At 41.2% G+C, this 557,011-nt stretch overlaps 7 protein-coding genes, 4 long non-coding RNA genes and 2 other non-coding genes across 48 annotated transcripts; 9 read left to right on the top strand and 4 right to left on the bottom strand.

Annotated features, from left to right (window-relative positions):
• The first annotated feature begins 35,259 nt into the window (after positions 1 to 35,259).
• ESR2 (estrogen receptor 2) lies at positions 35,260 to 83,245 on the top strand. Of its 12 annotated transcripts, none has more exons than XM_072038200.1 (13): positions 35,267 to 35,398; positions 37,645 to 37,734; positions 45,471 to 45,552; positions 45,759 to 45,847; positions 46,753 to 46,843; positions 49,832 to 50,301; positions 56,439 to 56,614; positions 59,443 to 59,559; positions 69,009 to 69,308; positions 74,467 to 74,605; positions 76,608 to 76,741; positions 78,335 to 78,509; positions 80,640 to 83,245. In XM_072038200.1, the coding sequence occupies exons 5-13, from the start codon at positions 46,841 to 46,843 to the stop codon at positions 80,827 to 80,829; spliced, it is 1,704 nt and encodes a 567-aa protein (XP_071894301.1). In that variant the 5' UTR covers positions 35,267 to 35,398; positions 37,645 to 37,734; positions 45,471 to 45,552; positions 45,759 to 45,847; positions 46,753 to 46,840; the 3' UTR covers positions 80,830 to 83,245. The 12 variants fall into 12 exon arrangements, with proteins under 12 accessions (XP_071894300.1, XP_071894301.1, XP_071894303.1 ...); XM_072038202.1 differs by having other exon boundaries at positions 35,345 to 35,398; positions 37,650 to 37,734; XM_072038201.1 differs by lacking the exon at positions 35,267 to 35,398 and adding an exon at positions 35,482 to 35,510.
• A 4,465-nt stretch (positions 83,246 to 87,710) lies between these two features.
• Positions 87,711 to 275,080, bottom strand: SYNE2 (spectrin repeat containing nuclear envelope protein 2). 7 transcript variants are annotated; one of them, XM_038179355.2, is made up of 118 exons: positions 274,925 to 275,079; positions 255,891 to 256,006; positions 245,230 to 245,291; positions 244,225 to 244,320; positions 243,881 to 243,958; positions 243,697 to 243,789; positions 242,255 to 242,436; positions 241,122 to 241,318; positions 240,546 to 240,643; positions 239,657 to 239,758; positions 238,787 to 238,924; positions 237,745 to 237,909; positions 236,026 to 236,138; positions 235,186 to 235,342; positions 233,512 to 233,608; positions 233,156 to 233,343; positions 232,825 to 232,989; positions 232,002 to 232,175; positions 230,073 to 230,231; positions 229,631 to 229,804; positions 228,573 to 228,707; positions 228,262 to 228,417; positions 226,866 to 227,077; positions 226,534 to 226,609; positions 225,298 to 225,416; positions 224,574 to 224,697; positions 223,510 to 223,667; positions 222,913 to 223,060; positions 220,874 to 221,472; positions 219,833 to 220,012; positions 219,148 to 219,298; positions 216,852 to 217,010; positions 216,021 to 216,182; positions 213,423 to 213,524; positions 211,916 to 212,116; positions 210,914 to 211,079; positions 210,177 to 210,289; positions 208,921 to 209,123; positions 208,396 to 208,515; positions 208,020 to 208,308; positions 206,992 to 207,161; positions 203,895 to 204,204; positions 202,967 to 203,131; positions 201,870 to 202,226; positions 201,226 to 201,360; positions 200,443 to 200,604; positions 198,894 to 199,049; positions 195,726 to 195,881; positions 195,070 to 195,329; positions 191,924 to 194,039; positions 190,768 to 191,090; positions 189,652 to 189,796; positions 188,979 to 189,194; positions 188,323 to 188,588; positions 187,368 to 187,524; positions 185,210 to 185,365; positions 182,838 to 182,978; positions 182,308 to 182,490; positions 181,596 to 181,733; positions 179,962 to 180,147; positions 178,386 to 178,508; positions 176,238 to 176,420; positions 172,288 to 172,413; positions 169,717 to 169,911; positions 169,062 to 169,136; positions 167,867 to 167,986; positions 167,330 to 167,437; positions 163,954 to 164,184; positions 159,851 to 160,018; positions 158,708 to 158,833; positions 158,085 to 158,197; positions 157,518 to 157,659; positions 156,939 to 157,070; positions 156,214 to 156,366; positions 155,746 to 155,955; positions 154,479 to 154,580; positions 153,293 to 153,412; positions 152,931 to 153,131; positions 151,172 to 151,345; positions 150,459 to 150,590; positions 148,269 to 148,465; positions 147,087 to 147,219; positions 145,968 to 146,150; positions 145,373 to 145,519; positions 143,500 to 143,676; positions 141,676 to 141,831; positions 139,917 to 140,066; positions 137,401 to 137,571; positions 136,543 to 136,676; positions 136,010 to 136,214; positions 133,717 to 133,896; positions 132,927 to 133,055; positions 132,418 to 132,572; positions 131,931 to 132,078; positions 130,620 to 130,714; positions 129,019 to 129,253; positions 127,407 to 127,601; positions 126,534 to 126,659; positions 124,344 to 124,499; positions 120,688 to 120,846; positions 119,537 to 119,703; positions 108,040 to 108,202; positions 104,267 to 104,454; positions 103,957 to 104,107; positions 103,275 to 103,457; positions 101,196 to 101,333; positions 100,098 to 100,292; positions 98,960 to 99,242; positions 98,528 to 98,596; positions 97,594 to 97,730; positions 96,475 to 96,604; positions 95,026 to 95,237; positions 92,099 to 92,299; positions 91,639 to 91,767; positions 90,816 to 91,007; positions 90,039 to 90,128; positions 89,782 to 89,828; positions 87,711 to 88,977 (listed from the first exon to the last, which is right to left on the bottom strand). In XM_038179355.2, the coding sequence occupies exons 2-118, from the start codon at positions 255,967 to 255,969 to the stop codon at positions 88,752 to 88,754; spliced, it is 21,054 nt and encodes a 7,017-aa protein (XP_038035283.2). In that variant the 5' UTR covers positions 255,970 to 256,006; positions 274,925 to 275,079; the 3' UTR covers positions 87,711 to 88,751. The 7 variants fall into 7 exon arrangements, 6 of the variants coding, with proteins under 6 accessions (XP_038035283.2, XP_071894294.1, XP_071894297.1 ...); XM_072038193.1 differs by lacking the exon at positions 274,925 to 275,079 and adding an exon at positions 267,815 to 267,984; XM_072038196.1 differs by lacking the exon at positions 92,099 to 92,299.
• Positions 209,188 to 209,270, top strand: TRNAL-CAG (transfer RNA leucine (anticodon CAG)). The gene has a single exon. It is a non-coding gene; the product is annotated as a tRNA-Leu (tRNA).
• A 29,932-nt stretch (positions 275,081 to 305,012) lies between the features above and the next one.
• Positions 305,013 to 324,508, top strand: SGPP1 (sphingosine-1-phosphate phosphatase 1). The gene is made up of 3 exons (XM_005022680.5): positions 305,013 to 305,687; positions 315,886 to 315,975; positions 318,372 to 324,508. The coding sequence occupies exons 1-3, from the start codon at positions 305,121 to 305,123 to the stop codon at positions 318,921 to 318,923; spliced, it is 1,209 nt and encodes a 402-aa protein (XP_005022737.4). The 5' UTR covers positions 305,013 to 305,120; the 3' UTR covers positions 318,924 to 324,508.
• A 2,504-nt stretch (positions 324,509 to 327,012) lies between these two features.
• On the top strand, positions 327,013 to 348,394 carry WDR89 (WD repeat domain 89). 3 transcript variants are annotated; one of them, XM_013102565.5, is made up of 4 exons: positions 327,013 to 327,160; positions 328,869 to 328,961; positions 330,002 to 330,163; positions 347,014 to 348,394. In XM_013102565.5, the coding sequence occupies exons 3-4, from the start codon at positions 330,015 to 330,017 to the stop codon at positions 348,212 to 348,214; spliced, it is 1,350 nt and encodes a 449-aa protein (XP_012958019.4). In that variant the 5' UTR covers positions 327,013 to 327,160; positions 328,869 to 328,961; positions 330,002 to 330,014; the 3' UTR covers positions 348,215 to 348,394. The 3 variants fall into 3 exon arrangements, with proteins under 3 accessions (XP_012958019.4, XP_071894293.1, XP_071894292.1); XM_072038192.1 differs by lacking the exons at positions 327,013 to 327,160; positions 328,869 to 328,961; positions 330,002 to 330,163 and adding exons at positions 337,809 to 338,295; positions 339,018 to 339,748; XM_072038191.1 differs by lacking the exons at positions 327,013 to 327,160; positions 328,869 to 328,961; positions 330,002 to 330,163 and adding an exon at positions 337,809 to 339,748.
• A 42-nt stretch (positions 348,395 to 348,436) lies between these two features.
• Positions 348,437 to 370,896, bottom strand: LOC101799495 (uncharacterized). 2 transcript variants are annotated; one of them, XR_011809431.1, is made up of 6 exons: positions 370,668 to 370,896; positions 369,624 to 369,741; positions 362,750 to 365,875; positions 357,029 to 357,216; positions 352,247 to 352,412; positions 348,437 to 349,794 (listed from the first exon to the last, which is right to left on the bottom strand). It is a non-coding gene; the product is annotated as an uncharacterized protein (transcript). The 2 variants fall into 2 exon arrangements; XR_011809430.1 differs by having other exon boundaries at positions 369,624 to 370,896.
• On the top strand, positions 352,434 to 355,726 carry LOC140002569 (uncharacterized). Its single transcript, XR_011809432.1, has 3 exons — positions 352,434 to 352,943; positions 353,560 to 353,657; positions 355,592 to 355,726. It is a non-coding gene; the product is annotated as an uncharacterized lncRNA (long non-coding RNA).
• A 197-nt stretch (positions 370,897 to 371,093) lies between the features above and the next one.
• PPP2R5E (protein phosphatase 2 regulatory subunit B'epsilon) lies at positions 371,094 to 451,641 on the top strand. 7 transcript variants are annotated; one of them, XM_072038189.1, is made up of 15 exons: positions 371,094 to 371,208; positions 372,940 to 373,037; positions 378,969 to 379,132; positions 417,249 to 417,445; positions 429,958 to 430,059; positions 432,862 to 432,954; positions 437,343 to 437,473; positions 437,558 to 437,617; positions 438,246 to 438,354; positions 439,378 to 439,431; positions 439,534 to 439,584; positions 440,455 to 440,574; positions 441,606 to 441,733; positions 444,243 to 444,329; positions 447,096 to 451,641. In XM_072038189.1, the coding sequence occupies exons 2-15, from the start codon at positions 372,940 to 372,942 to the stop codon at positions 447,193 to 447,195; spliced, it is 1,494 nt and encodes a 497-aa protein (XP_071894290.1). In that variant the 5' UTR covers positions 371,094 to 371,208; the 3' UTR covers positions 447,196 to 451,641. The 7 variants fall into 7 exon arrangements, with proteins under 7 accessions (XP_071894290.1, XP_071894289.1, XP_027314517.1 ...); XM_072038188.1 differs by having other exon boundaries at positions 444,243 to 444,344; XM_027458716.3 differs by lacking the exons at positions 371,094 to 371,208; positions 372,940 to 373,037 and adding an exon at positions 375,634 to 376,330 and having other exon boundaries at positions 378,972 to 379,132; positions 444,243 to 444,344.
• A 3,901-nt stretch (positions 451,642 to 455,542) lies between these two features.
• Positions 455,543 to 474,949, top strand: GPHB5 (glycoprotein hormone subunit beta 5). 9 transcript variants are annotated; one of them, XM_072038186.1, is made up of 4 exons: positions 455,543 to 457,278; positions 465,066 to 465,135; positions 470,918 to 471,122; positions 472,880 to 474,949. In XM_072038186.1, exons 3-4 carry the CDS (start codon positions 470,919 to 470,921, stop codon positions 473,066 to 473,068), a joined length of 393 nt encoding a protein of 130 aa, XP_071894287.1. In that variant the 5' UTR covers positions 455,543 to 457,278; positions 465,066 to 465,135; position 470,918; the 3' UTR covers positions 473,069 to 474,949. The 9 variants fall into 9 exon arrangements, with proteins under 9 accessions (XP_071894287.1, XP_038035291.2, XP_038035292.2 ...); XM_038179363.2 differs by lacking the exon at positions 455,543 to 457,278 and having other exon boundaries at positions 464,926 to 465,159; XM_038179364.2 differs by lacking the exon at positions 455,543 to 457,278 and having other exon boundaries at positions 464,927 to 465,135.
• LOC106018069 (uncharacterized) lies at positions 467,060 to 469,176 on the bottom strand. The gene is made up of 3 exons (XR_001191932.5): positions 469,026 to 469,176; positions 468,723 to 468,799; positions 467,060 to 467,925 (listed from the first exon to the last, which is right to left on the bottom strand). It is a non-coding gene; the product is annotated as an uncharacterized lncRNA (long non-coding RNA).
• A 3,567-nt stretch (positions 474,950 to 478,516) lies between the features above and the next one.
• On the bottom strand, positions 478,517 to 533,410 carry RHOJ (ras homolog family member J). Its single transcript, XM_005029320.6, has 5 exons — positions 532,694 to 533,410; positions 491,977 to 492,035; positions 487,977 to 488,141; positions 486,644 to 486,739; positions 478,517 to 486,072 (listed from the first exon to the last, which is right to left on the bottom strand). Exons 1-5 carry the CDS (start codon positions 532,869 to 532,871, stop codon positions 485,926 to 485,928), a joined length of 645 nt encoding a protein of 214 aa, XP_005029377.1. The 5' UTR covers positions 532,872 to 533,410; the 3' UTR covers positions 478,517 to 485,925.
• Positions 520,771 to 522,928, top strand: LOC106020004 (uncharacterized). The gene is made up of 3 exons (XR_005265948.2): positions 520,771 to 520,991; positions 521,183 to 521,356; positions 522,821 to 522,928. It is a non-coding gene; the product is annotated as an uncharacterized lncRNA (long non-coding RNA).
• LOC101790114 (uncharacterized) lies at positions 533,410 to 552,555 on the top strand. 2 transcript variants are annotated; one of them, XR_003497390.3, is made up of 4 exons: positions 533,410 to 533,717; positions 534,540 to 534,724; positions 537,169 to 537,612; positions 551,944 to 552,555. It is a non-coding gene; the product is annotated as an uncharacterized lncRNA (long non-coding RNA). The 2 variants fall into 2 exon arrangements; XR_005265945.2 differs by having other exon boundaries at positions 533,566 to 533,717; positions 551,933 to 552,555.
• Positions 552,556 to 557,011: the final 4,456 nt, after the last annotated feature.

Raw genomic sequence — 557,011 nt, 5'->3', positions numbered from 1 at the left:
GGGAGAAAGATTTCTCAAAAGAACAGCAGGGCTTACTCATGTCTATTGCTGTGTACTCTCTCTGAGCTTTCCGATTCATAAACAAGCTTGAGATCTGATTAGAAAGTCTGTGCCATGAAATGGCCCATCCTTTGCTGCTGTATCTAAGAGTTTTAAATAATCTAGCAAGGCAGTCTAATGTTTTGTCCCATGGCCCGTGTCAGCTGTAGCAGGCAAAAAAGCACATTAAAAGCTCATCTGGACCCCTCCAGCCACCATTTTGAAGGTAACCATTTTGACATCTCTAGCCTGTGATACTTCCTTATGGCCTAGATGCACGGAGAAGAAAATGAATAATCTTTCTAAGAGGAGCTTGCTGAGCTGTGATGTTGTTGCTATCTCCTATGCCTGCCATAGCAGTGTAGGAGCAGCCCGTGGATTCAGGAGGAGGCTGATTCTTCATGCTAGTCACAGAGGATCAGCAAAGAAGACATTATAACAGCACGTCAATTAGACAGATAACAAATTTGGCCTTAAGGTCGTTCCTGTAGCATAGTATTGATGGTAGTATAAGCACTGACCCTGTGGACCTGCATTGTGAGATGTCAGTACAGGACAAGGCAAGCAGTAGGGTCTGAGCTGCTGGCACTTGAACACAGCTGGGGCATGAATCTTCCTTCCCTTTTCATTTGAGGATTCAGTAGCATTTGTGGAGATTTGTGAAAGGATCTGATGAAGGGCATAAAGTGTTTTTCCCCTTGTGAACAGTTTTTTATTCCTCTTATTTCCTATGACTTTTACAAGTTACAGGATGGTGGAGCTTTTATGCTACTGGCAGCCTGTGTGTCTTTCAGAGGAATGCTGAGAAGCTGCTTTCCTGGCTGTCCTGGGATCTGAAGAGGAGTGTCTTGACATTTAAGAAGGAACATTTTCACACAGGACTCTCTGGCAATTTGGATTTTCTTTAAAAATGTCTGATTTTGAGACAGCACATATAGTGTCCTTCACCAAGGAAGGTGCCCTTCACTCAGGCACAGCAAGAGTGAGTGCTCACGACAGAGAAGCATTAAGACTTCACATGAAGGGTGATTTCTAAAGCCTGAAGAGTTGTTTTAAGTTGTGCTCACTGATTGGGAAACAGAGCTGACACATAGACAAATAAATAAGTGAGTTTCCTTTTCAAAGAGAAGTGTGACAGTTCTACAGCATTCATATTGATCAGTATTCAAGTACCTTCATCTGTTCTGGGGAGAAGAGGGATTCAGATACCACCAGCTTATGCACTGGCAGAGAGAAGGAGCAATGGTTTGCTTGGGTTCACTGCCTCACTTTATGCTTTCCGTTTGCTGGCAAGGTGGACAGGCACTAGTCATGGCCACTGCTGAGAGGAAAGGAAGAGCAACAAGATCTGAGAGCCTTCTTTCAGGGTGATAGCTGTTGGTGTGGCTGCCAAAGTGAAGCTGCCATGTGGCAATACATATTCTCTTGTTATATACATGGGAAAGCTGTAGGGTGGGACAGGGGTATGATTTGTGGGGGGTCACAGGTCTGTGTGGTTGCAGACATGAGCTGTATGCACATCCATGTTGCCCTCAGCTTGTATCTCAGCTGCTACAAGTCGTTCCCCACCTTGTTGCACACTGAGTGAAATTTCATGATTACCTCTAAATGTAGTATCTAATGCTGGTAGCTGTCATTGCAATGTTTATGATGTCTTAATTAATTTGGGTTTATGACTGAATAAGCCTATTTAGAGTGAGTCAACAGCAGCACACAGGTCCACACAAAACTTTCTAGCCCCTGGTATCTTGTACTAATCACCGTGGACATAGCACACCCACTCAGGGAAAAGGTACCTTGTGTAACTCTGTCCATTATTGTACTCATAGCAGCAAGATTTCCTGCAAAGAGACACCAAATTTTAACAGGATGTCAAACATATACAAGCAATTGCTAACTGCTGATATCCTCAAAGTGGATCAGTGTTCCCAATGGGCAGTGTTAGACCCATGGGTTCTAGGCATTAGGATGGTGGTGTCTTCTTCCTATCCATTTATTGAATGGCTTGTACTTCTGTCTCATTTATTTCAGCCCTCTACAGCTTGGGCTTCAGGTAATCATGTAAAACTGGCACAATAAATATATTTGAAATTTCTTTATAATCATTTTCAGATTGGAAGAACAAAAACACTGGAGGCAAATGGGCCACTCTTGATAACCAAGCTTTGTTGCATCTTTAGAGCCAAAGAAGTTGTGATGGGGGAAGAAAGAAGAAAATTCTTACAGGGTGGGAGACATTTGGGTTAAGCACTTTCTACAGTGACACTTTCAAATAGAAGTAAGAAAAAAAAAAAGAAGTATTTTTGCTCAGCTTTTGGGTTGCATTTTGCTAGCTCTTGCAAAAAGTGACACTAATGAGGAGGAGATGCTCTTCTGTTGACTCAGTGATGAGTGTACTCTGGGTTAATGGAAGATGTGAGAACAATTTGTTCTAATAACTGACACCTTTGGCTTTTGTTTTTCTTTAATCTAAAATTTAAGGTGTTCAAAGCCTTGTTAGGAGTACTTTTCAGGTTTTTCTGGGAACAGTTCTCCCAGCTACCTACTGCTGCCCCTTCATTAATCAGTCAGGATATTCCAGAATGGAAGGAAAACATATGAACATGAACCAGTATCCTGTTTCTACAGTGCTCCCTTCAGCTATGCATTTGCTAAAGTCTGAAGGGGAGTGCCTTTACGTGTTATGAAATCAGCAAATGTGGGCATTCTTCAAGTGTTCATGCCTGCTTGATACTCTCTAAGGAAGATTCAATGAACTCTGGAGCCCTTAGCACTACTGATGCAGAGATGGCTGTTACACATTCTCCTATAAAGAAAGGCTGAAATAGCTGGGTATGTTCAGCCTGAAGAAGAGAAGACTCCAGAGTGACCTTACTGCAGCTTTTTAATACTTCAAGGGAACTTATAAAAAAGGTGCATAGCAACTTTTTGCTCAGGCAGACAATGACAGGACAAGGGGGAATGGTTTTAAACTAAAAGAAGGGAGATTTATATTAAATGTTAGGAGGGAATTCTTCACTCAGAGGGTGGAGGGGCACAAGAACAGGCTGCCCAGAGAAGCTGTGGATGCCCCATCCCTGGAGGTGTTCAAGGCCAGGCTGGATGGGGCCCTGGGCAACCTGATCTAGCGAGTGGTATTCCTGCCCATGGCAGGGGGTTGGAACTGGGTGATCTTTAAGGTCCCTTCCAACCCAAGCCATTCTGTAATTCCATGATTCTGGTTAAAAAATAAAAAATAAAAAAAAACAAAACCAAAAAAACAGAACTTGTTTTGTAAACCAAGTTTGCCTATCAACTGAGAGTAACTTCCATGCTTTTTCACTCACATGCAATCTCATCAAACTCTTTAAATTAAACTAATCAAAATGCTACGAAGACAAAAAGTCAGTTGAGGTTTGTGAGTCCTTAAATAGAGGAAAGCTTTTCTGATTCAATTGTACAGAGATGAATGAACATTTTATAAGTACATAAAAAGGACTGCATAACTTGTGGAAAAGTTTCTATCAGTTGCTTCTTTAAAACTTTACAGTTTTTCTGCACTATGTTTTAGGAATTCCAGAGCATTCTTTTGTTTTCTTTGTAGGTTTTGTTACAACAAGATTGCTATCAGCAAGGAAAGAGACTAAACCCAGCCCAGCCTGATTACTTTTTAATCTGGAATTTACTGAAGACTTTCAACACTCATGTTCAACAGCCAGTGAGAGCTAATATTTATGATGGGAAGAAGAGGTCATTTCCTGAAGATACAGGCATAAAATACCATTCATTACAGTGCTGGAGTGACAAAATTGTGTTCTATATCAAAAAATGAGTAGATCCCAAGTACTTCTTTATGGCAGGATTAATAATCCAACAAATAGAAAGTTATGTGATACAAGGAGCACCCCTACTGAAACCCATACCAATGGTACCCATTCAAACTGGATCTGCACAAGATAAGCTAAAAAGTCTCACTTTGTGCTATGGCACCCCAAATAGGGTCCGATTTAGTACTGTTCCTGCTGTGGTGTGATGAAATCTGTAAAATCCCAGCCCATCAAACTTAGTGGGAATCTTACCATTTGTTCTATGACTATGTCAGTGACATCTGTTATCACAGGTGAGGCAATACCCATGGTACAATGATACAAACGTCACAATGTAGGTGCTTGACCCTGTGATGTAAAAGCAAACAAACAGCAACAGTAGTGGCCAGCCAAAGCAAACAAAGAATTGGAGGAAGATAAATTGTTAAGGACTTTTTAATGACTTTTACAAAGTGTTCTGGATACTCAAAGAATTTCTGTTCTTGTTCATTAACAATCACTTTCTGAATTTGGCCCTTATTCTAGACCAGATATTGCAGATACTCCATCCACTAATGGTGAAGGTGAGAGCAAGTTGAAAATCTGCACAAAGTAGAAGGGACGTTTTAAGCTGCACGTTATGAATATCACAGGTTTTCTCTTGGTGCTTTTTCTACAGAACACCAACACCTGTATTTAAAAATACCCTGAAAGACTGTTTCAGTAAAAAGCAGTGCTGTCATTTCAAGTTCTGAGGGAGCAATGGGTATGAACTGAACCTTTTCCCCCACCCTCTCATGACAAACAGCAACACAAGGACACGCTGAACCCATTCAGACAGTGGCAGAGCTCCCAGTGAAGCGTGTGCTCCCCTGAGCGTCAGGAGTGGAGCTGGCTAGGCCTGACAGTGCTTTGCCTGAGGCTTGTGCAGCAGCACAAGCCTTTCCATGCCCCCGGTTCTAGTTGGAGGGAGTCAGTTATTTATAGGAAAGCAATGGGATTTCTACCATGTCAGTCTCTTCCCTGTAAACCATTGTTTTCTCAACAAATTTTTGGCAGTGCTGTGCGCTACAAATAGTAAAATAGAAAGAAGTCTGTTCTGGAAGAGTTGAGATTTCCTGTGACTTTGTTGAAGAGTCCTCTGAACCATTCAAAGAAATAGGAAACATATTAGGCCTGCTTCAATAGGCCTATGAGCACAGACCCACCACTCAGTCCTGTTTTATGAATATTTACAATTTTAATTAACTTGAACAAGAACTTCAAGGATACAGCTGTGTATTTGCCTTTTGTGCTAGCACCAAAACCAATCCTGGAATAAATCTGGTGAGAAGACAAAGAAGTTTTCCTGTGCCTGGTGTGAGACCAGTAGGCTCAGAAGAGATTGTAGAGTGATATTCTTGCTATATGACCTACCTTTGGTTTTCTTCTCGGAAATATATTTGTATATTTCTGTATGTAAAGTATATTTGAAAAACTGGAATAGGAAACATGCATTTGCACCTGAGTACCTCGGTACTGCATTTTCTCTCCAGCATGTAGTAAATGTGCTCCATTGTACACTTAACGTTAGTGACCATGTGTGGCTCTCGTGTGGCAGAATCTGGAGGGCTGAACACCCTGAATGCAGCACAAACTGAACACATTGTGCAGCTGAAGCTGTTACACTCTTGTTTGACACTAAGGGGAGCTCTTGTAACAGAGAAGATAATGCCATACGTTTTTGTAGACACTGAACAGGAAAAGATAAAAAGAAGGCAGTAGTAATATTAGGCTAGACTTTTGGCCTTATTTTGCAAAAACTAAGTGTATTTGTCTCATTTGTAAAAAAAAAAAAAAAAAAGAAAAAAAAAGAAAAAAATGAAAACTCTTTTAGTTGGGCAGCTAAAGTTCAAACAGCTAATGAAATAATAGAACATGACTGTGTGCTACCAAGCTCCTGCTTGTGTGCTGAAGACAAAAGCTTTCTTTCTGTCCTTATAATCTTTTAGGTTTCAGTCTACAAATTAGTTCAGACCCTGTGACCTCTTGCTTTATAACGAGTCTAAAAAACAGGGTACATGCTTCATCTGAAGGCAAGAATCTCTGTTATAAGACAATAGCATATGTATTGCTCCATTACTATCACCAAAGGAAACAAAATACAAGCATTTTATTCATCCTCTTCTGTTTTTTTACAGACAGGATAAAGGAAGAAGGAAGGTTAGGACTAACTTAAATATTTTTTGTTTACAGTCATTGTCAGGTAGCAGCAAGGGCTGTCTGCTTCCTGAAGGGAGGTAAAGCAGGCACCAAGGGTGACCACAGCATGGTTAGTGCCCATGGATGCCCTCACTGACAGGTGACCAAAATCTGTCTGAACATGGAGAACAGAGCTAGATGGTGGCAACTGGGTCTGTCCACAGTCCCAGACCAGGCAAGTGATGAACCAGATCCAGGGAACAGGGAGTCCAGTCAGGAGCAAATGGAGACGGGGCCATAGATTACTTGAGTCCAAAATCTATCTAGGAGACAGTCAGAGACAGGCCTGGAGACAAAGCTGCAACATACATCCATGGGATCATCCAGGAGACCACCAACCTGTATCATAGCTCTAAGGTCCTTCTAGAAGACAGGGCCTGAAACAGGACTGGAGACAGATTTGCATACAACAGCTTGGTCAGGGACTGAAGTCCCAAAGACTCTTCAGTCCTTGCCCAAGGATGTGGTCAAGGCCATTAAGGCTTATTGCACTGGGGGCAGCATTCCCTCCCAGCAAGGTGTGTTCTCACACTTCACAGGAATTGGGGCTCAGAGACTTCCTGCAGGGTGAGCTAATTGCTGTGGGATTTCATAGGGCTGTTTCAGTGGTCAAAGATCCAGGACAGGGACAGGAAACTGTGAAAGGGACATGGCCTGGGTGATGGAGTTTGGCCAGGATTATGATAGAGGCATGGCACAGGCCACTTGGAGTTGGGAGATGGGTGTCTCAGGCTACTCCCGATGAACCTGGAGGCCACAAAGGACTGGGGAAACAGGTTCAGGCTGTCCCTAAGGTGTCCTGGAAGCCAGACAGGCTTGTGGGGCATTTACTTAGGGCTGGGTAGGGGGTGAGCACTGTGGGGAGATCAGAGCACAGGGCCAAACCTGTCCTGCTGGGGGAGCCAAGGGGGCAGAGTCCTGCAATCACTGTAGAAAGCAACTAATAGGGCATGTAACAAATAGTCAGCCCTGTAGGTGAAAATTAGGATTATGGATTACAGATCTCTCAGAGTCATGATGAAGCAGGGAAAAAAAAAAATTATGTGTTGGGACCAGTCATGACAGTGAAAACTCTGATTATTAATCATGGCTCCTCTGGCTTTTTTCATGGCATCACAAGGATTTTTAGAACATTATAACTTTCATTGCAGCCTTTCCCTGGCTGCAGCATGAATTGTAGAAATCGTTTCCTCATTTACAGCCAAAAGATAACTTGCTTATTATGTCCTATTTGCTTTTAAACTGAACAGCACAATTCATGAGAAACTAACTTGTATGCCTTTTGAAGGAGAAGCACTTAGTTCTTTTACAGAAGGCAGTTTATTTTAATTGTGATACCTTTGCACCTTCCTTCCAGCAACTAGGAAAGCTTGTCTGAGCAAGATATTAACTGTTTTGCATCTTGGTAGTATAGATCACTTCTTGCTTGCTCACTTTCTATATGCTTGCGTAATGGACTGGCTCAAGCTTGAGGGGAAAATAAATAAATAAATAAACTTGTTTTGGCTTCTATTTCCTGTTCAAATCTGATAAACAGCCTAGATTCTCAGCAAGATTTGAATTTTGGCTGCAAACGTTCACAGTCTCTGCTATCTTCTATAGCATAGCATCTTTTATTTTATAGCCCAGTATACTCCCCTCCTCTGACTGACCAGGTTGTTTAGGAAAATTCTGCTCAAAATAACTAAAGGTATTACCATCTGGGCCAAAAATTTATATCTGTGAAAGACAAGTCTAGATCCTGCAATCAACAAGATGCTATGTTTTCTTGTTTAGTTCATACTGTCTTTATCTATGTCTTCGTTTACGTCTCTGCCATTCTCCTGTGGTTCTCATACTCCTTACATTCTGTCAGGTGGAACTCTGTGGTCTGACAGGTATTGTGGTAGCAGGTAGGGAGATAATGGTGTCTGCATGAAATCCTGTTTAGTTCTTCTGGAAGATAAGAATGTCACATTCAAGTAAAATGTCTTGTGTCCTCCCAAATCAGACTTCATGCATTTCCAGTAATACACCTCTTGTTTCTGACTCTAATATCCCATCCCTGGAAGTGCTCAAGGCCAGGTTGGACAGGGGTTTGGCAACATGGTTTAGTGGAAAGTGCCCATAGCAGGGGGGTTGGAATTAGATGAGCATTGAAGTCCCTTCCAACCCAAACCATCCTGTGATTCTATGATTCTGTGATTCTATGATTCTATGATTCTATGATGGCACCAAGCCACAACTGCTAGCTCCTGCAAAATGGATTACACTTAGTCAAATGTTTCCTTTCCCCTGATGATTTTGGCTTTTCTGCAGTGTAGTCATGCTGTTGATAAGTACATAGTTACACTGAGATCAGGTGGACAGTTTCAAAGCCCCAGTCTCCCGGAGGAAATTTTGTATCACTCATTTGTCAGAATGTCACTGATCTACTTCCTGGCTAGCTGGCTAGATCATCTGCTAGATTAGTTTATTCTAAAAGATACCATAGAGTAGCAGATTTGTTTTTGAAACAGAGAGCTTTTGTAAACTGAGACCAATATTGTTTTTCAGGCTAGAAATCATATGGATCATTTGTAACTGATTGCCTTTCCTCTTGCAAGTGCTTCCTGAGGAGGGTATCAGAATGGCTAAGGCTGGTACAACTCAACCAAAACTGATACAGAAATAGTAATGAATTCAGGATACTTATAAGTGATGAAAGCCACTCTGTTGTGGTATGACTCAAGTCAACTTTAATCAAAAAAAGCATCCAGAAAATAACTGGGAACGACTGACTGGATCTTGAATTCAGTAATGTGCTAAAATAGAATAGAATCTCAAAATAATTGTCACAGTGCTAGCAGATTCCTACCACATCAGTTGTAAGACAGCAATGATAAAAATTGGTACTGTGTTACCTAGAGACTGTACCAAGCACAGCAAACAAATGCACAGATTGGAACTCGTTAACTTTCACTCTGATGATTGCACCAAGAGGATAGCAAATAATTGATGGGAAAATAATCGACCAAAGACCATATTTAAAAAAAAAAAAAAAAAAAGAAAGAAAAAAGAGGGGAAAGAGGGGGACACACTCGTGCCTATACCTAATCATGGTTTCTCAAAGGACTTATTTTAAATGAAACTGTGATTAGTTTTAAGTACCTACTTCTGATACCTGTTTCCATGAGAACAGGAACAGCAGTTAGAAATCACGTCATCAGAGTTCTTGTTCATTGTACAGACACAGAAAACTGCAGATATTGCACATAACAGCATTAGGACCAGTTGCGAGGAGAAGAGGAAGGTTTACTGGTGTTTTAAATTCCCTTAATACACTTATGGGAGAACTCCTTACTACAAGTATTACTATTATTTTTAACAACAACAACAGAAAAAAAAAAAAAAGTAATTTTTTATTTAAAACTAAAAAGAATAATGAAGAATAACTTTTGTTTTGGAAAACCGTACCTCTCTAATCGCCTGAGGCTTGAAAAAGAGAAACTGGGTGTAACCATATTTATGTATTATTCTGTTCCTGAAAATCTGTCTGATAAGCATTTATTTGCCTTACAGTCCATCCTTTTTCTAATGATATTCTAATGCATATAATTTTAAAACGTGATAACAAAACATCTTTGTATGTGTTACTGAATCATATGTTTACTCTGAGCGAGTTGCAAAGAACAGTCTTAGTTTTATATGCCATTTGCCTAAATATTTTCTTGGACCAGAAATGTTTTGCAATAGAAATTCAGGCATGCATATTTCCTAGTTGGCTGGACTATACTGTAAAATCTGGGAAGAGATACCTTTTCATGAAAGATGATGCCATGATTTTCTCTTTATCAGTATGAATAGGTTGGATGTTAGGAAGAACTTCTTTACCGAAAGGTTTGTTAGATATTGGAACAGGCTGCCCAGGGAGGTGATGGAGTCACCATCCCTGGAAGTCTTTAAAAGACGTTTAGATGTAGAGCTTAGGGATATGGTTTAGTGGGGACTGTTAGCATTAGGTCAGAGGTTGGACTCAATGATCTTAAGGTCTCTTCCAACCTAGAAATTCTGTGTGATTCTGTGTGAGTGATAAGGGAATGGAAAGAGTGGAAGTGAGTGGTCTCCCAAGGAACCTCTATGCAAGATGGAGTATTAAACTTCAAGGGAAGTTGTTCTTCAGATGTCTTTTATGTAAAAAGGAAGTATGGTCATTTGTGCAGCAATTTAAAAAATCTATTTCTTTTATGGGCAGAGAAGAACATAACCTTAAGGTGCAGGCAGAAACCCACAGACTGCGTCTGCAGGTACATGAGAAACTGCTGCATCAAAATATTAAACCATCAAAATTCATCAGATCTTAAATTTGATTATGAATCACATTTTCCCCCAAAATCTCTAAATGTCTGCAGAACTTGCAGACCTGAGCAGTCCTGGACTAAGCATGACAGCTTCCTACTCCTTCCACAAGTTGATTTTTTCTTCTTAGAAATACAAGATTTTCCTTCCTTCAGAAAGTGGAATAAAAAATACAAATCATAATTAATAATAACTATGAATTAACACATATTTTAGGACAATGTTCTACATACAAAAAATATCTGATTTCTAATTAGTGATCAGTAACAGATATACAGGTAAGAGTACAAGAAAAGGCTCATGTGTGGAGCCATCATTCCTTTATATGCCTACCCTAATTCTGGCAGTCAGTAATCTCAGTTGGATTTCGTGTTTGAAGACATAAGCAGACCACCTTTTTCTCACATCTGAATGCAGGGACTTAATAGTGCAATTTGTTTTCTTAAGCCCCTTCTTCAATAAGCTGTTGCATGCCATGACCAAAAGTATTTAGTTAATTGTGCTTTGGCAGTTTTTTTTGTTTTGTTTTGTTTTGTTTTTTTTTCCCAAAAGGAAAAACCCACTGTAAAACAAGGAACTGAGCCTGGAGGCTGCAGGTAACTTGTGTGCAAATTAGTTTTGCAGAGAAATTGGACATATCATAATTGATGCAATTTGTTACAATAAAAAAATGTCCCTGATCTTTTGTTGATCACAAAGCAAATGGGCTTTTAGTATGTCAAGTAAAATCAAATTTCGTTTCTTTTCCCCTCCTGCTAGTTCTCAAGGGTCATGTTACATACTGTATCATTTAATAAAAAATTTGAACTGAGTAGATTAAAACACAATGTTGTAGTTGAAGACCCTAAGGGCTACCAAACAGCTACCTCAATTTTCCTATTTCAGTGTTTTCCACATTTAAAATTAGAACATGTATGTATGTGTGTGAGAGTGAGGGAGCTGTCAGCGTGACATTGAAGAACCCAACATTTTAATGCAGGGAGCTTTTTGCAATATAAAGACATCAGAAATGGTTCACAGCCAATTTCTTATGTTAACTGCCAGGCAGATCCTGCAACAAATGCTAATGGCCCTGTTAATAAATGATACTGCTACTGCAGGAATTAAGTACTTTATTCTGCTTATTGGCATCTGGGGGTTCTGGGTAAGCAAAGCACAGCTTTATAAGATATAAAACTAGAGACAAAATCATCTGTTTCAGTAGAAGAGAGCTTGGGGAGAGGCAGAGGTCAGAGGAGAGAGGAGCAAGAAGGACACAGTACTTCATGAGGGAGGTCATTCCTATTTTGTGCTCCCTTCCCACATGGGAGATCAACAAAATGATAAGTTTCATCAGATGATTCTGCTTTTCTGCTTTGACTGCAACATGTCTCCTGTGGACTCCTCACACCAATGGATGAGACAGCTGTGGGCAAGCTAAAAAAAGTTTATTTTAAATATAAATTCTTTAGCTTGACGTGGAACTTTGGCAATGATTATGCAGAGAACTAAACATTTGATTAAGTTATGTTTGCAGTGTGGTTTAAAAATGGAAATTTGGACTTTAATAGTGCTGTAATGTTGGAGGGGCACTAAACATCTCAGTTTTGTCTAAAAGTTTTTTTAGACCATATTACCTTACCCACCATGGAAGTTATTTTAAATGGTACTGAGTTTTGTAGCTGTCAAGTGTATTTGGGGCGTAATTTTGCTACTGTTTATTTATTCTTTCCTAGTTACCATCACAAAAAGCATAGCAATATCCAACAGTAAAAACGTTTTTAATTTCTGAGCTGCCTTTTCCCAGACTGCAGATATAGTGCCAAGTAGACCATAAGATAGTGGAGCTCAACATCCTAAGAGCAGGCAAATAGCAAGGTGATAGACGTGGACTTTGGGAGAGCAATTCCTAGATCTTGGCTTGTTCAGGGCATCTGCTTGGGAGACTCACATAAGATATGTTCCTGACAAGAAGAATGACTCAGGAGAGCTGGCTGATTTTCGAAGATCACTGTAAATGATCCATGCACTTGTACAGAAAATTAAGCAAAGGTGTCAGGAGGACAGCATAGGTGAACAAGTGAGTAAAAAACAAAAATTGAAACGGAGCATAAAGAGGAAGAATCAAGGTCAGGGGATCCGAGAGGAATATACATATATATTATGTTTATTATATACACTGTCAACTGTACAGAAATGGGCCTAAGAAAACCAAAGCCCACCTGGAACTGAAACCTGTGAGGGAAGTGAAAGGCAAAACAAAAGACTTCTACAGGTGAAGGGGAGAGTAGGGAAAGTGTGGCACTCATGCTGCAGGGGCAGGGACCTGTTGACAAAGGATATGGAAAAGATGAAGGTACTCTGCCTACTCCACTTTGACCTTTACTGGTAAGACGGTCTTCAGGAATCCCAGGCTTATGAGGCTCGGAGGAAGGCTTTGGGTGGTAAAGACTTACCTTTGGTAGGGGAGAATCAAACTAGGTGGCATTTCAACAAACTGCACAGACACAAGTCCATAGGGCTTGATGGGATACATCCATGAGAACTGAAGGAGCTGGCTGATAACATTTCAGAGCCAATTATCAATTATTATAGACTGTGAAGTGGATCAAAAACTGAAGTTCAGGTTAGCTAAAACACAGAGAAGTGTTCGCTAAAACACAGCTGAGGTTCAGCGTGGCTAAAACACAGGGTGGTTGTGTTGTTCAGAGGGACCTCAGGAGCTTGGGGAAAAAAGCAAACAGGAACCCTATGAAGTTCAATGAAGAGCAATGCAAAATCCTGCACTTTGTGAGAACCCCAAGCACCATAAAGTCTTGAGGCCAACTGGCTGGAAAACAGCTTTACAGGAAAATCCCTAGGAGTCCTGATGGAGAGCAAGCTGGCCATGAGACAGCAATATGCTCCTGTAGCAAAGATATCCAACATCAGCCTGGGGTGCCTTAGAAGCACCGTCACCAGCAGGTCAAGAGAGTCCACTCTCCTTCCCCTCTCCTCGGCACTGCTGAGGCTACATGTGAAGTGCTGGCATAGTGCTGGGCACTCTAGCATGAGAAAGGCAGGGACTTCCTGCAGTGAGTCCATTGAAGGCACTGAAGCATCTGCCATATGAGGATTGTATAAGAGAGCAGGGATTGTTCAACATGGAAAAGAAAAGGCTCAGAGGGGAATTTATCATTGTGCATAAATACCTAATGGGAGGGTATAAGGAAGACAGTGCTTGACTCTTTTCAGTGGTGCCCAGTGAAAAGGCAAGAGGTAATGGGCACAAACTGAATTACAGGAAATTCTACTTAAGCATAAAGGAAAAACTTTTTTACTGTGAGGGTGGACGAACACTGGAACTGGTTGCTCAGAGAGATTGTGGAGTCACCATTCCTGGAGATACTCAAAACCTGACTGGACATGGCTGTGAGCAACCTGTCCTAGCTGAACCTGACTTGAGCAGAAGGGCTGGACTAATTAATCTCCAGAGGTCCCTTCTAACCTCAAGTATTTTGTAATTCTTGTAATTCTAATTGCAAGTACTTCTCTTTTTCTATTTTTCTTTCCCTTTGGATAGTTTCTCTAAAGCCAGATGGTTAACCAAAAAGAAACCTTTGCAAGGAATGAAGTCAGAGTTAAGAATATATATTAAAAAAAAAAAAGAAGAAGAAGAAGAAGACGAAGAAAAAAGGTAATCATTCTTGGCAGCCTCTCACATGCAGTCCTTGAAAGCTCATGTCAAGTAACTGAAAGAAGTTGCTGCCCCTGTAACCACTGTATTGTCACAGTCAAATATCAGGATTCATACTTTCAGTAGGGAGAACTAAGTGAAAGAGTCTAAGAACTGAAAAGGTGTCTGAAGTAGAATTACATGTCCTTTTCACAGCTGTCAGTTTTACAGCATTATGATTGTTAACAATTTGACTATAGCATTAAGAAGTGATGTTTTAAATGAAAGGGAACTGTGATAACTTGTCTGGATCCAGCACACCCATGAAGTATCTCTGCAAGGAGTTAGGAGAGAGTTCAGGCATCATTCAGCGTATGGGACTGAACAGAGTGGCCAAGGGATGTGCAATGTGATGGGATTTGGAATATCTTTACTCCTGGAGTTACAAAATGCAGATCATCCAAGCTTTTCCTGTGCTTACTACCTTGAATGATGTGAATAGTAATTATAAAAGGTGAAATTTATATTCTTTCATGACTGATAGTGTCACAGTACCATTAAGCAGATGTTAGTGTGATTTCAGAGTAAATAATTGTGGGTTGGAAAGTCTCTCAGTAGGAGTCTGTGAATCTTCTTCCTAGGGACTTTATTCTGCGTTGAAGGTTACATCATGAGATACAACTGGGGGCATTGGGACTCTCCCATTCTCCTTGTGGTACAGAATTCTTGATCACAACCTTTCTTGCTCTGTTCACCACTTCTGGAGTGGTGGGACAACACAAATAGTGCTGGCATCCTCTGGACAGAAAGACAGATGAAAATATGGTATGACTGAGTGGGGTGGTACCGAACAGAGTCAGACTAAACCACGGAGGGCAGCACAGGTAATATATAAGGATGCTCTTTCAAATACCATCGGAGTATGACTGCCTCATTATTTTTGGTATTGATTGCTATCATGTTCATTTAAGAAGTTATGAAGCTGACAAAATATCTGTGGGTTGCCTCTCAGTAGCAGTAATGACTGTGGAAGCAGTATGCAAGCAATGTAATTGCTTCCTCTGAGGAGATGCAATTTTAACAAGAGCATTAAAATCTTGACACTACACTGAAGCCATGTCTCAACAACCATTTTCAAATATTTTAATTAAAAAATAATTGTTATAGACTGTTATATGCAGTCCTGTGTCCAATATATAAGACTATTTCAGTGTTACAAGTATGTATATAAGACTATTCATTGTCTTTATGAAAATCTATGAAAATCACATATAGCTACAGCTTGTTAGAAACAGTAGTAACTACTGCTGGAAAAGTTTTCCTAACTTAATCTGGCTTGTCTACTTGAGAAGTCAAGAAATATCAAAGAGAAACATGCAGTTGTAACTTTCTTGATGTTTGCTTATCCCTTGATTCCACTTCCAGCCGTTTTTGTTCTGAAGAGTGCTTATTAATATTTTATTATGGATGTGTCTATGGAGAGAGGGAAAGAAGAGTATAAACAGCCTAGAGAAGAAGCTGAGAGGCCAGAGACAGGTTATCCTCTTATATGACATTAATGGCAAGAGGATCTGCTGGGATTTCTACTAACAAAGGTAAGGGTATTCAACTCTGTCTTTATTTGCAGAGATTGTGAGGGAGATCATCAGAGTACCTTCCATGATAAGGTTTTCATGGTTCCACTCCTCTGTGCTGCCAAGGGAAAGAACCCTTTGTCCCATCTTTCTAAAGGGGACACTTGGTTTTGCTGTTTTCTCTGGTCAAATCCATCATCACTGATTTAATAGGAGATGGTGAAGGAGCTTGTCTGCCCTTCTCAGCAACTCCAGCATGTGTGGAGCATATTTCTGGGTCAGTGGATGCAGCTGGCTTTCAGGGTGGTGAAGACTAAGCACACAGTCCCTATTGTGTGGTTTTAAAGTCTAGTGGCTTAGCTAATAATGAGCTGAGTGGTGATATGCAACTGTGAGTTATATTCAGGTAGCATCACAGGTGAATTTAAAATCTTGTGTTCCAGCTTCATACTGAAGCAGAATAAACATATCCACAGCCAGTAAAAGCTGAATGGAAATGTAAAAAGATGCACATAATCATCTCTCCAGTATTATTATCAAATCCCACCTGAGACTAGTACTTACCGAACGTGCAAGAAAGGGCTTAGCTAAGAGCTAACACATCAGGTTTTATTTTTTTTTTTTGTATGTGCAGCAGATCACCAGACATGCTGCGTCTGGGACCAAGGCCTCAGTGGATGTGATTAGAGTCTACAGTTCAACACAGAACTGTAGTTCAGTTTAGTCTGTAGTGCAGTTCAGTCTACAGAGAAACCAGTAATATCTCTCTATAAATTTGAAGCAACTTCTCTCTCTCCATTGCTGACTGAGAAGGTGAACTCTAGCTAAAATAGTGATAGAGTAGTGCTGGCAGAGCATCTGTAGTTTGTTTTGTTGTTGTTTTTGTGCTGAAAGAAAAGTTTCTAGGGAGATAAGGTGCTCTCTTTGAAGCATTGTATACTTGGGTTCCTCACTGTAACCAGCATGTCCCTGTGCAGCAATTTACAGCTGGTGAAGAAACGTGCCCACCAGCTGTTCTGGGTCAGTGTAAGCAATGGCATCTCAGAAGCAAAATAATTCCTTTGTTGACTTGCCATTCACTTGGTATATCCACAAATACATTAAAGGTTTGTGTAAATAATGAAAGGTGTTTGCTGTTGAATAAGACTAGTATTCCCATATTGCATTATATGCGGTTCAATATTACTTTCATTCCTCGACTTGAGCCGTAAGTAGGACAGCAAACTGTGGCACTTTCACTAGGCACCTGCCCTTTTTAACTACATAATTCACAGTGTTTCGGAAGCATGTTGACTGGGGAAGACCAGCACTGCATTCTGGAAAAACATTAACTACTCAGGAAATTTAAAATTAGTAGGCAAGATAAAGTGACTTTAACTTGAGAAATACAGTAAAGAGAACAAGCAGCAGCAGTTGGCTTCATCAACCAACCAGTAATACCAAGAAAAGGTAGGGAATTCTCATTTACTTATTCTGACAATTATCAGTTGGCTAGCATTACTGTGAAGAGCTATGTTATTTAGCAAAAAATGAAATCAAAATGTCCTTTTTACATTGTTGTGAGAAAAAAATACATTAATTTATGGTACCACAAACTGTCACTGTGCTAAGGCACAGTACTTGCTGTCCTCAAGTTCAACAGCAGATCACTTTCTCTTGTTGTTGGGCTTTAGTGCCCAGGTATTTCCTGGTTACTAAGTTATGGGAATATTGGATGATGCACGAGGGTCTTGAAAGTAATTCCGTAGTAAAGAACATAAAGTACAGGTGCTACCCTTGCCTCAGGCATGAGAAGAACATTCGGGTTTTGTCCTCTAAAACAAAAAGTCAAAAGGTAATGAAATATAAAAGAGTTTTTATCCATTTTGGTGATGTACAACTTGTAAGGAAAGGGAACAGGGAGCACCTTCCTGTGAAAAGAGCACTATGGGAATACTGGTGTATTTAGGTATCATAAAAAGACTTAACAAAAATGACAATAAAGTCATGGTCTTTCTCTTAGAAAACATCAGAATACACACTATTTAATAGGCAGGAAAAAATCCTTGCAGTTTTTCTGAGGGAAGCTGGTGCTACTCAGTTTTGACCATCTTCACAGCCTGAGACATAATGCCTTGGTGTTATTTTGTGGCTTTGAGAGATGCGAGGCTGTACTGACCATGCAGAATACTGAAAGGAACAGTAATATTTTCCTAGAGACATCCAAAATATTTGCCAAGGTCTAATTCCACAAACTTCCACATAAAGAGGGGGAAAAAAAGCACTAAGTTAAAATTCTGCCTCCAAGGACAAGACTAAAACTACCCAGAGCCTGCCGTGGTTGGCTGCACTCCTGATCAACAGCTGCATGACTGAGTGATACAAAACCAGCTAAAAAATGATATAATAAATCTGTGCAATGAAGATTCTGGAAATGTGTATGCATGGATCTGTCTAATTTAAATAGCCATTTCCTTTAGGTTTTATCATAAATCTTCAAATGTAGAATGTTTTATCTTCCATTCTAGCACTGGGTACATTGCTTTTCATTGAATTCTGCAGTATAAATTGTATCCCACAGGAGAACTTGAAGTGCTTCAGCTACATCAGTTGTCAAAATATGGCATACAGAACCACATGTGTCCCAAAAAACCCTTTTGTTTCTGTTACCTGCTTCACATCAGCATCCTGAAAATCTGCAAGCATTTGGAAAGATTTGGACTGCCTTTTAGACCTGTGCTTTTGAGAAACATTAAAGGGGAAGGTTGCATAGAATATGTGAAGTTTACCTCAGTGAAACTTTCTTCCTTTCCAGCCTTTCCCAGCACCTGCTATAGCACTTCTCTTACTTGCTTTTTCTCCACATGCAGGATAAAGATTGAACATAATGGCTTTGCATAGATGTGGCAGACATCCCTGCTGCTTTCCAGCCTTTCTGATAAATCTGAAAGCAATATGTTCTGCATAATTTATGATTATGTTGAAAAACGCTTAGTCTCCAAATGTCTGCTCTATTCATATTTTGAATAACTGAGACTGACAATGGCTAAATTCATCTACCGTGAAAATTCACAAATTCTGAAGAGAACGTGACATGGATGAATTTTCCATGAAAAACTTTTGTAAAATTATTACAATAAAACAGTGTTATTTGGACTTGTACTTCCACTATCTGTATTGTAGAAACAGCACTAACAAAACCAGAAACAAAACCAAAAACAAGCCAATGCAATTTATAGCAAAGTGATGATACAGAATTTCCACAAATATTTACATCTCCTACCAAATGTTTTTGTCTAAGTTGATTGTATTATAGGCAGACGTCTCATTTTAGAACGTTTTCTTTCCATTGGTATATGCTGCCAGCAGACAGAATTGGCAGAATATTTTTCTGAGCACAAGCAGTGTTTTGATCTGCATGGGAGGGAGCACAAACCAGAGAACTGTAGAATCCTTTTCTGCTCTCTTCAGTAATTAAGCTCAAACTTGGCTATGGGTTCCATAAGCCAGATAGCTCAAGCCAGCTGTGTCTATTCTGTTCTTTGCCTCTGGTATACAGAGTATTTTGATAGGAACACATCACACAAGCTTGCTGTCCCACACACCTATGCCACTACTTCTTGGCAGGCTCTTCATACATGCTGAATATTTGTATGGGTCTTCCTCACAAGCCTCGTTAACGCTTTTCTAAATTTGCTGCACAAGTGGATTGTTCCCCCTGATGGCAAAGACCAGTGACAGAGGCACTCATCACTTAGGGTCTAAGGCCAGTGACGATGTGGAGAGCTGAAAAATTGCTTATTCTTTACTCTTGCTTAGTTCCCAGGGCCTTGCAGTTTTTGTGGCTGAAGGCTGCTAACTTCTTTTCCCAGCCTTATACCATATATGAAATTAGCCTGCTTCCTGAGAAAGAATGGAACTCATTTTGGTCCATATAGCAGCAAAATGCACCGCAGATGCAAGAAATACTACATGTTTCTACGTGGCTCTACCCATAATCTTCTGAATTTCCTCATTTTGCTCTCTTGCACAGGAAACCATTGTTAGTTCTTGCTTCTTCCTAGAAATCAGGCAATTTCTCTCTCCCTTCACATCATCAGTCTTTTCCCTTTTGTTGCTTTTCCAAAGTGTCCTCAAAAAATACATTATTCCCTCTCCTTGAAGGTTTTGGGAAAAACAAACAAACAAACAAACAAAAAAGCTGTAAAATGTGATTGTAGGATCATATGGATCCTATGTTTGCTCTCAGAATAGATAGGAATAGTCATAAGCATGTAATAGGATCATATTGTTTGAAAATACAATTTTTTTTTTTAATATTTTACTTTGTGACTAGAATAATAAATTTCACACTCGGTGAAAAGGTTTGTTTTGTTTTATTTTATTTTATTTTATTTTATTTTATTTTATTTTATTTTATTTTAGTTCTATCAGATAATGAAAAAAATCCCTTCATTAATTACATTGTACTTGAAGTACTTGAATAACATTTTTCTTATTTTTTTTTAACATTATTTTTCTCCTCTTTCTCATTGTATTATAAAAGCAGATGTCTATTTAATATCATTTTGATGGAACTACAATAGAGCTAACAATACATTTAGCTATACTTTATTCTACTTAATCTATTGCATTTACTCTTGTTCTCAAAAAATTCAAATTAAAAACAAACTCATGGTCAATTTGCAGTGAAATTTTAAAATAAAACATACTCCTACACAATTTAATATAGTGTCAGTTTTCACTTAATTAGAAATAATTGTGCAATGTTCAGAGTTCCCAATGAAAGTTATTGGTAACCAGAAAGATATTGGCCATACTGTTTAATGTTGGACTTCTCGGCTGTATTATAGTGAAGGTTTTTATTTTCCTCAGTGTTTGTCTGCATTGTAGTGGGCAGCTTCATATAGACCTACTGGAAGCCATCGAGGCTGTGGCATTAGAGAGGTAAGAACTTCTTGACAGAGAAATTAAAGCTGTGTGAAACACTAAGCTGTCATAGTTTAATTGATTAATTGATTTAATTGAAATACCTCAATAAACATTGTCTAGAAAACAGAGCCAGTCTCTCCATTCATGTGAACAACAACAACAACAACAAAAAAGGTCAAGAAGCAACAGAAACAAATTGCAGCAAAGGAAATTTCAATTCCAAAATTCTTCAATATGAGACTGAATCAGCACCGGTACAAGTAGCACAAAGAGGTTATGGAGGCTTAGTCCTCGTAGTTATTTAGAATTTGACTGGAGAATGCTCCAAGAAACCTAATTTCAAATGTACCTGCTTTGAACAGTGAAGTTGGACTAATGACCTACATTATTCTGTTATTCTGAAACATTCAGTTGTTCAACTGTTTTCTAGAGTAGCAGTGAGATTCTTACCACAAGGTTCTGAGGAAAACATGTAAAGTTGGAAATGTACTTCAAACATTTGAAACAATTGGAAAAGAAAGCTTGGGGAGGAAAGTTTGCATACAGAAAGAGCAAGCTTCAAAAGAAAGAATAGTGAACCTTGTTAGAGCCACTAATTCTTGCAATAACAGCTCTGATATCCTGCTGTCTCATTTAAACTGTGAGGCAGTGGCACTAGATATTTAGCAGGAGAGGACAACTCTTAAAGCACAGGCAACTCTCAAAACAGTTTAAAATCATCAACACTTTCAGGGGAAGTGGCAGGTATTGAAGGCAAAAGACAATCCAAGTGAGTGAATCAATTGGGAACTCTATTACAATTTCCTTTCACTACTTTTTTTCCCTGTAGTGCTTTTTTTCATTGTTTGTCATGGCTTTTCTCATTTCCCTTTCCTATTACTTTCTTTGTTCCTTCATCCAATTACACACACTCATTTCTTCTAGAGTGCTACACATTGGTCTGTGAGGAGGTGAGGAATAAATACAAATGGTACTTCTGCTGATTTCTGGGTCATCCTACCTACATCCATCTTCTCTGTTCCCTTTGCTGCTGTGGAGGACATAAAAGCACACCTGACTATATTCTTTATGCCTAGGCACTTCTATAACTTCATTTAATTGAATAATCAAATATAATTAAGGCAATTCCATTTTAATGTAATATCTTGGTGTTAAAGCTTTGATGACATTTCCTATTGATATGCTAGACACCATCCATGTCTTTACCTAAAATGTATTTGAGATAGTATTCCCTGAAGAACAAGAATTCAAAAAAGAAGACAAATACTAAGCAATTTTTTAAAAGGCAGACACTATTAACTAATTTCTTAGTAATCTGGGCTAGAACAATGGTAAAGTTAATTTAACTCTGCTTATATTCATGTTTCCTGTACAACACACGTGGATGCTGAAGATAAAGCACTTTAGTTTAACAGAGATCTGGACTTTTGCTGTGTTCTTGTAAGATGTGGAGCAGCTCAGCGAATGAGAACAGAATATCTCTGCCACTAAAAATTGCACATCTGACCTACAGGGCAAGGCAGTGTAAATATTCATGTTCACCTCTGAAAGCCAGTCCAGTTGATTGCTCATGTTTTGCTCATGGTGGTTTGCTTGTTCAGGGCAGCAGGTTGATCACACCAGGCTGCAGTAGTCTTGTGTCAGGTTCTGTGGTTCCATAGGAAACCATGTAGGAACCTGATGAGCAGAAATTTAATACATTGAGAACTGTATTATGAATCTAATGATTACTCACTAGTAATAATAAGTATATAACTAGTAATTAGTATAAAATATATATTCCCTTTTCATCTACAAACCCTTCCGACAGAGTACAGAAATCCATAACTTTAATCTGCTTGTACTTCAGACATGCTATTGGTTGGCAAAGTACTGTTAAAATAGCAACGTGTTCCACACATTACAGCAAATTTTCTTGAAGCAAATTTCAAATGAAAAATCTGATCAGTAGAACTGAAAAAAGAACCCGTCTTTGGCAATTTATCTAAGAGCAGAGAAGGAGTACATCACACATGCATCTCAGACAGATCTCCAGCAATATTTTTCCTGGTGAGCCTCATCATGCAGCAAAATTGGGTCCCTTCCTAATACTTTACAAGAACATACTCCTTTTCTCTCTCAGGGATTGCTAGACCACTAAAACATTTTCAGTGCTCAAAAACAATTCTGGTTTACTTTCCAAACATCATAGAATCCAATAGCTGTTACTAAATCAGTAAATTCATAAATGCATCAAAACACTTTGGACTAATAATGTATGTATGTAGAGAAGCAACTGTGTCACCCTGCCCTTACTTTCAAACCTGTTCATCAGGTTGTCTTTTTTTTAGGGAAGAAGAGATGTCAAATGTTAACAAGAGGAATCCAAGTCTCTTATAGCACATGCTGTATAAAATTAATTCTCATAATAATGGTAAGGGTTCAAGAGAGAAATGTGAAGAACAATAGATAAACAAATACAAGAGGAGATTTAAACAGACTGAGAAAGATGAACAGCAACAAATCTGTGTGAATGCTGAAAGTTCCCCAGAACTCACAATCATGATGAGAAACTTCAAAACCAGTTCAGTGAAAGGAAGACACCAAACCAACAGCTACAGACTTAATTTACAATCTGAAATTTGAGTACAGTATACCCATTTTACTAACCAGGTAGGGGACATTGCTGCAGATTTCTAAATACAGTAGCATGGGGGGAGACAATTTCAGGCAGCTCTTTGTAAGCTACATGAATGCACACAGTGTTGTACAAGCTATAGCAGTGAGCACAAGTGATTAACACATGCAGATTTAATGTTTTAACCTAAATCTCTATCAGCTGGAACAAGATGTCTCCATTTGACCCTGGGTGTTTTATGAAAATCAGTAGGTATGTACCTGTTTTTTAGCACCTACATATTTCCCAAAATAAAGATAATTGCTTGAAGATTTGCCCTAGATTATTATTTTCACTTTAAACTGTTTGTTGAATTGCACTGAAGATGTGTATGACAAAGTCTGGGGAATTTAGCTCCTTGTTTACATTTAGAATGTATTAATGAAATTTCTGATTTATTTCCTGTCTTCATGAAATATACTTTGCAGGAAAAAGTCACAGAAGAACCCCAAATATTTTTGGAAGAATTTTAGATGACTAAAGATAAAGAGGTACTTGGAAAGGTTGTCAGTTTGAGAAGAGAACAAGTCTCTGCAGGCTGTGAAACAGAAAGACAAAGACATCATATGTTGGAAGCTAATGAGCTGTGCTCAGCCAAAAGACCACTTGAAGAAATAGCACGATAAGGAAAAAAAACAGCCAGGTACTTTTTTTTGCTGCCTATTGCTATTAAAGCAAATCATTAAGCTCTCAAGAGACTCTTAAAAAGCTTATTAAACCGATTTGGGTGCTCTAGCTAATTCAAGTTGACTCTTTGTTCATATGATGATAGCTTAAGGAGTTTTTGAGAGACTTCTTCAGCAACCTGTAAGAATGATTTTTGCCACAAAGACAGATACAATACATTGAAGAAGAAAATTACTGTTTGTAAGAGAGGAATCACAATAACTGTCCTGATCCTTTAAAAGGCAATTAAGAGTTGGTTTATCCAGAGTTTTAAAAAATGAACAAAGAACAATTTTAAAGATTTAATTAAAAGCAATCTTGATGTGTGTATGCTTTCATCCTAAAAACCCTTCTAGTAACAGTCTTATCACTTCCATACCAGTTCTATTATTAGTCCATTGCTGTGTAAGTAACCACATTAATTGGTTCACCTTAGTGGCTTCACTTGCTGGCTTCACAGAATATGTTACAAAGATAATATATTTTAATACAAACACATTAATTGCATCAGTTATAAATATTAAATAAGTAGGGTAACTCTTTATATTACTTAAAGAATGAGTTAGAACATCCAGATATCTTTCAAATTATTTTTCCTCTGAGTCTCAGTCTCAGAGCAACCTGAATGTCAGTAAATATGTTCACTAAAATCAGAAGTGGAATGATGTGGACACTAGCTTCAAGTGATTAGAATATGAAGATGGATTCCATGCCTGGCTTTGCTCTTGCAACACACAGAATAGCTCTTTCCTATTACCCTTTTATCTAGGTATATCAAGACTGCAGGTGTTCAAAATCTCATGGAAAGTTAAAGCCAAAGACATAACAGGCTCATTTCCTAAGGAATCTACAGAGATGAAGACTGACTAAATGTTCAGGAAATAAGTACACTTTATAAATAGGATCACTAGAATGTCTCAATAAATTATGTTTGTGTATCTCAAACAACTCTTTTATTCTCACTGTTCTGCCCTGGTTCAGTCTTATGATTTTTCTGTACCGACATCCAACTATTTGCTGTTTGCTTTCTAATATTCTTCCTTCTCACAGCATACAAGACAGTTAAAAATACCTTGTAAACATGACCAAAAAAGTAAATCTAGAGAAAAGATATAATAAAAATAAAAGTAGTTGTGGATCATGTCAGAGGAAATGTTCTATAGGAGTAAACACAGAGAAGGGAACTCAAAACTCAGGAAAGGAGGTGATTGTGACACCTTTTTTTCCTAAACTTTTTCTTCTGTCTACCTGCCTAGGTCTAATTCTTGAAAGATTCCTCAAACTGCAGATAACCACCAGCAGTGATGTTATGGTCTACATCAGTCTCTCCTGAAAGTCTACCAGATTTCTTTAAAATTGTTAAGGAGTCAGTGAGACTGATTCCTACTGATGTTGAATCTGAGCACCCTACATAGAAAGAAAAAGAATGTATTCCAGAAGAATGGTAGCCAAGCTGGGAAAAGAATCTCTTAAAATATTTTACAGTAGTTAATTTTATCCCATACATTCTCACTGTTTAAAGCTGATGAGGAACATGAGTAAGCCTTGAAGAGAGGAAAATATGTCAGAAGTTTGAATTCTAATTGCATTCCACTAACTTGCTGGTACTGTCCTTAACTGATCAGCTGTCTTGCATAAATCCTGCAATTCTGCTGCTCTCCCATTTCAGAGACATATTTTAGGTACAGACTCCAGGCAATTGTCAGTTCTGTGATCTCTGGTTCAAACACTTGGACCAAATTAGACATTTTCAAGGTTTCAAGAATATATGACTTGAATATCTGCAATGGTGGATAACATAAATCATAGTAAAGGAAGTATTGGTTAATTCTTTTTGTGACTAGATTATTTTGATTCAGGGCAGTACAAACAAGTGAATGCCCAACTGCAATGAGAGAACATATGCTCGTAAGCTTTCTGTCATGTAGCTGGTGAAGAACTACATGTAATTTTTCATGCTTTTAATTTAATTAATGCATAGTCTTTGGACTCCCAGCACTTCCTGGTAGGCTTTACTCTAGTAACCCAGCTTAATGTAACGCATTCATTAATAATTGCGTTCTTTCTATTGGTGACAAATTTAAAAATATCTAATTCAAAGCATATTAAATGTGGAATATTTATTTAAGGCTTTTAAAGTACAAAGAGTGAGCAGGATGTTTTTTTAATCTGATGTAATGCTAATTTCATATACACGTAGATGCATAGATTTATTCTGAAGTACATGTATATTCCTTTTACTTACTTGTTTATTGCATTTGGTCCCCTAATTGAGTTCCTCTTAAACTGCAAAGCTTCCTTTTGGAGACTGGATGTTAAAAGACTGAACAATGTTCAGAAAAAACACATCACCTCCTTCTCTCAACACAAGTGACCAGTTGCCACCCCCCAAAAAATTGGCAATCATCTAGGTGAATGTTTTTGTCTTCGCTTTGTCCTTCTAGAACTATATTTAGAATTATATTTAGAATTATATGTTGAACTATATGTTGAAGGAAGTGTAAAATACCTATATATGTATTTATATATATACACATACCTATGTTTAATGTTATGCATTAGGCAGCCTTATTGTTAAATTGGGTGCATCTTCAGGTGCAGTTGGGTAATGATAATTGTAGCAGATCAAAAGTTGTTCCAAGTGTTCAGGAGAAAAAAAATTTCTTTCTCGTAATAAGAAACAAAATGTTCAGTATTTTTTCCTATCTCTTCTGCACTGTCTTCATGATACTTTTGGGAACATGACCTGTTGGATGAAGAACATCCAGTTGTTGTAATTCTAAATATACCAAAGAACTTCAAGTTTATAACTAGGAGAAGGAATGAAAAACAGGAAGTAGTAGACTATGGGCATGTTCTCACTTATTATTCATAGCTATTGTCTTCTTATTCACTGGAAATGTATTTTTATTACGAACCTGCCTTTAACATTGCTTCAGAGAAATCTAGGTATTACAGACTGTGTGGCATATTTCAGAATCTCTTATAGGCGGTAAACAAACACTCATAGGTTAGATGGTCATTTAAACAAATTTATATTAATCATCTGATATTCTAGAACAAAGAAAGTACTTACACCTTGCTTTGCTGATTATATTTTTATAAATTGTCCTAGTAAACCAAGCCAGTAGAAAATTATAAGGCACTAAAACAAAATCAAAATCAAAAGGAATGCTAGTTGGAGTCAGGTGAAAATTAGGTCTATTTGTCAAGTATTTTATTTTTTGTTACCAAAAATGGAAGAAAAGGGGAAGAAGGAATGCAACTCAGGAAACAGTAGGCAACACAAGTCTTACTGCCTGCTATGTCATGGTAAAACATCTTGTTTCCCCAAAGCTAGGAACTGTGACTTCTGTGGGGAAATATTTTTGCTACTTTTTGGCCACATTCAAGCTGATATATTTCTGATTATATGTCAGTAGTACATCCCAGCTCTGGAAGGCATGTTTAATCAAGGCTGTTTCACTAACAAGAGTGGCATAACATCACTCCACACTTGAGATGCTCACCCTGTGACACGAGTGGATCTTGGCAAGCATATACAGCCAAGGGTGAGATAGTTGGCACTGCTGGGACTGCTCTTAGCAGACCTCTGGCAACCCACTGCTGGTTTTAGTTTCCATGAGGCACTGAATTAGTCTACAAGAAGCCTTCAAATCAAAAACTCTTATGGTGATTATATCTCTTAGGTCTCAGTGAGCTCAGCTAACAAGCTTCAGGATATTTAGCTGCTCATAGCCTAAATATGCTGTTTATTCTTGCTCTGCTTTGGTTATTTTAAATTAGATTCATCTTTAAACTGGATTCAGCAGGGAAAAGGATTGTATATCTGAACAACAAAGAAGAACCAGGAAACACATCCTGATGTTGGTTGGACTAGATGTTAAGCTGCTTTCCAACCTAAACCAGTCCATGATTCTATGATTTTTGGCAGCAAATTAAAATAAAGCCTCATCAATGAAGTTTTGGGATGATTCTGGATTTTGGATACTAATTGTCCTGCAGTTTAATACCATACAGAATTAGAGATCCTGGCCATGTTAAAGCTTATGGCAAGACATACACTGACTTCAGCAAGGATGGAACTTCTCAGAGGAACCATGTCCTTCCACCAAGAGACACTTCATACAGCTTCGAATTTGGAGACAGGGCACAAAAACATCTAGAAAAGAGGTTCATTTCCTAGAAAAAACCACACACACACACACACAAACAAAAACCAAAACCAAAAACAAAAAACCACCAGAGAAATAGTTTTGAAAATGATTTTCTAATTCTAATAAAGAAAATGTAATAGACCATTTTATGCTCCTGTCCTTAGGCTGTGCCTTATACCGTGATCACTATAAAAGAAAATGATATTTCCTTGATTACTCATTCAAGCAGAAAATGAGTTCTGTTACCTGAAAATTTAGTAGTTTCCTGAGTAATAGGGTAGCCTTTGTACATCTTCAATTTTTGATGTTATTGGGTAGTTTAAGGTATTTACCAAGATATTTTAGCTTAATCATTTTTTTGACAGGATAAAATATCACTATTACAGTAAGAACATTCTCCTGACAGAAGAAACCATTTAATAAATTAGATTCTGAATGCAATTTGCTGGTCAGCAATGCAGAATATACAGTACCTGTGCAAGAAATACTTTAAGTATCAACCAGAAACTAACAATGTAAATTACACAAAAGCATCCTTCATTGTGCTGGCCTTTTTTTTTTTTTTTTTTTTTTTTTTTTCCCAAGACTGCAAAAGGTATTGGCAGGAATAATTTGAATGTCACAAATGCATCATATAGAAATCTGCCTGCTTCAGAGTTACTAGCTCTTCTTTCAGCACTGAACACACTACAAAAAATAAAAAATAAAAAAATCTAGTTTAACATTTGGAGGAGAGTAGATTAACCAGCAGTGTTCAGTCAATCCCTCATGGTACTTCCACAGTAGTCATCAGCCTTGAGGAGTGGTTACCAAAGATAACCTCACATCTTTCAAAGCATTCGGTGGAAAGGTCTGCTGTCTCAGCCTGCTGGAGTCTCCTTGAGGCTTGCTAGCCCTGGTGTGGGTTCTTGTCTGGATTAGTGACTAGTGCATTACCCAGCAGCAACTGCAATTTAGCAGTTGCCAAATAAAGACCTCCTGGTTCCTGCACCTGCTAATGTTTCAATAGTGAGCAAGGAGGCAAAAGAGAGCAGGAATAAGACAATCTTGCGTTTGCATCTCTGAAGCTCCCTAAACACGATCTTCTAACAGATAGTGTTTGCTTGAAGCAGAAATCAACATGGTAAAGATGCAACAGGCTGCAGACTACTTTTCTTTGTAGATTTTATTTGCAGTCCAATGAGATGAGTGACTTTCACTCAGCCAGGGATATCCAGATAGCTGCAGCTGCTTTTCTGTTCTGTAACATGAACCACAGTCTCCCTCCATCCTCCTCCTTCTCTGCAAATATACTTCATTTGTCCTAAATGTTGTCACTGTTAAGGTTTTACGGCTCCTAGTAACCCTGTTTACCTATTCTGAACATATGTACTTACAGGAGTAGTGTACGTAAGTTTAACTTCTAAAAGCGATAATGAGTGCTTGTAAATATTGATCCTAGTTTGGGTTTGTTCTGTGGTGTCCCTCTAGTGCCATCCTATGAGAGATGTGAGAAACTGAAGTGAAAGATCATGAAATGCAGATCCCTGCTTGCCTTTGCTTCTTGCCAGGATGTTAAATTTGATCCTCTGCTTTCATCTCACATGGACCACCCTTGTGAGAAATGGGTAAAGCTTTTGTCTGCTTGGTCCAGGCTCTTCTCCAGTGGACCTGCAATTGTGCAGAATTTTGTCACTGGAGTAAAGAAGTGGCATGGGAGGAAAGGAAAGGAAAGGAAAGGAAAGGAAAGGAAAGGAAAGGAAAGGAAAGGAAAGGAAAGGAAAGGAAAGGAAAGGAAAGGAAAGGAAAGGAAAGGAAAGGAAAGGAAAGGAAAGGAAAGGAAAGGAAAGGAAAGGAAAGGAAAGGAAAGGAAAGGAAAGGAAAGGAAAGGAAAGGAAAGGAAAGGAAAGGAAAGGAAAGGAAAGGAAAGGAAAGGAAAGATCTTTGTCTTTTATTCCTGTATCCCCTTATCCCCTAATCAATTTCTGATGCTTTTCTTTCCTCTTCAGGCAGTGGACCCAGGTATTGTCTTCTTGGCAATTTACCTGTTAACCTTAGGTTGGATGTATTTTTATATCTTGTTTCTTTTGACTGTGTTTTTGTATAGACATATTTCTGGCTTTTCTCTCTAAATCTCTCAGAAGAGACAAACCAGGCAGATGTCTTTAGTTTGCATGTTGCAAAGCTTTTGTCTGCATGGAATACTTTAATAGAGCAATTGTTTTATATGTTAAATTTGTTCAAGCATGGGTCTCTAGTGATTGTTCAGTTCTATTCCTTCATTCCTTCATAATTCCTACAATCACTGTTGCTATATCTCCTCATAATGCTGCCCAGGCAGAAACTGACAACATTGAAAATTAATTAGTGAGATGTCTCTAATATTCTTGATTATTTTTTTTCTTTTTGGCTATTCAAGCTAAAATAACTTTGAGAAAGGAGTAGCGATTCTGTTTGCACTCAACAAGAACCACAGTTGCTGTTCCCTAACACCCTCTTTATTACATTCACAACTAGTGCAGCAGAAGTAAATGACTGCTGTCTCTGCTGTTTCCACTGTTCACAATCCTGTGGATTTTGTGAATGTCCTTTCCTATCTTTCTTTCAGTTTCCTGGTTTCATACGAGGATCTTTCAGAGCTCTGTCCTTCATCTTGTAGATGAGGAAATTGACAGAAAGAGATTAAGGTTAAAATGTCAAAAGTTTCTCTCAATTTTGGGTGCTGATTTTACGCGTCCAGGCCCTGATCCTTTCAAGTGCACTCTGCATTATTGGACTTTTAGATGGAAGCTGCCCTTTGAAAACTAACCATTGTTGCTTATTGCTTTTCACATCCTTCAAGACTGGGTAAAAATCTCCTTGAAACTGATGGGAATGTTGGTTGCTTTCCGTTCTGGCTGAAAGTGGGAACAATGATATGCCCCTTTGTTTAACAGTAATTGAAACATGGGAAGATACTTCTGAGACCACTCGGAATGGAAGAACAAGCTGGCAGGTTTTGATCTGTTTGTGGGTGGGTGCGTTTAAAAGTAAGTAACGAAAGAGGCAACTAAAATGAGAAGTGCTTCTTGCATGAGAGGGAGAGAAAAACAAATATTTCTTGGAGTTTTTTTTTTTGTGGAGAATATTTCAGAAAGAGTAAAAAGAACTGTTCTGATTGATTGCCACTCTCATCAGAGAAGTGGTGTTTTAAATGAGTTCTGTAAGTAAATAGTATGTTTCTGTCAAAGAGAAATGACTGCAGACCCCAGATAGTTTAAAGACATCCAGATAGTATAAAGGCATGGGCTTAGAACAGAGGTTGACCATAAACCCCTACAACAAAACTGTTTAATGAGCACTTAGGTTAAAAACATCATGTGTGTTAGGAATGCCTTGAACCGAGCTTACTGGTATACTCTTCACTTTGGTGCTGTGTACCTTTTGTATTTAACTTCCTAATGCTGTACTGAGCCATGTAGATCTCCTGATCTCCTCTGTCTGAACTGTGCTCCCTCCAGGAATGAGTGCAGGAGGAGTGCTGAAAGAGGCACTTGGCCCAGCTGTATGGCTTCATCAAGTTATCATGCTAAGCAGCAAAGGAAACAGGCAGCTTCTGAGGAAAAATAAAAGGGGCAGCTTCTGAGGAAAAATACAGTAGCTAAAACAAATGACTCTGAAGACTGGATTTTATTCTGACAGTTTATCATGTAGTGCTAGGCAAGCTTTTTAAGATGGAGTGGCCCTGTGGCTTATACATGTATGCTTCTCTTCTCTTTCCCCACTGCTATTGCCCCTCTGAGTAGGAAATCTAAATCCAATCTATCCAGCTTTGAGCAAACAGGCAACAGACAGGGCAGGGTTCAACAAAGTAAGTATGAAACTTAGTCAGTCCTCCAGATCATCATCTTTGTTGATCCTTTCAATGGGTAGGGAGATCTTCTTCGGGTTTATAGCTTTTTTTTTTTTAATTATAATTTGAAGAGTTGTTTTTTTTGTGTGTGTGTGTTTTTTTTTTTTCTTCTTCCAACAATTCAAGCAAATCTGATTCTGCTATTTCCCTTTTCCCCACTACCTTTTCTTTAGCAAGATAACAGGAGAAAAGAACAAGATCTGTGCCAATACTTTGGCAGAGGATTTTCTCTAAACTTCTATTACATTTAAAGCATCCTTGCATTTAGAATGGTGTCTAAATTCCTAGCGATTCTGGATTACAGAATCCAGAGCAAACCTGTTTAGTCTTGGAATATACTAGGTCCTCCATCCCTCAAGGGTTATCTTGGTTGAAAATTTGGAGCTACTTTCCTGGGAGAATGTAGAAATCAAACCCTCACAGCAGGAATTTAATCCCTTACCAGTTGGTCTGTTTCTGCACTAGAGCACCCCAGCGTTACAGCTTCACTGTAAAACAGCAATGTACATTTCTTTTAGCTTTTCTTGTCACTCTGGTTCAAACACCTAAGGGTGTTTTATTGTTTGTTTGTTTGTTTTTACAAAATTAGATGTGATACAGCTACCTTATGTCACAAACTTCAACCTACACAACCAGAATTTGGCAAACTTCATTAGCAAGCCTTGATGTGAGTTGCTGTTTGGAGTGTCAGGAAGAATCTAACAAAAGTTATAGACATGAGCTTTGCTAGAGTTATCGCTGAATCTTGATAGTTTTGTATTAATACAATTTAAATAAACATTTACTTTACAGCAGCTACTTAAATTTGTTTAAGAGCAGTTGTCAGCAAATCTATTTTTTTTTACAGAATCTTGAGGACTTATGAGAATTAGTTTCATTCTCAGTTGTACTTGTAACAGGATGCCTGTAGGATCTACCTAGGTCTGCAGAGCAATTCTTGCATTATTAATAAAAAGTGAAGAAAAGTCCATGTCTGCAAAACCTTTATTCTGATAACCTGGATTTGGATCATTATCCCTTCTGGTTCTTGATTCTGTGTCATAAACCTTGCCAAACCTTTCTTGCTATGTTGGGTAGGTTTTCTGACAGATAAAGAGAGACTGATATATTTTGCACACGTCAAAAAATGGATTTTTGATTTCAGAAGCTGCGGGATATTTGGCTGAGGTGACCCTTAGCCATAGACTCTTGGTTGCTAGTGCAGTAGGCCAGATCAAGGGTGGGCTCAGTGCTGCTTAATACAGAACAATATTGGCTCTTGCATCTCTTAGCAGTACCCTCCTGTCTTTCACAAGAACTTGGCATTGTATCTATTGCACTGCAAGGCATACAAAAGATATGCCCCATTGCTCCTCTGCATGTGACTGAAGCTGCTAAGAAGCCTTTCTTTTCTTCTTCTTCACATGAAACAAGAAGGAAGAAGGGAGTATTGTTTTAGTGCTTATTTCTGCTGTTGAAACAGTGCTGAGCCTACAGCTTATGCACTTTTAAAAGAAAATCATATAAACCCCAAGCTCAGAGGAGGAAGGAATTTTCAAGACCAAATTTTGGAATAATTTTAGTTCTAGCTTAGTCAAAAAACATCTCTACAGTCATTAGCACAACCATAGTTGAGCCATTGACTCTAAGGGAGCGTGCATGGCACAGCCTACTTGCACCTTCTCACATGGGCTGGTTCTCCTTCAGGGTGCTCCAGTCTGTCTGATTTACATTACTAGACAGGAAAAAACAGTCATGGCTTGCACCCAGTCTTAAACCCATTAAAATGCAGCCCTGCATAAGATGCTGTTGTTTCTTGACTCCACTAAATCTCCATTTTATTATGGCATTTATTATGGAGAATTGTTTGAAGTTAGAATTATTCTATTTTTAGGTTTCTTTGAGAAAGTCATAACTTCCTTTGTTTGTTAGTTTTATTTTTTTCCCACCATCTGAATTTTAACCCGATTCTCTTCTCTGTGCTGCGGGGTAATGGGAATAGAAGGAGAAAGGCACTTCTGTTGGGAGGGTGGGTATAGGTCATGGAAGGTAGGAAGAAGATGTGGTGTGAGAATTGGGAGAAGGCTAGTGTAGAGTGAAATGGAATTGAAGTGAGTGTAGGAGTGTGCTGTGAGATATCAACTCATCAGCACAGGGTGGCAACAGGGATTTCCAAGCTCTAGAAAATATTCAAATGTTGTTTTTCTGACACTTCATGCTCACTTCTGCTGCCCATTGTCCTGCTTTCTTGCTAGATCTTATTTGTAGTTTTACTTCCTCAGGTAGCGAGAGAGGATATGCTTGGAAGCCAAGGGAGAGAGGGATACTTGATGGCTCTTAATGAGTTTGAGCAGGAGGCTGATTGCTCCACAGCTTGGGATGATGGGATTCCTACACAAAGTGTGGCCTGACTTGAATCTAATTTTATACTTTAATTTTATCCAGTTGTAGCTAGAAGTTCTCCTTGCAGGAATAAAACTGATCAGATCTAAGAGTTTGCAGTCAGGCAAAGGAGCAGTTATGCAAAGGAGCAGTGTTTCCCCCTCACTCTCCAGCTTGTACAGCCCTAACTCTCTCTTTCTTTGCCTTTTGTCTGACCTCTCAAGAGCAGATTCAACATATTAGCCTGGCAGTGAGATGAAAGAAAGAAGAAAAGAAGGAAACGTTTCACTCTCTCCATCCCTCTCCTTTTGCTGGGATGTCTTTCTGTGAGGTTCCCAAGTTGAAGTTACTTACACTTATTCTGGTGAGCTCCACAAGCAGCACAAGGAACAGGGAGGGACCACAAGGTCCTGAGAAAGCAAGGGAGAGATTCTGCTGTTGGTGATGGCAGCAAGCTGTCAGACAAGTGGAGATGACCCAGTCTGACCTCAGCCAGTAGCTGCTGCCATTGAAGACTGATTATTTCTAAAGGGGAGGTTGAACTAAAACTTGCTGCAAAATGAAATCTGATTCTGAAAACAATGAATTAAAAAGATATGTGGGAAGAGTCACTGCCTTTTGTATCTGCTTCTTTGTGGTAATGTTGCTGAAAACTCTTGCTTCTCTTTTCATACTGTGGTGTTGTGGTGGTTTTATTTCTTTTTAAACAGACTCCTTAAAGGGCAAGTTGTTTTTAAGTGTCTGTATTGATCGAAGAATAAACCTCAGTTGCTTCAATTGCTGTAAATACTTTGGAAATCTTTCAGCCACTTCAGCTGGCTTTGTAACTCTCTCTCTTCTCTTGTTCTCCCACTGGCAGAATCTTCTGCATCTTGAACTTTGCTTTTCTAGTTAGATTCAGGTTGTCTGCTGAGAAAAGAAAGTATATTTCAGTTTGCTTGAGTATATTAGTTGTATTGCAAAAGAGACTCTGAATTAAGGACAGCTGCTCTTCATGTTTGTTGAAAAACTATTGAAGAGCAGGAGGTGTGACCAATTACACTTCATTCTCATACCAAAACTACTTCATTAGTGGTTACTTTGAGCTAGTAGGCCTTTTTCTATCTTGCCCAACTATTCTTTTTTTTCCCTATTGCCTATTTTCTCATGAAATTGGCAAAAAAGGAGGTAATGATCATTCATCAGGGTGAGTTGATCTAATAAACAGTTGTATGACATTGGTCATGTCTTTCAAAGCAGTTATCATCTTCTGTAATTGCATGGTTCTCACTTCATATCATCTGCCTAGTATGTATAAGGTAATTAAATTTCTCTGCTGATTTTGTGTGGCTTTATGTAAGTACCTTCCACTAGACCATGTTGCTCAAGACCTCAACTAACCTGGAGCTAGGTTAAATGAAGATGAATTGCTAATACTAAGAGGTTGCAAAGGCAGAGAGGGAAATGAAGTTTTATCTCCCAGACATTAAAAAATAAATAAATAAATCCTCTCATGTGATCTCACCATGGTTGTACATGGGCAAGAAAGAGATCATGTTATTGAAAGGATGTGGTTTCTAGCATCTCTAAAGGCTATCTTCTTTATCTTCTCTCTGGAAGTAGAAAGGCTGGGAAAACAAGGTCTATTCTTGGTTTTGGGAGAGCAGAGTTGTCTCCTCTATAGCATCAGCAAGGAAGCTAGGATCTCAGAATAAATGTGGTATTTATTTAGAATAACTTAATTCCTACTTCAGGACCAGTCCTAACAGGCATGTTCTACTATGGCAGCATACTCTAAGGGACAGGAATACGCTTTAAGATCATAAGTCATGGCTGGGCACTGTATATGGAAAGACCTAAATGAGAGCAGAAAGGAGTTTGAGCTGTGATAGTAAGGGGAAAGCCTTTTACATAGCTTCTCAGTATCCAGGCATGTCCCTGGTCAGCTTGAAACCAGGAGCCTCAAGGTCTCGTATTGCGGCTCCAGTTTTTATAGGATTTGGAGGTGCAGTGAACCAGATGGCTGTATGTAAAGATGGTGTTTCTAGAGGTAGTAACAAATTAATTATTCAAGGAAATTTTTTGTGTAGAGTAGAAATAAACCTTCCCTTGTGATAACAATTTCTCTTTTCTATCAGAATATTTAGGGAACGAAGTGTATGTTACTGGGGTGGAAGCCATGGTAACAAAGTAAGGTATTCACCCACTGGATGCTCACAGGTGATGAGGAGAATATAACCTTTTACCTTTTTGGAGTTTCTTTCAAATTTTTCTAGGCATAATTGTGATGATTATTTCTGCAAATTTCAATATTGCATCCTTCTTTTCATTATAGTTTACTTCTTTATAGGGATATGTGAGATACTGTAGTGAAGTTGTGTAGCCTTTTTTCACAGCTATCAACTGGTCTCCTTAAGGAAATCGCCACAGTAATTCAATAGTAGGCATGTGAGAAAATGTAACCACTGATGAACATTGTCCAAAAAAGATTCCTTCTGCAGCTCTGTTCTGGCCATTTTTCTTCACTCCTCCTTCGGTTTTACCCTTTTACTATAACAGCTTTAAAACTTGTGGGCGGTGGTGAAAAGATTCTTTGTTAGGTGAATCCTCAAGTCAAACCACTTTTAAATTGCTTATATCATGTGAATTTGCTAGGAAGCCAAGTTGTGACTGAAAGACCTAGGGTGCTAAATATAGTAGGAATGTTGAGAAGAAAACTTGGTGCTTTACTTGGGGAGTTTGCAGGCAAAGGCAATCCCAATTACTCTGGTAAGTCCTCCTATGGTCCCAGCAGTTGTTCAGCTTTGAATTATTTTAAGGTGATAATGATGTATGTAACTCCTTGTATCTGGGACAATACAGAATTTATCCAGCCATCGGTGATGGGCCTGGGTTGTCAAGCAGGTAAATTTACCCATTTTATTCGCTACAACACCTTTGACTAAGGGAACTGCATTTGAATCTATTGACATTAATGTATTCTTCTTCACGCACTTGTAAACACAGGGGAGCATACCATTCTGAGCTACATCTTATTTGAATTATTTTTGCCTTGTGTACTGTCTCAAGGCTCCTCAGAGTTGCTCCACATGTCTAGTAGACAGGTGCTGCTCCAGTTGCAACTGTTGTAGCTTAGTGTCTAATCATCTTTTTCTATGCACAGAAAATCCTGTCTTGACATTGTCCCTCCCATTACCTTCCTGCCCTCCAAATCTACCAATAAAATACATTAATTAAAGACCTTCTAATTTTATATGGTTTTAGGAAACATTAATATACTTTATATACATAGAGAGAAGGAGACTTGACTTTTTTCTTTTTCTACTGCCAGATGACAACTTGTTCCTGATCATTCACCTAGCAAATCTTTATTCCATCTGGTTATCTAACACGTAACATTGTTAATAAAATCTTAATTTGCCTTGATTGAAGGGTTTTGCTTTTATTGCACAGAATAGATGTGGCTCCCAACTGAGAGAAGATCTGAACAGAGAACAGAAATACAGTTTGCGAGTAACTACTTAAAGATGCTCCTAATGTTTGGTATGTGCATGCCTTGTTCTCTTTCCCCTCTAAATGTATGTTTGCTAGGTAGAACATGTACATTAATTCTTAGACATGGCTGCTAACACATCTTGAAGTTACTGAAGGCGAATACAGAATGGTTTTCTACAGAACCTGGTGTGCTGTAAAGTGATCAATGACAGGGACTGCTGTGGTTTCTGGTAGGTCTTTCTTTCTGGTCTTTCTTACCCAAAGAAAGTCAGTAATCTGTTTTAACAGTTTAATTCCTGAGGAGAAGAGAGCCATGTGGATCTCTTGAACCCACTGATGTCCTTTTGTGTCCAACTTCTGCTGATGGCTGCCTGAACCCTGGATGTGCAGTGAGTACTGTGTGCTCTGTGTTCCCTGGTTTTTAAAGTTTTTGTTATCCTTTCAGGGGAAGTAAGGGCCTGGTGGCAGTAGAATCTCTGATGTCCTGTGAAAGAGGCAAAAGGGTAGCTGCTAAAAATAGAGGGGAGCTTTGGCAAGGACCAATATTTAAAGTAAAGAGACCTGCAGGATCAGGGCCTGGTGTGGGTAGTTTAGGGGCTGTGCCAGGGCCTGAGGGGAACAAATAACTGAACTGGACTTCTGTAGTACATAGCAGTAAACCTTTAGATTCCTATGCCATTAGTATTGAGGATGACAGGGAACACGATCTTACCCTTAAACAGCATTAAAGGGCTACCACAGGCACAAGTAGGATTGCATAGACACTGTTTTGAAGCTATATAAGAATAATTAAAAAGAGCTGGCCGGAGGGACTTGAATCCCCTGTAGCTTGCAAAATACTTTATCAGTTAAAAACAAAGGGAATTTCAGATTAAAAGCAGCTGTGTTTGGACCTGCAAAACAGTAATGAGAGGAGATGGGGAGGCTCAAGGTAAAGGATGTAGAAACAAAGTAGAAAGGCAAATATAATGCTGAGAAAAACTGCATTAGCATGAAGTAATTATGGGAATGGCTGACTGAGTGGGCAGTAATACTGCCTAGGCTTGGACCTGGCTGTGCTTGCAGGGAGCTGTTGATAGCAAAGGTGTCAGGACTGTTTCATCTGCATGGTCAAACCACCAAATTCAGATAAAAGATTTAGAAAGTCGTGTAGACTTGAAGGTATTTTTGGATCTAAAATGCAAGAATAACATGATGCCTTATCCAAACAAATTTACAAGCACATCAGCTTCCCTAGAGTAGATAAGGTTAATGCTGTGCAACTAATCAAGCATTTTGAAAGCAATCCCAATGTATAATTGAGAACTGGACCTTACTGTGTGTCTTCAAATATATTTTCCTTTTTGTAAATAAATGTTAAGTTGATAAAATAAAGACAGCACTTCATATGACTGCTAGTTAATTTGGTTTGAATGACAAAGAATGTAGTTACATTTAAAAAATAAAAACAAACAAACAAAAAAAAGTGTATGCATGCATCTGGTGTTTAAAAAGCATAACCAAGGTAATTTATTAATATTGTTGTCCAAAATGTCTAGGATGAATATGTTGCTGGTTCAGAGTGAATGTTAGTTATATTTAAGGTTTTCCTGTGAGAGATTTAAATAATAATAATAAAAAAGTTTGATTTAGGTTTTTTAAATGTCAGTATTTGCTTTCAGAATTGCTGGTTAGTTAATCATTCATATTTCTGTGCTAAATATGGGAATGGTTGGCTTATAAAATGGTTCAGTAATATAAGAGCTTTAACTGCAGTGAACGACAAATTCAGAAGCTTGTTATGTCAGAAAGGAGGAGGAGGAACTTCTGTTTAGGTCTTGCCTTCACAGGGAAAGGAAACACTGATAGTATCTGTGTAATCTTGCACTGATGAGCTGGCATCACATTGCTTTGAAAAGATTCATATTTGAGATCTGATGACTAAGTGGTGGTGAGCACAGCTGCTTTAGAATCTGAGATAAAGGAAAGAAGGAAAACAAATCCAGAATTGCTATGTGAAAACCTTGCTGACATGTAATGCTGTCAGAACATTTATAAAGAGCAGAAACCCTATTCAGTGTCAATCAGGTACGTGCTATATTGAATGAAATATTTATTATTTTTAATGTTGCCAAAGCTCTGCAATTGATAGGCACTGGATTTATGAACAATAAACTTTATAAGTGAAATGGGGTAGCTAAAATATTAAGAGTTTTTGTTTTAGTTCAGAACACATTTGTTCTTAAAGTTTATGCAGCTTAAATGATCTTTCAACAGGTTTGTGTTTGAAAATTCTTTTAAGGATGCAAATAAAATTGTAGAAGTTTGCTGTATCTTAGTACTTTGGCTTAATAAGCTAATTAGCATAGAATTGCTGCACTAAAAGCAGAAGGAATGTTTTTGAACATTTATTAGTGTTTATTTCTGTTTTAAGTTTCTAGAAAAACTGTACAGATGAATATGCTAATAAATGGTAAAAGCCGGTTCTTAGCATCACAGTATTTTTAGGGCCTGATCCAAAGCAAATTGGAGTTATTAGAAGTTTCCTAATTGACTTGACTGGACTTTGAATCAGGCTCTTTAGATTCCAGGTGTCACACTGATGAATGTCTTAGGTTTTGTTCTTACAACGGTTGTGTCTATCTAGGTAGCTTTCCCATGTTAAAGTCACTGATGTAAGTTTCCATCCTTTTAGAAGAAATTTCAGTTTTGAAAAGCATCTTCCTAATTAAACAAGCAGTTACAAATCTTTTCCTTAAGTTTGCTTTTGGAAATGCTAATATATATATTTTTATATATATGTTATTTAAAAATAACTGAAGGTGGGACAGCATATGCATACATCTTCATCAAATCCATCAGAACCACTGCCTGAATGCTAGTAAAGATTTTTGGCTAGCAATGACAGGAATGGTCTGGTCACTTTATCTCAGACATTTAACAGAGAAGTTTTGCTGGATTAAATACGTTTCAATCTGGAGGGGAAATGAGATATACAGCAAATAACTTAATTTAGAACTTGGAGTGGCTGGTAAATGTCCTATACCTTTTGGGGAAAAGGTTCAGTTTTGTCGTATGGGGAAATGATGCACCATACCTTTTATAAACAGTGGAAGTATTGATATGTTTACAAGTTGCATGTGAAGCCCCTTTTGAACATAAAGTCATTTAGCATTTGATTCAGATGTGCTGGGAATTAGCAGCTATTTATTTCCTCATCCGTATCCTTGAAATTCCTTGGTCATCTGTTGCTTCTCCAAGAAGGGAAGAAATCTAAGACAGAAGTACAGTGCCTTTACTGAAGCAACAAATACATTTTTGATTTCTAATTTAAAGCTTTAGAACTTCTATTTGCTATTTCAGAACTTTATCAAAATTCCTTTATAAGTTTGTGAACAAAATTTAAACATAGAATCACCCCTCTGTCCCTTACACTATTTTTTTTCTTTCCTTTCTTAACTTTCCCATTGCTTTTTAAAAAAAGATGTGACTTACACATTGCAAACACAGTGACTGTAACACAGTGTTAGAGGAAGACAGCTGTAGAGTCTCTGTTCTCAGACTGGTAGCCGTGTAAGTGAACAGTTCAGCTTCCTTGGACTTTTAAAGGAAAAATAACAATAAAAATCTTAGACCTGAAGGGGTGGGCTAAAACTGATGCTTCTTTATTGTTAATTTCTGAAATGCTGTAAATAATGAGAACCAGTTAGCTTATCTGAGCTTCAAGTATTGCTGGAGAAAGTAGAACCAGAAAAATTGTTTTTTTTTTTTATCCCAGTGAATTTGTTTGTTGGTAACCTGATAAACCTAAAATGTCACAGGAAGAAAATTGCCATAGTTTTAGAGACAGTCTAAAAATACTGCAGTTGCAGAATTGCCTTCAGTAAGAGTCAGACACTGAGGTTTTATGATGATGCTGTGATAATGAGTGGATTAAAGTATATTAATTAAAAACACTATCTAGCCATATTACTATATGCTGTTTTCAAATACACTGAGTTTTAGTTCTGGTTCTAGAATACTGAGTTGAAGGTACAAGTAGGAAAGGATGTATGGTGAAAAAGCATGGTGATCCAGGGAGATGAATAGAATTTAAAACCACTCTGTTATTGTGCTTTTCTTCAGTTATCTGCATCATGCTTTTGCTAACAGCAGGAAATATTCACATGGAAGAGTTTGCTGGTCCATTCCTCCAGAGACAGGAAATATGAAGCTCAGAGAACAGAAATCCCAGGGTGATTTTTCAGATTTCATTTTAACAAGACTAGGAAGGCATTCAAGTTTTGTCTTGATTAATATGTTGGACAAATGTCCACCTGTGTGAATAAACAACAAAATTGACTAACTCAGCTGAGCCAGGATTTTACCCACAGACCAGTAAAAGGCAATTTTTCACGTCCAGTTCAATTATAAGACAAATTTGAACATTTTTTCTCTTTAAAGAACTAAAATATATACAAAACCTTTTGTTACCTGTGGATAATGCTAAAGATACCTAATTTGGGATTCCATGCAGCATTAGAACAGTGTATCACAGCTTGCAAAGTCAAGAATAAACATCTTGATTTTTTGTACTATTTCAGTAAATTAGTAAGAAAAGTTACAGCATAACTGCCAATTTATCATGCAGTTGTAAGTCTTTTAAGTCAGTAAAATTGGGTATTAAACAACTATGTTGCAATAACTTTTTTTTTTTTTTAAGAAAATAAAATTGCAGGGACAAAAATGTTTAGTTTTGTGTCTTCTGTTAATGTGAAGGTCCATAGCAAAATCAGTACAACTGAACTACTATTTTACATGAATTCCAGTGCAGAAACAATATTGAATTATAACTAAAACCAGAAAAAGAGCTAAAACTTTGCTGTTTTTCACATGTATTCTTACATAGATTTCACTTCTGTCCAATTACAGAACCAGTTATTTGTTTTATGACTAAAAAGGCAAAGTTTGTGCAGTAAAATCTAAGGCAACTGTGACTTTATTTATGAACTATTTTGTTTGCATACTGAGTGGAGCAAGATGCAAACTGGATACTCCTTGCTGTAATAGTCTTGCAAATCAAACAAGTCTCCCGGTGTCTCCCAAAGCAAAGTGCAACTTCAGAGCTTGAGTGGCTGCCTGCCTGGAAGTGTTGAAAAAAGCATCTTGCATGTGGCATATTTTTCTTGGGCAGACACAATGGTGAAACAGACTTTTCTGTTATGTATGTTAGTCTTACAGGATAAGTAATTTGCATAGTAATGTGTAGAAAAAATCACAGTAAGAAGTGTTTTTATTTGGGGTAGGAGAAAGTGGATTATGGGGCATTCCACATTAGCCTGGCAGGAAAAAGTCTGCTGCTTTTTCTCTGCTCTTCTGGTCACCTAGATCTGAAAAATAGTTCCTTGGCAGCAGGTTTACAAGGAGGGTTTTCTAAGGCCTCAGGCAGCTATGGCTATCGCTGTTCCTTCTTGGCCTTGTAAAGCAAGAGGTTATTTGCAGAGCCTGAGGCATGGCATGCTCAAGAGAACAGCCCGTGTATCATGTCTGCTCACCCAGGAGAAATTAAATCCTGCCCTCACTGGCATACATGCCAAAATGAGCCCCCACCCCATGTTTTGGAGCTATGGAGGGTCAGACCCTCAGGTGGTAAGCTGTCTTCTGCAGAGCTAAATCGGTTCACGTTATTTGGGTATAAGACTTATTTGTCTACCCACCTACCTAATCTTGTTGCGTGTAGATTGCCAGGGTTCTGGGTTTTAGGGGCAGCTATGACCTTACTCTTTTGTCTGCTGGCCAAGGGGCTCTTAATCTCATCACAGGTTTTTATGCCTGGTGATGGACAGCTGCTGCCAGGGAATCTCTCATCTATACTTTCCTCAGAAAGCAAGACAGGCAGTGTCTCTCCCTGAGAGAATAGGAAGCATCAATTCCTGCTGTATTCCTATTGCTTGATTTGCTTGTTTTTCTTCACATATTGACTTTTTTTCCCCTCCTTTTCCTCTCCTAAATTTCTGTCTGACATGAGTGCATTGCTGCTGGCGTTGTTCTGTGTCTGCCTGCTGTATATCCTCACAGACCAGCCTGGGGGGAACTGCTGTGGGAACAGGGGATAAATGTGGTGGTATTTTCTGTTCCTGATTTATTTATTTAAGTGCCAGGATAGAGACTGATGCCAGGAGATGTGGAATTGTTATAAGAGTAAACAAAAAGAACTTGACTGAAGTCAAAGAATCACAGCCCCTGTGCCAGCTCATGTCTACACCGTGCCAATAACTAAGAGATGGTTATTCAGTAACCTGCTGAGTTGTGTAAAAGCCCTACTGGACAAAATGAGGCTATTTCTCCATATGTATTTGCACTTTTTGATGGCAGATGATTGAGCTTGGCACTCTGTTTCTCAGCAGAGCCATACAAATTAAAGATGTCCCTCAACACAGGCTTTTGTAATGACTAAAAAACTGTGGGGTGGAGGAAGGCTCCTCTGCGATAGTTCTAGGGCATTTTCATTAAGGGAGAAATGGTGGTTGAAGAAACTAATTCCTCATGGACACAAGGAACTGGTATATTCCCTGCTTTCTGCACAGAGCTATGATCCGATCATCAAACCAGCAATTAACTGCTCAGAATTAACTTCTTAAGAATTAGCTAAGTTAATTAGCATGTGCTGAGACATCTTCCCAAAGTGTGCTTCAGTGATACTGGGTACAGACGTTCATCCCAGCTCAATGGAAACACGAGTCCTGGGTATAGGCCAGCCTGTACTGCTTTCTCCTGCCCTCCCTGACATCAGGAGGAGATGCTTTCTTTTAATAATATTGTTCTTATCGGACAAGAGCGATGTTCTGTGTAGTGGCTTTTGCCATGATACTACTGTAGGCTGAAGTGTGATTACAAAATCCTTGGATTAATCCTTGTAATTGCTACTTGTGTAAAGGTTTTAATGGATACTGCTTTTGTAATGAAGCATGTTAGAATTTTCCCACTGAAATTCAAATATTCTTTTTGATACAATATGTATTTGAGTGTCCACACTGTACTTTCAAGTAATGACATGGAGAGCAAAGGAGTTGAAATCTCTGTTTGCATTTATATTCTTGAACTGGACAGCGGCTTTCTTTTTCTGGTCTGTAGGTTTCTAAGTTTATGAAATGTACTGAAGAAATGCAAGTCATAGAAATCTGAAGTCTGTTCTGAGGTCTGATAATGTTTTAAGGGCCTGTAAAATGAAAGGCTAAAACTACTGCAGTAAACCTTAATACCAGTTTGAATCAAGATCTGAAAATATTTCCTGTTATATACATACCTGCTAATGATCCAATTCCATTCCAGTATATATGACAGCTCTTTGCGTGTAACATGAAGTGTTATATGGTGGTTATCCTTGGACAGGACCCATAGCTCTTCACTTCTTGAACAAAGTTGACAAGGTGGACAATGTCCTGTGTAATTATCCTTTGTCGTGCTTCACTCTTTCCAGCACAGGTATAATGGAATTTCCTCTTCTATGAATGCCTCCAGCAGTGGAGGAACATAGTCAAAAAAAAATTCAGGTAGGAAGAGACATCTGGAGAGCAACTAATGCAGTATCCTTCTCCAAGTGAGGTCAGGTTGCCTAGAGTCTTTTTCAGCCAAGCTTTTTGGTATCTCTAAAGATGGAGATTTCACATCCTTCCCGGGTATCCTGTTCATGTTCTTAACAATTCTCATTATGGAGACTTTCTTCTTTTGTCCTACTGGAATTTCTCTTGCACTGATTTTTAGCTGTAATCTCTTGTCCTAGTTTGCACACTTCTGAAAAGTCTGTCTTTGTATTTTTACTTCAGGTAGTAGAAGACTGCAATTAAACCCTTTTCCAGCCTTGCGTTCCTGTGGTGGAACAAACATAGCTCTCTTGGTGACTCTTGTGTAAGTCAAGCATCAGATCCCTATAAAATTTATGAATGGTTAATTACCTAGAAGTTGCCAGTGTTCCCACTAACAAAGTCTAAGACAAGGCAGAGGTTGCTCAATTTGCTGGAGTGTTTAAAACTATTATTACCCCCCTGCATTTAAGCTGCAATATTTTCTGCAGAGGTCTTGATCTTGTCAGAAACAGCCTGTTGATTTTGCAGGAATGGATATGACATCTGAGGTCTGGAAAGACAGCTTTATTTTCCTTTTGCGTTCCTGTCTCCTGCTTGTTGCATCTAGTGCATCTCAGGTAATAATAAACTTGTTTACTTGTATGCCTTCTGTTGGCAGTATCTGGCACTGCTGTGTTTAATGAGTAATAAGCTCTCCACAAAACTTGAAGCACAAGTGCCTTTTTATGCATCAGCAATGACTTTCCTTTAATGATCAGTTTTTGAGAAAATGCATTGGTTTATTGTGGTGAAGTGCACAAAGTTTAACTTGGCAGAATATTAATAGAAAGCTTTGCAAGGTGAGTGAGGGGGCTTAAGCTGCGGGGCGGTGGAATGCATGTTTGCTGAGTCACCTCTATTAAAACAGAAGGACGAATGATGATTATGCTTTAATTTAAACCTAGCAGAGAAAAAGGTCATCTTAATTCTCTATGACAAAAAAATTTCGCTCAAAATATGTGACTCGCCTAGAAAATTCTAAGCATGTTGTTTACGTTGATGGGATGGTGCCTGAGAACATCCATTGCTCTACTGTTTTCTTGCAGACTGTTGCGTTTTTCTAGGAAAAGCTATTGTATTATTTCTAAGCAGGCTCTAAACCATGGCAGCTTGCCCTCTCTACCTATTTTTTCCTCTTTCTAAAGCTAAAAAAGTCAAATTAGTTACTTCATAAAGGGTTTTTTAAAAAGATATTTGATATAGGTAATGTACAATAAACAACATTTGAGCATACATATACCCATTTGAGTTTGTTCAAATGGGTCAGATGGCTTAATTATTTACTCATGTATCTGTTTGACTATGACATCTAAACCAGCATTCTTGTGCTTGATCTGCCGTTTGTTGCATGGTGACTGTCAAGATACATTGAGTTAAATATGTAGAGCTGTTTAAAGACTGGAAAACTTTTTTTTTCTTTGGTGGAAAGCATTGACATTACTTCTTTTTTTTTTTTTTTTTGTTCCTACATCCTCATGGATAGTGGTGTCATCCTCTGTGTTCTGGAGCCAATGGAACTGTATTTTTTTATGCCAGATGTGAACCCTGTGCTTAGTGTATTGGATTTGTGAATGGTAAGTGTCAACCATTCTGTCTAATTCCTTGAGTATTTATTTAATGACATTTAATTTGTTCAGTATCTTGCTAAGCTAAACTGACTTAAGTGGATTGAAACACTTGCAGTCTCCTAAGAAGACTGTATTTAAATAATAATAGATACCTGTTTTGTTTCTTTCTGGTATGGATCTAGTGCAGTGCTGATGGGTTAGATCTAGCTAACACACTTGTATTTGAGTCTTGCTTTTAAAACCTTTCCTCAGAGGAGGAGGAAAAATTGAGATAGGAGTTCCGGAGTCATGAAGGAGTTTGTTTCAGTTTAATGAATGGTGTTTACAGTAGGAGGATGTTATACCAGGATGGAACAAATTTATTAGCCATGTCCTTATTGTAATCCTCAGCTCAAATGTGGTCATGCTTCTTTCTGAGGTATTGAGGTTAGTGGAGTTTGCTTTCTGTAGCCTTAAATCTTAACTCTGGATACCTAAATCTGTAGTTCTTTAAGAAGCAGAACTCCACAGTCCAGCGGTCAGATTTCAGGACTTTATGTGCAATTCTGGATACTTTCTGCAGCTTTACTTGATTTGTTAGGGTCTGGGCTTCCCATTCTAAATTTTCAGGGTATGAGGAAATGTGAGTGGCACGATCCCACATAGATCCATAGTCTACTGTGGTTAAACTATTTCTGCTAACCAAGTTAATTATCTTAAGCCAATGCTGTTGTTTTTCACTATATTGCAGTCTGTTCAAGACTGTGAGTACAGTTGTCTTTAACCTTCTGGAACCCAGAGTTCCTTCTCTTGTAAATAAGTCATGAGCAGTCTGGTTTTGAGGAAGGCTGTACTGATTTCTCATGCTTGTGTGGACTCCTCCCTCTAAAACTTCACTGTTGCTATTCATAAGTTCTCTGTATATTTCTAACTATTGTGAGTTGTCCTTTGGAAAGAACAAAGCTGCCTATTTAGCAGGAGGTTATCTTCCATACCCCTCTGGTGGACTTCCTCTCTAGAAAAACATGACTTGAAGCTCAGCTGATTTCAATTCATAAAAGTATGTAGTATCAGCTCTGTGCTCTCTGTTTATACAGTGTTCATGCATGTATTTTCTAAACGACTGAGGGAAAGTACACAGCAAGTTACTTGCTGCCAAAGCTATTAACAGTATCTTAGCAGAACGTCTCTAGCTGATTATAACAGAGATGTGGTGGTTAAAGCCCTTCTTTCAGAAGAGCTTGGGTTTACTCTGCATTGTGTGGCCTTTGAAGGGGAGCAGGGAGATGCAGTGCAGTCAGTTCCTGCTGGACAGGGCTGGTGAAAACATTCCAGGCGCTCCTGCAGTGTCCATGCACACCCTGAGTACGTGCAGCCTCTGAGTTCCACCAAAGTGTACATCTTTACCTACCCACAAGCTTGAAACACGTTTTGAATTCAGTGTGTTCGCTGGGCCCATCCATAGTAACAGCTGAAAATAGTCAAATAAATAAAATAGATAAAAATAAATATTTTTTTAGTTCCATCATTTTCTGTTTGAAAATTATTTGGGCTACCCACCCCCTAAAATGATAGTGAAAGAGCATTGGGATATTCAGTGCTTTTTGCAATGAAAATTGAATAATAATTTGTTTTTATTTTTCCTTAAGGGACACTGTGAAGCAACTGGCTAGGGCAAATAAGGCATGTAGATTGTGTGAGAAGTGAGGTCATGTTCTCCTGCTTTGTCTGCATCAGAGTTCCAGTGCAACAACTGCTGGACATAAAACACTGCTGAGATAACTCATTTTCCTGTTTCCCACAAAGGAAAAAACAGCAGCTGGATCTGAAGTGCCTGAGATGATTTGAATGAGTTCCTCATTCTTTCTAGTTATATCTTCAATTTCATCACCAGAGTGCAAAGTGAGAAAAACCCTAAACTATCGCTGAAACTTGCTATTTTGGAAACAAAATTGTTATGTATTTCATGCTATAAGAGGGCTATATGTCTGTCTTCAAAGGTGGAATGAATTGCACATGAAGCCCACAGTGAAGAATGAAAAACTGTAAAATACTACTATAAAAGTAATGGTTTCAGGACAGGGGTTATGTCTTAGGAGGATAGTTTGGGGGACTTTTTTTCCTCCTTTTTTTTCCCTCCTACCTCCAGTAATATGGATATACCTAAATTGGGCAGAAAATAATTACTGCGGGCAAATTAAGGTCTCTTGATTGCTGATTCAGGTAGGAGGAAGGATGGAGAGTAGTCGCAAAGGGGATAGAGAATGCCAGGAAACCAATATTTCCTGACCTTGTTGAATTGCTTGAGTTCTGTGTTGTCAGCTTCAGAAATATCTGCATTTTGTGGCTTCAATTTCATAATGGCTCTGTTCAGAGGTGCTGTATCCGAGTACCTCTCAGTGACAAAGTTGCATTGCTTACTGACATCCTTCCTGTCTTCCTCCTCTGGGGAGAGGGATGTGCACTGGAGTTCTGGTTTTGGAAGGTAAAGTGTGTGTGTGTATGTGTGTGTTCAAAATATCTGCTGTTACATGCTTGTGTTAATAAAGGGAAGGCTGAAGTAGTACACTCATGGTGGGAGCAGGAGGTGGTGAGTTTTTATGACAATAATTGATTTCTCAGGGTGCTTACTCCACAGTTTTGCACCATGGGGTGATTTTGCCTCTTACATAGAACAGCTTTACCTTGGTCATAGCAAGTTGGTTAGGATCCAAGTTGTCACTGGCATCTTTGTTTCAGATTTCAAATTATATTTTTTTGTGTGTTGTTATTTTGAAATGGAATTTGTACTCAATAAGTGTCTTAGCCTTTATTTTTAAGGAAGTTCTAGAAAGTGTTCTGTTTCTTAAAGGTAGTAAATTTGGCCACCAAGTGCTTAAGTGTATTTGGTATGTAAACTGTTTTCACAGTATATATTTTCTATTTTACTAATTCCCCTTTCGCTTTTACAAAAACGGCATAAGACAAAGCTTTCTTACTTTTTAATTCAACTTTTTTTGTACCTTAACATCTTAGGATGAATATTTAAACAAACATCAGTCTTGCTTCAAAATGTCCCTCTGCGCATCTTCTCACAAGGACTTTTCTCAGTTGCTGCCACTTCAGGATATTGGATGTAATAAAACAGAAATTAAAAACTCGCCCGCTGGTATCAGCTCTCCAGTTCCCTACAGCTGTAATCAGTCCACATTGACAGCAGAACACAGTCCGATCTATATTCCTTCGTCTTACATGGAAAATAGACATGAATATTCTGCAATGGCGTTCTGCAGTCCTGCTATGATTAATTACAACATTACCAGTAGCTTTGGTGATTCAGAGAGTGCATCTGTGAGGCAAACGTCAAGCCCAAGTGTGTTATGGTCTGCTCCTGGCCATCTCTCCCCCCTGACACTGCACTGCCAGTCATCGCTTCTCTACGCGGAGCAACCCAAGAGCCCGTGGTGCGAAGCAAGACCAGTAGAGTCAGTGCTACCTGTGACCAGGTGAGTAACAATCACTTGTTTAAAACTTTGCTAACAATTATTTGCAGCTTCTTTAATTCTAAGTCTTTCTCTCTTTCTCTCTCTGTCTCTTTTTCTAACATTTGACCTCTATGTGTTGTTCTGTCTGAAAAACAAAGCAAAACCATAAAACCTCTACCAAACATCAAATCAGTCCTCTTACTTTGCTTTCTTTTTTAATATAACTTCTGAAATAGGATTTCTTTCTAATGGCTTCTTAGAAAACTATGCAGTGACATAAAGCACTGTAAATGCCTTCAATGTAGGTATTACTGTGAGTAAACCAAAGTTGAAGGCTGCTGGGTACTACTTTTAATAAAAATGAATTTTGCTCTGGCAGATTAAGTCCTCTGGGTGAAATAAATAAAGGTTTATTCTATTTTCCTTTTCACAAAAATTGTTTGATTTCCATTTGATTTCCATTTTACCTGGATTTTTTTTTCTGCGTTGAATATTTATAAAGGTTTTCGTGAACTTAGAATTTAAAGGAAAGTTTGTCTTGTTTGTTTGTTTGTTTGTTTTTAATATTGGCAGTCATGCCATAGCATAAATAATGTTCAGAAGAGTGTTGTTACTGAAAAAGACTTTTTCTTGTTGCTCTTTTAAACTGACTTTGTATAAAGGCAATATGAACAGCAGCTTCAAAGGCTAAATTTTTCGGCAATAAAACTATTTGCAAAAAGTCTTCCCATGCTGCACATACACGGATGTTACAAACCACAAAATATTTGCACATCGTCAGCTGATAAAATTACTCCATTCATGTTCACAACCGCTGTTTTATGGATGAAAGCACGAGGCATCGCGAGTGCTTTTTCTGTTCTACCAATTGCGTATTTATTCATAGGGCTCTTTATTTAACTGCAGCAGTGATTGTCAGTATGAAAATCAGTACATCCTGGCAAAAAATCTAGTTCAATTACTAATAAAGGACTTGCATTATTTTTGATACTACCCACATTCCTGCTGCAATGGGTGGGCCCTATGTTGTCTGCGCAGGAGTGAGGCATGAGATCTAAGTCTGCTTCAGACTCGTGGACTGCAAAAATATGCAGTGTGGCCACTTGAATAGTCTACCTTTGGAGTCAGCAGAGTAACAGGCAGTTCTGGAGTGCAAACTTGCTTCAGGTGTAGGTGTGTGGATTGGGAGAGGCTATTTGAATTGCACCTGTATACAAAAGGATTCCCTGAGCAGGTGTCCAGTAAATGGGGCTCACATCTGAACTCTTCCCACTTTGGTTAATGTTTCAAAACAGACAGATGTGGGAAAGCTGCTGTACGATAGTGTTCCAAGCTGTTCCGATGGTGTGACAGCAACTGGAGTAACCCAACAGCAAGAGCTCTGCATCTGGTGCTCTGCAGCATGCTCTCTACATAGGCAGAAGGGAAGCCAAGCCTGTCACTCTGGTGTTCAAGTAACTATGTCTTATGGCTTTTGTACAGATTCTATGGACTATTGCTCCTGTAACTGATGATGACTTTATTTAAAGGGGAGAAATCAATGAGATTTGGAGTCTAATTTTATGTATGGTCTTTGTCTTTCAGCAAAAAGTAACTATTATATTTCTTGCTAGCTGGACCTTTTCAGTGGTTCGTTTTTCTCAGTAGGATGCATTGTAACCCCCTGTGTCTACAGGAGTTGTAAAACAAACAAATAAAAATGTTTAATTAGATGTGCGAACACAAAAACCAAGAGCTGTAGTTCCCTTCTTGTGGCTATCTGGGCTGAAATAAAGATGTATTTTCTTTTTATCCTTTGGTGAGGTCTTAAACTAATGTCATGAACATTGTATTTATTGCCATGGGAACAATGACTGTGACACTACATCTTCGTAGATTATACCTTGAAGGAAGAGTTCTTGGGATTGAAACTTAAAGGAATAGCTCTGGGGGAAGGGAGAGACTAATGCTGCAAAGTGTAAGTAATTTTAAACAGCGTTGTAGTTCAAGAAAAAGAAGGGGTTGTTTGAATGATGAATAAGAAAACATTACCACATGGTTAGGTCTGTTATACAGTTTATTTTACATTTAAAAACAAAGCAAAAGTCTCACTGTGAGAGGAGTTTATTTTCCCTGGGTGTAAACTTCCATTAACATTAGCTGAACTTATGTAGTCCACCTTGCTGCAGCTGATCATTGTGTCATTTGGACCTACCTGTAGATCAGCTTGAAATAAGAAACTTGAATTCTGTGCATTCCTGATCCCTGCAAATAAGTTCATTATATGAAAACAGAAGAATTTGTATTTAACTTTGCTAAATGTTATTCACTGTGGCCTGTTCTACAACAGTAGTCCAACAAAAACGAACTGTTATTCCATGTAAAAAAAGACATGAGTCTTTAGAGCTCCATTTTTGTTGTTGTTGTTTTGTTTTGTTTCTTCAGCAAATGGTGGGAATTTAGTGATACAGACTCCGTTTCTTTCTATTCTATGTCCTATAGCTAGTGAAGATAACAGAAATAGTGTCATAAATTTTGTTGGTGCAAAATTGGTGTATCCAAACACTCCTTTTGTATTAAAATGAAACAAAGAGAAAAGGAATGTGACAGTGTAATTATATGATATTTAGGAGTAATCTGGCAGGGAGTCTGAAATTGATTTCTGCCTTCATGCCCTAACTAAAAGGTTTTTTTATTAAAGAAACAAAAGGTTTAATTTTAAAATGGACAGATATAATCTTTTTAAAAATTGTTAGGAAACTTTAATAAAGGTGCCAGATTGATTCTTCTGGAACTTTAATTTGTTCCTCCCTTCTACTATTTTCCTTGTACTTTTGACTAATTGCAGAAACGTTTGTACAGGCCAGCAATGCTTGCTTGATTACAAATTATTTAGTAACTACATTTGCCTTGTTCACTGTGCACTAATATTTTATTTATGCATTGTTTAAACTCTGCTCTGAAACTATAATTATTTGTTTTATCTTCCTATGCTATTGTTTTTTAATCGTGTTAATTCTGCAGAGCACTCAAAAGTATCTTGAAATCTCTCTGAAGTGATGGATTGGCATTTCAATTTTATGATGAAGGAGTTAGAGATTAAGCAATAATATGTCCCTTAATCTTCAGAAACCCATGGCACAATTTTCATATTAATCAGTATTTGGAGCAGAACCTGTGCTCTGGAGATATAAATATTGATAGTTTTGTGATATTAACACCTCCAGAAGTTATGGTGGAGGGAGTCTCTAGAAAGTGAGGAAGATTAAGACTGAGAAGTATTCTGCAGCTGACTTTTAGCCAACATCTTCCATGTGTTCTGGGAGAGAAAGGAAGAGGTTTAAATTCCTTGGAGCAAAACTCAGTAACTATAAGACTCTCCTTGGACTTCCAGCATGCTAAACAGGGCAAGAGTATGAGCACAGGAAGCAACAGTCTCAGATACAGCCTTTGTCATTGTACGGCTTATGTTCACATGGGATTGAATCATCTCCAGATCTCCAGGCAGTGAATGAGCCAGTGGCCTGTGGGAGGGAAGTCTATTAAATGATAAAATCTGAACTTTTAATTTTTAACTTCACAATTTTTTGCTTTGTTGTTGTTGTTTTTCTAGCTGTTTTTTTTTTTGTTTTGTTTTGTTTTGTTTTGTTTTTTCCTATCTCTTTATAAAGTACAATAGTTTAGGTTTTAAAAAAAGCATGACATGCAACAAATGCTATGAGTAAATCTGGCTAATTGCCACAGGTCTTAATTTTTAATAAGAAGTTGAATTTAGGCTCAAATTTTCCAGGTGTAGCATATGCATCAAACACATGCTGTGACAGAACTCAGGACTTGGTGATCCTTTTGGCTCACTTGCAACTTGGGATATTCCATGATTCTGTGGAAGCTAGAAGGAATTAAGAGATGTGACAGATATTGAATAACCTAAATAGTTCTGCTGATTCCTTCTCCTTTAGGGTAATCATCTTGTCACTGCTGATGACTAGTCGGAAATCGCTGACTTGTTACCTTCCAAAAAAAACTTACTTCTCTTTAGGGAAGCATAATATCTCTATATAGAAACCATGATCATAAATAGAGAGCAGCCAGGGTACATCCTCCTCTTTCCTACATCCTTTCATGTAGCCCTTTTGTGGGCACACAGCCAGCTATGGCTAGTTTTATCGGAGGACCTGGCAGCTTACTCATCTGCTGAGCATGCTTGAGTACTCCAGCCACACAAGCGATGGGAAGCGGCCTCTAACCATGTGTGAGGCTACCTGTTCTGTTTTGTCATTTGTATGGATAAGCTGCCCCATCACGAGGTCCTCAGGGAAAAGAATACGTACCTTAAAGTTCTCCTCTCGACTATTTCCTAGCTCTGTTGTCCTTAAAGACAACAATAACAAAATGATTGGTTTTGAACCTCCTGCTGCACTGCCACAGCTATCGCCGATGAGCAGATTTCATGCCCGTTGAGCCTGCGGGAGGGATTTGTTCCAGACTGCTGCTCTGCGTGCAAGCTGTTTGCCACAGCCTGTGGAAGTCACGTAGCTTGCATGTGTGCGGGGTGGCTGATGCTTCTTTCTAGAGAATGAAACACTCGCAATGACTGGAAGGTAACAAGCAGCACTCCTTGGTGAGATGTTACAGTGTGTACTTTTTCTGTATTTTCATCCATAGCATCTCTGTGCTTTAACAAGGGCAATAAACATAGTTTGCTACAGCATATCAGTCAGTCACTGAGACGCTATCCAGCTGATACAGATTCTCTTCTGGTTCTCACAATTGGATCTTGATTCCCTAGTACAGCTTAGAAATATATCCCTGCTACTAAAGTGAAATGCCAAATTACTTTTTCTTCCAAATACAGGGAAATGGAAAAGAATAGCAATGTGTTTTCCTCTTTGCTTTAGCAGCACGTTAGGTATGTGTGATACAGCTCCTTTATTCTAAGGGAGCGTGACATTGGGCTTCCTTGTGTGGCAGAAGGGGAAATATTTAGTGATTGATAAATCTATTAACTGTGTATGTAACCAGAGACCAGGGTCATTAAACATCTAAACACCTTTATTTCCTGTAACATCGGAATAAATGAACATTTAAAAAAGAAAGATCATTATTACTGTTGTTTAAAGAAGCTTGCAGTAACTTATTTCTTCAATAAGTACTGTAACTTTCCTGTTTTGGAATTTGCTGAGAAGCCCCTTTTTTCCTTTCTGAATCTTCTACTAGAAAATTGTAGCATGTTCTCCTCAAACACTTGTAAACTCAATGATTTTTCATTGGCATGTGGGTGTGTTTGTTCTTACCTCCTGTCATGAAACCAGCACAAAGTCTACTTTTAACATGTTAGTTAAAGCCTCTTCAGCAGCACTTTCAACATATTTCGGCTGTTCTGTTTAAACTTGCTCTCGTTGGTGAACAGGTTTCTTCTGCTCTAGAGCATGTTCTTCACAAGTCACAGATTGTGCCACCTGCTGTCTTATTCAAACTGAAGTTTCTTCTCTTTAATGCTGCTGAAGGCAGTAGAACTCTTCAATTCCTAGTCTGTGCCTCTGAGCTTAAGTGTGTACTGTTAAGTTCACTCTACAGCTTCCCTTTTGTCAGACTGCTGCTGAGAGTTTGCACATGGCAGTATTTTCTCTCTAGCTAGAAACTGTATTGACCACGAAGGTAAGACATGCTAAAACCACCAAGAAAACAAGGTCCAGAAAGTATACAATGGATGTGTTTCCTATGCCTAAAACCTGCTTTACTGACAATCTTAGTTCCTTTCCTCTTTCTGTTTGTTTACAGGATCTTGGTGTCAGGAATTGGCTGTTATTTCATGTTATTGTCCCATTCTAATTTTAATCCAGTTGCTAAGAATAGTTCCAATGAGCTGGAACTATTTGCAGCACTTCAGAAATGCAGGCATCTTATTAATTTAAGTGGAGAAAACATTTTTATTGATGTTGTTTCTCCATCATTCTTGTATTTGGACTTTCTTTTACTTAGCATTTCCATTGTTAGGGTGATCAGTGTGGGTGGTCACCTTGAAGAGAAAACTTTGTTTTATATTATGACATGATCTTGTAGACTCAGATTTACATTTAATGTGAAAAATAATGAAACCCTTTGCTAGATTTATGTAGCCACGACAGAATTAGATTTATTTTTTTACTTTTTTATAACATGTTTTTCTTCTCTATCAGAGAGACGTTAAAAAGAAAAACTAATGGCAATGACTGTACAAGCCCAATTGCAAATAATCCTGGTTCAAAAAGAGATGCCCACTTCTGTGCAGTCTGCAGTGACTATGCTTCAGGATATCACTACGGAGTCTGGTCATGTGAAGGCTGCAAAGCATTCTTCAAAAGAAGTATTCAAGGTAGGTAAATCAGCTTTCGGTAAGTTTGCTCAGATAAATTCTTTCATATGATGAGAGATTGCAGTGGTTGATCTAGTAGTGAGTTAATCTAAAATCCTTGTGTATGGTGTTACATGCAGAAAATAGAGCAACATGTGATTTGACTGTTTTATCTTTTGGTTCTTACGTGATTAAGATCTGGAAACATTACAGAACAAACAAATGATTTCTTTAGAGAAGAGGTGGAATACATGGCATGGGAGAGCCCTGCATCAAAGGCCGCCACGGAGGTGGCACTGCACACCTGTGAATCTGATGGCAGTTTGTGTCCCAAAGTAGACACAGTAATTGTGAATTTCTTACAACAGACACAGCTAGAGTAGGTAATTGTCTGAAGACTTTGCTTGCAAGGAACTATTCCTGACAAGAGCACATTGCCTGGAGCTGTTGTCATAGCATATAATACCCACACAATATTTAGGATACAAAAATGTGTAGTAAATACTAGTTACGAACCTGATTATTATTTTTCATTCATCCTGCTCCTAAGGCTTACAATGCAGTATTTCTTACTCTGCTATATCTCTTCTTCTAAGGTCACCACTTCAGTGTTTAAATTCTCAAATATTTCTTATTTAATTCTGATTTGCTGAGTGGCTGCTCCATGGTTGTTATCACGGCCTACAGGCAATGGCTTATGCACCATACTGCAGATTTGGATCACTTTAGCTCTTTAACCCTGGCCCTGGTTACTATGTACTTTGGCTTCATCTGGGACCTCTTGGTGGGAAACTTGGCTAGACTGACATTGGATACTAACTGCAGATGCTTAACACAGAATCTTCTGTCCTTTTTTGGCCTGTAATGTTCTCTTTCTCTTCTGCACAAGGCCTTCAGAAATCTTGAGGTGGATTTTTTTTTGGCTCAATGTGGCAGAATTGGTGTCACCATTAGAATCAAACTTAATTCAAATCTTGTTTACCTTTTCAATTTATTGTGCAAGTTCTGCTTGGGTGAATAACAATTCCTATGAACTGTTGCAAGTTCTTTTGATTTTTAACATAATTGAAGAGAACTTTGTCTCCAGTTCATCACAAATGAATACTGAATTTGATTTCAAAGTGTTTTCTGTCAGGAAAATTATTTGCCTGCTCTTGTGTTGCTCACATGTGCTTTAGCCATGAACAAGTTACCCACTGTGGCTTTTTATACACCTTAATGTACCCTGTCAGGTAACATTTGTTTGTAATTCAAATAAATGAAAGCAAGTTCTTGGCATAAAGCACTATCAAGCATTCAGTTGCAACAGTTGTTATAAAGGATGTTGCTTATAAAAAAAAACAAAAAACAAAAAAACAAAAAACCTTCTGGGCCTACCACAGCCCAGCATTTAACAACTGGGCTATGGTAGGCCCAGAATTAGTATTAAATGATATGACTGGATAAACGTGTGTGGTCTCCTCTGCTTGTCTAAGTTTGTAGCATAGCATATTGGTCCCACATCCCTGAACATCTGCCTGCAAACAAAATTATCCCAAGGCCACAGGAGTTTAAAACGCTTTTATACTCTTGTGTGCTTGGATTATAGTGCAATAGAGAGCCTCTTCCTCCTTTCTCCCCATGTTGTGTGAAGAGTGATAAACAGTAATTTGTTTTTCAGTCTTATCTGCCAGTAGGAAATAGGACAAACTGTAACCTGGTCTCTTCTTTTTAAAACTCTGTCAGTTCAAAAATTCAAGGCTAATATTATTTTAATTTTGCAAGGAAATAGTCACAATGGTTCAGTTAAATAATTATGCTTGGGGACATGAACTATTGGACTTGCTCATGAATCAAGGAAAAACAAAACAACAAAAAAAACACATACTTGTAGACTCCTCTATCTTTGCCTGATCTATTCTTAACATTTGAAAAAAAATAACTTTGAAAAGCAACTTGAGAGAAAAAAGATTATAAAATGTAAATGATTGAATATTATTTGCATTCTTTGGTAACTACTGCAAAAGAGACTTCCAGTATTTGGTAGTATTTGATTGTATTTAGACCAAGATCATAGTTGAATCTAGTTTATATTAATAAACTTTTGGACTTGATTATTGGTTGATAAAATAAAACAATATAAAAGGGAGGGAGAGGGAGATGTGGGGTGAGGTGAGATAGAAAGGGAAGGCAACAAAAAGCCAGTATTGGAAACTGATGCAAATCCGACAAAAGCTTGTCCAGTTAGAGTTTCTACTTTAGTTTGTATTATATAGTATGCATTAATTTATGTTAGCCTTCTTTCTCTCTTGGGATGCTTTTTGTTTTTTCTTTTTCCTTTCTTCTTTCTTTTTTTTTTTATTTAACTTTAGTTAGGGTCAGTTCTCCAAAGGCTTCCTCATTCCTGGAACTCACCGTGTCAGATAGAAAGAGCTCAGTAAATAGAGCTGTAGTTTCCTTAAATCTTGCAGGACTGAGACTGTGAACACTGCTATTTTCAACTGTGCAGAGGAAAAAATCTTCTATCTGCCATTTGTAGAATCTCAAAATACAGTAAGAAATTGGAGATTGAGAGTAAACATCTACAAGAATGTATGTCCCATTTTCAAAAATGAGTTGGTATTAGAGGATGCTTGGTTATCTAGCAGTCACCAGTAAATGCTGGTCTACATTGTCTGGTTACTTGTGAGGCCACAGATTAACATCTTCAGTATAGCATAAATACATATTTGCATAATTTAAATTAATGGAGCTTAGATATTTGCATAAGACAAAGTTGAGATGCTTAAAATCGAGAAGATTCTGGTATGGGAAATGGCCAAGAAAGATTGATGGAGATATTAAACTTTCTCTCATGTGTTCTGCTGCAGGACATAATGATTACATCTGTCCAGCTACCAATCAATGCACAATAGACAAAAACAGGCGCAAAAGCTGCCAGGCATGCCGGCTACGGAAATGCTATGAAGTGGGAATGATGAAATGTGGTGAGTTTTTTGTGTCAGTGTTTCTTGACTGGGTTTTAACTTCTCTTCCTTCAGCCAATGTTGTACAGCCTCCCCTTGGCATCCTAAGAAGGCATGACAAGGCAATTAGAGCAAGGTTTAAGCTGGTTTTGTACGTAGGAATGCTCTGATTCTTAAAGCAGAAAAAGAGTTTAATTTTCAGAAGAAAACCTATGGGAAGGAACAGGGAGTAGGTTAAATGCAGGTAAACCATAACTTCTCTGCTGAGCTCTGTGAAGACAGCTTATTTGTATCTGCAGAATGGGAACCCAGGAACTACTGCTGCCTGAGCCTCAAGTCAAACTGAAATCCCTTACAATATGGGGTAGATGAGCCTGTACTGTGTTGTCTGTTTGAACATAATGAAAGAAGAGCAGCACTGCTTCAGAGCAGTAGTAAATTAACCCAGTATCCTGCCTCCAGTGGTGACAGCGTGAATGCCTAGTGAAGAGTAAGTGAGAGCTAAGTGAAGCTACTTCTGAAAACTCTGAGGACAGAAGAGGTTTGTTTCCTTTAATAGGACTCAATGGAAAAATCAAATAGTAATTTGTACAGTGTCCCGCTTTTAGTCCTGAAAAGTCCTAGCACCTACAATGTCCCATAGCAAGGAGTTCTGCAGCTTGACTACATGCTATTGTTGCTTCCTATAGTTTCCCCAGTGTACATATCAGAAATAGGCTGGGAAAACATTACATAGAAAAACTAGAGTGGAAGGAACAAGGTCACTGTGTCTGGTCCTCAGTGATTTGCAGGCATGCATCTTATTTCATCCCATTTAATGCAGATACCTATTTCTATTTCAAGGCTAGACAGTGTTTTCACTCTCCAACTGTTTTGATCTGAAGTCTGTTTGCAGAATATTATTTCTTTCATTAAGAATATTCTTATGAATACCAGTCTGCATTTATTGCTGAATGTTTAATGCCCATTTATTTTTGTGGCAACAATGTCTTGTAGCTTAGAGGCTCTTTTCTTTATTGTTAATGCTCTAGGCGTATTTATGGACAACAGTCATATCCCCTCACAACCTTCTTTTATTATGCTAAATAAACCAAGCAATTTCCTCTTCTTGTAAAATAGGACAGTAGACAGATTTTTGGAAGTTAGGGTAGCTTGTCCCTCAATATGCTCCAGGTTGGAATAATCCATTTTGCACTTGGGTGACCAGAATCATGGAAGGTATTCCTGTGAACTCTCCTAACTATAATAGCATTAAAACTTCTCTGTTCCTGCAGGAGAATTTCTCTGCATGCAGCCCAGGATCCTGTCTGCCTTTTCCATGATTGCATCATGCTGACAGTTCATAATCATTCAATGAGCTGTTACTATTGCAATATCCTTGTTCATTTCTAGCTGAAAACTCCCATCTTAGAGCAACAATTTCAACTGTTCCTTGTATTACTTTTGTACTCCTGAAGCACATTTAGTTTCTGTTGCTCAAGTCAGCTAGGTCTTTCTATATGAAGTTCCTATCTTCTGCAGCAATGATGCATCTCAGCTTTGTCATTGTTTTTCATTAATATGTTCTTACATACCTTTGCTGTCTGGCCTCCAGAAAGGAAAACCCTACCCTTGCAAAGAAGATTCCTTTTGAAACTTTAATTTCTGAACAATGTTGGTATCATTTGTTCATCTTTATGCCTGAGAATTTTACTCAATGTGTAAGTCTCTCTGAGAGTGTTTTCTATCAAGATTCAGCATTGGATTTGGAGAGCTTTTGAAAGGATTGATTCTACTATAATATTATAAGATGGTTCTCCACAATGCTTTCCTTAAATGAAACCTTTTATTCTTATTGTCCAGGAAGTCCTGGTTCGTGATTACGCATCATAGACACTAAGGTATCACAAGTAATAAAAGATGATAATATGTAATTATGTCTTAGTCCATGTTCCTTTTAATCTTGTCACATCATCATAAACATTTTTTCCTACAATATGTTTATAGGACGACAGTGACACTTTGAAACTTATAAATGTCTTCATTTTTATATTAGATATAATAGATTTGTCTATTATATCTATCTAATACATTAAATATAATAAATAACAGGAGTTATATTTTAAAAATAATTAGTTTTCCAATTAGTTTCAGTAGCACTGAAATTTGAGAATCCTGAGAGTAAAATTTGAGAATCTTAAGAATTTAATTTGACAAAAAAAAAAAAAAAAAAGAATATAAAAATTACATTTGCTAATTGAAGCAGAATTGCATGAATTACCTGATGAGTTAAGAGGCATCTGTGAATGACAGACATTTAAACAAGACAGATTTTAAGACTGTTATTTCTTGCATGAAACATAAATGACACTTCCTGCAGATCAGAGTGATTATCTTCCAATTTTTTTCTTCTTAGAGACATGTTTTAATACCACTTTTGTACTGTAGAAAGCCATAAAAGAGTACATTTTCTTTTTAATGAAGGCTTTTCCCAAGTCTCTGTGCTTTTCCCAGGTCACTTAGTGAATGCATTGGTTCACTGCTGCTAAAACCCTGCACAGGATAGAATGGTTTGTAAAAGCGTATTTACTCAGCAGAGACTTGTTGTCCAGCAGAAGTGATAAAAGAGCCTCAATTACCACTTTGCCAGTTTATGAAAGCTTGCCATAAACTCCACACTGTTTGCATGAAATCTTTAAATCCTCATTTTGTATATTATCAATGGATGGCTTGGCCAAAAAAAAAAAAAAAGTGTGTTTTTATATATTTGTGTATGTTTCTGTGGGTAAATGCACTTGGGTAGTACATGCCATCTTTAAAACAGTGGGAGGTAGTAGGAAAATGTTGCTTTGGAGTTTCCTGGTCTGAAATTCTCTTGGGTGTCACTGCATTCATAAACATAGAGAAGTCAACTTGACAAGCCACAGGTATTTCAGAAGAGGCTAGCTTGGAGGTGCTTAATATCAAGGTGATAATGGATTTTCTAACAGAACATGTACCACCACTTCCAAAAGCACAGGGTCTCGGATGCTGCATCTGTAAATTTATCTGCAGGAAGTTTGTGTTGCCTACTGTTCCAATCAAGAAAACTGCTGCAAATTTTGGCATTAGGCGCAATGGTAGAAAATTAATTGCAAAACACTGTCACCAGGAACAAGGAAAACAGAGTTAGTACAAATTTATTAAAAGTAAATTCTGCTCTGCAAATCTCAATAAAATTGATCAGGATAAAACAAATCTTCTCTTAGAGCTTTCTGGTGTTTACCTGGGGATCCTGAAGTGGACTAGGCTGATTGCCCAGGGTAGTAAAGAAGAGAGGAGTTGCTTCATTACTTTGCTGTAGCCACTCTGTGAGCAGCTGAACTGCTGCTTTTCTCTTTTTGCTTCCTGAGGCAAACATTCTTCCATAAGAAGACTTCAGTTTCCCTGTTGTCCCTATTGGACTAGACTTAGTTTTCCAAAGAAAGATTGGTTTTGCACCCTTCCCAACAAAATGTGGAAGCTGAGAGGCCGTACTAAAAACTGATGGATAGATACTGCCCTGAATACTGGCACCATTCCATAAGTTTGCAGAAAAAAAAATAATAAGACTTCTATGTGGGGTCATACAAAATGTGAAGTTCAGGATTTAGCTCTTTTTCTCCTGCATTTGTCTGCTGCATGCAGTTTCTAGATAGCACTTTGAAATACTGTAAATTGCTTTTCACATAGAAAGTGAATGGGGAAAAATGTTTCGAGGCATTCTCTGGACATCAGATGTATTAATTGTATTTTAGCTATTTTAGAAACCATTGCAATTTTGGCTCTTGTTCTCATATGTCCATGGCAGACAGCAGCTTCTTTGTCAGTAGGCCTGCTCTATGAATACAGGCATATTCACCAGAACACTTTCATTTGCTTTCAAAGGTGATTTGAGTGATAATGGTTTACTAATGTATACTTGAGAACAGAAATTTTTAAGCACAAACACTTAGAAACTGATTATAATATATTCAGTGGTAGATTCTGCAATTCCTGCTGAACTGGCTAGTTACATAAGCAGTTGCCAGGGACCAAAATCAATTTTAAGAGCAACATGCCCACCATATCAGACAGACATTTGCAATTTTCAAAGAATTTGTAAAGAACATTTTGATTTAAAAAGGGTGTGTTCTACTGCCAACAACACCTGTTGTGATTTACTCATGGTTGAGTGAACAACTGACTCATTATAATGAGCTAACATAGAATATCCCGAGTCATAAGAGACCCACAAGGATCACGGAGTCCAACTCCTGTCTCCACACAGGACCACCCAAAACTCAGACCATCTGTCTGAGAGCATTGTCCAAGTACTTCTTGAATTCCGTCAGGCTCGGTGCCGTGCCCACTGCCCTGGGGAGCCTGTCCCAGTGCCGGACCACCCTCTGGGTGCAGACCCTGTCCCTAACCCCCATCCTGACCCTCCCCTGTCCCAGCTCCATGCCGTCCCCTCGGGTCCTGTCGCTGTCCCCAGAGAGCAGAGCTCAGCGCCTGCCCCTCCGCTCCCCTCGTGAGGGAGCTGCAGGCCGCCATGAGGCCTCCCCTCAGCCTGCTCTGCTCTGGGCTCAACAAACCAACCGACTGGTGTGTCTCGTTTCTTATGTTCTTCTGATCACTTAGCCATGTGGCTTATGGTGCTGTAACTGGAGGTCTTGCATCCAGCATTCTCAGCTGAATACAACTATTTTCTTGTGCAAATTGTTCTAAATAAGAAGAGCATTGTAGGAAGAAAGAGGGATTTGATCATCTTGTGCACTACTCCAATTGCCTGAATTACCTTTATATGAATGAATATTAGCTATTAAGTATATTTAGTGAGTTTGTGGTAAGGTCAGTTACAGTCCCTAACCTTAGAAACTTTGTTTTATTGCTGTGTCTTTACACAGACAGATCCACATCTCTGTGTCTAGTTAAGACAAACATCAAGCTGGTCTATAGTTATTCCTCACATATATTTATAAACACACATGCCTTTTGGATGCTAATAGATGTACAGGCAAATTTTTTCAGTCCTGCCTAACCTTTGCATTTAAATGGGAAGTAGAAACGTTCCTTTACATGGTTTAAATGTTGTATTAATTGGAAAGGCTGCTAATTCCTGACAGGTAAATTGACTGGCAGCCTTAAATGTAGTTTTCTTAGATGTGTAATCTTACAGAGCACTCTCACTCTCTCTTCCCCCCGCTCTCCCTTCCTTCCTAAACACAAACAGAATAAATTTTAATGTGGAAATAAATGGTATTTCTTTTAATTACCGATGAGCTATTTTATGCACACTGCTCAGTGAATCAGGCTTTGCCTTCTTTGGCGATATACATTGATTAAAAATACAAACAAAAATTCAGCATCCTGTTTCTTTTCCTTTTTTTTTTAACCCCTCCCCCCTCCCCCCCTTCACAACTCCTTTTTTTTCCTTTTCAAACGAGCTGAGGACAGCGGATTAGAGCATGCTGAGTCCCACAGGAGTGCCCTTGGTTCACTTCAGTGCTGGGAATTGAACTTGGATCGATGAGCTGGTTGCAAGTGCTTGCCTGAGCACTCACTGCTTCTGGCAGGTGTCTCTGAACTGGTGGAATTTCTTCCTTATTGTCTCACCAGATGTCTCCTCATCTCCACAGCTCGTTCTTAAACCAGTAGTTTTTCTGACTTTATTGTTTTAGATATGGTCCCTTCAGCAAACTCAACAACTCTTTCCTGTGTTTAATTTAAAGGCTGCTGTTCCTCATGAGCCCTCTTTTAGAGGGATTCGCATCTCCACCAGGTACTGGAGAATAAAACCAATGCATGCCACGGAGCAGCTGGCATTTTCTGCCCAAGAAAATGCCTCCTTCCCCCTGCGTCTACCTACGGCTTTTAGCCCCTCTGTGATATTTTTCTTGTTTAGCCCTTCAAGATGCCCTTGTTCAATGTGTTTCAGCATTCTGAATAGTAAAACCTGGACAAGGTGTTGCTTTCTGCTTTAGTTGAGTTATCTCCTGTTGGTTACAGTCGCTACTATGGACATTCATATGGAAGTCACAGCCACTGACCTCTCTGTATGTAGAGCACCCTGATACCTTGGTGTTTCCTCATTCTGTCTCCAGCTGAACTTTTGTTCCAGTTTCTTAGCTTACTGCTGACCTTTCCTCTTTGTCTTCCCTGATGGAAAATATTTACATACTTTCTGTTCATGATGTGACTTCAGTACAGTTTGCAGCCCACTGTGCCATTCTAATGTTTTTCTGAAGCTGACAAAGCACTTTAAGACTTTCCTCTCTCTTGACCTTCGTACATCAGTCCAAAATGAGGTTTAGCACAGAGTTCACTACATCTTCCGTGTGTCGTCTCTGCCTTGCTGTCCTTTGACTCTCAGGAAGAAAAGGATTTGTCCATAGAGATGGCTGAAGAAATTCCTCTGTGACTTGTGCAGTTCTGCTGGTAACCTTTTTTTGTGCGGGGTTCATCATCAAGGCTGACTTCATAAATCTACCATGAGATAACGTCTGCAGCTCTGTCTCTGGTGGTGTGTTATCCTTCACTAACTGCTGTTTAGCTTCTCTGGCAGCTTCTAGCTAGATTACATTCAGCTAAACTAAGGCTATTTAGTTTTGCAAATCACTGTTTTTTTCCTTCAATCTCCTCTTTGTGTCAGTACTCAAGCCATTTCATCCTACCCATAGGCCACAAAGGACATGAAGACATCCTTGCCCACTATGTTGCAGACTTTAAGCCAGTACTTCTAGCTGGTAATGCTTCTTGCTCCAAATGCCTCATTCCACTTGGGTTCCTCCATACCCAAGGTCCCGTTGTTGAACCAACTTTGCCAGTTTGTCTTCTCCACTCTCTTTTCTTTCCACGTAGCAGGTGTTCTCTAATTTCCAGAACTTCTTTAATGCTCATTCTGTTCTCTTTGACATCTGAGGCAATTTATTGAACAGGCAGCAAGCAATGTTTGTAACGCTGTGCAGCTGAAAGTTCCACAACCTTAAAGTCCTGGCAGACTTTTTTTAGACCTTATCCATTTTGTTCAGTGCCTTCAGGTTATACCTGACTGGCCTTTGCATCTCATCCTTCTCACAGGTTGACTCAAATGGTGCTTAACAGCTGTTGAAGATGAGACAGGACTATGACCTGACAAGCCATCACACCTGGGGAACCTCTACCACTGAGACTGCATTCACTCAACATCTTATTTAGCAGTATGAGCCTTGTCAATAGCATCTGAATACTTTTTTTGTGCATCTGTGTGCCTTTACTTCTTCTGTTTTTACTTTTTGCTTATATTTGAAACTCTCAGTTGGCCAAATGAACCTTAGTGCCAGAATTTCATTGTCATGTTAGAATTTATGCAACTCATGTTCTAATATAACTGATGGCTGTAGATGAAGGGTGGTAGGAGTTGCTGAGTCAGGTAGCATGAAAGAAGGGAAGCTGCTACATTGCTATGTCCCTGTGTCCAGCTAATAGTGAGTGTGAACATGTATTGCCATTAGCAAAACCACACAATGTCTGTATCCATAGCCAGCCACACTCATCAGCAGACAGAAGATCTAGCACTCATGCAAGCACAAGCAGTGGGAAATGCATGTATGTATACAGTATGGATCCTTCCAGCAGCTGGGTTTAGACACTCAGTCTGTCAGGTAGCTCACCCCTACATTCTTCTCAGCTGTTGGTCTCTGGCCATAAGAGCCTTCAAAGTCTGCAGCCTCACTCCACTCACTGGTAGTTATCCGTTCTCCCACACAGTTGGATTCATACATTATGGATGCCTCCAAAAACAGGCTTTAGAGAATCAGTGTTATCCAGTAGCATTTGGTTACTTTGGTCTTCCAGGTGCCTTGTGCACAAACTCTTGCACGTATACATCAAGCAAGCAACTGTCTGGCAGCTGGTCCAAACCCATGGCCCTTCTGGTAGCCGACATCCAGATCCTCTGGTCACGCTAGTGCTTGGCTTGGAGTTCCTGGTCCCTACAGCCCTTCTTGTTGACTTATCTGGTGGGTGTCATTCATGGACCATGGGCTTGTTCTTTGATAACCCTGAGACTAGCCAAGTCAGGGTGCTTGTTGGCATTGATCACGTTGCTGGGATTTTTCCACCTTCATCATTCCTCTGCTCCTTTGCCTTCATGTACTTTATGGAGTAAATATAAGGGAATGAATTACCTATCCTAATAAAGAAGAACCACATTCCGTGACTATGTTGAGAATTCTGAAGGCAACACACCAAAAAAAAATCATTAATTCTAGTAATGTCAAGATAGCAGTACTCAATGAAAAGATGCCTTTGTAACTTACAGGACTGAAACCAAATGAGGCAACCTCTTATTATGCTTTTAGGTCTTCATGATCTCTACTAATGCAGTAATAAATGTTGGTCTAATATAGATTTATGCTACCAATGACATTTACATGTATATGAAAATTCAACCTTGGAGTATCATTTGTCAGTAGAAGAGTTGATGGCTAGCACAAAAAAAATGACTTCTGAAAGAATTAGAGGACAATTTAGCAGTGATATTGAAAATGTTAAGTGCTAGATGATTCCAGCTATTTAGTAAGTTAATATTTTTAAATATCTTGATTTTTAATATTGTGAAATCTTGTATGTTAGTTATTGACAAAGATTATTTGTATATAAGTAAACATAAAAGGAGTGATGGAAGCAGAAACCATGGCTGAGTGTTTTAGCAAATCCCCCAGTGTTTTTGCAGTCTTCTAGCTTCTTTGTATGGCAGCTCTCCAAAGACAGATAACTGATCCTAGCAATAATACTGATAGGCAGAGAATGTTTGCTGTTGTGTTAATGAAAAAAAAAATCATTCTGGGAATTAAAAACCTTTGTAAAAGGACTGTTCTGTGAAACAGAAATAGTATTCTTCAGGCAAAGCTCCAAAAATGGGGCTTGCTCCATCTAGTTGTAGATATCTGAATTCACTTGGAGGAAACTCCCACTGGCTTAACAGGACATACGGAGAAGACGGGTCACCTCACTGAACACCCAGCTAGCAGTGAAGCAGTGAGGAACAGCTGTGCTTCTGGGTGAGGTACTTACACTGTGTCATGGCCCAAATTGCCCAAATTTAGAGTTCTTCTTTTTTTTTTTTTTTTTTTTTTCTTTTCCAATTGACATCTAAAACAGAATTTTAAAACCAAAGTAAATGGCTGTCTTTAATTGCATTTGAAGACTTGATTTATCTCTCTTGATGTCAATGAGAATTTCTCCAGGGACTTGTAAAGTGTGTTAACTGTAAGTGAATAAACATTTATCTTGTTATTTTTTCTTCAGTAGAGTAAACCAAAGCCTCAACTGAAGTCAGTGGAAGCAAAGTTAGGTCAATGATAAATGCTCTAGAAAGTCTGAAACTTGATGCTTCAGGCTAGAACATCCAATATTAAAGAGTGTTTTCCCTTCTCAAACATTTTAATTTGTATAATGCAACACTGAGAGAAATATACATCAATGCAATCATGTGCCTCTTGTGTCAGGCTCAAGAAGAGAACGTTGTGGATATCGCATCCTGCGCCGCCATCGCAATTCAGAAGATCAAGTGCATTGCATTAGCAAAACTAAGAAATACAATGAGACAGCCACCCGTGTAAAAGAGATTCTCCTCAGCACGGTCAGTCCAGAGCAGTTCGTTTTAACTCTACTTGAAGCTGAACCTCCCAATGTGTTGGTGAGTCGTCCCAGCAAACCATTCACGGAGGCCTCCATGATGATGTCCCTGACAAAACTGGCAGACAAAGAGCTGGTTCATATGATTGGCTGGGCCAAAAAAATTCCTGGTAAGGATTTCAATCTCTTTTTTGTTTATTTTATTCAATGCCTTGACAGTATAGCACCGTGGATGTGTGGTATGAAGGTCTTAGGTTTTCTATCCTATAAAAGTAATGGAGAAATTATAGCTCTTGGTAATTCACTTGGAAGTATTTTGAATCAAACAACCTTACCAACAATTTGATATTTGCTGTTAGCCAAATACTTAATCAGTTTTCTAAAAAACATAGATGGTGTTGCATGTAATTTCTACCTCATCAACTATAAATGCCTGATTAATCTGATTAAGGATATTCATTAAAAGGTGTATTAACTAGATTGATGTGGGGAAAAAAAAAAAAAAAAGTCAAAATTTTTCCTTGAATTTTATTGAAAGGTTTCTGTTGAAGTTGGTGAAAACTGCTGTGTATCCAAGCACTGAGTCTCTGCAATTGCTTCAGCTGACATAGTTGGTACACAAGAGCTTCAGATTGCTAAGTGGCACGTAGTATCGATCTCAGAATTATTGTGTGCACTCCTTCAAAACAACAATCAATGAGGATGCTTTGGGTTGTTGGCAACACAAAGAACATGCACTGAAGTGCAGCTACATGTGTTACTGCCTTGAATGTAGCCACTCTCTAATGCAGCCACAGTACCCTGGCAATGTACCATTTCTCTCCTTACAAACTGAAGTAAGTGGTGAACATGTACAATTTCTTCTCCATGAAGGGCCCACTTTAAAACAGCCATCATAAAGAATAAAAGACAGAGAAAAAGCAGCCAGAACATGGAGAAGATTGCTGGCAAAGCTGTGTGGAAAAAATTGCTGGCTGACATAGACTAAACTGTAGACCATAGCCATTTAGTAAGAGCTAAGGTGGCCAACTAAATAGTACTGAGCTAAAGGAAGCATTGAATAATTGACAAAGACACAACAGTGTGGAGCTTAATCTTTAACTTCAGATATAGTTCTCTGCTAGGAGTGATCCCTGCAGCTATGTGCACCTTGCATGGCTAATGCATTCCGCAGTGCATCTAGAGGTCCTAAGCCCACGGATGTCTGGACCGAGGGGTCAGAACAACGTGGTCCTTCCTCGGATCTTATGCTGAGGGCAAGCAGAGTGTGCCAGCATGTGCCCACGTCTTGTTACTGTAAGCAGTGCTTGCTACTGCTCAAATACATGCCCAGGAAGACATGACAGTAACCCTTACATCTAGAAAAAAACACAGTGCATACATAGTACAGGAGTTCATCTTCACGGGGAAAATTTTGTACGCTCCTGAAACTAAGATATTAGGATAAGGAAAGTATATGCTATTTCAGGTCCAGGTGGAGGGGCTGAAGATGCTACCAGCTCCAACTGTTGGGCTATGTCTGCTCCTAGCAGAGTCTCCATGGCTCAGCCACTGTGCTGGATTGTCCAGGTGTGATATATTTCAGGTGTGCAAATTCCAGTTTAGGTGCTTGGGCACGAGAATCCTAAGCAGTGTCGGCTATTTGTACAGTGATAGTGGTTTTGTTGTTAACATGGAGTGCTTTAAACTGAGGGTCAGAATCCTTCCTTAATTCTTATTTTCCCTGAGTTAAGGGACAGTGAAAATAACCATCAAGTAAGTAACTGTAAGGGTAAAAATGGTGTCTATTGCTATAATTTATTTTCTGATTAAAAAAAGTTGAATAAACACCAATTCAGAGGACTCTGTATATTTCTATTAGCTTGATAGGAAGTGAATTGGGGGGAGGGGAGGAAGTAATATAGGGAAAACAGTCTTAGGAAATGACCTGATTTTAAGCAATATTTGAATAGGAAAAAACCCAACTTCTATTTACAGATTTTTCTTCACTTATGTGTTTTTTTTTTTTTTGTTTGCTTACTTTGAACTATGTCAGTTTAGAAAAGCAAACAAAAATTTTTAAATTGAAATTATAATTTTTATAATATTGTCTCCAAGCAAACCCCAACTTTGACATTGATCACTTTTAGCTTGTTTACAACTTACATCAGAAATAAAACAATTTTCTTGGCAATAAAAGAACCGTATGAAGAAAACCTCTTTAAGCAATCATAACCCTTCAAAAAAGAGTTCCTGGGAATGTTGACACTTTATCGCGTATGTTTGTTTTTTCTGATCACTCATGTTACACAGAACAGAAAAAAACATTAGGTTAGAATAATGCCAAAAATAGATGTGACATTTAATATGTACCCAATCGTGAATTATGTTACAATATAACATGGCATTTAGAACATCTACGTGAATGTGGATTTATGTATTTATTTTTTCTTAAAAGTGATTATGATGACTAAAGCTTAGGACATAAAATTTCAGTTTTCAAAAATCCTCCCTGAAGCTAATCATCTAGCTCCATGCTCTGGTTCATGGAGACTTAAAAAAAAAAAAAAAAAAAAAAAAAAAGAGTTGTTGACTAACGGCCCAATGTGTTGTAATTTTACTTTCTGAATATTTGATATTGTAGCTCTGTGGTAAGAAACTCATTTTCTCTCCTAAATTATTATTGGACATCATTTTGACAGTGAAAACAATTTTTTTTTTTCCTTCATATCCTAGTGCTATATATGTAAGATACTGATAAAAGTTTTGTCTATAAAGGAAAGATAATTGCTTACATATATATTTTCTCCTTATGTAATGTTTAGTGACCTTCTTTTATTACGAATCTTACTCTGCAACTGTATTTTTGATTGTACTTTCTGCTTATTGGATTGATTTTTTGTTGTTCAGAAAAACAGAAGGCAATACCTGGATATACTTTTTTTTTTTTTTCTTTTCTCATTAATTACAAGGATTTTAATACAATGTTATCAGTGAGAGGAACATAACCTCTCTAACTGCCTTTTACTTTGTTGTACTAGTGTAAGAGAGTTGAACAGAGTTCATAGCTGGAGCTGTACTGCTAATCGATAAGATGTTGTCATAATATTGAAGTTCGGATTCATTATGCAACCTGGTTTGTTGTTGGCCAGAGCAGCGTGTCTTTTGATAGTTACTACACATCCAACACTTCTTTTTTCCTGTGCTGTTGTGGCAGTCTGTCTTGGTAGTTTATATTAAAGGATTAGATATAATTTAAGGGACATGATTTAAAGGACATGTACTACAGCCACAGAAAAATGAGCAATTTAATGTACTCTGCAGCAAATGAAAAGGGACTTTAGAGACTTTGAAAGAAGCTGCAGTGATAATGTGCTGTCCTCAACCTTTAAAACATGATGGTTATGAAAAGGAAGGGGATGGTTCTAATAGTTGTGCGCAACGTTCAGAAATCTTGTTGGGGCTGGTAATGCATATTTAGCAGGTGACATCTGGGATAAATCTGGATCTCTAATTAGCTGTAGATTGAAAACTGGGACTTGCTCTGACAGCTCAACAGAGATTTGTTTTTAAATCCAGTAACTGGTTGTTTATGCTAGAGAAAACAGCACACGCCTGTGTAACTGTTTATTTCAATAAATCCCTGAAATATCTTTGGGCTGTAGTTTCCCAGGAAACCATCACTGTCAGTTTATCCTATTCACACTTCCATGAGTATTTTTCTAACAGCATTTTTTAAATTATGAGAGTTTGGGTCTGGCAGATAATCTGCTGTTGGCTGTGAATTCTGTAGTAAATTCTGTGACAGTGAAATCCACGAGGGAAAGTACAGCTCACGGGCTCCTGTTTACTCTGCTCATAAAATAAGGAGTAAGGCTATGGGTTTTGAAAGGCAGCACTTCCAGCAATGAAGAGAGAGTAAGCGTTACCCAGTTCATGTCAACCTGAGGATGTCACTAACTGTCTTCCAGGCTAGTAGTTTAATAAGATGAAAATATATGGAACATTTGTATAAATCACCACGAGCAGGTTCTGTGACAGCGCAAACGTACTGTGTGCCTTTTAAGACTTCAGACAACTGAGCCGCAAGAAACCTGTTCCCATGGCCAGCCTCTGGAATGATTTTTCACTATTCAGAGACGTAGACGCCAGCTCATCTAAAAGTGAAACACCTTTGCTAGGAGCTAATCTTAAGCCTCTCTGCTTTGAAAACTTTGGCCTGATCTTGGTTTTGAACAAAGGTGTGGTTTGGCCACTGAGCTGGTCTTCATCCTGGGTTTTATTCCTTGGCTGCCTGAGCAGTCTGCTTTCCTGCTTGCCTCTTGGTAATTGACACTTTTCTGTTTTCTGTGAGTTTTTCTTGGCTTTTTTTTTTTTTTTTTTTTCTTGTGTGTGCATTTTGTTTCTCTTTATTTGACTTCTATGAGTCTTTCCCAACAGTCTTTTTTTTGAAGGAGGCAACAACTTTCTTTCTCTTCTGGCCATGTTGCAATGTTATCTGACACTTGCTATAAGAACAAAATGCTGGAACAGGCTTATGCGTGATCTTCCATTAATTCTGTTCTTGCTTCCTTGATGTTGTATGTGGAGGCAACGGAGACACTACTACCTTCATCAACTACTCTTGTTTTTTTTTTTTTTTTTGTTTTGTTTTGTTTTTTGTTTGTTTGTTTGTTTGTTTGTTTTTCCTGGTTTGCTGCAATTCTGGGGAAGGGACCCATGAAAGTGGTGGGATGGGGTTAACACCTGCTATTTACAAAGACGTTGATAACACAGTGGCACCAAGATGTGGATTCTTTCATGGGCAACAGACAAACCCAGAAACATGTCTGTCTTATGAGTTAAAGCAAATAAAACAACAAACCCCCCTGCAAGGCAGATAAACCAACAACCCCCCCTGCAAGCAGCAACCATATACATTATGGGAAAATAATGGTCTATTTTGTTAAGAGTCCTCTGTTGTTCACTGCAGTTATCTCTAAGAGGTGTGAGTTTTGTGAGTGATTTCCCAGTACTTCTCAGAAGGCTGTGGGACCGTCAGCTGAAGAGGTGCCCAGGCATAAGGCAGGTCTTTGGCTTTCATTTGTGTGTCAACAGCTGTACAGGAGCAATTGCACTTCAGCACTGCTCTGATTTATTTCAAACGTTTTGCGGAAGGTTTGACAAGGATAATCACAAATATTCATGTTCTCTTTTCAGATGGCAGCATGGATCTTCTGATGACAGTGTTTCCTTTTCTGGCTTCCTTCACAACTCATGTTTCTTTTTGTTTCTTATATACTCAGTCTTCTTTATAAAAACAGAGATGTAAATAAGTTGATTTTCTTGATGCTGTTTTCATCATTTTAGGCTTCATTGATCTCAGCCTCTATGACCAAGTGAGGCTCTTGGAGAGCTGCTGGATGGAAGTATTAATGGTGGGTTTGATGTGGAGATCAATTGACCATCCTGGGAAACTAATTTTTGCACCGGACCTTGTACTAGACAGGTAAGAGAAATAAACTTCTTGAGGGCACTTCAGTTGGCGTGTGTGTGGGGGTTTTGTTGGTTTTGGTCCTTTTCTTCTAGGACTCTAGATGCCAACATTGCAGACACACCAATAAAATGTGCTACATGATCAAACAATTTCTTAGAGCTGACAGGTTTACTTCCCCAACCCTCAAAATAAAAAGTAGGGGTGGTTTCAAGCCATATTTTAATTATTTTATATAGTTGTTGTTTTTTTCCTGTCCTTAGTGCAGACTTCATAGATAGCTACAATAATGAGCTTTGCAGCACTAGCCAAAAGGGATTAAAAAAAAAACAAAAACAAAAACAAAAAACTTGCACTTCAGCACAGAAAGGTTTTTTTTTTTTTTTTTCCAAGCTAAATCAGGCTGTTTACAAGTTTAAAAAATTATTTCTTCGTAACTATGTACCAGCAGGGAATAATATGGATTAGTAAGGATGTTTTTCTGTAGAAATTTGGTACGTTTTTGATCTGGGCTTCACATTAGTAAAAAGTCAGGGAAACAATCTACTCTATTGGCTAGGTATAAAATCTCTCTTAACCTTTTCAACCTGGTGAAATTCATATCTGCACCAATTCCGTGGCTCAAGCTAAATAATAATCATCATCATAGATACAGAAAGCAAAATGGGTTAGTAAGAGAAATAAATTTGATTTAAAGAAGGTTTGAAGTAAATTGTGATTTGCTCATATAAAACCCAATGCAAGGACATGCTAGATTGTTCAATGCAATGATAAAAAATTGCTGAAAATGTATGACACAGTTAGTTCCTCGGGAGCTAATATGAGCTGAATAGAGCAGGCTTATATGATACATTCCTTCATCTCTGCAAGATACGGCTGGGTGGGAGCTAGCAAGCATCTGGGCATTCTGTAATTTTTTTATTTTGTAAGACCTGCTTATGTGAAACTCGTCTGTAACTTGGTCACTTTTATCTTGGCAGAACTTCAGATAACATTCCCCAGGTAGTCTTAGTAGACAAGTATTTCTCTGATGCTCATGCCCTTGTCTTGAAACCAGCAGCTGCCTGTCCTCCTGCAAAGCTCAGAGTGCTCCTTTGCCAGAGGCACAGGGGAAAGCAGGCAGTATTCAGGCAGCAGCCTCTCTACGGGCAGTACTTTCTGCATCTGGTTTGTGTTATCTGCCCGCGCCTGCCTCACAGCCTGAGGGCTCAGCGCCTTCCTCTAGGGAGCCAGGGGAAGTGTGTCTCATGGTAAAAACATTATTAAAAATAATCTTGTATTACAGATAGTGCAAGAAGCATCCCTTTGGGGTCACTGTGTCATAGAGTTTAAATGTTTTTTAAGTCCAGCACTTTTTTATTATTTTTTTTATTTTTTAAAATATGAATCAGTAACTTATGTGGTTTAACAGTTCTGCTGTTTAATTTCAAACCCATTGGAATAGCTTCTGGTATTTTTATTTATTTTTTTCTGATCATACACAGTGTGTTCTGAAAATGGTACTGATTCTAACATCCAAAATGGAGAAAGGTGCATTCAGCAGAAGCTGCCTTATTATTACAAGAAATTTATCTGGGGGGGCCTTTCTTATTTATTAGGCCCCTGTCAGGTACAAACGAGGATGTCACAGGTTGTGGTATTAATTTCTGGTGAAACAAATCTGGATAATACTCAAGAAGGTGCTGTGCTGTGCCCGGTACTACATAGTTGAAAACTGATTATCCAAAATTATTTTGTCTGTGAGGTTAAAGCCTCTTAAAGAAATGCAGTCATACTTACTTGTGGTCAATCCTGCAAGCACTTTAAACACTTTAAAGAGAAAATTAGTTTCTTAGAGGTGCTGACCTTTTATACCAGTGTAATTTTCCATTTAGATTTCGTGACAGAACCTTTTGAATTCTCCCGAAGATGAGATGGATAGGCCTTTGCAGCCTTCTTTGTGCTACGACTTTTATCTGTCTGAGTCAGAGTTCCCTAATTCTACTTTTTTGGTAACATTTTAAATGTGTTTCCATAGGGACGAGGGGAAATGCGTAGAGGGAATTTTGGAAATCTTTGATATGCTCCTGGCCATGACCTCGAGGTTCCGAGAGCTGAAACTGCAGCACAAGGAGTATCTGTGTGTCAAGGCAATGATCCTCCTCAATTCCAGTGAGTACACAATTGCCTCTGACACTCACCAAATTATACTTATTTCAGCTGTAGCTGGGAAATTATTCTCTAAAAATGGCAGAAATATCAAATGCAATAAAGCCATTGAAAGAGAAAAATAGAGAGGGACTTCTTACCATCAGATCATACAGATTTTTGCTCAAGAAACTTCTAAGCGATACCGTTTGCTGAATTTAGTGTCTATATCCTGTTCTAAAGAACCGAATAAAAGACCTCAAATTTGAAAAGCTTCTCACATGGTGGGGTTCGCGACCCAGTCTGTGGGTATGTCCTTTTCAAATGTTGATCCCTGGTGATCAAGGAGAAATTTTGCTCAGATCTCTGTAGATCCTGGTCATGGGTAGTGCAAGCTCTGCAAGCCTATTCTGAATTCTAATAAAACTAGTTACTCAACTGAGTGATGATTAACTGTGCTTAGATATTTCTATTTAACAGTAATTAATTGGTAAAAAGTAATTGAATGTACTCAACAGTTCTGCAAGATGAATTTAAGGACAAAAGGTTTGCTTTGCAGCCTTTTACACAAGGCAACTAGTAATGTGTGTTTGCCCACCTTTAGGCAGTCTGCAGTGAAATCATTTTAGTCTCCAGAATGTTTTGCAATTAACGTTGTCAAAATAATAATAATAATAATAATAAGGCAAAACAACATAACATCTATATAAAGAAAGATGATACTCTTTACATCTACTGTTTCCAGCAAGAAGTTTCTGCATAACTCTCAGCAAGATTCTGCAGGGTGGTAGTCCAGCTGTTATCAGACATGTTTATAGACAGATACCACTATTTCAGTCAACAATAAGGCTGTTTCTTTTCTTTGTTATTTACCCAAAAAAAAAAAAAAAAGTAAATAAAAGATCATCAGCCATGTTTTTTTCAAAGCTTCTACTCTCAAAAACTAAAATCTCTCTAACTGATGAATTATATCAGTAATACTACTGCATATTCCCAGACATTCCTAGTGGAGAGTTCTTCCTTTCCCCCTCCTCACTCTCCTTTTTTTCTACTTTTGCTGACTTTTAAGGTCAGTGCAGGCAGGTGTTGTACTGTGGCACCCTGGCAAGCTGTGGGGAGCCTGTGTCAGGCTGGGTCAATGAGCACTGTCTGTCTCTGTGTTCTCCTCCCTCCCTAGGATATAACTGAAGAAGAAAGTTTTGTTTTGTTTTGTTTTGTTTGCAGCAAGAAGGGATTAGAGCAAGCATAATGCTATAGTTCATGGTGGAAACTAAACTACATAGCACAGAGTGATTCAAAAGAAAAAACCCTGGAGAATGGAGAGCACAGGCTCTGAGAGCATCCGGCTCAGTCAGACTGAAGAGTCTATGTTCAACACGTTTGTCTTGGGAGGATCTGGGAGAGTTATTCAGTATGCAGTTGATGTAGATATCAGATTTGGACAAAGGGGTATAAGTTGAAGCTTGGTGTAGTAGATGAAGTGTTGTTTGTATAGTGCTGGGGCTGGGGCTGTCGGGAAATGGAACTTCTCTGATCCTGAGAAATGTTATTTCAGATGAAAATTCACAATCATAACTTCTTCCTCACGAGGAGTATTTCTCTCTCTTCTCTGGCTAGGCATGTTTCCTTTGTCAGCAGAAGAACCTGAAAGCAACAGGAAGCTGCATCACCTGCTCAATGTAGTCACAGATGCTTTGGTGTGGGTTATTGCAAAGAGTGGAATCCCCTCCCAGCAGCAAACAACTCGTCTGGCCAATCTGTTGATGCTACTCTCTCATGTCAGACATGCAAGGTAAATTTTACAGAACATATGTAATGTGAGTCTCTGTTTACAGCAACAAAGTAAGGCCTGAACTCTGGAGCACTCCTGAGGGACCCTGGTATTGCTGTTCATCTCGTTTCATTGTAAGACAATCCTTTCTCACTAGACAATATACTCAAGTGTTGGCTGGCGCTCAAAACATTGTGTTAATATTAAAATGCTCTCTTAACTATATTGCATGAAGTCATTCCTGTGTACCTGCCTGAAATATTTAACAATAACAATACAAATTTAGCCTTCCAATATAATAATAATAATAATAATAATAATGATAGTAACAATAACAACAATAATGTTGATGATGATAATAATAATAACAATAATAAACAAACATAAAACACCAGCCAGAAGCCAAAAATCTTCTGTCAAAAAGAAAAGTTGCTTTCAAACTTGAGCAGAGGGAAGTTTGGAGGAGCAAGGTGTACAAACACTGGGTACAGTGTTTGTGCCAGGCCACATTTGCCATGTGTCCCAACATTTGCCATGTGTCCCAGGAGCAATGATCAGTTCTCCTATTTGCATTTTTGCGAAGTGTCACTAGAGCAATGCCAAGCTCCTGCTTTCCCTATGGGAAGTGGCCCTTCCTCTCCCTTCCAGCTCCTGGACCTCCTTGAATTGCTTCTCTTTGCTTGCAGTACAGCAGTCTCAATTCTCAAGGGCCCTGCTAACAGATGCTTTAATTTTCAGGCCTTGTCATCTTTTAATTTTTAAAATTTGAATTATTTGAATTATTACCCAGAGACCAGCTACTCATGAAGCTGTCTGATGTCTTGACTGTGGAGTGTGTGTCCAGGGAAATCTTTGTGAGCATCCTGGGGTGACTCCGGAACATGCAAGGAGAGGCAGGGACATTGGAAGTGCGGCCACCTTGCAGACAGGCTTCCTGAGAGAGGGTGGCAGCAGCAAAAAATTGACTGTGCTGAAGGCAGCTTTTAACAGCCAGATTTTTAACTGGTGGCAAGTTTGAGAGCCAGCCCTAGAGAAGGCATCAGCACCACCTGGAGCTGAGCTCAATTCCTAGCTCTGATGCGCTGCTGTGTGACACTGCATCAACAGGGGCTCTTGTTCTGGCGTGGCATGAATAAATGTCACGAATCTTTGCAAAATGTGGATCTTTTCTTATTGAAATAAGAGCTTTTATGCTATGCCTGCCTCAGCTGAAGTCTGGGGACTACTTGTTGTGGCCCATCTCCCTCACATTGCTCAGCACTGGTCAGTCAATTATAGACCATTCTGGAAATAATTGATGCTCTCAGCCTGGATTGCCAAATGGTGCAGACCTCATGAGCTGGGTGTAGGAGGGGGTCCTTTCTTTCTTCCTTGCCATTAATATATTTATAACCCATGAATTGCAGCGGGACCTCATTTTTCTGGAAGCGTTGCCTCCCTCCCAATCCAAACCACTTGCTCAGCTATTTGCTGGCCAGCAGCTGCTATTTCCACTGTGATTAATTTGGTGCACTTGGTTTTCAGCCTCAACATCTTGAGTGTATCTGAGTGCACATACACTTCCAACCACAATATTTCAGTGATAGCCATCATTTGTCAATCCAGACAACAATACTGCCACCGTGTTCAAGCTAGCAAGGTGTCACTGTACCTTACTATATGACAAAAAACAAAAACAAACGAACAAAAACATTTAAAGCCTATGGCCACCTTCGGGATCTTACACTGGCATGCAGAGGGAAGCAAACTGCTTGAAGTTAGCCAGCGTAATTTGGTCTTTCTTCTCAGCCAGTCAGGAGAGGTAGGTGGTCACTACATAGCATAAATTCCCCTTTTGTTTATAGCTGCAGTGTGTGGGCCTCCCACATTTACAGCATCAAAGAAGCTTTCTCTTTTATTTCAATAGGGTCGATACACCTGAATTATTTTCTGAAGTCGGTTTGTGTGGGGCATCACACTTCTTGGTTCTCTACAGTGTTGGGATGTTGTCACTGTTGGTAGTGCCGAGTGATCCCAGGGACTACAGCAGATAAATTTCTTAATTCCCAATAAAAAAACAAAAGGGACTCTTGAAGCCATGAGTGTGTTTTCCATCTCTGTACTGTTAAGACCCAGATTGCTGAGCTTTTTTTTTCCTGTTTTCCTTCACAGTAACAAGGGGATGGAGCACCTGCTGAGCATGAAGTGTAAAAACGTGGTGCCGGTGTATGACTTGCTGCTGGAGATGCTGAACGCGCACACCCTGCGGGGGCAGAGGAAGTCCCCAGTCACACACGCAGAATTCGGCCCGTTAGAACAAATGGAGGCTGCGGACACGCTGCGCAGCGGGGCCACCCAGTAATTGTGCCGAGGCCTGGAGATGTGAAGCTTGTCCAAAGCTATGAGAGAAAACGAAGCCACTGTGATGGGACTGCTGAAGTGTGACCAAGCACGAGTACTCGTCTCTTCTGGATTTACACGGGGATGTCCTGGGAAATGCTTGTGAGACGTGCACCTCCCTCCATCCATGTTTGTGACATTGTAATAGCTGCACTTTTATAGTGCCTTTCCTGAGACTCTTAAAAAGCACCTTATGAAATTAAGCCTCAGAACAGTCCTGCCAGACAGGAAATTACCGCCTCTCTTTTTTAAAGGCAACTGAGACAAAGTGATAAAGTGACTGATTTAAGATGACAGAATAAGTCTGTTCAGGGCTAGGGGTCAGGACCCAGGGCTCTGTCTCCCAGACCAATACATTTAAGCACTGACGAGATGATCTCCTCTCTCGGTGTGTGATTGTATGAGTGTATAGGAGCATCATTTGGGACCAACCTGCTTACCTGCGTGTGCTGATCCCTGGGGAATGCCTGTTTTGCAGTGGATCTAGATAAAGTGCTGAGACGTGTACAGTGTAAAGGACTTTCCTCTATTCTTAAATATGCAATGGCTGCACGGGCCTTCATTTGAAGGCCGTTCAGAATAGCTTCTAGGGCCAGTTCAGAGCCTCTTCAGTAATGTAAAGCCAAGCTTATGTTTATATTCTGTGAGCCTGTTAACACATTATTATGTGTGTATAATTCTTCAGTGCTTTACACAATGACCAAACTGCCTACTTATTTCAGTCAGTGCTAACCTTAGAAATGTGTTTTGTCTGTGAGATTATTATGTTGTTTTATATATTTATTAATGATGTTAAATCTATTATAATATTTAGGTACAAAAGGTTGCTCTGTGAATATTAACTGTTTGCATTTGTATATGATCTGCTAACCAGGGCTTGTGAAATCAGCTAGAATCAGACTATCTTCCCTCTCCTTCTGACTAGCCTGTGGAATTACATCCTGCCCAGCCAAAGCCTCCCACAGCAAGGGTCAAGGCAGGGGACTGGAAGCTAAACTGGGGCCTGCTTTTGCCTGCTTCCCTCGGGTTTGCTGCCTGCTCGTTTTCTAAACGTGTGACACCTTAAACTGTGCTTTTCATATTTTGTACAGGATCCTTCAAAGAGTAGGAGGCTGATAGTTCCAGCACTTCCTTTGCTTTGCAACTGTGCTGACTTGTTTGCCTTTCACTTTGGATGCAGGCTTGAGCCTCCCTGTTGTGCTGATTTCTGCATGTGTTTACAATGCACGGAGCAAACAATTAAAAAAAGGAAATAGCTCAGTAAAGAGCAGGATGGCATCGTTCATTCTGACAACTGTCAATATTGCATTTTGGTGTGAGCTAGAATTGCAATCATTGTAAATGGATATGTTTAAATAAAATACATGCATGTTCTGGGCATTTCAGGTATGGTGAAATTAAATTGGGACCACCCCAAAAGTCCACTTTGAGCCTGTCTTTTGGATTAGGAACTTGGCGTTGTATGCCATTTGCATAGTTTGAATATTATCCAAGCCTTTGATCCTTGTGTTTTTTTTAAAGCCAAGGATGATATTTTTTTATAGGAGGGGCATAAAGCGTTTTCAGTGGGTTGCGCAAACCTGTCGTCTTGTTTTTGATCTTGTACTATAACAGATGCTGCTGATGGTTGAAATTTTTACTAGTTACCTTTTTATTGTTTTTAAGAAATGTAATATAGCAATGCCCTTTCAAAAAAAAAAAAAAAAAGTGTAAGACTTACTACAGAAAAAAAAAAAAAAGGAAACAAATGTAGGTACAGTCTTGAGTTCATCGGTACCATGCTCATTTTGAGGGATGTTCAGCTGTGAAGCAGACATGTTTCAGTGTTTCTTGGGCTTGATCACCTTCTGACCTAAATGCCTCTTGTGTTGCTCTTTCTCTGGTTTTCCTTCCCTTGTGTAATCTTTGAGCTTAATACAATTTTTCAAAGAAATCTTCAAGTGATTTTTTTTTGTTTGTTTTGCTTTAAAAGTGCTGAATTTATGTGCAATCTTGAAACACATGTCATAGGAAATGGGAAAGAGTGGGTGTAAATCATAACATTAATTTCCAAATGAAAATTTGCACTGAATTGACGTAAAAGGGCGGTGCTGCAGATTCATGCCACACTGTGATTCATACATGCTGCTACTAGCACAGTGTAAAAAGGAAAATGATGTGATTTTAACAGATTTTTTTTTTGTTTTGTTCTGTTAAATATTTTATTTTATTAAAAGTTACTAGCGGTGGTTTAAAACGGACAAAAGCCAATAGCTGTCAAATCTCTGAATTAATGTGACTGTGTTCATATCTGGGCAAAGAGAAGTTGTATGACTTTAAAATGGCACAGCAGATAAACAAGTAGCCTGGAGAAAAAAAAAAAAAAAAGGAATGAACAAGGGTGCATTTGTCTCTTGAGTAAGACATTGGGTTAATCACAAGTATGCCACTGATTGCCTCAGATATTGCATCCCAGGTGTGGGCAATGTCCATGCCAGGCCTGAGCACAGCTGTCACTGCATTTTGATTCAAATACTGGGGGGCTTTCCCATTGCCATCATACAAGAACTGAGTGCTGGTGATCTGCAAAAGCTCGTGAGGAGGTGAGAACGGGGCTGCTCTGCAGTCTCCCCTGCTCACTGTGCATCAGCTCCTGCTGCTGAGCCAGGATGTGGCCAGAGGCAGCTGCTGCTGCTTGAAGAAATTTTGCTGCGATTCTGGGACATTTGCAGAGGTGAGCATGTGATGTACAATTTGTCTCCAGCAATGTTAGGCCATTTCCAGATCTCTGTGTTCTTGCAAATTACCTGTGTTTGGTGCTGTCACACTGTCAGTCCAAGGGGAAAATGTGGGGAAAAGATGTGTTGGAAAATCTCCCCTTGAGACTGCCTGACAGGCTGGGTGCTCCTAAGAAATGTGTAGCAAACTAAGACGCAGGTAGCACATATTTATTAAGAAAATATGCTTAGTGCCATATATTTTTTACTCATTCTTTACGGATTGAATGATAGATCTATATGGGGAACACTGTCATGAGAGCATCCTGTTAAGTGCCAGAACTTCTTCTTTTCTTCTCAATGGCTTGTTGAATATGGAAGACATTTACTGTGTTTGCCTTATTAGAGTGGTTTAACACAGAGAGCCTAAAAATGCAGTGAGCCCTCAGAAAGTTGTCTCTTGGTCCTTTTGGACTGACACCAGTGGTCAGCCTCTTCTGAGGTAAGAATTTTTGTTTTGTTTGGACATCATTGGTAGAAAATGCAATTTAGACTGGTTGTAGAAGACTCAAAATATATGTGTATAAATCGGCACAAAAGTTTCAAGTGGAGGCTCAGCCTGAGCTCACAAAGTATTGCTGATGACCATGGATGTGTCGGGTTCTTTCAAGGCACAATGCTGCTGCTGCAAGAGATCCCTGATGGGTTTGGATCCTAACTATACAGAAAGCAAGCCTGAGTTTTTTCCATTAAGCTGGACCCAAATGGTTTTTAAAAGCTGGACCAGAGTACGCTTTTGTGCATCCAAGGTTATTTCTTTGTCTGAATGATGGAAAATAGTCGTGCACTGATGCAATAGCTGTTCTTTCCTAGGCTGTACTTTAACCCACATATATTAAAAATGTGGTTCTGATTATGGGTGTATTTTGATCTCAGAATGAAGGGCTCATGGCAGAGGTAGCGGGTACTCGCTTCCCTTTTCTGTCCTTCCTCTCTAAGATAAATGCCCATGGGAAAACAAGCTGCTCCTACCTTGAGAGCTGAAGTTATGGTATGGCTTTGCATGGCTTCATTTGAGATGTCTTAAACTGAGTACAGCATCATGTCCTGTCCTACGAGTTACTATTTTTTACGGTTGATTATTGAACTTCTGGCCAGTTCCTTGGATAGCAAAATAGCTTATAACAGCCAGCCTTGGCTGGTGTAGTCACTGAGCAGTGGCTGTCACTGCAGTTGCCATCTGCTTCAGCCCAGCTATAGGTTGTGCCACTTCTTTCAGTGGTTCGTGGGCCTCTGATCCTTCCCTAGTCAGAGCTGGGAGCCATGCACCTGCCTTTGCTGTTGTCACTACTCTTCTAAGAAGAAATCATTTGACATTATTTATGTCCTGCAAGATAATAATTCAGCAAAGAAGTTAAGGATGTGGCTATATATTGTGCTGAGCCAGTGCCTAAACAAATACTAAGGAGAGCTTTGCAAATGGAAACATGAAAAGTGGATTGCTAAAACCTGGAAAATAAATATTATGTACATTTATATTTTAGTCTCTTACTACTGAACAGAAGCGTGATGAGTTCAAAGGCATGGTATGTTTCATAGGCAAGACCTCATTTTATTTATGATCAGGATATTTTTAAACTCTCCATCTGTATGAATAGGAGTCATCGACACTGCTAATGCATTGTTCAGTGTCAGTGATTTCTATTTATGTGTGTTAAGGAAACAAGACTGATGCTATAAAATGCCAACTTCTGCTGATACTGCCTAAGCAGACAAAAACGTTACTCATCACAATGTTGCGTAGTAGAGTTGGCATATCCATTAACAGCCGTAACTGCACATTTCTTATGACTGTTGTCTGCAGAATTTTCTGAGTCCTTCCTACTTCTTATGCGGTATTTGTTTCCGTGGTTCAAGCTCATTGCAAGTTTATAATTGAAACGGTTTTAGGACTGAAGTTGGTGCCTTTTGAAGTACTTTCTGTATGTAATACTGATGGGGGGAGCTGCCTTTCTCTCAGCTATTCTTCAGTTCTGTGAACTTGCGGTATTTTTTCTCCAGTGATATGCACTTCGTTCAGTTGTAGATTGTCGTGGCTGAATAAACAGGTATCACGAAACCTAAATATATGGCTTTTTGCTCCTTTCTTTCCTGTAGCGGATATCAAACTGGTTTCATGAGACTATGATGTGTATGATCATGGTATCTATGGTAAGTGTCTTCCCTTACCTTCCCAGTCACTTTACAGGCTGTAGACTGATTTAATCTGTCCAGGTACCAGGGTTCTTAGGAACTTTCACAGCTCCAAGTGACTACAGATGATGGAGCTTTCAGGGATGGACAAATTTAAGGGTGCCAATTTGTTATAAATAGTCTTCCACTTCCCCTGCTTTCAGAAATATTATTGATTATTTTGGGAGGAGGAGAGGTATTGCTGAAATCAGCTTGATGCATCTCCCTGCCAAAGACTTAAACTCAAACTAGCTGTAGACCAGTTTCACTCCTGTATGTGATGCGTTTGCACATGCGTGCTTGCTCTCACTGTTGCTCCTACCCTTGCTCTCTTCCTTTTTCCCCTTTGCTGATGGCTAACAACCAAATGCTGAGTGAGAGGATGACACCAGGAAATTGGGGGGATAGATATAATGACTTGTTTGAAGCAGACGTCAGTGTCAGCCTATGTTACAGTGGTTATAATCAACTGGAAGTAAAACTATTTAAAATAGGGGTGGGGGGAAAAACATTCAAGTTATTTCCCAGACTTTTTTTTGGGGGGGCGACATTTTGAGATAATTTCATGAAAGCGCCTCGTATTATATTATTACATCAGCTCGACAATTTGATATAACTGTACATAATGAAAGGAAATTGCAGGCTATGAAATTTTCCTTCGACCTTTTAACATTGTTCACATTTTTTCCCCTGCACAGGTTGCTTAATGGCAGAAGAACTGAATATCATGTCAGCAACTGACTATTAGTTCTTGGCAGAAAGATTTGCATGGGCATTTGTGACAACCTGGCAATGAAATAATGGTTAGCGTTGGCTGACTTCTACAGAGACAGAAACTTAAATGAGCTCCATCTGAAAGTAATTGCTTTCAAAATACAAAATAATGATAGCAGAGGGAGTGGGGGAGGGAGAAGTAAGGGGAGGATCCGTTCTTTACCTCATGATCCAACGCCAGGTGAGAGCCATAGCTGTGAAACTCCAGCACAAACCTGGCTCCACAGCTAAAATCTACACGAAGAGCAGCCCGCAGGCCTACAGGCTATGAAAGCTGCCATGTTCTAAAGCACTGCCAGATCTGAGTGGCTTGGGCAGGCTGGAGCCCAGGCACTTCTACCTAAGGCTACCATTGAAGTGCTTCAGTATGGAGCTGGAGCCTTTTCTCTCACATCTGAGCACCCAGTGTAGGGGTGTACTACTGTACAGTATGACACCACTAACAAATATTAGCAAATTGTCGGCTTTGACTTTTCTAAACCATGTTGCTAAGTTTGCACACCTAACTGCATCACTGTTAAGATTCTAGAAATAAGCAATGTTGTGTTTGTTTTGTTTTGTTTTGTGCCTCCATGGGTTGGGCAGAACATGTTTGCTTGCTACAGGGGCTTTTTCTGAACATAAGACTGCAGAGCAACTTGTTTCCTAAATTCCTCTGCTAGATGATGGGGAATATGCAAGCATCAGTGGTGAGAAGCATAGAAATTGAAAGAGAATTCACACAGGCTGACCGTAAGTCTTATTTCCTACAGGTAAGCATTACAGAAATGGGCTAATTTCTGGGGGATTTTTCACTGCAACCAAACAAAAATTATTAGTGTTCAACCAAACCCTTTTCTATTTTCACCAAGCTCCCCTTGATGTGCACTTCCCTGTGTTCAGTGCTGCCATCACTTACAGTTATAGCTTCAGAATGGGGAAATATTTCAGCATTTCAAAGTAGTAATAAGCACTATCTGATTCATCTCGCTATGAACCAGGAAATTACAGCCAGTTGCAAAGAAAGGATCTGTGCCACAGAACACAGATTCCATTTCTGTTGCATTAGCATGCAAATACATTGGCTTATAGGGGTGTAGAAGAGTCAGCACTGTTGGAACACACCGCTGGTTGCCCCCACACTAGACAGACCAATAGTCCCTGCAGACATTGGCAGAATTTTAATGAGTACTTGAACTGTACAACCAAGAAGTCATGGCAAAGCTGACTGTACACAGTGTTTCTCTAGCCATTGCCTAAAGTGTTAATTTCATTTGAAAGGTGGAGAATCTTACAGTAAATTTATAAAAATGCACAATTCTCTCTCAAGATACTGTACACTATGCAGCAGGTTAAAAACTGAAAAAAATCTTTCATTAAAAAGTCATTACATTATTTGTATACATCAGGGATAGTCTACACAATCACGTTCATCTAGAAAATATGTGCATTATAAACCATTTCCATGCAATGTAACAATTTCTTATTTCAAAGGTGGTATAAAAAGACAACACAGCAGTCCTAATTACTAGAACACTACATGTAAAACAAAACAAATGTGCATCCTTTTATTGAATGTGCTAGATGAATAAAATACAATAACAAAGATTCATAAAGATGCAGAATTCTCTCCACCACGTGACTACAGTACCGAAAGATACAGGTTTAGTGTGAAGTGTGTGCAGTAATCATTTTAGGCAAAGTGCCTCTTCAACTGCTTGTTCATCATGCTAACCCAAGACAGACTGCTGTGTTTCAGATTGTTGTGAAGTAGTTTCTGCATCTAATAACTCAGTATTTGATCACGTTGTGAGCTTAAGAGCACTGCAGCTATAAAATAGTGTATCTATTGCATCAAAGTATAAAGTGTGTTGCTTACAGTTTAAAAATCTATAGAAAAAGTTTGTTTTCCATACAAAAATGTTGAAATTTTGTCAAGATATACATTTTGAGATGTGAAATTTAACACATTTCCTTCAACAAGGAAAGGAGCTTATAAACGTGAGGCATTATTTAGCTGCAGCAGACCTGGGCAGCGGTGCGCAGGATGTCAGAGTGCTGTAGTGGCTAGTTTAGGGAACTAACACAGCATAAAAGTTTGTGTATTTAATTACGTGATATCAGTGTTTCATTGATGCCAGCAGCATAAAAACAAGCACCACAAAGAGTGTTTTGGTGTAACTGAAGATTCTTAGGCTTCTTTCTAAGTTGGTGGAGGCCCATTGGTATATCGCAGCATAGGATAGAAAGAACGGGCGAAGTTGTTTGCCTGGGTGCAGCTGTAGTCTTCCTCAGAAGATGGAATCATGCAAGCCAGAAGTAGCAGCAGTAGGAAGAACAACTGAAGGGGTAATGCTGCTCGTAATACACGGTAAAAGAAGGAGGGGGACCGAGGAACTACTTTAGTAGGCTGTGGATGGCTTTCAGCTCTGAAAAGACAACAAGAAATAAAAAAAATAAATATATATTTAAGCTCTGAAATGTTTTTTAAGTCATTTTAACTGCTTCTCTAGGGTTCATGCTACTCCTCTATGATGCAGGGCAGCATATCTACAATGATATCTGCACTGCACATGAAACACTCAATTGTAACTTCAAAGCATGCAGGACTGCTCAATAGGAAGCCAGCTGACATTCCTTCCTACTGAAAAAGAAACATGTCTTTAAAATAGGGTAAAAAGTCACTGCTTTAAGCTATTTTGGGGGTTGCAAAGTCAAGTTTTCCCAGCAGACAAACAAGCCACTCTAAGTACTTGGAAATGCACAATGGAAAGTCACCATTCCAGACTGTTTTGGCTCTATTCTCCCTGTACATCATCACGATCAGTCCTTTGAACAGACCCTAATGTACTGGGGGTGATGTTTTAGCTTAGTCCTTCATGTCTGTTTTTAATAATTGGCTCTAAGATGCAAGTTTCTTTGTCCACATGAGCCAGTGGGATTAAACAAAGATTTAAAACACAAATATTCCCAAATTTGTCACAAAAAATATTTTCTCAAGTGCAAAATTGAGTGAAGGCTGCACATCAATGCAGAGGTTTAGGAGCATGGGTGTTAAAGGAAAACAATTCATCGAAGTGCAGCCCAGGGCTGGTACATAGAGGAGATACTGCACACTGGAAGAAATCACCTTCTCATGTGTGTTAACTTATGAGGAACAGCTGCCCTGGCACTCAGCTTGCCTCTCTCATTTTCACTATACTTCATGAGATTAGATGATTATAAAATAATACCTTGTGCTGCTGTTGCTTCTGCCACCTACAGTTCTCCTTACTGTGATCTGTTGAGAGAAATAGTTTTTATTATCCAGGATTCAGAAACTACAATTTCTCTTTCTTAGAAAAGACAGTTGTAGACTTTAAAGTTCTGTTGTAAATTCTGTAATACCGTACATGCATTTAAAAGGTAAAATGATTACACTTGAGGAACTTTCACGCTAAAAAAAGATACACTATATGCTGATAGCAAAATATTAGAAAAGAAGACTTGCCTTCTTCACAGGAGGGCTGGCTTTCACTGTGACTGGATGATAGGATCCTGAGTCCAGGTCATCTGGAACTGGCAGGAATGCTCTGGTATCCTAAAAGGTAACCACACCTTCCTCTTTAAAAATGTATGCTCAAAACAGGTAAAGTGAAAAAAGACCCACCTCCCATTGTCTCTCTACAGGTGCATAGCCACATTGCTTCTTTAGCTGAATAACTAGCAGTAAACAGATGCTCCAGTAAACAGATGCTCCAGTGTAACGAAATATTTTACTATGCACAATGAGAAGGAATTGTAATGGTGCAGGTATTATCTTGAAACCACCTCTATCTGCTATCTCTCAATGATAAGTAGTGTACTGCTGCAGACTACAGAAGTCCAATGTGTTCATTACACATTCCTGGCTTGATGTTTGGTATAGATCATAGGATAATTCAGGTTGGAAAGGCCCTTAGGAAGTTTACCTAGTCTGACCTCTAGCTCAGAGCAGGGTCAGCCATGAGATCAGGCCAGGTTATTCATGACTTTCTTCTGTCTTCTTGAAACTCATCAAGCAAGGATGGATCCCGTACAATGTCACAGGGCAATCTATTTCAATACCTGACTAGCCTTGCAGTACTAAAGCTTTTTGTTATATCCAGAGTTAACTGTTCTTGTTTCAGCTTATGAAGGTGGAAGTACTTAAGTTTTAAGTTAGTATTTTATAAATACTTTTATTCTTAATCTGTTATTATTTCTCAGTAAGAAAGACCCACAAACTAGTATTTAAACTCTGACTCACCAGATTTCCTTGTATCGTCTTTAAATCATGTGAAACTTGCTCAATAAGCTGCTTTAGTTTCGTTCCGATTACATGGACCTTCTCTTCAGCTTCAATGTAATCTTCACCATCCAATTTAAGCAGCAGGTAAGAACAGAGTTCTTGAAGAGAGTTTACTTTAGGCTGTTGTTCCAGTAGCTCTTTCTCCAGTTGCTTAGAACAAACAAACAAAAAACAGTGCAATGAACTGCCACTTTCAACTCTGAGGATGTTTTTATACAGAGATAAGCTTTGGAAGGCTTTAAAGAACAACTCAACCTGCCCATCAATCCACAATACATGGGAATGGCTGGTACAGCTACATATGAAATGAACTTCTCTCTTTAAGAGACTGGTTGCACCTGCTTGAACTAACATCTAGAAATAGTTGGATGTAGATGGTCTTATTTCAGCATAAAGACTGTCCATCAGGAACTAGTTGAATCATAGAATATCCTGAGTCAGAAGGGACACACAAGGATTATCAAGTCTAACTCCAGCCTCCACACAAGACCACCCAAAATCAGACCATATGTCTGAGAGCATTGTCCAAACTCTGACAGGCTTGCTGCTGTGACCACTTCCCTGGGGAGCCTGAACTTACATCTGATGCATAATTATGGAAAAATGCCTCAACAGTCTCTTAGTCCATTCAGAAACTGATCCCATGCCTGACTGATTGATAGAGCAGGCTCAGGGAGAGGCTATCAACATCCTGAGAAATAAATAAATTACTCTTCATTTTGTGGTGAGAGCTATTAACTCATTGGAAGAACTGAGGTGCTGTAGTTACATCTACACTTACCATTAGCTCCTTTTGGCATTCCAGTATTGTATGGGGGTCAGCATTTGGATCTGTGATTTGTGCTTCATTCCTTCGGCTGTCAGCACTAGCTAACCACAGGACTAGTTTTTGGCTCTGGTCATGGAATTCCTAGAGAAATAAGGGAAGGTTTGCACATAAGATAACAGCCTAGATTATTAGAAAGAGCTGACAATGTATTCATGATTAGTGAAGCTTTAGCAATCTTGTAAAACTATTGCACCTATATAATAAAAAGGTATTATCCAGTTCAGAGATATTTCTACCAAACCGTTTAAAACCAACAAAGTCAAGGTTATTATGAGAAGAAAACACTTGGTTTAGATTCTGAGTAACCACTCTACTAATGGGCATGAATTCCCCCTTTGCTCTCTCTCATTATCTACCCCATAAAAGCATCCTAAAAAGGAATTTTCCCATATAAGCTGTATATTGTATGCACCTGGCAATGCAGTAGGGCTTGTTGTAAACCTTTCCTCCACTTGTTCAATGCATGAGTTGCTTTCTCCCAGCGCAAGTTCACCTTCCGAAGCCTGTTCTGAAGCTCTTTGAACTCTGTGCTCTCTGCTTTCTGGAATTCTTTGCTACTCAGATTAACTGAAAGCACCACTGCCTTGTAGTTATCAAACGCTTTAAGCAAGTCCTGGTAGGAAAAGAGGATTAGGAGCTTGTATGAATGATGGAAAAACATATTGCTTATTTACAACAAAACAACGTCCTAAAAAAAATAATATCACAGTTATTGCGCAATGCTGTTTGAATCTGGTGGCTTTTCAGACACTGCTGAGGAACATATTAAAGTAGGTAGCTTTTTTTTTTTTAATTAAAAAAATAAAAATATTCACTTAGAAGAAAACAAATCCGGTTGGCCTTGTGCTTCTCCCTCAGTTACGAGCATTATGTCTTAATCTACCTCTGCTCTTCATTCCTGAGCTTAGCATTTTTGTCTTTTTTCCTGACATTTGGACAAATATTCCCATATGTCATCACATGATGTTTCTTCTTGATGTTTAAAGGTTTAACCACCTCAGAATCTTAAAATAATGCTGGAGGTTTGTAGTCTACCCTCCTATTCAAAGCAGGGCCAACTTCAAACTTAGAGCAGGCTGTCCAGGGCCTGAACCAATCAAATTTTGAATATTTCACACGATGGAGGCTCACTCTCCCATCTGAGCCTCTGGTCCCACATCAGGCCACCCCAGTTATGAGAAATTATTTTGTCTTCTCTCTACTCAGAGTTTCAGCCCATTTCTCTGACTTGTCACAGTCCCTCTAAATGGCATCCCTGTCTGTGCTCCCTCTCTCCCTTAAAATTGCAGGGTGAAATAATGTGGAATTTGCCAAGTCATAGCTGGATCATATAACCACCTTATGTTAATGTAGAGCCCACATTTTTTATTTTCTTAAATGAATGCCAAACAATATCTTGTACCCTCAGTAAGTTTACAGATTGAATCAAGGGTATTCAGTCTTTTTCAAGTTGTGGGCTCTTGCACTAGAGAAGTAAGAGCTGCAGAATGAGTACTGCAATCAACACTGCTCTGATTGCTTTTCTTAGTAGCCTTTGTGAGTAAGAATCTCAGTCTATGTATTCTCAAGGTCTGCAGCCCACTTGTTGAAAGCCACTGGTCTAAATTACATTTTGCCCAACAAAGAGTTCAGCTTCCCTCCAAGCAGCAAAATTTCTCTCAATATCAGACAATACAAATGGTCCAGTACAGACTTTTAACCACCCGTAAGCCAGCCTGCAGCCAGACTGGCTTTATCATTATCCAGGGCAATTGGGATGTTCTGACATCACATGAAATTCATGGTCTTATACAGCATGCTAGCTATTCTAGAGATCCATAGAGACCCAAGCTGTCTACAGAGATTTTTAGCCATCTGGACTCTTGTTTAGAAAATTCACAGGAGAGAAGCAGAATGGAAGCTCTGTTCCTCAAAGAGGTCAGACACCCAGCTCCAGCTTGAGGGAAAGCACCTCATTCCACTCGCAAGACATCCCTTGAGTCTCTCCTAGCACTTGGTGCCTAAGCCAGGCTGGCACATAGAATCAGAGTTGTTCTAAGTGGAGTCACACACAGTCATTCTCCTTGGCCTAATGATTGCTCAAGGCCTTCTTGTCTTCTGTGTAGGCTTAAACATCCTTTAAACATGCGTCATAAATCCCTGCCCTGGTCAGCAAAATGTCTCATTTGTGAGCATCACCCAGAGTGTGACACCAAATTGATCAGTAGTCTTGCAATCTGGGTAACTCATACGAAGCTGCTGGCAGGAGATTAAGCACACAGGGATTTTGCACTCCCACAAGTGTTTGTAGTACTTGTTCTCTCACGGTTCTACCAGAGTCTGAGGAATGTAGCACTTAAACATACCCTGGTAACCCGCTGGTTCCACTTGCAGACTTTGCTTAGTTCTAATTAATTTATGGAAGCTGAGAGTCATAGCAGGCAACACAACATGACCTCACATGCTGATGAATGTTCACATTATCATGTCTCTAACCGTTTTATTACTTGGCTGAAAATTAGCAGAGACTGACTAATGAATTAATTTTGTTTCTCATTTTAAACTAATACATACTATTCAATGAGAAATCTATATTTGCTAATTGAAAAATATCACTGCACTTTTTGAAATTTTTGTATCCTTCAACTACCTGATTCCAGGTACAACAAAAGCACTATTTAGAGCTAAGATTTTCTGCAAATACCATGTTGCTAAAAAACAGAGCTTTAGGGCAGATCTTGCTCAGTCACCCTTTTGGAGCTACAAAACAAAACAAAACAAAACAAAAAATATATATACTAATTCAATTAAAAGAAAATCAGCCTAAATCAGCCTAGACTTTGCAGTCTGTAGACTTGGCTAATTTGCAATCCTTTTCTGGTTTGTATAGAGGAGAAATAGCACAGAACAGGGAAAAATGCCAGTATCATTGCTCAGAATACCCAACCACATCTCCCAAGACAAAGCCAGACACCTGGCATCTGGGGAGTCTAAGCTTTCACTTTTTTAGCCTTTTTCTGTGTTTATTTTCTAAAACATATGGCCTAAAGAGACAAGTTTGGGGTCAAATTTTTTTGTTTTGAGAGCATAGAGTTCCTTGGTAAGAAAACAGAAAGGGAGGGGTTTTCACTTCAGCCTGTCTGCCTGTTGTACCCAGGCATACTGACTGCAGTTGAAAGACAGAAGCATCTTGCTTAACCACCCTCTTTAGTCCTCTTAGCAGAAAACAGCTTAGCTCCTCTGTGACATACACACATTGTTATTAGAATTCATGCTGTTGACAAACCATAGGAGCACAAAAGACAACAATAAAGAGCATCGGCATTTTGAAATGCTGTTTCTCAATGTGCTACAACTTACTTTCAATTTCTTGACCCTTTGTTCCATCTCATGCATGCTGGTTGGAGGTTTTGCTTTTTGCAGCTCCTCCAGCTCTTCCTCAGTTTTATCAAGCCAAGTGGAGACGTCGCTGAGATCAGAGTTCAGCTGCTGCCACTGCTGCAAGTTCTGTTTCATCCTGAGTTTATTTCTGAGGTCTTGAGCTTGAATGAGCTCCCACCTATCAATAATGCCTACAAGTGACAGAACAAGAAATGTTTACATCTTCAGTAAAGTGAACAGTCCATAAAACAGATGCAAGCAGTTTCACAAGTAAATTACTCTCCAACCTACTTAAGGCCAAATAATTGCTACCATGTAATACTTAACATCTTTTTTACTTGAGATTATGGAGTCTACACTTTCACATTACTGGTCAAATTATCCACAGTAATATTACACAGGATTTTAAACATGTTGAACATAGAATCACAGAATAGCTTAGGTTGGAAGGGACCTCAAAAATCACCCAGTTCCAACCCCCCTGCCATAGACAGGGATGCCACCCACTAAATCAGGTTGCTCAGGGCCTCATCTAACCTGGCCCTGAAAACCTCCAGGAATGGGGCATCCACAGCCTCTCTGTACAACCTTTTCCTCACCACCCTCTGAGTTAAGAATTTCTTCCTAATCTCTAAACTAAACCTCCCCTCTTTCAGTTTAAAACCATTTCCCCTTGTCCTGTCATTATCTGATTGAGCAAAGAGTCACTCTCCATCTTTTTAAAGACTTTTTTTATTTATTTTAGGTTTACCTATTCACCCCATGTACAGAAATCAACCCTGGTCCATCTGTGAGATTAGAGGCGTAAATTAGGTAAACTGATGCATACAGCTGTGTTCTTTTTAACACTGATTTGCTTTTATGATTGCAGTATAGATGTGATCTTACAACCTCAAGCACCTGAAACCAGGAATGAGGTCTTACAAGGTTAAGAGAACCAGCTTGTTGACCAGTTCTGAAGACAGGACCACAGTGAAGAACTGAGTACACTACTGACTTTGACAAAACTATTCTGTAAATGAGAGCTATTGTGTTTTGTTATACAGAGTACCAACAACTAAGAGAATGAAATAGGGCAATCTTGGTTTAGACAAAGAAACACGCTTCTTTGGTTTGAAATCTGATTAAAAATCTCTGAAGCATTCAGTATCCACACAAAAGTGTTTCCATTCATTCCAATCAGCAAAGAGGTATATTATGAGTAATAAAAAATCCAGATTCTAGCAGAAAAAAGTAAAAGCTTTGAACAGAAAACTTGTGTTGGACAATACCAAGTGAAAAGGCAGCTCAATGAATCTTAGCAAGATACATTAATTTGTTCCCAAGGCAAATGTCCTGTCTTTGTACTATGTCTGCTTTGTTGCCCCAAGAACCACAGGTAAAACACTCCAGCACCTAAGCCACTCCTAGTGCCCGAATGCTCTGTACCTGACTGCTTCTCTGCAGCTGCTATATTCACAAGCTCTTGGTCATCCTGGGGCTCTTCATCACTCATGTTAGCAGATGCAATGTTCTCCTTGTTAACGCTGGTGCTGCTTGCAGAGCTGAGCTGCTTCACCTGGAATGACATTTTGGTGTGTGAGCCCTGCACATTAACCAGCCATCAAAGGTCAAGCTTCATTTATGTTAAAGTGAGCATCTGGGCTGAGCTCCTGCATGCCAGATACAGCACTGGGCTTCTGCTTCTTTGCTAACAGTTTATGCTGGCTCTCCATGCCTTATCAGCAAACAAACAAACAAACAAACACACACCATAGTGATGCTAATTATCACAAGACTGGACATGGTAGGGCAGTCTTGTAATGTCTACTGGACATTACATGACGGTACATTATGCGTACTGGACAACCTACGTTTGCTGACGCTCTTTGTTGGATTCTGGATTTTGGCAATATTGACTCTAACACTCCAAGACTGTATTAGTGGTGACAAAATCAGCCAGATACCAGTGCCACAGTGTGCCTGGAAGAGTGTTGACAACAGGTCCAGATCCAGAGCCTGTAGGTTACTGGTGAAGGCCACAGCTGGGACTACTGGGAACCAACCATCACGGCTGAACAATCAACAGACAACAAGCACTTTCCTCCAAGCTAATGACACTGGGGCATTTTTTTGAATGCCCAGAAACAGATTAAATGGTGCTAGAAAACGACACTCCACATCAGTTTGCTTAGCAAAGGGAGATATATAAGTAAATACCAAGGGAAGGTATTCACAACCCCTCCTTGTGGAGATAAGTTCTCCTAGAATCGACCTATGACAATGGAGGATGTATTTTCCTCCAGACACTGTCTCTGATCAAAAGCTTCACATACTGCTCTGAATTGCTTTCGAGAAGCTTTTCTAGCGAGTGAACAGATACTCTCACTGGTTTCCCAAGCCACCAGAAGTAATGGCCAAGTTTGCATACAGTGAACTACCTCCCCCTCCCCCAACCAATCTTTTCCTTGATGCTGGAGGAAAGAAAAAGATGGAGCTACACAGCTCCCTGTGTAGCTGTACAGACAGCGTAGTATAGGTTCAGTGCCCACAAAGCCTCCAACTCACATAGCCTGGCTTATAGGGGGTACTTGTCTCTGGACTTGACAGCACATTGCCAACCATCTCTGCCTGGTTGTATCGGTGTTTCCTGCAGACAGGGCTGTCTGGTGAATGCCAGGGATGAGCTTCTGAAACAGACTTTCCTGAAACAAATAAAACCAAAGCATATGACATCAATGCAAAATTCCATCTCCACAAGGAAGCTGTTGCTTTGTATTAAGTTAGAAAGCGCTCTAAATAAAATGGCATCGTTATGGCATAAAAACAACAGTTTTGCAGCTTTCCTTGCAAAGCATGCACATTTGCAAAACATCAACAGTGTTTCAAAGGTAATGAGATGACAGCCATGCAGTTATGAGACATTCTGTTTTCTTCTGGGAAATGCTTGAATACACACATGAGTTAAAAAACAAAAGGCTGCACTGTGGTTTTGGAAAGTTTGCATCCCAACACTACTATCACATATCTGCAACACATTTCAGCAGAGACACGTCTAGACATGTCCTGATTTGGAGAACATTTGTTCTAGATTTAACAGACAGGACACACATGGTTCTGTCATGCACGATGCAAAACACACAAAAATACTTGCAGAGTTGGAACTATTTCTCCCAGTAATTACATAATTAAAATTAGAAACAACCAAAAAAGTGATACTACCCAGAGCAAACCACCAAGAAAGTACCAAAAGACTTTGGATCACTACAATGAAATGCACGTTAACCACCTCGGCATTTACCAGGCAAAATCTAAATGGCATGTTCTTGACTGCTTTGTAATGTACATGTGAATACTGCAGCGTAAGAACACCATGGCAGGATGAGACATGGTGTCCACACAAGGCAGGAAGTCAGACATTACATATGAGAGAGGTTGAGGAATATAGCGTGCAGCACAGGGAGATTGCCATGTTCAGACACATGCATTAGCAGGTGCCTACCAGAAGATGCTTTCAAAGTTTTTGTGGTCATTTTAAGATATGCCTCAGGATTTTCAGTGATTTCTACATCTGAAAAAAGAATAATGTCATTTTCCTCACTATGCAATATTTTCCAGATATTAAAAACAACTGAAACAATTAGGGACAGCAAAGACAAAGAACAAAATAAAAAGTTGTTGGCACTGTTTTTTACCAGTCTTTCTTAAAAAGTAAGGTTTCTAAAAACCTTATGTTTCTCCAAATATAAGCTAGGTTTAGACAATACCATTCCCTTCATCAGGACACTTAAGAGATGAGACTGCTCACATCTATTAATAGTACTTGAAAACCAACCAACAACATCGAAGCAAGACCTCAGTCCCCCTCCCTTCCCACACAGGGACCTCCTGCAATTGTCCATCTCAAAACAAACAGCCAGCAACTGGTTCTCACCTGACAAAGCACTGTAGTATGTTGCTTCTTCTTCATCCTCGTGTGAGGAAGAGCCCCCCACGTCACCTGTGTGATCCCACTCGAGTGGGATGGAGTCCACACTGACAGGGGTCTCACAGCCTGATCTTTCGTGACCTTGAGTGGGTGGCATAAGGTGGCAAAGGGACTGTGGGGAAGAGGGCCCGTCACCGATGGCCTTCTTATGCCAGAGATCATTCTGGATTTCTCGGGAGTCTTCTGGGTCTGTCTCATTTTCAGAGGTTTCTTTTTCATCATCCAAACCCTAAAAATAAATAACAGTTATGGCATGTTAGTAAGAACTAACATTCACTCATAATTAAGGTCTACACTGCTAAATGAGCTAACGATTAAGTCACACAGTACTACTGGGAGGTTTTGTGGTCTGCTGCAGTAATCCAAGCCACATATCTAAAATTAAGGAGAAGCATTTCTTCATCCTTCTTTTGCCAAAACAGTCCTCCCATCAGCAGCTAACTCTTTTCTTTCAAGACACTAAACCGCTACCACAACATCTCTCTGCAGTTTGCAGAGGGGTACCCCGTTCCAAATGGACTACACAGGTCAGCAACGAAGTGATTGTTTTTATTCAGGGTGAACAGCTACACTTAGATGTTCATGTTACTTCTTCCACTTGGCTTTTTAATAAATGTTCTTTCTTTCTGAGCCAAAGTAAAATGAGAATCAGCTAAATGTTCCCAGTGAAAAGTAAAGAGCGTGCTGTTCCCCATCTAGGGTTGCCACAAGAAAGTGGACAGATGGAGCCTCACAAACAAATCCATAAAGAGAAATTCTAAGCACGTTGTTGAAATTAAAGAAAACAAAGTGATATAAAAGACACAAAAAAGGCTTTGAAGCCCTCAAACCACTACTATCTTAATATTAACCCTGTGAATTACTTCTGTGTGATCATCCAGATTCTGCAGACAGAGACCCAACAGGAGAGGTGTGCGGAGACATAGCTGGTGACAAAAATTTAGCAAAGCTAGTACTCATACTGAGGGAGATCCTGACCCCTCTGAGCATAATCTACTCTGTCAGGCAGCTAAGGTAAGCACTAAGCATTGCACTTCAAACACCACAATCTTGTCAAAGCACCAAAGTAACTGTTGCTTCTTACGGGATGCCGTGAAGTCAGTCTTTGATGGAACCGGGCAACTCGCCCAAACACTTCCTGACAGTATCTATGAAGTTCTTCCAATTCATCTTCAATCAGGGTAGCATCCAAAGGCTCACTCTTCTGAATCAACTGCTCCCCAAAAACGATTAGCTGATCAATCTTATTGGTGTGTAGTGTTATTTCCTGCTGAAAACCCTATTTGGGACATACAAGAAAATAAGATCACTTCTTCAAATCCCATTCCTAGCCTAAGGTTTGTCCTTCATTTCTTACTCACAGCAGTAAAAGCAAAAGCAGCCAGTGATATTGCTGCCTAATTTAATTTCATTTGGCAAATACCTTTTTACTCAAGAGATGCAGTAGGTTGCTTTATTATCAGGATTATAGTTCCAAATGAAGTGGTATTTTTCACCTATGCATACATCAGTATGACTGCAGTGTCCTGAGCCTGCAGGGGATCAGGACATGCGAGTTCAAGTAATCAGAGTTTATTTTTCTACTGGGTACATGAGATTTTTTTCTCTGTAGGAGAGAAGTTTGACTGGTTGGGCCTCCAGCCTACATAACAGCAAACCTACATCCCAAAACAATTCATAGCATGGGGGAAAAGGGGAAAGCAGCACACGAGCAGGTTGCAAAGAACCAGATGTTCTTTAGAATCACTTCACATGCATGCTGTCTTATTTCTATTTGAAAGTCCCAGTTAGAACCAATGCACTCAGAGGAGAGATTCTACCTTAAAGCAAATTCAAAACAATTCTCCCTAGAAAAGAATGCCTGAATTTAGGAATGTAGCTTTTACTATTAACCTACATGTGGTCCTTTCCAGATCAGATATCACTGTCACTGACATTACAGTGTTTGAAGAAAATGGCAGGATAGAACTGAGCTTGAACACTGAATCTGAAATTTGAATACTGTTTAAAATTGATTCAGAGTGGGACTTAATAAATTACTGATGTCTTATAACAAATGCAGCCCTACAAAGATCTGTTGGCTATTGTGAAATTACAGAAAAGCAGATGATTCTGTCAAGACAGAGCAGCCTGATAGGATCAGTTTGGTTCTGTTAAACAACTGATTTAAAAGAATACGTACGTTTAGCTGGCGCATTTTGTCATCAAAGTTACTTTTTGAGAAGTGCTCCACATTTGTCAGCTGGAGGTCCATTTCTGTGAGCCAAACAAGGATGTTCTCCCTTGTCGCCTCAAACTCATCTCTCCGATTGGTGAAGTGCTGAATAGGAAGAAGGAAGCCACTGTTACAAGAATTTATCTACTGAAAAAGATGTCACAGGAGCCCCTTGAAAAGGTTTTGTTTCAAAGCTGCTGTTCACCTCAATGGCCTTCAGGACACAAACGACAGCATGCCATGTATAGAAATGTCCCCTAGGGATGCTGGCGCGAAGTGTCCTACCCTGGTGAACTATTCTAACTGGGGTGGAAATAAAACTTCAGCAGTTATTCTTATAAGAAAAAAAATCTTGCTTCCACGCTGCATAATGAAAATACATTCTCCCATACTCTTATATCAATGCAACAGTCATTTGGACTCAGGTTTGATCATCTAATTTGTTCTAAATTTAGAAGAAAGTTAGCCCCATCTCTAACTAAATTCAAGTAATTAAAACTGTGGTAGTAAAATTGGGAAAACAATCGGCTAGATCATAGATGTTCACACAGATGTAATCAATGCACCACTTGTCAGAAAAGCCAGGAGGAGCTCTCTCTGCTGCCAGCTCCCAGGGGAGCCACTAATGGACATGAAGCTTGCAGTGCCCCAGTTCTTGGTGTATTTACTGTTCAGAAAGGTTACATTCTGAAACATGACACATCCAACTGCACAGATCAAACCCCTTGAGATATCTCAGAGCTTCATCCATTGACTTTTGGGATCTAACAGTAGTCCCTGTCAATGGCTTATAGTGCTGCTATATTAAAAAATCCAGCAGTGACAAGATTCCTCCATGGAACAACACATAAAATCTGCCCAGAAATCATTTTAACTTGACTAGTGAAAAAATCATCTTCAGCAGCAGGACAGTTCTCTGAAGAGTCACAAATACATTCTTTAACAACATTGCTCTGTCAAGCAGAGAGCACAGCATGAGGCAGTGACAGCGGCAGGCCCCTCCATCACATCTCCATGTTTGAAGCCTTGTAGGTGAATCATAACTTAGTGTGAAGTAGAGCTATGTTTTGAACTACAACCCATTTCTGAACTGAGGCCTTTTTGTCTCTGCCTCTTTTTAAAGAAAGCTGCAAATTCATGAGTGTATCTAGCCATGGCAGGGCTGATTAAAATAGCAGCAGTAAAGCCCACATCATACCTTCCAAAATTTCCAGCCTTTCTTCACCCACACATCTGCAGTCATCAAGAACCCTGCCAAGGACATACTTATGCCATGTACTTGGTGACCTTTCCAGAGGTGCTCTTGTACATGTACACTGGTGTCATGGTTTTGGCTGGGACGGAGTTAATTTTCTTCGTAGAGGCTCATACAATGCTGTGTTTTGGATATTTGATGAAAAGTGGTGATAGCACACCAATGCTTTTAGTCTTGCAAAGCAGTGTTGGCACAGAGCCAAGGACTTTTCTGCTTAGCACAGTGTCCTGCCAACGAGGAGGCTGGGGGTGCACCAGAAGCTGGGAGGGGACAGTGCCAGGACAGCTGACCCAGACTGACCAAAGAGATATTCCTTAAAATATGATGTCATGCTCAGCAATAAAAGCTGGAGTAAAGAAGGAGGATTTTTTTTTGGGGGTGGGGGGTGAAGTATGGAGTGATGGTACTTGTCTTCCCAATAAACTGTTATGCATGATGAGCCCTGCTTTCCTGGGACTGGCTGAACACCTGCCTGCTGATGGGAAGTAGTGAATTAATTCTTTGTTTTGTTTTGCTTGAACACATGGTTTTTGCTTTACCTAGTGAGCTGTGTTTATCTCAACCGATGAGTTCTGACACTTTTACTTTTCTGATTCTCTCCCTGATTCCACCTGTGGAGGGTGAGCGAGCAGCTGTGTAGTATTTAGCTCCCTGTTGGGATTAAACCCCAACTAGTAATTCAAGACACAAACCAACACAAGACAGTTGCTCCCAAGTATGTGTTTTGCCCTTGGGAACTCCTAGAGGAACCTGTGAGTGCTCCTTAGTCTCTCACTCCACTATGCAATTACCTTCAGTCTCCTCAGAATGGCAGCGACTCTTTTCTGGAGATTATCCCAGCGCTGGTTGCCTTCATGTACCATCTGCTTCAACTTGCTGGCTGAGTCAGTGCGGTTCTCGCGGGCAAGGCGCCTGTACTGCTTATTGATCAGCTCCAACTGAGTGAGTCGTTCGTGAACTTGCCGTTGGAATGCCTGAAAGGGAAATCGAGAAACTCAGTTCCTTTGCTGGTAAGAGAAAGGATCGGTCTGATACGATCCATCAAGAGGAAGGATGATGCCCTCTCTCCTTAAAGAAAACCAAAACCAAAACCAGCTACAAAATTAAATCCAGAGAAGGACCCATATTTTAACTCATTTGCTCAGAATTTAGGACAAAAAAAAAAAAAAAAGATCAAAATAAAAATCAACCTACAAAGGTCTCTTGCCTTTAGCAAGCAAATCTTGAACTTAAGCAGAATTATGTCAGTTCGGAGTACTGTTCTCCATGTAAAAAAAAATGGAGACAAATAAACCAGCAAGATACCTGACAGCCATATATGGCTATATTATTTATGGTTGCTATACTGTAACTTTGAACTGCAGAATGTATTTTTCAGTGATCCAGGCATTTCACACAGACAATAAGCATTCTTCAGCAGTCTGAACATCCAGCCTGCTGCTAAGCATAAAAAGATGAAGTTAAAAAATTCACCTCAAACTTCTTCAGCTCCTCCTTTGCGTGTGTATACAAAACCTCTGAAGAATTGGGGCTAGCTGCTGTCCTTTCAGCTGATTTTAGCCAATCTTCAAAGCGAGAATAGTCATCCAAAAACCTCTGCCATAGGCGCCAGGTCTCCTCAATTCTGGCAGGGAGATGCAAATATAGAAGAGTTTTATCATAAGCTTTTTTTTTTTTTTTTTTTTCTTTCCTTTCTCAAAACCTGGTTTGTGGCGAAACCAAAAGCATTTCTTCAAAATGCTTCCACAGACTTCTTTAGGAGCTGTAGGATAAAGACACTTACTTCATTCGCCTTTCCATAGACATGGCACAAATGTTTCTCCACCGTCTGTCCAAACTCCTGCTAGTCTGCTGGATGGAGTCACACTCTGTCTCATTAGCACATGCATCAGAATCGTGCAGCAGGACTTCACAAATATTAAATACAGACTCCACCCCTGCTGTGTGTTGCTCTATGTCTCGTTGCAGGTCCTGCATTGACAAAAGAAGAGTTTTAGTGGAAGGCAACGTGATTGGCTGGATTTCAGACATGCCCTTTCAAAATACTGCAGAAAATGGAGAAAGAGCAATTTGTAAGTCAGTAAAAGGTTACTTAGCTTTAGAAAACAGACTTGCAGTATGAGTTGTGCAGATGACAGACTGACAGGTTAGGACAGAGCTGCCATGCAAAAAGGGGTTGTCCAGATTTCTCAATGAGAGCTCAATCTTCTCATTAGCAGTCTGGACAATTTTAATGTGCATTCAAAATCCAAACCTTACACAGACTGTAAAGGCATACTTACTAATTTTGACTGTACCAAGTGACAGTACCTCCTGTCAGCTTACTACTCTACAAGACTTGACAGAGAGCTCATGATACAGGTCCTGTACTTTGCTGATTGCATGATCAAAGACTGGTATCACAAACTGCAGAAGCATAACAAAAGAGCAGCCCATGTTGCACTGCTTTTCCTATTCCCTCTTTCAAGCTCCTGTTTTGACAGCCTGTTTTAAAGGGTCTGGCAAAGACCCTTTGCCTTATCTACATGCTTCTTCTCCAGAGCTTGCAGGTCCATCATATTCTGGCTGCTCCTTCTGTACCTGTAACTGTTCTTGAAGTCAGTGCTACATAGATACTTCTTGTTGAAAAAGCATCTCTGTACAATGCTACCAACCGTGACCATTAATGAAATAACAATGCCCACTACATTTGCATTTTTTCAACCCACTCCTGGCTCCCCTAATGAAGGGTACGGGTACTGTAACCAGAATAACACAGCAACAACACCAAACACTAATGAGTATTTTACTGACAACAGCAAGAAGAACTCCCATTTAAAGAGTATTATCGATTTCAGTGAACAGATGAAGCAGAATTGGTTTTGCCCTAGACTTAAAATAAACAAACAAAAAAAAGACACATGAAAAAATCCAGACACGGCTTGTAGGAAATCCAAGAGGAGTTGAAGAAAGGTCTTCCCGGAAATCAACAAGCTGCAAAGAGTTGAGTATCACTCCATGTCAATCTTCAATGGTGTTATATGAGTACCTGAAAGAAGGGCTACGCCATAAATGGTAAAAATTTGGCTTGCATGATTTGTGATAACACAGCTTTAAATAAAGTAGAAGCCAAAATCTTTGCATAGGTGAGAGACTGCCAGAAGCAGACCCAACACCATTTTAATAGCTTATTAAGGATCCACAGATGTTTTCTGAGCAAGTGGCAGCAGTGTGTTCTTAACACAGTGTCTGCTTCCCAAAACAGGCTCTACCCTACTGCTGTTATGTGGAGAGACTCCTGAATTCATCAAATTATTCTTGATTTACAGCTGCATTGGTGAAAATGAGAATTTGGAACATGGATTTTAAAACCATTTTATTTATACTATGGTAAATTGCTGACACTGTTTCATTACTTTTGGTCATGCCTGGGTTCATATGCAATAATCCTAGGCAGAATTCTTGCTGTTTTCCCAGCTGTTATTCCAAATGACCTGATTTCATTCTGGTGAGACAAATACAACAAACTAAATAATGGGGCCAAGAACATATACCGAGCCCAGAAAGGTACTTTTCCTTCAACTCTGCACAGCATTGCCCAGCAAGCTTAAACAGACTACATGCTGCTAGAATTCTGTGGTGCTGAAATGACTTTGAAATCTTCAAATGAGTATTATTCACATTTCAATCTTCATCCTTCAACTGAACAAACATGCCATAAAGCATCTCTGTAGATGCACTCTGTTTTTAAATGTCATTATTCAAGACTGAACAGGCAAAGTTTTTCCAGTCAGGGATGTCAAATGAAAGACACCTGTAGGGCATATTTCTCACCATCACTATGCACTTGCTGGAATAATTGTTCAGATAAAACCAGGAAAGATCTTTTTATTTGTTGTGTTTAGATAAAGGTTTCTCTACTGTGGAGCGAAAGAAGCTTTTTTTTTCCCCTGTGGTCTTTTGGTCAGTACAGGTTTATACTCAGCCTGCTAAAAGGTTACCGTAGAAGGAGTCTAGAAGTGCCCACAGGTCTGCATTTGAAACAGAATTCAAACAACAAAGCAGTAAGTAGCTCTGAGCAGCAAAAGCTGGCTCTTGCAGTGAGCTGAAGCTTTAATACTCATAATAAAAATAAATGAGTTTGGACACAAGTTCTTTGTGCCCCACATTCTTCTCTGCCTGGCAATTCATTACAGCCTTTGAGAAATGCAAAAGGTTTGGATGGGGAGAAAATATCTCCACGTTGTTTATGTGACCGTTCACAATGCAGATGGAACCATCAGAGACACTGGACCAAAGCTTCTGATGTATGACCAGCTCCTGGAGTGCAGCTGGTGGGAGCTATCGCCACTCTTGTCACAGAGGTGCTGGACCTTCCCACTATGCCTGGGACACGAGCAGATGGAGAGCCACACCAGCCAGCAGAGAACACAGCCCTTGGGTCTGGGTCATTAAGGGATCTTTTCTTGGACAAGAAAGCAACAGCCATAAAGACAAACGATGGGAAGGATGGGGAAAACACCAACACGTGTGGCATCTTTAAAGGTAGATGCCATAGAGCTTCCACACTTGACAGCTTTAGTTTTGATTCTCAGTTTTAGGGCAAATATTCTTATTTTACACAAAGGCCAGAAGACAGCCTTGGTGATTCTCAGCCTTCCCAAGGAGACACTTCAAACCTGGGCACAGAGGAAAAAGTGACACAGGTTACGCCATTCCACCTGTGAGTCTGCACTTAGGAAAAACTCCTTTTCCTTCCCTGGCTGCTGCAAAAAGAAGTTTTACTCTAGGACTATCCAATTCATTCCACACTTCCATTTGGCTGGAACAGCTAGCACGATCAGTTATGCCCGATCCTTGCCATCTTCAGCACTTTAACACAGCTTCTCAGGATTCCCCTGTTGAGCCACTGTCTTGGATAAATGCCTACATGCACTCGACCAATGCCCAACAGTGCTAGCTTGCTTCATACTTATGCCTCAGCAGGATTTATGCACCATCTCACACTACCCTGGGGGGAGCTTCAGAGACTGCCTACAGGATCAGGACTCAGCCAAAGGTGTGTTTGCACAAGTCCATCCTCCAAAGCTCAAACATCCTTCTCTGCCAAGCTTCCTCTGCTGTCTGCAAGGAGGGGAAGAGTGAGCTAGTGAGGGCAACTCCTCAAGTTACAGCGCTCACATCTGACACAGCCAGTTCTCAGGAGACCCAGCGTTCAGACCTTGCAATGCTGAGCCTAGGTCATCTGTCTTCCTGGATTTTGTCCCCTGTGCCCTGCCTAACCTTTCTGAAGTCTGTTGTACATAACTGGGCAAAACCTCTGAAATATAAAAAAAACCTGTTGTCTGTACCTTGTGGGTATTTTAAGGTGGAGGGAAGGATAGGGGCAAAGCAACATTTACAATAGTGAAATAACAGCAAGCAAATAAAAACTTTCCAAGTTAACACATCTTGGCAGGAACATGCAGTGAAAGTTAGAAGGCCTGGCTAAAGAAAAGAAACAGGCGATTTTAAACTAGGACCAATTGTAATCAGCAACTTTTTAGCTCATTCACTGTGGCTGCTCCTATTTCCCACCTGCTGTTCCGCCAGTCTCTTCTGTATTTCTTGGTCATCACAGATGTCATAAACAACAGGTTTAGAAAGCTCTGACTCAATCCGGGCCAGCCAGGTGCGAAGGTTACTCATGTTTTTGTCCAAAAGTTGTATAAAAGCAAATGTTTCCTTCAGTTTCTTCACCCTAAGCAAACCAGGAAGAACATGTTGTTACAAAGATCTGTAGTCAGTGGAAATGAGGTTAGCAGAAGGTGACGACAGGCGTGGCTTTATAAAGGACTTACTGTCACACCAACCTGTTGTCTGTAAATCAGAGCCATATTTTAGTCAAAAGCTACCTTAGCTGGCTCAGCAAGCCTCTGCTCTACAACTGCAGGAAGGTCTTGTGTGACTTATTTAATGAAACTAAACGAGCAGCGTGATTTTTTGTAGCTTCATTCATCTGCTGGTGAGCTCTTCAGTCAGTTCCTGGACATTTTTCTAAGTGGGTGTTTGCACTGTAACATTTCTCAGTTAAACTAAAACGGATATCTATGACCTGATTTGCCTGCTGTGAATGACGTTCAAGGTTTTCTTCAACAACCACCAGGGCTACCAGGAAGGTACTGCTCTGCCAATGGAGACGTGACTGTGCCCACACAGCAGCTCAAACATTTTGGGAAAAGGATGCTGACAGAAGAGAAGGCCTGAGCAATAGCAGCTTCAGGCCTTGTAGTGCTGCAATGACAGTAAAAGATCCTCTGAACAACAAACTGAAACATGTGGAGAGGTGCCAGACTCTCCTGGTTGGTGAAAATAATAATAAAAAAAAAAAAAACAATGCTGAAAAGGGGGAATATCCAACAGCTAGAGAGAGGCATACAGCAGACAAGCAAATGAACTGTAGAGACTTTTTTTTTTTTTTACAGCCGTTGTAGCCCAAGATCTCAAAACAAACTTTTCTTTATTCACAGACTTCACAGTATATTCCCACATCAAAATTATTTATCAGCCCCTCATACTATCCAAGTAGCATGTTTGTACATTTTGGCAAATTTGTTCTCATGCTGGAGGAATATCTGTTAAGCTAGTTCACTGCTCTTAAGTCTCTCCTTGAAATTCTCACTTATTCTCATTCCACCCCCAAAATTACTGAAAAGCCCAACAGTGGGGCTGACTTCAGATTGATATCAGAGCTTGTAATCTAGGTAGTTAATGCAGGAAAAATAAATAAATCTAGATCATGATTTTCATCAGACCTGTTTTAAACACTGAGGTTACAAGATGGGAGCAACTGTACCAAAAAGCATTCATTTCTCTCCATGAACTGTAGCGGTCTGTAATGCAGTACTATAAACATCAACACTTCAGACACTGAAATCAGGTGAAAAAATTCCACCCTGCCCTAGGGAGAACCCACCTCTTAGCCAGCATCACTTCCCTACGCCATCCTTCCCAGCCTCTTGCATTCATCCCTTTGCTGTCTCTCTGTCCCTATGCCTTGGGATGGATTTCTTGGACCTTGCACGGGATTTTTGAAATGCAAATTTCTGAATGAAACCTTAAGTGACTGTCTGGTTTAAAAACTGCTCAAAAGAGCCTCATTGTCTAAACCAAGTGCAGTGCAAAAAGTTAAATATGAATTGTGAGGAGGCCAGAGCATTCCCCATTCCTTAGCTACTTAGCTAAGTAGGTTTGAAGTACGAATTTGTCAGATGTTGCAAGGAACTGTCACCAGCTAAACAAAACCAGCAGCTGGGACTGGAAAGGCAGCTTGTACAAGGGAATTGCTACATGTCCCAAATGCAGGGGACTGTTGGGATGTCCTAGATGAACCCTAACTCACCTGGCTACAGTGGCATTGTACAAGGTAGGAATAGGGGGGAGGACACATGCAGGGACAGATCACATCGAGGGAGAAGTGCCCTGACAGGGTACCTGGATGCTGGCTTCATATAAAAGAGCTGTGTCCTCCTTGCAAGTAAAAGGAGGAGTTTCCTGGTCCACTGTCCTGCTGGGATGCTGGGCTGTCCTAGCAAGTCTTAGCAATTTTTAGAGGAGAGGGGTCCACACTGCCTGAAACTGAGTGGGTTTTGCAGTTACTTGTAGCATAGGATACAATAACAAGAGATACATAGGACAGATAACCTATGAAGAATACACCACTCTGAGCAACAACTGATCTTATTAGCAATCTTAAGGTAATCAAACAGGACAAATTACATCAGCTAGACGCTTGACTTACGGTAAAGTGCTTAGGAAGGAGATGTGAGAATGATCCTGCTGGATTTGTTCAGTCCTACTGATTATTGTGAAGGTACAGAGTAAGGCCAGAAAATGGGAAGCAGTTTCCCCTACCTCCTGTCCCAAGAGAGCCCCGCAGTACTTTCAGGCAGTTTTACAAGGCAGGCAAGAGAACGATACTATGGTAGTTTTCTGGGCAAGTATTTAACAACTCTGCACTTTCCAAAACATAAAATTAGTCTTGCCTGGTTGATGCAATCCTAAAAGCCAGCCTGAGGAATCTAGCCCAAGTCTATGGTCCACCCACAAAGCCACCAATAGTGGTACAAAGGGCAAAGCATCTGTCTCTGCCTTTTACGCTGACGGTGCTTTCCACTGCTGTAGCTGACAGAGGAAGCCAGTGGATGACAAAAGGATTAAGCTGGTCATGCTTTCATTAACAAGCTCCTTTCAGAGCTCTGTTCTCAAGTTCAACTCTGTATGCAGAAGGCATCTGGCTCCCAAGCGAACAGCTGCTATATAAATCTTCCTGCTCCTACTCCCCCTTTCATTAAGCAGTACTCAATGAAGATGTCATACTCCACGCAGTATTTTCTTGTGCTATCACGAGCTGGCAGTAATTCACCTAGGAAGACCTAATTCTCCCTCCACCCTGTCCCTGCTCCTGTCCTACCAGACAATGTGCTGATCCAGTTGGTTGTAACACTTGGCAGGGCCTGTGGCTCACTGAAGGCAGGTAAGCGAGTTGGGAGCCCTTCTTGCTGGAAAGACGGGACAATACTGGCTCTGTGTTGACCACTGAAATGAGGAAGCACTCAAGAGCCAGGCCTGAGGAAGAGTTTAAGCCAAACAACACTGTTGCACTGTGAATTCTGCACAACCTCAGAGTAGTCAGAAGGAAACAAAGAGCAACCACTGCACTGTCCACAGCTGCTCCCAATGATATTTGTTCACTGCTCATTCTGTGAAGTTCCCCAGGTTTCTAAGTACATACCTCCCAACTGAGCCACCTAACCCAGCCGGCCTACTAGAAGGAGCATGGCCCTGTGGACCAGGCCTGCTGCCAATGCCTGTCACATACAGATCTCTTTGACTTGGCAGTGCTAGCTTAAAGGTTGGACCAGATGATCTTAGGGGTCTTTTCCAACCTAAATGATTCTATAAACCCCTTAAAAATGAATGGCACATTCAATAAATAAGAAAAGCAACAGCTTTAGAATCCAACTGTTGTTTTTTTTAATGTAAAAAAAATAAAATCAAGAATATTATTCTGGTTTAGGTATTTATCCAAAATTCACATTGTCTCTATTGCTCTAATACATGGGTCTGTAGCTACTATCAACACCAGCCTCAAAGAGGGCATCACTGTAGTACCATGAGCTTGTATTTGTTTCCTAACAGTTGCCATCACAGGCGCGCCAATGTAATTATCTAATTTAATTTGTACATATTGTGGGTAGAATATGGCATTTGTCAGTCATTTAACCACCCTTAATTCTCTAGGTCATTAATCTCAAGCTGAAGCTAAGCAGCCAGAGAAGAATAAAAAACCTAACAGAAGTTCACATTAGTGCAGTTTGTAAACAGAAAGACATCTTTCTCCAGATGCTCACACTGGCTGATTTGTTCTTGCAGTCAACAGGCACCAAGTCCAAGATAAAGGGGAGGGATCTACCCCAAGGCAACACGTGAAATGATGAGAAAGTTGAGCATCCTCATTAAGCACCTCAGCTTGCAGAGAAGTCAAAGGGAACCACCATTTCTATGGCTAATGCTCCAAGAAACTGGTAAAAAAAAAATCTACTTACATCCATAAAAGTCTTACACATGCAACAACCACACTGCTGCATTTCTACATCCTGCAAGTGTTCTTGCAAATGATCTGCTATTTGCATGAAAAAAACCTGATGAAACCTTTTGAGATGCATCCTGGAAGGACAACTGGTGCAGAAAGACAGGCCTCCGGGGAAGTAGGAGGGGTTGTGAAGCCCCCAAGCCTGGGGGCAAAAGCTCTCCCCAGCTCCAGGTGAGAACCACACATCACACAGTGAATTAACAGCAATAAAAACTCAAGTGCAGCAGAGGAAAGGAGCTCCTCCCAGTCACCCTGAGGTGCCACTGCTGTTGATTGAATTCTTCCTCTACAAGGTACAATTCTCAAGTTGTACGGTCAAACATGCAAAGCTTCAATCTTACTGGAAAAGGGCCTAGTTATGTGCAGTTCACTTCTCAGTGAGAACTAACCTGCCACCTTTCAACATGCTCCCTGAAGCAAAAAATTATATATATATATATATATATATATACAACCAATATAACTTCTTAAAAAAAAAGAGAGAAAGAAAAAGAAAACAAGGCACAACAAACTCAAACATCTCTTGTACTTTGCCATGGGCCCAGCTTAAAAGGTATCCTGATTCAAAACACAGCTTAGTAACATGCATTAGACGCATGGGATAAGTCAGACAAAGGCAGCTTCGTCTTGATCTTTCCACCAAAACACCAGTGGCATAAAAAGAACAAAAGTAGTCGCTTATAACTAATAGCCGGCTGCAAAAGTGAACAGAAGGACTAACTGACCTGACTCGAGATTGGATTTGGCTCTTAATGCCCCTGCTGAAGCTGCCAGCGCTGGGTTATGGGAGAAGTGCACGAGGGTCACTGCAGGCTGAAGCACTGCACAGCCCCAAGAAGCAGCAGAATATTTCGTAGTAAATACTCAGGAATTATCTAATGTTATAAGGCACTTCCAGGTTGACTGAAATGTGTTCACACAGACATAAAGGATTACAAAATGCCTGCCAGCTGCGTTACATCAGCTGTCAAAGTGCAGGAAAAGACACAGGAGAGCTCAAAAGGCAATAAATAACGTTCAAATTTTAGCGTCTAACAGAATGAAAAACATCCTGATGTATATCCCAAGCTCTCACTCACAAGCACAAATGTCATTCTAGCCAGGCAGGAGAAGATACTACAGACATTTATTTTTATCTGTGGAGGGGCTGAAATTGCCGTGCCAGCTGGCAGGATTGTTTACTACCCCGCACAGCAAATGAGATGCACGAAACCCGGAAACCTTTGTTCAGTAAGTTGCAGGCGAGCTTAACCATGTGAGGGACAAAAGACCCGATTTGGAGAGGTGATGTCAACAGCGAATTTTAGGCCTTGATGTAAAATACGAGGAGATTTCTCTGTCGAGCAACCGGAGCTCGTAAAATGACAGGAAGCCCCTGTGTTTGTGGCTTGTGTTAGCACGGTGAGCAGAGCAAACACGGGCGTGCTGGGGGAAGGCTCTCCTCGCATCCCCCCGCCAGCCAGACCAAAAGGTTGCTGCTGCGGATCTCCACCGCCTCGGGTGCAAGACCCCCAAAGCCGGCTGCTTTTTTAACCAAGAGGCCCTGAGCGCTGCTCCTCCTGCTCAAAGCGCCGCGTCTCCCGCTCGGCACCTCGCTCATCCACTTGTCCAAGGCGGAGTGCGGCGAGGCGCTGGCGCATCCACGCTGCGGAGCCCTCCCCGCCGCCGCCCCAGGCCGCAACCCACCGCCACCGCCACCGAGCCCGGCACCTCTCGCCCGGATGGCACTTACGGTTCGCCAGAATAAACCATTCCTCGGCTCGCAAAGCCCAAGCCGCGAGGGGACCGACCGCCTGGGCGACCACGGCACGCGTAGGATGAGGAAACCCCTCCTCCACAGATGCCCTATTTATTCGCCGCTTTAGCATCCCGCGTTGAGGGGGGGAGGCTCGCCCGTCCTCCTCCCCGACCCCCCGAAGCTGGGGGAGCCACCACGGTGGCTCTTCCCCTGTTTTAACCCCCCACCCTGCGTTTTTGGGGTTGGCATTTTACCTGGCAAATGGCCGCATCCCTCCTCAGCACAAAACCCCGAGAGCTATATTCTGACACGAGAGAATTAGCACGCCAAGAGACGCACGCAGAGCGGCTGCCCGCGGCTGGCGACAAAAAGGTTGCAGGCTGGAGGCTTCGGCACTGAGAAAGGTGGATTCGGTGCTCATTTCGTCTCTGCTCGGTGGAAAGCAGGATCTGAGCCTCAGACCCGGATGATTTGCAGCAGGGTAAAATTGAAGCGAGCCCAAAAAATCAAGAAAATGTACATCCACACACAGGCACCACGCACACAGATGTAGCCTTACTTCCACTGCGCTCTTCTCTCTCGCCTTTAGCATTATATCCCAGGTATTTAGTACGAATTAAATCTCCCACACACTGTCCTGTCCTCTCTTTAACCTTCGAGTGCAGGCGGAAGGCCTTCAGTGCAAGGATCCTGTTATGCTGAGGACAAAACAACCCCTAATCTTCATTTACGATATCATTCATTTGTGGAAAAACACACGGTCGTAATTTCTGGGTGTTATGACTGCCAGAGATCATGGGGCGGGAGAATAAGGCAGAAGTCAGAGAACCTTGGATTAAAAGTCACTCCCTGCCCAGCAAATACCAACAGGAAAAAAAAAAGAAGAAAAAAAAAAAGCTGTGATAATCCCACCAAAAATGCAAGGAATGGGTTTGAAATCAAAGTCTCTCAGTGTTCAGGTAGCCTTCTGCAGACCTGTATTAGCTTGCCAATCGCTCACATTCAATCAAGGGCAGCAAAAAAAAGTGCCTGGAAAGACACCTCACACCTTGAGAGGCATTCAGACAGTTTGCACAGTGAAATCATACCCAGGCTGCAGTCGCTGTGACAGTTTAACCTGATTGTGGCCCAGGTTTGAACACATTCAGGACAGTCGGACTGAGACACAGACCCAGGACATCGCCCTCCCACCCGGCAGGTGGACATGGGGAAGGGCAGCAGCACGCAGAAGACCTGGACTTTCACAGAAGACCCAGATTTCCCAGCACGGCCAGCTCCCCCCAGGCTCCCAGCACACCTCAGCATGTGTTGCGTAACCAAAATAAGCCCAGCCATCCTGCCTGATAAGATAATGAGTCCTGTCACAGCTCTTGTGCCAAACAGAGGCATAATCCCTAAAGGACAGGGAGCCCGGAGAGCACGGAAAGGAAGCAGGCACCTTGAGAGTGAGATTTCGACTGCGCTGATTATTTTTTTTTCCACCAAAATTATTGTAAAGAATGAGATTTTACAGTGGTACTGCCACGAACCAGTATCGTTCTCCTGTATCGTTTACCCGGGGGCCTTACTGCAGCACACTTTGTTTCGCTTGCTGTGCAAAACCCGTCTGTAGCAGTTTCGAAGACCTTTGAGCTCGGAGTGCACCCACACCGAAAGGCTGCACGACTGCAGCTGCAGCACGCCAACACGTGGTGCCTGACAGCCTGCCCTGCCAAAGGGCAGGCAACGTGGCAGAAAATAAACACGGAAAACACCTGAGAGGAGACACGAATTTGCTCGCCCCCTGTACCTACAAAGCCGGGGCCCACTGCCACTGGAGCAGCCATCGGAGCAGCCCAGCAGCGGTGAAAAAGAAGGGATGAAGGGAAAGCACAGAGCAGCAGCTCGCTGGAGATCCCCAATAACTCCTGTGGCATCCCTGCACAGTACAAGGTTTGTTACTGGAGAGCTTCAATTCATTCCCATGTTACTGCAAGCTGAGCAGTTGCAGACTCTGTTTGGAACTTTCAGCTGGGCTACTCAACAAAACTGGAAAACACCTTGTATCTCCTTCTTCAGTGTGGGAAGGAAGGGGCTGACTTTGGTCATTGCAATTTAAGATTCTTGGACAAAAACACACAGGGAGAAGACCTAATTGCCAAGGATTCTTATTTAAAACAATAAGGAGGCTCTTGGTCCTGCTAGCTTCCCTGCACTTTCATGTTTGCATTTAAGGTCAGGCATTTTAACCTATTGATACAAACACAAAAAGTGTGTCTTTTTTTCATGAACCAAAGCCATCAAGTAAGAAAACACACCACAGTGTGCCCACAGCCAGAGCAGCTTAGAAATGGCACCCCTCTTCTACAGCTTGAAGAGCTGCAGGATGCCAGGAGGTACCAAAAGGTGTATTTGTTATTGCAGAGAGCAGTCTACGGACCCAAAACTGCCAGAGGCAGCCATGGATGAAGGTGGTGGTGGCTTTCCTGAAGGCTCAAGCACCACTCCAGGACTGTGCAGACGCCCTCCTGTGACTCATGGGTGCTCATTAGGTCTGTCTGCAGGCACCGTGTATGGCAAACCTTTCCCTGCTGGGCTGGGAAGCGAAGCACGAAGTTCATATTGCTGGTAAACAGGCTAGGGAAGGATAACGAGGGACAGGACTGTGTCTGTGTATACAAAACAGCCTGGGAGCGCTGCTCCAGAGCACGCTGGGGATGTAAATCCCACTCCGTGGGGTTTTGGCTGTCTGCCCACCCGCATGCAGCCCATGCGCTCCCTCTCTCCTGCTTTCAGGCCTTCACTTGGGTGGATGTGCAAGCACATGGTGGGTTCTCTCACAGAGAGCTGCCACAAGGCCAGGGGGCAGAGAAGAAAAGCAAAAGAGTTTTGATGCTCATTTTCAGTCAGCACAAGGCTTTCTTTCTGCCTCTCGGTATGTTTACATTCCCCCTTTATCAACAGAGACTTTGACACGAGAACCTGCCCTGGTAAGAGAATCTTCTGAGCTGAACAGAAACTCATTTGTTCTCCTTCCCAGGCATGCCATCGTCTTAATGGTTATTTTGTCCCAGTAAAATTAACTTTTTGAGGCCTTCCCAAGTTTGCACCAAGCCACCCTCTGGCTGCAACGTATGCAGCAAGGCTTTTGTCAGCACGCAAGCTGAGCACACGCATACAATGGGAGTGTTAAGTCCTACAAGTGCTGCCATATGGCAAATCTGGGCTTGTCACCATGAACTAAGGGAATCACTTCAAGGACTAAATGAAGAGCTCACCTAATTTGCCCATCTGTCCCAGGACGTTTATTAGTTTAAAAAGGTGAAATAAGCTATCAGGTGGAATGTTCTGTGTTGGTAGATTGGTTTGAGACTGCTTTGCTTTCATTAGGTATCCCACAGATACACACACACGCACACACACACACCTTGTAATAAAGGAAAGATAAACGTTACTCAAGCTGTTGTGTCAGCCACGGAGATATCTGAAACCACAGAACTGAAATTGCCTGCAAATCCTGGTTGGACTTCCTCCTGGATACGGGCTGTTCTACACTCACTAACCACAGTGCTTATCTACTAGGAAGATTCAGTATCCAGGATGGAGGGTCAACTTTCAACACAAAGCTATTCAATATACACCTTCTCCTCTTACTCAGTGCATGGCTCTGTACTGAACTTACTGTCCATGCCTTGGCCTGCCATGAAGACAGTATGAGATTTGGTCTTTGTCCCTGTGATATCCAGGGAAGCAATGCAGCAGGCTGTTGCATGCCCACAAGTACAAATAAAGGCAGCAGCTGCTTGTGTTTTTAATATGAAGTGCTGAAGTCATTATAATTGTCAAAAAAAAAAAATAAAATTCAAGTGGTCATAGATTCAGCACCCAAACCCCCTGAAAATTTTCAATTCAATTTGCTTGCAGCAGCTACTGAAAAGACAAGAGCAAAACCACCTCCTGATTTCACTGCAGCTCTTTCAGGAGCAAGACAAGATTGCCTCCCTACCACAGCAGAAATTAACAAATTCCCTCCAGGCAGCATTCTCCTGCTTCAACCACAAGACCTTCAAGACCCTCCAGTAGTCCTGTCCTGGAACATTTGCTTCATCCTTTTTATCTTCCCCAAGAAATGAAGCAGTGTCCAAGACAAAGGTGTGCTGCCATGGGTGGCAGATGTGCAGCACTGCTGTCTCTCCTCCACTGTGCAGCAATGGGTGCACAACCCCCATACCATACCCTACACCCTCCAAGCTCCCTGCAGCCAACCCATCCCACACATCAAATGAAACTGGTGATGGCTGATATCTGAGATAGCGTAAAGACACGTGGATTGTGATGTCTTCATGCAACAGGACCCAACAGAAATTTTACCACCACATTGCTTTCATCTGCTCTTTTAACATAGCTTCATTTTTATTTTTTGAAGGGATTTTGCAAAAGAAAACTGAAAAGAAAGGAGACAGTCTACCAGCACGGGGCATCACAACCTGTGCTCACAGGTCATCTCACTTCCAGCCCAAAGCTCCCTGCTCTGTTCTGCTCCCTCGCAAAGGGGCCCAGCTTGTGTAACATCCACGATGAGTACAAGCGCTGCCTCCTCCCCAGCCTCTGAGCTTAAGAGAGGCTACCCAAAAGCACAGGGGGGCCTCCTCTTTAGCTCCCTAAAGCATACCACAATGTTAAAACAGGGCAAAGTAAACTCAACCTGGTGTGAGCATCTAGTCTGGTGGGTACTTAAAACTAAGAAGCTGAGACCAGCCTGGCTGCCAGCCCCGCTCCACACAGTAAGGCAAGGGAGAAGATGCACTACATCTATGCTGCAAAACAAAGCCATATGCTGAAACACCTCCATTACACGTTAAGTCCAAGAGGACCAGCAAAGCCCACTAGGCAGCCTGATAAACTTGGACCTACTGCTTAAAACCACGTTTTGCCAGTTCATTACCCTGGTCCTGAATGCAAAGTTGACAGATATCACAAGTAGAACCTGATATGCTCTAGATCTTTAGGGATAAGAACACAGGAACTGTCATAAAGCCACACACCAAGTCCCCAGTGGCTGCAATATCCTTGCATATTCCACACTGGGGGCTACATTCATGTTCTATGCAAATCCACACTAATGTAACCCAAAGCACCACCATACACTTGTCTGAATGTAAAGCCTTAAGACATCTCAGGTAGAAAGACAAGTGCTCTGTTGGCAGAGACTGCTTGAATGCTAGATCTATCTCTATACATCCCATCAGTTCTTTATCTCAGTTTTAAAATACTATGTAATTTAATCTGCATTTAAAAAGTGCTACAATTAACAGCTTACAGTAAAACTAATACTGCAAGACATAAATGATCATAGAAGTGTTTTAGAAGTGGCATGTTACTGTAAAATGTGAACAGAAAAGTGCTGTTATAAAAGCAAAATGTTCTTTCTTACACCATACCAAATACAAATATACTTTGAGATATATACCTTGAAAGACTTTATCTAAAGACTAAATGTTAGATCTTAAGAAGGCAGCTTCTGCTTAATCTTTCACGGCTCACGTGTCACCATTAATTCAGATCCCATTCCCATTTAAGCACTAGAACTATGTTTTCATAGCACAACCACCCGCTTCATCAGACCCAAATGTTAACCAAGCCGGAGACTTTCTGCAGGGAAGTCTTTTTAGCAAAGAGACTGACTTTTATCTCATGTAAAATACTGAAAATCATTTTCTTACCGCGCTCCAATGACATCAAAGAGATGCTGCCAGCGATCATTGATTTTGTTGAGTTTATCATCTATTTCAGCAACTCGGGTCTTGTTGCTAGCTTTGATTAGCTGGTCACCCATTTGTTTCAAATGAAGCTTATTTTCACTGAACAGGTTTATTTCTTCCATGCAATCCTGATAAATACATACAAACATTGCTCAATTCATGGGCAAAGAAAAACAAAGCTACCTGTTTCTTTCCCAGCATCTGTGATGTGAGGGCAGGTTTGGCTTGTGGTGGCTGAGGTTTCTATATTAAAAACTTCTTTCACACTCAAAAACAACAGCAAAAAGGAGGAAAAAAAAATCAATGGAAAAGTATTCTTACAATGAAGCCACTATGAAAAATAAGCAGCTTAAAGACTTGTAAGTGCTGGGAGTAAGTACTCCTAAAAATAGCAGTGTAATGTTCTATATTTGCCTCTGCTTTCCCGATTTAATGTTTCAATCAACCTACTACAAAAGAATCCAAAATCAAGTCTGGGATGGCTTTATTTTGCTAGTATTCTTATCCAGAGGAGATCTGGGATTAGATAGTGAGACCTTTAAGCCATGGTAAGCACAGTGCAGGAAAAAAAAAAAAAGAAATAAAAAAGATTCCATTTAAAATCAAACTAATTTATTAGTATTAGAAACCACTAACTGATTTTTTTAGCTTTTATTTGTGGTTATGGTAACTTCTAATTTGGCTGATGTAAGACCTCTGACTCCCATCATTCAGTCTTTTCTTTGCCCTCTGTCCGCCTGTTTCATAACTGCTGGCATGGGACAAGGGGCTGATGCTCCCCAGACATCACTGATCTGTGGCCAGGGAAGCTGTAGGCAGTGCTGTAGATGTGTGTGTACCCAACATCTGCAACAACTCAGTCCCTCACCACCACCGCTCTCACACATCACGCTCATGCCTAAATGTAGTTAGGTGGCACTTCTGTTTTGCATTTTGTTCCAAGCCTGAACATCACAAAGAGTTTAGAATAGAGAGCTCGTTTTCTCAGAAAAGCCTGTGCTTGCTGGTTTTGTACCATGCGTCACTTTTGGGAGGCAAAGAAGAGATGAGGAACGGCTGTTCTATAACCAGCTATCAGGCTGCAATTGAAGCAAAGCGGTGTTGCTACTCACCTTCTGCAATTTGTCTATCATGTCTTCAATGCTAACATCTGCAGTCTGTAGCACTTTACTTTCCATTTGTACCAGCCAGGAACATAGCTCCTTATTCTTTTCATTGAACACAATCCAGGCGTTGAGTCTGTCCTCGATCTCCTGCTTACGCAGAGACACCTATGGATAAGCACACACATTAACTGCTGGAAACTTCTCTCTCAGGAAGGAAACCAGTGATTATAAACCCTCTAATTTCTAGCCTGCATTTGATCATATCCATTCTGCAGGAGCACTTATTAAATATCTCCAGCTTTCTTTTCAAAGCCAGCAAGCAGATTGTTATTACACGTTATTTTGGATGGCGGGGCCAAAAGGTGCCTAGCAAACACCAGATTCTCTCCCTCAGAAGAATTAAACTGAGTGACAGCTTTATAAATAATGATTATGTAACAATTTAAGTATTGCTCAGTGAAAACCTCAAAATGTCAAACAAAGAAGTAATACAAAATATATAATTACCTCACACTATTTAACATGGCCCCTAATATAACACAAAAGAAGTCACACCCAGGTAAGCTCTTTTTTCTGTAGCTGTAAGAGAAACTTTGTAACTACTGACTGCAGTTTTTTTTTTTCTTAATCTCTATAAATACCAGTTTTCTTTCCATTTGTTCATCAGGTCTTGAAATAAAAAAAAACAGCATCAAAAATCTATCTTTTCTCTTGAAAACTGTCAATTTTTCCCTCAAAGTTATATTTGCCACAATGGATAAACAAATTGTCTAGACAGGGAAATTAAGGCTTGATGCTACCTCAACCAGCAAAGTTCACTGCTCCACCATATCAGGTAGGAGTAGGGTCAGTCTTCTACTAGCTAACAGAACTTATTTCTTGCCTAGGGGTTTAAAATATATATTTATATTCATTTATCCACTTTGGTGGATTCCTGTAATAAGACATATGGGAGAAAGAAAGTGAAAAGTGGTACAAGTTCTACCAAAACAACGTGAAACTAAACAAAACAAACAGGTTCTCACCAATAAACTTTGTGTAAATAAGACTGAACTTAACAATTTGCTCCTCTTGGTTACAAGTAGACCCTACAAATACCATCCTATAGCAGACATTGGGATCAAAATGCAAGGCACCAAGTCGTCTCCCATCATATTGCTCTTGTCCTTTAAATTCTGACTTTTATTTTTAAGGAGGGGATGGGAAAGTGAAACAGATTTCCAAATCTTTCATGCTGATCTCAGTAAAGGGATGAGGGCAATGTCCTGGGGGGCAGGGAAACAGTCTCCAAAGTTCATATTGGGAAAAAGCCTCCTGGAGACCCCAGGGAACTAAGAAAGTCTCCGTAAGCCCTAGGAGTGCCTCTGCTTCTGGGATGCCCACTTGTACCCTCAGCCAGAGAGGTATGAAGGGAAATCTTGTCCTTCCTCCATGAGCTGCAGCATCCCCCCATGTGTGGAGGTGAGTTAACGTCATTAATAGAGGAGGCTATGCCTGTCAGCACAACCATCACTGAAGCCTGAAATGACCCCAACTCTGTTTTCGCTTGCTAACCCTGGGGCAAAGCAAGATTTTAAAAGCAGAAAACATCTTTTAGTTGGCTAACCAATACAGATTGGGGATAAAACGGGAACGAGTCAAAAAATCCCAGACAAGCTTCTAGGAGCGTGAGCCCTTCCAGCCAGGCCTTGTTTTGTGCACTTTCTCCTCAGACCAGCTGTGCTGGTACCAGCTCCAGTTTTGCATCCACGATGCAAAGAGCAGGAGCTCTCTGGGCATTCCCAAGGGAGGCTAAAAGTATAGCAGGGATCCATCCCGCATGCTAGCAGTTCTCTAGGACAGGATACTCACCCATAGGAACAGTTAAGTCTTTGACCTACATGTACCTTGCAAGGGCAGCTATGTAAACACTAATCCCTTGAGTGCATCTGCTCATTAGCTGTGTTTGTGTCCCAGCACAGGCATCTGGCTGCCCTGCTCCCATGACCGTGACAGCTGCAGTCCCGTCTAGCAGCACTTAAAGGCTTTCACATCTTTCCATTTATACTGCAGATTGTTTTCACACAATGCATCTTGACTCCTTTAATTTGATAGCCAAAACAAAGCAGTTGTGCTAGCAGCAGGACCCATAAAGTCTGCTCTCTTACACTCATGCCCAGTGCTGAGCATCGATGCAGGCTCTCCAGAGGCTTGTTAGAGCTGTGCAAACATTTCAGTACGTCTCGCTGCTGCAGCACTGAATAGATTTCCTCCCACCATAGATTTCTATGTATCTAAAAACTGAGTAATATTTATGTCACCCCTTTCTTCCCTCCAAGATAGACTGGCCGAAACATTGTTCCCTCAGGAAATCCAAGCAGAAAGTTTGAATCTGAACTGAAATTACTACAGCCAGAAGGATAGGCTGTCATTGGGTACAGCTGAGGTGGCTCAGTTTTCAGGGCTGTTCACCCCAGTTCAAACAGCAGGCAAAAAGAAAGAAAAACAAAGTTATCTCATTTATAAGCTTAACTACAGATTTCCATTAGGAAAATGGCTCAGGCATTACAATTTAAAGCTAATGGCCTATACTTCTTGGGAGCGGGTGAGTGCCTGGCATTATTTTCAGAGCTCAGAAACAATACCAGAGAAAATGCTGGTTGTAGATTAACTGTCTAGTTTAAAGCAAAGAGTCTAATTTTTTCCTTCTCATTACAAGGCCAAAAAGAAACCCAAATAACTATTTCATCACACCAAAGTTTGTGAAATAAGAGTAGCTGTTCATTCCTTAACTCTGGCTGTATTCCCACCAGCCTTGCTTTACCTTTGCCTGAGTAAGGGTTGGACATGAAATGCTGGGTCTAACTTGCTTCAATACTTCTTTGTAAACTGTGAAATAAAGCTATGGAGTTGTGAGTAACAAGAGGCAAGAGTTTGGCTTGCTGACATGTAGAGACATCCAGAGCAACTTAAGACCCTGAAGTATTTTGCTTCCAATTCTGTTAACAGGGCAAAGCAAACACACATTCAAAGTGCATAATAACGTAATGAATCAAGTTCATGTGACTTTGCTGGTAAGTTTTCCCCAGCAATTTTATATGCAGCACTAAATTAAGTGTAATAACAACAAGCCACAAAGAATGCAAATGTTTCACAGTATTTTACTGCAACAGAAAAGACAAGCCAGTTCTTAATGTGTTTAAACCCAATAAGTCAGCATTTAAACACATTTAAGTTTCCTTTATCAACTCTTCTGGCATTGTTTGACATCAGATTGCAGAGACCTCCCCCTTCCTTTCCCTGCCTCACCCCCTCTGGCAATTCCTGTGTTTGTCTCCCTCCCCCCAGCCCCTGTCCCTTTGGCAGCCCAGAACAAAGCCACCTATTCCAGTAAACAGCTGCATTTGGGCTCCATGCATTTCAAGCATTTACTAGTTACAAAGATCTCGCAAAAAAAATAAATAATAAAAATAATAAAATAAAATAAAATCACAGCACTGTGACTAGGAAACAAAGGGTAAAACTCAGTCCTGGTCAGCTGTGCCAAGAGAAACCCCATCCCCACCCAACACTGTAGAAGTGAGCCAACCCCAAAGAGATCCCATTTGCTAGCCTGCTCCCCGTTTATATCCAAGCCCTATGAATACCTTGATATAAAAGCCCAGAGTACACAGAAAACTTACTCGTAAGCAGAGCTCTTCCCACTGCCTGTGCAAGTGTTCGACTTGTTCCTTGAGCACTATCATGTCCTCAGTGAGGATGCAGTGCGCCAGCTCCACCTTCATGGCCCGCAGCTCCTTCATGTTGTGGGCCCAGTCCGCCAGCGACTGCTCCAGCTCCTGCATGGAAACGCACCCACAACAAGCCTTGGCACTAAGCTCCTCTGGTTTCCAAACCTGCTCGCTAATCCCCTGCCTGGCCTGTGGGGGAGGAGAGGAGGGGAATGTGCAGTGCTTGTGCAGCACTCTCCGCCTGGACTGGACGGGGTCCCCATGTGTTTGGCTCTGGGCCTGATTTGGAGCCCACTGGAGCCTGGGGCAGAGATGCTGCTGATGAATTGCTGCAGCAGCAGCCTCTGCTGTGCTCAAAAGTGGCAGCAGCTCCCCATGTTTCAGGGCAGTTTGGGGTTTCAGGGCAGTTTGGGGTTTCACATCCAGGAAGAAATGTGACCACTTCTTTCTCTCTCCTTTTTTTTTTTTTTTTTTTGGCCATGCTGCTTCTACCTGCATTTTTTTCCAGTTTTAGCAATGCTAAGAAAATAAATTTGGTTCCCTTTGCTAATGAATGACTTCACAGCCACTTCATCAGATTTCTCAGAAATCCGGAGCCTTAATTGCTCGTCCACAAAAACACACTTTCTCTCTCCTGCTTCCTTCCCCCAGCTCCCCTTTCCCTTTATAGCAGGGTTATGCACTTTCCCAGTCTGTGAGAGAATTGTCTCCTGAAAGAGACACCACTGCATGCAGCTGGGAAACAGCACATCCCACGAGGCATTAGGTACCTTTTTGCAAGGTGGTCACACTGTCACTGGCTCCTCTAACATTAAGAGCTCTTACATAGAATCCAATTTGTCTCATAAAGGAAAAAAAAATGTGAGTGTTTTCATCAAGAGAACTGTGCTGGGTCTAAGCCATGTGAGTATTTTCACAGGTCTTTTGATCCAGTCTCTTATCTAAATCCTAAAAACAATTTGTGATCTGCTTCAACATTGGAGGAAAAAAGTAAAAAATTGAGACTGAAACATTTACATGCGTTCACAACAAATTACTGCTTACAGATGTGCACACATGCATTTATTTATCTTGAGAAGTGTTGAATCCCTGCATTAATGAAGTCAGTGCTGGAATTTAATAGGATTTTGCTAGCCTCACATACGGTCTAGCCCTGAAAGAAAAACAAGTGTATTCCATAAAACAGGGAAATGCAGAGGAGGGCAAGGTGCTTTCTCCCTCATACCATTTTGGTCCTGTATTTTATTCCATCATGATATCCAAGAGCAGCAGCTGCACTGGTACTGTCTGACCCTGATGCCTCTGTGGCTGAATTTCTCTTGCTGGAATAAGAGGCAGAAGCTGTCTGTTGCCATTTCACAAATAGTTCAGGACTACAGCAAGACTGCTGCTGTGGGAAATGCAGCCTGAACTCACAATGAAGATTTCAGACAGCTGATAATGAGTACAAAGCCTTGGCTTGTTAATAAGCTTATTTGTTCCCACTACATAGGTCAACAATTCACTTCATAAAAGAATGATGAAAGACTGACCAGTCCAGACATAATGTCTCCTATCCCTTGGAAATTCTTTCCTTGCCATTTAATTTTCATGGTGTACTATGTGCTGCAAGGGCTTTTGCCACTCCCTTACTCTAATTTTCTTTCTCTTTCATTATTCTTGGATCCCACAGGTGTGCATGGTGCTTTGCAGACTTACAACGTCTGTTGCCTGAGGAGCTCCCTGTCCAAAATGAATTGGAAAACAAAAACGAATATTCAACCATTAGGATGGCAGCCGACTTGTGCTGGGACCAGGGAGTTTTAACATCTTGTTTGAGGAACAGCTTATTTTATAAATTCAGATGGTGGAAATGTAGCAGAAGGAGGAAAAAGTACTACAACAATATATATATTTTTTTGCAGCAATAACCTTCCTCATACATGCAGATTGGTCAGGTGGACTTTGCAGATTGGCAGCAATCAGGATAGTATAAAGGAGAGAAATTCAGTGGCACTGAAAGAGCAGCTAAGATGGAAAATTTTGGACTTTGGACTAAGATGGAAAATTTAGACAATTTACAGATGGAAAAAATGGACTTTACAGGGATCAGGTGCTGTGCAAAGACTACATCTATATAAATCCAATATGCCTGTTCAATACCTTCATGTGTTCCTTAGCTTTGTAGAGTTCTTCATTTTCAACTGGAAGTTGATCTTTTACTTCATCCTTCAGCTCTCGCAGCCTGCTTTCTAATTCTTTTGTTTGTTTTTCACAGCAGTTCCAACTCTGCTCAAGGAGACCCAAGAAGTTACAAAAGGTTAGGATACTTTATCATGACATACTGTACTATATGGATAGGTGAGCAGCATCTTCAACACACTGAAGTAAATAATGGTTATTTGGATTTCTTTTTGACACATATCATGATCCACAAGAATTATGTGCATGGATTTACAAAAAAACAAACTTGCACTCTCTGTTATATTAAAGGTTTGCCATACAGAGCATTCTGTTATGTCCAACATGACAGAGAGGTTTTTAGCATAAATTTGAGGCTGGGGATCCTATCAATGATGAAATTCAATTTTAAGACATACTTATGTGCTGTCTAGCCATAAAAAGAAATGTATTGCTCTATGGAAATTAATATCATCTATCCTTTTGTTTAGAGGAGGAGCAACGTGTCATGCTAACTCCATCTAAGGCTAAATATTAGCTCAGGCTTCATACCTCAAAGCAAGAGGTATTCTTGGTTCAGGCCATGGGGAGCATGAAAGCAATCAAAGTGGAAACCTCTATCACAGAAACAAATGGATATAGACATCATTTGCTTTCGGAGAGTGGGGACCATGCTTTTAGCTTCCCACAGGCCTTGATGGCACATGACAGGCACTTGCCTCACAAATCCTCTGCAGTGAGCTGCTGCTCAGTGCTTGCTGTGCTGCTAGAGAGCTCAGCCATGGGGATGGTGGGACAGGGAAGCTCTTGAGAGAAACATGGGTGCTGCTCCTCCCTGGAGAGGGCATTGACTACCTGCAGGACGCTGCTGAGCTTCATTTTCATGTTCTCCAGCTGGACCTGGGTGTCCCCCCAGTTCTGCTGTAGCTGGCTGAGCCCCTCCTGTATAGCAGCGCTGGTCTCAGGATCGGAGTCAATGCGCAACTTCTCCCCAACATCAATGACTGAGGAGTACATGCCTTGCCACCTCTGAAGAATCACTGCCTTACTCTTTAAAGGGAAAAGAAAAAAAAAAAAGTTTACAAGCTGTTCTTAGCAAGCTTTAGAAACACTTGTGGCATTTCACTTGAGAATATGTGAAGACTCAGAGACTCACAAAGAATTACAAGGCACTACTTTGTTCACATATATGAAAGAGTAAAGACAGATCTTCTATCTGCTTTTCTAATTTCAGAAAAATCAAAATCTTTCTGATCTATAAAACTCTACAATAGTTGTGTGTTTTTTTTTTTACAGACTGCATCTGTAAACTACAGCAGCTAATCAAAAATGAAATTTTAGTTGTATGAGTTGTGAGGAATGTGTTGAGAATAAAAAAAATAAATTCTATTAGCATTCTATTAGCACCTCTAGCATCAACAGTTAAAACAATTTTTTGAGAAACAACAGCCTTGTTAGTCATGACATACTCCAAGTTAAGGCATCAATTTTAATTTACCTACAACACAAATTAGTCTATAACAGGAGCAGACATGAACATTGTTTCTTTCTGTAAAGCAACAGCAGGAAGGAAAGGCAATTTGGAGTAGGAGGGAGAAGACATTCTGGCTTTTGTCACTAAGGAAAAGCATGAGTATTAACTTGTAAAATCTACTGAAAATCATCTTTACACAGTAGGAAAAAATAAAGAAATAAGTAGTGTTAGTGCCAAATGGAATACTGGTAATGTGTTAATTCATCAACAATAGGCGTGTGGAATCATGATAAACCTTGGACAGTACAAATAGAGGAGTTTAATAATAAATTTTGAAAGGTTTTAGGTTGCCTTAAGCAACCACCAAATTCACTACTAGTTTTTATTTTCTTATAAAAGACTGAGCTGTATAATTAAATGGTAAGCCAAGACACCCAAAATTAACAAAGGGAAACATTTTTTCCATAGTACGTAAAATGCATAACAAGCTTCTCTGAAGAACTGCTTCCTGGATCTGTGCATTCTGGAGCGGTGGTTCCAAGGATAGACCCCTTGCAAGCGTTCTATATTCAGTTCCTGGCACGTCCTGTCCATCCATGCACACGTGGGACCCATATGGCCTGTCTTGCTACATATGCACCTGCTTCCTTCAGGCAAGCTGCAAGGCCTGCATTCAGGACCCATGTCAACAAGATGCATGCACAGAGGATACCTGATAACCATGTCTAATCTTCCGAATACCCTGGATTTCTGTGTTCGTATCAATATTTTAAAGCATACCAATTACAACATTTATCATGAAGTTTGTTAGTATAATGAGCCTTTCACAATGTCACGGTTTCCTCATCCATGCTTAGCTTTAAGAAAAAAAAGACAACAATTGGTTTTCCCTCCAAAAAAGAGGTGATTTAAAGCTTTTTCCCTTACAGACAGAAGTTAATTCTATCTGAGAAAAAACACAGATTTTAGATTTATCAGAAAGAGAAACAGTACCTTGAAATCCTGAATTAGGTTTCTGAGGTGGTAAAGGCTATAGCAGTCCTGGCTCTTCACAGCAAGGAGGAAGCTGTTCATATCATCAAGGAATCTGCTGAGACTCTGCAGGGAACTCCTGAAGATCTGCCACTGGCTCACAAGTCCATCGATATCTTTCTTCCTCTGCTGAACCAGTCGGATAACATTCTGCCACTGCTCTTTCAGCAGTGTGAGCTTGGAAATGAATTCTGTCCTGAAGACAACAGGTGATAAGCGTTAAACTACTTTAACCTTAAAACACTTTGGCTGTGTTTTCCAGTAACTGTGATGGATTCACATTTACAGTATTGTAAAATTCCAATTGTAATACCCAACTAAACACAAGATGCTATGCATCCATAAGCGCAGCTCTGCTCTACGCATTCTATCTTTTAAGAAAAGCAAAAATTTTACATGATACAAAAAGTGACAATGTAAGTCATTCTTGCTATTGTGGTATAGCAACATACGTAGTACAGAAATCACAGAAACAATATGCACTAAACACTTATCCAAAGAACAAGAAGTGTGATAAGATCTCTCATGACATCACAAAAATTGATTTGTGCTTTTACCAGGCTGTAATGGAGAGTTCAACCATCACTGTATCCTACAGCAGTAGGACATAACTGCAAAGTGAGGGCTCTGTGTTGTTACTGAACCCATTCAGTAAAGGAGCACTTTTTTTGCTTCTCCTACAACATGTTTAGATGATCCATCAGATCTAGATGGAATGGTTAAGACAGCCCCCCAACTATCCCTTCTGCTTCCCTGCAGGAGGCCATGGCTCCCAGATTAGCTCTTATACAAACAGATGTGTTTGTGGGGTTAGCTTCAACAAAAAAATCTAGCAGCTTTGCTTAGTTTAGCCCTACCTTCCCTGGCATCTTTAAGCCAAGCTACACTGAAGTGGCTGAGGTGAGGGCAGTTTTGTCCTGCCAACTCTGTGGAAGCAGCAAGCTCTAGCAGAGAGGAGTAATGTCTTCACAGCAGAAATGCCTGAAGCAGTTGTAGCTCTGCTCACAAACATTATATGCCTCTTCTTACTCTACATTGATTAAGAGAAAAGTATAAGATGATAATAATAAAAAACAGGTTTAGTTCTCATGTATTTTGGATCGTATGGCCAATGACTTAATACACTGTCATTTGAGCTAGCGGCAGTGTAAATAGAGTCTCACACCTCTGCACTTTAAAAAGTGGAGAGGTCTGGGAAGAGAAAAAGGGACCTTTATATGCAGCATCCTCATTACTCTCCTGCAAGATGGTGGATTCTCAACCATGCTGTTTTAGCAAATGCAGGGAAGCAGCATACAAGGAAGCCTCGCAGCCAGGACCAATTATTTTTTTTTGGCAGAACATCCAGTTACTATCCAAAATGGAGTTTGAGCACCTGCGTTTCTTTCTCTTTGCACCTCCTCACACTTTTGCAAAATGTGCCAGGGGGTAATTTATAGAGCAAATCTGGTCAGGAATTCGGGTTTGCATTCTCAAGAGAGCAAATGTTCAATACCAACTCCAAGGAAGACAGCCTATTTACTGAATCAGTAAGATCTTAGGGAGAAAAACACATGGAATACCTTTTTTCTGCTTCTCCAGATTCCAAGAAGAGTAGAACTTTTGCTATGATAGAATTAAATGTCTGTTGATTTATGGAAATCTCAGTTTGCAGCATCTGAAAATACCATGAGAACAACAGTTTTAACTATCCATCAAATAACCTTTGCTGTGAAAGCTGGTTCTGCTCCTCTAGAGTGACAAAACCTATAATTTTAAATGCTGAAAACTCAATTATTTTCAACTGCTATCATCCAATGCATCCTAAAAGATTCCACACTTTTTGGATACCAGGGGGAAATTTTGCTCCTATGTGGTAACTGAACCCAACAGAAGCTATATGTTACAGTTAATTTGAAGCCTTAAGTTTGTTGGACTCATTCAAGAGAAATGCAGTCTAGACAGAAACCCACTGGAAAGGTATAAAAAAGCTGCTATAAAGCTGTATTTACTCTTTACCACACTTGTTCTATAACTAATCGTATTTCAGTGAGTGAATTGATTTGGAGAAGTATAAGTAAGAGAGCGCACATAACTTTCTACAGATCCTAGTGAACGTCATTAACATGCAGAGCCTTAACATCCAGTGGAATTAGCAGCAGTACTTATGGTGTTGTGAAGCTCTGGTCCACTGCAGTAGCAAAAAGCTCATCCTAAGAGTTCGTGATGTTAAGCATTTATATGATTTTTTTACCTCAATTCTAGCTGTTTTTCCATCTTCCTTGCACTAGGACAAAGTCTGTAGGACACTTTACTTGGAATTGCATCCACATGCTATTGCAAGTATGCAATCCATCCCCTCTGAATGGGTAGCCGTACACGTGTGAAGCACTCTCTCTCAGTAACAATAGCAAGTGCTTGGAAAAATGCCAGTGAAACAGATTTTCTATCCAAATCTACCAGCTGGTCAAAAAGGAAATATTCTGTGAAAATGTTTTCTTTTAAATGCAGTCCTTCCAGAAACTGGTGAGGTTCCTGCCAGATCCCCAGTAAGCTGCCTAAGCAAGTTGCCATTGACAACAGGTGTCCGCACTGTGGGACAGGCATGCAGGCAACTAACCTAAGGGCTGGAGAAGTCTTGGACTTCCATAAGGCAACACCTGAGGATACGTCTCTGAAGGTCTGATCCAGGCAGAAAGCAATCCTTTCATTTTGGAAAATGATTTTCAAATTTCAGAGTCTTCCTCTGAATAAGACCACATTTCTAAAGAATTAAATGCTCCATAAAACTCTGCCCAGATCTGATTTCAAAGGGAGTAGCATTTTCTAAGGATTTCCCATCACCTTCACCATTCAAGATATTTCCATTTTCAGAGCTGGCTTTACCGCTTTACCTCATATACTCTCTGTTGCTCCTGCAGTTCTTCAAATCGTCCTGGAATATTTGTCTTCAAGGCCTCTTTCATTTTTTCTAGGAAATTTATCCAGTTTTCACATTTCTGAAGGAATTTCTTTTCATCATTTTGAGTTCCCTCATGCACACTGTGAAACAAAAGAAACCATCAGAAACTATTTTGCTGGTGGTTGTTTTTGTTCATATGTTTGCATATAGTCTAATGTGATGGTTATACAGTAGTAATGCAGTAGGGTTTTGCTTGGCATTTCACTACCTTCTTCACCTATGTTGCTTCAAATGACTTGGAATAGAACTATCCATTAAATACTCTGGGGAAAACTGGAAGGCAGAAATCCAACTTTGGAAATGTCCCTGTATAAGCTGTGAACAGCTTGAAATATTTCCCATGCTTTAATTTGATTTTCATTTTTTCCTCAAAGAAAAGAAATGTTTAGTAGTGATTTTTTTTTATTTACAATTCAGACCTGCAGAGTTCCAGAGCAGTTGCTGTTTTCTGACTCCACTGCCGAGTCAAGCTCTGCATTTTCTTTAGGGTGAAGTCACTGAGGGGCAGCTTAATGCTTGCTTCATTCAAACTCTCTATGCTTGGAGAAAGCGCAGCAAGCTCCAGTGTATGATTCTGGAAGTAAAAAGGTAAATTAATCGCAATCAAAATGCTAACACAAAGAAACAACATTTCTATGATAACAAAGGAAATAAAAAAGTTACAGTTCCCTTACAAGGGGCCCCCTTTTCCAACAGTATTGAACAGATACTCAAGAGCTGGTACTTGCAGATTCACTTTGTACCCTACATTTAGGGTGACTAGGTAGCTGCAGAACAAAGCTGAAGAAAAGTATCTCCCATCAACCCCAAATCCATGTGATTTTCCTCCCCCTCATGCAGTCTGTTTGTCCTGCAATGCACATCTAGAGTTTTTTATGTACTTAAATTCTACGGATAGCTAACTGAGTACTTAGGAAACTGAACATACCATGACCAGTTCTGAGTTGTCTGTTTCTACCTCTAGATGGAGACTATCAAAGGCGTCTGTGCAGTTCTTGACATGACCCTCCAGAGTTTCAAGACAGTTCTTAAAATCCTCCAGTTGTAAAAGATTGAACTAGGACAAATATTGCATATTTACATTAATTATGAGTCTGCTTAATCTACATATTTACTATAGAAAAAGGAGCAATAATAACCTCAGGAAAACAAACAAATGTTAAATCCAAATTCCAATGTATTTGTAACTCACTTACTGAACTTTTTCACTGTTTGTACTGGACAAGGGTAAAATTTAAGCCAAGGCAGATATCAAGAAGCAAAATCTCTAAATCTTGAGAGATTCATATATATATGAATGCAAGAAATGTGGGCATCTGGGATACCTTTTTTGAAGATTTGGGTTGGTTTTAGATACATTGTGTTCATTCTTATGAAAGCAAATTGAAGCCCTTAGGTTTGTTCCAAAGCATAGATGAGGAAGTTTATAACATACTTCAAAGTTCATAATAAAAAATGTAATCATGTGAGGATATCCTACTGCTTGGCTGTAATAGGTTCACTTACAAAGGCTTGTTACAGCAACTGCCTGAAGTTAGACAGGTAGGAAGAGTAAAACTCTTCACCTTTCCTTTTGGCTTCATGTATTATTTTCTTTACATGGTTGACCGTACCATCAAATTTTATTTTACTGAAATTTCATTTCAATTCAAGAGCTACAGGGCTCTAGTGAAGAAGTTATCTCACATTGAGAGCTAATTTACTATTCATAACAATACCTCAAATTCATCTAACTTCCTCTGCAACATCGTTTCCAAATAGGATGCTCTCTGGAGTGGTTGCAGTTTCTCCAGCAGAACGGCTTGTGCAGCTGTCCCAGCTTGCTGTTTTATCTGATCAGCCAACTCTGAAATCTGGGAACGGCATCCCACTATGTTTTGAAGGCCATGCTGTAAATTCTGATGAGAGAAGGAGAAATTAAAAAAAAAAAAAAAGTCAGCAAATGAATCAGATCTTCATTCATGTGCCACTTTCATTTAGTATCTTTTGTTGCTGTAACTAAGCTCTTTTTGTTGATCTCCTCTGCGGGCCAAATTCAGCTATGGTAAAAGCTTCAGTCTTTTACTCAGAGGATAAAGGGAATAGCATCAATTGACTCTAGTGCTGGGAAAGGCACAGTTCAAAGTTCAATAGAATACCAGTGACTTCAGGCAGTGGGCTTTATTACTGCTACAGAAAAGATTAGGGAAAGAAATTAGAATATCCCTCTCTACGGACTTGATTTACACTAGCAGATGAATAAACTGGTCCGTGCTGTAGATGAGAAATGGTATCATGATAAGAACATATCAGTACCTGAGATTCCTTAGTGACTAAGGTCTATGTTTTTATTTGTATTACAGAAGTGATGCTATGAGATTAAATTCTAAAGGCAAGAAAAGGGGGGGGGCAGGGAGGGAAAGAAAAAAAGAAAACCAAACCATTTTATACTTGTTCAATGTGCTTCATTATTTCTTTTGACCTGGACAAAGAGAGGCCAGATGTTATCCTGAAATTCACTAAGTTCTACAACTGTCATTTACCTTTAGCCATGACTCACCCTGATTTTGTCACTGTATATTGTTTTTTCTGTGAGTAACAAACAAAGGTTTCTGGTTGATAGCAAAGAGCAGACATGCTTCCCTGAAGACCAATATGGCTCTTAGTTCCTGACCCCTGCCTTTGGAATGGATCGCTCTGTAAACTACTGCTTTAGCAATTTAGCAAATCATAGAAGCACAGAATTATTTTGGTTGTAAAACATGCTTAAGATCATCAAGTCCAACCATCACTTAACAGTACCAAGTCCACCACTAAACTATGTCCCTAAGAACTACAACTACACATCTCTTAAATACTTCTAGGAATGGCGACTCCACCACTTCCCTGGCATCCTGGTCCAATGCTTAACCACCCTTTCCATGAAGAAATTCTTCCTGACATCTAATTTAGACCTCCCCTAGTGCAACTTGAGGGGGTTTTCTCATGTCCTACCACTTCTCGCATAAGAAAACCCATTTTGAGTTCTTACACTGTACATTGAATAGTGATGCCATGCTTAGTAGCTGCAAAACTCTTTCAAAAAAGTCCAGAAATTGTGATGCCTCTTTACTGACATGTTTACAAATTTGTGTCACAGCCATTCATAGATAAGAAGAAGGTTGAAAGAAGCTTTGGTCTAAGTTTTGCTGCGGTCAGTTGTTTCTGACACAGAAAGAACTATACATGTTCTATTTCCCATAATGTAAATTTTTTTAATTGGCTACATGCAAAATCGGATAGTTTGGATTTCTTCCAAATGGGTTCATAAAGCACGATGAATCATTGCTCTGTCCTGAAATAAGGATTATTGTATTTCTTTATTGCAGTCTGAAGAAACCAAAAATGTCAGAATCTAACGACAGCTTTGCTACCTAAAAGAGACAAATGTACCCTCTGGTCTCAGCATGAGTTCTCATTTACCTGAAGTCTGAACTGTCTGGAAGGATCTAATGAGCTCAGAAATCTGTGCACTTATCTGACCAGGTCAAAAAAAGGACCAAAATCAAATAAAAACAATTTAAAGAAGTCTGTATAAGACCTCAGGATTGTCTTGTGTGCTGGAAAACTGGTCTTTTTTGTCAGCTATTTTTCTAATGGATGTCATCTCTCCTCACAAGCAGCGCCCCATAGATTTAAATAATTTTTGGTTTAATGATACTTTCTAACATAGAATGACTCTTTGTAAAGCAGAAAGGGACAAAGATGTGAATATTATTGCTCCCCTTTGCTCTCCTCTCATCCTATGCTAACACTAGTTCGGTTTGGCCTCAGAATCCGATCAAAGTATTTAAAGGAAACACAAAGGTGTCTGTTAATGGAAAAAAGTCAGATTTTAGGTTTTCCATTGACTGAACTTTGGGGGTTGGGGTAAGGGGCAGGGAAAAAAAGAAGGTGTTCTTTTGATTTTTTGATTTGTTGGCTTTGTTGTGTTTGTTTGCTTCTGTAAATACGTGCTGGCTTGTATAAGGCAGCAGAAACATATTCATGCACCTTTATATCCTGTATCCTCTGCTTCAGGGTTTCTACCAGATTATCCTCAGGCATGTGAGCATCCAAGAGCTGAGTGCACTGCTCTTCATGTTGCTGTAACTTGGCTGCAGCCTCAGTACATAAAATATCAAAGGGCTCCCAGAGCTGCAGGATCGCTTTCGCTGTCCGTAGTTGATCTGTGATGTCTTCATTTACTGAGCTCCACCTGCCAACATATCAAATTGTAGTAAGTATATTTTCCTTTTAGATTCACTTCACGGATCAGAATGTGATTTGGTGTAAGGTTCCTGGGGGAGTTTCCTTGCATTCACAGTCATGTTACTGAAAGCCAGCTGACAGCACCATTTTGTGCTCTGTGATCCATCACGAAACAAGCAGTAGCATCAGCTGCTCTTCACACAGGTACTCTTAGACAGCAGAGTATTGCTAACAGAGATATGGAGATTTAAAAACCTGACATACGTTCAAGTCCTACTGAGCAACTCTTATTTTTAAAAATACTAATAACTGGGGGTCTTTTTTTGCAAGTGTACCTGGTGTTTGCCTCTGTGCACTTCTGGTCGATAATCTCTGCAAAGGATGGGGAGCAGTTCTTCTTCAGATTACTGGCAGCTACCTGGAACTTGGCCCAACTTTCTTCACTGTTCTCCAATTCATCTTGAAGAAACTGCAAAATGGATTATCATAATTAGTTGTGGAGACAAATGACCTAAGCATAGCTTCCCCTTTAGGTTGGAAGGGATACGGTAGCGATAATGATACGCATTTGCAGCACAGACTAAAATGCCCGTGAAAAACTTAACACCTCATCTTAAAAATTAAAAAAATAAAAGAGAGGTGACATGGTCCAAATATGAAAATTGTTCAAGCAGCCTATTTTAAACTCAGGTCATTTATTGCTCTTGAGGAAACAGCTCAGTTAAAAAACACATTGACTTGAATTTATAAAACAAATTCACTAGAAATCAAAATGTCTCCTTTTAGGCTGCTGTTTCATGGAAATATCTATTAGCAGTAAAGTTGCCTTGACAGCTCCTGTCCCCAGCTTTGTGTTCTCCTTCTTGAGACAGGTGATTGCAGACTCCTGCCATGGACCATATCTGGGATCTGATCCAGATTATAAATAAAGAGGGTGAAGAAAGTAAAGAGGTAACCCAGATCCTCCTATTTATTATTTGTCCCCAGCTGAGAGTGAAAAACTCTGGAGGTAAAATATAAGGTAAAAACATAAGGTAAAAATAAATAAATAAATAGATTTCCACTGACTTCACTGGCACTACAATAAAGAGTAATTTCCTTGAGAAAAAAATGTGTAGCTCTTTTTCAGTGCATTTTGTTTGTTTAAAGACACAGAAGGAAGCACAGAAGTAAGACAACTCCAGTAGATTTACCTGCAGAGTTTTAACCTGTTTTTTCAAAGCTTCCAATGACAGCACAGAAGGTTTGCACTGGTCTATGCAGTACAAATATCTTGTCATCATCAGGCTGACTTCTGCATAAATTTCATCATACACCCTCCATTGTTCCAGTATTGACTGCATAGAGGTCTTTAGCTGTGCAACCTGCAAACAAACCATTTTTGTTACTGTCTCACATATAAATCACCTTTAAACTGACTTAAATCTCAGCTCAATACTCAATTCATGACAATCCACAAGAATTTCACAACTTAAAGTATACTTCTACTTGGTAATGAATTGTGCAGGCTTCAAACTAAGCAGTAAACAGTATTTAGAGAGAAGTAAAAGAATTTGCTGGAAATAAAAATTTTACTTGGTTTCAAGGTAGCACTTTTCTGCCAGCCACAATACCCCACCCCCCCCAAAAGGAAAAAAAAAAAAAAGGAAGTACTGAAACAATCTACTGCTTATTCTTTCATGCCAAAATCAACCTGAAGTAGGAGGAAGTTGAGAGCCTTAATATTCTTAGGAAGCAGACGGTTTGATCCACGGATCAAGTTTTATTTATTCAAAATTTACTGAAAAGGAGATGCTACTAAAACACTCCAGAGAGCTATCACCCCATGTATGCAATTGTGCTCTACAAATATAGGCCCAACAAAACTACAATCTAGGAACTATAGCATTTTCATACACAATAAAATGAGAAATATCCTCTTTGTTTACTCTTTGCATCTTTCATTATTACAATCGCTTAATCTGCGTTGGGGCAAGCAAGTTTTCCATTTGCCACATACTGCTAGACATTACAAATACAAAACTGCAGATCTTCAGAGTGACTTCTCATTTTTACCTTTCAGTGTCAGGTAAGCACACAACACATGCCCTGGGTTAGACAAAACATTCATCTAGTTCAGTATTTGCTTTCAGTCATGCTAGCACCAGATGCTTTGAGAAAAACATGCAAACCAGGAAAGGAAAGAAGCATGTTTCCACGGGACCTGGCAAAGTCAGATGCCAGATTTCAGTTCTAACTATGCATCCACTCAATGGAAGATGAAGACTGTTCTCAACCACAGTGCATGTTAAATAGACTGCATTAATCATCGTATCCTACTATCACAGTTCCAGGCACACAGGAGTAGATGGATTAATCAACCTTATTCTCATTTGAATCATGGAGGTGGGAGGAAACTCTAATTGCTTTTTGTAGCCTGCAGCTAATTACTGCCCACACAAAGAAGATGGAAAGACATCGTGCTCGTGAAATGTCTCTGGGCCACAGACTCACAGTCTCAAGATCAGCCTACAGACAGTACAAGCAAGGTCTCACACCTCCTGAGACCTGTATTTGAAGTCACAGCCTGGCTCCTGCTGAGGCCAGTCAGCCATGGGAAGAAAGCTGCACTCTGCGTTTCATCACACATGCAGACAACTAGATTGTAAGAACAATCTGCAATTTCTAATTTCAATACTTAAGTCACAAAAATACTAACATTGTGACTAATTAGAAAAAAGCACTAGGCTGCTTAATCCTGACAAATTCAACCCCCCAGCTCTGCAACAAAATGAAAAACTTTCCTTTTCCATCATATGCACATACAAAAATCTCTCCGTTTTTTAGCTGTGGAACAGCCACATCATCTCTATTTAAACATAAAACAAGGAGGAGTAACCTCATCCTGGACTGACACCTCATGTGGAAGCGTTCAAGCAAAAGGGCTCATGTTTCACAAAGTTCTGAAGAACAAAAGCAAAGTGTTCATAATAAAAATGTAAGGGAATCTTAACTACAAATACAATCACTGGATCACATATAATCCTCTCCAATATATGGCTATTTATTATCACAAACTCAAATCCTTAACTGTAGTCATTATTATGTCCTCTGTGTCTGTCGATTATATCTAGACAGAAAAGATCAGTTTCAGATATAAAGCTAATGCAACTACATATGCAGACTGCTGGGGAGCCAGTTTGCATGGAAAACCAATTTGCCTTGTCTCTCCTTGAAGCCTCTGGGGACTGTGTAGGGTTTGAGATATGGAAAGCCATCCCTGTTTATAGAGGAAAGAGTAGCTGAGAAGTAGAAAAGCTCCAGTGAGAACAGCAGAGGTGTAGGCAGCTTCCACTGACATACTCCAGAGGAAGAAGGCCAGAGTATTTTTTTGAAAAGCAGATTGAGTCAGAAAGCTGAAGATGTCCATTTTTAACTCAACAGAAAAATACCAATGCAATTTCTTTATTTTCTTAAACTGCAGGTGTAGGTCTGTCCTTTCTCCCCCTGTATTCAAACTGCTTTGAAAGTGGACTTTTTCTTGCTCTCATCCTTGGACACATTAACTTTTGGCATGACAGAGACTTAAAAGGAAGTTCTTAGGAAGGTTAAGTTCAAGAATACTTAACAATTTTTTTGCACCAGCTCCTGCCATTTCATGAAGAAGATTAAGAATACTGGTGGAAAGAATATGTATACGAGGAAATCTGAATGCAATCAAACCCTTTACCTGGCTGACAACGTTGTCCCTCATTTCACACAGCTCAGCTATCCTGAAAGGCGCAGCTTCCGGGGATTGTTCTGCACTTTCATTTAAAGCTACAGTCTGTATGAGCTCATCGAGCATTTTGGATTTAGTTGCAAGCTGATTTTCTAGGTCCTAGACGAAAAAAGAGAGAGAGAAAATGAAGATAAATTAGATCTTTTAATGAGACTATAGAAAAACTCTTCTATATGAGGAGTTTAGATAAACATTCCTTCTTTAAAACCAGCCCCTTCAGCCATACATCACCACCACCATTTTACAACTGATTCACAATGACTTCTTTACAGGTATATAAAATGACAGCAGCTGCTTTAGGCAGTCTCCTGCAGCTGGAGCTAGAACCAGTCCATTTAGTGTCAGCATAAGCACTGGACATCATGCCTGGAAATGAAATCTGCAAGAACTAATTCCTCAGCCACTATGCAGGCCTCTCTGTACCTCTCCAGACATAGAAAGTTTTTACATTAATGCAGGTCAACTTTTCTTCAGGCAGGTTAGCGTTCAGGTCCTCCTCTGCTCCAGGAGACCCAGGAAGATAGGAACTGACATTGCAATAGGAGAAAAGTACCCAACATCCTAAAAACTTCTAGAAAGTTATCTTCTGCTTGCCTGCTTAGTCAGAGACTTTCTCTCATGGGAGAGAAACCACTAAAATAAATGCTTGGGAGAATAGCTTCCTCAACACAGTCAGCAAGGTTCTTAGTCTTGACATGCTGGATAAAGCTCATCAGTGACTTTTTCACAGCATGAGTAAATACTCATACACACTACGGACATTTCCCTGTAATACAACACATTAAGTTATGACCTTTTCCCCGCAACTACTGTCCCCAAAACATAATCAAATTTTGATCTCATTTTTATTGAGCAAAAAATTGTAATTAAACATCTTAGCCACCTGAATCTCAGCACTGTATTTTGCTGTGAGTAGGGTGGTATTTTAGTCAAAGATACCCCGTGCCTTTCTTCCATTTGGACCCTTCAGTGCATTTCAGAGTGCTTCAGGGAGATGAGTAACTCAGTGTATACCAGAACACTCTGGGGAATAATAGCAGCCTACTATGAGAGAGAGACATGTAACCATGGAAATGAAAGAACAAATATTCAGCGTAAAAAAATAGAAATGGAATACTGTACTGAACGAAAACAGCAGACTGCCAGAGTAATAGGATTCAGTTATTAGCTGGCTGCATCTGTTCTAATTTTGAGGGAGCCCGGTGCCTAGAAAAATTCAACAAAACCGAAGTATACCTAGATTCTTGAGGCTGGTGCACAGAAATTACATTCTAGTGCTGGAGTATGGACAGTTACTACTTTTCCAAATGAGACTGTGCAGTTCCCACAACATAACCACCACAGAGCTCTTCAAATTAATGGAACAATAGCTTTATCCATAGCTGTGTCGAACCAAGAGAACTCTCTCTTTTGAAGGCATCTCAGAATATGTTCTATAATATTGCTGCACATTCCAAACACCATGAAACAACAGTAGGTGTGTCTTCAAATGGAGGAAAAAAAAAAAAAAAGCAATTCACATCATTGGTGGGTCTAGGTCTTTACTACCAAAACTTACCATGCTTTGACGTTACACTGTATTACTCTTCTAGGAAACAGCAACTTCTTTTACATGTTTTTCTGTTAAAATCTGTGCAGCTCTTTAGGCTGGATTCAGCAAAGTGTTTCATACGTTTTGGACAATAATAATCCACACATAATGCTTTACCTTGCAATCATCTAATGTGTTCTGCGCAGACATCAGACTTTCTGGGGTTTGTAAAGATCTTAGTCGATCACTCTGAGCTTCCAGCCAGTTGTGTAGAGTCTGTGCTTTGTTCTCATTTTCAGTAATATCTTCCAAAAGGTGTTCCAGGTCTTGTATCTGAAAGTTACAGAAATATTTTAACTTACTTAAATCTAGAGGTGGGAAGAAACAGGGTTCCCCCTTCCATAACTAAATTTGAGATTACAGTATTTTATTTAAATAATACTTCGAATGTAAATGTAAAAAGTATTTTGAATATAAATGTTTTGAAAGGGAACAAGGCATTGTGGGATCTGAAGCTGGCAGACTGTGCATCTGAGAAGTTGGGGGCCTTGTCTACCTTGGCAAGATCATACAGAGTATGAAAATCTCATTTGCCCTAGAACCCACTGACAAAGTTACTGACAAGCAAGGTTACAAGCAAGGGAAAAGTCTCATATCTTCAGTCTTAGCCCTGAGAATCCACTAAATACTAGAATGTGGTTCCTTGAAAACAGAGAAGATAACCTTTTCTCCCACAAAACTTTCATCACTGTGCAAGAACTGAATTTTCCACTTGGAAATGTTTCTGGAGACTTTCCGAGTCAGAAAAATTTGGGAATATTCTGTTTGATCAACATTTTTTGCATCAGGGAGGGCAGCTTGTCCCAGTGTCCTGCAAGCTCAGAAGAGGAACAGATGAAAGAGGAACATGGTACAAGGGTTCCGTTTGTGTTTTTGGATTCTGCCCTTCCCCTGGTCTTTTCCATGCTGCATGATTCACACTGGCTTTTCTAGGCACTGAGGCACCCAAGCACTGGCATCTAATTCTGGATGCATGGATTATTTCTAGTCTTACCATAGCAAAGGCACTCCTAGAAATGTATTTTCTACAGAGAAACACAGAAGATGCACTGTTATAATTAGGCTGCACCTTGAGTTTGCCTATCAGCTGCTGATCTTCAAAGCACTCCACTGGAAAAGCATTTCTCATTGCTGCAGAAGGAGGACAAAGACACAGAGCAACCTGTTTCCATTGACTCCTGAGGGATGGATCAGGGCTGGGAACAGACCCCCAGCTGTGCCCTTTCCAGCACTGCCATGCATTTACATCTGAACAGGGCTGTCAACATTTCTTAATAATTACTTTTTAAGCAAATCAAACAGCTACAACAGGAAAATGGGTGGTGGCTTAATAGATCTGTATTTCTCATTCCCATCCTATGGTATGTGGAGGGGATGTTTGCTTTTTTGGTGCTGTGTTTGCTAAGCAGGGTCTGGCTGTTTGTATGAACCAGCGTAGTTTACCCTCAATTCCACAAACCACCCAGCGTTTTCTCCCATTAAATTTTCAATGCCACAACTTTTGCAGGGTTCCCCTGCAAACACTATTCTGAATTCTTCCTTCTTCATAATTTTATCATTATATTTGTTGACACATCATTGATTGCATTTTCTTCATCTGAGAAACCTGTTTTTCTCCACCTAATATAAACAACTGGGGTAAATCCTAGGCTGTCCTCAAGAGCAGAGTTTGTCTACTTTCCGTTCTTTCAAGTTACAGGGGAGTTTGCTCTCCCAGACCTTAGTGTAGGTACTTGGACACTACCTGGTAGTTGATGCACTAGACTACTCCATAGGCTTCCCATGAGACAGCAGGATGGCCAAACAGCAGAGAGCACAGGGAACCTCACTGTGTTCTACAGTGTTTTCAGGCTCAGGGAGAAAAGCTGCTTGCCAAATACAGAGCACTGGCACTGGCAAGATCAGAGTTGCATGAGAGAAAGCAATGAAATGCAATCAAACCTTTCTGCTCAGAGAAGCCTGCAGCCCATGCCACCGCAAGTTCATCTCTCCAAGACACTCAGCAAATTCCGTCCTTTCGTACCGCTTACTTTCCACATCACAAGTGCTCATTTGCAGGAGTGACTGGTTAACAAAATCTACCATCCATTGTTTAAAGTTCATTTCCATCATATATTCCTGGAGGGATTTAAAAATAAACAAACAAACATACATAAAACAATTAGTTTGGCAGTTTTAATCTGATCAGTTCCAATAATGCTTTGAGGCATAGTTATGAGACATTCATGGCTTATTATTTTGATCCATGGCCTAAATAATTTTTCTGAAATGGATCTGACCAGACACGGCTTTAGGATTGATTCTCCATTTTTACCATTCTAGATGTGTAGCTATTTCCATTCACTGAAATTTTTGCAGGAAATCACTACCATTACATTGGTAGCTCAAGATAAGAGCAAGCTAATGCCAGTGCAGGAATGAAACCAAGGGGTACCAGATCCAGCATTTTATCCATTAAACAATACCATTACACTGCCACGGGTCCAGATTAGGCTAATACCAAGGCTTTTCTACACTCATGATAGACGTAAAAGCACGGTGCAATAAGAGCTTGTGCTCCTTAATCAGAATAACTGATATCAGAACAAAATATCAGAATACCTGGGAAGAAGGTGTCCTCCAGTAACAGTGGCCTTGCCTGTAGAGGCAAGCCAGAAACTATGCACACAGTGAAATCAACATAAAGGAATGCGATTTTATTTTTTTGAAGGTCTTTTAGGGCAGGGAGATGGCTGAAAGAAAGAGCTCTTCACTGTATCTAGCAGTATCCAAAAAAAAAGCCATCAGGCAGACCTCCAGTATAGGTACAGCCTTAGCTGCTTCCTTTTGGGAATTTGTGACCCTTATTCCAGCTTTCTCCTCAGCATGCACATCCCTACATTGCTTGCAAGTGCAGAAGGCGCATCTACAAACTGATCTCTAAATATCCAAAGGGTTAAAAGCAGCACCTCAACATTTCCCAACCTGCAAAACCAACTGATAATGAACAAAATGCTAAATATCTGCTAAACTAAGGTACTTTGAAAGAAATGTATACTTTGACACTTGCATTATGTGCAGTATAAAAGCATCTGAGAACCACAGCCACCATAGGTTGGCCAAATGCTTTACAGTCTGAGCACAGAGGACCACTTGGTAGTTCCACAAGGTCAAAACAAAGATCTCTGTAGGGATTTGTGCCTTGAGGTTGGCCTCTTGGACATGTACAGAGTTACAAGAATGGCTTGAGCCCTTCCTGTGGCTGGGGCAATAAGCCTCTGCCATTGGAGTTTTAGCATATAAACTGAGCCAACAGCCTGCTCTAACATCTCTGCAGAGACATTCATCTGACCTCTTTCCCAGCAGGTTATTTCTTTTGATGAAACATAATACTCAAAATCCTTGTTCTCTGGCTAAATGGATGCTGACTTTGGAGATCCAAAATTATGATGTATTCCTTGTTGAAAATGCAGACTAAAACACAGCACAAATGCAGAGACTAGCTTCTTAAGTAAGCAAAGCTTTCCTACTCAACACATCTGGTAACCTGAATGTAAGAGAGAGGAATGAGACAGATGGGGGTGAGACAGATGGAATGGAATGAGGAAACAGAGAATACAGCACAGCTGGCAGTATCTGTGTCACAAGGCAGACAGCATTTTGTGTGGCACAGAAACAAAAGGGTTTTATAACATAAGATGTTAAAGCACCTTTGAGGCTGTTTGGGAAACCCTGAGCGCAGGGGTAAGGATATAACAGTGCCTACAGGCTGTTTCCATGCTTGAGACAGCAAAAGAAACATAAGTTAACCCTGGAGTTTCAGCTTCTCATTTACCTTGTACTTCTGAAGGAGACTTCTGACATGGGCAGCACTGCTTTGTGAATTTACTGGTTCTTCGTGTCCCTTCTGTTGTTCCACATGGTCCAGCCAGGTCATTAGCTCAGCAATAGCTTCCCGCGAAGAAAGTTTTTCCATTTGAAGCTAGGAGTAAAGCACATAACGAACCCTCCACATTCTGCTTCTTAGAGATATCAAGGAAGATGACATCTGTATTTTTAGGAGGGCTCAGATCTTATAATTGCAATTATCAGGGTATGAACTTGAAAGTGAGTTCTGTGCTCCAGAGGGGCATAAGACTTAAATTTTAAAAAGTTAGAGAACTCAGAAATTTGAAATAAAACCATTTCTAATTGTAATGGACTTTCATATAAAAGTGCAGAGATGATAGATATGTGCAAAACAGCATAGACAGAACACTGCAATAATTAAACAGCAGTATAACGTTGGGGATATTCTGAAAGCAAGACAGACAGTTAATTAACAAAGAGGTGCTTTGCAGATATCACACAGCAGCCAACTGAATGCCAGTAGCAACATTTTAAAGTAATTATTCAGCTCAAACTGAGAGATGGCAGCAGTTTCTCCTCACCTGGTGAAGCTTTTCTTGGATAGCTGGGAGCTGCGTAATCAGTTCTCCCCATTTTTGCTCAAACTTTGCCAAAGATGACCTAAGTGCTGCAGTATCAGCTTGCTTCACGTGAAAGAGCTGGTTGGCAGTGCTCACCACAGAAGACTTCAGGGAAGATTTTTCATCAACTTCCTTAGAGAATGTCTGAGGTGCATGGAAGAATTTTAAGAGAGGATAAATATTTATACATCTATTTAAATAAAGAAGACAAACCAGGTTTTCAAGTCATGGGATGAACTGTTTCAACAAATGGATTTTAGCAAGTTTGTAAAGTTCAGAAAACCTAAACTCAACGTGTTATGGCATTGTGTAAGGTCCTTTTCTGCCCATCTAGATACAATGCTGAATACTACCTCTTACTCTATAGGGACTGGGAATATCCTCATCTCCACACAGTGGTCAAGGGAGCAACCTCAGTCCTCACTCAAGTCTCTGTCCGGCTCACACCTACGTGTCCATCTTTCACAACGCTTTGCTTTCCCACTGTGCAAGACTCCCTCTGTCAGGTCTCACATTGGGGCTCAATCTCCTGGCTAGTTATATGAGGGGAGCACCAGAGAGCAGGCAAAGACATGAAATGCAATTCAGAATCTGCTTTTTTATAGGGTTTCTCTTCCCTGACTTTGGCTGACCAACCCCACAGACACATCCACTTCATTCCTGCTCCCTGAGTCCATCTCTGCTGGTAAATGGTCCATCAGCTGGGCTGAATTGCTGTATCTGGTATTTGGTATCAGGAGCAAGAGAGAAACCATGCTATTATACTATGCATGCATAAGAGATCCTGGCTGGGCTGTGATATGTTGCAACTGGGAACTCTCTATGAGAGGATCCCATTCTGGCTTATGCACTCTGGCTGGCCTAACTATCTGAAAGAAGTTTTTTTTTTGGCCTCCGATCCTCCTGGTTCCCCATCCAGGTAATGCAGTATCTTTGGGGCATGCAGCCATTCTGTGTCATATTCTGTAGGCAGCTTCTAGTCATGGCAAATGCAAAAAAAAAGTCAAAAGGGTCATTTTCCTGGCAGTCATGATATACCATCTCAACCTGGTAGGATAACTGGTAGGATAACAGACTTACAAACAAGCTGTTGATGTTATCCCTGATGGTGGGAAGGTCTTGCGACACACTGAGAGACTGCTCCTTCCAAAAATTCATTCTCTGCTGAGCAGAATCCAGCCATTTCATTAATTCCTCTGAGTCTCTGTTGTAGCTAAAAGGAGAAAACAAAACACACAAACATTTATCTCCTATCTGAGTCTAGGATGAGTTTCTCATTCTCCAAGTTGTTCTCTTTGTGAGAAGGTATTCTGACACCTATGCAGCTACATAACTCTTATGGGAGCACAGCACCAGCACTGGCTGATGTGCAACACAGCAGTTCTGCTACAGATACACAAGAGTCTGTCCCTAGCAGCTCTTTTCAGTTGGTCTGCTCTCTCTGAAAACATCCTCTTTCCATATTCACCCAGCAGATGTTAGGACAAGCTCAAGTGGGTGAAAACAGTTTTGCTGGTAGTCAAAATCACTTGCACATACTGCAAGATATAGTGCAGACAGAACACACAGCAGGACTAAATACCAATAAATCCAGGAATGCTTCATCTCCACCACTGGTCCAGGCAGACTGGGCTCAGAGGACACAGACTGGGTGCAGGGAGAGCTGTGTTTGGTGCATTGCCTGGTGGATGGGGTTGTAAAGCTCCAGACTGCCTCCACCCGAACTGCCAGGACTGCAGCTGACAGTTGGCTTGGGCCTTGTGAAAGCACAGAGCATACCTGGGTCTTTCCCCTTCAGGGAGCAAAAAACAGCAGGGTGAGGCAGCATTTCTACCAGGTCTTGAGAGTTTATAAGGGGGATCGTGTACATGCAGATTGGTGCACTATGCCTTTGTATGGGAACAAAGGCTACTTTGCATTCATAATAAAAATGCTTACGGCAGCAGGATCAGAGCTTCTGTTAACACTTTCAGTACAGGAACTGCAGCATGATGCAGCTAACTTGCCTAGATACTTTGCAATGATAGCAATCAAAACAGCATTCCCACAAAACGAAGTGGGAAGTGAAGCGAGTGCAAGAAGATCAGCTGTGTAATACAATATCACTTTTCTGATCACTACTGCTTTTTTTTTTTTGAGTTTTAAGTGAAAGGCAGTATAACATTTATTACTTTTATATCAATATTTAGAAAATGCAACTATAGAATGTTAGAAATTAATTTCTAGCTGATATCTCAAATTGCACTCTGAGTTATAACCCACCTGACCAAGAGCTGGAGTAATGTTTGAAGTCTGTGTAGTTCATTGCCAATTTTTTTAGTTAAGGACAACCACTGCTCTTCCAGCTTCCGAATCTGACTTGTGATTTCTGGACAGCTCACTGCAGTCAGCAATTTCTTCCCTTCTTTCACCATCTGGTATAGCCGGGCATGCTTTCCATCAACACTGCTTTTGATTTGCTATCAGAATATGGGAAGTTTGCAAAACAATAACATTTTAAAAATCGAAAACATGGCTATCAAAATACATACCATTTGTTCTAACATCTTAATCTCACATTTCCTCTGCCATGTATTTTGTTTTCCATTACGAAGCAATCTGTACTTCAGTACATGTAAAAGGGATATGGTTTATTTTTTTCAGTTCCCTCTTGATAGATCAAAAGAGATCTCAACATAATTTTATGCATTAATCAGAACAATTGATATGATTTTCTGGGCCTTTTTGACACACGTAAACTTCAGGCTATGGATGAACCATATCTGTCAGACCTGGCTGCATTGTCTGAACATATGATTGTCCCCAGCAGAAAATTATTACACTCCTGTTCTTAGTAGGGCTTCTGTCTCTATCCTATTTTTAAAACGTTGCCAAAGTTTTGAAAGAAGCTGTTGGGGTAATTACTGAATAATGGTGGTAGGGAGAAATGAAGAGTGAACAGTGAAGACATTAAGTCGAAGTCATAAGAGTGGCTTGGATTGCTCAGAGAGCTGAATAAAAACAAAGCATCATTTTACCATTACTACACTTCACTGGAAATTCAAAATAAGAAGAGGGAGAAAAAAAAAGAAAAAGAAACAGGAAGTAGATCAGCCCTAGGGAGAAGGCAGAAAGGAGCAATTGTATGATATGCAAGTTTCTCAATTCTCTCCAGACAGAAGTGGTTATACAATATTTATTATTAATAGGGATAATTGTCTCACAGGAATTAAACCCCAGAGAATTTTATTCTGCTCTGTCCTTGAAACTGCAAAGCTCCACTGCTGGGAGTCATCCCAAAAGAATCTTCTAAAGCCTTACTACTTTGTTTCTGATGTCATTAAAGTAAAATAAAGACTTAAGAGTGAACGGCTAGTTAAGAACTTACGAAATAAAGGAAAGCAAACAACTTCACAATGAATGGCTATGCAAATATTATATGTCTCCCATCTCACTGTGACAGGCATCTAAAGCACCTGAGGGCCACTGTGATTATTATCTACTGCTGGTTTATTTCAAAAGATAAACTGTAGCTCAGAATTCTCTGGGAACGTATAGTGATTTCTTTTATGCAGTCAGCTACAATAAATCACAGTAGTTCTTTTTGTCTTTACAGTCTATGAATCTAAATATCAAACTGGACTTATTATAGACCCAAAGACTCACTAATTCCAAGATTTCCAACAGACTAGGTCCTCTGAAGACATAAAAGGTCAAATCTCTCAGGAATGCAAATCACTCTGAGGATACACCACTTTATCAAATACTATTTCTTCTTAATTTTATAAAACAACCATAAAGATTGTTTTTATATTTTCATATATTTTAAAGATAGATAAAATGTTTCAAACTGGAATTGATATTCTAAATAAAGGTATAGCTCTGCCATCAGAGCTGCAACTGGGAACAAGCCAGTAGCCTATTTGCCATTCTCTACAAAAGGAGTTTATTCTCTTTGGTCAGAGGGAAATCAGGACATTTCATTTTGAATAGTCAGAATTTTAGAAGGATTGCAACCAGGTGTATAAATATTTGAAGGCACTGGCTTGATTCTCCTCTTCCACAGGTTTTACATCACGGCAAGATCATTCCTGAATTACAGAGAAGTGGCTCTGTGTTCATCCCAAAGCTCCTGGCTGTCCTTGTGACTCATGTAGCCTGTGTGCCATCTTTTCACACTGCTCTGCTTTACGGACCATTCACAAGTATTTGCATTTAAGACCAAGTTCTAAAGCAGCTATAGTCATTACTCCTACTTAGGTGAACTTGCAGACCGTGGCTGAAATTAGCTGCCCAATCCCTCACTACTTTTAAACGGAACATGGAAATTTTCAGCATGCATCCACTCACAGACATGGACACAAAGGAAGCAGTGCCCTGCAAACTGGCATCTCCTCATATTCTAATTAATCTTTCTTTCTAGCCCTACAGATCCACAAAGATAAACAGTCAGAGAGGCGGACACATCAATACCTGGAGAAGTGCAATCCTTTCCATTAATCTTTCTTCTGTTTCTTCAACCAAATTAACAGATGGCAACGTAGAGTTAACTGCCTCTAACTCCTTACTGAAAGCTAGGCATTCATCATCAAATTCTGTCCATTCCTAAAAAATACATTGCGTCATTAATATAACACATATCTATCTGTGCATTTTTGCTACGTCAGACTGAGACTTTAATGCTTATTCTAGCATCAGTAGCTCTTGTTTCAATGAAACAGAACACGTAAACAGATAAGTCATATGGAAATCTTAAAGTGAGATATGATTTTATCACAGATGAAATAATTCACTGAATATCTTCAAGATGTCTAATTTTAAAGAGGTACACTTAATTTTTTGTTCTTTAGTGGTGTTTTTAAATCATTTTTCAGATTTTATTTTAAAGCAGTACCAGTATTTTTATGTCCTAAAAGGTTCTACTGTCAGCCCACACATTCTAAAATTACAACAAGTCATAAAGTCCCACCCACATCAGAGTAATGGATTGAAATGTCCTCTTCCAGAGTTTTTTTCAAAGAAATTGACAGTTTACTGAAACACACAGAACAAGTTGCCATCCAATGGAGATGTGAAAGAAGAACAACTTCCACCCGAAGAATCACAGATACAGAAAGGCTTCCCCTATATGCAACCTGTTTCCTCCTTCCCTCCAGCTTCTACCCTGGGTTTCTTTGGTTCATTACCTTTAACAGGCTCTCTAAGTGTATACCATACTGACTGGCCTTCTGCTCCAACAATCTGACTTCATTCACCAGCTCTCTCCAGAATTTTTCTCTCTTCTGTAGGATGGAGGGAGACACTTTCTCGGAAAATGCTTGCATGAAAGCCATGTGGGTCATGAGGTTGTGGAAAAAGTCCTGAAAAAAAAACACAAACAAACAACAGTTAAAGCCAGCTCTTTAAGAGAAATCATGCAGGAGTATGGAGAAGGTAGATAAGACTCACTGAGAAGAGAAGCCAGCTTCAGGACCTCTCAAAGCTGGGAACAGGAACCCTCTACTCAAACTCTGCATCAACTCAGGATGGCAGTTACTGATGATTTTACAGTCAGTCAATAACCAGTGATGAGTTGCATACACTACTTTCATTTATACACTTATAAAAAATAAAATAATCTACATTTATACCTTCAGTTCATATAAAATACAGAGATGTTGGAGGAAGATGATGGAAGGAAGTTTTAACTATACACAAGTTGAATTTAATGTGAGGTAATTATCATCATCCTCAGATAGCCATTATTCAGTTTGTTTCACTTAGATGGGAGATGACTTCAAGCATCAAGGGTTTGATCAGAAGTAGTAGGTAGGGCACATAAGTATTTTGGGATAACTGCAAGGTAACAGTTTGATTTAGTTATGGCTCAGCCGAGCCCCCAGGAAAGGGATGAATCTCAGTAAGATACTTTCTCTCAGAAAAAAAAAAACAAAAAACAAAAAACAAAAACAAAAACAAACAAAAAAAAACCACAAAAAAAACCTTTGAGTATGCAAGATCATACTCTTCAATCAAGACCTTAACTAAGAACTAATACCTAGTACAAGAATTTCACTTAAGGACTGTAACCCTGTGAGCATCCTGGTAAGTCTTGATAACTAGGGCAGGAAAAATTACTCTTGCTATTTTCTTTTATTTTTGTAAATGAATGTGTGTAAATTTGGAGTGCAAATACATTCTATATTTGATTTCCTTTGTAAATAAATTCTTAACATTTTACTCTGCTAAGGGCAATTTCTGACTAAATGACAAAACATCATTCCTATGACTCCAGAGTAGTGATTTGCAGTGCTTGGCATCCTGAAGCAATTCTTTAAGGAGCTTGAGCTACATGAAGCAGTTAAATCAAGATACTGACATGACAGACATGTCTTCCTGTGATTAGTATTGGCCAGGGCTTCTTGCCAAGCAGCAGAACAGTGAGGATACAGGTGCATTCTCAGGATATTCCATCAAACATGTAGCAGCTGGGTAGAGGAGACACCAGGCTTCCAAGGGGAGGACCTAAACTATCCTCCCCTAAAAAAAGAGTTGTTACAGCTTATTTTCCTCCATCAGATCATGAGGGCACAGAATGCAAAGAATGCAAAGCCTCAACTTTCAGTTGCTAGACTGCAACTTCAGCAATCTCATTACCAAAAGCCAGAAGGACATGCATTTTCATCATACATCAATATGTTCTGAGGTAAGCCACAGCAGTAGTACTAAATAGACTGGCACAACTGATACCCCAATCTTAATTTATTATGAAAACTAGTTGTAATAAACTGTCCTTCTTGGAGAGATCCAATTCTGGTTAACTGAAAGCTTTTCAACATTTTCTGCAGGTACTCCGGTCCCTCTCCTATGAGTAACTCTTCTCCATGACAGTTGTGAGCAACCAGTTACAGAAAATAATGCTCCTGCTATGCTGATCTGAGCAGTATTGTGATTAGCATCCCATACCTTGTGATTTTCCAAGTAAGACTGTAGAGCTGCCCTGCTTTTTGTTAGCTGCTTTGCATCTTGTGCAACCTTCTCTTGTCCAATAGCAACTAACTCTGCAAACCCACGAAGTAAGTCCTCATACTGGTTCTCACTGATGGAAGGGGAATTCAGCTCCACATACTTTGCTTTCAGAATCCTCCACATGTCATCCAAAACATCCTATAACATGAACATAATTTAGTTAGGACAGAAATGAATCTTACAAACCAAACCACTCATTCCCAGAATGCAAAATAACTATCATTTTTTTGATGCTAAAAATACCTTGCACAGAAAGATCAAACCTTGCTGAATAAGTGGAAACCATACTGTGTTTTTACCTCTAATTTATAAACTTCCTGGATTAAGGTGATAGGTAACTGAAATCTTTCCCCATAGCCTCTCAGTTTTGCTACTTGGTTCTCAAAGTTTTGCAGCTCCAAAGCACAGACATCTGTTTTCTGAAATTAAAGACAACAGGAGGTATTAGAAAGAGTTGTGTTCTAGACTTTACATTTTCACTAGCTGTGCAGAAGATCCAGGGGCTGGACCTCTGCTGTATGACCACTTCATAAATTGACAATGACATACCATAATCTAACAAGTTTATGAGCTAAATAGACAAGACTGCTCATGACACAGCTCATTGGGTTTACATGACACAACCAGGAAGAGAATTCAGGTCTTGTGTCTCAGTACATGCATTGTACATGCGTTACAGCAGCTATTAAAAGGAATCATGGCCTCAGAAAATACTGGTTTTTTGCATGAATTGGAAAGATTCAGTAAGAGATGGACTGGCACAAGTTCTGTCTGAATGAAGGGAAGTTACGTACTGATGACATTCCTTTTACAAGAGTGGTTATTTCACAAGATATACCTAAAGCAACAGCTCCTACATGGGGCTTCAGAAGTTCTGGGAATAGCTTTCAGCCTGGCAGAAAATCGTTTCTGTAAACATGGTTATGAGCCTGTAACAAAAATGTTTTGGGAACCCCTCTTTTACCAGCAAGTAAATAGACGGCTCATGACCATTCTGGGAAAGATATGCAGTCTGCTCATTTTAAATTCTCTGCTAGTCCCTAAAAATTTTGCATAAAACCTTAACTGGTCAAATGCTACACTAAGATAAAGTGCTCGTAACTGCTGAATGAGTGGATATAAATATTGCAGTCCTATTCCCATGATGAAAAGCTATATAGTTTTTCAAAAAAAAAAGGCATAACATGTTAAATGCTGCATTTTAAGTAACTTTTTCTCTTTCCTGCTATGGTGTGGGGTTTATTTGCTCTGAGAGGTTGTGGAGAGACTGGTTCATCCACTCCAGCTGCTAAAAGGAGTGGAATTAGGTCTAGCTATGGACTGGGATGTAGTAAGAAGAAAGGGGTATCAAATACTGAACTCTCTCTTTTCCCCATTCTTGAAACCTAAGTGAGACTCAAACTTTAGAAAATATGAAACTTAGTAAATTGTAGAAATCTGGAAACATTAGCTAATAAGTTTTTCTTTTCCTTTGAATTAAATTACCTGAAGCTGCTCAGAAATATTATGGCCACATATTGCATTCAAACATTGTTGTAGAGTAGCTTTTTTCTCAGTTAACTGATCATAGAGTAGTCTGACTTCATTCTGCAAAAGAAACATCAGAAGTATATCACACATCAGGAGTATAGTAATGAATAGACAAAATTACACAGCAAACAAAATGGCTACCTCTTATGGCAAAAGCGATTTTGCTCTTTAAAAAACAAACCAAAAAAATACACATTAAGGTCTCAAAGCTGTAATTTGGAGAGGGAAATTCTCTGGTCTGTGAAGTATAAGAAAGGAGATTACTCTGTCACAATGATCCTCTGTGACTGTAAAGATCTGTGAAACTAACAGAGAAACAAATTCTTCTCTTCTGAAAATGAGAAAATAAGCCCATTACTGCCAACTGATGGAACTCAATGGATTCTACATCACAAGACCAGCCCTGCTCCTGTTTGGAGACAACATCCCAGTGCTCTTCAAAGGACTTATTTTATTATTCAACAGCACAGAGGTGGCCTGACTTGCAGATGATGAGCACACTGGAGTTCTGATGAACAGTGGAAACTGTATTTCAAAGACTAGGTTATTCTTCCCTTTCTTCAGAAAGAATACTTGATCTGACTATTTTTCAGCAATAGCTAGAAGATTTAGTCTATCACAAGAATCTATAGAAAACTTTTTCATTATCTGCTTTCCTGAAGAACAACAACAGAAATGCAACTTTACAAAACCATGGCTACTGTTACTGTGGCACAAAATCCCAAGGAACAGTAAATACCAAGGGTTAAATCAACCTCCAATGCATAGCCATAAGCAGCTCAGTGCCAGACATTACACCAAAAGGGAAGAAGCCTGTCCCTCATAACAAATATTCTGTGAACAACAAACAGAGTTTATGGCACCATACTAACCCTGATCAGTCCTGAGTCCACAAAGTAGCAGAAAGAATATACAAACCCCTCCCTGGCCTAATTCTTTCCCACAGAAACTTGCTTTACCCTGTACATTAGCATACATAGGAACCCAAGTTACTTCTACCTTCTCTGCATGCAAATTTTCTACTGTGAACAAGGCCTCTAAGGCAGTCAGCACTGTAAACAGCAAAATGAATTTGCTTCTTAAGAGACCAAGACAAGTTTGTTTAGTACCAAAAAAAAAAAAAAAAGAGCATTATAGATGGCTCATTTGTAACTCAAATGCATTAACACTGACACGTCTAACAGGTGCTGTGAAACAAGATGTGCATTTGGCAGTGGAGTACCTGATAATTGCTATTGTGATCCAGCCCAGCTTTCATTGAATTGCTCCTTGAAGCAGTGGCAGCTTGAGTTTGTTCCAGCCGCGCCTGCAAGTTGCTAAAGCACTCACAGAACACATCTGTGCTCCCACCAGCGCAGGTAATAGACTTTAAAAGATCGTCCTTTTTATCACTCAAATCAGCGTGAAGTTTTTGCAGCTCGATAGAAAGAGTCTAAAGGGTTGGAATAAAGATAACATGAGTGAAAATGGTATCTGTCCAAGGAGTCTTGTCTGTAAAATGCATTGGGACTCAAGCTGCTAATTGTTGTTAAAAGGCAACAGGCCCAAATCTGTGCACCAGAGAGCCCAGTTGTGTTAGTCCTGAGTAATACCAGTAAAACAGAGAGGAAACATCAGGCCATATATATATATATATTGTAACAGAAATCCATTGGGGTTCTTCCTTGTCCAGATGCTCTATGGAAGTTACCTCATAAAGAACCTGCTGCACGGCTGCCTCTTCAGTGGAGAGGACTGAGGTGTTTAACATCTCCTCCATATTATTCAAACACCGGCTGATCGCCAGAAGCAGCTCAAACAATTTCCTGTCCAAATTGGAAGAGACTTCCTCTGCCACATTATCCTGTGTAAAGGCAAGTCAGAAGTTTTCAGTGCTTTCACTCAAGGCACACCTAAGATTTGTTCACTTGTATAAAGTTAGAGGTTTAGTCAGCTAATAATAATAAAATGGAATTCATGAAATACTGAGGGACAGTCTTGGATGAGACAGTTGAATATATGCAATACTCAGAGCTGCCAAGGCCAAAGCTGAGAGTGACCCTCTGTGTATCAGGAGTGGTTACAGTTTTACAGAACTCAGGAACAGGCACAATGCAATCTGCATTGTCAGTTCCAATACTGCAGATTTACTGAAATCAATTCATGGGGTCCTCACTTAACACAGTTTGAGGAATAATCATTACCCAAACTAGCATGTCTTTGCGTTCAGGTAGCAGAAGTATCATAGCTGAAACTTGAAATGTTTCCTCTCAAAATGCTACCCTGATTGCACATAATACCCCATAACTGATGCAAAAGCTATACTATTATATACTACTACTATGCTCCATTTGCAATGATGCTTGTCTTTATTTCTCAGTGTCTTGTGTCTAGAACCCCTGTGTTTTTTGCAATACTAGAACATGCCACGATTACCTGTGCGTGCACCACATTTGCTTCTTGGCTTAGATCTCCCAGCTGGACAGTGTAAGTTTTCAGTTCTTCAACAGTTGGGGTTCCTGCACTAGCAAACATGCCTCGGGGCAGCATGTTCAGTTTCGTTGTAATCTAACAGTGGGAAAAAGAACAATGCAATTAAGTGAACGTCTCATTGTTTTGACCAAAATGTTCTCATTTGCAAGAACTGGGACGTAATGCACATTCACAAAAATCAGCTGGGAGCTTGCTGGCTAACTCTCCTAGTTCCCTTGAAAGAATCAAGCAGATAACATCAGGTCTGAATGTTAACTACAACAATTCACCTACATGCTCCCACACTATACTTAATAGTCACAGCTCCAGAGTCATTATCTACCTCAAAGTAAAATTAAAAGACAACAATGAAAATAGTATGCATTAACAATTTCCTCTGGAGAGCACTTGCACAGATTTCAATTATCTGATGAAGAAAGGACATGATATGATGATGCAAGAAGATACCCTGATTGCTATCTTCAACACAACCAACCGCCTGCAAAAAGAGTGTTAAGAGTGTTTTACTGAAGTTAAACAGACCTGAGGTTCTACAAGCTGGTAGAGAGGAGATTTCATCTTTGATGACAGCTCTTGTTGTAAATATTGCCATTTATTACCCGTTTGGTCCTTTGGAGATAAGGTGGGATCAGCCTGCTTGCTTTTTAGATCAGATTCTCCATTGCTGCATTCAGAAAACATTATTAGAATGGCAAATACTGAAGTAGAATAAACAAAACTAGATTTGTAAGACTTCTTGTATAAAAGTAGTTTCTATTGCATATGCCCCCAAAACAGAGTGCAGCCAAGTGCATGGCTGAGAACAGAGATACCCAGCTTGCCTCTGGTTGGGAATGCTTCAGTTTAAGTTCTGCCTGATACCAAGACTGACTGAACACTGAAGTCAGCCCAATATCAAGGAGGCTGTCACATAAATGAGACTCCATTTCTCTAGACTGGTAATTGCAGAAATCTCCCGGATCCTGCAAATTTTTTTTATCTAAAGGCGAATGTCCCTTCAAAGAACCAAAGGTGCCCCACTGAAAAGTCTCAGCTGGTTCGGACAGTTTTACATAACTGAATTTGGGGAGTGATTTTGTTATTTTGTACCTTGGTTCTAATTTCTGAGTCATGCTGTCCTCAAACTGTAGCTGCATTTTTTCCACACATGATTCAATGAAGTCAATAAGGCTTTTCTGCTCAGCTGCTTTTACTTTCAGATCCTGTGAACAGAGAACAGAATGAACAGTAAAATCAATTGTGTGCACTGTATTACCCTGAAATGATGACTGTGCTTTTCCAATCACATTTTACATAAATTCATTTAGCAAAGAAAATAAGAATATGTCTATCAGAATAGCAAGCAGGTTATGTGTAAATGTGATGTTACCAAACAAACAGTTTTCTAAAAATGTATAGTTTTACAGAATATATTACAGCCTGAGATGAAGTTTCAGAACCAAAACCCCTCAGTCAGAAAGAAATTATGCAAGGGTACCATCCAGCTTTTTAACATTAACAGATATTTTGGACAAAAAAAATCTGTGATTTCAGGGATTGGGGGCCTTTCTCCGTTCTCACAAACTCTCCTAATACTAGAGGAGAGGGGTGTCTGTGACCTGCCCTTGGAAGATTTGATCCTACATTGACAATTGAAGCAAGTAATACATGTAACTTTCCCCTAAAGCCACAGCAGATGTAGAGCAACCTGACTATTGGCCAGACAGAATTACCTGTGGGTACTGGAAACCATTGTGCTGGAGGAATGGCTGTTCAGCAAGGGCAAGCTGGGGCACGCTGGAACCATTTGAATGCAGGACCTTAATGGACTCTGGATCAATCCTCTCCCTGTTTTGAATCTGTAAAGAGAGAGCCATTCTGGGAAGGCTTCCAGACTTGAGAGTGCAGAACCCGCAGGTGCAGTCTGGAGGAGTGGCCTGGACCACTTGTACACAGAATCTACAGTGCAAATACGGTTGCTACTCTTGCAAAACATTCTGTACAGTTCCATTTATTGAAAGTTTGCTATGTTCTAACCTGCTGCAGAAATCCTAATATTTCCCTTCCTGACAGTTACAAGGCTTTGTTTTGTTTCTCCTGTTGGCAGATTAATTGATGCTAACTCTCCATTCTCATTGTACGACCAAATTATAGGGATGTGCAATTTATGCACCTCGATTTTCTACCTGTCTGTTTTCATGGAGATATTTCAACATGAGCCTTTACCGGTGCTAACTCACTCATGGGCCCTGTCAGCTCCCTTTTAGATTGTTGTCTTCCAGCACTCCACAAGAGTGTGCAAATTAGCTCTAGAGCTGGGATTTACTGTCTCATTCATTACGAAACTCAGCAAAGAGGTCAAGCACAGAAGGGGTTCACAGGAAAACCTGTTTTGCCACCATTGCAGGAATCCTGTCCAGATCTATCTGGGGGACTATAGCACTGGAAAGCTGGCTGAGTTGATGCCTGTGCCACTTACTTGTTCTTCAGAGAGTTAGTTACTACGTTAAGGCCTCAGCTGTGATACTGTTACAAACAAACATCATGGCATTTCAAAGGCATTACAAAAAAATAAAGAACAAAAAAACTACAAACTTTTTATCCTTTTCCTATGTTCCTCACAAAATCTCAACCAACTGAGCACTTAAAGAAGAAAAGACATTGCTCAAAGACTCGCTACAAATCCCACTACCTACTGCAAACTACAAATAATTATACAGCAGTGCAAACTGGAATAATAGCAAGTCTGACATTTCTGATTGACTCTTCTCCTTTCCTTGCTTCATGTGGTGAGCTCTAACTCTTCTTCTGTTACTACAGCACATTAAAGCACCATGACTCTTATTCTTGCTCTGCATAGCATTCATCTGCTTTACCTGCTCTTCATTGTATTTGTCTTGAAGCATCATCTGGACCTTTTCCAAATTGCACTTCACTTCCTTCAGCTTCAGAGAAAGAGCCTCCGTCTCTTGTTGGTGACCTGCACTGTTTCCACAATCTTCCAGTAAAGAAAGGACCTTTTGTTCAATCTCTGATAACATCACCTAGAAGAGACAGGAGTCAATTATTCATTCTTAAAAGTACAACACTCCTTTCCTGATAATGTTCTGAAATCAGTGCTTACATTTACCCTGTCTGAAATGAATAGAAGCATACAGGTAGAAATAGAAAAAGCTGCACCCCCCTATTTTTTTTCTATATGGTCTCTATTTATTTTGAACGATTAAATACATTTTATACAATGTTAAAGACAAAACTGTTTCAAACAACAGTCTCTGCTGGAAGTTATATCATCTCAGACACTAAGGAATCAAAAAGGAAAGCAGAAATGACAGACTACATTTGGATGAACCTAGACAACACACACAAATGGTGAAGGAGATAGTGCACAGACTGATCACATCACCCTTTGTAAGGGTCAAGTTGCATGGCTGTGAGTCTAAGGCACAACTAAAACTATGCAAAACTATGATAAATGAGGAAGAAATCCTTGAGCTATTGTTCACAGTGGGGTCACAGTTTTAATTTAGTCTAATCCCATCAACCAGAAGCAAGGCGGCAGTTCTCAAATTATTAGGCAATGTTACCAGTGTATGGAAGTGTAGTCTTGCAAAGGAGAATGTCACCTGTTCTAAAAACAATTTTGGCTATTGACAGAAGGTTCACAGGTCATTAGCATGGATGGAAAAAATTCTCACTAATCTTGCTTTGATGGTTTAGGGAGTTAACTCTACCTTTCTATCCCCCTTTAAGGAGCTTGTTGCCTCCACAACAGAATGTAGTGGGTTTATGTGGCAAGGTTTTGGTAGCAGGGGGCTGCAGGGGTGGCCTCTGTGAGAAGAATCCAGAAGCTGCCCCAAGTTAGATATGGGCCAGTTTCAGCCAGCTCCAAAAAGGACCTGCTGCTGCTCAGAGCCGAGCCAATAAACAATGTTTGCACCTCTGTGAGAGCAGATTTCAGAAAGGGAAAAAAACCTGCTGTGCTACAGCAGCTGGGAGAACAAGGAGTGAGAGCCAGCCCTGCAGCCCCCAAGGTCAGTGCAGCAGGAGGGCAGGAGGTGCTCCAGGCAGGCAGCAGCAGTTCCCCTGCGGCCTGTAGAGAGGCCCCTGGTGGAGCAGGCTGTCCCCCTGCATCCATGGGTCCCACACGGAGCAGATCTCCACGCTGCAGCCCCCCGTGGGTGGAGGAGCCCCCGGTGGAGCAGGTGGATGTGGCCTGGAGGAGGCTGCAGCCCATGGAGAGCCCCCGCAGGAGCAGGCCCCGGGCCGGAGCTGCAGCCCGTGGAGAGGAGCCCACGCAGGAGCAGGCCCCGGGCCGGAGCTGCAGCCCGTGGAGAGGAGCCCACGCAGGAGCAGGGGGGCTGGGGGAAGCTGCCACCTGTGGGGGACCCGTGCTGGAGCAGTTTGCTCCTGGGAGATGGACCCCGTGGGACAGAGCTGTATGGGAGCAGTGCCTATGGGCAGCCCCCACAGGCTCAGTTCGGGAAGGACGGCATCCTGTGGGAGGAACCCTGCGCGCAGCAGGGGCAGAAAGGTACTGAGAAGTTGTGGCAGAGACGAAGCACCAGGGACTGACCACAGCCCCCATTCCCTGTTCCCCTGTGCCACTAGGGGGGAGAAGGTAGAAAAGTGTGGATGGGGAGAAGGTGTCTTTAGTACTTTTTAGTTTCTCACTGCTGTAGCTTGTTAGTAATAGGCAATAGATTACATTAATCTCCCTATGCTAAGTCTGTTTTACCCATGAAATTAGCTGGTGATTGATCTCCCTCTATCCTTATCTCAACCCTTGAGCCCTTTGCTTCATGTTTTCTCCCCCTTGAGTGAGAGAGCAGCTGTGGTGGAGCTCAGCTGCCCAGCTGGGTAAAACCACCACACAGAATCAACAAAATGTGACGTCCATGTCTCAGCTGTATGAATGTATAACCTGTTAACTTAGCTTAAGACTTCAAGTACTTCTGTGACCATTTTATCTGAAATGCCACCGGGCTTTCAGTGAAGCAACTAAAAGGAGGGACATGCATTCCCTACTGCCAAATCAAGCTGAGGACTGTAGTCACCAGCACAGCAGGGACACAGTGGGTACTTCTTTACCTACTTCAACATGATTTCTTTCAGCTTCCCAGACAATATCTCAAGACACTCCGTGCTTTAAGATTTAGCCTGTTTCCAAGGCTGATACTAATACACATCCCAAATGCCATAGCCAGCAGACAAACAATGTGCAGAGAAGACAACTTTTTCCTTAGAATTTATCACCATGCATTTTGGATCTGATGTCATACAAATCCTCAAATAGGCTGTGCCGGAGGAGTAGGACAAATCGAGCAGGCTCTTGCGAGATAATCATAGAACTTAGGTTGGAAAAGATCGTCAAGATTAAGTCTAACTATCAACCTGACCTACTGTGCCTCATCAACAAATTGGGTACCTTAGTGCCATGTCCACACATCTCTTAAATTCCTCCAATTATGGGGACTCCACCACTTCCCTGAGCTGCCCATTCCAATGCTTGACTACCCACTTTGTGAAGAAATTCTTTGTAACATCTCATCTAAATTACCAAAGCATAGTAACATTACCATGTGTCAGCCAGACCACTGTAAAAAGTTGGAATCTGGCTGTTGATTCACCCTGCTGTGAATCAGATTGAATCTCTGCATTACTTTAAACTCATGTTTTGAAGGTTGAATGAGGAGACAGGTACTGTGACTCAACTGCACCAAATTAACTGATTTACACCATATGTTTATATCTACAGATTGCTCCTCTTTTGTGCAATGGGCATTTTTCTCTGTAGATCTTGACTAGGTTAGAAAAACATTTTTCCTCCTTTCTCCCTCTACAAGTTCACAGCCAAACTGTTAAAACCCAGTAGGAATTCAGCAGGGCCTACCATTGCCTGAGGCACGCTTGTTTTTACTGGTTGCAACTGCCATATCAAAACCTACACTGACATGAACCTTGAACGGGATCAAGATACAGCCAGCTACTTAGTGTACTCAGCATCCTAATTCCCAGAGTTCAGCAGCCAAGCACCTGGCTGCCTAAACCCAGAGGCATTTCTTGGCATGGACTCATTCCCCATTAAAACAAACAAACAAAAATACATCTGAAAACATCTTCTAGTAATTTAAAATTTGGTACAGGCTCCTTTACAGAGAGTGAATCTGGTTGCTTTAGGCAGGCTCAGTTCTTGAAGCATCCTGGCACCAGAGGGAAATCCAAATTGGCGTGCACAATTTCTTTTAATCTGCATGCCAGAGAAAAACAGCTGTGCCAGGACTCCCACCCACTCCAGCCCCTCATGCCAGCTCTGTTTTGCTCCATCCGTTTCTACCAACAGGTAACTCCACTCCTTTCCTTCTGCAGCTACCTGGGGCAAGAGGCTGTCATAGACCAGGGGCACTTCCACATACCTGTTGTACTTCCACATACCACTGCCACACGGAGTGGGCAAGGGAAAAATCTCTACCTTTCCCCCTACACTGGTAGCTTTGGGGGCCTAAAGTGTAAAATAAGAACTTAACAGTTCAGAAGTTACTTTACATTGGTCTTTAAATCATTCGAACAAAAATCAAAAGTAAAAATGTCGAAACAAAACAAAACCTTTTACTCTAGCTGATTAATCATGATAGAGGCCAATGAAAACATAACTTTTGATCGAAGATTCAAACTGTTCTGAGTCATATTTCCAAAAATAAACTAAATAAAAACAAAGCTTTAAAAACACTTGGAGCTCTACCTACATGCCCAAGATACATAGATCCCACTGTGTACAACCCTAAAAACAGGTATTTAAACTAAGCTGTTGGAAAGCTGCACCTGAAACTGAAGCCAAGCAGTTACCTATCTTGTGCACAGTGTAATGAAGCCGATTAAGCAGGGAAGGAAAAGCAAACTGTAGCTTTTCTGCATTCACAAATCCCGGGGAAGGGTGACTCATTTGGATGGCAGCAGCAAACTGACGGCTCGGTCTTACCTGGCAATCACCAAGCTGCAGTTCCACCATCTGCTGCATTTTGGGGGTCTGGGGGTCTGACCCCAGGGACACCTTAGTTTTGTCTAGCCATTGTTCCAGCTCGGCAACCTGGGCCTGGCACACCTGGAGGATTGTTTCCGGCTCAGGCCTACCGCCATCCACCTCTTCCTCTGAGTCTCCTGTTTTCCCTGGAGAGCACTGGGTGGCGTTGAGGACAGGAGGCGTGTCAGTCTGAAGCAAAGCACAAGAAAAAACACAGTTATCTATCTTTTTCTTCCTTTCTTTCCCCACCCCTTACCAGTGAGAAATGTTTAACTTTCACATTCACAAAGCTCAGAACCAACTCTGTTACCGTCTTCCCGGTATTAAAAAAAAAAAAAAAAAGATAAAAGAAAAAGAAAGGGAAACTGGCAGCCAGGTGATCCTGGGATCTGGTGCAACAGGTTTCCAGGCAGCGATTTGCATTTGCCCAGGTATACCTGGGCGCACAGGAAGCGAGATGACTCACCATTAACCAGTTCTCCCCTGAGGAGAGATGTTTTTCTGAGGGAGTAAGATGTAAAAGTGCTGCAGTTTACAGCTGCAAAGCAAGCAGTTGTGCAACGCTTAGAAGTCACTTGTATGTATTTGGTTCCAACAGTCGAATGAATGTGCTTTATTTGGGCTCTAGGTCACACCGAAAAAGAAATCTGTATTTTAAGTATATGTTGTGTAATTCTGTCTTCTGATTTGCACTCCTTTAAGAAGCAGAATCGTACACTCCCATAGTAAGTCTAAAGTGCTTGCAGATATCAGCAGTTGCTTAGAAGGTTATACAGGTCTGTATATACCTCAACACATGCAAGTACTTAATAAGTCAGTGGAGAACAGCGCCTCTGCTACAAAACCTGTAACACTCCCAAGGCTCTAGAGCATACACACAAGCAAATGAGATGGCCGGTAGTAGTGCATAACCTTCATGTTAAAATGAGATTCGACAGAAAATCAGAGAGCCAACATGAATGTTTCAGCTATCAGTGCCTTACTTTAATCATTGCTTTTCTTATTTACCTCCCATATATCTCGTGACAGTGCCATTAAGCATAGTAAATCTGAGTGCACAGATCATGGAAACGGCCTAGGTATGTCTGTTGAGGAATATGTGTTTGAAGGTATAAAAAGAAGTACCAGTTTACTTCAACCTCCATCTGAAATTTCTGACTAGTTCTAAGCCTGTTTGTTTTAGATCGTCAATATTTTGCCAGTTAGGGCAGAATATTTTGTTTGTTTTATTTCAACGAGACATGCAAAACATGTTGGTTCACTAAAGTAAATGTGTTTTGATAATGCCAAAAAAATAATCAAACTTTAAACATTTGTAATACTGTGCATGACATACACATGTACATAAGCATTTAGTTTTCACTTACGGTGTGCTCTGCCCCTCCCCAGGCAGACACTGTTACTGCAGTAAACTTTATCCCCTTCCTTTACAAAAATAGAGACTCAGATATACAGTCAAATCAGTTGAATAAAAAATCAGGTGTAACTACATTCAGCTTCATGCACACATCATACGTTCATGTTCCAAGAGGGAGACCACAGAGGACATGCAGTGGACAGTCACCAAAGCTCAGCTGACGCACAGTAATTCAAACATGTTTCTGAATCCTAGATTATGTTTTAGGCTGCTCAAACTGAATTTGCATAGGAGGGACAACATGCCAGGAGGGGGGAAATGGTATTGTTTAGCAATCACTAGGATAGCGGGAATTATTTAATTTTAGTGTGCACTTAAGCTCTAAACAGAGAACAGAAGTATAACCGTCTCCATGTATCTCTGCACTTAACCACATCTCTAGGGAAAACAAATGAATTTAGCATTTATAAAAGTAAATGTCTTCCTGTCTCTAAGTAGTAATTGATCACATAAATAAATCGTCTAACAGCAACAAAAAAAATCACTCCCTGTAGGGAGCTGTACAGCATATGGAAATAGCACAGTGTACCAACACATGGGTATGGTAAAGATGTTGCAGGCAAAAATGCTGTCAGCCATGGTTTGAGGAAGGGAGCCCTTCTCTGCAGTCTCTACAGAAGCAGAGGACTCTGTCTCACTGCCTGACAGCACTCTCTCCACAGACCACAGAGCAGCCATGTCAATCTCAAGACACTGCTCTGCTCAGCTTTTGTATTACTGGGTTCCACAGATTGTGGGTGTCCCTGAAGACAAGAGGCTGACAAAATACAGTTGTGGCACACGGAGGTACCAGTAGGGCGTATGTTGTCTTGTAAGATGCCTGGATACCCAAAAAGTTCACCTGAAGATTTAAGTCTCTTGAATACAGGTGTCTGAATTCCCATTGCACTCAGCTGAGATTTACTCAGTGCGGCTCAGCCGAACACGAAGGAGCAGTGAGAGCTCAGCTGGACCACTTTCTGTGCTTGAGGACTGCAGTGACTACATCTCCTTTGTCTGCAAAGGGAGCTTAAAGATGTCCTGCACATGGAAAGACCAACACCACTGTCACACAGCAGAGAGGAAGGACACAGAGACACCATGTGTGCAGGTACATCATATGTAATCCACTTGCTCACATGAGGCAGAATGCTATTGCTTATAATATGAATACAGAATTAATACCAACACCCAGCTTCTGACTGCTATTAATAGTTAGCTATGTTCCATTGCAGAAATGTGAAATGTTTTAACAAAGCACATCTCAGATTCTCCCCCCATCTCTTTTTCTTCCTTTACCATAAAGGATAAGTTTGATGGAAGCAATTAAGGAACAACGGGAGACAAAATAACCTGGGAGCCTGGTCCTGCCTCATAAAATGATGAATTCTAGCTTGTTCCATGCTCTACACCCAGCTAGAGCTGAGGCTGCTCTGCTACCAGTCTGCTGCTCCTGGCCTTGCTGGACTATTCAAGACTGTCCCCATATGTTCTTTTGCATATAACTAATAGGCTGCTGCCCATGAATCCTGAAGCTAGTGCTTGCATTCCACAAAGCAACAACATATGGAGTCTCATTCTCATTAATTTCTCCTTTATCTAACACTTAAAAATCCCATAGTTGATCCAGATCTTTATCATTTAAACCCTTCCATTCATGGCTGTATGAATGCCAGCATCTTTACTCCTGAAAATACTCCATCTTGTTCCCCAGTAAACTTCGTTTTCAAGGAGCAAATCAAAATGTATTATTCATTTTCATCCTAAGCAGCAATATAGAGGCCCATAAAGGGTTGTAGGCATCTTACCATATCAATAATCCTGCCACAAACTCCAGTAGCATTATCATACCCAAACAGGGCCTCTGCCCAGTAGCTGGGTTATGCAGTGAGCCCCGAAGGTCACCTCGTTCAGCCTACTTCAGGCCTTCAAACTCACCGTGGCTTGATTTTCTTCTCCTGTGCCAGGGTCTTCAGTGTTCTGCAGAGTTTGCACAGACGTTTCCTCGCCATGTTTATTGCACAATCCCATTAGTTCAGCAGCATCCTGTACAGTCAGAGGCAACAGTGGAAATGTTTTTATCATGATTGCCTTGTTGTGCTAGAGAATCCTCAAAGGGCAGCAGCCATGCCATTCAACCTTTTCATGTACAAAGGGAACCTCTTCCACAAATCATGCCCCAACAAAATGCACATTTGATTGCCTTTCCAGGAGTTAGTGAAATGAATTGCTGCTAACAAATGTGCCTCTCTATCTTTGGTGTTTTTGTCAGGTTTCAAGAAATTCTTATGTGCAATAGGAAAGAACACTTAAGGCAAAATTTGGTTTGCTGCAGAAGAGGGAGTTATCTCAGTAAGGCTGTCATCCTGAAATTCTACAGTCTCTTACTTCAAAGACTTCAACACCTAGGACTTGTGCAGATCCTTTCCATAAAGATTAGTTCCTGCCCTGTGGAGATAAACCTGAGTGCATTACCTGTGAAACACCATCTGACAAGGTACCAGAAGACCAGGAGTTTGTGCTGTCTTCCTTATGCTTTTCACCATCTTTTTCTGAAGGCCAACAGCTCTTATCTGTCTCTGTGGCTGTACTTCCCTTTGAAAGCAGCAAGAGCTCAGCATTAGCTTGTGAAAAGGAAGCTCATATGTTTCTTCAGGCAATGTAAGGTACTGCAAATCTTTACTGACACTTGGCTCTATTTCTGCTTTGTTTATCTATCTTGTGTCTCCCAAATCCCACCTCTGCCTTGCTCTGAAGCTTTGCTTGAAGATGAATGGCAGCTGGGTGACACTGATAGATTTCTCCAGAGACCTTAAAAGGATTCTCATTTTTTTCATGCTATTCCAAAGCAAACAAACAAACAAAACACCTCACCAGCAAATCAATCTTTCTCCTGTCCTGTCCCCTAAAAACAAAACAAAACAACTCCCAACTCTTGTATGCAAAGAAGACTTGCATCAATAACGAGCAGGTAGCTAGGCTACGATCTTGTCAGCATTTCTGCACGTTCCTGATTTCACTTGAACGACTTGCAAAAATTCGTCCCTCTTGGAAGGTTTGCAGAGCTTCATGGATTTTTTTTTTTCTTTTTTCCAAAAGCAATTAACGTCAGCATGAAAATTTACTCCCAGCCTTGGTCCTCTCTAGTTCATCTGGGCTTTCATAGTCACCAGATTCACAGCAACCTGTTGAGCAGTACTTCCCAGCTTCTCCCATTATCCCAGAAATCTCTCCTACCTTCACTTCTTCCCCAATACTTTGACCATGCTTTTCATTCTTAAGCTCAAACATACAAGACATTTTTATTTCTTTTTATTTCTTTTTTTTTTAATTTTAGCACTTCAGAGGCTGTGTAATTTTGTCTGAAAGGAAACCCACATAAAAACATTGTTTTTGAGGTCCACGTTTTGCCACTAACACTTGCATAAAGGGGTATTACTGTATAAGCAATCCCATCAAAAGCAGGATCACACATTGCAGAACGAGCTCCTGTGTAATACTGGTAAGCTGACTTGAGTGCAGTTTCTCAGCATATTTTCTTGGTGTGACAAACTTGGCTTCCATTTGTTCTAAATTGTTTCAGATTTACGCATTTTTCATAATCTGTCATGTAACAAAATCTTGTACCACACATATACAGCTGTATATATAAGATATATATTGAACTCACCTTGCTGTGGACAGAATAGTCTTCTGACTCTTCATCTAAACAAGGCAGAAGAAACATCATTCCTCTTTTTTTCAACTACAAAATACACACAAAGGGACAGCCTAATTATTCATGACAAGAACAGTAAAAGCCTCTTCTCTTCTGCCTGTAAACTAAAAGAAAGTTACCGCTTGGAGTCCACTTTTAGAGAAGCAGTGAGCATCTGCCACCCTGCATTAAAGTAATTGAAAGCTGCAGGTACTAAGCACCTCCAAAAACTGAGGCTATGCTTTAATGTTTCAATATCACAGCTATATTTGGGACAAAGTTCATTTTGCTCCATGAAACAATTTACTGAAAATTCCAGAACAACTGCTTATCAATAAAACTACACACCTAGCATTTTGCTGTTGATTGCTTAATGTAAACTTCACGTTGGATCTGCTCATGTTAAAAAATAACCTAAGGCATACCTCTTTCCTGCCTTCTCATAGACATGCATTATACCCAGTCCTTACAGGATCATTCAAAAGCACAAAGGAGAGGAGAAGTAATACTGGTTCACAGCTGGAGGGATGCAGCTCTGTCACATGCTCGTCTTTCTGGATGAAGAAGGGCTATTTACCTTCCCTCATCATCTCTTGGGTAAGTGATCACAACATGGTTCTCAACTTACCTGCTGATCAGAAACATTAGTCCCAATTGAGTCAGTTTGTGCAAATTCAGAGGCTGGGGATTCATCTCCTAGGTCGGGCACTTCTTGCTGTAAGCATTGGTGAAGCCCAGACATTGAATTCTTCATCCCAGTAAGAATATCTTCCTTTCTCTGACACAGCTTGATGATTTCTTCTTTTACAGCTTCCATTTCTCCCTAAAGAGGAACAACATTTGTAATCACACATTTCTCTTAGTTAACCAAATGGTAATGTAACAGATGACACTTGTGATACATCTTACTGGGACTGGGTCTGGGTCTATTTGCCCTTTTTCCTTTCTCAGGGCTTTGGGACAATTTCCCATTGTCACTGCAGGAGATGTCCGGACACATACAAAACAACAGCAACAGATTCAGCTCAGGACAGCACTTGCTAGCTATAATGCGTAAGTTGGTAGTCTGGAAACAAATGTGAAAGGCTGGATAAATAAATTTAACTAGGTCTTGCATAGCCATGGGAATACGAGTTTCCCTCAGGACAGAGGGAATGCAGCTGAGTTACATTACTCCGTGAGTCAAAGCAGGTTATGTTACTTCCAAGTACCTTCTCTGGAAACCTGACACAGAACAGTTGGGATAGCCTAGATGAGAGCAAATACAGCTAGGGGTAATTCAGGGCTGAGTCTTCTTTGCAGAAGCTGATCTAAAAGAAGCAAATATAAACCATTTGGAGGGTTTTAGTGACACAGCTAGGGACTAGAATTTTTCCATATCTTTGAATGTAATACTGGAGCAATGGTCCCCAAGAAAGTACAAGGAAAATATTTAATGTTCTGCAGGGATTAAACAATAACTCAAGTAACTCTGCACTAACAAAGAGGAAAATAAATCTGTCTTGCTTTCCCCCTTGGCCATGACTACTGCTCTATAGCCTTTTGCTAGGGGCCTTCCCTTTCTACTTGGTCACCAGGTAAGCACAGAAAGCACAAGCAGTAACGAACCAAGACAGGACAAGGAATGAAATGCCTCACCTCCTTCATTACTGAAAGTGCTAAAGCTCTTTGAAGCACTATGGCTTGACCACAAAACTGAGAAGTGGCTAAAAATCCCAATGCAGACTCGGATCAGTCCATTAGAGCAAGCTTTGATGCTAGGCTTATAATAATAACAGTACTGATTCCACAGCCTGCTCTATCATAGTGTGAATAAAGCTAAAGAAGTAATAATCTGTGACAGATGAAAGCAGTAAGACTGCTGGTTTTGTCTCAACTACAGCTTCCTTCGTCAGCAATGCTAGCATGGCTGCATGACTAGGAAGGTGGTGGCAGAAAACCCAACAGATTTTCAAAGCTTGTGGAAAATCTACTCAGATGATGCTTTTTCCTTTTATACACTGGAAAACACAAGGTGAAATCTTCCAGAGGTAAAAGCAAGAAAAAGTCCCTGGAACGAAGAGATGGCCACGTATGATAATTTACCATATATTTATAAATGTTCACTAAGAATAATATTTCTGGTGCTTTATTGCAGAAGCAGACTTTGCACCATAAATTTACCAGCTACTTCTTTGCAGACTTAACTAGTCAAAATAAAACCTCCTCAGAAATCAAATCTTTATAGACATCACTTCCACATTTAAAGACCCCCAGTAAGATGGGCAATTCCATTGCCAATCCTATCAATGAAATGCTACAACTGTGAAACAGATTTTCTTCTAAAACACAGATATTAAGCAGAAAGACCTATACTCAAATTCAAAAACAAGTAAGAATCAGGAAATGAGTCATGCTTAGTACTAGCATCAAGTCTCCAACATCCAACCTGAGAGCAGAGCAGCTATGTACTTAGGAGTTACCAAGTGATTATAGTTATTAAGCAAGTACAATGTATGTTTATTAACTTTATTGTGACTGACTGTAAAAAGCTGAGCATTTCAGAGGTACTTTATAAATAGTTATTATACTTAATTAGTCATTTCCTGACTTCTGCAGGGCTGTCTTTAAAACACATCTCATTTTTGCATTAAATAAGCAATTCATCCATTACAGAAAGCAGCCAACTGCAGGGAGAAAAACAGCATGTTATCAGTTGATGAAAACACAGCATGTCAGCGAGGACAAGGAAAGGAGTTTAAAGAATCTAACCCTAGCTAGAATCACCTGAAGTACCACTGCATGGTCAGTGATCAGAAAGGGACACAGTGCTCTCTTCATGCACTACCCCTAGCTGCTACCTCAATAACGTGACCTGCCACATTAGCTGGACAAGGAGCCCAGGCAAACAACAGCACTGCATACTGTTTCGCCAAAATTTTCACTTTTTACTTCAGATTTTCACTGGAAGTTGACAAGGGTACAGATGCATATCAAAATCAACAAGGAATATAATATGAAAGACGTGCCCAACTTGCAAACTAATATTATATCTCCTCATATATAGCAAACTATGCATGTGAAGTCACACCATGGTATTCAGTTGCCTGTTTGATTGCAGCAGGGAGGGGAAGCACACTCCTGTTTCTCAGTGCTACTTGTTGTCAGGAGTAGCCTTAGGAAAAGTAACAGACATAAGAGAGAAAACAATGAAACCCACCTCTGGATAAGAAGTCTTCTGAGCCAGAGGCTGATTTTCATGTGATATTTCAACCAAGTGGTTCTTTAAGAATTGTTTCCGCTTTTCAATTTCTTGCTCGCATTCCTCTGTCTTCTTTAAAGCTTCCTGTGAATTATAATCATCATAAATAATTTTGAATTTACTTGGATGTAAACAAACTAGTCAGTAATGCAACTAACTTGCATGAAAGAGAACTTGAGCCCCTTTTGCATCTGTAGTTACATGTTAAAAGAAACCATGTTTGTCCTCCTAACTTTGCAGAACTCCATCCTCACAAAGTTTATTCACTTGCTAGAGACAAGCTCTGCTCTATTCATAAGCAGTACAGTGGGGAATTCTGCCTCGGAGCATACTATTGCTTACTCTAGAGTATGACTGAATCTAAAATGCAAAATGGAACATATTTAATCACATTCACTGCAATTTAGAAAAAGTTGAAAATAAAGAGAAATTACATGTTTGGCTGTTGTTCTCTGTTTCATATCAAGTGAGAAAGCCTACCTGTTTTTCAGTGGTGCTCACGTCTTTACTGCCAGCTAGTTCTGCACTGACCAAAACTGAACTGTGCTGTACGCCAGGCAGAAACTGCAGCTCAGGAGATAAGCCGACCACGGTTTCTAAAAATTTGAATACTTCCTATAAAATGATAAGTATTTCCACTATGTGTGAGCTTCCTCTTCTTACATGACTTAGAGAAAGCCTACTATGTGTTAACAACAGCCAAATTCACTTTTATTCATTTGACAGTGACAGAAAAATCTCATCAACCCCCATGCTTGTTCATGCAGAAATCAGCAACCTCCCCACACACCTTGCTAATGTTTGTCAGCCACAGCCTGACACAATCATGCAGGTAACAAAGAAATTATACAGATGAGAATATTTTGCGAACACATTCAATTCACAAAACATTTGGTGGTTCTGTTTTCCAGCCTCTGGGCTGTGAATCAAAGAATATCTATGGCCTATTCCTCAGGTGCAAAAGGTGAAGAAGAAAATGCAATTACCAACAGGCTTAAACTTACAGCCCGGGAGGCTGGTAACCTTATCTGCAAAGCTTTCACAGACTTGGCCTTTCAGAGCAAAGAGTCTTTCTGGCTATGAACAACAACAACAATCCCTCCCAATAAAACACACACTAGTAAGATTCTGCAGGATTTTTTTTTTTTTTTTTAACTTACAGGTTTCAAAAGGAAGAAAGAAGTATTTTCCCTGCTTTAAAAAAAAATGCTAAATTGAAGAGGAAGATATTTAATTGTAGACTATAGTCTTAGTTTTAATGCCATACCTAAAAAATCAGAGGGCAGAGGGGGGGAAAAAAAAATTAAAAAAAATTGTCCAATTTGATGAGAAACTAAAAGTCCTTCCAAAAGAGATATTCCCTTATGCATCCCTGCACTCTCACATTCACATGACTGTTCAATAACAAGTAAAATATGTAATATCTCATATTTCTTTGGCTAACTAAAGAATACTAATACTCTGTATACAGACTCCAATTTCCCTCTCTCAAAAAAGGCAAAAAATCTTATTTATCCTTTTCTTAATAGAACATAAATCATGCCTACATAGAAGCGATGCCTCTCTCTTGAGTTATTTCATGCTAAAATTTTGCTTTTTACTTTTCATATTGAGACCTAACCATGGAAAAGGCCCAGCTGCCAGTAGTGTGAGAGCAGGCACTAAGAAATGAACACAGTAAAACATCAAATATGCAAATATTGCCACTCCCTTGCACAGAAAACTGATAAAGCTGCTGTGACTTTCAGGTGCTCTTCCTGATGTGCAGTGTGCTCTAGGTGATCCTGCCTGGCAGGGGTTTGGACTAGATGATCTTCAGAGGTTCCTTCCAACCTCGGCCAGTCTGCGATTATGTAGCATTATTTAGGTAGTGCTAGGTGTGGTACTTGACTGGCCAATAAAAAAAAAAAAAAAAAAGGCAACATTCAACACACATGCAAGCCACCTAAAATCCCACCCTGAAGCACTTGCAGACCCTATTACAGGTTTTGTTTCCATTAAACTTTTTCGAGTGTTACACTACAACTTACTTACACAGAAGTTACTAGTGTGAGATCCCGTTGCATCATGGATAGCAGATATGTGCAAACACATCCAGACACTAAAATGTCAAACTGATCCTCAGGGAAAAAAAAATAGAGATCTGCATGGGTAGCTTGTCTCCAGTTTGGTTTCCTTTCAGAATACTTACTACCTTTATAATGGAGCATTAAAAAATGCCATCCTTTAATAGGCTTATCCTTTGTTGTGTCTTAGGTGGTGATAGACTTTTATTGTAGTACTGCTGCCTTCGACTCACTCAATAGGACTGGAAAGTCTTTTTTGCACAGTTTGATATCCCTGCTGCCAAGAATTGTAATTTTTCCAATCTGTTTTCTTACAAAGAAATTTCACTCAGCTACAGATTGTTGCATACGTGTAAGATAAAGGCAAATGCTGAGCAAAAAAGACTGCAGCTATTCCAAAAAGGCGCAAAATACAAACCTTGACCTAATGCTCTATATAAATGACTTAAGAGTCTCATGATAATACTTTGTAATTGCAAAGCATCCTGATTCCAAGGGCTTAAAAGTGTTTTGAAATTCTTGAATATTTAATCTGGTAACTCCTTCTCAGAAACGTTTGAATTTTACTACATCTATTTTTCAGACTTAAGAAGTTATATGGACTAAAACCCCAAAATGTTTACTACAGATCCACAGAGTCATTACTTTTATTCAACTCCAGGTGTGCATGTCTGTAGCATGCATGCAAGTATGTAGCATGCCTGCGTTTTCCTCCTCGTTCTTGAATAGAATAGAATAGCATAGCACGGCTCAGTTGGAAGGGACCTTCAAAGATCATCTCTAGTCCAACAGACTGACCTCTTCAGGGTTATCCAAAAGTTAAAGCACGTTATCGAGGTCATTATCCAAATGTCTTGAACACTAACAGGCATCAACAACTGCTCTAGGAAGCCTGTTCCGGTGTTTGAGCAACCTCATGGTAAAGAAACTTTTCCTGATGTCCTGTCTGAACCTGCCTCAGTGCAGCTTTGTGCAGTTCCCTCACATCAGGTCTTTGGTTACCAGGGAGAAGAGAGCCGCACCCCCTTCTCCACTTCCCCACTCATTACAACCCTCTGAGCTCTGCCGTTCAGCCAGTTCATCACCCAGTATAGTATGAACCTGCTGATCTCATAGTTGGAGTTTGTGAGGGACAGTATTTGAAGTCCTTACCAAAATCCAGAAAGATTACATCCACTTCCTTCCCTTCATTCACTAAGCGGGTGACCTTACTGTAGAAGGTCAAATTATTGAGACAGGACTTCCCCTTCATGAACACATTGACTCTGCCTGGTAATACTTTTGCTCTTTGAATGCCTTAATTTCACAAAAACAGAGATGGAGATTCACATTTTAGCTCCCACTTTTCTCTGCCTGGCCTCCGAAATGCTTAGTAAGAAGTTATGTGCTCTAAAGCAGTCTGTTTTAGGTTTGGAAAACCTAAAACTCGCAAAAGACCTGAACTTGATGTGAGCACCTGCAAGTAACACTGGATTTCAATCATCAGTAGTGCAAGACTGGGTTGTAAGACTTGTAAGACAGCAATGCCTTCATTTTTCTATAATATTGTAAAACAAATAGTATCAATTGTGACTGAAATAGTCTTGAAATTCATTTGAGTTTTGTAACTAGTGTGGCTTGGCTTGTTGTAGCAACAAATTACACAGGGAAGAAAAAACCACAACAGAACAAAAAAAAAGCCCCAAGCCATTACATAGAAGATACAGTAGGTGCATTATATGCCTGTAAAGATAAGATTATCTAGTGATCAAAATGATTATAAAATAAAGGTGTTTTAGGCGACAGCATCAAAATAAATAAATAAATAAATAGTAATAAAATAAGTAGATATAAACCAATTACCTCCAGTAGCTCATTTTTTTCCTTAGTTATTTTTTCTAGTTTTTTCAATTCTCTCAAAAGTTGTCTTGCTTTTCGGAAGACTAAGAAAGGTTGTGTTTTCACCCCTGGTAGCTGAAGTGCCTCTTCATAGGACTGGATATGAACAATGGTCTTCTGCATAGGACCAACATGGTCAAGTATAACCTATTAGGATACAGGATAGATGATGGATGTTACAGTTCGAAAAAAAATCAACACGGAAAATCACAGTTTTGTTATGATGTGCAAGAGTTTTCTTTAGTGAGTTTCCCATATAAGAAGGAAGAATATTTAAAACCTAGAACAAATAAGTGAAAATACATGGTGAGACTGTCAAAAGCAAGAGGAAGATATCATTTACATTTACAATTCTGCTTTGTTTGCTTATACATACGTAAAGCTTGCTCAGTTACAAAAAAAGGGTCACATTCAGAGCAGTTACTATTTTACTAAGTGCATCATTTCAAATTAATGAATCTTTGGCAGTGAAGACAGTTTAAAAAATGGCCCAATCCTTCTGCTGCTCCTAGGCAGCTCAGGTTTTTCTTTTTGGCACTGCAAACCAGTCATGAAATGTCAAATAATAAAGCTAACCATTTTCAAAACGTCCTATAAAACGTCTTATCACAGCTGAGAAGCACTGCTGAGATGATGACAAACAGGAATGGAAGCCAGGAGAAGCCTCTGAAGCCAGTTTTCCTGTCAGCTTCTCATATGCTACACTGAGTGGATACATAGTTTAGAATCAACTTTCTCAGTTTTGCATGATTGGAAATGGGCCTAAGTTGACACCACAATATGTGTTTTATGGAAGACTCAGTGATCAACTTAGCAAAGACAGAATGGCAACTCCAACTCACAACTTCCTGGTTATCCTGAAGACATACCTAGGTCTTACTAATACTTCCGTTTGATTTCCTCTCAAAAAGATTTCATTTAAATAGCTGCAATTAGAACATAGATGCTTATCCTCTCACTCATAAGCATCTGCGTCAGGAATTTTTTTGTTATTTGCATACTATCTGGGCTTCAATTTAAAATAAGGCAGTAGGTGAACATTATTTTCCAGAAGAAATATTACTTTAGTTTTTCCATATAATGCAGTCATTACAAAACTGTTCTAATAATAATAAAGCTTTGAGTGGTTTGATAACATATTTTTTCTCTCCCCTGTTGCTGAAACCTTGCTTTTTGCATTTCAGTCAACTAACAATATGGACTGCAGGTGATATAAAAGAACAGATACCATAGCGCTTTGCTTTATTTTACTCAAACAAAGAAAGAAAAACCATCTGGCCAAGATATCTCTGCAATGAAGTCTCTGCATGTGTTAAATGGATTTGTGGTGAGTCACTCCAGCCTACGTTTCTAGAAGCATCTGCTGCATTTTGCCTCAATTTTTGGAAAATAGGGCCTGATCTTCAGACTTTCAGATTACTTACTGTTTGACGGTAAGTGGAATCATGAGCAGGGAGTGTCTTTCTGAAAATCAGATCATAAATTTTCCAAAAATTGAAGTACTTATATGTCAAGTATGTCTAAAATTGTGTGCTTTAGTTACATATTTGAGCTGTCTATTGGCATGTTTTTAACAGTGCTTTTGTTTCAAATATTTTATGTCAGACCAGGACTGTGCTTCTTGAAGGGATATCCCAACAGTCTTACCTTAGAGTTTACATTCCACACTTGCTTGGAGCATGTAGACTCAGTTCCTTTCAGATGATACTATAGCAGAAGACACTCTCCAGAAGAGCATCTAAACACTCCCAACCATTAACGGATGTTCGATCTACAGGACTAGACTGAGGGCTAGTCCAAAGTAAGCCCCCAAGACACATACAGCACAGACATCAGGTCCTCTGAACTACTTTGCCTACCAATCTGCTCCTTTTGGATTTCACTACTTGCTACTGTAGTCATGCAGCTGAAATCATGACTGAAATAATGCTTTCACCCTTTGACCTGAGAGTTGGAATATGTGTAACATATTCAACTAACACGTCAAAATCATATGTTAAAAACTTGCTCATTGTAGTATGCAGTCACAAAATAGTCTTATGCTTGTGACAGCTACTAATTTATGGATAAATATATAGGGGAAAAAAAGCTTTTATGGGAGTTTTCACTGACCTGCCCGTGTTTAAGTTGGTCTTTAGGAGAAAATTCCAATAGATCTTCTGATGACAGGATTGTCTTCATTTTCACAATATCCTTCTCAAACACTTTTACATGAGATTCAATGGCACTCAATTCCTAGATTTGGGGAACAAAGAACATTTGTAGATAGCATAGTTTAGAAACTCCCTTCAAAAAACAAACACAGCTTGAATTTCTGCCTTTTACTCTAAACCTAAAAAGAAGTCTGAAAAACAGATGCAGCATATGCAGGTCATGTTCAATTGGGTGCTGCTGATTGAAAGGCTAATTATTATAAATTACACACGATCATAACTTCTAAATAATTGATTATCTGTGGTCATTTATTCAGTTTTAAACACCGAGTATGAAATTGAAATACCCTTGAAAAGTCACATTATAAATTACCAGTAGTGACAACGGTGGTATTTACCAGTGTAAGAAACTAGTCTAATTAAACTTTCTATAGGAAGAGAGTTATGTCAGATGGGAAATGGAACCACATACACTACAGCTCCAAGTTAACTCTCATGGAGACAAAGTCACAAAATAAATTACACTGGAAGGGATCTTGGAAGACCTCTGGTGCCCCACAGAGCAGGTTGCGTGGGGCCTGATCCTGTTGAGATTTGGGTATTTCCTGAGATGGGGATTTCACCCCAACATGGGGCCTCTGACCTAGCATTTGACAAAAAAAGACTTTTTAATATGCAGATATATACTTCCTTTCTTATAATTTGGATCTGTTACTGTCCATCTCTTCTCTGTACACCACTAAGAAGAGTCTGGCTCCATCTTGTTTACAGTCTTCCATTACGTAGCAGCAGAGAGTAGTCACATCTCCCTCAGACCCATCTCTTCTCCAGCCTGTACTGACCCAGCTCTCCCAGATTTTCCTCATATGCCCTGTGCTACAGTCCCTCTACCACCCTTGTTCCTCTTCCTGGACTGGTTCCAGTATGTCTATGTCTTTCTTGCTCTGGAAAACCCAAACTGGGCACATTACCCAGGTGTGACCTCACAGGTGCCAAAAAGAAGGGCAGGATCATACTCTTGGACTTCCTGGCCACACTTGCTCAGGTAGCTCTGGATGGTGTTGGCCTTCTTGCTGCAAGGCTGTAGTACTGCATCATGGTCAACTTGTTGTCCACCGGGACCCCCAGCCTTTTTGAGAAGGCTGCTTTCCAGCTGCTTGACCTCCAGCTTATATTGGTATCTGGCACAGTGCATTTGCCTCTGTTAAACTTTGTGATGTCTCTGTCAAGCCATTTTTCCAGCCTGTCCAGGTGCCACTGAATTGGAGCCCTGCTCTCCAGCAAGATAAGTTTGTTTAATCTGTTGGTCAACAAGCCCTGCATTTCTTTCTCTAAAAAAAAGGGTTCATCAATACTCTTGAACTTTATAGCTTTGTTAGATACCTAACAGCTTCTGCAGGTTTATTTCCAAACAATTCATTTACTCATTGGCAAACCTACTACAATCCACACACCTTTTTTCTATGCAGACAATATAAACTGTATTTCATAACACAGGGTGAAGCTCAATACACTTAGAGATCACTCAAACTTACATCAGCCACATGCTGGATCTGTGGAAGAATCTCTGCTATCTCATGTTGTAAAGCTGCTACTTGATCATCTGCTTCATTTAGCTGTTGCATTATACTGTCTGTTTCAAAGACTGGTGTTAGTTCCTCCAGCTCCAAGTAAACATTGTGCAGAAGATTTTGCTTTTGCTCTGAGTCTTCCAAAGCCATCTACAGAAAAAATAAAACATTAGTTTGCCTCCATCATGAGCGAACATCAAAGTTTTGCAGAGGTCTGGACCTGAAGGAATCAGGTTTAATTTCCTGCACATCACTAACCATTGCATATGTTCCCAAAAGCTTAGTTCAGATTAAAACAAAGGACTGTTAAGGGAACTAATCTGTTGCATCCTGCAAGCAGAAAACCAAGAGGCTGCCACCATGATTTTAAGGGAATCAATTACATAAAATGAGTCCACATTAGCATAAAATGAGTCCACATTAGCATGACAAGAATCATGAAGAGAAAGGTTTCAAACTTGGAGAGAGCTCCTAGTGCAAAAACAGAAAAGTATGAGATTGTGGAGAAGATTCCTCCCCAGCTGTGGCCAGGCTGAATCCAAGTACATGAATAAGACGTGTCAGACAAACACATGTAAAGGGTTTTCTGCACACCAGCCAGCAGATGAAATAAAATGCTGCAGAAAATATCTGGCTAGTTGTACATGATGGGAAGATTCTTCCCATCTCCTACAGCTAACTGGATAATTTTCTGGATTAATTACAGCACATGTCTTCATGCAGAATTAGTGAGTGTTGCAAGCCATATTTGTGATCCACTCATCTCTATAGCACATGAAGGAAAGGACTGAACATAAGTCTGAACTCTAATATAAGCCTTGGGTGCATTTCCAGATCCACAAGCTTCCCAGCCTATAACACATAAAATGTTCCAAACCACAAATGCAAGAGGCAATTGTCAGGAAAGTGTTTGGATTTTGTTAATCACAATCTCCCCACTGTGGCTCTGTGATCTGTAATATATCAGTCCAAAACAGTCAGCTACTTCTTGTAACACAGGAAAGGAATTCTAATTCATTTTAATACAACAGTCTGTGTTCAGACCACCAACTTTCTCTGTTGGCCTAAGTCAAGAAGTGGACAGAAAAACTATTTCATATATGAAATTGCCAGAAACTCTTGGAATTTGCCTGACTCTGATCTTCCCTGTAACATTACAAACTTTTCATTCTTGAAACTATCAGTCAGGATTACCTTCAAGGTACAGTAAGAACTGCCTTCCAAATCACAATTCACTTCAAAGCTTCCATTAAACACACAGACATCAAATCACTGCTCTATCTGCTTTAGATCACACACACCACACACACACCACAATACAGAAAGAACTGTATATATTCAAGCAGTAAAAACTGATTACAGCCACATAGCAGGGTACCAGAAGATAGTCACACATTTTTGGAAGACAGGTGTAATACAGTTCAGTACTTTCAGAAGTCCAACACCAAAAAATTACCTATCTATTTCATGCATGTAAACCATAAATGATTTACTGGAAATAGGTAAGTTATTTATGTCTGTAAGACTTAAGAATGCAAAATTCTGCCTTTATAGAACAACTAGTTCTAACAAGACTATACACAGGTATTAGCATTTACCTGAAGATCATCACTGTATTTGTGTAGGCTTTTTGCAGAGTCATTTTGAGTATCTTCTCTTAGCAAGCAGTTGGTGTTCTCTATCCAAACTTTCATATTCTTCAAGAGTTCATCATATTCTTCCATCTTGCTGGCAGCCTAGGAAATTACAGAATTTTATAAAAGAGAACAAATGCATTTCTATTCACTGTATAGCATAAATTCATATATGGGCAAGATTAAAAGAAAACTGGGTGCATTTTATCAAGGTCAGTTAGATTAGCACAGTGAAATAAAGAAGTACTTGTAATTTCTCTGAAACAGTTTCATTATTTCAGGCTCTTTCTTCTAACCAAAAGTAATTTTGGTGTTTATGAGCTTACATTTCGTGCGGGCATTGTTGTGATTTATGTGGCAATATTAAATGGGTAGCACATTAGCAGAGCTATAGTGAAAATCACATCACTGATCCGGGGGCATATACTTCCAATGTCAACTCCTGTCAACTATGGTGCAGACCTGGTCCTTTGGGATGGTAGCTGGAGGCATGCTTGTCAGTCCAGAATTTCTTAGCTACAATAAGCCAACGCAGCTACAGTAGGCTTTTGGTTCTTCATTAACTTGAGAACCTTTGATGATGTTTTGTGTAAAGCTTTTATTATTGATTTTTTTCTTAATAGGACATTTTTTAACTTTTTTTTCAAATTTGGGTGACTGTTACGTTTGCCTCTACCTTGTTTAAAATTGCAGTTCTCCGCTCAGCAAGTTGTGAGACCTGTTGGTACTGTTGAAGGGGAGTCACTAAGATATCCATCAACTCCTGTGCGTGGCAGGAATCCTGCTCTACTATATCATGCACTTCTGCATCCAGTTCATTGAGTTTATAATGCCAAAGGTCCAGCATATCCCAGATTTGCTGCATGTGGAGAGAGGGGAAATGAACTATAAGGTCAGGCTCAAAGATAATAGCAGAATTATTTGTACTTTATGTGGGTCTTTTGGAATTACAAAGACTTCCAAACTGATACAACAAGAACAGAACACTCTGCATCTACCAGTGTGATTCATAGCTGAAAAAAACCCACACATTTATTTTCCTGTGAGAAAGAATAGGTAAATATTCATCAGGTAAATGCTTGCTTGTACTTTTTCTTTTACAGACAAAGAATGAATGGAAGGCCACTTTGCATTCCTGCTAAACCAGGCTCTGTAGAAGCAACCAAAAATCTTTTAACACTCACAAAATTTTTTTGGCAAAATTACCTTCTGAACTTCTTTGGCTTTCGCAATGTTTTCGCTCTTCTGTTGTAACATCTTTTCAATTGCTTGAAGGCCATTGTTAATAGTCTCTGCTTTTCTTTTCAGCACATACTGAGGGGAGCTCTGCAAGATTTCAAAGCTAACCTGTCGCAGTAAAGAGAATACGATAGCGGAGATTACAAAGATCTGCTTGTTTCTGTGCACCCCTTCACCAAAAATATTAGAATTCTTTTTATGTTTCTCTTGATGAGTCACTTAAAAACACGGGAATGGAATTAAATTTCCTGTGAGAAGCATTAATGTGACCAGGTTCAATGTTCACATCTTGTTCAATAATTTCCCCTTACCTGAAACGACTGGTCAAAAAAGACAATCCATGAATTTAAAAACAATAAAGCACTGCAACTCCCTGGGTATTTTGCTTCAGCTACCCCTTTTCTAATCTGTAATAGATGCTAATCATTACTGCATTGTGGAACAGGTGACATTCACATTCTTGTAAGAAACCTAGAATGGCACCATTATGCTTCAACTATTTCTTCCTTGTAAGAAATATGGAAATGAATCAGTACATAGTGAATTCCTAAATACAAATTTAGAAATTTATAATAAACATAAAGAGCTCCAAGCCCCATAAAGCATATGGAACTTAATTTTATTCTTCAGAACTCCTCAAAAATGAAAAAAAAAAATACTGAAGGGCCTGAATTTCCTATGTAAAGAGAAAAACTCTCAAGTATGCTGAAGTTGAGTAATAGCCTAAGCAGAGAACACAGTGAGGTACCAGGTTACCATGAACAAAATAAACTGCAGGGAGCAAGCAAGTCCTTGCTTGCCCAAGGTGATGTCTTTTCTTACTGAACCCTGTTTGCTATCAGGGTCAGCCAACTACCAGTAAATTGCTAAATCATGGTAAATATGTTTGTGTGCTGCAGCCCTAGTATTTATGGGGCTCACACACGCACATTGCACAGCTTTATGCTGTGTTGATACAAAAGATCTCTGGTTTACAAGTTATTCTGGTTTGCAACTACTTCATCCTTTTGTGGGGAGAGGAATGAAGAATATTATGTATTTAATATTTTTATTATTATTATTATTTCTTTATTTGTTAGTTTTATTTACAGTACTTATTTACAGTTTCTGACAAGCACTGTCAGAACAATATAATAATACCCATGCTAAGGTACTTTATTGATAAAATTACATTAACTAAAATAAGTTTATAGCCAAAAGAACTGTAGTCCTCCTCTCAAATACTCCTGCTTATAAAAAAAAATGTTTCCTTTAGGCATTTAAAAGAATTCCAAGACAATTTGTATTACTTTTCACTACCCAAACATGAATGTTTCCACAATTATTTCTTTCACTCCAGCATGTAATGTATGCATTGGGATAATGTTTTATCTCAGAAATTGAATAAATACTGTTTTATTCCCTTTCTCCTTCACTCTCCTAATCAGTTGTTGGTTCTGAAAATAACGGTTCTATTTTGAAATAGAAACTATAAAGTTAACCTCATTAAAACTAATAAGCAGTAATTAATATTTAATGCAACATCAAATGAATAATTTGATAGACAAGTAACTAGATTTAAAAATTGTTTTATTAAACTTTCAAATTGTATCAAATTAACTGATATTTAGCCTTTAAAATTACCATTAAATATTATTTCTGCAAGAAATTAACTAAAAGCTTTGGTTTTTTTTCCTTTTAAAAAATAACACAAATGAATAAATAAAAATGAAATTAATTATATCAGGCTAAAATTTCACCCCAAACTTACAGTATTGTTCTATTTTCCTTTAACTTTGTTTTCAGTTAACTGTTTGTACTCCCTGTATACAAAAAAAAAAAAAAATTGCAAAAATGCCAAGGCAATGCTATTTCATTACCTAAATTCTCTGCCTGCTTTTAGAGGCATGCAACTATGTCCTGAGGAGTGATATAAAGAACCACATCATGATACCCTACCACATGTAAAAGTTAAACAACAAGAAAAATTGTTTTCAAAGGTGTCATTTGACTGAGTTTTAAAATCTCTTAGTTAAGCTAAACTAACTTCTCAATCAACTTTGACTACTAGTTCGGTTTAAGAATCAGAATGGATAGAAGAGAGCAGCCATATCATACCCAAGACCATATTGCTAGTGGTTCTGCCATGCCTTGTTTGAACAAAAAAATATATATATACATATACATATATATATGTATATATACATATATACATATATATATATATATATATATATATAAAGAAAACAAATGAAAAATAACCATGTTTCAAGTTTAAGTTCATAGTTATAACATTCATCAAATCTTGCTGTACTTACTAATTACAAAGAAGTATATACGAAAATCTCATCAACAGTTACCTTGTCTTCTAGGTCTTGTAATGTTTGCTTGCAGTCTTCCAACTGTGCTTCAATTTCTGCAGGAACTATTGTATACATTTCAGAATATTTGATCCGGAGTTTTTCCATGATATCCTTAAGAGTTTGACTCTCTTTACCAATCACACTCTGAACTTCCTACAAAATTAAGAGAATTTCTGCATTTTACCCCGTTTTTACTGAGTACATGTACATGCATGTATAGATGTATATATATTTACATCCATGTATGTTGTGGTTTGTATTTCCATCATGACTATGATTTGGAAAAGTTTTTGTGATATAAAATCTACTTTGACTACCTCTGCAAGCAGATTAGTCTTGAATAATACTCGTTCATTTAATCAAATGATGCTTTTCACTCTGTAAGAATTAATTAAACTTGATACTACTCCTTCTCAGACAACTGACACATTGATGTTTATTGACTGGTGTAACAATGCAATCCTATGAAGTGCTCCTACAACTAAATGTTAACTTTTGTGCTGTCCCTTTTGCCAAAAGCACATTTCCTCTTTGAAAGATGTTTAATAGCCAATGTTCGTTCCTTCATTATTATAAACAACACAAAAGCCACTGAAAGCAACAGGTTTCAAGCTGAAGTGTCTGCTTTCAGGCAATTACGCACAGCGGCACAGCAGGCTCCTTTCAAAACAGTAGTTTCCAGTTCTGCATGAAGAATGTAGGTTTTATGAGATAAAAGAAACTTGAACAACTGTCTAGAGCCTGTGGCCTAGAAATAAAATCTGATCTTAGTCCTCTGAAAGAAGAAATTCATTTGTTCTGAAGGTTTTCTAGAATTTCAAGTTGGAATTTTCTGTTCTATGATTCCTTTTCCCAAAGTTTGAGAAACTCGAATGTTAGTCATGTTACTGGGGAAAAATCTACCAGGCATTAAAATTAACATCTTCAGTCAGGAGTAATGGTAATCCATTAAGTTCCAGTCTTTGCTAGAGAATTTTTTCCCTCACACAAACACAATGCAAAAACATACGTAAGAGCCTGAAATTGATTTGTTTTCTGTCATCCCATGAAAATTGGCTCTGATATTAAAAAAAAAAAAAAAAAAAGGTGGGGAAGGGGGAGGAGGAAGAAAATCAAAACTATGAAAAGGCTGCATGCCTAGTTCTACCACAGAGAAAGTTTGTGCAAATTAAGATTGTGCCAAGATTTATAGGAGTTTACATATTCCCTGACTTGAATTCACAACAATCAGTTACAGCATTAGTCTCCAACGCAAAAGGTTTTCTGTATATTAATGCATGCTCATATTCCACGGAATATTTAGCTGGAAAGCACTTGCCCATCAAAACTGCCCCCATTTTTTTCCTAATGGACTTGTTGATATCACTTTTCCACATTCGTATTCTTCTATGTTGTGAGCTGAAACTTTGCCAACCAACTAACTTAGATTAGTCATCTGGAAGTGAAATAGGCATTTCCATTCAATAAACACGAGGGAGCCCCAGACAATGCTATAGATTTTATAGAAACCAGATTTTCTTTGGAAGTAGGGATGAATTTGTCCTGCAGATTTAGGCTTGCTGGTGTTTGATTATGTAAAACTAAGATATCTTTCAATATTTTCAGCTGAATGTTCTCAAAAGAAACAGGTCCATTGTGACATACTGCTACTAAGAAATCATCTCTTAGAGCCAACATTCTCTACAGACATTAGCAGGCTAGAATAAATAAAGTTGGTGCAGAGTTAAGGCTGGTAGGGACTATGTTCCTAATTACAATTTGATTTCTGAAAAGCATTTACCAGCATTATCTCTACAATGTCTGCAGAGAATTTGTGGAACATCAAATCCAGAGCATCTGAAGCTGCCCTGTCTATGTAGGGGAGGAAGATGTGCAAGACACATACTAGGTAGTCCTTCCTAAAAGACACACAACTGGCTGTGAATCTCTGCAATCTGAAAAGGCTTCTGTGCTTACTATCTGAACCATGCAGAAGGAGAAGAACACAAACCAACCACATGGCAGGGACAATCATATCCTGCTGAGCTGGATTCATTCTCCTGCAAGTCAATGTGCATGTACTTAGCAATAAATTTCATTTGGAACAAGTTCAAGCCCCAGCACAAAAGAGAATATATTCCAAATGTCCCTACAGAATAACAGAGACACTACCAACCTCCAGTTGTCCTGACTTTCCGCCAGCATCTTGGTCTAACATAGATGCAGCATTCTGTAATGCATTTTTCACAGCACTTATTTCTTCATTTATCTTTTTCCTCTCTTGCATTTCAGACTGTACCAAATCCTTATGCTCTTGAGTCTTTTCATATAACCTATGAAAAATTTCCAGCAAGAATACAGTGTGTTAGACTCTACACTGAGTAGAGCTTATCAAAGAACATGCTTAATACAGAAATTGTTATATATATCCAGAACCACATTTGCCTGTATTTTGATATTATTTTCTGTAACTAAATCTCCCAGTTTCTGCCCTTTACTGCCTCAGTTTCTTCAAAAGTGAGTCTTCAGATATTGCTAACCAATGTATGTTTGGTAAATTAAACCAGACGGTATATGCCAGGAATGATGTTAGAGAAAACAGAATTCAAAATCTCAGGAGTCTGAAAACCTTGGCAGAGAAAAAGACATTAACAAAGATTTCCATGTCAAAAAGTAGGCATGGAAAATGGTGAGTGCAGTCACAGATTTGCAAAAACCTTTTGTGGTAAATTTTAAACTGTAGCACTCAGTAAGGTAAAAGTTGCATTGGGCAAAACGTGCCAGGTCTGATTTTCCCACACATCTCATTCAGGTGCACATGTAGAGGTGTACTTGGAGCCTCCACAATGAATCATCAACCCTTCTGATTCCTTCTATATTTGAACAACAGTTGCAGCCCACACATGACATGGCCAGGCTCAGGTCTTCTCCCCAGCTAGCATCTCCTATTGCCCACGCTAGAGACAGCAGATCTGTTAGGTGGACCACTGGTCTGACCCAGTAGGGCTTTTATTATTTTATTATCTTTTTAAATATACTACACCTTCCACATATTCTTTAATAAACAAAAAAATGCTGTGCTCCTAAGTAGTCATATGTCATAACTTCCACAAAAATTTTCCATCACTTACTTTTTACAGCGGTCCTGCATTGTCTTTATCTCACATAAGGCAGGAAGGACAGCTTCTGCCTCAGTATTTTCAGATGTATTCAGGATGTTCTTTATTCGGTGAAGAAGTAAGAGTAAGAGGAGCTGTTGCCGGTTGATGTTTTCCTCAAATGAGTTCACAAAATCTAGTAATTCTACTAGTTCCTCTCTGTTGGCCTTTTCTTTCTCTTTAAGGCTTTCTGGCTGTTCTTCCTGGAGCTTATCAAGAATTATTGTTTCTCGTTCCAGCTAAGTAAACAGCATGCCAAAGAATGAGATAAAATGCTTTTTTATTCCATCACCTTAAGTCACATTATTCATTTACTCATGCACATAGCTAAATACTGGGAATTGCACAGCCAGATAGTTTGAAAATCTGAAGGGTGCCAGAACATTTGAGTTTGCTCTAACAAAGCACCTAACTATACACAGAGTGATGCTAGGTTCATGGAATTTATTCTATAAATATCCCTGTCATATTTGACTCCAGCTTCAAGAAAGTCTGGAGGTTAACTGGCTGATCAGTGGGTAGGAAATGATGTTCTGTTTTGATCTCAGTACCTTAACATGTAGTTTTACTATATGACAATCCCAGCTCTACCACATTCCACCAAACTTGCAGTGTGTTAATCAACTCACCTCTTCACTGATGAATTTCCATTCCTGTTTTAGTTCTTCACAGTTAATTTCCAGCTCCTTCGCTGCCTCAAGCAAACACAGCCAATTTTCCCACAGCGCTGTTACAATCCTGCCCAGGGCCCTGTCATTTCCCTTGCGTAATCTCATCAGCTCTCCTGAGATCTGCCTTAGCTTCACAAGATCATCTTCAGCCGAGTCAATGTTGGAGACTAAAATCTTGTATGAAAAATAAACAAGCAAATAAATAAAACAATACAGGATCCTCTACTAAAATGGTTATCACTCCACTGAGCTGGCTAAATAAAGTTTTAATGAAGGAATTCTGTATTGAGTAAGACTGTAAAGAAAGTTAGGGTAAATAAAACAAGCAAAACCATCAGAAGAACAGCGTGCACAAAATACTAGGTTACTTTCACTTTATGGTTATTTGGAAGGGAAAGGAATGAGCTGGAGTTACAGTTATGTAATATACAGAGACGGTAATATGATGAGTACTACAAGAGTAGACGGCAGAGAGGTTCATTATAGCAGAAATATCATAGGGAAGAAGTAAGAGAGTCCTGGCTGAGGAAACAGGAAGACTTTTCCATCTGAGGGAAAGCAATAGCAATGTAAGAAATAACTGTACCACAGTTTTGCATGAGTTTCTCAAGTTCTTCAGAGCCTCTCTTACCTTGCTTTCTTCTAAGTTCTCCAAAGCTTCCTTATAAGACATAGGTATTTGGGACAAAGACTGCATAAGCATCTTTTCCAGTTTGTTAAGATCATCACGCACCTTATCTTTGCTTTCTGTATATCTTTTGTATTTTTCAAAATACCTGTAGGAAACAATTATCAGACCAATAAAAATTTGTGGTTACTTGTCTCTCCAACCATAACGCCTACTAGAATAAAAATAAATAAACAAACTTTGCAATTAGTAGTCATTACTAATTATTTTCAAATTTTTCTTCAATTAGCATTTTTTACACACTTCAGGTCCAAAATTTGAGCCACTATAGAGCTTCATGTACAAATGCTTCAGAGTTAAAGAAATATAGGTATGTATACCATACATGTGCCAAATAGCCACCCTAACTTTCTTTGTTTCCATCCTCCTCAGAGATTCCCAAAACTGCGCTCTCAGTTTGTAACACACATCCCATTTGTCCCTACAGTGTGCGATGCATACAACTTCAATTTCTTATTTCTGTTGCTTCTCATCTCTTTCCTATTACCAAAGCCTTCAAAGTCATCCAATTCTTCGATTATAAAACATTTTAAGATTATGCTCAACAGAATCAGAAGCACTGGGTCATCAGCAAGCAATTTAAAAATCCTTACTATATCTCCCAAACTCGTTCTGTACATTTATCTGAAGGCTCTTCAGATCTCTTCTGTATCTATATTTGAAAGGAGGCTATGGCCTGTGTTGTTCGGTCTTGATTTTCTCAAGTTGTAAGAACAGTTCATAGAAGACATGGACATAGGGCCCTCTGAAAACTGTTCTAACTTGCACCTGCACTGAACTAGAGACTATGGAAATGCACTTTCTTCTTATTCTTATACCATGTAACATTCAGTCCAGCTCCATGAATATTTTCTGGAATATTCTAAAAATGACTGCACTGTAAATTATTAGCAGTCTGATTATTATCTGGTAATTTTCCTCCCATCACAATCACAACTGGGAAAAACTGAGTTCCTTACAGCTCTTCCTGCTGAACTACCTGGTTCTATCAGAGAAGAAAGAAGACTAGACTGCATTTATCATCATAGTAAGGAATATGAACTAGGAATAGGAACCTACCTCCGTTCATCAGCTTCCTTTCTCTGAACCTTCTCCCTTAATGCTAAACTCTTATTGACGAGTTCTCTTAAAGTATTTTCCAGATTTATTTTGTCTTCTGGTTTCACTAGGTTTTTCAGCTTGGAGCCCAACTTTTCTATGTCAGCCACTGCAGAGTCAAACCCTTCTTGTTTCCACTGTGGGGTCTGACAGGCCTCATCTGAGGTACTGAGCTCTGCTGTGGCAGAGTATACTTGAGCTTCATAGTCCTCAAGGAACTTGGCAGCCTTCTGAACAGCCTCAATATAAAGCTCACCAGTCTTACATGCATCCTGCAGAGCACTCTGAAAGTGTTAGAAAGAAAAAAGAACAATCAAGAAACATTGCTGTGCTCCTCTGAATGACCAGATGGTTTCTCAGAATTTCACACGTTTGTCTTCGAGACCAAAACTCCCAGAAGCAGCCTGAGGTGATACATGACAAATGCACTCTGCAACCTAGGTAGTCATACAGTGATGCAATAACATGTGGACTGATAGCTCTCAAACACAGGGACAGGGGATACAAGGGAACTACCAATTCTGGAAAACTCCAGAGTGAAGGATGGTTAAGACACGAGAGTGATAGGATACATTACGGAAATGGAAGTACACGTCCTGTACAAGGAAAACCCACATACTGGTGATTATAATCTGCTCCAGAGGCTACCTCCCAACTATGACTTGCCAAAATGCTTTTCACTAAGCCCTCTTATATTTAATTACACACAGAATGATGTGTGACTTGGCCAGCTCTTTGGATTCCCACAGGGCAGAGAAATTCTGGCATTGTGCTTCAAACGAAATGTGGCAGCAGGATCACTACATACATCAGGATCACTAAGTCCCTTCCCCTGTTATCAGCTATTACATCACATTTCCTCATTCGTATCCACTGATCTCTTGGGCACAGTCAGGATTATAATTAAACTGAATACAACTAATTTTGTCTGTATCTTTAATTTCTTATCATGATTCCCATCATACTCACCAATGCAGAGAACATATTGGTCCAATTCAGTTATAAGAGTAAAAGGAAAATGTAAATAGGAAAATACAAACACTGCAGTCTCAGGCATCTAATCCAATTCTTAGGAGAAGACATACAGCCATACCTTACTTTTATTAAATGTACTTACAACACGGGAAGCGATGTCTGTCTTCAGTTGTAGTTCATGATCTTGCAGTGTTTTCAGTTTTGTTTCTGTATCAGCAGCAAGAGATTTTTCTTCTTCATTTTCCCTCTCTTTTTCCATTAGATATTTAATTGCAGAAAACTCTGCTGTCATCATATTCTGAATTGCTTCCCATCGCATCTTTTCAAATTGCATCATTTTCATGTCTACTAGAAGTGGCTGCTGGAGCTCTAACTGAATATGCTTTATAGTGTGGAATATACGCTCTATCTCATTCTGGATATCTTCCTTATTTACACACTGGAGACTAGAGATTAAGTTTTGAAGAAGCTGAATCAATTCCTCAACATCTTTCTTCAGGCTCTGTATTTCTTGCCTCTTAGATTCTTTGAATGGAATATCAAAAACTTCATTTTTGTTTATTTGATTTTCTACCTCTTGCGTTAAATATAAAATTTGTTGAACTGTCTGAAGCAGTATTTGTGCAGATACAAGATTTTCAGCAGGAGAAGAGCTAGAACTATCATGTAGCTTACTAGCTTCTTTTCTTACAGTGGATGTCATAGTCCAGATTTCATTTAGCAACGAATGAAGATTATCCCATTCCCTAACAACATTATCAAAGTGTATTAGCTTCCCTTTAATTTTATTTTTAATTTTTAAAAATTGAGTTTGCAATTCATGCAATTCGTCCAGCTGCTGTGAATCCCAGTTTAGACCTATGCATTCAAAGATTTCTTTGTACTTCATCATTTGTGACAAATTAGACTGAAAACATACTACTTTTTCTTTGAGTGCTTTACATTTATTCTTCACTTCTTGTGTGGCACCTAGTAATTTATCTTCCAGGTTGACTTCACCACACTGTAGGTCATTAAGATCTTGTTGCAATGAAGTTATTCCTTCAGCAAACTCTCTGTAAACTGCTATTTTTTTTCCCACTTCATGACATTTATTCTGAATTTGCCTCTGTGTCTTCCTTGCTCTGTTCTTCAGACTTCTTAATTGGTCAATCAAAAATAATTGTTCAGATAGGCTCAGTTCCCCAGCCATGACCTGACTTTCTTTACAATGGGATGAGATAAGCCCATCTATCTCTTGTATGTCCTTTAAAATCTCCTTTAAAATGGCTTGTTGATCGGCTAATTCTGACCATGTGCTGTTTTGGTTCGTGTCAAGCCTGGCAAGTGTCTCAGCATTTCGAAGCTGACAGTGAACTTTTTCTATTTCTGCAGTAAGTCTTTGCCTCTCCTCCAGCTGGAGCTCTAGGTGCTGTAGTCTTTGAACTGATTTTAAAACCAGAGCCTTGTATGAATTCTGTAATGCTTGTAGGAGGAAGGTCATATCAGAGATCTCCTCTGGCTTCAAGCTGGGAATGATGTGCTGGAGCTCCTTATCCAGTGATTCAATCACAGGCTCTCTGTCTAGAACTTCAGTCCTCATAAGCTCACAATTTCTGATCTGTGATTTAACATCACTGGGGAAAAGTGCTGCTTTCTGATCAAGAGAGGACAGTGAATCTTTTACCCATGAAATATTTTCTTTCAGCTTGTTCATTATTTCTTGTTTCTTCAGAGCAGGACCAGTGATCTGAACATCCTCTTGAGGCGTTCGTTGCTCTGATAATGTTTCCAGTTTGCTCTGCAAATCATGTATACAGTTCTCCAAAGCCATCTTTTCTTGATCACTCCAAATTCTTTTCATTTGCAGTTCAATCCTTCTTTTTAATAGAGAAAGACCATGTTTAATGTCCTGTAGCTCTGTGGTCCAAACTACAGGGTAATTGACTTTTTCTCCAGCCGAGGAATGTAACTCTGTTTGTAAATACTGTTCTTGTATCAGTCTCTGAATATCCTGTGCTTTATTCATAAGCAGGTTAAATTCATTGATTTCTGCCACCACTTGATCATGCTTCTTTTGCACAGTTTGTTCCATGTGTTGCCACCATTGCTCCAGTTGCTTCATTTGGCTTGCTGTTAACACTTTATCCATGCATGTTAAATGCTGAGATAAACTTTCTTGCTGAGCTTTCAGCTGGTTTAAGACATCTCTCTCTTTATGTAATGCCTGTACACATGCTTTAATTTTCTCCAGAAGAACTGTGTTATTCATAGGACCCCTGCCAAAAATACGAACAGGTTTAAATAAACAACAACAAAAAAAAAAAACCCACAACTGCCAAAACACAGACTACACATACTTTAAGAGAATTTTATCACACAAAAAATGATTCACTCACTTTATTCACTTAATCATATATATTATCATTCTCTCACAAACATTCTAACAAATATGTACTAATTCTAACAAATGTACTAATAAAGAATATGCCATTTCCTAACACTTTTTAAAAATCAATAGTGTTAAGTCATCTCTAAGTGAATTAACATAATTTTATAGTAATTTCTAATTTACAACTAAAATTAAAGGTAGTTAGAAGAAAAATTTCAAACATTCTCATTCATTCAGGATTAACCTGGAGGTGTGAACTTACCTCTCCTTTATTTCCAAGAGTATTCTGAAATTACCACCTAAAATACACTTCGCAGCTACGTTTTTATTCAATTCTTTCCAATCTCTTTGCCACAAATTAACAATTTCACAAGTCATTTTAAAGGTTTTCTAATTAACGTGATAGATAATTGTGATGGATAGGCTAGCTCCATGTTTTGAAGGCTAATTTATAAAATGTACTAAATATTTTGTGTGCATTGGTTACCTTTGGCAAAAAATTAGAATTAATGAGTCCTTAAAAAGAAACACTGCTTCACTTTCCTAGCTTATTCATCTTAAAAAAATATATAATATTTCATATCTGACATATTTTTGCAAAAGTATTTTAATGCAGCACTCATGTAGGTATTCAGCACAGCAATCATTTGTTTGTTTTGCCTAAAAAATAAAATGAGGAGATATTGCAACCACCACTGATACTTCTGTTTAAATGCTTTAGATGCAGTTTTAATACCACCTTACAAACCTATGTGAGTTCTGCTACCTAACATTAACGAGATGGGTAAAACACTCTATGTGTCAGCATTACTGGAGCATGGCATGAAGTTCAGTCTAGACTACTTGCATCAGTACTATTAATTTAAGGATCATATTTGTTCTGCTACCTATTAACAGAACCCCTCAACTATACTTACATTTTTATGTTATCTTTTTCTGTTGACAAATTTTTCATCGAGGACTGAGCAGCAGAAAGGTTTTTCTGGTACTCATTAACTAAAGAGTACTGTTGTTGCTTTACTGCCTTAACAGCATCTAGTTCTTGAAGCAGCCTGTCCCAGCAGGGCACCACAGGCTCTGGAGTTTGCAGCTCTTCACTGTTCGACCCTGTTGCATTGGGACATGCTTCTTGACTCAAAGATTTTGCTTTCCATGTTTCCAGTTCTGTCTGTAAATTCTAAAAATCAAACCCACCATAGAAATAGGATTAGAATAGGATTTTAACCACTTTCAGCACAAAATACAGTTAGATACTGATACATCCACATACATATGCTTGCTTGGTCAAATGTAAAGAGCACGCATGCTTGTGCACATTACAGAAGCACATACGCAATCATAGCTGCACTATAATTACTAGCACAGTCTAAAAGAGCAGTACAAAAGATGGCATTCACATGGACATATCTGCATTAAGGCAGTCTTTGGAGATTACCTGTTATGCAAATTGTCTAACACAGAGTCAAACCTTGGTCAAGGTAATATACAACAATTTTGTGTTGTCTGAGTGAATCACACTTCTGTGAGTGTATCACTACGTTAACAATGAGGAATGGCTTTGAAATTTCCATACCTCCAGCTCTTTCAGTTGTTCATTTATGAGCACAATATCCAGTTCAGCCACTTCATTTTTCAGCTCATTGACCTTTTGTTCCTCCTCAAAGTACTCTGTGTTCACTTGCACTCCAGGAAGTAGTTCCTTTTGGACAACCACTGCTGCACCTTCTTTCTGCAATGCAAAATAGTATTTTTACTCCTGAAGAATTCCTAAAACAGTAAGTTTTCTGACTGCAACACTTTGCCTCGTGTTCATAAACCATGATTAAATCCTGTTGTTGCTTCCCCCATAGCCCCTGTGGATCACCCAGGACCCACAGGCTGGGCCCTCCATCACTACCCCAGAGTCATTCTGGCCTGACAGCACTGTTCAGACAGTTGTGAAATCTCTGTTCATCACTGGGAGCTTGAAACTCTGACATCCCCACCTTTAAGTAACATCCTTCCTGCAGCCACCTCTGTTACTGATAACTCAAATTCGCAGATCTATCTTGTCTTGTCCCCCTCTGCCTCACACATTAATGGGTATTTAATCTCTCCTTAAACTCTAGTCAGCACCTGCATCAATATACTGCTGTGCCCTTCACTGGGACCGTATCTTTTACTTTTCTTCACAGGGCAACTCATGCGTGAAGAAGCTTGGTTGGGACACAAAACCATTACTGTGCCGGCTGTGAGTTCTATTCAAAATTAGAGGTAAGATGAGAGGCATTAGGGAGCCATCTCTCAATTGGAGTGGGAAGAAAGGGACTGGCGGGCTCCAGAGCCATTCCCTGGCATTGCCATCAAGTCTCACAATGACAGAAGGACAAGCCACTGGGGGTATAGCCAAGTTTAACAGCCCATCAGCTAAGGTTGCTGCCTAAGTGGATGCTCTTGGCTAGCCCCAGTTCAGATATAACACATAAATCACCTTCAGCTATTGTGGAAAACAACATAAATAAAATGTCAAAGACTCATCTGGATCACACAGCAGTACCTTAAAATTCTTTCTGTGTGCCCATTCCCCAGTAACTGTCTATGGTATAAACTGTGATCTGTTCCAGGCATAGACTCCACATGAGTGAATGCATACAAGCACAGAGATATGACTACAGTGTGAGCTTCTTCATGGTACCAACGTTTAAAATGAGCAATAATAAATATTTCTATATTGATGCTTTATATACTGTTTTACTAGGAAGCAGCCAGCTGTCCCTGTTGCCATTTCACTTCTTAGCTGTCACAGTCCTCTGTCTCTCTGCGGATCATGAGCTATCCAGAATGTACCTGCTTCCAGGTGTGGGAAACATGCAGCACATTGCAGACATTACCCGAACAGAATAATTCTAATTATTTGAATTCTTCTGGTTACTTTCAGTCAAAACTGAAGGGGCTCACTCATGAAATAGTCAAACAACTTTTCCATCTTTGTGTACACATTTGTAACAGTTGTATCAATTCAAATGTAAGATTTCATCTTAAGAGACTTTGAAGTGCCATAGAATCGAAGCAGAAAAACTCAGCTAGCTATTACAGAGTGAGGAAGAAATCCACTTTACCAGACTAAAGTATAAACACATCAAAACACAAAGTAAGCGTCCTGACACTCAGGAAAAAAAGATGTCCTGCAGGTAAAAATTCAGGGCCCCTCTGCTAACTTTTCATGGTGCAGGCCTGTGGGAAGCTGTCAATACTGGGGTATGTGCCAAACGTGACTTTGGCTTCAGGCTAGGGTATAGGCCACAGTATATATCCCTTTTTCTTATCCAGACATGCACACCTTTCTCAGAAAACCAGCAGAACCTACTTCCTTTCCCTTTGCAATGTCCAAACGGACACAGAGGCAGATCAAAAACTGGCTGAATGGCCAGGCCCAGCAGGTGGTGGTCGGTGGTGCAAAAGCAAAACCCAGCTGGAGGCCAGCAATGAGCAGAGTACCCCAGAGGTAAATACTGGGTCCAGGCCTGTTTAACATCTTCATTAAAAAGAAACCTGGACATACTGGAAGCATCTCTCCAATTGGAGGCAAAGATGATTAAGGGTCTGGAGCACCTTAGCGTTTAGAGCTGGGACTTTTTAGACTACAAAAGGGGAGTCTTAGGGAGGATCTCATTAATGCCTATAAGTACCTGAAGAGAGGATGCAGTGAAAATGTAATGAAAATGCAGTGAAAATGGAGTCTTTTCAGTGCCCAGTGGCAGGCCAAGAGGCAATGGGTACAAACAGGAAAACAGGATGCTCCATCTAAACGTGAGGAAACAGGTCTTTACTGTGCAGGTGACAGAGCACTGGAACAGGTTGCCCAGGGAGGTTGTGGAGCCGCCATGCTTTGAGATCTCCAAAAACCATCTGGACATGGTCCTGGGCAACCTGCCCTAGGTGGCCTTGCTTAAGAAGGGAAGTTGGACCAAATGATCTCTACAGGTCCCTTCCAACCTCAACCATACTATGATTCTGAATACAAACACTGCCACTCTCCCCCAGATCACTTTTAGAAGTGCAAATCAGTCAATCTGTTGGGATTTCCAGTAACAGCAGAAGTGTGAGTCCTAGGTAAGACCTGCCAATGAACAGGTCTGCTACAAACCTGACTATAGATTTAATTATGAAGACTAGAACTGACTTCACCTTGAGTTTAGGGATGTAGTGACCAAAGATCAGCAATCACAGAGCAGAGAGAATTCTTAGGAACACTACTGCTGATGAACAACTTTACTAAATCTATTCTTCTTTAAGAGTAATGACATTTAGTAAAATACCTTGTTATTCATGCAGCTTCAGGTAATTATTCTTTATTTTATTTAATTTATTTTCTTTTGCTGGATTGCCCTTGAATTTTAGTTTCCTGATTTCCCTTACGATGGCAAAGTCTATCACAGCTAACTACAGTAACATGGAAAGTTGTACTGATTAACGATTTAAAGAGAAACTCTGGATATCATTAAATAAAGTCTGATTATGATGATTCTAAAAACCAATATTGTTCTTTTAAACAGAACCACTGAAAAAAATGTGTGGTGAGCACTTCAAAGAAAGTTCAAAACTACTGCGGACATAAAGCAGAACTCTATACAATAGGCTTGATTTTGATGTGACAGTAATTGCTTCTTCATTTATAACAGAACTTCAGCTGAAGCCCACACTGTAACAAAAATTCAGTGACACTGACAAACGCAACTTGAAATACCACAACATGGTTTACCTCATGTGCAGAAACTGGGAAGTTTGATTCTAGACCCTCATTCCCAGCTGCTGCAGATTTCAGGATTTCATTCTTCTGGCACACAGTTTGTTGAATCTTCTCCATGTCTTCTTTGTGGGATTGATTCTTGACATCAATAAGCTTCTCATTATTTTTCTGTAAAAATATATATATATATTTATATATAAATAAATAATATATATATATATAAAAATAAATATTATAAAATATGTATATATATATAAATATATATATATTTATATTTATATATACTTGTTTCTTTTATATATATATATATAAATATCCATATATATATAAAAGAAACAAGTAACATAAAAGCTCTAATCAAACATTCTGAGTAGTAATTACAGTGCTTGACATGGCAAAGTTACAAAGCCCACGATTATAGATAAATGAGGAAAACCATAATTATATCACAAACTTATTGTGGGCAAGGTTATGGCAAAGGAAACCATTTAGAAGTAGTGCTATAATTTTGTTATAAGTTTTAGTAAAAATTGCAGATTGCAAGTGTTCTTCCTCTAACTTACACTGTTCACGCTTCATTATTCTAAGCATGGACTTTGAACTGTGTACCCCTGGATGCAGCCTTGAATACATTTTTAAAAGGTTTAGCTTCCTCCTGAGGCTTCAGTCTTGTACGTGCACTGTAAACAGAGTGCCTGCGGTTCGGCACCCAGCCAACTACCAGGCAGGATATTCATAGCCAAAACAAAGAACGTCAAATACTTACAGCAAGTCCATGACTGAGAGCACAGAACTGGTGACTTGTTTGTGCTGCAGAGATACCTGAGCTACTGGCTGCAAGTCAGATAAGATATGCACTGAAAGTAGTCCACTCATAACCCAGAACGAGATACATTACCCTGATTCTCAGCAAGTTCATGAGTGCATATTGTGTTCTGTCTTGTCATGACTATGCCATTTTCAATATCTCAGGCAGTTTGCTAAAACTAAATGAGAAGAGTCTGGCTCTGTCTTCTCTGTAACAACCCTTCTGAGAGATTACGATGGCAACTAGACCCTCAGATTAGCCTTTTATCTCCAGCAGGAACTCCCATACATCATGGCTCCAGCCCTTAACCACTGCTCCAGTTTGTCAAAATTGCACATTTATCAGGGTGCACAAAACAGGATGCAACATTTCAAATGCAACCTCATACATGCAAAGTAAATATATAAGATATCTAAATAAATGAAAGAGATTCAAGGAAAATAACAGTATTCAAGCATAACTGTTAAAAAGCATCACAAAATGCCCAGGTGATTTAGAATGCAATGTCCTCAGAAAACCATTTTGTGGCAGCCCACAGTAATGAAAAAAAATCCTCCATACAGGAAAGGATTCAGCAAGTTAATGTATACTAACTGAATATACCACACATCAGGCAAAAATACCTCAGTTTAACTTGAGTATGTTTGTGTAATTTCTATTATTAATTTATTGGTAGAATCATCACCATTCCAAATAAACTGTACACATACACCCTAAAATTCAATCACTCACTGTAATTTCATGTCCACTTACCTCCACTGGACATGTTTCCTTTCTTGTTTCATCACTTTCAGTACCAACACCATCCTGATGCCTTTCCAGTTCTGCTTCACCACCCTGAACCGCACTGTCCAGAAGGTCTTCTTGGACTCTGTCATGTTTGTCCATACTTGGGCTCCCTTTATCAGCCTCCTCCTAGTTTGAAGAGTACAAAATGTTTACAACCAGTAAAAATCGCAATCCAAAATCTATGTCTACCAAAGAACATCGCACTCCACAAGCTTTTTACTTGTTCTTCAATCTAGCTTAATGAACGTAGGTAACCCAAACCCGAAGTCTTCTTGGGACAGTCTGCTCAGATTTGTTTGCCAGTTCAGGACCTTAAATCACTACAAAACAGTTTCAGGAGAAACCAAACAGAAGTAAGTGTACATGTGATTTTTAACACCATCGTAATAGTTTCTCCTTAGACATATCTGGCAACACTAACTATTAATCTTGCTCCTTCTCCAGAATTCTCTGTACAGGTGGATTCCACTCTGATATTTTGATGGTCATCTCTGCGTGCAGCTGCTGTTGCTGGATGATTATATCAATGAGGGAGTTCTCCAAATCATCCCTTCAACTTTGCACACGTGAAGTTATGTATGGTGTAAACAGCCTAAGATGCCCTTAACATCACCAGTTCCACTGATCTCAATCACTCAATACATACACTGTGCCTGCCTACAAATTTAAGGAATTTAACAGGTGTTTCTATTCGATAGATACACATATATATACACTGACATGAATGAAAATATATTTGTCAGGAACCTGTGCAGTTTGCCCAAATTTGTCCTTTCCTTGATGGATACCCTGTAATGGGCTGTTCGACAATACACTGCTTTCCTCCAAAAGTGGATCATTTTTCTTTTCTTTCTCTGACACGTTCCCATTTACATCTTGACCCTAAGAGAAATAAAATAACTTAAAACCTGCTTGTGTGACTGTAAATATATTTTAATATCAAACCTCTAAATGGCAAAAAATTGAACATATGAAAACAAACAGGAAAAATATTGTTTTGCAGTTCTAAATATAAGTCTTACTGAAGAAGCACTCAAACTTCTGAAACTACTGCAAAAGAAAGGACTATGCTTTTTTGTGACTGAGGCCTATGTGTAATTTTCTTATCTATATACCTATTCTCTCCAAAGGACACCTGTTCAAATTACATTGCAAGAGAAAGTTAATAAGCAATTTGTGCTTAAATTGAAAGTTGCAGTTTCTAATAGACTTATATAACAAGCTTAGGGAGTTCTTCTCCACAGCTTTGAATTATACACATATATTTACAGAAGGCTTAAATTCAATGAAGTTAAAAAAGCAGTGTAGGATGCAATATACAAAAGGCATTTGAGAGACAGATGTCTCTTTAACAAGTCTTCTACTGTCATTACTGTCAGAACTATACTCACATTATGCATTTCCAAACACTCCTTAAACTCTACTGTTGTGAAGCTCTCTTCTGTAGCAACAGGAGTATCAGAAGTGACCTGAATCTCTCTCTCTAGCATTGTATCTGTCTTATCCTCCATCTGTATTTCATCAGCAAGCTCATCTTTTAACTCAAGGGCTTCACTGAAAATATTTTCTTCCTTTTGCTTGACATTTTCAAGTCTTTCTTCCAGACTCCTATGTTCACTCTGAAGTGTTTCAATCTCATCCTTAATAAACTTCTGTCCTGGTGAAGAAGTGCTTTGTTTAACAGCTTCTGCTAAAACCAAAATCTTCTTTAACGTGTCTTCAAATCGACTAAGAGGTGCTTGTTGTTCCTTTAAACAGGAAGAAAACATTTTATTGAAACATGTCTTCACTCAATATACTTAATGCTAAGATCTAAAGTCAATCACGAAAATCATAAATATTTGCTGTGAACAACAAACTGTGCTGAGAAGTACAGGAAGACCTATTTGCTGCAAGAAGTCAAATACTAACAGAGAGCACCTGAAGCTATATGCATTAAGACAACGATAATCTGATAGCATTCTGTGAGGTGCACGGTGATCTTCCCAACTTTAAAAAAGATAATTGCTTAATCGCTTCCTCTCCTATTTCCTATTACTCTTTCTTTTTTATTTTTTTTTTAATTTGCTAGAAGTATAGCAAATTCTGGAGGAAGGGGAATTGCAGCAATCCGTATCTGAGTCACAGTTCCAGCTTTTAGTAGTTGCCTATATTCACAGGTATAAGATCGTACTCAGTTCTCCCAAACTGCAGGAAAATGCCTACCTATGCATTAAGGATATTCTTAAAATTTGATGAAGTCTGTATGGTTGATGTTAGGACACTTCTACCTTCAGTTCAACTAACAGTAAAGGTCCAATAAGTTCATTAAGAGTGGTTTCAGGCCTACAATTATCTTTATAAAAGGAACACAACATATACTTTATATAAGTGTTTCTTAGTTCTTCACTTTGACACAAGTAGTTTTTCTCTTTTATATATCTGATTATTTCTACAAGCCCCCAGGGCACAGACGCAGTTTCTCCATGATGCAAAACCTGCAACATACCTGTGATTTCAACTGTTTTTGCTCAGAGGATGGTTGTTCCATTGCTGGACTTCCACAATCAGCAAGCTTTTCAGAGAGAGTTTTTAGCTCAGTGCTCAAGCCTGTCACCATATCCTGAAACTGCTGGTGCTCTTGAACGTGTCTTTCCAATGTCTGCACTGTGGTCTAGAAACCAAGGAGTTAAAGGGATTAGTAGACTGTTAATTCACACAAATATAACTTATCCACAGACTGACAGATCTTTTCCAGGACATCATCAGTGCAAAACGCTTGTTTTCCATAAAATATCCAGTTAACCACAGCTGCACAGATGTCTTCTCTTCTTCCAAGCACACCATGGACTTCACCATGAACAAAATCCTCATTAGTAGCAAGAAGTAAGGAGTTCACAATCTGTAAGAATATACTTGTAAAAGGGACGTTTCCCATCCAAAATGGTTGAAAAAATAGATGCAGAACATCACAAGGGGTGCAAAGGCAGTTTACTGGGTCTAAACTGGGTGGAACCGATAACAAACAACATGCAAGAAAAGTAATTCATCCTTCCAAAAGGAAAAAAAAATAAATCCAGTGGCTTGGAGAACATTGGAACAAATGCTTCATATAAAAGCTATCTAAATCTGTTTATGCAGGTGTAAATTATTATTCTTCACACTTACCTTGCTCTCATTTGATTTAAACATTTAGTCATCTGCAAAGCATGCGGCAGTGAAAAATACAAACTTCTGGTGCTCTTTTTCCCATGGTAGTAGGGAGAGAGAGAGAGAGAGTGAGGAATTCCCATCCTTTTTACAAAGGAACTTTCACCACTCCTAGTTTTACCCATCAACTTGCCAGTTGAATGAGACTACAGGCAAACAGTGAGAACTGCAATCAAACAGACATTTTACACGAACATTCTCATAAGAAAAGAGAGTGAGGTTCCAACCTGTAGCTGGCTGAGCAGATTTTCATGTTGGTGTTTTAATTCCAACCACGATTCCTCTGTGAAGTAGGGATTCTCTGTGCAACTCTGTAGGTGATCCTGACTTTCCAATTCATTAAATTGGGAAGTTAAATCTTCTGCTTTCTGCAGGAGATGGGCATAGCTTGTCAACTGAGCTTGCTTCTCCTGCAAACCAGGCTGAAGGGCAAAACCCATCTCTTCTTGCTCTTTCTTCAGTTCATTCAGAGCCAGTCTCAGACTTTCTTTGCTTTGCTCATATTGCTCCCTGGTGAGCTGAAGTTGCTCTTGAGGGCTAAGAAAAAATATTGGTTTTAATAGTATTAAAAAATGCTTCATTCATTACCTAAAAAAAAAAAATGTCAAATTGTGAGCAAGTCAACAATTAGAACAAGCATCAGCATGCTAAATACTTTTCTTTTGGTTTTAAATTAATGACCTGATTTAGACTGGAATTTTCAAGGGGATGAAAATCAAAGACACTTCAGTTAGTTCTGTTGAACTGGACTTAAATGCAGAACAAGTGACTAACTCTCTCAGATATGCCTTAAATCTCAACCTATAAACCTATAGTTTCTAGCATCTGAGAAGTGATGCTAATGCTCTGTATTTTCAGCTCTTCATTGCAGCAGAAGTTCTGTTTCAGAACTACAGAATGACTACAAACCTATTTCCCTGAAAAACTTCTTAAGACAGCCTCCTGATGTTCTGAAGTGAAACTTTGATCTGGTATAAGTGGGGGTGATGGGGGAGTGCTGGTGAGAGCCTTTCAAATATACAGAGAACAAAACCAGCATATGCAATATGGGTTGTGTTATCACAATCCAGTGCCTGCTTTGCTGATCTTGACATTAGATCTTGATTTGTTTGCTTTATAAACATGCCCGCTGATTCACTGAAGGTGAACAGGTTGCATTTGTCCACAGGAAATATGCAACTATAATTAGTGAGACTAAAGGCCATTAAGTAACATTTGTACGTTCATATTTAGTGATGAAGTTCCAATATTTTCCAGATGGAACTTAAATGCCAACATTTGAAAATACAATCCCACACAAACAAACCCAAATAAATACAGTCTGGTTATAATTCTATGAAGTACAACAGGGAAAAAAAAGAGAAAAGTAAAGCTTAGATCTCCCTGAGATTTGTATTTTTGGCAAATGACAAATAAAATATAGCCTCACATATGTTAAACGCTCTCGCCATAAGTTCTCTATTCCAGCTTCACACTGCTGGATGCATCAGCTGTGGTGTTCTGCTGTTCACAAATCTAATGCTGCAAGGTTCTGAGCATCTCTTCAGATGTGCTGAGCACCTCATTTCCTGCCTTCAACATGCTGTGAAGAGAGTGCTCTGCGTTCTGTTACATTGGATCCAGCATAGCCAGAGCTCTTTCCTTCTGAATGCCACTTGTACTGCTTGCACTGAGTGCTCAGTAACAAGAGAAGGCAACTGAATATTCTCAGAAGTACTTATTTTTAATAATTCCTTCCCTGGTCATTTTTAAAAAGTATACAGTAGGTCTACTCTAGCTTCCATGGATCCCAACAGCAAATTTCCCAGTGATTTTACTGAACTACAGTAACATTCAGGGGTGATGTTATTGCTCTCTACAGGTACCTCAAAGGAGGCTGTAGCGAGGTGGGGGTTGGTCTGTTCTCCCATGCGCCTGGTGACAGGACGAGGGGGAATGGGCTAAAGTTGCGCCAGGGGAGTTTTAGGTTGGATGTTAGGAAGAACTTCTTCACTGAAAGGGTTGTTAGGCACTGGAACAGGCTGCCCAGGGAGGTGGTGGAGTCACCATCCCTGGAAGTCTTTAAAAGACTTTAGATGTAGAGCTTAGGGATATGGTTTAGTGGGGACTGTTAGCATTAGGTCAGAGGTTGGACTCGATGATCTTGAGGTCTCTTCCAACCTAGAAATTCTGTGATTCTGTGATTCGAGGATGTTATAGCAGACAAACATCTTGAAACTGTCCTCATCTGCAAAATGAGAACTTCAGTTTATGTTTTCACCACACACCTGGAATCATCTGGCATGTTTTAACAATCAGTGTGGCTACCAGACACAGTTATGACAATGCCAGACACTAAAATGCCTTTCCTGACCAGCCTATGAACAGAACATGACAGAAAGCAATTTGTGCCAGTGCCTCACCACCCCCACAGTAAAGGATTTCTTCCTTAAAAACATGACAAAATTAATGTGGAAAAAGCAGTTAGTTGCTTGCCTTCTCTAAGTCTAAATGCAATGGTTAATAGACGCATTTTAAATTTCCAAAGCACTCCCCTGAAAATAACTGCATAATATGAGAGGTCTGTACTTATCTTAATTAAAGAGAACAAAGCTGTGCACTCCATGGTGGCCTGACATATACAATTAGTGCCTGAGTTCAATTAGTTTCCAACTGCTATAACCGTCTTATCAGAGCTCATGATAGGACTGTCAGGGGGTTTTATTAGTATCTTGCATGACTGATGCATTTAGACTATCTTGTAAGAGCCTGTTGTTCCTTCAGTATTCATTTCACATATAAGGTTACTTATATATAGAATGTTTGAAATTCACCGGTTCAGAAATCAACCGATTCTCAGTGGCTGAAACTAATACCAGAGTTTTAAATGAAGGATCCAAAAATCTGATGCTCAGAAGAAGAGTTTATTTCATAACTTGAAGTTTGCCATTAGCTTAAATTTTGTAAAGAGGCTTTTTCAAGTTAGAAATGTGAATGTAAAAGAACTTCTTAAAAATAGCATTAACAAGTGCTTTAGCTCTGTAGCTATCTTCAGGAAATAAAAGACTGGCAGAGCTGCTTCAGTATCAGAAGAGAATCTCAGCCAAGCTGGGCAGACCTCATCGGCTGTCCTGCTACCCCCCTTACACATCCTGGCTAAACCCCATAAGACCGTTCAATCCGAACTGCGACCCGCTTCTGTAGAATACTAAAGCACACGTACTTTCATAGGTATCTTGTTCTGCCCCCAAAGAACAGAAATTCAATGCAACTGGTGCAGGAAGAAGAAACGAAAATCAATATAGCAACGTGAGCCATGCCACCCCTTGGCAAATTCCACATTACCTTCTATATTCAGTGGCTAACTGACAGGTGCTTTCCCACTGGTTCTTGAGCTCAGATATAGTCTGCTGAACCTCTGGCTTCTTAATTTTCTCATTTCTCATTAAGGTTTCTCCTAGAGCTACCATGCTCTGTATTTTGACATCTCCTGCATTTTTGAGAGCTGTGATTTCCTGTATTAGACAAGAAGCAGAAGCAGTAGCAGTACAAATAAAACTATTTCTGGTTACAGAATAAAAGGTATTACCAATGAAATCTTTCATTCTTTGTACACCACTGTTCAAGAAAACAGAATTCTCCTTCCAATCTTCCAATATATCACATAGCCAATATATAAACAGATCATCTAATTTTAGAAAACTTGGGATAATGAAGCTGAGATATAATAATTATTTTCTACTCAATAAAACAAAAGCACTATTGGGCTAACAAAATAAAAGAATAGTTTCAAATCTTAAGAAAATATATTTGTCACAATATTACCCCTTCCACTGAAAGAAACACGTAAATCAGAGCAGCCTCATTTCTGGCTACTCTGTTAGAAGACCTCCTAACTCATCGGAGGGAGGAGACAGCAGAGAGGATGTAGGGGCCAGGGAGGCCTACGTAGACAGTGCAGGAGCCCAGCCCTAGAGCACTGCAACACACTCAAGAATCTACACATTTTGTGGAGGCTCTCCAGGTGCCCTGACTATACCAGACCTCTCTCTCCACCTCTGGAGTAGTTTGTGATGGGAAAATGCATGCCTACAAGCACACTTTCCTGGTCTATGAGTTCAGTATTGCTCCACCCAGAGGTACTGCAGAAAATCTCCTCATACGTGCTTAATTAGCTATGCAAAACAATCAAACAAACAAAAAACAAACAAACAAAAAACAAACAACAATCAAACATTCACACCAGATGCACACCAAACAAACCACAAAACCACAAGCAATCACAGTATCCTTCATAACATATTGACTCATCAAGCATTGCTCTGATTATGAGTGAGCTGTGAAGTGCAATAGGAATATATTTAACACAATACCTTTATCTGATTACTTCTTTCATCTGGTGGCAACTCACTTTCCTGAGACCTCAGGTTATTAACAGCCTTCTCAAGCCTTTTGATACAGCTAGACATATCCTGGGCAAGCTCTTCGAAATGTTGTCCTTCCACTTCTTGTCCCTCAGAATTTCCTACCATTTCACTTACATTGGTAACTAGCGTATGATATCTACTAATAAGACCACTAGTTTCTAAAATGGTTCCATCTTCTGTCAGCCCAGCCTCCTTCAAGGAATTTGCTAGCTGAGCCAAGGAGTCAAATTCTTCTCTGAAAAACACAACAAATGAACAAACATCTATTTCTTGTAACAACATGGAACAATCTTCTTCAGGCAGAGCCCAAAGACAATGGTACCTTTGCATTAACAATGTTTTATATAAGTCTTCAAGTTTTGTCTCATCTTTTTCTGTCTCTTGTAGTTTTTCCTCCTGAGTGATGAGCCATTCTTCCAAGACAATGCTGCTTTCTTCAAGGCTAAAGAGAGAACAAACACAAGTGCAAGTCAAAATGAGAGGCATTGCATGAGTAAAACCTGATGACAACAGTATTTTGCTGAAAAAGTAACCCAAATATCAAGCACATAATCAGACTTCTACTTAAAACTTAGCTTATGGATAGTTTTAATTATCCTGGTTCATGTCATTGAAACACATAAACTGGTACTCCTAGGAAACACATAAGCATATGATCCTACATAATAGTGATTCTGCTATGAAGAGAAACAACAGTAGAAACATACAACAAAACACTCACTAACCTTTATTAAAATATCACCTTTAATAAAAAGCAGGGTTGTTTGCTGTTCACTATGGCTGTTTAATAATGAATCATTTTATATAATTTGTGATTAAAATGCCAGAATTGACATAAGTTCCGTACCTACTGAGCTGCTGCAGAGATGCACCAAGTTCCTTTTCCTGTTTCTGACATTTGGATATCAATCTCTGTAGTTCTGCTTCTTGATCTCTCACACGGCTGTTAAGCTGGTTAATGCTCGCTTTGGGCAAGTAATGCTTCACTTTATTCAATAAAGTCTTAACCTCTTGGATATCTCTGTCTTTGCCGTCGGAAGTCAAGAAGTGCTGAATAAGAGCACAAACACAACATGCATTTGTGAAATTTGCTGCTGTGTAACAGAAACGCACTGTCAGGATGGCCGAGCGGTCTAAGGCGCTGCGTTCAGGTCGCAGTCTCCCCTGGAGGCGTGGGTTCAAATCCCACTTCTGACAAGCAGCTATTTTGTCACTCAGAGGGTGGTGAGGCACTGGAAGAGGCTGCCCAGAGAACCTGTGAATGCCCCATCCCTGGAAGCATTCAAGGCAAGGTTGCATGGGGCTTTGGGCAAACCCGATCTAGTGAAAGATGTCCCTGCAGGGGTGTTGGACTAGATGATCTTAAACGGTCCCTTCTGACCCAAACCATTCCATGACTCTACGACATTTAAGAGTTTTTGACCCATTATCTCCACCAACTTTTCTACAGAAATTCCAGTTTCTGGACATGAATGTATGTTAAATTATAGTTTGCTGATTATTTGACCTGCATATGAAAAGTTTTTGCTTGCAAAATAAGAGGTAAAGAAGACAATTTGATTTATTTTATTCTCTACAGCACAAAACCACAGAGAAATAGGCAAAAGTAGTGTGTAAATCTAGGAATGCCATCACTATGTCTTCTGCTAAACTGCAATTGCTTCTTGCAGATGTTGTGACCTTTGTATCTCGTCTGTTGACTCTATCTGAGTTAAGAGTGAAAATCTGGCTACAACTAAGTGAATGCAAATTTTTCACATTTGAATCCAGTGGGGGGTCAGAATTTCATTTTAATCTCGATATATTTGACTTTCTGCCTATTTGCACACTGAAGTATGTGGTCAGGGTCCATTTACTTTTACTATTGTCCTGTCTCTTACTTGCCCAAATATGCTCTGAACTTAAACACTGATATTTAATTTTAACTCAGTTTTATTTTCATTCAACTTATTGTCTTAATGTTTTATGTTACATGAAATGTTCTTCCAGCCTCAAGTTACAAAGCACAGTATATGAAATCACTTACAAGAATAGTCTTCAGCATAAAAAAGTAAAATTTCAAGAAGAACCAGCTTTAGAAATCATAACGTTTTAATAGTTTACCTTTAGCCTCTGCTGTCTTTCTTCCAGCACCTGTTTTGTTTCGGAGGGTTCAAAGCAGTCCTTCAAAGACAGCTGAGTGCTGCTGAACCAGTCATTAAAATTCTTGCACTGACCTGGAAAAAGATACATTCCAATTTTCTTTATTAATTGTATTCTGTTAAAGAAAATCCCTATTTAACATGAACATTTCAGACTATTTGTAATTACATTTATTTATGTATTTCAGTAAACAAGTCCTGGAATGGCATATTATCTTTTTTTTTTTTTCTTTTCATTTCTACATGCACACAAATACTATTCAAAACCTATCTGAAGACACGATTACCTTTGGACCTACTTCTAAACTGGCACAGTATTGTGGCTGCATAAAACAAAAAGTAATTAATAATGCTATTCATTCTCATATCTAAAATTAAATTAAAATAATCGGAAAAAATAAAGAAGTTTGATTCTTTGTATCTTTAAACTTAAAAAAAATCATTCCTAAAAGATGTTTTATACTTCTTTTATCTGTTTTTAAGATGTAAAAATAAGAAACAAAATACTTTGGATTTAGATCAAGTGATTTGTTGGGAAAAAAAAAGCCATTTTTATCCAAATCTTTATCTTGTTTTTTTTTTTTTTTGGCAATAAATTTGTGATATTAAAATAAAAATAAAATGATTTCATGACAAAACTGATTCAGACAGTACCTACAAACCTAGAAAGCTACAAAAATGTGAAACGTGCTTGCTTACGATTCAAAACACCAATGAAATGGTCTTGAAACACATCTTTCTTCTTATTAAACAAATCAGTGACACATTTAAGCTGCTTATTTAATTCATCCACATCAGGACAATCTGTCTCTTCTTGGAGTAATGTCACATGGTGTTTTTGTTGTAGAATTTTCTGATGTATCTCCTAACATTAAAAAAAAAAAAAAAGACATCCATTAAAAGGAAAAATCTGAAGTGCAAGTAGAAGTTTACTATACAGGGCTGCTTTACTACCAATCAGAGTTTTGTCCTGCCTGTATGTCAAAATGATTTCTTACAAGAATATTGACATTAAGAAAGCAATCAATAGGTAGAAATAAGCACTCAACTCTCCTTAAGCAGTGTGCATACAACTCTATGCATATGCAATCACACATTCACATATATTCTGACATCACACATAATAGATATGTGAATAGCATAATAATACTGTATGTTCCAGGGAAGCTAGGAGAATTAATTAAAAACTATTTCTTTCTTCGAGTACCTGTGATTTCAGTGCCCGAAACACTAGTGGTCTGATACATTCACTGCTCAATAGGAGATTTACATTTTGAAAGCTGTGAACCTCCAAGCACAAAGCAGCTCTTTCTTCACCTCTCCCCTGGTGCAGAGGATGGAAAGTTGGCTTAAATTGCCTACTGGGAGCTTTCCTTGCAGGCAGGCTCAAGTGGCACAAAGACATCTGTGTATTACCCAGTCTTGGCAGAGACACAACCCAGTAGCCCACCATCCTGGGTGGTATACTGTTGTTGTGTCTACCACTAACCACTTTCAGTAGCTGCAAAGATTAATTAACTACATATGATAACATCCATTGAAAACAGGCTTTTCTTCTGGCAGCTTCAGGAAATACTCAGTTGAAGCTCTTTACTTCAGTTATTCTAGAAGCTTACCAAATGTACAGTCACTTATGAAGACATGCCCAGGGTAAAAACAATTAACAAAATTATAAAAGATGTTTAACTTATGGTACACTACCTCTAATTTAGTAAAGATCTCTAAGGTGTCAGAAGGAGATAATGCTTTTAAAAGTGATTCAGTCATTCCAATCTGTGTCTTGGCCAGATCGAGGTCACCTTTTAGCTCTGCTGTATTCACAGCGAGTTCACTGGTATGCTGCTTCATCGACAAAAGGTCTTTTATTAACTCCATCTTTTGCACAACAGATGACCTGATAACCTTAAAATTGGAAATAAACAAATGTCAGAAATTATATTGGATTGATTTCCTATCATGCTGTAGAACGGCATGACAGACATAAAAAGCAATGAAATGATCTGAAGTCCAGACACTTCAATCACAGTTTATTCCAGTTTCTTTCCTTCCCACTCCAGAAACTGAGAGGTAATAATATTTAAGCCCTTCTTTTCTGAGGAGGAACGATCTGTTCATCTTCATTAGCGATGCATTTACTGATGCTGCTTTACTAACAAATTTGTCAGTCTACTTTAGTGTCTACTCTCAGCTGGACAAAAACCTTATATGTCAGCTACCAGGAGAATGAGAGTTCAAGCTCCTCTCTACAACACGCCTTCCTGCAGAGATCCCGCTGGGTCAAGTTCCCTGCCCTGACCCCAAAACCAGGCAAGGAGAACAGAGAGGCAAGAACTCTGGCTCAAGACTAGTCACTAAGGAGCAACATATCCATAACCTTATCCTTAAGTCTTCTGCAGATTCGCACGAGACAACTCAATGGGATTGTGGCCACATGCTGAAATACCACCCTAGGTGGCTGAGGGTGTCTAGTGATCCCCAGAAGCATAGCACGCACAGCATGGGGTTGCTGAGTCTGTTTCTAAGCTATTTTGATCACTTTAATCAATCAAACTCCTCTGAGTTCAATGGTTGTTGAGGATAAACACATAACTAGCCAAAACAGGTCAAGCTCAAGGTGCATCTGACAGACACCATGAGCAGAAGCTTGTGGAACTGGGATACGATCGAGATATCCTCATGTGGTCTCAAACAGTGGAGAAAGACTTTGGTGCATGAAGTCAACACAACAAGGTGAAGATTTCCTTGTGATATCCCAAAAGAAAACACCACGCTGTGTAAACAGCTACATACTACCAAGCTATATTAAGCCATGTCCAGGTAAAGGTACAGTTCAAAATGCACCAGCAACATCCTCAGTTGCTGGGATCCCCCAAGGGATGACAAAGTTCTTTTGTGCCTTGCTCTTTGTCAATAATGAAAGGCCAGATATTGGCATCTTCAGGCAGGACTGCAGAACAGCTCGGTCAGGTCTGAGCCCTGATAAGGCACATGACAGAGAGAAGCCTTTGTGTTTAAAATGACAAGTTTGGTTCCAACAGCTTGGGAAAGACATTAACTGAAGTGCCAGTGCTAACAGCTAACAAAATATCTGCAATTATCTTTAGGTAGATTTAAGTCAAACAAAGAAATTGTTGTGGCAAAGATGATGCTAGAAGCAGGGTTTTTAGTCACGAGTACCAGCATTTTGGCTGTAAAAGCTTCTTCCCACCTGTAGCTCCAGTGGAGGTTCATTACTATTCAGAAGTTCTTCTATCTCGGCCACTGTGTTGTCAAATTTCTGGAGTTTCTGCTCTTGAACTCGTAAGCATGCCTAATGGTGGAAAAAACACATCTGTACCTATATTGCTTTCTCTCAAATGTAATTTCCATGCTTTTGTTGAAAAAATATATTACTCCTTTTCTAATTCTTCATTTTGTCATATACAGCTCCCACAGCCAGTCCGTTTCCTGATTGTCATTCTAGCAATTTGGACAGACATTTTTGTCCTAGGGTCAGAAACATTCCAAGTTTCTCAGGTAAAAGCAGTAGTCAATGCAAATCTAGCACAATTCAACAACCTTAACTTCTTTACTTCTACATGAATCCATGCAAAGTTGGAGGAAAATAATCTTTATTTTGTATTTATTTATTACTTCTTAAAAATGTGTAACATATCTTAAAATATCCTCAGATATCACATACAAGTCAAGAATTGGCAACCTGATGATACACTTTGGCAGTGATGTGATAAAACACAACACTTCCTCAACATGCATTTTTAAAGTATCTCCCTTTGTATATGAAGACCTCTACTCATCAGAATGGATTTTGGATTATTGTCTGATAACATGACAGTAAAATACCAGATACCAGCTTCAACTTATGAAACAGGATATGGTAAAAACAGTCACACTGTCTCAGATTCCCAAGTCATGTTTCCAAATTCCCTTCAGACAAAATATTTCTTTGCAATCTCTACAAAACGAATCCTCAACACCCGTTCACCCACTGCAGTCCTTAAAAGAGTTCCCATTTCTGTACTGGCAACAGAGGAAAGGAGGACTTCTCCCATTATTTATACTGAAATTGTCTCTAAATATACAGTCAAATAATTCATTACTCATTTTTTTGTGATACTTTTCTTGAAAGCACATGCACCTGTGCTCTGCTGAGTGGTCACAAAGGACCCTGGTTTTCAACCCTATGTAATGTGATACATATTGCAGCAGTTGGGGTTGTAATTAACACTAATGTTATGTTTCAGGACCCAGCTTAATGTTTCAGATTAATCCCACCTAACCCTGACCCTCACTGGAAACTTTAATCACTTTGCAAAAGTACAAATACACTGAATTCAGTTTTCTCCCCTATTCCACTTTTAGAGTAGCTCATGGGAAATAGTTTCTCTCTCCTTTACTCTTTCTCTCCCTCTCTTTTGTGAATTATTCTCTTGCATAGGAACAGCAGAGTAACTCTGTTCCAGTCAAAACCCCAAACCACAACACCTCAGCACAGCCACCTTCAGCACAGCCTTTCCTGAGCACCTCTAGAAAGGCATGTCAGGGCATGGTCACACCACTCCGGGCCTCGGCAGTTTCTGGGTACCAAAATGGCTTTTAGGACGCAGTCACCAGCTAGTGTATTTTTTAGTGTAGCCCACAGGGACCTGAACTACCCCAAGTCAACTCTAACAATAGAGCTGTAAAGAAAATGATAATGTGACAAAATATCCACCTCTACACAGCACGTGTGCTACTGTTTCACTGGGAAGATCTATATAAAAAGAACACCTTGCCTTTCTATTGCTCTGCAAATTAAAACGAATGAAAAAATAGAAGCAGCAGTAATGCTGCAAATAAGCGTAAGGAAAAACAGGGCATTTGTAGCATGTAAACACTCTGAAAAAGCTGCCTGCATAATTTCAAACCAGTGGATATGGGATTTATTTATGTTTCAACCCCACTCAAGCAGGAAATTATTTCTGTTTAGTAAAGAATGGCTGTAACTACAACAGAGCAGTGCAGCTGTTTCATTGTGGCCCTAAAGTCGGAAGTTAAAATATTCACCCCTGTACATGAGGTTCTTCAACAACATAGAACTAATGCATGTATTTCTACACCCCACTGCATCCCTACTCGTAGAGTTAATGCTATAACTTGTGTGGAAGAGGCATGGGTTGGTCTTGCCTAGGCTCCGCTGTCTGCCCGTGTGCAGCCCCGATGACCCATAGCAGCCGGCCACTACTATTAGGGTCACATTAAGTTACACTGGGATGCATACCAAGACAAGGATCCCAAAAGCAAATAAGCCACATCTGCAAACTCTTCTTGAACTGTGCATTACCCAGGCATTTCTGAGGCTCCAGTATCTTCACTGATAGATAATTTCTAACTAGAAAACTAATCATTAACCTATATACACTCTTTTCTTTCTTCTCTATGTATGAGGAAATATGTACACCACTATATTTAGACTACAAGCTTTCCAGGCCTTCTCTTTGCTATATATTTGTATAGCACAAAGGGATGAGGGTGCATTTGTAGCATAAAGCAGCAGTTGGAGTGCTCCATTAATTTAAAATAATTTTGTATATCCACAGAGCCTGTATACGCATATACACATCTCTATTTATTAGTTTCCAAGACCTCTACCCCCTGCACATTACACAATATCTTCAGTGAAATTGTCCAGGCAGATACAATTGCAAATGTTATGACTTCCTCTGCTTTTGCAGTGCTGATATTTCTTCATGATGTGCATGCTTATAGTCAGAAGTCTATACCACTACAACATGAGTTTAGGGTAAAGAATTTCCATTCAAATTACCTTTAACTGTGTAAGGTCCTCTTCAGTCAGACAATGGTCTTCAATGTTCTTGAGTTCTGCATTTGCCCAAGCGTCGATTGTGCCAGATAAATTAAGAAGTTTGTCCCACAAAGCCTGAGCTCTTCCCAGATTATCACAGTAGTTTTCAGTCTTTTCATTGATCTACCAAGAGATTTATATACAAGAAATGCACACAGATTTCAAAATGTTAAATCACATTCTAAAAACAAAATCAGCGTAATATAATCCAAGCGAGATGAAACCACCCCCATAAACAAGTGCAGCAAGGGAAAAAAATCTCATGTGTCTTCACGGCAAACTGGTCATGGAGAAGATATTTAAATCCCTGCTACACATGTCGCTAAACACACCAATCACAACGGCAGCTTGCCAGTTTTAAGGCAGGTTTAGGAAGGAGCCTTGATCATTAATGTTTATCTACTTTCAGTAAATACCATCTAATCTCAGTACTGATGCACCGCTTATATCAACTATGGCAAACATTTCTCACCAACAGTACCAGCATTGTAATTCTCTCAATTGTCTCCAAAGCCTAAATACACTGAAGTTATTAATGGAAGCTTAACATTGCCTTTCTGCATCTCCCAGAATTATTTACTGTTAAGAGCGCCAATGCTATAAACTACCTGACACATCAAAAGCATTACACCAATAGCCACTTGTAAGATTTGCTCTGGTAAACACTTGGATTTCTCTCTTAAGAATCTACCATATTGCACTTAATTTATTCCAAATATCACACACAAGTCAGAATCAATTACTATAATGCATAACAGATAAGACCACCCTGATAATTTGCTTTTTACATACATCCAGCCATCTGTCCACAATGATGTTAGCCTCATTCTCAAACGGAGGCTCCTCAAAGCTTCTCATTTTATTGAGCTGGAATTGAAGGTTTTTGCAGATCTGATTTATTTTGTCTACATCTTCAGAGTGATCATGAAATTCCTCTTTTGCCTCTTCAATCTGTGAAAAAGACCAAGTGGATATTTACAAACATGTTTACTTAAAACAGTTTCTTCAGTAAAATGTTGTAAAGTGATGTGCTATTCTTCTTACTTTAGAGAAATAACAGCACTACAGAAAATAATCATTTTAATGTAATGTGATGAGACTAGGAATGTATCCTCTGCCATTATATCCCTGTCACGCTGATAGGAACATTTCCCTATTAGAAATCTGTATTGTTCTGTTACTGCCTGAAAAACAGCTGAGTGGGAACTACAGACAATATACTTCTGACTATAAGATTCAAAAACACAGTTTGATTTAAAAATAATAATCACAAGATCCAAAGGGACTGTATATATCCATACATAGAACCTCACTTACAAAAACAAACAATGCACAATGTAATAATCGTCTGACACATTCTTACAAGTCTAAAAGAAAATAACATGGAACTTTAGAGGTTTTGAACTACTTTAAAAAAAAAAAAAAGAGCTTAGATCCTACTTTAATGTAGCCATTATCAAATATGCTACTATGAGAAGCAGAAATGTCCTTTTTTTCTATTTTCTAATTAAGCACTGACTGCTTCTTTGTGCTTGTTTGCAACGTCAGTGTTTACAAACAACATGGAAGCGTACTGGAAATGAAACACTGACCTCTAGCGTTAAGCAATTTGATATTAAAAGCTCCCATTTCCCAGAGCTGGCAAGCATCTTCTCATACAGACACTGTTAACCACTGAGAAAAGGGGAGGGAGGGGTGGCAGTTACAAACCAGAACAAGGCAGACAATCTTCTCTGTTGCCATTACATATAATTGTAAATAACAAATCATCGGTACTCCAGGACATCTGTGCTATGCAGCTGCTCTTGCAGATTGCAATTCTGAGAGTAGTTGTTGCAAAACTCAGGGTGGGGTGGAAGGCAAATGATGCACATGGACACCCATCCCATTGCCTGAGTATTATATTTATGCTCCTTAAATTTAACCATTCATGCACCAGTTGAGAACAAATGTTCCTGAATAGTATAATTGATACCTCATCAGATAGCCTAAAAACGGCATCTGAATAACTTGTTAGACAACCCAGCCAGGGAAAGTGAAAACTGTGCAGTAAAATGGCCACAGTGGAAATGCTGATGTTCCCTAATCCATTAGCTGTGGACACCTATGTCCAGTGGTTGTATTCATGTGGCTAAGAAGAACGTAGCCAGCAGTCAACTTTTTGTCTGACCAAGAGGTAACTTTTGAATACAGGGGAGTGTTCAGCAGTACTTGCTCGTTCAGTCTCATCACCTAATGTATAAGCTACTGTAAATGTTTAACTGCTACCAAGGACAACATGGAGTAGATGTTGTTTACCAAGGCCAAACCTCTTATATAGAAGGTCTGTCTTTTAGGTACGATTTTAGGAGGGAAGAGGAGTGAAATATGTTACTGTGGCTTCTAACTGCAGCACAGTTTGGTCAGCAGTCAGAATAACATCAGAGATTCATGCTGCAAACACAGCCAGCTCAAGGAAGTACTGCATTGTCAGCCCGCTCTTAACTGCTTTGGCCTCCAGAAGCCCTCATCCCAGTGCAGCAGCACACTGGCAATCCCCAGGCTGGCTCTGAGCAAGGTGGCAGTGACACACAGCAATGTACATACATTTCAGCCCAGGAAGCATTAGAGTTGCATTAGATACTATTTTTGCTTGAAGTGGTACAATGTTTTAAACTATCCCTTTAGGAGAGAATGAATTTGCTGCTTTTGTACATTTGCAAACTACCTCCTAGAAGTGGAAGAAGGAAGAAGGTTTCTAACTTGGTAGAAAAAATATAACTATTCTAATGGGTATGTCTGAAATAAGTCTTGCTGAGTTCAATGTGTGTTTTTGGTAGGACAGGATTTCATCTTATTTTGGTATTAGATCAAAACAGTTTTTTTATTTTAGATCAAAACCCCCTTAACAAGTCCTTGATTCACTAAGTAAACTTAGACATCAACTTAAAACCAGAGTACGGACCCTAAACATAGTTTGGAAGCCAAAGTGAATGCAAGGACTTCACATTTACCCTGAAGCCCAGGCATACAAGGTCAACCCTACACCTGAACACTTCGTTTGTTTTTTTTTTTTTTTTGAAAACTTCATTAAGTTTCTTTTACTCACCTTTGTTATCAGTCTGTTCAAATTCTCCTTCCCCATGTAAGAATTTTGCTGTGCAAGGACAATCTCCAGTTTCTGGATGATGCTGGTCAGACTACTTTTGCAGCTTTGGTACTGCTTCAGGAGCTCCAGAGCCCTTGCACACTGCTCCTGGCTATTAAGAAAAGAGATACGCTATTTATTGGCTATGCATAAAGGAGCAGCCTAAGCTTCTTGTCCACTTCCTTCTCCTATATTCAAACACGTGAGGAGTTTGACTACTATGTTCAGAAGAAATTAAATGGGTGGGATAAATTACACTGGCACAAACTCTGTAACACCGCGTGACACTTGTTGTGGTTAATGGACAGGTTTTTAGAAACAGAAATGCCAGTCACTATTCTATGCCTCTGATTCATATTTAACCATTCTTCTGGATACCAGTTATGTTCAACATTTCGCTGCATACCTGCTAAATGATAGGATTGTGATTTCTTAAAAATAAATACAATTAGTGAGCTTTGGCTGCAAAATTCTACGTGCAATTCTAGGAATTAAGATTGCTTATAGCATCATAATAGTAGCATTTCCTACTGTACCAGAATTTCACTTACTTTAAGGTATGGTCTAAGGCTTTTTTGATGTCTCATTTTACAAGCAAACCTCTTACTTGTACAATGCTATTTTAAAACATAACTTTTCTTCTTACCATTCAGCAAGCAAGAGTTTTGTATCCTCCCATAACCTCTCTGTAACTCTGCACTGCTCATTTGCTTCCTCTGCTTTTTCCTCTTTCATCTGCAGGAGCTTATTAGTGATTTCTCGCATAGATTTCATTTCAACAGCAGCACAATCTAATTCCTTTTCCAATTCCGTTAATGATTTTACCCTTTATTAGAAAAAAAAATGAAATACAGACTTATATTAAAGCAAGCTTTTGATTTTTTTCACCAATGTAATTACTAAGTTCTCTAGAAATTCATCCTGAGCTGCACATACTTACTATATTAAATGACACCATAAAAAATGTAATTTGACTCAGTCCTTCAGATCAGTTACACTGACCTAAGAGCTGCTTGAGAAAGTAATCCAAAATCCTAAAGGCCATTAAGATTTGTATGAATATAGTGTATGAGTATATTTGCATTAAAATGTTAAGAGCATTCTGGCTATCTTAAAATAAGGTCTAAGAAAGGAAGTTATGCCATAGTGTGTGGGATTTGACAACACAAATAAATAAATAAATAAATCACACCTTAAAAACTCCTTTCCCTTCCCATTTTCCCCACACAAAGTTTATTCGTCCTTTGCAAGGCTGCAGGCAGCTCCTCTGAAACAGTATCAGAGTGATACAAGTTATGTTGGTGACTTTCTCAGGGTATGGTAAAATAACACAAAGCTTCTCCAACTCAAGGGTTTAGATCACGTCACTGCTCAGCAAGATCTGTCTCCCTGGCTGAGAATTAGCTTACTGAAAATTAAGATCATAACAATCAACCTCCTTCCATTTCTTTTTCATCAGTGCTGCTTCCAACAAGTACATACAAAGTATTTTAAAAGAAAAAAATTGGAGAAGGCTTCCTTATTTAGGTTGTAAGGCAGAGAATAAAAGACAAACTCTCGATTTTCTTCAATGCTACAAAGATGCTTTAAGACACATTTGTGTTTCAGTGCTCTATCACAAAGGGGCCATAGGCCCTGTGAGTTCACTGAAATTATGAAATTACAAGAGCTTTGAAAAAGAATTTACCTTTGTTGAATAGCTGGAATCGTTGGATCCTTCAAGCCTATTTTGTTAATTCTATCACGTAGATCCTGAATGTTTTTAAGGAGTTCACAATTTCTTGTGGAAAATATCTTGTATAAATCATTTTCCTCTGTCAGCATCTGATCACTTGAGTGACCACAAGTCATAGTTAGCTCTTCAGATAAATTCAGAACTAGTTTTTCACACCAGGTCTCTCCCCCACACTCAGCATCTTCCAAGCAAATATCAACTGCTTTCAGGCGTTCATCCAAACATTTAGCCTCTTTTGCCATATGAGAGACTTCTTGTGCAGCCTCTCTCAACACTTTTTCCTGTATTTCAGGTTGACCCGAGGAATCTGTGAGACGTCTTATGGAACTCTGAATCTTCCTCAGTGAGGCCATAAAAGCTTCCAGATCTTTAAGGACTGTCTCTCGGATCTGCATTTTATGGCTCATTTCTTCAAGCTGGTTTTGATAATAAAACATAATTTTACTTGCAGCTTGCAGATCTATTGGATTAAATTCATCTCTTGCTGAACTGTCCAGGTTTTCCAATTGCTTGCACACTTCAATCTGATTTAATATAGACCTCTGTAGCTCCTGAAATTGAGAGAATCATCAACAGTGTTAGCAAGTGAAAGAAAATCTTTATGCTATATTCAAGCTGAACCTGTGACTGAAAACAAATTATACTGATCCAAATAGAATATATGTATCTATATCGTTAAAAGAGTGAAGGAGAACATTTTTAAGATTTGGGTGTTTGGAATTTTCATTGCAATTTAGGACTGCGGGAGATCTAGATATGAAAACAACATTAAATGCAATTGAGTTTATTAAATCTGAATCATTACGCCTATACATTCAATTAGCCATTTGCTAAGAGATAATATCATATTACAAACACAGACATAAGGCACTACGAGGCAATCAGATTATGGCAGAATGACTTTGTCATGGCAATACAGTAAATATGCTAAATAGGGTGGTTGAGAAAGAAAAACATTTTTTCCTCATCTGGATATTGGTGGAGGAAGGGGCAAAAAAAAGAAAAATCAAGTAAAATGGTATTCCACATAAAAGTAATATGATCAGCACCATAAAAAAGCTCAAATCTCTTGCCAGCAACCTCAAAAATAGGAGAAAAGGATTACAAGAGTCCTGGGACTGAAACCAGCAAGCTCTTACAGCAGACTGCTACTTCTGCCACCTTTTAAGTTCTTTTATTGCGATATTCTTGGAGGAAACTTACACACATGTAAAATTCTCTCCATGAAGCCTGCACACTGTCTGGTTAAAGGATTACGCAGCCCTCAGGCAAACAGCAGTACATCACTGTTGTGAAACTTGGAAGTGCAGGGCTGGGAAAAAATGCAAGACTCTTCCAGAGTCCTTTCAGACAAAGAGTGCACATGCATTCTGCCCAAGAGCTTGAGAGACCTAAACCCTACTCAGCTTGAGCACCAAGGGCAGACAAACACAAACTTTCAGTACTGTCTAGCAGTCCACATGTTCAACAGGGACAGAATATCAGGAAAAAAACAACATCGACTCTGCATAATAGACAGACCAGAGTCTAAGCACAAGATACTGATATCAGCAGAATAAATTACTGCATACACGCAGACCTTCCAAAGCCATCCTGAGGCATGCTCAGATCCCTCAACAGATGTGACACAAGGCAGCTTAGTTTAGCTCAGTAATTAACACTGCATTATTTATATCACTCTGCAAAGTGACATAAAGCCAGGTGGGAACAGCATAAATCTGTAACGAAGAAAAGTCCTAACCTAAGATGAAATATTCACAGCTATGCTTTTTACAGCGGAGACTATCAAGGGTACCCACTTGAGTCTACAGGAGCAATGGTATTTGAAGTGTATGGATTAAAATGCTGTTAGATGTCAGAAGTTTTTGGGTAGTCTTGTGAATTGTCCCAAAGTCCTAAGAGAGAAATCCCATGAAGTTCACAAGCTCTTACAAATATTAAGAACTATTCTGGTTAGGGTGTTGTCTCTGCATCTCTGCCTTTTCCCTTACCTTTAGCTCCCTGTAAGCAAGATCACTATTCATCAGATTAAACTGTTGGATGTCCTTTTTGTTCAGCCGCTGATCTAATTCACGTAGAAGAATGGATTCATTTTCTATTGGCAAAACGATTTCCAAAGCAGTCCTTAAAGAGTTTGTTCTACAAGAAACATAAAGAAACGCGAACTAGGAAAGCCAGCAAGAAAAGACACTTGACATTTTACAGCACAAGAAGCCACAGAGGTATTGTAATTGACTGTCTAATTGATCTAATCCTCCTCCTCTGGGGTCAAAGGAGTTTTTCTATTGATTAGTAATATAAGCAGTGTGAATCCCAGTGCATTTAACCAGAAGGTTGAAGGAAATAAAAATAAGCTTGGGAATACTGCACAGCAATGCTACAAAGATCTGGCTCTGAGCTTCCTGGAGAGACCCACACTATCTGCAAGATACATATGAGCTATGTATAATTAAGAAAAAGATTAATTTCACACAATTAAAAAAAAAAAAAAAAAGAATTTAAAATACACAGATACTTTCTCTAAACTACATTATTTCCTTCACAAGCATCCCTTTCCTTTGCCAATATTATGAAATATTATTTTATACCTGGTATTTATAATATCCTGAAGTTCTTTCCATTCTCCTTCTAGCTTGCTTCTTGTCTCAGAGAGAGTAGCCCTTTCCACTTCATCCACAAGGTTTTCTAAGGTAGATGAGATGTTTCCCAACTGTGTCCAACCAGAAGTGGTATCATTCTCTATCACCTAAAAGGTATGGAAGTGGTATCAGTCTCTATCAACTAAAAGATATGAATAGTTAATTGAATTAATATGATTCTGCATTTTACAACAGACTGGGTAGTTCATAAAATGACAATCACAAGAATTTCTGCAGAAAAATTTGAAAATGTCAGCTTTAGTTAAGAATTTCTTTTTTGTTTTTTTAAAGACCCAATTCAGCTGTGTGTAAATCTCTGTCAGCTTTTTATAACAAAATTTTCTGTCAGACATATGCCTGGTTTACATTTTATAAAGGTTCAATAAATATGGTTCAGCCATTTTTACACAAGAATGAATGGAAAATATCTCATTTTAGCTGCGTTCAAAAGAATCAAAAACAAACTTAGAACTAAACCAAGGTCTAACGTGCTAGATAACCTTTGTGCTCCGTTCTATGGAAGACTTGGAAAATTTTAATAATTAAAGTCCCAACATCAATTATGTGCCTTTTAACACCCCCTTAAGTTTCTCACAAACCTAATTAAATTATAAGTCCTGGAAGAGTTTCATTCTGCAAATGCACCATCGGCATTTGATGGTTCAACTTTGAAAACTTCTCCAGCTCTGGGTTTCGTCCATCACTTCCCATTCCCACTGACAACAGAGCTGTTTTCTACAATTATTTTTTCCATTAGATCCATTTCAGTCGGCAGACCAAGAACTGATCGCCACCAATTTCTTCTTTCAGCAATACTGGTAAAACTCCAGTGCTAAGTTGCAATTCAGTTCTGCTAAATGCTGAACCCTTCATTTCCCTCTGCTTCTAATAAATCTGGTTGTAAGGATGCTCCTTACCCCTTGGCAACACACATAACACATGGAAGGTGATGGCTCTACATGAAAAAATAATAACTTAGGCACCAAATATGTTTTTAAAAGATGAAGACTTACTTGTAGTTCATGCAGTTTATTCTGAAGACATGAAGTATCTTTTATTTCATCAGTAAAGCCAGATGCTACTTTTTCTCTGCTTATTTGTAAAAGTTCCTCCAGGTTACTTCTTTTTGTGTTATAGCTAAAGAAAGATGCAATCACTTTCAGAGAGAGTATTACTTCTAATTTAATGGCACATGGCAGAGGTTGGGACTTGCTAATCAAGGCTGCCATATAAAATAAGCAGATTCTATTGCAAATGCATATTATTACATAAGTCCCACCTGAATGGGCATAAAGGAGTAATATATAAAAGCACTGAGACGTTGCTCACCTGGCTAATCTTCATGTGGGAATGCCTGCTGGCATTCCCCAAACTCAGTTTTCTGAATGCAAAAATGTCAGTTCTTTAAAAACTTGTCACATTTTTATTTTACATTATTTGCAGTTATTAGTAAGGCAGATTTTTGATGATAAAGATTTTTCTGTCTAACAAAAGAGCAGAAAATTCTTTTTTTATAGCTTTAAGTGTTCTTCCTTCACTGTCCTGATGTTTGAAATTTTTACCTACTACAGTGTTTCCTTATTAATCACAAAGCAATATTAAGTAAACTGTAGTAGAACAAGAACAGATTTTTTCACAATTAAAGTGTGCCTTATGTTTGACACATTCAATTAATTTATGGATGTCTAGCACTGTATCATCTCTAAATACACATACATTTTATCCTTTAAAAATTACCTCTCTAATAAATCTGGTGAGGGCAGATGACTGTCTTCCTCAAACATCTTTTCACAGGTTTCTCCATTGTGATGTTCCACATATGTCTCCAAATCTGTTTCTGCAGCAGGTATTGATGTCTAAATAAACATAAAAAAAGTGACAATGACCAATGATCATGCTGTGTCAATACAGATCAGCAGGCAGCTGTGAGCTCCTGCAAGAATCCATCACTTCATGTGTGCCAAAGAAGATGAGAGATAACCATTCGCAAATACAAGATGTGTTTTAACTCAATGATGAACCAAAAGAGCAGATTTTGGAAGACTTCCTGCCGTTCATTCCTTCCACACTAATGCTGGGTCTCTGCACACACAACCACCCCATCATAACTTTGGCAATCACAAGCTACATGTGTGAATTTTTGCTGCAGCTCCATAGATATGCTTGGGCAACCACAAGGCACTGCCTTCTACAGCTTTGTCAGGCTGCTTACACCAGGTGGCTTTGCATGTCCCTAGCCCTTGATTTCAGGATATACTCTTCTCAGTTTGAGACCAGCTGATGTTAGTTATATACTTCATACTTCAATTATCTGAGAGGGAACAGATTTATCATTGAATCGGGGACAAACATTAGCAGTCTAGCAAGAGATCTCCCTTGATAACAGACACTTCCTCCGTATCTTCCAAGGCAAAGGGTCCCTTCCAATAAACTACCAGTCTGGATGCTGTCTGATGAACTATCTGCAGCCACACTTCCATGAATGTTTATCCTAAATGAGACATCTTCTGTGGCATCCAAATGATAAAGAGTAATATTTTCCCTCTCTGAAATTTGATCTAAGAAATTGCATGTATTCTGTTTTTCCCCATACTTTTCTAAAGCAAATGCCTCCAACTCTTCACTATTTTTTCTCTGTGTCCTTTAAAACTTGTTCAAATTACTGGGCCACTACGTGGGATTTACACTTGAACAAAGCTTCACATATGGCTCTTTCCAGATGAAAAGCATTCTTTAGAAAAATATAATGCAAGGTTGAAGATTCACATCTTTTAAGAATGCCTAGGGCTGTTCCCTGCATGTTACTTTTAATATTTACTTAGTCGTAGTTTCCAAATAGAAAGGGTTTTTGCTCTGTGACCAGAGGCCTGAAGTCCTGCCACAGTAAGAGCAGTAACGGAAATAATTAGTTTTTCCTTTTACCAATGATCTCTCTAGACAGAGTAGTTTTTCTTAACAGCATTGACTTCTTACCTCCTGTACTGAAAGTCTATCATTTTTTTCAGAAGAACCAGGCTCTTCTCCATTCTCAGAAGCAACAATGGAGTCCCTATGGTTTAAAAGCAATTTTGGCTTAAGAACAAAATATGGAAAACCAAGGGAAGAAAAGAAACCTTAGCTAATGATTACAAACTAAGAGCACAGCTGTGCAGAAAAGTTACCAAACATGCTCATTTATAAAACCTCATATTAAATGTTTAGAAAGTACAGTTCCCTGTAGTAATGTACTTGTTAGTACATTTGCATGACACAACACATACTGATACATATGATTTCTATGAGGTTACAACACATCATGCACTCACTGTTTCTTAGACAGCTCTCTTTTTCCAGCACGAGACAGCAAGGCTGTGTGAGTATCTGACACAACTTGTTGAAGCTTTTCTAGCTTTTGTCCGCAGTCTGCAATGAATGCCTGAATGTCTGGGACAGTTTCTTTTGCTAGTCTTCCCAATATTTTAAGATCTTCTAATGACTTGCTAAGTTCTCTCAGGCTGCCTTCCTGTGAAAAAAAGGCCTAAACAAAGAAAAATAATACAATAAACTCATGTTAAGCCATAAGGATGTGCAATTCTAATTATTCACATAATTATTTTTTTTCTTTTTCTATTGTCTTCTTGGATGAATGCACTTGAAGTGTAAGCTGTCAAACCAGGAGAAAAACATTTATTTTCCTTGAATCTTTTTCAAATAAAGCCAGGAAAGAAACTGAGATTTCTGGGAATGTGTTCCCCAGCTGCATTCCCAAGACTATACTGACTCCTGCTTGATTTTGAAACTCCTTTTGTTACTACAATTCTATCTACTTTTGATCCCAAGTCCTCTGCATACTTACATTGAAAATACATGTTCTATTGACTACAGAAAAAATAGAATTGGAAAATGTATTTAAAGTATTCCCCACCGATAATTCTGCTTTTGAGTGTGAAATCAATATATTAATATATGTAACAAACATATGAGCAGAAGGAATGCGCCTAAGGATGCTTATTTCTCTTTTCTCCTGCTTATGCAATATTTGTTCAGAACGAACCCATGAGAAGCAAATACAAAAAGTACACTTAATTCAGCAAAGACCAGAATTTCAACAAGAGAGCATTTTCTTACCCTTGTAAGTGGTAAACTGGCTGCATCAGTGCATATTAAAGAGGGTGGAGGAAAATACTAATAGCAATGAAGTAGAAAAAATATTGCTTACAGAATATGTAAAATTCACTATGGCTCAGCCCAGTAAGTAAAAAATGAAAGTCTTATGTCTAACTGAATAATCTGTATGTAGCACAAACACAGAGGTGAAGTGGGACTATTGCACTGTGAGAAGTTACTCTCATTTGAAGGCACCTAAACCAGATACACAACTATAACAAAATAACTGTAACAAATCAAGAACACAGAAACATTTCTTATTTTTACACTTTGCAGAGATAAATCTGTTTTATGCTCCAAGGCTGTACTAAAAAAAAAATTGAAAAGATACCACACATGCAACAAGGAGATAACTCTAACAAAGAAGCTAGTATCTGCAGTCAAAAAGGCAATGAAATAATTTGGGTGGCCTCTTTGTTCTGTGTTTACATAACACCAAGCAAAAACTTCCACAAACACAGGCTGCAACACTGTATATTAAAGAAGCAGGAGCAGGAAGGACAGACTGCATTCAGAAAGAGAGGTAGGTGAGCAGAAAAGGAGTGGGTCAGGTACCTCATGTTCCTTGAGAAGCCCTTTAGTTTTATCCATACTTAGGAATTTCTTCTCTTTACCTAGTTGCTTATTGATTTTTTTTAAGGTTGTGTTAAATTTCTTTTTTTCCCTCTCTATCATGAGCTGGACATAGGACATAATTTCATGATGAACTGCCTGCAAAATTCAGAACACATTATCAACATAAGATGGGCAAACAGTATTATAAAGCAAACAAAAGCCTCAGAACATACTGTGGCAAAAAATTGTTTTTCCAAGATGCCAGGCCTAATGAGAACAGACAGTGGATTCTCCTTCCTTTATTATCTCACCTCCCATCTTTTACGAACATCTTTACTCTTTTCTTCCACTACCAGCTTTTCCTGATCAGATGAAATATTTTTCAGTTGTTCAGCTGCTTTCAAAAATTTGTCAAGAACTTTATTGTCCAGAGCATTAAAAGCTTCCTGTAAAAAAGCACCATAAAGAAAAATAAACAGAACCAAATGTAGCCTATTTACCTAGTAAAATGACTTGATGTAACATATAAAAATCATGCATAAAGCACATATGAATGGCATGTATGGGCTATAGTCACCCTTGCGTGGATGAATACATGGACATTCTCCACTCTCACATATCTGCCAAAAAGTTGCAGACAACATCAGTGTATGCTTTTTGGAGCAAAGCAAACAAGAAGCAAAGTAGCAAACAAGAAAGATTAAGGTTCCTGAACTCTGCTTCATTTCCAGGGAACATACGTGCCATGTCCCACGTCTGCCAGGAGGCAAGTGAAAGGTCTGCACAGCTGCAACGGGACCCTGTGAGCAGTTCCAGAAGCTCTGCACTGCCCCTGCCCATGGCTGCCCAGGACTCACTGTGCAACGTGAGGCAGTACAGAAGTACAGATTTTGGGCACTTCAATTTTTCCTGCCTCAATAAGGACCTCTTTAAGAGATCTGAATTCTGAGATCAGACACTTTCTTTACAATTTACTCTCTGGGAAAAAAAAAAAAAAAAAAGTAAAGATTCAGTATTTATAGTCTACTTCAATAACTTGTCCAAGAATTCAGGCATATGATTCAAGATGGGAATCTTATTTATTTATTAGGCAACAAAATGGCTGTACCCACAGGCATCTGTGGGTGATGGAATAATTTAAGTTAGGACAGGGCACTGACTAAACTGGTATACAGCTTTATATTTCCTTATTCAAATAGTCTACCAAGTCAGTATGGGTTAAAATACTAAACCAAAAAGTTGGGAAAAAAACATTAATAGCTACTAAAAAAATCTCACTTACTTTTCTCACTGTGGTACCTTAGCTTTTCAAATGCCAAATAACACAAAAAGAAATACTCCATCCAGCTTGTTCAGAAAAGGAACCTACCTCATATCTTGAAATATGCTCTTCGGGACTTAATTTTTGACTGACAAGTTGCACAGCCTTTGAAATAGAGGCTTCAAGATCTATCTGTGATTCTTCAAAATTGAGCAAAGCTTCCTTTTCTGAGGGACTCTTCTCAGATTTGGGCAGGATGTTGTTCATGTCACCCATGACGGCCTTGGAAGAAAGAGACTTTTCAGAATACGCACAAGTTTCATTCATTACATAATCTGATTGCTTCATTACATCACTCAAGTTTTTCAAGTTGAGATACTGATCTTTGAAATGATCTAATTTTTTCCCCTGGCAAGAGTCTGGGAGTCTGACTCCAATAGTCTAAAACTTTTCTTGTCTTACACGAAAGAAAAGGACTCTTCTAATCACATAATGCTAAAATTAGAGATGTCTGTGCATATTAAGTCTAATAACAATAAAGAAGGAGTACCTCTATTTTGTCTCTAGCTTCTTTAACTCGTGCCTGCAAACCGGTGGTGTGAGAATGCTGTTGGGACACCTGATCTGAAGCATTTTGCATCAGGGATTGCAATATTTCTTCTGCTGCTGCAACTTGTTCTTGGCACGAGGTTCCCCTTGCAGCCAAGCTCTGGTTAAATGAAAACCATTAGAGTCTGCACAGTATTTATGTTAAAAGAAAATGAATGAGAAAGCTAGTATTGATCGCAGGCAGTCAATATTTGGTCAAGGAAAAATCTCATATTTCAATTATGGTTAGTGTATCCCACTGCAAAATTTTGGTGTAGAAAGAAGTCTGCTGCCATCCACAGGGGATTCTGTTTGCTGACACATTCTGTCAATGTAATATCTTCAGTACTTTGCCTCAGAGTCAATTAGAAGTATTTTTTAAATATGCTCTCTCACCTGAACAGCTTTCCAAATGATTGTACAAACCACACATTTGGATATGCATCATCTGATTTGCAGACAACCAAAATTAAGTGAATATCAGGACTCAGATTTTCTAGTGGTATATTGAATCCTAAAAGGCAGGAAGCAGCTGGGTATTTTGCATGCAGAACTGGTGTGCCATATTTGAATATTTATCATGAGAGTCTCTATTAGGGCTGTTTTGATCTATGAATATTCAACACACTTTCCTGTTAGAAGTTGTCAGTTAGCATTCTTTAAATTAAAATCAGTGCTTTGTTCTGGATCTTGACCTATTGTACTGCAGGCAAAAAGGAACCTGATCTCTTCTGCTCACAGACACATAGACACGTTACCACTCACATTTTGGAGGCTATATATCAGGGTGTCTTTTGTTACGCCTTTGTTTTTAAGGACCTATTGTCATACTGCAAAATGAGGCTTAATTTATAAACATATGCCCACAAAAAGATGAATATATTATTTTCATAACCTCATACCTCCTAATTCTGTAAACTAAATACAGTGCAAGAAGGCACAACTCAAAGTAAACAAGCACAAGGACTGGTTTGCAGTTACCGTAAGTGGATTTAATGTACTGAAGAACCTCTGTGCTTAATCTTAGCACTTGGACAGAGGAACTCCAACGAAACCTGCTTCTCATGGTCACCTTCCTACCACTAGACTATACTGCCACTGTTGCAGAAACAGCAAACTGGAACATAAGTCAGTGCTTCAGCTTCTCCAGTGCAAAGCCTGGCATCTCTGTTCAATATCACCTTCACTGACTAGTGAAGAAAACAAATCAGACTTTGCACTGAAGCTGATGAGTTCACTGTACATATTTCAATTTGCCATTTGCTGTGAAGGAACCATAATCCATGTAAGAGAGACAGGGAAGACAACATAATGGACGTAACAAATAAATTCACCACTGCTCATTGTGGATGTTTAGAACTAACTGCCTATAAGCTGAGATACACAAATTACCTAGCATGCTGCTGAAAATACTTCCAAGTATTCCATTTTTTTCACACGTAAGCCTTGACTACAGATAAGCTGTTCCAGATCTCCTGCTTGAATGGGAAATACATGATAGAAAGCACTGTATGACCAGGGGAAATTCTAGTCTCAGCACCTTGCCAAGTTTTATTCTGCTGCAAGTGCTGTGCTGGACGGGAGCAATTAACACCACTAGAAAGCATGCTGCTGATCAACAGCACCAGTGGCACTTCACTAGCACTTGCTTGTCATCTGGACACACTGCTGCTGGAAGAGTCACTTGTAGCTAGCTCGTCTGGGACTGATCCTGGGAAATAATATCGAAATACTAGAATTGGCTGACTTTTTAGTACTTTGTGTTACAGCACAAAATCCACATTCATTTCTGCTTCGCCAATGAATGTGTGTTTTACTCCAGCAACTAATCCGGGCCAAAAGATGAGAATCTGATAAATGAGTATTTTAAGCTGTGTATTCCCATTTTCACCTGCAAATATTCCTTTCTCTGAGGTTCCACAGGCGCCTTGTGACCAATCTCACCAAGCAGGCATCCAACCTCTGCTGCCCAGCTGTCCACCCCTCCAAGGAGCTCTTCAATTTTCTCCATGCTCCCTGGAAGCTCCCTGGCCTTTTCCACAGTATCTGTGCTCTCTTCGCCAAGCTATGAACAAAGAGCAACATGTTGCATTTTTTTGCCACCATTTATCATCGCAACAGTAGCATTAATAAATGTCACTGAAAGGCCCAACTTATAAAATTAAGAGCTCTAATAGTCCCAAGCAGATAGGTAATGTTGTTCTTGTGTAAGCATTCTAGGAAATGTAATATATGTAACGTTAAGCAGATTGTATAGGAATTTACAGCCTGCTAAAAGCCTGTCAAGTGAACTGGTGTGAAGTTGCATAATCCTAGAAATACCTGTGCAGCATTAACTACTTTCTTCTAGCTGAGGCAAAGATTATACAATTTAGTAAAGGTTCACAAGCTCTCAATATATGGAGTACATCCACCTCTAGAACTAAATAAAGAGTTTTATCCTACAGTAAGATATCTCTTTGTAGGTGGTTTCAAAATTTCAATTTAAAAAATTGAGTATTTTCCAGAGTGTTGTAAAGAGCATTTAACTGGGTTGCAAAGACTTATGAGTGGGATGGGATGTGCCCATGTATTCTCCGTTCCTCCTGTTTTAAAACTGGCAATACTGAGTTGACTGAAAGATTTGTTGACATGTGATTAACAAGCTGGTAAATTTAGAAAAGATGATTTTGAAGGCTGCTTGTTGAAAGAGTAGTATGAAACTGGTGACTTACAAAGTGTGTCCTCTTGATAAACTTAGCCCACCTCCTGTTCAGTTTCTTCAGCTCTTTGGCAATATTTGATCCGACTTGCTCTTTGCTGACTTCAATGAGATAGTTTCCAGCTTCATTTAAGGAACCATGCACTGAATTCCAGCTTGCCAGGATCTCAGCAGGGATCTAGAGAGAGGCATTGAAATAATTTCAAGCAGAACCCTGCCATGACTTTACTTCCAAAACTAGGAATGCAAAAACAACAACCACAACTGTCACATATAATGCTTTCCTTCCAGGAGGCTTCCAAGTACCTCTGTCTGCCATGAGAAAAAGAAATCCAATGGCGTACCTCTTTTGGATGCTCATTTCGCTTTTCATCCAGCCATGTCTTTAATGAGTGGAGATTTTCTGTATAATTACTCCAGGAAGACAGGACTTTCTGTAGGGTACTATTTACATTGGCAATATAATCTCTGCACATAGAAATCTTTGACTCCACCATCTTAAAAAGTTTGGTAATTTCTTGAGGATCACCAGCTAGGACATTAAACAAGGGATACCATTATACATTTGGAAATACATATAAATATATATATATATATATATATAGTATTTTACATAACACTTAGGTGGGAATTAAAACTGGTGATGGCACATCAGTTCAAAACAGAGGTTTCCATTATCAGTTTTTGATGAGGAACTTACCTAAGCCAGGACTGTTTATGCTTTTATTTTTCAAATCTTCACAGATGTGAGTAGCAGTTTCTAGCTGTGTTTCAAGTCTCTTTTCTTCAACGAAATTCTGCCCAAAGTGAAAAGGAATTGGCATGGGTAACACTGACCCACATAAAATTTAATGGTAGGAAACACAGCTTGGGACATTTATTTTTTTGATACATGCCTACAACCTCTAGGTTAAATGTAAACTGAGCCAAGCGCATCCAGCAACTCATCTGTACCTTTTAGTGTGCAAATAAAAAGCACACTTTTAGTGTGCAAATAAAAAGCAAATTTGACCCATTTGCTTTCTGCTCATGCAGAGAGTATCTTAAATGGGAAATATTAACTCCTGACTAGCACTGAGTTACAGTCCTGCATGAGTCAGAACTACTTATTTTGAAACATTAAGGATGTAGGGCAATGCTGAGAAATGACACCTAGAACAATTCTGGCACAATTGAGTCCCATAAGTTAAAAAAGTAATGAAAGTAAAAGGTGGGTTTTCCTGCATGCACAGAAATACCATTGTGCATCATTCCTCCCTCAGATCAAGTAAGATCCAAACTAAGGACGGAAAGGGTCAGGAAAGAAGGAATGGGAGCAGATGAAGAGACTTGTGGTTTGAACATTCACTCAGGGAATGAGAAGCTTGGTCCTCAACCCCTGTTAATCTAAGGTACATCTCAACCCATAGCAAACCTTACAGTTCTATGGGAAAGGTCCCTATATTTTATCAGCTTAAGAAAGACCAGAAATTACACTCATAGAAATAACACGATAATAAGTATTTATGAAACCAACTGAATCAAGAAACTCAGCACAGGTTAATGCTGTAATCCCACCTCACCACAGGGTAAAGTTAATACTACTCAAGAAAACTGAGATTTTATAACTTCCTGTTGTAAAGATGATCTAGTCCAATGAAGGCTCCTTCCAACTGAGCTATTCTATTCTATTCTATTCTATTTACTAAGATGGAATTCTCAAGGAGTCCTGTTAACTGGAGAGGGGGCAAATTTTTTAATCTCTCAGAGTCTTGATGCATCTTTGGCAGTACTTGGTGTAGGGTAATCCATCCCCATATATAGCCTCTATAGGCCTACATGTGGCATCATTTTGCCGTATTTTTGCACCCCAGAAGCTGGGCTAAGCATAAAATATAACTAAACAAGACAACCAGGAAGCATAATGAGGTAAGGAAGCTGGAAAAAGGAAAAGGCAACAGCTACAGCAGAATTAGCCAGCGCTGCCAATAATACTTGATTTTGAAAATAGTAACTACTGAACTATTCCAGAGGCTTGTATGGATTTGAGCTAGGCTACTGCTGGCTCTATAAAAAGTCCAGAAAGAAAGAAATTTTCCCAGTAAAAAATTGAAAAGGGCAGTGAGAAAATTAGTCACAGTTGTATCTATTCTCTAAACTGAAGAAAGAATGAATGTTCAGAGCAAAACTGGAGGACACAAAGGGAAAGACAGCTTCTATGGAATCTATTCACCCTCCTTTGTCTAAGTTCCAGAACTCAGAAACCTACCATGCTTCTGCTAACTTTCACAGTATCTTCATATGAGGATAGACACATGTTTAAATCAAAGAGAATAGATAGAAGAGGAAATATTGTCAGGGTGTGATTATGAAATATGTATTATTTTAAACTTACATTCCAATTTTCTAGCAGTGATTCCACAGACTCTTTCGTCCCATATTTTATGTCCCAGATATTTAGCTTTAACATCACCTCATTGGCAATAGCTGAGCACAGTCCATAGTGATATTCAAGAAGGGTGTTGGAGTTTGTGAAACACGTATTGTTGAGTCTGCAAACAGTGAAATGTTCCAAAAGTTGACTCAAATCATTAGATGTAGAAGGCATTAATGTATAGGGGTTTTAGCCTAAAAACTCTGAATTACATAGATTATATATAAGCATCTTTTTTCTTATGGTGGGAGTAAAATTTTAAGATAACAATTCACTTTTTTTTAAGTAGCAGCACTTTTGAGTCAATATTGACTGCTAAATTTATGGAAAATCTTAAATGGTAAGAAAAGGTGCATCTGCTATCTATATGTCAGAGGATCTCAGACTACAGATACAGATTCACTAGTAATTTTTTAGAAAATCCCCCAATATCTTAATAGGGTTGTACAACCTGTAAATCTCAGTGATTTTAAAAGGTGGAAAATTAAAATTGGACAGAGAATTCCCACCCACAGAAAAATCTTCATATTCAAAATATTTGTGCTTCCTACCCACAGTTGCACAGGGCACCTGAAAACCTCCTGCTAATGACCTTTATTTTGCACGCATAATTAAGACTTTCATTGGACCAATGACTGGACCTGTCTGCTCTGCATGCCAGTCAATCTGTGCTTAAATGGAAAATGCTCTTTTTCTTCAAGGCACGGATAAATTATGTGCTTTGTTCAGAATAAAAGAGGAAGTCATTTGCAGAACTAGACCACAATATAGTCAAAGTAGAGGGAATTTGAGGCTCATAACCTTCTTTTCATTTCCTCTAGCTTTTCAGGAACTACCAGCAGCATATTCTTCTCATCTTTATTCTCAAATGATTGAAGGGTGTCCAAGTGAGAATCAAAACAATCCATCAAGCCCTGGGGAGAAAGGGAAATAGTAAGTCATTCATTTCAATGCTAGAGTCACCTAGCATTGAACCTTGTTTGACTCTGCAAGTCACCTGCCATTGGAGTAAGAGCTATTAAGAACCAGTCAGCACAAGGCAATCTTTCAGTGCCGTTATTCATTAAAGCGCAATGAAAGTATTTATCTCTTCCACTTCTAAAGTGGATATTTACAGCAAAGCATAATTTCTCCTATCCCTGGGCATCTAGTTAAATATAAGGAAAGTGGAACTATTCTACCTATGCTATCTTTTTTTTTCCCCACTTTTACTACCATATTTAGAACAAAAATAAGTCATTTTAACAGTTTCAGGATATTGTCATTCTTTGCTATGTGATGGCAAATACTGACAGCAAAACCTGGTGAATAAATTTATTATGTCACAATTGTTTAATGCTTTATTTGAATGTCCAATAGATTCCATTTAATAACATGCTGATAACATGTCACATTAATTAGTTGTGAGCATTGGTGGGTAATATCCAGAATTTTGAGAGAAAGTACAATTTGCATCATGAAACACCACTGTAGCCACAAGACCCATATATGAGCCATAATAAGACTGGTTTCAAGGAAGCAGAAGGAAAAAACTCTCAGCAGAATGTCTTCCCGTTCCATCAAAACAGATTTAACAGAAATTAAGTATCGTGGGCTTCTTCTTCTTAAAAAAAATAATGATTTTATCTCCATGTACAATGGGGGGGGAAAAAGAAAATCCTAAGCCAACATCTTCCTCTGTCTCATTCTTATAAATGCTTTAACTGCTTATTCTGAAAACAAAAACCTTAGATCAAATGGCTAACATTTGGCAAAGCCATTATCAGTAGAAAAGCCACCTCTCATACCAGGAACTAACTAGCAACAGTACAAAAGAGTGGTGTTATCAAGCCACTCACAAGACCCTCTAGATCCCATTCTTTCAAAACCATATCAATGACATGTCACAAAAACATCCAACTCACCCTTGTTCATACAAAAACAAGTACAGAACCACAATGATCAACCAGGCATTGACACACCTATGCTTTTTAAAGTTTTCAAACTCTAAAGGACATTTAAAATATTATCAGTGTAAAGATTTCAAGATCAAAATAAATAACTTGCACGATACTGAGGTATCAGAATACCTCCCATTGCTTTGAATGGAGTAACAGAGTGATTCAGCAAATACTTAACTTTAAATACATAAGCTGTGTGAACTCAGTGGAATGTAACCCTGAGCCCAAGTGCTTTCCTGAATAGATATGTATTAAGCATAGATTTAAAGATAAGGATGCAATTACCCTGTCTTATTACTTAACAAACAAGTTGCAGGAGCCACATAAAAAGAATGCCATGATTTATTCATTCAGTTAGCATTCAATTTTAATCTCACTCCAGTGAAGTCAGAAAACTTCCTTATAGACCTATGCAATTATTTAAATAAACTCATCAAAATCAAAGAGATCTTCAGAAGGGCTTTTCATCTTCAGAAGATAAACATACCTATACTACTTCCTAAAATGTCAAACAGCAATTCCATAACAAGTGCTTTGGTAGGTCAGACTGAAGCAGAATACTCCTTTGTGAGCAGCTTACCTTAAATATCACAATTATTTCTCTGAAGAGAGACATTGCTTTAAATGGGTCCTGCAAATCAGGCAAATCTTCTGCTTGCAGATGTTCTACCTCCTGAAGCCAGGCCTCAATGCCATCCAGAGGTGGAGGCAACATCTGGTCCAGCTCTGCTTTCCATTCATTAATCTTTAAAAGGAAAACAAGCGATTAGATTTGTCACCATTATTTTCTTCCCCGTCCCCAATATACAGACCTATGTTCTGTAAGCTGATGCTTTAGACACCCCAGAAAACAAAAGCAAAAAAATCTGTCACCGTTCAGAAAAGGAGCTTCCAGCCGAGTCAGCTGCCAATCAGCTATGTTCACCTGAGACCCACGTTTTCTCCCCAGCCTGTCATCTCTGTAACACTACAGAGAACTTAGAGTTATTCTCCTCAGCTGGTGGCCAGCTCAAGGCCTGGCAACAGAGATGTACAGTAAATTACTTGCGAAGTGAGGGGAACAAGGGATGCTCTGGACAGCTTTCTATCCTGGGGACTGACAGATGAACATCCATAAAGAGCAATTACCAGCAAGACCCCAATGTATCCCCAGTTGCAACAGATGGAGGCAACACAGCCAACCTCATTGAAAAGCACTGGCCAACCAGATCTAACTGTATCATTTCCCATGCCATGGGGAAGAGGGTATTATCACATTTCTCCTGGCTGCATCATTATCTAAGCCATAATTATGTCCCAAAAGAATCTTTTAAGCATAAACAGGCCCAAACCTTTGATCTGAAGACTGCTCAGAAATAATCGCATGCCATTTTTTGCAGACCTCTCACAGTCCTGATGCTCAGGAGGCAGAAGGGTAATACACAGCCTCCTTCTTACTCCTCTTGGTCACTGTACATCTCTTAGCTTGTCAGAGCTTCAGGTTCAGGGTCAATATTGTTTTTACCAGTGTAAATAAAGTATCACCTCCCCACTTCTCCCTGTGCATATTCCTGGGGTAAACTTAGGCTTCTTCACCAAATTCGTTCACATTGGTAACAAGGTGAGCTAGAAATGCCTCTGACCTGAGCAACCAGTTTACTCCACTCTTCTCTCATCTGTTGCTGGCCTTCACTCAGCTCAGCTTCACTTCTTTTTGATGACAACAGGGGCAGGAACGCTTTTTTTTCTTGGTTAAATGCCTCCATAAATGACATCATTTCCTAGGAGTAGTAATTCATAGAAGAAGACTTAGATTGAAACTCATGAAGCCAAGTACTGGCTTTGAACATATTAGTATAAATTCCATTAACATCAAAGGTTGTGATGCATGGAAAGGCAAGAGTAAAAGGCAAGGTCTGAAAGTATAGGTGCCATTCACTAGCAAAATTTGTGTTTAACATCATGTCAGTGCCATCAGGACCTGGATCTCCTCTCCCACCAAGAGAAAGAGAAAATTCCTCCCTTAACGGTCTCCTGCAGACAATTTTATTACAAACTCTGACTACAATATAAACCAAAGGACATTTTACTTCAGGTACAATCTATAGCTAGCATTTGTAGTAATTCTCTGTTTCATTAGCTGGGAAAACCTGCCATTTTTGTTATCACAGAAACAGAGAAGCTGACTCTGAGAAGGGCCTAGGAGTTTGAATCGTGTCCAAGTCTTGAACTATGTCTTTTAATTAATTAGACTTTACTGTACTCTCTTCGAAAACCCTGTCTTTGCTCAAAAAACATAAAGCATATATCTGTTTTCTAAGAGAAATAATTATCCTATCCTCCACTCTATCATTTGAGAGCATTTACCAAATTCATTGTCAGGTTTCCAACTCTTGTTAAAAAGTTTATTTAAAATTTAGGCTTAGGCAATGAAAGATAAAAGAGTTTATGTTTCTGGGAATATTTTTTAAATGTATTTTTGCAAAATCAGTTAAATACTAAATGCAACTTACTTTGTACTTCTGGTAATGTGTTTCATTCTCTGTGTCCATCAGCAACTTTGTTAACTTCTTCCCTTGCGCAGCCAACCAGCTCACAGCCTCCGTTAATTTTCCCTAGTAATTAGAGCAGAAAATTTAATGTTTCCATTTTGCAAGCCTTGTTTTTTAATTCACATTGTGCCATAAAATAACACATACTGAGTATTCAAAGCTAATGAGAAACAAATAATATTTCCTGGGGACCCTAACGAGCTTTGGGTCAGCCACTATTATAGAAAAAGATCAAAGTCTTAAACTTGGCTTCTGGATATATGAAGGCATCTTAAATAAAAGAAGAGACTGATTGTAGTCCTGTTGAAAGGAGATTATCGGTATGAAAATATGTGAATAGGCAATTAGTATATAAATTCTAATAGGAATATATAGAGAACAAGCATCTTGTTTTTCCAATCAGCATAGTCTGTGAGTGATGACTTCTGTCAGCTCTCAGCTATTAAATTTAAAGCTGGTTGTTCTGTACATTTGTAAATCTGTCTTTCTCCTCCCCAGTACTTGCATACACACTTGAGAGCACACACAAAGACAGCCAGGCTTAAAAATGTCCTCTTCAATAATTAAATGAAAAAAAAAAAGAAAAAAAAGAAAAACAAAAAACAGCCTGCACAGCATTTCCATCAGTATCATCAAAAATCTATCACACTGAGTGATAGCTACCATACAGGAGCATCAGAAGGTTCAAGCCAATTCTGCCCTGTCAGTGGCTAAATCAGAGGATCCAACCATGAAGGACAACAGTTACTGAGTCATGTTAGAAGCTGGGCAACAAAAAAGTACCACTATTCTTGGCATTTGCGATGCACATTAATTAAAAAATGCCTCAGTGATAAACCTCACAGCATACCTGCATGTCTTCAGTCTCCGGCATATTTCTGGAGTACTGCAAAAACTGAGCCACATACGTCATGATTGATTTTTCATCCGGATTCATAATGTCAATATCTACAAGAGTCAATATGCCATTTACATAATTATGCAGCCCTCTAGACTTGATCACATAATTACACACTATATTGCAGTTATTAAAACACATTACCATAAACATGTTTATTTTGCAGTAGCTCAGTTAATATACCACTGACAGAAATTAATATGTAATGAACATTTTTTCCTTGGGAATACTTCAATATAACATAATGAGCTAATGAACAAGTTTCTCCTTTGAATGGGAAAGTTTTATATTCTTTCTTCAACATATTATTCCAGTGTATGGTGCCAATTCAAATATCCTAAAAATCCTAAGCATAGTTTAAATTATATAATAAAGAACCACATTAGAGTTAGAGTATTATGGCAACGATCAATGTTTCATTTCAAACTTGAACAGAGGCTTACTTTTTCCTCTATTAAAAGTCAACACAGGCAGGATTATGTTAATCTCACTCCTTACAGCAAAGACATAAAAAAACAGATCACTTACCTTCAGGTTCAAGAAGCCGTGGAATATTGAGCTCCAATTCTGCAATTCTGAAAGCCTCATCCAGGTTTTCCCTATTACTTCTGGCTTTTGCCTTCTCCAAATCAACTAGACCTGGTCTTAAAGCATTGATGATGGCTAAAAAAGGCAGTCCGCTTCTCCAACTTGACTTGAAGTCAGTCACACTGATAGAACCATGCCTATTCCAAAAACAATTAGAAACAAAATGTCACAACAAGTTTACTCAGATGTCCTGTGTACAAATTTAGAAATACACCATAAATTTGTTAAAATAAGGTACAAAACAAAAAAAAGGAGTTACTTAGAAACTTGGCACAAAATTTCTGCAGAAGTTGGGTCAGAAAACAATACAGACAGTACTACCAATCACTGCAACCATATATATGTGTGTGTGTGTAGTTTATATATATATAGTACATAAAAAAGAAAATATATACATTACTTTTTTTGGCAGAATTACAGTGTTTCTATCCTACATTGCATTTCCAATATTCTTTCTGAATATCACCTTTGCTCTCACTGTCTACACATTCTATAATCTACAACGTATTCTACACAATGGAAGAATAAGCAAAGCACTGAAGTTGCTGCAATAGATGTGATGTTCTTATGCTCACTAAAATCCTTCTTGGCAATCCTGCAGTGTTTTGACAGAATGTTTGTAATTCCGTTTGTCTCACGTTCCACATCAGATGTGGGAATCCTAGAAATGCTACAATTTCCATTTTTAAAAAATATAATTATTGAAAGTTTGTTAACCAATGCCAACCAAAAGGATTAAAACTAACAAATCATGTAAGCATTCTGCTAGACTTATCACACAGGAAACTGTAAGTCCCTAAAAGAGAAAAGTGAAACAAACCAATTTACATTGTGGTGTTTTATTAGTAGGATTAGCCTCACTTGATTATACTTAACGGGCTCATGTCAAAACATTTAGGGCCTGATTGACTCTAAAAGTGCTGATAGCATCATACAAATTTGAAAGTATTTTCTGCTAAGCTGTCACTAAGTAATGTTAAAAAAAAAAAAAGGTAAGGAAAAATACCACATTTAGAGAAAAGTAATGAACACAAAACGTGACACACTATTTGTAAGACTTGGATGGAACTTACAGTGAACACTGATCTTTTGCCCACAACAAAAGTGCCTTTGTAGCAGAGATCTTCCACCGTTCCTTAATTTTAGCACTTTTTTTAGCTGATCTGCTTGCCTTTGGAGAAGAGTCAACAGTACTTGAACAATCAAGAGAAGGCTGATTGTAAGTGCAAGCAAGTGTCCTGGCAAGTTCTTCAATCTATCAGGGATGATGGGAGAGTTTAATCAGGTTTCAGTGAAAACTTATCAAGACAGCAACGGCAGAAAACCACAGAGAATTAGAAAGGACTCAATTACAACACTAATAGCAGTCCTCTGCCCCCAGAGCTCACATCAGGTTTCCCAACCATTGCCAAATTTTATCTGTTCAAGATGAATTATTTCGTGCTGAATCATTAGCTGATTTTTTCGGCAGGAAATATTCACCCAAGACATCCATGGGATAATGCAGGTACCAGCACTGGCATCAAGGCACCTCCTCAGTAAGTGCACTTTCCTACTTCCACCAGTGAAAGCAGCCCTTGGTAGCTGTGCTTTGTGCTGTCATGCCTTGTACTAGGCATGTTGAGATTTTGCCTGCTCACTCAGAGTGCAGGAAAAGCTAATCAATGGGCCTCAGAGATCTACAGTTGGTTAAAGAGGCTTGGCTTACGTAAAAAGATAATGCATACAGCCATGTGCACCACAAGAACCACAAGCACCAAAGTACCCTTACCAAGAAAAATGAGGGCTACAGTCAAATAACTTTGCTTCTTGACTCCTTCCTGAGCCCCTGTCACCAGCTCATCCCCAGTGCACCCATGTTAATTCACTGTGGGGCTCTTGCTAGCAGATAGTTTGGCTCCGTCATTCTCTACAGTTCTACAACAGGACTCCAGCAAGGCCTTGTGCTTTCAAACACCCCCTCCACCCCATAACTTCATGCCACACAAGATGCATGTGCAGTATCTTATGTAAGAAACATCACTACAACAGCTTTCATATTATTTCAGGTACCTAGTGCTGAAAAAAACAAATAGCAAGAATTACAATAGCAAAAATTGTGAGCACAGCCAACACTGAATGAAGAGGGGTCTGCCCCTGAGGGAGATGGATGTGAACCACTTTGCACTACTTGCTCTATTTGGTGTTCTATTTAGAGCTTAATCATTACAGGCCTTAGACATATTAGGCAAAGTTTAGCCCATTTTTCAACTAGTTATTGAAAAAAACCTATGCATGCTACCATTTTCAATTAGATGTTGTTCATCAAGCTGTAACGTTGTCATTGCATTGGAGAAACCACTCAGAGACACAGGCAAGATGCACTGGTGCATCTCTTCTCTGAGTTGTCACTTCAAGATGTCAGAAAATAATCTGCTTTGTACTAATTCATCTGTTTGGGCAACCATGTATGTCAACACATTTTTGTGCTCTTTCCCTCTACTGAAATATTCCCTTACACTGCTGAAATACTTACATGAAAATGAAATATAATTGTCCAAATTAGGCCAAGCACAATGGAAGGTTTTCCTTCAATAATGTCAGCAACATGAATATTTATGAGCTTGAGCTAGTGGGGAAAAAAAAGGACCATTGTTAACAAAGAAAATGTTCCACCAGCTAAGCGGTCTTTACTTGTGAATTTTTAAGTTAATACTCACTGATTTGCTCCTTAAAAATGTCAAGGCATTTTCTATGTTGCTTCTGCACTGAAAGGTATTAAATCCTTTTTCCCGTGGCTGTGAAGCAAAAAGATTTTGTTACAATCTCAGCAGTAAAAACTCATTTTATTTTCATTTTGATAAGGAAAGTCTTGAAGTGATTTATGAATGATTAGAATAACTTCTTTCACTGTGTTTCAGTGTCTATGATGTAAGATTAAGTTACTTGCAAATAGTTCTGTGACTCCAGAGGGATCACTCATGATCTCACAACTTAGCATATCCAAAATTCTCTTCTGGGTTTGATGAAGTATTGAGTTAATATTTGTATTGTTCTGCCTTACCAGATGTTGACCTGAAAGAACTTCCAACAGATTCAAAAGCATATGTCCTTGCTGTATGTCTGTATACAGGTCTGAGATAACAGAAGGAGGTGTATGCTGCAAAATAAATTTCATTACTGATCACACTATCTTTAGCCATTTTGAATTCACCACACTATAGAACACAGCAGATTGTTCTACTTTAGAGTTAAAATAATATTGTTATCATCTTTTTGTTCACAATAAACTGAAATATAAATCCTGCATCTAATCAGCTATATCCTGCTCATTCTAACCCACTATTACATTCGTTTCTTATTTTCTCTTGCCCTGTCTCTGAGTTTTCTAAGGGTTATATTAGGCCTTATTTTCCAGTATTTATTATGTTTTTGAGGAGGTATGTTGCAAAAACCAGTTAATTCATTTTTTGACTTCCTAATCAATGTACCCCAAGTACAAATTTGACTATAGTGCATACTAACTAAATCCTCACTCTTTTCACCCACTTGAAAACAACATAAACCTATCGTGCGCTCAATGGCTTCTGCTCAAGTAGGAATCAAAACAGGACTTTTTACCTGAACAAGTCAGAGACCCAACATATGCTGCTCAAACTGCTTTGTGAATATACCTACACTACTAGGCCATCTGTCTTAATAAATACTAGTCCCATTAAACTCATGTTCTTGGATTGCATAAGAGAAAAATACTTCTCTAAACACAGTAAAACTAATCATAAATATAGAACCTCATAAAATGCTGAGACATGTGCCACAATCTAGCAAAATGTTTCTACCCAGTGAGAAAGATACTGTCATCTACTTACAAATTCTCTCTTAAAAACCTCTTTGGATTACTACCAATGTAACACCTATTAAACAAATACTTTCCAGGAATTTATTTTTCCAGACACTACCTAAAATCTTTAATTAATTTTGTTTATTCCAAAAAAATGTCAATCTCCACAGAGCACATCTTAAACAAAAAGGCAAAAAGCATGTCTTTGCTGAAGAACACCATTCTTACCTTTGACAATATTGAATTTATCCAGGTAGTGAAGGTTTTCTTCTGAGTACACTCTCGTTGCACTGGGGAAAAAAGAGAAGAAACAATGGTTAGTTAAAAAATATATATTTGTTTTTCTTTTTCAAAAAATCTAAGACCTCTTCTTCCAGATATGACACTAGATACAGTTTAGTATTAGTTTTCCTCAACTCTTATTTTCCTAGTGACATTTCCTTGTTTGCAGAGATGGTAACACAAGCATCTCTGCAACCATCAGCGACTACTGGATGCAGCAAAAATCCCAGCAAATGCAAACAGTGGTGTGAACACATCATCCTACAGTGTAATCCATCTAGAATAACTCCATTCATTCCTAATTGCTTGTTAAAAAACTCAGAACAATCATCAGTACAACATCCGTTCCTGTAACTCAAGAAAATGTGTGCATGGGGCTGGGTGATGAGACCAGGAGGGATGCTAGGGTTAGGTGATGCATGCACATCTGTAGGTGAAGCCATACAATGAGATGTCTTGGCTAGCTGAAGGGATGGATAGAGATATTAGGATGTTGTTGGGAAAATTACCCTCTAACAGCATTTATTTCACTAATAAATAGTGAAAAAGTGAAATAGGCCCTCCCTCGAGTACAGAGTGTGACCAGGCCACTCAGGGATCCAGCTCATCACCCAGGTCCTGTAGGATGTTATGCAGTGAAAAAAATACCACCAGTTGTGAAGGGAGATAAAAATTATTTAAGCCGTGGTTTCAAAAACTGGAATATTTAAACCATTTCTCACACAAAGCTACAATTCAGAAGTGGGGGAAGCCTTTCTCTGTGGTTTGTGGGTGGCAGAGATAAAGAAAATCTCTTTCTTTGCCTGGTTTCACTTCGCCGCAGATATCAAGCTGCTCATCCCGTTCCCCTGATAGCACAAAGGCTGAGCAGCACACAACCAGGCAAGCCCCATGTGGTGGTTTTACTCGGGTGGGCAGCCGAGTTCCACCACGGCCGCTCTCTCACTCCTCCTCCTCAAAAAGTAAGGGGGAGAAAATACAACACAAAGAGCTCAAGGTTTGAGATAAGGATGATTTAATTAATATTGTGCAGCAGTAGACACAACACTGGAGTGATCCCAGTGCTGTTCTAGCTACAAGTGCAGAGCACAGCACTGTATGGGCTGCTGCAGGGAAAGTTAACTCCATCCCAGCCAGAGCCAGCACACCCATCTGTCTCCAGTCACATCCTGACCATCACACGATCCCTCCCAAGAAAGACGCCCTTCCCCGTCACCACAAAAAGCATAAGTCCCTGCTGTCAGTGAGCACACAAGCCCGAGGTAAGGGTGGGTGTTGCCACAGAGCTGACAGCCTTTCGACCCTCACCACTAAGCCAGGAGCTGCACAGGCCCTGCTGCCTGCACAACCCACAGCACGTCCATTCCATCGGCTCTGTGCGTGAACACAACCTCTTTTTTTTTTTTTTTTTTTTCCCTTCCGCATCAGCTTTGACTGCAAGCATTAGGGTTGGCTGCTCAAAAAGCAGGCCAAAAAGCACTGCCTGCCCCAGGGACCTGCCTGGAGCTGCAGAAGGGCGGTCGTCTCCTCCCTCTTCCCTTCCCCCTTACCATGTGAATAAACACCCAGAAGGCTGCACTGGTTTCACACAGACACTACAAAGCACATCAAATAGACTATTAACTGAGGGAGGGCAAGCTTACACTGGTACAGGAGTTGATATTTAGGCTGAAGCCACCACCTTCAGCCTGTGCCTGCCTCATAGCCCACCCATGTGTCCCCTTCCCCTGCAGAGGCAGATGCCCGGCCTGGTCCCTCTGTGTGTGGCTACATGGCTGCCCCAGGCATGGCTCCTGCCCCTCCTGTCTGCTTGCCTCTAGCCTTTCCCTCAGGCAGTGAGGAGGCAAGGAGTGACTGGTGGGAGAGGTGGAAAGCAGACAGATAGCACGAGGCCTCTCCCTGATGCTCTGGGCAGCCAGGAGCAGAGGATGGGGCTTTGGGAGCTGCAATCAGCACAGTGCTGATGGGTGGTGGGATGCCAGCCCACTGCCTGGCTGGGGAGACATAAGAGGACATTATGTGTCTCACCATGGTGTGAAGCCAGGCCTGGGTGCAGCTCTAGCCTCACTTCATAGCTCCCTGAGGACTGGTGAATGGTGGGGAACGCTGAGGTAACGCATCCCACTGCGGCGGACAGGCGACAAGAGACTCTGGGCAGGCAGTCAGCTTGCAAGAAGAAACTAATCTGGGGGGATCGGGTGAGGTTGAACAGCCTCTTCTGCCCCCAAAAATCATGCTCTTGCACAAAAAAATAACATGAAGGGGTGTTTAACATTATAAGAGAAGTGCAAAACTGCTCAGCAATAGATATGTGTATTTGTGTAGGCCAGGATGGGTGAAATATACAAAATACATCAAGCACCTTGTGGGAAAAATAAAAACAAAAAACCCATCACTGCTCCGACCATAAAAATGAAATGCCACTTACAGGGAAGCACTACATGTTTAATGAGGCTCAGGGAATTTGGCAAAGACAAACCCAAGTCCTGGGTGGCTTCACATCAGCCAAGACGGCCTGTATGGCTCGCCACATGTGAACTCACAGTTTCATCAGCTGGCAGAGCAGAGAGAGCTGCTTAAGAAGATGGCAGCGTCCTGCTCCTAACCTTCCAGCTGACCCAAAGACCTCCTGGCTCACCAGGTGGGCGAACAGCAAGAAAAACGTTCCTGCATTATACGCATCAAGTGCTGTTGTGCATCTCAGAGCTGACAGGTCTTTTAACACTTCTCCTTTAATCTATAATACCACAGTCCTGAGGGAGCGTGAAGCAGTCGATTTCCCCTGCTTGCTCAACTGTTTTATGCTTCTTTTTAAATTACACAGACATGGTGGCAAACAATAAGATCAGGGTAGTCTTAAAGACATGGATAAAAATGTGATCTCAAAATTTAGTTTTGTTTGGAAAACAGAAAGTTACTGCAAACATGCCACACAGGCCAGTCAGTATCACAATGCCAGCCTACAGGACATAAATAGCAGGGAGCCAGTGCATTCGTGTTAGCACAGGACCCAACCACACCCTCTACTTGAATACCCATGCAGGAGCCATTCCAATTACCTAATGAGTGATTATTGAGTAGCTGCGCTCAGTTTTATCAGGAAGGCAAGGCTGGTATTTCTGGCACTTGAAAAGGGGCAGAAAGCAAATATTAAATACTTTGCCTGATGTCAGTGACTCTCCAGCTGCAGCCCTTGCCAAAGGCTGCTACTGATCTGCAGAACTTGCTTTTGGGTTTGGTAGTAGAAAGACCATCAGGATGAGGATATTTGGTCTTGTTTTGGTTGAATCTCTCCATGTTAGCATGCAGACGCATTACAACACGTGGGCCAGATACTGCAAGTGTTGATTCACACGGGCGGCTCTCAGGCAAACATCTCACATGGCGAAAGTACAAAGCATTTACTTTGCTGCACACACCTAAGCGCAACTTACACCCCCATAACCCACAGCTGCTGCTTAATTCAAACACCAAGCTGCCTTTCTGGCAGCCTCAGCTGAAGCCTGGCTTGTTTTACTACCAAATAAAAATATATATCCACATGAATCAATAACAAAATTCAGCGCCTGCCAATACCTCCCCCAACGGCAGTGCAGCAGTCTCTCTCTTTCCATCTAGCCCACACAACGCAGCTCATTACAGATGTGTTTCTGGCACAGCAGCAGGCAGTTTTATTTCAATTTTCAGGCTGAGTGTATTTTCCCCTCCCAGCTACCCCTGACTTTACTCCTCGGAGGCTCTAATGATTTAATCAAGGTCTCAAATTCTTATCTGTACCACGTGGTTAATTAATACGGATTTTTATTTTTATGAGGATGAATGGATTCTTTGTCAGGCCTTTTTATAGGACTCTAAGTGACCTTGGTTTTATCTTGTCCTAGTTTACAAGATATCAGTGACCCAGAACAGAAAAACTATCAAAAAATCCTGATCATTTACTTTACTTTGGGCCAAAACTCACCAAGACACAAAGCAGATCTGAGAGAACAAAATACGAACCTGCTAATCTGGAAACATCCAAAGTCTATCACATTTCTCTCCACATTTTAATGCTAATCTTCAGAACAACCCTTCAGAAAGGAATGACATAGAAGAAGTGTGTCACATAGACTAGCTGAAAATCAATAGGCTCTGCTGGACAATGACTATTTTATCCTGTAACAAGCTATCAGCCAGTGCTACAAAATAGGCTAATCGTTAAGAGCTGGAGCATGGGACATGACAGGGACTGCAGCAGGGACCACAGCAGTGCTGATTTCACCCAGGAAAAAGAAGAGGAGGCAGAAATGTCACCAGCCATGATTTGCTCTCAGCCTTCCTCTAAGACTGATACGGAAAAGCCAGAGTTAAAATTAACCTCCTCTCCACAGCTGCCCTTCATGCCTTCTTTCCTGACCTGGGAGATGGCTCCAGGGAAACTGCTACCTCTCCCTCAGCAGCAAGCTGGGGGAAGCAAACCATGGCAGCGCAGATGTAGCCTGTCCATCCATGCCTGTTAAAAAACATCAACAAACAGCAAAGAGGTTTTCTTCTATCATAAAGAAGTGGTACCTCACTGCCAGTGAACCATTCACAACTGCATGGCCTTTTTTCTTTTAAACTCAAGCAATTATTTGAAATCAATGAACACAACCCTGTCTGTCACCCTCCCATCTCTGCGTTTTGACAGATGGAATTACCACTTGTGTATGCTATTTTTGCATCTTCCTTCCACCCTTCAGGTCACCCAAGGCTACATGCACAGCAGCAAGCAGTACAGCTCAATTGGAGCAGGAGATCAGAAGGTGGTCAGAAGCTGGAGTACCCACATGTGTCAGGGGAAGAAAGTTTGTACTCAGCCAGCTCTAGCTTGAATGCCCATAGGTAGCCGGGGTATCTTTTTGGAGCATATATTTCAGTTTCATCCAAAATAACCATTTCCACACTCTTACAATTCAGCAAAATAAGCTAGAGGATGGCCAGCAGGGATAACTTGGAGAGCTCCTTCCAAACACCACTCCTACTTTATCTAAAACATCCAGCAGGTACATGAGTAAATGGTAGGAACTATCGGAAGGACTGCTACGTATTTGTCAGTAGGGAGAGAGAGGGTGAGGAATTCACCCCCAGCCCATTACATTGTTTCTTCTCTTTCAGCCCGTAACACAGCTTATTTACAGCAGACAGGAAAGCAGGGGAAAAGGAGTTATTTCCAGCATTTATGTTCTGTAACATGGTGTTAAGCAATTAAAAACAAACACGGTATTTTTTTTTCCCCTCAAGATTAAGTGGTTTATCCAAAGCCCAATGAACGGGATGAAAATATTTCTACAGAAAAGGGTCTTTTCAAATCCAAATATTGTATAAGCTAATTAACTACTACGTGTCTGTGCAGCAAGCAGGACCTTTCCTTTCTATGCTATCTCCTTTCAACCTCCTTTTCCTTTTGAAAGCAAATTATCCAGTTTATCGAAAGTGTTGCTAACTCAGGAAGCCTGTTCGAACTGCATATTGTCCTCCTGGCTTTCTGAAATATTTTTGCTCCTCTCCCTGCCAGGATCCTGGAGCAGCTCTGAGTCACCGCTGTGTTTACTACAACAGCCCCCAAGGGAGGCACTGCAGTACTGGGGGGCACAGGCGGGGGCTGTAGGTGAAATTCTTCAAGAAAATAAGTCACATCATTTAGATATCAACACACCTCTACAGATAAGGGCTTAAGTGGTTTTTCTAACATTTTTTTGAACAACTCAAGGTGGATCAGGGACTTGAATGTAAGTGACCTTCAGCATCCTATAGTGGTGCCTCAGAAGCGACCCGTTCCTTAGTCACTGTAATGCCAGTTTTTAACCAGTTATGCATCCAACAATGCTTTTAACAAATGGAAATGTATCTAACAGGGAACACATTTACCCAACTTTTTTTTTCATTAGGCAAGATAAACAGACAGAAATAATACCCACGAGTGATTTTTTTTCAAGCCAGTCTCATGTGTTGGCTGCCTCTCCAGTGGCATCAGCCCCGTCACATGCCGTGACGCTGCGCAGTTACGGGAACTGCAGACCAGCTCCTCACCCGGGCATTAACTGCAAAGTAAATTGCAGTGCAGCTCCTACGGGAGCTTTTTGATTTGTAAAAGTCACCCTTGACAAACCATAAGCATGGACTTTTTTGATCATTCTGTTTTAAAAAAACAAGAAGCAACAACCAAATGTGTTCACCAGCCTCAACAGATGAAGCATAAAGCTGGAATGAAATTAAAAAAAAAAGGTTGGATAAGAATTCTTATTATCCCTGACCTCTGGAAGAATTAAGTGTGCCTCAGAGAGATATCCTCCTTTAAGTCAATTACTCGGAGATAAGTGAAATCTACTCCAAGTTCCACAATAAAATCCATACATACACATCACAGCATTTAATTTCAGTTGAAGAGAAAATGGATTTTTGATCATTCCTAATGGGTATGACCTAACTGCATGAGAATAGCATAATTTACTTATCTCATTAAACATTCTTCAGAAAGTCTCACCAGCCACTTTGTTATGCTATCCTTTGGGTTACAAACAGTAACGTGCACGCAGGTCAATAAGCAGAGCAAAAAATTAAGACCCCTGCAATTAATCAAACAGTCAAGTAAGTACATGCCCCAGACTGAGAGCTAAACACACACTCTTGTGTCTGAATTAGCTCAGCAAGTGTGCAAAGAAAATGGAAAACAACATTCTGCACAGGCTCAGTGGAAAAGGCCACACCTAGGCCTTTTCTGGGTTTGCTGTCCCAGGCAGGAAAGGGAAAGGATTCATGCATGGAAGGGAAGGTGAAGGTTGCATCGTCCCCAGGGTAAACAGATTTAAATCCTGAAGGCAAAAAATATCTCCTGCTCCAGAGCAGAACAAACCTGCTCACTTTCTGATGTAGCCACTCACCCATGAGTGGCTGCACAGTCCCCTCACTGCAGCCCCACGCTCACGCTCGTCAGCAAGCAGTGAAATATCTCCAACAGCTCTCAAAATGCCGAAAGCCCCTTGGACTTACCAAAGGAGAAGTGTCTCTTCATTTCAGGTAGCTAAAAACTATTTTGGACCCCAACTGAGCCTTTTCCATTTATAGAAGGCCGAGCACCCAGCTAGACACCTCTTTGGGGGAAGTTATGGAAGGAGACACAGGACAGGACTCCTGCACTACTCCTGTGCTCATGGTCAGCGAGCCCCTGAGCTCCTGCCTGCTCCCTCAGTATCCGCAGAAAACGTGGCTTCAGGTTCCAAAGACATGCCACAAAAGAGCATCTCTCTGGAAAGCATCCTCTGTTCACCAAAACATTTGCAGCCTACCTGGCAGGAGCAATCCTTCCCTTAAATATTTGCCCATAGAAGGCACCCAGAGCAAGTCCAGCTCCAAGCTTTTTGCCTGCACCGTTAGGTGGCTGTGAAAGGACACAAAACAGCTTTGCAGTTGCCCTAAGTTCTGCTGCATCAGAAAACTGGGAGAAAGCTGAAAGGTGCTGGAGGAAAGGGCACAAATTATATTGATCTTATTCTAATTTAATTTGATTATCTAGGAAAAAGGGAAGGAAAAAAAGAACAGAAAAAAATAAGGAGCCCAAGTCCTGACATCATGCAATTTCAGTTTTCTTGGCAAGGAGGAAGGGGGGGTAATTGTTTCTGTTCTGGCTGTTGAGATCATCTTGAAAAGTGGAAAAAAGAGCTACATATAAATCTTAAAAGATACATATATAAAGGTTTATACTCTTGCTGCTCTTACTTCAGCCTCATAATTTTGCAACTACCATCATTTGAAAAACTCTAGAGTTGGGAACATTAGAAACCATATTGCTATAATTCCTTCACCTATTTTCTTCCTGTTTTTAAAGCTTCATTACATCTCCTTAAATATTTAGCTGGAAAGATGCATTAAGAACAAAAGTGCATTTTTACTTCTGTTCCAGTGACTTTCTTTATTGTACACTATTTAAAAAAGTGAATGTTCATCCTTGAACGCTCTTCTACCTGAAAACCCACTAACAGAAATCCCACTAAAGCAGGTTTGTACAATTTTAAGCCACTGGCATTAATTTAATAGGCTTTGTATAATAATTAGATCTACTAAGAAGTAACCTCTTTATTATTTTAAGGTGGTGGTTCTTCCCCCCTTTCCTTCCTTTTCTTCCCAAAAGTGCACAGGTCTCCTCACAGAAGATTTTGACCTAAATCACAGTAAAATCTTATCTAAACAAACTGTTTGGTTTTACATACAGTAGGAAAAAAAAGCTAACCATTTTGTTACATTTTTTAGGCATGTAACTTCACAATTATCAAACTGAAGGGTTAATTAGAACAAGATCCACTGAATGTGCCAGACAAACATGGTAACACAGTAACTAGACGCCATTCAGAAATAATAGAAGATTGAAGAACTTAAATGTGGAATAAAATAAGAGCAATCCAGACTAAATCTCATGCCTACTTTTTTCTCCTGTGTCAACTATTTACACATAACTCCAGTTATGCTATTAACAATGAATATACTCTCAAGCTATAACCTAACAGCTTGAGAAGCAGACCATAACCAGTATTACAAACATCTTTAATCACCCACAAAGTGAGCTGCTTTTCAAGGTAAGAGCAGCCTTTTCATGAATCTGACATTTCTCTAACATTTGTCCTGGTGAACCTGACGATTTACAGTAATCGAAGTCTGTCTGCTTTACAAATCTAATCCCAAGATTCTTATCACGTAAAAAAAAAAAAACAAAACAAACAAAACAAAACAAACACCACAAACAAATAAACAAACAAAACCAGCTTTTCATTGAGTGACCCTATTATTATCTGATCTTTTCTACTATAGATCCGCAGGTAGGTTTACTAATGGTTTCTGTACATCGTGTCAGGGAACATGTTTTCTATGCTTCATCACAGCTGCACTTCCATTTGCCTGTTTGACCCAGACACATGCTGCAGCATCACTGCTCGATACAGATGTGTCTGCACCGTTTGTTGCATCTTCAGTAATTAGAAAAATTGCTTATGCCACTTATAAGGGATCTCTCCAGCATCCAAGCACACACAGCTTGGCTCCAGATTTGCACTGTGTTCACGTCAGCATAGTCTAGGAGCTCAAATTATTACAGCATAGAAGTTTTATTTAGTCATTTCAATTTTAATAAGCAGGGCTCTTTTAATTTAGATATTGATCAAAAAACGCTACTTTCACCCGACGTATCTGACTTTTCAGAAAATAACATAATAATTTCAAAATAAAACTTTTGTCTTAAATCCCAAGTAACTAATTTGTTATCTGCTGCCTTAAAACTGGACAGTTTTAACACATTTCATGACTACCAAAAGCCGAGATTGACAGGCACAAGAAATGTGTGTCTGTCTGTGCTTGGTGCTACAGCCAGTCTAGCTCCTGCTAGGAGTTTTTGCATGCTTTTCAGAAAACATAACACTAAAACAAATGGAAGAATATTCACCATTAAAGACATTTGGCTTTAGACCACTGTTAACACTCACTCATCAAAACACATGGCTTCAATGACAATATTAGTGCAAATATGGATTGTAAGTGACTTGTAAGAATATTCTTTTGCACCATCTGTCTTAAGCATATTTACTCTCAACTAGGCACTATAGTCATTTCATTGAAAGTGATCTAAAAGGAAATAGCTCTGTGGAAACATGACTTTGCCCATCCATCCTAAAACAACCAGGCTTTAAACACATTGAAAACAGGCTTTCCAGCAGTGCTCATCCTGCTGCCTAGACTAGACTCCCCGATAAAACCTCCATGAATATTTTCATGAGTACGTTCAGAGCAAAATCAGTCTTTCCAGGAAATTCTTATAGAATAAAATTAAACACAAGATTAAGGAAAATACAGAAAGACTATGCGATAGGCCAGCTCTAATGCACTGATTAGCTCTTAACTGTACAGGTAGCTGCCATTAAAATAGAACAATTAAAAATCACTACACGAATGCTTGCTTCACTCAGTCAATAAGTGAAAGCAAGTGAAAACAAGATACAGTTCATTGCAAATAAGGATGAATGATGAAAGACTTTGACCTGTAAGAAATTTGTTCAGAAGCCACAAAAATTTTCTGCTTGTTTTGGCTACAAGCTATCTTTCTACATGTGTATGTGATAAAGTAATAAGGTTGAAAAATAAATAAAACAAAAAGAAATTAAACGAAATAGTACTGTAGTTAATAGCCTCATTAAGACAGCTCAGTGCAACCAACTAATTGTCAGCAAATTGAAAACAAGGAAACTAATCAAATACCACAAATGTTTTCATGCTGGCAATTCCCTTGAAAACAGTTTACAGTAACATGTATTCTGAGTAACAAAGCATAAGAACCAGTGAGAACATCTGCACCAAAAAAGGCAACAGCTCTGAAACTACCATGAGAAAGTACTACGAGAGCTGTAATCTTTCATTTCTGAGCTGAAATGTTTTTCACCAAACAGGAACATCAGAAAAGAAACACTGACAAGAACAAACTACACCAATCATAACACTAGTTTTATATTTTAACAGGTTTCTCAGAATTTCCTTCAACCTGTGCATGGTCACAGGTTTTACCAAAAACTCACATTAAAATGGCACAGGAAACTACAGTAACCTACCTTGCAGCGACAGATGGAGATCATCTATTTCGGAGGAAGCCTGCTCCTCTGTTGAGGGAGATGACTGCATTGTTGCCATATTAAATCCTATGGAGATTCTTCACTCAATTTCCAAACTGAAATTTAAATAAATAAATAAATAGATTAATTAACCACTACAGTTTTACAGTAAAATTGCTGATATCAAAGATAAGGCATGCACAGAGACATGAGTTTTGTTTGGGCTTTTCTTCCCTCGGTTTCTGTAGCTCACATGTAATAGTGTTGTAATGTTCCTACTACATGAATCAAAGTTTTTGTCCCTTGGCTTGCTCACTTTATTTTTGATGGGGGCCAGCAGTACTTCACAGCACAAACCACAGACTTAAGTGCACCTAGCCATCAAAACAAAAGCACTATGATTAGGAGAATTCAAACTCTGTCTCTTTCTTTAAGAAAGCCAGATTGACACAGGCACACAGTGCCTTCAGCAGATTTGCTGCTGACAAACCTCCAAGGTTTTCTTCAAATCTTTGTACTTTTCTTCCTGCCCAAATGATTGTCGCAGAATGGAGAAAAAAAAAAAAAAAAGCAGAATCTGCAGATTCAGTTGAAATGAAAAAGCAGCAAGCAGTTAACACAAGTGGAGAATCACAACTGCTGATTCTACCTGGGACTTTTGTTACTTCTCATCCCCTATGAAGAAGTCTTTTTTGTAGCTCCTCTATTTTCCTCTTCCTTGATACATTCCCTATCTCCAATGAAATTTGTGTGAATGATATGCCCTGACTTTCTTAAAAGTCTAACACTATTTCTGCTCCTGCAGTAGTAATATTGTTCAATTTGCCACTGCAGGATACTGAACTAGAGGCTCTTTTTTTATGAAGAACTTTAAACAAGTTCAAAAATTAATAAAGCTGAAAATTAAATAAGTACTCAACTTAAGCAAGCTTTGTTACCTAGAAACCTGTACCCTTTCCTTCAGAAGAACTAGGATTAATACACCAGATGCTAGCAATTCATTCATACATCAAAATACAGAGTGTGAACAGATGAGTAAAGAAATACAACATTAAAGAATGCCGGTGAAATTTTCATTCAGTCCCTTGTGCATATATGAATCACGATGCAGTCTCTGGTTACTCCACTTTGTACTACTTTTCCTCACTCCCTGCACAGAAGGAAGACCACTCATTTAATGAGGAGCTATTCAATGCTTTGTTTTCCTCTTCCTGAACAATGCACGTCCTTGTGCTTTATTCAAAAGCTGCTTTGATGACAGGATTGTTAAGTTCCTCACAAGATTCTCTGTGGCATTCATCACCACAGTATCTGCACACTTCACAAACATCAGTCAATTCACGTTTACAGCACCTACTGAATCGGGGGTTATTGCCCACATTTTATCAATGACAAGCAAAGGTACAGAGAGAATAAAGGGGAAAAAAATTGCTAATTTGACCCCGTTTTTCCAGTGAAATAGATACTATTTCATATGTACAAATACTGATTCCAACTGCAGATACACCATTTCTGCAAGTCATCACTAACTTAAGAGTAAAATTCAAGCCACTAGATACCAGAAAGGGGAGATCTAGCGGGGGTAGATAAATACAGGAGCTATCTAGATAATCAGAGAAAAGGAAAAAGTAGTTTAGAAGAGTTTGGCTTGCTGATCCTAGCAAGAAGTGGAGGTAAAGGACTTCTTAATTTCTGGCAGGCACAAGAACAAAACGGTATAAATAAATCATGCCTTGAGGTTAGGATGGAAATCGGAAGAAGATTATTAAATTCTGGGTTCTAACAAAGGCTCCCAACACATGCAACTGCCACAAAGGCCTTACATGATTTTAAGACTGGAATTGTTCAGAAATGGACAGCATGAAGTGGTTGCTTTTATGACAGGACACTGGTACTTGCAGTCATGGAGATCTCTCAGAAGCCTTCTGTTCCCAAGCTATGAGTTTCAAGTGAGACAACCAGAAAAAAACACAGTCAGTTGCCACTAATAGAAGTTGGGGGGTAAGTGCCAGAGCTAGCATCTCACATGAACTCAAGGGTAGGTGTTGGACAAGAATCCAGTTCTCCCAGCAGCACTGCCTATGCCCAAGGCTATGCAATCTTTCCTGGGAAACTCCTTCCTTTTCCTCTCAAGATCAAGCAACACAAAAACAAATTCTAAAAATGCAAAATGTCAGGCAGCCCCAGTATTTTGTGGTTATCACGGTACGTCTTGAATTTGATTTTGTGATTGCCACCTGGAAGGCTACTAAGGAAGCAGAAAGAGCCAAATGGGGGGGTATGTAAGCAAAATCCAAACCACACCAGCAGACCTGTTGCTGTTTGCTCCCAGGGCACGGGCAGTTACCTGCATTCCCTGTGCCTTGAACTTTCCAGTGACATATATCACCTTCAGAGATATATAAGAAATAGAAAATACGGGGCAACAATGAATCCAGATGTGAAAGCAATGAGCTTGACTGAATTTGGACCTAAGGTGTTCTGGGTTTATGTAGCAAAGTTTTGGTTGCGGGGGGCTGCAGGGGTAGCTTCTGTGACAAGAATCCAGAAGCTGCCCCATGTTAGATATGGGTCACTTTCAGCCAGCTCCAAAAGGGACCCAATGCTGCAGAGCAGTAGCAGTTCCCCTGCGGCCTGTGGAGAGGCCCCTGGTGGAGCAGGCTGTCCCCCTGCACCCATGGGTCCCACACGGAGCAGATCTCCACGCTGCAGCCCCCCCATGGGTGGAGGAGCCCCCGGTGGAGCAGGTGGATGTGGCCTGGAGGAGGCTGCGGCCCATGGAGAGCCCCCACAGGAGCAGGCCCTGAGCCGGAGATGCAGCCCGTGGAGAGGAGCCCACGCAGGAGCAGGAGGGCTGGGGGGAGCTGCTGCCTGTGGGGGACCTGTGCTGGAGCAGATTGCTCCTGGGGAATGGACCCCGTGGGATGAAGCCATGTAGGAGCAGTTCTTGAAGAGTTTGGGAAGGACGGCATCCCATGGGAGGGACCCCATGTGGAGCAGGGGCAGGGAGGGACCATGAAGGAGCAGTGGAGACGAAGCATCAGGGACTGACTGCAGCCCCCATTCCCCATTCTGGGGGAGGAGGTGGAAGGTGGTTGGGAGAAAGGTCTTTAGTTTGTTTTTAGTTTCTCACTGCCCTAGCTTGTTAGTAATAGGCAATAAATTACATTAATCTCCCTATGCTGAGTCTTTTTTGCCCGTGACAAGAGCTGGTGATCAATCTCCCTTATCTTTATCTCAACCCTTGAACCTCTTCCATCGTATTTTCTCCCCCTTTGCCTTTGAGGAGGGGGAGTGAGAGAGCGGCTGTGGTGGAGCTTGGCTGCCCTGCTGGGTAAAACCACCACATAAGGTTATAACTCAGATTGGGTGCCCATGTAAAGGAAGAGTGATAGGACTAGAAGCACAGACACTGACACATCAGCATAAACGAGAAGCAAGTCCCAAAACCGTGAACCAGCCCCTGCAGCTGTGGAGCATGCACTCAGTATCAGTTACAACACGTGCTCTTTCTCTTTAGCACAAGTTTATTCCCATTTTTAACCTTATTTTCAAGTAAACACTGCTTAAGGGTTTTCTTTTAATGGCATTCAGTGCAGCACAAAATCACCAGTGGCAAAAACACACACATGTTTAATGCATCCAGGTCTGAGATGGTGACATAGGCAGAGCCAAATCTTGTTCACCTGCCTTGCATACTATTGAAGTCATTTGGAGAATAGTCCAGAGAAAAGGAATGGGATCTGCCATGCATCTTTTCCTATTATCATAGAGGAATTTTCAAGAGCCATGAACAGCACTGATGGAAGTTTCAGAAAAAAAAAATATGTAGTTTTAACGTTTCTGTGACCATTTCTCCTCTGTCCTCACCCCTTGCCAGCTACAGCAACCACACAGTAGATTTTACGTCCTTTTATGTCCTCATATGGAACGTAATGTGATAGGGCCCCAATATCAATTCAGATCTCTGGACATTAAATTGGTAGAAGTTAATAAAGTTTTCAGGTTTTAAAGAAGAAACTATTTTAAGTTTAAAGCATTAATACATTGAGCAGGGGATGTCGGACCAGATGACTTCCAGAGGTTCCTTTCAAGTAAATTATGGCACATGATCATAGAATACACATAAATGGAAAAAAAAAAAAAAAAAAAAGCATATGCTCCTGTTCTGTTTTAAAGACAAACGAAGGCCTCCCTCTTTATCCAGCGAACAGAATAGACTTACACATCCTAGTTTTTTTAAACATAAAAATCCACTCAACAAATCCTCGGTGCAGGTTATAAAGCTGCAGAGCTTTCACTGCCCTGAAACCATCCTTTCACCGTCTAAAACAGCACACACATCTTACCCTGCCTCCGATTCCTGCCCTGCCCCAGCAGAAGACTCTGCAGCTGCTTTGGAAGGGAAACGAATACACTGCTAGAGGACATACCTGCAAGGATTAGTATTCTTTAAAAGGTTCAAGGGGCAGATTGTCTGAGACGGGATTACATAGGGACAATACGCTAGTCCCTTTGCCCTCCTGCCCAGAAATTCATTCAAATAAAGCATGTTAAGTGTAACTATATCACATCCACCTCCAAAGAGTTTAAAATTGTAAAATATTGGATAGGAACATTTTTCATAGGCTTTACAAACTATCACCTTTTCTACTTCATATTTTAGTTGATTATATTGTTTTATAACAATTCGATGAACCTGCAGAGCTAAACCAAATCCTTCAGTCCCAAGAAATACCAATTAACTCTGAAATATATGTATCCATAGTGCTGAAAACAAAGTGCATGCCTTCAAATGAAAACATGACTTTTCAGGGAGATAAAACCAAAAGGTGAAGAGAATGCCCTTGTCTTTCCATCTTTCTGAAGAGTCTGGTGTTAATACAGGAAAGCGTTTAAGTGCTTATACCTTGGGATAGTCCATGAAATAAACTGTGAATAGCACAGAGCCAAAGAGACAGCTCCAGGAATGCTGGGACCTCGTTTCCAATTGATTTGTTTCTTGTTGATTAACTTTAAATAAATTGCTCTTTAGCTGTTGTGTGAGCTCCTCCAGTCTCGGACACACGAGTAGTCACGCAAGAAAGGAGAGTTACAAATGTCCTACTCAGAGGAAAACCTTTTAACTGGGGTTTTCCAAAGGAGCAATTTCTTGTCCACCTGAGCTCAACCTGCAGCTCAAACGGTTCAATCACCAACAAAAGCTTTCCCCATGGCAAGGACACTTACAAGACTCAAACCTAGGCTTTCCACTAGTGGGTTAGGGTAGGGAACTTCTTCCCTTACCTCTCCAGCTGCTTGCACAATGGACACCTGTGAACACTGATGGAAATTGGATCAGCACAGTCATATCGCATCATTTCAACCTAACTTCCTTGGAATCTCTCTTCGTTTCTCAAATTCAGCTGAAATTATTCAGCCAATTAAAAAAATATAATGGGTATTAACACACAGACATAGACACACTGACAGAGAGACAAAGAAGCCTACAAGGAGGTACCAGACTGGAAATCTCAAGAAATTAACCTGAAAATAATCATATCTCAGCCTTAAATTCCAGAGATCATCATGAGAATAGACAATGCTGATTTATATACCATGTCTCCAGTGAGACTTAAGTCCCAATGAGACTTAAGAGATGTTCTTCTTAATCAGTCTTTATAAAACCATGCTTGTCTCAGAAGAAAGAGGGGAAAACGCTTCAGATGGATTTTGGTAGATTCACTAGCAAGGATTTCATAGCCTTTATGTTTCAGTTTGGATCAGTGTGGATTACAGATTTCATCCTTCAGCTACTCCAATCACAGGATACAGTAGGATTTCACCATATTTTAATAAAATTGCAGTTTAACAGAGCAATCCTCTACAGTGAAACTGCTGCTGTTTTCAACACGTCTGCAACTACAGTTAAAACACAAATGCACATTTCATTAATTCTGAAAACACAAAAAACAGTAGTGCACGCTAACAAGGAAGCAAGATAACCTAGTCCACACTGCCCCACATCCACAGAGAGTTTCAGCCACATCCAGCACGCCCCTGTATGCGCTGCAGCCTGCTGCACAGCTGTACCCTCGGAGTCCTCCTTATGAGCCAAACTTCAAACCCTCTTGCATGACTTTAGCTCACAAGCGCACTCCTTAGAGCTGAAGGCAGCAGCTACTCTGCAAACAAGCCTGCCTAGAGGCTGGTGAGCATTACAGCCCACCACCAGTAAGTCTCTACCTCGATGTTTTTGCCTTTGCAGACACGTGCCCTCAATTTCCCCAGTTATGCTGGCTACGTGTTCTCCATCGGTGTTGCAAGAGGAATTCCAGTCATCTTTGCATGGCATCTCGAACCGCTTGTTTTTACTTTTCCTTCTTTGAAGTGCCACTGATTATTTATGACCTACTGCAGGACTCCAAAGCCTTTCCCTCCATAGAGGCCTCTCGATGTAAACTGGAGGCTGCTCCTAGCAACAGATTATTATTACTCATGTCTTCAGTCGAGCCAACATCATGACTCAACCAGCAGATTTTTATCTTCTGTGAACAGGCCCAAAGGAAGTAGAGCTCCACAATGCAGGCTGCCTGAAGACCCTTTTCCTTATTAACTAGGGCCTTAAGTTTATTTTGCATTCAGAGAGAAGCAGTAACGCTCAAAACTGCAAGTCCTGAGCCTTGCAAAGTGCTGCTGGACCTTCTTTTGGCAAGCAATCCTTCTGTAAGTCTGTTGCAGTCTCCTTAAAGGCAAATTGTTGGGATCCAAATCATGATAATATGAGCTGAGGAATTATCGAAGAAAACCTCTCTGATCAAGTTAGTGTTGGGGTCGTGTTTTTGTGTGTGTGTGGTTGCTTTTTTTTTTCTCCCCCACTTCGTTCAGTTCTGTTTTTACACTGTTTGTTATTTTCCCCTCACTTCCAATATATTCATACTGCTCTTAAGTCAGAGCACTTCCCACAGCACTGAAATTCGACAGCCACACTTCCTACCCAATGTCCTCAATGGTTTCACCATTTTTAAGTACCAGGTTTGGGGCTGTGGGTGTCTGCATTTTCCAGTATCTTTCCTCTAAGACACTCTCTCTGCTGAAAGTCCAAAGCGAAATTCATCCCTTTCACACTTAAATTGCTTCCAAATGTTGCTCTTGTGGGTGGCCTCAGATTGCATACATGTCCACAGCTGGAACAGGATCACCTGCAAACACACTGATCCCTTCTCTTCAAAGCCAGATCCTCAGGTAGGCAAAAATCAGAACACCACCACTGACAAATCTGTCCTGATTTCTGCTACTCAAGGAGCTGACTACGCTCTCACAGAAAAATAAATCACAGAAACACTGAATGAGGGAATGGCTGAGGTTGGAAGGGACCTCTGGAGATCATCTGGTCCAACCCCCCTGCCCAGCAAGAGCAGCTAGAGGACATTGCACAGGATGGCATCCAGGTGGGTTTTGAATATCTCCAGGGAAGGAGACTGCAGAGCCTCTCTGGGCAACCTGTGCCAGTGCTCTGTCACCCTCACAGCAAAGAAGTGCCCCCTCATATTGATCAGGAATTTCCTGTGCTCCAGTTTGTGCCCATTGCCTCTTGTCCAGTCGCTGGGCACCACTGAAAAGATTTGTCATCATCCAGTGACACATTCTCTGGGCTCTTCTGGAGGAAAAAAGTGGTCTTCCATTAGGTTTCCATGACTTTCAAGGTGATAGGGAAAAGAGGCTATAGCTTTCTGATCCCACATAATACCCATCTAACAGCAGTAGGGTATCAGCCAGTCCTTTAAGAAGTGGCATTAGAGACTCCCTGGACTGCCTGGGACAATGCTGAAACCAATCCAGCCACGGGTGTTGCTAAGCTATCAGTAGCAAGAGATGAAGGAATCAAAAAAGAAAAAGTTTGGAAACAGATGAACAACTCTGCTCAGAAAAACAACAAGCCCAGAAACATCGGATCTGCAGGAAATCCAGAGACAGACACAGAACTACACCCCACTGCCACAGAAATAGGCTTAACTCATGTGAACTGACACACTGAAGGTACATGCACAAGTAAGGACTCCTCCAAACAGTAAGAGCTGAAAGACCAAGACATTTCTTATTAGTTTATTTATGACAACCAGCAAGAGTGCATTTTTCTTATCCAGGGACTTCCCAGTGATCTATTTATAATCTTGAAAATGTGCCAGGACAAGCGCATGAGTATACAAAAGCAACACCACTTTTTAAGGCCAGCAAATGTTGCTGGTTTGTCTTTGATTTACACATCTGTAACACTTCCTGCTACAGAAGCACAATGAAGCTTCTCATTGCATTAATCAATTTCCAAACGCGGTTAGAGAAGTGTTTTTCCTGACCTTTTCTGTTTTTTGTGGGTGGCAATATATCAGTCATCCTGGTACAATTACACAGTTTGAAGATGGCATTAACTCCACGCTGTTGTTAACACACACACAAATGCTTTTATTAACAGAGCTCAGCCTTGTTCACACATACATCATGCACCTCCATGGGTCAAATTTTATGAATTTGCTTGCACTCAGAACAAGAGCCTGTCTCACATTTATCTGTTCCCAAGTGGAAACACAAGGCTGAAGGATACTTTAAAAAGTTGACGAAAACGTGAATTTTTAACTGGTTTCCAAGTTTTCTGCATCAGTAATAAAAACAAGAACTGCTTAGAACTCAAAGTCACAACTGTTCGTGAAAAAAGAGAGATTGATGGGGCTCGGAAAGGGCTCAGAAGGCCAATGTCATGCCCAGCACACTGCTACGTAGGAAGCCAAAAATACCATGGTGACTGCACGCCTTCGCTACAGTCACGGGCTAGGATGACAATGCAATCCCTAAGTCACAGCCCAAAAGCATGCCCCAATCTAAACCTAGCTGTGCACTGCCCCAAAGTGTCCAACAAGGTGCAAAAAGCTGTGCCAGCCATATGGTGCGTTGCTGCTGCTGCCACACAGCCCAAAGGAAAAAGCTTTTCCAAAGCAGGGCACGGTCGCACGCTTCCCTGCCGCTCCATGGGCTGCCTGTGACGAAGCTCCAAGGCCACCTCCTGCAGATAAGAGGGCTGTGGGGAAGGGTTGTTGTAAAAATAATGTGAGAAACGCCATGTGGCCTGGGAAGTGCATCCAGTGCATACACACCTCTTCCTACCCACGCCGTTAGCTAGCGCGGCGGGCACGGTCCATCCGGCGCTTGCCATGGGACCCGCTGAGGCTTACGAGCTGCAGGAGGCCTCGACGTGACTGTTCCTTGGCCATGACCACGAACAAAGGATGGTGCTGCCCTAAAGCAGATACGCACTGTAATCTCTCCCAGGGAAATGATGGATCACATCAGAGTCCAAGAACAGCATGGTAAAGAATCCGGGACTGACTACAAGTCAATCATTTTAGCTTACAAATACAATGGCCAAAGAAAAAAATGTGGTGGAGGAGTTTTTCCCTGACTCAGCTATGGTTCAAGACCAACTAATGCTGCATCAGCCCTCCATTGTCAGCAGGCAGAACCAACAGGCACCCCCTGATCGTGCCTTGGACCCTGCAGCCTGGGCTCTGGGCAGCACCAGAAGCGTCGGTGCCAGGAGGGACCAGAAGAGCTTGGAGGAAGATCCCCGAGGGGACGTGCATCTCAGGGCTGACCCTTTGAAGAACAAGCTTGTCCGTGGGCAAACACCACTGAGGGAATAGGGTGAGTAATTTACTGTAGGGGGTAATTTGGAAGCCCACAAGTGGATTTAGACACCTACCCAGACCCTGCAGGAAGTTTCGGGTGAACCTTGCCATTCTCAAATCTTTACCTCACTCGCTGTTCCTATTGGAGTGAATTCTGTTTAAATCATTTTGTTAAATTTGCTGCTGACCAAACGCTGATGAAGTGCTGTTAAAAACATGCCATCTAACCTTGCTGTTTACAAAATAAATCCTAAATTGCTGCTACATTCAAGCTGTGTAAAATCTTTTCTGCATCCCACAAGATGAAAGTTCCATCATTTTGCTCCTAGAAGCCCCTCTCCATCTGCAGACGAAAGCTGCCCCTGCATGCGGGCAGCCAGGAGCAATCCCTAGGCTCCTTTCGGCAGTGGGTGCACCGCAGCCACCGCAGTCCCAGCGCCGTGGGGCATGCACAGACCTCTGACCTTCGGGCGTGCTGCTCCCATCCTGCAAGTGAACGGCTCCGCAAGCAGCTCATCACAGCCCTTCCTCAGCGCTTCCTGGACCCAGATCGCTTCTTACAATTGGAAGGGAAGGGGCAGGGCATCGCCTGCAATCACAGCGAGCTTAACTCTCACCGAAGGGACTGCCTGGTCCGAACAGACCGGAAAACACTGCCCCTTTTGACCAAGCGCACTGCAATGATTTTCTTCTTTTATTTATTTTACTCACCTTCCTTTCCTTCAGATTGGAACCAAAATTCTTTGCTTAGTGCCTTTATAGAGACTCATAACCAGCCTCCCATTAACACTGAAACCACTTTACATGGTGTAAAAGGTATTTAAAATAGCACTAAGTAGTAATTACACCCACTTTGTATGAATGACATTATATTAATGGGAATCGGGCTCCTAGTAATATTCTGCCTTTGAAGGAACACAAATGTTTCCTTCCCACTGCCTTCCTAATTCCCTTCTTCCCTGAATAAAGGAAACAGTCAGATGGTTAACAAGCAGATTATGCTGTTGAGTGAACCTCGCCTAAGCAATAAAGGCCTGAAGTTTGCCAATTAAATCATAAGGCTGTTCTCAGTCAGGAGGATCTTTCTGAAAAGCAGCAAGCTGCTTTTTCCGGACACTGAGAGAAGGGAAAGGTGGGGACGGCGATGATCTAAATGCAGGAGTTTTCGCTGGGGCAGGGCTTGCTCTTACAGCAACATCGCTGGAAATGGCAGCGCAATGTTTGCACAACAGACCTCGGCAGACAGATCCATTGACGGTGTCAGGAGAGGGGAGGAAAGTGAAATGCAGCGTGTGTTTGGGAGCCAAATGAGACAGGGCTTGTCTCATGCAAGCCCTATCTGCTTTGGCAGTATTCCTGCAAAGATCACGGACTTGTTTTGATCACTAAATATAGCACAGAAGAGGAATCCTGCTGCAAGTAGCTCCCCGCCAGCACTTGCTGTTTTACGCCGACGGAAGGAGAACACAAAAGAGAGGTTTGTCCAGCAAACGGCAACCGAAGCTTGCCAGCATCTGAAGGGCAAATTACAATTTTAATGATACGTCCTAGCCTGGCAGCTGGGAATTCATCAGATTTTCTCTCAAGCACGTCCAGCCTGGGCTGCAACAAGGCAAATTGCTGTTTTTCCCCATGTACCTCTGTTCAGACCCGAAGGGGCTGCCTCTCCAAGGAGCGAGCTTCTCACTTCCACATAGTTCTTTCAGCTGAAATTTCCCCCAGAAATGCTATTGGGGGTCTTTCTAGACACCTGCCTGTCAAAACCTGCATGCTCACATGGCTGTGCGGGTTTGGGACATGCGAAAAAAGCCCTTCAACCATGCTGTCTCCCACACCGGATGTGCAGGGACCCTCTCTGGTAGGAGAAAATCAGCACTTCGCTCCACGAAATGGAGCACTTTCGTTTTCTTTTTAAGACAAAACATCTTTTCCTTTGCTTTCAAAGAATTGGTTGCTTTAGGAAAAAAAAAAAAAAAAAAAACAAAAAAAAACACAAGCCTAAATCTCTAACTTACAGCATAGTTTCAACCTTCAGAATAACTTTTTGCGTGCAGCAAAAACCAAGCCAAACACTCTTATTCCTTCCTACCAGTGCAGCTGCCAGAGAGGACCAAACAGCCAAACTGCGCAGAGAAAACCCAGGTTAAAGACCTTGGTGCTCTACGCCTGCCTGCTAGAATAAATCACCGTACCAACAAAACACAGGTGCAATTGCAAAACCAAGGACTCCAAACCAGAGATAGCTCAGCATGAAGGACGCCTTACTTGTTTCGTGCACTCCCCCTCTGCGTGTGCAGGATGAGAAGGCTTCTCTCCAGGGCCCGAACCACAGCGCTGCCCAGCTCGCTTTCTTTTCGAACCAGGATTCCTCACACCGGAGAAAACACGGGATGAAGGAGCCCTGCGCATCTCCCTCGCTGAAAGGCAGCAAGATTACTAGCACCGAGTTACTTATGGACAAGTTCAGTCAAGCAACGGAGAACGCGCGTTGCGCAAGCACCGCCGCTGCGCCACGGCCAAGCAGGTGAGGTAAGCCACGAGCCATGTCTGGCATCCCTGGCCAAGCCCAGCACACCAGCACGTGTTTCGGTACAGTTTTCTCCCGGAGCCGCCGTCCTGGATGAAAGTCCAGTAAGGAGCTGGCGTGTGACCACGGACACGCGCCCCTGGCACAGGATGTGCCTCAGTTTCCTTACAAGCCCTGCACAGCTTTCAGCGCAGTGAAACGGGGGGCTGGCTCTTCTGAGAGCCTTTCCAAGAAGGAACGCGTTAAGAGTCCCTTCCAAACCACTCGAAGGGGAAGACTTTGCTTGCAGAGGATACCTACAAAGCCTGCCTGCAGCACCAGAAAGGCCCAGCCGCTCTGCAGGAACACCGCCTGCTCAGACCTTCATTGTGCAAGTATCTGCTTCCTCCCCCTCAGAAACTGCTGGGGTGCCCCTGGCACACAAATGGGAAGAAAATTCAGATTTTTCCCTACTCCAACATGCAGCCAGCTGTGCTCTTACTTCCCTCTTACAACAACAAGCTCTGCCTCCTCCGTCCCCAGGGTATTTCATCACCAACATCCCACCCAGATCTGCGTAAGAAATAGTTTTGCAAACAATTTATCAGAAACCTTTCTTTCACCCCCCTCTTTTTTAAAAAAGAAAAACAGCAGTAAACCTGCCAGTCTGCTATCTTTGAAACCACTTGTTACCATCTGAGTGGTTGATGAAGCAGGTTGACAATACCAGGAAATACCTGGAATTGATCTTCAACATTTATTTTTGGAGACTGGCTTTTCTTGCAACTCCTATTTAATGGCTTGCTCCTTCCCTCCTCTTCCCATTTGTGCTCCCTGGAATCAGTCTGCAGCTTGTTTCACCTCTTGGAGCTCAAGCACGGACCTCCTACACAGAACTTCAGGATGCAAACCCAGGCTCACACAATACGCTCTTTCTATTCCACTGCTCTCATATTCTTTCTCTCTTATCAAAAAGGATAAGGGGACGCTCTGGTATTTGTCTGAAACTGGAGATGCAGCCGATCCATGTAGTGCTCAGTACTCGCCTGTACTCCGTATCTCTGTTACACAGCAAATTCCTTCAGCAAATTCCCCCCCAGACACCCAGCTCATTTGGCAAAGGAAGCCTTTCTGCTGCAAACTAGTTCTCCACACAGGAGAAATCTCATCCTTACCCTACCTGGTTCACCTGTGCAGGTAAGTTAAGCTTTTTCCAGAAGAGCTGGTGCTTTTTTCTTTTTTTTTTTAAATCATGCCACTAAATAACACAGCAGCAGCAGCCACACTTCACAGAGGACCAGGTCACAGTTTCCCAGGCACCTCCAAAGCTCCCCGAGGTCCAACTGAGTGTTTCATTTCAAGTTTCATATAGGTCAGTTTAAAGAGTTTCCACAGACCATTAAATAATCCTACACGCTGTTTTATGCCGCAGCAAGCCTGAGGTGAAGCAAATTTAACCCTAAAGGTTAAACCCTAAGGTTTAACCATTTTAAAGCACGCCTGCAATCATTCACACCAGCCCAGTGAACACTCAGTAATTCAGCTGCATTAACACCTATGACATTTTGCTAATTCCTTTTACAAAAGGGACATGTACCTACCAGGTGCCATCCACCACCAAGAGCTGAGCAGCCGGCGTCCCCCTGGGACAGTGGCAGGTCACGAGGCAGCCGCAGGGCGCCCGGGCACACCTCTGGGATCCTGCCGTCATCGCCACTGCCTCCACCTCTGCCACCAGCCTGGTGGGCGACCTTGAAAAAGCACAAATCCCCCTTGGCCTCTTATTTATAGCAGACGATTGTCTCTTTCTGAATCCGCTGAGCAGCCAGGGGAGGAGGACGGCGCCGTGTGGGACATCGCTGCCCACTCCTTGCTCCCAGGTAGAGCCTTCCAGGCTCCACCGACCCGCTCCACGCAGAGGCTGGGTCTGGCAGAAAGGAGGACACGAGCAGCCCTCCCAGAAGCTGCCCTGCGGTACGAGGCGCTTTGGCTGAGGTTCAGCCCTCCTGACATTAAACAGCTACAACAGAGATGCCTCCGTGTGCCTCCATTGTTTGGACAGGGGAGAAACAATGGAGAGAAACAGGCACTTTTAGGGCAGTTTGTCCGGTGTATTTTTAGACGTCCAATTCAGCGCGGATGAATCATGGCCCAGAAGTGTTTGTTCCTCTCTGGTGACTATGAAAGGAGTCTGGACAACTGTCTCCCGTGCAGACAGCTATGCTGTAGTTCGGCGAGACGAATCTCACACTTTTAAGCTGGGGGAAAGGACATAGAGAAGCATTCCGGGCTTTCCACAGAGGTGAGAAATATCACCTCTGCCAGAGACACAAGGTGCAAGTGCCCCGTGCTTCCCTCCCTCGTAAACTTCTTGCAACTCAACAAGATGCAGTCGCCTTCGCTGAGAGAGCTTAGCTTTGCTGGAAGAGCCTTGTTTAATCGCTGAACTTCGAGCTTTCATGGAGTACTCCTACAAGCAAAGCTCCATGTTGCTCGCTGCACGAGAGCTTCCAAGAAGCAGGGCACGATGCTCGTGGGGCAGCTTTCATTTCTCTCCCTGTACCAGTGGTTATTAGGTGGTTATTACCAGCACAAAACAGAGCTCTCACTAGCACAAACCAACACAACGCCACTTCTGAAGCTGCCCAGGTGCAGCGTCTTTACAACTCTTTGTGGCCAGCCGTACGTCGGCCACAGATCCACAAGGCACGGTCAGCCGCACGTTCCCCTCTCCACCTCCACCTTTCACTTCATCATTCACCAACTTCTTGTGTTTCTTCTGGCAAGCACCAAGTCAAATGATCCAGAAAGTAAAACTTCTTCCTGTACAATCCACATTTCTGCCTCCTCCCTACACTTTCATAGAAGTAATTACAAGTGTTTGTTTTCTATCTTAATTGTCATTTCCTTTGACAGAACTCACAGCCCGAGCCTTAAAGCTCAAACACTTCATACTATTCTTTCCTCTTTTTCCCCATCCCTGGCCGCAAACAGTATTGCTTGTATCAGGGTCAGCAATTCCTTCAAGTCGTCTCGAGCCAATCTGCGCAGCTGCATTGTTTGGGGCGTTATCAGCAGGCTGCAGGAACAAGAAAGCAAACATGCCTCCCTGCGAGACACCAGAGGCTGGAGTTAAGCGTGGAGTGGAGCTCTGCCCCGTTTCCCCCCCTGTGGGGAGATACCAGCCTACCAGCCCTTTCCCCAGCACAGATTTCTTTTCCCTTCCAGTGTGCTCTGCTAAGCGAAACACAGGTTTTTCCCCACTCCCTCTTCTGCCCCTGTCCTGGCCCTACAGCATCTCCAGAGAAGCAGCTTTCTTCATCTCCTGCTGTGAAGACAGTGAGCTAGGTGATCCATAGAGGCTGTCTTCTTCGTAGCCTCACTAGCACCAGGGTTTGCGTCCCACCATCCATGAGGACCACAGGAAGCTGGTCAGAATTCACAGCCCCCTTTAGCCTTCCCATTGCCACTCTGCAATCCCTTTGCAAACAAAATGCCCCAGACATCTTCCCCCTCCTGGCATTACCCCAAAACGTGTTCATCCTTCACAGCAGCTACTCGCTGCTGACACCCTTCATGCTCCATGGGACACGAGTCAGTCCAGGAAGGGCAGTCAGATCCATGTTCTGTGGGGTTATATACACTATCAATTTATGATTCATGGTCCAGTAGCTGCAGGTGCTGCTGCAATTGTAATTTCCTCCTTCTCCCGGGCAAGCAGCAGGTCTGCACAGGAGGGAGCAGGGTGAATGTGGCCTGGACGTGCCACTTGTGCTCTCAGACATGTATTTGTGATCCAGACCAATTCAGCCTTAGCTGAAGTAATAACCTACCCCAGACCTAATCCCAGGATCGACCCTCTCCACAGAGCACAGCTGAGAAAACCCAAATAAACCTGACCTCCCAGCAGCTGTGCGGCCAGCGAGGATGAGACCTCAGTCTCAGTTACAGGAGTCTCCCACCCACACTGGTCAGGGATGAAACTCAGGCAAAGGAAGATTAGGTGAGAGGTATATGAAATGTCACCTTCCCTTTAATCGCAGCTTATGGATCCGGTCCCAAAGCGTTACTCATACTGCTCCACACTCCACACGTATAATCCCACCGACTAATCCGGCTGCTTGTTCAAACAGGCACGTTGCTGGGAGTGTTCCCTCGCAATCGCTGGCTCCCTTTCCAGTGTTTCTGCAAGTTCGCAAGCAGAGACTACATCCTCTCCCACATCTAAAGCCCTGTGACAGTTCAAAACAAACTGCAGAAAAGCTAGGGAAAGTGCGGTGGCACACATGGCATGCTTTCAAAATGAGAAACTTCACTACCAATCGGTAGGTTCTCCCCCCAGCACTGCCAGGTAATGCTGGGGAAACACTTCAGTTGTGGTAAGCAGCAGATAAGCATCTCCTTGAGCATATACATATAAGCATCCCAGCTGCTAGGCTTTTAAAACCAATATTCACTGTGCTCCAGGGAGGAAAAGGAGTGGGGTAGACTGGCTGAAAGGCACAGCTTCGCTCGTAAGAGTCTGGATCAGCCCTTCGCATCTCCCTATACAAAATGGGCCATTGAGAGTCCAGTTCTAAAACAGAGTCGCAGTTGCTAAGAAAACAGCGCTGCAAACAGATGTCAGGAGATGATTCATGAAGTAAAGGCATATCCCTGTACTACAGATAAACCCAGATGAATGGGGCTCTTTATACCTGATCTTTCAAGCTGTGCCTCTTCTTGCCCTCTTTGGGATTTCTTCTTTCATTCATTTCTATATTCAGATGGAGAGGAAACTGAACGGAGCTGAACTTGCTGTTTATGGAATTAACTATGGTAAAGGGGGGTTACAATGAACTCCGTAAAAGGGCTAAATTGTGTCCATTTTTCCACCCAAACAAAGACTTACCAACACAAGAATCAACTGTGCCTGAAACCTACCAAAAGAAGTAACATAAAATCCCCAGTAAAACACTACAAAGGAGGGAATAGTAGCAATTGTCCTTTTGCTACTTGCATTTATAACATAAACTAACAGCCAGGGAGATAAAGCATTTTAAGCCTATTAGATCATTAAGGCATACTGCTTCTTGAATTACTTCATTGTGTCTATGCTTAAAATCTTTGCCTGACAAATACATAAAAAATAGCTAGCACACTCCAGGACCAGCTGTGTGCTGACACCACCAGAGTTCTCATTTACTTTAATGAACTTTTGATGAGATTTAATTAGAGGAAATAAGTTCCTTTGCACCCCTTAAACTGTCCTGCTCAGTTCTTAGCAAGGTCTGATAGCTGTGGCACTTAAAAAGCAGTTTTCTGATGTTATTTGTAAGTAGACATTTAAATAAAGGAGCTTTCATATAGATAGCTGTATGGCTTTGCTATAGATAGCTACAGTAAAGCCAGTTATCATTCGTCACCCTTCGTGATGAGGAAGAGAAGAACAACCACCATTTATACACTTCTGAATACGTATTTGTACAGCATCCAGCACAAGGGGGACCCAAACATTGCCACAGCACAAATCAGCACAGTGCTCACTGCAGTCACTGCTAGATTTTCCCTCCAAGCTCCCGTGTGCCACTGCCTATCCCCCTGCTCCTTGCAACCCGTCCCCATCCCCACTGGCAGGTGCCGGGGCCTCTGCTCCCCTTCCACAGCAGGTCCAAGTGGCCCCACAGCACCCCTCCTGCTCCCACCACAACGTGCCCTGCTTTGTCCTGGGAATCTGTTACTTCGGCTGCCCTGATTTTAATGTGAGGTGGCTGTGTGTACTGTTGCTGTGTGTAGAGTTAGCAGCCGCCACTGTGCTCCTTCATGAGCCGTAAAACAGTCACAGAAGAGGCAGGAGCCCATGGCTCAGCTCACCAGGTGCCAGAGGCCACGGGTGTCCTTTTTTAAGGTATCACGTTTTGACCAGAGGCATAAACAGAGGTTTTGTTAGCTTGGCCAACACACAGTCACAATAACTAGCCACGGTCCTGCACATGGCACTTCTGCCTTTGCCTGTCCTGTGATGGGTAAAGCGCTCCTGAAAGCAATGATGGAGAAAAACGAGTGAATGATGGAAAGAGGGGGCAGAGGACAGGTGAGACACGGGGCACCCTGACAGGGGGGCACTGAGGCGCGAGGAACATGCAAACACCGAGCTGACAAAGGATGGAGAGGCAGTGAGAAGCCCTCAAACAAACTTGCCCAAAGTTTTCTTGTCTGGGTGTTTCGAGGAAGCCGAGAAGCAAGCACCTGCTCTGCCTCCATGCTGCTGCGGCACCCCTCAGGGAAAGAGAAGGGATGGAAGAGGAGTGTTTGGGGGGACAGGGAGGGGATCCCTGAGCCTGAGGCAGGTCAGTGCCAAGGCAGGGAGCACCATCCCCACAGGCAGTGACTGGAGAGCAAGCAGGGGGTGCCTGAGAGCCGGGCTGGAGGCAGGGCTGAGGAGAAAGAAGCCCTGAGCAGCGCGGGAAGCACGGGCAGGGCTCAGCGCCTCAGCCAGGAGGCTGCAAAAAGGTAAAACCACCACAGCAGCACAGCCCTGGAGCCAGCACAGAGCCCCCCGCAGCACACCGCTACTTTTCGCTCCGGAGACAACTTTGCCCCGGCCAGCACCCACCGGCTCTCCCCGCACCGCCTTCAGGCGGGACCCACCGCCCCGGGATCCCCCCTATACCCCCCCCAAGGCTGTGGGGAGCCGGGCTTTTGGGCGACAAAACCCTCCCGCGGCCCTCCGAGGGAACAAAGGCGGCGGGGAACAAAGGCGGGCAGGTACCGCCGCGGCGGAGCCCAGCCGAGCCGAGCCGAGCCGTGCCCAGCCCAGTCCAGCCGCTGCTCCCCACACAAAGGCGCGGCCGCGCCGCAACTCGGGGTGCCCGGCGGGGCAGACTCACCGCGGCGGCGGGTCCGGGTGGAGGCGCTGAGGGCTTGGGCGGCGGGACGAGGAGGAGGAGGAGGAGGAGAAGGAGGAGGAGGAGAAGGAAAGGGGGGAAGGAGGAGGAGGGCCCAGGCACCCGCCGCTCCCCGCCCGCGGCCGGGAAAGCGGCGAGGCCGCAGCCCCCGCACCCCCGGGGCGGCGCGGTCCGGCCCCTGCTCCGCCTCCATCGGCCGCGGCCGGGTGAAGGAGGAGCGGGGCCCCGCTGGGCTGGCCGGCCCCTGAGGGGGTCTCCTGTCCCCCTACTGAACAGCCGGAGCTGTTTTCGTTTCACTCGGTTTGGTTTTTGCTTCCCATCCCGGCCCGAGCAAGCTTGCTCCCTCATCAGCGCTTGCTCCCCTCAGCTTGCTCCCTCGCCTTGCTTGCTCCCCTCGCCAGCCCCAGCTGTGGGATTTGCCGGTGTTTTGTCCCCCGAGCTGAGCAGGGCACCGCTGTGCCCCCTGCCCCAGCTGCTGGAAGCAGGCAGGGGAGGCCACAGTGTGTGTGTGTGTCTGGGTGTTTGGGGTGAAGGGTCGCGCTGGAGGTAAACAAGGGCACGAAAGATGTGTCCGTAATGATAAGAACCATTCCCTGGTCTGGGATGGTCTGAACTAACATGGTACAAAGAAGTAAAACACTTTTGCATTGCCACAAACCTGCAGCACCCTCAGATCATGTTTAGAACCTCAGAAACCTAAGCAGACAGAAACTGGAGACCTCTCCAGCTCCTGCTCCATCCTATATGGCCGCAGCATCCTTCCCTGTGCCCAGCTCCCTGCAGCCGTGCGTGGACATCCAGCCTGGTCTCAGGGGCACATCACCCACCTTTGCCTAGCCAGAGCTCTCAAAGTGTAAATTGGGACCACTTATGTGAACACGGAAGAACTTAGATGTTTTTTTACAAACTTCAAGGAAGGGTTTTAGTTTTGTGGGGGTAGGAGGAAATTTCTTATTCTCTTTGGGACTGCGTAGCTTTTGGCTACAGACTTCACAAAGTGAGAAGATGCAGCTAGTGGGAACATTTGCTTTATGCACTCAGAGTTCAGCTAGCTATCCAAAGAAAAAAGAAACTTTCCAAAAACCACTTCCTGCCAGTGCCAATGCATCAGTTTTCTCATGAATCTGTGCTGATAAAACATCAACCAACTTAAAAAAGTAGAAACAAGCGAGGTCCTGCATTGGAAGGCTACAAAGCCAAATGTTCCACTCCTTCCTGCCCTCCTCCTTATAACTGAACTTATAACTGAAGCTCTTCCAGATTTGGACTCCTGATTATCCATAACATTTTTAATTATTTTTTTCCCTCCAGGTACAAATGAATCTTGCACCTTTCTGAGTGCTATTTTAGTTGGAGTCAAAGGACGCAACGTGTTGCAGGAGCACCAGTCAAAGCTGGTTACAACCTGACTGCCCTGCCTTGGCAAGCACCTGCTCTGATTCATGCTGCCTTTGTGACAAATCAACCCACAAGTGTTTTTTGTGAGGTTGCTGGGGTTTCTATAACATTTGCGTAACGGTGGTGTTGTCTTTGATATTCCACGGACACGGATTAAGGCAGAGGGATGCATTCAGGCAGTCTGCCACAGTTTCCTAATTTCTGTGTTACGGTTACTGTAGTGCATTGCTCAGAGTGAAAAAAAAAAAAAAAAAAAAAAGCATTTCCGACGTATTTACTACTGTTGACTGCTAAATGTCAGTCTTGTGTTTAAGTAAGGGAGAAAAGATGGAACATCAAAACTAAGCTCTGTTCCTTCAAGAATTATTCCAAAACTCCTCTTGCTCGCTTGGAGACTCCTCCCCACCCCATCAAATTCAGCAGAAAATGTCTCATGGAGTCTTGACCTTTTGTGCCATGGAGCATTATCGCTCCATGCTTTTCCTGCTGGCTTAACCCTGCCATGAATCACACAGCTCCTCGTTCCAGCTTACACAGCGCTGCAGCTATCTGTCATGCTTTGTCAAACACAAGCATAGGTCCCAGCCCAAGGTGCTTGTTTTCACTTAAATTATTCATTTCATAATTAGCTTGTAAAGCACTTTGAAGACACAACACGAAGTGTTATTAATGCTAAGTAGTATTATTGGACAGGCATAATGCAGGCAATTAAATAATAATACTGTCAGAAAAATGGTGTGAGACACAAAGGTAAAATTAAGTCGTAGATGCCTACTTTATATCCAAATCTTCCGGCTGTAGATTACTCGGTACAACCTGAAACTTTGAAAATAAGCTTTCATCTCTCCTTTTATACCCAGCCCTCCAGCTAGGAACTGGAAGAGCCCTGTGCTCAGATTAATGCTCTGACAGGTGAATGGGTGCTACCAGTGACACTAGCAAGCTGCTGCTGTGGATCAGTCTTTGTGGAGGACGAGCAACAGCTGGAAGCTGTGTGATCAGGGCTCTCAGCTACCACCCACCGGTGTCCAACATGAGCTGACAGGTTTCCAGGGCACTGGGGTAAAGACCCACAGAGCAGCACTGCAGGCTACAACCAGCAATGGTGAAGCTAACCACGGTGGGCATGATAAGCTCTCACAACTCCTGTGTGCCCTCTGGGTGAGCATATGATCGGTTCTGCAGCATGTCCTGCCTCAGCGTTTCCATACCACTCTACCCAGCAAACTCACAGAGCTGGGTGCTGCAGGATATGTCTCACACAAGGCATCCAGGTATCTCATGCTTGCAGGTTCTGCGTGGGTGAAGGGCATGAGCTCCGTGGCAGGACGTCCCTTCTGCAGTGGAGAATTTGCATGACTGGAATCCAGCATTGGAGGGAGATCAAATTTCCTGAGTCCACTGGATAAAGTGTTAACTCTGAAGGATAGTGGTGGCTGTGTAAACTAAGTTTGTGTGGTTACTACAAGTCATGTTTACCCTCCGGCATGCCAGAGCAAACCTTTGGCCTGGTGACCCTTCTCTTTCCCCTGCATGCAGCCCCTCATGCTGTGCTAACACACTGTGTGTGCTGGAGCTGGGAGATAGATGAAAACTAGCCCAGAAGAAGAACATTTTGTTTTTATCTGGATCGTGCCTAGCATTTGATGCTGGTATGCACACAAACAGGTACAGCTGAGGAGGCAGCAGGATGCAGTGGCGAGATGGGTACAAACAGCACAAGCTGGAGCTGGGAACAGACCGGTACAGCAAGAGAACAAGGGACCAGCACCGTGCCAGAAACCTCTGCCTCCACACCTGGCTGCACTCCCCTCACCCCATCCCTTGCAGGAAAAAATGGGAAAGGGCAAGGAGAGGTGAGAGTAGAAACTCTTGGACTTTCCTACTCTCCTCCCTGCTGATGCAGCAACACGGAGGAAGCAGGGTGGTTTTTCAGGCGTCATTTTTGGTGGCAGCGCTCTGATGGAGCGGTTGGCTTACGCTCCCTCCATTGTGCTGGTGCAGCTCTTTGTGCAGTTGTGTAGTCAACCAGATCTGGAGATGGCTTAAAAAAAGCAGCACCCTCCCCATCCCCATTATTTTCACCCTGGCTCAGCGCCCAGGTACGATTCACCTCCTCCCTGCAGAGGTACAGCTGGAGCAACAGCACTGGAGGAGGAAAGGAGCCGGCAAGCAGGGGTCTGCCTAAATCCACAGTGCCCCCCAAAATGGCCCATGGCACAACCCCTGGAGGAAGGTTTCTCCCACTCAGCAATCTCAGGCAATGTGTTTGTCAGAACTGGGGACATCAAAAAAGAGGGAAGAAAGGTTGAATCCACACAGGCACGTGCAGGATTTGCATACTTTTTTCCTCTGCAAAACATAAAAGGAAGCCTGAATGTAATCACGTTAGAAATGCTCCCTTTCCCCCTCCCATTTAATCTGAACATTATGTATGACAGTGTCCTCAGCCTATAAACCCAGCAGATCGCTTAGGCAGGGACGTTGCCTTTAACACCTGACTGTCCTGCTGAAGTCAGTGACAACACTTGCGTGTTTAATGTTACACATGCTTAAATGCTTCGTGAGGTCACCAGCTAATTTAAGGACAGAGAAGAACAGCTCCAGAAGAGAAAAATAGGTTAATAAACTCATGGCAAATCTGTAGGAAAACTGGAGTAGGTTCATAATTATTAAATCTACATCCTTCAAGGTAAATAACTTCACTTTTTCTTTAGTTCTCTTTTCTCTCTGATTTTGCCCATGGTCTATGTTTCCTAACTAAAGACAAGACTGAAGACTTCTACACCTAAAAATGAGCATCAGAGCCTTACAGCAGCCTCCAGAAATCTGTACCACACACTTACATCTTCCTGTACAGCATCCTGTGTGAGATGTTTCAGAGGGGAAAATATCTTAATGTATCCAAGAGGAGGTGCTGAGCACACTGGTCAGGGTGAACTCCCACATTTCTCATATTGGAGGTACCAGCCTCTGCTCATATGAAGACACAGCCCAGGCTACTCTCATGAAGACAGGCACCTGCAATCTGAATTGATCAGGGCTCATTTTGTTCCACTTACGATGCATGGCCTGTGCATGAATAAAGGTTTCCAGTCCACATTTTCCCATCTCTCAAATTGCACCAGCTCCTTGGTTGCAGGCAAGGCAGATTTGTTAGGCAAAGTGGCACAATTTTAGGTTCCACCCTGAAAATTAGAAAGTCAAAGCCAAGCACTTCCAGCCCTCAGTGCCAGCTGAGCAAAGTTTCACATGTTTTTACTGAGGTACCTCCAACCTCTCTGACTCGTGCTTCAGGTACTCGAGTGCCTTTTTGGATCCCGCTAAAAGCCTTGCATTCCTGATGGTCTTTGTGGGCTGTGTTTTAGGAGCCTGTTAGACTGACTGTAAGACCTTGACCTCATCTTATCAGTAAACTCAGGCAAGGTTTTGGGCTCAGAATCCCCTTATCTCAAACTCTAAAGTTTATCCACTTTTTTCCCTTCAGTTAGCCTAATGAAAATATTGCCTCTTCTGCCCTCAGCCTGTTGCTGCTGCAGCACCTGTACTGCGATGGGTTTGCCTCTGCTTCCTTTGCACCACCTCCAGCCCTGGGCAGGCTGCAGCCCACTTTCCAACATGACTTGATGGAGAACAAAAAAACCCTCAATGGAAGGAAGTGGGGTTAAGGCTTCTTTGGAAGCAGGATTCAGTAATCCCAATCACCACCTTTAAAAATTTGTGCCCTTGGGCCCCGGCCAGCCGTCCGCTCTGTCAACATCTTCACTGCCAACTTCACTAACACAGGCACACAAATGTAAATCTTGTGTGAAGAGGATTAAGCCCATTCTGTTTTTATGGCCTATGAAATGTCTGCTGCCCTGCTGCCACTACACGGTGGTAAATGATACAGAAAAAGGGAATTCAGGTTGATATAGCATCTTCAGAATTGTAAAGGAAAAAATGTAATCGCAGAAACTACCAGCCAGTAAAGTACATATGCATACAAGGTTTATTCTAAGTCAGAGGCTAAAAGCCTGTATCGTGCCAGATGCTGGTTGAGGTACATTAATTTTTTTCCTGCAAAATAAGATTAGTAACACCAATTTTCCATGCATTCAAGTTTGGGATTTCATCTGCAAGGGGATTAAATCTCGAGCAAACATGAGTCTGCCTGGATACTGCCTTACCCTGTGTATGGCTCTCACTTGGGATGAGACCTGTGCTATTTAGCAATCCCACTACAAAGATTATTTCTTCACCAATAACTCAGTAAGCTGAGATTTGCAAGAAGGACTGAGGGAATTAGTTGCCTGGTTTCTTAAATTTCAGTAGGATGTATGTATCTGACTCCCTTAGGCTGACACTTTCATACATGTGTAAAGACTAGAAAGGTTTTTGTTCTGTTTTGTTTTGTTTTGCTATAACGTTTATGATTGGATTTCAGGCAACATCTTTTGATTCCAGGTTTCTGTAAGCTTTGTGTATGGCTCAGATCTCATAGTAGGACCTCTATGTAAATACCACTAAATAATTGTTATGATTATTAATAGAGTAACTCCACAGAGTTGTCAGCAGAAAAGCAGCCAAGCTATGTACATGTATTTGCTCAATGAAAGGTGCAGAATTAGGAGTATTTATGCACAAACCTGAAAAGCAGACAATATTTAAAATGTACTCCAGAGCAGAACATATAATTAACTTTTCATTACCTTTATTATTTTCCAATTTATACTGGTCTAGCTCAAGTCTCATTCAGCCCTTAAGTGTGTGCAGTTGCCATTGCCTTCAGTGTAACATATTCTGTAGGACCATAGCTTTATTGGTCGCAAGGGGATAAATAGGGACTCTGATGAGATATTACACAAATGATGGCATTTGCTAAAGTGAAAATCCAGCTTCCTGGCAGACATTCATGCACATTCTACCTCTGTGCTTCATTTTTCGATCCTCGCAGCTAAGATTTTGTGCAGACCAGACAGAAAACCGATAGACTGCAGTGACCCCTTGTTTTGGTAGTTAGTGCTGTTTGTTTTGGCATCAGGGCTATATTTAGTAAACTGTCATCTGTTATAATTTGTTTGGGGCAGCTCTGATGTTTTGAGAAGCGTTCACTCTTCGGCATCACACGGAGTCTTTAAATTGCTCCTTCGTTTACACACCCGGCTATTTTAAAAGCAGCTTTAGGGGCTGTGTCATCTCCCTTGAACCCTCTACAAGGATCCCGAGCTGATGAACCCTTCTGCAGCAGTACAGCAAGCTGTTAGCTCCCGGGTAAACAGCTTTGTGTTTATTCGTAATTGTAAATAGCTTTCCTGAAACCAGGGGAAAAGTGTACGAAACAAGTGGCTGTCATGTTTTCTGACTGTGACTGGCTTTCCCTGCAGCGTGGCCCAGTCCCCCCAGGGGTGTCACCCTCCTCATGACAAACCCAGCTATTTTTGGCTGTCGAGGGCCTGGTGCTGGGCACGGGGGGACTGTCTGCTCCTCTTGGCCCCGCTCTGCCGAGGGCAGCCACCAGTAATGTGCCAACACCCATCACGTGCCTCCTTTCTCCAGCCCTCCCAGAGGCTGCGTACGTGCCAGGGCCTCGCTTGGAACTGGAGGGGAAAACAAACAACCGTGTTATTTTGTGTTTTGCCTTAACATCAGGGTGTCAGCAATCAGCGACATGAAGGGAGGGAAGGAAAAAGTCAACAAGAGCCCACAGTAGCACAAAGCTTGGGTTAAATCAGCGGCATCCACAGGCAGGACCCCATAGCCCCTGCTCCCCACAGGCCTCCTCACCCCATCCTGCCCCTCAGGTGCAGTTCAGGGGGAGCCCATCACCCCTTCTGAAGCCAGCTTTGGGCTTTTTCAGCCAGGTAGGGCAGCAGCAACCCCTTAATCCTCTCCCTTCATCCCTAATTGCTCCTCACACTGACTTTTCCTGTGACATGGCCCAGGCCTCTCACTCAGGGATATGACCAAGGCCTCAGCATGCAGCTGAGCCGCCCCCTCCGGCTTTGGGCACCATCTCCCATCTGCTGTACGGTCAATCTCTTGTCCTTGTTCTGCAGAAATAAATATTTTTTCCAAATTTCAGTTTCTGGAGAATATGTATGGATGTGCAGGCCAGCATGATATACTACTATGTATCACATATACTGCTGGTGTGTGAGAAAGCAAGGTCAAAAGGCAGACTTTGCAGGTGCAAGGGAAATTTTGTGATGATTGCAGTTCTGGAAGTTATTGTTATTAGGGTTTGTAGTGCTGGGTGTAACAGAGTTGTTCAGGGTGCCTGTGCAGGGGCTTATTGCTGCTGGAGATGGGTAGGGCTGCGACCGACTCCAGCCTCTGCTGGTTAAAGCGATGCCCGAGCCTCACCGGGGTTTGGTGGTTAAAATGTTCCCAGGGAGCAGCCCCAGGAAGAGGGGACAGAGGTGTCCCTGGAAGAGCAGATGCTCATACATGAGAAGGAGCAGCAGAACAGGGAGTAAATATGGGTATGCAGAGCACTGAAGTCCTGGCACAGCTAGGATTTGGATGCGGCATGGTTGAGGTAAGACCTCACCACTGCTCCAGGAAACATTTCAGTCCTCCCCCACCACCTTCAGCTGGGTGGTCTCCATGCCTGTTTGACACTGGGACTGGCTCTTGTGGGAGCCATAAATCCCAGCCTAAATGAGCCAACACAGCTGAAGAATGGCCCTGAGGAAGGCATGTAGGTGGTTTTCAATGGGGTGACCAGATCCAGCACATGGCTCCACGGCTGATGGATCAGAAAAGGGAGAATGGGTTGCAGCTCCTAGCAGCTCTATCCATGTAGGTAAGCATGAGCCACTTTTGTTCAAGCTGATTTAAGCAGGGTGGTCACAGAGGGGAAATACCATGCCAAGCTGCCCCGTCTGTGCCCCCTCTTTCCTTCTTACAGCATGTCTAGTGATGAGAGGCCCCTGAGGGTCAGCCTAACCAGCAGATCCAACAGAAAACAACTTTCCATGGCGGTAGTTTCTGAGATGTTTTCTGCTCAATCTGACAGCACGTGTGGCTGAGCAGTACTCGCTGACCACACTGAGATCTCACCACCCACAGAGCTAAAACAACCAACAGCTCTTTGCAAAGAACAAAATCAGCTTCTGGCTGGGCTGGTTTAGCTCCCTGACTCACTGTGCCGGTGTGCACCAAAGCAAAGTGGGGATCAGGAGAACTGGATTCACCGGTGGTCTGATGAGCTGAGCTGTACCCTCGAGTCAACCCTCCAGCATGGCTGGGTTCAGGCACAGCAAAATGGGACCACAGCAAGAGATGCAATGCCAGCCAGCAGGAGGACACCAATGGTGACAATTAGGCAGATGTGTCACTGACCTCGGATGAGGAACCAGGTCAAGGTCTCTCCAGGTGATACAAAACAAGCTGCAGGCAGACGTGCACCCTGTATTTCTATAAATAGTACCTGATAAAAGAAAATATCTCAGGGTGAAGCTCAACTCGTGCCTGTCTAAGCAAAGGTAAGCTGGATGTGGGGGAATGTGCCTCTTGGAGCAATGAGATCAGTCACTTGCATGTGCCACCAAGAAAGCCCTGTGTGACACAGAGATGCTTTTGTTCCACTTCTACCATGGACCAAAACAAAATGTAAATATCTCTCAAATATTTCAGCTTCAAAGTATTATTCCACACTGTTTTAATAACAAAGTTCACTGTGTAATTTGGCTCCGTGCTCCTTGTTCACTTCAGGCGAGTCCAGAAGTGAAATGGAAATGGGGTGAAAAGCCAGAAGTGCAAAGAGAAGTTGTTCACAGCTGATATTTAGTTCGTGCCATTAAACCTTCATTTTCAATGCTGCTAATCCTTCATTTTGATGGCAACTTTGAAGATTGCTTATAATTACAATTTAATGAAAAGGCTGAATCCAGATATGTAGATGCAAAAGGGTAATTGCCTACTGTGCATTGTGTTTAGAAGAGGCAATTAACTGTATATTCCAGGGACAGATTGAAAAGATGATTTCGCAATGACAGAGTTCAACAGTCAGGAAACCTTGGTTAAAATAAAGATAAAAATCTGTCTGGTACGTTTATTTTCATTTTCATTTTATGTTGAGTCTTCATGGTTATTTCAATTGTTAAAGAAGGGTAGATTTCAGTGACAGCTAGCATTAATTAGGTGTGACTAACCAGGAGGGTAACTGTAGCTTTTACTTATTCAAGAGAGTCTCTATTTTATATGCATTTATTCAGATTCCTAATTATCTTTTAAATAAAACTATTAGAAATGGTGAATGATGCTTTTTTTAAGGAAGATTAGTTTCCACGTGGGTCAGACTGGCTGGAGGTTGAGTTATGATTTAAAATGAGTAAACACCTGCTTTAAAATTTATTTTTACTGTACAACATATCTTAAATATTTTCATAGAATCATAGAATATCCTGAGTTGGAAGGGACCCTTAAGGATCATCAAGTCCAACTCTTGACACCGCACAGGTCTACCCAAGTTCAGACCATGTGACTAAGTGCACAGTCCAATCTCTTCTTAAATTCAGTCAGGCTCGGTGCAGTGACCACTTCCCTGGGGAGCCTGTTCCAGTGTGCAACCACTCTCTCTGTGAAGAACCCTTTCCTGATGTCCAGCCTAAACTTCCCCTGCCTCAGCTTAACTCCATTCCCGCGGGTCCTGTCGCTGGTGTTAATGGAGAAAAGGTCTCCTGCCTCTCGACACCCCCTTACGAGGAAGTTGTAGACTGCGATGAGGTCTCCCCTCAGCCTCCTCTTCTCCAGGCTGAACAGGCCCAGTGCCCTCAGCCGTTCCTCGTACGTCTTCCCCTCCAGGCCTTTCACCATCTTCGTAGCCCTCCTCTGGACACTCTCCAACAGTTTCATGTCCTTTTTATACTGTGGTGCCCAGAACTGCACACAGTACTCGAGGTGAGGCCGCACCAGCGCAGAGTAGAGCGGGACAATCACCTCCCTCGACCTACTAGCGATGCCGTGCTTGATGCACCCCAGGACACGGTTGGCCCTCCTGGCTGCCAGGGCACACTGCCGGCTCATATTCAACTTGTTGTCTACCACGACCCCCAGATCCCTCTCTTCTAGGCTGCTCTCCAGCGTCTCATCGCCCAGTCTGTACGTGCAGCCAGGGTTTCCCCGTCCCAGGTGCAGGACCCGGCACTTGCTCTTATTGAACTTCATGCGGTTGGCGATCGCCCAGCTCTCCAACCTATCCAGATCCCTCTGCAAGGCCTTTCCACCCTCATTCGAGTCCACAACTCCTCCAAGTTTGGTGTCATCAGCAAACTTGCTCAAAATGCCTTCTATTCCTACATCCAGATCGTTTATAAAAATATTGAAAAGTACCGGCCCTAAAATGGAGCCTTGAGGGACCCCACTGGTGACCGCCCGCCAGCCTGACGCAGCCCCATTCACCATAACCCTTTGGGCCCTGCCCGTTAGCCAATTGCTCACCCATCGTATGATGTTTTTATTTAGCTGTATGCTGGACATTTTGTCCAGTAGGATCCTATGGGAAACCGTGTCAAAAGCCTTGCTGAAGTCCAAAAAAATCACATCAGCTGGTTTCCCTTGGTCCACCATACGGGTGATCTTATCATAAAAGGAAATCAGGTTAGTTAGGCAGGACCTACCCTTCACAAACCCATGCTGGCTGGGACCAATGACTGCTTTGTCCCCCAGGTGCGCCTCAATACGTTCGAGAACCATCTTCTCCATGATTTTACCAGGCACTGACGTGAGACTGACAGGCCTGTAATTGCTAGGGTCTTCTTTCTGACCCTTCTTGAAAATCGGCACAACATTTGCCAGCTTCCAGTCTACCGGGACCTCTCCAGACTCCCAGGATCGTTGAAAAATAATTGAGAGAGGTTCCGCGATGACGTCCGCCAGCTCCTTCAGCACCCGGGGATGAATCCCATCCGGACCCATGGACTTGTAGGGATCCAGGTGGAGTAGCAGATCCCGCACACGTTCAGGGTCGGTCGGGAGTTTGTCATCCCCACCGTCCCGGTCCTGCAGCTCGGGGCACCCTGGGTCCCGAAGCTCGGGTCCTGCAGCTCGGGGCACCCTGGGTCCCGAAGCCCATCATCGGCATTGAAGACAGAGGCAAAGAAGGCGTTAAGCGTCTCTGCTTTGCCTATGTCATATTTTGAAAATACACAGAAGTTGCCCTTTTAAAATATTAAAATGAGCAGATTTGTTAAGTAAAGGAACATTTTCTGTAATTGGATTTGGACTTTTTTATGGATTTCAGTACTTCAGAAATGATAACTCTCAGCCTCATCTGTCTTCCTTCCTTTCTTGGGTTAAGAGGAAAACAAATTTTCTTTCCTTTTCCATTTTTAATCACTTTATTGAGCTCTCCTTAACCAGGTATCGACCAAACACTGATTAATGGACGGACTCTGTCGGTTCCTGCCGAGCAGGCTCTTGCAGAAGGCAGGACCCCCCTCCTCCAGGACACAGCCACTGCAGACATCGGGATGTTTCAGGGGGTTAAACCGAGGCGACTGTGGCTCGTATTTAGTTACAAAGAGCCCCATTTCCAAAAGAGCAAATCCAATTAGGAGCCGCAAGGATCCTGCTGTTTGTGCCGGGTCCTGCAGTTTGCAGAAGCAACGCTGACACCTAGCGGGCCGCTGGAGGAGTCACCAGCTCTCTTGCTAGCTGATGGAGAGGCACCTAACAAAACGGTGTAGGTATAAACCCAGCTGGTTTCTAAGTCGTGCCTGGCCCTGTGTTCCTCCACGCAGTAAGGGAAGAAGGGCTGGAGGCTCGGTTCCCAGCACTCAGACCCGCCGCGGTGTTTTTTGTTCTGTCTGAAACATCACAGGATCAAACTTTCTTCTCTTGGCTTGAAAACGGCCAGGTTAAAACAGCAGAAGGCAGCAGTCCTGTTGTTGAGCTGAAAGCTATCTTTTGCCCATTTCATGACTCCATGGCTCATGTAGACATGGACCAGTGGCACGCACTAAGCATCACTCCCCTGCGGTCCTGTCTGGGATTAGCTGTGAAAAGCTGAGACGGGATTTTTATAAATGTGCTCCGTGCCTCCCTGGGTGCCTCTGAAAGATGATTTGCCAAGAAGTTGGATCAGAAGAGAAATTAAAGAGGAAGTGTTTCCCTAGAAACCTGTAAAAGCAATAGGCAGATTTATAGCCCTGATAAAGGGAACAATGTGGAAGGGAACAGCGAGCTTCCTGTGACTAAGAAATGTGTGCGAGACTAAGGTGGGAAAGCCCACAGCAGGATATCAGGAAAACCTGGTCCACTCTGCTGTCTGTCATGCCAGGGCACGGACAGACCCCAAGAAGCAAGGGAAGCTGGAAAACCAGGACAGATCTGGGGTGTTTAAGATTTGTTGTGTTTTTGCAACTCAAATTGCATAAGGTCTAGCTATAAGCATCCTGCCTGGAAAATGCCATTGTATGTCAGGCCTTTAAGCTGTATTAACTCCTTTCTGATTCAACTTGCCTCTGAGTTTCAGATTTCCTATAAGAAAAATTAAGACAGAAGCAGCTTCCATGGGCAGCACCAGGGACTTCCCCAAGAAAAGGTGACTGTGAGGCAGAGGTGCTGGGGACATCAGTCCCATGAGCTATGCAAAGATCATGGCTTGTGAACCTGTGAAAACTTCCTGTTTTTTTTTTTTTCTTCTTTGCCTTGACTTAAATCAAACCTGTAATCAAATAGGGCACGTGCTTTAGCAATATGTAGAGGAAAATGTCTAGTTTCGCTTTATTTATGGAGTTCCTTAAAAAGAAGATTCTTATGGATGCAAAATAAATTTACAAAACATGACTTTTTTTTTTTTTTTAACAAAGAAAAAATTAATGTGCACTCCCCACGTTTAATCACAGCCTTCAATAATGATTTCAGTTACACAGAGAGATAAAACATTCCTCAGTTCAGGTTAAAACCTAAACCAAATTTAAAATGTTGGGATTATTCAGGATTACTATAGCGTCCAGGCTAAATCTCTGGGTAAATACTTGACTCATGTTTTCTGCTCTGCAAGTGTATTAAATAGGCAATAAAGCCTCTCCCTGAATAAAGAGTCCTGTGTCTCACAATACCTCTTTCAGGGCTGCAGCAAGCTCACAGACCCTGAAAGGCCCCTGCCTGCCTGTGAGAGGAGCAGGATGTAAATGCAGAGGGATGCTGCACCCTCCTCATCCATACCCTGTGGCCAGCTCAAGGAGATGTGGGCATCAGGAGGGGACGGGGTTTCTGAAGTGATTTCCACTGCAATAGCTTCTTTCAAAGCAAATTGTCCTCAATAGCAGTTCCCAGTGCCTCATGTCCTTGCAACCATACATGATTTTACTTGTTACATCTCCATGTCTTTTTTTCTCTTTTATTTCTTTTTTCTTTTCCTCTTTTTTTTCTTTTTCTTTTTTTTTTTTCTTTTGTTTGCCTCTGCTGTTGCATACTTCGTTAAGGCTTTACTGGGACACCAACCTGATACTTCATCAGCAAAACCTCACACAAAGCAAAGGTTCAGCTGCTGAAAGAAGCCAAAAGTATCCCATCCGCACCAAGTTTTGTTTGCTTGGAGTAGAGCAAACTTAATTGCATGGAAATAGCAATGTGCATCAACCAGGCAATCATGCCAGCACTGGAGTGCCTTATAGTATTTACTTCTGGTCTTGAATAGCAGATTTGGAGACTGAACACCACCTCCCAGCATCATTTCTTTGGGCAGAAGGGTGTCAGTGTTTCAGACTTACCATAAGTGTTAATTTCTGTACGTGCTTTCAGTTTGCAGAAGCACACCAGCACCCACCCCAGGCGCACAGCAGACATACACACACTGGCACTGCGCCCTGCCCAGCACAGACGAGGAGGCTGGAAGGGCTGCTGCCATCCTACTAGAACTGGCTGGTGCCTCGCAGCTCCCTGCAGCCTGCAGGCAGCCTGAGCATTGCTGAGCGAACGCCTCTCGGTCCCATTCCTCTTTTCCATCTCTGTTATCGCTCAGCTCACAAATGCAGAGCTCCCCTTGCTTCTGCACAGCTGCTCACGCTGATAACTGAGTTGGCTGCCGAGAGTCAGGAAATCTCTCACATTCCCCGCTAGAGGTGGCCAAGAAGCAGAGCTCCTTTTTTGCTTATTTTCATCCCCACCTTGTCCCCGTAAAGCACAATAAATACGGAGTCCCTATGTCAGCAAGGGGTTCTGCAGACAAGAACATCTCCTAGCATAATGCTCTGAGCTACCTGCATTGTGTGAGGCTTCCTTCATGCCTCTGGTGCCCATGTGGGTGAGACTTGATAATAAATCCCCCATTTTGGGACAGGAATGAAGCAGTTGTACTGAATGTACAGCCAGGGCCTGAGGGGTTGCGGAGAGCAGAGGACCCACTGCACGTGTCCTGCAGTCACGCAGGGATCTGGGCATGTGGGAGGTGTTGGTGGGGACAGGTCACCGAATTTCAGCTGCTGCACCTCTGGAAGTATTCAGTGAACAGAAAGGTTGAGTCTGTGTACCACTGCCAGAGCTTCCAGGCACTCTGACACACAGACACCCACACCCATCCCCTAAATTAGCCTCATTCTAATTAACTTAAATGAGCACAGAAAGCTGAAGGTGAGTGTCCTGGGAGGCTCGCGTGTGCCTTCTCACTCTCACACAAGTTTCTCTTTACCTTCATCTGGAAAGCAGACTAACTTACTCCAAGCAATATTACAAAGCTTTTGCACAGAGGCTGGGAACGCTGCTCCTCACAGCCCTACAAACAGGGCACATTTCCAGAATTTTCATCCCTGGTCCCTTTTATTTTTTGCCACAAATTTCCATCCCACTGCTTTAGGTTTCTCCTCACCCACGCTGTACCTGCCCCGGGACGCCTGAAGGGCTTTCTGTGGCCAAGTGCTGCAGGAAGAAGAATGAAATGAGGTGTCTTCAGAGCAACGCCCCATGACCCCGAGCAGGTCGCAGTGTGCACAAGCCAGATATTGGGTTAGTTTTCCTTGCTCCCTGCTCCCATATCCCAACCTCCCAGCCCCGTGCCAGCCAGGGCAATGCTGGTGCTGCTGGATATTTTCCTACATGTCTCCCCTCCTCCTCTAGCTCCACAGATGCAATTCTGTCAGCGTGATTTCATAAATGCTGGGATTTATTTGACACCGGGATCAGCACATTTTATGCACCTACTACCTGTAGCGACCATCAGGCCTGGGGTGTGTGTACAGACGTATTTAAAAAACTGAACATTTATCGGTAATTACTCTAATTGCGTAGCTTGACCTGCTAAGCCTCCTGTTCTGGCGATGAAATTCATTTGCCTAAAGAGGTTCCATCTTCAGTCTCCCTTTCTGTGCCGCGATGTTGGAGGCAGGTGGCAGCAAGGTTTGCTGAGTCCCCAGAGCTGGATCCACATCTCACAGGGGGCCCACAAGCAGGTTGCTTGCACAATCCCACAATTTCTAGCAGATGTGCAACCCAGCTGCAGCTTGGCATGGTGTCCCCCTTCCATCTCCATATGCCCCCATCCCTCCCTCTGCCCCCACTAAATCCCCAGAACAGGCTGCAAGGTCTGTCAGTGTAATTTTTTTGTATTTGCATGCCTATGTGAGCTAATCCCCCTGTGTTTGCAAAACTCCCCAATCTGGGTGTTCACCCACAGTTTATGAGCCTGTAAATGAGAAAACAATATGGTTTGAGCACATAGCTGCAAAGGCCTTGATGTTATGAAAACCAAGCCTCCAGCACACGGGTTGCAACTTCACATTTTGATGATTACACGCCATTTAGATAAGAACACACCACCTTTTCTGTTACTCGTTACAAAAGCTTGGGTTTAATCATTGATATACTGAGAGGAGCTGTGCCTTCACTCTGACCCTTGCAAGGACTCTCTGTTGCTTGCACAAATGTGAAGAGTCCCCAAAAAATGGAGCTGTTGTGATAATTCGCTGGCTCTTCTCAGCCTTTCTTCAAAGGTAGACTTTCTTCTGTTATCCTGATCCATCTCACTCCCCAGCTTTCTGCTAGGAGGGTGAATTTGATTTGTTTTTCCCAGTTTGGATAGTTTTCCCAATGCTTTTTAAGAGATGTGGAAATTATCTTCAAAAAATTAATCAGTGGTATCCAGAGCTGGGATACAGCTTTCAGGCAGTGCTTTTCCTGAGCTGAGCCAGCAAGAAAAATAACACGAACTGATTTCATGCTCTTTTAGTTCTCTGAAATAGATCTAAACAATTTTATTGTTTACACAACATACATAAAACAGGCAGCCAGCCAACACATAGTTTTGTAGTGCTGTCCTTTGGACGATTTATTTAACATGTTTGTGGGTTTCCTGTTTGTGTATAAAATGCATTCCAGACTCCAACGAGTAACAGCAAACAGCCTCATGGCATGCCACGACGTGGTGCCCCCGTGTGAGACCCAACCTGTCCCTGTAGCTCAGATGCACGCCCTTCTGCTGGGCACCATGTCCCCGTACCACCAGATTCAGCTCTTCTATTCAGTGTTTTACACTGCCTTCTTCGAAGTCCCTGCTCTCACATGCAGGCAGCAAAGTGCTGGAAAGCACAGAAGGAGACTGAGACATCATTCAGCACGTGAACTCTTAAACTCTCCATATGCTTACAGTGACAGCTTTTCAGATCCCTTGTCTGTCCCTCTGATGTTCTGTTTCATTAGTTAATAACTAGCTGGCTATAGCTCTAGATTTTGAGTAGCAAAAGGTGTCTGCTCAGGCATATTTGTATAGAAAAAATGAAAATTGCTAAGTATTTTATAATAATTTGCAAAAAAAAATTGCATGCATCTAATTTTATTATAGACATTCTGGTAGTGCATCAGAATAAACCAGCTGGTAACACAGAAGCAGGATGGGTGCTGTTTATCGAACTGCACTGTCTCACTCACAATGTACAAAAATAAAATAAAATAAATAAAATAAAATGAAATAAAATAAATCTAGGCTTCGTATTTCAGAGATTTTATTTGCTGCAGATATCTTTTTACCTACAGATCTTTACTCACTTATAAACCCTGAAAATATCTGGTTACTGATAGTATGATTTTCCAGTTATATCTTTTTCTGCTTGATGTCTCAATATTTTTTCCAAACAGAAAAGCCCTGATGAGCTCATTGGTAAGAGGTGAGGAGTACACAACAGTTCTGGGGGAAGCAAAAGAGCCACAATTCCACATTTGCATTAAAAAAAAAAAAAAAAAAAAGATCTGTAAGCTTGACCATGTCAAGTAGCAAGTATTTAAGTATTCTATTGGAAGCACAGCCCTGCTGAGTTGTTCAGAGAGAGACCAGAGAGACATCAAAAGTTTGGCATAAGAGCTCATAATTTACATCGCTCACAAACTCCAGTTATTTTTTTTCCTTTCACATATTTTACTCCTTTTCTATTACAAAAATGGCCCCATATTGGCAGAAGAGAAGCTCAGAGCTCTCTCCTGACGAGGACACTTCAGTGCCATGAAAATCCACATAGACAGCTCTTCGAGGCAGAGCACAGCAACACACGTGGGATTCACATGCAGATTTTAAGGGGGGGCTAAGCCTGCAACTGATTTTAGACACATCAGGTAAAATTTCAAAGAGGAAAGCCAGCTTCTGCCGGAAAGGCTGGAAAGCCCCTGTTTTAGCAAATAACAAAGAGAGCAGGGTTTGGACCTAATTACCCATTCAATAGATAGCTCCCACCTCCAGATAATCAGCAGAGATGGACTCAGCCTGGCAAAAGAATGCAAAAATCCAACTGAGAGCTTCTTTGCCTTGATGCAGCGCTGCTTGTGCGTGTTGCTGTGTTCAAGCTCTAACCAAAACTTGAACCAAAAGACCAGTTTTCATTTATTGTGCTGGGGTCCTCTGCCCCCATGCAGTTCCAGCCCCTGCCCAGCGTGGAGCTCCTGGCTGCCGGGGGTGCTGCAGTGCCTGGCTTCACCTGGGGAATGGCACTGGCCGACTGGCGACAACCTCTGATCTCTTGGCTGTTCCCCCAGCTCTATTATCTCTGCAAACATGCCCTTCCCTTTGTCTCTATATAATATTTTCCCAGACAGAGTAATTAAAAACCCATTCTGTGACTTTTCACTGCCTTCTTTTAGCTAAACATTTTGCAGCCGCCCCCCCTTGTGCCCACAGTCTGCAAATGTTGTCCTGTCATTTTTGTTTTTTAAACCAGACTTTGCTCTCCTCTGTCAGCTGGGCTCTTTATACCATTTTTTTTCAGGTGAAATGCCATCTTTTCCCTTCTCTTCCTCATGGAGCTTAACTCATGGGCCTGGAGCCTCTTTTGGAAGGATGCCGTGCTTAAAAATTCTTTAAGCAAGCTCCTTAAAACCTGGTTCTGCCTGGTTTTTAAACACTTCATGTATTTCTGCCCTCTCTTCTGAGCTGGTCGTGGCCACAAGCCAGAGCAGATGGTGCAGGGAGAAGCGGGGCCTGCACGCAAAGGGCTGGCTCCTGACCCGCAGCAAACCTGGGTGTACAGATTTTGGTACGGGGGCTGTGGGGATGTTTAAGCCCTGGGAGATGGACATTTCTCCAGAGGGACACCTCTCCAGAGGGACACCTCTTCCATTGTGGCCTGGGCCACCTCCTGTGCCCAGGGCCTGCCCTACTCCCAGCCCTCAGAGTTGCCCACCACAGACTCTGTGGTTCTTGGCCATGAGAAAACGGGACACGCTGCTGGGGGTTTGGTGTTTCTGCCTGCAGGTGTACCTCTCGAAACCTCCCCTCCTGTCACCTTCAGAATGACCTGGTCTGGCTGTGTGCCTCTGTGAAGGACTCTGATGCCAAGCACGGGATGGGTGCATGCTCTGGTGCACTGGTTTTTATGGTTTTGGCGAAGTTAGCTGGCGTGAATAGGAGTTTGACAGCAATGTTCCAGCACAAGGAACAAACATTATAATCTTGCACCCTCTGCACTTCTCCTTCAAGTGCTGTTAGATCATATGGGAAAGAGTTTGAAAACTGCTCTTACAAAGTACCCATTTTGTTTTATCAAGAACCGTGTGGCAATTTGTACTTCAGATTTCAATTGTTGACGGCAAGGACACATCAGAGGTTTCAGTGAAATCATGTTTTTGCATAGGGGTATGAAGACTCCTGTGTCTGAAAGGCTACGTGGAAATTATTCACAAACGCTGCTGAGAAACTGATTGAAAACAGCTCTTCTGGCACTCCTCATCAGCTGATCTACAGAGGAAATCGTGTCCTCGTTTCCCTGTTACTGACACAGAAGCACAAGAGAGGAGAAAGCACTTGATAACGTTTTCACCTCCTGGTAACAACATAACGCCTTTCAGAGGCGTTAAAGACTTCTGGCTCCTCTGAGCTTTATTTAGAGCTAGGAGGGCCCCAGAGGCCCATTAAGCAACTCTCAACCTGGGCCTAAATAATTTCTTTATATCTCACCCTATTTATAGTGCTTACCTTTACCATCTTCGCAGAGAGCATTTCGACACTAAGAAAGGAAATTGCATCTTCGTTCTCGCAGCAGGAGTCCCACGGGCTTCCCAAAGCTCATTTCAAACATTTTATGCCCTTGCCAAGGCTCAGACATGTTCAGCCCCCTGGACTTCAAGGAGACCTGTGAGCCTGATGCATAAAGATAAGTCCTTGCAAAGTCAGAGCACTGGTCAGTATCTGCACTGGAAATTAAATAGTTCACGACAAAGTGTTACAAAGAGGCGTTTTTAATTTTATTTTATTTTTTATATTTTTTTGTAATTATGCACATGGTAGCTCAATGTGCCTGCTTTACTTCAGAGACCACTTTGTACTGAAAACCTACAGAGAGTGCCCCAAACTTTCAAGAAGTAACCCTTAAAATAAAAGGTGATTTTCTAAGTTTATTTATTTATTTTTTCCCTCAGGTTCATGCATACAGGCTTCCTTCATCTCTGCATGAAAAGAGCATTTGTATTAGTAACTGTATGTGGCCACAAGCGCAGCTGAAACCAGAAGGCAATAAAAGACTAGTTATATAAACATTTTAAACTTGAGTTTTTAATCCAGTTAAGCCAAAAGCTATAAGTCATGCCAGATTTTTTGAAGACATGGCCCAGCTTCAGGGATACAGATAATAAAAAAAACTTAGCCAGACTTACAGATAATCTGATCTGAGTTTTGTATTTGTGATTTACTCTGGTTTCAGGCTGTCCTGCAAGTATTTTGCATGCCCTGGCAAATACAGCTGCATTTCAGCTCAGGTTGTTGGGTTGTTGTAAGACTGTGCCCTGGCAGACACCAAGCTCACGTTAAAAGAGCCTGACATCTGGTAGCATAACTTTTCCAAGCACTTGTTTCAAAAATCAAACCAGCTTGTTAAAATACAGAAAAAAAAAAAAAAAATGTATTTTTTTCTAAACTAGAAAGCTAGAGTCAGCCACTTGGGCGAAGGGCTGTTTGCCAGGATTTCGCTGAAGGTGGTGTGCAATAGCAGCATGATGAACGGCCTCTTGCACCATCCAGATGCCATTTCTTTCTGGGTACAAAAGTCCTGGTTCTGCTCTAGTGAGCGTTTTGTGGGAGGGCAGTGGTTTTGCTGAGCTAAGAAGGTGTTCTTACTAGATCTGCATTTAAAAGAGGGCTGCTAGTCATTGCCACACTGGGTTTTTCTTGTTCTCTCCGTTATTCTCCGGACATAGCACAGAGCAAGCTGGCGTTACGGTGACCTCAAAGCTTGTGGACTCAGAGGCTGCAAGTTTCTCTAGGACAGGAGGGTCAGCTCTACTTTCATACTGGATAATGTGCACAAACCTGTGATTCTATCTACAAAGCCTTATCATTTTAGTTAGGTCTTGTTTATGATTTGGTTGTGTAAATGATATTGGATAATTATTGTCATGCTCATCCAAAGACTCATGATTGTCCTCAAGCAACTGGATCACTCTGTGTCTCCTGCATCTTAACAAAGTCCAAGTTAACTAGAAATAAATGAGGGAGATCCTGCCCTAGGCAGAACTTACAAGCCATAGCCTGCAAAGAAACAACGCTATTAAGAGTGATTCTGCCTGGATTTTTATTTTTTTTTCCAGAACAAACCAAATGTTGCTCTTGCTGCTGTCATCGTCACCAGGGCTCTGCCAGTGCCTTTCTTCAGCTGGCAGTTAAACAGTGAAAAAAAACATGCTGAAATATAATAATACAGCTCTGGTACCACCCTGTGACCAGGAATTTGAGTGCTCCACTGGTCCTGGTAGGATTAAAGAGTAGCACTGACGCAGTTGTACAGTTTGTGTGTAAAACCAGATAGCGTTTTAGGAGTCCTCCTGACTGCACGCTTGGGTTAAGTTTCCACCACACAAAAGCAGGTGAGAAAGGAGATGAAACTAATGATAACAAAACACACTAAAAGAGGAGTACATGCGTATGTATACATCTCTATCTAGATATAGAGGTAGACAGCAGGACAGCCATACAAGGTAAAAACACATTACATAAAGTAAGCATTTTCAACCTACAAGAAATAAGGAGAAAAACATGACTTTAGCCATAAAAATGGCAAAATTTAAGATGAGGTGAGTGTGATGACTCTATCCCCTTCATGAATAGCATTTTGTCTTCCTTTTTTGTCAGCTAGGCTGATTTTAAAAGCTCCTTCATCAACAGTATGTAGTTGCACAGTAAAGGTGCAAAATCAAACAATCCCAAAAACACTCAGCCTCACATCTGTTGAACCTATATTCCAAGCTCCTCCAGTCACAGTTTGTTATTAACAATTCCTTTCTAAATACAGAAATCAAACAGATACACAATCTCACACCCCCCAAAAATGAATAACTGCTTCAAAATGTACTCCCTGACTGTACATCACATTTTCCTGCTTGTTTCTCAGCAGCCTAGCAGATCACTGGGGGGCATTAGAAAATGTGCAGGTGAATTAACGCAGAGCTCCTGCATTCTGGTTGCGCTCTAAGCACGGTTGCATCACAGCCCTGTGAATCAGCAGCCCGGTGTTCTTGGCCAGTTCCAGCCACTCACATACCCTGACTCCAAACCTGCGGCTGCTTAACTTTCTTCGCATGACTAATGCCAGTGAGATCCAAGGGCAGGATTTAGGAGGGCTCCAATACAAATATTGCAGCTCCCAGTGCCTGTTGATTCAGATCACCTAACCAAGAGTCTCTGCTCCCTTTTCAGCCAAAGGATTTAAGCTCCATCAAATAAGGAACTCCTACATCCCCGATTTCCAAACTGCAAATCATGCACTGTCTTGCTTGATCTCCTTCTAGCCCGCTCCATTTTACAGCCAACAGTCTAAATTCAGGAGGAGGGATGCAAGATGCAATGCCCAGCCAAGGGGGATTCCCCAGGGTTTCAGGCAAAGCATGGACATGTCTTTGCTTTGTGCCTGGCCCTACCTCTCCTTGCTACCAGGGTGATCCAGGATACTCCAGTTTAGTGACCTGGGCACTCTGGTTTAGTGACCTGGGCAGCTGCCAGGACAAACAAGTAGGTGGTGGGAATTCTCACTACCCCTGGGGTCAGGCAGCTGCCCCAGCAGGAGGTTTACAGGTAGTTTTCTTGAACCTGGTCCACTGGATCCAACTGAGTCCCATTTCTGGTATGCAAAGCAGCACTGTGGAGGCCATCCATCGTGACAGTGCACTTAAGAACTAGGATGTCTGAGGGCAAGTCATAGAAGTCTCCTATGTATTTCAACTCAACCACCCCTAAAATTGTAATTACTCACCTCGTTATTATATTTTTAAGGCTTAATTTACATTCGAGGAAATATCACAGACACCCACATAATTCTAAGCACTTTCTGTGTAATTAAGAAAAACAGCAGTGATCATGCTACCCGGAGAGCTCAAGCCTGCAGAACTACTGGTTACAGTCAGCATACTCGTTACACAGGTTCTGAATTGCCCTGGGATGCATGGGTTGCATTATCTGGAAAAGGGTGCAGTGGTAAGGCAAGCACGCTGTTGTGAGCGGCCTCATAATGTTGAGAGCACCTGGCCTTTTCCCGAGGCCCTCCCCAGGACAGGGAGCGTGTAATATCCCAAAGATGGGAGATCAAGAGAGGTAGCTCTCTGGCATTTTCAGCAGATTGAAGGAGAAGGCTCTTGGTTATGTTGTAGATGTTCTTAATTCACCTGCAATGCACAGAACCATACTGAGAATGAATTAACATTGGCAATCACATTGTAAAAAAGGCTTAGAAAGACCCTTCCCAGGGAAGAGCTCTAACCACTAAGCAGTTACACTAAAAGTGGGCATCCTACCCTGCAAAACAGTGAGCTCTGCCCAATTATTTGTAGGAATACTCCTAACTAATTACCACCAGTATTTGTCCTAGATCCAGTGTGGCACATAACTCAAGTTATCTCATCTGGAGCCCTGCCTGGGGTGTGGGACAGGGTTTCAGAGCCGTCCTCATATCTAGTTTGCTATCAGCTGGCTCCCAACAGCTCCCTCATCAGCCTGTAGACTTCCTGGACTGCCTGTCAAGGGACCTGCCTCCCCCATTGCATTGCAGAGGGAGTCTACAGGCTTAACTTTGGCCTCTAGATTGTAGTTTGAAGGTTAAATTGAAAATACTACAGTGCTTCATGTGCTCACACACACTTTTTTTTGGCTGCAGATCAGATCTTTGTTATAATATGGATGACCTCATTTGTAATAACATCTATGGTTACAAATAGTGCTTCTGAAACCCAGGCGAATTCGTAATTAGCATGATTTATGAACGTATTCCACAAATCGTGGCTTCTTTTTCACCTCTGAATAGAAAATGAGCAAACATTGTCGGAAAGAACCCTGGGGAAGCTTTCACTCCTACTCCGATGATGAGTAACTTGACACACCCTTAAACATGAATCCATTTCATAATCCCAACAATTGGGATTTTCCAAGAAAAAAGCCCAGAACTGATTAAAACATGCAACTGTGCATGCTAAGGCAAATTCCCATCTGCTGCATATCTTACGCTTCACATCCCAATTCTCATATCGTGTAAAATCTCCCTTCCCCTCTGACTTATTGCAGCATTTTCTCCTTGCCTAGTTTCTCCCACATGAACTTCTGAGCTTGATGGCAGGTTTTGAACTCTGCCTTTCTCCTCCCTTTGATGTCCTTGGATGCCACTCGGTAAACTCTCCTGCTCCGGCTATGCAGCTTGATTCCTGAGATTTCCTTTCCAGCAGTGTGGGGTGTATCCTGCTGATGACTTCCAGTAATCAGAACACATCTAGCCTCTTGAAAAGGCATCTCTTATTTTTGGTGTAGTCATAACTCCTGCAATGGGAGAGTCTGTCCTGATCCCTGCAAGCTCCAACGAGAAGCCAATTCCCACTGTCAGGGGCGCTGGGCAGTCATTTCCCCCGCAGCACAGCACTGATGTGACCCCTGCTCTTGCACCCAAAATTCCACCAAACATGCAGGAATTGCAGTTGATGGGAGTACGTATGAAAGAACTGACTCCTGTCTTAGTGAGAACAAAGATCTTTGAAGGATCTGCAGAAATTACAGTGACAGGCTGCAAGAATCATATAACCACAAACACTCAGATGATGTGGGGAAGAAAAAACCCTCTAATTCAGGGTTCTGGCTTGATAAAGAGCTGTGCACAAGTGTGTATTTTATTCCTTCTATTTCAAGTAAAAACAAACCATCCTACTGTTTAATCCCTGGTAGCCTGAGTGAAGAAACACCTTCTGGAAACGGGAGTTTTGCATCCACTGCTAAGCATTATTATCCCAAGCATTTGAAGAAGCCAAAATCTAAACCTCCTCCTCTTTTTGACTCCTTCTTTCTGAAAAAAAAAAAAAAAAAAAAAAAAGCAAGCAAACAAACCTCAACCACCACCCACAAAGCAACCAACCTCTTCCCAGCCTTCCCCAGTTTAATTGTTTCGAGTCCCAAATCCTGGGCCTAAGAGGCAAAAAGACCCAGGTTTTTGTTTGTTTGCTTGTTGGTTGCTTCAAGACTTGCTAGGCTCTTTGAGACACCACAGGAGGCAAATTTCCATTTTCCCACCACAGAGACAGCAGATTACACAGTTAAAAAAATTAAAATTACGGGAACCTGGGAAATTGGAAGAAATTGAAGTGTAATGCAATTGCTACAAGTCTGTATGTCTTTCCCAGTTGTAAAATGGAGGGGGGAGGATTTACGCCTTCCAACCCCTTGGGAAGTAGTTCTGAGGAGTTACCAGTTAATGACTGAAAGACAATCTGATGCTACTGTTGAGGACATATAAGAATTTAAAATAATGTGGGAAAAAAATAATAATCTCATTTTTAATAAAACAGAAACATGCCTTACATAAGGTCGCTTTATTTGAGTTGAGTTGGCATGTGACATGGTTAAATGCATGGATTTAAGTTCCCAAAAGAATGAAAAAGAATATAACAGCTGCTTTCCTAGAATGACTTTGCTGAGCAGATCCTATCACTGCATTTGATGTAGCAAATCCTAACACCACGCACCCTGTATCCGTGTTACCTGTCACCGTGTTTCCAAGACCACGTGTCAACATAGGCACATGGAGGAAAAGCAACACCAGAGCAGATTCGGTGATGATGGGCACACTCGGCCCTCATCCAAACAAGGTGGCAGTGTAATAAGAAGTGTGTCCTGTGACACATGAACTTGTGCTCTGCCCCTCCGTGCTAAACTAGGGGTGCACTGATGCCACCTTTCTCCGTTCCCTGGAAAACTCAGGCCTTTAGCTCTGAAGCAAAACATTCTCCATTTAAACACAGCTCAGGCTTTCTGCTTTTGTTGCTGTCACTAAATTAATGTTCCTTGGGCCATCGTGGCTCAGTTTATCTGGCCTGCCAACAGATCAGGTTTCCGAGGCACCCGGTGACCTTCCCCTATCATGCCAAAATACTGCAGCAATTTAATAGTGTGTGAACAGTGAAACTTGCCCAAAGAATTCAGCAAATTTACAAAAGCCAATTGCACAGTGAAAGTGTTATAAAAGCAAACAAAGAATAAAAAGGCACTGTTACATACGGAACTCTTAGCCTCACCCATTGAGAATAACACAGCCGTTACATTCCTGGTACTCAGGAGTAAATGAAAGCACTCTGTTTTGTTTGTTTGTTTGTTTTTGCTTACAATAAGCCATACGAATTGGAAGTAATATCCATTTCCTTAATCTTCCATAGATTTTTCAAGATTAAATCTTGTGATGAATCTAATCTCGGTACTCAACTCACTAAATTTCTTTTAAAAAAAATAACAACCCTGGTACGATTACCATATATTTTTTTCATTTATATTCAAAATTTCCTAAAAGGAAGCCTGCCTCTGACTGTAGGCACTTTAATATCATTAGTAGTACAACAAAACCCTAGAAGCCTGAGAATAATCATTTCACCAGGAATTGAGCCACTTAGACCTCTACAGACACTCCTTCCTAACCTTCATCTTGCTGGGAAATGACTTTAATTCTCTTCAGAAATTGCTACCAAATAGATGCTTTTTGCTCAAAAAAAGATGACCAAATTTGAGCAATTTCAGTTAATGACAGAAAACAAGTCCCACAGCCCTGGAGAATGCCCTGCCACCTGCTCCTTCAGTTATGTTGGGAGAGAAAACCAGCTGGCTGGCGGTGATGGAGATAAGCACTTCTCCAAGTGTTAGAGCTTCAAAGGCAGAACCAGCACCTTAAATACAAGCAGCAAGCAGTGGCCATCCACGTGGATACCAAGCGAGATTTTCTGCTTAATAAATGAAGTCCTGATTCTGTCAGGTTGGCAGGGTGGCCGCAGCAGCAGCTGTGAGCGTGCCGTGTTCTGCACCTCCTCTGCCAGCCCTTCGCGCAGCTGTCTGCTCGAATACCTATGGCCTGTGGGAACGCGGCTGCGAGCACGCTGGTTTGCCAGGCATCTTTGGAAAAGCATGTGTTATGGGTGTCACACTCAGAGGGCACTTGCACAGTAAGCTGTAAGGTATTCGGAACAGTTTTGGGGCCATCTATTGCAGGCAGCATGAGGAGACGTTTTCTGGGAAAGCTCAGTTGCAAGGAGAGCTCCACCCTCCTCCCGAGTGCCCACTGCAGCAGTTCCTCACTTCAAATACACAAAGGTAACACAAAAGCTTCTTCAGTTTCAGTGCCATGCAATTTTCACACTAATAGTTCAAAGACAAAGTAAACAAGTTTCAACCACAGATGCAAACACTTCCAGCTTTTTTTAAGAGTTACCAAGTGCATACCATAAAGACAAGTCTCACTACATCCTTTGTAACCACTGTGATTTTTTTTTTCCCTGCACAGTTATTCAGATCTCATTCCAAAATTCAGATCTCATTCCAGAATTCATCATTAAATTAATTAACAGATCTCAGTTTGTTCTGGGTTTAAGGGGAGATTGTGGCTTGACTCTGGGAAGAAAACACAAAAGAAGAAGGCAGCTTGTTTTTCAGCTCCTGTTTTTGCATTTTCTGCTCAAGAGCCAGAAAGAAGGGAAGCATTTAAATGAGGAAGCACGTACGTCTTGCAGGATTAGCATTACACGTTTCTCAGGAGGCAGAGAAATTGGAAGACGGAAAATTTATCATGTACCATTTCAGGGGTGTTTTTAGTTCTTTTTTTCTTTTTTTTTTTTTTTTCCCGTTTCTCTGCCAAGCTGCTGAACTGAAATCTTATTTATATTTCATTCATCCCTCTTTCTGTAATAGCAGCTGCTCCGTTGGTAATATAATTGCTTATATCATGATAATGCCTCAAGTGAGGTTAAGCCCCTGTAATGCAAACATATGCAACATATAAATATATATAACTTACAAAACATGAAATCTATCAGGATTCATTTGAGGCGTTGTGATTCTCTTGGCCTCGAGGCAATTTTAAATAATTGATATGCGTGGTGTGAAAAGTTTCTTGGATGATTACGATACAGATTTTATATGAAATTTCCAGGCAAGGATCTATTATTACTTCAGAAATTTAAATGGAAAAGCAGAGTTTTTTTTTTTTCAAGTAATCCCAAGAGGGCACATTTGGGAATCAAAAGGCCAAAACCTCCAGATCGTGTCTCAGTAAGTATATTCTGCAGTTGAATGCTTAATTCAGATCTGCTTTTTATGGAACATAAGTATTTCAAGGGAAAAAAAAAAAATGATTCTAATGCTCATGGTTATTAATGAAATGTCTCCTTCTGGCATTTACAATTTAAACCATGAAGGTCCCACTAGATTAACCTGACACGATGCATATCATGGACCATCAGATTTCAACCCGTATTCATCCAATAAACTGAAATGTAACTTCTGCTTGGCTAAAAAATGCTTTTCAGCAATACATCTAATCTCCAGCAGAAGACATAAAATGATGGAAAATCCTCAGCTTCTCTTGGGAATGCTTTCTGGTGGTTAACCATATAAAATGTGTGTCTTATTTCCTATTTGAATTTGTCTGGCTTTTGCCTCCAGCCACTGCTGCTTATTATGCCTTTCTTCAATAGATTAAAGAGCCCTTTAATATCCTGTACTTTCCCCCAGGAATGTTCTTATACACTACAATCAAGTCACCTCTCAATCCTTTTAGATAACTTTTAACAGCTTGAGCTCTTAAAGCCTCCCAGTGTAATGCATTTTCCCCAACCACCAGAACATTTTGCTTCAGTGTTTTGAGCTCTCTTATTTTCCAGTATTCTTCCTCAAAAAATGAAAACCAGAACCATATGCACTGTCCTGTGGATGGTGTTGGGGCCAAACAGGAGAAGTACAATAAGCATTGGTTTATTCCATTGTTTATACATCGATTAATGTTTTCTTTCTGCCACAGCATTGTACAGAAGAGCCCTTATTTATTTGCTTCTTTATCGTGACCCTTAAATCCTTCTCAGGGCTGTTACCTTCCCAGGGCTTAATCTTTTATCTGACAGTTACAGCCTTCACACCTGGTTCTTTAACAGACAGCTTTATGTTTGGCTGGGTTAAAGCTCACTAAGTTTGGATGGGACGCTCCTACCAACCATTCTGGCCATCATTATTTAGGACTCCACTAATCCTTGACCTGCATTTTTGCAGCAGCTCCCAGGCTGCTGCTACAGATTAGGGATCTGCTTGGGATCAGGCCACACACAGTTTACTGGCACAGCATTAACGAGGCAGCACAAAAGTTATTTTTCTCAATTTTTATGATCTCAAAGAAGCACAAAGTTATTTTTGCTATAAAACTGTGTAATTTGTCAGGTTCCTTCAACTTTTTATACATATAATCATTAAAGTTGGAAAAGACCTCCAAGGCCACGTGGTCCAAAGATATTATTATTTGAATTCCACACCCCATTTGAGTCATTATTTGAATTCCACACAGGAATTGTTTTGGTTGGGATTGCTGTTAGGCTAACCAGCCACTCATGTCGTGCTTTTACAGAAATGGCGTGAAGCAGCTCGTTTCCCACTTGTTTAACCTTGTGATTTTGAGGCAGAGTGCACTTGGGGTATCAAGGCAGGGCACAGAACTGTTGGGCAGTGGGGAGCAGTGGAGGTTAAGCTGAGGGAGATGGGCTCGGCATGGGCAGGAGGGAGGACAAACAACGAGCTTGTGGGGACCGCCATGGGCACAGCGCGGCCGCGCCCCACACTCGAGGCTGAAGCAGAGACTGAGGCACAGGCACGCCGCCCGCCGCCTCCCTCACCGCCCCTCCCTGATTGGCTCCCCTCCCCTTGTGGGCGGGAGCTTCGACCCACCGCGACCAATCCGCGCCGCGAGCAGCTTTGGCGGGGAGCTCCCCACCCGTGCCGCCTGGCGTTGCGCGCAGGCGCCGAGGGGGGCGGTGACGCCAGGCTGCGGGCGGGCAGCGAGCCTGAGGAGGGCGGCGGTGGTGGCGGTGGTGAGGGGGGTGCCCGGTGCCGGCCATGGCTGCGTGCCGCCGCCTGGCCGCGGGGCTGCGGGACCCGCAGAAGGTGGCCGCCTTCCAGCGGCTGTGCGGCGTGGAGGGGCCTGAGGCGGAGCAGCGAGCCGGGGGCCGGGGGCCGGTGGCTAACGGCGGCCCCGCGGGGCGAGCGGCGGGGAACAGCGGCGGCCCCCGGGGATGGCGGCGGCGGCCCCGTCGCAACTCCCTGTCAGGGGAGGAGGAGGAGGAGGGCGGCTGCCAGGAGTTCGCCACCCGCAGCCGGCTGCTGTACTACCTGTTCAGCCTGGGCACGGAGCTGGGCAACGAGCTCTTCTACATCCTCTTCTTCCCCTGCTGCATCTGGAACGTGGACGCGTGGCTGGGCCGGCGGCTGGTGATCGTCTGGGTGTGGGTGATGTACGTGGGGCAGTGCACCAAGGACGTGGTCCGCTGGCCGCGGCCCGCCTCGCCGCCCGTGGTGAAGCTGGAGGTGTTCTACAGCTCCGAGTACAGCATGCCCTCCACGCACGCCATGTCGGGCACCGCCATCCCCCTGGCGCTGCTGCTGCTCAGCTACGGCCGCTGGCAGGTACCGGCTGGGACCCCCCCCACACACACACCCTGGGGTGCCTGCACCCCTTGGGGGGGGGTTATGGAAAGGGTTGGGTGGGGGTGAAGTGTGAAATCCCGGCTCCTTGCCTCCGCACAATCACTGCTTCGTTTTCCTGGCATCACTCAGGTCCTAAGAGCAGTTGTAATGTTTCCCAGCAGTTCCACTATTTCAATGTTTCTGCCGTATTTCGGAGCAGCTCCGGTGTTTCTGTCCTCTGATCCTTACTCTGAGCGATCGCCTCGTCTTCCGAGCCCAAGTCTTGCTGCCAGCGAGCGCCTCGCTGTGCCCTAAAAATCAGCCCTAGGAACGTGCGCGCCTTTCTCGAGGTTTTCCAGGTTAGCTGTTGTAACGCTGGGTGGTTTGCATGCACGCCGTTTGCATAGGCATTGGATGGTTTTGCAGGCTTTTGGTCCTGCTGACTGAGAATGGGGAGGCAAGTCAGCATCTAAAGTTTTCTTTCTGATTTTTTTTTATTTTTATTTTTTTGCTTTGAGGCACTTCATAACCTGAATCAATTTGCCTTTTCTTTAACTCTTTTTTTTTTTTTTTTGGAGGGGGGGGAGTTAATTGCTCATAAACTGGAGATGCTTATTTTTGCTTTGAGGAGTACTCGTACTTTCAGGTGGTTTTGCAACTCTTAACGTGCCAAAAATTAGCAGGAGCCGATCTCTGAATCTTTTCAGAGCCTTCATTCAGCAAAATCTGGAGATGTCTGAGATGTCTATTGCAAGTTGAGTCAGTGTGTGTTAAGTTGCATTAACACAGAACATCTCATGTGTGCAGGCTGTGCTCTTGGTTCGGTGCTGGCTGCTTGCAGTACGGGCGACAACTCCAAAGAAAGCGCAACATGTACGTGGTTCTCCAAATCACGGCACCAATTCCAGTAGTAAATAGAGAGCGTTTTCCAGGCAACAAACATCAGGTTTTAGCATTCTGTGCGTAATAATTAACAAGTTAAGCAATAAGTCTACTTTTAAGCTGTTAATATTTACAAATTCTTATTATAATACCTGGCTATCTTAAGTCACATGTGTAACCTTTGCAGAGAACCCTTTTCTTAAGCTTTCTTATGCAGGAGCTGAGCCCTTATCTTCCAGTTACTATTAGCAGTCACCAGTTGTCTGCTGTTGTGGCGTGACACTTTGTGGCTTTATCTTTGTATATCGAATGGCTGCCTGAAAGGAAGGAAGGAGCTGAGGGTTGGACACAAAGTCACATTTGGCCTCTATTTATCAAAGCTTATGTATATATTTGTGTAAGGTGATACCATGTGCCCAAAAGGAAGCCCTTAGGGATTCATGTTCTTTGCTAGGAAAATCTGAAATCCTACTCTGCTGCATCTGTGCAGGCATCGGGTGTCACAACTTGTGGGAGTTCACAGAATAAATGTTTGGAGTTCTGTCACCGAGATGCTTAAGCTTACCATTGTTTTTTATGACTGACTGCAATCTGAATATTTGATTAGTGTTCTTGTTAGATGTGTGGGGCTGATGTCACCTAACGAATGAATGGGATTTTTTCTTGGCATGTAGGAAAGCTCATGGGGTAGTATCAGGCAGTTATTTTGCACACGCTGTCATGTGTACAAAGGACAGCCTGGTTTGATTGCTTTTGTATATCTGGCAAATTGACAGTGTTAAATAATAACTTTTTAATTTTTTAACTTAACTGGATTAAGTTTAACTGCAGTCTATGGAAATATTGTGCTAATTAACTAGATGCATTTTTAATGAATGCATGTTAAGAAATTATAAAAATTCAGCCTTGATGTTTTTCACTTAAAACCACTCTTAAGAAATCGGGGAGCAAACCAAGTCTTCAGATGAATTGATTTTTGTCTATGAAACAGATTTGAAAAACAACCTTTCTGAAACAAACTTCCACTACTTCAAAGCTTTCATCAAAACAAACAAACAAAAAACCAAGGCCTTTAAAAATAATTTCTAGTTATTAAAAGTTAACCTGTAGAATGTTGAATATCTTTCAGTATACCTCTAAAAAGAGCCAAGCTTCCATTTAGTGCTTCTGCTGTTCTCCATATTTCTCTTATTTTGAAAGGGAGTAGAATCTATGTGACAACCTTTGTGTCATACTGTTCTGGAAATGGGATTTAAAAAAAAGAATGAAACAACTGACATCCTGACTTCTTGGAAAGCTATTAACGATGAGAGAGGTTGTCACAGCTCTTTTATTAAATTGCAGCTATTTGCCAGCAGCTCCAAGTGGTGAGATTTAAACTTGTTGGTAGACGTTGGGGTACAGTTTTCCTGGATGTTCAGGCAAGCATTACTTGGACCCTGACTGCAGTAAATGAGTCCACATCTTAGCATTATTTGTTCAGAAAAATTGTAGTGGAATGAGACAGAGTGAAATAAGGAGATACGGCTGTAAGTCCATGCAGAGGTCTCCTGCTGGAGTAAAGGTAACTTTAATTGAGTTTGACAATTTAAGGTTTATAATAGACCAAAGAAAGCCACTGTCTAGAAGAGATTACTCAGATGAAAAGGGAATCACTTTCCTGTATAGCTTATTTGGAGCTTGCCTTCAGTAGGTTATGACTTCCTAGTATTGTGTAATTTTCTATCAAGTGCAGTCTGTGAGTCTTTCCCTTGAACAATATGGAGAACAAAGAAAATCTGCTCTTAATTTTGTAGCTGTGGCCCAAATTACCCATTTTAAAAACAACAATTTTGGTTTTCTTTTAACCTGTTGAATTAAGTTTGTGGTTTCCTATTTTTCAATGTCTGTCTAACCCTGTTACAATTCCATGCCTTTCACAAAGCATTTGGATGGATGTGGGGCTATACATAGTAAAACTAAAATGCTTCCTTATAAATGCAATTTTTCAGGTAAATTTTATCAGAAATACTATATTTTAAAGATGATTGTGATAATTTTTTTCTTAGAGATTTTGGACAAAAGGAATGTTCAATGCAAATGTGCTTTGGGATGAAAGTCAGATGTTAAGATAATTTTCATTATAGCTAACTGTTCTGTTCCTTGTAGAATGTAATTTTTCAGTTTCTCCTTGTGTTATAATCATTTGATTCTACTTGCATCATATGTTAAATATTTATTTTTTTTTAATTTCAGCAGGGAACACGACCTGTTTCAAAGACATTTCAGTAACCTCAAATTGCAAAGCTCAAGTCGAAAACGGACTAGAATTTATAAGCATTATAGACACTGATATTTTTCTTTCCATCTTTGAAGCTCTGATACCCTGAAATAAGAGGGCAAACACTTAAGACAGTGAGGTTTCAGATCTTGATATGATGTAGGAAACACTAAGCCTTTATCACACTGGGGACAACCTGCTTACTTTGAAATACTGACAGCTCGATGCAGGCTGGCTTATACGCTGTGCTGAGCAGGGAGGAAGAGGTGGTGTGAGGTGCTGCGTGTTATCTGCAAAATCTCCAAAAGCCTAAGTCTGAGGCTATTGGCAAAAGCCTTTTTTGTTTGTCTTTTAATTTTATTTGATGGCTTTGAACTGCTGCTCTCGAATAGACAACTTGTACTGTATTACAAACACTGCTTGGGTTCGGGTGGTACCTGAATGTGTCACAACCCTGCTGGTTTGTTTTCAGAGGAAAAAGGATCAGCCAGGGGGACAGAAAAGGCCCTGTTCTGCCCGATTTCCTGCGGTGCCCAGCCTGGCTGTGGCAGCAGCTGCTGGGCTGGGACAGTGATGGGTTCCCGAGCCCTGCCTTAATGAGCTGAGGCTCCCGCTGGAGGCTGCAGAACAAACCTCGTTAAGTTGATACTCACTCAGCAGGAGCCCGGAGCCTTGATTGATGAGCGGCTTGCCTCTGTAACTCCATTAACCAACCTCTGCGGAAAGGGCTTATCTCGGGTAGCAGCTGAAAGCATTGAATACGGCAGCATCGTCCTCCCTGTGTGCTGGCAAGCCAGTGTTTTATACAGAAATCCTGTCCACAATGACTCTTTCCACTCCACTGAGGATAATGGTGACCCTAACAAGCACTGCAGCTGAACTTCCAGTAGTCATCCATTCTGTAATTGTTTCTTTGACACACCTCAAAGTATTTTTGAGTTTTCATTTACTTTATGCTCTGATTTTTCATGCTCCTGATTGTGTTTGTAATGTGGTGCTGGGTCAAACACCCCTCCAGAAGTCTTTCATCTGCACCCTGACTTTTATCAACCAAAGCTGATTAATCTAGTAACACGAGATGGGTTTGACAGGATCTGCATTGGGATTTCAGAGTTCTGCATCATTATGATTGACCACTGCTAAGTTTTCCCTCTAGAATTGCCTGCCTGCACTCCAGTTTCTAAAGGGTAAATTCTGTCAGGTTCCCCTGGGCAGGGGGATTAATTAGCTGTTGGGGTTTGATGAACTCCCATCACAGCACTACTATAGCGGGAATTTTACAGCAAGCTGTATGCTTGTCTAATGAGTTTATTACACGGTTTGCTTAAAACAATCCAACAAAAACTCTTTTGACTTGAAAAGCATAGAAGAAGAGGTGATCTGAAAGCCCCAAATACCACAGTCAAGAGGCCATGAGAAAGAGCTGGGAATTTGAAGGGTCAGCGTTGGCATTGTGTGTTTGAGTTGTGAAGTCATATTTTGTAGGCTCTGTTACTGTTGTTAGCTTATTTGTAGGGGAAGCTGGAAAAAATGGTGTGTCTTATTTAATTCAGGTACTCTGACAAGTTTGATTATTCTGTGCAAGCAACCTATTAAAATCCCACTGGGGAATCTCTGCCGGGGCTACACACCGGCCTGTCCTATTGAACTGTGTTGATTGGCATTCAACACTTTCCAGTTTTGTATAAACAAATCGTTAATTTGCATGGAGCATCTTGGGGGACTATGCAAAAACAAGTACAGTAAGGTTAGAGGCCGAGTCCTTGGAGCAGAAGGGATTCAAAGGGAACACTTCACTTCTGAAGGTATTTTTTTCTTGGTGGATTGCACACGTGTAAAGCACGGCTCATACTTTGACATAAAGTCTGTGGGGTGAACTGAGAGAACTTCAGTTTGCAGGAAAACATTTCTAGGTTTTGAGGGCATAAAAAGAGGAAGCTCTTGATGATTCTTGCTGGGTGTGCCGAGGGAAGGACTGCTGTTTGATGGTTGCGAGGAGCAGCAGGAACAGGCTGCAGCTCCTGTTGCAACTCTTGATTTCTTTTCAGATGCATAGCAGAAAATCAAACCTTTAGCTCTCTGCAAGGCTGGTTTTGATATCTTTATATTGGGAATTAAAGAAGAGGCACGTATCCCTCAGATTTGTGCTTTTTTATGTTAAGGTTGGTCAGCAGAAGAAAGTAATAAATGTAGCTCAACCACTGTTATTTACCCCTTAACATCTTTTGAAGAGGCTATTTTTTGTCTTTATTTTTCCTAAAATGACTCATAAATGGTATTTCCTTTTCTTTTAAACACCATCTTCTCCCTTTTCTGCCTTCTCCAAAAAAAAATGATTATCACATGCTGTGTGTTTTGTACTCAGTTGGCCCAGCAGTGCCTTGGTCATCTTGTAAACATCGCTAACAGCTTCTGCATGGGCTGCTGCCCACACACAGCCCAAGCCTCTTGGTAAAGGCACGATGCTCTGAGTATTGCTGGGGTTCTTCCTGCTAACTGGCCCGCTGTAATTGTTTCAAGCTCAAGCTGAACTTCTGAGTTATTTATTACTCAATGATCTTTTCTAATCATAGTGCAGAACTCTGAAAATGTTTGGAACCTGTTGTGGACACCGAACATTTCTCGGGTACTGAATGCACTCCAGGGGTGTAAAAGAAATGAGCATCCTGAGCGTCGAACGAATCTTCTGTTATGAAAGAAGGAATTTTCTGACCGAGGTCAAAGCTTTTCAGATGGATTGTTTCCTTATGAGCATTTCTAAACAATGGTTGTTATTAAGACTCTTGGCATCAAGTCAGATCGAGAGGAGGGAGGACAGGCACTTCAGGGAAAAGCTTGCTCTGTGATCCAGTCAGATGCTTGCAAGTCCTCTTTAGAGGATGAGGTTGAAGAAAGTGGGAATTTCTCGCTTGAAAACATAAGGCTTGATGATCTGTCCCTCATTTTTACATATGAAGACTGGAACGCTTCCCCTTTAAAGAAACATATCAATTCAGCATTTGAAAGCCCAAACGACAATGACTGTATGTTCCTAATCTGTATGTTGCATTTCTATATCTACGATCTCTGCATTGCTGTCGATTCCATCTGCCTCTACTGCAGTTTGTAGCATGGTGTGCTACGTGCTTACGCATATTATCAAAGATTTATTCTGACCTTTGGGGAAAAATATTTGTGCAAGCTGGTTATCAGTGCTGTGATGTAATACGAAGTGTGGGTACTTTTCTCAAGGAGAAAAATACCAGATTAATGTTGGTTTTGAGTCAACGTGTGATTTTGAAGTTCAGACTGAGTACTATGTGAGTGCTTTTGTTACGATTTTCAAATCACAAGGCTTCTTACTGTAGAACAAAGAATGCCATATGCAGTTCAATAAATATTCCACATAGCTCAAAACTGTTGAGGTGGTGTGGAAGTGATGGAGATAGAATTAAGACCATCCCCAAAAAATTCTATCTGACTCAAAGTACCTGAAGTATGGTCAGGATTGAAGATGCGTCAATTCTGTTTTCAGAAGGAACAAGCAATGCCTTCTGCATAATAGTGATGACCTGGGAGAGAGGGTAGAGGTGAACTTGTCTGTCTGATGTTTTGTGCCCTTTGTGGGTCTCATGTGGCATGTGAGGAGCCATGGGACTAGAATTGCTGGAGGTTTGCAGTCTTGATTTAGGCTTTTTCATTTAAGTAAAAACTGTCAGAATATATATTATATACAGCTGTATAGACAAGATATGAGCTTATAACTCAGAAGTAATTAATAACTATTCCCATTTACAAATTTAGAAGCTATATTTTCCAGAATAAGACCCAAATAAGACAACTTTTTTTTTTTTAAAAAAGGGGTGGGTTTATTATTTTCTTCCATAACTACTTGAGATTGGTTTATATTAAAGCTTTCCTCTTAATCTTTCATACCCCAGCTATTTACAGTAGAAGACACAGTAAAAGTTGTTTTTTCTTTGAAGATTCATTTGTGACTGGGAGAGAAGCTTTGTGAAACATGGTTTCTTGCGAAGCAGGGCCGATAAGTGTTAGTACTTGTAAGGCATTATGCAAGTCGGTGGCGGATGGTGTTTGGGGGATTTCACATGCCTAGGCAGTGGGAGGTTGCAAATACCTACAGCCATGGTATAACAGCCATGGTGTAACCTGTGTGTGCATATATGCAAAATACAGCCAGGCAGTCATTTTCCAGATGCAACAGCACTTAGACAATGCTTGTTAGTACTTCAGTACCGTTTTATTTTCAGACAGTGATTTGGAAATAACTTCATAGCATAAGCTTTTTTTTTTTTTAAGGATTACGGTGATATCCCCTGTTGGTGTTACGACTTGGCACGCTGCTGAGCAGCTGTCTGGTGAGCTGCAAAGTGTGTGGGAGTGTTAATGTGCTCCTTTAGTCACCTGGTGTGCTCATCCCTTATGCTGAGGACAAAATTTGCGATTGCCTTATCACTGTGAGGCAGATCTCAAGCAGGAGCTACCGGTTTGGTGCTCGAGGAATTCTTGAACCCAGTTGCTTTGGTTGCTTTTAGGAGGCAGGAGCGAGCACCCAGGGGAGGCAGGGATTGGTGCTGTGCCTTGTAGCAGGGCGGTGGTTCAGCGTGGTTTCTGCTAGCACCTAAAGAGGTCAGTGAGCTTCGGAGCCCTGAAGCGTGCCTGTGGCTTTGTGATGCTCCCCAGGTGGGTTCTGAGCTTGTGGGAGGAAAACCGGAGCAGTTGGTTACGCAGGCTGTGCTGGGAGGTGTGGACGTAACACTGGCACAGACCAGGAGAGAGGAATGTTAAAACCTTCTGTAGGTTAAACATTATTCCTGTGCATTATGCACAGAGGTGGCTGTGTCTGAAGCTCCTGTGTATCAGTCTCTAAAGTAACTGTCCCTTGAGATAAACTACTCGTTGTCCAAGCATGCCAGTGGGGACCAAGAGAGGGAATGCTTAGCGTGGGAGTTAATCACAAAAAGCTGTTTAACTATTTCATTGTAGAATAGTATTCCAGAGCAAACTGAAATAATTAAAAATAGCAAATCAGAACGTGCCTAATGCTGCAAACACACTCGTGGGCCGGTCATATGAACTCTATCCCAGTCAGAGTCATCTGTCTCTGCTACAGTTAAAAATTCTTCTGCACTTCAGAGTGTGTGAATCAGTGCAAAATGTATCTTTGGCTTTTTATTTGGGATGTGATAGGGAAGGTTTTGAGCTCTTGGATACAGATGCTTTGGTGCAGAGGTACTGAGCTGGTGACTGGTTTCGGATGTTTTAATGGATATCTGTTCTCAATAACGTTTAAAAAAGAAATAGTGTGAAAACTCTTTCCAAAGTGTTCTTCAAAGTAGGAGTTTCTATTCGTAACAGCCTGCCTAGGACTCCTCACGCATGCCTTTTCCTTTATGCTCCTTTTTAGGCTGTTGCTGTTCAGCTGCTCCAACATCTTCTCCCCCACAATCCAAACTTATCCCAGTATCGTTCCTGCTGCAGCCTGCTGATCCTGGCACTTCCTTCATCTTCCTGTCAAAGCTCCAGCTTCTGAGCTCATTCCTTCATCGTTTCAGCTAAGAATAAATTATTAGGGATATAATTTTATTCAGTTACAGTTTCTAGACAATTGCTGTAGCAGAAACATACTGCTCCATGAATTAGTGTAGAGCAGGTGCAACACGATTGTGAGCTGGGCACTTAGAACAGATTTTAATGTGAAATGTGAGTTTGAGAGATTTTTTCTTTTTGGTTTGTCGTATTAACATGATCCTGGAAATGAGAATTCAAACAATAATGGAATAATACAGAAGGCTGGTAATACTTTCTCAAACCTTTTGTTGAAAGACTGATTTAGAAGCTTGTTAACTCTGTTACAAGCCTTCACAAAGGATGACTTTCTCCAAGTAAATTAAAGATCTTTTTCTCTAATGTGGTGGATATTCCACCTTTCAGCTTGCCCATAAAAGCAGCGAGGGAAAAGGCAAGAAAATTGCCTGTCATTTGCAAGTCTTTTTTATTCTGACATTCAAGTATATCCAGCCTACTTGTTTAAATTGTGAGTAATAAAAAGTTTATCTTGATATGCTTTTGTGTAGGAAGTGAAACAATTTTGGAAATGTCATTTTTTTGCCTTATGACCTCTTTTACAGAACTAAAATATGTTTTTTAAAACTGAAAAAGGAAGTTGTATCCTGTCTTGTACAACATCTTGCAATACAGTAGTGGGGAAGTATTTCTTATCGTGGTGTAAGATGTGAAGTTAGTACAGTACATTTTATCCCAAAACCTATAAAAGTTAGCAGAAAGTGTAGGAACTTAGTATATGATGTACAAAGTAAATTGTTTGTTGCCAGTTAAGAGTCCTTATAATATCTTCTTCTACCAGAAGGTGCTGGAAAAAATTATATGATGTTTTTGATAAATTTTTTAGACCAGCCATGTTAATTAATAAGGCTTTATAGAGATCAAAGAGGAGAACTATTCTAGGAGTTTCACACTGATGCTCAGAGACTGAGTCAAGGATTGCAGAACATCTAAAACAATCTGTAGGGAATCAAACTCATCAATAAATTATTACAATTTTTTTCTTCTCAGGAGGAAGGTAGAACTGCTAGATTTTGCCTGGACAGCAGTTGACGGTACTAGCATTTTACGCAGCTGCTTCACCCAGAGTTTATAACACAAGGGTTGCCCCTGGCTATGTTCCCTGTTTAGGATACCATAGCACAGCAAGACTGTTAGAGATCTATCAACTTGTTACTGCTTTGTCTGGTAAAAAAAAAAAAAATAATAATAAAATAAAAAAATGAAGAACATCCTGAAATTCATATAGCCTGAATGCAAAGGAAGAGGACAAGGAAAAAATGGAATAAGTTTGACTTTACAAAGTTTTGACTTTATCAGTAAGTCTGCTTTTTATAGGCTTGGGTAGGCTAGGGCAAGAAAAAGGGTAAGCAGAAGTTGCAGTAATTGGTTGTTGCTAAGTTCCTTTTGTGGGGTTAACCATGGAATTTTTATAGAGTGAACTTTTTCTCCAAATTCTAATACAATCTTTCATTTTTTTTTTCCTACCAGTACCCCCTTATATTTGGACTGATCCTTGCATTCTGCTGGTGTTTATTGGTTTGCTGTAGTCGAATTTATATGGGAATGCATTCAATTTTGGTAAGATACCCTAAATTTTTATTTCAACTATTTCTGATAATTTCTGGTTTCATAAACTTCCATTGCTTTTTCAATATATTTTTTTACAGTACAATAATCGCATCTAGCTTTATGTATTTTAGAATATGCTGTAATATAAGGTACAGGATAGGTACACAGGATGTATAGGGTACGTACAGGAACAGAATACTTGTATTTCCTTAGCAGAGAGCATCCACTACAATGCGATCTGCAATGTGTACTTGCTTTTTGTAGGCCATCCTTACCATGCAGCAATCCTGTATTAACAGGAATGAAGCATCCAGACACATTTAGCTGTATTTCTTAGCTTCCCCTCAAATAACTGGGTACTTGATGTCAGCAATTTGGGTCAATTTTCTAGCAGCTCACTGCATTATTATTTCCTTGTTTCTGTAACCGTTGTTATTTTTTAAACTTGGGATCAATACAAATAATGATGTTAATACCCAGATGCAGTACCTGGGTAGCTGATTTGCTGATTTCTGTACAAGGTCTTCTAGATGATGGTACTGCTCAAAAGTCTCAGTCTGTCATAAGAAGTGACAGCTAAATGAAACAAAAATGTAAACAAATGCATTATAAAGATTTACAGTAATGTGTACTTAAGAACCTTAAAGATTCTTAAATCTTTTTAGAAAACTGTTGATTTATGGTTGCAGTATTTTAAGATTGCATTTGCTCTTGTTGGCAAGAAAGAAAGGTACGTTGAACTATATTGAAATGGTCTCAGTGATGTTTTACAAAAAAGGCAGTATCACTGAGCAGAAATAATTTTTGCAGGGTAATGGAGTGGCTGTTAATGTACTCTCAGATTTCATGTCAGCTACTCAAAGCATGTGCTAGTGTTTTATTTGCCAAAGTTTCAAAAGAAACAAATAACATAGCTGTCATCCTTGAAAAACAAAATTATCTATTAAAAAGGATTTAAAAATACATATGTGAATGCATGTAATACACAAATGGGAGAAACAAGAATGCTACTAAATGGTGATCTGAAATACCACTAGTACAGATGGCTAAAGAAGTTTTTGAAGAATGACGGGGACCCCTCCTGCCAGCCCAGGCTGCTCCCAGCCCCATCCAGCCTGGCCTTGGGCACTGCCAGGGATGCGGCAGCCACATCCCTGTGGATTAAAATAAGGCAGCTGGAGAAAAAGCTGAATGATTTATTTGCATTAGCGATTAGGAGGCTTCCTGAGTCAGAACCATTTGAATGGAAGACAATTGTGATGAACTGTTTCTAAAACTGACAACAGATAATGCCTTAGAACCAAGTCATACAAGAAATAGCTGTGAATCACATAGATACGGTTTTTCAGAGCTCTAAAATCTCGGTAGCATTTGAGTGAATTCCATTAATTTTCTAACTTATATAAATGAACTGTGTTGCCTAAGTTTGGGGCAAAGGTGGCAAATACAGCAGAATGCTATTGTGATCAATTTTGAAATGAGCAAGTCTGACTTTTGCATCAGTCAAATTGTATGAGAGCTTTTCTCAGGCATTTAATTAGTGGAAGTGAATAAAAATGATTAATTAAAGACAGCAATACAAATACTGCTGATGAAGTCACACCCAGCTCATGGAGAAGTTGATATTCATGTGAATAAAGGTGATCTGGTCTCTAGTGCTTGGATTTCTAACAAACTTCTTAAAGGTGACAACGTTTGTGGATAGTGTGCAACCAAGTGATTGATTAGCAGTGGTTGAAACTTAATGATAAGCTGAAAAAGTATTAGAGGAACCTTTTCATTAAGAACAGCCACTTTTAAAAGATGATAATAAAACCCAAACTTTGTTTCAAACTTTTCTCACCAACTGTGAGAAGCCGCAGAAGTTCCCCCCTCCCTCCTCTGCTTTAATCGTTGTACCCCTGGAGCCGGTCCTTTTCAGTGTTTGTTCTGAAACTGGAGTTGTGTGGAGTCTCAGCTGCCCTAATGCCTAGCTGCAGCAGTCCTCTGCTGCCTCACCAGTTTTTGGTGCCAGCCCCCTTTCTGTTGGCCCCAGGCACTTAGGTCTGGCGTGGAGATTTTCAGCAAACTTAAGTTGGCAGAAGCCATTTAGCTGGGCTGGCTTTGTGCCGACTGTAGGCTGGAATGCCCCAGTCCTGGATAAAGGCTGTTGTAGCCAGCAGATAGGTAGGTCTACAATGTCATTTGATCATGATGCAGATGTCCTGTTCATAGTTGACCAAATATAATTGCTTACCTTAACATAAAAAAAGAAGAAAGTCTTGCGTAGTGAATGTGAAAATGTGAAAAGACGGGAATTTGCAAGTAGATTTTAGCAACAGAGCAGCTAGGCTTGTCTCCATATTACTGTAACTTCTTTTTTGAAATAGTTGTTACACTGAAAACATCTTTGTCTCTCCTCACAGGATGTTATTGCTGGATTTCTGTATGCTATTCTCATCCTGATTGTCTTCCACCCAGTTGTGGACCTGATCGATAACTTCAATTTAACTTACAAGTATGCACCTTTAATTATCATCAGTCTCCACTTAGCCCTGGGCATCTTCTCTTTCACTCTGGACACGTGGAGCACATCGCGAGGAGACACGGCTCAGATACTGGGCTGTGGTGCTGGAGTAGCCTGTGGCTCTCATGTGAACTACCTGATGGGCATAGACCTAGATCCTCCTCCCGACACGCTTCCTTTATCTCTTTCCTCTCTCACCGTGACTGTGTTTGGAAAAGCCATACTGCGGTTACTGATTGGAGTAATAATCCTGCTACTAACAAAAGTAGCAATGAAAAAAGCTACCATCCCACTGGCGTGTAAAATATTTCGCATACCGCTCGATGATGTGCGGAAAGCGAGACAGCGCATGGAAGTCGAGCTTCCCTATCGCTATATTACGTATGGAATGGTTGGCTTCTCCCTCGTGTTCGTTGTTCCTCGCCTCTTCAGTTTCATGGGTCTTTCTTGATGCAGATCCATCACTTGAAAAAGGAAGAAGAGAGCTGGTTGCTGTCTGAAGAGGTGCACTAGTTTGCCAAGGGAAGGCCGGTGAGCTTGGCTTTCGGCAGAGTCTTCGCTTTAACAGCAATACCTAGCAGGCAAAGCATTTAAAGGACATTGCACATCTCCGGTGGGGTATGGGGCTGGGGGTCAAGTACAGTTCCTGAGAAGTGCTGAACTCTGTAAATGCTATGTCTGGCCTTATTGCTGTAACCAAGTCTGCGTGTTTGTGTGCGGGATGCAGTGAATGTACCTGGCATGTCTGTCATACTGTACCTGTATACACTGACAGGTATGTCTAAGCAGAAAGCTCCCCTTATGGTTTGTTTTCTATTTCAGAGGAACTTATTCAAGTTGTTGGACTATACACTGCCAAATTTGTTTCCCTCAATTATTACCTGAAGCCCTGCCTCATGATATTTCAGCTAATTGGCGTTTTAATGGACCAAACTTGTAATGAGGTCAAATTTTTAAGAAAGAAAAACAAAAAAAAAAAAAGCTTTTTTCTTTAACCTCCCATGCAGAGTACACTGTCTGGATTGGCATTGGTGATAGATAGAGAATGTATGATTCAGGTACTGTATCTTATGGGTTAACGACTGTGCCTTTCTGTTGTTAAATTAAGAAATGCCATATATACTGTGATGTAAAAAGACTAACATTGTTTAAAACCATACGTAATTAGGCAGATACTTCTTAAATGTTAAACTGTCCATGTTGCTGGCATGGTTCAAGTTAACTGGAACATTCACAGTTCAGCCTGTTTGAAATTGCATAAATTAAATGACCCAAGAATTGTGCTCTTGAGCTCAGGAGGTTGTAAATGGACAATAACCTGTTTGTAGGTATTTTTAATGTGTATTGTAAGTTCCTGGAAGAGGATATATTTTTCTGGAGATTTTTACAATGGAGAGATGTTCAAAATTAATTATCTAAAAATATAAACAAAAAATACCCCCTTCTATTAAGAAGTGGACCTTGCATACTATTCCAAACTGATTGAGAAGGACCATTGTTTTTAGAATGTACTTAGAAAATCTTTATCCTTGGAAAAAATGTGTATTTTTATTCATTAACATACTGTATTAAAGGTGGTAATCCCTTTTACCCATTTTAGCTGTAAGATAATACAATGATCAAAGTAAATTTTTAAGCATTCTGATAGGTAGGTACGAGCACTAAGAAGACACTATGGTCAATGCATAAATGGCTTCTGCATATGTAGGTCTTGAATTGTTACGCACTTTTCAACTTTTCATGATCTTTTTTTCCAGTGATGAGTATAGCATGCAACGTTTGAACTGTAACTTCACGTTCTTCTTTTCTCATTTTGTCTATTTTACTGTTACCTAATATGTTACCAGGAACTGTTGTGTTACAGGAAGAGGTATTTAACTGTCTGGCCAGACAATAATTACTTTTGTTTTTGTATCAGTGCATTTTCTTTTTTTTTCCCCAGGAAAAAAACAAACAAAAAAATAATTTGGGTAGGAAGTATAGAGAATAATATAGTTAGAATACAAAACTTAGGTTTTCTTACAAAATATTTGGAATTAAAAGGTTTTTTTTTCTGTTGGAAATATGAGCTCCAAAATATTAATTTGTAAATTAAAAAAATAACTTCCCATTCATGTCTTTTCTCAAGCAAAGTTATTGTACACTCCTATTAGATGATGTGAAAATCTGACTTTGTGATGTGCATTCAGAATACACTGCTATGAATGTATTCAGAAGAACTGAAGTGAGTTAAACACCTTTTATAGTTAAAAAGATCTTACATTGTAGAAAAAAAATTACAACTAGAAATATGCACTGAAACAAGCTAGCTATTTTCTGTCTGTTCCTTTATTGCAGTTTTATGCTGAATGTGTAGTAAAAGATAAATTCATTTTCAATTTTTTGAGGGAGGGATTTCCACTGGTTTGGCTTTGTGCACTAAGGTAGCTGTTGAATAAATAGCTGGGAGGAATGTACACAAAATGCCTTATGTTTATAGCCCTGAGCAAGTGTTTGTAGTTCCAATTACATTAGTCTGAAGCCTGATAAAAGCGATGGGATGATTTTCTCTGAAATTTAGGGCATACTAAATATCTGAGCTTCACGTTTTATAGTGAAGAATGTATAAACTGTAGCACAAAAAGAATGGGTCAACAAATCTTTTTTTTTTTTAAGGTACGTATTTGATTTCTAAGAACTTCAAGTTTACAGAATTAGTGTGTTCTTAAATGTGTCTTCTCTAGCTGTGCTTGCTCTGTTGTACTATTAATGGAAAAGAAATCCTATTGTGGAAAATGTAGAATGGGTGGGAAAAAGTAGGTAGGGCTTTCACCAGGTTCAGGAAAATTGCACTGTAGCTTATTCTGCTGTTACTCAAATATATAATATTTTATATTTTTATACATTACATTGGGTAACTTCAAAATGTCATGCTTTGTGTACCACATTGTTTAGTCTGCAGGAAATATATATCAGAATGTTGGTTTCTCCAGCACCTTTACATCCCTACTACTTCGCTGTAGTTTACGTGAATAACTTTTACTATACTATTTTCATGTTTTATAAAGGACTTGGCTCAAAAGGGCAGTTCAGCACAAAATATCATGCAATGTGAATTACTGTTACAGAGTAAAGAATTGTAAAAATAGAACAACTTAAAAAATATATTTATTTTAATAAATTTTTTGTTAATAAGATTTCTCCAAATTAGTCAAAACAGGTAAAACTAGAGCACTTTTTCCCTAAGCTATTGCTAGAGTTGGACATGAAAAAATGTTTCCAGTGTGAGCATCAGCTGCTGCCAAATTATTTATAACTAAATTATAACTAAATTTAACATAGCTTTAAAAATGTAGTTAGATGTCTTTTCAGAACGATAATAAACTTAAAACCTCTCATGAAGTGGTGCAAAAACATTATTCATGTCACAGTAAACTTTGTTAATTGCAGTTCATAAAGTCCTGAAGGTAGGAATACCCTGTTACTGAAGTAGATAGGGATACACACTTACTACAAAAAGATACGAGAGATTTGTTTTAGGTAATTACTGTGTGAAATACAAAACTGAAACTAACATTAGAATAGAGTGTAATTTGGCAATAAATTCTGTTTTCCAAGAGGCTGAAGAGACAGGAATTTAGTCTCATACTGACTTAAGCATGAGAGAGCCTTTTTTCCTGACCTGGCCCTGAAATAGACTAACACAGGCATTGCATCTTGGGTTAAGTTCTGCGGTCTAGTCTTATGAAAAAAAGTTTCATGTTTACAGTAAAGCTCTTGCTTTTGCTTCCCATTCTGTGAACTGGGGTTGAAGTATCTTCCATGTCATCCATGTGAAGCCCTTCAGCCTCTGATCACATTTGCCTTATCCCTTATCTTGCAAATTAAAAAAAAAAAAGTAATTTGGCAAGCCAAAGGGAGTGTGTTGTTTTTTGTTTTTGTTTTTTTAAAGAAACTTTTTTCTTAAGATTATATACAGCTTTTCTCGGGGTGGAGGGACAGACACCAACTAGAAAAATGCATTTCTTTAAAAATGGTATCTTTAAATGTGATGTGCAGTTTTGTTTTCTACCAGAACAGTGTTAGATTGTCTGGATTTTAAAAGCTGGCATGTTTTCCTTTGCTACTAGATTTTACTATGCTTTCACTGCGTTTTTTACACATTTCTTGCTTATTTCCCAGGAAGTGTCCTGAGCTTCTTGTAAGCAATTGCTACTTATGTGAAGATTGTTGGTTTGAACTTGTAAATACTTAAGGGCTGTTAGTGGCTGTTAGCTGCTCAGATACATAAAACAAACCTTGCATGCTGTAAGTAAATACATCTGCTGTGTTAAAAGTTGCTTCTATTTCAGCACTTCTTTTTCTAAGTACAAAAGAAGGGAAATTGACATGCAATATATAAAATATTTAATACTTCAAGTGAATGAGGGGGGCACTGCTGTCTAACCCCTGTTAACTTTGCTGGGAGTTCTGCACCTAGTTCCTTATTTCATTGAGAGTGAACCCTGAAGGTCATGTCTGCAGTCTGATGTGCATCCATGAAACAGCGTGCGTTAAGTGACTTACTTCGTAAGGGACTGTTCTTTTTAAAATCACTTAGCCCAGTTTTTACAGGACTTTTAAAGGGCTTACCTTGGAAGATGTTCCTTAGCCGCTGGAACTGCTTGTACATTTGCAGTGGATTGATTCTTTTTCCTCTGTACCATAGTGGTGCTGAATACTGAGATCACTGAATGTTAGTAGATGAAACGTTGCCAGGAGAGTTGATTCTTGGGGGATTCATTTTCTGTAACTGTTTGCGCTGTTTTCCTTAAATGCAGAATGTTTCTGGGTTATACAACTTACTGCTATATTCGACAAATGATTTAGAGGAAACTTCGACTTCTTATGTGGGAGGAATTCTCATTGAATGACTTCATGCCAGGACTTTATTCTAGTGTAAAGCTTAAGTGGCATTTTTTTGTTTCTGCAAAAAATATACAAGCCTGTTTAAAACTTACTGTAAATACTGTCTTTGTCAAATGGATTAGTTGGGTCACTGGGTTGTTTTCTTTCTGTAATCCTTGTGAAACAAGGGCAAACAAACCTTAATTTGGAAACAAAGGTGTCATGGCAGAGAGGATATTGGTTTTTAGGTGTTCTCTAATTCTAACCGCATGCTGGAGTTGAAACAAATTTACTGTGCATTAGAAAAATGTGTTTTGTGCTTAGTTCTGCACCTGAAATAATTTGCATGTTACTAAGTGTCCATTTAACAGAATGAAGGGGTACAGAGGAGAATACCTTACCTTAAAGTGATTGGTAAGTGTAAATAATACGCCCTATCAATCTAGACTAAACTTTGTGACTAAATTAGTCACTGAGCTTTTTTTCTGACAAATTTATTTTGTTTGGAAGTCAAGGCTGATATGCCAGAAATGAAAATGAGTTTTAAGACAGACATTTGAAATACTGTAACTGAAAAAGGAGAATTTAGTAACTGGTAGCTTTAAAAGTAAGAGCAAAGACTGAGGGGGATTTTGTATTAAACTTAATGCACTTAAAATTATGCCAAAATTTGGCCTATACTTGATTTATATGAAATCTGTAATACAATATAGATATATATATAAAATATAGTGCATACTGCTGTTTAGTTTTTTAAAAACATATGCATATATTTTTCTTGTTACTGCATTCCCTGTTAAAAGCAAATATCTAGAAAATATAAAAGAGCTTTGTCTGTATTAGGTGAGGCTATATGTTGATAGTATTTTGGGAAATAGTGCGGTTGTAACCCCCCAGTCTCTCAACCTCTTGGAGAACTTGTAGTTCAAACAAACAAATGCTTTCAAGTGCAAGCCCTGATTTTGGTTGAGGATCATATAGTGATTGCTGTATAATAGAATACAACTGATGTGTAAAAGTTAATACATTAGAATGTTTTTGTTATCGTTAATGATTTTTTGTATTTGTACACTTTATGCGGTTGTCAACTAATATTTAAACTTGTATTTGCTAGTAACTGAAGTGTCTAACTTCATCTGCAATGAGCGTAATAAACTACTGTTGGATTCAGATGCCTTCCGTTGTCTTTATTCCTAACAGTGCTGAGGTGTATGTGGTTGGATTCATATCATGAATGTGAAACACTGACCACAAGAAAACGTGCCTCATGTTATCACAGCAATAATTGTTAGAACAATACTGTCTCTTAAGATCCAGCTTTAGATGCAAAAATTGAGGAAAAAGAATGAAGAAATATCAGAATGTCTTGAATTTGGGGCTGCTTAGTTTCATATTCTAGGTAATAAAGCTATTGTTCATATTGTATAGAAAGATTTAAGTTGCACATTTCCATAACTTTTTCTAGTTGTTGCACACTGATAAACGAATATAGAAACGTTCTTATTCGTAGTGACAAAAAATTTGTTTTCCATGAGAGTTCCTGTTGTGTGGAAGAAGAAAAACCTTCACAAGTTCTGGAAATACAGAAGTCTGGGTTTCCAGTGGGTATATAGTGGGTACTTTGTCTTAAGCCGCAGTTGTAGCTTAATGAGATAGCTGAGTTCTTATTTGAAATCAGCATCCTTGTGGAAAACAACCATGAGTTTGTATCCTGTTCGTCCACCTTCTAGTAACTCGCCTTGCTAATATGCTTTGAGAAGCAGCCAGCTGTAGGTATTTTTAATAGACTAGTAGTGAATACCTACAGATGTTCACAGAATGCATGTAGGCAGCATGTTAACGTGAGCTGTGATTCCATAGTAAACAAGTTAATTTCAGAATAGTGTTAATTTCTAATACTTAATTTTGCATTACTGTGGTCCCAAGATGCTGTAACCGCTATGTAATACATAAACGCTGTGAAATACTGGTTCATTTTAATATTTCTGTGGCTATCTCTAGCCTCAAGCTTTCTGAGGAAGATCAGAAAAAAGCTGGTTGGCATAAGTCTTGCTTTGTATCTTCCTGCAGTTGTACAGTACCAAGTGAGGAAGTATTACAGAACACCCTAGCATAGGGGAGAACTGACACTTAAGAGAATGCAGTTATGCTATTTCAAGCCAATTTATTGAGGACTGCACAGGATTCCTCCTTGCTGTGCTAACTGCAAGGATTTATGTGGAGCTACTGCACAGGATTCTACTTGCATAAGGTAAGAATTTCTATGATAATCAATTCTGCAACTTGAAGAGATTGTTGTGGTTGTTGCCTTATTAAGGCCTTCTTGTCAAAATTTAGATGATCAGGATGTTAATCCCATGGACCACAAAAACGTTTGATCTGTTGGTTATTAGTTTGTTCTAGTTAACTGTTGTAACAGATAACACACTTTTTTTTTTTGTCTCAGCATCTTCAAAATGATCTTTAAAAAGCTCCAAAGGATAAACCCAAAAGAAAATATTGTGAAAGCCTCACCTGCGCTTTCAGGTGACCCTGCCTGAGCACGACGGTTGGACCAGATGGCCTCCAGAGGTCCCTTCCAACCCCAACTGTTCTGTGATGCTGTGAGATGTAGATCAGCTGCAATTGTGTATTGTCTTCCTTGCTCTTTCTGTGAGACTGTAAGATCACAAGAGTGGACCAAATACAGGAAAAATAGGTAAACTACATCAGTACAAATTATCTTTAATAGCCCCTTGATGTAAGTTTAACCACAATTTGTGTGTAGATTATGTCTAATCTGATTTTGCTAGATCATTAGTTTGTGGAAAGTCATTTTGGTTAAAAGTGAAGTTCCTCACTAAAATTGTAGATCTACAGTGCCCTAGGAATTGTCCCTATTTCTCCATTTTACATGCTGTAACATAGTGTAAATGTTTATGCAAATGACTTATTCTGACCTTTATTCTGAACCTTCCTGAATTGCGTGGCAAATACTTAATTTACAGATTGTTTTAGGTAGAGCATGAAGAAGCCCTACACGTGGCTCGTATGCTTGGCTTTTCATACCCCCAATATTCTGGTACCACTCCTGGCCACCCCTACCTTCTGGGACCAATATTCTCTTCTGTCTACACTATTGTTGAAGGTGGATCATATCCTAAAGAGAAATATTTTTTGTTTTCTTTTTAACTATATAAAACATTTTTTAGGTTTGGGGAAGGTTTATAATCTTACTATAGTTTTGTTTTCTTAATGTATATTGAAGAAACTTGTGTGGGAGTCAAACATTTCTTAATCTCAGGAAAAAAAAAAAACACTTTATGCTGCCATAAAATCTGCGAGAGGCTGCTGTTCATACAGATCCTTCATAATGAGATTCAGAGAAGCTTAAACAACAGTAAACTCCTCAAGAGAATTTCACTTCTGTGGATGTTACCCTAAACATGTTAGCTCAGCATTACTAATGCATTTTGTTCTACTCCAGAAAACCCTAAAAGTTAGCGATAGAAAACAGCAATTTTACAATATGTGAAATTTCCTGCAGCTGGAGTCTGATTCCGCCTTTCATGGGTGGTGAAGTAATAATTTCCTGGTTTTGTTTAAGTGGTCACTAACCTGCCAACAAAGCATTTTTCTTCCCTCTCATGGACGCCTCCTACTTCTCATCTACTTTTCTCCTTTCTCTCTTCAAGTACCTTAAAAGAGCAGCATCCTGCTGAGCTTTACAGCCTTACTTTATGCCTGGTGGTACGCTGTAGCACATGGGTCCTTCAACTCTCACCAAAGAGCCTTCACGTTCTATACTGATTTCCTTCATGAGGTCATCTTCTGCAGAGGCAGGTATCTCAATCCCATCTTAAAACTCTGTGGCTGTTCTGAGATATGTGGAGCAAGGCTATAGATGAGAAATAGCATGAAAGAATGTCACTAGGGCATTGTGTAAGGAAAAGGGGGGGAAAAAGTGTAGGTAAGGTAATATGTTGGCATGTGGAAGAGAAAAAGGACGTGGGAACAGGTAAGGGGAAGAACAAAAGGGATCGGGAAGTAGGCTGAGGAAAATATTGAGAGTTGGGAACAAGATGAGCTGTTGATGCTTTGCCATTTTCATAACAACATTAGGGTTAGGAACAAAATAAATTCCATCTTGATAGTCTTTTAGTACCTTTTGTAGTTGTGTTTTTTTTCTCTGCTTGGTTTTGCTTCTTTCCTTAGATGACATGCAATTACATATGGGTATAGTTTGAAAAGGGACTGGTTAGTCTCATGAAGTTGAATATTGGGGAGCTAATTTGGCTTGGAAATCGTGATCATATGGTAGCTACAGAACAGTCCATTGTCTGCACTACTCCTAGTGCAGCTTGATTCCAGGTAGCCTCAGATTTGTTTGCAGACAGATTAAGGAAGGAAGTGTTCCTGTAATTTTCTAAATAAAGATAAAAATAAAAAAATCTAACATTTTTTCCCCTTACATGTGTGAGGCTAATTAAATTTCATAGCAAGTATTTGAAGAAAGTATGTTGTAATTCCATGTCAGTTACAAACAGAAAATTTAACTGTAATACTTAATCCATCACGTTTTATCATCTCTCCTAGTGTTTTAGTAGCTATATTTGGATAATTCCTGCTGTAGAGAATTCAGTCCTAGTGACTAATCATGTCCACAACTGCTTTGGGAAGATAGCCAACAAAAATGCCTATATAAAGAGTTGCTTTGCAGTTGCTAATCTCGTGCTGTTAAGCAAAGGGATGTAATCATATTTGCCTTGCACAGAATGATTACATTCCAGAACATGTTGACCCAGATTTCTACTAACCTGCAAAGACTTTTTAAGCTGGAAAGTTAGAAAGTCTGTTACTTACGCTTTCCCTAGTTAGCATCTACTTTAATCATTCATTTTTTGGTAATTTACTGTTTACAGCATTATTCATGTAACGGTTACTGATTGCTTAATGGTTATTGCTGTAGACTACAGTGGATCAGTTACAGATGCTGGAACTATAAATTAAATGAAGCTGTTGCTCAAATGGACACACGCTGCTTTAAGAATGATTTTCCATGGGCTAATGTCCATCAGACAGAATGCAGTCTGACAATTTTTATAAGTCTTGAAGGGGTAAAAGTTGCCGGCATCTTTAAGACAGTGGTAAAAGCACAAAGTGAACCAGTTTAGCATTCAGACTGATTTCATACTAATGCTAATTAGTGCACTGCATTGTGCTTGGCTTGCAGCAGCAGCAGTTCTTTTCTGGTGCCTTGGCCGTGTGACAGTATTGGTATTGTGTCTAGACTTCATGCATAACCTCACTAATATGTAGCTGAAAGAAATTAAAAATTATAGTCAGGTTTGGTTATTTTCATTTACAGGCATGTTCAGGTGTCTTTTTTTTTTTAACATCTCGTTGCTGAGATTTTTCTTGTCAGTGCAGATAAATGTCTATTAAAAAATTATCTACAAGACATTTTAGTTATGCAAAACAATATTGATGATACAGCGGTTTTTAAATATGTATCTGCTCTGAAGATCTTGCGCTTCTCTCTCTTGCACAGACTTGAACGTTTGTGGGCCTAGTCTTACATAATTGATCTCATCATCAACCAGTTTCAGTTAGAAGACCAGACCTTGAACCAAAGACCAAGATGGTAACTCGCAACGATGACAACAAAAAAAGTACAGCATGTGGAATCCGACAAATAACATCCATTTTCTTTAAAAATAATTAAATAAATAAAAATGCCAGAAACGAATGGGTAACAGATTTCATCTGTTTCATAATACATGTCAGTGGTGTGTTAGGAACCTCACATATCAATCTGTTGGCTTGATAATGAGAGTGTCAATAAAAGCCATGAAGGGAAATAGTTCAAGCTAAGCTATCCTCTTTAGCATAAAATTAGAGCTATCCTCCTCTGTACAAATACAAAAAGGGCAGAGAATGCTATCAGATGAGCCCTCTCGGTGGTCTCTGGCTACCAGTTAGATGGAGGACTCCTGCTGTTACTTCCACTTTAATCTTTCTGCCTTCAGGGAAGGCATAAGGAGTCCTTGCCACTAACTAAATGGCCAATTAAAAACAAATCTCAACACATGTACACCCATAGTATGGGTGATCAGAAGGGGGAGAAGATCAGAATACCTGTCTGCGATCAATCTGTTTCTTGTATCTGAACTATTCCTGGAACACCAGATAGCCTTTTAAGGGTAGTTAGAAAATAGTTGGGGAGGCTGAGGATGAGCCCACACTGCATGGCCTTAATTTTCCCATGTTCAACAGGATCATCTATGAAATCTTAAACTGGTATCCTGTGCAGATTATGAGTAAATGCTAGCATTTCTACCAATAGTAGCATTTGCTGATATAAAAAAAATACTGCAGAAAAGAGATGACAGCCCTTACTAGAGGATGCAGAAAGTTAGCTTTGGTTCTCTGAAGTCAGAAACTCGTAGCTCTGAGCTAAACTTCAGTAAATGGTGTCTTTATTAAACAGCTTGACTTTTCTTTCAAAATCCCCTTTGATTGTTGTATATAATTAGAGTACATGATTTGTTTTGATTTATTCATCACTAAGTGGCAACTAAACATCAAAATACCATCAGTAATCCAGGAGCTTGATAATCAGTCATAATAAACTTGTGTCATTTTACAGTTTCTCTCAAGTTCTGTTTCTCTTGACTTCTGCAGGTGTATCTGCAAAATGTGCTGTAGAGGAAATCAAATTGAAACACAAGTGAGATGTAACATTTCAAGATGTTCTAAATCAACACTCCTTTTGAGCAAATCTCATTATCTGTTAGTACTTAACCTGCAAAAATCTGCTGAAGGAATTATGTTCATTGATTCCAGGTATGTAACAATTTGTCTATGTACATATGCAGATTAATTACTAATTGCTTCAATGTACTAGTTGGCATAGCTGGCCAAAATATACTATAACATAAATAATCTTTGCATGCTGGAGTGAGCATACAATGGAAGAAGAGACATTGTATGAAGCAGAAAAGTATGAAGAAGTTTATACGATAAAAACTTCATTGTATGTATTTATTTCATAGAATCATAGAATATCCTGAGTTGGAAGGGAACCATAAGGATCATCAAGTCCAACTCCTGGCACCGCACAGGTCTACCCAAAATTTTAGACCATGTGACTAAGTGCACAGTCCAGTTGCTTTTAGAATTCAGACAGGCTTTTTTTAGATAACCAAGTGGTTAGCATACCACTGCTTGATTTGATAGACCTTGCCTGAGTAGTTACAAGTAAAACTGCAACTGGCAATATTAATAGAATTATCAAGCCTTACCAACATTATTTGACAGAGAGTAACTGAAAGTATTTTCAACTTTAATTGAAAGTAATTTCATATACATTTAGATATTCTCATTTCTTTTCCTGCTTTGAGTGCTATATGTTAAATAACTAAAAGTAATGGAGCTTTCATTCTCCATTCCTTTTTAAATTCAGCTTTACTGGGGGGGGCAGAAACACTTTTCAGTGACCTGTATTTGAGAGAACACAACCCAAGGACAAGTTAAAAAGCAGGATACTAAAAATATTTATGGTGTGTTATGGTAATGTCTAGAAGTTGCTGGGCACACCTGGGGACAGTCATGTGCAAGCATACAGCAAAAAGTTCCTGTTCCAGAGAACTTACTGTTCGAGTGCTTGGTCCTAGACTACATGACACTGAATGTCAGCTTTGTCTAGACAGCTTCGCTTTCTTTTAAGGTGGGAATCATAAAGATGCCTTTCTAAAAACATGTTTTAAGTTCTTTCTGTAATGTAACTGTCAAGAGTTACAAGCGATCTCCAGAGCAACTGCCATGCAATTACTGTGGTGAACTTCACAGATATATTTCTAATATATATTGTGACTCAGTTCCTTCTGTAATATAGCTGGATTCATCTGGGAGTACTGAATACCAAATGTGAGGCAGTGTAACTATGTCATTCCAGTTGATCTTGCAGCTGTTTTCGCTATGTGAACAATGAACAGAAGGTATTTGTTGAATTTGTGGCAATACTAACCAGCCTGGGAAACTCAGATGGAAAGCTATTGACTAAAAGTATTTCTCACTGTATTATTGACATTAACCATACTGCCTTAAGTATTATAATGTTTTAAATTGAAGATTATTTTCAATGAAACAATATAAATCTTGTTTTTGACATCTTCAGAAAAAGTGATTACAGTGCTGGACAATGGTTGGACTTTAGCAGGAGTAGCATTCACAACAACGATGGGAAGTATTTACTCTGAAAACTATGCACGTAATTTGTGTCTTTGTGCTTTGTTGTCATGTGTTTAGGCATTTCAGGAGGAAAAAAAAAAAGGGTCCCCAAATGAACTAGAGCAAAAACTAACAAAACAAACAAAAAAAGGGCACTTCATGGCAGTTGATGAATTGGTCTGTCCTCTGTGATACCTCCTTGACGAGCAGTTTTCTGTCAGCTGTGCACCTGAGCCTCCTCGTGAATACAAATAGCTGTATTAAATCTGGTTCGAATAAACCATTTAAAGAGCAGACTTTAATAATTCACCTAGATTTCACCTTAATGTTATCTGAAATGCAAATTGAGCATCTCACAATTTTGCAGTTATTACAGAGAATGGTATGAGGGTATTATCTTCTGATAGATTATAGTGCTGGTAGGTACTAAAACCAGCAATAATTACACTGGAGTATGTAGAATTAATTAAAATTTTGCACTGTAGTGTCAGGCGACTTAAATGTCAGTACTTTGAACTAGCTTTGGACTGATGTTCTGCTTATGTGTTAGGAGTTGAGTGCCATTAAGCTGAAGCAAAAATTATGTTTTTAAATAATGTTTTGTGGTTATTACCCATGTGACCTGATCTCATTACTGGATTTAGTTGAAGCTCCGTTTTGTCTTGCTAGAAAAATAGAGTAAGTCCAAATATTTGTATTTTTAAGTTTAAAAATGCCCGTGGAAATCAAACATGAAAATATTAACATGTTTAAAGATGTTTATTGAAATAATGCATTTATTAAAAAACTAAGACGTTATCTATGACATCGATACTATTATGCATAACTTACAGAAATTGTCAAAAAAACAAACAAAAAAATATAATGTGAAGAGGTACAAAATAAAGATGCAAACGGTATTTCTCATTAAAGTCCATTTATTATACTTGTCAGGGCTGGACAATTCGACTAATATTTTGATGACTGAAGGACGAACTGCTGTCCGCCCTTAGGAAGAGGTTATTAGCCAATTAAAAGGTCTTTTTTTTTTTTAATTTTTTTTTGGTGTGGTTCCCGATGCCGCCCCCCTCCGCCCCGACACCGCCTCATGGCGGCGCTGCCCCGCGGCCTCCCGCCCCTTCCTGCGCATCACTTCCCGCCCGGCGCACAAAATGGCGGCCGGCGCGGCGGGCGGGGCGGCCAATGGGGTGGCCGGGGGGGGGGCTGCGGGGGCGGGGCTCGTGGCGTGCGCGGCTCGCGGCGTGCGCTGAGGTGAGGGGCGGAGGGGGGGGGGGGGGCGCTGAGGGAGGCGGTGATGGAGGGGCGCTGATGGAGGGGCCCTCCTGGGGCTGCGCTGCCTCTTGCCTCAGCCCGAGCTCCCCTCCAGCTGTGTGACAGCGCTGCTGTCCGTGCTGCTGGGCTCCTGTGAATAAAAGCACGCGTGTTCGTGTTGGTGCTCGGGGGGGCAGTCACCGCCCGGGTTGCTTGGGGGGCTTCAAGCGTCCTGAGGGGGGCTCTGACCCGGGGCTGCGCCCTGACCGCTAATTTTTTCTTATTTGAGGGGGAAGAAACTTGTTTTCTGTTCCTGAAGAGCAAAAGAGTACTTAAACTACTGTAAAAGATGTAATGCTTATGCCTTTACACGATAATTTGTATAACCAACGGGTGTTTTGGAATACGTTGTGCTACAGAACTTAACTTCTTCCTGTGGAATATCGGGAGTGGAATTGTTAATATTGAGTCATGTCGAGGACTATCATGGTTATAACACTATCATTCCAAATTCACTTTCCCTACAAACTTATATTCAGAAGGATCCAGAAACGTGAGATCTTCTCTTAGTATGTCACGTCTTGGGTCTGTAAGAAGTTTATTCTAGCAACTAAGCCCTGCTTTTGCCTTTTATTCCTTAATATTTCAAATGAATTTCCTTTTTGACAGTAATTATCAGATACAGAGAAATGTGGGCACAAAGCAGCTCCTGTAGGATAACTGGTCATCAAGAGTAACCAAAAAGATTTCTGTAGCATCCCGGCAATTGCTTTCTGTGTGCTGATTTTACAGAATACTTCTTTAAAGCTTACACATAGGCTTCTGTTTATTGAAAAGTTAGAAAACAGAGTAGTTTCATACGTTTTCCTCTAAATACCTTTTTATGGGGGTTGGGAGCAGTCCTGTAGGGAAGGTAGACCTGGTCTCCTTAGTATGCTCCGTGTGTGTAGGCAGTGATGTGGGGCCTGGTCAGTAGCTTTTTAAATGCCCGAAGTACAAGGTGATTTTTATTTTTTTTTCTTCTGAATGAGTCTTGGGAACAAGGGTCCTTTTGCTGGGAAGCCCCAAGATCTGCTCTGTACCGACTGTGTGGGAGGGAGGTCTTGTGTGAAATGACTGCTGGCATTATGTGCTGGTAGCAATTCCCAGCTGGGCTCTGCAGCCTTGGCATGCTTTTACTGTAACTGTACAAACAACAAGATTTCTGAGCTTTTCTGAAAAAAGCAAAGCTGAAAGAAATCACTGCTGCCATGCTGATGGGAAGTTGCCAGTGCAGGATTCTAGGGCTTCATCTTAACTGGTGGATGAAAGACAATCTGTGTGGGTCAGCATCTCCCGTGTGATGACAGCTCTGTTAGGGGGCTTCACACAGCCATAAAGTGTTGAGGCTTGTGAATTTGAGACTTGGTCTGCCCTGGTTTTGGACATGGGTGTGTTTTGTGACTTGTAAGCATTTTAGGCATGAACTGGACAATGAAGGACGTAAGACAGGCAGGAAAAGCGTATTGCCTGTAGGCATGTGGGGTTAGGAAGTTCAGCCTTAGATGTGACTTCGCCTCTTCAGATTTTAGCTTGACCTGCTGTGAACTTCTCCCTTAACTCCTTCCCCTTCTCACGTTGCTGCACTGTCTCTTTTCTTTTAATGCAAGCTTACACAAATATTGCTGCTGTATTATCCTCGCTTATTTCCTCCTGTCGCCTTTTCCTTCCCTTTTCCTCCTGAAGCTGCAGGAAGGCACAGCTGAGCTGCAGCCCTGCACACTTCCAAACCAAGCAGTGTTCTTGCTGGTTCAGCGCAGGCTTAAGGGTACTTTGCTGACCGGTGGGTTGCTGCGTTCAGCACGTAAAGGTGAACATTGTCAGTGCAGTCTGCAAAAGAAACTCAGAGCATTGCATTTTGGGTTAAATAGGTCCGAAAGTAACTGTGATGCTTGGATGTGACCAACTCTAGAGTGTTGTATTAGCTTCTAAATCAAATGGGAGGAGGGAAGATTATGAAATGGTGTGTAGGAGATTGTTGCTTTGTTAGATAAAGCTTTAAACTGGAAGCGAAGGATGCCTCACGCTGAGATCTTATCTCTAGTTCAAATGTCAGTAATTTGGTTGAAATACTTCTATTTTATCTTAGCTGATATTTTACTGAGAATTTTGACTAAAAATATTTTGGTGAGAACAAAACAAAAAATGGGGGCAGACAGCTCACTGGAAAAATAAACCAATCTATAACACTGGCTCAAATTGCTGGACAAGTACTGAGTAGTTTTGTTAGGCTATTCTGAACATCCCAGCTTTAGAATGTATTTTCTATGCCCTTTCTAGGTCGTAGGGGATATACAAGCATTTTCAACGTTCAAAATATTTTGTAAGTAGTGGAAGGAAGCAAATACAGCTATGCAGCTGTCCATTTTGACAAGTTCACATTAATATTTTCTTAAAAACTCATGGATCTGACAAATTTGGGTTATTTCATTATGCCAGATGTTCAAGTCCAGAAGGACTATTGCATGATCTAGTCTGATCACCTTTGCAAGACAAACTGTACTGTAGCTTATATCCATTACACCCTTGACATAAATTTATGTTCCATTTTGAGGTGAACTTAATGTTTAGTTTCAGACTAAAAGTTGCAACAGAAGAAGGAAAGAAAATATTTTCAAACCTATTAGTCCATATTGGTTTTGTAATTTTGAGTAATTATTTGTAATTTGTGACTTCTTGCTTTGTCAGACTTCACTTTGCTTACTATTTTTTCATTCTCTAGTTTTTCAGCTGTTCTGGTAAATGAGAACCCACTGCAGAATGAAAACTAAGGGATTCCGGAAATCCTTTTCCTGATAAAGCAGATGAAGCTGTGAAAAAGCAGTGGTGCACTAAAAAACTCAATTCTTACACTGAATTAAACTAACTCATTCAAAAAGCTTTAAAATTACTTTTTTTTTTTTTTTCTATATTGTGTTTGTGTGTAACACTGATTCAGTTTGAAAATGTTGAATATCTCCTTTTTGCACTTCCATTTTGCTTTAGGATGGAGGAACGTGCATATGGTCAGTACCTGTAGCCATTACTGAAATTTTTTCAGCAGAATCTTATCTTTGTTTTTGAGTTATCAGCAACTTTTTTTCTTGCTTCTTTCTGCAGCTGGACATAACTTGTGATCTTTTTCCCTCATGCCTGTTATTCCTTGGCAAATCTTTCCTGTTGCTTAGCTTCCCATTAAAAGTAAGATGTAAAAGTGGTGTCTGGTTGGTAAGCAGAACTGACAAGCCAGCAGTAAAATGAAATTGGCAGATGGCTTGATAGCTGCGGCTATGCTGGTGGTACCTGGAATGGGAAGCTCAGATGCTGAAGATTTTTCAATAATTTGAGGATCTTTTAGTAATAAGCTTGTACTTATGTTTGTTGCTGTGGGAATGATTGAGAACTGGAGTTAAGTGCTGTTATTCCCTTGAGCAATCAGAAGGGACGAGCAGATGGCTGGGAGAGCAGGAATTCCTGTTCAGAAACAAACATTGCTCTTTTACGAGCAGACCTGACTTACTCAAGCTTTTCAAACAATTTGTGGGGGATTTCTTGAGGTAAGTGAATTTGATTTTAGCTTATTTTAGTTTAGTTTAGTTCTCAATAAATTTAAGGAGGTAAATGACCTGATTATGAATGAGGAAATGGATTTAAGGAAAAATGCATTTAAGTGCTTTAATATCTCAGGTAAATATTACCACACTGGTATGTTTATCAAATATTTTTGCTTCAGGAGTGTTTGTGGGACCCAGGCGTGAGCCTCTCAGACTGAGAGGGGCATGGTTCTTCCCCCTGTCATAATAGAAAATTTAGTGATGGGTGTTTCTGGACTTCATGCTTCTGGGATGCTTAAAGAACAAATACACATGTAAAAGTCACTCAGTGTGTGCTGCTTTGTGTGTTTGTTAGAAATACCAGATCTGGATCAGAGTTGTGCAGGAGTGTAACTGTGATCCATGTGTGTTCCCTACACCTCAGGGCATTCTGGTTCTGTGAAGTCTGGAAGACCGAGAGCTCTGAATTAATTTCACAAAATGAGACTTGTGAACAGCCTGCAACTCAGCCTGATTTGGGAAAAGAAAAGTCGCAGCGCAGTTGAATTTGAGGTGGTGTTCTTCTTGGGTTTTTGAGGCTCCACAGCTATATATGAAAGCTGTGATTTTTTTGATTACTGTTCTGATTTGAGGTTCTTTGGTTTTTAAAAGGGAAAAAAAAAGTTGGGAACCAAATCCTGTGGCTTGTAGTACTTCAGACTTATTTCCTATGTCTTACACTGCAAATTTAGTTTTTATTTCTTTTTAATGTCACTCTGTCAAGGAGATGATCAGATTATCGTAGTTAAAAGAGTGGAGGACCACATAGAAGTAACAAGAAGAGTAAGAGCTCTCCAGTGAACTGCATGGTCCACAGCCGAGCTGCGGGCGCTGAGTGATGGAGCTGGCTGACTGCTGGTCATGGGTGACATCCAGCGGGCTGAGTGCGAAATAACACATCCTGCACGCGTTGGGAGCCCCAGCTCCGTGGGGTTGGCTGCGTGTGGCTGTTTGGGGGCACGCTCAAGCCCTCGGGCTCCTCTCCCAACAATTTCAAGGGTTTGTGGAGGGAAACCCATCGTCAGCTGGGAGTTGGGTGCTGGCTGTGTGCCTGCCTGCCCTCTTGGTGCGGGTTCAGTGCTGCTTCCGAACTGCCCATGAGCAACTGTTGCTGGCTGGCAGGAGGTTTGGTGTCCTCCAGAAAGAAGAACTGATGAGCCTGCTTATCTCGCAGCTGCTCGCCTTTCAGTCGGCTTTCCTGTTTGTGCAGGGACGGTTGTAGGTGCCAGGCTGACGAGGCTATGAAGTAGATAAAGCCAGCCAGACTTTTTTGCCCCCACTGTTTCAGTTGGAAACTCTTGACGGTTAAACTTGATTAAAATTTCTGCTCTAATTTTTATTTATGGTCAGTTTATAGTCTTAAATTGCTGTGCCAGTATTGTTCTTCAGCAGTTCCCCTCCCTACCCAGCACTTACTCCTTTGATGTATGGGGAGATAGTAATCGTGTGCCCTCTCAGTCTCTGTCTCTGCCAAACTATACAAGACAAAGTATCCCAGCTACGTCTTGTAAAACAAACAGTCCATTCCCTGGATCATCTAATCTGTCCTCTTCTGCTCTTGATTACAGTTTAGTTATCAAGAAATTGGCTTCAGCAATGAGTCCTGCTGGCAGCCTGCCGTGACCCTGCAAAATTTGGAGTGACCAAAGCGTTGAGAACAAGTAGGGCTTGAGAGCGGGGTTATTAAAATGCACGAAACTTTTGACTTGCCTTTTTGTCCTTGTCTTGTTTTAGAACAACATTTTCCACTGACGATGTTGGAAAGGTCTCTGTGGATCTCTGGAAAGTAAAAATTTCCTTCGTTGGTTGTAAAAAGCATGTAGTTTCTGTTCGGATTTGCCAGTGCACTTGGTGCTTCAGCATCTTTTATATGGAGACGGGAAGGTAAATTCTCTTCAATAGGATAGTCAACATAGCTCCAAGACCTTCTATTTCAGCCTCTTCCATCCTGCTGTTGTCACTTAGATGGCCTCTTTTTCCTTTTGTCTGCTACAAAGCATTGAAAATTGAACCTAGAGCATGGTAATGGTTCACCAGAGCCTGCCAGCTGTCAGGCTCTGCACAAAGGGCATGTTTTGGAAACTGATAGCCCGTGAGCTGCCACAGGCATGCAAAGCTCTCCGCTTTCTCCTGTTTGATAGTGGAGAGGCTCTGACAAATCATCTCGGTGTGGTGCTGTTCTGGATTAGCTGAAAGCTGTGGGACGTGGCTGGGGAGGATGCCTGAGGGAGCTGTGCGTTCCTGGGGAAGCAGACGAGGAAAACAAGGAGATGCCATTTCCCCTGCTTAGGCTCTGCAGTTTGCTTGCACAATGCACCTAGAACCAGGCACAACGGTGCTGGCAGCGTGGTAGCAGACTGTCTTGCATGTGACAATGTAGTGGCCACATCTGTACCTGCAGGGGAATATTTCTGATCAGCTCACCGGCAGCATCCTTAGTGAAGATGTGAGCTGTAGTAGATGATTTGAGCTTGTTTTTTTTAAGAAAAGTATCCTGAAAGCATAATAGCCTCGTGTTTTGACGCATGTGTGTATTTAAGCTAAATTGCTGTTGTGAAAGAACTTCTAAAATATCCTGGTAAATAAAGCGTTTTATCTTATTATAGGTGTTTTGGCACCAACGTGTGGTAGCAAGAGCTATTTTTCCTGCTGTAGCGAAGTTTCTTTATATCCTTTTATTCTGGTTGCTGCTAAATTTAGGCTGAAATTTCCCAGGCTTCCTGTGGTGTAGAAACAAATTCCTTGGAAGAATTTCAGCAGAATTTACTAATCCCTGGGAAGGCTCTTCTCATTTCCAGTTTCTCACACGAGGCAAGTGGCAGTACCTAATTCAAGGGAAATAAATGCTCTTATTTCTGAGCCGCTGAATTCTTCATGCAGCAGCACAAGTAATTTTTTCTCTCCGCCTTTCCCTGTAGGGTGGATCTTTGGGGTTGCCCGCTCGTGTGGTGGTTTTGTTTGGTTTAAAATGGCACTGAAGGCTGTCGCTCCTGGAGTCCTGTGCTGTGATCCCAGACTTGAAAGGGCATTGAAGAATTTCTCAACTGGGGAATTGGAGAGTGCATCGCAGCATTCTTGTGACTTCTACTTTTTGTCTGGTAGCACAGACATTCAGAACAAGGCTTCTCTTTGAAAGTCTGCTGCTGGCTGCACTTATTAAGGCTTCTGTACCTGGCTATTATGAAGTAGGCAAATACCATCTTCATTTCACTGATTAAGAAAGGAAAGAGTGAATGTTGTGGCTTGCTGGGAACTCCTCAGTAAGCTGCTCTTCTAGGATTGGGACTGGAAAGTGTTTGAAGGCCAAAGTCTTGTCCAAATCCAGCCTTCCACTCAGGTACGTGGCATCGTTCCTGCCTTCCTTCCCTGTGAGATGGCTGTCTTGGCGTGTAGCTCTGATGCCAAATCACACACCTTGCTGTGTCTTCTACCAAAAGCAAACTGTGTTAGTGAGAAGGCAGGTGAGAAATAGTTCAGAGGAAGCTGTGGGCCTTCTCTTAGCTGGTAACAGTTGTGTTGTGGAAGTGTGAGTGGAGACAAACGTGACGCTGCACCCAGCAGCACATCGCACCCCGTGAGTCTGCTTTGCAGCTGGCTCCGTGCAGAGGGATGAGTTCCCTCTCCCCTGTCCTGTGCTGGTGGCCATAAGAAGTCAGGTCACTTGGTGTCTGCAGTGGGACGTGCTCACAGGAGAGAGGAAATGACTTCTCTACGGTCCTTGTGCTTTGAGAGAAGCACAGATGCAGAAGGCTGAGACTGGGATTCCCTTCGAGGTTTTCAGCAGCCGGGTGACGAGCCGTGGTGACATTACAGACAGGCACCGGGACAGAAGGTGCTGTGCTGTGAGGCTGGGAGCTGCCAGGTGTGCCTGGGGGCTGTGAGTGCTGCTGTTAGCACAGCGCTGGGACCGTGCAGGCTGCGGGAGCTGCTGGGTGCACATCGCCTGCCCTGCGGTCTGCCCGCGGTGCTAGCTGGCACCCCACGTCCCTCCCTGGGTCAGAGGTTGTTAGAGAAAGGGTCAGCGGCACAGAACCAGCTGCGATTCCCTGCTGGGCAATTTCTCTTACTTTAGAGGGTGATGTGGATGCTTCACCACTGGTGCTGTCTGTGTGCTGGGCTAGAGGGCACTTCGGGTGCTGATTGTGCCTGGGGGAGAAGGAAGGAGCTGTGGGCATGATCCTACCTTGGATGTTTGCTCCGGTCCAAAGATGAGGGCCCAGCACTAGGACAGTTTTCCTGGCAGCTCTTGCCTGTCTCCTGGCATCCGCCTGAGGCTGTGAGTGTGCGATTCACATTTAGATTTGCTTTTGCAGGGAGTTCGTAAATAAAATATTCTTTCCAAAAATAAAGCAAGGAGAATAAATATCATTTACAAGATAAATGCCCTGGTAACGGTATCCCTGTTTGTCATTTAATCTTTCCTTGGGCATGTTTGGGTCTGCCGCCCTAAAATAGGATTGCTTCCGCTGCAGCACCTCTCAGCTTGGTCTGGGAGTAGCCAAGAGAGTAAAAGAGAGCGTCTCCTATCCTCCCGTTACTCCTTCTCCTTTTGCTGGACCACCTCAACGTGTGGATGCAGTTACAGCCTCTGCCTGGGGAGGTCACTTCTGAGAAACCTCCCTCAATGATCAGATCCAGCTGCTCGAGTGGTGGCAGAGCTCTCACTTTGCTGCCCCTCTGTTAGCAGGTCTGTGTCACCAGCATGGGAGCAGAACAGAGAAGATAAAAAATGGAAGAAACTCAAATTTGTTTGAAATAAGGGTTGACACTTGTTCTGGAGTAAGTAGCTTAGTTGTCTGGGCATCAGATTTTAATAATTCTAATGTAAATTTGAAGCCAAAATGAATAATTTGAGCATTTTTACAATTTGTACAGTATTTTCTGGCTTAAATTATTTATTTACACATTTTTTGTGCATCCAGTGGATATTAGGTTATTCTACACTTAAATTTTCTTTTGGTTCGTGAACTTTTATCATTAAGCTTTCACTCACTGAAGTTTAGATACTGATGTGTTGTACTTTGAACCTGAGGGCATGCCTCAATTTTTAAAATCTTCACCTGCCTCCCCCATATTTTTGTAGGGTTGGATATGAAATCAGGATAGGTCTTACTATTGTGAATGCAAAATCTTCCACCAACAAACTTATTCAAAAGTTTTGTTTCAGTGGAGATATTCAAACTGTGGATTTTGATTTCTGCTTTTAAAATCAAGCTTAGTCAAATCCAAAAGCTGTTCTCTCTGTGAATGTCTGGTATAATTGAAAAAGAGGCCTTGTTCCCGTACGCCACGACTGTTTGTGCCCTCAAAAGATGAGTACCCAAATACTGCAGTTTCCTGTCCTGTTGTTGCTGATTCTTAAAGCCTAAAGCAGCAAGGTCCTGTGACCTTTCCCTTTGCTCTCTGCTCATTCTGATTCATGTTTTTGCTCTCAGCAGTACTGGTGTTTAAGGCTATGTCCTTGGTTCTCTGTTCCAGCTACGGATTCCATTCCTGAACAGGATTGTAGCCCTCAAGTCTGTGCTGGAGGGAAGGTAGGATGAAATTGAGTTCATGGGATGCAGAAAGTTCATTAGCCCTGTTGTTTTTTGTTCTTTTCGTAGACTTGGGCAGTCATTTGTATCTTTTTCCTACTTTCTGTTCCCTTGATGTAATATTTTTCTCTGTGCTACAAATGCAAAACTGATGAGTTTTTTTTTTTTCTTGCTGTGCTTTATTTGGAACCTACGTGTAGCTGATCTGAAAGGATGAAATAATTCTGGCAGTTTACGTCTTGTCTCTGCACTTTAGCATAGCCTCTTGTGCATCTTAGTCCCTTCCTGCGTGGTGGGCTGAGTGCTGTTCTCTTTGCCTTAGCAAAGGCTTTATGGGAACGCTGGAAAAACACCTTATCTTGCTGCTTTGGTAAAAATAACAAAATCAGCCCCGGGAGCTTGTATCCTGCAGAAATTATGCATGCCTGATGGGGTTTGTGCGCTTCCCCTCAGTGCTTAGATCGTTTGGCTGATCCATCTTCTGCTGTGAAGTGGTGCCAGCGAGGAGAGGTCTCCGAAGACGTTTTGCATTAGTGAAGTGCAGCGTGCTAATGCGTCTCCTCCACCGACGCTGTGCTTTGCATTTTAAAACAAACCCGCAAAGCACACGTAGCCTCGCCTGCGTGAATTGCTCCCGCTGTCCGGGGCTTCAGGTTTAATCCTCGTTTGTTCTTGAACTTTCAATAATCATAAAAATAAAGGGAGGGCCTCTTAGCATTGTTTATAGTAGGAAAGAGCGGTGCAAGATTTCATCTACTGTTCAAATCCCTTGCTATTTTTGGTATTTGACCTCTGCGGAGAAGATTGCCAAACCTACAGGTTGTTTTCATTTTTATTACGCGCGTCTCTTCTCTCACAAGTTACTCTCGTGTATTGGCTCAATCTTTGAGGCAAAGTTCCATTCCTTCCATGTTTCCCATGGTGGTTTTCAGAGGTAATTTTATGTTCCTATATGCTGTTGAGCTAATGTTCCCTTTCAGAATTGAGACCTATGCAATTTCACAGCATCTCATGTGCAAAACTAAAAGGAGAAGGAAAATTGCTTATGAATTGCTGATTTATTTTTTCAAAAGCTTTCTGGATTAAAAAGGACTCAGGAGCCTGTTGGCTTGAGTTTAAACTGCGATATTTGGAGTGGTACACAGAGAGCCCAGCACTACGTGCTCAGACAGAATGAGAGGTTTAGTTAAAGGGTGGCTTTGCCTTGCTCGGGCTGCAGGTGAGGGATGCAGCAGCAGTTTGGGATGAGGAGCGGCACCACTGCGGGTGGCGGTGGGCGTTGGTTTTGGGAGCAGGTGACTGGTGATAGCCAGATGCTGCAGCCAGTGCATGTACTTGTGTAAATGCACGTGGTGTTTATTGCTTTTCCTGGCACGTTGACAGCGCTGCGTTTTGTCTGCGGTAAGACTGTACTCAGTAGGTCCAGACCGTGGGCCTCTGTGAGGTGGAATAAAGGAAGAATCTGAACTTAAATCGACTGCCTCATGCCCACAGCACCGGCCCAAACCTCTTCTTTTACAAAGGCCTCTCTGCCCTTTCTGCTGAGACAGGAACGGCGCAGCCTCTGAGCCCTGCAGCTTGCCAAATTGATCCCTGTGATGGCAGTTGTGCTGTGTCCAAACTGTGCCATGCTGTGAAGAGGCTGCTCGGTGACTGACCCAAACCAGGTGCCTGGGTTGTCGAAGTTGGAGTGCGCGAGGCTAAACCACCGTGCTTGTGCTTCCCTTCTGCGGCGCGGAGCAGTGTGTGCTCTGCAAGTGGCAGCACTCCAACGCATCGTTATCTCCTATTGTGTTTGGAAGACCATTGTTTCCTATTTGTCTCATAAATTTAACGGAGATCCTATTCCTGCCATTTAAACTTTCCCATCAAAATACAACAGCGACTTCCCCTCCTGCAGAGGAAGGGCTGGCAGCTACACCCTGAAGTTTGAGCATGAGTTGTTTATATAACCTTCAATCACAATTTCATAATAGTCTGAAGACTTTCTTGCTCAGGCAGACATTTTACTGAGTTTTTAGCAGAAACCTGGCTGCCATCAATGCGCTATTACGGCTTCTTAGTTGTTGCAGTGGAAATAGGATTGAGAACTGTACCCTCCAGCCTCCTGATGATACATAAATTGCACATCTATCTGGAAAACATGAAGTGTTTGCTGGTACTTTAACCTAGCTGTACCTGCGTCATTTGGGAGTGAAAGCTGAGGAGCTATCTTGGGCTAATTTTATTTCCCAGCGAGTATTATTAAATCTGGATGAAACATGGTTCTGCAGTCTGGCCTTTCACAACTTCCGAGAACCTGCAGAATTCCCTCACCCTCCTCTGACGTCAAAGCCCTGACACGAGAGTTGCAGAAGCTGCTCCCTGAGTAATCTTCCTTTATCACAGCCGGTAATACTGAACTACTGCAGCTTTCTTCCCAAATGGACAGCGTTTGTCAGGAATGTGTCTGAGCTTGCTTGGCCTTCTGAGTATAAAAAAAACAGGTCTCAATATTTTGAGCTTGAAGCTTGGGTCGGTCTGGAAAAATACCTTTTTCTAACAAAATTTACAGACCGCACCCCAAATTTTCTGTAAGTGTGGCAGTGCAGGATAGCTGGCTTATAAAAAAAACAAAAGCAAAACAAAACTCCTTTTTCCATGTTCAAGCACGTGCTTGAAACTGCATTTTATTGGAAGCTGCTGTTGTGATTCTTCAGACTGATTTGATTCTTCAGATTAAGTAAAAGCTGTCATTATTAATAATATTGTTAATCATAAAATATTCTAGATTTTTAAAATTTCAATTAATTTCCATGGAATTTTAATAATTTTGTAACTTTCTTGCAATTCTGTCTCTTGACATCGTGTTATGATTTTTCGAGTTACCTTATTTAGCCTGACAAAAACACTGTTACAGTGCTACGTGGCGATTTTTCAGAAATGAAGTTCAACAAATCCAGATAAAATTGGGCCTTAGCCTTGCATCCCGCTGAGCAAGTGGCGTTTGACAGCAGCTGCCTGCTTTTGGTTCTGCTAAAAGCTTGTTCCATTTGAGGACAGACCCGGAAAAGTGGGTAAGAAGTAGGCTCCGTGGGTAGGTTGTACACGAGCTAATGCCAGAAAACTTGTTGAAATTCTTCTTGGAGGGGAAAGGAGTTTCCACAGGATGTCTGCATTTTATGGCAAAAATTACTTGTAGATGTGCTCTGAAAGGCGGCTTTGATGTAGGAGATTAACCTGGGACCTCGCTGTCGGGATATTACCCAGTTGAATAGCCTCAGCACATTATTTGTGACTTGGGAATTAAGCTTTTATGAGTGTGCCTACTTAAGCTGTTTTATAAGAATTTGCTCATTTGTCACACGGTGTGGTGAATATCTGTGGGCGCCTAACAGGAGCGAGGAAAGCAGAACCTTGAAACTATGAACAACAGGGTTAAATAAAAACAAAACAAACGCAGAATGCAGTTTTGTCATGGCAACTTTTCCTTTGTTGCTGGTCTCTCTTGGAACATTAAAATGATTTGCCAAAACCAAGGAATCGTGGCAACTTGCTCATTCTATCCCTAAAAATCCAGCCTGAAGAATTAGGAGGAAAAATTGATAGGACAGCTGGAAAAGTTTGAGGATCTCTTCCCGCATTCTGGCCTGTCTGAGTTCTCTTTGGTTTCTAACTGAATGTTCTCAAAAAGAATCCATCTGTGTATGTGCTGGGCACTGACCTGGTTCTTAAGGCAATAAGGAGATTTTTTGGATACTGCTTTACCCATATTTACGTTAGCTGAAATACCTACAACTGAGAACATCAGAGTTGACCCCCTGAACTTACTGATTCCTTTTTTTTAACACAAAAGAGTAGTCTGATTGACCCTGTAATTTGGACAGGAATCATCCATGTGGATGGTTATGCCTCCTTTCCATACCCCAGCCACGTCTTTTTGTTGAAAAATGGTCAAAGTTTGTCAACTCTGATGGGGTTCAGAACACGGGGTTTGAAAACACCTGCTGTTTGTAGTGGTAAATACTGCATGTCAATTGAAACGTTTGAGGACTTTTTCTGACTCTGAATTGATGGAAGCCTTCCCCACAATTACAGAATTGAGTTTTCCTTTGTGCTGCAGGAAGGAGAACTTTTATTTTCCCAAGGACTCCTCATTCTTTGTGAGGGCTGAGAGAATATGTTTGAATGTTGCTTTTGCTTTGGAAAATTTTATACTTCTGTGTATCACCAAAATACTGTCTGTTTTGAGAAGAATTCAGTAATTCCTGATGAAGAACTGCCTCTGAAGGGAAGATTTTTCATATCCAGTTGCACTAAAAAAAAAAAAGAGGGTATGTGTTTTCTTTAGGAGTCTCAAGATGAGTGTGGGCTCTTAGGAGGTTTGATGCAAATGCCAAAGGTACTCAGTGCCTGCGAATTGTGGTGTTACCCTGCTGCCCATGTAGGTGGCCCATGGTACGCTTACTGGCGTTGGTGTGTGTCATTGGGCACCTGAACACTTGTACAATTTACCTCATCTGGCCATTTCAGGCTGTAGTTCTTAATTTTGTCTTGTTCTCTGCTTATGCTTTGTGCGGCTCTCAGTGGAGAAGTTAACCCAGGAAGGCTCTGCAGTTGTCCTGGTGGAGCTGTCTGTGGGCTGTGCCTGCTAGCAGACAGAATTGTTCTTCAGGTGCTGATGATGCCTTTGCCTTTCCACTTGTGGAACATCGCTTTGCCACTTACTTCAGAAAAACAATAAAGCAAATGTAGCTAAATGACTCCTACAGCATTCACAAACAGACTGTGTAATCTTTGAAGGGGATTGTATGATGTAGTGCTTACAGTCAGGAGAGACTGAGCTCCTTTACTTGGGAAACCCTTGCTGGTTTTCTGTTTCTGTAAATGAAGTTGTACGCAGAATGTCAGGATAATCAGATTTGATTTCATTCATTACCTCTTTGCAAGAAACTTTTTCATATATATATATATAGATAGATAGATATATACATGTGAGTATATATATATATGTATATATATATATATATATATAAAAAGCTCATATATCAGAATTTTATAATTAAAACTTGGGTTTTATTTATTGCAGATTTTTGACAACGCCAGGAACAGCGTTTGAGATGTCTGCACTCGAGAAGATCGAGGAGCAGCTCGCCCGGCTGCGCATAGCGAAGCGTTCGGTGCTGAGGGAGGAGCCCGCCTACTTACTGGACATCGACGTTTCCCGCTCTGCCCCATCCGAGAGCGGTCGCTGCGTGGCAGTTTCGTGTTCCAACCAGTCCATTAGGCTGTATAACAGGGAAACATTAAACTTCCTGCGGGAGTACAGTAGCCGTCCTGGGATGCTTAATGGAGTCAGGTTTGCGCACACGTGTGACAGCCTGGTGTTCTCTGCGTGCAGCGATGGCACAATAAAATGTTGGGATATTCGTTTAGCGGCTCAGAAGGCTGTGCAGATATTTAGTGGCTATCCTTCCAACGTCTTTATCAGTTTTGATATCAATTGCAATGATCTCATAATTTGTGCTGGAACAGAAAAGGTTGAAAAGGATACGTTTCTGGTGTTTTGGGATGCAAGAGGCAACACGGACTGTGCCGGCACGACTAGGGAACCCTTGGGAGTCTATTCTGAAAGTCACAATGATGATGTCACCAAAATCTGTTTTCATCCTGTCAAACCCAGTTGGGTAGTTTCTGGGTCAACTGATGGCTTGGTTAATGTGTTTGACATCGACAAGGACAATGAAGACGATGCTTTGATATCAACCTGCAATTCGGATTCATCGATAAGTTTTATTGGCTGGTCCGGGAAGGGTTACGAGCAGATCTACTGCATGACACACGACGAGGGATTTTGTTGGTGGGACCTTGCTCAGTTAGATACTGAAGAGCCCATAACTCTGCTGCGCATTCAGGACGCCAGAGACACGGTCTGTATTGAGAACGACAGCTTGAATTACCTGGTTGGCGGTGCGTACCACGAAAAGGCAGACAGACTCTTTCTTATTGGAGGAACATCAACAGGAAAAATTCACCTGCTGAGCTGCGGTGCTGATGGGCTGAGCCTGGTGGGCACCCTCGGTGGAGGACACTCGGCCACTGTTCGCTCTTTCTGCTGGAACCTGGCAGATGAGTCACTGCTGACGGGCGGGGAGGATGCTCAGCTGCTGCTCTGGAGGCCCGGAGCTGTGGAAAAGTCCCTCACAAAGAAAGAGACTCTGAAGATCGCTTCCTCTGTGCAGAAGAGAGTCAGGGTTCACAACAGCTCCTTCAAGAACAGGAAAAAGTGAAATTCTGAAAATAGGAGCCTGCTCCGTGGAGTTCTTCCATTTGTTTAGTCTCCTGGGCAATATGTGGCCGTTGCTTTATTCGGAGGTGCTCTGTGGAAAGAACCACGATGCTGAATTCTGCTTGGGAATGTACATCCATCATCAGATGAATGCCCCTTTTTTTTTTTTTTTTTTTTTTTTTTTTAAAAAAAGTTCCTAATATTAATCTGAAAAGAGTAAATGTTTGCTCTTTAGTTCTTGAACAATAGATCTTAAATCATTTTATATAAAAAGATTTTTTTATGGTTGTTTAATGTCTCAGCCAACATATTTAATGTGTAATATAGGCCTGTGGCTTGCATAATTTGTTACTTTCCCGGTGAAATTCCCTGGCATGTTTTAAAAGCTTTTGTATCTCAAGCTGTGTTTTTCTTCCTTTACAGAGAACTTAATGAAATTGCTCAACATATTAAAAGATTTTATGTCACTTCTGAATGCTGGAGGGAATTACTTCTTGATGAAACAGAAAATAAGCACTGTTCTTGCATTGTCGTGTTACTGGTTTGTAGCAGGCTCATAAAGCAGCACTTGACAGAGCCATCTTTTTCATAGCAAAGGTACAAATGTATTAAACTAAACAGGAATGTGCTATTCCATACAGCTAATTCTTTCAAGTGTATGAGAAGTGTTAAACTGGCATTATTTAGGGCATGTTTCCTGCATGAAAACACCTGAGGATCTCCCCAGCAGCTTTGTTCTGTCTTGGTAAGTGCATCTGGTAGACAAGTGCACCTGGAAGACAGGAGATGTTCAGAGAGTTGAAGATGGGCATAATTACACCAGTTGTGCTTAAAATCCCCTGTCCTGCATTTGAAACCAGCTAGTGTCATGTGCTGGGTGGGAATAGTAAAACCCAAACCGAACACTGCCTTCTGAGAATTGTTCCTGAGCAACAGACTGACATGGGGGAGCTTTAACAAAACCTTTTAGGAGTCAGTGCCTGTCCTTTAAGAAATAGCTCTCTTTGCAGAGTTTATGCATTTCTCTCAATGATATCTCTGACTGCTTTGTTTCAGCGTTCCATCAAAGAGCCATTAAGTGGTGTAAAAATTGCCTTGTTCTGAAAGGGCTGAGTTTTTCTGCTTATTCTGCTCCCCTGGCAGCCTGTGATCTGTGCGTCTGGCTCTGCACACACAATTACCTTCAGCTTTCTGAGTGCTGCTGCAGTCAGATTTCGGGTGGTAATTACACTGAATTGAACATACGGGAGCCACAACTGGAAGCAGAAGAAGAGTATTTAAGGATTGTGATGTTACAGAACAGCTGGCAAAAGAAGGGAGAGGGTTGTTCACGTGAGCCTGGACAGGTGATTCTTCCACAAGTTATGAGCCTCAGGCTTGGAGGATTAGCTTGGAGTTCAAAAACAGTTTCTGAAGTACAGAAAATACCTCCAGTGTATGGTCACGGCTGTGCCGAAGATGCCTTAATGATCTCTGGAAATGAATCCCCTTCACACAGAAGTACCAAGTTTCCACTTGGTGTGTTTTGCAAGCTGCTAATGCCCTCCAGCCACAGCTGTGCATCCATCGTTCTGGGTCTGCCTGGTGGTAATTAAGATGTGATTCACTTTGCTTTTCTTCCTGCTGGTTATTTAAATGTGTGGCTTCAATTCAGAAGTCACATCTCTCTGATTTTTTTTTTTTTAATTTGTGTTAAATTTAAGTTATACCAACATCCTTATACAAGAAAGATCACCAGAGTTTGTTGCTTCCCAAATTAGTTCATGCTATTTTAAGATAACTTGGGCAGTGTTAATGGCTATGATGTACCTGCACCATGTGCCCTTTCTGGTGTCTCGGGTCACAGGTTATTGCCTGTTCCTGTGGACCTATTGGTTTTGTAACAGAGTGGGCCAAAAGATTCAGACCCCTCTGAATTTACCTCAATGGCCAGATGTGGATGTGAGTCGGTACCAGCAGCTGGCAGTGGGGAGCTAAAGGAATGTTCTGAGACCTGTTTCATTGCAGGTGCAATGTACAGCTTGGTTTTTGTGTTTACCGACCCTTTTCCTGGTATCTCAACACGTTCCATGGAGTAAGGTCTTTTTCTTGAATAAAGTTGTGTGTGCGTTGCAGAAATGCAGAGAGGGAGCTTTGGGTGCCTCTGCTTTCTTTGAAGTGTCTGAGATCATTTGTGTGCGCTGTCAGCGGTATCTCAGTGAGAGCAGCAGAGATGGGAGTTGTGGGACTGGCATGTTTGAGGTTTTCAGCCTCTATCTGTTAATTAATTTCTATATTAATTTGATCCATAACAAATCCATACCCATCGCAGTAGTTAATTTCTATATTAAATTGATCCAACAAATCCATACTATTGCAGTTAAGCCATGCCTTCCCTGATAAGTTCACCCTTTTATGAACGTGACTTCTGCAAACAGTGGGATGGGAAAAACGTATGTGTTTATCTCAAAATCCTGCAAAAGCACAGCAGCTGGCAGGAGCCTTGGGCATGTGGTGCCCCTGAAAACATTTGATTCCTCTTAGTTTTCTTTTGTGTTGACTTAATTTCAGGTTAGTATCCACTAACAACTAATGAGTGCTCTGTGCTTGTGTGAACTGAAACTTTCTTAGAGCACAAAGCAGAATATGGAATCATAAATAACAGCCTTTAAGTGAGGCAGGTTAACATGTCTGAGTGCACTTCAACTCTTAGGTCAGTTTTGATGTCTGTGAGTTGGCTTCAGTATTGTTCAGAAACAGATTTGACCTTTGTAATTGAAACTGCAAGAAGCAGGCATTCAGAAATTGGCATTGTATTAATTGCTTAACCCCGGGGGAAGCTTTCATTCCGGAAGCAGTATCAGATTTTTTCCAGTAAATGAAAATTAAAAATCCAGATAAATTATCTGAGTGAAGAAAAGTGTCTGTCTTTATTCAGAGGTGATAGCAAACCCATGGTACAATATTTCTGAGCAGCAGGAGAATGTTATTTAGTGAACACGTGAAAGAAAACAGATTTACTCACATCCAGTATGTTCCTAATTCTCCTCTCTGTTTATTCTACTGTCCTCTGCAGGTAAAACCCAACACTGGCATGCCAGCCCTTGTCTTCTGTATGTAAACTTCCCAGAACCAGAGAATCACAGAATGGTTGGCAGAGACCTCACAGCCCATCTACTCCCAGCCCATGTGTGCCGGGGTTTGGTAGGGATGTGGTTATTTGTAGTTATTTAGCAGAGCTTTTATGCTCGTGAAAGAATTGACACTTCTGGTGCCCCTCACAAAGCTCGTCTGTGTTTGTCATTAATTTGGAATGACTTCACCTCATTCCACGAAAATCATCTCCTGTTTGGCTCCTTGGTGTGGTCTGGGGGGAAGCAGTGAGGTGTGGTTTGGTGACTGCCTCTCTGGAGTGGGAGAGAGGCACAGCAAAGGCAGGCTGGTCCATGCCAGCCCCTGCTCCACCACGGGACCCTCTGCCTTTGAAGTAAGCGTAACGGCTTGATGGAAGCAGGATAGGGCCTTCACTGAATTATGCACAACATAAACACCCTTCAAGCATAAAAGCCAGTTCCTGTTTGTCCCTGGGATGAGCAATTTGCCAGTGAAGCGTGCAAGAGAGGCAGAAGCTGCTCCCAGGGCTGGGTGCGCTCTCAGCCTCTGCTGCCGCTGTCGTATTTCACAGGGCAGGGGAAAGGAGAAGGAAAGAGCGAGCGGGGACGTGACAGAGGTGGCAGTTTGGTCTGTGAGTTTGCGACTGTCCGTTACAGAGAATCCCAGGCTGGTTTGTGTTGGCAGGGACCTCACAGCCCATCAAATCCCAGCCCCTGCCATGGGCAGGGACCCCTCCTGCCAGCCCAGGCTGCCCCTAGCCCCATCCAGCCTGGCCTTGGGCATTGCCAGGGATGGGGCAGCCACAGCTCCTCAGGGCAGCCTGCACCAGGCATTGTTGTACTGTGCTCCATTTCTTGGTTCCTTATCAGAATTACTTGCACATAACTCAATCTTGTGAAGATCTTTGGTAACTTCTAGTTTTCCCTACCAGTTTACTAACCTGCAAGTGAATGGTGGGGTGACAGGAGCGGAGCGGGGTTAACTTCAGTTGCTGCTGTCATCATGGTCTGTCCTTCTCCAATTTCAGCACACGCGTTTCGTCAAGTCATACATCTTCACGCCTTTAGATCCTTTGCAATCTGTATTTTGAAAGTATTTCTACCGTTCTGGAAAGTGAGTGACAGAAAATATTACGCTTCACTTTGATCCTATATACTCTTGCTGCAATTTCGACACCAGTATTTTTATGGGAACACATTCTATTTTCAATTCAGTATCAATTTCAGTCTCACCCTCTCATGTTCTGAATAAAGATTTGATGCTGCTGAAAATCCCATAAAGGTGGTGCTCGAGCAGCTGTTGCCACAGGAAATCAGAACTGGCAATGGGAAATGCGAGGAGGGATTCAAGAGAGTTCCCTGCACTAATTTAAAACGATCGCTTGGGAAGGTTAAATATTTAATAAAAGTTTAAAAGAAAAATATGCAATTTCAGCAGATCACCAAAGGACCCTTGCATCCCAAACCTGCTGTTATTGATGGCAGAAAGTACATTCACAATGAAGCTGAAGCACAAATGCAGACTTCACTTTTCTGGATGTTTTTAATCCAGGGACTCTCAGTACCCAGTGGAACACAAATCATGCCACCATCCACTACTTTGGACCCAGATTAAAACCAAAGGGCGCACGCACACAGGTAAGAAAGCTGGAAGTGACGGTAACTCAGCTTTACTGGGACTTCTCCAGTGATGGGGAGCTATGCCTAGAAATTAGCATGGTTGTTATGAGTTTTTGTTTGATACCATTCTTGCGGATATGTAAGGAGTGAAAGCATAAATCAGTAAACTGTTTGTTACACTACCTTAAATTGTAATTATTCCTGCCACAAATTATTCTTTGCAGGATGTTGCAAAGTTTGCATTCACAATTTCATGTCACTTGCTTTAGGGAAAAATGATTTCATCCTGTACTGTTTTTTTCCCTGCTTATCCTATCAGAGTAAGGGGCGACAAAGTCTGGACTCTGTGCCCAAACTCTGGTTCTGTTGCGGTGTCAGTGGCTGCTCAGCTGCATGTGCCTCTGAAATAATCCCCGGGTTTCCATCTGGCAGCAACATAAGATGTTTCTTTGGTATCTCAGCATCTCAGAGCCTGCAGCACGCAGCGGAGTGCTGGGGAGGACAGCAGTCTGTGTGTGAGCTGGGAACCATGACTTGAAACAAATTGAGTCTGACTTGCTTTGATGGTGGAAACTCTTATTTGTACATAGAGATCTCAAATACTGGTTCTAAATTATTTTACTTGGGCATCTAGAGAATGCAGGTGCAGCATTTTCGGGATCCGTTTGAAGAAAGAAGCCTCAGGACTTCACTGTGCCAGTGACCTTGGTGAACTGTGTCAGTTTAGGACTGGTATGTGAGGGATCGGGAGAAGTAGGTGGGGTGTCCCTTGCTATGAAGTACGGTATTTTATTTGTTGATATTATTTTTTCACAACTTTGTGTAGCTGTAGATTTGCAGCAGGAACACAGAGTAGCATTGGCTATGCTACACTTCCTCAAAAAACACATACCGACTATACCTGAACACGCAAATTTAAAAATTATGCTACCAAATGAGCGCTTGGCTGCCAAGCAGTTGTAGGTTTCCACATCGGGCCATTTTGACAAAACTAAATGGGGAACAATTACATTTGTCATTCTGCCAGCACTGCAGAGACAATACCCGGAGGGACAACAATGTCTTGGATCAGCCGGGATGGTGTTTGTGCTTGACACCCTGAATCAAAGCCTAGCTGAGGCCAGTTCTAGGCAACCTGTCCTTTATTAGAAAGAAAGGAGCGCTTCATAAAACAATTCTGTTTCGCCAAGTGACAGCATACAGCGATGCATGGGATAGAGGAATACCTCTAGATACCAAACCAAGGTAGTCATAAAGATCTCAGATAGCCTTCTACTTGTGTATGTCATTAGAGCGACAAGAAGATTAAATGATTGCTGGAGATAATTCTTAGTTAGGCTGAATTTGTCAAGTCCTAACTATTGCAAGTAATAGAAGGTATGGAGGCAATAAAGGATTGTAACAGGAGCACAGAGGCATCCCATCCCACCCCATCCCATGGAAGGAATGGTAGCAGTTTGGTAAAGCATCTTGGCTAAAACATACCCAAATCCTTCTTTATTTTTATAAGTGTTGTTTAACATTGCTGATCTGGTTAATTGCCAGGATGCCTAGACAGAGAGCGAACGAGCTCTCGGCTGTTATGAACCAGAGTGGTGGCACGTGCAACAAGTGACTGCTTCTCATCCTTTTAGGCATTCACCTGCTGACCAGGACATCGTGTTTCTCAGTTTTCACCTCATTTTTGCTCCACCTGTTCTAAGCCTGAACATTTATCGTGTTTCATTTACGAATTTGTTCTCATTTCTTTTCTAACCTGTGCATGCCTTCAGATGAGACATAAGTAGTTGTGGATTCTTACAGGCACATGTAATATATTAGGCTCATTTGCTGATCGCTGGATTTATTAACATAGTAAAGTTGGCATGTGGAGTCACCTAGTTATGCATTAATATGGCAGTTTTAACTGTCCTGACAATACCCCTCAAATATTACAATTCTCTCCCCTGCCCTCCCCCCCCCAAAAAAAAAAAGGCCCAAGACTTGATTCTAGTTCACAACTTCTGTAGGTCTGGGCGTTTTTAAGAAGTTTGGTTCATGAAACAATTCAGAAAAGCTCTGTAGTATTCTGTAAGGGAAAAATCAGTGTTTCTCAGGTGGCTCTATAAATACATCTGGTAGCTTCAGAAATAAGTGAAGGTATTTCGAGAGCTCCAGGCGTGTGTTTGCACATAATGCTCTGGTGAGCTAACAGAGGAAATGAACTTCCTCTTGTTTGCAAAATAGAAACCCCCTCAAGTTCTTAACATTTTTTCCACGCTGCTTGGAGAGTTAAGCTACGACGCAGGTTTTTCTTGTCGATCGCAAGCTTCCACACCTAGCATGTTTCTGAGCCCTCCTACAAATCCTCAAAGAAAGGTCACAGCGTTAGCTAGTGAGGATGCAAACCAGCACACTCAGTTAGGCCAGAATCAAAGGAACAGGAGAATGAAGTGTATTCATATACCTGACCTATAGAAGAAAAGAGGAAGAACAGGTAGTGGTGTGTTTGTGCCATTTTTCTGTTCTTTTTCCATTTTTTTTTTTTAAGTTGGTTTAATGTACTCTTCAATCCAGGGTCATTTAGTATAGAAGAGAGAGTTCTGTGGTACCTCTGAGAAATTCCTGTCCTTGTTCTCTTCTTGATCTCTCACTATTTCTGCCATTAAACCATTTCTGTCCTTTAGGCACAGGTGAACTCAGCAGTTACCAGGACGATTTCCAACTGTACGGCTCCCAGCACAAGAGCTGGGACAGCACCAAAGAAACAGGAAACACTTTTTAAAAAACAACATGTTTTTACTCGCCAACCTGCAGGAACATTACTGAGTGCTCTACAAGCACTGTTTGGTTTGCTGACGTTTTGGGCCACGTGGTCTCCACGCAGGATGCGGTGCGTGGCATCTGTGTGCCTGTTATCAGGGGGATTGTGCAGAGGAATCTCGTGTTCACCCACACCTGCTGAAATGATGCTCCAAGAAGTACTTCGTGTGATGGGCCAGGTGGAGGAGCTTGCAACTTGCTTATGCAGGTGATCAATCAGCTATCATAAGTGTTTTAATGTGGTGGATATTAAAGCAGCTACGTAAGCGGAATATTCTAAATATACACGTGGAATAATAAACCATTGGTAATCTTCTGGAAGGAAATGGTGTTCTGACATTCAGCGCTTACTTTTCCCAGATTTGAGACAGGATTTGAATTTTTTTTTTCCATTGACTCCAGTACAACTAAAAATAAACCACCTCATTTTTAAAGGCACACCTTTAGGCTTTACGTGGTTACTTGGTTATCCTCAAGGAGCGACTTTAGGACTGCTAACCCTTACAGCCCAAGCACAACTTAGGTGTCTAAAAATGGATATTTCAGTTTTTGTTTCCCAGCCAGGGGAAACAAGGCAAAAAGCTCCCCACTTGCACATGAGAGATCTGTGCCAGAACTGGCTCGGAGCTGAGAGCTCCTGCTGCTCTCCTCCAGTTCCTCTGCACGAGGCTGCTGCGGCTTTGGCCTCTTCTTCAGGAGCTTATCGTATTACTCAGAATTTATTCTGTTCATTTAATGCCTTGAAGCCCCCGCTGAGGTCTAGACCCCCCAAGGACAGAGACGGTCCGTGCCACAAGGAGCATGCAGACGATGTACCAGAGGGAATAAAACACATAAAGAGAAACAGATGGGTGAAGCAGGTAGGTAGGATGTGGCCTGAAAAAAAAAGTTTTATATTTCAGTAGATCCATTTAGCAAACGTGGTGGTAGGAGTCCTGATGGCTCTGTTCTACTAACATTATTTTCCCTGCTAGGAGAAGGCAAGCATGGACAAGCAAGTGCTTGTGCCAGTCTGACAGGCAGCTGCTCTTGGGCAACGAGGGATGTGGGGCTGACAGCGTGCTCAGCTCAATTTCTCTCCTCTAAGCAAGGATCTTTGCCAAGCTATGCCCTCAGACCTCTCACGCTTTGCACCTGTACGCGCGTGTCATGCTGCTGAAGAACAAACCATCCCTGTGAAATGTCAAGAGCTCAGCCTGCTTCGTTCCCACTGCCCCAGCCCCACTACTCTGTAACCACATCAGGAGCACACCCAACATCATGTGTTGTGCTTCAGCTGCTGTGCACAGGTTGGGACTTACAGTTTGGGAGCCCTGAGGTGGGATCTGACCTCAGCGTGGCTGGGCAGGCGCTGCAGGCTGTGCTCAGAGCATGGCTCCATGGCTGGTGGGCTGCATCGAGTGCAGGAGGCTGGGACCAGTTCGGAGGTGGGAAGCCTGGGCTGTGATGGCAAGTAGCTCTGCGATAAAGCTGCACAAAGGCTCTTCACCTGGGTGAGATGAAAGCAATCTTGTTAGGTTTTCTTGGTCTTTTATTATTGAAGAGCTGGAGGGGAGAGCATTAATGGCAAGCCTGAGGAATGGCAACAAAGGAGGTGGCCGAAGTGGGAGCCAAGGGAACACGCAGAGGCTGCTGCCTTCTGAGCTCTGCTGAGTGCCTTGGTCTGCCCGCTGCGTTCCCCAGCGTGTCCCGTAAGCTGCAGCGCCTCTCGATCCATGCCCACGTGGGATGGCAGCACAAGGTGTGTGACGGAGCGAAGGCTGAGCTCAGTTCCCTCTGCAGATTGCGTAAGAAGCAGAGATGGTACAACAAGGGTTTCGTTTCACGGAAGTCTGACAAGCCCAAGGAGCTTTCCTACCAGGTCTGTTTGGTTACTGACAGCTGAGGGTTGTTGCATTTCATGCACTAAAGCCACTAACAATGCTTTTAAAAGCTTTCTCAGAAACCAGGGCAGGTCTTCAAAGGCTGTGATCATTCCTAGCCTCCATTATGAGAAAGTTAAATATGTTTTTAGTACACATTTGGGCTTTCCCCAAGCCATGGAAAACACCTGGAAAGCATATGGAACACACCCTGACACCTGCTGAAAAATCAACTTAGATAAAGTCTCCCTTTTATTCTTAAACAATGCGGGGGAGAAAAACCTCCTTCACGCAACACAGACCTCAGCTTCAGAGATGCTCTCAGGTGGAGTGAGGGCAACTGTAGCCCTTTTGGAAAACTGTACAAATCCCCTGTTGTGACTCTGTGTAATGGTGATGGAAAGCTGCCAGGGCAACCCAAGGGCTTCGTGCACCACCATCTGGGCTGCTTTTGCAGGGGTCCACCTGCTGAGGTGACACACTGGTGGAAGGTGCCAGCAAAGAAGTGGTGGTGATGCTACTGCATCATTTGCACCACAAACCTGCTTGGAAGGCTGCTTAGTGAAATGCATTTCTTTAGTCGTGTGATGTTAGAAGCACTGAATCTTCCCAGGAATAAAAGAGTTGGCCAAACTGCAGCTGTTGCAGCAAGGCGCAAGAGCTTTGGTTGTAAAACAAAACAAACAAACAATCAAGAAAACAGCACAAGCTGTAAAAATTATGATCTTTAGATGGCACTTCTGGTGTTCTGCAAGTGACGCCAGGATACCAGTGGCTGGATTTTATGCTTACAGAGTGGCTAGGTAAAAGAGAATTACTGAATGTGTTTTTTATCTGGGACCGTTACAGTTACAACTGTACCTTGTAACTCCTCAGCTGGCCAGAAATGTGCACATAGCAACATGGCCTCGATTAGTAACCTGGAAATACACACAGCAAGCTGAACTCTACAAGTAATTGTCATTTCTCTAACTTACGGTGCTTTGCCTCAAGTGCAGCATATAATTATAATCCCAAATTAGATGTGAGTGGTGATCTGCTGCAGGGTAGGAGGGCTCTGGACAGCAGGATCGATGGGCTGAGGCCAGCTGTATGGGATTCAACAAGGCCAAGTGTCAGGTCCTGCACGAGGGGCACAACAACCCCATGGCACACGATGGGCACGGGGAGGAGTGGCTGGAAAGCTGCCTGGTGGACAGGGGGCTGGGGGTGTTGGTTGATAGCCTGATAAATATGAGCCAGCAGTGTGCCTAGGTGGCTAAGAAGGCCAACAGCATCCTGGCTTGTATGAGGGATAGTGCAGCCAGCAGGGCTTGGGAGGTGATTGTCCCCCTGTGCTCTGCTCTGGTGAGGCCGCACCTCAAGTGCTGTGTTCAGTTTTGGGCCCCTCGCTACAAGAAGGACATCGAGGTGCTTGAGCGGGTCCAGAGAAGGGCAACAAAGCTGATGAGGGGTCTGGAGAACAAATCTTATGAGGAGCAGCTGAGGGAACCGGGGTTGTTCAGCCTGGAGAAGAGGCTCAGGAAAGACCTTACTGCACTCTACAAACAGCTACCTCAGAGGAGGTTGTAGTATGGCAGGGGTTGGTCTCCAAAGCAACAGGACAAGAGGAAATGGCTTCAAGTTGCAGTGGGGGAGGTTTAGGTTGGGCATTTGGAAAAATTTCTTCACTGACCAGGTTGTGAGGCACTGGAACGGGCTGCCCAGGGAAGCAGTTGTGTCACCATCCCTGGCGGTATTTAGAAGATGTGTAGATGTGGTGCTTTGGGATATGGTTTAGTGCCCCATGGTAGGCTTGGCTGCACTAGGTTAACAGTTGGATTTGATGACCTTAGATCATCGCCTAAATGATTCTATAATACACAGCCTCTGTACAACTGAAACCTACACACGTACTAAAAAAAAACTTAGGGCATTAAATGCATAATACTTGGACATGGCAATTTTTAAAATTTCTTTCGGAACAAAGGTTTCTCTGAATACATTAGAATTAGGGTAAAATTAATTAACAGCCAAGAATGTTAAGTATCTAATTCTGCAACACATCTGTGAGAACTGCTGAATTCAGATTCGGTAGGATGACTGCGCTGAGTGGGAGCTCAACTCATCAATATTTTCCTTGCAGAGGTCATAATGCAGAGAGAAAACATGCCCTTCGGCATGTGGCGGTTTATCTGTGTATATTATAGAATTCAACCTTTGAAGACTTTTTTTCCATGTAATTACAGTTACAGGAAGCTTACAGTCTCTCTGAAAGGCATGTGAGTGTGGGCCCTCTAGGTGGGGTGCCTGCACTGTTCTGAGGAGTACCTGCTGCTCTGGGACCTCAGGTGCAAATAGGATCCCCTAGAAAGGAGCCCTGGCTCCGTGGCCTCTCCTCCACCGCCATACCCTGCAGTCCTTCATCTCTCCTGTGTGCCAGAGAAAACCACAGGAATTAAGTCAGAAGGATGTACAGAAGCTGCTTACAACAGCCCGTGAGCACTGCAGCCTCTGCTCTTCAGCTACCAACTCCACGCAGGATAGAACTCGGTCATTTATTACAATAACTGAAGTGCGAGAGGATGAACGCCTGTGAACTGAAACTGGACACCAGTCAAATTGGCAATAAGGTAAATTATAACGGGGGTGGGGGGCACAATTAACCATTCCAACAACTTCCCTAGAACCAAGGAACACCATGCCACTGGAAACTTTGACTGGAGGTTTTGTTTGTTTGTTTGTTTTGTTTTGTTTTTGAGAAATGGTTTAATGCAAGTGCCAATTTGAGTTGTATCTTTTACCAGACTAAGTGATCAAAACAAATTTCTGGCCTTCTCCCTCTACAGTTTGGGCTGCACCCTGTCCCAGTTAAAATACGAACTAGAATAAATGCAACTGTTAGATGTCTTGCGACATGAGTACTCCGTTTGGCAATGCACGCAGACTCAGAGTAATGCATTGAGTCTGACTTCAGCCTACGCGACTATTCCACTGGCACCTGCTTTCAGAGGGAACTTGTGTGATATGAAGGGATGTTAAAAAAAAACTTTCCCAAAGTGTCAAAGGACTTTTTGTAGAGTCAAGAACAGAGATGGCTTAATGCTGGTTTTGGTTTGAGCAAGCCAGATGGATCTGGGAAAAATCTCCGTCTTTCTCTTAGGTGTTCTTGGAGTTTCTGAACAAGCAGAAGCGATGAACTTGTCCTCTCCAGATGACCAGAAAAGTCTATTAATGTATCTGTCCCCATTCTAGAAGCAGAAAGCTAAGATGTTTCCGACTGGAGGTTTATTTCAAAACAAAGAACTGCTGGCCTTATTTCCTCAAGCAGCCTCAATTTCCAGGTGGGGTCTGCTGTGGCTGTGAAATGAGCTGGATTGTCAGCTGTAGCCTAACTGACCCAAACCCGGTCTCCACAATTATCTGGTGATAGAGGTCTTGTAGCAGTCAACTTTGGCTATGATGAAGTGTGGCTGGTTTTGTAGGAGAAAGTTGCTCTGAAATCAACCTCAAGTGATTAAATCGTGACCAATGGATAACAGCTTTTGGAATAGTCCTTGATCACCTTACTGACCTTGATTAGTATTTATGAACTAATATTCTTAAAGGGCTTTTCAGCATTAATTTTGCTCCATCTTTTGTTTGCCAAAAGAAAATAAATAAATTGTCCACCAAAATGTATGTTTGTAAGCCTTTAAGTTGTAGATGAATGTCGTGAAGGCTGTTCTGCCTTGTTTGTACGGTACAAGGATCCAGATTTTCTTTAAGTGTTGGATTGATAATTCTAGGTAATCCTAGTGATAATGCAAACTACAGCTACTCACTACTGCATCATGTTTAAGCACTGATAAATATTCAATTTTTTCCCTCAAGCTTATTTTACTGAAAAAAATCAGAATTATCACAGAATCACAGAATTTCTAGGTTGGAAGAGACCTCAAGATCATCGAGTCCAACCTCTAACCTAACACTAACAGTCCCCACTAAACCATATCCCTAAGATATTATCTTTGAACTCGTTACCCAGGAGTACCAACTTTCATTGAATTCTACTCCCTTCTCTTTCCCCCATTAAGAAATTCTCACTCTCTTTAATTCAGTTTAATAATTCTGTTGAAGGCAGGTGCAGTTCTGTGAGTAAAGAGTTGAGTTTGTGTCTTTGTCTTAATTCTTGAGTACTTTTCATAATAAAAGTGCAGAGGAGCTCCTCTGAACAAAGGAGGGAACCAAAGAAGCAAGGAGTGTTTGGAACCACCTCTCTGCTTTGGTTGCCTTGATAGTTAGCATGGCATGAACGCATTAGAAGCTCTGAATGCACATGGGAAGGATTTGGTGAGTACCAAAGGAGCAACTTGTGTAAACAGAGTGGAGCAATTATGGAAGCAGCTGCTAAGGATATGCCAAGCAAAGAAGTCCGTATCCTTTAGTAAAGAAACCCCACATGTATGTGTGTGACCCTAAGCCAGAAAGCTCTTGGTTTCACCTCCCAAAGCAGAACCAGATGCTCCATTCTGCAGGAGGAGGGAAAGAAGATGCTCTCACTGGGTCAGATAAGGAACTGAAGGAAGGGCAACATCTTCAGTTTGGCTTTCAGAAAATGTTTATCTGTGCTCCTGGTGTATTTTCCCTTCGTTTAACTTTGGATATATCATTTTCTTACCCATTTTCAGGAAAAGCCTGCAAAGCTGAAGCAACCTTGTGCACCCTGGGACATGGGAATGAGAGAAACTAGTAAAGGAAGGTATAAAGGGAAGTTTTTTCCTCCTCAGAAGCCTGATGAATGGTGCATTAATACACATAAGGTTTTTAAATTGCAATTTGTAACAGGGATGAGAGCAGCAGGAACAAAGATATATTTAAATACACACTTATGTATTTCATAACTATATTTAAAGGTGTTAAAGAACAACAAAGTTATGGGAGAAAATGGTGCTAAGAAAGACAGGAAATAAGCAATTCACAGGAACAAAAGAACTATAGGATGAGAGAAATTTGCTAGATTGTGTGCCATGTGTTGCAGACACAGAGTGGTTTGTTTGTACAGTCTAATAGGTGTATGTTTGAGTACAGCATTATTCCTATTTCCCCCTAGGTTACAAGATCCAAGGAAATGGTTCTGGTTGAGCTAAAAAGAACAGTGAAACGGGCAATGTTTCCAGAGGGGAGGTATTATGCACTTACTGGGAAGGTTTGAGAATTCCTCTTGCAATGATTGGCCCAGGTCCCTCGCTCTTGTTTGTATCTTGAATTAGCAAGTCACATAATGAATTATGCCAAGTGACAGAAGGGAAAATTTCTGTGTGTGGAGCAGAGTCATGCTCCCACAGGGAATTGGCTTCCTTGGCATTATCAGTGTTTTCAGGCACTGGTGACCCTCTGAGTGAGAAATGGAAAGAAAAATGATGAGCCAGATTTTCAGACAGGCACGCACAATTAAACACATTTGAATGTGCCTTATTTATGCTCATAAGGAGTTGTTTGTACTCCTGACAAGTTTCAGCTTACTGTAACCTTCTTTGATAGCCATGCAGGTTGCTGCCCTCCTAAAGGGCTTGATTAGCTTGACCTTGCTTTCATCCCTTCTAGCAGCAACATAGCCCTGGCTGGCTAGAATAGATTTCAGCCCGCTGCAAAGGCATGCACAGTAGTTACAAATTAATTGGGGAGGAGAAACGAGCTAGATGTAAGCAATTCATATACTGCATCTTTCTGTGTAAGGCTATGGAACAAGAAGGTGAGGGGCTGCATGTGTTTACTTCAGGCTTACCAGCATGTGTTTGAGGCTGCGGCTATGATCAGCACTTTCATATAAAGTTTCTTTCCCACTTGAAATTTGTAAGGCTGTAAACATGGTCTTTTGCTTCTTAATGTAACAAACACCAACAGAAATCATATATTACCTAATGACTTGGCCTACACTTAAACCCAGCTTTCTGGGTGAGGAGTAACAGATTTGGATGCCTCGTGTTACCACTGGTATCATTCGTGATGATTTTACTCGAGCACACTTGTGTGTGAACCAGAGCTTTTTGTACAGGTGGAAAAGTTACCCTACTTTTGGGGCTCTTGGGGTTGTACTGTTGTCCAGCTTCGCAGACATGAAGGGAATTCTTCATACATAAGCATGTCTTACTGTAGCAAGCAAATGGGTTCAGGGATGCTTTTGCTGAGTTAGTGGAAAAGTTGAATAAGCATGGCTGTGGTAAAAAAAATGCAGAATGAAGATAAGAAGCAGATAGATACAACTTTGCAGCTCTCAGTTTATTTAAAAGTACTTGCAAGTCAGTACAAGCAGTCCTGGAATCTTTTTTTCTAGATTAAAGAACCAAAAGAAGAACTGAAATATTGCAATTAATAAAATGTAAGGAATTCTTGGCAGAGTTCAGTGCATGCAGGTAGTCCACCCGGTGTCAGTACCCATCTTTCTCAGGCCAGGGTATGTGGTAGGATAAAGCAAATGGAAGCTCTGCTCCATGTAGTGGAAAATGCTGACAGACAGGTTGTTTTTTTTCCGTAGTATTGATTTTTCTGAGCACAATCTTTTTTAAAAAAAAAACATCCTCTCAAGAAATTCTTTGGCTATGTACAGCAGTCAATGGCACTTAGTCCCATTAGTGGGAAAATGGATGTAACCACCTAGGGAGTCTCTGTTCAAGGAAACACGGGAAGACAGACTGAATGGAGTCTCATCTTACTCAAACTAGTTAGACATTTTGACCAACAGTGTACTCTGTTTAACCACAGAAAAACTGCTCCGAGAGGATGTTGCCATTACTGGGAGTTGTATCAGAAACGGCATCACCGTGATCACAACTCCGGTGAGAAACCTTTAAAGTCTCTGGTTTCACAGTTCCTGCCTCCTGGGTCGCTCTGAAGTGACCAAATAGTGAATTGAAGGATGAGACAGCTAATGATAATGCGTTATGATGATGCAAAGGACATGGTATAAAATATCTTAAAGCACAGTGAAAATGGGCCTAATGGCCAGTTTATTAAAAACAAAACAAAACAAAACAAAACACCATCAATTGCAAAGTATTTGGAAGTGTAAATAACTTTGATTTTGTAAATAAAAAAGACTTAATGAGTTTTGGAGTGTGGCCAGTCTACTGGATTCTCAATGAAAATGCACATTTTACAGCCACTGGAAACTTTCTGTGTTGGTATGATGGAAGAGAATATCCTATAAGTACTACAAATCAGAGAAGTTCTTGATGATGAAGGTATACAAGGGTAGCAAATGCTAGCACCCTTTTTAGCTTGCACTCAGCCATTTTGGTAAACAGTATGTGTAGAGGAAAAACATCAGGAATTCCATAATTCTTTAGAATTAAACTGGACATAAACATGCCTAAACAAATGGCATAATTGTTAGGGCCTCAGATCACAGCAGAACAGATAGGTAGCTCACTGAAGATTTTCCACACCAAAAAAAAAAAAAAAAGTTAGTATACAGGGTCTAGAAGAATGCAAAGTGGTCTGGGAAAAGCTTTATTTTTTCCTTAGATACTTAATACAGTCAGTGAAGAGTGGTTACAAGCAGCTCAGAGCAAGCCTGCCATTCAGTGGAGAAAAGTTTTAATGGAGAAATGGTGAAGACTGTTCCCAAACTGCTTCTCCCCAAGGGACAAAGCAGCCTCATTATTGTTTTAAGACTTAAATAGAGACTACGACTACTTGCCTGGACTTTACGCCAAGGTTGCTCCCTTGTTGAATTTTTAGGAAAAAAAAATGTGATGGGAAGGGGTCCACGAACACACACATACAGGGGTTGAATCTCAAGCTGGCATTGCTGCTAATTCACCCAGGCACTGAAGCGCCCTTGCTTCCAGGATGGGCATCGGTACAGACAACATCGTTGGGCTGCTGCAGGAATACCAGGCTAAGACATACCTGTGGCATATGTTGGCTGATCATTAGCTGAGGTAGAGAAAACGTGCACCAGTTCCTGCTGATTCTGACAGCACCCTGAGCAGGGACTGGCTTTGAGTGTTAAGGAGAAATCATTCTAAGTCCTTAAGTCATTCTAAGAGTATGACAGATCTCCAAAAACCACTTAATCACTGGGATAAAATAAACACGTAAAAGTTCTGACAGATGTATTGTTCAAAGGAGCTTTAGGCTTGATTACCCAGGCAATACATGGGCAAGCTGTTACCAGTCTTCCTGCAGCTGTGGATGGATCAGGAATACAAGGTACGTCCCTCTGTGCGTCCATTCCAGAAAGCAGGAGGATCTGAGCTGTGAAGAACCACCACGTAGGACTGACTTGGGCTAAACTGATTTGTATCTGATCCATGCTTCAACCTGCAAGAAGGATACTGGGCTGGGATTCCAGAAATAAGACTTCTGCATGGGAAATATGAGCCATCCTATTCAGCACAGTTTGTAAAAGTAGCAGCCATCTGTTGGGGTTTATAGAAGGCTGAGAAACACAGGATGTTTACTTTCATTCAGATGTGCAGTGGATGTGCCTCCTATGAGCAGACTTGTTACAATACTAATAAAACAACTGGGACATTAAGCCCAAGAGAAAAGCTCGTTAAATGTAGCAATTACATAAATTGAACGAGCAAGACAGAAAGCATTGCAAACATACATGCACGCACATACATACATAATCGCTTAAGTAAAGGGTCAGCAGAAAGGAGGTCAGACAGAAATATGGAATGAATGCAGCACTAACTTCCAGGCTAAACTGACTGCTTTCCTAGGTGCTTTATGGAAATAATAGGGGAACGGTAAGGTAGGAAAGGATCTGCTTTCCAAATAAGCCTACATAGTAGAATTATGAGCTGAGGTTCATGTAGGCAAACTCCCCCAGTTGGAATCTGGCATTTCCAACCGTACTGAAACATCGGCCACACAGCACCAACGGGACTTGGGACCTCTAAAGGGGAGACAGCGGCATTCCCGTATCACTGATGGAGACCACCAAGATCATGTAAGACGCCTGAGAGGGGATCAGGTCCAGGTGTCTTCAATTCTAGGAAAATGTGACTCACATGTGAATAACCTGATGCTACTGTGAATTTTACCACTAAACGGGAAAAATTCCCATGAGAATTCAGAGACATGAGCAGACTGCTGCAAACACTAAGAGAAAGAATCCAAGAAGTAACCGAAGATGCAGATGGAGACACTGGCAAACAGCATTAGCAACAGCTATGGTTGTTTTTGCCAACAAACGGAAAAGTTAAGTATAGTAAATCAAATCAAATTAAACATGTAGCAGCAATAGATAGATGTACTACCTTCTTTATTTTTACTATTTTTTTTTACCATTTTTTCCCCAGCAGGTAATATAATGTCTTTGTAGATCACAGAGGAAAGCAGGCTACCTTACCTAAATTTGTTTAATGGTTTGAATAAACAGGTAACATTTTGGATGGCAAATATTTTTGCTAATGAAATTGAAATATGCATGTGTGGCATACTGGTGGAAATCTCCTGTAGACGATTACCAGCAGGAGCAACAATAGATGACAATTTTCTTGAAGAAACAATTTGAATGGGATGATGGGCAATGGTAGCGTGTGACAGCTTTGGTGTGCATATTTGCTATAATTCTGTCAATCTGTTAAAAGCAAGGCAGTGATTTGTGGTAGAGACCAAGAGGCAAGATGTTAAATTGCTTATATATATATATCCAAACACTGTGCCAAGTGTCATAGCATCAGAAATGACAAAATCTACAAATCTCTTTGTAAAATTGTTCTCAGCCAGCCACTGAACTTGGACTCAGCCAGGCGTTGCCCTTGGAGCATCCCACACTCGGACTATGAGCTGGTGATAACCTTTCAAGAACTACGCTCATCAAAGTTAACAGGGCAAATAAAAAATGTCTCAAAAGCTCATCACTAAAACCCAGTAAGACACGGGAATTATTCTAAAATAACTTTGCAGGGAAGAGCTAATTTGAAGAGCTCTCATTAGCTATTTGTGTACTGAAGGCACTCATTATTAGAATGTCATTGTCCAATCTATTTTTGCTGGACTTAAATAAATGCAGTGCAGAGGTACACCTATAGAAACTGAAGTTAAGAGGTGAATCTACTTCGATATAGGAGCTCACTTCGAAAGGCACATACCAGAACTAAACATGCTCAGAAGTGCACAATTACATTAAATATTTATTTATTCAGGATGAGTGAACAGTCTATGTGGTCTGATTATCTTTTATCTGTATTTGAGCTGATATGGCTCAAGTGGGAGCCAGAGTTTCTTTGAATGTACTAAACATAGCTTAAAATGAATTTTCCAGAGGTGTCTGGTGGTACTTTTGCAAATCATGTTTTTAACTCCTATTTGCGTTCTCTTAAAAAAAAAAAAAAAAAAAAGAAGAAAGTCTTAGTTCTATTTTTGATCTCTCATTCAAGTCTTGGTTATAGATTCTGGCTATAAATCCTTCTGGGAACTACCTGACACTGGAGAATGTTGAAAACTCTGTAAGTATGAGGGTTGGATAGCATACTAAAATATCCACTTAATAATGGTAATAAGCCAAATCTTACTATAACACATTACGGATTTTATATTGGTTCAAATTCTTCTACGTTTACTGAGTTATCCTACTTTAAATCTGTTTTCTAGACTTCTCTATAGAAAGCTGATTGTGGTGCATTTTTATTTAGTGGCAGATAAGCTTCTAAACTCATTAATGTGTTGTATATATAATGTATGTCGCAATTATGCTAGCATGTTAAAGTCCAAGGACAATCTAATCTCCTTGGTGTTCTTCAGCATGTTGGTTTTTTTTTATCTGTTCATACCTTTCGCCTCTGTAATGGAATGTGAAAGGTTGTTTATTTCACCTTGCCAGATGTACATATAATACAAAACAGTTTTGTAAAATAAGTCACTCATTCACTGTCTCTACTCCATCAAAGATATTGACAGACCTCTGCCAAATTCAAACTGGAGGTTTTTTTTTTTTTTTTTCCAAGCTCGAGATTCCCAGTATATGAATCTCCTTCTTGTGTGGTAATTGCACCAAGCCATCTTAACTTTCAGTCTTCTCATATTCTTTTTTCTAAATGCAATCTATACCAAAGTAGGCGGCATTAAAGATAAGGATGCGTGATGGATTTGTACAATGGTATAATGATGTTTCCCATTTTATTCTCCATTCCTTTCTTAACCTTAACATTCTAGTCTCTTTTTTGTCATCAGGTATGTGAGAGTCTTGAATACTATTTCTTTTCAGCATTTCCAAAGAAATCAGTTATATCAATATGCTCATTTAAAGTGAGAAATTCTCATTTCTTCAACTAAGGTTTTGAACTTCCAGCACTTGCACAGAACACCATTTCTGTTCTTGTTCCAATTATCTAGTTTTGTGTGGTCTGCTTAGTCAGTTGTTTGCTATTTTTCATCTCAATCTAATCGATGCCTGTGTTTTTCCAGGATTCATAGCTTTCTGATTTCAACTCCAGTTCCTGTTCTCATTTGAAGACAATCCCTTCCTTGCTCATCATTTATATGGTATCTCTAATTCCTGTAGAGTGTCAGCAAAAAACTACAAGCCTTCCTATTCATGTATTTTTTTTCAGTGGTAAAATTATCCTATTTGTTTAAACTTGACAGTGGGTTTGGATTTTAGAAAATGCTCTCATAGCTTTTCTTTTCCTATCCTTCCTATTCCAGCAGTATTCACACGTTCCTCTCCAGGCAATGTTCCTACAGCTATACCTGCCAGTCAGGGAACAGACAGCAGCACTGAGGGGCTTGCACATGCACTGTTTATGGCTCACCCTCACAGTGGGTGTAGAGGGGACTACTTGAGTGCAGGAAACAGCCAGAGCTAACAGTTATATGGCGTGGACGTTCGGGAGCCTGGTTCTTCATCTTTGATTTAGCAGTACAGCTCCAGACAAGATACTAGCAACCACTTTGCAGCTGCAGGAATACCACACCATCATCGTAATAGAACACCTGCCTGTATGTCCAACAACCCAGGCTCTACCAGGCATTTCCTCCCTGCTGAGATCACTGCTCCAAGGAAAATATCCTTACTATAAAGTGGTATTTCTTATATGGAAAGAATTCTGCTCACCTGTCTGCTTTCTTCCCTTCTCCAGGCCAATGTTCCCCTTGAAGTAAGACCCTTTCTTTCACTGTAATCTCATCACCACTCTAAAATGTTCCTGCGAGTTGCTCCATATCTTGATTTTCTGTGCAAAGAAATCATACTTTATGGCCTCCACTGACTACAGTCTCTTAATTTGCCTCTACCACATGCACCTCTAAATGAACTAAGCTTATCCCACTCAATTCCTGCCTCTGCTGCAGTTTATTTGTTGTGTTCTTCCCCCCCTGCCATGTTTTAGCCCATTATTTTTCTGAAAAGGTAAGGCTGGAAAACACATTGCTCCCTCCCAAACTCTTTGTTTTGTTTTGCTCAGCGTGAGGGCAGTCCTGCGCATGCAGCAGGCTCCCACGAGGATTTGTGTTTATACCTGTAACTAACACTCAGCCATTTCCTTATAAGTATTTCCGCTCCTGCTGTCTCTAACAGTTTGTTCAAAAAGCCTGTGGAAATGCCCTCGGTACCTGTACAGCCCCTTCCTCTGCCTAGGTTCATGTTGCAAGCTTTGGAACCCATCAGGACTTATATTTTAAACTTATTTAAGTGCTTTAAGATTCCCCCTGAAGTTAAACATTCCCTACAATGCTGAGCTACAGAATATAAATGTATACTTTTATTTGCCATCATTTGAATTCTTTAAGTTGAAAAGTATCTAAATGTTAAAGCTGTAACATAGGACTGTAGTGGGGTTACGTGGGTTTTGGTAGTGGGGGGGCTGCAGGGGTGGTCTCTGTGAGAAGAATCCAGCAGCTGCCCCGTGTAAGGTAAGGGCCAGTTTCAGCCAGCTCCAAAAGGGACCCAATGCTGGCCAGAGCCAAGCCAACAGGTGATGCTGTTTGGGCCTCTGTGAGAGGAGATTTCAGAACACTCGCTTGTTTTCTTTCGAAATAAAATTATTCTGTCTTAGCCTACTCAGGCCTTAGTGCCTCTGTACTTTGGGTGAATCTCTAGTATCAGCTGCTGCTAGAACCATAGATACGCACTAAGCGTGGGAGGGAAACCAACAGGTACCTCACAGGAGCTGCAGGAAGCACTCTGAGAGCTGTTCATACATGCGAAGCACTGCTGGACACCTGGACCACCCACTGGTATCGTACCCATTTCATTCATTCTGGAGTGTGATGATGCTGGAAGCTGGGCCAAAGGAGAGGTGCTCATCTGGAGAGGCCGGCAGCTCATCAGAAGAGGCCAGCTTTGTACTGGGAGATAACTGAAACGAGAAAACTTGAGCAAAAAGCAAAGAAACGGAAGAAGAAACAGGAGAACTTCTTCAAGCTGGGATTCAGACATGGTGGTGCAGGGGACAACATAATGTGAGTTGGCACTCTGTTTCCATGTGTACTTTCGGCCCCCAGAGGCAGCGCCGCGTGTGGCTGCCCCTGGGGAGGGCTGCGGAGCACTGGAACCCCCGGAGGCCGTTGGGCAGCGACTGTTGGAGAGGGATTGAGGACGGCACCGCCAAGCCCGAAGCAGGCAGAGATAAACAGGCAGAGAAGGGAAGTTAACTAAAAACCCAGAAAACTACGCTGAAAGGAGCACCTGGGACTAGAAGGCAAGTAAAGAAGCTGGGGGAGGGGAAGGATTTAATACTAATAATAAAAAAGAACAAAAAAGGTAATTGGGGAATAAGCAAAAGCAGCTCGCTTGTTGTGCTCGGAGGCAGCTAGCCAGCTGCAGAGGTGAGCACGATCCTACTTATCTTACCCGGCTGTCTACAGAAACAGGCTTCTAGTGACGCAGTGTCTATAAACAGAGAGGAGTTAGCTCCCATTCGGGTAGTTGTGTCTATGACCCTAAAATCCTCACCCCGCAAGTTTATCAGGAATTCGGCTCCTGAGGGCACTGACAGTGTTATCGCAGAGCTGAGACGTGGAGGAGCGGGAGGCAAAACATCCATGTAATCACACAGGCTTCGTATGCCAGAAATTTGGCCCAGCAGTTACATGAGCTGGCCAAAAGCTGGCCGTACCTTTCCTCTCCAAAACGTGAAACATAAAAATCAGAAGTCAATTGTGGTGTAAACGGCCAAAATAGATTTCTTTTTTCTTTTTCATTACAGACCGATTTGATTCAAGAGCAAACAAAAACTCTCAGATTGTGCTGTTTCAATCAAACTGATGGAGCAGGACAGTCACTTTGATGCGGTATTCCACTGTGTTCATTTTTGTTAAAAGATGCATCAGAAAAGCCTTGTGTTCATGCTGATTTGCCTCTTCAAACAGCACTGCTGCTTCCTCCATAATACTTTCTCTTTCTGGTCTTTTTCCTGCTGGTCTGAATAATTAGTTCTCTGGGGAGATCATGTCTTTTCTTGCTTAGCAGTATTGGAACAGCGAATATCTGAACTAATCCCATGGTACCTCGATAATGCTCCTTTTGACATATAGGAGATCCTTTATGGAGCATTATATGACCCCTTCTGTAGACAAATACATGTTGGATGTGCCACGTGAAACATTTACAAGCTCCAGCTAAATCCATTTATGTTTATCACTCAGCAGAGCAAGACTTCCACAGCGTTACCTATTTAGCAATCCTGTTTGATAAGTTTCTATGTAAAGAGCAGACAGAACGCCAATGTGGATGCGGGCTCCGTATTCCTGCCTGGGTGGCCATAACAGATGGTCTATAGTGGAACTTCCGTCACAAAAAAATAACGTGAAGCAGAACAAATCTGAGTCACTGGTACAAAAACTCTGTTCTGGAGGACTCTCGACTGCTGTTCTGACTGCTAGGGTGCTAAAAAGGACCGTGCGTAGCTGGTGAGGAGCTGGCCCTGAAAATTCCTCTCTAAGCTATTTTTAAAAACCCTTTTGTAGACCAGTAAGGCAGTGGAACTTTTAAAAGGTAGGCTCATCTTGTGCCTTTGACAGCAGTGGAGAAAGAGTGATCAAAAAACCTTATTGTTTGTAGCTCTTCAGGAGGGGTTGCAGGTATTGCATGCATGCCTATTTGTAGATAGCTCCACCATATGTGAGCCATCGGTTGTGAACTTTATCTGGTGACAGTTCATTTTTATTCTTGCAAATTAGTATTTTATATATTTATACAGACACATAAAATATGCAGATGTGTAAAATATCTGTAGTACTTTTTCTTTTTTCTTCTCCTTCACCGCATTCTTCTCTGTTACACTGGGACCTGTGTAATCATTTTTAAAATACTAAACTTTACAAAATATATGCCAAACAGGGAATAGGAGAAAGACAAGTAACCGTGCCCCTTTTAAATATTAGGAGTTTTACATTTGTATCTTATGTTGTGATCTTAAATCTCCTTACAGATGGAGATTTTACAGACCGAAACAGAAAAAAGAAGGCAACCTGGAAAAAAAAGGGAAGGCAACTCTGTAAACTCTGCTGGCCAAGTGATAAAAAAGAGGTAAGATTTTTCTTTATTCACTGATAAACCCCATATTTTTCTTGAATTGTTACCATAGAAATATCACCAAGTATAAAGCATCATAAAAATGTTTTACACGGTCAGAATGGACAAAACCATAGCACATGAAGCAGTTCTCAGAGAAGACAAACTATCTGAATGCATTATTTACCACCCTGTTCAGCTGTACTGAAGAACTAATTCCTTAGCTATTCCTCAACGACAGAACGACAAGTATAAAGTCTTGCGTGCAGGGCAGCGAACTCGCACTGGGAGCTCTTCAAGCAGTCTTGAGTTTTATCCCTTCTGTGACAGGCACCTTAATAAATACCCGTGCCACGTGCTTCAGTTTTAGATTTTTAGCATTTCGCAACGATTGGTCTTCTCATTGTGAAATGAAATCCAAGAACAACCATTTCACATGCCATGCTCAACTTCACCTAAAAAGCCTGTCTAGCCATCAGGCTGCGCTACAACTTCCCTTTTAGAATTTGCCATCAATAACTTCATGAGCTGCTCCCCGTGCACTGTTCAGTCCAGACCAAAAGAAATGCATAGGCCAGTGAATAAATCTCAGTATTACTGTGTGAGGCTGACAAACAAAACTAATGGAATTAAGTACACGTAACAAAGCCAAATATGTGCATCTGCAGGTTTGGTTCCTCATTGATCAGAGCAAAAGGAAGTTAATGTTTTTGCAAAATTTTACCTGATGTTGGTATAAAAACCCAACTGACCTACATTCTTTGTTACAAGCCACTGCTTGCATTTAGGTTATTTTTGTGAAGTTGGTTTAAGTGAATTTAATTATATACAAATATCTCCTTTAAATTCAGTTACACATTCTGTAACCATGGTACAGCTCAATCTCTGCTGAATTTTGGTCTTCCAACTACACTACTGAGGAATGCAATTGATTTACAAAGATGACATGTTTACAGTTTTCTGACTTAAAAGCACACAGCATTTTATTTTAAAGGATGTCTTGACTGCTTGATTGTCCATCTGTCCAGTAATAAAAACAAAGGGAAAGTATTAGGACTGTTGCAATAAATCAATTCTCAAGTGGCATTACTGTCTACTTGAAGTAGAAATAACTGGCTTGGTAGGTCAGCAGAAATGGATGCTGGGGTAAAACAGCTCAGCAATATTGTGAATAAATCACACTGTCTGAAAAGTATTTGTATTGGCATATGTAAACAGGAACATTGTCTGTGATGGGCATGACAGAGCAGATGCTGGTGTTTATGAGGCCTTGGCTGTAGTGCTGTATCCAGTCTTGGTGCTGCAGGTCAAAATAAGATGTGGATGTTTTTCAGAGAAGACAGGGAAAAGAAATAAACGTATTCAGAGGATTAAAAATGAGACCCACAAAGAAGGACTGAAAAGAAGTAGAATTCTTCAGTCTATATGTAGTAAAATTTAGGGGAAACATGCTTCTTCGGATATGCAAGAGGCACATTGAGAGATGTGAGGCAAAACCGTTCATGTCTATCACAGTTACCCTTCTATAGCAGTGAGCTTTTATTTAGTGCATTCCTTCTTCCCCTTAGGGCCGCAATGTGAGTTGGACCAGGGAACTTACCTGACTAAAAATTAGTAATTTTGAAAGCAGGTTCATGAGAGCTTAAAATCGATCTCAGTTACTTCTGTCACAGTCCCAGCTCCACCATTAAACCTGTGATGGTGCTCATGTAGCAGAGGAGTCAACAGAGTAGGACAAATACTGGGTACCCTTTGCAGGATTTTGTAGTTTTCAGGGACATGACTGACCCACCAGAACAACCAGCCTGCAAATTGCCCTCAAGCTCAATTCATGAAAAATTATTGTACAGCAGGGGGTTTTGGCTGTATCAACCCAGAAGGGCTGCAGGTAATCGATTCCTTTTTTTTTTTTTTACTGCCAGAAATACAAGGGCAATAGGGGATGGTAGTTTAACCACAGCAGCCATATTAACACCACTAGATGTATTCTGAGAGAAATCGAGCCATCACGCCAACAAATCTAAACAAAACGATGGTAATCCTCGATGCCACTTACAACCGCTCATCGTGCTGACCGCTATGTATATAAACACGCTAAAAAAAAAAAAAAAAAAAAAGGAAAAAAGCGAAGCCAGACAGATCTTCCCCATGACAGCCCCCCGGCGGAAAGGGGCCCGGGGGTGCCGAAACCCCGCTCCCTGAGGCGGCCCCGCGGCGCTCCTCGCGACGAGGGCCGGGGAGTTTACCTCAGGATTACGGGTTTTTACCTCAGGATCACCGTTTTTACCTCAGCAACACCATTTTTTACCTCAGCATCACCGACTTTTACCTCAGAATCACCGGGTTTTACCTCAGCCGCCGCCGCTCGTCCGCCTCCCCCCTGCCCGCCGCGGGACGAGGAGGGCGATGGCGGTGCCGCTCTCCGCCACCGCTCTCCCGTCGCCGCCCCCTTCTTCTCCTCCTTCTCCTTCTCCTTCTTCTCCTCCTCCTCCTCCTCCTCGTCGTCGGGCCGCTCTCCCCTTTCCCGGCTGTCCCGGCGGCGGCGGCGGGCGCCAATGAGGCGGCGCGTCCCGGCGGCCGGCTCCAGTGGGCGGGCGGGGGGCGGCGGCAGCAGCAAGGCTGAGGCTGTGAGCGAGCGAGTGCCATGGCCGGAGCCCGCTGAGAGCCACAATAGCAGCGAGCCGGAGCGCGACCCCGCCGCCCGCCGGGACCCCCCCGCTACACCCGAGGCAGCCGCCGCCGCTCCAGCCCCGTTCCGCCCCTCGCAGCGCTCAGCCTCCGTCGCTAGCCCCCCTCCCGGCCGCTCCCCCTCGGCTCGGCCCGCACTCCTCCTCCTCTTCCTCCACCTCCTCCTCCTCCTCCTCCTCCTCCTCCCCCCTGAGCCGCCTCCTCAGGGCCCCCTCCGCCAGGGCTCCGCCGGGAATGTGAGAGCGAGGCAGCGGCCATCGCAGGCAGGGGCCGCGCCGAGTGCATGGGACTGAGCGGAGCCCGCGCCTGAAGCCGCCCGAAGCCGCCAAACGCCGCCCTGCGCCGGGGGAAGGCCGCCGCCAACGCCGAGGCCTACAGGCTGCGGGCCTACTACGAGGCTGCGGGCCTACTCCGGGCTCCCGGTGTACCGGCTGCGGCCGTACTACGAGCTCCGGGCGTTCAGGATCCGGCGCCGCCGCCGCCGCCGCAGGGAGCGAGCCCGGCGCCTCCCGCCCTCGGGCCGCCGCCGCCAAGCAGCGGCCGCGCTCCGCCGAAGCCCGGCTCAGGCCGCCGCCCGCCCCCGCCCCGTCTCCTCCGGCTTCTCAACCAGGAGGGTCAAGGTAACGGCGCCGGCGGGGACGGGTGCCCCGGGGTTGGGGACGGCCGATGGCAGCGGGCAGGAGGCGGCCGGGGCCCCCTCGGCTTCCCCTCGGCGGTATTTGCACCGCACCCCCCCCCCCCCCTCCCTCCGGGGCGAGCACACGAAGCGAGCCCCTGTGGTGAAGGGAGCGACCCCAGCCCCTCAGCTCTCCGCCCCACACAATCAATAACCTCCCTTCATTTTATATATATTCATATTTCTTATTTTTCCTCCCCTCGCTGAGGTAGCGTGGCTCGCCGCCGCGCTGTGCTGAGGGGAGCGAGGGCTCGTTTGGAGGGATGAGGGAAAAAAAAAAAGAGCTCAGTGTTTACTGTAAGGCTGCTAGCCGGGATGTAGCCTGGGTGAATTCGAATGAGGTTTTAATAATTTATCAAGCAGGTTAGGGAAACTGTTACTAAATTTACAGCAGGGAAGTGTCAGGGAAGCTGCAGGCTGACACAATGAGCCTGCAGTTTGAGTGATCTGCTCGGGTCGCTGTCCATTATTGTTGTTGTTATTATTATTATTATTTTGGTAATTTCGTTCTGCGAGAGGGCGCAGGCATCCCTGCAGAAACGGTTACACTTCAGTGATGCACGTGATGAGGAGATGAATCTTTTTGACGAGATGAAACAAGGCCAGCAAATTCAGGCTCCACGTATATGTTTTTTTTTTCTGGTATCCCCAGCGTTTGCTTTATGTAACAGGTAACTTCGGGCTCCTGTTTTTTTGGCGGACTGGTGAAATCTTAGAAGTGGGCTGCTGAAGTACAGGCTATTCTATTTCAGTTTATCTGACTTTTTTTTATTTATTAATCTTGGCTGGGGCCTGAATGCCCTGGTGATGGTGGCATTTTTTTTTCCCCCAGATGATAAACAAGGCTGGTTTAAGGTGTGGGATCGTGTTGCCGATAGCATATTATATTTAGCAAGTATGAGTTGGTAGTGGAGAATATCTCAGGAAAAATAAAAAAGATGGTGTAAGGCTTTTTCGTTACTGTAATGCCAGCTGCACACTTTAGCATCTGGGTGCTGCACATGCTTCCTTCAAGAAGCTCTGGAGCTTGCACTTCCATTTTTGATAGATTTAGTGCACATATCTATAATTTTGCATTAAACAGTTCTTGTCTTTCTGAACTTGTTTACGCTTGCAGTAAATCCTGCTTTCCAAAGGTTTTATTCTAAAAGACAAATCCAAATAACGTCTGTTTCAATGGATTTAATAATTTCTGAAGCACACGAGTAAACAAATATTTTAATAATAATAAAAAAAAAAGTACTCTAAGTGCTCTCGATCTTCGGGAATCAACTTCTTTCAGGCTCCGAGTCACTTTGGTAATTGAAGTCAACAGACACTGAGGATGAGTAATGCTTTCCAAGGACACGCTCTAAGACCCTGATCCTGCAAGTGCTTATGCGGATGCTTAACTTTGCACGAGCTCGTGGCCCTCCTGAAATCAACACAACTGCTCTTGCTGCTTGTTGTGCTATCGATGCGGATAGTTCTGTGGATTTCAGCAGAGGTGCACGTGCTGGTGAAGTTAACTGTACACAGAGCTGCCTGAAGGATGTAGGCCAAAATCCCTCCTTTCTTGTTTTCCTTGAGTATTGCTCCCGTATTGCACCAAGATGTGGTAGGCCTTTTTAGCAGCCAGCACAAGACTGGTGAATACAGTAGCTGGGTGGATGAATTCACTGTTTAAATATTTCCTTTCAGTATTTCTGAGGAGTATGGAATTAGCTACAGCAGCATTACCAAGGCCTGCTTTATAGGCAGAAGCAATGCTTATTTCTTAGACCAGCTGATAGAGTTGGGAAACAAACAAACTTTTGCTTGCAGAAACCTTCTCTTGGCTCCCTGCCTCTCTCTGCAAACCTTGTCTGGCTTATGCCCTTAGAACTATTATGGCTACCACGCTGCTATTATTACAGAAATGCCAGAACATGGAGTAACTGCATGTTGAGAGACTCAGTACAGAAACTGAGAATTTTTAAAATGGAGAGTAAACAAGCAGTATGTAAACTTTGTCAGTGCTAGGGCAGTTGTGCAGCATAACAGGACTTTCTGCTGCACTTTATTATGTTGCTGCAAAATCTTATATGGAGTTGTGGCAACTAAACTGTTTTTTTCTTTTTTTTTTTTTTGGTTCTGTTTTTTTTCATCCTATTCATTTTGATGACTCTGCTGTGAAGAAAGACATTTGTACCTTTTCAAGTACCCATTATTTAGCTTGCATGGTGCCTCACAGCATGAGTTCAAGGTACTTTGTCCCAGACAATATATAGTTCAAGGCTTTGATCCTGTGTTAAGTCTACAGGTGTATGAAGTTCTAGTGACACAATAATGTCATCATTAGGTCTGAATTTTTCCTGTTGCAGGACTTTTGGCAAGTGCGAGGCAGATAAAACAAGGGAGAGAGAAGAACAATTACAGTATTCCATTAAGGTTATTCCATAAGGCTTGCTTATACGTTGGTGGGTTCTCTCTCCTAAAACTCTGTCTTGGTAAATTGTCAGAAGGAGAATGGTAAAGAAAGAGTGAGGGTTTGGGAAAGTTTAAATTAATCTTTACCTGTTTCATTTGTTTGGAATATGTTTGTAATATTTGTTTTCCTTCAGTAGGGATATGTCCTCAGCACCAACTACTCCTCCATCAGTGGATAAAGTAGACGGATTTTCTCGGAAGTCCGTCAGAAAAGCCAGACAGAAGAGGTCACAAAGCTCCTCCCAGTTTAGGTCTCAGGGCAAGCCTATTGAGTTAACTCCCCTGCCTCTGCTGAAAGGTAAGATCAAGAATGCTTTTTAATTCAAAACCAAAACAATTTTACTTTACAGCTGACTTCTGAACTCAAAGTATTCTATTGCCAGAAATTGCAGGGAATTTTTGCCAGTAATGAAGAATGTTTCATGCCAGAAATGTATGTATTTAAGCTCTACAAAATATTTTATCTGTGACTTGAGGGTGTGGTAATTGTTTGCTATACTTGTGGAAGTTTTAAATGCTAATGTTAACCCGTACCATGACTTGGATTTTCAAGGCGCACACACTGCTCAGCAGTTGAGCTAAATGAGCAATAATTTTGGCGAGGGCAGATTGATTTGTGAGCAGAGTGAAACTGTGTGACTTTTAGGATCTTACCTTGTAATGTGTGGGCCAGCAACCTGTGGCCCTGGTGCCAAATCTAGCCTGCAGGCAGATGTTGAATGATCTACAGCAAAGCATTACCGAGGAGATAGCATTTGTGAGTAGGTAACTCCCAGCTCCTGGCTTCTGCTGGGTTTGGAAATTGAAAGGTCCCATGAGCTGCAACATCTCAAGAGGAAAGATTCTGCCAATCAGGTCTTAGGCAAGACACTACTGCTTGGACAGCCTGCGTATCCCCGCTCCAGATGAATTTCTGCTGGCAAATTTAACCTCTAATTTGGGAAAGAAAATCATGATCCAGCATACAGCTCTTAAAAGGATGCCAATATCTCTGTAATATCTTGAATGCTTCCCCTAAATCCTAGTTGTCACTGACTTTCAGCACAAATCCAGGGGCTGACAACACCTCTGAGAATTGCATCTGGCTTGTGTGGAAGAGGGAATCACCTTCTAGATGCGTTTCCTTCTACTGAATTCTTAAATGTTCTACTTGTTTTTTAGATTTTTTTTCACTTCAATTCCTTTTTTTGTTCCCTGTTACAAGTAATGAAACTAAGCACAGTTGGTGCTGATAATTCTGTAAAATAACAGGATTAATAAGTTTAATATGAGACCTGTCCCATTTTTGCTTTGCATGCATGTAGATTTCCCATGTCCTGTCCTCTACCTGTTTGACAAATTTGGTAATCAGTGTACAGAAATATGTATTGGATGTGTAATTGCACTTTGGTTTGGTTCTTAGCCATGCTACTTCATAGGAATAGAGAAGGTGAGGGAAAACAAACAGGCAAAACACAACAACCACATGCCCCTTATATGTATGTGTCTTTTAAATTAAATGCGACTTAGACTGTAGGATTTGTTCTGCTGGAGTTGTCATTGAAACATTTGGGGCTTCTTTCTGTGGGATGTGTGTGAGAATGCCCAAATGGCCATGCTCAGCCAAAAGAAAGGTCCATCCAGCTGCGCTGTGCTGGGGCTGCCACTGACCCGTTTGGAGAGCAGAAGAGCGGGGTAGGCCTGGAGTGACTCTGGAGCACAACTCTTCCTCTCTTTGCCATTTTTCAGCCCAGGGTCTGCCAATGCTGGTGGATTTTTGACTTTGTAGTCAATATTCTGTGAATATTCTTTTACAAAATTTTCCGGTTGTTTAGTGAAAGTATGATAAAGAAGCAAATGCTCCTTTAAAATAATTTGAAAACTCATTTTTATACTTCTGCAGGTTGTTTTTGATCATTTCTCTGAAATGCAGCAGCCAGTATTTTTAAGTATGTGAATAGAGTTTGTCCTCTGGTTAAATGGATAAATGACTGGCAAACATTTAGATTTATATTTGTATAAATGACTAAATCAAAGTTAAAATTATTTTACTGTGTGTAGCCCTTTTCAGGGAACGCACTAGATCTCAAGCATAGGAAAAACACTGGCTTTGAGGACCTGGTCTTGCAGGAACATGGTCATATGCAGGTGCTTAATTTGACTCCTGTAGCTAGTCCCATGGATTGAGATATAAAACTCTAATAAGATAAAACAGATGGGGCGCAGAGAGTGTTGTTGAGACATTTATGATTAGTGTCATAATGAGTTACAGTGGTCCAGCTTCAAATTAAGAATCTGATCCTGTGAGGTAGTTTTCCCTCTCTGACTTAATGCGGATTCCCGCAAGCACAGGGATCTACCTGCACAGGTCATTTTGTAGGATTTGGGCCTAACAATCTGAAACAACAGCGGGGTTGGGGTCCCTCCTGAAGGGACACTGGCAGTTAAATACTACACTACTCTTTAGAAATGTTCTTGACCTACCTATCAGTGTTCTTGGTATTTGTGACAACTAGGAGTATTTAACCTGAAAGGAGTGAGAAAACAAAACCCTTCTGCGTTTTTTTTATTCTTTTCCTGGAAAATTGCCTGGAAGTCCTAATCTTTTAAAGCCTTTGGGATTGCACTTATCTTCAAACAAGTGACCAGTCCTATTACTTTATTCAGTAACCATATGATTTCCAATTTTATCCTTATTATTTGGGTCTTCCAAACCAAAATAGAAGAGTTATCAGTAAAATTGCTTTTTTTAAGGTCCTGAAAAATTGAGATCCATTTAGATATCTACAGTTGCTAGGTTTATTTAAGCTTCTTGTTTTGGCTAAGTTTAACATTGAATCAAACCTCTTCAGAATTCCAGTACAGGAAAGTTTTAGAGGACAGACTTTGAATTCAACCTCAAATGTATTTTATATTTGTGATGGAGGGGTTTTGCAGACAAAGCTATACGTGCTATGCTCTTCTATTTTTTTTTTTTATTAGAACTATATTGCATATTGACAGTTGCAGGCTGTCTTCTTTCAGAGAAGCATCTTCATGGACCTCAGTATCTTTTTCCGATCACAAGAATCAAGTATGCAGCAAACCAGAGAAATGCTTAGTCCATTCTTTGCAAGTTCTTATGCTGCGCCTGTCACCATAATGATTTGAGCACCTTCCAGTCGTGTATTAAGTGACGTGACTACACATCTGTCACATCTTATCTGCTCTCATTCCTTTCCCCAGGGGCAGAGTCATATATAGTGAAATGGCTTGTTTTGGTAGTGTTTTAATGCAGCCTGCTGCTTTCTGTGAACATACATGAGTGTGTTGCAAAAACAGATAAGTCAGAGTTGTTATTCATTTGGTAATAAAAATGTTTCAGGAAAAAGAAGTAGGAGACAGAATGTTTCAGTGTTATGGACAAGTCTGGATGGTAACTTGCTACTTAGGAAATGTAGTGAGAAGTGGAGCTTTTAGTGCTGCTTCCTCCAGGTAAAGAAAGTATAGGGAAATGAAGTTGTTAGCATGTGTTCTATTATTTTTTTAATTAGCAGAAGCGTGTGTATTGTTCAGCACTGTGTAAACAAACACTTGATGTATTTATAAAACGCAAGGTGCCTTCTGAGGCTCTCTTGGGCTCTGTTCAGACTTTGAAAGGCTCCGAGCCAAAAATCTCCTGTGATCTCCTACAGTCAAGACTTAACATTTCTGATAATTTAATTATTTTGTTATTTATTGCACTGTAACTCAATCTAATTTGGAATTCCCTTTTACAACATGACTGATGTCGAATATAGCATTTTGAAAGCAGCCTTTGCTCCTTTGTTTTGAGTGTAGATGAATGGGACAAGTAGTGCTGATGGAAGTTGTGATGCAGTTGTCCTGCATTTTCAATGTGTGAACTCTTAAATATGTTTCAGTCTCACTTGTATTTAAATGTTTGCATGCTCTTGCCTGGTGTATCTTGCACTGTATTATGGTTTCACGTTTTGCCTTTGCTTTTAAAGAGCCATCAGGGCTGGCAGGTCCCTTAGGAAGCTGGTTTGTGGCAGAGCAGTGCTGCTGAAGGGCCCTGTTCTGGGGATGCCTACATCCACCTCTGTGCCTTAGCCAAATCCACACCGAGTTTATTAACCAAGTTTGTGGTGTGCCTCAAATCATGCTCGGTCTGTAGTGGAAGGTAGTACTGTATATGCCCTGGCAAGGGATGTTGCTTACTGGCAGATGATTTTACTTTCATTTTGTACAGATATCTTTTTGCTTGGAAGTCCTGAGCAGAAGAGCAGTAGGAGTGCAATGCTAGAAAGCAATTAGTGGGGAAAAAAGTGTCTCGTAATACTGGACATGTGAAAACAGACTGATTTCAGCATTACCTGTAAAAGCTGAGTTCAGTACTGTTTGTGCCAGTACCTGTAACAGTAGGGGAGTGGCCAGGGGATAAAGACATACATGCAGATGACTGAAAAGATCATATGGCTTATGAAGAAATGTTGAGGATCTTGAGAAATTGGGCAGAAAAGTAGCATGTAATTCACAGTACTCCCCCTTCATTCATATCAAAAATACATGAATAAGGTAAAGCAAACCGTACACAAGTACAAAAGTAAGGTTGTTTTTTAGCAAATTTTAAAGCAATCTGTCCTATTTTTTTAATTTCAGGGTATGCCTCTTGCTTCCTATCATTCTCCACATTTTCCAATGGTCTAACATAGTGTAGTTACTTTCGTTTTTTTTTAAATTAGTGCATGTTTTTTTTGAAAAAACAGCTCAAACTATAATTTTTATTTTTAGATAATTTTTCTTCAGTAAAACAGGCACTCAGAACAGAAGTTCTCTGTCAACAATACCAATTGCTTTGCTACCTCAATATTATGAAATTTATTGAGCTTCTAATACATTTATCAGATAGTTTCCATGGTGTTAAAGAACTGCTGTATTGGCAACAAAAGAGCACTGCATAGTCAAAAGGGGAAAATCTTTCAGTTGCTGTTTGCTTTTGATCAGTATGTTATTTCCCTATAGGTGAGATTTTTATTATAAGCATTTCGTAAGAATCCTATCTGTAGGTCGAATGCTGTCGGTCCTAAGCAATCAAAAATCCTATCAACTCCAGAAGACTTCTGCTTAAGTGAGAGCTGCAAGATGCATACCACCTTTTTCAAACATAGCTACATTTGATTTTTTAAAAGTATCTTCTTTATCATAAGATTTAAGACTGAAGAAAGCTGTTTGTTTTTAGAATACCACCTTCAGAATTGTACGCATGGGAAATGATTATTATTATCTGAGTTGTAAAAGAAGAAAGCCTCAATTTTCTGTTGACTTCCATGGGGGTTTGGCTGCTTGTCATTTCTGTGCTGGTCTCCATTTGTGAAATTTGGAATGGTTTACAAATGCCAACCAACTATGAATAAAATATCTAAACTAAATACTTTCTCCTAATTTATAAACAAGAATGTGGGTTCATAATGGCTGTGCCTTTCCAAAATCAAATTTTGCTTTATTTCCATAATTGGTAATAGATCCCAGGACTCCTCATTTATTGTTTGGAAGAAATGCTGGAACTTGGTTAGTTCTGCACATAATCAATGGTGAATCAAACATCAATCCTGGAACTATTAAAAAGAATTTTGCACTTGTTCTGGTTGACATAGATCTGGACATAATGGGCCGGCTCTGTGTAAGATTTGAGAAAAGGGCCCTAATCCCAAAAGTGAGAAGGATTTATCCCTGTTATTTTCCTTAATGCGTGGGGTTCCTGTCATACATAATTAAAGTCTTCACTTTTTCTTGTGCTCTTGGCAGTTCTTTTTTTAAATTTATATTTAACCTCCTCTTTGATTTTGTAAACATCTGGTGCTTGTAGAATAATTCCTCCAATGGTCTTAAAGATTTCTGTTTCTGAAATCTATTTGTTTAGTGGTGTTTAGAGAGGGCCATGCACCAATTACACTCTGTCTTTTTGAAAGTTTTGCTGCTTGTTGTTGTCTCCCACATCTGGAATGCGGTTTTGTAGAACTACACTTGTAGAAAACATGCATTCATACAAATGTTGACTTGGAAGTTACGACCATATAAAACAAACAAACACCAACATAAAACTTCTTACTCCAACAGTGTGTTAGTGAAGCTGCAGGTGTTGAGAAATCCTCTCTGCTTAGCCCTGATGTTCTAATGGTCTTTGTTGCTGTTCAGTTGTCTCTATTTATGTGTTTTTAAGTCTATTTAGGTCTGCAGATTTTTCCTTTAGCCTGCTCCCAATCCTTGAGCGTAGTTGCCTTACTTTCTGAACTTCTCAGTCCACCTCCTGGAAGTGTTAAGGGACGATCGTTCCCACCTCTTTCTTTTTTATTATTTTACTTTTTAAAGTGAAATGACTTGCAATCACTGCGTACGTTATATTTCTGTACTATTCACAAGATTGAGTCTAAAATCTTGATAACTCTTTGCAGGAATGTCTAGACTTAACCATCATCAGTAGCATTTGTTGTCAGTCTGTATTTCTCTTGCATGTCTCTATAATATGCTTACTAGGATTATTTATTTCTTTAATAATCAAGTTTTCTTTTCTGTGTCCAAGTGTAACCCTACGGGTCTGTAGTAGAACCTACTGTTTCTGTAATAAGTACCTCCTTTATATCCCTTTCCCAAAGTACTTTTGACAAATAAAAATTCTGGTTTAGCCATGCAGTCAGTTCTGTGTAGCATACATGATTGTTGAAGCTTAGTGCTGCCTTGATAAGTAATTATGATACAGAGCTTTACTGTTTAAAAAAAAAAAAAAAGGCATGTTTTCCATGGCTTTGGAATCATGTGTGTGCTTGTAAAAATGTGAGTTTATGTGTATTAAATGTGTTTAATACACATCTGTGTATATAAACAACTTATATGTTTATTTAATGTCACACATAAAGTTTAGGTATTGAGTTATTTCCTTTCTCATTTATTTATTATTTTTAAAATTCAGTACTTGGGATGGGATACTGCTTCTGTTCATTGGTAAAGCTCTGTTGTAAGGAGGCAGTCCCTTCGTGCTCGTCCATCAGAAGCGTGTGTCTGCCTGAAAAACGAGCGCCTTTATTTGTGCGTGCTGGGGAGTGGGAGGAGGACGATCAACTATTTTTAGGTTCAGGGTAACTTCCTTTCACCTACAGCTTGCTCATTCAAACTGCTGCTGTTTCTTTGGCTCAGTTGTGCAGAAGTTCTTAGCTGAAACAGACGAGAAGACTTGCTGAGTTCAATGAGCTTTGGTAGGGTTAAGCGTTTATGGATTAGCTGTGGAACTGTGTGATCTTGATAACTGTTTAATTCAGAGATACCAACAAACGGACGCGTGCTAGTTCATAAAAACTTCAGGAAAATCTGTTAGAAAAATGCTGCAGTCTTGTTTCAGAAGCCCACAGCAAGGTTTTATCTTAGTTTGAGTCCCTGCTGACTGTAGTGGTGGTTGTTGCAGATGCAGTTTGGTGATTTTTTTGTTGCTTTTATTCTGGTTGCAAACCTTTGAGAAGTTGCCAAGAGTACACACCAGTGTGCTGCCTCTCGTTTGTGCTGAGGCAAGTGTTTTTGGGGCCACAGTGTAAAACGGATTGTTAAATATGTTCTGCCTTCTCCTCCTTGATTTTTTTTCTTTTTTTTAAACCATGATAATCTCAGTGATCTGCTTTATTACCCCGTGCCCTCTCAAACAGTTGAATCAGCGGAACTTAAACGGGGGTGAACTTCTCTGTAGGGTTGGTGGCTTCTCTGTGTGTGGTTTTCTGGGGGGAAAAATGCTGCTGCAGCCTGAGGATCTGTATCAAGTGTTTTGAAAAGATATGGTAGCTGTCCAAAGAACTAGTGTAAAATATTTCCGCATGCTTAGTCACTGCACTTGATTGAAAAACTGCCTGTTTTGAGCAAAGGCTTGAAGTCAAGCTATAGGGAAATCCATTCTGTTCAAAAGTAGTAATGATTTACGATAATGGCTTGTTACAGGGTTCTTCAACAATAGGTTTCTCTAATTGATAGTGATGTGTGTATAATTTTGAAAATGTGTATGTTCTTACATGTAGTCAATGTAAAAACATATTTTCAGCCCATGGGAGGTTTATTTTTTCTATAGGAATTTTATTTTTGAAGTCACAGCATGTCTCGTACTGATTAACTGTTCTGTTAAATTGTATTACCTGAAAACAAAGTATATAATAATTTCATTGCAAAACACTGCTAACAGTTCATGATGTTTTTCTTAGGATCATTATTTTGCATTTAAACAATTTATTAAGGTTTGTCACCGTTTTGCCCCTTCTGATCCACATGTCAGGTTAACTGGGGGAGTTTTCTCTGAATGTGAAGTGCTTGGCACCTTCCTGAGCATCTGCAGGAGTTTGTGGCAGGGAAGGATCACAACATAATGGGGTTGATCAACCTGGTTAAACGGTCAGAAAATGAGAAAGGGGTCTGTTCTGGGTAGCTTCCTAGAAGGAGAGATAGAACAGCAGATTGCTGTAATGTCTGTTGAACATCTCTGGACATATTGCTAGCTCTGTTGTAACAGTGGCTTCATGTGTTCCCTGACCTGGAGAGCTTCTTTCAGTAATTTAGCATTGGACTTCACCACTGAGCAAGTTAAAAGAGAGGTGGAGGCAAGCAGTTTGTTCCTATAAGTTTGTGCATAATTCAGTGGTTTTGGACCATTAAAAATTGAAGATTTTAGGAATTTAAATAAATGTATCTGCTGCAAAACATCAGTCACAGACTTAGCTTTCCTTCGTTGATGGGTGTTCTGCAGAAGTTAAAATAAATCATCAGTGGTGTCTCCACGATGATGAATAAATGCAGATAACTGTGTGTACATCGTGGCAAAACTACTCGTTTTTTGGACTTGACCCCTAGTTGCAGATAATGGTGAAGTACTCGCATACAGCCATTTATTAAGAAAAATCTAATACCTTTGTGAAGAATAAAGGTAAGGTAAAATTCCATCTTGTCTGCAGAAGTGCTCAACTGTCAGATTTTCATTCAAACAGTGAAATAAATGCAGCTTGCATAGGCACCCGTTTTATGCCATTCATTATGAATGGTGTCTAGGTATAAAATATGCCTCATTCTGTAATGAGGGGAAAACTATTTATTTAGCTGTTCTTTTATCCTATAGTTAAGAAGATCTGCTGTTGGCATTATTATTTTTAATGGGTCTGTAACTTTTTGAGGAGCCTGAGAAAAAGATTAGTGTTATTAAGAAGAAATAACTGTGTTTTGTGTTGGCTGTGGTCTGTGGTTTCATCCCTTAACACTTCTCACCATGCCTGTGATACCTATCTGCTCCGGGCTGGCCTTTTGCTTGGGGTTTCTGTGCCTCTGTCCGGTGTCATTAATCTTATTTAACATCATCTTTACTTTCTTTGTTTCTTTCTTGTGTGTGCTTGTACCAAACTTATAGGTTAAATTTTTATATAGGAGTTGCAATAAATTTACTTTCAAGGTTTTGAATGTACTGTCACGTGGATTATGTTGTAAAGGGAGATTACTGAAAAAAATGTAATTAATATTGGGGATGGTCAGAAACAGAAGAAAGGATGGTTCAAGACTTTAGAGCAATTAGATATTCTTTTCTGTTTTGTTAACCACCAGGATGTAATGTGAATGCATGAGCTCTCATTACTTTACAAGTTTAGCTCGTGTCCTCTCCACTGTCAAGTTCCAAGAGCAGGGCATAGATGTTCCATGCAGTCTATTTTTAAAAAAGAAATTCGGTCTAGCAAGTGTTTTCTGAACTCAGTTTAGAGCAGTTAGCTGTGTGTGTTTATACAGAATACATTTTTCCATCCAAAGATGGAAAAGGTGCAAAAGACGATGATTGCAGCTGAGGCAGTGCTTGAAGCCAGAGTAGTGAACATGCTTGTTGAACAGAGTGAATGTTACCGAGACAGTCACTTTGGCAGCTGGTTATCTTTTGGTGTTTTTGAAGAACATTTTTGGGATAGCTTTTGCAGACCACAGTAGAGGTGGCACAATCCAGAACTGTCAAACAGCTTGGGTTGGACCTTACAGATCACTCCATCCCAGCCCCCTGTCATGGGTAGGGACCCCTCCTGCCAGCCCAGGCTGCCCAAATCCCATCCAGCCTGGCCTTGGGCACCTCCAGGGATGAGGCAGCCACAACCTCTCTGGGTTGCCAGTGCTTCACCATCCTATACCCTAACCCTGCATCGCTAGTTACCATCATTCACTTCAATTTCTCTTTATTCCACCCACCCCATGCTTTCCTTTCCTTTTTCTTTGCTTGTTCTCTATCACTGTCTTCTTTACCCTGCTTTCCTCTTCTTCCCATTACCTCTGACAGATACAATTCACTTACTTTTCCACAAGAGGGTGATAAAACTCACTCATACATATGAAACCAGGCGTTCCAGGTGGAGTGGATTGCAGAGCTCATTGAAAATCTCCATATAATAAAATCAGCTGTATTTAGAAAGGGAGGGGGGGGAAGAAGTCCGTTCATCATCTTAAGCTCCGTCAGCATGTTACGGCGGTTGTTTGTCTGCGCTTCTGGAGGCAAGACGAGACCCGCCAGGGAGAGATCCACCCTGCAAAGAGCGTGCCAGTGCTGTCCTGCCTCTGCTGCAGTAAGCAGACCTCACTGCAAGGCAGGCTTCTGCTCCTCGTGCAGTAGTTTGCCTCGGCCTTTATGCTCTGTGTGCTTTCTTGATTTTTTTTTTTTTTTCCTGTGTATTATTAGAAGAAGCAGAATCTCCACCCCCCAGTGCGAAGAAACTACAGCGGTTGAAATTTATTCTCACCTTTCAAAAGTGCAAAAAGGGTGGAAAAGGCAAGACAGAGAGAGGGAGAGAGAGAGAAAATAGAAATCTCTATCCGCTTTTGACCAAACCTAGACCTTAGGTATTTTATTAAAGATTAAAATCCTCTCTGGTTTGTGTTTCCAGGATCAGAAAGGGCCTATTGGTTACAGGGCTGATGGAGAGAAGTGGTTATTAGTCCTTCTGGGAGCAGTAATGGGTATCTATTGTGCCTAAAGCTCTGACACAGGGTTTGGCTCATGGAAGAGTGGTTTATTTGTCTCAGTACACTGGATAGCAAGGTGCAGTAGCAGACCCTGTAGGCATGTGTGGGAAGGTTTAATGCTTTAATGCACTTTGAGGAAGAGGCAGTGTGTTGGGGGTGCTCTTAATCTGTGTTTTGGATGCCATAAACTCAGAAAGTGTCCATTGCTATAAACTAAAGAATATCGATGCTGTAAACTTAAGAATATCAGCTGCCAGGTTGTCTTGTTAGCCACAAGTGAAAAGAGCTGCAGCGAGTCCCTTACCATGAGAGCAGTGAGCAAGCGGGATCTGTGCTGTGCGCCAGGCGTAAGCGAAGCAGTGGAAAGGCTCCTGGAAAAAGTCTAGACACTTCATCGCGATGAGTCAAAAGGAGGCCTGGCAGGGAAGGAGAAAGGAACAAAATGCTGGAGGTTATGTTTACCCCGGCCTCCCATTACTGTGAACTTCCAGGTCACAAAGTGAAATTTCTTACTCCTCCTTAAATTCAAGAAGAAAAAACACATGCCCCCCAATAATAGGTTAAAATTGCCATCTTTCAGGAAAAAGTCATTCATAAAACGAGTGGTCCCTTTAGAAAATCTCAATATTTCATCTCTTTCTCACAGTAGGGAATGCTAAAAGCAGGAGAAACATGTCCTGTTTCTCAGGACAGGTCTGTTCCTCTTCCTCTTCTTTCTGTGTCCCCTTCTCCCCCACCTACCACATCCTGAATGAGAACAGCTGTGCTTGTGCGGAGCTCCCTGCTGCTGGGGCAAGCAGGGCCACGGTTAAGATTTGGTTCAGATGTCTCCAAGGGACAAGTGGGACAGATTCGTCTCATTACCACTCCTGAGGGAGACACTTCAATCCCAAAGCAACCTTTCTACAAAAGAAAACCCCCAAGAAACCCAAATCAACATTAGGAGTTCTGCAGATGTTTCTGAGCCGGTCATGAGAAAGTGAAACTTTCATTTACATTAGCAATGTAAAAATCTTATTTTCAAGGTAGTGCCCTGATGAAGGAACGTCATAATATCTAGAAACAGAAGTGGCTGGAAGCAGGTTTTGAAGCGTACTTCTCAGTGAGTTACTTTTACTTCTGCTTGGTAAGGAACAGCCACTCCCATTGCAGAAACTGCCTTAATCAAGGATTTTGCAGAGAGTAGGATTGACGTGCTCTTCAGAGTCAATTCTGAGGCAACCTCATTTCTGTGAGCACATCGTTGATCTCCACTTGTTTCTGTGCAGTCGATCCTAGCATGGACAGGCATCGCAGCACAGCAGAAATTCAGTTGTTTGGATCTGAGTTGATTCACTTGTGGTGAAGTGTGCCAAAGCTTCATGGTCAATAAAAAGCAAACAGTTTGGAAGTGAATGTATTCTTATGTTTGGTTTTGGATATGTATTAGGCTTCTGAATTAAAAACCCTGATACTTGAAATACAGTTAATTGAAAAGTTCTTTCATGGTATGTAGGACAGAATAAAGTCCAGACTTCTTTTTTCATTACAGTTGGGTTCTTTAGTAAAGCATTCGGTGCTTAATGGTATTTTTGCCTATGTACTTTTACATGTCTTGAACACCAGGAGCAATGCAGTTTCTTGCACTGTTGTTTCCCAGGTTTCTAGTGCCTATTGGGTATCTATATTTGGGATTATTTTTCCCAGACGTATTAGTTGGTGTTTTTCCAAACTGAATTTCACTTTATTTTCTGGCCATGTAAGGAATTTGCTTAGGTTCCTTTGTATTATTTCTGACCTTACCACTATTCAGTGTTCCGTGTTCAATATCCTCAGAAGATGTTGTCTGTATGCTATTTTAGTCATACAGATCATTAAGGAAGTTATTAATGTCTGGACTAAATTGATTCTTACATCTCACTGGCATTGCTTTTCAGTTGGATACCTTGAGAATTTTCTCTTTTTACTTCCAGACTTTTCGGCAGTACTGAGTTTCTCTGTCTCTCCTGTCCCCCCAGAGTTGGAATCAATTTCAAACATAGGGCTTTGAGATAAAGAGAAGTGTGATTTTTCTATTTCCTGTGCTAGAATAGAACAAAATCTGTAAGTCTAATCACAGTCAAAATTGTAGCTGTATTACCACTGCATATATATCTACACATTGATTTCAATTTGCTGTCTTTGCACTTTAATTTGTACAGTAGTAGTTCTTAAATGATAAATTATTAAGTAAATATTTTCCTAGCGGAATGTGCCTTCTATTTTTATATATCATCTCGAGAACAGAATGTGATTCCTTTCTGTAGGGTCAGCTGCTTGAAATACTTGCCTCTGTTTGTTCTAACTGCATAATCTATAATCCTCAATATGTCTTTAATCCACTTTATCTCTTACAGAACTGTAGCTTTGGGATAAGGAAGAATATTGTATGATAGAATTTGAGGGTATAAAACTTAGAAAGACAAATTCTGTTTCTGAAGTCAGTATTGATAGACTTTGACAGATGCCACAGAGAAGAAATGACTAGTTAAGAAAATTAAATAGTGGTATTTTCATTCCTATAGAATGAGCAAATAATAACAAAAGTTTTATGTTAGTTCATATCAAGGCCTATGATACAATTGAAGATGAAATTTACCACTGGGCTAATCTGAAACATCTACTGCAGTGTTAAGGGAAAGGAATTGATTTGTTTTATTTTGACTCTTTATGGTTATTGTGTGAAATTGAATTCAACTTAAAGATGTTTACTTTTCTGTGCATGGCTAGGGTAGAAAACTTTTTTTGCATTGACTGCTTGAGTTGAGTGAATCTATTCCCTGGAATAAACATAGTTGTATGTATGCAGGAAAAAACTTTTTAAAAATAAATTGCCTGTAACCTACATATTGGCAAAATGTGACCTTTAAACAAAATTACTGGTGCTGTTAGGGGCGTCTGTTTTGATGGACTTGGTAAACTGTGTCCTTTTTCCAGTAGGATTATAAGGGAAGACCAGGCATAAACAACCAGCTACCAACATTTCAGAAGATCTATTTAAATCCCAACGAAGATTTATTTAAAATAACTGTTTTTATGTATACATTTCAGCTTTATTTTCTATGTATATTTCAGGTAGAGTACTTTATTAGATGCATGCTGATTTCCAGAAATGTTAGGTGCAAATATAGATGTTTGTTTTTTTCTTTTCCAAGTGTTACTTTTGCTTTTGTATGTTTTGGTAATTGACAGCAATTGAAAATCATTAAATAAGTTGTCAAAGGTCAGGTTTCTATGTTTGTCTAATCCTAAGGTATTAGGTACCATTTGGCAGGGGATGATGGATTTCTCATTTTGTTTAGTGACAAATAATCTGATGTTACGAGGTTTTTGGGTTTGAGAGGGTTGTGCAGTGATCTTGTTAAATGACAAACCTGTGCAGCACAAATATTTGTTATGAAGCCACACCCCAGAGCAGGCCTGGCTGCAAACACCACCAGTACTTCTGATTTTTGTTAAACGTGATTGATGTTAGACATGAATGTTCCTGGCTTCTCATTGTAGAACAAGATCAGAGATGTTAAGGAAACCTGGCACTGCAATCCTAATGTTTGTTGTTCTTACAAATGTCTAGAAACACGCATAGCACTGAAAACCCCACACTCTAAAAAAACACAAAACAGGAGAAAAACGTTAGTGTGGAGGTTTGGAATCACACATTTATAAAACTTCTGAGAACCCTCTGAGGAGGTTCAAGTTGCACTGAAGCTTGTTTTTGTGAGTAGAGATTTCCTTTATAGGGAAAAAAAAGATGCTACGTAGAGCAGCATGGTCCCTGCTTGCTGCTTCCATTCCCTGGCAGGGTGGGAGGGAGGGCCAGCAGCACCAGCAGCATGTGAATCTCAACACCTAAATATCAGTTCCTGCCCCTCTGTGATGCCGTGCCCTGTGGTTGTGGGGAGGGAGGGCCTGCAGGACTAACTGCCACTCCAAACAGAATCTCATTTTAATTTTTGCAGTGAAATAAGTGGGAATTTGCATTTTTCCTTTCTAGACAGCTAGAGATTGTCTACCAGGGCATTAGCTCCTCTGCTTAAATTCATACCGTGCTTTCTGCACTGCCATACCATTTGCAGTAAAAGAGCAGTTGCATGGAGACAAAGAGACTGCTGATTTAAGTCTCAATAGAGAAGTCTGTTAGGCTTCGGCTGTGGGAGGATACTAAATGTAGCTAAGAGGTTGGCAGATGCTACCTGGACCAAAACTACTTGAAAATATTAAGCAGCTGTTTAGGTTTGCTTAAAAAACATGTGATGGCTGGAAGAGATGCTGGGAAAAATATGACAGATACAGGAGTTTGGGTTTAAAAATGTATTGTTTTGGATTTTATTTGCTGATCGTGTTGAGTAATAATAAAAAATAGAATTCAGCTGCAAATATTTTGCCAGAATTGATTGGGAGGGGGGCAAGCCAGTCCTTCATCTTCCCACCTGTCTTACAGTTTTTTGTCTTGGCTTATGCAACATCCTGGCTTTCATTTTCAAACGGGGTTTGATTATGTAAGTTAAGCTTAAAGCTGCCTGGTGTTGTCTTTTGAAGTTTTCAGAAAGCTCGGTGTATCTGCTGATATTAATGCTTTTCTAAGGTGGAACACTGTAAAAATGTACCGAAGGGGTTTGTTTTGCACTACCACCTCTGAGAGCACAGAAGCAGGGTGATGGGACTGCTGAATTTCTTCTGCTTGTGAGCTGTGCTGCCCAAGAGGGGGAGCTTGCTTCACCTGCTTTGGACCACGATGGTCCTGGGAGCTGCCCTGGTTTCTCACCTTGGCGCTGAGCTGGAGTGTAAGCGCTCCTTAGCTCTGTCATTTCTGCCCTGCGAGCGCTGTGTGGGACGCCTGCAATGTGCCACCCCAGCACGTTTGGTTTGTTTTTCCTCTCGGTGGGTGGAGAGGGGAAACGAAGAAGTTCTGCGAAGCTGTTGTGCCGCATGCCTAAACGTAGAGGAAAGGCCCGCGGAAGCCATTGCTCAGGACCACAGTAGTTAATTTAGGAAAGTGTGAACTTCTAATTAATTTCTAAGTGCAGTTCCCTGTATGATCTGTTTCATGGGTAGAGCTGATTACAGGATCTCTGGGCAGGGTCATTAGGCAGATAACGTTAATGGAGATATTTATGCTTTGCAAGCCTAGGTTGGCACACGTGTGAGTATGTTTCCAGTAGAAGGCATTTGATGCTTACCCTGCAGAAAGTCAAAAGAGATGATTAATGCTTTGTGCCTTTGGAATATGTCTAATTTTGTGTGCCTAAAGCTTTTAACGTGTGTTATAGGAACTGGAAGAAAACGCTTCTTGGCATGTCCCAGCCATTCGTCACATAGAGCCACAAAACAATGCTCAGATGAACAAAAATCTCTTGGTTGAATCTAAACGGAAAACACAGTTTTCCATAGCTTAATTATCGCAGAAATGGTGGTTTCATTGTGGGCAAACTTCACTGAAACCTGGAAGATTTCTGCGAAATTGTCTGAAAGAAATACTTTTCTCCTCTGAGATGAGACAAAGACAAGGCAAGAGCTTTATCCGTGTGCATCTGTCTTGGCTGCTGGTCCTGCTTGTGATGGAAAGGGGTTTTCAGGCTTCATAAACATCCCTTTTCATTCATTTACTGTTGTGGCATACAGCAACTATTGTGGTTAAAATTTCTGCACACAAGTAGGTTTTTCTTGTACAATTTCTAAAGGGACTATTTCTGAAGGAGTAGATAGGAAAAAAAAAAAAAAGCACTTGTGTCCATATGAAATGTTTACTTTAAAACCTACCTACAGGCTCCTTGCCATTTGCCTGCTGTGTTTTTTGTGCCCCGGCTGAGACTTCTGCCTTGCCCGTAAATACCAGCCCGAATTTGTCAGTGTTGTGAGGCGGTGGAAACTTTGTGCGTAACAGCTAGATAGGGCTATCATCATTAAGCATGATGAAGCATTTAGCATCTGTTATTAACTAACGTGTGTGTGTGTCATCCTCGCAGGGCAAACAAGCGCGGTTTGTTGGCCCTTAGATGTGAGAAAGGCGTCGGTGTTACCTCCGTGCGTGGCGTTGGGGAGATCGATGCTAGGAGGTAGCATGGTGTTTGGGAGATGGCATGCTTGGAGAAGCTACGGGAGAATCACAGCGAGAGAGACACATTAAATGACTGAAGAAACAGCAAATGTCTTATCCAGTACGTTTTGGGGAAAGAAAGGCTTTGTATTGTTTATCCAGAGGTTGAGAGGGGATATGGTTATAATAATATGGGGAGAAAATCCTGGTCAGATGTGAGGACTAATGCTGTTGGCTAAAGCCAGAAATGAGGCGTGCATAGTGAGGACAAATATGTGCTGGCAGGAACTTCTTAAAATGACGTTGGGTTCTGTGTTGCGTGCTTCCAAATCAAGAGTCAGGACTTCCCTGAAAGTTATGGTATAGTCAAACACAATTTACAGGGCTTAATTCAGGGGGGTTGCTTCACCGTGGATCTTCTGGACAGGTTCACTTATGTTAGGTGGTGCCTTCTGGTAGCCCCTTGCAGCTTTCAGTTTTTAAAATCTGCGTAAAATCCCAGCCTTATCCATTTCAGGAGCTGTGAAGGTTTGTCAGAAAGGCCCTAAGGGATTTGGGAAGAAAAAGCGAGGCTTTCGTGACTAGAATAGTTGGGTATTTCCTTGGAGGAATTGCACTTTGTTGTTTCCTCAGCTCTGTGCATCTTGGGTGATGCTCTGCTAGCTGTTCAAAAACTGCTTGCTCTTTTTGCTGCTTAGCCTGAGCCACCAGGTCGTGGCTTACAGAATGGATGATGACTCAAAACGTGAAGGAGATTGGTGGTAACTGGTCCTGACTACAACACGGTGCCACATAAACATTCAGAAAAATCCGGATGTCTCAAATTGGGCATCGAAAATTAATGGAGGATTTTAATCAGAATCTTTTTATTTCTCAGTGCACTTTCAAATTAGTATCTTGTGAGTAATACAGCATAAAAATGACTTTCTTTAGAAGCGTTATTCTTGTTTGGCTTGAGAAAAACAAGAAACAAAAATTAAGTATGACATTATGCAAACTCTTTCAGATTGGCTGCTTTTATTACAGCTAAGTAACTGGAAGATTGCTCTAATCTTATTTAAAAGGAAACAAGTCTGATAGAATTCATTTTGTTTTTCTCTTCAAACATCAGACTGTCACCAACACTTTTCAAAAGCCTTGGTTAGAAGAAATGCAGCCCAGTGAAAGGCAGGTAGAATCCAGAACGGAGTGCTGTTGCTGCGTTGCCTCACCTGCAGAAGGAAGGGACTTCACGCTCAATCAGCTATTTTTTTTTTAGCAATAAAACTTTTAATTATCTTGGTTTTTAATGATTGTTTTAAATCATTATTTCATTATGCAGAATCCTTAGGAGTAGCATGCTGTGTTAGTGTTTTTACTGAAAACCATAATTCATTTTGTTTCATCAGATGCATTTATTCTCATTAAGCACGTTCTGGCAAGCCTCGCCACGTTCAATAGCAGTGTTGCTGGAGTTTTAAAATAATTTGAAACTGTGATCCCACCTAAGCTCTTCTGTTTTCTCGCTTCCTTCTTGCCTGCCTTTAGTACAACTAACTTCATATGCCCTCTCTCCCGTCTTTCCGTTTAGAGCACCGCTACCACATGCATCTGTCAGGCTCATTTTCAACTTGTTATTCCCTTCTTTGGCTCAAAATCTTAGGGAATATCAAACAATTTCTACCAGAACTGTGATTTGATACTGCACAGAGCCCAAAAGTTCATCTGTGAGGACAGATTGTCAGTGCCTTACAGTGTCATGTTCTACCACTAATTCCATGGTGTAATGAGTAGTAATTTATTGCAGTGTGTTACAAGTCCTTGCACTAATTTTTGCCGTTCTTGGCTTTTGCCTTCTCATTTCCAAGCAACTCTCATAAAATGAATCAAGAAGATCACTAAAGATGAAAGGGAATGAGTGTGAAACCTCAGAGATGCTGCTGAGGAGATTTAAAAAAAAAAAAAAATAATAGTAATAAATTGTGGCTGTGTGTATAAAAACTTAAAACTTGCTTTTTTTACTTTAGTCATTTTGTGAGGTTCAAGAAATGAAGCATTCCGTGCCAAAGAACACAAAGTTTGTGCAGGTTCAATATGTACTTAAATACAAGCAGTGAATTGCCGAAATGAAAGCCACTTGGCACACCTTGTTGAAAAATGATTACGCTCTTGTTCTCTGAAAATAAAGGATTGTAATTTAAGGCTGCCTTCTTAAAAGAAGAGTTTTGTCCCGAGTTGTTTCAAGGTAGAGCATGAAAAAGGAAGTAATTTGTGAAATGCCGAACTACAGTTTGGTGTCAAAGCAGCCGAAAAAAAAAATTACTCAAAATAAATAGTTGCTCTTATTTTGAAAGCGTGTCAGAGTGTGGGAGCTTTATTTATGCATAGTTGCTATTGGCTGTACAAAACCCTCATTTCTGCGGCTAATGATAGATAGGAATACTAATAATATAACTCATGCCTTGTCATATTTTGCTGCTTAATCATCTTGTTTGGCACTCCCCCGTTCGTGTTGTGTGTGGACATAATTCAGGACCGAAAGCTCACTCGGGCACTGGTGTGACAGTGCAGCAATCACACGGCCTGGGATTATGCAGATAATGAAAGGACTGTGACTAGCCTCTGTTTACCTGCTAAAACCCGAGTGAAGTTGGGGACAGCAAACAGGCAGCGTGCCGGGAGCAGCCTCCTCGGCAGGACCATGGCCACCTCTCTTGCGTCACGGCTGCTTTAAAGATCCAGGGTGGGTAAGCAGAAACCAAGAGCTCTGGCAGGCTCGGAAGCATGTGTCAGCAGGGTTGCTTTAAACTTCTGCCACGCAAAACTTCGTGCTCTTCAAGTCTTAAAGACTGCTCTGCTTTCAGAAGTAGTATTAGAAGGACATTGCTGACCTCTTACTAAAAACATCTGATTTATAAGCAAACAATTGCCTGGAAATTAATGCGTATTTGAAACGTAATGGGGGGCTATAGCATGAGTTGGAGCACATATAAAATAGGAAAAAGAAGTGTTTTGTGTGTTTTCCTTAATTTTGTGTTAACAGCTTCAATTTTGAAATTTAAAACTAACATTTTCCTAGATGCTAGCACTGAACCTCGTGATTGCTTGTGATTCAGAGTCTTGCTGTTTTGGTCTGGACATCATTTTTTTGTGTGTGTGTGTGTAGAAAGCAAATCCTTGGCTTGATACTGACGGTGGGCCCACTTGGCGGGGTGGCCTGTAACAGGTAAAATGATGACAAGGTAAAAGGAAGCATCTGAAAACCAAATGGGAAAGAAGTTTCATTTATTCAAAATCCTTTTTCCTTCTCCTTGGCTTTTAAATGGCGTTTCCTCTTTAAGCACTGTAGGTTCTTCCAAGATAGCCCTGATTTTTTTGTGAAGTGGTTTCCATGCTCTTGTGGATGCATGAATACCAAATAATAGAATGGGTGGGGAGGAAGTTGATTGCAGTGTGACTTAAAAGCATGCATGTTTTGACCTCAACGACTGGTTGTTTGAAAAGAGTGATTTGCTGTGCTGTTTGTTTGAGCCTCGGGTTGTTTGGTGTTAATCACCAGCCAGTTATGAATATAATTCAGTAGTTAGACTAGTGAATTAAACCATAGGCTGGTGTTGGACTTCTAAACTTCAGCCAGCACTCGAGTGAAGAGGAGGGCTGTTGGTGGTGCCGTGTTAATGGAAAGGAGCAGTATTCCACCTGGGGATGGCATGAAGGTAAGGCTCTTCAAGCTGAAGAGGAATGGAAAGATAAGGTGTTTGTAATTACTGCTGGGGTTGCTTATCTGCTTCAAAATGGATTTTCTGCGACGTTGTGAGTATTCACTGTGAAATGAGGCAAATTAAAAGGGCAAGTTTTTTTTTTTTTAACTGCTTGCTCTTTCTATGTTGTTTATGGCGTAGGTTTGGAGTAGGAGGCCTTTTTGATTTGCTTTATAACTTGCTATGTCTTTCTTTATCAGACTTTTATTGATATCATTTAAAAACATTCTCTTTATGAATGGCGTAGCAAAGCAGTGGACTCAGAGGAAAGCTGATCCTTTTTTTTTAAAGTGGTTAATCGTATTTACAGATGTGCGATGATTTTGATGAGAAAGTGAGTAGAAGTTAGATCAATTTAGCACCAGATCCTGTATTCTGGATTCCTCTGGCGTGTGAAGGAAAGTGGGATCAGTCCCCGTGTTATAACAGTTCTTCCAAAACTTCAGAATCAGGACCAGATCTTGCGCTATTCAGGAACAAATATAATTTGATTATGTTAGCATTTTGTCCAGTTAAGGATTGCTGAATAGGGTTAAAAATGTATAAGACAGGCAAGTAAAGGAGGATGGGTGTCAATGTCAGTGTTACACTAGCTCATGTATTATGTGGCTGATCTGTGTTCAAGGATGTTAACAGGGACTGTATTTGGTTTTTAATTCAAAAGAGATTTCATGTATTTTATTTTTTGAAAATCTTTGCTGAAATTAAGACTACTTTTGAAGTTGTCATTGAATGTGCGAGGGCTTTGGTTAATTTTCCTCCTGTTGGATCCAGTCGGAGGTAGAAAATTATGTGCAGAATGAAGGCAAAATTGACTTCTAAGGTCAAGGTAGAATTCCAAGCTTTTATGTGAAATTTAGAAATCCAGAAGATTTCTTACCAGTCATGTGTTCTAAATATTTCCATAGGAAAAAAATACTGTTTCTGTTTGGCTTAGGAAAGGGCACTGTCATTGTTCAGTATGGATAATAAAGAGCCCATAGTGCAAGAAGCTTAATTTTCAAATACCAGTCTGGCAGGAATTTTGTAACCTTCCTTCTAGCCTGTGTGTTCTACCCCTTGGACATCCAGAAAATGCTAGCAGTTTAAATTATCACAATTTAGACACTTGTTCCCATCATCAGTTTTGTTTTATTGTTTATTATCATTCGCAAATAGTTCTAAAATTCTTACAAATGGCAGTGATTTAGCTGCATATTTTAAGGAGAAAATAATTTTTGTTTATTTTTTTAAGGTTCAGGAAGTCAAGAAACATCAGATGAGCTGTGGTGGTTATCTCCCACCCACCCCTCACCTTTGTGAAGGGTGAATGGCAGCACATTGGGTAGTCACAAGAAACGGTAGGATGGTTACAGGAGGGGGAAAACCGAGCAGAAGATGTTGCTCACTCACAGAATGAGGAAGTAAAGAGGAACTGGAAGGACCTGTTGTATAAAAAGGCCGGGGTTATAGCTGGTGCAGAGGTATTAGAGCTGCCTAATACCGGAAACCGGGCGCAGAGGAGGAGGGAGAGCTCTGCCTGAGCTCATTTATTCTGCGGGAGAGAGGAGGAAATGCTGCTGCAGGCGCGCTGTTTCCCGTATCTGAACTCGCTCTAATATCTTAAACCGCTTTCTCCTCAACTTCTTTAGCTTGGAGGGCTTCCTAACGTTGAGATTTAAAAAAAAATAAAAATTCAAGGAGTGCTTAGCGTGCTGCTACTTGGTGATAGTGAGCATGTGGAGAAATGATAAAATTTTTATTCCTGATGAGGGTGGAGTACCGTATTTCATAATAATAGGACTTTTTGCCTTACAAGTGCTCTGGTCAAAAATACTGATGCGTAAATTTGCACCTGTCTACAAGCTGATTTAATTGTAAAGGATTTTTTTCGGGTGACCTGAGATACTGAAGGGAGGGCCACAGGTAAATAAATGCTTGCACCGTGAGTGCCCTAAGGTGGTGCTGCTGCCTGGAGGAAGGATTATCTCGTAGAGGGAAGAGAGAGTAGCACCCAAAGCAGAAGAACCTGCCGTTTTCCTCCTCATTGCACAAGCAGCTTTTTTGCAGTTCTCCTGCCTTGCTGTATCCTTATCTTTGCTTCACAGTAGAACGAGGAAAGCTGTTCAGCCATTCTCAAAGCTGTGTCCAGCCATTCTCAAGGGAGGGCCTTGTGCAGGAAGAGAGGACAAACTGGGGGCTTCTTGTCCAAGTGAGGAAAACAACATGGAGAGCTCATCCAGCTCTGGTAGGCAGGTCCAGATGAGTGCAGGAAATGACCCTGAAAAGTCAGAAAAGCCTCACAGGCACCTTTGGGTCCAAGCCAGGAGAGGAGCTGGGTGGATGCATGCCACATGAAGTCAGCAGTGTCCTCTGCGGGGCTCAGCCCAGCTGGGAGACTTGGACAGGCTGGATCTGAGTGCCACCAGTGAGCCCCAGAATCTCCTGGTTGCTCACATATTGTTGTAGCTTTGAGACTGCCACACCTGCCTCGGAGCTCAGGTGTGTATTAACACAACAAACAGCTGTCAGGCCTTGGTCTGTGCAAAAAATGCTTTGGTTGTGCCCATACAACCTTGAAGAATGTAAGTAAACAACTGGGAATAGCCATGTCCTGTCCCATCCCGGCTGTTTCCACAAGTAGTAGCCCCCCAACATTTTTCCAGAATTTTGGATCACCAGGCGTGAGGTTTGGGAACTGGAGAAAGAGCAAGAAGGGGCACTCTTGAGCTGGGTACTTGGGCCCAGGTTGCTTGATGGGCTCTGCTGGTCTGACAGAGGCTCGCTGTCCTTCAGCTCACCCCTTGTGCTGCTCAGGCAGCGAGTGCCCCTCAGGTACTGTCATGGGAAGCCAGGACTTGTTGCCTCTGAGGCCCCAAACATTTGAAGTCAACTAAAAAAGAAAAAAGGCAATGGATCTTTCCTGTAATACAATTAATTGGAGTTTTTCTTTGCCTTATTACCCATACCTCAGTCTGTACCAGGGCTGAACACAACCATGTAGAACACTTCTTGTTTGTTTTTTAAATCTAATATGGAAGTGGGCAGTAGGACGTGCAGGGTTAACAGTGTTGGTGGCTTCCAGGGGAAGGATTGCAGTCCGAGTTAGTTCTTTTTGGCTGTACCAAATTCAAAGCCCATCCTTCTTGCCTTCATTTCAAGCAGAAGCAGCTCCTTTCTCAGCGATGCAGCAAAACAAACCATCACAGAAACATGCAGCTTCTCATTTGCAGAATAAATGATTTCAAGTTCTCTTGGGTCCACATGGAAAAAGCACTCCACCGTTTTGCCGGATGCTGTGTTCTCCAAAACATCCCATTTTTTTTATGGCTGTTTCTTAATGATCCACAGCTGAAGGCCCTTCCCCTTGCTCTTGGCAGCCTGTGCAGTCTTTATGGGCTGGAACAGGATCTTTCTTTCGTCCTCGAGAAGAGCATTAATCCTGCCAGTATTTAACTGAATCCAGGATTACTAATCTGCTGAAAAGCTCTGCTTTTGGTTTTCACAGCTGATGTAGAGGACATCTGATGGTTGTGTTCATGTTATCGAAAACGCGTGATGTGTTTGTTTGTGGTAACCTCAGAATTTTGAGAGGGGATTCATTAAACTATTATTAAGTGATTGCGGTCTTCATTAGTAAAAATGAGTCAAGTTCTCTTAATAAAATGCTAATTTTCTCATTTATGTTGTATATTTCTGAAGTAATGGCTTTTAAATAGTCAGCATTTGAATTTGCCTTTCTAGTGGAATAATAAACTATCATAATGACTAAAGTAATTTAGGATGAATTTAGATCATTTAGCTATTTACTTTTCCCACTGTTTTCCTAGTAAAAGCTGCTTAACTAGTCTGTCTTATGATCTGTTTTTTTTGTTTGTGTCATCTTGGTTGGTAGCTACACAGAAGCAGAATACCAGAGAGGAAACTCTGAGATTCGATAACTTTTCATTAGCAAGATGATTAAGGAGCACACACAACTCCCTGAGTTGTGTGATTGGTGTCTGTGAAGCCTGATGTTTTATATCATGTATATAAGAAAAGTCTGTGTGGAAATACACCTGTGTGAGACTTGGGTGCTCCTGTGCATGTATTTTCATCATTTATTTCACTTTTTGCAAATCTAATTTCGGCATAGGTTTTCTGTCATCTTGTTTGAGGTGACCTTTGCATCTTTACATATTTATCTAGATAATACATGGAAAAAAAGACTGGTGAATAAGGAGAAAACAGTTGATAAATGCTACAGCATCTCTTGTTTCCCGTGGTGCTTCCTCACTGGATTTACAATGTTAAATATGTAAAATCCTCATGCAATAATGTCATTACTTTAAAAAGTGTCTGAGTGAAGTCGCTATAGAATCTGACAGGCTAAGACTTGGTCAATTTGTATTAAACTCTGGGCTTCCCCTTGCATGGGAACAAATTTACTGGAAGTTTCCTCGTTTGAATACATGCAAGTATGAGGCATACGTATTCCTCAGTGCAGCAGCTGAGAAAGAGTTACTCGACGAGGTTACTTTTCCAGTTGTGACTAAGGGGCCAATTAGCAGCATCCGGAATGAGACGGCAGCACCTGGGTAAAAATAGATGGCATTTGGAGAAGCTGGGGGCTGTTTGGGAGAAGGTCTTTAGCTGCAGACTGAGAGAAGCGAGACAAAGAAGCGAGCTTCAGAAAGGAGTATTGCAGACATGATTGTGAGAAACTCCACGAACGGGCAAAGGTAGGAGCAGCCACGGACATGGCAGAAAGTAATGGGATCAGCTCCCCAAACCGAGGGGCCTCAGCTGCAGGAGGAATGCTGAGCTGGGCTCTTGACTCCCTTCTGATAAGAGGGATAATGCTAGCGTTGATATTAATGTGAAGCAAGCTGTAACATCCTCTAAATGCCAAGAACCAGAGGAGTGGGTGTAAAGCTCGCTAAAATTTTAGGTCTTATATTAAGGATTGATACTTGAATGCTTCTGTCAGAGGGAGGAGTAATGCACGCAGAAGTGCTGCTTCAGTAGGTTTGCTTGAAGGTGATTAGTTGTTGCCTGACACTCTGAGACCAAATAATTGAGTAACCTGCCAGATACAGGGAGGTGAGCTTGATGTTACGAGACTGTATTTTGCTTGCCAGCCCTTACAGTTATAAATTCATCCTACGACTGCAGCAGTTTCAGAGGTCCTTCTGTGCCGTTCCTGTAGGATACGGAAGCTGCTGGATCAGTGTTGTTTAAAACTCTTTTGTTCTTCGCTGACCTGTTTTGACTGAGTGTTTGCTGCTGGATTGGGACAGGGCCATCTGCATGTGCTCACTGATACAGCCTAAATGTAACGTAAAGAGAATGTAGTAGGCTGGCTGCTTTCACTTGGTAGACTTCAGTCCAATGGAGGCAATTATTTTAAATACTTATTTTCATTGTAAATGGCATGCTCTACTTGTCATTTAATAATGTATCAGTGAATTTTATATTTCATGACAAATAAGGCGAGAAAAGATGCACCTGAAGTCCTATTTTGTAAAATCCAGCTAAAAGTAAGTTTTTAAAAAACAGGCAAACAAAACGTGTGGCCTAATAATGGAGCTGCTAATCCTAAAATGTTTGTTGTGCCAACTAGAAAGTGTACCATTTCTGTATTCATATGGTCAGGTACAAAGCATGCTTGCTGTACTATACGTGCTTTCTTAATCAGTGCTCTTAACTTGCAAAGACTGTGTAAATTGCCTTTTAAAAGTTATGCTAATTCTTAAATATAGCATATTTGCATATACATATAGCATATTTGGATAACCTCACTTATGAAGTGGTCTGTTTAGACTTATCCAAGTACATTTAAAGCTGCAAAGTACACGCTTCTCCTGTTGAGTCTCCTGTTGAGTTCACCAGTAGTTTATAGTGGAACACATGACTGATGAGATTGCTCTTCCTTTTCTTGATTACTAAGCAATGAGCTTTCTGCCAATTAGAGCAAAGGTGTAATTGCTGTTCTCATGAACTGATGTAACACTCCCATGAGTTCAGTTTGAAAAAGATGCCAGCTGAAGATGAAGTTTGCAACTGAGGATAAATATTGTTGATAATCTAATTTCCAGCTTCTCATCTTCATTCGGTACAGAAGCACCTTAACTAGTAAGTAGTTTGGGGAGAGGTAGAGAGAAGGTAGCAGTTGCCAATGAAGTGTAATGTTAGGTGACCGCAGAGGAGAGATTTTAATTAAGTATATTTAATGCCTAAACAGTTACGTCTGGTTAGCACTTGTAATGGGCTAAACTAATAAAGTTTTGCAGAGTGACTCTTGATGTGCAGCAGAGTCATACCTTCAGTTTTATTAGTTGCCTGACATATCCTTGGTTATGTAGTTTTCATTTTTCTTCAGCTTGTTTATGAATCTTAAGAACTAAATGTAAAACTCTGACCTACTATAAATATTTTACAGATAACAAACTGTTGTAGATCAGTCATAATGCAGATGTGCTAAATACTCTTTAGTGGAATACACTTCAGGTCCAAAGGTGCATTGATCATCAGCAATATTTGTCTGTGCAGTAACAGATGAAGTTTCTGAGGGACAAAAAAAATACCATGACTTATATTAATGGGTGCAGGTAATATATTCTACCAAAAGAAAACTGCTTTTTTTTTTTTTAAAATTTAATCTAGCATTTTCAGAAGAGGTCAGAGGTAAAGATGATAAAGAGAAAACTTCCATGGACATTGTGGTAATGCAGAGCTGTGAGAAAGATTGTTCTTTGGACAATTACAAATATTCAGAAATTAAGTCTTTGCTCTCTAGAACTTTGTGTTAGGGTGATAAAGTGTCTATCCCATTTAGTATTCAAGCAGGAAAAAAAAAGCTGCTGTTAAAAAGGTAGAGAAGTGTCCTAATGTTCTACTTCAGTCATTTCCAAGTTTTAGCAAAAATACCCATTTAGGTATAACAGAGCATTGAACTCAAAATGTGAATGCTAATTACTAGTAAATGAGCATCTCAGGTGTGGGTTTAAAACTGGTAACTTGAGATTTGCTGTTCTGTGATGGAAATGGCACTAGTTTTGAAGAGAGAACTGGTGTTTTTACCCAGAAATAGGTAATGTTAATACAAATGACATAAAATACCCAGCATGACATGGACTAATGTGGCAGGTTACTGGGGAGTAATATTTGTCATTCTTTCTCCCTCTGTTGTTGAACGGTTCCAGATCCTGAATAATCTGAAGATGAAGAAGTTGCTGGAGGAAAAATCCTGGAATGGGGATATATTTCTGTGCCCTGGTGTATGTGGGAGAGCTCTGCGGGAATTGTCAAAGCAAAATACAATGAAGTAGATTTATTTAGTTAGTCAACTAGATAGATCTATGAGGCTTGGCAGTATGAGAAGGGACATTCCTGTATCTTAACAGCTTGGCTAATTTGAGTTACTGTCATAAGACACTGAAAAACAGTCTGAGCCATACAGATGGCCCTATCTGAGGGGTGGCTGGTTGGTCCTAACTGCTGGGGAGCCCTATGTGAGGGAAATATCTTGAAGGAGGAACTGATATGGTAACCTCCTCTCTTGGCAAAGACTTCGTGTAGCATCTTTGAGTACTGCTTTGTAGCTTCTCAGCTGGCAGGGGGCTGAGCACGTGCCCTCAGGTTTTTGGGATGTAATGGGGAGAGCGGTGACTTCCGTGGCTGCCTTCCTGAGGGACGAGTGCCCTCCAGCCCTGCGTGGCATTGGTGTAACGCTGAGTGCAGCTGGAGGTACTGATTCTCATTTCAGAGCCTCTCAGTGGGTAGAGGCGATGTTTAAAAGACTGAGTGATGAAGGCCAAACCTGGTAATTTTGTTCTGCCATTGTGCTGGAGCCTCTCCAAGAAAGAGGGAGCTTGTGTGAGGAGGAGAGCTTTCTGGGCTTCCTTCGGAATGAACTCTCAGCTTCTGCACCGTCCAAAGGTATTTATTATACATCTGGTCTCTTTCTTACGCAAACCTGTGCAGTTTCATAAAACTCCTGCTCCATTACACGCATTGCTCCCTCTGCGGAGAGCATGAGAAGGCAGACACGAGGTGGAGGAGTCAGCTTGCGTAGCGTGTTACTGGAAAACACTGAGAGGCTGCTGTGCTGAATTACTGCTGAGTAGAGTGTGTTCTTGAGGAAATTTCTGCTGCCAAATGAGAAGAGAATGGAAGCTGTGCTTCCAGGGTTCAGTTAAACTCTTTTAAGTACATAAATCGGGTTATGTAATTTTTTTTTCTTTTATATCTATGTGTATTATTCAAGTAAATAAATGTAAACATTTTGAAAAACAAGCCTGATCTCTTCAACAGCAGGTTGAATATGTAGAATAGCTTTCACTTAATTACTTCTCTGACTGGAGAACGAAGTCCTGTGACTTCTGGTATGATTTATTGGGCTGGTATCAAGCAGAGCAGCAGTCCAGGTCCTTGTTCTGAGCACATCGGGGTGAGAGTTATGCTTTGGCTTTCCTGGCTCTTGGTTCAGTGTGTGTCTGTGGTGGTGGTGGTTTTAAAGCATCTGTGTGTTTCTGAAGAAATTTCATAAACTCCGTGGTTCGAGGAAAAGGAGTGTTACGTGTTTGTGTTTGAATGCAGAGCAGTTTCAGAGCACTTCTGAAGCCAGGTATAATTATTGCACTCCTAAAGGAGGCAAGTACACAATGTAGTTCTGTCGTGATTTCATTCTGCACTTCATGTACAAAACAAGGAAATTCCAATGCAAATCCTGAGCTGCCTTGTGACCACAGAGTGGAAGGTAGCCATTAAGATTGCTGCGACTTGTTTGTGTTCTTACATTTAATAATCATTACAGAGCTACAGCTTCTCGTGTCATCTAGAAAAGAAAAAAGTGATCTGATAAGAATCTTATCAAAGGAAGACAATAATCCTCTTAAGGATTCTTGTGTCTTAGGTCAGTGGGCCATCCTTTTTTTCTTTCTGCACAGGTGTTTGTTAATAGCCTGGAACTTACAAACATTATTCTGTTTCTTGTTTGTTTTATTTGTTTTGCCATCCAAGGAACGCGAAAACCATGAGGAGTTCATTGCAAAATGCTTGTTGTGCCATTTTTTTGATATTTGTCACTAATTTAAAATACAGACAAAAGAAATGATGAAGTTGAGGCTGCAGCATCATCACTCACTCCTACCTAGTACTGTGTTAATTTTAGACAGACACACTCATGGTCTGGCAAAATGGAAATACTGAGCCAAGATTTGCATCTGGGCTGACACTTGGAATACCAGTGCTCTCCTGAAGTCTCCAGGAATGGGGAGAGGGTGGCAGTGGTCCTAGGGATGAGCTAGGCAATTAAAAATACACACTGAAAACAGCTCAAAGGGCTCTAGGTGTCCTTAAAGGAAAGGAAGACAGCAGGAGCAGGGTGACCCAGAGGAGCACTGAGCTACCAGTGCAACTTTGCTCTACGTCTGTAACTTGAGAAATCATTTGGAAAATGAGATGTTTGTTTACACTCCGTTCCTGTCTCAGGTGCTTGTTAGGCGGTTTAGCATAGAGGAGCTGAGCAAATAGAAGGCATTTTGGAGTGAAGTTCAACTTCTTTTGTACCTGCTTTACCTGTAGCTTTTGCAATTTAAATGTGTACAGAAAAGCTTGAATGTTCAATTGAGGTGTGCAGCTCCTCTGGTAGCTGCTGAAGGAACCAGTGGAGGGTTTGGAAGAGCAGGCACATACAGCTAGAATTGGGCAAGGTGTGAGGAGTGAGACTTCCTAGCTACTGGTGGTGGAGTCTCAAGATTTTTCATGTAGAGTCTCGTGTTTGTAATGGAATATAATGTGAAAAATTATATTTTGGGGAATATTTTAATTCTTAGTTTAAGGATGTTCTAACGCAGCTCCAGGAGCTCCTGAAGTGTGAGCTTTTTGTACCAGATTTTACTGTTTTCTTCCAGCATACAATTGGGTTGGTGGGTTGTTGTTGTTGTTGTTTGCTTTTTCTATACTTAGATAAATTACCAGGCTGGTGCCTAAAAAGAAAAAAATAAAATCCAGTAAGCAGTAAGCAGACCTGTGCTTGTTTTTACATAAACTTAGAAAATAGAAGATGAACAGTGTTTGGGTCTTTTTTGTGCATGTCTAAAAATGTTTAAAACTTATCTACTATTTTTTTCCTTGCCCACGGAGAAGACTTTGAAAAGAACCAGTTATGTCTTTCTCATGTTGTGGTGGAAGATAAGGCAGAAAGTGTGTGGCAAATGTGTCCTTTTTTTTTTTTTTTTTTTTTTTTTAATACCTTGGTTTGGTATCCCCACGTAACGAGCGGGACAGTCGTGGACAGCAGTTCTTTCTCATAAGGGTTGAGCAGACCCAGTGACTTTGCCTGTTCAGAATGAAGGTTGGCTTGTACTCTGAAAGTGCAATTTGGTAATAATCTACTTAACACAACTAGCATGAACTTTCTGAGCCAGTATAAAAGAAACTTGAGTCAGCTCAGGAAAATTGGCCACAATAATTCTTGGTGTTTCAGCAGAGTATTTTTGTCTTATTTGGGGATTTTATGCCACGTATGCAATTTAGGAAATTGAAATAACATCTGTATTTCTGCCAGCCTTTTTCACTTCTGTTAAAAATAAATAAATACACATATATAAAAATCACTGGTATTGAAATATTAATAAAACACGGGGGAAAACAGAAAGCAATCCACAAAAACTGTGATCACTTTAGGACTAAAAAAATCAGTGTTCTTTGACATTGAGGTGAACTCACTGTAAATATTGTAATGGGATTATTAAAGTTGTCACAGTGTCAGGAACTTACAGATATGTAGTTGCTTAATCAAATCCAGACCCTAAGCACTAATTCATTCATTGTGTTTTGCTTAAACACTTCTAGAAAGAAAATATGGGAGCTCAGGTATTCTGCTCTGTTAATTGTGTTACCTAGTCCCCACACAACTTCTTCCTCTGTCTTTTCTTGCTCATGCCTTACCTCAATCTGTTTCTCTCTTGGTCTTTTAATACATCTTATGCTCTTACTCTGCTTCTTTGGTTTCCCACTCTCCCCTTCTCGTAATACTTTAAGTTGTTTTGTCATTCTTTCATCTTTTCCAAAATATTTCAGTATATTTATCCACTTGATCTTTATCAGTTTTTCCTCTAAAATTCATGAAATTTGAATTCTTTTCTGTACCTTCTCTGCCATCTTTTCTGACCTGGATTGTTTTTGTTTTTGGTTTAAATGTAGTTGTAGGAAGAGTAGGTAAACTCTGCCTGTCTTGGATTACATTGTTAGTCCTAACTTTGCATTCCTTGAAGAACTAACAAGGGAAGCTTGAAAAATATTGTCAGCTTAAGGAAGAAGCCATTGCTGTTTGGTTATGGAGAAACACGGTGATTATTAGTATTGGCGTCAGTGTTGCTATATACTGCTGGGTGTTCTGTGAGTCACTGTACTTTCATGGGGCCCAGAACAGCAGCTGATGTACCCAAATACCTGATAACCTCTTGTTCCATGAGGTGCTGGAGTTCTGATTTCTGTCCACTGTGTGTTTCCTGGATGGCTTATTGCTATCTGAGATGTTTGGTATCACTTTGTTTTTAAGGGTTTCGTCACGTTAGGCTAGTGATGAATGAGTACCCGAACTTAAAAACCTTGTGCGCTTGGGAAGCTTTCTGCTCACATCATTAGTGCTAATTTGCATTAATACAGTCCTCTTGCAACATGTGTGGATGCAATAGTGTTTTGCTATGCATCATCAGTAGCCTGACAAGTGAGCTCGTGGTCCTGGTCCACTTCCAAGCTGAAGGATGTCCACAGCGCAGGCACCATTGGCATAATCAGGAGTGGGAGGAACAAGTATTGGTCATACCCCGACAAAGCATAGCCTGAAGGCATCTCTTCATGGAACCACGGACTGCCATGGCTCTGGATTGAGCTGTATTGGCACATGAAGAGGCTCGAATTGTTGTATGCACCGTGCCTGCTCTGGAAGTAGGCAAAAAGTTTGGAAGTTCCATAAACTTTAAAAACGTAGTTTTCAAAAATAGCTTTTTATTGAAATTTTTCTCGTTGTCCATTTGTTCTTAGTTCTTGGTCTTGCTATGAAGGAAACAGCCCCCCTTCATCCATGTGTTCTATTAAGAGATTGAAGTTTGTAATATTTTACATGCATGAATAAAGGCTGAATTGTGTTTAATATATTTAAAAGTGTGTCTATGTCCAAAGATTCAGGCAGTGTACATAGCAAAGAGTGCATCTATAAGAAGTAGCCCCTGTTGCTTGTAATGCTATTCTGTACACACGCAGGGCACTCAAACCAAATCCCAGATCTGTGCAGTTTTCAAACTACTTGTCCCAGTAAATGATGTTTGCTGAAAACCCCTGTAAAATGATCAGCAAGTATGAGCAAGCACTAAAAGGATTCGCAGTATCCATGAGAAAGCACCTGGGAGATTCCCACCTGGTAAGAACATGTTTGGTTTGAGCAGGGAGATGTTTGCGGTCAGGTGAATAATTCTCAATTTTCTGATTGATGATCTGAAGGGACACTGATTAAGAAGCAAGGTGATGGAGCATATCCTCTGCTACATTTCTGCTGTGCATTTTGAACGTGCTGGAAGCAGCGTGTTAGCGTTGTGCTTTGCTTTCTGTGCGTGTTCGCTCATGAAAGTCAGCTTGAGTTTGTCCCACTGTGTTTATTGCTGTGTGAATAATGTTGGTGCTGGTTAGGCTTCGTGTATGTTGAACACAACGTCTCGCTGCTGCCCTGCCTAATTATTAAGTAGAGAATGGATTGGGAAAACGGCTTTAAAAAAAAAGTCCTTATTATAAATGAATGATTACTGACTTCACAAAGCATTCATAATATTGACAGCCAGTCATGAAAATTAAATGAATGTAATCAGAACAGTGATTACTTCCCTTAAAAAGTGTGTGTGAGAAGCTGGAAGAAACATTTGTACTACTTGGCATCTCAAGATCAATTCTACCGTGAAAAGTAACTTATGGAAATGTCGCTCATTATATCTTGGGTGTACATACGACGGGACCTTGAGTTAGCCAGGGCTTTGGGCTGAAGTTTACTAGGCCTTCTCATAAAGTGAACTCTTCAAAGAAGACCAACAGACTTTTACATTCAGTTTTGCAGGTTTTAGTTGAATAAAAGCTAGGAATTTTGCTTCTTGAACAATAGGAACTTCATAGTGACGAGGGGCTATATAGTGCCAACAGTAATACACTGGAAGTGGTAGTTTTTCTAAGAGCATTTTGATTTTATTTTTAATTAATAAGTGTTTTGATAGCACATGTGGGCATATCATGGTTTTACTTAAATATTTCATATATAATCTGCAGCATATGTCTTGTTTCCCTCTTCTGTATGCCGTCTTTTGTCTAACTTTTCCTTGCAGTCTCAGTGCTTACTTATTAATTTGGCACCCCATCGTCATCACTTCTTTGCTTCCCAGCGTTATGCCCTCCCTGCAAACTACAGCCTGAAGTGGATCACGGGGAGATGATTGAGGTGTTCAGTATCTCTCTTCATGTTTCACTGTCACTGCAAGGAGCATGTTCAGAACTGCAGCTCTCTGTTCCCTGGATGCAACTCTTACCTGTAAATTAGTTTTATTAAAATAGGCATGTAGTATAAACGTCTTTGTTTGCTTTATGCTATAAAGTTGCAGTGAAAGTATGCTCTCAATTTCTTGTTTCTTCATTTGGTAAAGGAATCAGAAGGCAGAGACTGCAGAGATGATTGATGAGAAGGGATGGGCTGGTTGGATTAGGATTGTTTTGGAAAAAGGCTATCAAGAGAAACTGAATTGCTTTGGCAATTTTAGAATTAGTATTCCAGTTGTTGTAGTAACAATTATTAGTTCATGGCTGCAAAATTGGTGGTATTTTAGGTCAATTTTCTGATTGCTTTATAAAATACTTCATTTTTATTGAAGGTTTTAGATTTTTTTTTTTATTATTATTGTTCGGACTTATGAGTAGGTGCTGTCACTGAGCTAGTTTCTTCTGAATCTGTGAGTACTCAGTGTATTTCAGAAACTTTGTGCTGTGTTTAAATGGCTAAGGAGAAGACTGACAAGCTTCTCAGCATGGGAATTAACTGGTGGGAGAGACCTTTTTCCGAAAATGAGGTGTTCTCACAGTCATCCAGACAGAAGCTTATCAGTCTTTAAATTCAGTTCTTAGTAAATGTATGCTTTCCTGAGCACTGGGCATAAATCACACAGGACACTTAGTATGGTCATTTTGATTTTACTTTATATATTATAAAAGTATTCTAGATCTTTATACAGATTTATTACTGCCCTTGCTCACCTTTCTGTTCTTTCAGCTGAAAGTGGTTACAGTGGTGATACAGAAGGTTACTAAATTTCAGCTTTTATATGTTTTGTTGCTTGTTAGCACAAGAGTAAAATGTTGCAGTATCCATTGAAATTGAGTAGCTGTCTGCTGAGAACAAAACGATTTGCTGTTTTACATCAGCGAGTTGGGAACCTCTGCAGTGAGCTGCGTATTGCATTTCAGGCTGTTGCACCGAAGAGTTAAGCTCTGCTGTGGAGCTAGGTCACACCTGTACCCCACGTAGTAAGTAGTCTTGGACATCCCTTAGTGATCTTGAAGTTAGGTTTGTATGCCTGCAAAAGAGGCACCAGAAGATGAAGGAAAACACCAAACACACAAACAAACGAACCTCCAAAAATCACAAAACGCACCTCAAACAAACAAAAGTCGAAACACCAACTAATGATATGGTTGTGGAGGGAAAGTTGGGAGCATGGAATACCAACTTTATTTACGCTGCCCCATACGTGGCCTCCAACAAGTCTACTCCCAGACTTACTGTTCCCAGGTAGAAAAATCAAGACATTACGTGTTACCTGTTCCTAAAGTACCTGAAATCCTCAAAAACAATGATAAATATTATTACATGAAACTTGTTGCAATTTTATGTTGCAGTGTGGATGGCAAATTGCTTCGTAAAGAAAAGCAGTTTTGATCAGAACAGGTTCGGGGTTTTTCTTCATCTTTGTTTTGTTCTGAAGAGCTTGCCCATATAGTTTGTGTGGCTTGCTGACACGGTGGGTCTGACGTGGAATTAATGTAGGATTATTCTATGGTAGCTTTTCTTGAGAAGAACTTAATTATATTTTTCGTTTCTTTCTCACACCTCCAGATACTTAGCTGAAAAAGGAAAGTAAGCTTTTATTAGTTACTTTAAGGCTTTAATTTTTTTTTAAAAAAATCCTTATTTAATGCTGACACTACAATAAAATGAATGCACTCTTAAGCCTGGTTATAACTGGTGGTGAATTGAAAATCTTAATGGATTCTCATTTGATTTCAGCCTGTGTTTGTCTCTGACTAGGGTGTCCTTGTTGGCCAAAGTAAATGCATGCAAGCTATGTGGAACAATGCAAACAAAAACCCATTATGTTTATGTAACATCATAGATTTTATTGATGCCATTTACATGTTGTAAAGCCATGTCCTGAACTAGCATAAGAAAGAGTGCAGGTTAGAATTGAACATAATGCTCTTGAGAAATAACCAGTTGAATTCTTTATCTCTTTTTTCAGCTTGTTTTTACAGTCTGTCTTTTGAGAGAAGTATTTAATCGATGAATTGTTGATTGATTGCTAAGAACAGTGAATTCTGAAATCCATTTTCCTTTTTCTGTATCATTTGAGGGCAAGGAATGAAGAAAGCAGTAAGGCATTAGTTCACAAATACACATGTTCCTCAGGCCTCTCATCTCTTAGACTTCAAACTGGCTTCTACCTTGGAAAGGGCACTAAAAGAAGTGATCTCTTTTGTAATGAATAAGGGCTAATGACTTTCTCTGACTCCTTGACTTACCTTAGGTTTCAGGACAGCCTGCTCTGAGAGACCTTGCCAGTGGAATGACTTGATGGTGCCCTGATTTTGTTCCCTTCAGTTGTCTTGAGTGTCTGGGGGGATTCTTCTCCTGCATAGCTCTTCTTGATGGAGTTTTGCAGGGCCATGTTGCTTCTGTTCCACAGATGAATAAACCCTTTGGGAATGTGGGGTGAACAATTAAGAGGAGGATCTGAAATGTAGTGTCATAACTATACAATTTTTCTCCCCCTTAATTTTCTTCAGACAGAGCTGTTGCTGAGCTTACCCAAGCCTAATGTGTAGTTGACAGGTGCATGCTATCTTGTTTTGTTAGTTAAACTTTGCCAAGATCTTCATTGTTCTTTGTGTGATACAGTTTGAGAACTATTGAATCCTGTCACAGCTGCGTTGCTGTGTATGGAAGGTTAAATAAATTATTGTACTTGTCAGTTCAGAAAGCATCTAGCATATTTATTTGTACTGAAATCTGTATTTATTCTTTTCAGTGATTAAGCAGTGCCAGGAGTTGATGTGAAATACATGTATTATGACCTTTTAATATTTCATAGATCTTATGATTTGAGACTAGTAACTGTTGTGTATGTGGTTTTACATTAGACAGATTTGTGTTTTTTTGTCCATAAAAATACTGTAAAGCTACTAACAGCTTGCAGTGTTTAGCAAGTATTCCTTGACATGATATCTTCTGTGTCTTAAGAAGTTTCATCCTAGGTTGGCTTTTAAACTTGTGTCCAAGTTTTAAGAAAGAAATATCAGTTCTTTACTACTTAATTTTCAGTTCTTTACTACTAAATTTTTCTATCAACAATTTTTCTATGATCAACAATGTTTTTCATTTGCATGTGGTATTGTTGCTTAGAAGATCACTTGCTGACACACCATTTGTGCCTTGAAAACAAATTAAAAAAAAAAAAGAGGTAGATCAAAGGAAGTGAAGTACCCTCTAGTTTGAGGGCATATTTCAGAATAAAAACGCATATTTAATTTCTGCAGCTCTTCTGTATTTGTTAACTTCTTACGTACATGAACACTGAATAAACTGAGCTTTCTGTGCACTTGTGATAAACTTGGTAAACTAACAAACCACTAAGAGAAGCTGATGTTCCCTTTATTCCTTTATTAAGTCTTACCTGCTGAGAACTAAGAAAAATGAGAAAAAGTTGTAAGTAGTACACTCTGCTTACTTTATTGGGCAATTAAATATTAATATTCCGTGTGATATTTTTCCTATTAATGCATACTGTGTGTTTGTAATACAGCAAAAAGGCCTCACTGTTTCAGTAAAATTGCAGTTGATTTTGCTATGGAAACTGTCAACGTGGGGGTAATGATTGAGTCTGAAAAACTGTCTGCAGAATTAGTCTTACTGTATGTTCGTATAGAGTTCTATATTCATGTATATTCATACGCAGTTCTAAGTGACGCAGTATTTTTGGAAGTAGCTATTAATCAAATTTGATCTGACAGTTCTTTCATCTTCCTTTGGTGTGGAAGTTAACAATGGGGAACGTTAGCCTCCTGTGAAAGTAGTGGTGTATTGTATTAAGTCCTGAATGCTGTTGCATTTGTATTTTCCACTCAAGCCTGGACTACTTTTGTGAACCTTATTTTCTTAATAGCGGTTGATTAACTTACTACTGCAACATGTTGTTCAAGATCGCAAACACAAAATAATAATATAGTTCCTACAGGGGGCGGGTGCATTTGTTTATCTGAGCTCTGTTTTATGAAAACTGCATGAATGCTGCTTTTCTTTGAAATTAATCTTCAAAAAGAAATCCTGTTTCATATAAAAAGATGCCAGACTCACAAAGATTTCCTTTCTTGTTTCATAGACGTTCCATCTTCAGAGCAGCCTGAACTGTTCCTAAAGAAACTTCAACAGTGCTGTGTCATTTTTGACTTCATGGACACGCTTTCAGACCTTAAAATGAAAGAATACAAGCGCTCCACTCTTAATGAACTGGTGGACTACATTACAATAAGCAGAGGCTGTTTGACAGAGCAGACTTACCCTGAAGTAGTTAGAATGGTGAGTTTCTTCTTTCTCATGGTCTCTTTAAATCCACTTGCAGCTCCAGTTACACGTTGTGGGCGAAATTGAACCCTGGAGTAGGTGGATTAAATGAGGCCTTTGGTTTGTGTTTTCTGCTAGACATCACTTGGGGATGATTCTCCAAAGGCAAAGTTATTAATTTTTATATATATACTTAATTAAAGTCAAGTAAATGATGGTTATTATAGTGTAAGAAGTGTATGAAAGGAAACCTGGCTTGTTTCCTGATCGAAAGACCCAGCAGACATAATATCAGAGCCTGTCTTTCTCCCCTGTACCCTTCTCTCTCTAGTATAAATAATGGAATAATTTTAGAATTTTCTTTTCTTTCTTTGAACTTTATCCAAGCATTTGAGTTTGTACTGAACTCTGAGATAGCTCAAAGTATGCACGGATAATTAATTTTAAATAATAAATGGTAGAAATGTTGTAATAGGAATGGTGTGAAAATTTTATGGGTGTATCATGTAAAAGCCATACCTTATACATATATAAATTGTCAAATAATGGTATTTTCAGTCTAAAATGGTAACAGAATCAGATGCTATATTGTGAAGAGTATTCATTATAATTGGCAAAACCAATCTATGTTTTGAAATGTTTATTCTGTACTGCCATATGGAACTCTTATAACCTGCTATCTGAATGAAAGGACGATTAGTTCAATGTCAATTTGGTGATGTTGGTTTCCTAATGGTGGTACCAGGTGATCGTGGAATCCACTGGCTATATATGTGCTGTGAGAAGAGAAGCGTGAATAGATTTTATATTGCAGAATATGTGTTCCTTATTTATTTCCTGGCATGCAATTACATGCTGTGTTGCTTGTCTGTAATATTTAGAAGTAGCTGAACGTTGTGACAGAATCATCCAGCACTTAATAGTGAATTGAAAAGCAAACAAAATAACAAACAAATGTTAAGTGTGCGTGAAAAAAATCCTAATATGGCTTCTTAATCTGTCTGCATTTACACAAAGTCTACAATTACGTGATGAGACTGTTCCTTCATCTCTCCTGCTCTTCCTCTTTCCCTCCTGTGCTGGTACAGTCTTCTGAAGGAGCTGCTGCTTTTCAGTCATTTGTGTTATTTGTTCAGCATGGGGTTTAATGCACCATTCAAATACTGTCTGAATACAGAGTTCCTAGTCCGTTGCTGAATTCTTCTGCTGGTGCTGCATTGTGGCATCTGAATGGCTTGCAAATGGTACTTTATTCTTCCTGGTACCCCTCCAGGTGAACCGATGAGATCATACTTTCTGTATAGACAGGACACTGCACAAATAACTGCAGTAAAAATGGGTGCTTTTTAGTACGTAGAAGACACCTCGAACCTTGCTTTCTATGAGAATTTGGTATTTATTTCAATGTTTCTGTTTTTGAGATTATATTTTCTCTTTGACTTTGTTTATAGCATTTTTTTTTTTACCATAGCAAGAAATAGGAAACATCTGATCAGTAACTGCTCATAATTTGATTTGAAAAATATTAGATTTGAATAATAAATCATAACCTGTGAAGCAATCTGAAGATGAACCCATAATGAGACCCATTTGCTTGTGTATTCTACAGTCCCTGCAGTCGCTTAGGTTGATTCACAAAACTGTTTTTATCTTAAGGAAATGAGGCATTGCCTAAATAGTTTGAAAAGCAGTTTTAAATAATTTACTTAAGTGTAGTCTCTAACTGTGATATAGAGCAGTCACTGGAAGTGAAGACAGCGTGATTTTTTTCTGGTGGATTTCAGATATTTGCTACTGGAGATTCAGGAATTTCAGTCCACCATTTTTGATGGAAAACTGTTCTATCTTCTCCTGTATTCCCATGTTCCTTTCACTGCATCCTGCTCTTCTTATATCTGGGCTCTAGTGCTGAAGTCAAGCCACATATTATACTCACTGCCGTGGTACTTAAGAATGGGAAGACTGAAGATATTCTCAAGTCCTGTAGCTGGCTAGTCAGTGGCCCAAGCCTAGTTTATTTTTCAAATAAAAAAGATGCCTAACTAATTAGGGAGGTGGGTATATTTTTTTCTAAAATAATTTCTGGAGAAAGTTAGAATTGTAGCCCATCATGAGGTGAAAGGGGGGACCCACAAGGATCATCAAGTCCAACACCTGGCAGGTTGGACTGAAGGTATTTTCTATTTTACAGGTGGGCTATGTAGTAAAAGTGCTATTTTTCTTCCTGGTCTTTGCCTGTAAAAAGCAAGACTTCTCCAGTATTGAAGCACTGAACTGAGTACAAATACACAGGTCACAGAGGGAAAGGTGGGACTGCTAATACTATAGAAAAGAAGTTTTTTGCATATATTACCTGATGAGCAGCAAACATTAGTCTGATTTGGGGACAGCAAGTGCTGTGGTGTGATGTTTGGTCTAACTTTTCTATGCAATAAATGCATGTTCTTGTTTCAAGCAGAAGGTGCTTACACTGCAATGCCAAGACAGATGTAATTGGACGCAGTTGACATCTGGAGGTCACCTGTGCAACTGCCACCATTGTCTGCTTCCTAGAATTTTCATCTAGGTCTCCAGCTGGGTTCACAAATGACTTGTCAAACTGACAAGCTCTGACCTGTCACGATAGCCAAGAAAACAGCAGCATCTGCAGCCTTACCAGATCAGTGTCTGCACTGCCTGCCTGCCATAGTTGTCATGGGAGTGTTGTGGTTGAAAGACCAGTGTCTTAAAACGTACCATAACAGAGCACAAATGTTCTTTTTTTTTCTTTTGGAATGTCTTCCTGATTTATTTTTTTTTAGCACTCAGATCCTAGGTTGTGACATGAGTGCAAGAATTAATTGGGCTACTGAAATTTGGAATAGAAAAGAAGAATTCTAAACACAGGGGAAAAGCAAGCAGCTGTTCTGCAAAATGTGGCATCATTTAAGAGCAGGAGAAAAAATGCAGCGGTCTGAAGCTGATACTCTAAAAAAATTACTTACGTTTATAAAGAATTAATGGCGGAAGTACTTTCTTACCTTAGTTATTTAAAATGTCAAAATAATTGGTATCTCTGGAAAAGCCTTAAAGTTTTACTAAATTCATGTATATTAGTGTTCTGTTTATGACCCAAATTTTCAAATGTACAGATACTAGGATAGAGGAAGGCTGCCTATCAAATTCATCAGAAACTCAGACTTTTAATTACTTTTAAAACGTGGTACTGTCACCATATAAGGACTTGAAAAACAGTCGTTTGGGGTAGCTAGCATGACAGCACCTGGGCATTTTTACTGTTGGTCATCTTAAATGCTATTAAAACCTTGATTCCTAATCATAACATCACATTTTCTCTTCTGTGTATGATATGATATTGTTTATAGCTCGGTGTGAAATCACCTGGCTATTTCTCAGCCTGTGTGCCTGCTTCTGTAAACCACTCACTTCAGTTTGGTATGTATAGAAGTGCTGTGTTGTGGTGTTTGTTTATTTTAAATTTCTAATGGTCACCAAAGCCAGTCTGCAGCAGCTTCATCACTGTCATCAATATGGCTTGATGGGAAGAGCTGCTGGGATCGGTGTTACTGACGTAAGCTGGACGGATTTATTCAGAAGGGTGCTGCTCAGTGCACAGCCCCTGCAGTTTGGATGCGTTGTTCAGAAGGGCACGTGACATTCTCTAGAATTAGGCTAGTCTTAGGAAAAAAGGTCCTTGCCAATTAAAACACTCTCTGCTAAGAAGGAAATGCCAGTAATGTGACTTTATGAGCCAGCAATTGGACACTTTGGCTAAAATTTGATCCTGTCTGAGCAAAATGCAGAGGCTTAAACTAATGATGCTGATTTTGCTGGTAGATTACGCCATGGTAGTTGACTGAAATAAATGTTTGTTGTTATCTACAGTTTCCTGCAGGGTGTACATAGTACAGCTTTTTGTGTTTTCTGGAGATTGACTTAGATTGAGGAAACTGATTTGTTTCATTTCAAAAATCAAAAGACTGTGGAAATTAGCAAGCTGTTAAACTGAGAAATCTGGATGCATCTTCTCGTTGGTGAGGAACATATAAGCTTTCCTCCTTGCCTCTTCAGAAATTCGGAACTCGACCCAACATTTTCTGTGATGTTTATGTAACACACATAGATGCTTCTCAGCCCATGAGAGTTGGTTAAACTTTTTTGAGAGGTAGCTGTTAGAACAGAGAATTACTTTGGTCACCATTCCTTTAGGTGCAGAAATATCTCTAGTTTCCTATTGTCCTCTCCCTTTTCTCTAATGAATAATCAAGTAAAACAAACAGCAATCTCTATAACCAAAATCAAGTATCAATATATATTAGGTGTCTTGTGGCTTACAACACGGAGAAAGAAACTTCGATTAAGTGAATATCCAAATAAATACCACAACTTGCCTTTGAAACCTCAGATTCTAATTCTATTCTGTGGACATAAACCCAGAGGAATTCCCTTCCTTTGCCTGCAGGAAGGATCCTTTCAGCAGATGTAAGACCAGATTCTGCTCTGGAGCTTTTTGTGACTGATACACTAAATATAAAGAATACCTTACTAAGCCATGAATTTTGGGGCATGTTACAATGCTTTATTTTTTTCTTGGCTATTTGTTGTCTGTTGATGGGCATTATGAATTGCTTTATAGTCTGTAATTTTGCTTATGTCCAACTGTTTTTACTCAGCTGGGTACCTGAGTTCCACCACAGACGCTCTCTCTCTCCCCCTCTGCAAAGTGAAAGGGGGAGGAAAATATGGAAAAGACTTAAGGGTTGAGATCAGGACGGGGCATCGCTCAACAGTTATTGTCACGGTCAAAACAGGCTCAGGGTAGGGAGACTGGAGAAATTTATTGCCTATATTACTAACAAGTTAGAGCAGTGAGAAACTAAAAACAAACTAAAGACACCTTTCTCCCATCCTCCTTCCCCCAGGGGTGCAGGGGAACAGGGAATGGGAGCTGCAGTCAGTCCCTGATGCTTTGTCTCCGCCGCTCCTTCACAGTCCCTCCAGTGGGATGCCATCCTTCCTGAACTCTTCAAGCACTGCTCTCACACGGCTCTGTCCCACGGGGTCCATTCCCCAGGAGCAATCTGCTCCAGCACAGGTCCCCCACGGGCAGCAGCTCCCCTCAGGCCCCTTGCTCCTGCGTGGGCTCCTCTCCACGGGCTGCAGCTGCGGCCCGGGGCCTGCTCCTGCGGGGGCTCTCCATGGGCCGCAGCCTCCTCCAGGCCACATCCACCTGCTCCACGGGGGGGCTGCAGCGTGGAGATCTGCTCCATGTGGGACCCATGGGTGCAGGGGGACAGCCTGCTCCACCAGGGGCCTCTCCACAGCCCGCAGGGGACCTGCTGCTGCCTGCCTGGAGCACCTCCTGCCCTCCTGCTGCACTGACCTTGGAGGCTGCAGGGCTGGCTCTCACTCCTTGTTCTCCCAGCTGCTGTGGCACAGCAGGTTTTTTCCCTTTCTGAAATCTGCTCTCACAGAGGTGCAAACAACACTGGTTATTGGCTCGGCTTTGGCCAGCATTGGGTCCCTTTTGGAGCTGGCTGAAACTGGCCCTTATCTACCACGGGGCAGCTTCTGGATTCTTCTCACAGAGACCACCCCCTCAGCCTCCACTACCAAAATTTTGCCATGTAAACCTACTACAGTGTTACACCCTATGTGCTAAATATTCATCATACTTTTTTTTTTTTTTTTTTTTTTTGCTCTTGGCTAGAACTCTTCATGCAAGTCTATCTATATTCAGTCTTACCTTCTCAGTTCATCGAAATCCCTTTGCATTTTCTTCTGTTGGTTCAAATATTTGATATAAAAATATAACACTGAATGTCATTTTTAGGGAAATAAATAAAACCAGTTACTCTTCTAAGAATTGACAAATAATGTGTCTTGTCTAATACAAATTTGATGTATCTTCTGGAAGTGTGCAAAATAGTAGGAGTTGATCTTCAATTCAGCTTGAATCAGAAGAAGAAAAGATTGTTTTGAATCCATCCCAAATGCTGAAAGGAAGCTGCAGTGTCCTGGGACACCCCCAATGGAACTGGAGTGAAAATTGTCACATGGATGCAGCTGTGATGAAACAAACATGCCATTGTTGAAGTTTACAAAAATATATAAAATCATTTGGTGTTATAACTTATCTCCTCTTTAACCTGAGGTTTATAAATTCTGTAGAAGCAAGAAAAGAATCTGTTTTCTTTTATGCATTATTTCTAAATTCCTCTGTTAGATGCTTTATAATATTCACATTCTTTATACACTTAGTTTATATAGAAAACAATACTTACTAAAGGAAGAGGCTCCAGCATTCTCTGTTCCTTTCAAAAACATCAGTCGGAGGCAGCTCCTCTTGCAGCAGTTGTCCCTAATAATTTTTCTCGACAGTCTGTAATTAGGTTTACCCGTATCCATTATTCCTCCCGCTGGTTACATAGGCCTCTCGTTCGTCAGACTTTATCTGCATAATAGTACAGTGGCTCGGTCTCAAGCAAAGAAACAAACTGGAACAATATTTTTATTCCGAGGAGGACTTGGATGTCAACTGCATTTTTTGTTTGTTGGTTTCGTTTTGGTTTTGTGGAATTTGGCTGTGCCATCTTCTTGAATGCCTTCCTAGCATTGCACCTGCCAGCAGGCTCAACGTGAATCTCCTGGGGGATTGTTTTCTTGGGTTTTGAAGCTCTGTTTTGTTCCTGAGGTTGGAGTCTGAGACGGTTTGAGTTTCGTGATGCTGTCTACAGTTCAAGTTCATGCACTGGCAGACTTCTTGCTCTGTTGGCTGCTGTAGAGACAAGGGTCCTGCTGGTACTGTGTGCTTTGGTTTGTCCAAGATAATTGGGTTATTGCTATGATATTGTGCTGGTATAGAATGAGGTGGGTATGCATTAAATAGATTTTTCTGGATTGTCTCAAAATATATTTACGAGGCGATAGTGGTGCATGGAGTTGTTACTAGCAGGGTACCCTGCCATGCTTTGGGTCTAGATGACCTAGAGGGGAATTTCACAGCTCTGGTTTCCAGCAGGCAGAAGGTGTACCTGTGAGCCTGGGGATATGGCAGTGTTAGCACTTCTAACTCAGATCATCTGTGTGCTTTCAAAGTGCATCTCCCATTTGTTCTCACTGTACTTTGATGCTTGTCATAGAGAAATCTTGGGGGTTGTGAGTTACATTCATTCCAGACAAAATGTGTACTTCAGGAGCCTGCTTAAAGCTCTCCAACTTGCTAATGGACTTCAGTGCAAGAGATCACTAGAAAATAAATCCTCCCTCCAAATAGAGGTAATGTGGGTTTTTAGGACCTGAGCACCAGCCGTTTTGTTGTACCAACCTGCTCCAGTTGCACGTGCCTGTTTGCTAACACAGCCATATCCTAAGGATCTCAGTTCTACCACCCGCACATCTGTATGGTCAGAAAGCTGCTGCTACTGCTGAAGTGGGTGATGAGAAGTCAACAAACTTAGGAGCCCTGATCTAGAGCTAAAATCTTGCAGGTTTTTGATAGAATTTTTTGAAAAAAACATGAAGAGGACCCACCTGCCCAGTGGTCCAGATAGTTGATTGTGTTCATGGTCCATAGTTCATGTAGCCTGGCCAAAAGTAACACTGCTGGGCAAAAAGAAGGTATATAATAACGTATTATGTTAAACTCTGACTGTATTCTGGCAAGCAGTGGTGCAGAAAGAAACTTGACCATTTTGGGTGACTATCTTGACTATCTTAATGAGAATTTTTGATGCAGTGTACGGTTCAAAAAAGGGAAATAACAGGGAGATGGCCTGGCTTTTTATACATACCCCAATGCATCTGGCATGCGTTATTTGGAGGGGTTATGAAAATACAGGTGGGAGCTTAACGGAGGGTGGCAAAAACAATCACAGGATTCAAAACAAACCAACATCTGCCTGAGCTCTGACTATTTAGTATCAAAGAGGTTGAGAGGTGTCATTTATATATATGTGTGTGTATATATATGCGTTACGTATGCGTAAAATAAAAATACATACACATACAGAGACATGCTGCATATGCAAATATGTGTATGTATATATATCTGTATGTATATGTTGAAGAGATCTGATGGTTTAACAGGAACCAGTGGGACTCAGGCTAGTTCAACCTTGAAACCAAAAGTAGTGCCCTAGTCAAATTAATAGTAAATCTTCAGGTTATGAGAGCTGGTGGAATCATGATATGTCAAAATAAAATTGGGCTTTTCTTTTTGTAAGATGTGCTGTCAAACTTCTGGGAACGGTGTAACGGGATATAAAGAAAGATTACAGCTGAGTGACTGCAGTAGTCACTTCGGGCTCTAAAACATGTAAATCCATGAGCAATACTAAAAACAAAAATGCAAACCCATGTATGCAGATGTGTTTCAGAAGGACGAGTGCCAGTGCCTGTTCCGTGAGATGTTGTGTCTCAGTTCCAAGAGTTTCATATATGCTCTGACCACATTTTGTTGCTGCAGCGTGCAGGCGAGTTTAAGCACTGTGTGTGCACAGGTATCCAGTTTCAATCTCATATACACGGGGGGTTTATTTGGACAGTTTCACATACCGGTAACAGAAGAACAGGTGTTCCCTGTGCACTAATTCGTTTATCCTGTTTTATATAGCTAATACATTAAACTTCCCTGCATGCACGCTGTTTTTGTTTCAGGGTTCATTCAAGAAAACTATTGCTGATAAAAATCTTTCTTCCAAACAGCACGGAATGTGAGCACCAAGTTGAAATTGAATTTGTGAAGGGTTTCTGTTATAGCACAGATTTTATTGTGCACCAGTGAGGGGCAAAGAGAGGGCTTCTCAAAGCAGACATTTATTCCTGACTTCAGACTTAAGCTTCTTAGCACTTTATTTTTGAAAAGTTAATATAAATAATAATATATTTACATTTCACGTATAACTATGGTGATAAAATCAGAGCTTTCTTGAAGCCTGTTACTTTCGATTGTGTATTCATACCTTTGTAGTTGTGGATTGCCAGGTACCAACCCTTGGATCTGTCCAGAACTTACAGTTCATCCTTTTGGTGGTACCAGAGCAGCCTTTTCTATCTTTTCATTTAATTTTAATGAATTGACACTTCTTTGTAATTGCGTGGAGAAGTTTCTGTCAGAGTTGTGCCTGAGTGACACAGGCATTGAGCTTGGAGGCTTCTGGGCATCTCCAATTTAAAAATCAATCACGTTGGCTTTTCCCATTTGATCCTGGAATCTTACTTGTTGCTGATGGATTAATTTCACTGACCTGTTAAATTGGTTTCTGGCACTTGGGTGTTCACGTTGTGGGGAAGGAGCAGTAAGCTGTTTTGTGCCTGCTTCGATGTGATCGCCTATAAGGAGCAGTCCTGGAGAACAGCGTGCGGACAACTTGGAGCTCACGGTAGGGAAGATTTATCATGATAGAGCTTTCTGGACGATTAGGCTTCAGGTTTCCCTTGCAAAAATAACATCAGGGGTTGGAGGCGCTCCTAATCAGGGGAAGATGGAAGTCGGTATTGATCGGTAGTCATTTGTGTTGGCCGTGGGAGAGGAGTCATCAAGGACTGCGTGCGCAGCCTGGCAGGGATGTCCTTTGGCTTGATAACCGGCCGGGGTCAGAAGGGAAGTGATTCATCCATCTCGCTGAAGGAATTTTGGCACGCTGCTTGGGCCCAGGGATGAATACTAAATAGCTGCCTTCTGCCTAGCGGAAAAAAAATTACTCTTTCCAGCTCTGAGGCAGCACATCCCCACCTCCGTGTGACGGCTGTCAGTCCGTAACGCGCAGCTGGGCAGCTCGAGGACTTGGTGCCTTCAGTTCTCCCTCGGAGGCTCGGAGGCATCAGGCACCCAGCGGCTGCTGATTCACAGGAGCGTGCTGCAAATTGGCACTGCGGGTAAGCGAGCTGTCGTGCTGCGTCGGGGTGATTAATGGAGCTGTAATGGCACGCATTATCTTTGGAAATGATGATCCCCCTGGGAATCACCTGGAGATAACCTGTTCTGTCTGTTCTCATCAGGAGAATAGCTGCAGTTGGGCTCCACATCTTTGCTCCTTGTGCAAAAAAAGAAAAAGAGAACAAACTCTATACAAGGACTGTATTCTACCTTGCATTTACTCCTGTATGTTAAATCTTTTATGTAAAATACTGCCTTTCAGTTGTCTTAAAGCTTCTGTCTCTTTTTCATCCACACTCCAGAAATCATTCAGGCTTTCTAACAAGCTTAAGGTTCAGGTGTTGGTGCTGGCACTTCAGTCATTGTTGCTGAAACCTTTGCTGTTCTGTTGTGCTGGTAAGGCCCTGGCACTAACGGTATGAAACTTGGATTGCTTTAATTTAAAGCTTTCAGGAATTTGTATTTGATTAACTTTTAATTCTGGTAGTACGTACTTTTCCTTGCAGGTTTTGCTTGTGCCATACTTCAGCATTTGTTCCAGTTTTAAAATGTTAATAGCAGATAAATACTGATCTTTTCTGGGATGGTACAAATTTCATTAATCTGTATATCACTACATTTATATATCACAAGAATTTCCTATTTCAAATGAAGTTTAAAGCAGAAAAAAATAGCTGCAGACTGCTTTTGATTTTGCTAGTTCCCTATTTTTGTTGAAGTGCTGAGAAAGTTGGTATTTTCAAATGTGAAGCAGTGACCAAAAAGGCTTCAGTAAGTATTGCAGAATCCCAGATGTCCGGATGGAAATGTTCCTATTGGCGCCTTCCCCTTTTTACTTAGGAATCTTTTGGGATTTCTTTTTTCTGTTTCCTTGTGCCCTGATACAGAAACAACTCTGTCCTCGTAATTCATCACTTTCCTCGTCTACTTGCTCGTCTACCTTTTGTATGCTCAGGGATATAGAAGGGGGGGCTCAGGAATCCCCGAGGAAGGACAAACTGAAACCCGTGTCTTTGGGAGTGCTTACCTGGTTTAGAAAAGTCTTGTATTGGAGGGGTTTTTGAGAGAACTGAAAGAATCAGGGAAAAAGATGGAGAAGGAAGGAGAATGTTGCCTGTTAAGTAGGATAGTCTAAGGAGGATGCACACCTGGCAGGTGTGCATACAGGACTCTCTGTATGTACATTCATTATGAGCACAGGCTGGTAAGTGCCGTATTAGGGTTGAAAGTCATGCGACTTGACAACAGGAGATCTACACGGACAGGGAAGGCTCCTGTAACGCTGCTTTAACAGTAGTGAAATACTCCCTCTTGTGGCAAGACGAAATAAATCCAAGCAGAAAACCCATATGGCCAATCTTTTTCTGTACTCTCTGGTTTGCCATATTTATTCTTCAGTTAGCCAGTTTTGTGTTTTCCCCTTGTGTCCGGTGAATATTCCTCACTGGTATGTACAACGTGTGCTTTCCTACATCTTCCTTTTGCTTCATCCTTTTATTTATGCAGTACCTGAATCTCTTTTGTTTATCTTGCAAGTTCCAAAACTTCACCTTAACTTACAGTCTGTTTTCATCAGTACCTGGATTGTTTTAAACTCTTGCCTTTAAAGTGCCCTTTCGTATTAGGTTGCCAACATCCTGAAAACATGCCTTACAGACTAACTTTAGAATATTTACAGGAGTAAAAGGCTGGAAAATTAAAATAGGATGCTGAAGAGTATACTACTTCTATTTCCTAAATAGATTAATTTGTCTGAACTACTATGTAGGGGTCATGTATAAACAGGATTAGGAGATAACATGCTGCTTTTCCCAGCTGTTTGATTAACCAGCTTAGAGATGGGTCAAATGCAGAGGCAGAGTGCAAAGAAGGCACACCACCACCTTCAAAGTGCAGAAGAGGCCCTGCAGCATGTTTACAGTTTATCAGATTTGCTGCATAATAAGCTGTACACTCCATTCAGCAGTATAATTAACTCAGGAAACCATTCCAGTTGTCTCTGCTTTGTGAGGCTCGTGCCATCAGCAAAGCAGCCTCAGCAAAGTACCTCTAAATGAGATTAAGCAAAGTGAGGCAACCATGAAGTAAAACCTAGGCTAAGCGACAAGGAAATAGTATTTGTTGCTTGCATTTAGTACGAAGTTCTGTGCTTGGCACGAAGTGTCCGGGCACATAATGTGTGAATTGAGACCTAATGCAGATATCATTAATGTTTTCCCTGTGCAAACGAAAATAACTACGTGTTGTATGAAAACACTCATAAATGCATGTTGATGGCATTTCCCACTCCTCCAAAATGCTGCTTCTCTTAGCTAGCAGGCCTGTTGATCACCAGCAGAATGGGGAATAAAGTGGTGAGCTCATGTGGAACCTGGTGGAGAGAAATGATGGCAGATGAGGATGATCATTGGGAAGGAAGGATGGGATGATCGCTGGGAGGAAGTGTGGAGAGCTGGAGAAGGGGAATCCAAGGTTGTAAAGCGATGGGTTCCTTTGACCTATACCATTTATAAAGAACTTTGTCATGCATAAGTAAAAAAAACACTGCTTATGCAATAGAAGACATGTAGAGTAGGCATAGACACAGTCCTGAAATCTAGCACCTGTTTGAAAAACAGATCTCATTATTCTTTCTTTCACCTTTCAGGTATCTTGCAATATCTTCAGAACTCTCCCACCTAGTGACAGCAATGAATTTGATCCAGAAGAAGATGAGCCCACCTTGGAGGCATCGTGGCCACATTTACAGGTTTTTGATCATTTATCTCAAAAGAAACGCTTATAATTACTTAATGTATCTAATCATTTTCAGCAGGTTTTTTTTAACCTGTGAGTCAGAACTAGTCTCCGAGATATTATAACAAAATTCTATTTCTGCTCTTCTAATGTTGCTCTTGGCTTTCAACACAGCACCTACAACAACAGGAGAGTACTTTGTAAATTTGCCCCATGTTAGAACTTCATTTAAAACTTGTGTTGACAGTGTCTCTTACATTCTTGTTTTCCTTTGCTGATTTAAAAATTAATTTGTTTTCCAAACTGCTCTGATGCACAGGTATTTTTCAGCAACATCAGCAAAGGCATTGTGGGGATGCTGCTGCAGCAGTTCTGCTTTACTCAGGATAGTTAACTTTCGTAAAGAAAAGCATGCAGGCGTTGACTGCAGATCAGAAAAACAAATGAGAATCTACGTCCCTATCTGTCTCCCTTCCTCTCTGTGGGTTGAAGTTTGCTTTCAGGTGGTCATAGCAGGATGCGTGCTCACTGCTGTCTGTCATCACTTCCTCTGTTTCTCAAGTGTCAGTGGAAGGTATTTTGAACAAAAACATGAACTAATTTTGGAGAAAGACATCATAATTGATGGTAGTGCAGTAGTTTCTTTATAGACAATACAGGTGCAGATCCTGTCTGTGTTATCCAGGACTGTGACTTATGCCACAAGTAAATTTAGAAGAAGTTTGCCTGAGTAGCAGTTTGTGAAGTCTAGGAGTTTCTGTGAGCAAAGACATATGATTGATCTCAGCTTGAAACAAGTGTTTTATTTGACAGTTACATGCAAGTATTTGCCTATGAGCAATTTGTTTCACTCTTTCGTTCTCAGATTTAGAATCCATCGGAACGTAGGTTTTTACCCCTTATTTATAATAAACTTCACAAAATAGAAATCTTAAAATCTTCAAGGAAGCTACGGACAGCTCTGCCTGCCTGGAAACAGTACAGGCAGATGCATCTGTTATCCTGTGTTCATTGACACTGGTACTGTAGTTTTAAAAGTCACTGTTTAAAAGGAAAGGATGGAAAAGGAAATATCAGACAGAGAGGTATATTTGAATTCACATTTTGTTTTGATATTTAAGCATGACACTCAAGTTTATGCCACTGTCCATGCAAGTTTAGGATGCTGAATAATTTCCTGATAAAGAATACTGTCCTGGTTTCAGTTAGCACAGAATTAATTTTCTTCCTAGTAGCTGGTGGAATGCTGTGTTTTGGCTTAGGATGAGAAGAGTGCTGATAACACCCCGATGCTTTAATTGTTGCAGAGCAGTGCTTATACTAAGCCAAGGACATCTCAGCCTTTTGCTCTGTCCTGCCAACGGGCAGGCTGGGGGTGCAGTAAGAGCTGGGAGGGGACAGACCCCGGACAGGTGACCCAAACTAGCCAAAGGGGTATTCCATACCATCTGACGTCATGCTAAACAATATATAGGGGTGGCTAGCTGGGGGGGAAGGGGCCGGACTGCTCGGGGTTAGGCTGGACCACTCGCTGACCGATGCCCAGCCACTTTCCCGGAGGCTAGGACTCCATACAGCAGCCTTCCATCTCCGATGCTTCCCCACAATACGACAGGACCCATCAGTGAACAGGGCATATTTCTTTTCATTCTCTGGCAACTGGTTGTACAGTGGGGAAGCATCGGAGATGGAAGGCTGCTGTATGGAGTCCTACGCGACGAGTTGCAGAAGCTGCTGAGGGAGAAGGTGAATCGAGTCAGTTTGCAGAAGTGAAAGCCATACCAGGGGGGAAGGGGCCGGACTGCTCGGGGTTAGGCTGGGCATCGGTCAGCGAGTGGTGAGCAATTGCATTGTGCATCACTTGTTTGTACATACTATTATTACTTTCCTATTATCATCATTGTATTATTATTGTTATTATTTTTATTATTATTTTGTTATTATTATTTTCCTGTCTTATTAAACTGTCTTTATCTCAACTCACGGGCTTCACTTTCCATTTCTCTCCCCCGTCCCGGAGAGGGAGGGGGGAGGGTGAGCGAACGGCTGCGTGGTGTTTAGCTGCCGGCCGGGTTAAACCACAACAAATACTAAGTAGCAATCCCCCAAAACTGAAAAGGTGCAGTAAAGAGAATTGCTAGCTGGTAGCTCATCTCATCGATGACAGGTCAGAGTTGTTGTCCTATGAGGCCACTGGAGTGCCTTTCACTTCCTTTTTGCCTGTTTTTATACTCTTTTTCGATATTGAATAAAAGTGAGTAGTTTGGGCAGAGATGGAATTGCATGAAAGCAGGCAGGTTTTCTCCATCCCTCTGGCTAATCGTTACAGTAAGTTAGGAAATCCTGATTAAATTCTGTTTTGTATTTTTTTCCATGTTTCAAGTTGCCATAGAACGCTACTCTAAGCAGTTTCTAAATTAAATCAAATATTTCCAACTGTTTCACCAGCTCTTTCAGAATCATAAATTTCTGTATTTGGTATGACTTCAGCAGTTCAGAGACAGTTTAAATGTGCTTTCCAGTTACCCTGGTAAGCTTTAGGAGATGATAACAAGCATTACAAGATGACAGTGTGTTCTTGGTGATGAAGTGTCTCTGACTGGAGTTTTAAGCAAAACTAACTTACAAAGCTTATGTATTTAATTTTAACATTAAGGTAGCAATTTGATAATAGAGAATGATATTTTTCATTTTTAATCCTTCAGCTTTGTGGAAAAATAAGTATTTTATTTTGTATGGAAAGAATTTACTGAAACATTTAAAAATACAAGGAGTAATGAAGTCATAAACTAAAACATTTTTTTCCCTTTTGCAGCTTGTATATGAGTTTTTCATACGATTTTTGGAAAGCCAAGAATTTCAGCCCAGCATTGCCAAAAAGTACATAGATCAGAAATTTGTATTGCAGGTAAGCTGATCTGTTTTCTTTAAGGCTTCGTTTTGCTTTTGAAAAAAATTGCTCTGAAAAGATGCTGTTTGGAATTTGAAAGTGAAACTCTATCTGCATCAGAAAATTATAAACAAGTGCTTACAATGCAAGTTGTCAAACTGTAGAGATAGAGGAAGTATGTGTGTTTATATGCAAGTCTCTGTCGCTGTAGATATACACCATACTTGGACAGGCTCCAGTTTTAATATGTTAATCAAAATATTTGACTAGCTGGAAGTGAGAGTGAGCTGAAAGGATAGCTGTTGAGAAATGAAAGCCTTTCTGTCAAGTCATCTAAAAATGCTGCCATCTAGAGAGACTACTTTAACCCCAGTTTTAATGTCTTAATATTGTTAAAATATTTCTGTTGGAAGGGGAAGCTATTTTTCTCTACTGGAGAGCTGGCAACAAGGGCAGAAGTTCGTTAACAAGCCTGTTCCCCAAGTAGCATTGGAAACAGTGATGCTATAGTGCTTGGGGAGGAAGTAAATCAAAAGGCCATATAAAGTTCAAGCTCTATTAGAAGCGTAGAAGTAGCATCAGTAATAAACAACATGGAACAAAGAATGGGAAGCTTTATCTTTGAAATTTGCTTGCCATTATGCCTGAGTGGAGGAGAGCCTCAGTCAGTGAGCTGGTAGCCAGATAGCTGGCACATTTCATCCTCCTCCTCCTGTTTCACGTGGAACTATAGCAGGTAGACTTCTTTGCTGGGGAAGTTTCTCCCAGACATCAACAGAGGTCAGAACAGAGATAGCTGAAGAAAGGTGTTTTCTGGGATAAGCCAGAAAACTTCACAGATAGGTATCCTTTGCCTTTTTGTCTTCAGCTTTCAACAATACATCTGTCTTGTGTTTTCTGTTCCCACGGTGAATTAGTGGTTCCCATTTAGAACCACTAAATCAGATGGAACTTTGTGTTTAAGGCAGTCTGCAGCTTGCTTTTGAAATCATGGAAATTCATAAAGATTCCTACTTAGCTGGAAAAGGGAGTTGCCTTGGGGATTGAGACTTGAATAAAAGCCAAACTAGATACGGCAGGAGAGACTCAGCGTTTCTGAATGCCTTTCTCTCACCTCTTCTTCATGGAGCTTTTACTTTTCTCTGTGATGCTCAGGCAATAAAAGCAGTGATTTTGCTGCCCTTGTGCATTACTCGTATAAAAAATACCTGATAAACTTAGCAAAGAAAGCAGTTTCTATTCTTAAATTCAAAGAAGGGACTTCAGTTCCCTTAATACCTCAAGACCTTCTTCACTCTAGAAGAACATTAGAATATGCATGTTTTTATTTTATCCATCTCCTAAATATAAGAGTGTTTTTATGTGGATCAAACCTCTGTGGTGGAGCTTCCTTTTTTGTTCATCCAAATATTGATTTGAACAAGAGGTTGCAACAATCCTGTCATCCAGTGCCTGATGGAGATGTCAGAATGTGACTGGGGGGAAGTCATTCTTGGCAGGTTTTTCCAGGCTAATTTTATTTTGTTCAGGTAGAGCAGGATTGACTTAGAAGGAATGTTTGTGTTCGTCTTCCAAATCTAGAGAATAAACATTTCCAGGTGCTCCTGTTACATGCTGCTGAGTTTGTTTGTGACTGATGGTATCCTACTCACTTAAACCTTTTCAAGGCATTTTTATGGTTTGATGATTTTGATGATTTTATGATTTATGCCCTTTTATGATTTGGCACAGGAGGTGCCAAACGCTTCTAAATAGGTCTATGACAAAGATTTTGAAGATCTTATTAGTCTTCAATAAATCTGCTAAATGACAGAATGTATCTCCTGAAAGGGGAAGTGTGATATTTTGAAACCTACGTATCTGAAATGGATGATACAACAATTGGAGCTTAAAAGAATTCTAAGAATTTGAAGCTCTTGCCATATGGTTAGGCGATGCATTTTTTTTATATAGTGCTTCACATCGTGTGTCAACTAAAAATTCATATTTTTCTATCAAAAGTTCTGCTGAGCCTTACATACATGTGCAAATAGATATATTTCTGTGTCTATAAGCGTTTCCGTGTGGTCTATAGGAACTTGAGTGTGCTTGCACTTCTTCTTGCCGTATTTTTTTTGTATGCCCAGAGTTAGGAACCTGTGATTACAAATGACTTATATTGGAAACCAATTTGAGCCTTAAGAACTTAAAGCATGTTGGGTGTTTCATGACACCAACAGTACAACTGTGACAATCTTCCTAATCAGCTTTCTCTTTAACTTATTTTTTTAAATTTGATGGACTTCTTTGAAATGGGAATTTTTCAAGTTTTTTTCTTGCTTGCTTGTTTTTTGCTTTATTTTTGGTTGTTATTTGTTTTATTTAAATATAGATTTGTTGCTGGCTTTCAGCTGTGTGTTTTGCTAAAATGTTGTGCACTAACAGTGTAACTGTTCATTTCTAAAGACCGCTGGTACACAGCCTGAAATGGTTGGCAGTGGTTGCTAAGAGACTTGCTGTTGAAATACCTCCACAAGTATCTGTGTTGCTGTAGGTTGCTATTTTGGAAATTTTATTTCCCTTTTCTGTGTATGTTTAGTGTCAGAGTAGTCATGCAAATTATGGAAGTCTTACAGCTTATCCATAAAAATAAGTCTTTATTGTTGAAAACTGATAACAAATTGGACAAATCAAAATAATCTTTTTTTTTTTTTTTTTTTTTTAAAATAAAAAATAAATGAGAGACCGAGTCTGACTTCAGTAATGTTTCTGCAGAGGACCTGTATTACAGAACTGGAAATATAAATATTTTGCTCCTAAAAACAATCCAATAAGAAAATTAAAAACATAAGTGCTTCCAGCTGTTTGCTATCTTTGGGTGAAATTTGCTATTTGGGGAAGGATGAGGTGACTATTTATTTATTTAACTGCAGAACTGATTTAAGGAATGAATGTGTTTATAACCTCGAGTGGGCAGCTGACAAACCTTGTAATTTCCTCATGAAATTCCCACCACAGCTCCTTACTGCAAGGAAAAGTGGGATACTCTGACACAATGAAAAAGAACACACACATCAGTTCTAAACCTGACTATTAGAAAGCAAAATCCCAGAAAGCTTAAGACTCTTTAATCATCTTTTTCTGTTTTTTTTTTCCTCCTTAACCTCCTCAAAATGGAGTAGCAGTTTAACAGAGATAAGGTAGCATATATAGACTTACATATCAACTTATAATAGGTGTTTATAATTTATCTGATTGTAAAACCAAGATAATTTTGTTTTCTACCATTCCTGTAATGATTTTCTGACAGCATCTTAAACATTTGTAAGGTCTCTTTGGCATATTTAATTTCTCTTGCAAGATAGGTACTAGTTCACAGTTACTTTATTTTTCATGTAAGAGAGATAATGGTTCCTTTTGATTACTAGCTTAGTTTTCATTATTTTCTGTGTATTTTTTTTTTTACTTTGTTTACCTTTAAATTCATTCCAGCTGTCTGCCAAAATAACGAATGTTGTGGTGTCAGAAAAGATGGAGAAGGGGTGAGGTGAAACTCAGATATTTGTCATAGATGATTCAAGGGGAATAGAACAAAGATGTGTAGCTGACATTGCTGCTGCTTCTTCTGTACCTTAATTCTAAAAGGCAACTCAGGGTAGTGGTGTTCCAGAATATGTTTTGTAAAGTAAAACACAGAGGATGGTATTCTCTTTTGACTGAGTACCATGTAACTGTTTTGCTGTTTTAAAATCTGATTTAACAGTTTCTTAGTAAAGTTTTTTGTACGTTTTTGCTTTGTTTAAACTGAAGATAACATTTGTTCAACCTGGAGGATTAATTGTCCTTGATTCTTTGATTCATGTTGAGATTAGTGGAGATCCTGTGACAGCGGATCCAGTACTGGCACAGATGTCAACGTTGAGTCTTTCCACATTGTGCAGGCCATGTAATCACTAGGAAGACTTAAGAGCTCATAATATAAATTACAAGCAATTAGGAAAAATGTGACTTCGACACAAAATTGTGGGAGTAAACTATTAGAGCAAATGAGCAATGTCTTTCAGTTCTTCAGAGTGAGGGAGTAGGTAAATTGTCTTAATTTGTAGATGCGACAGAATCATAGTATTTATTTTGGGGGAGGAAGAAGGCAGCATTTTAGAGCCTGTTAATCAAAAGTGTCTGTTGTTGGAAGATTTCCAAATTTTTATGTCAGAAGTGAAGATCAATAAGCTGAGCTCCGTGATGTTGTACCTGGGTTGCAATAGATTTTTTAAAATTCTGTATTTCTACACCTTGGGTAATATAGATGTTATGTTCTTACTCATATAAGCTTGCATGAATTTAACTGTCATATAGAAGTCTGTGTCATACTTGTCAAATGTAAAGTCAATATTCAATTTTCGTTGTTCTGTTTCTTTTAAACACAGCTGTTGGAGCTATTTGACAGTGAAGACCCTCGAGAACGGGACTACCTAAAAACAGTCTTGCACAGAATTTATGGCAAGTTTCTGGGTCTTAGAGCATTTATCCGAAAACAGATTAATAATATTTTTCTACGGTAAGTTGTGGGAGAATATATTTTTCTCTTAGCAACATTGTAGGAAACTGATACATTACTGATGTTTAACTTTTTTTTTTTAAGATTTGTTTATGAAACTGAACACTTCAATGGCGTAGCTGAACTGTTGGAAATTTTAGGAAGGTAAGTGAGTCTTTATTGTCTATCGCTAACTTCCATTCTGAATGTGTCAGAATAGTGTCAGACTTAGAAGGAAGTATTGCTATAAGCCCCTATTCTGAAAACAAATGTGTGCATGTGGTCATCTTTAAGCTCATGTGCAAATCTATCACATTCTTGCCAAGAGTATTGAAATGGGTACAAGTTACAGCCAAAAAAGTGTTGGATGGATTTGTGTGTGTTACACTTCATTCTTGCGTGCTATAGTGGTTTTTTTTTGTTTTGTTTTTTTTTTTTTTTAAGTATGCTAACAGTGTGAATGTTTCAAATGTAATTCTGGTAAGTTAATTACCCAAGAACACCTTTTGTATATGAATTTACAGAACAACAAAGGCAAGTTCTTATCTGTTTGGCAACAGGTTTGTGCAGCTGTTCATATCATTGTTCCTAAGTCAGAGCTGAATTACTACATAGATATACTGCACTGCTACTATAAAGGAGGAGAAAATCTAGCACTTGTTAAGACAGCATGATCCTGCTGTCTGTAAACAGGTGCTGACTGCTAAATTATTTGAATGTAGAAAGATCTTGTTCAGACCTTCAGAATATTTTCTATGATAACACTAACAAATATTTCTCTTCTAATTTCTAGTATTATCAATGGTTTTGCTTTACCTCTTAAGGCAGAGCATAAACAGTTCCTGGTGAAGGTGCTGATTCCTTTACATACTGTCAGGAGTTTATCACTCTTCCATGCACAGGTAGAATTTATAAAAATATTTTCTGATCAGTTAGAATGATAATTTTTTTGTTTGTTTGTTTGTTTTTGCTACTTTGGAAATTGAATTGACTAGCACATAAAAAAGGTGGGGGAAAATCTTTGTAATGTGGGAAAATACAGCAGTTTTTTATTCTTTTGCTATGGTTTTTATGATAAATATCTTCTATTCTGATTAGGTAATTAAAAATGTAACCTACATGTATAATTTTGTATAAATAAAAATGTAACCTACATGTATGGTTAGTAGCTTAACTCTTCAGTTTTCCTCTCTGCAATTTTCCCATTCTCACAAGGTTGCCTTTCTCATTCTATCATCCTCTTTCATTGTCCCAAGAGGATATCCAGGTTTCTTTAGTCTTGTCCTGTCTAGACTCTTGATCGCTCTGGCAACTTTCTGAATACTAATCCCCTCACTTTTGCATAACCTTAAACGTTTTCACTCACAGACCTCTTAATACCGCGTTTATGCTTTCATATGTCCTTTTATACATTCAGTTTTCATTATGATATTTTTCTTCTGTTATGTGATACCTGTTGCCTTTCTGTCTGATTTTCAGATAGTGCAGTCTTTGTTCTGTGTTTCAAGCAGCACTTGCTGACTATGTTACAGGTTTTAGCTGTGCTAGCAGGTCTTGTGAGTTTTCATGATTTTGCCAATACACAAGAAGTGTAAAATGTTATTTCAGAGAGTAACAATCATCTAAACTTTTGTTATCTTCCTGTTTTTAGAATTCTGAGCTGCTCTGATTTTTAATTGTGTATGGTACTTTGTCACCTTAAGGTTTTTGTAATGCGTTACCTGTTGTTCCTGTGAACTGGACTTTGAATGGATTTACATAGTGCAAACTGCATCTCAGTGTAAAATTGGATACATTTTTAGAAAGCTGTATAGCATCTTGCCTTGAGCCTCTTTTTTTTGTTGTTGTGGCTTCTTACAATATTTTTGTGATATCTTTATAGAAATACTCTAACTTCATTTTCTGAAATCTTTTTCTCTTCACAGCTGGCATATTGCATAGTACAGTTTCTGGAGAAAGACCCCTCGCTCACAGAACCAGTAAATATTTTTCATACTTTTTTTTCCTGTCATAAACAGCTTATTTTTTTTTTCATGAGGAATTTTAAAAAATATATCTAATTTATTTTTCTTCTAATTCAGGTCATCAGAGGCTTAATGAAATTCTGGCCAAAAACGTGCAGTCAGAAAGAGGTAAATGATATGCTAGTATTAACAACAACAACAACAAAGTTAGTTTGCTCTATGGTATCATATGCAGGGAATTTTTACGTTTCTCCAGGTAGATTACACATGCTGTGTTGGATGTTGCCCTTAGTTCTTGTAGAAGATTTTCTATGCTTGAGTTCTGCTTTTTTGTTTGTTTGTTTTGTATCATTTTCTGGACAGTTTTGACTATGAAGCGAAAAGTTTCTGATGGCCATTTCTACTCACAAAATAAGCCCTTGTTTTTACACAGAGAATACAATTTCTTTTTGTTTTAGAAAGGGGAAAATAAATATATAGAGGATAGATTGGAAAAAATGTTTGATTTAGAATGTTTCTATATGAGGATAGTTTTTTCCCAGGATGTATAAAGAATGTTTTATTTTCTGGGTATACCCACTGAACATGTCAAGAGGCAGTTAGTACTTAGCATTTTTGTTACAAATTCTTATTGCAAATCTGAATATCACTGAGATTTTATGACACAGCAAAACTATTATTTTGAATATTGCTTTGAAAAAGGAGTTAAAATTATATGACCTCTTTAACAGAGTTAAAGACTTGGCCATTCAAAGTCTTTGTACGAGACTAGGATTTTTAGCATGGGTATCCTGGTGCAATTCTGAAGTTTGCTTTAAAGGACTACCAATAGAGCATTTGCGCATACTTCTTTCTTTAAGAGACTAGATCCAGAAGCTGTCAAAGATAGAACTGATTGTGGTTTTTGACCAAGGGTCTTGTTGAACTAGTGGGAGCTTCTATTTTTTCCTGAAGCGATGGGATTTGAGGGTATGCAGCATTTTATTGATCAAGATAATTCACAGTTGTTGAATTCAGTGCTTCATTCCTTGTCTGCAGGTCATGTTCCTAGGAGAGCTGGAGGAAATCTTGGATGTAATTGAACCGTCACAATTCGTCAAAATCCAGGAACCCTTGTTTAAACAAATTGCCAAGTGTGTCTCTAGTCCTCATTTTCAGGTCAGTTTGTATAGGAATGTATAGTCTCAATTTCAAACACAAAACCCCCTCAAATGTAAATACTATTTTACGTTATGTGGTTTAAAATACTTGTCTTCTGGATTTCTATGGAAAAGTATGTTGCAGTAGATGTTTAGTTCTGAGTTCCATTATAACATTTTAAATATATTTGGGATTACAGCACAGAACCTAAACCACATAAGAGTTTAAATTCTATCCAGGCAGACTTTGAGCCCTTATAGGTATAGGTACTCACTTTGGACTGATAGGCCCAGTAAGATCTATTTGCTTCCTTTTTTAATGTGTCTCTTGTTCTACTACCTCCATCCTTCTCTAAAGAGATGTCTGGTTAGAGGTGATTAATCCCATCAACTATTTTCTTTCTTGCATGATGGTAAGAAGGGGGATGAATAGGAATTAAGTTCAATCATATGTGAAGATGAGACAGGATTCATGTCTTGTATCATCTCTGTATTAAGTTACGTGACCTATCCTGGCACAAAGGCAGATGGGACTGCTGTAGGCTCTTCCTTGGGCTACATCTGTTTTAAGCACTATGTAGATCAGTGTTTTCCCTCCTAGTTTCCATCTCCCTGCCAAGGTGATTCTGTCATTAGTCTTCCCCACATTTAAGACCTCATCTCACGTATTCCCTGCCTCCTTCCTCTCGTATCCTGGTGCTATTACTTCCAACTGGGAAGTCATAGGATTGAGAGAAAGGGGAGATGGTAAGTCCTTCCACTTGCCCTTCTCTTCCATAGCTGCGGTATAGTTGCATTATCTGCTCTTGTCTTCAGTGAGTCACAATGTATTGTTCAGGGGAAAGAGAAAATGGATGCTGTGGGATCTGAATTACAGTACAAAGATACCATTAATGCAGGTTATACTATTGATTAAAATAGAGTTTTATTTCCCAAATTAATGATTTCTGTTAATTCATCGTAATGAAATTTCTATGACTTGGTTTTGCTTCAGATTATTACAAAAATGTATCTGAATTCCCATTAATATTTTATTCCTTTGACTCAAAGGTGGCTGAAAGAGCACTGTATTATTGGAATAACGAATACATCATGAGTTTGATAGAGGAGAATTCAAACGTTATACTTCCCATCATGTTTTCCAGCCTTTATAGGATTTCTAAAGAGCACTGGAATCCGTAAGTTTTTGCAATTAAATTTTAAATTACTTCTTGTCAAACTGCTGATCAACTTAAGGAAGTGTCTGCTGAAGAATGACAGAACAGGAAAGATCCAGATTCAAAACTGACATGAGCAGGTGCAGCTCTGTTCATGCCAATATAAATTAGACCATGCTTAAGCTTGGCTCAAAATGTTATTAATTATCTGGTATGTAAACAAAAATCAGTACCTTATGGGATAAAAATAAACCTTTTCATAAATTGGAAGGAAGAAAAATTAGATGTTGCATTGTTATTGAAGAAAAAATGTTGATCATCAAGCATTTCTCGTAAACAGATTGTTACAAGCTAGTTAACGTGTTAAGTGTGTTCCTAAATTATCTGGAATAATATCACTTGGCATTAATAAGGCTTTGTGGCTGTACTGCGGATGGTACTGATCCCCCTGGTAGACTTCTGGTACAAGCATTTTTCTAAACATTTATGCAGCATATATAAACCAGTATGTTCTTAGGTTGTTTTTTTTTTTTTCAAAATGCATTTAAATACAGCTGTTCTCTATTATGCACAATCATAGAGCAGTAGCTTCCTATTGATATCCTCTTAATTTGGCTTTTTGATTTTTAAACTTGATGACCTAGTAGAAAATGTTGTCATAAAAAACAGTGTTACAGTTGGATGTCACACATACTCTACTCTGGTTGAAATGTGTTTCTAAGCCAGAGTGGTGACTGTTTAGTAAACCCAGTGTGCTGTGGTCAGGTCCCAGCTGATTTGGTAAGGCCTTACTCTAAAGTATTTGTAAAACATGTCATCTTTAAAAAGGTAAAATGTCACCTTTTAAAAAAGGCGGCTGAGGGGAGGGAGACCTTACTGTTCTTTACAGTTACCTTAAAGGAGATTGTATCAAGGTGGGAATTGGGCTCTACTCCCAAGCACCAAGTGATAAGATGGGCAGAAATGGCCTTAAGTTGTGCCAAGGGGTGTTTAGTTTTGATATTAGGAGAAATGCCTTTACTGAAAGGGTTGTGCGGTGTTGGAGCAGCCTGCCCAGGGAAGTGGTTGAGTCACCATCCCTGGAGGTCTTCAGGAAACATACAGATAACAGAACACACACACAAAAAAAAAAAAAAAAAAAAAGACACTTTCTATGGCATTAATACTGCGTTGCCAGTCACAAACCAGCCTGCCCAACCTTGTGTGCTATGTACTGGGTTGCTTCTGGTAATAAGAATACGCCAGCATCCCAGATCTCGGAGTTTTGTACCCACAGGAATGTTGTACCTTTGACATTCAAACTCTGGGTTAAGATACATGTAAAATAAAGAAGGTATTTAAGGTATCTTTCTAAGAACATTCTTAAATGCAGGCAACAAGAATGAAAGTTTATTGAAAGAAGCGAATAAGATGGGGATGGGGAGCTGGCGCATTTTCTGTATAGGTTATCTTTAAATGTTCCTAGCACCTGTAGTGTTCATTTACTTTACTGGATGAAGAGTTGTTTCATAAGCAAATCTGTGTCTGTATATGATAACTGTAGTATTGGGTGAGGAACTTGGATTTCTTGATAGATAGTCCATTCAAATTCTTTGAATATTTTCAGATTTTTTTCTCTTTTCCTTTTTCATTTTTTTAGTTGTTTATCTTCAACTCTGCCAGAAAAGAATTTGGAACTCTGGATGATCAGACTATTGGCAGACCCATATTACTTTCGAAATTGTTGTATTTTAGGTTAGTTACCTAGTCAGATGGCGTAAAAGAGTAAACTGATTTTAACTTTCTTGAACCTTTGTGGGACAAGAATGCCTTTGAAACCTTTTTGAAATTACTAGGATTATACATCACTCCTTATATGAGCAAGGCACACTTGTCACATTTTATGCAGTTAAGCAACCAGAAATAAAATAAGTGATATATTGGCTTTTGTGTAAGGTCAGGAACAGCAAAAAGCAAAGAAAGCAGAGGTTTATATAGATGCTCTATACTGCTTTGCATAGGTACTGCAATATCTCATCCATAAGATTTTTTTTTTAGATTTATTTTTTTGATATACAAAAGTGAAAATGAATATGAAATGTAGTGGTACAAGGAAATCACTCCTGAAATGAAGCCTTGTATTTTGCAGAGATGCACTGAATATTCAGCTTCCTAGAAAAAAAAAAAGTTAAGGAAATATGAATCATTCGCTTTTTGTGTTTAAATTCTGTTACTTCTGCAAGCATCGATGATTTTAATCTCTGGAGTTGCATTCAGAATTGCTCCACATCAAGAGCTATTACATCTTTAATGTGATAGCTTTCTGTTGTTACCTTTTACCATAGCGTTTTGGTTTATGCCATGTAAGTAGTCAGTAGAGACATGAGAGCTGATTCTCACCTTCAAATGTGTTAATCAAGAGTAGTTCCATAGAAATCAAAGAATTAGCATACTTTCAAGAGCAGAAATGATGGTAAGAGAAATTCTTTTCTTTCATGTTTGATTTCACCTGAAACTAAAACTCCTTTTTTTCTTTGTTAATGTTTCACAGGGCTATTGTGGCTTTAGTCTACAATGTGTTGAAGGCTTTTATGGAGATGAACAGCACCATGTTTGACGAGCTGACAGCCACTTACAAGTCAGATCGTCAGCGGTAACTTTTTAAAGCTTTTTTTGTCAGCTGTGCATAAGGCCTGCTGTTTAGTTTATTCCTTACACTCAGCTGCAGTTGCATTATCTCACACATAATTGACACAGTGCCTTGTTTTTTTCCTCTGTATTCTCTTGAGCCTTCTGTTTGTGAGTTGTAAGATAATGTCATGTAAATGTTGTTCTTTACTCTTTATAAAATACAGTACCTGTTGCTTAGCTTGGGAGTCCATACAGAATTCCTTTTGACTCCATACTGCAAGAGAGTTAGATATATAAAGCTATTTTCTGTATTTTCTGTCTAAACATTAGGAAGCAGGTCTTTAGTGTGCTCTTGACAGAACACTGTTCCAGATCTCTCAGAGAGGTTGTGGAGTCTGCCTTCTTGGAGATCTTCAAAAGCCATTTGGCATGGTCCTGGGCAACCTCCTCTGGGTTTTCCTAAGAAAGGGGTTATACCCAATTAACCATTAACCATGGTTAACCATTCTGTGAAGCTCTTCAGCAATAAAAGAAAACAAGTGTTTAAAGATAATGATTCACTTAATGATGTAAAAAACAAACAAACAAAAATACTTACACAGTTTGGAAAAAAGCATAAGGGAAATCCCAAAGATTTGATTCTTCCAAAACACTGCACATAGGCTAGATATCTTAAAGCAAAGAGGCATTTCTCAATTCTTTTGGCTCTTATTCGGAAGTCTTGCTGTAGCTGAATCTTTGAGTATGCAGGATCCATTAGGTGCACCACTCATACAGTCATTAGTTATGATATTATGATATGGTATTTTTATTTTGCCTATTTTCCTGTGCTCCTTAATTTTCATTTTGCAATTACAGTGCAGATTCTTTTCTCAAGAATTTTAGCTTATACAGAATAGCAGGCGTCTCCCCCCTCACCCCCCCCCCCCCAAAAAAAAAAAAATTAAAAAAAAATCATGAACTCTGAACAGTCTGCAACTTTGTCATATGTTTGGTGTGACTTGGAGTTCCCACAAGCAAAGCGAAGGGTACTGTACGTACTGTATGTCATCAGAAATTGCTATGTTGGTACAGTCTTTCAAGCCTCTTGGATGCCGTTTGTTTTGCATTGTGTGGCTGGATTCACACCGTCCTTTTGTTCTGCTTAATTACTGTAAAATACAAAGTTTTATACATGTAAAATCTACAATTGACACATTAATACAGCATTTTACTTTGAGAGACTTAAAGCTGTATTTTAGCTAAGATGCAATGAATTCTGGATAGCTGATGATAAATAAGGCTCAATCTGCTAGATTGATCACTATGTGGTTTTCTTGCAGAAAAGGCTGAGGGTCTGGTAATTGAATCCAGTCTTTTACGGAGGAACCTCAGTGTCTTAAATCAATGGCAGTTCACTTTGTACCTTCAGATGAGGCACTTGCCTCTTAGCATGATCAGACACCGGTGTAATATGTCCTGTGTCTGGATAACTAATTGTCATTATAAAACTTTTAAATACCTTCTAGTATAAACTGTGATAATTACATTAGTTTTTACAGGAAAACTTAATTATTTTAACAGAACAGTCTTTTCTTTTTTTTTTTGCTAAACTAAACAAGGAGAAATATGTTCAGTGTTAATGACTGTGATAGGTTAGATAGGTAAGTTGAATGAGGTTATTGTTACCTAAGGGTTTTACTAAGTAAGCCTATATTTCAAAATGATTGGATGATAAATGTCTGGTAAGTAGCCTAAAAATGTCAGGCTATTTATTTTTTCTCAGTTTTAAGTGCGTTTTAGTGACAGTGGGCTCTATTCTTTTTTTTTAATCTGTTAAGAGACTTACCTAAGAGTTGCTTTTATTTTTTGTATGCATAAAATACTATTAGAAGTTACAATTTAAAATAAATGGGCTAGACGTTGGCATTGTGGCTGAATTAAGATGTGTATGAATAATATTTCTAATCTACTGAAATATTTTCAAGAATACTGTAACACAACAGGCATGGAATCTGTATCTCTATAACTATTAGATTATTACTTCAGATGAACCTGGAGGGTGATATAACAGAAATTCAATGCATTTTGCACCTTGCAGTATCAGGGAGATTTATTCAAAGTAAGCTACAGCAGATACAGGAAGTTTAGAGAACAAATAATGCAGGTTAAGCAAATATTAGTTTAGCTGTTTAATTTTATCAAATCAGCTATTTAAAGCCTGTTGTTAAAGCAAATGCTACATAGAATTTTTTTATGGGGAAAAAAAAAAAACAAAGCACTGACCAGAAGACGTATCTTAGGTCTGAACTTTCCCTTGGGTGATGATGCCTAAGGTGGATAAAAGTATTATATGTAATAACAGTGATTCTAAAAGAATAAAGGAACACTTATTCTAGAAAGTGGCTGTTATTTTTAAAATTAAAAATAGCTCCCTTAAATAAACATGAAAATTATTCAATGAAAATTAGTACTGAAAATATTATTTTTTACTAATCATGATATATTTGACCCATAATAAAAGTCCACTGCATTTTTTCTTCTGTATTACAAGGTAGCGTCTATGAACACTGTTACTGTGTTCAGTGTATGGACGTACTGCTTTTTTTTAGTGATACTTAAATAGGTAACAACATGAAAAAATAAAAGTAATTTACAAAAATTAAGTATATGTTAGAATTGCAAATGTGTTGAACAAAATTAGCGTTGCTAATTAATGTCAACTGTACATTTTTTATATAAGTTCTCTACAGTCTTCTCTCCTGCTAACTTTTTGTTTTATTTCATCTGTCAGTGAGAAGAAGAAAGAGAAAGAACGTGAAGAACTGTGGAAAAAACTGGAGGATTTGGAATTAAAGAGAGGTCTTAGACGTGATGGAATAATTCCAACTTAACAAAAAAACAAAACAGCATTATTAACCTGTGGAGTCACACATTTATGTAGTAGAAGATGGAGCAACAGTTTTCTGTATTGTGCAACTTTACAGTAGATTTCACATTTGTTTCATTATTACAACAGCACTGTATATACCTGTCTCTAAGTAAAGGAAAAAAATAAGGACTTTAATCCAAAGTTTGGACAGCAGATGGACTTCTCAGAACTTTGCAAACATAATCATTGTTTTAACCCTTCTTTAAAACCAGTCTTCAAAGATCTGTTGATGAAAATTGCAATGTCAAATTCCATTGTCAGGACCTGTTCCTTATTTATCGTTAGCAGAGAGTATAATACAACTTTCAAATGTGAACAATCTTAAAATTTAGCTTGTCTTTCTGCTAAACTGTTAAGTGTATTTATAGTAAAAGAGAAAAAAAGACTGTCATTTCCTTATGAGTTTGTGTAACATCCTCCTTCTCTGGATAACTTTACTGTAATTTGACTTTTTTTTTTTTTTTTTCCTTTTGCACATCTTCATAAGTTGAATGTCCATTCAGATCAGGGCCATGAAAAAACATGGGTCCTGAATAAAAGTTTTGTTTACTGGTGTGAGCATTTTTTAGTACCAGGCTGTCTCTGGTGCTTCTTTAATTTGAACATTAGGAATAAAAAAACTAGTAGGTGATAAACATAGTAGAAAAGGGAGCTTTGGATTCACGCACCTATTTATTGCAAATCCAAATTAGTGTCCACAATCCTTTAAAAATGGGCAGTGGTAACACCCTAGATTTCAGTACCTAACCAGTATTAGTGTTATGGAATTGGACACACATACCAGACCTGTTTTAGAAATACTAATTGCTAAATTATTACAGTATGTTTTTATTGGACCATTTTGAAAGAATAAAGACAAACACTAAACAGTGCAAGCATGAAATTGATCTCCAGTGGTCATGGATCTGATTGGAAAATGAGTTGAGATAGCAGTTTGGACTGTTTGGAGTTGTTGCCTTACTTTTTAATATGTATTTATAAAGTGTTCCAGCAAAAGAGGATGTAGCCTCTAAGAAACATACTATAGTGTTTTTGTGGTTTTAGTACTATTACTCATCACAATACCAGCCCTATGATCTTAGCTGGAAAGGATTCTGGATAATATACTTCTGCATTCTCATCTGGATGCTCATTCCTAACTACTGTATTTGTTACCAAAAGTGGTTCTACAAATGCTACTGAAAAAAATTCTGGAAATCCTAATGTTCTGAGTATTAATAATAAAGTTTAAAATGCTTTTATATCAAAGGTGCATTGTGACCAAATTGTTTAAAACAAAAGAAAAAAAAAACAAAACAAAGAAGAGGGCTGTATTATAAGTATGCATTATTGGCTATCTGCTTTGTATTTGAAAGTGGAATCTTACATCTTTGGTAGGTAAAATGCTGATAAGACTTATGTACAGTATATATTTAGCTAATGCAGTTGCATTATTATATACCGAAAGGTATGTGTTTTGGGATTTTTCTCCAGGATGCTTTTGAACTGTTATAGACATATGACAACAGTGAATTGATAATCCTAAACCATCAATCCAGCAGTATTTACCGTATAAAACTGAATTGGTGTTCATGAGTCTTTGTGATAGTTGCAAACATGAATTTATGACCTGTTGCCATTGATAGAAGTACAGTATAAATACAAGCTTGTATATTTTCCTTCCTACCATTTAAACGTGCAGTAGGATTTGAAGTTTTCTTGTTTCCAGGCACAGAAAAGAGGAAAAAAAAAAAAAAAGAATTCCCTCCTAGACTACTGACTGTTTCAGGATTATCAGGTCACAGTGTACTCCTGGGTCTGCGCACACAAATGTTGTAAGCTCAACAATTTTGTAAAAAGTTGGCACTGTTAATTCTGGAAAGAAAAGGTGGAACTACTCATATGCAACACCAAACACAACATGGTTTAATGGGATTAATGAGCTTCTTTAAAGAACACTGACTGGGACGCAATGTAAATTAGGCAGTTATTGTCATAGTTGAAACATTTTATTTTAAAGTGCTGAAGCAAAGGTGCAAGCTGAAATACTGAAGATTAAATAAATTTATAACAAATCATGTCCCTTAGCCCATTGATTTTGACAGTCTTTTATTTCTGTTATAAAAAGAAATATTGACTAGTGTGATTTCTGTGTGAGATGATCACGCTTTGCAAGAGGGTGGACTTTAAACTCATGCTTAAAGACTGTGTTCAATTGTGGAAAAATTGAGATGTAACAGAGGAAAAAAAAATGTTTTCCACCTGGTGGAGTAAAACAGAACAATGTGAAATTAGAAAAAGCACCTTGTCCTGTACTTAGAGTTTAGGTGAGTGTTGTTTGTTCATAACTTTTTGGTTTTGACATGACATTTTGGTATTGATCATACAAAACTGATGAGAACCTGATGGGTTGCAATATTTTGTTACCTCTGATGTTACCTCTGATGTGGGGATAGTGGGGAGTATCTAAAGTTTATAGATGATTTATCACTTCCGAGAAGGAATGTTTTCTTTAAGCTGAACGAGACGATGTGATATTAGTCACTTGACTCTAAAAGGCTGGCACGACGCTAGGTTGCACTGTGCGATGTATGCGAAGAAGCACTTGCCACAATGATCTGACTGTACCCCCGGGATCCGCTGTTTGCCGCAACCCAAATGCGATATTCTGCCGCTGCACAGAGCTCCCCTGGGGATCGATGGGAGCTGTAGGCAAAGAAGAAGGCAGCATATGGGCCCAAGTGTGATCAGTGCATCTATTTAATTGTGCTTTTCATTTGCTTCTTGAGTTCCAGAAACTACCTTTATTTGTGTAAATGTTTTTATGAACTGCTCGGAGGGCAGTTGCTGGGTGATCGCTCATGTCCTGTGCCATATTGGTTTCAGGAGCAAGGATTGAATACTGTCTGGTAAAAGGAAAGAGCTGCATTTTCAATACTAGGGCATTGCATCAGGTCATGGGGATGTAACAGCTGTAAAAGTGAAGTTCCTCTCAGATACTTTAAATTGAGCACATATTGCTTTCTTCATCTTGCAAGTCTCCCTTATTGTTTTCCTTTCATTGCTTTTGAGTGGTTTTTGTCTCTCTTCCAAAGGTTGGAATGCTTTAAATAAAAGTGTTCTACTGCCATTGGAGCGTTCACTAGTAAATTTAATCTTGGTTTTCTTAGCACAAATGAAAGGATTTAATTTATTTTTTATCTCCTCCTATATATGGAAAAATCAAGGCTGTCGGAGCCAAGAATTGCTTGAGCAAGAAATGCAGCAGCTGTACTTATATTTTACATGTGTAAGTACAGCCTCAGGCTCTTACTCTATGGAAAGGAAAATAAATTAGAGCTTTAAAAACCTTTTTATTGTTTTGTGAGGAAGGAGAAAGAACTGAACAGATTCTTCCTCCCCCGAATAAAACCAAAAGGATTTGGTTTGGGTTCTCTCTTGGAAAACAAAGATGGCCTTTTCTCTTAATTGTGTAACTATCACTGCTAGCGGTGGCCCTAAAGCAAGATAAAGGTGACAGTGCAAGATTGAAGAACGTTTTTATTTACATGTGACCTTTTTTTTTATTTTTACTTTGGCTCACCTGCTTCCCTTAGCAGCTAAGTTGTGAGACACAAATTAGTTTTTCTAGTTGGTATCTGCAGCAGATTTTGTATTGCCCAGTTTTTCATTTAAGGTTTATGAAACAGTATCTTGAAACAGGATGGAACTAATTTTCATTGAAACCTTTTATCCAAGTGTTGCTTCCCATCCACAAAAGTGTACACTTTTTATCATGACCTCTCTGAATACAAGTTTTTGTTATTTGGATCACTTACTGTAAATATGTTGTATTCATAACCTCATGTAAAGATGAGGAGTTTTCAAATATAAATAGTACCGATACATTTCTTGTTGTTGTCCTATTTTTGATTGTAGTATAGCGAATGACCTGTCATGCTTTTTGTTTAAAGGTTAGCATTAGATTCATAGATCTTAATATTTTAGCATTTCATTGTTTAAGCAGGAGAGGGCAGCAAAAGTTCATTTTTCCCCATAGGAATGCTCTGGTCCATTACTGTTTTTAAATTTAGATGCATTAAACTATCTGTGGGTAGGGGGGAAAAATGAAACATTTTTTATATTATATTAAAAGGTGCATATGAAAATATATAGACTGGTCCAACCAGACTGTGAAAATGTCTTCTACTTGCATCAAAGTAATAATAAAAGAAAAATATCTTCCACCTCTGGATAAAAGTACAAGCAGTTCTTAAGCTCTTGGGTTCAATTGTCATTCTTTGGAAATAGTTTACTTTCTTAAAAATGGTATCAAAGAAACTCAAACTCAATGGTGCTCCCAGCTATAAATGTGTAATCTTCCTCTTCTGCACATGCTCAAGAGGCTCTGTACTGTGGGTGCATCTAAATAAAGAAGCAATGAAGTGTTTTTCAGGTGCTTGGCTTTTTTTTCCACCTCCTCCCGCCTAAACATCATCTACCTTTTCAACAGTGAGCTACCAGCTAGCCATTCCTATGCATTAAATGTAAGGACACTAGTCTAAGAAAAAACACTCAGTGAGGTGGTACTTTATGTTTCTGCCAGAATTACCAGCATAAACTTCCAATTTCATTAGGTTTATGTTTTTTTTTTTTTTTTTTTTTTTTTAAGGTCATTTCATGATGATGAGCATCCTCTTACTGCATGCTTGTGAGGAAGGTAAAAGCAGTGCCTAAAGGAAGACAGGCATTAGATCTACACAGTGTTTTGATAAACCCTTTGAGCTGTAACACAGCAGGTGAACAAGACTTACTCTTTGTAGCATCATTCTACTGTTTCAGTCCTTGTGCTGCTCTGCCTTGCATTTTAGAAGTGAGGAGAAGGGCTCAAGATGGTTACTTGCATGGGAAACAGCCTCTGGAGAGAAGGGCAGGTAGAGCCTGGGAAGGGGTAGTGCTGGTGAATGGCTTTAGCAGAAGCACGGCCACCGTGGATGCTGTGATAAAACTGGGGACTGTATGTATTAAACATCTACTGGTTATTTTAAAAGGTCAGCTTTCCTAGGTGAGTTATTCCAGTAGACTGATTTAAAGAAATTCTTTCCACTTTGACTTTTTTCCAAATTGAATTTTCAGCAGTTGGATTTTGCATGTCTTCGTTAGAAGAGCCTATTATTGGAAATCTCTTAAATACTTGTAAGACCGTATTCAGATCGCTTATCATCTTTCTGTCTCTTTACTTTCTTATTGCAAGGCAAGTCTTTTCCAAGAAGTTCAAAAAATAAAATTCGAACCTGCAGTAATTTGGCCTTCAGGGTAGGATTTGTCTTGAGTACTTGCAAGTTAGAAAGCAACCCTTAAAGGACTGGCATTAATAACTTAAAGCAGTTTCATACTTCTTGTAATGATAATTGCTTTGCTAATTTCTTGCTTTGTCTTTCCTTCTCAGGAGTGTTCTGGTTTCCTCCTGTAATAGCAGAGCTCCTAGTTTATCTTGCATTAAGTTTGGACCCAGATCACAAGTCTGTGGCCTACGAAAGTGGTTTTGCATGCAGGTAAAGGCCCAAGTCTCTATTCAATTATCGCTTTAACGTGCAGTGAAGCAATAGTCTGGATATTAAACTACAAACTGATACGTGCTCTTGCAGTATGAATTCAGAACGATTTGGTTTTGAAGATTAAATGCTGAAACCAAAGTGAATATCTGGAATTTGTTAGTAAGTACCTTGAAAGGAAGCATACTAACCCGAAGTGAGTAATGACTTCAGGCTTCTCTGGAAGCTCCCCATCACATGAAAAATGATATACCAAAGCTTTATACTTTTTTTCCTGGGTGTTTCTTTTATTATTATCGTTATTATTCATTTTGTCTACTCAACACTTTTCTTCCCTCAAACCACTGAAGGTTCGAGATGCTGGAGATCACTCAAAAAGAATGGAAATCTTGTGGTATATTTAAAAAGAAAAAACACATACTTTGTATTACTGGACAGTGGTGCATGCCTTTGATAAACACTTGACAATGTCTGGGAACTTGTTCTGCATTATCCCTGAAAAAACAGCACAGGGAAGGGAATGCAGTCAAAATATTCTACGTGGCTTCTGAACCTTGGTTTTGAGCTTATTTTGACACCAGCAGAGACAAGTTTTTGATGTACGAAGGCTGCACTTCACCGACCGAGCTAGCAGCAACCCAAGAGGCAGTATTTGCAGAGCATCTGGCTAGCGGAGTGGTGCTCTGAGGATATATATGCCAACCTGCCCGCCAGAGCACAAGGAAGCTCGAGTGTAATTGGCCTGACAGTAAGGAAGGAAAGACACAGTATTTGTACGAATGTCTGTGTAGGCTTCTAGCAACAAAGGCAGAGGTTACATGCCAGACTTTGCTTGGATTGAGCAGGCTCTGGTCAATTTTGTAATTCTGAATCTTCACCTCCTGAAGAAGCAGACATGGGTTAGCTGGGTGACCCTACTGGTCAAACAGCCCGGCTCAATTTTGGATATCTTTTTAATGTTTATTCCATAAAATGTACTGAGTTGGACTACAGATTATGCTTATCTGTTGTCCCTAAGATAATGTGATGACTCCCATGCATTTTCTAGAGATTGCTTTGGCTCTGCAGATAATGTGCAATGAGTGGAAAATAGCTGTACACATAAATGTCTTACATCAGAATGTGCATCTGTGTTCTACAGCCTTCGTTTTAGGCATCTTGGGGGCAGTAGACTGGTCTGCTGTTGATACATCTCAAGGTAAACTGAAATTTGGCAAAATACCCTCGATTTCTGCAGTGAGGAAATGTGGAATTCAGACAGTGGTAATTAATTTATTAGCCCACAGACTATTTCACAAACACAAAGGGGTATTATCGCTATTTGCTGTGCATGACACTCATCAGACAGTAATTGTTGATTTGCTTAGTGATTATTTCAAGCGTCAGTTCTGCCCATACTAGAATTACCCCAAGGAATACAAAGGAGAGAAGGTTTCCCGCTGCACCATGGTGCATCTCGCCGCCCCCGCTCATGCCATCCTCTCGAGCGATGCCAGCCTCCTGCTACAAGGCTCCTCCAACGCAAGCGTGAGGACTTGTGACGAGCTGAAGTTGAGCAAAATTTGATGTTCTGGTCAAATTCTTCCTAAGGTTTGGTGTTCTGGGTCAGTGGGTATTTTGGCCTTACCAAATCAAATGGCTTTCCATGTGGTTAGCTGAACATCTGCGAGTTTTAGAGTGGCCCTTGTGAAGTAGCTCTGCTTTAGCAGAAGCTGTGTTGAAGCTTTTTTTCAGGTTAAATTCTGTTTCTTTAATGACCTTCAATCGATTAACTCCCTCTAAAATTTCCAGCTTGACTCATTAAATGACCCACAGCCTGCTTCCAATCCTGTTACTGTCTCTTTGGTTATCTGGAGTTTTTTGGCAAAGTATTTGCAACTGCTGAATTCTGTAAATTTGCTCCAATTATTAGAAATGCAGTAGAACAGCTGAAGATGTATGTAGGACGTCAGGGCTTTGATTTGACACCCTAATGTAAGATCACACAGGGAATGATTTTCCCCTTCCATTTTTCTTCTCCCATCTGACCTATTTCTATTTTCTTTTGCTCTAGAGCTATTTCTGCTGATGGTAAATTTGAATACATGCAGCACAGAAGACAAATGAGAGAAAAACAGGAGCTGCTTTCAGGATCCATTCCTCCAGAGGTTTGTAAGTTCCCCTTACAGTATGATCTTCAGTGCTCCTCCCTCATACCCTTTTCATGTGCATGAGAATCCATGTCCAGCCATCCCCCAAAAGCTACTAGAAGCACCAGGCCTTAATTTAGGGAGTACCTGTGGTCAATATCTGCAAAAATCAGGTCCTTAAAGGTTGTTAAGCCTCTTTAAGCCTTTCTTCTGCTAAAACAGTTCAGTCAGGCCAATGATATGCAAGAATTCTTGCTGGTTTGTAGGTTTTGTCAGAAAATGGGAGTGTTAGAATATGATATTTTAGTCTATCAACTCATTTGTCTTTTTGTCCCTCTGAATTTTCATCTGTTTCTGTTGCAAAAAGTGTATGTTAGTAACTTTATGCAGTCCAAATGCACTTTATTTAATAAAAGAAAAAAAAGGCAGTTCCAGGAGCTGCAGCAGCTCTCACACCTGGCTTCCCATGTCCCTGTCCCCCATGTGGCTTCCTTGGTACAGCTTGTGGCACCTACAAGCGCTACAACTGAGGCAACAACTCCTCAGACACGTGGTGGGACTCAACCATGCCAGAAGCTGGAGAGAGAAGAGGAAAACTACCAGCAGTCAGGTACACACGGCACAATAACACAGGATTTGTTTCCATAGGAGACTTCACCATCAAGGGGTATTAGGCTCCTTGCCTGGATCGAGAGGTGCTGATCCAACAGCAGCCGCATGGTTTCTGCCAAGTGCTTTGGACTTGCTTGGCCAAACCAAGAAGGCCCTGGCATTCACATGCAGGAGCACGCGATCGTGCTGAAGGTACCAGGTATGTACAGAGTCTGCTTTTTACTTGATGAATTCCGTGTCTAGGAAAAGAGATTAACTAAATCAGTTAGATTGTTAAGAAACTCTCCCACTCTCCCTTTTTTCCTTTTACCCCTTTTAATCGAGCAAAATTTATATTCCTGCTAAATCCGCTACCATTACGCTGCTTTCTCTTTTCCTCTTCTAAATTACCAAACCAGTTTCAAATCCTTGGCGATGAAATGTATGCAGTGTGTAACTTAATGGAACAAAAATTAACCTATTATTGGGATTTGAAATCTAATAATTAAATGTAAATGCTTGGATTCATTGTCTAGGGAAACAGAACCTATAAATAAGCCATTTAATGTCACACTGGTATTTTCTTTTGATCGGACTTCAATTAGTCAGTGATGTAGGATATCCTGTTTTGGTTGCATCATTATTGCAGCAGGGAGTGTTAGCATGAAATCCAGATCCCGTACTCATAAATAACAACTCATTTTCCAAAGCTTAAGATGTCTTTTCAGCAGAAGCTTGATTTCATGGGATAACTGTTCGACCAACCCTTGTACATTATGGTAGGATAGTCCTGAGGCAGAACTGGGAAATGTATTATATCTCAGTGCTTTAATGACAGCAGCAGCAAGAACAAATATCAGCTAAAAGGGAAATCATTTCCCTTACAACACCCTTTTCCAGTACGCAGGATGGGTAAAATACAGGTGAGGCTTGGGGTAAGTGATACCAAGCTTGGTATGGAAATGCTGGCCATCAGTTAAAAACGTGACCTTCCTCCCATCCTGGCTTTTCTCCCTGTGTGCTGCCTGACTTGGCAGTGGTTGAACCTTTGAAAAGTATTTTCCTTTGCTGTAACCTTGAATTGTTTTCCATGTGTTCGCATTCTGTCAGTCGCATCCATTATCCTCATCGGTTCATTCATGCTAATCCATTTTCTAAGTAACATCTGGAAATGTCTCTTCATCAAAAAAACAGAATTGGGGTGTTTGTCTCTTTGCCTGCAGAGTGGACTGGGCAGGTAGGGGAGGAGAAGGGTTCCTGGCATCTCTGTGCTGGTGGGATGGGAGTGTGAGCAATGCAAGGTGGACAGGTCTCTGTATGGGTGCTGTTCCTCCATGCCCTCAGGTCCTGGGGTGAGAGGGCCATGGGGTAATCCTCTCCCACTTCCCTGGGTTCCCTGGTCATCAGGTTTCCCATCCCATAACATGCTTTCCAGCGCTTTGGTGAATGGACAACTCCTGTTCTCTCCTTGCCCCCGGCTGGCATGCATGCTCTCTCATCCACAGCTTTATTTTTCTCCCTCTTACAAGAGGCATTCATCCTATCCTAACCTCTTTCTGCTCCCCCAGGTGCCACCATTACTCGTTATCGCCAGACCCACTGCAGCCCCAGACCACATGTCTCTGACCTGGAGCTCGTGTAGGCTCTGGTTGTTTTGTTGGGACCTGCTGCTCCTGCTCTCCAGAGCTCACACCATCATCAGCCTGTTGGATTCTGTGGGATCCCCTGGCAGGTCAGGTCAAGCCTCTCACCTGGCTCTTCTAGAAGAAACAAATCTGCTCTGCTAACACAAGGATGTGAAAGACATAGTGAGTAAGTAACGGTCCAAAATCAACCAATGCTTAGAGGTCAGGGTGTGTAGACAAAAGGAGTGTGTTGATCCTGAACAGAATTTGTCCCTGTGCAGGAGGGGATTCTGTCTTAATCTCAAAATCAAAAAAGCAACAATGTTTTTCTATCAATGACTAAGTTAAAAAGAATAATAATTTGGAAAGAATAAATATTTTATGACTTTTCTTTAGGTGCCCTCATGGTTGCTTGAATGAGGGAGAAATACCCCCTTCTAAGAACATAAACATGTCAAGGCAGCTAAGGACTCTGTCTGGGAACTGCAAGACTTAATTCTGGTCTTGCTGTGGTCACTGGTGGAAGACCCACTGCAGTCAACAAAAGTAAAATAAAGGTCTATGAGGCTTTTTCTGCTGCGTCTATATGGGAAACTGGACAAGAATAATAGGAGTGATGTGGACTCAGTTTCCTCTTCCTGCAGTACATTTATCCTATTAATATCATCTGTTGTTTTGTGTACATTAGCTGCATGACCTCTAGAAAGCTTTTATGCCTGTAAGCTCAGAGAGGAGTTCAGTCCCACTTTGCTTCCTGCACGTCTTAGAAGGATGTACCCATCACCTCCAGACAAAACTTTAATAAATTTATGCTGCATTATTTGTGAATAGTACGTGAGCCTGCAGTCAAACATTTAAGAACATATAATAAAACCCAACCCCCTCATGTTAAGTAGAGTGATTTTTTTTCTAAGGCTGTCTAGACACAATGTCTGTGTACAAAAGAATTTTGTTCTGAATAGGGCACCATTGTTAAACTGATGATTTTGTGCTAATGTGGAAATTGAAAAGGAATTTTTGCTTTCAAGGGTAGGGAGCTATCCTTTTCTGGTGCAGTTGTCATCTTAAAACCAGTGTTACTAAGATGCTGTCTTTTCTCTTCTGAGACTTTCCATTATTATTACTTACTTAAAACATTGTTTTGAGCAAAAACTGCTTACCTAATCACTGAGGTGAGGAAAAAATGGAAATTAAGCAGTGTAACTTCACTTCCTTGAATGGAGAGTACCAAATGCATACAGAAGAGGTATTTTGTATGGGTTGCAGTGAGCATCGGTGTGATGCTGAGAAGCAGGATGCGTGCTGCCCATCGTGGCAGCCTGTAAAGAGGTGGGCTGATATCTGGTAGACTCTGGAAGAAGTTGGCATGCATAAAATGCACTGAAGACCATGCAAAATCTGTTGCAACATTTACTTTCCCTCAGGGTGCTCAGATGTATAAGAAATAGGAGAAAAAAGAATCATTTTTGAATAATGAGCATGCGAAATCTGTCTACATCCAGGAAACATCTTTACTCCAGTCAACCCAGTGTATCAGGGCAGAGTTGTCATAGCCATGGAAGTCAAGGGCTAGTCTGGGTCTCTTGCTCTTTCTGTCTGTGCCATTCTAGTGGTTGAACATTACAGCTTTGTCTCATAGCTAATAATTTCTTGGATACGTACAATGGCTGATGCAAGGTTAGCATGCCTGATGTCTCCCCAGGAGTAGCCCAAATGAAAAAAGATAAAGCCACCTGGATGAAATGCCGTGAGCCTTCTTTAGGCTGCTGTGAAGATCCTGATTCACTGCCTGCTGCTTCGGGGATTAAAACTCCCCCTTGACATTAATGGTAGCAAGGCCAAACCACACAGCAGGATTCGTTGGATGGTGAACTTCCCACACTTCTGTGACACAGAGAGTCCTTCTCATTCCACACCTGCCCTTGGGTTGGGGTGGGAGAAACCCTTGCTGCTCAGCCTGGAGTCACTGCCTGGCTCTTGGGTATTAGCAAGAGGTTTGCAAAACTTTTACCTCAAACTGAAACCCAGTCTGGACACAGTCCTGCACATGTAATCAAACAACCGAAATGGGGGAAAATAGCAAGTTAACCAATTCTCATCATTCTGTCAACACTGTAGCTCCTCGGATTAAAAATAAATGAAGTACTTTCTCAGTTGAAAAAGACTGTGAAATTCAGTGTGCAGAAGCTGTCATTGTCACTGATCTCTTCAGAGACACATTGCTAGTTCCACCAAAACCCTCTGTACTAGGCAGACAATATCACCTAACGCGGGAAAATGTGCAAACCCAAGTGTCACAGCCAGTTACCCAAATATCTATCCCTTTTTAGCACCCTGGGACCAAGCTGTGTGGGGTGTGTTTTCCAAAAGGCCTATGGACCAGCCTCATTGACCACTGTCCGTGTTGGTAGGGTACTGTTGAATGCTCAACTCTTGAGTGATACCAAAGGGCCCTGGGTTCAGAATTTCAGTTCTATACAGCTGGAGCCAGCAGGCCATCCGATCCCTTCATACGCTCATCACTGATACTAATTAGGCAAACCTTTAATTTTCTAGCCATGCATTTAGGTTCAAACCCAACATCTTATTATTGTTACAGCTTTATCTGTGAGTCATTTGTGATGCATTTTCCTTATAAAGCGACATCTGTATGTTGTATTCTTTGCATATTGATGGGGGTTCAGAGTCTTTCAGTATTTCAGCTTGAGTGGGAATCCCTGGGGTACAGTTTGGCACACTATTCCGAAAACATACCTTTCAGTCGTTTCACTGCTGGGTTTCAACTTAAATGGCTGATTGAGGATTTAAACAGCTGGATTTCGGCATCTGTTTGCCACATGCCAGCTGCCACCAAAGCAAGAAATTATTACACTGGGTCATGATTTACATATTTGACCTTTGAGCATAGGAGAATATAGCAGAAATTGTCAGAATCAAATACAATATAAAACCCTGTGAAGTACAAAGCTTGTCTTGTCAGACCATCAGGTCTGTATAAATTAATCTCTGGTTTGGAAGTCTCTTTAAATGACAAAAACATTTTGTTTTTATCGGGATTTATCTGTCTAATCTAATTAAATTAGACACATCTTACAAAGGCTGCTGAATATAAAGTGCTTGAAGAAAAGCAGAAAGTATATAGCAATAGCAGCATGAAATTGAGTCCGTGGTTCTCTTTCAGTTAATCTGTATTGATTAATTTGTATGCAGAAGACTACTGGCTCCCACTTGAACTTGCAGCTCAAGTAACTATCAACATCTTTTACTAAATTATAATTCCTGAACTTGTAAACAAGTTATAAATTATGAGTGATGTGATCCCGGTGACAGGGAGCTATTCCCCTCTGGGGCAGAGCTGTGTTTTGGAAAGCCCTCCATGTATGAATGCACTCCCAGGGACTGGACATCTGATCGTCCTGTGCTGGCATTGGCATCTCACGGGTCATGGCATGTGTGGTGGCATGAATGATTTACTGTGCCGTAGTGTGCCTGCTGTTGGTTTGGTTAATAAGGATGGTTTTGAGATGGATTGTGGCTAAGGGGTGATATTCAGGACTGGTCTATGATAGTTGTTAAAAAAAGGGTGCTAAATACAATCTCAGTATGGCCTCCTCATTCTTCTTTCACAAAGACTGTGCTTGTCTGACTCCAGCTACATTACAGAAGAGTTAAAACAGAGATTCCTGCAGGAAGGGCATGGGCTTGAGTACAATGAGACAGTTGCAGTGATGCTATGGTGTGAAAGCAGGAGCTTTGGCATCTCGCTCTTCTCATGGTCCTCACCTGGTAAATCTTCAGTTGCTGACAAGTCGGTGCACCAAGGTAGACAACAGCAAATGGGCAACCCTCTGGTCGCCTCAGCTGGCTCTCTAAGGTTGTAGAGTTTGTTCTTCAGGCCTGACAGTTCCTATATTTCTGTGTCTCTCTGTGTTCATGTGAGCCATGCTGGTTCTGTGACATGGGATGACTGCACCCATGAGGAGCTTGTTAAAATCAGCGGGAACAGGGTGATGAACTCAAACTTGAAATAGTCTGAGAACTCGGGAGTGTTGACTGAGATCCACATTTCCCCAGAGGGTGAAAAGAGTTCAGGCTGGAGGGTTTGGTTCTGTCTGCTGCCGAAACATCTTGCTCATTACTGTCTGGGTCTAGGCTGTAATGAGCTTTGATTTGGACAAGTGCCTCTCTGGGGTTTGGGACTCATGTTGTATTTGTTTTCCTGACTGGATTTGATTAGTTCAGTAGTTCCATGAGCTTATTCCAACAGGATTCACAGGAAGAGACAGTAGCTTTGTTTCAAGAGACTCCACTTCTAGCTTTGTCTAATTTGTAAACTTCACTCATCACCGAGGCAATGTTGAAAACAGAGCATTAGCTCTGGTGGTGATGCATGTCAAAATGAGAAGTCTTTTTTTTCCAGTGCACTGGACACAAACAATAGGGAAAATAGTGAATTAAGATAATGCATCTTTGAACTTATATGGTTTTGACTAAGAAGCTTCATCTTCCACTTCTGAGCCCAGAGGAGAGGATTAATAGAGTTATGTCATTGCCTGCTAGGCTGTCATAAAAGCCTAAAATCTCTTTTCAAAAGACCATTAGAGGAAAGTTACGGAATGCAGAATTGATTTGAGTTAAATTGGTTATTGCAGTCACTTATAATTTACATAGTATCTAAATTTATTGGAGAATCTTTTCACATTGCAATGAACTGAGGGCAGATCTGCAGACAATTACCTGGTGTGCAAATGGAGAGCCCAGCTCTCCCCTATATCAGCATTTAGCCAACTCTATTGGGTTTGAATACTTGATTTACATGGGACTGAATGTGATCAGAATCAGGGCCACAAACAGTCTAGCAAGCAAGAGAATGTGGCCACAGCTGAGGACAGTTTAAGGATGTGCACACTTCAAAAGTGGGTTTGAGAAGTGAGAAGCAATTGCAGAGTGTGGTATTCAAAGTCAGTTATTCACTACGGGTTTGATAAAGGCGAAAACAAAGCATGAGAGTAAAGTGCTGCACATTTAAAGCTTCCATTCTATACCCTTAAAAATATAAAGCAAAACAGAGTGCTGTCATCTCAGAGTAAATGTCTGCTGTTCTGCTGCTTTATAGCATTTCTGTCCAGATTGAAAAAAATAATAATAAAGCAGGCCTTTTCATATATAAGTTAATCCTCCTGTTCACCTTACTTCTTATTATTTCTGTCAAACCCTTTGGCTGTTTATAGCAGCTTTGACAGAATAATATTAGTATTACTGTAGTGCTTATTTATTAGTTTTTATATTGCTTAGTGTTTTTCAGATATTATAAATACATTGGTAGGGTCCATGTTACTGCCCACCTGAGCAAAAGCTGCAGTGCTGGTGCAACCCTTACCAAACGTCAGGGAACCCAGGTGTCAGTTTGGATGCACGTGTCCACAGGAGCACAGATGTTATGTTTTAGTGATCAAAGAATGACCTAGTTTTGTGAAAATGATTTAAGATCAGTTAATACTTTATTTTTTTCTCCATGCATTATAACAACATATCAGTGTTGTTTCCATCAGTGGTTGTTTTGCCCGTTTCAGTAGCTTCCTTTGGCCCTAGTTCTGCAGGTGTTGCTCAGGCATTTTTCCTTGTTGAGTTTCCCCTGAGACAAGGTGAAATGTTGAACAGAGAGGAAGCTAATCTTGGAAGCTGTCATTTACAGGGTGCCATTTATTTTTACATTCACCCACGTATTGCCTTGCCTTAGAGATGTCAAAAGAGCTGAAAACTTGGCAGGAACCAGGGACTGACTCAAGGACTTCATGCCAAGCAAAAGTCTGTGTTCTCTTGAAAAGTTTGCATGTCTCTGTATTGAGGATGAGTTTGGAGTTAATTAGACTCATTTTCATGTTATTTCAGGGTATGTTAGTCAGTCATGGCCAATTGCACGTTTACCTAGTGGCTGTTGTTTTCAGACCCTATTTTTGACTTTTTTTTTTGCGTGTATCTCTTAAATTAACACTTTTTTCCCCAAATATTTTTTCTAAGCTCTGATCATACCATGTATTTGACATTGGCAAAACGGATAGCTCTCTATTTTCCCCCCAGTTAGTAGTGTTTTCTTCCTTGTTACTGGGAGCTATGCACCTTTCCAGAGCAAGGATATGGTAGCCTTAAGGAAAGAGTTGCCTTATTTTCCTTGGGATCACAATTAAGGACTTCCACAGCCTGAGTGTGGGGTTGTACATTTACGCTCTCCTCCTCATCCATTCTAGGTATCTAGATATGTCTTATTTTTCCTTCTCCTTCTCCTTCTCCCTTTTTTTCCCCTGATATCACTCAGTATGTGACAACTCCAAAATCTTCAGTGAACTCCCTGAGAATGTCCCTTTTCCAGATAATTTCTTCCTGGTATCACTTTTTGAGAAACATGTCTTAAGCAAATCTTAATCTTTGCAATGCAACTCTCCAACTCTAGAGAACAAGCTACAGAGTCAGACCATCACCTCTGATAACATAAAGGCAAAACCATGCCAGCCAACACTCTTGATACTTCTACCCTTTCATTTTTCATTAAGAGGTAAGAGACAGCTGAATTAGCATTTGCATGACATGGACTGGGATACTTATCAGGCAAACTGGTCTGCTTTATCACTTCTTTATTTTAAATTGTGGCTATCCTTGCACTATTGGTATTTTGTTGGGTGTATTTTGTTGGAAGGTGTCATTTTTTTTGAGCATGAACATTCTTAACTTCCTGTTTTCCTTTCAATTTTTCCCTGAGTTTTTCTTCTAACGTTTCTCAAATCTAACGTTTGAGAAATTCATTTTTCTGAGGTGCCACTTATATAAATATGCCAGCTGTAATGCAGGCTATCCTGTTAGCCTGTATTGTGTAAACCCAGGTTATGATCAAGATCCTGAACTGAACCTTCAGTTCTGCTATGGATTTGTCTTCTATTGGTATTACTGTGTGTGTTAGAGATGCTCGCTACCAATTTTCAGAAGCTCTGGCTCTTATAGTGGCTTTAAGACCTCCATTACCTCTTCTCTGGTTTGAATCCATCATAGCTACAGGCCCTTTTCAGCAGAGCAGTGTTATCTCACTGAGTTTGACATGCCTGAAGCAAACTGTGGATTAGCATTTTTCTCTTCCTGTTTAAGCTTACTCTTGGACTTCGTTTTCCAGGACTGGATGCAGAGGGAGATGAATGGTGATTGATAGTCCCCCTGCAGCAGCAACGCTAGAGAGACGGTGTCTGTGCTGGAGCAGCTGTGGTCCTGCTGCATTTAGTGCTGTGTTGTTTCACAGCAGATCAGACCTCCAGGACTCGACTTTGCAGTTTTCTTCGCTGGGCAATTCATAACACAAGCGGCACAGAAAACAGCAGAGAAATAATTATCTCCTTTTTTTTTTTTTTTTTTTTTTTCTTTGTGAGATAGGTTGTTCCCTAAGCACTAAGCGTGGCATGATTTATTTCCATGGCAGGCTTGACAAATCCTCTTTTCTGACTCCATTTTTTGCATCTGAACACTCATTCAGCTGGTGCCAGTTTGCGCTGTGATAACCTCGAGAGGCAAAATGAGTCTTTTAAAGCAGGAGGAGTGGATTTGTGTGCCTGAGACCTTCAGTTAGGACTGGTGTCCCATTGTTAGTGGGGCAAGTCAACGTTTATCTAATTACCATTTGAGAATACATTTCCTGATTGCTGCATTGTGCTTTCCCTGCTTACATTTGGCAGTATTTCTGTCAGAGCATTTGTATGAGCTTTATTCGCTTCCTTTGATTTTTAATTTTTAGATCAGCCATGCCCTCTCAAGGTTAAACCTATTTTGTCTGTCCCTTTGTAAATCAATTCTTCACATCCTTTAGAAACTTAGCAAATGACAGAAAGTCACATTCCAAGACACATCTGCAGCAGCTGTGAGGATAGATTAAAGAACTGTAATGTACTTGTCTGTAATGCTATTCTGAGGATACAAAATTTATCTTTCTTTCAGAACTACCAGCAAAGAGCAAACAACCTGTTGAGGCAAAGTCTGATATTGGATAAAGCTTCTAGAGGGAAAAGTGAGTCTGGTGCTATTTTTTCCAGTGAGTACATCAAATTACCTCTGCCATACATAGCTTCATCTACCTGCTTCACAGACCTGGCTTTCTAACTCCATTCTAACCCGAGTCCTAACCTCTCTTCAATGCCTCCTCTGGGGGACTTGGCCAGTAAATCTTTCATCATCCATTTCTCCTTCTCTGTTACTTCTGAACACACTGCCACCCTTCTCACAGTGGTGAGCGTCATTCTTAACTCTTCCTTCTTTCATATGTTTAGAGCGACTACAGATTTTACAACCTTTTTGTTGTAGCCAGTGCATTAAGATCTGCTATCTAGTTACTGGCTTGGCTTGTCTGAATGGCAATGAATTTCTTTGTGGCTGCCCAGCCTCCTACCTGGCTCTCTGCAGTACTTACGGTGTGCAAGCACTCAACATTACCATTTCCCGTGGTCTTTCCCATGAGGTAGCACACCCTGGTGCCTTTCTTGCTTTCCAATGGCAGATCCTACTTAAGCTTCTAGTCCATTAACTCCCTGTTCCTTACTGCACCTCATCGCCTCCTTCTACAGCCTGCCTCCTCCAACCTCTGTTTGTACAGTAATATTAACTCAGCCTCCTGATGACCTCTCCATTCATGCTCTCTTCCATTTCTTTACTTGGAGGGTATTTCAGGAAGAACATTTGTAAAACCTCCACCAACTCTGGTTTTCAGTTCCTCCTCCAAAATCAGTGATGCTGTTAATATCCACAAGAAGTCAGTAAACTGAGCAGAGGTAAAAATGTCTTTTCTTTCTTTCTTTTTTTTTTTTTTTCTCTTCATTTTATCTGCCCCTCCACAAAATTTTGCAAATGTACTTCTGATAGAAAGTCCTATAAATCTGAGGCAAAACCTTGATGTTTTTGTAGTGCTAGACTGAGAAAATCCATGTTGTCTGAAAACCAGGGGTTTGACATCTGATGTGAAAAACTGTGATTTTTAATTTGAAAACCTATTTTTTGTTTTGTTAGAGTAGTGTTGATAACTTTTTTTTTAACCTGCTCCAAATGTTACACAAAATACTAACGTAGTCATTGTCAGTACTTCTTTGCTTGTGTATAAGCTCTCACTTTCCTTCCCCACTCTTTGTTTCTCTCTCTCTTTCTGGTTTGTGAATTAATCAGGATACAGACAGATTGCTCATAGAGTGGGATATCTCGAGACTGGTCAAAATACAAATAATCTGTAAAGATTTTTAATACTAGGAAAAAATTCATTGAAGTTGAGAGGCTCATCACTGAGGAACAAGGGTGGAATTAAAAATTTCCTGTATAGCTAAGGATTAGGGTGTTAATGTTAATCTCTTTGGATAATTTTAATTTTGGTGTTTTATGTGGTGTTAAAGTGAGTAGCACCTGGTATTGCTCTATTTCTGTGCATGGGATAGGGAAAGACTGAGCATGAAATTGCATCCAGAAGGCAGTGAAGAGCCTACAGACATCCAAGCTCTCTTGCAGCGATGGAGTCCCCCGTGTTTGAGACTGAAAGCCCAGAATTCTTTTGAACAAGTGACTGTTTTTCAGAAAGCCTCTTGGAGGGCACAGGCTGTATATCAAGCTGCATAGTGGGACCTCATAGAGGTTCTCCCTTGGTCAGTCTCTTTCTATCTTGTTCTGTGTGTCTCAGAAAAGGAACGAGAAGGCGAATGGTAGACATAAAGATGCAGCTATTAAAGATAAGCGTGTCACACTTTATTTCAAATAATTTTGAAATATGTGGGGAAAATAAAAATACACAGCCTTTAAATTTCTGATGTAGCCTGAAGACCAAGTGTACAAGAACTCAGTATATTTGTTAATTAGATTAAATGAAAAAAATAAGCCAGCAAAACAGTACCTGGAAAAAAGCCAACACTCATACTTTTCATGAGACATGATGCAAATCCTTCAGAAATCAGTGTCTGTCCCATGAAGAGATAGGACTTTCATGAGAGGAAATAAATGAGAAGGGTCAGTTTGCCATTTGTCTCATTTTGCTTCATGAGGCTTTTCAGTACAAGTGAAGACAGGAGAACAGAATCTCAGCAGAAGTCAGTGAAACAAACTGGATTACACAAACCAAAAGTCCAGCCCTTGTTTTTCTAGTCCATAGAAGAAGGGGAATCTGTCAAAGCTGGTTGATATGCCATCTGGAATGTATTTCCTGTATCTGTGTGTAATCTTGGGATGATTTTTACTAGCACATTTTCAGAATCAGATGAAAATTTGCAACCAATATTTTTATTTTTACCTGGTTTCTCTGCAAGTAGGAACTTCTAAACAGTACTTTTTTTTTTAAAAAAAAAAGTTTCTAAAGGTTTCTTTTAATAGCTTTATTTTTGGTCCACAATGGCAAAGAAACAAGCAGAAAATCAGAGATTTTTTAAATGGAAAATTGCTGATATTTTTAGATCAGTGGCAAGACTTTGGCTATTTCTCTTGACCTCCCTGTGATCTGATGTGGCTTTGGATCTCCTGCTTTTCCAATATGCCATTGGTTTCACTGACAGAAAAGGTGCCCAGGGCATGTCTGGTGATGAGGTCTGTGGAGTCCATTGCAATACCTCTCCAGTATTCCTCCTTCATCATCTAACGTGATGGGTCTTGACTTGAAGCTGGAGTCCTTTGCTGCTAGCTGTCACTCCTGGAGACTCATGGTATGAGAATTGTCCGTACCCAGTTTACTCCCAAGATCTCCATGTGCAAGGCTCAGCCTCTCTTACTGCAGACTCTGGGCAGATCTTTTGGATGGCTGATAAAACCTGAGACCTGAGAGGGACCTCATGTGCTGCTGCATTAAAAATGCATAAAACAAGAGTAACTTTGGGGAGGGAGAAGGTGGAAGGAGAAAGATTAGGATGATGGTTGTAGAACAAACAGCAGCTCTTAGCTATGCAAAATGTCCTGAGGTCAGCGTGAGACTGCAGACAACAGAATTGCTTCCCCCTTTCAGTTGTTCCAATCACCATTTCCTAATTTAGACAGAAATGGCAAATTTAAGAGGCAAATAGCAAGCCTTTTACAAGTCAGTTTGTGTGCATGCAATCAGTATAATTTACTGACCAGGGAAATAGCAGGGCCACAGAGCAGCAAGAAAAACAGCCAGGCAGTGGCTGCTCCAAGCTGAAAAGTAAAGTGAAGTAAGAGCTTTGTGGGTTCCCAGGAGGTGTTTGACTGAGTCCAAGTACTGCTCCAAATTTATACTTTTGACCTTGGAAGTGAAGCCAGGACCCTGAACCATGGGTTAGTCACCCTAAAACACCTAGAGCACCTATGTAATATATCTTGTTTGTTCCTGTGTGCTTAGATAGCACATTTACTCAACAGCTAGTTGCTGGTTTCCATGTCATACAACAGAAGGCTGAAATGCAACCCACCAGATGAATACATTTCATACTGGTACTCACAGAAATCACTTTTCACTTGCACTTCTTTCACTACTTATGTTTTACAAACTCACTGACCGGTGAGTTTTTCCTAGCACCATGGTTCCTCAGCTTCCTTCTGTCCTATAAATAGCTGAAATTGTATTTGCATGCTGAAGGCAGTGGACACATTTCCACGTTTCCTTTGCATAGCGTTGCTTACCTGTGTGATAGCTGCTCATCCTTCCCCAATCCATTGCCCTTGCTTGTGCAGAACAATCAAATAAAAAAGGTCTTATCCTGTTGACAAAAATTCAGGGTTTTGTTAGCACGAATATTTGCAAAGTGTTTCTTCAGGGTGTTTACTCAGGACTTGCTGAGTGCAGGGGGTAATGATTATTTCAGAAGCAGCCTACAACCTCTTTCCAAAGGTATTGCAACTCTTCTATGGGAAAAAAAAAAAAAAAAAAAAGATCCCTTTTGCCCCAGTGCGTGCTCATTACTTTGAAGGCACAATGTCACTCACCAAGAAAATCCTTTTGTTTTGGGGCTGGAGTTATGAAACAATATGCTGTAAGCTAATTGCTGTTGGAAAGGAGAGGCTTACTTTTACAGTCAATGACTTCGATGCCTTGGGTAGTTCATGTAAGGATCTGCCTCAGTCTTGCCTTGATTGACAAGACCCTTTCTATAAATTCGAGCAATTAAGCAGCCCAGTAGCAGCTGCTAAGGAGATCTAGTGAGCACAAACCTGACAAAGATTGCTGTGCAGGTCTCCTGCTGCTCACTCTGACACTCTGAAACACTGTCTGCAATTTAAACCTGCTGAGGGAGATCTGACTTCAACAAGTTAGGTGAGTGTGCTTCTGTGTTTGCTCCATCGTGGCTCTGACTCATGAATAAAGCAGCAAGTTTTGCTAAGGTGGCAAAGAATAGATGTTCAATTTGTTCTGAAGTTTGTCTCTTTTGCCCTCAGTTGCCTGCTATTAAAAATAAGGAAAAATAGATTTTTTTCTTTTAACTCTGTTGAAGACTATATATAAATATATGTTCATTTAATCACATGTAAGGTAACAGCATATGCATGGCCACATAAGTGAAGGGTTCACTGTAGCAAACTCCATGTGCTGATCTAAAACTCTGGTTTAGCAAATTTAAAGCATTTGGTTTAATGGAAGCCTAGAGTCTCAGCTTCAGTCAGGCAAAAGGCAGGCCGAGCTCATTTTCCTGAAATGTATCCAGCTGTGGACACAGCCCAATGCACTCAAGTTCTCTGCGCCGTATTCAGCAGCTGACCTTCTCTCTCAAAGTTAAATGTCAAGTCTGGGGTTTCTAGGTGGATGTTTTTAAATGCAATGCAAGTATGGGAGGTATAAAGTGGATATTGTGGCTTAGAGCTCGAGTTACTTTCCATTTCTTTCTCTTTCTGACAGTTTTCCAGAGAGACTGGTTGCTCTCTTCACCAAAGGTTTGAGATAGAAAGGCAGCAAGTACCAGAGGAACTTGGCCTATGGCAGGCTGTGTGGAGGCATGAGGAGTCCAAGCCTCCTCTGGTCACCTTGGCCACGTCCCTCCTGTCTAACCAGCTCTGTTCACCAGCTTGGCAGCCTTGATTGGGTTTCAGCTGGCTGCTAGGGCAGCATTCATTAGGGAAAAACAAGGGTTGCATCTACCTCTCTGGTGGCAGCCCAGGGAGTGACCCAGTGCCAGATGAGTGCTCAGGGTCTTGGTAATGGTAACAGCAGTGCTGCTTTTGGGAGGTGCTGATCTCTCTCCAGAGGCTATAGCACACGCTCAGGGGTGCTTGGCTCCTGACTGAGGCTGAAGGGTAAGTAGGGTAAACCCAGGAGTAGGTGCCCTCAGCAAAATGCCGGTGTGCTCTGCAGGCCTAACCCTGCTGAACGCAGGGAGCTGCAGCTGTCCTGCTACCTCTTGTAAGCACGCATAGCAGACAGACAGACAGACATAACCCTGACAAACTTCCCCTGCCAGGATTGGCACTGATCTGAGTGTGCCCTGAGAGGGTGACCAGAGGCCTGTCTGCCTGTTGGCCTGGTGCAAGGGCACCATCAGGGGTGGTAGGAAGGCATTTGCTGCATTGTAAACTTGAGATATGGGGATTTCAGTGGGTTTGAGGCACTGGTAGGTGGCTATTTTCTACCAGAAACCCCACTGCTTTGTGGGGAAAGCCTGCAGGCTGCTGCTTTCTGACACAGACCGTGGCAATAAGATTTCCATTATGGGAGCAGGTGACCCCTCATCTGCCCACCTTCTTGTAGGCTGAGTGAGGAAGGGAAAGAGGGGAGGAGGAGTTGTCCTGGCTCTTGTGCTGAACCTATGGACTTGGACTTCTCACTTCCAGGACTGTGCCACCGTCCTGGCTCTCCCAACCCTTCACTCCTCTCCCTTCTGCCACAGCATGAAGCTCCAGTGCGTCATCCTGGCCACTCTGCTCTTCCTGCTGCCAGCAGGCCGCGGTGGCAAGCCCGAGAGCTCCGCCATCGACCTGCGCACCTTCATTGGCTGCGCCGTGCGCGAGTTCACCTTCCTGGCCAAGAAGCCTGGCTGCAAGGCACTGCGGATCACGACGGATGCGTGCTGGGGACGCTGCGAGACCTGGGAGGTGAGACTCTGGGCTTTTACCCCCTCCCAAGAAAAGCCCTCAAAAGAAAGGCATTAAATTGCTTGTGGCTGCCTACGGGGCAAGCAAGGGCTGTGTCCCGCTCCATGAGCCCCTTGCTGTCTGTGTCAGTGCCTTGCTGCAGGTGGTTCCCTCCCTCCTTGCAGGGTCTCAAGGGGCAATATGCATCATCACATGATGATATTAACAAAACACTTGAGCAATGCTCGCATTTTGGAATTTCGAAAGCCTCTTGTGGCTTAAAAACTTAAGGAGAGGAGGTCTTTATTACTTTACTTAAAGAATATTCCTTTGAGATCAAGATGGAGCTCCCAGTTGTGAGGTAATATATTGTGTTCCAAAAGACACATCCCAAATATAATGTCTGTTTCTAATTTGGCTGTGTTTTAAATCACAGCCCTGTATAAATGTGAAGTAGCTATGTTTTGGGGGTGTACGGAAAGAGAACACAAGTCTGCACATACTTCAGAGAGCAAGTTTCTGACTCATTGCTTTTCTGCCACTGAGTGGCTCAAGGGGCCAAACCCGGGCCCTAGACCTTCTTCAGGGAAGCTCCAGAGGGGTTTTGTCCATGTAAAGACAAGGGCTCTGTACAACTGAGTGAAGCAGGAACATGTGGGCTCTGACAGCCCACCTTCGTTGCTTGGTGGGACAAGGGAAAGGCCACCAGCTCCTGGATTTCCCCGGTGGAATAAGGTTCCTTCAAGGGACATAGTGAGCACCTCTGGTAGCACAGACTTTGTAGGCTCTCGTACTGCACTGCAGTACCATGGGGATGTAGTTCAGCTGAATGGATCTGGCTGTAGGCTCAGCAGTTTCTAGAAAGCCCCCTGGATGGGGGAGGTTGGTAAGAGGGAGGGTGTCTGGATATCTTCTCGCTGAAACATTGCATCTGTTCTTTTCCATGCCATCATTCTTGGTTCCTAGCGCAGGGTCTTTCCAAAGCACAGAGGGAAAGAAAGAAAATGCTAAAATGTCTTCTGGCTGCGTTACTTTATGCTTTTTCACATCTCTGTGAGGAAAAGGATTACAGTGGGCTCCCCCTGCTCCTGTCTGTGCTGCCCCTTCTTGGAGTCTCAGGAAAGCACGTGCTTCTGTTGAGGAAAAACTTTTCAGCAAAATTTATGCCACTATCATTCCAAGTGGGAGTGCAGGGTTCAGGGCCTTCAGGCTCCTGTCTCTTTCTGGTTGAGGTCTCTGGCCAAGCTGTTCATCTCATGAGGAACATCTCGTGGGTGCAGCCCATATGGGGGGTCTAGGATCTGTAGGACATGCAGCATGACTGGGGGGACTGGTCTGGCTGAGAGGGAGCCAGCTGCATGGCACCCATGTGCACCTCTGCTCTCAGGCACCTTGTGCACAAAGAAGGGTTTCCTGCAGCATGTGCTTTCTCTGATGGAAAATCCGCTTCTGGAAGAAGGCAGCTGCTTTTGGCAAACCTGAATTTGGTTGAAACACAATAGTATTCTGCTGAAAAACAGCTTTTTTGAGTAGGCTTTTGTCTTCCTTCAGGTGGCTTTAGTTGGAACTTAGTGCTTCAGGCTCTCACACACAGGCACATATACCCATTCCCCTTCATGACTGGACCCAAGGGGCAGGTTGTAACCTAAAAATTATTCCTGTGGCCCCTTCCATCTTGATCCAGTGGTTTCTCTATCTACACCAAGTCCCCTTGAGGAAACTGGGACCCCAAATATTTGTTTTACATCTTGCATGATGCCAGCGTTTGTCCCCCACAGAGGCCAATTCTGGAACCGCCCTACATCGAGTCTTATCACCGCGTGTGCACCTACAACGAGACCAAGCTGGTGACGGTGATGCTGCCGAAGTGTGCCCCGGGTGTGGATCCCTTCTACACTTATCCTGTGGCCATCCGCTGCGACTGCGACATCTGCTCCACTGCCACCACCGAGTGTGAGACTGCCTGAGCTCTCCTTCCCCAGGGCAGGTGAGGGAGGGCCAGATTCTTCCCTGGCTCTGCACCCCAGGTATCTCCAGGCTTACGGAGGGTGTGAGTCAGTCCAGAATTTGATCTTACCATCTAATGCTCCTAATCATTGACTTTCCTAGGCAGATGAGGCTTAATCCCTTCTCCCCATGCTGTTTAAAGCACTATAGCTGTAGAAACGTAATGCAGAGCCTTACAATAGCAAATCCTATGGAAAAGAAAAAAAGGATGCTGTTTCCCTTCTTCACAGGCTTTTCACAGTATGTGACCTTTCTTCACGCACAAAATGCACATGGACTAAATAGTCACAGAGCAATTGGAAACAGGCCATGAAGGCATTACAGCTGGTGGAACAGCCTCTTTATTCATTTCAGGTTTTAGCGCCTTCCCAGTAATGTAAATGTAATTACCAGCATTCCCCCCTTCTCGCCCCCCTGTTCTTCTTACGCTGAAGTCTATCAGGAATAACTGTCAAAGAAAAGGCCGTTAGGCCAATTAAATGGAAATGGGTATCCAAACCACCACCTTGAACTTAGGGTGAATGCATCCTTAGCCCTGGCTCAGCAAAGTACTTAAGCTCATGATTAAGTGCTTTGCTTAATATCAGGGGACTTGAAGTTAAGCACGTGTTTCAGTAATTTGCTTAATTGGAGCTATTCTGTTGAAAAAAATGTTGCCTCACAAGGGACGATTCCTTAAAAAAAATGGAAAGAAGCACATTAAATCTGTAAAAAACACAAAGATGCATTTTTTCCCATCCTGCTTTTTCCAGGATTGTCCTGGAGCAGAGCTGACCTCATATAAAATCAGAGAGGCTCTGCACAGCCCAAGGCACCTCCCTTGACAATTTCCAGAGTTAGAGGGACCAAGCCAAAACACGGCGATGATGGTTTGGTTTCAGTGAGCCCTGGCTGAGGTGATGGGAAGGAGGGGGCCATGAAGGGTGTTCCCACATTTCCTTGCACTGCTGAGCTCCTTGGAGACCTGCTTCTCAAGAAGGACATGCACACAGAGCCAGAGGGTAGCCAAAAGTGCTCACAGGAGAGGTGTGGCGTTGTCTGATACCCAATAACATGGCCACCAAGGGTGGGATAGGCCCAGGACCAGGAAGACAGCAAACGTGTCAAAGGTTGGTTCACACCTCTTCAAACCCACTATTTACAAACCAGGGGACATGTAGGAGCTGCTGCAGCAGCCCCCTCAGTGACCACAGCTCCATAAGTGCCTTTGTCCTCTGGTTCCCACCTGGAAGAGGACAGATGCATGTTCATCTCATTTCTCCCCTGAACAAAATGGGACATGATGTAAAAGCATGAAGATTTTGGCAAATGCAATGGGCTCACAGGAGTTTACAAAACAAAGATGACTTCTCAGATAGCCATTAGGAGAGAATTGCTGCTGAGAGAAATATCAGCACCTGACTTCCTCTCCAATTAAGTGTCTTCTGGATGCAGTTGACTTCATTTCCAGGGATGCATGCCTAAAATTTCCCCAGGTGTCCTCTCCTCACTGAGACAGATTTTTTTTCCTTTTTAATTTAACCTGTAATTTATTAGTTGGTGTCATGTTTTGTCTGGAATTGTGAAAGATGCACTGTGGCTGAGTAGGAAGGAGGTAATTTTATCATCTGCCCTCGGTAATTCTGAATATAGACTGCTATATCAAACAGCAGCAGGAGTGGTTTTCTGGTGATGGTGAGTTTAACTGCCTTAAAAAGTCCTTGTGTTTTCTTACAAATTGCATTTCTCAATCTCTCCAAGCTTGTTATTGTTCTAACCAGCATCACAACTACTATGGGAAACCTACAAAATATTTTGTGTCCTTAATAAACCCCCAAATTGTAGTATGAATGCAATTTAAAGCAACGTGTCCTTCTTTATTTATGCATAGAGGTTTCTCGTATAGAACATGTGTAAGCTCCTATAAACTCTTTGCCAGAGTTGTGAACACCTGCAAAACATCTCCTCCATGCTGATGTGAAGTCATTTCCTTCGTTGGATTTCTCTCACGGAGTCTGGCTGTGCTATAATCTCAGGATTAAAAGTAGGGTTAGAAAGTGGCAAACATCCTTTGCAGACAACGGGAAATACAGGCAGTACTTGGAGATGGTGAGGCAGTAGAAACCCAAATGAGGTTTTAGAAGAAAACACTGCAGGCTGTGAAGGGAGGTTTTGACTGACATAGTAGCAGCCAGACTTGGGAGGCAGAAGAGGAGGAGTGGGAAGAATGTATTGACTGAAACCAAGCTAACACTTCTAGATGGTCTTTTAAGGAGAAGAGCCAAAATGAATGGAGTTGCTGTGGTTTTACTGTGGGTGACAAAAATACAGTGAATACAGAAATACAGATTCCAGCAACCCATTTGACCTGCACATACTTTTTTCCTAGAATCTCAGAATGGTTTGGGCTGGAAGAGTCCTTGAAGCCCGTCTAATTCCACCCAACCTCCTGCCATGGGCAGGACTCCTCCCATCAGACCACATTGCTCAAAGCCCCATCCAGCCTGGCCTTGGGCACTGCCAGGGATGAGGCAGCCACAGCTCCTCTGGGCAGCCTGGGCCAGCGCCTCACTACCTTTAGGCCCTGACAGGCTGCTCTGAGGTCTTCCTGGAGCCTTCTCCTCTCCAGGCTGAACGCCCCCGGCTCCCTCAGCCTGTCCCCACAGCAGAGGGGCTTCAGCCTCTGAACATCCTCGTGGCCTCCTCTGGACTGGCTTCAGCAGGTCCCTGTCCTTGTGCTGGCCCCGGAGCTGGGTGCAGGGCTCCAGGTGGGGTCTCAGGAGAGCAGAGCAGAGGGGAACAATCCCCTCCCTTGCCCTGCTGCCCACGCTGCTGATGGTGCAGCCAAGGGATGATTTAGTTGGCTTTCTTGACTGCAAGTGCACACTGACAGCTCATGAGTGAATTTTCATCTACCAGTACACCCAAGTCTTCCACAGGAGTGCTCTCAATTCACTCATCTGTACTAATGTTTGGGATTGCCCCAACCCAGGTGCAGGACCTCACACTTGACTTTGTTGAACCTCATGAGGTTCACGTGCCCATTTCCAAAGCCTGTCCAGGTCCCTACGGATGGCAGCCGGCAGACCTTCCTTCTTTTGTTACCAACTGCACCACTCATCTTGGTGTCATCTGCAAACTTGCTGCAGGAGCACTTCTTTTCTAACTCTGCTGGGCTCCTACAAGTAGGGCACACCACAATGAGTTTCAAGGAGCCAGCTTGATTCCTATTCCTAATCTTTTTTTTTTTAAGAAGTTCGTATGCTCCTAGGTCTTTAGCATGTTAAATATTCACCAATTTTAATACTTGGAAACAGGTCTTTTGGCTTTCACTTCCTTTATTCTGCAGCTGGGAGTTTATGTCCTGCTCAGAATCTGCAGGCAGTCAAAATAGCCCACGCAGTTCAGAATATGAGGATCCTCTTCCCAGGCTGCTGCCTTTTCCTTGGGGGCTTTTTAATGCTCCTTAAAGCCATAAATTTGTATCGCACCTTCCCACCTGTCCAAAGCAGTTAAACAGCCCTTCTGTCTTTGCTGTGCAAGTCTGCAAAGGAGAGTTTGTCACAGAGGCCAACACATCCCACATCTTTGCTCAGCAGTGGAGCACAACCAGCACATTTGTTGTCACTTTCACCGGGACACTGAGCACCAGCACCAGGCAAAATTCCTCAAAATGCCTGCTGCAGTGATTTTCTGAAGGAAGGGAGGTGGTTGCATCTACCTGCTCAGAAAGGAGAAGGTGCAGGTATGGAGAAGGCATAACTGTATAGCTCTGAGTCTGGACTTGGCTCTGCCATAAGCATGCCAGGTGATCTTGGGCAAAACAGTGGATTTCTTTCTGCCTCGGTTTCCCTCCTGGGCACTGGGAGTGACAATACAGCCAGTTTTTTCTCCCTAGTGCATTTTGGAGCAGGCTGTAGGTCTCTGGTGACTCATGTCTGCATCCTGCACAGCTCTCTGTTTCTTGGATTTGTTGTCACTCTTCTGATGTGAACAGCAATAGTCACAGTCACGCCGTGCTTTCATTTTTGACAATACTTTCAGAGTATTGTCAAGACAACCACTGTCTTGAGGCTCAGCTCCCCTCATTTGCATGCAGCAGTTGGCATGTCCATCAGGACCGACCCCGTCAGAAATCAGTCGGGAACATATTTTACCCCATCTTCAAACCTGAGTTACAGCGAGAGGAAGGGCAGGATGCGACCTTGGGTGCGTGTTTCCTGCACTGACTGGCTTTCTCTTTGTAGGATGGGATAGGCAGCTCCCTCCTGCTCTCATTGTGCTCACAGGAAAACAGGAACCACTGCCCTGCGCCCGAGCTAAGGGCTGTCTCACCCGATATCCTGCCTCTGACCCTAGCCAGGAGCGGATGCTCGGTATAAGCATTGGGCTGTATAGCAGTATCCTTCCCTGGGTACATCCAGGCAGCAGTTTGGGAAGTTTCTGCACTGGAGGATGCGTTCAGCACCTTGGTGTTAAAGGCAGTACACGTCCTCCATGCTGCTTCTTCCTGGGTATGGCCTGGCCACTGCAGGACTGGTGACTAATGGCAGCTTCCTCCAGTGGCAGGCAGTCATGTTCTTGATTTTAGCCCAGCATTTAAGGGCTGTCTTTCCTCATCTAATTTCTTCAGCCCTTTAACCGTTTCACTTTCCTTCTTTCCTCTCCCTGTCCTGTCTGTTGGGCCAAATGTTACACAGCTCATCATCTTCCTTACCCCCGCTAAGGGTTTGTTGGAGGGTTTTGTTATCCTCGTGTTAGGTTTGCTAAGGGGTAACAAACTCCCCTCAAAACTCTTGGACTAATGCTTTCCCTAGCTGTTTTATCGAGAGAGCTTCTATGTTTACAAGGCTGCTGCATGCTGGCTTCTCTCCAAAACACTATAAATATTCACTCAGGGGAGAAAATAATCCTTTTATGGTGCCATGATATCTCAGTGGAGACCGCAGACAGTAATAGCAAGAACCCCTTATCTACAGGCCAGGGGAGAAGTAATACCTAAACAATCAACAAACCAAGCACCTCAGTATTGTTTGAGGATGGGAGAATAAATATTTCCAGGCCAGTCCCTGTGGGATATGCAGGGACTGGAGTAAGCTGAAGGCTGGGGGCCAGCAGGAAGCTAGACCTGCAGGTCCCACATCTCCACTGTCCCTTGCGTCCAGGCTGCAGGGGGGTTGGCTTGGCAGCAGTTTGCCCAAAGGGACATACTTGAGACCTAGCAAGCCTACTATCACCTCCTGTTTCACTTTTTGTGTTGCTGGAGGGGTCACTGGAAGGTGCAGGTGGTTCTTGGACCACCCAAAAGCAATCAATCCTATATATCAGTGCATATTTTTCCTGCCTAAAATGTCATGCTGAATGTAAGTGATTAGCATTTGGGAAAATATGCAGTGCGACACTACCTTCTTCGAATGATGCTGTCAAAATACTTAGTAATACATTTATTTTGTTAAAATAAACTATGTACAATAGAGGCTATTAATATGCAGTTACAATATACAATAATTACATGTTTAAAAGAGGATAAGCAAAAGAGTACAGAATCATGTGCAGTAAATAGGAAACTAATACTGTTTACATGATTTTTAAAATATGCAAAACAATTGCTGGAAAACTGTATTGCTTTGACTTGAATTTTGAAGACTTGGTTCATCATTAGAAAGAGATAGGCACTCAGAAGTCAGACATAACTTTTTAGTACTCATCCTTTGGTTTTACCAGACCCATACTCCAGAGATATTGCACGCAGCAACTTGTAAGAGAGGAAACTTCAGTTGCTCACATCAAGTAAATGATGCTCTTTCTTAACTGGCTAAGAGCTGATGGATGATGTGTTAGGCTCTGATTTGGGCTGAGGTCATTGCATTTGCTTCATGAAAAAAATCAATGAGAATAACTTGTTGCACTGTATCTGTAAGTATTGCTGAAGTACTATGCTAAAAGAAAGGAAAGAAAATGTTCTTGTCTTTGTGTTCTCAGGGAAGCAGAGAATCTCTTTGCAGCGAAATGCCTGTACGTAACAAGTGCGTCAACATCATGACAGGTTCGACTGGATTCAGTTATCCTTGCACTCGAGGACAGTCCAGGTCTGTCTCCCTGCTCTTCCTCTCTGCAGCCTTCCTCTTTGAAGCCCTCCTTTTCACAAGGGGGAGGCTTGGGGCTGGGGCACAGCTGCTGTGCTGTGCCCTGCTCTGTGGCACATCCCACCCGGCAGCCTGGGCTCGCCACCTCAGGTCACTGCTGCTGAGGAGTGGAGATGACTGCGGCAGTGTCTTTCCTCTCTCACAAAGCTTTACGTTAATGCTTGTTAAAGGGTTAATATTTACAGGTTTGGGGAAAGTTTGGGCTCGTTTACTCCATATCGACAGGGTGGTTCGGTGCCTGCCGGTTCAGTAACGTTGTTAGAGCAGCTGCCTGTTTTGGGGAAGTGTGCTGGGAGAGACGGTATGACAGTCACACTGTGGACATGGCTTACATCCAAACTACTCTGACAGACATCAGACAAAAATTTCTACACACTATCAGTACAAATAACTGTTGTGCTGGACGATCTGGAAACTGTAGACTGGCGACAACTGTTTGCTGTGAATTCATTAGCCTCTGATCAAAGTCAGAATTTGCCAGAGCTGCTATCAGCGAGAGCTCAAAGTGATCTTTGGCACAACCAAATGCAAAATTCAATCTGGCGTGCTGAATGCTACCACTCCACTGGGATGAGATGAAATTTAATGACAGCAATGAGTGCAGTGTCAAACTCAGCAAAGATACCTATTTGTCTTGATATTACACTGCTAATGTAATCATTTTCATCTTTGGCTGCAGTAATGGTTGAAAGCAGGAGTTACAAATCCAGTCTCCAGAGCTTGAGCTTAAGATCAGATCAGATCAAAGTCTCCAGATGCCTAACTTCTTTAGGGAGTCAACAACCAGCAGCCAAACAGTATAGCAGATTCTTGGACCCGGCTCAGTGTATCTGTGTGCTCAAAGCTTGGGCAGCCACAGTAATAGGGCAGACAAAAAGGAATCAAGAAGATGCTCAAATGCTTTCCATGTTAGTCATGTATGGACCCCACTGAAATTTTCCATTGTCTTCATGAGAAGTGAAGCTGAAACACAGCACCTTTGAAAATCCCAACCTGAAATTATAGTTAAGAGAGTCAGCCAACCACTATGGTTTGAATGTTCTGGAAGGAGCGGAGGGGGGTTCATGCTCAAAATTATTTTTATTAGCACATGTTTTCAAAGTCAAAGAGACCTTTCACCATTGATAGCAGTTCATATGAGCTTGTCCCTCTGCGTTATGTGGGTTTGTGAGCTCATTTTGCTCTTGTAGTGAGGTTCTGACTCTCTTTGTTGTTCTGTTGGGGCTCCTGTAACTACCTGGGAAAAAATAAATTCTTGTTCACAAGTTTCTGAAAGCTTTAACTGAAACAAAGAAAGTAGAATGAAAAAAAGATCATCCTTGTTATGGGCACCCCCTTAATACCTTAAAATGAAATTTACATTTCAGGATCAAGCTGACAGTTACTCTGGACCCTGATTTTGCAGCTATTCGTGTTTTGTTTTGATAGGTGAGGAGAGCTGAGATCACAAGGCACTATTGAAGTCAGTGGGAGGCTTTTTCCTGCCCTCAGAGGGTCTTTATTCACTAAGAGGAAAATAGGCATTTATACTAGAGACTTGTTTTCATTTTTACACAGAGCACAACTGTGTCCGGAAATTATCTGACATAGGTTGCTCCGTGCTCACCTCCTGGCACACTGAAAACTCCTCTAGTCCTGTAGAGATGTGAACCAAGAAAATATTCTATATTTTCCAGATAAATACGGAGGCAGGATGAAACAAATCACACATAGTCTTTAGGAAAAAGGCAAATACAGGAGCAATGCATATGCCGCCAGATCCCTGCATTCAACCTGTTCATTAAACAAATGGTTCCTGGGCTTAAATGAACATATGTTGTATTGCTGCAGCGGAGAAGGCACATTTGCCTTCTCCATTTGTGTTTGTGTTTCAGACCAACCTGCCTTGAGACTGATGCCATTGCAATTTATTTTTAATCTGGAGGAGGTTTCAGTGCTGTGAATCAGGAGGTATTTGCTGTGCTGCTGGGGAAAAAAAAAAAAAGCTGAAGAAAAGGTCATGGACTGCAAGTAAGCTTTCATATCTGAATTAGAGGGATGTTTTTGTAAGGAAGTGCCAGCTCCCGGGGTGAAAATACATCTGCTAGACACATACTCTTGGTGTAATTGGCCAATGTATCCCTTGCTGTGTACAACACTGGGTGTGATGAAGGGAGGCAGTGGTAGAAATTGTTTGCAAGAATTTCTACAACGTTTTCCAAGCTCCTGTAAAGGGCTCTCACTTTGGGTCTCCAGAGTCTTGGGACAGTATCTTGGATGAGATCTCGACAGCTGTGTTTGTTTTGAACTGAAGCAGTGCTTTAAAAGAGAAGAAGGGTGAGAAGTATCAGTGACAGCTGCTGAAATGATTGTTTCAGTGGTCCTGCTGGACTCTGTGTGAATTCTGCAGCTCCCACTTAGCACAAGAGGCTTCCTTTCTTGCCTACACCAACCCTTTGTGTCAGGCACTCTCCCGGTGTATTGATGGTGGAGAAGATTAGTGGCAGGTCCAGCAGGTGTCGAAGTCAAGGGAAAGGCCCACATTGTGCCTTTGGCACTAATTAAGCCTAATTCGAGGCAGCATGAGACAACATCTTTTTGTTTCTCAGTCTGATGCAATTGATTGTTCTTTGTGAGCTACACACTGCTGTGACAGGAGGTGTTCGCAGGGCAGGGAGGGACGGTCTGGGAGTGTTTGGCACGCAGGACAGTCAGGGGGAGCTCAGCTTGGGAACTGCTCCCTTAAATTCCTGGAGGATATAAGCACACGGGGCTTACATCTGGCTGAACAAATGCTCTTGTATTGCACTGTGTAGTGTTGGAGCTTTGTTTCCACATCGTTCTCTGTCAGAGAAATTCAGGTTAACAACTCCCGATAGAACATCAAGGTTTCAGAAGAGGCCAAAGGAGATGGGTTTTCTAGGATCTAGCAGACTTCTTTTAAGTTGTGAGTGCATTAGGAATGGCAGCAGACTATTAGCAGGGGCAGCTCCGTCAGGAAAGGCTTTGACATCGTTTGCATTAAAAGGACACTGTCAAATAGGTTCCTGGGATGGTTTATAGCCTTTATACTGCCCTGCTTCTGCTCCTTTGAAGGTGAAGTCAGGGTCTGATTTCCAGCTTGTCTTACAATGAGAAAACCTATCTCCTTTCAGCTGGCAATCATTTATTGATTTTCTTTTCTTGTTACTAATGGTGCTTGAAAATAACTTGAAGTTTATATCTGCTGCCTTATGCCTGTGCTTGCACTGTGCCTGGTGTTTTGATATTTCTGAAAATAGGCTTTGCTGCCTGTTCACACACCATCTGTTGGCTTTTAGGAAAGGTATTAGGTATGACTTGCCAGATAGTCAATGAGTCTCCTGGCATCTGTCTACAATGCCTTTCTGAAGCCTGTTGCCCTGTGTTATTCCATCCTCTCCAAAACAGAAGGATATCAGGGCAGATCCTTGAAAAAATGTCACATTTGCATGGATAAATGTGTGTACATAACACAGGTCAAATATTTATGGGACCTGCGTTAGCCGTGTCTATTTTAAAAAAACAATTATTTTTGTTGGAAGTGAAATTAAAAATAAAAGGAGTACAGAGGCGATTTCTTAGTGGATTGTGACCACCCTCCCTCATTTCCAGCTCCCAAATGTCAAATTTTGGTTACAATCAGCTTGAAAAACTTATAACTGTACTGCTTCACAAACTTATGCACTTCATTTTGTAAATATGAATAAAACCCTGGTTAGTCTTAATATTTTTACATGTATCTGCTTTCACAGTTATGTGATGATTTGTGCAGGTGGCTACAGTTTAATACATTAGGATAGGAGCATTTTAGCTTCTATATCACCATATGATTTTTTAGTTAATTTTCCTCAAACCACTGTAGTTACATTGGCGCGACAACTTCCTATTTGATTTTTGATTTTATGTGGCTATCCTATGCCATCCCTTAATAGGCAGCCCTGATACTAGGTGGCACACAGAAATATCATTTCAGTATTGTGGCTTTCTCTGATGCATGCCGGGAATGCTATATTGCACTTTGCCAGTGTGCTCATTATTTTGCGATAAGCTCAGCTGTCAGTCTGGATTTTTGTTTCCTCTGTATTTTGTGAAGCTCTAAGAATATCTGGCAGCTCCAACCTGAGTGTTTGCATTGCACTTCAGCTACAGCAGACTTCACTTACTTCAACCCGAGACTTGTGTACAGGCTAGTGCTCTACAGCAGCCTACATCAGCTGTAACAAAATCATCACCTATTTAATTTCCACTGAAGCAAAGAGCAGCACACTGGAAGCTCTAATTGTTTTCTCTGATATCTGTTGAAACCTTTTTTTTTTTTTTTTTTTTTCTTCCCCAGTGGACTTTTAGTCACTCCTAGTTTCCCTAATAGTCTTCCAATACCTTTTTACACCTTATAGTAGAGCTGACTGCTGGTGTCCCAGCTGTGTGATTGCTCACTGCTACACGTGTTGGGACAGCAGCACAGCCTCTGCGGCACGACATGAGCTCCTTCACCAGGCTTCAGCTCTGTCCTCGCTCTGAGCTGTGTTGTATCAGGCAGTCCATTGGAAGCAAATGTCTGGGACATAATAGAATCAAATGTAATGTATGTAGGGTTAAGGCCAGCGGTAAGGAATTTTTTTTTTTTTTTTTTTTTTTTTTTGTATAGCTTTGAATTAGTGCAACTTTGTTTTCATCCACACTTGTGTGCAGCAAGGAAGAGGTGGTGAGTAAAAGCCAGCTGGGTGAGAGCAGCAAGGCACTTAGCCCAGATTTGATTGCTCTTTTCACTGAAAAACATTGATCTCCACTTAGAAATGTTTTGAGGTGTCTGATCTGGTTTCTGTCGGTGTCCATGTCAAATAAAATTCATGCTAGAGTGAAAGCAGGAGCTTGGATCCATAATCTTCAATGGGTGCAGGACTGGGCACTGCAGCATGCTCATTCCCTTCTCTGCACCAATGGTGAAGTTTCTATGATCCTGCTGAAGTAATTGATTCCTCAGATTAACACTGGGTCTATAATTCAGCACTGATGACAAGGGTTTTCTGGTTGCCTGTGTGCACTCAGCCACATCACAGTGCTTCTGGAGAGGAGTGGGGCAAGGGGGCCAAGTACACGCCGGGGGGCACTCTTCTGTTAGCTGCTTACTCTGAGCACTTCTGGGATCACTAACTGCAGGTGCTGCTTTTGCAAGGAGTTACATTTGAGGTCTCAAAATCTGCATTTGCTGGCACTGTGATTTTCTGCTTGGCAAATGAAATCCACAACAAAACAGTCTCATGTTACTGCCAGGGTACCTGAAGGCAGATCCCCTTCGAGTTTGCCTCTGAGCATCTATGTTGCTGTGAAGTGCAAACGTACAGGCTCCCTGGAGAGGCTTTAGAGTAAAGCACACTTTTTTTTCAACAGCACAGGGAGCTTACAGGCAGCTTGTGCTCCCTCCAGGTCTGCACTTCCCACCTCTGTGCTGTGGGCTGCAGCCCACCATCCGCAGCCTGCCAGAGAGTCTGCTCCTGAGGACTGCGACTTGACCAGCACTTACCATAAGGAGAACGGAAAGTGGGAGCAAGGAAAGAAGTAATGAGTGAGAGGAGGGGGAACTACAGTAAATCACTGTGTTTATAACTCCGCTTTGGTAAGTTTTTTTTACATGAGATACTCTAAAAAAATCTTAAGGCACTTGGATCACCTTAAAGCACTTGAGATCAGCATGACCTTTGGCTTTTTGGTTTTTGCTATTTTCATCTGCTGTGTGAGATGCGGAAATCCAGCTGATCTATAAGGTAATTTTTCAGTTGCCATGGCAACGTGTCTCTTTCATGTTCTCACTTTGGAGAGGCGATTGTCGCATGCTGGGATTTCATGTCTAGGGCAATACTCTTTGGTGGCAGAACGTCTTTGTTTCAGTACGTAAATGCTACAACTCTGTTCTTCCTTTCCCAGCTTATGGAAACGTGGCTCAGCCTGAACATTCCCCTGTAAAAATACAGTTACTTGCATTTTTAAGTTGTAAGAACATTCCTTAAGTCTGGAGGTAAATGTTGATCCATTTTGATAGCTTGGGTGCAGCAACATACGGACGCTGTGAACTTTCACCATTAAGTGAAAATAAACTGAATCACTCCACCTTTGCTTCCATGTAGTTTGAACAAACTGAAGTATATCCTGACCTAGCGAGCTTTAAAAAAGATAAAGTAATTTAAAAGTACTTCCTACCTATAGTGTACATCTTACATATTAGATTTCTACAGATCTCCATGTGCTTTCAGTCAGTTCAGATTCAATTCCTATGTACTGTAAATTCCTAATTTTGATCAATACTTGCTTAAGGCCACAAACGGAATTTCTCCCGTTTCTTTTACCACCTTTAATTCCTTGTTTGTTTGTTTGCTTGTTTTCCAAACACCTTCCCCTTATCCCTAAGGTGAAGAAGAGTCGAGCAGGAGCAGGCATCCTGGTTTCTGTTGGCTCAGCGCAGTCCGCAGCAGCGGGAACAGGCTGCGTATGGCTCTGGAGGTTTAGGAAAGCACATAGACATGAGATGGCCTAGCGTGATACAGCTTGGAGGTTTCACAGAATGGAGGGCTCCTCTTTTGGTAAAAAGGACCCTTTTCTGGTCATGTTCCCCATTTCAGTTGCATGTGACTTTCATTGCCTTTCTAACCTGCTTGGTTTCACTGAACTCATCTCACTTGTCTTTCCAAGTGGCTTCACAAAATGGTGCAGCAGCGGTGGCACTTTGCACAACGCTTCTTCTTCTTCTTGGGATGGAAAATGGTCAGGATTGCTTCATCGAAGACAGTTTTAAGGCCTTTCTGTGTGAGCGCTGAGCACTCCAGGTAGCATTGTGCTCCGATCTGAAAGAGGAGAGAGAAGAAGTGAGCACCTGCTGTTGGCAGAGGCAGAGCGACCCCATTCCAGCATCTTTGTATGTGCACGTGTCCTAACCATCAGAAAGGGAGGTGAGATTCTTGCTAGGTTTATATCTGGCTGCCTATGGGATTGAAGGACAAACTCAGTGGTCATCCTGAGCAAGAGCAGGGATGATTAGGAACACCTGTATCTCACAGCGGGTTAAAGGAGCATGGAAATGCCCTGCAGGGCCCTCCAGAGATGGAGGGGGGCTGCACCTGTGTCCTCCTGCTGAACTTCTGGACCAGCAGCTTGGCTTCCCAACTGTGCAGCAGGGGGTCTTGAGGAGGTGCTGTCTTAATAGCATCTACCAAGCGTAGTCTAATTTATCAGTGTGAAAAAGACCTGCTCTGTCCTTGTGTTGTTGCTACCAAGCATGGGGAAATGCAAGTTCCAGAGCGCTGGATCTCTGGCTGGGACGAACCAACAAACTCAGGGGAGCTTGCCTTGAATGAAAGATACCCAGTGGAAAGCTGTGATCGATCAATTTCCTGGGACCCCAGAAAAATGTGTTACCTCCTTAGCCAGCTTCACTCCGTGCTCGTAGGTGAGTGGTTTCTCCTTCATGTAAAGCAGCCGAGCCAAAGTTTTGGGATCATCTCGAAGATCAATCTAGCAGAAAATACACAAACCCCATGCTCTGTAGCACCTTGCTGTAATTCTTGAAAGAGATATCTATAGATTTACAAACCCATTATGTCTTCTCAGCCTCACATGATAATTAAAAAAATGAATTATATATTTTTTTCCTTTTATTTTTCTCTTTAAATTTTCTGTTTAACATGAACTAGTTCTCATTGGCCATTTATCAGGGCACAGCTCAGGTGCAGTGCAGGAAAGATGCATTTCTCAGTGGCTTTCACTATGTGTCTTGGAAAGGGTGGTAGAAGCCTGAGCCACATTGGAAAGGGAGGCTGCTGTGATCCTGCACTGCATCACCTGTAAAACGCCATGACAGACCAGACACACACAGCTCTAGCTGGCTGAATTGAAACAAAATCCTTTATTTCCATGGAAAATATCAAAGTGAAATGTTCTGGCATTTCAGACCCATCCATTGCTAGCGCATGTGTTCCAAAGAATAATACTAATATTTTAAAATTGGTGTTTTAGATTAGTCCAGTGTTTGAAACAGTTTGAAAACTAAGCCAGTGTTTGAATAACTGGACTTTGCTATGGCATGAAGATTTTGGTTTTGCCCAGAGTTTGATCTCTTTCTCTGATTTGGCTTAGGTTACTCTCTGATGTTTGGACATTTTCCAGGCTGTAGTATACCTGCTCCAAACCCATGTTTAAGGCATTTTCATTTGACTGATGGATTCACAGGTTTTAAGGCTGAAATGGAGTGTTCTGATAATTCAGTCTAACAACCACTAAAGCACAAGAGGGACGATGAGTCAGTAATTATGGTGTTGATGTAAAGCATGAGGGAGGCTGTTTCCGTCCCTTGTCTCCAAGTAAGTTGTTTGGTTAATTATTCCCTTTCTTTAAATTTAGTTTAAAGTTTAGCTTCTGCTTCCAACTATAGATTTTGATGTGTGTGTGTTGTGTTTTTTTTTCCCCTGCCAGAAATCTTGTCTCCCTATAGGTATTTATACATTGAGACCACATTAACATAGATGTGAATAAAGAGATAGGATGAGTTTTGCCAGTTGTGACTAGCACAAAAGGACATCTGCATTTTGGATTCCGTTCTCAGTCCCTGAGTTTTCTTCCAATGCTGAAGGCTGCCTGACTTTCACAGAAGAAGTTAAATAGGAAGCCTTTCCAGAGAGCTCAGCCTCCACCCCCTGGCTCAGAGGTTGTGAGGACCCCTGTGACAGCCGGCAGTGCCCCAAAGAAGCATTACCTGTGTTCCTATGAGGACGTAAGGCACATTGGGCATGCAGACTTTCAGTTCGGGGACCCACTCCTCCTGGACGTTGTGGTACGAGGCAGGGTTCACCACTGAGAAGCAGATCAAGAACACGTCCGTGTTGGGGTAGGACAGGGGCCTCAGCTGGTTGTAGTCCTCCTGCCAGGGGAGAATGGGAAGTGTGTTATGGGATGGGGGATAACTGTGGGTTGGGGCAGCCCTGGTTTACAGCCCTGGCTGCAAATTCCCTGCTGTGCTCTGCACACTTCAAGGGACAGCACGTTTCTGACTGGATTTAGTTAAAAGTCATCCTCCCTTTGACCCAACCAAGGGGAAAGAGTCTTTTTTTTTTTTTTTTTTTTTTGTTTTGTTTTGTTTTGTTTTGTTTTGTTTTTTCTGGAGCTGTTTGAAATCGGAATACTTCATCTGAGACCTCTGTCCTTCAGTGAGGATGCTCCCTTGGTGCACTGGGGAAGTCAGGTGATGGAGATAACCTGCTGCTTTCTTCAAGCCAGAGTGTTTGTTGAATGACCTGTCTCACCAGTGTCACAGAAAGGCTTGGTTTGAAGGATTTACATGGTAAGAGGAGGTGTTTGGATGTATCAGCCAAGACAGGCTAGGTACCAATGTACAGGGAATGGCAGGAAAGGAAAATCAGAGACACTGGTGGGACCATTGAAGATATGAAGTTTGTTAGGTCAGTGTGGGCTGATGCTCAGTGCCTGGCAAAGTCCTTTCCTGTGTGCTTTCAGTTTAATCACTGCAAATCAGCCTCCTGAAATAGCCACGTGGTGGCAGCAAGCCCTCGAGGAATCTTGATTCAAGATTTTTTTTTTTGGAAAGAAATTGGCTAAAGGTAAGCGGTTTCCATATTCCAGATGTGTCTAATTAGAGGGGCCGGGACTTACTGTACCATTAAAATTACGAACTAAAAGCCACGAGTGCTCTGCCTAGCGGTGCCAGCTACAGAAGTGTGCATTTAACTGGAGTTTGCTTGTTCCTCCAGAGCCCCCCAAATATTTTTTTTTCAGGAGGAAAGGATATTCCTTATTCCTGATAAACCTTCCTGATTTGTGCTAGCAGCACAGAGCCCTGTATAAGCCATAAGGAGGGACAGCCACCTGTCACATAGCGGAGGTCAGGGCACACCAGAGCTCTTATGGATGTGCTAATGCACAAGCACAGATGTCATGAGTATGAGTTGACCCCATGCATCCCTGTCTGTAAGCTGCAGAAGCCTCCAGAGCACATCAGGTGAGGACCCTGTCTCTGTTCCTGCTCACTCTGCTACAGGGGAAGGCTGCAAAACCTTGCAAAAGACCTTTATGAAATACAGCACATCAGGACCATTTGTCATTCAGAGACAGTTGTTGAAGTCAACCAATTAAATAGTGTAAAAAAGGCACTGGATGTTTGCCTGGGTTCGGGGCATATCTGGAGGTGTTGCAGCTAGCGATAGTGATGTTTGGGAAGGGATGTGAGTCTTCATGCACGTGGGCTGTAGCTGATTATTAATTTGTTTCACTGGCTCATGCTTGCGTTTTTCTGGCTGTTGTTTGGAGAATGCAGGGCTTCCAGCCACACTGCCTGGCTACTGGTTTGGCATGGAAAGGCCAGCGCCAGGCCTGGCCTTGCTCTTAGGTTCCTGTGGCTTGCTGTGCCCGAGAAAGTTCAGCAAAACTTGTATTTTATTTATTTATTTTTTACTTTTTTTTTTTCCCACTGTTTTTTTTTTTTTTTTTTTTTTTTTTTACATTGCTGTTGTTTTTGTTTGTTTATTTGATCCCTCTGCATACACTTACTGTCATTAAAGCACTCCACACCTGAGTCCAGCTTGTAGAAAAAAAAAAGAAATAGAAAAGTACATTTTTTTTATTTTTTCTTCCTAGGACTTTTGTGCCAGGGAAGCAGAAAACCAGATACCCCAGATCTGGGGTCCCTGCCAGCTCTCCCTCCAGGCTGACGGAGGGTCCTGCTGCAGGAGTACATTCTCCAATTGTTATTTCATTAGCATGTGTTTTATAGCATTGTAACGGCAAGTGCTATTTTTGGCTATGACTTCACACCAATGCCTTTGGAAAGCCACACAGCACAAGGAGAAAGAGGGAGGAAACAACCCAGATGATCTGTCGTTATAGCTTGAGCATGTGGGAAGCATCATCCCTCCAGCCTCCACGCAGATACAATCTAGTCATCGAGAAGTGATTCACACTCCAAGTTTTGACTAGATGGCCACGTCTGCTGGACCCAAGTCTGAGATGGAAACGATCCCGAGGAGCTGGAAATGTCGCCTGGAGGCAGGTGGTGCTCTGGCTAGTTTGAAGCAGGAGATGGCAAGATGACTGTGGAGGGACGGAGGGAGGGGTGAGGTTTGTCAGCCAAACGGATTTATGGTTTTTTTTGGCTCAGAAGGACAAATAAGAGGATGTGTTGCTGAGGAAATGGGTGGCAGGTGGAAGTGTCAGCCCTTCAAAACACACAGAAATATTAAGGCACTGGGTAAAATCTGACTGAGATCTGAATATAACTTCAGTCTCATTTGCAGGGGCTTGCAGAGCTGCCAGATCATGACAGACACTCTCAGAGCTCCACATTTGTGAGTGCAGAAAAGAAAGTTGCACAAGCACTTCTCAAATTTCTGATGCAGGACAAGGACTTGGTTCTTATTTTGGGTCTGGCTTTTGGATTGTCTGTTTGCACCTTGAAGACAGAAGGGGTGAGTGGACTGTAACTAGCATGGAGCTAGCCATGAAGTGACCTCTGCTGCCTACAGACACATGATAGGAATAAAACAATGCGAAACGCAGAGCATAAAGTCCTGAGCTCTGCTGAGTACAGCTTTTTCTGGAAGTGATAGTCTGTTGTGATGCAGTTTTTGACCTCTCTACATACTGCTGTGAAGTACAGCCTGTAACGAGTGGCCTTTGGCTGACAGGAGAGTCTCCTCCTGCATGGTTTATGAATTTCATAGCAGTCATGGACAAAAACATGCAGATAAGGAGTGCTCCTGAATGCAAAGCCCAGCACCCTGAGCTGCTCTGTCCCAATTGTAACCTCCCATATCTGCTTTCCTCTCCTGCTGCCTCCAGTGACAGCTCTGACAGGAGGAGTTGGTGGACATTCCCTGTCTGGGAAGGACCCGTGACCCCCTCCCTCTCTCCCTTGCTGGCATTTTGGAGGTAGGAGAGGAAAATTTCATTGTGAACATGTGCTGCTCCTGGTACCTTCCCTTGCCCTTCTCCTGGCAGAGCAAGGCAGTGAGAAATTCTGCCCCCATATATCCAAGGGGTGCACGCAGCCCCCAGACCAGGGCTTTTCTGCAGCCTCACAGTGCACCCACACTGCACCACAGCACAGGCAGTGGAAGCAGTAAAAACATCACATCTGCAAGTTAGCACGGGGTACAGGCTCTCCTGTAATGGACATCCTTGGCCTGGGTGTTGGGATGCTGGGATGGGTGCCAAGCTGCCTGGGTTAACATTTAAAAAGTTGATAGCTGGTGACCAATAGCCTGGTGCTATGTTACCTTAGTTTTCTGGTGTTGGAAACTGTAATTCTTCCCTGTATCTCCAATGCCACCATGTGGTAAGTGGAAGAAAATACTGACTTTTGCAAAGCGCTGTACCTGCTGTAGGGGATAGGTATATGGGAGGCTGAACAGCCTCATCAGGCTTTGTTTTTGGCCTAGACAAAATTCCATCTTGGGGATGTGTGTATGTTTTACTGCTGAACCAGAACGAAACCTATGTGTAAAATAACAAAAAGTAGGTCAGCAGTTCAACCATTACAGCTTTACATTTTTAATATATATTGTTAATGTTGAAATAAATTTTAACAAATTTAAATTATTCATATTTGTTAAGCAGACAAATATTTGTTAAACAAACAAACAAAAAACACAAAAGCACAACAGCACAAGCAGCAAAACCCAATATGCGACAGTAACAAACAAATCACGGGACAGTAAACTTATAAATGATCTGTAGTAGTTTACCTGCCCTGCAGTGTCGTAAAGTCCCAGCAAGTGCTGCTGTCCTCCCACAGTCACAGTTACTGAAAGAGAGAAGCAGAGAGATGCTGTTTATGCACAAGGCAGTGGACTTGGTTATCACAGAATCACAGAATTTCTAGGTTGGAAGACACCTCAAGATCATCGAGTCCAACCTCTGACCTAATTTTTGTGACCTTTTAATCCTAAAATGCCCATACACCCCTGTGGTAGACATTGATGTGTATCTTACAGTATGCACCCTAAACCAAACGTATAGATTCAACCCAAATCGAAGGGCACCTAAAATCACAACTAAAGCAAATGCTTTTGCAAAATTATTTGCTGCTGTGTCTGCAGCCACCAGATGATGCCCCCATGGTGCTAGGACTTAAAAGCAAAGGATTCACCTTACTGCTGTGTGTTTGGTAGGTTTGTAATGGTTTGTTCAAAGTGGTTTTTATTCTTTTGTTTATTCCAGGCTGTGACACAGTGAAGCATTCAGAAAGGGGTGATGCTCAGTTGGTTTTGGAGGTGCAATGCCTGTCCTGTGTCATGCAATTACAGGTAAAATGCTAGTGCTTAACATGGAGATGTGTGATGGATGCTTTGAAGGACAGAGAGGAAGAGGAGCACTAATGCTTGCAGGGATGTTGAACAGATTCTGTTGCAGTTGAAGAGAAGCATGGCTTGGTTTAGTGATCACCCTCAGGATGTTTACTCCTTCAGCTGAAATCATGTTGGACTTCATTCTGAGCCCATCAGCATGGATCTATGTTTTGTTATTGCTTCTGAATGAACCCTGTTATTAGCTGATCTCTGTAATCAGGATTATTTTGTGTCATGGGTACGATATGTATTAATGACATTTAGTTAACCAGTGAATCTCCTTAAGTTGTTACTACTCAACAGGAAAGAAGGGGGGAATCTGGTTCCACCCATTAACCAGTGGAAGATGTTAAACATTCTTTAGGAAAGTTGCTCAAAATAATGTTACTCTCACAGCCCATGGACTGTTACTTGTTTTAAAGCATGAGGAACATAGAGTTACAACTTAGGGGAGGCCAAGACTGGCACCATTGTCTGATCACAACTTAATGAGGGCTGGGAAAGATTTATAGTTACTTTTGCCAAAGAGGAGGCTTGAAAATGTCAGTTTTTTTTTTTTTAATTATTATTTTTTTTTTAAGTGGTGAGAGCTTTGCAAGAGAAAAGCACCTACCAGTTTTTAGAATGTAATAGCTCCTAGACCGGCAAACAAAGTCCTGCTTGAAATCTCCTAGACTTGAAGTCTCTGTCAGTGTGTGTCGGACAGACCGATTATTCAGCAGCTTTACTTGCTTGCAAAGCGATGCGGTAATTTTGCAAGCACATATAAAGAGCAAAACTGACATCCTGAACGTACAAAGGCTCAGCAAGGACCAGACTTGCTGATGAGAGCACAACAGGCCACTATGGGGTCTGCCTTGTAATTGGAAAGAGGAGAAAGAGAAGATAGAAAAGGGTCCAAGAATTCTCCTTCAGCTCCTCGCTTTGGGAGGTTGCTTGTATGCAGTGCAACTCCTATTGGGAACTTGAAACTGGGCTAGGTGTTGACCATGGAGCTACTACAAATGCATGAGGGCATGAGGTCCATGCCATGGGTGGAAGAGCCCAGGACTGTAACTTTTGGTGGTGTTTAGGACTGGAAGTGAGCGTGTCAGTCGCACTGTCAGTCCTTGCTTGAATTTGTATGGAGTCTGCAGACCACCTCCAAAGCACCTCCATGCTCCAAAGCCCACCTCCACGTTCATGTGGCAGCTGTGTGGAGGTGCAGGTGGCCTAACCTTACCAGCTTTGTTTCTGATGCTGGCTAACCCTGAACATAGGCAGAGTGAGCTGGGTTATGCTTGCAGAAGATCAACTCAGATCTTCAGTGTTTTAAACACTGAGAAGTTACACTGAAATTCACTCAGGCTGATGTGAAGTTTTGCTGGCCCATCTCTTGGTGCCTTCTGACCAACAGCGTTACACTGGCAAAAAGCCCCAGTGCAGATGCAAATTGCTCCCTTGCTGCGGGAGTTGGTATGGCTTGGAGACGAACCCTTTGGATAGCAGTCCAAGACATCTCTGATACGTGGCATATCCATAAGGATGTGCTGCAATGGTTCCTAGGTTATTTTCTGTGCTCTGTGGTCCATGGAATCATGGTGAATATTTCACAGTGGGTCTGTGGAGTCACACTGAACAGTTGCTGATAGTTTGCACACCTCAGTTTGGCTCTTGGTGGTATTCTGGAATGGCTGAGGTGGAATTAAGAGGTCAGTGGTGTCCTACCACTACTCTTCACCTACACAAAGGCTAAGAAATTTCCGAAAAATACACCATAGGTCTACCCAGCTTGCACATCACTTTTAATTCTCCTTAGAGCATCCTGCTGTGAATTTCTAGATGGCACCACACATTTCTTTTTCCTTTTTTCCCCATTCATCTTTGTATTTTTTTCTTTTTCCTTGTTCTAATCTATCTCATCACTGGAGGATATCCCACCTATGCACATCACCTCTCTAAGTTCACAGCTACGACCCCAGCAGAACAGTTTTGCTATCATAACTTCAGCAACAGCAAACTACTGTATTTGGATCCCTGGCTCCAAATGCAGAGGGGACCAAATGGTCCACACTGACATTTCAAGTAATTTCTGGCTCTTGCAACAGTGTTGTCTAGATTAACGTATTAGTGCTGAAATTTCTACCACAGCAAAACGAATGCCAAAATAAATGGGTTTTGCCTGTGAAAGCATCATGGTATTTTTATACTAAAAGTTTATCTGTCTGTCTTTGTCAGGCAGAAGACCATTCAGCATGTCCACTCGGTAGGTCATATTTATTAGCTGAGATTTTTCTGCTAGATCCGTAGGTCTTGCTTTTGGCTTTATCTTGGTTTACTCTTACTTACCCTGTCACTATCGTTTCCTGTTCTCCAGTGGCCAGGCCTATAGGAAGCCAACAGTGAATTCTTTTGTGGTCATGGGGGTAACATGGGCTCATTTACAGGCTTGTGATCTAAGTTTTATGAGTAGTCTTGGAGTAACCCGATAAATATGAACTCTTCTCGCCATTTACCGGTTGTTCTGATTTAAACAGATTGATGAATCAGAGTGTGTATTATTAGGATTACAAACCTGGAAGACAATCTTACAGCATTTTGGTTGTATTGCACTTAAATGGCATGGCCTTTAACAGCAAGTACAGTGGGGTCAGCAATAAAACATGGCCAAATACTTCTGCAGCCCTGGTTCTGCTTTAGCTCCAGTTTGTGTGGCGTCAGACTACACAACAGTGCAGACATTTTCCTCCTTTCACTTGGTGGTTTTAACCAAGTGCAGGATGGGCAAAACAATGTTTTAAAAATGTTTGTTGAATCATAACTTGGCTAGGTATTGCTTGCTGGAGTTTGAGTGGCAATTTTGGGTCACCTACAGGGCTTTGTTGCAGGTCTGTACCTGTTTTTTTTTTGTTTTGTTTTGTTTTGTTTTGTTTTGCTAATGGGCCTAAACATGCTGTCCTGCTTGGAGGCCACAGCAGAAAAGTAGTGCTAGATGGAGTTGCTGGGCTGGGTCTCGTGTGTGGACACCGAACTGGTCTGAGCTTGGAAGCTCTGTTTATATGTAAGTGATCTGTTTGGGGATAATCTGACCCTCTTTTTCAATGTTCTTGTGGCCTGTGTTTCTCCAGATTCACCTGTCAATGGTCAGTCTTTACCAAGCTCTTTCCCCGTTGTGTTTCATTTCCTTGCAGCAAAGCTCTTGCTACTTTGTGGGACTGAATCATGCCTTTGGAAGAACCCTTCAGCAATGCTCATGGTCTGCGCTGATGTAAATGGTCTGCAACCCTTCCAGAATCTCTTCTGCTTGATTAATGGCATGAAGTAACAAGTAAGTCTCTGGTATGACACCAAACTAGGATACAGTAGTTCAGATGCCCTTTGCTTAGGTACAGGGAAGTGGACATGCACATCACGAGGAATTTTTCCATGCCTTTGAAATGCTTGCAGAATCAAAGGGTTGTGAAACCAGTAGTCAGCATATATGCCATAGTTTAGGCAATGTCTAATGTGATAGCACATGGGAGAAGTCATCTATTTATTCTAGTGCCTTACTGCCAACAAATTAAGGTCCAGCTGCTTTGGAGAGAGATGCCAGGAGCCTGACAGCAAGCAGAGACAGCAGTACCTGCCTGGATGGAAAGACTTTCTCATTTTTTGGGGCAAATTATTCTGTCAAGCCTTGAATGGTCATAGGAGCCACCTTATGCCCTTGCTTTCAAGCTTTGACATTTAAATTTGTGTATTTTTCTGTTTACTATGATCATACGTACCAGATGCATGTTACTTTACATAGACTAATGGACATCAGTATAACAACTACAATTCAGGTTGACCTGCTGAAAGTAGAAATGCCCCAGTGTTTTTTTCCAGCTGGGAAAGAGGGTAAAAATCAATAAGATGGAAGAGCAGAAGTGCAGGTTTTTGTCAGCCGCAGTGGAATTTAGATGGAAGTTTTGAGTTCTTACTGTTTTAAGGGATGGGTAAACTCTTGACCAAAATTTTCATTTCTGGATAGAGATGCCTTCACAATGTATGCCTTATAGATTTCCTTTCACTTCCAAAGGCCCTTGTTCATGGAGGCCTTGCTCAAGAGGAAACAATACTGTCAACTTCATTTTGTGCCCAGTTTCAGAATGCTACTGTAAACCAAACTTCTTTGTAAGTTGTCTTCTTATTTTAATTCATAATCCCTAAATTGGGGTCTTTATGGCTGAAATGTGAGGATCTTTTATGCTCCACTTAGGGTTCGAAACCCAAACATGCCTTAAAGACGTTTAGGTCTCTAATTCCCTTTGTTTCCCACACCTAAGTAGCCACTGGGGCTACATGTTCCAGGCTTTAAAAAATAGCATTTTGGATATTCAACAAGAATACGAAGTCATTGTGGGTAGTGTGTCAAGTGCATTCATGAATCAAGGAGTAATACTTTTAAAATAAAAAATAGTAGATTAGATCAGATATTAGGAAGAAATTCTTTACTGTGAGGGTGGTGAGGCCATGGCACAGGCTGCCCAGAGAAGCTGTGGATGCCCCATCCTTGGAAGTGTTCAAGGTCAGGCTGGATGGGGCTTTGAGCAATGTGGTCTAGTGGGAGGTGTCCCTGCCCATGGCAGGTGGGTTAGAACTATGTGATCTTTTAGGTCTCTTCCAACCCAAACCCTTCTGTGATTCTATGAACACACTCAGGGCAGATGAGAAGCAGTGTTACAAGACCCCTGGCTCACCCTGGGTCTGCAAGTGCCCCATGACTCAAGCCTGGGTCATTCTCTGCTCCCACATGCGTGCATTGTCTCCGGGAAATCAAGTCACACGTTGCTCATGGCATGTTCCCTAATTTCCTCCTTTGTGACAAACAAGATCTGATTACGGGAAAACTGATTTCTACTCAAACTTATTCTGCAGCTTGAGTATATTCTTTCTGAAAGGAAAGCCAAAAGCATGCTGTTTTGCCCTGTAATTGGCCTAAATACTGTACTTTAGATGTAAATTGTACTAAATGCCTTTCTTTAATTACTCCTGTAATCATCTACTACCGGCTTGTACAGGCCTTTGCTAGCCAGCATTTTTCAAAAGAAGGGCTCTGAGTAAACCTCACCATTTGCTGTCACCTCATCAATGGATGAGATCTATGTTCTGCTGAGCAAATATGTGTGCCCATCTGATATTTACAATATCTGAAAAACATTTCCAGTCTGCTCCCTGAGGTGGGAGCACAGAGAGGCCTCCAGGGCCAGGATTCAGCTGATTTTACTCAGTGGAGCTCTTGGTCTAATGAGGTGGTGAAGAATTCGCTTTGTCTGTAGGCCACAGACATCTAGTGATTTTAAAGCCAGATAGGATTCATAGAATCATTTTTTCTGCTCTAAATAGCTTATCTAGTGTCTTCCTACAAGGCATATTTTCTTGTTCTTAGATCATTCCTGTAGCTCTATTCCAAATACTTTTTTTCAACCAGTCACTAGGATGAGACAGTGTGGTCTAGCAATAGTTTTACTAACGACCTAGCCAGCAGTAACATGACTTTTCCATTTCTACCTGTCATTCCTCAGCTGCTGACATAAAACTTGCATTGGTTGATTATTCTCATTTTCTCATTATTTAACGAGTCTTGCAGTAGGTTTTTTTTTTTTTCTTTTCTTTTTTCTTTTCTTAAGGCCAAAGTCAAGTCATTCCTGGCTTTTCAGTATTTAGTATTTTTATTGCTATTTAGTATTTTTAAGTCTGCAATTGCATGGAAAACCTGGAGACTATGACTCAAATGCCCTCTGAAGCTTCACAAGGTGGGAGGCAAATAACCATGTGGAGTCCTTCAAAGTTCTAGTGGTATGGAAGTCAATGTTACAGATTTTTGAAAGTCTGGGTTTGACTATGCAGAGACAAGCTTTGTCAGCAGGATGTTTCAGGTTCTTCTGGAAGCATCTGAGATGCAATATCTAAACATTTTTCAAAGTTCCCTTTCCAGGCAACTCTAAACTGCCTCTAGGGATTGCTCTTCCCCTTGGGCTCTAATTTGTCTCATCTCCCCTGTGCTTAGGGTTGAGCAAAGACAGGCAGAAGGACATGTGCAACAAGCATCCCCTCTCCTCGAATGCCGTCTGCATCAGTTTTAGGACTCCAGTAGAATTAGTGGGAAAATGCCCAACCCTGACCTCCATTGCAGCTGCACTGGGAAAGCAGTCCAGCACCGAGTAACAGCTCTATTGTCCCATTCTGCAACAGGAATGGATTCATCCATACAGAGCCATCCCACAAAAAGATTTATGATTTACTTCATTTTGTTGTTTTTGTTTTACCATCTTGCGAAGAAAGAGGCCATAGATTAATAATGTGCCCACAGCTCTCCACAGCTGTGTATTTGCTGTGCAGAGGCAGCTAACAGAAGAGAGGTACCGGTCCACCAATCACTTTTATTAAGAATCATAGAATCATAGAATGAATTCAAACAGCTGATATGAGGTGCTGCAAATCTTCCAAAGTGCATTGAGAAGATAGATTTCAGTGTTAGCCAACCTACATGACAAAGAACACAAAAGCAGTGGAAGTGGATTAGGAAGATCAAGCAGAGTGATTCTGGTCCAGAAATGGTTGAAAGAAAATGGAAGTTCCCAATGCTTTCAGAACAAGCACAACACTAAAACATGAGCCAGCTTCTTCCCAGTCTGGGACATTACTTATTTATAGACAGCATGAATGAAGTTGATTTATCGGAATCATTGACCTCATTGTTTGTAAAATCAGCACTGGAGGATTTCCCCTGCTTCTCAGTAAGTTATTGCTCTGCTAATCAATCTTTGAACAAATTCATCTTTGCCAATAGCAGAATCCAAGGGGCTTTGGAGTCTCTGCAAGAAAAGCTGTGCCCAGTTCCTCCAGTAATACAGTCCTGAGGGAGCTGTTGGGACCTCAGTGTTGTGCAAAGCTGTGTTAGATGGAAACGACTACCATGATTGTAGTGCTTTGGGAACTGAGGAACAACTGACATCGTGTCTGAGAGTGTTTTGTTAGGTTTCATTCTGTCTAAATATAGGGCTATGCACTGCAGCAGACTGGTAGGTGCTTCCTGAGTAGTTCAGCTCCCTGTGCATCATCAGCTGTCCACATGGAAGGCAGTTCTGCTCCTGAGTTGTGAACTAGTAATACTTAAGTAATTAAGTAACTAGTAATGCTTAAGTAATTAAGTAACTAGTAATGCTTAAGTTATTACTTAATGCACTAAATTTGCAGGCAAGCAGACTTCGTTGTGTGCACTTTGGTGATACTGTAGTTAAGGGTCTTTTTACTCTTTACTGAAAGTAATAGCTCTAAATCCAAGCAAATGTTAGACAGAGGAACAATGTAGCATTAAGTAGTATAAATAGAAAGAACCTGAACATATTATTAAAAATCCTATGATCACTCCTAAACAATGAAGAATACTAGGTGTCGTCTTAACCCTGATGGAGGGGAAGTGCCCTTCATGATATCATGCGGTTTTTGTGGCATTGAGACGAGTGAAAGAACAAAACTTTGGCTGTGACTGCAGTGTGAGCCTATCCAAAAAATGAAAGGCAGAATGTAGATTATTATCTATATCTGTATTTTTAGCTCTATGAAATATTTTTAAAGTTTCCATTACCATAGCACTGTGTCTAGGAATACATGTTTTGCTGGAGCTGGGGTTATGGCTCAAGTCAATAGCAGAGGCTATTGTAGTACAGCTCTGAGATAATTAAGAGTTACTGATAATTGGAACAGTCTTATTAGTATTCTAGCTGTCTGTGCTGACCTGTCTTGCAGAAGACCAGATGCCATGGCATTTTCATTTATTTTAACACAGATGAAGTCAGTCAAGACTCTTTAAATCAGCTCTTTATTGAAACCTAATTCTGCAACGGATGTATTTGGAGTCTCTTAACGGTGATGCTGAGAGCATGGTAAGTAGAGCAAGGAGTGTGAATTTTTCTCCAGAGAGAGAAGGTGGGAACAAAGGGAGTGTTTGAGTGTTTGCTGAGTTCCTCTCTCCTGTCCGTGTATGGCAAAAGTCATTTCTCTAACTGCAATTGAGTGCTGGGGAAAAGACTATCTCCAAAGTTATGACAAGTATCTGGTTATCAAGGGAACATGAGACTTGATAAATCGCATTGGAATAAATGGAAGATTAGTGGCAAAATGAGACAAAGCTCACTGAAATGTGCGCAGGCAATTCACAGGTTGTTTCACAAAATAATTCCAGAGACTGTCTGCACAGTTGGTGGAATCAAGGCAGCTCTCTACTTCTTCTCTCCTTGCACTGCTCGAGGGTCAGAGCCAGATTTATTTATTTATTGTGCCTGAGAGGGAGAAAAGCAGTCTGGAGAGACAAAGCTCGCTAATAGCATCATCTGTTAGACACTGCTGTCTCCCTAAAAACAGTGACGATCTGCCATTGTCTCTGCTAGATGGCAGCAGGAGCTGAGCTAATGCTGATGGTAGGGCACAAAATCCAGAGATCCCAGGTGCTTGCTAAGAGGGACTTCAGCAAAGGCATTTTAATCCTCACCAGTGGGTTGCATTCTTTGAGGACTGAGGCTGACAAGTTGGGGATCTTTCATTTCTAGGAGTACTGAAGAGTTCCTGGTTAAGAATGGCCAAGGAGCATCTTGGTGTGTGCTGGCCAAGCTGGTTCTGTTCTCAGGGCCACCCCAAATTAATCAGCATTAGTAATTGTGGTAGAACAGCCAAGGAATGAAGTTCATGGAGCTGTATTTCCCAGAACAGCCTGATATCAGGGGAAATATGACTGACATGCAGGAATACAAACCGGGAAGCAATCACCAGCTTGGCTGCTGTCTGTGCAGAGAGCCTGGGTCTCCTGTTGCTTACATGCAGGTGCCAGGGAAGCTGAGCAGATCTGCCTTGAGCTGGCTGCAGTACCTGATGCAAAGATGTGGGTTGTGATGGGCTGAGGTGTGTTTGGATGCTGAATTTGGGCACAGAGCCACATGGATGTCCCCAAGGCATCGCCACGTGCGTTTGAGCAAGTCCCCCACTGTCAGACCTGTTCTGCTCAGCGAGCAAAGAGGTGCCTCAGGCATCAATCCAGGTTATGGCAGCATAATTAAAAACAGCATCTCTGGTGCTTGAAAATCAAGTACCTAATTCTGGGACTTTGGAGGGCCATGACAAAATTGCTGCTTTGTATTCCCAGCAACAAGGTTGGGAAACAAAAATTGTGCTTAGCTTCAGGTACCAAACTTCAGCTGCTGTTTGCCTGCAGCTTGCTAAGATCAGCCAAACATTTGTCCAGAAGTTCTAAACACACATGACTGAGGAAGCAGAAATGTTAAACACCATAAGCAGAAATCTCGGAAATATTTAAACTTTATGATAGGAAAACCTGAAGTTGGAAGGTTTTCTTTTTTCTTTTTTTTTGTTTTTCCCTCCTCTCCCTTGGCTAGCATGGAGGTTTTAAACATTGGTAATGCTTTCTCTATATCCTGCTGAGATGTCTTCCACTTTCTTCTCAGTGTGGCAGCCGCTGCGGACAATGAACTGATTGTCATGTTGGAAAAACAACAGATGCAGATGGATGAAATGCCTGGTCTTAACCCTCTGCATGTTTGTGTGTGCATACATGAGAGAAGGTGAGTGCAAACCTGAGCCTATGAGGTCCTTAGCCTTTATTCGTGTGTGATTGCACTCATATGAAGCAGAAGATGGGACAGAGTGAGATCCAGCCCCCATAACCTCAGAAGGGTACTTCCCACCCTCGCATGTCTGTGGGATGTTTGGTGGCCTTTTCAGTGCAGGCTGGGTCTTGCAGGACCCAGCTGTGTAGTGGCTGCAGCCCAGCCCTGGATGTGCAGAAGGGGATCTGAAGGGCCCGAGGATTTTGTTCTTCGAACAGGAAAAAAAAAAAAAATCTAAATTCCTGCATAGGGCTGGACATGAATTTTCAGCTAGAAATATTGAGTCAAAATTTTGCAGGTTGTTGCAAACCCATTAAAAATAAGGCTGATGCAAATTGGTGTGAGCACCCCTTTGATTTAAAAGTCTTGAAATGAAAGAGCTCAGCTTTTCCAGCAGATCCTCTTGCTTACTTATTTATTTGCAGAAGGTTTGCTCTTAGCACGTTTTATAATTTTTAACCTCTCATCCTGTTTTACACTGAAAATTAATTCTGAAATGTGTGGCCCTTTCAAGAGAGGAATTTGTACTGGGTTTCTGCTCTTTAAACTGCTAACTCTTAGGTTAGAATTAATGCACCTAACCTTTCCGTTAATCATTCCACGCCTGAATGCTATTTTTGAATCAGGTCATACGTTGCAATTCGACTAAGTTTCCAGGAATATCTTGCACTCCCTGTTGGCTGTGACTCCACTTAGACTGTATTTACTCTTGAAAAAAAATTATTAGGCTTCATTCACCTTTTCTTCTACCTCATGAACAGCAGAGGCAGCTCTGCTGAGCTCAGAGGAATGACTTCTAGCTGGGAGGAACATCAATCATAATGTCTCCTGCTTGGAAAAATAACTGAATGAATTTTGAAACAAGCAGTGTATATTTTTATGTAAATTGCTCTTAAAAGACTTTATTTTAAGAAGCAATGGTCATTTTAGTCTTAGAAGAGCAGAAATTTATGATGAAATGATTATTTTTATAACATTCCCTTTGTTCCCTTACACAAGAAAAAAACCTCGTCAGCAAAACACGGCATAGCAGCATATACCTCAATTAAAAAAAAAAATCAAAATATTAGCCAATATGAAATTGGCTTCTCTGCAAATTATTCTTTCATCTGGCAGAAATATTATTTATTTTCCATCCACCATTATTTAAGGCTGTATTTTCTCAATAATTGACTGAAATAGAGAGCTCTTAAAACAGGCATTCTGAAAGATAGTTTTCAGCATAATGCCTGGCAGTTTTTTTTCTATTTCACACTGCTCTCCTGAGAGCCAAGCAGTTCACACCACCCCACCACCCCCTGCCTTGTTTTCTGGGGCTTTAATCTGTATTGGAAAATGTCGACACACTTCTTCAGTTACATGAAAGCGACACTAATGGGGATCAGATCTGACTTCACAAAAAAAAAAAAGGGACTTTGAAGAAAAATCACATTGCAATGTGTTGCAAATAAAGGGGAAATTAATCCAGGTAGAAAATCCATAGCTACTTTCTGCAAATTATTACCAAGCATGATACAATTTGTGCCTTTGATTTGAGTCGCTGGCTAGCACGGTGAATAGATTTAAAAGCCTTGTTTTTAAGGAAGACATTGTTCTCTGTTTCTATTTTTATGACGGCAACACCTTGGATCATGACTCCATTGTATCAGGCCTGTGCAAACACGGGCAGAGACCAGCCTGGCTCTGCAGAGCAAACACGCTAACAATGAAGGTGGAGAAGGAAAATTTCCTGTTTCACAGGAAGGGAAGCAAGGTGCCCAGGGGTGATGCAGCTCCTCAGGGCCACAGCGGGCAGCCTGTGGCTGCTGTGGGTGCACAGCGGGTGTCTCCTGAGCCTCCATCCAGGGCTGTAACATCCCACACCCAACCCTCTCAGCTGGACCATCAGATAACCTTTTCTCCTGGTTCCTGCCCTGTCAGAGCAACGTGGCTGATGAACTTCCAGAAATTCATTCTGAAAGTGCATCCACAAAGAATCAAGCTGTCAGGTTAAATAAAACACGCAGGGTTGTTTCCTTATGCCAGCGGGTGAGCACTGAGTTATCCCAGCCAGTCACCTGCCCCCGAATGTCCCCGTGATAAAAGCAGGTAAGAAAAGGCAGGTAAAAGCAGGACGTGAGGCTTTTGGGTGGGTTCAGCCACTTTGTGCTGTGGCTGTGGAGCTGAGCAATGCTTTAGGAGTGCTACAAGGGAAGGAGCTCAAAGCTGTATGGGCTACAGCAATGCCAGGGCTCTCTTATACCAACCCTGGGCTTGATTTCTGAAGCTGCTGCCACAGACTGGCATTATGAAGGATATCCCTGTGGCTGCTTGCAACCCCACACATGCAAGGAACACAGCCACTGAGTTACATTGGGAGGGAAGTGCAAGGTGGGGGCTGATGCTGGTTTTAAATCCTCTATGATACTGCCTGCATGGGGTGGAGGAAGCACCCTGTCTGTCTGGGATGTGTAAGTCTGTCTGTCTGCCTGTCTGCTGGCACTCTGAAGCAGTGGGGCACTCTGCTCTGCAATTAGTGACCACATTGTGTGCTCGTTATGGCTTGCGGCAGAACGAAGTGGAAGGAAAGGGGAAGTAAGTGTAGACCGCAGAGCTTTGACCTAGAACCTGAAGACATTGTGGAGAGAAAATTTAAAAAGCATATTTTTTGTTTTAATTGATGGTATTTTTAGTGCTTTGAGCAAAACACCTTTTTTCTTTCATTCTATATTTTTCTGTTCTTGTTTCAACCTGATGTCTGTCACAGGGAGGCTGGGTAAGCCAGACAGACTTCCACCCTACGAAACACAGAAGGTAGAATAAACTCAGCTGCTTTCACCAAGTGCACTTTGTCTGTCTTTTTCACTGATCTCAGGGTTATCCAGATCTCCAATCAAAGTGAAAACGGAACAAAACCGGTGCATGAAATAGTGCCTACACTTCGGCCAAAGGCTTTACGTAACCAGGCAGGGAGTTGCTGCAAGGACGGGGCTGTGCAATCTCGACCACATGGCATGGGGCAGCAGGAAGGCAGTGATTGTGCTGCACCTCTTCCAGGCTCAGCATCACAGCCCATCCACTGTGTGCATCCCCATCGCCTGGTAAAGAAACTGCGTAAGTCTCTAGACAAAGGTTCTCCTAAACGCCAACACCAACAATGCAAAAGCGAGCAAAATCCCATCCTGTTCTTGAATATTTTGATTAAAACAGAATCTGTGCAAGTGCTGCTCAGGGAAATGCTTGCAGACCTCTGGCACCAGCAGTGGTACCTGTCACTGGAGTGGCCTGGTGGCTGCAGGGTAGACAAGCTCTGCTGTACCCGTGCTGACCCAGTGCTGTGACAAACATTACGTGCTGTGGGACAAGAAACAGTTTACATATCCCTGTCCAGAGGGCCACCATGCAGCACAGACCGCAGAGGACACTTTCCTAGTGCAGCTTGCCAACAACAAGCTCTATGTGTGTGTGTGCAGCATTTGCTTTCGTGTTGCTTGCTCCTGGGCCAAGTGACATTTTCCACAGATGCTGGCTGAGATCAGTCTGCACCTGGACATGTGTGTGGAAATGGGGCCACAATTATCCAGTTTGTTTGAACAACTGTGGTTTCGGCCCTAAGCTCCTTCCCGTCTCCCCCTTTTCTCCCCCCCCATATTTGCACAGCTTCTGTTTCTAGCAGCTTGATGCCTTGCATGTACTAAATCTTTACTGCAATAGATGCACTGCAATTACTGTCCTCTCCCACTGTACAAACCAAATTTGCTGTTCATTTCTTTCCCCTCTGGCATACAGCCACTTTGTCTGTTGTTGTTTTCAAAGCATTTATCATCATAGCCAAAAGTAAGCTGCAATATCTGGAAGCTATACCTGCATTATTAAATAACTCTGAGAATACTCATGGAGCGCAGGGCTTCTCTGGTTTGAAAAACATACCTTTGTACAGGAGGGAGAGGGTTGAATTTCATTTTGCTAAAGTTCTTGCAGGGATGCTAGAACAAATGGGCAGCTCTTTCAGTGTAACATAAAAATAGCAAGATCTAAGTGCTTCCTGGTCCTCTTGGAGACTGAGCATTCAGAGACACAAGTCTGGGAGTGGCTTCCTGGTTTGTTTCATCCTTGGAGTTGACTTAAATAGTTTGGAGCTAGAGTTGACCGTGTAAGGTCATTGGTTAAGTGATTGTCACAATATGTAAAGATTCACGATCCATTGTCAATCAGAACTGGAATTTGGAGGGGGATGGAGAGCTCAGGACACAGGTGAGATTGCAGCCTATTTGCATGGCAAAATTTCCCCCTGCCACCTGGCATAGCTGCTCTGTGTGGCTTTGTTTTAAAACCATCAGATGGAGCATGGATCGTAAGCAGTGATGGAAATCCCTCTGCCCAAAGTGAATGGAGGCAGCAGGTACGTAGCAGAGGTATGTGACACAGCAGCCTGGCACGGAGTGGCATGGACAGAGCTGTCTCGCTAGCTGTGATGCACACAGCTATTTTTGGCAATTTGACTGCCCGGGCAGTGATGAGTCTGGTCTGATGCAAACTGGCACGCTTCGCTGCTGAGGCTCATATGGCTAACACTGACGCTTGGCACATATTCTTGAACTGTTTCCCTCTTAACTTGCCATACTTCTGTCTTTGCTATCTGTTTTTAATCCTGTGCCTAGTCCTCACGCAGTGAGACATCTGCAAGGCAGTGCTGCCTGTTATCTCTAGGAAGGATGGAATGACACCTAGCAATAGATCTGGAGACATTGCTACACCTCCTGCTGTCCCCAAAATCCTGCCACAGGTCATCCTGGAGAGCAGGAGCCCGCTGCTGGTCTCTGTGTCTGGGCAGGCTGGTAAGGTATTTTCATGCTGGTTTCCACACACACAATTTCTGGTAAACTTCTACTGCGGTGTCTTTTCCCCTGACTAATGTAAAAAGATAAGGTGTTTCTAATCTAGTTATTAAAAGATCCATGGCTCTGCAGGTCAATGGAGATTCAAAAGCATCATTTAATAGCTGAACTGTGCTGCTGGCCTCTGACTGTAGCTGGTGCTTGCAGGGAATCCAAAGCAGCTGCTCGGAGAGGAGCTGTGATGTGTCTGTGCGAGAGGCAGCCCGGGGCCAGAGGCTGATTGTTTCTCTGAGTCGGTGGCATTTTTTCTTCCAGGAATTTTGCTGCATCGTGACTGAAAGGTCATCTTTCTCCTAGCCAGTGAAAGAGGCTGACCTCAATCCCACCACTGCTCTGGGGTCCTTGCTTATAGGGACTGCTCTCATGATGCGGACACAGAGGAGGGGAGGGGACACTTCCACTGGGTTTATTCCCAGTTCAAAACATTACCAGGAAAAACCCCGATAAATCCCTGCTGGGGAGGTTTCTCTTCAGTTGCTGCTGTCTCATTTTCCCCTGTCAAATTCCCCACGGGCTTGTCATCAGCATTAATCTTCCTTGTGCGGTTCGTTCCGCCCTGACCCGCGCTGCTCCCCATCCTCGTCTGAGTCAGCCCGGCCATGGGGCTGGGGTGAGAAACGGGCTCTGCTCGCACACCACATCCCTTTGTGCTCCATCCTGCCTGCCGTGTGCTCTGCAAGCACCAGCCCTGCCCAAGTCCACCGTGCCGCACCTGTCTGTGTGCTGCACATTTAGGGAACAGCAGGCTGACTTCCAGCCCAGGGGATCTGTGGGACTCATATTACAGAGTTTAGGAAATCCCCATAAAATATCAGCTCATTAGACGTGCTCTGTAACAGAGGCACATCCACAATGAGTCAGATTTGCTGTTTGTCATGCAGCTCGCGGTCAAAGCGCACTGAACAATTGCCCAGCTTCCTCATGTGCACCAGGGAGGTGGGTGATGTGCTTACAGCTCGGTCTCACGCTGCCCACCCCTGGCAATGTGCCTTCTGACATCCCTCCTGCCGAGGAGGTGCCCAGAGTGCCAAAACTTGCTTTGCTGATGAAGGCTGAAAAAATCTTTCCCTGCATTTGATGCTGGATTTGTATAACAGGTGCTTTTAATGGAAAGATAAGTTCAGAAGAAATTTCCTTTTAAACTAAAGTGTGCAGAAGAAGATGTTGTATTTGAAAGGTGAAACTAGCTCCCTTACTCTTTAGAGAAAAGACAAAGGAAGCATTGATAGACGTGTTAGGTAGACAAGAGGAAATATTGCACCAAAATTATAGGAAAAAAAAAACACTAAAGCCTGGTCTAAAGTGATTGTGTTGTGTGTTGCTGCTAGCACAGTTTCTTTGATCTAGGCCACAGAAGGAAGCAGAGCATCCTTTGGTCCTGGATGGAAGATGTACAATGTCCTCCTCCTGTGATGCAGGCTGCAGCTGCTGTCTGAACCAAGTTCATCTGCAAACTGCTTCTGCACGCATAAACTTCAAAACTGCTCACGGGAAGGTTAGTTACACACAGGGACTTGCAAACAGCTGACACTTGTGCTGACAGGAGAGCTAAAAGACGACGAAACATATCTGACAGGCATGCTCTTTCCTTGCACAAGACTAAGAAGAGAAAGCATTTGTCAAAATGGATGCAGTGCTTGCATCTCTGCTCTCACGTGGTTACGGTGCCGCCTTTGTGGATGCACGCCTGGCTGTGTGGCCTGCAAAAAGATCTTCTGTCCCTTCAAATGCCACTTACTATCAAATCATGGAAATGCTTAGAAGCCAGTGTTGACATTAATGCAAACAGATCTAAAAAAAATTCTGGTAAGGTTCCACTGATAAGCACTTTGGCCTTAATCTTGTGGGTGGATGTGTGTGGGCAGATGCTTTTGTTCCTGCAGAGCCTGAGTGCAGCGAGAGCACACTCAGGATTGTAAGTCAGCTGTTTGTCTCAAGTGTTTTGCTGGATAGGGTCTTAGTGTGGGGTTTTGAAAGGCAGCTAAATGATTTTAGTCTACATGTCCATCAATTCTCTCCAGGAACTGTAATTCATAAGTGACTTAGGCTCCTTTGAAACTCTGTATTTGCTTTATTATTTAAAAAGTATTGGTTATTTTTTTCCCACTTTTTTTCCAACCATTCACACTATATTCTATCTTGTAACCAATCTTTGGAGTCCAAATTTTGCCCCCAACTATTCATGTAAAACCCCATCTTCAACCAGCCGGACACCAGACAGATCAAGGATAAGCATGAAAACACATAGAAATGTGTGGGATTTGAATAGGCCTCACTGTGTTTTATGTGCCACAAATCTTGGAGAATCCAAAATTGAGTAACTCATCTAAAATACATATGTATTTTTAACTAAATCTTGAATTGCACTAAAATTTTTTTAATGGCAACACAGACATTAAAATACCAGCTGAACACTTAATTTCAGAGGCTGGGACCCGTGGTGTGTATGCACCCATTTTTTTTTCTTGGCAGTAATGAAAACTTAGTGAATATAATTCCTATAAGGTTTATGACAGTATCTCCAAGATTTTTCAGTGAGAACAGACTATGGCTGTCTTAAATACAATGCTGCTAGAAAATGCTGCAAAAGTTTGTCCTGCTAGAGAGACTGTTGGTTCTTCCACAAGTGCCACATGTAGGAGCTGTGCTCTCAAGAGACGTCTGTTCCTGAAAGATCCCTTCCCTTCCAGGCCTTCCAAGGTCATGCTTCAACATGAGACTTGAAAATCCTAAATGTCAGCAAACAGTGGGGCAATCTGTTAAGCACATTCAGAGTCTAAATAGATTGTCTTTTTCTTTTTTCTTGCTGTGTAAGCTTAAAAATGGAAAGAAATTCCATCAGCTTGCTACCAAACCTATTGTTATCCTGACTGCTCTTCCAGAGTAGTGACTTCTGCATACACACCCAGAGCTGCCTGCCTATCACTCAGGTTATGCTTTCTGTTCGTTGCTGTTGCAGCATTTCTTATGTCTCTCTTGGGCTGAATCCCACTGAGTCAATGGAAAAGTCCCGTTGCTGGACTGGAAGCAGGAAGGGGCTGTTAAGACTCCTTCTAGTCCGAACTTGACACTGCCTGTAATTCACAACATATGCAACCAGAAGGGTAATAGTAGCCTAGTACGGAGGGTTAACTTTTACCCTTCCACGAGAAATTAGTGTATTTGTGTGTCTGTCCCCTCTGTATGCCGTTGTGCTCTGCTTTCAGAGGTCCTCAGGGTAGCAATGACACTTTGCACAGAAGGTTTGAGAGCTGCCACTTTGAATACAAAAAGGAGCGATAAGCTTTGTCAGAGTCTCAACCAGCCTTCGAGGTCAGCCAAACAAGCAGATAGTGCTCGCTGGGAGTTCTGTTAATAAATTATGGCAGCTTTACACTCGTTAGGTACCAGCCTGCTATTAGCTGACACCCCTTCTGTGGCTATCTGGAAAACACCTCTCCAGCAGCGTATGGCTAGTGTGACCCAACACCGAGTGACAGCCAAGTGCAGGGCATTGTTTTGAGCTCTCAGATCACCAGGGCTGAGTTTGCCCTTGCTCTGAAGGCGAGCTCACGAGCTGCACGTAAGGATGAACAAAGAAGGTTGCTGCTAATCCCGTTGGCTTGTTTGTGCGCCGTCTTGGCATCAACCCCAGTGCAAGAGATGTCGCTCAGCTTATACATGGCTGAGGAAAGTAGGGGAAAGGAAATAAAATGCTGCAGGAATAACCCTTCACAAGTAAGAAGTGCTGGAGAAAGTGAAGACTCGTTTTCACTTCAGAAAAGGGGATTCTGCTCTGTAGGCTGCACACAGATGTGCGTGTCCTGCATCTGGGATGCAACAGGGACTCCGTCTGCTGAGAGCAGCAAGACCAAACTTTGCAGAACGTGAAAAACAGCCAAAGCCTCCACTGTATAAGACATACTGAGGAAAATGGCTCTGTTGTACCCAGCTTTCCATCTTTAATACAAAAAGACTGCATTGTACTTTTCCTGCACAGCCTGAATGCAAATTCATAACTATGGTCAGTGTGGCTGCCTTGCTTCCACAAGGTTTTTCTTACAGTCCCTGCTTATTAAAATGTTAAGTCCTTCATTGAAATTCCACCTCCAGTGGAACAGCCCTTGATCAGCCGTCCCCGGGAAAACAGAGCGAGCTATGACAGCAAAAGCATTGTGATGGACTTCCCTTTGCTCTCTTGTCATTTTTTGAAAATTTTCCATTATTTTGGATAAATGGTCAGTGCTGCTCTGGAAACTTGGTTGTGCTTTTGATTCTCTATTATCAAGCAAAACATAACATCATTTAAAACAAACACCAGAATCAGAAACCAGTCCTTGGATAACTTGGGAAGGGCCTGTTTTAATAATATTTTTTGAATGATCCTGTGACTTAAGTGGCGCTGAGCTACCATATCCATCTGGCCCTATGTATTTAGATGAAAATTATTTTTCACAGAAGAGATCTGCAGATAATATTACAAGAAGGGATGGAAGATGTTCCAACAGGGCTTTGTAAAGGATTCATAGTTTACTTGTCTTCCTCTCTCTCTCCTTCCTGTCTCTTTAGATTTAATTATGATCCTTTGTCCTTGTTCCTTTGAAAACAACCTTTAAAAAATGCAGACGCCTTTGGAGCTGCAGTGAGAAAGCCCTCAGCTCACGCAATGAGAGTGTAAAGAGAATGATGTAAGGCTGGAAGATAACTTCAGGCAAGTCTATGAGAAGGGGTAGGGTATAAACAGGGTCCCAGGAAGTCTCCTGACTGCATGTTTACATGCCAGTGTAAAACAAGCCATTGGAAATAGGAAAAAGACAGGGAGCCCAGGAAGGGGCATTTGTATTGCCAGGTGTGCAGGTAATTCAGTCTCTAAATACTTTACATCTTGTGAAGATATGAATGCCTGTTACATTTCCTCTTAAATCATAACCATCATTAAACAGCATTTTCCCATGCTTTTTGCCATCATTGGCCTTGGTCGCAAAGATGGTATCCCTGGCTAGCTTTGACACCTCTGCTGCTCTCAGTCCAAAGAGATCCACCTCCTCCAGCTCTGACTTTGGTGGAATTGCTCCCGGTTTCCACAGTTTGAGGCAGACAGTGATATTTTATAGTTTTAAAATTGATTGGGAGGAGGAAGAGAAGCAGGGAAGAAAACACAAAGACAGAGGGGGAGGAGGCAGGCAGTACAGCAGGCAGCGTGGACTATCGCCTAGTTTTATTTAACGGGTGCTTTCAATGGCTGGGAAATGACACCAGAAATTTCACAAAAGCGGAATATGAGTTTCAATGTATAATTACAGGCTTACAATGTAGTGATATGGATAATTACGGCCATTATAAAGAAAATCCTCTCTTTTTCTTTTGTATTACAGCTATTTCATGGATCATAAAGCATTATCCGCTACACGATTTGGAAATTACTTGTTTGTTGCTGTTGTTTGCTTTGGTTTGCTTTTTATTTGTTTTTCATCAATTACTACAGGTCATCATTGCCTATTTGTTGGGAACAACTCACTAGGAAATAATACAACTGAAGACTAAAACAACCCTACGCCAGCTCCACTGCACTTACAGACTGTGTTCACAACTGCAGTCCCGGGACAGGCAAATGCAAGCCCAAACAACCATCAGGATCTGGCCCAGTACACAGCATTTCTTTCAGTAAGTGGCAATCCCTCATCTCATCCACGTGGACGTTTTGTGAAGCAAAGTCCTAAATTTCAAACCTTGTAGCTTGCACATATGTTCCTACCACCCACCAGGGACTTGTAAGATTCCAGTTAGAACAGGCACTCTTGATTTTGCTTGCCTTGTACTGGGAGATGTATGAGAGTGCTTGTTTATGTGAGATTTGGGAGAACAAAGGCTAATTAAATCCCACCCTTTCAATAGGATATATATTTTTTCAACCCTGAGGCAAATTTTCTATGTCTGTGTGTTTTGGCTTTTAAACTCAATAGCCTGCAGGCACCAGCCACGTCAGCAAAGAAATGGAAAGCTCATTATTACACTATTAGAAGGTTTAAATCTTAAAACCAGAGACTATAACAACAGCAAATGGGATATCAAAGGCATGCCCTTCTACTTGATCTTTTCACTGAATTCAGGCCGGAGGGATGCTGTGAAGGGTGTTTTGCTGTGCCTGCACACTCTCCAACCATCACAGCACATTGAGGGTGTAAATCTTTTATTTTTTGGTGGTATTATTGCAGATTCTAATTTGTCCAGATAAACAGAATGAAAACGGATAGGGTGAATTCTGGAGGTAAAGAAGTGCTGTTGGGTCATGTCAATGAGCTTTCACTCCCTGCCCAGTCTTGCTCTGAGCCTTGCCTCTGTGATGCCTGTGCCACGTGAGTTTCACAGGGCAGTTACCTCTGCTCTATAACTGGCCCACAGGTTACAGCATGCATTTTACCAACAACAGCAACAAAAAAAAAATAATCATTGTGCATTTTGGGCAGTTGCAGGCCATTTAGGCTATTCTGTATATATGGCACTTGAAAAAAATGTTCCCTCTTTCTGCCCTGAGCTCCCTATTTTCCTCACTGTTCCCTCTGGACTTGTTACCCTGCTGCTCCCTATCATTTTTTCCACACAATCCCCAACCTCAACACTTGCGCTACTCGAAGATTTTCCCCACTGACCTTATTTTCTAAATATTCTATTATTTTTGTGATTTTCTGGGACATTTCCCATTTCCAGAGCATCCTGCAGAAGGCCGTACCAGGCTGATTCAAAACAGAGTGATTTAAGTCCAACCTGGTTGTGCAGGACATGCATTTCTACTTCATTGCCCAGTCATTTTAATTCTGTAGCATCCTTTCCAATGCTCAGGCAAGGGCTGTGCACAGCGTGATGTGAGTGTGGTGCTTGCCCCGGGGTATGCAGGTCGCACAGTCAGACAGGGAGTGCTGTTTCTGGAGGAAACTGCCACCAAAAGCAAAATGTCTCTGCCACGAAACCATTTCTACATAAGAAATGATTTTAAGGCGTCATCTGCGCGTATATCTCAGGGAGGAAGTCTGCTGTATCCTCCACTGTTAGTTCCTTAAGGGGAAAAAAATCTGCTTGGAACAGGTCCTTTGGGGGATTCGAAGTTCCCTGGAGGAATGCGTCCCTGAGCCAACAGCGTCAGGTGCAGCTGATCCCAGTAAAGCCCGGGGTTTGCAAGGGGCTGGGTTGGTTGATGAGGGTTGAAGGATTCCAGGATAGAAGCCAAGAGCAGGCAGGCTGGAGGCTGACAGCACTGCCTGACCTGAGCTCTTTCCTTTGATAAGTAATTGCTGTCAAGGTTTGCAGAGGGTGGTCAGGGGCTAAATGCAAGGTATCAAATCTGAACCACAGAAAGGAAACGTTGTCAGCTGGGCCTGGGATATGGGAACCTCCAACATTTAAAATAATTCCTGTGTGCTTAAGGGGAATTTACTCATGCTGTCCCTAAAAGGCAAACCCTAGAGAGCAAAGCTGGCTGGTGTAGCTTGCAAAGCTCTGCTGCGTGGCCTTAGCAAGTCACAAGTGGAAAACATGGCAAGTACGTAGGACATTTCTAGATTAAGTATCAGCAACAGTCCCCGCAACTTTGATTTCTGAGACACGGTATAAAAATTCTTCAGTCCTACTGAGAGAGGCTGTGGGTCAAGGTACTGCCGCCCAGGGTTTGTTTCTAACCCTGTGGATGTTTTGGGGAATTGCCAGGTGCCCTCCTGAAGGTTTAGGTCTAGGTCTGGTGGGACCTGAGGCAGTAGCTGGTGTCTGAGCCTACAGAGAGGGTAGAATTATAGATACTTAAAAACAAAACTTGCTGATATCAAATAGCATAGATATTTTGCATAATCTGTTAAATACCGGAAATTAATTTGATTTTCGCTTCTACCCCATCACTGGAGACAGTTACATCTAAACCTTCAGCCCACAGCAGCCTTGGTGGGCAGGCTCTGTGTAATTCATGCAGAACCAAGGTGGGAGGATGATCATTTCCACTCTCTGTAGGCTGACAAACAAAAAGCTTTGGATGGCTTTAATGGGCCCTGATGAGACACAAGAACGGCATCAATTTCAGCTGTGTCTGAGTGCTTCAGCACAGACACAACACTGAATTGATGGCAAAAGTGTGTGGCAGCAGTTACTGCCAGGAGAGCTGTTCTGGGAGGAAACACACAAAAATCATTTAACTCCCTCCCTCACTGCCCTAAGTTAATTTGGACATGCTATATTCCCAGCACAATTATAAATTTAAAAATAAGCACAGCCAGGGCTTTAGCTAGAGAAGGACTGCATTAGTGCCACAGAAAAGCCTGGAGTGTAGTTTACAAAAAGCTGCTTTTTAAATCTTATGCCTACAATCTATTCTTTCTGGAACAAAATATGGTACTTCCAGCCTACAATATGAAGTGAGTCATAATATTGCCATTCTGCTCCCAGCATAATTGGAGCATACCTATGGTATGAAGTGGGAGAAATATTTGGCCAAGAAGAACGCTCCAGAATTTTATGTACTGTCAAGACATGCTTAATAAATAGAGAGTATTATTTTCATATTGCGTAATTCAGACTTTGCTCATTCTGGGGTTGTTTCAGCAAAACATGTAAGTGCGTGCTTATCTTTAATTAGTGCTTAAGCCAAGATGACTATTAACATACTAATGGGAAGGCCTTTCCTAGGGGTCAGGCTTCCTGACGTGTATGGAGGCAAACATGTGCTTGCACCTGCGTGGGGGCTGAATAAAGCCTCGCAGGTAGGTGCAGAGAGTGGGTGTTAGTGTCAGAAAGCACATACGCTTGCCATGGTCTGTGATCCTTTATCCTGTGCTTCTGCTGTTTCCCTAAGGACAGACTTCAGTGGTCTCTGAGATCACCCATGTGAGTGTGGAGAGAGCTGGGAAGGCCTTGGAGCAGGGTATGAAATCCTCATTGTGACGATGTTCTCCAGAATGACAGCAGGCACGTCGCCTTCAGCAGACCAGATTTCGTTCCCTGTGTGTGAACAGATTCCGAGAGGAATGATCACGTTGTATGGCCAACTGTGAAACGTTTTGGCAAAGGAACCAGGGCTTGAACTTGAACCCTTCCAGGTGAAAAGTAAAGGCAGGAGCAATCTGTGTGCACATGAAATGTCAAGCGAGGCAGCTTGTGGGGGAAGCTTTGGGCCATGACACTGAGGATTTGGCCTCGACTCCTGCCCTGCAGCTGTGTGACTTTCTCGACGCCATTTTGAGTTTTGACCAAACAGCCCAGAAAAGTCTCTTGCTCTTGGTGATGAGAACTCACAGAATCGTAGCACCAGTGAACATTTGAACCCTCCAGAGTGTGAAGTAAGAATGGCCAGCTGGTGCCATCTCAGCTGGGAAAGCAGTTAGCAAATGGCTAAGATATGAGAATTAAATCTGGTTTATACCACACCAGAGAGGACTGGTTTGGATTGGCATCCAGAGGATTTCAGAACAAAGGAGTTTCTCAAAATCTCTGCCCCTTCTGAACAGCAACATTCCTTTGTACCAGCAGGATCTTTGGACTTTGAGTTTGGGAACATATTCTGGAAAACAGACAGGGATCCACTGCTGAGATCCTCTGGTCAAGCCAAGATGACAAAACTGACAGAAGAAATGTATGTCCTCTTGTATTCACAGGAAAACACAGGAAGCAAGTTAATTTGATCCCACTCATCATTTCATCATCACAAGCTTACAATTCCCTGTGTAATTCTTTAACAAGGTGAAACAATAGTTTTGAGAGAGTAGTCTCAGGGCTGTATCCTTCTGAACAGCCTGCCAGCCTGTGTGGCCATGTCCACCTTGTCCTCTGGGTTTGCTCACCTCCAAGAACCCATTTTCTTACCTGAGGGTATGTGGATGATGACAAACTGCAGCAACAGTGAGTTTGTTCTAGCAAATTCGCTTTCCTCCATATAAATATTTTTCTCTGGAATTTATTTCCACCCCTGTTCCTTTGGATGTATTGATCTCCATAGGCTTGCGTCTTCCTACTTTAAGATCTGTTTTCTTTTAAAGCCAGCTACGTGTCTGGGAAATACACAGTCTGGTGTTCCAAGAGGGCAGAGGGAGGTATTTCTAGAAATAGCAAGATGACAAACAAATAGAGAGAAATTCTGGTCTTGGCTACCTTACTGTAAACTCAGCCCATGGATCTTTTTTTCAGAACTGAGGTTTCCCATCTGTCAATGGATGGTTATAAATCCCAGCAGATGTTGAAGAGACATCTGGAGTGTATCCCTTGCACTCCCAGTGTCAGTGAGCATCACCCAGTTGCAATACACTTTTGCTGACCTAGGGGAATTTGTGGTCTTCCCTCCAAACAAACGGGTGATTACAAAAATTGCGATTATGTCTGACATCCTCTCCTACAGTTACTAAGAGTCTCTGATACTGAGACTCCTGCTTAGCACTTGTCTTTCCAAAGCCAAGTTTAACGAGCATCTAAATTAGCCATTTTATAAACTAATGGGGTGGGTGCTGAGGAATAGGCTCTCTGCCATGCTGCGGCAAGACCATTAGCAACGGGGAAATTGGGAACCTTCAGCATGCAGGAAGCTGAATGAGTGGATTTGAACCTCTTTGGAATGAAAATGGGGGCAGAGGATTTTCCAGGGAACCCAATGTATTTTTCAAAACTCATCAATTGAATTTGAACGGGCTCTCCAGATGCCTTCAAAATCTTCAGCCTCAGTTTTGAAGGTGAGAAAGAGGACGTTTTCTATCCTTCCATGTCTGGTCACAGCCCAAGGTGCCCGGTCAAGGGGGGAAAGTCTTCCAGCCAGCCACATTTTTCTGAAACAACTCAATTGTACAGAGCGAAAGCCAAGGCCCAGCTTTTTTTCTGGGCTTTGCATGTATTTTCAAGTCAGTGTTTATTTTGCCTGATCTGCCCTGACTCTCTGGTTCCTGTTAGTGTTCTCTCCTATTGTTGCTGGTGAACTCTGGCCCTTACCGGGATTTATGGTGGAGTTGCCTTTGTCTGAGGAGGTACAGGGGAGATTTTCCAATACTGGAGTGCCAGGACAAAAGCAAGGGCAGAACTTTTTTGCTTTTCCATCCCATTCTATCCCTTTTATCTCCTGCTTCCTCTCCTCTGGGCTGTTTTTCAGCAGCAGCTGCCCTGCCTCTTGTGGTTGCTCTTTGCCCCCTGTCCCGTGTAGAGGCATGGAGCTGCCAAGCCTTGCCCTGTGCCAAGATGCCATATATGTTCCTCTGCTGACCAACTTCCTTCACATCTGCACATACTATCAAAAGACATGGAGAGCAATAAAGCTCATTTACTACCCCTTGTAATTCAGAGGGTTTGCATCCCTGAGATGGCTTTGGGACTTGTCTTTGTGCATCATGCAACATGCATCTCTGCAAAATGATTTAGAAGAAAACTCCCTAAAGCAGAAACTACAGACACTTCTCTAACTGCTTCTGTAAATTAATATAGCAGAGAAAGTAAGTCAGGAAAAAAACAGTCCCCAAATATGGCTTCTTTGTAATCTGGTAAGTCTTTGACAAAAATAATTTTTCACCATTAATACATGAGCATTTCCTTACGTCTCCTGCAAATAAATAAGGTGAAAATTTATACTTGTTCCTGACAAATTATCTGTTGTGTGTCAAAAATCCCTTCATTCTGATTTCCTTGGAGCTTAGCAGTTTGTACAGAAGTGCATTAAGGAAATTATCTGCTTTTTTTCACTTATTTTATCGATCTACTTATTGGCCTTCTATTACTTGCGACACATTTGTTCACTTCAGGGGTTTCCTGGCTTAGATTTGCTTTGACCCAGCTCTGTGAGTCTTCCAAAGCTAGACAAACCCAGCAGTTTGTGTGAGCATAGCTAACTTTAAAAACAATTGCTTAAGAATCTATTATTTCCTCCTTATTCAATATCAAAATGTGTTTACTACAGTTTCGTCATACTGAAGATCATCAGACAAAAATCTGTGTATTACAGCAATAGGCATAAATATTTACAACTAACAGAGCCTATCTAATTTTAGGTACCGACACCCTCCACGCCCACTGGGAAATGAAACCAGGCTCTTCCAGGATATGTTCCCAGCTCTCCTAAAGAAGCAGATCCATTAGGCACTGTCAATAGTGCCTTCTCATTGCCTCTGATGGCTCTGTTTCTACTCTTGCCTGGCAGCTCACAGCTGGAAGATGTTAAAAGGGTAGGATAGCTGAAATTTAGTGGTCTTCAGACACCCAAAATGAACTCCTTTAGGTCAAATATAATTCATACTAAGAAACAGGATTTTGAGCCCTCTGCTGAGAAGCTCCTGGGAAGGACAGATCATTTCTATAGAATAGCAGTGGCTTGGTTTGTTAACATGAGAGGTAATAGAAGTGCAGCTATACGGGGAGATCCTGAAAGTAGCCCTACAGTAAGAGAACTCAGAATATAGGTTGTATTTTGAGCTCAGACTAATTGTACACAACCCGATAACTGGGGTTATGACTGACTATGATGGTGTCCTTCCTAGTTTATTCACACATAAGCTCCAAATCAGGTCCTGTATTTCCTGCATAATCTATAAGCAGTGTCACTAGAATGTGGCTACAGACATCTCCCCCCACATCCACTGGGCATCACCACTGAGGACCTTGACCCAGTGTCACACACTCTGGGTGCCACTCACAAGAGCAAGGTAGGAAGGAAGATGTGCTTTGAAAACCTTTGAAAGCACTTAGACTAACTTGCTTCTTCTGGAAATCAAACCTATGTGGTCTTATTAATTAGAATGTAGATTTATTAGACAGTAATGTGATGACAAAAGTCATTGAAGGAGAAGAGAGAAAAAATATCTTCAGGGAGCATATACTAGAAAGATTAAAGACACTGTGAGCGAAAAACAGTTCTGTTTTCTCTTTCCCAGAGCACTTGCCTTGTGCTGTCATTATGCTTGCCAAGGCTTGCAAGGATTGCCAACATCTCCCTGCAGCCATCGCATCTCTTTATATTGACAGAGGATAAAACCACACCTGAGCTCACACTATTTCAGGCATTTTCCTTGGAAATTTTTGTCTCTGTTGCACAAACATTTCATTTAGAGGAAGTGGGAGGAAATCTGCCTTTGGATAATAATGGTTACGATACAATAACTGTAAAATGGATAATAACAGCAACCGACTAGTACTGGCCAGGGGGCTGATAATTCAACTTTGCGGCAACTTCTGAGGTTTTACAATTTGTTTTCATTTTACAGTGGAATGAAAACAGAACCTTCACATATTATGTTTTCAATTTAAGTCTTTCTTGCTGCACTGTCAGAAATAACTAGAGTGCCCTGGACCTCAAGAATTTGTCCTTCCAAGTATTTAAAAAATGCTTCAACTTCCATGAATCAGCAATTTTCTTGGTGGGATAGTTCATCGAAAATGCTCTGGCCAGAACTTTTGCTAACCCTGAAAGTTCAAAATCATGTCTCAAACCCCAAAACATAGTTGCTATGAATAACTTGTTTTATGGTTTACGGATTGTTTCTGGACTGTCTTCTCTTAAGTATACCTTTTCCCTCCATCCTCTAAAGATGTACATCTGTTTCCCACCCTCCTCCACTATTTTCTCCCATTTTCTTGTGCTTTTATTTTTTCTCATGCAGCTTCTGGGCTCTTTTGACCTTTCCTAGGTTACACACAAACAGCAATGCTGAGATATATTTTTTTTATGGTATGCTGTGGCAGGGATTTGCCAGGAAAGCGGTGGCTGCTGGACGGTCTCTGCAACAGATAGTGGTCACTGCAGGGTGGTCCCACTACCTTCCTGCAAATCCCTGTCTGGCTGCTCTTTGGTTTTCATTCTTCTCAGATGGCATTTTCCATCAGGCAGAGCTGACATCCGTGAGAAGGCAGAAACATCTGCTGTTATGCCCTGGCCGGCTGCCGCCCTCACCAGCTCAGCAGTGCTTGAGGAAATCCGAAGAGCCACACGGTAATAATTATCACTAAGTGCTTGTGGGGCAGCCGCTATGTGTGCAATGTCTGTGGTTTGGGTTTGGACCCAGCTGGCTCAGGGATGGCTCTGTGGGACCTATACCTAGTTCTGGCCAGCCCCAGGCTCCGTGCTGCACATAGGCATGCTTTGGAAAAACAAATTGTCTTTCCTCTTTTCTAACACTTCAGGTGGGAAGACCCTATTCTTCAGAGAAAAAGAAAAAGAAAAGGAAAAAAAAAAGAAAAAGAAAAAGCAGAGTGGAAAATAAATATGCAGAAAAGGAAATGCATTGATTCATTCTGAAAGATGGAGGGAACAGCAGAAAGGGGATCAAGAGCTGGAATGATTTCATGTGATGCAAGGTACAAGGTGATTCTCCAGTCTTGTTATGAATTGTCACATGCAGCTCACCATGACATAGTGTGGATGTTATCATCCAGGGACAAGGTTCCCCTGTGTCCTCAGGAATTTCCACCCTGTTAGGCCCAGTCTCAAAACGCCATTTTCCTTGCAAAATTCTCGCAAGAGTTGTTCTTTAATGTCTCGTGTTCGTATATGTAAATAGAGAACAGGGGGAGGGAAACCCAGTTGGGAGCACCATATGGAGACAACACAAGTAATTCCTGTTCTACCATTGTCTCGGCATAGATTTCCTCTGTCAAACAACACTTCAGATTCAGGACCTCATTCTGCATTCGTGCTCCCCATTGCTTCTTACTTCCCTGGGAGCACTGGGAGGGACTTAAGGTATTGCTACAAGCAGCTCTTTACAGGAAAAGAAATTAATTGGGCAATATGCTTCAAATAATGGAAGAATGAATTATTTCAACATTTTAGCAGTTTCCCCGGAGGGAGAGTAGAGGGAGGAAAATGCACTTAACACTCTAAAATATTAAAATAACAAGAACCACAGCAACCTCACCCCTCTGGACTTCAACCAAACTGAATGGTTTAGGTAAATTCCCAGCAGATTTCCAAGTGGTACACCATCAGAGAGTATTTCTATGCATGGCAAGGGAAATTCTCTATATTAATGATATAATGAATTGCATCAGCTAATCTGGAGTGTTCTTCAGTAAGGCCTGGTTTCTGGCAGAGTAGCTGAATATATTTTTCAAAATATAAACTCCCCTTTCAATATCAAGTTTGATCCTGTTTTCATGGATGGTATTCATGGAAAATTGCTTTCTTGAAGCTGTATTTCATATATATATATATATATATATATATATATTTAATGAGAGATGTTACTCCCTTGTACTCCTGGAATAGGCTTAAGATATTCACAGCAGTAACTAAAAGGCAATGAGATGAAGGGAACTGTACGTGATTTTTGAGATTTACTGGTTACATACACGGAACAAAGCAAAGCAACAATCTTTCTACAAGCTTAAATACAGCATACAAATACCCTCCTTGATTTTGTTCATGCTCTTACTGAAAATTTTAATGGCAAATTTGCAGAGAACAAAAAGCACACTAAACTGAAAAGGAAAAAAAAAAAAACAATTATCTGTGTAGCCAGATCCTGAACCCTCATTGAAGTTTGTGTGCCCATAAGTAGCGATTTGGGATTGGGATCATAGAACCTACCCTGTCAATAGCTGTGCTGTTGTCTGATTGAATGGACAACATGAAGCCCTGGGGTTCTTCCCCTACTTCTGCAAGCCATTGCTTGAACTGTATAGAAAAAAAAATAGACAGTCTCAGGAGGTGTATTTCAGTGTAAAGAGTTTGTTCCAGGGCTGAGTTTCCTCAGCGGAAACACCTCACCTTTTAAATGAAAAATCAGGTCTCTGCATTTCTGCTGCTTTTTGCCATTGCAGTGGTGCTGCTCACGGAATGGGTCTCAAGCAACCGGGCCCCAGAGTTAGAAAAGGACCTTGACTCTACGCCTAGTTATTGGAGGAAAACACACGGAGGTAAGCCAGCCAGTCTTGAAACAGAGCTGGGGAGGTTGCTCAGAAATAGAGAGCGTCCGAGATGGGAAGGGTCTGGCCTTTGAGGACAGAGCTGCTCACAGCAGCTGGATGGCTGCCCGCTCTGGAACTGGAGCATGGGACAGTTTATGAACTTAAAGCACATTTTCCAACCTTATGGGATTTTCCTTATGATCTGTTCTCAGCAAAGCAGCGTTATTATTGTAAATAGATGCTCTTTTTGTCCCGTCTCCCAGGGGATAAAAATTCATGTTATGTTTGAAAATGTATGTTTTTCCCACTCGTTGCTGAAGCAGTTCCTTTCCACAAGGTCTGCAGAAAGCCGAGCATTAGCAGATACTGTTAATATCATTACTTCAAAGTTCTAGCTGAATGTCTTTGCCAGAGAGTCTTTAATAAAAGACGTGGCCTCCGTCCCCTCAGAATTGCAGGGGTTGGAAACGAGTTTCAGTGAGTCATCTCAGGCGTCCTCCTGCATTGTGGCAGGACCTTTCTGTCCAGCCCCTCAGCTCTTAACTCTTTCAGATGCCTAACTGCTGGCTCCTGTGCTCATTGCTGGGACTGCTGATTCCACGATACACTTGTGTACTGCCCTGAACCAGGAGCAAGGATCCAGCACTGCGGTGCTGTTCCCACTCCTGGTCCCAAGCCATCACCCTCCTGATTGTGCCACTGTGTTTGGGAATATTTTTACAGCTGCCTCCCTCCTTCCTTTGGGAGGTGTTTTAGCTCTTTTTTTCCCCAGTGCTTCTCCTGTTGGTGAATGAGTTTTCCAGGCTTCTCTTCCCTTGAGGCTGGTTGGCATGTTGTGTATTTACGGAGTCATTGCTGTGCCAGCTCCTGAGGCAGAAAGGCAACCCTGGGGCAACTCAATTTTTGGTGCGCTGGACCTACCCTAAGTTTGGGGAACTGTGCCAGCTGTCACACGGTCCTCATGCCTTCTCCTTTCCTGGGATCAACGCTTTGTGGCTGCAGGGAGTAGCTGAGGGCACCACTCCCCAGCAAGAGCCACAGGTTGCAGATGACACTGTCTCCCCTGCACCCTTCCAAGCCATCTTGAATACTCATACAATGACTCTCTTTGCCTTTAGTGATGTCTCTTTAAGAAGAAGTTATTGGTTTTTGGTCATAAATCTATGAGTATGTATGCTGCAGAGCAAGTATTCAGGAAAAGCCATCACTACATAATGAGATCTGCATCCATCTCAGCCAAAGGTGATAGCAACCACACAGTTGGACTGTGCTGTCAGGTCTTCCTTCATGCTATGCTCACCTGGCTGTGTCTCTGGGATTGCTGAGACATGATGGATGGTGCTTGGGATTGCAGTGAGGTGTAATGATTCATTCTCAGCTTTGGGAGAGCTTTCCTGTCCACCTGGGCACATGGGAAAGTCATTGGCTGATTAACAGCACTTGAGCATTTTAGCACATGGACGAGTTGCACCTGAGGTCTAATCCCTGCGTTCAGCTGAAGCTGATGATAGCATGGCTTGTCTTGGGTGAAAGACATCTGAGTTTGACTAGTGTTTGGCAATAAATAGGGTAAATTCACCTTTTTATTATTTTTTCTAGGTTTTATTTCTTAGAAATTATTTTAAAACACATTTTCCGAGCTCTTATGTGGGCAAAAAAAGGAGAGATGAATACCCCATCACGTCTAGTGTTCACTCTGATCTCAGTGGTTCTTGGACAAAACCTGAGGTGACAATTTATAAAGCTTCCATTCCTCAGTATCTTATTCCTTGACTGGAGAAGACTCATAGGTTGAGATACAAGAACATTGTACCTGACAGGAGACTGGTGAGTGAGATGATCACCCTTAAAAGAAGACTAGAAATACAGTAACCTGGATTTTTTTCATTGTAAAGATAAATAATAATTTGACAGGAGATGTCATTATTGTTTAATGACTTTGTCTGAACAGAACAATTGAAGGAAATATGTTTGCTCTTCCTCATCCCTTGCCATTTCCATGATGTCATTTGTTTGGCCCTAACAATTGGAAAGTTAGAACATAGGAAAGGCACTACCTGTAGGGTGAAATGTACACAATGATGCACGGTAGCAAGGATTTGTATCATTAGCACAGAGATCTGTATCACGGTTTATCAAGAGAACAGATAATGAAAAGGAAGCTTTGGTAAAGGCATTTTGCATGGACTTAGTAAGAAGCTAAGACATAGTAACTGCAACCAATTTAGTAAAAACACAGCCACATCCTGCAGAAATGAAGAAGTTGGTACTTGGCTAGGAACTTTATATAGGTGTTCTTGCTAAATTTTTAGTTTGTTTGCATGTTTTTTCCTTCACGTGGAGCATCTGCTGTTGAAAAGCATCTGCCTGGCTGTCAGTGTGAGCCAGGTATGGCACCACCTGCACGTGGTTTTGCCCCCTCTGGAGGATGGCTGGCCACGTGTACTGAGTAAATTATTACTCCTAAGATAGTGGATGTAATGTTTACTTTAGTTTAGTGGATGTGATTTTTAGTTTAAGCTGTAGAGTTCTCCTTCAAGAGCCAGGGGCCACAGTTTCAGACTTGGTTTTCTCAGCTTATGTCACCCCCTGCAATGTTTCACCATTAATAAGGGGTGGAAAAGGCTAAGACTGCTTTGCAGTGGTGCAGAAGAGGGTCACTTTTTCATCACTTCCCCTGTTAACCCTTTTTCTGCTCCAGACAATCCCTTCCATGTCTCCTCTCAGCAGTCTATTGCTGCATTCACAAAATTTCAAAATCTGTTTGCCCATCTGTATATCAGAAGAATCATTTCAAAAAGTCCCTGATGTAGCACTGAGCAGCTTTAACATAATTTGCCTTTCATCAGACCACTTTTAGGTCTTACCCTGACCTCTAACAGAGGCTGGTGTCAGCTCACATTTATTACCTCTTACTTTTTAAGCAGCTAATGATAGCACTCAATCTCCCTGATATCAGGTCCAAACTCCCTTTTTGGAAACCTTGTTAGATTTCCTCTCTGTAGAGTTCAGGTCGTGATAAATTCCTTGGGTTAATCACATGCCATAAAAATAAGTATTTCTTTTTACGCCATTTGACTCTCTCAGCTTTACAATGCATTTCCACCCGTGGCTGCCCCTAGAAAAGCTATCGTTCTACATCTGAACCATCAAGACCCTCCAATGGTCTAACTTACTCTTAGTATTCTTTGTGTTTCCTATTGCCCTTGAAACACCACAGATCTAATATGAAATGGTAGACAGAGGGGTTTAGGTGGAATTTGGGCTGGATAAATCTGGATAAAGTAACATGGCTGCTTCATCTACTTCTCTAATTCCTGGCACTATCCTTCCTGAGGTGTGTTATAGTTTGTTTATTTTCTAGTCCAGAATTTCAACTAAATGTTATTTGCTCCTGGGCTGTAAGTTCAGTCCAGGGTGATAAAGAAGATGTGCGTGGGTACGGAAGGGATGGGCATGGAGCTCTTTTGTGACTCTTTGTAGCATAAAGCTTTTGTTAGTGTAAAATCAGGAATTAATAGCAATAACACAAAGAGAAGCTGTATGGTAGAGCCAGAGGCAAAGGTAGGAAGCAGCTCAGGTGCTGCACACTCCTACCCAGCCACAGCTGCATTTCAGTAGTGCTGGGGGACAAGGGGAACATCACCACTCTGTCACTGCTGCAGAAACAATCTGCCCTCAGTAAATAGTACCACAGAGCATGCACACACCTCTGCCTGCATGGGCTTCAAGTGGCCTGTGCACCCTCAGGACAATACAGGGATGTGTGTGAGGAAGAGAGATATGAGCGATAGTCATCTCAGCTCTTCGCATGCTGTAAAACGCCTTCAGGAGGAAAATGTCTTAAGATGTTTGAGTGTGTACACAGGGCCTGTTTCATTTGAATGTGCAATAACTACGGTCATTCAGGTAAAAAGCACCTCTTGGGTATATAAAGACTGTCTAGGCTTTCTGGATGTGAAAAAAACATGATGATCATTGTATCTCCTCTCACTTATGTGACACAGGACATGGGATTAAACCTTCTGTGGGGAGCCTAAGAATTAGTGGTTCTCTAAAATTTCTCTTCCTAAAAAGGCAGCCAGGAAAACCGTTGATTGGTGGCTTTCTGTTGTGTTGAATCCCAAATGTGTTATTGAAACCTTTGTTTTACTGTGGGTGATACAGGGAAGATTGGCAGAGAAGTCCTTTTAGCTACTGAGAGGCAAAATGAACGTATCTGTTCTGTGGCTGTTAGTCTGAAAAGCCAGATCTTAAAAGAGAATCAGTGCTTTCCTGTCTCCGATAATGTTCAAGTCTGTTTGATCAAAACTGGATGAACATTAAAAGGAAAAAAACACTGCAAACATCCATGCAAATAAACATCACAGCTCGCTCTCAGTGCTATTTATAGCTGTTTCAGTTTAATGACCCCAAACATCACATGAAACATCTAATGTGCTACCAAGACTGTTCATAGGAGACAACTGTCTCAAGAACGTGGTAGTGTGAAGACTCCCACGGCAGCACCCATGCAGAAACGGCAAATCTCCTTGGGTAGCCTCATCCTGTCTAATAATCCTGTTTAGCAAAGTTTTGACAGGGGAAAAAAGTAACGGGATGGGGTTTAGGTCTTTGCTCACACGCTCTGACAGACAGAGACAGGTCGAAACCAGTGTGCCCGTGTGGAGCATCAGCAATCAATATTAACTAGTACATCCAAAGCATGGACAGATGTGCTGTTGTGCCTACAGCTGGAAAAGTTTGGGGTGTTCTAGCATCCATCTGGTTTCTGCTCTGTCCCAGCAGCTGGTTCCTCCCCCGTGGGGAGAGGCTACAGGGTGAGGCTGCTCACAGTGCCAGAGTGGTCCCAGTCTCCCTTGGGTGCTCCTGCCTGCCCCAGGACCCAGGGTGCCCACTGCAAGCTGCTCTCTTTCACAGCAGGACAGGAGGAGCAGTGATTTGTGTCAGTGCTGTGGCATATGGGCAGCATATAATGGATTTGTGGATTTGCATAGGCACATGCTGACTCTTCTGGGCAAGAGCGATAGTACTGCTCCTATGCTAGTAAAAATGCTGGAGCAAAACTCTCAAACTCTCTCCCTTGCCATGTGCCTTTGTTGGTCAGCAAGGGTGGGTTCTCTGCTTTGCAACACCAGTGAGCGCTTCAGCCCCATTCAGTGCTCGGTCAGCCCCACTACTTTAAGAGTACACACTGAAGTACAAAGAGCCTGGCTCCTAACAGTAATTAATAGTTGTTTTCTTCCATATTGCTTTTAATTTACGGAGCTTCAGTCATGGCTGAACTATTCTGTATGCTATTCATTAGCTGATCACATGCCACTGCTAATTTTTTTCAAATGGATTCACTATTTATAAATGTTTGTTGGTTTGTGCCGACACATGAGGGAAGGAGGGACATATTTATGCCATTTACTCCAAGTCTCTAGTGCACATGATTGCAGCTGTCCTTCAGAGGGGCTGACCTCTCTCTCATTTGCCAAAGATACACCTTTGTTTCCTAAATTTATTTGTCTGGCATTCACCTGTGTGTAGTCACTAAGCCAGATGGTTTGAGATGTCCTCCCTAGACTAACCACCTAGTGAGTGCTCTGGTTGCAGAGGGGGCTGAGTTAGGCACAGGGGTTGGTATAGCCCCCCCAGTCAACTGAGGGTTTGCATATAGAAAAACAAATGCACTTCTCAGTAAAAATTCTGGGGTGAATACATTTCATGCTAAAAATTGCTGGCTTTTTAAAGTTCATGAGTATCAAACAAGATGCTCAGTGGCTGCCTAAGTAAAAAAGATGACACGTCTCCCTTCTGCCTTCCACAGAATGACCCTGTTCATTTTGGCACTATCAAACCAGCTCAGCTAGTAATTAGTTGATCTTTTTAGTACAACCTCAGCCCTAATTAAACATTTATAATTTCATATAGTTAGACACAATACAAGTCACCCTGGCTGAGAGACCTTTGCTCACGGAAAAACGGCGTTTGATGTTGGAAAGACAGAATGGAAGCAGCATGTTAAAGTATCTACTCACTATCCAAACAGTCCCTATTGTTACAGCTATGGCCCGTAATATCCTGTTTGTCACTGGGATTGCACTTTGGTTCGCCTGCCCTAGAAACAGCCATTTACCTTGTGGCTAAACCCTTTTGGCGTGGGACTTGGATTTTCACGAAAGGTAAGAAAACCTACTCAGGGTTCTGGCCTCCAGCAAAACCTCTTCAAAATGCCTCGAGAAATAAACAGAATCATAAACTTCCTCGCATCCAACAAAAGAGCCCAGTTTCGTATCCAAATAACAAGTTCGCCTTCCCCATCTGTCTGGCATTACCTCTGACCCTGCTCTATATCCATCACATCCCAGCCCTGGCAACGGGCCCTGAACAAATTCATTTTTGTGGACTGTGGGTGAAATCTGTGGCAGAATATTAGTGGTGTGGAGCTAATAACTGGTTTGGACTTTTGTACAGTGCAGCTGCGTACATGGTGAAACGCCAACAGCCTTTCGTCCCAGGCAGTGCCGTATCCGAGCCTGCCTGCAGGAAGCCTGTTCCTTCCCTGGGTGAAATCCACACATTGCCTTTGATTTTCTTAGAGGCAGGGTGAGTCCAAATTTTATAAAGTGGTTTCAAGCCCTCTCATACGCAAGGCTAAGTACCGTGTGGATTTAATACCAGTTGGAGGTCAGCGCTTTGAAACGCTGGTTGCTTCCTCAGGGACACCTTGTTGGTGTGCTTATCTGCTTCGTGCTGTTGTAAAGCTGCCCCAGGTCTGAGGCTGACAAGATGCAACGGAGCAGGGCAAGTAGATGCAGCTGGTGCTGCGGGGCGGTGAACGGTTAACGCCTTGGCCATGACAGCGGTGCATCTGGAGCTCTTCCCAATTCTGGGCTGGATAGCATCACTGTCTCCCCCGAGTCGCTGGAGTCGCGGCGGTGAGAAACTGCTCTGAGATCACAATTGGAATCCTCAGTTTTTAATGCCTTCCCCCCCGCCCCCCCTCCCGCTACTTTTTCCATTAGAAAGAAGGAAATTTGTAAATGCCCTGGGACTCACAACCAGGCTGTGACCTGGTGAGGCAAGACGAAGCACTTGCTAACACACCACTGCTGCTAATAATGCCTGGGTGAAAAACCTTCAATGGAAAGTGCAGCTTTGCAAAAAACCTGCTGCAGTTAATTGCTTATGAGCATTTTCAACACAGACCAGCTGAAATTGGTTTCAGCTTGTTTGGGTAGGTCAAAATGGTTGGTTTTGACAGGGGCAAGGGCAGGGGCAGACCAAGCCATGTGGCAAGATAAATTTCAATGTGATTTTTCCAGAGCTTTGACTGCTCTCCAGGATCTGCCAATGTGCAAAACCTTTCTGCATGCTGTGGTGGTACTGCCATGCCCACGTTAGCACCATGCCACCTGTCCTTGTGGCCGTGGGCTGCCACGTGGGGAGGGGTAGAAGGGTCCATTGCCACAGAGTATCCTAAAAGCTGTGAGCTTAGAGGTAAGTCTGAGCCTAAGTGAGCTCTTTCCTCTCAGTATACACAGTATATTAAAGTATTTTAATGGGTTATGTTATATTTTATGCCACGTAATGTCTTTATGTTATTATGAGTGAAGGTTTTTTTCTGGCACTCTGCTCCAAAAGCCATTTCTATTGCTCAATTTTGTGTGCTGCTTTGTAGTGAGATAGGTTTAATAAATAATGGGATTTCTCACAAAAATGAAATTCCATTTTTGACCAGTGTTAGTTTTGACCACTGGCACGGGACAAAGTCTCACAATAGCATGTTAATGTACAGAGCTATATTTTCCCTTATCTCTCTGAACTTTGTCATTAGAAACATTTTCATTTTTAGTTTACATTTATGTGCTATAATAGTTTAGAAGGCAAACAAGAATAGCTGGAGATACTTTACAAGTCTAAATCTTCAAAGCCTGAAAAAGTAGATTGGCTTCAATGTGCCTGCCTACTGCTTTTACCTGGTATCCTAAGGAAATGAGGATTATAGAGTGACACTCTTCCTCCTCCTGTCCTTCTCTCAGCCCTCTTCTCCCTCAGTGATTTTGGAGCCCATGAGCAATTTCTACCACCTCTGACACAGAGGAGATGAATTAAGGGACATCCCTGCAAGTGACCTGGTAGGGAAGAGCCTGGTGCCCCACCAAGTGCCAGCCTGAGTGGCTGGCATCAGCACCTGGGTGTGCACAGCCCCCACGCTCACACACTCGTGCCCCCATGCTCACAGCAAGTCCACTCAGCCCACAGATCAACGTATATGTGGTCCAGTGCCAGCTAGCATTTGGGTTTCTCCATACGCAGAGGCATTTGCAGGGCTTGGCAGAGAGCAGAGGGTGGTGGGCGCTGGAGCCAGCATATTGCTGGAGAGCAAGGCTGTAAGGGACGAGCAGACCTCAGCTTATCACAGGAAAGTAAGTGGGTGCTATCACAATATAAGACAGAAATCCGTGCAGCCTTGCATAGGATTTGTGCCTTGCGGAAATACTTATTTACACCATAAAATATTTCATATATCTCGTTTGGGTAAAGATTTTTTTTTCTAAAATGGTTGTTCAGTCTATCTGGTGGTAATAACAGAGAAAAGAGAGTGTTGCTTGCATTAGAAGTGATGCTGCCCACTCTTGTGGAGGAAAAGGTCTTCACATTTCCATGGATCAGATTCTGCAATTACACAGCTTTCTTGTTTGGCCAGTTCATCTGCTAAACCTGACACAAAGCCAGAACGAAAACAGAGATTTTCCCATTACAGAACACCAAATCTATGATAAGCCACGCCATGAAAATTCAGTTTTTAAGGAGGTGGAGAGAGAATGAGGGAAACTCCAACTGCTGCTGCGAGATAAGCAGCGGTTCTGCAGTGCTTCTAAAGTCTGTTTTCAGGGGGGGTCTTAAAAACAACAACAACCATAAGGCAAAGGAGCAGTGAGATAAGGAAAACAACAGAATCTGGGATAGGAAAATTTAAGCAGGAGTTTGAGCAACAGTTTTAGCCTGTCACAACAGCTGTGTGGTAACTTTGGACACAGCTGGGTAAAGTAATTGCTACAGATAGAGGCCTGTGAATATTGTGCTTAATCTGTGGGTCTGTTCTGCACACTGATGCAGTCAACATCATCTGTGATCTCTGTTATGTTCATATTTTTTTCTTATGCTAAAAATTCCCTCAGTATAAAGTACTCAAACCAATCACCGCTTCTGCTTTCTCCACTGTCAAGTTATAATATTAAATTCTATTTATAGACGGAGTAAAAAAATCTCCCTGAGAGCTATATTCTGACAGCACTCAGAGATATGCTGATTTTCTCAAAGATTACTCCTTAAATAGGACATAAATATTGTAATTTATGTAATTTATCACCAACAATGTATATTTTATGTGTACATATATATATAATCTTCACCATAACTGCAGCCTGCAAAGTTCAGAACTTCAGAATTGAAAAAACACCAAACCAAGCAGCTGAATATAACTTGACAGAGGCTGAACTACATTTGTTGTCCCCAAAACCCAGTGCATTTAATTGCATCCCTAATGCTTCTTACTTGCCGAAAACAAACTAAAAATCGGAAGCAAACAAATAAGTTCTCTGCATAAATCCCACGTTGCCCCAATTGTATGAACTGCCATCCAAGCTCTCTGGCCACCGTCCAGGCCTGGATCACATTCCTGGATGAGAAGTAACCCGTGCATCGCCTCCGAACCATCCTTGATCTTCCCTTACCTCCCACCTGGCCCTCCTGCAGCTCCCCATTAAAATTCCTTTTAAAGCCCTTCCTTACCTGCGTAGTGGTCAAACACGGTGGGCACGTACTCCTCAGGGAAGGCGTCGTTGGCATAGCTCATCAGCAAACAGGTTTTCCCAACCGCGCCATCCCCAACCACCACGCATTTTAACATCTTCTTGGGGTTATTGCTGCTCCCGTCAGTGCAGTTGTCATCTTCTTCCTTGCAGTTCATTCTTGCTGCTGCCGCCGCTGCTCTTGCTGCTCCCAGGACTTCCAAGTGCACATGAAGGAAAAATGAAGTGCGATTGTATTGACTTTTCCTGAGTTTGGAGTAGTGGTGGTGGTGTGGGGGGGGAGGAATCTCAAACTCAGGAAATCATACTAATGTTTCCAGGCTGTCACAGCCGCTTCTAACAATTACCAGAGCAGTCAAGAGAATCATCGAGGTGAATAAATTAAATATAAGCAGAGGAATATTGCAAAAATCTGTCCTTTCTTGTTCGTCCGAGTCAGGAAATCCTCATCCTGCCCCGGAGTTCTCGGTATTTATTGCGACTTAAAAAATATCAGCAGCCTGCGGCTTTGAGTCGCGTCTCCCTTCCTCCAGCCTGGCCGCAGGAATCAGGGATTCCTGTTAAATCCACTCCATTTTCCATTTCATTTCTAACATGGAGGAGAGTCTGGAGGGTTTTAATGGAGTTTTTCCTTTCTTTCTCCAGCTTGCTGTGTGTCAGGAAATCATGGGTTTCCTGCTGAATTCCATATTAGGATCAGTGGGCTTGTGAAGGGCTGCAAACAATGGGAGCTCTGTGTGTATTTGTACTTTGGAGGAACTCTGCCAGGACATGGAGAAAGAAAAACACTAGAGGTCTCTCTGCAGACCGAAGTTTTTAGGCTTCCTGCTCCATCCCGCGCTCGGGCTGCTCTCCGGGCTGCCGGCACTGATTCGGACGAGGAGGATTTCGGAGAGGCATTGGACCTCCGTGGCTGTGCAGGGTATGGCGAGGCTGGGAGCCCCGCTGCTGCCTTGGTGGTGTCGGCTCTGCTCTTCCCGGGAGTGATCCCTGCTGATCCCGGGGTCGGTATTTTCGTACATTGGGAAGGAGAAGGGGGGGAGGTGGAGAAGCAGGCAGGAGGTATAGAGGGTAGGTAGAGTTGAATGTGAACTTGCTCTGTGCCTATAGCTCTTTAGAAAACTTGGTTTGGAATAATAAATCATTGATTTTTCAAGTTGGGCACTCAGAAAGTATCCCTTATGTTCCCCCTCATTTTCCCAAATAAGAAAAAGAGGGATTCTTCCTCCCCACCCCCCTGCCCCAGCATAGCTTTGTAAACAGATAGAGAGCTAAAAGAGAAATAAAGTTACATGAATTAAGACATGTGTGTGTGTATATGTATATATTTATATTATATGTAAGTATTTATATATATATATAAAAACTCTCCATAGCATTCTGTGGAAAAAACAGCTTTGAACTGTATGATCCCTGCCCCTTCCCATCTCAGTTTTGTACTGGCACTTCACGTGCCTCCTGTCTTCTCTCAATTTAAATATATAGCAGTCTATATGTGGGCAACGTGAAGGGCCAAACTCCCTGCTCCTTCCACAGGAAAGATTTTGGAGTTTCCAGCAGAAACGAGCCAGACATTGACATAAAGCCTAGTCCAGTGGCTCGGCACATCCTGCTGGCCGCGTTTCCCTTCCATAAGATTAAAAGGCTTTGAAAGGGGGAAACAAGCCCCCGCTGGGGCTCCACAGGGAAGCGCACCAGCGCTACAGGCTTCCCCTGCCTTGCTCATGCCTGCTTAGAAAGAAATGCCCCAAAGCTCGCACAGCTGCTGAGTGACACACACCTGGAAGTGTAAAGACCAATTCAATGCTAATAATGAACCTTCTTAGCCCCAGGCTGTGTTCTTCAATGTCTGCAGTGAAGGGGGCTCAGCAGACCCACCCGCAGTCTTGCCTGGACAGGCCCAGTCCCATCCCTGAGCTCTTCAGTGACCTGGCAGCGTGATGGACCAGGCTTTCAACACCTTCCCCAGGAGGTGCTTAATGGATGAAACAAGGGAACAAGGTTGAACAAGGTTTGTTTCTTTACCTGGATAGCCCCAGGTCTCTGCCTGCTCTTAACAGGCATCTTAGTCATTCAGTAATTTATGCAACCTGCCCCATGTTCATTATCTTCTCCACATCCTCCTCTCTGTTGACAAGAGGGGTCTTCAGAGGTACTGTTAAACCCAGCACCATACCTATTGTCACAATCATCACTGCAGGATTACCCCCAGTTAGGAGTTTGGGTTGCATCCTTTTAACTTCAAAACTACAACCAAAAGCTGAGGTTTACCCCCAAAACTTGTGAGCTCTAGGCACCCAGTGCCCCAAACAGTTACTCTATTGATCATTTCCACCACCAGCAGCACATCTGGGTCATCCTGGGGGGGCTCAAGTGTTACAGGATTTTGATCTTTAAACTTCCTGCTGCAGCTGGGACAAACTCTAAGCTTGTGCCTCTGTTTAGTTATTACATGGCTGGGTTGGTGCACTGATGCTCTCTGTGCCTTTGCTTACCAACCCACTGACCTTGTTGGATAAATTTGCAAAACCCATGAGTAAGCGTATGCTGTTGCAAGGTAACCGCAGAGCCTGAGGAAGCAAAAAATAAAAAATAAAAAATCCAATAATTCATGGTTCAGTTCCCCATTGCCTCTATCAGACAGAAAAAAACAACTAACTCACTTCCCATTTTACACAGGCATAATTTAGCTGCAAGCTTTTCCAACACCAACCATGGCTTTAGCTAAGGCAAGCCTTAATGCTAGTTAGGCCAGATTTAGGCCTACAACAAAATGCGCACAGTTCATTCCACCACACTCACCAGGGTTGTGTTGCTTTGACCATAAAGCTGGGCAATCTCAGCACAACTGTGTCCACTTCCATTTTTCTGCAAAAGGTTGAACAGTGGAATTCGTTTGTGGTTTCTCTGGAGGCTTAAGACACTTCATTCTCCTCCCCACCTTTTTTAAAGGGTCTTTTAAAATTGCTTACAGGGGCTAGCTTTTGTGGTTCTTAATGTATTGAGGGGCTAAACTGGAGGGTTTTTGTAGACTCCTCCAATTCCAGGTTCTTATGTATAGGTACCTTGTGGGGTAAGATGCATCAATAAAAGAACTACATCCCTTAGCATGCTTAATGGAAACCCAGCCACTCATTGGACTCTACCTAATGGCTTTCCTGTGAGAGGCAACAAAATTAGTTTATCTGGAAGGTAAGGAAAGTTGACATCTTGCCCATAAGGCTCTTAAATTCAGTGTTACAATTTCGCCTTACCTACACAGATGATATGTATAGCTCTAGCGGAGTTATGATAAAGTTATAAAAGAAGGGGCCAAAAGCATGTTTTCTTTAACCTCGTTACTTTAACTTGGTTTGGCACCATTCAGATCAGCTGGACCAAAACATCTTAAGAGCTGGTTTAGTTGCAAGAACATATAATCACATTGGTTTATACTTCTCTCTCAGGAGGCTGAGCCAACATTAACCCCTCTGCAACCTGGGATTGTATATTGCAAAGTTGGCACTGACTTTGCTGTGTGAATCAACAGCCCAGTCCTCTTGTCTATAAGCCTAGCAAAGTTTGAGGCAATCCTGCTATGTCCAACAAGATATTTCTTAACCTGTAAATTGCAAGTGGCAGTGCTTTAGGTTAACCTGACCCTTGTGCAGTTGCAGTGCAATTTTCAGCTACCCTTAAACTGCTTCTGCAGAGCTGCCTACGAGCCCCAGAGTGGAAGTCAGAGGGTTATTGGTAATGATCAGCAAAACTCAGGTCTTGTGATTCAATCTGGATCCAGGGCTTTTTTGCTCTTTCACTAATCAAGTTAGAAACGGCCAGCTTTTCTCACAAGATCTCAGTCCTTCCCATCTTACAAATCCAATAAGAGCAGGCTGGTTTCAAGCCACGAAGTTTGACAAGACGTGCCTGAAGTAAAACAGTGAGCCCAGCTAGTCTGAATGCTTGGAAAGCTTGCTTTGCTCCGTGTGGTTCTCAGCTATCCAACCCAATTTTCATCCCACTCATTTTACAAGCCTCTAGCCAAGATCATCATGGCAAGAAGGGAGGCTAAAGGAGACCATAATAGATATAGGCAGATGTTACTAGCACGGGGGAGCAAAGCTGTCACCTGAGGCACTAGCTAGCAAAGATTCTCAAGCAAAGAGCTCTGCTCTAGTTGAAGCGCTTCTGACCTTTTGTTAATTAACAAATTAACTGGCTGCAGATCTGTTCCTGGGACTGCATAGTATGTCCAATTCCCACATGTCTGTGTGGAAGCATCAGCTTCATCTTCATCAGCACAGGTCTGACAGGACACTCCCTGCAGCTGCTTCCTCAGGGATCAGCGAGTTCAAGGCCTGTGAGAGGAATTTTGGTGAGAAGATCTGTGGGAGGTGAAGGACTTGCAAATTTGTTAATTAGCTCTGCAGTGAGCAGTATGTTTGCCAATTAAATCCATTCTCTATTTCTCTGCAGGCTTTCAGAGGGAGAAAAAGAAAAAAGAAAAAGAGCTGTATTGTGCTCTTCCAGCTCTCTTTCCCTAACCAAATCTGCCACTGCCACATTTTTCCCCAGTGCCTCCTGTCATCTTCCTTTATGCAATCTTATGAGCTTAAAGCTTATAAGTCAGAGGAATTTTCTCCATTAACTATTTTCCCCATCTCATCTTTCATTAGGCCTTGCCCTCCTTATTCCTCCCCTGCATCATCCCTTCTTGGCCTAAACAGAACAGATCTGCCCCTACATTCTCACCCATAGGAGGCAGCTCCATGGGCTGGGGGGTTTTGAAGGGGACTGCAGTACTATGAAGCTTTTCTCCCCACCTCTTGTTGCCTCATCCATCCTCCCTCCTTCCACCTACCAGTGCTGACGTGGGAATGAAGTTTCTGGCACTGCTGCTGAACTGTAAATTGACTTCAGGTAAATCTTCTCACTTTTTTTACTTTTTCTTTGTCCAATCTGTTGGATTGTCAGAGGGTTTTTCTTTTTTTTGGGGGGGGTGAGGTGGGACAGGGATTGTATTGGTATCAGACTGAGCATAGCAGAACCGTACTGAGCTTAATTATCACTGTGCAGTTCAAAGCCAGGTCAGATTCTGCACCTTTTCTGGACCGTGAGATGGTAAAAGCCAGACTCCTGCAGTTAAATGAAATCAAGACTTTAAGCATCCCTATGGTCACCACACTCTCAGGGGAGCCTCCTGGACCCCTAGTCCTAGATAGAGTAGGCTTGGGGTGTTTCCTCTTTGTTCTTGGGTTGTCTGTATGTGCCTCCACAATGCGGTAAGAAAAATTGAAATGAAGGCATTTTATCTTTATTCCCTCCATCCTCTGTTCCCCTTTCTTGCTGGCAGCCCCATCCATCAGCCTCCCACCCTGGTGAAATGGTCGTTGAGACCTCAAGTGAATTTGATATGTTGAAAAGCAGAAGCAGTAAAAAAGGGAGGAAAAAATAACAATTTAGCATTGACCACAGTGGGGATGGAAGCACTCTGCGTGAAGCATTTTTAGAGGCCGTTTGCTGAACGGGTAGGTGCTGAGGTTCGGCTTTGAGGCTTGTTGAGTGAGAGCAGGCCTCTTTACAGCCATCACACGCCATCAGTCATGCTGCCACCATCACCACCACCGTGGTGGTCCACACCAACAGCAGGGAGTCTCCTGTTTCATGCTGCTGCCATGGATATAATTAGTGCCATTGGGTTTCCCTTTGGAATGAGGAGCTTATAAAACAAATGACTTTTGGGAGATGAGGTCAAGCAAAGGATGATTCATGTCCTGCTCATCAGAGTACCCTCATCACCGAACCTGTTTCCCAAAGACAGCTGCTATCTCATGAGACCTGCAACATAGTGTATTTGTGGGTTTATGACAGGGGAGGGATGGAGGGATTATTTTCAGCTAGGAAAGATGATGATCAGCTTGTTAATTTACAGTTCTTTCTGCATCACTGACTGTAGATAGTGCTGTGTTACCCATCCATGAAGCTGGCGGTACTTGTCCAGTGGCTGTATTTCCAGCTGTTCTGTTTATAGGTATATTTGGTTGTAAGTATATTTATATATAGGTATGTTTGGACCCTGGGGGTCAGTTTTCCTTGGAGGTGTGAAAGTACCCTCTGGATGGTGGAATATGTGCATCTGGTGGTCTGGTGCATCCCTCCATTTGCATCAAGGTTCTCTCACTTCCTTCTAGAAAATTGTTGGCTGTCACCTCTGCCTTCTCTCCTGTCTAGTATCTGTCTTCCATGGCTATTTTATATAGCTTTTTTAAGTCTTCCCCTCCCCTTCCCTCTCCCTTGAGTAGAGCTGATGTCTGAAAAAAATCCATTTACTCCTCTCCATATGACAGTGGGGAGAACTGGACTTAGGTATGTTTTCAGCCTGGGATTAACAGAGCAAGAAAACAAAAACAAAAACAAAACACGTTAGGCATTTTCTTCCTACCTACCTATGGTGTTTTCTGCAGAGGATCCTTTTCTAAATTACATTTATGTTAGGTTGAGCAATACAGCAGGAGGTTAAACAAGAAGGAACCTTATCTATGCCTCTTCTGTATCTTAAAATATCATTTGCAACTGCATATAGTGGACTGCTGAGAATGTAAAAGGGCTGCAATCAGGAAATCAAACTGCACCGAGGGCCCCAAATTGTGACCAGTTAGCAGTGTGCATACGTGTATGCAGTGAAGTCATTAAAGGGACAAATCTATTTTGTTCACTTGTGAGTAATGCTTGGGACATAATCCGCAATTTCTTTAGAAGCAGAGAAACCTCCCCAAGTTAGATGTGACTGAAAGTTATGTCTCCAATGGGGAGAAAACATTCACGTCTAAAAACATGCCAGTTGGAATCTGTAGGTTTTCAGCTTCCCCCTTTCAGGCCGGATTGCCAAGCTGGCTTTATCATTGGAATGAGCACACAGCTGATTCATAAAACATTCATGCAGAGTTTTTACTCTCTTGGAAAGAAGGGAGCAGGCTGCTTCCAGGGAGGGGATGTGCTTTTGTGCTTCAAGGGATCTTTCTGCCTCCACTCAAAAATTAGCAGGAGGCTGGCGCTGCCTCCACATTTCAGGAGCACGCAGATGGGACAAGGACCAAGGTGGAAAACGAAGGTCTAGCAAGATTGTGATGGGCTTTTTCTCTACTGTGTCTCCTTACTGAGCCTATCCTGAGCACAGCGTTGTGGCAAAGGCGCTGCAAGGAGATCCAGGGACCCATTTCCAAACCCACGCTCAGACATGCATAAGTGGAGTGGATCATTTAAGCCATGCTCTTACCTCATGTGTAAAACAGGAAAGAGAAATGCTTCCTGTTTTTTATTTAATTTATTTATTTATTTATTTTTACTGCTAACCTTCAGAGCAGAGACCAACTCCTGCAACATGTGAGGGGTGCGTGTCTGTGGCAGAGCTAAACCAACCTATTTGCTGGCTGTCACCAAGAAAGCATTTGGTCAGACCTCACAGTGAGCTTGTTAAAGGCAAAAACTGTTCCAGGTATATATTGTTTTCCTTCATGTTGTATTTCTGTGGGCTGAACTTCTCTAACTCTCTCTCAGGACAACCCAGCTTTCCATCAGTGACAGAGTGATGGGAGGAGAGCTGGCAGCAGCAGGGGACTTTTTTTTTTTTTTTTTTCTCTCTTTTGTAGCAATTGGGTTTGTATCACCCAATTGTGCTCTTTCTCCAGCAGAATTAGGGTGTGTTGCTATAACAAATGAGGAACACATGCATTCTACCCAAGCTGCAGAAACTTGTGCCTGAAATTGCATGAGGCTGAAGGTCAGAGCATTAAAGCAAGGCCTTGGGACCTACAGGTACCCGAAGGTATACTGGAAGGCAGAAGGAGAAAAATCTTAATTTGCTGTGTCTGCTGGCTACTCACAGACAGTTTTTGTGGCCACAGCAAATGCAGGAGCTGTATTTGGTAGCTCACCACTTGGGGAAAGAGGTCTCAAAGCATTTGGGGGAAGTGGTAGCTGGTAGTTCTGCTCAGTAGCTGGTAACCTTTCTGCCCTAATGGACTGTACACCAAGATCTTCTTGTGGCCAGAAGCCATTAGACACATATAAAGTACCTTGGGAAGGGATAAACAAGGGCTTTGGGGAGCAGCTGGAGTGACTCCCCAGAGCTCACCACAGAGGGGGCCACCAGGTGCTGCCACCCTCAGCAGGTCCTGGTGGCTCAGTCCCTCTCCACCATGAGGACCACATTACGGTGTATGAATTGTACCTAGCTTGAAGGCCACAGCCTGGGCTCTCTGAGCTCATGCCATGGCAGTGTGTCCCTGTGCTCTGTAAAGTGTGTGTCCCCAGTGCTTCCCAAGAGGTCTATGCAGGATTTGTTATGCTTGGCAGAGTTTTTGCTGCAGTTGATACAGCTGTCAATGTACCTGTGATAACATATTTGGCTTGTGTGTGTGTCAAAAGCTGCAGTCACAGCTATGGGTTGCAGAGCAGACATGCCATGGTAGATGTTCCTGGCTCTTTCATGCTGATTTAGAAACTTTTTCACCCATCTGTGCCACCTCTTTCTCACTGTTGTGTGGCTTATTCCTCTGCCAAGAGGGCACTGAGATTTCTCATTAGGAAGCACTGCTTATTCAACGACGGCCATTTGTGAAATTTAGGCATAGTGTGTCATTGGGGAACTGTGACTGCTAAATTCTGCAATATGGTACCAAATTCCTAAGGGCCAGAGTTTCCTTTCCCTGCTCCCTGTGCTCCCACTGTGGCACATTTGTATAAAATGAGCCTGGCTGCACATTTGCCACCATCTCAGAGCTGTCTGGGTTTGCTTTCGGTGTATGCTATTAAGTGGCAGGAATCCCTGTGGGTTGTTTTCCTCGGTTCAGCAGCATTTGAAGCCATGCTGTCTTCATGAAAATGTATTCTGTAATGGTGATTTAATAGGCAGAAGGGACTCATGAGAATTTCAAATTTGGTTTGACTTTATTGCAGCCAAAGGTCCTGTAATGCACCCAAGCGGTTATGGAGTCTCCATCCTTGGAGATCTTCAAAAAAACATCTGGATATAGACCTGGACAACTGGCTGTAGGTGACCCTGCTTGAGTTGAGGGGTTGAACAAGATGACCTCCACAGGTCCCTTCCAACCTCACCCAGTCTGTGATTCTGTGATCAGATAGACCGCGCAGCTTGAGGCTCCTCTCTGTTGCGAAGCAAAATGAAATACATACCTATATTTTGTATGCCTCTCTCCACATGCATCTCTAAGGACTGGAACTGCAGCATATTTCAAGAACTTGTGCAGAGTCCTCCAGTCACACAAGAAATCATGACTTTAGGTTCTCGCGTTTATCATCATTTCTTTCAAAACAAATATGCTGTAAACTGCAGCTTTAGCAAGTAATATGGGGATCAGTTCCCAGTGAACTGTTATTGGCTCAGTTTGACTTCAACATATTTTTTTTGCTGTCTTCATGACATATTTGGTAATAGTCAAATACAGGTTGCTGGTTGTTACAGCAGTGAGTAATGTCTAGGAGGTGGTGAGGGGGATCCATCATCTTTTTTAGTCTTGTCTCTCTGATTTTTGAATGGCAAGCATCTGACCTATCTCTTTGGCTTATGTTGGGGATGAACTCTATGTTTTCAGATATTCTGGGAAACGTGTAACTTCTCTTCCTTGCCTGTGGAAGCAGCTTTTGGGCAGAGGCCTCTGCATCCTTTCTCCAGAGGGCTGTGATCAGTGCTGTGTGGATATGAACAGACGCCTTGAAACAAATGGGTTTATTTAACATGTGAAGCAAAACATTAGAGGAACTAACTTAAAAACAGCAAGCAGCTGATAAGCATCTGTAATTTAAGCTTCAGACTTCTTTGATGGACTTTGCTCATCATTGACAGGAGGAGAACAACCCCAGATTACGTGCTTTAACTAATGCAGGCAATCTGAAGACACAGCCTTCTCTCAGTAGGCATCACCCAGTAGGATTTTTTTCTTGGAAATGCTTTTCCCAAAGCTCTGGGCCTGCTGTGCTCATCTGAGCCCTGTGACCATATGGTGCACTGGCTGTTGTCAGGGGACCCAGCTGTGAAGCCTTCCTTTTTCTTTTTCAGCTCAAGCATCAAAGCAGCCTGAGAGCACAGTGTTGCAGGAACCACTCCGTAATCATACCCTCCAGACCAATTCATTTTTAATGCCTTGGCCTTAGAGCTTGTGATATACTATCACACTCCCATGTTCAGTACCGAGCCCACCAACCTTCATCGCAGTCACGAGCTGAGCTGAGAGCCCCACAGGGCACGTGCTGTTTAGGTACACGATTGCAAATAAACCTGATGGCCTCAGAAAACATTTCAAACCTTCCTGTTCTCTCTGTTTCTGCCACACACCTATACCTGAGAAGGGAAAGCTCTTGAGTCATGGAAAATGTCATGTCTTTCTCTCTGTCACAGGTAAGAGCCCTCTCCTTTAGTGGCAAATGAACATCAGCAATAAGGTTCTTCATTTCAGCTTCTTCCTATTACACAATTTGAAATGCTCCAGTGATTTTTAATCTTTGCTCTATAAGATCTTCAGAGATTCATCTGCTTTCAAAATGGCCACTGAGAACAATTTTACTGTGTTAGCTATTGAGTAAATAAGAAATCTCACTTAAACCTGTCCACTAAGTGTCTGAATAATGGCATGGTACTTACACATCTTTCCTTATTCTCCAGTGTCTTGAGCATTATTAATTTTTAACAGATTGGAAGTGCAGCTCAGATTGCCACCAGACACTTCTTGCCTCTCTCAATTTCATTTAGACCATCTTGGGCCATATTTTAATTACTGGCAAAAGTGAAAACCAAACCCGAAAACCTTACTTTGTAGGTTTTCCCACAGAAAGAGCTGCTAAGCTCCTCAGAAAATCTGTCCCCGTGAGACTTCCCAACTTTTTTGACCAGGTTCAGTTCTCAGTTCTCTTCCAGATTTGCACTGAGGTAACAGGCATTGGAAAACAGTCCACTGGGAAATCGTGTGAGAGTGGGTTCATGTGACAGATCTTTCTGCAGCTTGTCATGCCATGAATAGCAGAGCAACAGCCTTTCAGCACTCAACCATGTCACTGCCTGCATTACTTTTGATGGAACTGGGGTGAATGCCTGCTTGTGGAAATAAGGAAAAAGTTAGCTGAGACTTTTTATCTCATGGAAAGGGTTGGTGTGTGCTTTCATTGAAAGTTTGCATAGTATCTTGATTTAAGTGTCCTCCTGTTACTGTCCCTGCTCTGGTGGCTTTGTGCTGGCATGTAGGATTTGCATTCAGCAGTGCTGAGAAGACCACAGAGGTTACATTAAGCACTGTAAAAGCATACAGGGAAACTCAGCAGCTCCAGCCCCATGATGTTTGCAGTCTAAAGGTGCAAATGACAGGAGGGAACCAGAAAGGAAAGGACTGTCCAGCTCACGTGTTATGTAGTGGTATGGCTAGAAATAGCAGCCCATGCCCTTGACTCATGAATCAGTGGTTATCTTCTCAGTTAAATGCCTTTGAGTCATGTGCTATGCCTACAGCACGTTGCTCCAAGTGCAAGACCAGGGCCAGGCGAGCTGTTTGTTTGCAGGATTTGTTTCCTGCTGTGGGATCTGTCACTCTTCAGTATTTGGGAAGGACTGAGCATGAGGTGCTAAAACTGTCCTTTGGATGCTACTCAGCTGTAGTGCAGACAACCTGTGGGCTCAAGACGGAAATCCTCTGAGCCTCTCCATAGCAGAAAATGTTTAGTGGAGATGTGTCTTGGAAAAGCACATTCCCTTTCCCTGCTCAGCTGTATCAAAGACTGTATGGATATAAGCAAGGAAAATCTGGTGACACAGGGGCCTCTCCTTTGTTCAGCTCTTCCATCCTGTCCATGTTTAGACCATCCTCATTGACCAGGCTTGAATTTGGATTTGAACTTGCAGCATTGCACAGCTCACACCAGCTGCAGCCGTTCTGCCCCAAGGGGCAAAGTGCAGAGCTGGACACTTGCCTGTGGCTGGATTTCCTTGGCTGGCAAGTCCCCTGGCTCCTGGCTGACACAAGTAAGTTCAGGAGCCAAGAAGTCATCAAGTTTATGGTTTTGAGAAGAGCAGAATCAACATGGGCTTGAAACTTCTGAGAAGGTCTTCTCTCTGCCTTCCAGAGCACAGAAACCATGTTTATGCCTGAGCAGACCAGAGCTGATGGAGCCAGAAGCTTCACATAGCCATGAGCTGACCCCTTGCAGTACGCAGCTGCTCACAGCTGTACCACTGTGGATGCACACAGCTTCATTTTTATGATGTAGGGTGAAAATTTGGGTTTTTAAACACTATCAAGCAATTTGCTTCTCTTTCTCTGTCTCTTTCCACAGCTGACCTCAATGTCTAGCTGTAAAGGCATTCTCTGGTTTGAGTGCTGCTGAGCAGAGTGACATCCCGGCCTCTCCTGCCGCTCTGTAATTAACAGCCCCAAACATGGAGCAGTGTCTGACCCTCTGACATTTTTTTGCCAGGGCTTTTATTAATTTGACACTAGTTTTCATAGCAACTCACCAGGGAGCTGTAGCACTCAGCTGTACCTGACAGAAAATGGTGGGTTTATATGCTCCAAAAGTTGTACTGAGCCTCAGAGGCAAACTGCAGTTTGAATCCTCCAAGTCTTTGTTTAAAAATAAATAAATAAATTAAAGGATTGAAGTGGGAACAGAACAATTGAAAAGTAGTATTTATATCACCTTGGGCTGCCAAACTCTGTTATCATGGTCTATCAAAACTCCCACCCTGTGGGGATCAGGCACGTAGACTTGTAACAGTGCTGTGCTCAGTTCCACTAACGTCCCTGTTCCTGAGGGGACACTGCCTTGTACCTGGGAACTAACTTAAAATGAAGGATGTTTCATTCATTACCTGATGGAGAATTCTTTCAAATTCTGAAGTGAGCTTTTCTCTTGTTTCCATGAAAAACCTTTCTCAATGCTCTTGTGATCCCTTCACTCCTGGTGTACTTAATTCTGACATGAGCAGACTTTCACAGTAATGTTTGGACATGTCACATGTTTTTTTCTTGGGTCAGACACTGTGATGGTGGCCACAACATATGCAGGTTTGGTATTATTTTTTTGTGGACTTATACCCTTGTTTTCACGTGGTCTTTTGCCTCAGGGTTCCTTATTCTAATGCAATTTGGTGGCAGTGTTTGTTCAGTGGAAACTCTGTCTTGACTGGGGAAAATCCTTTTTTTCCTTTTTGAAAAGAGAAAACTTTGAATTTTCTATTTAAGGTAGTTCTGCATTTGCAGATAGTCTCCTTACTCAACTCTAAATTCCAGACATGATCTGGTTGCTCTAAGAAGGGACTCAGTCCTCCCCAGATTGCTTTTCACCCTTAGGTATTTTACAGCCTCTTCTATCTTTTCTCTTTGCTGCCCAGCTTGCAAGCACCTCCCTCATCTGTTTCCCCTTCTGTGTGCAATGCAGTGCTCTGCAAAGGCCCAGCTATTGTTTCCTTGTTTTATTGTTAGTCACCTTTGTCTGACGTAACTGGAAAACATTACCAACGTCACCTTTTTTCCTGGCAGAAATCAGGCTGCTTCCTACCTGTCTTCCTTTTGTGAGGGCGACCTTGCCTACAGATATCAAAAGAAATGCTGTTTAAATCTCTTCCAGTTGTTGGTTTTCTGGGAATCATCACTTCAGAAGGGGCTTTTAGCATCTCCAGGGCTCTCTTCCAGGCGGTTCCTGACAGTCCCCTCAGACAGTCGATACCATGTGTTGTGCTATTATTCAACATGAAGGCATCCTTCAGTGCTGTCTGGAGGCTCAGCCTTGTACAGCATGAGACTCTGTCCAACAGTGGATCTTGTATAATGGTAAACAGTTTATTCCATGCATGGCTCATTTCTCCCCCCCCCCCCCCACCTGCTAACCTTGGCTTTATGGTGTCCGTCACAGTATCCACATTTTTGCCTGTTCTTGGCTAATACCTTAGTTCTTCTGCCTAGGAATTTGTCTTCCAACAGAAAGTAAATCTGTAATTCCTTTTAGCCTCAGGCCATTGCTTCATGGTGTTTATCCTCTGAGTTTTGAATAAAACCTTTCTGAAAAGCCTTGCTTGCAGGTGACATACCGTGCCAGTGGTCAGTGTGTGTTTAAGAAGTATTGTAGCTCTTAACACTGCATCACCCCTATGCCAATTTAACAGTAGTGGCTCGATATCTTCACATCCTGTATTTTTACTATTCCTTAACAGATCTCCTGTATAAATTCTCTTAAAAACTCATTAATTTCTATCTCAGTTCCACTTAATAGCTCAGTGAGGCTTCTATAAAATAGCGTGCAGTTGAGACAGAAGTTCCTCTCTCTCCCACACCCTGTTTCTGATGGGGACAATGTATGATCATGTGTGCCTGTCAACTGCAAGTGTTGTGGTCCCGCAGTGGTCTTCAGCTCATGCATCAACACCTGCTGATAATTCTGGTGGGTAGGTGAACAGGCTCACGCTGCTGTTCGTCCCTGGTTGCTTCCATTTGCAGTGAGGTGTAATTTCAGGGACTGCACATTGCATTCATTTGCAAAGCAAAAAAAAAGAAATAAATTTCTTAGGTATAGGCAAATTTGGGATGAAGGAAAGGGCGAAGAACATCCAGACACCGTAAAGGTGCAGTCTGTGTCCAAAGCATGCCCTGATGCAGTTTCACAGCTGCCAGCAGAGAGGGGTAGTCAGCCGTGTAGACAACAGCTGCATTGCCAAGGAACAAAATTACAGAGCCAGATGTTCTTCTTGGAAGTACATTACACCGAACTTGGCAGATGAGTGCTGTAGCTGCCAAGTACGCCTCTTATTTGGTCATAGGTAATGATCCCTCTATCAGGGAATGCAAAAGGAAAAAAAAAAAAAAAGACCACACAGAAAATCCTCATCAAAATGTTCTACTTGAAACATTAACTTTTCCTTGATCAAAAAGACGCAGGAGCTCCATGGCAACCTTCACATCTTGTTTGACGGATGATGTTGTTTACTACCAGGCACGAAGTGAGAAACTTGCAGTAACCAATGCCAAACACTTTCAAGGTATTTGCTACCGAAAGGTGACTAAGAGGCTGAGATAATTTTTATAGCACCCACAGTTGTTTGTGGGCGCTGTTGTAATTCTCAGCTAGGGCTGCAAGTGAGAAGGAGAACTTCTGGTCCTGTCTCTAAAGTAAATATCAGCAGTTCGGGTTTCTGAGGATATGTTTGTGCTGTAGCCACGTCTGCGACTACCGAGTGGTAGGGACAGACCCAGCCTAGCTGTGCAACAGCCAGCTGGGTGTGAGTAGAGACTAGCTGCTGTGTAGAGCACCTTCGTCAGCTTGGGTATCCATTTTTGCTGGAAAATGTTAAAGCCTGACGTTGCCTGTATTGCTGTCCAGAGCTAATGTTTCTGTGGTCTACAGTACTCAGCAATGGCAGCACTGAGAGATATGGGCCCAAGTTTGTGCCAACTAGTGGGATACAGTTCATGTAAGTGCCTGAGTTGCGGGTATGATTGTGTTGCTGATAGAGGATGCAGAGATTCACCCCGCCAAAGACCACAGACACCCCCCAAGTGTACTTACCTAGTGAGAGCTTAGATGACTGGGTCTTTGGAAACGGATAATACCAGCATCTCTGAGGTACCTGGAGACAGAATTCATTTCCTGTGCGTCTTTAGTCATCTTTCATAAACATTCTGCATTTGATCTGTCTCTCCTGGGACTCAGAAGTTGCAAACCCAATGTCTTTAAAAAACAAAGAAACTAACAGCGGCCCAAAACCCTCTGAAAAATAAATCTCTCAGTAAGGAACTTACCCCTAAGAATTGCTTTGACCCAGCATTTCCTATGTGTGATATTAAACTCGCTCCTGCACCATCAACAAATTTAAGATCCGGTGTCTCAGGGATTGAAGAGCTCAGAAAATCTGCAGGTTTCAAACGAGACTTTCAGATTACACAGAAGGATTTCTTTGTCTCTGGTCACAGGCAATTTACAGCCCCTACCACTGATCTGCAGCCCGGAGGAAAAAGGTCAGTTGGAAAAGCGGGGTTTGGAGTGAGAAGGGCCCTGCTGCTTACTATATCTTCCAGGGACTGGGGGACGACAATAAGTGTCTCTCCCCACCTAGTGGTCATCGAGAGATTTCTAACAGAGCAGTAGCCTGGATCAGAGGGGTTAGCAGCCTGCCAAAAGTGATGCATTGTGAATTTTTTTCCATGCTAGCACCAGGAGGAGGTGGTTGCTGTCTATTGTATCCAGCTGAGATGAAAGCAGGGAGAAGGATTTGGTTTCCAATACACTCCTCCTCAAAATATAGGGAGGGTAAGGAACTGAACTGATGGTAGGAAATGATCGTAAGAGATGATCAGGGGGTGGACACTAATGTTTCTTTTCTCCATAATTCACCTGCTGTTGGTTTTGTGGTGAGTGAGAACAAATTTTAAATGTGACAGGAGCAGAAATATCTTCATTGCTTGACGGCTTGTTTGGCCTGGCTGCGGGTAATTCTTTCTGCAAACAATGCGGCGTTGGGCGAGGGGAGAGGAACGTGAAATTAAAATGCATGTGGATGTTAAGCAAAGCTGATGCTTGTCTAAATTTGAATAAGGGAGCAAAGAGAGTAAGTAGTGAAAACAAACAGAGTTGTTTGAATTCTTCCCATTCCAGCACCCTAAGGTGTTACCAGTAACACAGAAAAAAATATATGAGGCAAAAATGTGACTGCAGTATTAACACAACGCATTCCACTCCCTTCTGAGACTATTCATATGGAGCCTGCATGGCTGTTAAATCATCCTGTTTGGGAAAGCAGTGGGTTTTTTGCTACTCTCCTTTTAGAACAGACTGTGAAACAGAGCAAATAGAGTAGCCAGGTGTACTTGCAGCCCCAAAAGTACCTTGCTGTGACTTTGGGCTACTCACATATGGCTCTCTGCCTCAGGGCTAGATGATCTTTCATCATCTTTTCCAGTGCAGTGTTATTATTCTGTAACTGTGAAATAAGGATAATTATATTTATGTGAAGAAAACTTGGAAAATCAAAGCTGAAATGTGTAATTAAAGACTTCAGTTTCATCACAAGTGCTGGCTGAGGCCAATTCTCTGCAGGGCCACTCAGTTACCCTTCCCTCTGGCTAGATGAAACCCCGTGGCTGAATCCTTCTGTTCTGCACAAGGACAGGAGCAGGGGTCTCAGCTCACACAGCTTCTCTTTCCCCCAGCAGACTAATTTCCCAGAAAACTCCTATAGAAAATCCCTAGAGCTTAAGCCTGTGCTGAGTTTTTCTTTTTTTTTTTTTTTTTCCTTTCCTCTGAATGCAGAGGCTTGACATGAGCCAAAGAGAGCTGCTTTCCCTGGAGTCAGGTGGGGGCTCAGGAGGGGGCAGCAATTCAAGGAGGGCTGTGTGCAGGGGGCTTAGCTGCATCCTGCATCCCATCATATTGGCCAGCCCCAGCTCAGGAGGTTAGGCTCATCCCATTCACCTTCCTTCTCCTCGGGGAAAGGACATACAGAGCCTGCATATTTCACATCACAGAGATCAGATGCAGGGGAAGAGTCTGTGTTTGGGTTGATTCTGGCTTTATGTGGCTTGGCCTATAAATACTTGAGGCTCTTGAATGAACACAGCACCCAGGATAAAGAAATCTGCGCTTCCCAGTTTCACAGGAAGAGGTTTGTGTTGTGTCCTCAGGTAAGATGTAGGGCCACCAGCTGGGTAGGGACCCAGGGGCAGCTCCAGTTGCAGCTCCATCAACTCATCCCAGATACCTGCTTCAGCCCTCGCTGATGGACCTTCTCCTCCTGCACACCCCAGCGAGTGTGGGACAGCTGCTGTCCTCTGAGATTTCTTGTAATTCTCCCAAACAGATAGTCTGAGCAAGAAGCTGACAAAATAAATCCTCTTAATGGAGAACTGAACTACTGTGAGCTTTACCAGGTTAGTAAAAGCTTCCCTGGACAGGAGCTGGACATTTCCCCTGGTAGAAATAGGGTCCCTATTGCTGTGGGCTGTTCCCATGGACTACCTCGTCTAAGTGAGTTTGTTTTCAATACAGCCCTAAAATAGGAAGGTCATCTGAAAGCCCTGTAGCACCATGATAAGGGGTCAAACTGTCCTGCGGCTCAGGTGAGGAGGTGAAAGAAGTCTGGCAGAGGGTCTCCACGTGCCATGAGGCACTATCTTCCTGAAAGTGTCACGAGCTTGGAATGGGAGAAGGGCAAGATGGATTTCTTCCTTGTCTCAACCATAATTATTATTTTCTCCACTTGATTCTACAGAGACCTTTCATGTTACAGTGGTACAATAAAGCCGATGGAAATAAATGTGGATCTTCCCTCCAGCTCTCTTATCAATACCTTTGTACAACAATAAATAACAGGAAAGCAGAGCTCGCTTGTCAGTGTTACCAGCTGCTATTGCTTTCTTTAAACATACAGTCATATATATTTCAGTCTTCTTTATTGCTGACTTTTCTGAAATAAATAACAGCATGAGATGGGCTGTGAACACATTGTCTTACCTAAGATCTTAAATAAAGACTGCTAAATAAGGTATTACTAACAGTCAGATGTTAGATATCTTGCTTTTTTATTCTTATTTTCAGTAGTTGTTTTATTTTCAGGGTGTGCCAGAGAAACTAGTCAAAAGCAAACTAAGTTGCTAATTAGTCTCAAATTAGGTTATGTTGACAGCTAACCCTAATTTACACTTCAACACATAGACAGGTGGGTGTACTTGTTGACACCTCGTTGGTCTGGCACAGCCCTATAAGCTTTATAGGAGAGAGCATCCCCTTCCCCATCAGCATCCCATTTTCTGCCACCTGCCTGGTCACAGATGGTTCTGGCTTATCTGTGGCCTCTCCTTGACCAGACACCACACTCGTGTCCTACTGTCCCCAGCAGGTGCAGCTGTCTTGGTTGAGGCCACTTGCATGTTCCTGGAGTTTTACTTCCCATCGTTAGCATGAGTAGTGTGGACACTTCAGGATCCAACATGCCGTCAGTTTGAGGACAACTTGTTGGGATGTGCTTTTGCAGGCAGGTGCCCATGGAAACCATGTTTTCGTCTCTTGTCATGACTGAAATCAAGATACCCAACATCTGCTCCCTCCCCCTTTCCCAGTCATACTGTCAACGAGGGAAATGAGTTTGGGTTTGGTACAATGTGTTCCTGACGTATCCACTCTGGCTTTTTTTAGTCTCTTTATTTTCTTCCTGGTGTTTATAACAAGATTGTTTAATAATTTGCTCTAGTCTCTTTCCAGACTGACAGTTTTATGGTTCCCCAGCTTCTCATTTTCCACCTTTAAGAGGGAGAAGCACTCTGTTTACCCTCCTGGTATGCGGCACAAGCTATTTCACACGAAGGAGCAGCAAAATGATATTGCATTATGACAACGCCTCTGAGTCATCGTGAGGACTAACCAGGAACCATGGCGGTGAGGGGACAGTTGGAATGTAGCAGGTAGCACTTCCTCACCTTTGCAGAGGGTTGTGCGCAGCTGAGCAGTGCCACAAAGTGATGGTGGGGTCAGGATGGCTGCAGAAAGAAAAGAGAATGGCAAGGCCAAGCACTGCAGATACTGGGTTATCAGTGCTGTCCAACAGTGTGGGTGTTTGGCTTCGGGTATTTTGGTGTTTTGGAAGTGCAGTGTTGACTTGGTGCGTGGCTCTCCATCTCCCAGTGTGGAAAAGCTGAACTTTCCTTTTCCAGCCATGCACTGATGGTGGTCTGAAAGAACTAAAAGGCCAATATATGACATCTAGCTTTGATCATATGCATGTTAATCCCTGGTGTTCAAGAAAAGAAAAGAAAAAAGAAAAGAAGAAAAAAACACAGTGCTGTTGTTTAATAAAAAATGAATTAACTTGCCACACATCTTATATGAAAGATTATTTTCTTCCCCCCCCCCCCCTTTTTTTTTTTTTTCCTTTTGACATTACTTTGTTGATCTGTTTGGGGGGATTAGGTACTGGGACATTAAATTTGTACAGACTTTCTTAATAAGCTATGTTAGGCACAAATATCCCTTAAGAAAACTATTCTGTTCTTGCTGTTGATAACTATATCCTTTTTTATTATTCAGAACACGAGAACACAAGACAAGAGAACAGAGAATCCAGAAGATACCTAGCTTGTAAATAACTTCATAATTTTCCCTTTTTCTGTCTTTGTGTTTACAGAACAAAATGTTTAAATCCAAGTGTACTTTTGCTAGACTGTATCAGTGTTTATAGAGTCTGTTTTTCACAGCTTAGAAAACGAAAGTTCAGGGAAATTCCATCATTCTGGTGGTAATGAATTTCAGATCTAACACCCCTGATGTGTAACAGCACATGAAATATTTGTTCATTTAATGTTGAGCGGGCGTTGTGACGGTATTGTGGTTGTTTCTGAGTTCATTCACTTGAGAAGAATGTTTCTCTCTTTACAGTGCAGAACTGTGGCTCAGCCTGAGCCCCTTGCTATGAAATTTAGGTCCTGTGCATGGGCATACAAGCCAGTACAGTACAGAAAACAAAGCGATGATTGAATTCCCTTGCCTTCACGAATATTTCAGTGTTTTCAGGATCAACAACTTAATTTATCCTTTTAGAGTAAAAAGTAATGTTTATTGTTAACTACAGTACACACAGTTAACTACAGTACATGGCAACGTGATGGATTACAGCCTGCAAAATGAAGAAAAGCATTGAAAATACAGCAACTTCTAATTATCAGTTTTATCTGTACTGTGACAACAACTATGGAAGAAATCTTTGATCTCATAATAGAGCCAGGGTTCCCTTTTTCTTACTTACTGCAATAAACAGGAAGGGGATATTACCTGCTTTCACGCTAATTCCCTAGATAGCACTATTGCTTGCTGTGCCATGCAGGGTTACAGAACAATTTTGCACGACAGACGCTACTTTTTTTGGCATAGCTTCTGGAGAAGTAGCGCATGGTTTGTGTCGGTCATGTTCTTATTGTCACTTAATAAAGACTTGTAAATCTGTCCTCCCACATCACGCAGAGCAGTGCATTTGGGGCCAGGTCCCAACCTGGTCTGAAGTGGCCTGGTGAGCTGAGGCCGTGTTGAAGGTGATGGCTACAGCCCAGGCTCTTCCCTTGGCCACCTTCCCTGTGCCCCTCTCCTCCCTCTTGGCATCAGACTGGGCTGTGTGCCCCCCACACTACCAGCACCCCAGCTTTGTGCTGCCTCTGCTTTGAGTTTAATAAGGCACAAGGGGACATCAGTGGCTCCATACACAGCTCTGCTCCTGAGAGCCACCGGCAGGAGCACTTCACAGCCTGTTGGGCCAGCTCACCTCTGCACGTTGTTGAGCTGTACATCAAGTTGGAAATGAATGGACAATAAAGTGTATAAACCTATGCTAAGAGGTAAGCAAGATTGCCTAATCAAAACCCTCATTTAATTCCACCATCTTCTCCTTTTCTTCACACCAGGAGTTTTAGGTAACCTTCAGTGATAACATTTAGCTTCCTTTTTTTGCTGCATTTCTGCAAAGTTTCTCCATGCTACAGACTTTTGCATTTAAAAATAGTTATTTTTTCTCAGTACTAAAGCAGCTGCATTATGTTCCCAAGTCAAATATCCCGATTATTTAAAGCAGATCTCTTCTTCATTCCTTCAGTATGTTGTCAGCAGAAATTAAGTCGATGGAGAAATACGATGGCTGCAAAGTTCAGTTTCCATATTTCCATTGCAGAGAGCTCTCAGTCAAGTGCCTGCAGTCAAACACTAACTGCAGCCAAGTTCATATGTTACTGGGGACACCATAAGGGATTCTCGTAGGAGAGACTGAAGCTCAGTCATGGAGGTACCCCCTTTTCATTTAAAAAGCAGCTTTGAAAGAAGATTTGTCTGCCAAGTTCCTTGTAGTATTGAGAAAAAGAAGTCCTTGGAAAAACCTATATGCATGCTTGTATGCAGTACATAAATGGAGGGAGGCCAGCTGCAAAATACACACACCTTGGTTCATGGGGAGGTGACCCAAGGGTAAACGAGAAAAATTCATCCCCTGCTTTGCACATACACAAAGGGTTCAGATCTCTCCATTGCCAGAGGATGGGAGTCCATTAACAGCTCCCAAAGGCAAGCAACGAGCTGCTTGCTGGGGCTAAGATGCCTTTACTTCATTTTTGCTCATTTGAAGGCATTGGTATCACTTAAAGACGAAGAGGCAGCACTGGATAGGAAAAATTTTTAAAGGAAATTCCAGGATATATTCAAGTGCTAACAGGGTGGTGTCTGGGAAAGTGTTTTAAAAGGGGAAATGAGCAACACATCTAAGAAAACAAATGAACATTGATTGAAGATTTGAGGGAGAGGTCTAAGCTGACTGAGGGTGTTGTTTCACTGGCTTCTTTTGTGTTTGCTAGGATGAATTTGGCTCGAATTATAAAAATGACAAAAGCAGGTCAAAAGATAATTGTCTGTTTTATTTGTACAGAGCCTGCTCTCGGTGGTTGCTGTTCGCAACTAAGACTCAGGAATGGTTTCATCATACAACTAATGAAGACTAATAGTGCAGGTGAATTGTTTTGCATCTGATGTACAGGAATATTTTAAAAATTGTGATGCTGTAACTAGGAAATCTGTGCTCATTTTAAAGTTCCAGATGGTTTTGGAATTAACTCTGATTTCCTGAATAAAAATACCTGATGCAGCATCTTCAGAACATCTGTACTTGAATTGTGGCTGTCTTGTCACTTATGGTGACCAAGGTATATAGTTTCTTCTGCTCTTCCAGGAAACATGATTTACAGTTTTGTACGGTGCACCAAGAGTAGCAAAATGAGAATTAAGTCAGGAAGAGGCAGTCTTGAGTGCTGTGCATGGATTGGGCCTGGATTTGGTTAATTGCTTTACATGGAAAGTAGCTCTCACTTTAGCAGTGAAATCACTGGGTTGCATTTTATCTGGCAAGTCTGCTAACAGTTCACAGAAAGGAACTGAACTCTTGACACCACCTGTCCATTGATGACTGTAGAGTTGGATTTTTCCTTCTCAGTCTCTGTTTTCTACATGCACATTGTTTTCTTGGCTGATGCCTGAGGTCTTGGTAAGATTCAGGCTGAACTTCCGTTCAGCTTACTGAGTTTGGGTAGATAGCTCCCCTGGGAAAGGGCAGGGGTGAGCAGAAAAGATGAGCCTGCAGGGCAGCACACCCTCATCTTCCTTCCTTTCTTAGGGATTCTGCACTGGGATAGGGAACGTCCTCATGTTGCCTTTCAAGAACATGTTTTTATTTATTTATCACTTTTCATATGCAGGTTCCTATACATTCATACACCTATATATACATATTTTTGTGAAAGTACATTTAAATGCATTAATTATATGCCTTTTCTCTTTGTTACTATTTGTGACCCTGTAAAAATTAATCTGTGGGCCCTGGACAGTAAACTGGAGTATATCCCACGGCAAATTGCTTGAAGCAGCCAGCCACAATGCAGTGCCTGCAAACACAGTGCATCCTTCTCTGAGCACCTTGCAGTTTGTGTGTATCTGTGTGTTATACGCAGCCAGGAAAGGACTTTCAACAGATTTCCTGGTGCTCTCGTTCACAGACCCCAAACACACTTTCCATGAAAGTTTCAGTGGAAACTCTGCTTTGAAAAATTCCTGGATGCCTTTTTGCCTTCCTGATGTCAATTTACAGGAAAAGTTGGTGTAGCCCTTTGTAACATTTGGAAGCAGTGTCGATTAATACGAGTTATCTGTGTTATATTTGGTTTATTTTCTAAGCCTGGCTGAAAAATGGAACAAATTATTGCAAGGAGACAGGTAAACTCCTATGGTATAGTGGAACTGCAAGAGGTTTTGAACCCCAGGAGGTAATGATCAGAAGGTAGAATCTCAGGTGGAAAAAGAAGAAAAATTTCCAATGATATGTATGTTGTACCAAGCTTTCTAACAATGTGAGTGAGGGGCACCAAAAGCCCAGTACAGAGAGTTATCTGAGCCTGGGCTAGAGGAACCTCAGTGAGCAGGTGCCAGTGGCCAGCCTGGTACATAGGTATGTGGCTCATGCCCATTCCGAGTGCATCTGATTTTGTGCTTGAGCAATGACTGCTAAACATCTTTATCTTTTCTTATTTCTAGTTATTGTTGGATGATTTCTTCTCTGTCTTTTCTCCAGGGAAATGTTAAATTATTCTTTTTTTTTATCTCCCCCCCCGTCTGTCTACTGGTGTTTATTCCTCCCTGGAAGAAATCCAAGTTTTGTAATTAAGGCACTGGGAACAGTAAGAGGTTTGATCAGTAGATAAAACATAATTATAGCAGACCTGTGAGTCTCTCTGCAGTAAATATTTTAGCACCT

Source organism: Anas platyrhynchos, chromosome 5 (assembly GCF_047663525.1).
Source record: "Anas platyrhynchos isolate ZD024472 breed Pekin duck chromosome 5, IASCAAS_PekinDuck_T2T, whole genome shotgun sequence".
NCBI lineage: Eukaryota > Metazoa > Chordata > Aves > Anseriformes > Anatidae > Anas > Anas platyrhynchos.
The sequence above is the reverse complement of the archived record's forward strand: the minus strand, read 5'-3'. Positions and strand labels throughout refer to the sequence as shown.

Bases quoted from the DNA above. Each gene is read 5' to 3' on its own strand.
- ESR2 (XM_072038199.1), top strand. The intron at 56,615-59,442 runs GTAGGTAAATCA...GTTCTGCTGCAG, and splicing joins CTTCAAAAGAAGTATTCAAG to GACATAATGATTACATCTGT. The intron at 69,309-74,466 runs GTAAGGATTTCA...TCATCATTTTAG, and splicing joins CTGGGCCAAAAAAATTCCTG to GCTTCATTGATCTCAGCCTC.
- SYNE2 (XM_038179355.2), bottom strand. From the start codon at position 255,969: ATGGCAACAATGCAGTCATCTCCCTCAACAGAGGAGCAGGCTTCCTCC. The intron at 227,078-228,261 runs GTACCTGACCCA...TTCTTTGTTTAG, and splicing joins GGCTTCTCAAGGAACATGAG to GCCTTTTTTTCACAGGAAGG. The intron at 133,056-133,716 runs GTATTGTTATGA...TATTTGTCCTAG, and splicing joins GGAAGTTAGATGAATTTGAG to TTCAATCTTTTACAACTGGA.
- SGPP1 (XM_005022680.5), top strand. From the start codon at position 305,121: ATGGCTGCGTGCCGCCGCCTGGCCGCGGGGCTGCGGGACCCGCAGAAG. The intron at 305,688-315,885 runs GTACCGGCTGGG...TTTTCCTACCAG, and splicing joins TCAGCTACGGCCGCTGGCAG to TACCCCCTTATATTTGGACT. The intron at 315,976-318,371 runs GTAAGATACCCT...CTCTCCTCACAG, and splicing joins TGGGAATGCATTCAATTTTG to GATGTTATTGCTGGATTTCT.
- WDR89 (XM_013102565.5), top strand. From the start codon at position 330,015: ATGTGCTGTAGAGGAAATCAAATTGAAACACAAGTGAGATGTAACATT. The intron at 330,164-347,013 runs GTATGTAACAAT...TATTTATTGCAG, and splicing joins ATTATGTTCATTGATTCCAG to ATTTTTGACAACGCCAGGAA.
- PPP2R5E (XM_072038188.1), top strand. From the start codon at position 372,940: ATGGAGATTTTACAGACCGAAACAGAAAAAAGAAGGCAACCTGGAAAA. The intron at 379,133-417,248 runs GTAAGATCAAGA...CTTGTTTCATAG, and splicing joins TCCCCTGCCTCTGCTGAAAG to ACGTTCCATCTTCAGAGCAG. The intron at 437,618-438,245 runs GTAAGTGAGTCT...TCTAATTTCTAG, and splicing joins CTGTTGGAAATTTTAGGAAG to TATTATCAATGGTTTTGCTT.
- GPHB5 (XM_021274561.4), top strand. From the start codon at position 469,850: ATGCAATGCAAGTATGGGAG. The intron at 469,870-470,917 runs GTATAAAGTGGA...CTTCTGCCACAG, and splicing joins ATGCAATGCAAGTATGGGAG to CATGAAGCTCCAGTGCGTCA. The intron at 471,123-472,879 runs GTGAGACTCTGG...TGTCCCCCACAG, and splicing joins GACGCTGCGAGACCTGGGAG to AGGCCAATTCTGGAACCGCC.
- RHOJ (XM_005029320.6), bottom strand. From the start codon at position 532,871: ATGAACTGCAAGGAAGAAGATGACAACTGCACTGACGGGAGCAGCAAT. The intron at 488,142-491,976 runs GTAAACTACTAC...CTCCCCTGGCAG, and splicing joins TTTACGACACTGCAGGGCAG to GAGGACTACAACCAGCTGAG. The intron at 486,073-486,643 runs GTAACACATTTT...CTCCTCTTTCAG, and splicing joins GAGTGAAGCTGGCTAAGGAG to ATCGGAGCACAATGCTACCT.